At 45.0% G+C, this 440,000-nt stretch overlaps 8 protein-coding genes, 1 long non-coding RNA gene and 1 other non-coding gene across 12 annotated transcripts; all 10 read right to left on the reverse strand.

The window, feature by feature from the left end:
* Nucleotides 1–54,834: 54,834 nt before the first annotated feature.
* On the reverse strand, nt 54,835–54,907 carry TRNAA-AGC (transfer RNA alanine (anticodon AGC)). Its single transcript has one exon. It is a non-coding gene; the product is annotated as a tRNA-Ala (tRNA).
* Nucleotides 54,908–71,330: 16,423 nt separating this feature from the next.
* LOC142586277 (uncharacterized) lies at nt 71,331–99,974 on the reverse strand. The gene is made up of 6 exons (XM_075697525.1): nt 99,817–99,974; nt 97,383–98,183; nt 96,650–96,702; nt 75,745–75,853; nt 71,933–73,375; nt 71,331–71,474 (listed from the first exon to the last, which is right to left on the reverse strand). The coding sequence occupies exons 1-6, from the start codon at nt 99,851–99,853 to the stop codon at nt 71,425–71,427; spliced, it is 2,493 nt and encodes an 830-aa protein (XP_075553640.1). The 5' UTR covers nt 99,854–99,974; the 3' UTR covers nt 71,331–71,424.
* Nucleotides 99,975–128,294: 28,320 nt separating this feature from the next.
* LOC142585134 (uncharacterized) lies at nt 128,295–339,581 on the reverse strand. Of its 2 annotated transcripts, none has more exons than XM_075695660.1 (4): nt 339,424–339,581; nt 335,991–336,882; nt 334,262–334,326; nt 128,295–128,305 (listed from the first exon to the last, which is right to left on the reverse strand). In XM_075695660.1, the coding sequence occupies exons 1-3, from the start codon at nt 339,458–339,460 to the stop codon at nt 334,305–334,307; spliced, it is 951 nt and encodes a 316-aa protein (XP_075551775.1). In that variant the 5' UTR covers nt 339,461–339,581; the 3' UTR covers nt 128,295–128,305; nt 334,262–334,304. The 2 variants fall into 2 exon arrangements, with proteins under 2 accessions (XP_075551775.1, XP_075551774.1); XM_075695659.1 differs by lacking the exon at nt 128,295–128,305 and adding an exon at nt 333,836–333,963.
* LOC142586278 (uncharacterized) lies at nt 167,301–200,969 on the reverse strand. The gene is made up of 7 exons (XM_075697526.1): nt 200,743–200,969; nt 200,253–200,284; nt 199,776–199,899; nt 194,852–194,918; nt 193,953–194,072; nt 170,486–170,546; nt 167,301–167,422 (listed from the first exon to the last, which is right to left on the reverse strand). Exons 1-7 carry the CDS (start codon nt 200,814–200,816, stop codon nt 167,301–167,303), a joined length of 600 nt encoding a protein of 199 aa, XP_075553641.1. The 5' UTR covers nt 200,817–200,969.
* LOC142585137 (uncharacterized) lies at nt 237,724–246,960 on the reverse strand. Its single transcript, XM_075695662.1, has 3 exons — nt 246,801–246,960; nt 244,052–244,249; nt 237,724–238,099 (listed from the first exon to the last, which is right to left on the reverse strand). The coding sequence occupies exons 1-3, from the start codon at nt 246,835–246,837 to the stop codon at nt 237,825–237,827; spliced, it is 510 nt and encodes a 169-aa protein (XP_075551777.1). The 5' UTR covers nt 246,838–246,960; the 3' UTR covers nt 237,724–237,824.
* Nucleotides 256,364–268,610, reverse strand: LOC142585136 (uncharacterized). The gene is made up of 5 exons (XM_075695661.1): nt 268,467–268,610; nt 264,907–265,104; nt 260,975–261,344; nt 256,801–256,874; nt 256,364–256,534 (listed from the first exon to the last, which is right to left on the reverse strand). The coding sequence occupies exons 1-4, from the start codon at nt 268,501–268,503 to the stop codon at nt 256,847–256,849; spliced, it is 633 nt and encodes a 210-aa protein (XP_075551776.1). The 5' UTR covers nt 268,504–268,610; the 3' UTR covers nt 256,364–256,534; nt 256,801–256,846.
* LOC142585132 (uncharacterized) lies at nt 294,427–315,516 on the reverse strand. 2 transcript variants are annotated; one of them, XR_012829035.1, is made up of 4 exons: nt 315,124–315,516; nt 300,754–306,511; nt 296,183–296,252; nt 294,427–294,692 (listed from the first exon to the last, which is right to left on the reverse strand). It is a non-coding gene; the product is annotated as an uncharacterized LOC142585132 (long non-coding RNA). The 2 variants fall into 2 exon arrangements; XR_012829036.1 differs by lacking the exon at nt 315,124–315,516 and adding an exon at nt 307,177–307,255.
* Nucleotides 339,582–366,838: 27,257 nt separating the features above from the next.
* LOC142585133 (uncharacterized) lies at nt 366,839–372,470 on the reverse strand. The gene is made up of 4 exons (XM_075695658.1): nt 372,312–372,470; nt 369,026–369,980; nt 367,276–367,340; nt 366,839–366,965 (listed from the first exon to the last, which is right to left on the reverse strand). Exons 1-3 carry the CDS (start codon nt 372,346–372,348, stop codon nt 367,319–367,321), a joined length of 1,014 nt encoding a protein of 337 aa, XP_075551773.1. The 5' UTR covers nt 372,349–372,470; the 3' UTR covers nt 366,839–366,965; nt 367,276–367,318.
* A 7,220-nt stretch (nt 372,471–379,690) lies between these two features.
* LOC142585138 (uncharacterized) lies at nt 379,691–385,126 on the reverse strand. Its single transcript, XM_075695663.1, has 4 exons — nt 384,968–385,126; nt 381,847–382,672; nt 380,116–380,180; nt 379,691–379,817 (listed from the first exon to the last, which is right to left on the reverse strand). Exons 1-3 carry the CDS (start codon nt 385,002–385,004, stop codon nt 380,159–380,161), a joined length of 885 nt encoding a protein of 294 aa, XP_075551778.1. The 5' UTR covers nt 385,005–385,126; the 3' UTR covers nt 379,691–379,817; nt 380,116–380,158.
* A 29,996-nt stretch (nt 385,127–415,122) lies between these two features.
* On the reverse strand, nt 415,123–422,887 carry LOC142585139 (uncharacterized). Its single transcript, XM_075695665.1, has 4 exons — nt 422,730–422,887; nt 417,201–417,795; nt 415,677–415,732; nt 415,123–415,264 (listed from the first exon to the last, which is right to left on the reverse strand). Exons 1-3 carry the CDS (start codon nt 422,764–422,766, stop codon nt 415,717–415,719), a joined length of 648 nt encoding a protein of 215 aa, XP_075551780.1. The 5' UTR covers nt 422,767–422,887; the 3' UTR covers nt 415,123–415,264; nt 415,677–415,716.
* Nucleotides 422,888–440,000: the final 17,113 nt, after the last annotated feature.

Raw genomic sequence — 440,000 nt, forward strand, 5'->3', positions numbered from 1 at the left:
AACAAAGCGCGTACACTACAGAGCGGTGGGGGCGGCATTCTTAGTCTGTCGTGAAGCCCCGTAGACCGCAGGAACCTTAATAACGCGAGTAAGGCCTTCAACGCGGATGTTACTTCGGAGCATTGGCCTAAAGCTTTTGGTTCTAATAGTGGACGATTGTCCAAATGGTCCAGTACTCTGCACATCACTTGTCGCTGGGCACTATATCGCGGGCAGACACAGATAATATATGCGAGCGTCTCGTCGATGTTGCATGTGGCGCACGTGGGGCTGTTGGCCATTCCTATGAGGAAAGCATAGGCGTTTGTAAAGGCAACGCCTAGGCACAGACGGTAGAGCATAGTCTGTTCACGTCGTGGTAGCCCAGGCGGGAGGTGCATCCGTATGTTTCGAGACAACGAACGCAACCGACACATGGTGAAAACATTTGAGTCCCACGGGCAAAGTACACTCAGGGGACATCAATCGCAGCCCAGCCGCAGCGTCTGTTCGCGAAAGCGGAATGAAGACTCGTTGACCACTTTCATGTGCAGATCGGGCGGCTTCGTCTGCGTGGTCATTCCCGCTGAGGTTACAATGTCCTGGAAGCCACTGAAAGATTATGCTGTCTCCTTTGTCATGGCTTTGATGATACATATGCTGAATTTCTGAGGCCAGTTGTTCATTGGGTCCGTGGCGCGTTGGGCTTCGTACGCGCTTAAGGGCTGCCTTGGAGTCATTAAAGACTGTCCATTGTTGCGAAACAGCACTAAATACGTACACCGGACAGCAGAACAGAGGATGGGACACACACCGCGCTCCCGGTACCTCTTAAGCGCTGTTTTTAAACATTATGGAAAACCACCAACTCGCCCAATCTGCCGTTCTTCTCGCAGATACAAGACTGCGTCGAGGTTTGGCTGTCGCCCGCGCAATCTGTGCCGAATTGCATGTCTGTGGATTTATTTTATTTTATTCGCAGGAGGCCTTGAAAAGCAAACGCGGCCGGAATTGTATGTGCATAGAAACAAGAACTTAAAAAAAGAATGAGTACAGAAAGAAGCTTCGCGCGGTGTTAATGCACTTTGCCCGAGTTGGCCATCTAAGCGGCCACAGCATTGAACTACTCGCGTAGTGCTGCCCGTTTATGGCTGTGCCGCTAGCGTAGGTAGCAAGGTGTTTCGCGGCGCAGCATGAAACTGTGCAAAGGTAGCCGGCGTTTAGCGTAGGTTGCAGGGCAGGCCTTCCGCCAGGCAAGGCCTTATTGTCAGCCTGTTGTCACATTTGTCTTTCACACATAAATATACACTCTAAGAAAAATCCCGGGGAAAACGGGAGTAACTGCGCCGTTAGTCCTAAAAAGGGCGCTTTCGTCCCTCAAAGGACTAACTGCATGAATGTGCGGGCCGTGTGCAAATTTCGGAGAGTAAGTGTTTAGTCCCTGCTCGGAAAGAGAGCAATGGGAGGACGAACGGCAACAGTTACTCCCCAGGCACTTCGCTGTTTTCGTCCGTGTCATGGAGCGATGCGGCGAAAACGGTATTGTCTATAAATCGTGAATGGTTCGAAGTTCGTGCATTGTCTATTGAACTACATGCAAAGCAGCACCTTGCCTCTTCGTGAGAAAATTACGTGAAACTTAAAACTGGAATGTGAAGAGGCATGCCCTTCGTGCGCACCCCATAAGTGAGCGATACACATTAAACGCGCAAGTCACTGATAGACGGCTAGATTTTCTTGGTCTATAGTACCTAAGTTCCTTCCGTTCCAAGGAGGTTGCGAACTGAAGCGATGTGTAGCTCAAACGGCACGCGCTAAGCGACAGAGAAATTGCCCTTCTCTGTCGTCTTCGGTGCCCCGTTTGAGCTCGCTACACGTATACATGGCGTAGTGCCTCAGTTTAAATCACCCTAAAAATACTCGGGCTGATTTCCTTTCGCAGTCGCTTATGGTTGCAAGTGCACTCAACGTTAGACTCTGACTGCATAGGTTGCACAAAATACAGTCACCTTTATATTGCCGCACTTGCGTTCCCATGCTTAACCTTGTCGAAATAGCCCGTCTTGCCAAGCAAGCGGCGTGGTTAGGGCAAGACGCCCGGCCCCGATGGCCTTACTGCCGAATTTTATCAGTGTTTTCGTTCCCTCTTATCACCATTATTACTTCAGGTGTACCGTGAGGCCTTGGAAGTAGGTTACCTAACCACCACAATGTACGAAGGACACACCGTCCTTATAGCCAAAAGCGATGATGAGACTAAATTGCAAAAAGTTGACGGATATCGGCCTATCTCCTTATGCAATGTTGATTATAAAATTTTTGCTAAGGTATTAGCTAACCGTTTGCAAGTTGTAATAAGATCTGTGGTCGGTGATCATCAAACATGTGGCATCAGAGGCCGGTCCATTCAGACGAACATTCATGTTGCGAGATCGGTGCTAGAGTGTGTAGCTGAGGGGTTTGGACAGGTGGCAATGGTACAGCTAGATCTGGCTAAGGCGTTCGACAGGGTAAATCACTCATTCCTGTTTACTGTACTAGAGCATATAAATATCGGGTCCCTGCTCCTTAGAGGCGTCAGGATATGTTATGCTAATGGTTCAACGAGGCTGATAGTGAATGGCTCTCTCTCCGATTCGATTAGGCTTGCATCATCAGTACGACAAGGATGCCCTTTGTCACCGCTCCTGTTCTGCTTGTATTTAGAACCACTTTGTATGAGCATTGTTAAAGAACAAAATTTCCAAGGGTTTAAATTACTCACTAATGAGGTTCGGGTTCTTGCGTATGCAGACGATGTGGCCTTTTTTTGTACAGATAAAGAGAGTGTGATGACTGCTCTTGCAATTACAGAAGAATATTGTGCGGCTTCTGGTGCAAGCGTTAACTTTGAAAAAAGTTCAGGTTTTTGGTTTGGATTATGGGCCACAATGCCATCACATTACGCAGGCATTCAATGGAAAGAAGGTCTGCGTTATTTAGGTGTGCCTCTCTCACAGTATAGAAATAGCAACGCTCATTGGTCGGGAGAAGTTGGCAAAATTCAACGTAAAGTGAATTCATGGCGAGGGCGGAATTTGTCAATGTTCTCTCGTGCTGAAGTGTGTAACGTTTTCTTAGCTTCCCGTCTTATGTATGTGCTGCAAGTACTGCACTGCTCACGACTTCGCCTTCAGGCACTGCATCGCGTATTTGCAACATTTATTTGGAGTTCCAGTTGTGAATCGATGCGGCGCGACAATCTGTTCCTCCCTCTTGAACGTGGTGGTCTAGGATTAGTCCACCTCTTCATCAGGCAAATTGTTTCACGCCTGTTTTTCTTTCGAGACAATGACCATCCATTTTTGCGTGAAATGTTGCAACTCCGTTTAGTTCATTATATTCCTAATATAGTAGTGTCATCAAATGCCAAAGATGTCCCACAGGCCCCTTGGGGCTTTCTTAAGGAGGTTGTTGACACATTTCTTTTCTTGAAAGTTAGATTCAGCCTGGAGTACGTGTTCACTGCGAGTCGAAAAGCGATTTCTGCGGCACTGGTGGACTCTATTTTCCCAGATCCTTTGTATCGTGCACCTCATTTAAACCGACCTTATCAGGATGTACTTAAGCGCGTCCGAAAAATGTGTGTACCTCCTGGAGTAAAAACATTTTTCTTTAAATTACATTCGGAAACACTCCCTGTTAAAACTTGGTTGAATTCGAGGGGTAGCTTTGTGCCGTGGTCAACAAACTGTCGGCTCTGTCCACGTGCCGAAACCATAGATCACTGCTTCATAGACTGTAGGGACGCTGTATTCTTTTGGGACATTCTCCAACGGACGCTCAAAAAGGACATTGACATGACCCCATATACAATTAGGTTTCTACCGTTTAAGGTTACGGGTGGTCCTCCCTATGACATGTTCATAGTACTTGGTTTACATAGCCTATGGAGAAGTAGACTGTGTGACCGCCATGCCGAAAGCCCGCGATCTACAAAGTCCTTCTTTCGCGAAAGTGCTGCTTATGTAAGAAGTGTCTACGCTGCGCAGGAACCTCCGCCAGACTGGATGCTCTTGTTGGATGCATGTGTGTGTTTGCCTGAGTTTTAAGTGTGTAGTCGTGTCCACTTTGTAATACACCTGCAGTTTTCTTTTCCATGTAATAAAGAAAAAAAAAACAAGCGGCGTGGTGAAGTGGTTAGAGTACCTGATTTGTGAGCGAGAGGACGTGAGTTTGAATCCTGCTGTCGGGCACGTTTTTTTTTCAGCTCATTAATTTTTTTATTAGGGTATAAATGCCTATTTTAATTAATTACACCTTTGCGGAGCATCGGAACGAATTACAGTTACTCCCTTGAGGACCATCGGGCAGGGGCAACTGTTAGTCCCCGAAGGAGTAAGCGCATGGGGAGTAACAGTTCATCCCATGTCAGTTCGTCCCCAAAAGGACTAATGGTTGTGGCAAATCAGTTAGTCCCCAAAAGGACTAACCTCCCTACCCCTTTTAGTCCTTTTTTTCTTAGAGTGTAGGGCGCCAGTTGGCAGCCAACAATTCAGCTCTAATTAGTGAAAAACTATTACCATTGTAGTTTCAGGGCATACGCAAATGCGAGAAAGCCTAATATTTCGAGGAACACTAACGAGCCGCATTAAGTATAAGATAGTGCTGGTAACTCATCCTTTCCAAGCTCGATTTTCACTCGTCCGGTGGAAATGAAATAAATGTCAGCGAAGAAAATAAAGACTGAGCTTCTCAAAGGGCCCCTCTCCAGGCCGCATAGAAAATTTTGGTTATACGCTGCAAGTTGTTACGTGCCTTCTAAGGAGTGCTCTACCACAAGAATTTTTCAAATCAGTTCATTAATAGCAGAGATAGAAATATTTGAAGTGCGGCGAACCCATGATTTCTGGAGACGAGCGTTACCGCCAACATGGACATTCTCTGCACTTGCCCCGTCTAGCCTCCGCAAGAGGAATTCCTTCTCTGCGTTCACCCATGCCGGAGTCGTGACGAATATGTCACGGGATCCACCGTTTTTTTTTTCACGCGTTTTTGTTGAGTGGCGCACTTCCGATGAGGGTCTCGATCGCGAGCTGTTGCGTTTGTCGCGTTTCCCGCAGCGTACGATTAGCGGTATAAGTCAGTGCCACAATCACGAGCACTGAGGCAGGCGCTAGAGGATGAAAGAGCATGATCCCGGCGCTGGAACGTGATAGAAAATGACATAGTTTCGCTTTCTTCGCGCGCGCGACTGCACGACGTGGAAACAAGCAGACGAAACGGAAAACATCTGTTTTGCTACGGCACGAAGTAAAACAAAAACACGCAGAGATTCGGTTTGTACGTTCTATTGTTTTTCTAAACATTAATTCCTCTGCTTGAGAAACACATTAACCAAATAACCGGTGGTGCCTTGTATAATTCTCGAAGTCACGTGTCACTGTGAGTGACGTCACACACAGCACTGCCATGTACGTAGGCGCACTTGCGCGACAGACGTGGATTCTGCGGCTGGGAGCGCGGCGCCCGCGATGAGTAGGGCAAACGACGTTTGGTTTGGAATTTCAGCTCTTCCCGCGCCGCGTTGGAATGTAACACTTAGCAGACACGATTGTTAACGCGTATTGCATGCACTGCGCTTGTCAGCTTAAAACCACCAGACCTTGGGGCACTCTAAATTTCGCGCCGGATTTTCAGCGCCGGAACGTCAGCATGGCATCACGGCTTTAAATTAAATTATGGGGTTTTACGTGCCAAAAACCACTTTATGATTATGAGGCACACCGTAGTGGAGGGCTCCGGAAATTTTGACCACCTGGGGTTCTTTAACGTGCACCTAAATCTAAGTACACGGGTGTTTTCGCGTTTCACCCCGATCGACATGCAGCCGCCGTGGCCGGGATTCGACCCCGTGACCTCGTCCTTAGGAGCCCAACACCATAGCCACTGAGCAACCACGGCGGGTGTCACGGATTTCAACACGTTTTCGGGTGTTTTGGCCGTTTTGGCGAAGGAAAGTTCTCGAAACTTGCTAGATCGACTCCTTTGTACACATTACAACGCAATGTAGCCCTACTCCAACAAGAAACAACTGCTCAAGTACATATATATATATATATATATATATATATATATATATATATATATATATATATATATATATATAGATATAGATATATATATACACACACGCTTTCGAAATTCACGATATCACGGGCGAACCGGTACGGCAACTTCACGGTGGCCTCGTCGCCTGCGTTTCGTTTCAGTGCCTTTTCTCGCTTACCATACCTCCTCCCGCGGCAGGAGTGACCCTTTTACTACCATAGACGTAATTTACAAATTGAGCTTTACCTAAGATCGCTTTTTAAGTGCCCCTTTAATTGCGAAACGCTGATCTCATAACAATTTCTCATGTGCCCCAGACATACACCGGCCTGCCGCTTACGCCGCTCAAGAAAATGATAAGACGCCGGAGAACGCCATCTTGTTAGTTAGCGCACCGAAGCGTGTGGCTCCGTGTGCAATTTGCTGCAATTTTGTCCGCCGTAGTACGTGCGCAATTCACGGCGCATAATAATTGCTGGTTTACGAACCGAGCTTACTTTGGCCGCCGACGCAGATGTGTGAATGCGCTGACTGTTGTTATATCTAGCCTTAAATAAGACTAACTTCTTTTATTGTCAGTGTTAAATTTCCCTCTTTTTGCTTGTTGACAAGCGCGGGATCAGCTGATTACCGGAGAACTCCCACGTGGCTTGAGATTTGCACACACAACACTGCACGTAAGAAAAAAAGTACGAAGCCGTAGCGCAAACAATCGCTGTCGTATAAAGTACAATTAACTTGCAGTCACTTCTACCTGAGGTACGTAAACAGATCATAATATAATGAGGCACTTCTTAGTGCCATGCTGTTGTATTATTTGTTTCTCAGTTATAGCGCAAGCAAAAGAAAAAGAAACAGATATATATTACTGGACCTCACCGCAAGAACACCACGACCACACACGAATAAACACTGAAACGACCACGAGTGAACAAAACAAACGATTTGATTATTCACATGTCGCGCGCTAGCGCGCAGATCTGAATGTATACGTTAGCTCTCTCGTTCCTGTATGAACAGCTGTTATTCAAAAGCTGTGCCGTTAACACGTCTAATTTGTTTACAGTATCGTGGTTTAGCACTTAGGTCTAATAATGAACTAATATGCACGAAATACGCCGGCTATATGTCTTCCTTAAGGAGAGAAAATTGTGTTTGTTTCAAACGCAGATGAACAATGCACGCCTATAACTTCTCCGAGCAGATAATAATGTTCGCATTTATGTGCCGTCAACGCTTACTGGCGCAGCTCAAGCGCACCTACATAGCTTTCGAAAGATAAAGGAGGTCGCGTCCTTCCCGCATATGTGCTGTGCCATTTGCAGTAGTCGCGATGTTTAAAGTAGCTAGTTGCGATGCTCAGTGACGTCATAAATTAGGGGAGTATATGCGACATAAGCACCGCTCTGCCCTATGTCTGGCGAAATAATTTTCATTGGGTAGGCCCTGGATGTGCAATATAACGGCGGCGAGATGGTCGCTGATTTATTAGAGACATTTAGCGTGTCCGCTATTCCGGCAAACCGGGGGGGCGGTTTGGGCGGATTACCGGATGGTCGGCGGCGTAAACGTGAGCGGCCGGAGCGGTGCAGCCGCCTAGTGTTGTAGAGCTCAATCAGGCAAATATAGAACTGAAATTGCAGTAACCTACTTTATTCTGCTTCGCTGCTGGCGCTGCTTGCTGCTGGCGCCACTGCCGAAAAAAGTTTCGGCAGTGGCGTAATTGCGTTCACAATTACGCCGCTGTCGAAAACGTACACCCCAGCTAAGAAGAATATAGTAATTGGACCTGTGTTTAGGTGGTTGAGCTTTCCACCACCAGTTGGCGCCACCAATCTGGCCGCTCACGTTTACGCCCCCGACCATCCGGTAATCCGCCCAAACCGCTCCGGTTTGCCCGAATAGCGTATCCGCTAAAAGTCTCTAATGTTGCGATACCGTGGACTAGCAGCCCTCAAATAATACTTGGTCTATGGCCAATCATTGAGCTACATAAGCGAGCGTTTGCGATTTTAGAACTCTCGTTAATAAGTACAAAAATGTGGGGCTCATATAGAAAATGCTGAGCACATAATCACTTACATACCACGGATCGTATATGGGTTGTACACGTTTGAATTTGCTATGTGTGGTGTAATATGGGTATGTGTAGATACGTCAGCTGTCTCGCCTGCAACACTTGCAACTTCTGTGGATGTTTTAAGGCCAAAGCCTTAAGTGGCTCACACCTCCGATGGCCCTGAAAAAAAAAAAAGAAAACGCGTCGTGCGGTGCGAAGGTGCAAAAGCTATCATCATCAGCAATTGCTCATACCCCCCTAAGCAACCAAATAATGCAGTGGCTAATTCCTCTCGTAATGCAGAGGCTACCAGCACGCAGCAAAGTGAAGCATGCAGTGCATGTATTTTTTTTTTTTTTGGAATCACGCATACAACGTACACAAAGGTGGCGTTTAGTCGAGTTGTACAAAAAAACAACAACAACATGACCTTCTCAAGGCTTCATATCCTCGCAAGCAAGCAAAAAATGCAATGGCTCATACCACCGTAAGGCTGCAGAGGCTACAAGCGCTCAGCAAAGTGAGGCGAACAGTGCATACATTCATTGAAATCAGCATAGGATCTGCAGTAGCATGTCAGGCGAACAGCCAGGCTGACATCTCCAGCGTATGATTAAAGCCTATTTCTCTCAGAAATCACCAATGCAAGACACAGAACAGCATACGTTTCGATCCCCTGCTGAACCGGCCGTGGTTGCTCAGTGGCTGTGATGTTGGGCTGCTGAGCACGAGGTCGCGGGATCGAATCCCGGCCACGGCGGCCGCATTGCGATCGGGGCGAAATGCGAAAACACTCGTGTACTTAGATTTAGGTGCGCGTTAAAGAACCCCAGGTGGTCGAAATTTCCGGAGTCCTCCCCTGCGGCGTGCCTCATAATCAGAAAGTGGTTTTGCCACGGAAAACCCCATAATTTCAATGCCCTGCTGAGAGGATGCAACGTAAAGTCGAACAGAAACGCCGTTGGCGCGAGTCTGACCCCAACTATACGGGCGCGCGAAGACGCAGATAAGAGTCGAACATGAGCCGAAGGAGCCGAACTGCGGAAGCAGCAACGCGACCATGCGAGACGGCGCATTACGAAGTGTGCAGCAGGCTTTCGCCTTCACGTGTTGCAGGAGTGTAACACGCCGTCAGCGTGCGTGCGCGAGCTCACCGCGGCTTTCCTGCCCTCCCTCTCTCTATATTATATTTATATTCCTTCTTTCCCGTCCCCCAGAGTAGGGTAGTCAACCATACTCATTTCTGCTTAACATCCCTCCCTCTCTCTATATTTCTATTCCTTCTTTCCCGTCCCCCAGAGTAGGGTAGTCAACCATACTCAATTCTGGTTAACATCCCAGCCTTCTCTATTTCCTCCTCCTCCTCCTCCTCCTCCTCCTCAATCGTGAAAGAACGTAAGGCGTGCAGACACGGACACAAGAGAAGAGAACCAGACAAAACTAACAACATGGCGTTTGTGTTTGGTTCGCTTCTCTTGTGTCCGTGTCTGCACGCCTTATCTTCTTTAACGATGAATTCATGCCAACTAGCTCAACTTTCTTTGGCTCTAAGTTTTTGGAGTATTTTATTTATTTACTTATTTATTTATTTATGTATTTATGTATTTATTTAAAGATGCCTTACAGGTCGCTAGAGACATTGTGTAAGGGGGCAGAGTACACTCAAAGATTATAACGTGCAATAATTAGAATACGTATGTGAATACATATGCAAAAAATACAGGGTAAGAAATGCGCTAACATACAGTAATGTGGTGTTACAATTGTACAGTGTACAAACCTAATGCATTTGAACGCAGCAGGTCATTGAACAATAAACTTAGACACAGTAAAATATAACCAATAGAATTACAGAGCGAGCGGGACATAATAAGGTTATAACAAAACAGTATTGTACGAATAGTTGCACATTAATATAACTGGAAAGGCAAGAAAAAATATTGCGTTAGGTTGTGTAGAGTTTGAAAAATGCGTTGTTAGAAGAAGCCAGACATTTTCTTGGTCACTCTCGTAAGCTATGGCGTTAGGAAGGTCGTTCCAAAGGCGAAGGGCTCTTGGAAGAGCGGAGTAGTTAAAGGAATTGGTCTTTCCGTAGATGCGCATGAAATTGAGCCGATTGTACAGCCGTTGTGACCTGTAACGTGGAGTTTCAAAGGGCACTTCCACTTGTTTGCGGAATTTGTATGTTCCTGATTGTCCTTTCATGTTCTTGTGTGCCTTCATTCACTTTTTTGATGAACTTCACGATATTTGACTGCCTTCAGTGTTTTCATGCTGTCAGTTTTGTTTACACTGGGAAGAATAGCAGTTGGTACCACATCCTAAAGGCACCAATCTCCTTTAAGCTCGTGTCAATAAAAAAATAAATTTAAAGGTCCCGCAGACGTTAATTTGCCAAGCGCGGGCTAGGTTCAAAGATATGCTTTTTCCCTACCTGTACCTCATACTTGCAAGGTGCTCGAGTTTCTTAGTTAGTCAAGCGAATAAAGAGGGTTAAGGCCGTTAAGTATTTAGGCAAGCCTACTCCCTGTCGCTTGCACTGCAGAAGCAGTGCATGTAATAGGAATAAACGCTATAAAATACATTCCTGTAGTCAAGAGTTCGACAAAAGTTCGTCGGGTCAGGTATAATGATGATGAAGAAATTGCGGTCGCTGACCAAGTTAAGGTGAAAATAACACAGAGACGTTTCGGTAGCCGTACGGGTTCCTTGATCACATTAAAAGCTTTCGATTTCGCTTTTAAACGCTTTCGATTTCGCTTCGATTTCGACCTTGACTTGGTCAGTGACCGCCATTTATTCATCAAAATACATTTCTGTACGGGCGTTTCCACAGGCAAGTACACGTCGCAATAACGCCGCCAAGTCCACATATGCCTACTAAAGTCCGACTTACAAATAACGCATGGCGCAATCACCCTGATGTTCGGGAAAACATGCGTCAAAATATGGCGCGATTCTTTCACAGACGTGCATACTATTGTATTCTAGCGGACACACTGCGACAGAACATAATCGCACTAAGATGTAATCATTTCACTGTACGTAATTATGTTGTGCGCCGGCCATCTCTTTTCTTTGATTATCTCTCTCCGAATCGTTCCCGTGCTCGCCAGCCGGCCGGCGTACCCCGCAGCTGTCACGCTCAGGTCCGGTCGCTCACGCAGGTCTCTCATAATAGACTCCGGTCACGAGATGTCTCTATTATAAACGCATTCGGAAGCACGAAACGTCGGCCGTCGATTCCTGGCGTGTAGTGCGTATATGCCAACTCGGGGAGACAACATTCCTTGGGGCCAACAGCGAGCCCCGGGAAAAAGGAGGATGCGACACGACATGCCTCTCTCGCACGTCGCCGAAGGAATTAATCATCGTCAGTGGGGAGCGTCACTCTTTCTTTATTTTCTGCCCTCCAACACGCCTGTTTTGTGCGCTCCTCCAAAAACCTACCGTGTTTATCCAGCCCTAGAGAAGCTAAACAACAGTTCTGCTATAATTGTCAGCTAAAGTCGTTTTATATAAATTCCGCTGAGGCGATACAGCCATGTGTGCTGTGACTGCTCGAGAAGAACCCTTAGGTGTGATTTGCTGGGTGCGCCGTTGCGAATTGATCTCGCAAAGCGCGGCTAGATGGGAGCGGCATAGATGACCATGAATGAAGCTGTTCGTTTGGCTCTGATGGGACGTTGTTCTAAAGCGGGCCTTTCGCATTGCCTATATACCTAGCGATACCAGGATTGCTCGACTGCTGCTCCCTGCTAGGTCAGTCAGTATCTTCGGTGTACCGTATTTACCATTTATCCCTGCTAACGTTAGCCATGCTGTTAAAAAAAAAAAAACGAAGCCCGTGCAAGATACAACTACAAAACTTGCGGCGCTCGTTCGTCACATGTCTACCAACCGAACACTTGAGGTCTTATAATCGTATGTTGCACCGTGTATTTTTCTTATTTTTCTCTTCTTATAACAGCTTGGCCAACGCTAGCAGGGACGCACGGTATATGCCCACACGCAGATGAAGATTACATGTAGGCCTAATCTAGCAAACGGGCTTATATAACCCCTCTATCCTGACCGACAAAATAGGGCCAACAAGCGAACCTTTGTTCAGCGAAATAAAATAAATAAATAAATGAGCTCCTACGTAAAACGTTAACGTATAATGTCGGCTCTTGAATACCTCTAAAACACTCCAACCTCTGTTAACGACGTTCGATTTGCATGTTACGCCATGATCTCAAAGACCCAAATGCCTGCTGGTACAAAGCTTTTCCTTGCCCTACGGGTGAACAAATCGAGGGGCCCGTTGTAGTCTTTGACGTTGTGACCCTCGTCTGTGTATTGTCTCTTACTCATTCATTGTATTGAAAGAATAATAAACTGAAACTGAAACCTGGCTTGCGTTGTATATGGCTGACTCTCTTTTCTATTTTCCAATTAGTATTGTTCGAATTGATACCAGATTATATTGTTTATTAAAATTATTATTATTATTATTATTATTATTATTATTATTATTATTATTATTATTATTATTATTATTATTATTATTATTATTATTATTATTCAGAGCGTCCTTCACTGAATTGCAGATTCCCATTCCATGACCGTGCGCACTGTGGGATAAAGCGTCTCATAGTTAAACAAGTGACGTGAAGTCGCACTGAGATTTGAGCTGAAGTTAACGAAAAAGATTAATGATAATGACGAGAGGAGTGTCGAGGCAGTCATTTAATTGCGCACAATGCAAGCATAATGCAACGTACAGATGGTTATATGCTGCCTGAAATACTAATCAGTTCCTTGCTTTTCGCACATTTTACTGCTTTGCATCCGTGCGAGGTTTTCGCATCGCCTTCGCAGAGATTACAACAGAAACAGCGTCTCTCCCATGCGATTGCCGAGAACAAAGCTACTCCTCAGTTTTTCTAGCCCGGCAAAAGAAAAACTCGAAGACTATACGCAAGTAAAGTAAGCGTTCGCATTTCGTCTGTATACGTGCGCTCCGTTTCGGTTGCGTTTGCGCAATGCCCGAGGTGTCACTTCTTGTACGCTCATTCTGATATTTTCAAATTCTGATTTAAGAATGGGAAACTTAAAGCAAAGCGAAGCTAGCGTACTTTATGTCCTGTAGAGCGAGTATTCAATTATAGGTAATTAAAGAAACAAATGACTAACGAAGCAATTGGCATACTAGTTAATTATTTACTAAAGTAACATTTCAGAATTTTTTGTAGGAATGTGCTCTTCATGGCCAGATGTAAACGTAAACTGTAGTCGTTATAATTTTGCTAGATTTGAATGGTGTTTGGGTTTTCTTAGGTCCTGGTTCTGCAAAGGTCTTACCTTTACAGCAGCAAAAAACTCTAAAAGTTTGTTAGCCCCTGTAGATGGCAAAACTAAATCGCCGAAACTATTGCGGAGCGCTTATGTTTGCGCGACTACGGTAGCTACGACGCCTACCGCCCGCAGGCGGTTGCAAGAACAATAACGCGAGTCCTAAGAGATGACGCAAGAATTCCGCGCGCGCCTATCCTCGAGCTGGCCAAAAGGAGGAAAAAAATGAATGAAGTACACAGAGGGGGGCTATCATTCGGGGCAAGGAAAGAAGATCGTGGCATGTTACTTTTGTTGCACTGCCTCCTGCGTTGAACGGGCTGTACACATGACTGATGAAGCGCTCCCGACGTCTTGGTCGTAGCAGCGACACCTCGACTAAACAAAGCCGGAAACAGCGCAACCAGATTCTCTCTCTCTCTCTCCTGCCTCGTAATCCTCCAGGTCGCGTGTTTGGGTGCCGACAACAGAACGGACGGTTTCGAGCTTGGCGCCAGGTGATGGAGGGCTGCTGCTTTTGTCGCATGTTCACACGTTCTTACTTCCAGAAATAAAAAAAAAAAAGAATAGACGGCTGTCTTTGACAGCCGGCACAGGCCTTAACGAGAGCTCGTTACTCCACCGTTGGAATGCGATTGTTGAGTACAATGACTCCTGCTTGTTCAGTGGAATTGTTCTTTTTGTGCATGTCTCTTTCTCGTTCTCTCATCTCGTCCAGTTGACTGTATGCAGAGTTGGAGGCAACGTTGTTGGAGGGAAGCAGAGAGCTATACCCAGAATGAACGGTTAAAGTATGGCTAGAACTCTGTAGTACTTAAACATGAATTTCGCTCCTTCCTCATGAAGTAATTATGCTAGACGGAAACTGAACAGCAATTAGGCCCCGTCACGGAGCAAATCCCGAAGATAACTCAAGTTTAGATGAAATTTGAAAGTTTATTTCACGTAGTTCAGTTGTACAATTACAAAGAAGAAGCAATTTCGTAATGTTCTTCATGGGAAGCCCGTAAAAAACATCTACATTACTGCTGATTCGACAGTAATGCTGTATTTGTGTTATTAGATGCCATCCATGAAAGTACGGATGGGTCGTGAATGCATGTCATATATGCCTCACTTATTTAAAAAAAATGTGTAATAAAGGGAAAAAAATGGTAGGTTGAGTTCTCAGTTTGAAAAAGTTTCGCTGGCCACAACTGTCGCAGGGGGCAATAACTTGAACGATTCTGGAGAGTCAAATCCCTTAACGCAAACGATACGCACAGTGTTATTGCTGTAACCGTGCAGGAAGCTGCGTAGCATTCTTTTGTTGGTCGAATTTGTTCATCCTAATCTACGACCAACAGCACAAAAAGCCACAACACTAAACAACTGAAGGGCCGCAACTACCTTCATGTTCCATTCTGCGTTGCGTCCGTTTGCAGTGTTGGTCGACATTGAGAGCTATATTGCAGGTATAATAAGAACACACTAAGCCTAACCAACTGCATTTTTATAGGTATAATCAGCGGCCAGGAGGGACAAAAGAGTGTATATATACGGCAGGTATGAACAGCATGCTGACGCTCAAGCACGGTGCGCATAGAGAGATCTTATGCCCTTCTCGCATCTGGCTCTCGGTTTTTGCGATCGCACACGATAACTTCTAGCTGCGCCATAATTCGGCGACGTCAGATGCGGGCGTGTAAGCTATGAATAAAGGAGACTGACAGCTAGAGGCAAATAGGATTTCTCAATGCCAAGCAAAAAGATAAAAAATAATAATAAAAATTTTTAAAAATTGTTCCAGGCAAATTACAAAGGCCACTCCGTCGGCTCAGGGTGGGTTCGCGGCGAACACCGCGCAGCTGGCAAATCGTTGATGATATCCCCTCGAAATAAATGTCCCCCCTCCCTGTTCTCCCTGCGCCACGGTCAGCCGGACAGAGCTGAGTGCCCTGGCCGTTATGAATCTATTCCTCGCCTCTCTTATCCTCGTCATAAATTTACGACAGCGTTATCTAAGACGGAGCGGCGATATCGCCGCCAGCGAGTTCCCATCGCTCATTGCCAACCCCGCGAAACTGCCGCGCCGCGTCGCATCAAAATGGCGGCAAACGTTTACACGAGAACTCTCGAGGCGCGCCGATTGCCATACGGGAAGCCTTTCGAGTGGTTCGAAGCGACGATGACGACGACGGTTGTGCGAAGGAATCTTTTGGTCTTCTTCTCTTCTTTTCTTTTTTTTTTTCCCGAGCTCTTACTGCGAAGGACCCTTGTTTGCTTTGCCGCACGTGCGATTGCAGCGGATGGCGATGGGGAGGGTGAAAGTGGCAGCTTATCTCACAGCGACGGGGTCTACGTCAGTAGCGACAGCAGCTACAGCAGAAGCCACGCACTTTTGTGGTGCGCCGGGCTCCTTCCGTCGTTGCTTCTGTACGGGGCGACAAGGCGCGTCGCGTCGATAAGCGAGACGCCTTGCCCTCTCGGTCCGATCCTTGGGTTCGGCACCGCGTTTGTGCACCTATTCGCGAGTTCAAGGCTCTCTCTCTATCCCCCTCTCTCCTGTATACCGGCGGCGCGGCTTCCGTTTGTTGGCGGAAAAAATAGGAGCGCTCAATGACAGCTATTTGGCGGGAGATGCGACTCTGACGCTGCATGCAGAAGCTTCCAAGGCGGCGAAACGTTGGAACGCTAAGTGCCTTGCGTCGATAGGCGGCGCACGTGTCGAGGGTGTCGAAAGCGCAACTGGAGTCACGCGAATCGCGGCACCTAGGGTTGATGTTAAGCACTTGAAAAACATTTCGAATAAATTTTGAATGGTACTTTAATACTGTGTGTTCATACGGGTATGGCAGACTTGCGCATGTTTGTATTGCGCACGTCGGACTTTGGTATAGTTTCTCGGCTATACTGCGTATACGTATGCGGTGGAATCAAGGTAGGATTGCAGCATTTTATTCAGCTCAAAGCTCCGTGGTCTGCTTAAGCTCACTCTAAAGCTTTTACTGCTGTTCGAAAGTACGGAAAGATATAACACGACTGGTACTTGCTGCTTAGGCATCTTATTTGGGACGCAGGACGCAACGAACTGCTCTTGCATGAACGTGCTAACGTAACTTTTCTGTCTGACGATGATAGTAGGCACTTATTCACTGAATGTAAAGATATATCTACTACATCCATGGAGGACTTCGTCCGAAGTATTCAACCGTATACTAAGGTTAGCTAAGGGGAAATCCTTCATGAAATTCGCGGTACCTGATGATACTTTCAAATGTCAGGCACAACGAAAGTATGCAATTTATAAGATGTAAAAATAATGAAATCAACATTTGCGATTAGAATAATATATGTTAACTGCGACCACAAATTAGACAAGAATGTGGGCTAGCATGTGCTCTTAAAGAGTTATTTCTGCTCCTTTTGTTGATATATCAATCACGGTCATAATTACATTATGCCACTTTTCTCCTGAAAGAAGATAAGCCAGATGACATACTGGAGAAGTGAAAGAATGACTATAAAGTGCGACAAGAATACGTGGATACCCACCGCAATAGCTTAGTGGCTATTGCGCTGGGCTGCGGAGCTCGAGGATGGGGGTTCGATCCCGACCGAGGCTGCCGCGTTCCGATGGGGGGCGGAATGCAAGAACGCTCATTAAATAACCCCTGGTAGTCAAAATGAATCCGTAGTCCGCCACAACGGCGTGCCTCATATTCAATTCGTGGTTGTGGCACGTAAAAGCCCGGAGCTTAGTTTTCAAACAAGTGGACGGGAAACGCATCATGCAAGCAGTGGAGGGATTCATAAGCAGTCGCAGAATGCCCGCAGTAACGAATTCGAAAAGCTCGCCCTTTTCTGAATATTGACAATCCGTTGCATATGTGCTGTGTTTCATAGGTTGCGCGTTGCTTTACTATCACATTCTTCTCGGGAGATGCGTATACTAATACTAGCCAAATGTTTTCTCACTGTCTTCATGTGGCCACCTTCGAACCGTTTACTCCTAGAGCACGAAGAACCGCGTTAGTTCTTTTTTTTAACTTTTGTTTTTCTTATTATTTTTTACGACAATGTGAAGCTTAGCAGGTTGGAGGAGCCAGTCTGAGGCACGCATCACCAACTCTAGACTAAATGCTGTCGTACATCCGCAAGGACGAGGACATTTCTTCAGAAGTTGGGTCCCTTTCCCGACAAGCTAGATTAATGTTTCTCGTGTGATATACGCTTCGCATGATCGAATCGGCACTCGGGAATGCACAAGCACTCATACATGTTTGGCGGCTGAAGAGTAGGGTGCGGTCGCTGAACGTCACCTCAAATTTCTGTCGCGAGGGGGCGCCACGATGCAGTGTGTTGTGTCGCCGCGACGATAAAGAAGTCTGAGGTGCGGTGGCCGCGGCTCTTGCTGTCTTAATTTTTTTATTTCGCCGCTCTGCTCCTCAAAAGAAGCTCGGCGTCTTCTCAGAACCCCCGACACTTGGCTGGCGACATGAGGATGAGACCTCAGCGGTACTTTGATTCCGATAGCGGCCCACTCGCACAAAAAAGCGAGCCGCCAGGCGCTCAAGCATCTGCAATATCGAGAGCCGATAACGAACGGTTGCCAGCGATAACGCGACTTCTGCACAACGGACGCTTTCTGCAACACGCCGGTGTCACTCTATAAGGTCACGTCATGGCTGTAACGATTTCTCACCAACTGGCAGCGGCACCCAATGGCTGAATAAATTTTTAATGTCGGAGCCTTTCCAGTTTTCAGTTCCGGGGGTTAGTCATTGTGTTCGACGTCCATAGGTTGAGAGAGAGAGAGAGAGAGAGAGAGAGAGAGAGAGACTGAACGCCTTGTTGCACATTTATTTATTTTACAATACTGCCGCTCTCATGGGTTGCACTTCGGCCCAATTACGTAAGGAGGGGAGTTACGTTAACTACTTGTTTATCGCTTGAAAATACGGGTGACAGGGAGCGAGGAGGAACATGTGAGGGCGATGATCTTTTCTTTTTACTGATAGAAGTCTCTGAAAGAATGCGAGACTGGAGAAGCTGGAAAAAGTTAATGGTCTGGAAACTCAAAAACGAAACAAGAACTGTCATGGGAATAATCGCGCGCTTTCGAAACGCACAAAATTGTGACTCGACGGGAGCGGCGTTTGTGCGCCAGCAAGGTTCGGACATGTCTAGAAATGTTATCCGGACACGACCTCAGAAGGAAGCGCGAATGACTATACGGCGTCATCGTCTTCTAACGCGACCGCATATTCGTGCTATCTGTACACGATCCGCGGTCCGGGATCCCGGACACACTTCCCGGATCCATGATCCGGGATCCGGGAAGTGTGTCCGTTCGGTTCGTGTGTGCTCCGGTCGGTTGGCTAGAGTTAGTGTCGTGTGGGGTTGGGTAAATCCGTCTGCACGGGTGGGTTCCGACTCACCCATTCCACTTGGACCACTGGTCAAGATGTAAGCATCTGCTTTCTCGCGGCTGGGGCAGCCCACCGCCATCAATGAGACACAATGACGCTGTGTTCGCGATCTGTTTTTTGGCCCAAATGGAAATAATAACTTTAAAAATTCTCGGACACAAGAACTGTTCGTAAGAGCAGATTCCAAGATATCGGAATGACGGATATGCCGGCAGTTTTCTTTTCTTTAGACCTTACAGAAATTTTAAGAATCCTCTGTGGAAGATGGCACAATTCTAGTCCTTGAGCTGGATTACTCAAAGGAGCGGATATTATCTGCACAATAAGTTGAAATGCATAAATCACTAATTAACAAAAGTCGACCAATTAAGTTTTAAAGAATTATTTGCCGCACATGTTGCAATTTACGCAGATTTTAGACGGCGAGTTTGAATGGCATACTTACTTAGAACGAATTCTGGCGATGACACCGGTTTCTATATACGCGTCGTGAAACTTGCGGTAAATATTCACTGTTGCTCTACTTCCTTCTTTCTTTCTTTAACAAAACACCGTTTAATGAAGTGAAGCACGAGAACAACTGGAACGCCAGTGTATATTGTCTCAGACTTTCGGAATAAATTTCTCGAAACTGGTGCAATCCTGAGAATTCTTACCAAGTGGATATACGGCTTGCGAACTCAACGGCTACAATTCATAAACTGCAATACGTGCTGCAACGCAGTTAGGTAGAAACACACTAAAGTGAAAAATGATTTCTTCTGCGTCAGCAAATTACCGTTCTACAACACCAAAAACACCACTCTTACAACGATAAGACGCTTGGTAAGCCAGAAGAAGCGCAAGAACAAAATACGGGTGGCGACGTCTACTTAAGTTCGCGCACCTGGCGCCTGTGACGTCTTGGATTTTGATGGCATCTTCCAGGGCCTACTAATTATATATAGCGGTACAGATTGACTACATTGTGTTCTAAAGGAACCAAATATTAAACATGGCAAGTTTCTGGAACCTTTATTCAGTCAACGCGGCCCAAATGCGAAAACATACTTTGGACTCCCTGAAGTCACGCTGACGTACCGGAGCTGGGGTTTCGGCGCGAAATTCAAGTACTGATACTCGGACCTTCGTTTTCTCATCTAATAATCAAAGTATTTTTTTCAAATGACTGCCTACAGGGTTATCAAATAATACTTCAGTAGTCTAAGCTGATGTATTGTTTCGCTTTAGTGTCCCTTTAATTAGCGAGATCTTGTTACTTAAGCGATGGCGTCTTTGAATTCGTCGTGCTAATAATCTAAGCCCCTTGGGAGAATCCCGCTCAAGGACTGGAATTGTGCTATCTGCTTCAGTGACTTTAAAAAATACTTTATAGTACGTATTAAGCGTAAATACGTATTAATAGCCAAGGCACCCGGCTAATTGGAAACAGCACTCTCGGGCGAAAAGCATTGTTACTTCGGCCTCCTGTCTCGAACACAAGGCGCCGAATGAACTCCGCGATGTCGGCCCGTCTAAAAGAGGCTTCAGGCTCGGCAGGTGCGACTTTACATACGTTTTTCGCTCGGGCTGTCTTAGCCAGCACTGCGACTCGACTCGGTCGCGTTGGATGCATGCTACAAAGGTATGGTTAACTCGAATTATGCGGTCGACGTTTTATTTCAGTAGACTTTCACCTGTCACACTGACCAATATTAAGAGGCGGCCTAAGAAGCTATTTAAGCTTTATGGTGTAGCCTACGGGTCTACGCTGGCTTCGTGCAAGCACTTCGCAGTAATTATTAAAGTCAGAAAATATCATGTTAGCTGAATAAGAAGACGGGCCATGCTTCCATGGTTTTTGGTTGATGCTACGATTGAGGCCATGAGAGGCCTTTAGCTTTAAAAAAAGTGCAGGGAAAATGCAAATAAATCTGCGGGCAAGACTAGTAAGAAATATCGGAAGAATGGCATCATTTCGAGAACTCTATCTATTCACTCTATCTCTCCCAGTCCATGCTCATCTTTTCTTGGGATTTTTCTTGACTGCAGCTTGAAATATAAAGATCACATTTCTCACATCAAAAAGAAAATAGCATACGGTATTCGCGTTCTAATTAAAACCCGTCCCTATTTTACACATAATACATTAATCTCGCTATACCACTCATTCATTCACTCTAATATTAACTACGGCATACTATGCTGGGGTAACACTTATAACACTCACTTGGCATCCCTCTAAGTAATCCAGAACCAATCCATAAGAATTATTACAAGCAGTTCACGCTATGCAAATGAAAAATCCCTACTACATGAGAACAACATCCTAACCATTTCAGAACTCACCAAATATAATCCAGGAATTTTATTCTACAAATATGTGACTAAGGAACTACCACCAATCTGCTTCTCACCTTGTGACCTGATAGCTCATAGTCACACTAGATTTGCACTCAATAATAATTTTCGTCTACCTAAAGTGCGAACTAACAAGGGAAAAAGACTGCGGAATTTTCCTCGATATCGCTTTGGAATACTCCACCATTTATAATCAAAAATGCAAAAAATTTATACCAATATAAAAGAGAACTAAAATAATTCTTAATAAATTTTTACTGAAATTGTCCATGTTTTTTAACATTTTATTCTGTTTTTTATATTGTCATGCTGTTAACATGTGTTCTTATTAGTCATATGCTATAAACATGTTTTGATATTACTCTTAGCTCTCATCTGTACTACTGTTGCTTTAAACATTGTATAACATCATAAGTGTCTTTAACAGGAGGTCCCGATACAGTCTTTGACTATGGGACCTCCTTATGTATACTACGCACATGTAATTATCTGTATTTCTACTAATAAATAAATTATGAAATTATGAATTATGAGTATAATAATATCGCCATCACTACCACCACCACCACCACTACAATCATCATCATCATCATCATCATCATCATCATCATCATCATCATTGTCACGGCTGTAGGCTGATCGTGTACGTTTGATTAAGTGTTTCATGTACATTAGGGACTTCTGGTTTAGCTTTGTTACATTGACGAGGGGCGCTTTCTTTTCACGACGTTGCATTCAGTGCACGGCATCGGTGATGTGCGAAAGGCATCCGGCGCGATTGGGCTATCACGGCTACAAAGTTGCACCGGTGTGGCACGGGTCAGTCGACACGGAGGTTTTACGATGGTTTTACGGTATTGCTAGAAGGAGACCTAGTCAAGTGTGCACACAAATTTCCAACACTGCCCGAACCGTGGCCTATAGATGTACAGATGTTTGCGGCTTAGTTGATTTCCGAGTGGAAGTGGAGGGCACGTTCTTTCCGTGCGTGGTTGCCGATATAACTGGCTCGTTCTGGCGAGTAAGTGTGGTCTTCGTACGTGGTTCTCATGTCTAGTCTAAAACAAGTGACATCTAAGTTGGAAATACCTCCGCCGTAACGAGGAAGCCCGCAATCTGCTCACAGGCAGACCTCTACACTCGAGGACTCGTAAGGCTATTGCGCACTGTAGTTTGCACTTACCTCTATATAGCCTGATTGCAACCGGGAAGCAGTGTTATGTCGCATAGCAAACATGGCTTTTTTTTCTTTTTCTCGAAGCACAGCGCATAAGCAACCGCGATACGCATGCGCAGAAAATGCTTTCCGACCTTATCCTAAATTTTGCCATTGGCCTTTCTTTATCTGCAGCCCGCACCGTCTTGTGTGGAAGCGTTTTGCCGCTATTTGCCTTAAGAGCACGTGATTCTGGTAGTAGCTCTCCGTATGGTGGGAGCTCTTTGGACAGACGCAACGAATAGTTACCGTAGCAGTTCTCTCAGGTCGCTCATTCTGAGCGGATAACAAGGGGTATGCGAAAAGAGAGCCCATTGATGGCAAATACGTCCCCAGGACCTGAAATTCAACGTCCCCGTATCGATGGCTATTTATACCCACTCTGATTGCGATGTATCAACCCTTGCCGCGTAGCCGATGACAGCCGGCGATGGCTCGCGAAAGCGTAATTCGGCCTTTGGTCGCCGGCGCCCAACAGCCTGGTCGATAATACAGGTTTGGGCGGCGCGGTGTGGTCCGCCTTTTGGGAAGAATAAGTAGAAGAGCAAGAAAAACGAAACGACGGAGGAGAGAGGCCAATAAAGAAAGAAACGTAGCTAAGCCTTTTCCCCGGTGTCGATGGAGAGAAAGAGGAAGCGAGTGAGGAGATGAGTGGCAAGGAGGAAAGGTCAGAATCTGGTTGGCGCTGCCACTCTAATTGCTGGAACAAACAACCGCGAGGCAATCGTGCGATTCCGGCGGGGTAGCGAAGCCATTAGTGTATCCAGTCTGGTAGGAGCCACGTGACATCACTTATGCCCGCCAGCGTTCTCTCTTTCTCTCTCTCTCACCTCCGAGCCTGCAGACCTCCTCTCCCAGTCTCACGAAGCGTCTTCACGGCAGTTGCGTGCACGTTCTCGATTTGCAGTCTGAGTTCGCTTCTTTCGCTAATGCGAAGTTTCCTGTTGAGCGAATATTTCTTGTTATGCCGGGCGTTGACAGCGCGATTTTTCAGCGAACTGGCAGCGGCTGACACGTAGCACGGAGAGTGAGCGGAGTTCGACCTCTGGTTCGGCTGGCGTAGGAACTTTGTTGACGCGGAGAGGTTTATTAATTCGAACGCGTAATAACACACCTCGGTTATCTTGTAAACGTGACTGAGAATAGTTAGCGTTGCGTGATGCGTGACTGGAGTCATATACCTATAGATGCTTCGCGGCCGCCGAATTTACAATGTAACAGTAGCGTGTTTCGAATAATTGAATAAGTGGGCGCGTCGCCTTAAAGGAACATCAGTTTTGCGATACACATCTGCTACCAGATAACAGTTGAGCGAATATTTAAATTCAGCGCGGTTATACTACAGTGCGTACATTACGTTCAACTACTTTAATCGCTGTCAGCAGTTGCAGCTGCTGCATACCTTTATAATGACTAATGAGCACTTTCTCTTGTTGTAGAAATAAATAAATCTGCTTAGTCGATGCTATGCACTCAGCTAGGGTTTTCTTAGGCGCAAAATACATCACCAGTGCGCCAACCAGCGCAGCAACATTTCGTATCGGAGGTATACTTATTGTGAATACTAGATTTTTGTTTAATATTATTACCAGAGGTTCCTCAGCAGTAAGTACGGGACAAGAATCCTTGCTATGATCTGATACTACTTATTGAGTACCTAATGCGAATAGGTAAATATTTTAAGCAGCAAATGTCCATATAGAATTGATGAATGCAGAAACCTGCCTTTACGTACAAAAATTAAGCTAATGCACGCTGTGTAAAATGGGTTAAGATTCCACTGCCAGATGTCATAGAACGAAGTCGCAACAATGAGAACCACTGAGCCAACAAATAAGTTAAGTATCATGATATTATAATCTTATGTGGACACATTCGCGTCAAGAGGGGCTGTCACAGGAGACGCCACGAAAAGCGACAGTGTTAATCAATCGTAGACAGCCTGCACAAATTAAATGCATGACGTTCACTATGAATTTTATCCCCTAGTACATATTTCGATTCCCTTCAAGTGTTCATAACAAGATAGCTCTTGAAAATTGCAGTTGAAAATTGCTCAACATTGCCCCTCCTGCACTATGAAGTTTTACGAGCCCTCGGAAGGCGAACGCTAGTTTCGGTTTCAAGGAACATGCTGCTCCAAGCGGTTGCCGGATATCTGAACTTATTTTCCTATTTCTCTTCTTGTGAATTTTAAATCGGGCTAAGCGCGGGAAGTGGTTGTCTGCGTGCGGTCCGTCGAGCTTACCTCCTCTCACCCTTGCCACTCGCTCAGCCATATCAAAAGTCAGATCGTGCTTGGTCATCTGCTACGGTTGTCGTACCAAGTATGAAGATGGGAAAGATAAGACAGAGAGGCTCGATCAGGCGCGCAGCGAACGGAAGGCGCAGGGAACCAGGTCAACCAAGCATTAGACGAGGATGGCTAAATCGCGGCGTCGCATGTGTTCCGCGGCTCTGTGGTGTTCTAACACCGGGAATTCCCGTACTGCGAAGTTTTTCAGGTTTCCTATAATGACAGCTGGTAAGCACAAATATTTCACTTCATTTTCTGAGCAGGTATTCATTTTGCATGAGTAAACAAGTTCTGTGCAAGCCTGAGTGGACTGACATAGGAGCAGTGTCGCTCGACCCATTCGTCATGACGGCAGCCCATCCGCATGCTGTCGGTGAAGCACCTGTACTGAAGCGCTTGAGTAAGCGTTTGTGTGGCTATACATTTTGTGCAGTCTTTGTCGACACATACGGCCAAGGCTAAAATAAAGTAAAAAAAAACACCGTGATATTTTACCGAACTTCAAGAGCAATGACGGCAGAAGGACACACGCACGTAATTTCTTGTTGTGTTTTGATGCACAATTACTAAGATACTGTACTGAAGAAGGTTGAAGCTCTCTATTTTTTCTGAATTTTAGAGCGCAGACGGTATCATACGCTCCATTACCTTGCTTTAGGCACAGCTTCGGCGTGTACAAGTTCTTGAGCGCTTGCATTACAGACGAGGCGCAATGTTACTTGCTTTGCGGGCAAAAATGTATTTAATAATACCAGTAATACAAGTATAGAGTATTTAATGCTGACTAAGTGCGAACAGGTAATGCCACTGGTGATGAAGAGTGCTATTGAGTTGTTATATTTTTGTGAGTTGTGGGTTCCTTGCGTTGCTGTTGTGCCAAAACTGTGTCCTAATTCTTGCCGTGCTTTTCTGTATGTATGAATGCGACGCAAAATAGGACGAAAGGCAGATTATACGCGCTTGTAAGCGCTATAGAAATATGTTCCCTCATTCGGCATGTAGGCATGACAGCAATTATAGGCTACTTCCTTTTCATGCAGATGCATGTAGCCACGTTGAAATTCTGCGGGTCCTTACTTCTCATACAGGTCAATGAAATAAATGTATTGTGCTCTACCTTCTTTCTGTAAGCCACAAAATATGTCGCCGCCATAACATACCTGATAGTCAAGTTCCGTGTGACAAGACCGTGATGGTTAATTTTCGCATTGGTTTGAATCTTCTCGAATTTGTGTTCGCTCATTATGTACAAATTTGAGTTGTGAATGAAAGTTGTTTCTGCAGACTGACGCTTTCGCACTGCGTGGAGGTCAGTCTTTCTCCGGTACGGAATGTGTGAATAAAAACAAAAACGTTCAACTTTTGCTTGTGTTGAATTTTGGCTGACTGAGAAATCGGCCAGCTTTAGTCGAACCATGCACTTCACAACACGCGAACAAAAATTAACGATTTATGGTGCCCGGAAGTTATTTTCTTTATACTAGCCCCCACTATATTTGTGGACTAGTTGAACCGCAGCCCTAAACTTAACCACAAGTTCGGAATTTCAAAGCGACTACTTTCACAAAATCACGAAATATATTACCTGCGAATATTGGTAGTTAACGATGGTTTACTATATAATTATTTTTCATTATAATTGCTTGTCACTGGTGTGTATGAGCGCTGTCCCAGTGCTTTAAATAGTGAATAGAAGAATAGAAGTGAATAGAAGATAGAAAAGTGAAAAGAAGAAGTGAATAGGGCTGAAACACGGCACACTTCAGCGGGTTCTGCTCCGTGATTTGGCCAATGTCGCCGCGCCGCCAGCGGACCTGCAATAGGGCACGAACACAGCCTACTGGCATGCGACGTGGGAAAGGAGGGCTTCGATGCAAGCCTCCTCCTCCTCCTGGCTGCGCTCCCTCTCTCTCTACTCTCTGACCTCATCAGTGACGTCAGGCAGGCATCGTTTTGTTTGTGAATTATGTTCAGGTGGATATCCGCCAACCGCCAGTGGTGGAAGCAGCGCTGGCGCCGCGTATCGGCATGGGACCGAGTGTCCCAAGGGAGGTGTAGGGAGTTTCCGCCCCCTGGTTTTACACCCTGGCACTCTCGCGGTCTACAGTGACATTCGGGAAGCCTGCGAGCACAGCGACAACTTCCCCTTTCAAATCTGGGCCACGCGTTCAAACCTGGGCGGGACGGGAAAGCGTTCTTTCACCGTTTACGTTTCCATCAGATTTACGTTTACGCAGCACCAGATGTAAATTTAGATTGAAGAAACTCAGATGGGGGTGCAAATTAATCGGAATAGTCACTCACCTATTTTCTCATAGCTATGTCCTCACTCTGAATTTTCATGAAGTTATAGCTTCTTTGTTGCCTCTCTCTGAGGGTGAAAAAAATATGTGTGAAAAAGTCAGTAAACTATCTCTTGTCAGCGTTTATCACCTGAAAAACAAACAAACAAACAAACAAACAAGCAAGCACACTGATTTCTATGTAGCACTATGACGTTAACATTAATTTCTTTTGACTTTCCACTTCGCAAGATCGTATAGGTTGGGGAACCGGCGCTTCCGACAGGCGCTATCACCTCTTTTCTTCAAATTACTATTACTATTATTATTATTATTATTATTACTAGTACTCAGGTGCGCACCCCTACTAGCACAGAAAGTATATATATATATATATATATATATATATATATATATATATATATATATATATATATATATATATATATATACAAGCGTTCCTCGGGATGTATTCTGTAAGAGTCCACGTAGTCGACATGTCCATTTTGTCTGCTGTTGGAATTCTGATTGGCTGGGCCGGGCTGCGCCTCCGCGGCAGCGAGGCACCACGTCCAATCAGCGCTTCAGCAGCAGACGAAACGGACATGTACACTAGGTGGAATCTTGCAGAATACATCCCCAGGATCGAGTCCGTTGGAGGATTCAGGAATGAACGGAGTAACGCTTGGCGCATTCGAGTGATGCTGCACCGCGTCATTTGCGTGCAGCATGGCACTTGACATACGATTGTTCGTTAGCCCCGGCTCTTCTGTGTCGCGCGCCCCGAGAGAGCACGGGGCACGAGTACACTTAGAGGGAGACGTATCACTTACGCCACGAGGCAACGTACCACGGCTTCCGCACTAATTACTATCTGCTCGATCACGCTTGTCGCGCATCCTGCCGGCGAATAACTGGTGGGTGCGAACAACGCGCACTTCCTTCGTGCTGCGAATTAAAAAAAAAAAAATCTATCTTTCCATCACAGCTCACCCCAGTTTCATTAACACGTCAAACGGCGTGCTTTCTGGATTTACGCTTCATGCTGCATTACAAGCCACGTGCGCACATGAGCGATTATACTTTGTGTTGTCGCTCGTCCGCCCCGCAAACGCCCCTATAGCGAAGCGAAGCTTGAATATAGCCTGCCGTCAAGCCCTGCACAAAAGTTGCCCGCACCATGCGAAGCTCAATTTACTTTTCGTCGAGCTTCTGAACGCAGTGCGTTGAACCTTCCACGCGCACGAGCAGTTTCGTCCGCGACGTAGCTCGATGGGCATTGTTTGTCCTGTCTTCCGAGCGCGCGCTCATACAGCACTTGCTTAAGTCAGAGCTGCGTATGTCTTTGTATTCACATAAGTGCCCAGCGTGCGGTTCCTTCTCTGGTGTGTGTGGCGTGTCGGAAAAACTGGTCCCCGTCTTTGTGGGTAGCGAGACCAACCCATACCCTTTGTTTTTCTTCCAGCGCTGTTTCGTACTAATCTCTGACCACTCAAGCGCTTAGGAGTTCTTTCTAAATGGCTCGGAAAATAGAAGAAGAGAGAGAGAGAAAAAGAAGCAAAGAAGCAGTGGCTGCCGTTATGATTGAGGTCCGAGAAGACTGTGGCTGTATACTCGTATATACTTTGGCGAGTCAATGCTCCATCACGCTTAACAGCCGCGGGTACATAAAAGAAAAATACGTGAAAATACGACTCGCCCTCGAATAAGATGAGAGATGTATGCGTTCGTGCGCTCCCTCGCGGCTATGATTGAGTCATCAGCAGCGCGGACGACGTAATGACGGCTCTTCCGGACCCTGAGTCTCCGTATATAGCCGGCTGTCGTCACACTTGAAGAATCTCCCTTAATTTGGCCCGATGACGCTGCAAGGCACGCTCGTTATTGCGGCAGACGACCGTCCACGGCGGTCACCGGGAGCTGCCGCCGCGGATTCGCCGTCTGCAACGTCTGCAGGCATACGGTTACGCGATGCGTGTAATAAAGGAGTTAGTCCTAACGAGCCCTGAACGAATGAGTGCATCTATTACCCTCGTTGCTTTTCTTTTTCTTTTTCGGAAGGATCATTTGCATTTGGAGGGAGGATGGCTTATACGGTTGCCTGATTTCTTGCGGTTATAAGTGCAATTTGTGCAGGCGCAGGCGAGGCAGCGCGCCATTTTCTTTTATTGATTTTTTTTTGTCTTTCTCGTTCGTGCCTGTGAGCATGACCGTGATCCCGGCGAGTTAAATTTCGCTGCGTTTGTTCTGGTGATCATTAATTGCCAGCTGCAGCCAATGCGGTTGCTCTAAGTTTGTTTTAAGCAACCTGCATGGTCCTTTCAGTTCAATAGCAGAGACAATCGTCGTCGACCTGGTTGAGACGGTGTATATTATCTCGATGCGCTCTCATAACTCGTCTGGCTAATACGAGTAATCGACGACATTTAGCGGAGCTTAAGTTTGGGCCTGGAGAATTCATTGTGCTAAGAATAGCGCCAAACGAACGTGGCGCCCAGTTAGGTTAAACGCGAGACATATTCTAGCAGTCGTTGTTTTGTTCCTGAAACGCGGCACTCATATACACTGCGCCAGATAGGCCAGAAATTGGGTATTAGCAATAAAAAATAGCAGAGAACAATAAAAAAAATTGGGAACGAAAAGAAAAACTACGCGAGGAATAACGGAAAAGAAAGAATAACACGTAATTGATTAGTCAGCTTTAATAAGTTCTCGAGAAAAGTGTAAAAAGTAGAGAAACCACCATAAACGATTCGGATCACGGAGAAATTGGAAGAGGAAATAAACGACTTGTCGCATTGGGAGAGAAGTGCTTACCTGTCATTTGTCGTTGTCCTCTAGGCAGCGCTGTTTCCGCGCCAAAAGAGGAACGCAGCAGCACGTGCCGTAACACATCTTGGCACGTAACAATACAAAATGTTGAACGCTGGGTATGGCGATGAGCAGCAGGTCAAGTACTTCATTTTGTGATTTCTCTTCATTTGAACGGCTGGAACAACAGAACCCGAATGCGGCTACAGGAGCAAAGCTCGAGCGCGAGTACGTGTCTGACACATGAGAGTGCCGTCTTAATAATAATTTTTTGTTTAAATTATTTATTTGTTATCATTTCTATTTTGCTCTGTAAATGCCGTCCCAGCCGGTAGCGCAGAAAGAGGGGGAAGTATAGGCAGTATGTAGCAAATTCGGCTCACTGAAACGCGCACTAGAGCACTACGACAGAAAAAAAAAAATGATCAGTGAAAGTTGTAGGCTTATACACCCAAACAGAACAATTCAACGAAAAGTATCATTGTGTTACGGGGATGCGTTTCGCATCATTATCACCGAATATTTAGCTGAATTGTGTCGCATTGATTTCAGTATGTATGTGGGGAAAATACCTGACGTGACCCGCAGCACTATCTCAAGGGGCTATGGTGTTGCGCATACTGAGTGGCATGTTTGATTCGTACCTTCCGTGGAGGTCGCCCTTCGATGTGGGTGAAATGAAAATCATTGCTCGTGCACTTTGATGTGGGTGCGCTTTAAAGATCCCAAGGTTTTCAATATTAATGCAGGGTCTCCAGCTACAGTGCGCCTCATACACAGATCACGGTTAATGGAGCGTATTTCTCATGTAATTACTTCTTTTTTTTTTGGAACGAATAAATCTGAATCTGAATCTGAATCTAAAGGTCCAGATTTCTTTTCTTTCCCCTTCTTTTATGAAATAGGGAACAACATCACGTACCCCTTTTTTTTTGCTCTACCGGTAAACAGAGGGATATATTTTGTTTCTCAGTGCCCAAACCCCGAACCATGTGACGGCTTCATTTAGAATCCTATTTCTCGCCTCGTATTTCGAATATTTCATACCTTAATTGCGAGCCGCTGCCTTTCACAGCGCGCTTCTGCGGCACTTTCTCACTCTTCTTTTCACTGCCCCCGGAGGTCGACCGCACTGTGCGCGAATCATAAATCTTTTTTCTGTTTTTCACTGGCTATACACCTTAGCTCTCCACTGTAACAATGTTGAAAAGGTTGTCTACTCAGCGCCAATTTTTTTTTCCCTGCCAGGTTGGCGCAAGCTTAGTTGAAAGGCAGTGACGCCACTTTCTGTCCGCTTCTCCAAAAAAGTAATTTCCTGATTGTAGTTCCGCAATATAAAACTTGAGAATAAATACCTTTAAAGTGTATATCAGTTCACGATTGTGCGTTGTTGTCGAAAAAAAAATAATTTGTCCATTCAGCTCTTCGCAAGCTTCGAGAAAAGCAACCGGCTGTACGCTTCGGCAATCACACTTGTGCGCTGTGTTAAAGAACGAACGGTTCCCCGTAGGATGTGACTGCTTAATATTCAGCACTGAGTACCCACGGGTTAGTCGAAAGTGGACGTGGAGGAGCCCGAATGGTGAGACTAGAAATGAAATCGACTTCATACTCTGCGCGAACCCTGGCATCATACAAGATGTAGACGTGCTCGGCAAGGTACGCTGCAGTGACCATAGGATGGTAAGAACTCGAATTAGCCTAGACTTGAGGAGGGAACGGAAGAAACTGGTACACAAGAAGCCAATCAATGAGTTAGCGGTAAGAGGGAAACTAGAGGAATTCCGGATCAAGCTACAGAACAGGTATTCGGCTTTAACTCAGGAAGAGGACCTTAGTGTTGAAGCAATGAACGACTATCTCATGGGCACCATTAAGGAGTGCGCAATAGAAGTCGGTGGTAACTTCGTTAGACAGGAAACCAGTAAGCTATCGCAGGAGACGAAAGATCTGATCAAGAAACGCCAATGTATGAAAGCCTCTAACCCTACAGCTAGAATAGAACTGGCAGAACTTTCTAAGTTAATCAACAAGCGTAAGACAGCGGACATCAGGAACTATAATATGGATAGAATTGAACAGGCTCTCAGGAACGGAGGAAGCCTAAAAACAGTGAAGAAGAAACTAGGAATAGGCAAGAATCAGATGTGTGCGTTAAGAGACAAAGCCGGCAATATCGTTACTAATATGGATGAGATAGTTCAAGTGGCTGAGGAGTTCTATAGAGATTTATACAGTACCAGTGGCACCCACGACGATAGTGGAAGAGAGAATAGCCTAGAGGAATTCGAAATCCCACAGGTAACGCCAGAAGAAGTAAAGAAAGCCTTAGGAGCTATGCAAAGGGGGAAGGCAGCTGGGGAGGATCAGGTAACAGCAGATTTGTTGAAGGATGGTGGTCAGATTGTTCTAGAGAAACTGGCCACCCTGTATACGCAATGCCTTATAACCTCGAGCGTACCGGAATCTTGGAAGAACGCTAACATAATCCTAATCCATAAGAAAGGGGACGCCAAAGACTTGAAAAATTATAGACCGATCAGCTTACTGTCCGTTGCCTACAAAGTATTTACTAAGGTAATCGTTAATAGAATCAGGAACACCTTAGACTTCTGTCAACCAAAGGACCAGGCAGGATTCCGTAAAGGCTACTGAACAATAGACCATATTCACACTATCAATCAAGTGATAGAGAAATGTGCAGAATATAACCAACCCTTATATATAGCTTTCATTGATTACGAGAAAGCGTTTGATTCAGTCGAAACCTCAGCAGTCATGGAGGCATTACGGAATCAGGGTGTAGATGAGCCATATGTAAAGATACTGGAAGATATCTATAGCGGCTCCACAGCCACCGTAGTCCTCCACAAAGAAAGCAACAAAATCCCTATAAAGAAAGGCGTCAGACAGGGAGATACGATATCTCCAATGCTATTCACAGCATGTTTACAGGAGGTATTCAGAGGCCTGGAGTGGGAAGAATTAGGGATAAAAGTTGATGGAGAATACCTTAGCAACTTGCGATTCGCTGATGATATTGCCTTGCTTAGTAACTCAGGAGACCAATTGCAATGCATGCTCACTGACCTGGAGAGGCAAAGCAGAAGGGTGGGTCTGAAAATTAATCTGCAGAAAACTAAAGTATTGTTTAACAGGCTCGGAAGAGAACAGCAGTTTACGATAGGTAGCGAAGCACTGGAAGGGGTAAGGGAATACTTCTACTTAGGGCAGGTAGTGACCACGGATCCGGATCATGAGACTGAAATAACCAGAAGAATAAGAATGGTCTGGAGTGCGTTTGGCAGGCATTCTCAAATCATGAACAGCAGGTTGCCACTATCCCTCAAAAGGAAAGTGTATAACAGCTGTGTGTTACCAGTACTCACATATGGGGCATGTTGGGATCGCACCGCTGGCGCGATCGGTTGGGAACTCGGCGCTGACGCCCGTGGTTGTACCTGGGTCGCAAGCCCCAAGGGTAGCGTTGGCCTGGCGGCCTGGGGTACAACTGGAAGCATCCGAAGGTCCCGGCAAAGCATGAGTCGACTGGTAACAACAAAACAACTTGTTTATTTTAACATCGCAAAGAGTTGGCGGTCAGGTTGACCGAAGTAGAGAGACGGGAGAGCACTTTACTCAACAGAAGAAATCGGAGCCCTCCTTTTGGCGTCCGGGGGCAGCTGTTTTTATACTCTCGCAGTTGAGGGCAAGAAGGAACCCCTCAAACGAGCACGTGATTGTACAATGGGCTAAGGTGACGCACACTGCCGCCGGTCGGGCACAAAGACTGGAAGGAGAGGGTGACCCCTGCTGTCGCACCGCCTGGTTCGGGCACAATGACTGGAAGGAGAGGGTGACCCCTGCTGTCGCACCGCCTGGTTCGGGCACAATGACTGGAAGGAGAGGGTGACCCCTGCTGTCGCACCGCCTGGTTTGGGCACAATGACTGGAAGGAGAGGGTGACCCCTGCTGTCGCATCGCCTGGTTCGGGCACAATGGCACATACACTCACACACGCACATGAAGACACGTGGCATCGGAACATGCCTGGAAACGCCTGGAAACGCCTGGCGGGGAGCGTTGCGGCGACGCCGAACGGGCCAAAATATCTGCCGCCCTGCCGCAGTCGCGCCGGCAAAACCGCGTGTCGCAGGCGAAACGCAACAGACCGCCCCGCCGGGGGAAGGAGATCCCGATGGACAGGGGACTGCATCCGCTGTCCGGAGGGATGTCGGTCGATGATGCTCATAACCGAAGTCGGGCGTCCCTCGACGTTTCTTGAGCGCAGCGCACAGAGAAGGCCTTGTTCTCTCGTTCAGGTTCGCACGGGACACTGCAAAGTGACTTCGGGAGAGTTCACATTTTTGTTCTCGTTCCCGGCAAGCGTTAGAACTACGCTGAAACTCAACCGCTCAGTCAGCAAGCACGGCACAACCCTCACTAAGCCCTGCCAGGCTCTTTCCCCTTTTTATACCACTGCCTAGTTCCTTACAGTAGTCTAGCATCACTCAGAACGCGTCCACAAATTGGAAAATTGCACTAGAAAGCATATCATCACTTTGAAACACTAAACAAAAGCAATATGTTAAAAAAAATCCTGCCTCAGGAAGAAAAACATCAGTAACCAACAATTTTGAGGCTGATTCCTACGTTAGGGGCTTCGACTTAAGCCATCGGCGTTACCGTTGAGACTCCCCTTTTTGTAACGCACCTCAAAGGAATATTGTTGTAAAGCGAGGCTCCAGCGCAGGAGGCGGCCATTTTTGGGAGAGATGGTCTGCAGCCATTGGAGAGGGCAGTGATCCGTCTCAATGATAAACCTCGAGCCGGCTAGATAGCATGACAATTTCTGAACGGCCCACACGAGACATGCACACTCTTTCTCGGTGGCGCTATACGCCTGCTCACGACTGGTCAGCTTACGACTAGCATACAGGACGGGGTGTTCTACTTCTCCCTTTTCCCGTTGGCACAGTACAACGCCCATGCCTCACTCACTAGCATCGCACTGAACAATGAACCCTTTTGTATAGTCTGGCGATCGTAGCACAGGCTGGTTTGTTAGGGCACTCTTTAGGGCGCTAAAAGCTCTTTCCTTTGTCTCGTCCCAGACGACTGTTTGAGGCTCTGACTTTCTTAGAGCATCCGTCAGGGGAGCCGCGATATCAGAGTACCTGGGGATGTACCTCTGATAGTAGCCGGCGACACCTAAGAACGACCGAATATCGGTCTTTGTGCGCGGTTGCGGAAAGTCTCGCACCGCGGCCACTTTTATTTCAGAGGGGCGGCGACGACCCTGACCAATCACGTGACCGAGGTAGACAACCTCGGCCTGTGCTAACTGGCACTTAGGAGCCTTTACTGTCAAGCCCGCTTCGCGCAGGCGGGTTAGCACTGCCCGCAAGTGTGCCATATGCTCAGACCAGGATGCGGAGAATATCGCTACGTCGTCTAGATACGGTAAAGCGAATTCTTGCTGTCCCCGCAACACTTTATCCATGAGGCTTGAAAAACAGTATGGCGCGTTCTTCAAACCAAAACTCAACACTTTAGGACGGAATGTTCCCATTGGTGAAATGAACGCCGCATACCTACTAGCCTCTTCTGTAAGTGGAACCTGCGAATAACCCCTGACAAGATCTAGGGTGGAAATAAACTGAGCGCTACTAACTTTCTCAAGGCGCTCCTCGATGTTAGGGATCGGATAAATTTGATCCTTAGTGATGGAATTAAGCCTGCGGTAGTCGACGCAAGGACGAGGTTCCTTGCCCGGTACCTCAACTAATATCAAAGGGGAGGTATAATCACTCTCACCTGCCTCAATAACACCGAGCTGTAGCATTTTCTTTACCTCAGCCTCCATAATATCGCTCTGGCGGGGTGACACCCGATACGCCTTGGATCGTACTGGCTCTGGGGAGGTAAGTTCTATATCATGAGTAAGTACAGAAGTCCTACCAGGCCTCTCAGAGAACAGACCTTGAAACTCTTGTAATAGCTGGTGTAGTTCGGTTTTCTGCTCGGGCGACAGCGGTGCTTTACTGATAAGGTCACTAATGACTTGACCGGTGTCTTCCCTGTTCGTCACTGAGCCTAGTCCCGGAAGCTCGACCGGAAGCTCTTCAGGAACGTTTACCATCATGCACACAACTGCTTCCCTTTGTCTATAAGGTTTGAGCAGATTACAGTGGTAAACTTGCTGTGCTTTCCGCTTTCCTGGCAGACTTACCACGTAGTTAACGTCCGACAGTTTCTGAACAATTCGTGCGGGGCCCTCCCACTGCACGTCTAGTTTGTTGTTTAGCGATGTGCGCAATATCATGACCTCATCGCCCACCTCAAAACGACGGGCCCTGGCGGTCCGATCATAATAAACCTTGGCCCTCTGCTGGGCCTTTGCCATTGCTTCACCTGACAACTCCTGTGCCCTTCTTAAGCGTTCGAGGAGCTTAAGCACGTATTCCACCACGACTGGGTCGTCGCCCCTGCCTTCCCATGATTCTCGAAGCATGCGAAGCGGAGACCGAAGCGAGCGACCGTACACCAGTTCAGCTGGCGAAAACCCCGTAGCCGCATGCGGCGCGGTCCTTAAAGCAAACATCACCCCAGGCAGACACAGCTCCCAGTCAGTTCGATGTTCAAAACACAACGCTCTCAACACGCGCTTCATGACGGAGTGGAGCTTCTCAACGGAATTCGACTGTGGGTGGTACACTGAGCTGTGTAACAGCTTTACCCCACACCTTTCGAGAAAAGTTGTCGTCAAAGCGCTAGTAAACACTGTGCCCTGATCTGATTGGATTTCCGCAGGAAAACCAACTCGCGCAAATATGGACAGTAGTGCATTGACTATCTCAACTGAGCTGAGTTCTTTAAGCGGCACTGCTTCAGGGAACTTTGTCGCTGGGCAGATCACAGTCAAAATGTGTCTGTACCCCGTGGCTGTTACCGGCAGAGGTCCCACTGTATCAATAACGAGCCGTCTAAAAGGCTCCGTAATGATAGGTACCAATTTCAACGGCGCCCTCGATTTGTCCCCTGGTTTGCCCAACCGCTGACAGGTGTCACATGACCTCACGAAGTGGTCTGCGTCCCGAAAACACCCTGGCCAATAGTACTCTTGCAAGAGACGGTCCTTAGTTTTCTTAACTCCAAGGTGTCCGGACCACGAACCCCCGTGTGACAAGCGCAACAGATCCTGACGATAGCATTGAGGCACGATCAGCTGATCGAACTCCACTCCTCGGCGGTCTAGATACTTCCGGTACAGGACTCCACCTCTTTCCACAAAACGCGCAGTTTTCCTGGCGATACCTTCTTTGACATTGCAGCGTATGTTTTCTAGGCTACCATCCTTCTTTTGCTCGGCTATCAAAGCCGACCGGCTGACTTTTAGCAACCTATCAAGTCCGTCTGACGTAGGCGCGATGAGCAAATCAGTAGATAGCTCTTCTAACTTTCCCGTGTCGGGCGTTTCCTCTCCAGTATCTGGCGCCTTTAACGTTACAGACTCAAGTTTATTCAGTTCATCAGCTTGCTGCGCCTCTGACCCTTTTTCGTTGTTTGATAACGTCGGCCCCGCAACTACCGCCTTTGCAGCGAGCTCCCGAACCTTCGATCTGGTTAAGGCCTGAACACTAGCTTCACCAAACAAAAGCCCCTTCTTGCGCAGGAGGTGATCGGACCTGTTTGAAAATAGGTACGGGTACTGGGGTGGCAGCATAGATGACACTGCCGCCTCTGTCTCAAGCGCTCCGAAAGGTCCTTCAATAAGCACCTTTGCTACTGGCAGACACACGCTATGAGCTTCCACGGCTTGCTTGATCCACGCGCACTCGCCCGTGAACATATGGGGTTCTACATAAGACGGGTGAACTACATCCATCGTAGCTGCGGAATCGCGAAGCACTCGGCACTCTTTCCCGTTCACGAGGAGGTCTCGCATGTAAGGCTCGAGAAGCTTCATGTTCTCGTCAGTGCTGCCTATTGAAAAAAACACAACTTTTGGTGTTGTTTCCGGACACTGCGCCGAAAAGTGACCCGGCTTCTGGCACGTATAACAAACGCGCGCTCGCCTCATCTCGAACCGCTTTCTGCGTTTGGCTGCCGCCGTCTCTTTACGTTTGGTCGGACTGCTTTCACTCGCATCCTCACTACGCGTGTCCCCCTTTAATCTCATGGGCGTGAATTTCGGCCTCTCAAACTTCGAGCCAAATTCACCCTTTTGACCGTCCTTAGCTCCGCGAGCCCGACGCGTCACAAACTCCTCGGCTAGCTCAGCGGCTTTAGTCACCGTACAAACGTCTGGCCTATCCAAGACCCAGTATCGCACGTTCTCCGGTAACCGACTATAAAACTGTTCTAGCCCGAAGCACTGCAGAACTTTATCATGGTCACCAAACGCTTTCTCTTCTTTGAGCCACTCCTGCATGTTTGACATAAGCCTATACGCAAACTCTGTATATGACTCACTTCTGCCTTTCTCATTTTCCCGAAACTTCCGACGGAACGCCTCCGCAGACAGCCGGTACTTTTTTAGAAGACTCGATTTCACTGTGTCGAAATCCTCTGCCTCCTCTCTATCCAAGCGAGCGACTACGTCGGCCGCCTCGCCGGGTAACAAAGTGAGCAAGCGCTGTGGCCACGTTTCCCGAGAGAACCCCTGCTTCTCGCACGTTCGCTCAAAGTTAACCAGGAACAAACCAATGTCCTCTCCAAGCTTAAACGGCCGCATCAGGTCAGTCATTTTGAACAATACGCGTTCTCCTGCACCGTGTGCCTGACTTCCATTACGAGCGCGTTCCATCTCTATTTCGAGACGCTTCATTTCCAAAGCGTGTTGACGGTCACGCTCTTCTTTTTTCTCTTGTTGCTCTCGCTCTTTCTGTTCTTTGCTTTCGCGCTCTTCTTTTTCTTTTTGCTCTTTAAGTTCGCGCTCCTGTATTTTTGCAATCTCCCTCTCTTCAATGGTCTCAAGGCATTCCGACAGCTCGTCATCCTCAGCTTCTAACTCAAGAATAGCCTTTAGCAGTTCAGGTTTTCTTAGTTTGTCTGAGACATCCAGACCCAACTCTCTTGCAAGCTCCAACAATTTCGGTTTGCGCAACGACTTCAAATCCATGGCTGCTCTGAATGCTGCTTTCTCTACTGCTTACTATTGTCTTGCCGCAAACTAACCCGGCAGCAACGACAACCACAATTACCAGCTCTGTTTCTGACACTAACAAAAGCCTGGCAAAGCTCAGAAGAAGAAAGTCCCGCACTCACCAAACCTCGCAGGCAGGAATTCCGCGCAGTCGTTCCGCTGCAGGCAACCAGTCGTCACACAGGGCTCGTTGCACTGCTCCCGGATCGTCGTTGAGCTGCTCAGCATACAGTCAACTGCATCTCTTCGCTGCTGGCCTCCGTTGTCGCGATCTCACCGCTGGCAGACAGTTGTTTGAAGTCGGAGGTCATCTCACCGCTGCCAACCAGATGTTTGTTGGGATCGCACCGCTGGCGCGATCGGTTGGGAACTCGGCGCTGACGCCCGTGGTTGTACCTGGGTCGCAAGCCCCAAGGGTAGCGTTGGCCTGGCGGCCTGGGGTACAACTGGAAGCATCCGAAGGTCCCGGCAAAGCATGAGTCGACTGGTAACAACAAAACAACTTGTTTATTTTAACATCGCAAAGAGTTGGCGGTCAGGTTGACCGAAGTAGAGAGACGGGAGAGCACTTTACTCAACAGAAGAAATCGGAGCCCTCCTTTTGGCGTCCGGGGGCAGCTGTTTTTATACTCTCGCAGTTGAGGGCAAGAAGGAACCCCTCAATAGACGAGCACGTGATTGTACAATGGGCTAAGGTGACGCACACTGCCGCCGGTCGGGCACAAAGACTGGAAGGAGAGGGTGACCCCTGCTGTCGCACCGCCTGGTTCGGGCACAATGACTGGAAGGAGAGGGTGACCCCTGCTGTCGCACCGCCTGGTTCGGGCACAATGACTGGAAGGAGAGGGTGACCCCTGCTGTCGCACCGCCTGGTTTGGGCACAATGACTGGAAGGAGAGGGTGACCCCTGCTGTCGCATCGCCTGGTTCGGGCACAATGGCACATACACTCACACACGCACATGAAGACACGTGGCATCGGAACATGCCTGGAAACGCCTGGAAACGCCTGGCGGGGAGCGTTGCGGCGACGCCGAACGGGCCAAAATGTCTGCCGCCCTGCCGCAGTCGCGCCGGCAAAACCGCGTGTCGCAGGCGAAACGCAACAGGCAGAAACCTGGAGGCTTACGAAAAGGGTTCTGCTGAAATTGAGGACAACGCAACGAGCTATGGAAAGATTGATGGGTGTGACGTTAAGGGATAAGAAAAGAGCAGATTGGGTGACAAACGCGGGTAAACGACATCTTAGTTGAAATCAAGAAAAAGAAATGGGCATGGGCCGGACATGTAATGAGAAGGGAAGATAACCGATGGTCACTAAGGGTTACGGACTGGATTCCAAGGGAAGGGATGCGTAGCAGGGGGCGGCAGAAAGTTAGGTGGGCGGATGACATTAAGACGTTTGCAGGGACAACATGGCCACAATTAGTACATGACCGGGGTAGTTGGAGAAGTATGGGAGAGGCCTTTGCCCTGCAGTGGGCGTAACTAGGCTGATGATGATGATGATGATGATGACCCACTGGTTGATGAGAAACATCCTCAGCCACCTTTTGTAAAGACCTAATACACTTTTCACCAGCAACTTCTGACTATACGGTGCGACCACTGTTTTCAGTTATTCATTTGTTAGATCTCTCGTCAGTGCCATTAGATGGCCGTGGACTAGCTGAGCAATTGCACTTCCCAATTTTTATCTGTTCCGATAGTTACAAAAACGCATTCATGCCATTGTTGACATTATTTTATACGCAATACTCTATTAAGAGCTCTTTAATTTGGATACAAAATTGCCAAGCGGGTTTTCTTAAGAGAGAGAAAGAGAGAGAGAGAGATGAAGAAGAAAGACAGGGAGGCTAATCAGTTATTAGTCTGCGGTTTGCTACCCTACACTGGGGTTGAGAGGTAGGGATAGAAAGAGGATAGAAATAGAATACAAATTATCCATCTAGCATTCTGAAACACTTGACATTTATATACTGAATTCAGAGGTTGCGTCATCGAACTTCCCTGTGTGGTCGTTCTCTTGTAGTTTATGTGCACCTGAAGAAATTGACGTCGCTCATCCATCGCGTCGAGAACATTTGTTAATGTTACATACGCGTTGCACCAGCCTAGTTGGAACTATGCAGAAAACGTAAGCATGTCAGTCACCGATATGCTGCACAAGCGTAGGAACAACAGAAAACACTTTTCAGTGGCACTTGAACTTCTCAAAATGTCTAGCGGTTCAGCTACAAGCTCAGTTTGGAACTTACGTTCTGAGCCAATTGATTTTCAGGTAGTACAATTCTCTCGAAAGCAGTGTTCCTGCTCTGTTTCAAGCACAAAGACAATATTTGTCCAACACATTGAGTAAATTAGATGATCGTTCTCTGGGTGAACAGACAGTACTGGAGCACCGTCCCCACCGATCATCCGGGCTCAGAAGGCAGCGAAGGCACTTTTGGTTGAAGAACGTCTGGTTGAAGAACTCATGTACTGTCCGTACACGTCTTTACAGCTTCTTTCTTCCTTCTTTCTCTTCCCCTTCTTTCTCTTCCCCTTCTCCTTTCCCCCAGCGTAGGGTAGCCAACCAGACTCTTGACTGGTTAGCACCCCTGCCTTCCTATATTCCGCTCGCTCTCTGAACAATGTGCTCGATAAAATTTATGAGTGGTGTGGCGTGTCCGAAATATTATGTAGCACTCTGTAATCTTGTAACCGCTTTTGTGTTCAAGCCATAATACAACCTTGTTTTACTGGGCAAGTTAGTATTTGTGAGTAAACATCGAACCAGTGAGACATGCAGACGCATGCACGAAGGAACAACTGGACTGGCTTTCAACTTCAATTCACTTTATTTACCCGGTTGTTCCGGCAGGGGGAGCGCACTTGGCCCCCCCTCCCTCCCTCTCTCTCTCTCTCTCTCTCTCTCTCTCTCTCTCTCTCTCTCTCTCTCTCTCTCTCTCTCTCTCTCTTTTTTGTCATAAATCGAGCTCTCGTCCTTCTTGCAAAGGCGCGTCACTGGTTTTCCTTATTACAAACGCAGGCATTGTATGATACACGTGCAAAACAAACAGAGGAGGTCGCGGAAAATGCCCACTGCACGTCACAACCCGAGCCAGCTTCGCTACATGATACCACGCGCAGTGACATGCCAGCGACTACTTTGCGCGTAAATTACATACGTGTACGTATGTACGAGCGCTTTCCTAACAACTCCCGACTGAAGCAAACGTATACGCGCAACATCCGGTCGTGAGCGAACTACAAGAGCTTATGTTGCAGGCGGAACGTTATATCAGGGGCGACTACCTTTCGTGGTTGTTGCAGCCATGACCGGCTAATATGTTGTAATACCTTCGGAGAGCATGCCACAATCAGTTAAACACTGTTACCACTGCATACGGTCAATAAGAACGACGAACACGTTCCGCGCCGTGCTACGCCGGCTTCACCGGCTCGGGCTTTCTGCCTCTAGCAAGATGGCGGCGACTGGCTTCACTTTTGAAGGGCCACCTGTACTCCAAAAGTCTAAATATACAGGGTGTCCCAGCTAACTTTAGCCAGAGTTCAAAAGATATGCGAATGCCACGTACCTGGACAGAACCAATGTAATATTGTTTGCCATCGCTTGTAGATACTTAGATTATAACTTTTCCATTCTATATAATTACATAATTAGTGCTAATAAATTAATCAACTTCTCAAATACTACAATTACATGAAAAGTGTCAATGAGAAAATTCTAGAGCTACGTGAAAAGCTCCCGATACAGCTTCCCGTTGCTGAATACGTGCTACATGAAAGGGTTTTTTCGAGCGTGAAAGAAGCCCGCGAGAACACGCTAAGTACCTCGGGCGGCCAGTAGCACGGCCATTTTGCGTGCATTTGCGGGGGTTCTTTCACACTCGGAAAAACACTCTTATGCTGCACGTATTGGGCAACAGAAAGCTGCATCGGGAGTTTTTCATGCTGCTCTACAATTTTCTCATTGACACTTTTCGTCGAATTGTAATATTTGAGAAGTTGATTAATTGATTAGAACTAATTATGTAATTAGACAGAACGAAAAATATAATCTGAGTACCTCCAAGCGACGGCAAACAAGATTACTTTGGTTATGCGCAGCTAAGGTGGCATTCGCATATATTTTAAACTCTGGCTAACGTTACCTGGACACCCTGTATGGCCTCCTTGATAAAAACCGTCAAATAGAGCTGCAACCTTGCAGCTCATGCAGCTTGCAGCTTGCACCTCTAGAGGGCGAACTTTCTTTCGGCTTGCGCTTGCGCGCCCCGTAACGTTTCGCGTCCGATTGTACTTCACATAAGCGTCTAAGCCAGCTTCTGTAGTTGAGTGGTCAGTCTTCTGGCTTTTTATCTGTTTATTCGCCTCAGCAAATAGGAGCGCATTATTCACATTCCAACTCCCATGCAATGCGGCTAATGTTTCTTCTTTCTGTCAGACGGCGATATTCGAGCGTCCACTATAGGCGCTTTGCAGTCGCCGCGCGAGCGCGTATATTACGGACGTGACCGAGCAATTCCTTCTTCCGCGTGGCCTTAGATCGGGCGTTTTCGTCTTCGATGGACCGCCGATCACGACTTGTCTTGTGCCGCGTTGGAATGCCGGTTGTCGGTGGTATTCAAAGGCCGCGACGCGGACAGTACGTTTTGCAGTTGCCGAAACCGCCGCGACTGTGGCATGTATGTACGTATATTCCATGCGGTGCCGAACGAACTGTGTTTGCCCTGGTTGACCACTTCATGGAGGAATTCTCGCCTTTCTTCTTGGAAATGTGCTTTGATGCTGCTCTCATCGAGATACGCGACCCCGCGGTCACCATCATCACCGTGCTGGAGGTCAGTACCATATAGATACACCGCACGCAATTTGTCCCAAAGGATGCCGCGTAGTGTGAGTATAGTCTTCAGGACGTATCGGTATGCCGTCTTTTCTTCCGAAAGACGTTGTGTCGGATCAAAAGATATTGCGGAATGTTAATCGATTCCTCCGCAGCGGCTCGTTCAAGCTCGCCTCGCCCCGTCTTATGGGGGCGGCATGCGATGAAATCCGGGCCACCGGAGGATATACCGCAATAATACGGCGTGCCATCACGCGCGTGTCACTTTAATCTGAACCGCGAACCACGAGAAATGTGTATCGAGAATGGGAATCGCCTGTGCTTTCCTTTTTTTTTTGTGTGTGTGTGTGTGTGTGTGCGCGTGCGTGTGCCTGCTGGCTTTCTTATTCCCACGAATGACGTTCAGCCCGGCCGATGTGCCCCAGGCTTCGCCGTCACGAGCGCGCGCGCACACACACACACACACACACACACACACACACACACACACACACACACACACACACACACACACACACGCGTGTGTATATATATATATATATATATATATATATATATATATATATATATATATATATATATATATATATATATATATATGAGCTCATGTGTCGCCTCTACTTGCTGTTTATATCATTGCTCATTTTGCTCAAGGAATCGTGTTGTGTCTGTGCAGTGTGTCGTGCGAGCGACGCGTGTATTACCTTCTTTTCGCTGGCATGTTTAAGAAAAAAAAATAATAGAAACGATCTTTAAGCATCAGGAATAACAACTGCTTATATAGATAATGCCGATGCGGACAAACAATAGTCACAAATAAATGTTTTGTTCTTATATATACCTAAGCGTATATATAGCTCCAGTTTGCTGCTTCCGCACAGTCAAAACTACGGTGAGTTTACGCGTTATACCTATGCTGGTGTATTGCTGTACGAGCCATTTAGAGATTTGGCTGGTGAGGCATCAGCAATCAAATTGAAGCCCAACAGCAGCGTCGACGACAGTGCTGGCGTCCTTTCACCAGACTGCTCGGCGACCGATGACGTAGGAGTGCCTGGCTACATTTGCCGCGTCGGCCGCGCGTCGTCGTTTATCGCTGTTCGGTTGCAAGAAATCGTCGCCCGCTTGCAGCTGTCTCGCTGCATTTCACGCGAGGCCCGTTCGTATCGGATGAAACATTCGCCTACACCACCGCCGATCCGAAGACGGCCATATCGCATTCTCTGTCCGCATCCTCGGCTCTCGTAAGGAGCAGCGCCGATCGCCATATGCCGCGCCATCCAAGAGCCTTTGTTGCACGACGCCTTGTTCGCGGGCGAACGACACGTGGTCACGTGGCATGCACAGCCGCGTTGAAGTAGAGGAGCCGCAGAATGCCTGCAGCGAACGAGCCCCCCTTCTTGCCCTCGCGTCAAGTGTTTACGACGGTGCTTCGTCTCTCAGGTGCCGAGTTGCGTTTATGTTCGCTACTGCGTCTATACGACGCGCGTGTTAGTTACACATCCGGCGCTGTTTCTGCCCGCGTATGGTGTCTGGCGCCGCATCTGCGGAGCGTGCTTGGGACGATCTCGAGACTCCGCCGGAGGTGCATGTGGGACGACGCCGCGGTGTCTTCGGTCACTGGTGAACGACCGGCGAGGTTCGATGCCGGGCGTCATATTCGATTCGAGAAAAGGCGTTGAGCGCTCGGAGTTGAATGACACCCGCCGCCGGCCCTCGGCGGCTCGTTTAAGTAATTCGGCGGGAGACAAAGAACAGCCCGACTTTACTTCCAGCGTGAGACGGAAGGCTTGGAGCGGGAGGGGAAGGAGGGCGAGAGCGTGAACTCTATGCGCATGGCGTCGCGCAGGTGTGATGTATACAGCGCGGAGTGTATGCTTGCACGGTCTCCTAGTAGCGAAGACGCGTGGCGCCGCTTATTCGGTGTATACGTTCATCCGAGCGATTGTCAGGTGGTATTAGCACTGCAGGTTTGGTAGGTCGTGCGAAGGGGCGCATGACACTAGAGAAGCTTAGCAGCGCAGTCGTCAGCTTCTATAGCACGCACAGGTTTTGCGCCAACAGGCTTATGTGCAGTTATTGATGCCAGATATATATAATGTCGTTTGCTTATTGGCCAAGTGTGATTCGATGTTTGGTGCCGTCTGACTAGACTAGAGAAGTTCACTGCCGAGGCTATTTTGTAAAGGTTGGTTTAATTTTCTTTCGTTCTTTTCGCCCGGCAATAAGAAAGGTGCGACAACGTTTGAGCCAATATAACGAACGCTTAAAAGAACGAGATATGAAGTTAATGGTTACGAGGGCACATCATAAAATTAAATATCTCTAATAATTTTCTGAGAGTTTCCTTTCTCCGTTTAAGGAGATCGCACCGTCGATGCACAAGGACTATGCTTCATCCTGAATGCTAGCGTAGAGCTGCCCACTGTGCTCGTAAAATAATTTTCACCCCTTAGCAGGTGCTAGGAAGACATTTATGCGCGTGTATTAACAGCGGGCGCTCGCACGCCTTGAATTACCCAGTTGCTGCCATGGCTTTCTTTCAGATTACATCAATCGTGGTACAGACAGTACCGCTTAGCTGACATTGAATAAACGATTCGTAACACTGCACACTGTTCGGCATAGTGCAGAGCACTTATAGCACAAAGGTAGAAACACATATGTCATTATGTAGCGCAACTAATTGGCCTATAGTTGGTGTTGAAACATATCCTGTGCACCCACATTTATATAGCTTTAACCTGTTTCCTTCCAAGGACTGGCCAGGCTATAGCCGTTGAAATACGTACCGCTCATATATATATATATATATATATATATATATATATATATATATATATATATATATATATATATATATATATATATATATATATATACCAAGGAGGAAATGGGCCCGTTCGTGCTGAAACCTGCCAATGGAGGTTTGTCTTCAGTGCACACAATTTGGTTCAGGCATAAGTTACACGGGCGTTAATGAAAGTGATAGTACCGCTCCATTTTAGTCCACTGAACACACCTTCTCTGCTAGCGTTTCTCAGCTAACCTCTACGGTGAATATTTTTTGGTATTGTGTTTAGAAAGTCAGTTAATTTTTTGAAGTATCTTTCTTAATGCCCCGTTGCGAAATAAAAATATTCAATGGTGATTTCGCACTTTCTTTGCATTTACGTTTGTTTGAACCAATAAAAACAATTAGTATATTTGTGTTGTTTTTGCAGTGTGCTCGGCAGTGAAAAGGTTAAGATAAACCACAATAGTCGCAAGTTAGCGCGCGTCCTCGTATCTTTTTGTTCCTTCCCCGTTGTTAAACGTTTGCACGTTACATCTACAAGGTCTCTCCATGGTGACTAGCAGAGACGCACTTTCTGCTGAAACGGAAAATAGGGTGAATGCAAGGCGGCAAATGAGGGCGCACGAAATGAGTACGTAATTGATAGTTTTATATATGCAATTTGGGAGGAGGAGGCCCCTCCTTCCTGAAATAACACTGAGGGGAAGCGGCGAATACACGCGATGCGCGTTGAGCGAAATTTCTTGGGAGGGCGAGCAAGTCATCTTTACCCCTGGCGCTTTTGTTCAATTTGAAGACGCGAAAGAAAATAAGCACAAGATAGTTACAAAATGTTGGCGTTGTTGTTAGCTTCTTTTACTCGCTTGAAAAGACCACTCGTTCCACTGGTTTGCTATCGCGGTGGCAATATATGATGAGTGGCCCTCTACTTCTTTACACGTATATGGGCTTTACAGCGAACAGGTGAGAGCCTCTAGAATAACTTTTAGCATCCGCGAAAAAGTGTGCCCGAAGAGAATGCTGAATATAAATAAATAGAAATATCCGGCGCATCCATCCTTGGGAGATGATTGGCGACGTATTAACGTCGCCAACCGCGATTAGCAATATATATTATGAGATGGTGATATGTTTCTTATGTTATTGCGATTATTGTGAAGAGCGGCACATACCATTGGCGCATGCGCACGGGCACACATCCAGTGTCCCAAGCTGGCGCGAAAGGATAACGGTTAGATCCTGACAAGCATAGATATCGGAGAGTGCGCGAAGTATCCCAAGAATGGTAATCGCGTTAAAACGTCTTGGTCGATTGCAAGAGGAGAAGCTGTCGGATCATGATGCGAGTTTGTATAAGCATACTTGCAGCTAGAACAGTTCGAACAGCTTATTTTAAAACCGCAAATACAGTGGCGCCGAGGTCAGGAACACAAAGCCACCTAAACGGCTTTACAGGGTGCGAGACCCTAAATAGCAACTCCATGACAACATGCAAAGCAACTGCAAGGGTACAGAGTGATACTAGTGCGCGTCGACGATGCGGAAGAAAAATAAATAATAAGAGCTATCGGATATAGAGCAAGATAATATGCCAGACAGCAGAGAAAAAAATGTAGCAATCAGCGTAAAGCAAATCAGATATAACATAATCCACCTAATCCGCTATACATATACAAAAATTATTGTTATGTACACGAGATCGGTCTATCGAGACGTCACGTAGAGGTATAGTCGTAACGGTCTTAATGAGCTAAATACCTATCGAGATTCATCTAGCCAGCCAAACGTCGTCTTTCTCTTCTCCACTCTTAGTGCGTGTCCGACTTCGGGTTGGGGCGTAAACCGATAAATGCAAACGAGTATTTAACATCATATTTAATGAAACTGCGGGCTTTTTACGTACGAAAACCCCAATATGATTACGAGGCACACAGTATAGTGGGGGATATATTTCATGTTAATTTTGACTATACCTGGTGTTTCCATCTAGTAGTTGAGCGTTTTTTTGCATTTCGCGTCCGTCGAAGTGTTCCCGCCACCGACAAAATCGAACCCGCTACCTCGAGGTCAGGAGGGCAACGCCAAGGCTATTGGACTACCGCGGCGAGTTACAAAAATTATATACATAATGTATACATATTTGTGCGAGGAAGGCAGTGCTCGTGGGAGATAAAGTGGCGCTTATCAGAATTAGATATCAGGTTGATAAGGGATCTGACGGCGCTGGACCTCAGGAAAGCCAAGAAGCTTATATGCAAATGTCCAAAAGACGCATTGCGCACGAAGGCTAGCGATAATACCTTTCAGAAATTTCTCAAAGCGAACAACATTTTTTGATTGCAACAAATTGATTCATTTTTGGTGGGAAAGTGGGTCAGTTTTGTTGTTGTCTGATTATTATCGTGAAAAGTCACGTACGTGTGGGCTGCAGTGTTTTTTATGCATGTATGTATGAGAGTGACACATCCTGCCTCGAGCTCGTGTAGGTAGAGTTTTTCGGGTATTTCGCTGCAGGGGTCAGTGTTGCCGTAATTTATTGAAGCATATCACTCAAGTGAGACCAAACCATCGCTAAATTTGTGTTAAATATCGTTGTAAGGTCGCTGAAACTGTAGCTAAATATTTAGTAAATTTTAGTCGAGATCGGCGTTTTTGTACACTGCAAGATACGCTAGCAAGGCATAAGTAACTTACTGAAACGTAAATAGCATTTGTTTATAGTTCCGTGAAGTAAGGATTAAAGAGTGAATTAACCAGTGGGCTTTTACTTTAATATTAAAGTTGCATAACAACAAATGATGACAACTGAAATTTGGCGTGTACCCCCAGATTATGCCGTTGCCAACGCAGCACGGTTGCAAAGTACACAAACAATCTGATTTTTCTACGTCACGCAAGGCCACTTCGTCCCACATTAACCCTGAAGAATGTCCAATTTCTTGGCACTCCTGAAAGCATTTATCAAAATTGTTCAACACGCACAATGTCACTTGTTAACATGGTAATGACGATTACGTCGCCTTTATGCAAGTCAAATATCACGCCTCCACCCTTCGGTCTGTCTGAAAGCCTTTCGCAGTAATGACTTGTCCAAACCCATGCGATATAAGGAAGAAGTCTGTTCAGGCTCTAGTGAACGAGCCCAACCGCTCCTATATGTATCTACGCCTTTCCACACTGCGCTCTGGATCACATGAGCAGCTCTTCGCGGAGTTCAGAGAAGTTCACCATCGCATAGTTGACGAAGAAACCGATAGAAGATATCAGTTGTTGCCTAGTCACTGTGGCATACATAGCAGTGATCCAGCGGACGCAGCTGCCCGATCTGCCCATGACGGTGGCAACTGCGTTGCCATTCCTCTTTCGAAAGCCGACGCAGCGAAAAAACTTGCCGCACTTGCGCGGGACCTAACGTTAGCGCAGTGGAACTCGTCCGAATTCACAAGTGCACGCCTTGATATCTTGGACCCCTAATTTACAACTCCGTATTCCGCCCAATCATCCACAACGCAACTGCACTCTGCTAGTCCGTTTATAGCTTGGAGTAGGATTTTCAAATGCATACTAATTTCTTATCGGAATGGCCAACAGGCCACTTTGTGACTTCTGCGTGTGCAACGAAACGGTCGCGCACCTTTTTTGCGAGTGCCTTCGTTTCAACCCGCAAAGAGCGGTCCCCTCAGCCACCCTAGACAAATTGGACAAGCGCCCAATGACAGAAAACAACACCCTTGGAAACTGGCCTACGCGCACAGCAGCGCGAGCCACTATGAAAGCACTGTTTCGTTACTTAAAAGACAGGGGTCTTTGTAACAAATTCTGACTGTACGCTGTCTGACGTAGGATGGGACGGTGACACTGTGTAATACTAGGAACGTCTTCGCAGACCACGTGACAGTGCCCACAGAAACAGTTCTGCAGTGTCCGTATATGTGTGTGCGTGTGTGTTTTCTTTAATTTCTTTTTCATTCTTTCTTTCTCTCTCATCTATCGTCTCCCTGTGTCCCTCGTCCGGTACAGGGTAACCAACCGGAGATAATCTCTGGTTAACTTCTCTCTTTCCTTTGCATTTCTCTCTCTCTCTCTCTCTCTCTCTCTCTCTCTACGCCTTTCCACAGTCGACCTATTTTATTATTCACCTGCGGCTTTTCAAGTACCACAATAAAATTTGTAACTGGTCTCACGTTGCCGTGAAAGCGAGGAATCAGACCATGGCACAAGCGAAAGCCGCAACACTAACTGCTTATTGGACGAACTTGTGCCCACAAGAACATGTTGCACTCTGGCAGAAAGGTGGTGGCCAACACAGACGTCGATCGTCGAAGTCTGAACCACGCGTCAAGCGCAACGTAAATTGATGACTCGTCGTAGATTGCAGCGTAATCTGCAGCGTGCGTTTCGAAAATGCATAAAACACTGTTCGCGTCGCACATGCAGTCTGATTACAGAAGGTTCAGCGACAACACAGACAACAGTTAGGATTGGCGGCAACATTGGAGAAAGTTGCGACAAGAAAGGCGCGTCTTGCTCTGCGCAAAGCGGTAACCTGAATAAAGGTAAAGAAGTAAGCGCGACAATATACCCCGTGTCCCAGCTGACATTAGCCAAGTTGTTTCAAGAAGAAAAAGAACATTAAAAAAGCACGGTGCAAAATACGCTATGACCGTAGATCTTAAAATCCTATCTTGCACCCTAAGAAGCCAACAAACACTGCCACCAAGGACAACATAGGGGAAATTACTTGTGCTTAATAAATGAAATAAAGAAACGATAAATTAATGGAAATTAAAGTGGATGAAAAAACAACTTGCCGCAGTGGGAACCGAACCCACAACCTTCGCATTTCGCGTGCGATGCTCTACCAATTGAGCTGCCGCGGCGCCGTTTTAGTGTCCTAGTAGAACCGTGGGAGTGTTAGCCAGTGCCACCACTCACAGACCTTGGCGGCGGACGTGGAACGTCGTTTTTGCCGCAGGCGTCACGAGAACGTGATCTTTTAGGGTGAAGGCAATTGGTCAATAAACCCACATATGCTACCTGAAGGCGTCAATGTTGCCGGATTCGAGACCCTCGTTATGTAATAACGAGAAGAAAGGGGGTTAACCGAGGGGCCCGATTTTTATTAGTCATATCATAAAAGCCAACAAACACTGACACCAAGGACAACATAGGGGAAATTACTTGTGCTTAATAAATGAAATAAAGAAACGATAAATTGATGGAAATTAAAGCGGATGAAAAAACCACTTGCCGCAGGTGGGAACCGAACCCACAACCCACTTCGCGAAATGCGAAGGTTGTGGGTTCGGTTCCCACCTGCGGCAAGTTGTGCGATGCTCTACCAATTGAGAAAGCTCAATAGGTAGAGCATCGCACGCGAAGGTTGTGGGTTCGGTTCCCACCTGCGGAAAGTTGTTTCTTCATCCACTTTAATTTCCATTAATTTATCGTTTCTTTATTTCATTTATTAAGCACAAGTAATTTCCCCTATGTTGTCATTAGTGTCAGTGTTTGTTGGCTTCTTATGATATGACTAATAAAAATCGGGCCCCTCGGTTAGCCCCCTTTCTTCTCGTTATCTTGCACTCTGTTGTCTTTAAAACTGCGTTTTCCTGGAAACAGCTTAGCTAGCGTCAACAGGGACACCCTACATAGCAAAAATACACAAAAATGTGCGCTGTCGCTTTTTAAGCGGCAGCGCACATATGGTTGTTTGTGCGCAGAACGCTTGTGAGCAGTGCAATAATGACGAGCAAGCGGGCATGTCACGTTTTCTTTTTGTATTTCGCGGGCATCCCCAGTAAACTGAAGAACACTAATACCTAAAAGATAGAAAGAGAGAAACGGTTTATTCGGACGTTTTGCAGACCGCTCTGCAACTTTCTGATTGGGATATTTTCCCTAGCTTCGTTGCTTTAGAAGTTGTTTAATTAATCTTCATTATTTATCTCATTAAACAAAATACAAGAAATAGCGTGACACACTACATGCAAAAGCGAGTAACATGCATTTGGTCGTGTCGTTCTAAAGTGCATCGGCATATTTTTAAATTCTGGCTAAAGTTAGCTGAGACACCCTGTATACAGTGACTTTTGCTCAGATACATAGATTTATTGGAGACTTATGCGTATATTTAAATATCTTGTTGCTAGGTTCTGTGGATACATGCAGTAAACTTCGTTTACAGTGACACTTCCTTGCCCTTTATCAAGCTTTGTCTTCGCATTGTATCTTCGCATTTCTAATCTATATTTCGCAGAGCTCCTACTTTCTATATCTGATCTCTGTTGCGACAATAATTTTGGTGCAATTACAATAAACGACTGGTGACAGCTGCTCTTGCGCAATAAATTGAAACGAAGGACAGCATGATTGAGATTTTCCCCTGGCCGTTATATATGTACAAATATGTAAACAAGGTTCCTGAATATAAAGGTTTCATTAATATATGTGTCCTCAACTCGTTCATTTCACGGCCTTTACATGTATCATATCAGCGGCATGCACTGCTTTGCCGGTTTAGAACTGATATAGTTCGAAAGTTCGTGTGATATTTTCTTTACTTAAGTAGTTAGAAAAACTTGGAAGCATTGATATCCGTTAATGGCACAGTTTTTGGGACATACGAATATATTCTTCTATGAAATAATACATATTTTACTTGTCTTGACAGTGCGTAGCGTCCAAGAATTCGTTTGCAGCATCTTTGGCAATGGCAATGCATGTTATCCATGTATGTGATCCGTTGACAAATTCTTTAAGGAGCAGGCCATGGCTCCAACGGGAGCCCCCGTCCGAACGAAATTCTGGCTATTCGACTGGTACCCACAAGCGCACTGTAATGCATTAATTAACTGCATGTAAGAACTACAAACTGCCTGTGCAACACTTTTTAAGAAGAGCAGTTTGTCGTTAGGTCGTCGACATTAAAAACAAGCTTTCTGTGCAAGTAAAATACTCTGTTATTGACAAATTATTTGCCACCAACCGCCGCGGTAGCACAGTAGCTGTGGCGTTGCGCTGCTGAGGTCGCGGGTTCGCTTCGGGCCGCGGCAACCTCGTCGCCATAAATCCCCGATGTTCAAGATTAACGCGGCGACCTGCGCTACAGCGGCCCTCTAACAACCTGTGTCGTTTCGGGACTTTAAACCCTGCTGTTTAATTCGTTGCGGACCACACCGTGATTTACTAGAGCAAAGCTTTTCAACAAACCGCACTTCAGCGGCCCACTTGCAGGGCTGCCGCTCCGACGAGCCAGTGGTATCACTCGCCGAATGTTTACACAACTGCGAGTCTAACCAATATGGGCGATCAGCGGACAGCCCTTGCCATCTAACGCCCTATTGGCGAAGCATCAACAGCAGGGTTTACGATCTCGGAAGCCGCCCTCACTCACCGAATATTTACAAAACTGCGAGTCTAACCAATATGGACGATCAGTGGACAACCCTCGCCATCTACCGTCCTATTGGCGAAGCATCAACAGCAGGGTTGGTGATCTCGGGAGCCGCTCTCGTCTTCGGCATTTCTGAGCACTAAAAGTACGCCCTTCGCACTGAAAGCTGACGAAGCACGAACTTCACACGAATGTCAGTCCACTTCGGCTTATTCACAGAAGTAACCCGGAGTGAGCCCGTACTCAATATTTTCGTGTAAGATGAGGTACTGGTATATTGCACCCTTCGTGGTCGAAATATCGCAAGCATGTAAACCTTGCTCTTACGCTAGCAACGTTCCACATTATATGCCGTAGAACGTTCGTGAGTGGGCAGGCCTCCACGTCGTTTCTTTCACTTTATTTTGCCACATGTTACCGCGTCATAATCATTTCAATAGATGGGGCCCTTACCGCTTACGCACAAGAGCTTTTACCGCAGGAATCACACACCGGCCAGCAGGTTACGGAAGCAAACACGTTCTCATTGTGTAATGGAAAAAAAAAAGGAAAAGAAAAAGCAAGCAAGTAAGCAAGCAAGCAAGCAAGCAAGCTAGCTAGCGAACAAGAAAGAAAGAAAGAAAGAAAGAAAGAAAGAAAGAAAGAAAGAAAGAGAGAAAGCAAGCAAGCAAGCAAGCAAGCAAGCAAGCAAGCAAGCAGATGTAGCAAATGAAAGCTGATTGTACAAATGAGACAACGGAAACGGACAAGCGATTTGTATGTTCTGTGTATATCACAAAATGCTGCGAAAAAAGAAAGAAAATAAAGGAGAAAAAAAAAAAAAGTGGAGGTGCGGGGTATCGATCCCCGTACCTCTCGCATGCTAAGCGAGCGCTCTACCATCTGAGCTACACCCCCGACGCCCACCAGCTGCTAAAATGAACAGGAACATTGCCGCTATGTGGACGTTGAGCTCGATGTGATATTTCTAGCTGGTACCAATATTTGATGGTACCGCCGGCCATTATTTAATTTATATTTATTTAGAAATTCAGTTAACCCTCTCTTGAGGGTCATTACAGGTAGAACATTACAGGAGGTAGAACATTCTGCATACAGAATTTAAAACATACGCACACACTTATATGCATATATGTAGAAAATAAGTAATAGAACCAAACAACAAGACTATAGCTGAAGCTCGAACTAATCGTCAGAATTAATGACATAAATGCACATCAAGTACACGCATGAATTCAGAAACATCATTAATATTGAGCACATAATTTGGAAGGCCGTTTCCTGCCTCAATTGCATCAGGAAAAAAAGAATACCGATACACATTCGTTCGAGCGAAGGCTGAAGCACTCGCGTATGATTCGCCCTCTCACTTTGTTTCCCAGGCAATAGTAGTCGTTTTTTGTTAATACTAAAATCGCCTTTCATTAAATGAAAAAGAAACTTAATCCTACTTTTAAGCCTGCATTTGTTTAGCGATTCTAAATCCCACAATCTTAACATAGCTGTAACTGAGTCATCCTTTGTCTACTTTGAACATATAAAACAGGTCGCAAGACGTTGTAGTCTTTCTAGCTTATTTTTCAATATTTTCTGATGAGGACTTCAGACAACACTGGCATATTCAAGTATCGGTCGTATAAACGTCTTAAAAGCAATAACTTTTACGTCCCTACTTGCTCCCGGCAGTTTTTTCCTTATGAAGTATAGCATCCGTGACGCTTTGGAGCATACATTATCAATGTATGTATGCCACTTTAAGTTATGCGTAATTGAAACACCAAGGTATACTTTAAAGTATCTACTGTTAACAAGGCGTGATTGCCGATGTGATATTCAAATGGAATTATCTTTTTCTTTTTAGAAATGTGAGTAATTGTTGACTTTGAGTCGTTTATTTCCATGCCCAAGTTTGACACCGCAAGTGTAACGCCTGTAAACACTGGTTAATTTTTAGCTGATCATCCCCATTAGCTGTTTGTGCGTAAATTAAACAATCGTCTGGAAACAGTTTCATGCAGCTTTACAGGAGGCTTCGCTATCTCTCCAATATCATTAATGTATATCAAAAAAATAATAACGCCAGAGAACTGAGCCCTGCGGCACTCCTGAAAATACTTCTAGTGAACCAGACATGACATCTTCTATTTTCACGTATTGCTTCCTATTCTTCAGGTAAGCTTCGATCCAACGCAGCACAGATTGACTAAGTCCAGCAAAACGGAGTTTAATCATCAATCTATTGTGAGGCACCTTATCGAAAGCGTTAGCAAAATCTACACATATGACATCAAGTTGTCAGTGCAAGCCCAAAGCAGTCGCAATGTCATGAATCGTGTCAATAAGCTGCGTTGTAGTTGAAACACCGCTCCTGAAAGCATGCTGATAAAAATAAAAATAATTCTTGCTTTCCACAAACGCGATAATGTGATTGGCTAGGACGTGTTCTAATGTTTTCCAGCAAACGGATGTAAGTGAAACCGGTCGGTTATTATTTGCGGAGAATCGATCACCACTTTTAAACACATGGAATAATGAAAGGTTTGCTCCAGTCACATGGTATCCAATTAGTACAAAGGTATTTCGGGAAAATAATTTTCAAGTAGCACGATAACCACTCTGCATAACGCTTCAAAATGGGTGCGTAATTCATAGGGCCCACTCACCTTTTTTGAATCAAGAGACAGAAGTTGCTGAAATACTCCTTCTTGGCTGATAATAATGTCTCCAATCGGTTCAGATAAGTAGTATGCCGTACCCACGCCTCTCTGGTTGCTCTTGCATCGCGTGAAAACTGAGCGAAAAAAAAAAAAAGAAAACAGTTCAGGCTGTCTGCAATGTCCGCGTTTTGGCTGAAAATTTCATTACCACATTTTAGCTCCATAATTTTGTCCCGCCTATCAGCCATATAAAGGCAAAACTTTCTAGGCGTATGTTTAAGAAAAGTGCTGGGCTTGTGATTAAAAAACATAGTGCTTATATTCTAACAGCGCATCCTTCAGTTCCCTTCGTGCACGTGCTATTTCCGTTGAGTGATACTTCCTTTTACGCAGTCTATTTAATTTCCGCTTCTGGTGAACAATGAATAGCTCACGTTATCCAGCGATTACGCTTCTTTTTTTTCTTCACTCTGCTAGGAATGAATTCGTGAAGGCAATCTTTGATTATACATTTGAAGAGCTGCCATAATTCTTCTTCAATTTCCTGCTCGGATATATGCCTGAAATTGGCTAAATGAATACTCTAGTGTGTCGAGAACGGAAGTGTCATCTGCGTTCGCGTAATCCTTCACCTGTACAGTCTTATAATATCTAATTCGCGGCACACGTAATGGAATTGTAACAGAAACCATTTTGTGATTATCATCAACATCTCATAATCATCGATTTTATTTGATAGGAACACCGAGTTCAATACCGACCTAGACGAAGACGTTACTCTTGTATATTCGCTTACTATTTGCTTTAGGTTTTGAGCAAACATCATTTCCAACAAATTTTCCCCACAGTCAGCCTCAGCGTGACCTGGCCAGAAAGCATCCCAATTAATCCTGTGGTCGATTAAGTATCCGGTCAGTATAAGCCTGGTGCTGCCATTCACATGGCCACAAAGAAAAATAGTCAATTCGTCCAGAAACTCAGGTGCTGTAGCGGGAGGGGGGGCGGGAGGGGGGGAGAGTCTGTACACGACCCCAAGAAGGTATACAGTGTTTGAAACGTTTAATTTACACCCCACTGTTTCTGGGAGATTACTCTCAACTGCTGAGGCCACAATAGAATTTTTCACAATTATAGCTACTCTGCCCCCTCGTGAGTCCCTGTACGATCTAAACATCTTGTAGCCTTCCGGCAGGACGCAGTCATCGGTCACACCATTTTGCAGCCACGTTTTGGTTATGGCCACCACATGTGGGCTTCTCGAAAGCAAGACATATCCATGTTCGGTTCCTTACAGTGCTTCTTGCACTCAATAAAGGAAGCCGGAGCTATGCCCGAGGTGAGGACTCCGGTGTTCCCAGCGCGACACACGAGGTGTTATTCTCCTGCGTATACTGCGCAAGGTGGCGGCAGCAGCCAAGGCGGCATTCACCTGTTGTCTGTTATCGTTGTGGCCCCGGCACAAATATCGTTCGTCTTGGTTGATATCCCACCCATATCAGCGACCATATATTCTGATTTTATCATGCGCCAGCTTAACCTTAGCACCGTTAGCCCTTTCTGTAGCTGAACTTTTCCATAGCTTGCGCCTTATTTCTACTGTTCCTCTGGCATAGTCATGACTAATGGTTATGGATGTCCCTTTCAGTTTCTTGCAGTTTTGTAGAACATTTCCTCTCTCGCGATAATGATAAAACTTCATAATTATGGGCCTAGCCTAGTCCTTTCTGGTTTTTCTTTGCCAAGTCGGTGAAGATTTTTCAATCGTTTCGACTTCCACTCCAATTGTTCCTTTCAAACAATTTATCTACTATGGCTTTCTTTAGCTGAATCACTGAGGCCCCTTCGCTTTTAGGAACGCCGAAAAACCAAAAGATCATTGCGCCGACGTTGGTTTTCGTAGTCTGCAAGCTTTCCGGCTTGTTGCTGCACAATATGTTCTAGATTTTTTATTCGTTTGTTCATTTCCTGGATTACTGTAAGATATTCGCTTAATCATTCCGTACGGCTGCTGAATTCAGCGATTTCTTCCTTAACAGTATCTATTTTACGATCTGATGCAGTTTGATTGTCTAGAATTGCTTGCAGCATTTGAGCATTCGTTGGCTCAGGGCTTTCCTCAGTGTCCTCAGACAAGAGAAGCGAAATCACAGAACAACGTTGGCATAGAATAATGAAACATCTCCCAGGGCATGTCACTACTAACAAAAATTGGGCATCACTTTTAAAACAAACGAAATTCGGACAGCAACCGACTTGCATAGGGATAAGCAATGTTGTTCGACAGACGCGTGCATGCCATGCCCTGTGAAGAAATTGTTGTAGCGCTGCTCCTTTAGTATATCCACCGTTGATGACGTCACACGCTGAGATCGACGACCCTCCAGTAGATAGCTCGCTGTCATGTCGATCTGTCTATATTCCAGAAAGAAAGCCGCTTCAAAGCAGCACGCTGTCGCAAAGGTCCACAGCAGAACCTGCACAGGCATAAGAGGAGCCTCAGCCATGTTGTACGACAAATGCGTGCCGTGCCCTTGCGGCACACTGATACGATATTTAAACTAGAGAGCATCTTACACTGAAACAACAATAAACAGGTCAACATCGAGTTCGCTTCGTCCATCCTTATCCACATTGGCATGCTGCGGCACGACTCATCGCCGCCCAGCCAGCGCGGCTAGGCGGCGAACGCCGTTTCAAGAACAACCGCCGACATTCACACGATGCATTCGTTTTATGCCCGTGCTTCACCATAACTTCGAACAAACAACAAGACGTGCTGACATTCCTACGTCTACAGCCTGTTTCAGTGGTTCCGTGCAGCAGAGCCAAGGCTACGGAACCCGCTAGCGCACATTCTTGCCAAGATGTAGCGCCACAGTTTGTAACTGGTTGGACGACTAAATGAGCTTTACAAGGGGTCTTGTCGGCAGTAGGCGTTTACTTGGAAGCTTCCCTGCAGGTCACAGGGCGGTTTATTGGGTGATTTCGCTTCGTTATTTATTAAATTGTTCTCTATTATTATTGACCCTCTATGATACTGAAAACAGTTCTCCACTTGTTCGCATGAAAAAGTGCGGACAACAACAACGACAACGACGACGACGATGACTACAACAACTACTAGAACAACTACAACTACAACAACAACTATAACTACAACAACAACGACGACGACCGACGCCTACAACTACAACTACAACTGGCTGCTCAAAGGCTCTCTGGAAGAAGCTGAACTCAGTGTTACAATATAATGTTAAAAGCCAATCAGTTCGCGAAATAAAATACAATGTCACCGAGTTGTAATAGCTGAAATATCACTCTACTACATATAATACGCGAAATTTTGAAACACGGGCAATAGATACTTGTAGGACAACATATGGCTTACAAATGTTAAAAAACCGGCTGCCAAGGTTATTGAACACACTGCAGAAACAAAATATAGAGCCCGACAAGATTACTTTTGCGGACCTTCGAAAATACTTTAGTGCGTAGAAGAAGAAAACAAAAAGGGAAACAAGAATAGTATAGTTAGTGTATAATTTTGCTGCACTTTCACTGCGGAGTTATCTGCGCTTTCTGCGGTTCATTTTGTGTGCGCTGGTCTCTGGTGGCGTTCTTGTAGGATAAACAGTGCCTTGAAAGGTGAATGTTTGTACTTCATAACCTGTAATTTGTATGACGATGTCTGAATATGGAATGAGTTTTACCTTTTTGTATGCATGGATTTCAGTGAGTGCTGACTATAACTCATATATATTATATAATTTACTGAGTGCTACGTGAAGTTGCCAATGCGGGGGCCTGCGGCCTTGTCAAGCTGCAATGCGACAGCTTTTTCTGTAGGCCTCCGGCATCGTGTATATCGGATGCAAATAAAGTCATCATCATCATCATAATCATCATCATCATCATCATCATCCATTATTACCATTATTACTACTACCACTACCATTATTACCATTATTAATATTACTACTGCTACCACCATTATTACTACTACCACCATTATTACCATTATTACTACTACCACCATTATTACCATTATTCTTACTACTACTACCACCATTATTACTATTATTACTACTATACCACCATTATTACTATTATTACTACTATACCACCATTATTACCACTATTACTACTATACCACCATTATTACCACTATTACTACTACTACTACCACCATTATTACCAGTATTACTACTATTACTACTACCACCATTATTACTACTACTACTACTACCATTATTACCATTATTACTACTATTACTACTACCACCATTATTACCATTATTACTACAACAACAACTACTCGCAACGTTGCCGTAGACACATTCATTTGCATTTTAAAAGTACACAAAATAATTTATTTTACAGTGGATAAATTTGCACATGTAGTCGGCAAAGCCACAACACCACGGAATACTCCCTCCTGGGTTGTGCTTCGTCCTTCGCAAAAATGGCGTCCGCAGAACTGCATGTGTGGTATCATCCCAAGCAGCTCTCTTACTCGAAAGGAACGAATAAGTTGTTTAATATGCTTGGAACAGTGGTGAAGGAGCGCGCACTGTAGTTACCTTTTTTTTTTCATTTAGCGGCCAGCGAATGGAATCGACTTCAAGGACATATTGAGGAAAATACTATAGGACATTTTCGTAGCTGCGATCCAAGATGCTGCGATGAACAATATACTGTAAAAAATGAAAAAAAAAATGTTAATGAAAAGAAGGGGCCATTCTATCATTCATGCGGTAATCAATTCTGAGTAACTATTTCCTTCATCTTTTCTCTTCATATCGTGCTTGATATTTGAACGGCTATATGTGCATACATTTGTCCTTGCTTACTTCGACTGTTCGAAAAAAAGATAATTCCGTTTACGTTCGTGTTACATGGTCTTTTATATTGCACATTTTTGAGTAATATATAAGTGTATATTATTAAGTTCCATCTATTAAGTATCATTATATTATGTTGTAGTGTACTATCATTAGATTAGTATTGGTAATTCTATTCCCTTCTGTGCAGTGCACTGAAAAGGGGTCATTAGGGAAAATAAATGAAAAAAAAAGGTAGGCCGACCCTAATCTTAGGTGTCTCTTAGTGGCACTCGCCCCTCGGCATTGGTGTTCTTGAGGTTAACTTTAGGCGAACGCAACGCACGAACCAAAATCGGAGGCAACTGTTTTTCATTACCATGCCGGTTAAACGGCATGCCATCTTCTTGTATGTGACCTCATAAGTGACTTGATTACTTCCGCTTTCTACTTCCGGGTTTCCAGGGATTTCGCCAAAGTCGTGCCCACGTGGCGGGTCTCTAAAGTCTACGATTCTGTGCTTTGGTGTGCGGCAATCACTGATTTCGAGTTACTTCTAATTATTCCATACTTCAGTAACCAAACTTCTAACTAAACTTATGCTCTCAGATCCTATCTCTAATGAAATCCACGAATTTTGTATTGTACTGTTTTTAATTTTTTTTTTCTGGTTTATTTCTAATTTAGTCCCCGGTAGTCTCAGTGATTTCTAGTTCTAATTATTCCAGACACGTCAGTAGCTGAACTTGTAAATAAACTTATGGTCTGATATTACAGCTATAATGAAATATTTTGTACTGTACTATATTTTTTTTCTGTTTTATCTTGAATTTACTCCCCCGTGACCTCAGGAGGTGAACCAGAAGGGCTGCGCAAGAAACAAGAGTGTCGCACAATGCTCGTGCCAAAAAAGAAAAAAAAAACGAGAAAAAGAGCTTAGAACGACAGAAAGCTGAGCTAGTTGGTAAGGATTCATTATGCAAAATAGAAGTGAGGCGTGCAGACAGGACGCAAGAGTAGAGAAGTTCGTGTTGTCCACTTCTCTACTCTTGTGTCCTGTCTGCACGCCTAACTTCTATTTTGCATAATGAGAAAAAGAGAGTGAGGCGCCATGCACGGCTTATATGGGCGCGTCGAAATTAGTGCGTCCAAAAGGCTCTGTCGCGCCCTCTGAAGCTATTAAATGCGTTACCCCCTCCGCCTAATCTTCCTAACAAAATAATGGCATAAAATTGTTATCCCGCCTTTCTTTTCATATTGTTATAAGATTTTCTCGTTCTTTTTACGTATTTTTCGATATATAGCCAAGTAACCATACCGAAATGTTACATACAACGGTTTGGACCATGAAATGCGATATTGCTGAGAAATTTGATAAGAACAATGCGGCCGTAAGCGCGATACTTAAAAGAAAGCTTTTTATAGAAAAAACAAAGTCGCTGTACAGTCACACTACGGAGTACTAGTGTTTCCGAATGTATTCCGCACTATACAGGGTGTCCCACATAATTTGAGCCAAGAAATTAAAAATGAAAGGCGCGTCGGTGGCGAATTAAACTGCACTCACACTATTCGCAATAGCCTATAGTAACTCAGACATTTTTTTTGTTTTGGCCATGACTCACTAATTAATGAAGTTTAATTTCCCGACTTTTTAATTATTGGCTGAGGACCCCAATTATGATGTGAATACTTGTAGAGCACCTTCAGAAACCACTGATTGAGTTTTTTCCTTTACGATACGTATCACGTAGTCCTTTTTCTCCGAGTTGCAAAGAAAGCCCGCGAAATATCAAAAAAGCCACGTGACGGAGGATTTGCGCAGTGGTATTGTGCTGCTCCCAAGCGTGCGCTCGGTGAACAAGGTCGGCTGCATCGTGACTGGCAACGAGGGAGCAGCAGCGCGTTCTTCATCTCATCGGCAGCGCCAGCCGCTCGCAATTTCACCGTCATCCGACGCGAGCCATAGCCTCCGAGATTTACTCCCGCGCGCGTTTCTATCGCACCGTAGTGGATCTCGGAGGCCATGCGGGAGCCGACCTTGTTCACCGTACGCACGCTTGAGAGCAGCAGGATACCACTGCGCAAGCGCTCCGTCACGTGGCTTTTGTCATATTTCGCGGGCGTTCTATGCAAGCCGGAAAAAAGGTTATTGTACTTTGAAAGGCAGAAAATGCTCTTCTTCTATCACCGTTAAATCTACAGCTATGCTTTCTTTAGTTTTTTATATTCAGTAACATGTTGTAAGACTGGTTGACGACTTTAGGTGGCGTCGGCTACTCCTACGGTGACTTGGCAAACAAAAATGTTATGTCAAAATGTGCCTATAAGCACTGAATGCAGCCAGACAGCATGAACACAATGTTGCGTCCTTAAGTTATTGCTAGACTTCGAGAAATATGTGTAGTGCTTTGAATCATAATCCTCCTTAGCATTTCAGACCGTTCGCTTAAGTGCAGTATCTATATATGTATAATCGGCCCAATTAATTGGTTATATAAAAGTTCTTTCCATGCAACTTTTCGACGTCTAAAACCTTGGTCGTAGTCAGAATTCCACCACAGACAATATGATCCACCTTTTAGTAGATGGCACAACAAATTGATCCTTTTTTGATGATTTTTTTTTTCAGAATTCAACACACGTTCATTGCTTTAATATCCCTCTCAATGCCCTCCTGTACGTTTAAATTTTATTTTAGCGCATTTTAAAATTTTGTATAGTTAACAAAAGTCCACACATCACTATCTAAACTAGTCATCGGGTTAATCAGTTCAAAAATTATAGAGGTGATCACTGTTAAAACTGGAGTCAACAGTTTTCCAGGTGGCGACAGAAATGCTCGAGGTAGCAAACGTAAGATCTAGGGCAGATCGCGACTGACCTTGAACAAAAGTGTGTACTCTCGAATTGAAACAAAACAAATGATTTGATAAAACCAAATCTCACAAGCGTTTGCCTCAAGTGTACGTTCGGAAACCCCGAGATACATGATGAAAATTAAAATCGCCTGCTTGTATGACGTTCTTCTGACTGCAAGCAATAGAGGTATCGAGATACCGGTTGTCTTGCACTCCAGCGGGGAAGTGCGTGTTAAATATTGGACAAGGTGTGAAACCAGGAATTGTTATAGCCAATACTAATATTTCAGTCTAGTGACATTATCTCGTATGCTATAGTAACTTTATGGTAGATCTTTGCTGATAAAATAAAAATCTATACCGCCGCTTTGCGAAAGACGATCCAATTGAAAACATTGAAAATTTTTTAGATGAAAAGTCTGACCAGCAGCAAGGCCAAGTTTCTTGTAATATAATAATACCTGGAGAATATTTAGAAGCAAGATATAATAAACCTGTTGAGCGTAAAGTAAGGAACGACAGTTCCACTGAATTACTGTGACACTTTCTATGGTGAATAAATCAGAGCAGCAGACCGCTTGGTCTAAAACGCTCTCTTTCAATAAGTCCTTCTTAGTAGGAATCTCTCCTACGTACTTTTTTGGCTTGGAATTGTTGGAAGACCTAGACTTTTTCTCTATCGGTGGCCTTGTTCGTTTAAGAGATGGGAGGTCCATTTCTACATCTTCATTTTCCATTCCTTCTCTGTCGGAGAGACAGATGTGGTCGACTTTCTGAGATGTTGATGGCTTTGATAAATCGTTATTTGTCAATGGCTGCTCTGGTAACACTTCACTAGGTGAATTCCGCGGGGCACTCGGCACATGATCCTCAATGTTGGCCTTATTAATTACTTGTAACCAGGGAGCTATTCGTGAAGACATCACCTGAACAAGGGAGTCGGTGAGATTGGTCACTCATTTTTCCTACGTCTTTTCTACGGAAGCTGCAACAGCTTGAGAAATTGAATTTTCCATATACAGTGCTTGACGGGCTGTTATACCCGCATTATACCCGTTATACCCTTGAATTCTGCTCTGAATTTCTTCAATGACCTCGCGAGGAGAGCATCGACATCTATCAATCATTTCAAGAATTTGCCTTTCTTTTGACCTTGCAGGGCAAGTAGGCTCATCTGCAGGGTGAATACCATTGCAAAGGCAGCAGGATTCATTACGTGAAGAAAGGTCATTTGAATTATGGCGTTCTCTACAAATCCGACATCGTGTGTTGGACCTGTAACCTTTTATGGAGTGCCCAAAACGCCAGCATTTTAGACAGTGAAGGACACGGGGTGATAGAGGCTCAACTCTGTACATAAGTGGCGATGTCTTGATTTCCGATGAGGGGTTCATTCCAGCAAATGTATGCCCACTGTTTCTGTGGGGATGCGGTGATCATCAACGACAAGGCTGCAACTATACACAGAAATCACGCCTGCCGCAGAAAACATTTCCAAAATTTCTCCGGGGCTTAGGCTTCTCTCGACACCGCAGAGTAGGCCTTTGGTACATGCGAGGTGATGAGGAATGAAACTGCATACCGGATGTGTCTCAAAGACATCGCGCTTCAGTAAATCTTGAACGCAAGCCTGGTCTGACGAACAGCAAAGAATGCACCTTCGTCCAAACTGTCGAACCTCGGTGATTTGTGGAAAATTGGCCGAAACCATCCGGAGTTCGGCTTGAATTGCCTTGGGATTCTTCATGCGAATCACTTCGCCATCACTCGGGACTAAAGCCACAGGTACGCTGCTAGTCCCATTGCGTAAAAAAAGCTCCAGGGTCAGGTCAGGGGGAGGAACAGAAGCCGACCAGGAGGAAGCTTAGCGGTGAGAGATATATCGCAGATCAGTAGGAAATTACTCTAACAAGTAACAGATATTGGAACAAAAGGTCAAAATCAATTAGGTAAAAACAAAGAACAAAAGGAAACCGCCAGCTACTTGACCAGAACCAGAGACACTGCGAAAGACCCCCGCACAGTTCTGCTTCCTATCCTAGTAGTGTCCCGACTAAGGTCCCAAAGACGAAAACAACTTGTATCGATGCTGTGGGCAGCACCCACTTGTAAGTTGTATTTTCACGAATAGCATTCATGATATATATAGATATCAAAAGAAAGAACATAAGTCGTAAATAAACTTGAGAAACAGGTCGAGCAAGAATTGTCGGACAGCGAGTTGTTCAAGTTGTGTTACACCGATAATTGTCCAACTTAAATTACATTATGGGGTTTTACCTGCCAAAACCACGATCTTGTTATGAACCGTAGTGGTGGACTTCGCAAATATGGACCACTTGGAGTCCTTTAACGTGCACTTAAATATAGGTACACGGGTGTTTTCGGATTTCGCTCCCATTGAAATGCAGCCGCCGTGGCCGGGATTCGATCCCACGACCTCGAGCTTAGCAGCCCGACGCCATAGCCACTTACCAAGCACGGCGGGTGATAATCGTCCAGGCACGCCTACCATTATCGCCAAGATACAGTTAAATGAGAAAGTGGTCCTCGTGGAACTACACAGGAGCGGTTGGTTTCATTATGTCGGAGGCGGGTCATGTGCAGAAAACATAGATCCAACAAATTCAGCTGTCTGAGCGGCCGTTGCCGTTCTCAATACTTTATTTTCCATCCACTTAATGCACGCATCTACTCCTGAAAGGGGCGTTTTCTCTCCTTTCTCGGCAAAACCCAGATGCACCCTTTGCTAGAGGTTTTCGCATAAATGGCCTAATTGTTTCTAAGAACGAAACTGCGGACATGGTCGTCCTTGCTGAAACCAAGGCTGCCAAGCGCCATGGTCGAGAAAACTGAAAGTGTGAAATGGTCTGCTGAAACATTTTCCTAAGGCTAACATCACGGATGCGAATGTCAACCTTGTAAAATACAATGGTGTGCGAGTTATTATCGAAGGAATAATTGATGTTGAAGTGAAATACTATGGTCAGTGCTTGCATTTGGCTCGAGTAATCACGAAAAAGATTGTGAGTGGAAGAATGCCTACTTGGTTTGGCCACGATTGGCCCAGTACGATTAAGAGAGAGCCAATGATAAATGAAAGGTACGGAGGTTAACCAAGATTGAGCCCGGTTGGCTACCCTAAACGGGGGAAAGGGAAAAGGGGACGGAAGTATTAGAAGAAGTAAGATAAAAATTCTGGTGCAACCTTATGCCGTGTTCCCTAAGGCATACGTCTCAAGCCTGTCATATCATTAGTTTATAGTTTCGCCCGTAATGACGACGTCATCTAAGTAGCAGGCGATGCTGGGCAGCCCGTGCAGGACCTGGTACATAACGTCCTGGAACACTGCCGCGCGACTGGCCGCTCGGGGCACTTTGCATGCATTCGCGGGCTTCTTTCACGCTCGCAAAAACTTTTTATGCAGCACGTATTGACCAATGGAAAGCTGTATCGGGAGTTTTTCGCGTTGCTCTACACTTTTCTAATCGACACTTTTCATCAACTTATAATACTTGAGAAGTTTATTAATTAATACTAATTATGCAATTAGGCGGAATGCAAGAAATAATCTGAGTATTTACAAGCGACGGCAAACAACATTAGCTTAATTCTATCCAGCTACGAGACGTTTGCGTATATTTAAGTCTTAGAGAATGATAGCTGGGACACCCTGTGTATGAACGAGAAGAAAGGAAACAGAGGGGCCCGATTTTTATGTTATAAGAAGCTAACAAACAATGACAGCAATGACAGCATAGGGAAAGTTATCTGGAGTCCTTAGTTGAGTTAAACAAATTATAAATAAATCGAAGTGAATGTGGATGAAAATGCAACTGGCCACAGGTAGAATACGAACCCACGTCTTCGCATTACGCGTGTGATGCTCTTACCAATTAGGTACCTCAGCGCCGTTTCCCCATCCACTTTCTGGAGCATTTCTGTGAACGCCACCACTCACGGCCTTGGCGGTGGTTGTGGAACATCCTTTCTACCACAGGCGTCACGATCGAGTACCTGATCTTTTTGGGTGAAGGCAACTGGTCAATATGCCCCTCCCCCCCCCCCCCTCCGACTGCGTCGAGTAAAACGATTTTATTTATTTACTGGCGACCTAAGTGTACAGTGTTAATCGTTTTGGTAAAAAATAAGCGCTCTTCGACGAGCTCGGATTGGATCGCAAGCGCCATCAGTCGCTGCGTCCGCCGAGCTAGGCCTATACCGGCCCTATCGCTGGCTGTCAGCGAAGCCGTCACCGGACAAGGCGCTGCGGTGAAGTGCTTTGACATTCACACAGGCATAATTTTGTTGACAGTGTTGGCGTAAAGCGAAGCAGTGCTGTGAAAAGTTGTTTATATGGCGTTCCTCGACGTGGATATGAAGTTATCCGAGCGTACAAGCTGGGGCGCTGGATGTGGGCTGAGCTTACGTGCCGTTCGCGTGTGATGGTCTACCAATTGAGCTACCATGGCGCCGTCTTCCCATCCACTTTCCTGGCTATTTATGTGTTACTACTAGAACTAGCCCTGGGAGTGCTAGCCAGCGCCACCACTCATAAACCTTGTTTCTGAGTGGTGGCGCTGAGCCGCGAACAGTCTACGAAAATATGCTGCATACTACTGGAAAAATGACTTCGTGGATCTGTGACTGTGTTGTAACAACATGGTGAATATGTCGTATGGAGGGCCACCAGAGTTCTTAAAGGGTATATACCATATTGAATACGGTATAATTTTCATGTTTACTAAAGTGCTTTGCAGGATGTACCAAAAGAATCCCGCGTTTATGCTGCCTTGAAAACAATGGTCAATAGTTTCAGGTCTCGGACACAGACGGTAGTTGATTGACCATGGCACAAAGCATCCTATTTTCTCCAACCACGCTTTAACAAGTTGGGTAGCTGAATACAATTTAAATAAAAAGAATTGTACTTCAGGAGGAACGCACATTCGGCGTATATATCTTACCATATCTTGATTATCGCATTTCAAATAAAGGAGAAGAAAGAGGGGGGGTTAACCCGGGGGCCCTATTTTTATTAGTCATATCTTATATTTCAAATAAAGGGCGCACTATAAGGAAACTGGAAAAAGGCTATCTAGTAGTGCAGCAGAAAGTAACTTACGCCAACGGGAATCACTGAAGACATACTGCATGCTGAAGCGTACGTTTAGCAAAATAAAAGCTGGACGATTTTCTTGAGGGGAACCTAAAGTTCCTCTGGTACTTCCCCGAAAATTAGTGTTACAACTATGTGCGGAATATAATTAACTACAGTCGCAGCTGCAGCATTTCACCCACGGAGGGCGGTCTATCATCACCCAAAAACGATAATCGGGAAAAAAGTTTTCTCACGAAAAGCCTAGCCAACACAAGGCCTCCACGTTCGATGGGAGCAAAGAGGTTGTCCCGCCGGATAAACTCGCAATGTGAACTGCAAATAAATGCAGCCAAAACGGGGTGCAGTGCTTAAAGCAGTGTGAACGCAGTACCGCTACAGCTAAACCCCACCGGTCGACAGAGGTCGTAGAAGTACAACAGAGAGCAAATGTGTGGCCGGAGCGGCAGATGCCAATATTTAATCGCGCTGATGTCCGCAACACGTTTCTTGTCACCCGTTTGATGTGTGCGCTGCATGTATTGCACTGTTCTCGGATTCCTCTCGAGGCATTGCGCTCTTGCGCAGCAACGGGGCAAAGCTTTCTGCAGCGCACAGACTCCGAAAGCAGTGGCGTCTGTGCATGTAAGTCGGAGTCCAGAACGAGCGATACTGCAGTGGACAATGAATACATTATGTGTATCGCGTAGAAATTGTTCTTGACAAGATGGCGACGTGTTTATGTGCACTTCGTCGTCGTCGTGCGTGGGTTGCATAATGGAAGCGTACACGACAATGATGACGAAAAGTCTGAAAGGTGGCACGTCTCCACAATAGAGGCTGCGCCGAGAACGAGATAATTGGTTAAAGACAACCTCGAAAGCATCGACTGCGTCAGTGCCAGCAACGAGGTCGCCGCGAAAGCGCCACATGGTTCACACAGTATAGTTCACAGGATTCACGGTCGCCGAGGGCCTTGTGTAACAGCACTACAAGTGTGCAAGAAATTTGAAATTACTCAGCCAGAAAAGGTTAGAAGGCTTTAACACATTAACTGCCTCCTCACATGCGGCCTGTATATTGATTACACAAGAACTACATAAAAAAGGGTACGTCGAGACTTCAATTTCGAAGATCATCTCAAGTGCCATGCTGCGGTCATGTCGGACACGTATCTACTTGCACGTTGTCTCACTGAATATGGAATTGCACGCAGTTCGTATTCCACAACATGCCTTACTCTGTCATACTGAAAGGAAGTTGCAAAGAAGAAAAAAAATTGAAAAAGTATTTATCTAATGCGTACTAATCTGTCATTCAACTGAAGGGCCATGCTATGCAAGAACGTGAACGCGTCATGGTTGAAAATGTTGCCTTGAATTGGAAGGATGTTGTAGCGAAGACAAGCCCGCTCATTTTCTTTTCGATTCCTTATGTCGAAATTGCGCAATAGCTTTCGCGCTAACTGAACTTTTGGAAAGAAGGCCTCTTTCGGCCAAACTTTCGGCGTACCGACATTTTCTATAACTTAGGTACATTGCTGAGGACCTTCATTTTATATTTGAAGTTTAAAAATTGCACAATGGCGGGCCACTGATGACAAGGGCGCCGTTGGATAATGCGATGGGCACGCTCTATGTGCCATACTTCCAAGTTAAGGCTGCCGTAAAAGAAATCCTTCACAATTTCTTCACACTCGGCGTACATTTCATGGTCAACTTGCGGAAGACCTTTAATAATAGGATTATTTCTTCTCGTATATTTGTTCATGTCTACCACGACGTCAGTATGCGTTATAGTGTATGGCATTATCCGTTTAGAAATTTATCCCAGGGCTGCTGTGGTGACTAAAGCACAAATAATACAGAGTCGCGACGCTCAGCTTCATGAGATAGAATTTGGTTTATTTCAAATACATATTTAACTGCCGATCTGTTCAGTGAACTAAAGTGACTTGGTCTTTTCCTCGGAGGATGTTTAGTTGACTCGGTTTGATCGGACGTCAGTGATGGCCTGGTCGACGAGAACTGAAAATGAAAAAGGAACAAAAATGTTTCAGAACTTTTTTTTTGCACAGCGCAGCAATAGGCGGTGAAAGTATGCAATTGAGAGCAGAGAGACGCAGCTATTATCAGCTGTGCGTGGATCAAATTTTGAATGTCCTGAAGTGTTTTCCAATTATAGCCACTTTAAGATGTTGCCTTCACTATTCATCGTTGTAAAACAAGTGCGTTCCTACTCTTGACTGGGTGCCTTTTCATTCACTCCCATTTAACTATTCATACTAATTCTTCATGTATACTCCTGGCTTACTGTGCTGGGTTGTTAACATCATTGAAATTTGTGAATTCAGGCTATTTTTTATCGTGTACATGACATACGTGCACTAGTAGAGTAGAACATGTGCCCATTTCATACTGAATTAGCCTTATTGAGCCGTAACTGCCAAAAGAGGCCACACTATGTAGGCAACGTCATGACGTACCTGGGCCGCGCTCGGTCTTGGCCACGACGTCGGTCTTGTGCACTTCGGTGTTTGTGTGAACTGGCACTGGCTGCGCAACAGGGTATGGGACTGGTTGAGGAATTGGCCGTTGGACTGGGTATGGCTGTGGGACTGGGTATGGTACTGGGTACGGGACGTCCTGTGGAACCGGGACTGGCACAGGCACGATGCGTTCGCGCAGGAGGCCATAGTAGACAGCTTGTACCATGGGGTGGCCAGTTACGGGGTCAGAGGTTGTGCGGATGTCAACGGGGTGTGGTAGGAATTGTCCCCTGCGCTCCACGGCGCCAAGACCGGGTGGTGGTGGGAATCGACCGAAGATGCCAAACGAACGGGGACCCAGGAGGTTCAGTGAGGTAGCTCCATAGAAAGAAGGATAGGCTCCTCTTCCGAAGAGGCTGGCAACACTACCATAGCCAAGGCCGGGGGCGGATCCGAACATTCCACCGAAAGATCCACCATAGCTTCCGGGGTAGGAACCATAAAGGCCACCTAGGGATCCACCATAGCTTCCGGGGTAGGATCCGTAGAGACCACCCAGAGATCCGCCGAAGCTACCGGGGTAGGATCCGTAGAGACCACCCAGAGATCCGCCGAAGCTACCGGGGTAGGATCCGTAGAGACCACCCAGAGATCCGCCGAAGCTGCCAGGGTAGGATCCGAAGAGGCCACCCAGAGATCCACCGAAGCTGCGGGGGTAGGAACCGAAGAGGCCACCTAGAGATCCGCCGAAGCTGCCGGGGTAGGATCCGAAGAGGCCACCCAGAGATCCTCCGAAGCGGATGGGGTAGGAGCCGAAGAGACCGCCGAGAGATCCGCCGAAGCTGCCAGGGTAGGAACCGAAGAGACCGCCTAGAGATCCGCCGAAGCTGCCGGGGTAGGATCCGAAGAGACCGCCTAGAGATCCGCCGAAGCTGCCTGGGTAGGAGCCGTAGAGACTAGTCAGAGATCCACCGAAGCTGCCGGGGTAGGATCCGTAGAGACCACCCAGAGATCCACCGAAGGATCCGGGCCAGCTTCCATAGATTCCGCGGCCGAATCCACCCATGAAGCCAGGATAAGAGCCATAGTAACCGCCAAGAGAACCACCGAGAGAGCCCGGGTAGCCTCCCCAGTAGCTACCACCGAGCCCACCGAGGTATCCAGGGTAAGAACCAGAGAGACCGCCCAAAACTCCGCCAAAGGATCCGGGCCAGCTGCCGAAGGAACCGCCGGTGAGTCCACCTGTGAGGCCTCCGCCGATCGAAGAGGGGCCGACCACGGAACTGACCACACTCGGGCTGGAGCCGACACCAGTCACGCCCCCGGTGAGTGTAGTGACTGCGGGCAGAGAACTCAATGTAGCAGCGCCTACTGTTCCGGGAAGGGCACCGCCGCCTGTGACGACTGACTTGATGCCGGCACCAAGGCAAGCTGGAATGGCTGAGAAGTAAGCGGCAAAGGAATTACTTTAGTGTGCCCGGGATCGTATTACTGAAGTTAACGCGCACCCTAACTTTTTGGAAATTGATTTAAGTAATTATTTGCGCTTACGTTGCGCAAGAGTACATATGAGCCCCTACCTGTACGAGGAGCAGACGGCTTTTGCTCGTTGAAATTATATAAGAAAATAATGAGAAATCTCAAAATTATAGGCAATTATCAAAGTGAAAGTGAACATTAAAACTCATATGTTGCAATTAATAATGTACTACAGCGTTAAAGGTATTTATAGTGTTCAAATAATTTACTTGATATCTGCCGTCGCATGAGATTTGCAAAGGCGAGTACATTTCTTTCTTTAGTCTTAAGCCTTTGCACTAGCCTTGAACATGTTCACATGTTGTCGCTGTCTTGAAAATTTTAAGCAAAGTGTCTGAAGTGTGCCATTATTTCAAATTTTGCGTTAGCGTACAAGAACTGTTCATAAGAGCATTTCATGAACATGCACCATACGTACATTTTAGTAATACTTCATCGCTTTGCAATTGCACGCGGAATTATATTTACTTCTATTTACTGGAACTTCTTACGGTGCAGCAAGTTGTAGTTTCCTAATTTATATTAGCGCAATAAAAAATACAATACACAGAGAAGAGGATGGTACAGGCGTTAGTAAATGCAGTTCAATAACATGTCTTTGCTGATGCCCATAAGTGCAACAAAAACAATACACGTAGCTGAGCAAACGGCACCAGAGAGAAAGTTCCTTAAGTTGATTTTAAGAGTTAACTCTAAGACACGAAACAATAAAGAGTCGTTCCATCTATAATGTGCGGTCACCAGAATAACTTATGGAATTCAAGCGGCGCAAATGTCTCATTTATTAAGTTCCATATATAATGAGCGACGGGATTTGACGTCACTAAGGAAAGTGCAAACTATACATACATAACGTTCTTCAAGAATAACTAGCACGCGCGAACGAAAAGCACTCGACAGCTTTGTGTTTAGTCCACTGAGTCCTTGATGAGGAATTATTTCGCGCGAACTGTTCCAGCATGTTCCTAGTAGGGAACATGCTGGGATGACGGCTAACCGCTGATGGCTGCTGCAAGGTTTCATCGTAAGAAGAAAAATTGTGTATGCCTAATACGCGTAGAGGGCTTACTCATGAAAGGAAGCGCTGTCACATGTTACTGGCAGCAACTTTTTGGGCTGGAAACGTTTTTTTTTTTACTTAATGCCGCAGTGACTGATCTCGCTCAAGCAAGGCATCTGACCGTTTAATGTGCCTTGTTAATTTCTTAAATTCGCTCAGGTTGTCATTGTATGCGTTATACATAATTAAATGAATTGCAGAGCCTTATATAGACACGGTGCTTGTCCATAAAGAAAGTTGTGGTTGCGGGCGGGATTATATAAAGCGTAAGCTGTGGGGCTTAAAAAAAATCGGCCACGTATAATCGCGCTGTTTTTTCTTCGGTATCCGTCGCTCTAAATCGAAAAATTGGAACGAAATTACATATTTCATTCTGAGCATTGATCGAATTCGGCACGCCATTAGAGCATCGATGGCATCTCGACAGACTTAGGCTGGAAGAACCTTGCCTTGCGTTTTCGTCACTATAACATGGGACGCGTTCGTGTCGCATAATTATTCTCTTTAGCAGCGTCCTCGCGTTCTCCCAGATGACAATTATATCGTCAAGGGGTCTTATTTACTCCTGTTATTTGCGTTGATTTCTTTGCTGGGCTTCAGGAGTGAAGACCACGACATTTATATCAATCTTAAGCTAAGGGAGTGTATTTCTGTTTATAGCCAAGTGAATATGAGACTGCTTATGGCAGGGGCGTACGCAACTTTAGAAACGTTAGATGTGTGCAAAAAAGCGAAAATACGAGAACAAGAAAAAAGGATGTCATAAAGAAAAGGTAGAACCATGAGAAAGAAGGTCTTGCCCACGCTTCCCTTATGGTTCTGAAAGACTTAATTGCGAGGGTTCAGTACACGTTCGGCTTGGCTACGCCGCTGCTTTAGGGGTCTGCATAGCCAGCGTAGTAAAACACCGCGAAAACACGTCGGTAACTTTAGCTCTTGAGGTCTAGGCGACTCTACATAGACGATTGCACGAAAGCGAAGGACATTCAGCGATAGACCGAGGCAGGAGCAGTTTGGCAAAAGAAACTTCTAGAAATTTTGGCGCGAGTTCTTGGCGAGATACTTAAAGTTGGATCTCTGGGAACTGTGCCCGCTGTTCGCCCCAAAATGCTCCAGGCTCCTAGAACTTGCATAACGTTTGACTTAGCATTAGGGCTAAAGATCTCACGGGCGCAGTGTCTTGCACTAACAGCGACCAAAGCCGTCTTACCCAGGGATAGGAGTGCGACAGCACTGAAGAGCTTCATGTTTCCGCAGTTAGGCGACCTCCTGCAGGGATGTGTTTGTCTGTCGCCGGAGTAAGGTGGTCTGCAAAGGACCTAGCTGTGCCTTTTATATCCCCTGTCGTCGTATTTTGGAGGATGGGGCTGTCGTCGGTCGAGGGCAGGAAGTTAAGCTAGGCGCCACAAGGGCATTGTTTCTGCAACAATCCGGTGCGCTATCGCGTAAGGCGTGCAGGCGAGAGAAAGAGAAAAAAACAACAACAAAGAAACAAGAAAACTGCCAATGTGATTTTCATGTAGCACTTTCGCATTGACTGCTTTTTTTTTCAGCTATCTTACTGGATGTTCCGATGGCAGCTCTATAACAAATTGTTCCCTGGCTTCGCACTGCGCCGTAGCTATTGTGGGCCACACAATACCACAAGGAGCAAATAATTTCTTTTTTGCACTTTTCCGCAACATGCTCCTACTTTGTTGGTTTCCGCACTGCTCGCGTCAGCAATTTTGCCTCTTTCCTACGACTGGGCTGTAATCGATGAGGATGAAAGTGGTGCTGTGCGCACATGCGGGCTCCGGAGCGAACTTTCTTTTTTTCTTTTTTAATTTTCCCAGTGTCTAGAATAAAGAAAGAAAGAAGTACATTGATTCGCAAAGTACGCCAGCACACTTGGAATAGACTCTTACCCGTCATAAATAACGAATCTAACAACCGTAACAGAAACAAGCCGAATATTTCGTGAGTGAGGCCATTTCAAGCAAAGATTGAATTGAGGCTTGATAGTGTCCATGAACGGTTCCAAATTCATTTATTGTCTGCAGAATGCAGTTCCCTGTCTGTCCGAGACGAAAATTCGAGATGCAGATGTAGGTACGACTGTACAGAGATGAAAGCATCAGTTCGCTTTGCGCCAAGCAATGAGAGATGAGTCCGTGCAAGGGTCTTGGATGACGCCTAATGAAACCCACGTTCTAAGGCGTCTTTTTTTCGCTCACTGCCATTGTTGCTTCGTCGAGTTGAGCACAGCGTTTGCGACGCATCATTAAACTGTTGATATTGCACACATTGAACATTTATCGCGCTCAACATTAGAAAAGAGACGAATGACGCAGTGCACGTGGCAGTAGTCGGAAACAAGTGTTTTTCAAGGAGAGAGAGAAAGAGAAAGAGACATAAATAACTTTATTTAGAAAAAATAGTGTCATGGGGGGGGGGGGGAGGGCCGCTGGAAGGTTGGTCCTCAGTCCCGGACTCCAGTGACAATCGCCATACACCGGACCTGGTTGAGGCGGCTCAATTGCTGACTAAGGCTCCCTAAAAGATAATTGCGCTAATTGCAGGCTCCCAATTTTCGTGTACGAGCCGTTGTCCATCGTGAAATGGGCGTGGCTTATGGAGAAAAACATAAACGCATTCAATCCAGTAGAGTATGTATACAGGCGTCAGATGTTGTTATGACGCTGGGCACCCCAAATGAATATTTGTACTTGTGAAACAGGGATCCATGATGCGAACCTGAGTGAAAAGACATGGAGCACTCGAACGCTAGTGTCCCCGCAGCAAAATGGCTTTGTACCAAATATCTACTTAACTCTGAAGCGTGATGGTTATCGCAGGTAGTTATAATTTATTAACGTTTCCCACTGCCTCATTATATTTTGCTTCCCTGGCATCAACTTGCATTAATCTTCAACTTTTCGCTTCCCGATTTCAAGAAATCGCAACTCTGCTTCTTTGCCGGAATGCCTGCGATAAGAATATGTTTTGTGGTACTTTGAACTTGCGTTCATTTTGCGGCACTTTGCTTGCATTCACAGGCTGCTTTCACGCTCCAAAAAACCCTTTTATGTAGCACGTATTGAGCAACAGATAGGTGTTTTCAGGAGCTTTTTATGTGGCTGTACAAATTTTTCCTTCACAATTTTCATCTAAACATATCTGAGAAATTGATTATTCAATTAAGACTAAATATGTAGCTAGGTGGACTGCAAAAAAATTTTTTTTTTAGTATCTCCAAGCGACGGCCAACAACAATACCTTGGTTCGGTCCAGCTATGTAGTATTAGCGTACTTTTATACCTTGGTGCATGAGAGTTGGGTCACCCTGTATATTTACTTACCTTGTGTTTTTCCGTGGTGTTCACAGCGAAAATTAAAAAGAAATCTTGAAATGAAAAAGAAAGTATGGATGAGGCCGCTGACACCAGCGCTTTAATGCACTTGCCCTCCTATTGTCAGGATTTGCAGAAAGAAAGCGAAAACACGAATTAACAGACGTACACGCCCGTGCCAACAAAGATTTAGTAATCTTTTAGCCACAATAAAATTTAGGGGAAAAGGTAGAGGCAACTAAAAAGAAATCTCACATGATGTGGGTAACAGAACACTCTAGTAATTACACTTTAAGGGGGGGGGGTAGTTCTTGGAATCGCCGGGGGGAGCTGTTCCCCCACCTCCACCTCCTGGAAAACTCCGCAAGCGGCTCGGGCCCGTCCCCACCCCCGTAGTCGGCACCTATTGCCTCATAATCAGGTTGTGGTTCTGGCACGTGAAACACCGTAATTTAATTATTTTGAGAAACAAACGACGAAACCCAGCCCTCGAAGGTCCGTACACAAGAAAAGAGCAAAAGACAACCACACACACTGGGACTAGCAACAGTTTAATGAAACACTTGGTTCGAAAAGAAAAGAAAATCAACACGCGCATGCGCCATACAATCCAAGGCAGTCGTTAAAAAAACAAGACATAAAGACCTTAAAAAACATCGGTGAATGGCACATGCTAAAGACGGCATTTTTCCAAAAATGCAAGTTCTTTGCATGATAGCGATGCTGAAGGTGCGCTCACGCACTGATAGTGACCGTGTTTTTGTATTTGGTAAGCTTGAATGACTTCCCTCTCGCATTTCGGGGCTCCCCTACCAATAATTTGGGTGTCATCATAAACAGGATGGCAAGAGCAACTTCGGCAGTGAGCGGGCAAGTTTGCCCCTCCACCTGACGTCACAGACGTTTCATGTTCTTTTGAGCGAACATTGGCACAGCGTCCTGTTTGTCCGATGTACACACTACCACACGAAGACGATATGCGATAAACAACATTGGGGGTGCAGTATGTGAATTTGTAAACATGGCGAATAATGCAGAAGCTCTTAGGTTTCCGGTTTTCAGTCCAGGCAGTCTTGAAAGCCTTCATGGCGCCGAGAACACAACTTGTACACTGTGTCTAGTGGCAACTTTATTCACGTTGTATGAAAACTTGTGGATATAAGGAATCACTTCCACTCGCTTACGAACCTCATTTTCATGTGCACGTACTTGCCATCTGTTTCTTTTTTCAACCTGCTTTATTTTCTTTCGGCTACCGCCTTTAAAATGTTATCAGCAACAGGTGGGACTGTACCTACAACGGTGGCTCAATACGCTAGTTACATCACAACCTTTTGACGTCACATCTTCAGACTGTGTCGTGGACTTTCTTGCGTGATCAACGGCGTGTTGCAAACACAGCCGCTCTCGGTAGACATTGAATAACTTTTCTATTCAGTGCCACATGCCGAATTGTTTGTGGCGGTTCGTGAACTTAATGAAGAAAATGGGGCATTCCATTTCCAGAGCACTTGTGGCGTATCTGTTGACTCGTTCCTTCAGCTTTTAACCATGTACTTGTCATCGACGTTCATTGAATTTGCTGAAACTTCGTATGTGCAAAAGAACGCAATTTGTATTGGGTGCAACGTGGCACCTGTATCGTGTGAAATCTTTCTCTATAAATTCGACAATGCTTTAAGTTGCTCGTTCGTTGACGATAAGGTGGCAAAGGTCTTCAGGCATGTTGATGATTTTTTAATTTTGTTAAACCTCAAGAACCCCGCGGACCTACATAGGGCATCATGTGACATTTTTAACTCATTCAAGGCGTGCAGAAAATCTCTAAATTTCACCAAGGAACAGGCTTCAGAGAATGCAATAAAGTTTTAAGACTCGAAACTGACTTTTTCTAACACTGGACACGTTTGCTGGATGTATGCTCCCCGCACTAAGAAGCAACAACTACCTTCTGTGTCATCACATTCAAAACTAGTGAAGCGAGGCATATTGGCACTATGTTTAATTAATGCCCTCAAGAAAAGCTGCCACCATTCAAAATGCAGCAAAGTTTTGATAAGCAGATCCAGCGTCTAAAGGCGGCTGGTTTCCTTGATAACATTTTAAAGGCGGTAGTGAAAACAAAATTGAACAGGTTGAAAAAAACAGATGGCCGGGTACATGCACGTGGAAATGAGGCTGGTAAGTGAGTGGAAGTGATTCCTTATATATACAAGCTTTCACACAACGTGAAAAAAGGTGCCACTAGACGCAGTGCACAAGTTGTGTTCTCGGCGCCATGTAGGCTTTCAAGACTTTGTGCCTGGATTGAAAACCGGAAACCTAAGAGCTTCTGCACTATGCGACATGCTTCCGAATTCACAGACTGTACCACAAATGTTGTTTATCGCGTACCGTTGTCGTGTGGCAGAGTGTACTATCGGCGAAAAAAGTAAACGGACCACGGCTTAGGTGGCCGGAGCGGCTGGGGGGCCACACCGGGGCGCTGGTGTCTCGCTCCGCGCGCTGACAACGAGAGTGTCCCGGGTGACGCCAGACTTCGCCCTCACTCTCACGCCGGGCCTTATCATGCTTGATAAATTTCTAGTGCGCCGTTCGGCTGCTCTGGTGCTGACGGTTGCGACGAAGGAGGCTGTGCATTGCCGATAGTCTAGAACATGGCGCTGTCGCACAGTAATGGATGGCAGCAGGGCATCAAACCACGGCACTGAGAAGGAACAAAACCCGTTGTGATTGTTGTTTTGCTTATATTCACCATATCCTTCGTGTTAGTGGATGTCGCCGGCGTCCACCGCTGCTCAATTTTAGGCAACATAATGCAAGTAGCCACAATGACGGCTACGGTGATGCGCGCTCTTTCATGCCGGCGTGATAAGTTACAGGCGCCAAGCTTTACAGAGGGCATGGCTTTTCCGTGGAAATTACTTTCCCGGCATTGTCTCCAGCAGTGCGTTTAATATTTATATCAGCGACGCCTCTGGAAACTGCTTTAATTAGCTACTACAATGCGTAGGCCGTTATGAAACTTTACAAAAGTACGGCCAGGAAAAGATAATTGGGACGACGAATCGGAATAACTAGTCAGTCGTGAAAGTTTATTAACGGAAGCATTCCATGACTTGAAGGGGTCTTCAGTGCGATGAAAAGTTGCCGCCGACCGCGATGACTTGGCTTACTCGCCTTGGCATCGAGAGCGCCGCCGCTATAGCTTCGGACGTCCGTGAAGCGCTTCCGCGCTCTCTGTCACGCCGACGTGAAAGAGCACGCGTCACCGAAGCCACCGTTGCGGCTACTTGCGCGATGTTGGCTAAAATCGAGCAGTGGTGGACGTTGGCGACATGCACGAATATGAAAGACAAGGTGAATATCAGCAAAACAACAATCAGAACGGGTCTTCCATTGCCGTGGTTTGATGCCCTGCGCCCGCCCGCTACTGCGCGACAGCGCCATGTGCTGGACTACTGGCGATGCACGGTCCGCTTCATCGCGACCGCCAGCAGCAGAGCAACCGAACGGCGCACTAGAAATTTATCAAGCATGATAAGGCCCCGCGTGAGAGTGAGGGCGAAGTCTGGCGTCACCCGGGGCACTCTCGTCGTCAGAGAGCGGAGCGAGATAGCAGCGCCCTGGTGTGGCCCTGCAGCCGCTCCGGCCACTTAAGCCGTGGTCCGTTTATTTTTTGGCCGATAGTACATCGCACAGACAGGACGCTGTGTCAATGTTCGCTTAAAACAACATGAAACATCTGTTACGTCCGTTGGAGGGGCAAACTTGCCCGCTCACTGCCGAAGTTGCTCTTGGCATCCCGTTTATAAAGACGCCCAAGTTATTGGTAGAGGAGCCACGAAATGCGAGAGGGAAGTCGTTGAAGCTCACCAAATCCAAAAACACGGTAACTATCAGTGCGTGAGCGCACCTTCAGTGTCGCCATCTTGGAAAGAACTTGCTTTCTTGGAAAAATTCCGCCTTTAGAATGTGTAATTCACCGGTGTTCTTTTAAGGTTTTTATGCTTTTTTAACGGCTGCCTTGGATTGTATGGCCCATGCGCGTGTTGATTTTCTTTTCTTTTCGAACCAAGTGCTTCAATAAACTCTGTTGCTAGTGCCAGCGTGTGTGGTTGTCTTTCTCTCTTCTTGTGTACACGTCTTCGAAGGCTTGGTTTTCGTCGTTTGTTCGTAAAGCTATGTACCAACAGGCCCAGCGCCAGACTCTTCTACGTTATGTTAATATTTTTGTAATAACTTTAATGACGCAAAGAAGTTCATGCACATAAAAAATAATGAAGGATTTGACTTTGTCGTTATTCCTCATAGATCATTTGCACAAAAATTTATCCCTATCGAATAAATTACTCAGCCACAGCACATATTTCCTCGGCATTCCTGTTTCAGGTACGCATTGTTTGTGTCGTATTCGATGGAATGTGCTTGGCGACACCTTTTCCTTCAAAACAAGTAAACTTGATGCTTACGTGAGCATCGTTGTTTACCGGCCTGAAAAATAGCCGGCTGAGCTTTAAAGCTATTTTGACAGGTTGCACAAAAGGTGCTTAGGAAGGCAACCGGCAGAAACAGTTGCTGCCATTTGCCTTGAATATGTTGCTTCTTTATGGTATTACGGACTGATGTTGATTCCTCTGCGTCACAAAAATCCTTACTGTGGTATCGCTATTCACTGTAAGTTATGGAATTTAATATTTGGGGTTTTACGTCCCAAAACCACTTTCTGATTATGAGGCACGCCGTAGTGGAGGACTCCGGAAATTTTGACCACCTGGGGTTCTTTAACGTGCACCTAAATCTAAGCACACGGGTGTTTTCGCATTTCGCCCCCATCGAAGTTATGGAATTTAGGAAAAATAAATGATGACGAGGCAGATCCTCTAACTGCAGATGAGTAATCGAACATAGTGAAGTTCTCTTATGAATGCTGTACCTATAGGAACAGGCTTGTCGCGTAATGTTATTTCTATAAACAGTGAAGCCTGCTATCACTGCAGACAGGTGGCGCATAAAGGAAAAGGAATTCAATTGTAGAGGGTAACTGCAAAATCTTATGGCGCTTACCCTCTGCATTCTATAGCTCAGTGGACAATGGGGTACAAAGTTACTGTTTTTTGTGCAGTGAAAGTGTTTTACGTCCAGCGGTATTGTTTTCCGATATGTTGTTTCTGACGTAGGAGAATTTTCTGACATTTCCTCGTTCGGACGTTCGCTCAAGTGGTAGAATAAAATAGATTGGGGGGTTTTACGTCCTATAACCACGATCTGATTATGAGGCACGCCGTAGTGGGGGACTCCGGATTCATGTTGACCACCTTGGATTATTTAACCTGCACTAAAATCTAAGTAGACGGGTCTTTTTACATTTCGCCTACATCGAAATGCGGCCGCCGTGGCCTGGATTTCATCCCGCGACTTCGTGCCTAGAAGAGTGCTAGAAGTTGAATGCAAACAAGTAGCACGTTGCCGAGCAAGCGCGTTGTGCCAATGAGACCATTTATGACATTCGGTTGGGATGAGGTGATTCCTACATCGGTAAAGCGGGCTGCTACATCATTGAAAATTTTCGGGAGAACTGAAATTCGCTGTAGTCGGTAGCAAGCAAGAATCTAGCGCTACACTACAAAAATTATTGCGTCTGCTTACTTCAGTAAGGCTGTAAATTATCAATATATGAAAGCCATCACACACTGAGCGTATAATATAAGAAAGGTACAACATGCGCCAGCTTGAACCCAGGAAACCAGCTTCATATAGAACAATGTTAAGTTCTTTTGCAGTTGTTATACAGGGCGTTTCACGTAATTGTGCCAGGGATTTAAAAAAAACAGTTGTTATCCGCAGTTGTTTGAAACCAATGGCATATAGTTTGCCGTCATGAAGCACTCCTTAGAGTTTTTTTCATTTTTTTGCTGAATGGGTTAATTAACTAAACGAGTTATGCTGAATTTTTAATATTCAGTTGAGGGCCAAGTGCGCTCAGTCGTGTTGTAGACGGGGTTCAGAAACGACTGACCCAATTTTTCGTGGCAACTTACATGCTGCATGGCGATTTTTTTCGGCGTTTAAAGAAAGCCCGCGAAATAGAAAATAAAACAACGTGACTGCGCCCGTGCGCTATCGTACTGCAGCGCTCTCAACCGTGCGTCGAGCATATCGCTTATCAGGGACGACGGGGCTTCCTTTCCGTGTGCCACCCCAACAGATGCTGACACACTGCGAACCCGATGCCTATAGCCGCGGCCTCACTTCGCCACGGGTTCTTTCGCACGAACAGCGATTAAGAGCGCTGCAATAGAGGGTGCACTAGTGAATTTTCCGCAGGCTACATCTGGGAATATCTCGCGCTGTACTGCAAAGGGTTCCACTCAAGTCGCAGGCAAATTCGCTGCGAGAGGCAGCGCGCTAGTGTGATCTAAGCCCGTGATCAAGAAAACGGTGCCTGTGCCTCCCCTCCCCCTTTTCTCGTGGGTGTGATGAGCAAGACTGTCAAAGTAGCTGAGAGGGCGAGGGAGCGAAACTAAACTTTTGGGTATGGGAATAGTACCATAAGGTGACTATCAGGAGCTGCTGGTGAAGCAGGACTCAGGTGTCCTGCCACTGATACGGTAGTCTTTGTTGCGTCTGGGCTTGAGGCCAGCTTAGCTATTTTAAAGATGAAGGGATAGATGGCTTGCCAGCCTAATGCTTGGTCTACAGTGAAATGTCTAAGCTCGAGGACGCTACGGCGCCAGTCAAAGCTGTCCTTCACGGGGGACATTTGGGCAGTTGCCGCCCCGCCAACTCGAGTACATGGGTGTACCAGAACACGACCATCGAGGTGAGAGCAACAGCGTGGGCCGTCACGCTCGATGGGAAGACTACGGTGGGACGATGACCCAAATTAAATGGGTACAGGATGTGGAACTCTGGCTAACGGCCGAGCCTGGGTTGTGGCTCTGCAGGCCAGCGTGTGGTGCGGCGCCCAGTGTGAGCAAAGTGTCCTGGGAATGATGCCCGGCCCTGACTGAACCTTATAAGGTTGAGGGGTTACGGTGTGGCAGCTCATATGCATTTGAACATAATAAGGTTTTCCTGTCCAGTGCCATAGCTCCGCCTTTTCATAAGGGGTTCTCTTCTCGAAAGGGCGCCCTACAGACATTGAAAGGTATCTTTATTTTGCCGGTTCCCTAACGGTAAAATAGGTAAAAGTGGGTTTCCCGGCCTGGTGTTCGACCATTTTACGGGGACCTGAATGCTTAGGAATGACGTCCATATTTGGGAAATTGCCAGCATGAGGACCTGTAGGCATCCTCTTAACCGCAGCGTTGGCCTGAGGTAGAGCATCCGCCTCCTATAAAGGTGGTACTTGGTGTAAATCTCGGTACTGCCGGCAACCCACCCGTTTTAATAATGGGTAGAGATGTTCTCCAGCTTGGTTCTCAGTTACTTGTTGAGTTTTCACATCTCGAAAGGGGGCCCTAATAAGTCTACAAGGTCTCTAGGCATCTCTTGTCAAGCCGCACACGGTTACCTAGTAGATCATCAGCCGCAGCTGTTGGAGGCAGATGAGAGCTGTCGCCGTGTACCTCCAGGTATAATAGATACAAGTGCACTATTGGCCCTGTGCTTGGTCAATACGAGACCTCAACGCTTGGAAAGGACACCAAATTGATGGAAAATCACCGGAATAGTACCGGCAGTAATACTTTTTGAGTAGTTTGGGATCCGCCACGGTGGTTTAGCGGCTGTGATGGGTCACGCCTATGCCTGAGGTCACAAATTCGAACATTTGGACTGGGGCGAAATACAATAATGTCCGTGTGCCATCCATTGGGGGCACTTTAAATATCCTCTAGTGGCCAAAATCAATCCGCAATCACTGACTAGGGCGTGTCTCATAATCAAATTGTGGTTTTGGCACGTAAAGTACCTGAATTCCACTCGAGTAGCTTGGGGTTATGTTTATCTTGTTTCTTGCACAATAAGCACAGCGGTCTGTATGAACCACTTCCAAGCAACGCGCCGCTGGAAAGCCGGACGCCTCACCATGTGGTTCTTTGCGTCCGTCTTAAACCGGTGGGCTTCCGGCAGTGGTGATGGACCACGCAATTTCCGCAACCGGGCCTGGCGTCCAACCCACTGAACCTCATGCTGTATCCTTAGTCCTTGTACGTGTTAATTTGCGCCGCTATTCATATAGATATACACCAAAACATCAGTAGCTTCAGTACAGGCGGCTACATATGACGAGTCGTTGTATGTCTGCAGTTTGTGGCGGCACAGGCGGCGGCATGGAAGCTGATCGGATCGCTCTCCTGCCTCCGCGAGAATGAGAGAGGGCTGCGGCGGTGAGAGATAAGGCGACGTGTCCTAGATAGCAGGCCTATGCACTCTGATTTATGACGCCATGATACTTGGACCAAAATTTCCATCGCCAAGTCCCGCGTGACGAAAACGGGGACGTGAAAACCACCGCGGCTTACTTGGGAGCATCACCATTAGATATTGTGGCACTCGGGCATGGTAGCATGACGTCATGGGTCGCAGTGCACCGGCCTTGTGCTATCTAGATGGCGTTGGATAAGGGCCACCGAAAACACTACGACGTTGCTGTATCCCTTATGCAAGATATCACGTTTATGAAAACGCACGGAGTGTTGAAGGAACTAAAAAGAAAATGATTAAAATTTATCATTTTCTTAGTTCAATTAAGAACTGCAGATAAATTCCCTTGTGATGCCATTGATGTCCTAACTAGTTGGTTTCTTATGGTATGACTACACACACACACACACACACACACACAAACACACGCGCGCACGCACGCACGCACACACACACACACACACACACACACACACACACACACACACACACACACACACACACACACACACACACACACACACACACACACACACACACACACACACACACACACACACACACACACACACACACACACACGCACATACACACACACACACACACACACACACACACACACACACACACACGCACGCACGCACGCACATACACACACACACACATATATATATATATATATATATATATATATATATATATATATATATATATATATATATAACATACAATAGGTATAGTGCAAGTTCCCAACGGCACACCCTACCACACCACACCACGCCATACTGGACACTAGTCCATATGGACACAATTGTTTTCTGTCACAGTGACAGTAAACAATTGCGTCAACACGCGCGCGCACGCAGGCATACGCACACGCACTCACACAACGTAATGTATCACGCGAAAAAATTGTGTAGTGACTAGGGCTTTAAACAAATATTTCAAATTCTTCCAAAAAATTCAGCATGTCGCGCTCTTGAACCATTCGGCCATATTATAGTTACTCTTGGCTCGAATCGGGCTTGGGAAGCGAAGAAAGACAGAAGAAGTGAATACATTTCAGTAAACATCAAAGAAAGTTCCGCCTGTCTCCGATTCACACATAAATGCGGGATCCACAAATTTTTTTAAAGGGACAATATTTTTGCGGTGAGAATAATTTTGTATTCTTCGTGATATGATATCTATGGCATCCGATATATACGCTGAGTCTGCGCATTGTGCAAGACTCTGCACATATTGTCGAGCTATAAATATGCGTCGCAGCGTCCATGGTGTTCGACTTCTTCCTGCACATTTCCGCTGGGTACTGATTTCGAGCCGCAGATACGCTAGTGGGCGAAGTTTGTTGTTTTACAGTGAAGCTGTCAGGGGGAGTTTCGCCGCCGTTTTCGTGCGGCTGTGGGCTACGTATCAAATGTCAACAACCGCCAGCAACGCAACCTAAATTAGAATTTTTCAATTGCTTATAAAATAAAGGTATATCTTGTGTATATACCTCACTCGAATAGACAACTTCATTGCGTGGTTTCTTTAGCCAGTGATCCATCTTTTTTTCCTTGTCGCTCTGCGTTACCGGTTCCACGTTTGAGGTCAGCTACGACAGTGAACGCTAACGGTGTCATGCAGCAACGCAGCCTACGAAGAAGCCTCAAACTGGCTGTAGTGATGGCGAGGTTTTATTGTGGAATCAATCAAAAACCAGACCCCTGTACACTTCCGAAAGTTGTCAGAACAGCTTCGCTCTGCTTGATGTATTAGTTGCTCAGGATGGCATACATTAGCGAAGAGTTCTTGTAGCGAAGCTTTTAAGGGCTACTTCCCCCACTATCATGTCCGCGTGTATGAAAAAGATCCCGAAGATAGTGCAATAACGGGCCGACCTGCGGCGGAGGTGAGCAGGCGTTAAGCACTCCCCATACGTGGACCCATCGCGAAGATTGTGCAATGCCGGGCCGACCCGCGGCTGAGGTGCAGGTCGCCATTAAGGAGCCCACATACACAGCTTCGCTGGTCATCCTTCGTCACAAAGTAGCAGGGCACTGCTCTGTATGTTTATCGGCGCCCCAATAAGATGGCTACACACCACCTGTACGACTGCGTTCACACTGAGCTCGTGTCTAGGGCTCAAGCGTGTGCGCCACTCGGGTGTCCGCGCGCCAAGTGAGAGACGCATTCCAAACATGGAAGGCGGCGAAGGGCCGATCGTGATTCTGTTCCTGTACGTGAATAAATAGTTGTGCCCCAGTATAAAAGATACAACTGGCGACGAGCGTGTGGATCGTGGACGCAGCACCAGCCTGGTGAAAACATCAAATCCAGATGCAAACAAGCAAGTGGTTATGCTCCCACATAACAATACTGGAACTACGTGGCCTTCCCATGCAAACGCACAGATATGGCGACGTTCAGGAAGGTGGGGGCATGCAACCACAAAGAGTCCTGGCTCTCGTACACAGAACGGTTCCATGCGTTCTTTAGCGCAAACGACATTGAAGAAGACAAAAAAAGAAGTGGATATTTTTGTCGAGTGTCGGAAACCAGTACATACGCCACCCCCCGCAGCTTGTTGGCACCGGCGAAGCCGAAAGAAGTACAAGGAACTAATGGTGACTTTGAACAGCCACTTCAATCCGCCGCTGTCGGAAATACCCGATAGCTTTCGATTCAACACGCGAACTCAACTTCAAAATGAAAGCGTCACGGTTCTCGTCGTTGAACTTCGGCATATTGCGGAAAACTGCAACTTCGGCAAAGCTCTCAATCGCATGCTGAGAAACCGCCTTGTGTGTGGAATACGAGACAAGACCGTGCAGCCGAGCCTTTTAGTGGAAAAGAACCTTACATTGGAAAATACAATTGACATCGCGAAAACATCGGACGCAGTGGAGCGAAACGCAAAGGAACTTCAGAAACGTCTCTCAGAATTACCCATTTATCAAATGCAAAAAGGCGCCACTAAGTAATTCAAGTACCACCATAAGAAGTGTCGTTCTGTATCAAGCGGACAGAAAAATCCAGGAATAAAACCAAAAGGGAAAGACAAGTCCGGATCCCAAGGAAAAATTAGACCCTGCATTCGCCGTGGAGGACATGACCACAAACCACCAGATTGCAAGCACATCAACATCAAGTGTTACAATTGTGACAAGGTGGGACATCTGGCGAGCTGCCGTCTTTCCAACATTGACAAGGCAAGAAACCAGTCAGGTCAAGGTAACAGACTCGAACCAGGTAACGATCCAACCGTGTACTTTCGGCATTCACTGGAAACGAATTGTGCTCTAGACCCCATCACAGTAACATTCAAGGTGGATGGAGCATCACTGGTGATGGACTTAGACTCTGGGTCACCGGTATCTATAATCTCGGAATACACAAAATCAACCAACGTTCGCTACCCCGGCTAGTGGCAACATACGTCAAGCTAAAAGGCATCCGTGAGGCCATCCTTGTGTTTGGTTCCCTACGTTTAGACGTATGTTTATGCGAGACTATGAGTGAACGGACACTCTTGGTAGTTGGTTGCAAAAGCCCAAACTTGCGTGGCCGGGAATGGTTGTCAACATTCAACCATCTACCGGGGCAGGTGAACACGACACAGCTGGTAGAAAGGGCAACAGAGCTCGTGGTGTAAAACATGCCGCGAGAGTTTGAAGACAAGTATAGCCCAGGTTGTGGAGCACTCAAAGGACCTCCAGTTCATGTAGAGCTTCGACCCTACGCTCAGCCGCAGTACTACCGAGCACGCTGTGTACCTTATGCACTGCGAGAGAAAATGGATCATGAAATTAAACGATTCGAAGACGAATGAATCAATGCTTCTGTTAGTTGATCACCCAGTATAGGCCTCTCCCATAGTGCCAGTGCTGAAAGCAGATAGAGAAAGCGTCAGGATTTGTGGGAACTACAAGTTGAGCGTGAATTCTACAGTGATTACAACCCAGTACCCACTCCCAAAAATTGAAGACATTTTCGCGTCATTGCAAGGTGGAGTCAAGTTCATGAAGCTAGACTTCAAGGAAGCCTACAGTCAGGTGCCTGTGGATGAGGAGACAAGCAAATTTCTGGTCATTAATGCACACAGAGGTCCCTTCGCATACAACCGCCTAGCCTTTGGTGTGGCATCAGCTCCGGCACTCTTCCAAATAAGAATAGAATAAAGCCTGCAAGGAATCCCACAAACCTCCGTTTAAGTAGATGATGTCCTCATGCCTACCAGGACTTATGAATAACATCTGCCGGGTCTCCAAACAGTCCTAAATAGGATCAAACAATCAGGTCTCAAGCTGAGACAGAAGTGTGGGTTTCTTAAACCATCACTTGTGCACTTGGGTTGGGAGATCAGTCCAGCTGCACTTCGTCTTGCTAAGAAGAACACAGAAGCCATCATCGAAGCACCAGAACCAAAAGATGTAGTGGAACTAGAATCCTATATTGAACTCCTCTAGTACGACGGAAAGTTCCTACCGAACATGTCGACGCTACTTGCACTCTTGTATGCAATGTTATCGCAGAACACCCATTGGAGATAGACAGGTGAAGAACGAGACGCCTTTACCAAGAAAAAACAAGGCATTATGGAAGCAGCGATTATGCACCCACTACGATCCATCAAAGGATCTCGTACTCGCTTGTGATGCCTCACCCTATGGTGTAGGTGCAGTACTGTCGCATCGGCAAGATGGGGTGGAGTCACCACTGGCATTTGTATTTCTTACCCTCACGCGAGGATAACGAAACTATTCACAACTAGAAATGGAAGCTGTTGTCATAATATTTGGTGTCACACGATTCGAAGGCTATCTTATGTGCCATCGTTTTGTTCTAACGACTGATCACAAACAATTGGTGGGGTTCTTTAGAGCAGACAAGGCAATCCCAGCCGTGACTGCATCAAGAATTCAACGCTGGGCTTTACCCTTGGAGATTACAACTACAGAATGGAGCACCGACCGGGACGCCTTAATGGGAATGCAGGTACCATGAGAAGGCTGCCGCTAAAGACGTTGTACTAATATCCAGCAGAACCACCAGAGCTGGTAAATTCAATCTACTACCTAGAAAAGCTGACAATTTTTCAGAGAAGCAACTGCAAGATCTCACGAACAGTGACCAGAACCTAAGTCAGGTTTTACAATGGGTAAAGAACGGTTGGCCACAGAGCATTCCAGACAAGTCGCTACAACCATTCTGGAACAGACGGGATGAACTGAGTGGGCATCGGAATCTTCTATACAGGGGAAACCACGTGATTGTGCCACTTCCTACCCGCCAGTGTATCCTTAAGCTGCTCCATGAAGCTCAGCAGGGTGCAGTAGTCATGAAAGGTATGGCAAGATCCCTTGTCTGGTGGCCTGACATGGATGTCAAAACAGAGCACTGCTCTCGACGGTGTCCACAGTGCATTCAAAATTCTCCAATGCCACCTAAAGCAGAACCAGTGTCCTGGCTAGAACAGCAGGGTTGATGGGAGTGTTTGCACTTGGACTATGCTGGACGTTACTAGGGAAAAATGCTTCGTGTAGTAATTGATGCAAAGTCAAAGTGACTAATTGTTCATTGTATGAAATGCCACTCCTGAGAAAACGGTGGAATACCTGCGTGAAATTTTTGCGAAGTTTGTGTTGCCGAGGTGTCGCAGAAAATGTAACACCATTGAATGGTCAGCCCTTCCAAGAATTTGTTGAAAGAAATGGAATCAAGCATCTGCGAACTGCTGCTTTCCATCCGGCATCAAATGGCTTGGCAGAACGAGTGGTCCGCACAGTGAACGGCAGCCTCAAAAAGATGGAAGGAGGAGACCTCAAGCTCCGGCTTGCTGAATGGCTGCTCACGTACCACTGAATGCCTCGTCCGAATGGAACGTCTCCAGCAGACCAGATGCTCAGTTATTCTATCAAGGCAAGGCTCGACCTTGTTATTCCCAAGAAGGGTGATGACAAGGCTATTACACACTCCCAGCAGTGGCCTAGTTCTAAGGAACGCAGACCATGCTACAAGAAGGGCGATAAGGTACTTCGCAACTTTTGGCAGAGGATGAAAATGGTGGCTTGGTGACATTGACGACACTAGCGGATGAACCATGGTAACAGTGTCAACTCCACAGACACTTACGCCGCCACGATGGCCAAATCAAGCGACGTTCTACACGGGCTCGAAATCAACTGGAACAACACCCTGCAGTCAGAACAACCTGTAACCACGCACGGAGTGACATGCCCGCCGTGGAGACTGGAGGGAGAGTGCAAATTTCAAGACGTCCCCCTCGAACTATCCGAAAGCCTACGATATATACATAGCCTGCTTTCATTAAGAATTAAGAAAGGAGGAGTGACTGCTGTGTATGTTTATCTGCCTCTCTATAAGATGACGCCACACCACCAGCGCACTGCGCTCCCACTAAGCTCAAGTGCCCGGGGCTCGGGCGTCTGCGCTGCTTGGGTGTCCGTGCGTCAAGTGAGAGACGCATTCCAACCATGGAAGCCTGCGCACGGCCGATCGTGGTTCTGTACCTACGGGCGAATAAATAGTTGTATCCCAGTATAAAGGATGCAAGAGGCGCTGAGTTTTTTTCTTTGCCATGTGGTGAGGGCGAAGATGGCTGATGAGCAGGACTAGGATTAACGGCGTGACGACGGCGGCGTACCGCAAGAACGAACAGTTTTGAGCTTTGAAATTCAGCCGCAGTAAAACTATTCTTCACGGATGTACAGGTGCGATACCAATCATTCCTTCAAATGTGCGAGGAACTGCCATGTGCGTATATAATGGCCCACGGTTTCCTTGCGAGACATTGTTGTGTGATGGCTGCAAGGTATTGAAGATGTGGCTTCTGAACAAAAATAAATCTTTGGTCAAGCAGCAGTGTTGCTGAGACCGTCCCTCCCACCAAGTGGCGGAGATTTTGTTTTCTGTTGTTATGAATGAATAAATAAGTGTAAAGAAGGAATTGTTGAAGTGTACTATACTTTCGTTATAGTGACTTTCGTGCTCATACAATTCTCCCATTACTTTTTAGGGCTTCGTGTATGGCCCCGCGGCCAACAGTAACTGCAATGGTGTCACGTTGACAACATGGTGCTTCATAGCTTACCGACCAGGAAGAGGGCCCTCTCTTAACACGTTTTATCTTTTCTATCACCTAGGAAATTTCTCGCACGGCCGACTAAAAGAAGACAAGAGACCCGGCTGTCCACAGTTCTTAACAGATTGATGTAGTAGTGCGCGATCCTCATGTCCATAAATATAGAAAATTGCTTGTTGGCCAAGTTCTTGTGCTTCACCGCACTGCACCAGCGTAACTCAATGGGCAGCATATTCAGAACTTATATTTGAGCGCTTTTCCAGTGTTTCAACGAGTTTTTGCTAGCATTACCGAGAGGTTACTTCCTTGCAATACCACACGCGTTTACGACATTTAGACGGCACTTTGCACTGCGTTATACGAGTATTTTCATCTGGACCAATACACTTCTGCAACGTAGCATTAAGTACCGGCTAAGTGCCATAAATACGCATTTTATAAGTAGGAGTACTTTTTCAACATTCCTATTTGAAGCTTGTAGAAACTCGCCAGATATGTTAAAATACGTATCTATTTTATGGAAATGCTGCCCGTCAGGTTACGCTGGCTTATTGCAGCGAAGTTCAACTGATTGCCAAGGGAAATGTCATAAATTCCTGGGTATGGCAAAGAAACGCACCCATGCACAAAAAAAAACAATAAAAACCCCGGTGATGTTACCGGGTAGAGTGATTCATCAAGGCTGGCATGAGACTATACAGTATGCCTGTCATTTGGCCGCCCCTACGCGGACATTTATTCTCTTAAACACTGCAGCTAATTTAACATTTCATTTTACTGTATTTTGACACGCAGCTTTGGGGTCTAGGTAGGAACGTGGACACTACTTGGAAGGCCAACTCAGAGGTGCAAAGTGGTACCATGGTAACACAGGCCTTGGAGAACCCGCACTGAAGTCGGAGCAGGCAGAACCACAGAAACGTTATCCAGCAGTAAGTGGCCAAGACTTTTACGATAACTTCCGCCACAGTTCCTTACCGTTATTTGCGCAGAGCTGGAAAGAAAAATACGAATGGGACAGAGTCAAAGGAACACCGTGCTCAACTGTCCAGGTCCCTCGACATACAGGGTGCTTCAGCGAACACTTTCAAAAATCTTTAAAAGGTGCCTGTGGCATATATCACAATTCAAGTTCATGAACTGGTTCACTCGAAGCGGCGGACAATACTTGCACAAAAATCGAGATGCAATATCGACTAATTAATAACAATGCACTAATTACGTTTCTAACTAATTACATTATGGCCCATATTGCAATTTACAAATTGTAGCCGTGGAGTTCGCAAGGCGGATCCACTTGGAAAGAATTTTCGAGATGGCACCAGTTTCAACATACAGATTCCCGAACTTTGCGGAGAAATGCATTGGTGTTCCAGTTAATTTGTTAAAAAAACGTCGTTTCATGCACTGAAGCACTCAAGGAACTGGCACGCCTATGCATTTCAATTCAATTCTTTTTCAATTCAATTCTCTATTTGCAGACATAGAACATGCAGAAATACCAAAACTGGTTGGACCCATAGCCACAGGCTAGTTGCGGGTCCAATGAAAAATCAGTAACAGTTGCAAGTACAAAGCAAGATACATCACGTGCGTACACGTATTTGTCGCATGCCATTAAATTGCACGAGCGTACATAATGAAATGCGAAACAGTGATAAGCATGTTATACTATTAAACATTTCGAAGTAAAAACATAATACACCAGTTAGGAGGATTGCAGGCAAGTTCCTGCATTGTTATGAACATACGTTATTAATCTCGACAAAATCGAAACACTAATTAGATATGTTCAGCAGGTTTCAGCGAGTTACTAAAGAAAAGAAAGGACATCATGATTGCTCACATTGAAAAGCACTATTGAGGCTAAGCAAGTATTTCTTAAGCACGGAGGAAAAATTATGCGCTTGTTTTATGTGCACCGCAAAGCTCAAGAATTTGTATCTCGAAACTTGTGTCGTCCTGAGAATTCGTTCCAAGGAGATCCGCCTTGCGGAGCCCAGTGCTAGAATTTGTAAATTGCAATATGGGTCGTACGATATTTAGCTAAAAAGTTAATTAGTGGATTCTTGTTAATTAGCCGATTTTGCTTTTCAATTTTTTGTGCAAGTAGTGTCCACCGCTTCGAGTAGAGCGGCTCATAAACTAAAATTGAGCTATCTCCCACAGGCAACCTTTAAAAAATTTTGAAAGTGTTCGCTGAAACACCCTGTATATGTAGCTTCAAAAACGAAATGCCGAGTTCGTTTGGGACGAAAACAAAACTTGGGCATTGCTTCAAAAGAATGCAACCCTGCTTTGCGACAGGCAAATCCAGTGGTTATGCTTTGCGTTTTGGTTATGTTTTACAGCACGAACTCCCTAGTGAGTGATGCTGGGGTAGAGAAATGAAAAACAATATAGATTGGTAACGCGAAAAAAGATTTTTTTTTGTAGTTCAGAGTTAGCTTGCAAACACGCTAGCGCTCATTACACTGAAAGCAGCACCATAAGTCGCAGCTACTTTATTCCGATGTCCTGATTTTACACTGCATGACAGATCTTTTGTAATTATGCTAAGAATATATAGTTCATTCTTCTACCCGCCGCAGTTGCTTAGCGGCTTTGCAGTTGCGCTACTAAGCACGTGGTCACGGGAGCAAATCTCCGCCAGGGCGGTAGCATTTTAATGGGGCGACATGCAAGAACGTCCATGTACTGTGCATTGGGTGCACGATAAAGAACCCTAGGTGGTCGAAACTAATCCACAGTCCCCCCCACTACGACGTGCCTCATAATACTATCGTGGTTTTGGCACGTAAAACCCCAGAATTTAATTTAATTATATTGTTTACTAAAACCAAGCAAGCAGTCGGGTAAAATGATTCACTAATTGATTAATGTTCATGGGTAGGAAAGCTACTGAGACCACATAGCTTCGGAAAAATGATTATACGGTTTTCACCATACTATTAGGCTTACTGACCAGCGTTTGATTGTGGTAAGAAAGGGCTCAAAGAGAAAATATTGTTTGTACATGGGTCATGCTCAAGCTACGTCGGCAGTAGATCATGTAAGATAAAATATTCTGTCGTGAGTATGTAGAAGTGCTAGAAAGTCATGGTTTTATTACTTTTTGTGGTAAACTTGTGAAAAGGATGTATCTGCTGCTCCCTGACCTTGCAAGGGCCGCAATGCCTCTAGTCGCTTGAATGAAGGCAACAAGAACGTACTTTGAGACACTAAATTCAAGCAGATATAATTTTATTTTAGATACATTTTCTTCAAGTGACTGTGTTGACTAATCTGAAGAAATATTGTCTTGGGTTTGGAAACGCTTAAAGTCGGACGTGTTCCTGTACTTGGTTGGTGACTTCGGGTGCGCGCTGGTGTACCACTGTAAGTGAATTGAAAACAAGAAAAAGAAGTTAGTACGCCATCGTTATACTTTGCGTCAAATGAAGTAAAGCGACAGGACATGCAGCGACAGCATCAAGGGAGACTGGCGGCGGGAGAAATAATATCAGTAAAGTTACTCCTGGCACAATTCAGAGGTAAGACAAAAAATACACAGAATTTTTTAGTACTGATCCGATATGGTTAGATCTTAGATGTGTGACATTACCTAAATACTGTGCGCCAGAATTTATGGCTAGAGAAACGCAGGTGTTACACAGCACGCGACACGTACAAGCTTATACGCATGCCAGTAAAACTTTCACAGTAAATCTTTGTCTGTCAATTATGTAGTATTATACAGCGTTAATCATTTTAGCCGGCCACCTCTTTTTATTACCAGTTGCTAGATTCAATTATTTTTTCGGGGTGCTTGAGATTTCAGCAAAGAATGTAGGACCACATTTAGCGGCTTTCGACAACAAGTGAGAACTGGGTCCCTTGTGTTAACGAGTTGGTGAAAGCAAAGGCGAGGTTAAAGGGGAAAGTATTCGTTGTTAGCGCGTTGTATTTAGAAGAGTCCCAAGCGATTTTAATATCACAGCGTTGTTTTGGCACGAGGAACGAGGTATGAAGGCAAGGAGTCTTGTAACGAGCTGTCTAGCGTATGTTATAACGTACCTGCGGTTGTGACGGGCTCGATGACTGCGGTGTTGGTCACTTCAGTGACGGTGTGGATTGGTTCTGGTTTTGGCACTGGGACTGGGAATGGCTGTGGGACTGGCACGTCAACTGGGAATGGCTGTGGGACCGGGACTGGGCGTGGAACTGGGACTGGACGTGGGACTGGGTAGGGGGCCGGCACCAGGCGCTGGCGCACTACACCAATGTAGACACCCTCGGAAAGGGGAAGGCGGGAGGTGGGCTCAGTGATGAGGCGGAGGTCGCCGGGAAATTTCCTGGGGGCTCCAAGTCCAACAGAAAATGAGCCGAAGCCTCCGAAGGGGCTTCCAAAGCTGCCAAATCCGCTGAGTGGGCTTCCAAAGCCGAAGCTACCGATGGAGCTGAGACCTCCAAGTGGGCTGCCGAAGCCTCCGAGCAATCCTCCGTAGCCGGAACCAAGGAGACCAGGGTAGCCGAGACCACTCAGACCGCCCAGACCGAGCAGACGAGTGCTGCCCAGTCCACCGCCGTAAAGGCCAGAAAGACCAGAGCCCAGCAGTCCACCGCCGTAAAGGCCAGAAAGACCAGAGCCCAGGAGGCCACCGCCGTAGAGGCCAGAAAGACCAGAGCCAAAACCACCGCCGTAGAGACCAGAAAGACCATAGCCTAGACCGCCCCCGTAGAGGCCAGAGAGACCAGAGCCGAGAAGGCCACCTCCGTAGAGGCCAGAGCCGAAGCCTCCGCCATACAGACCGGCACCGCCGAAGCCAGAGCCGTAGAGACCAGAGCGGAAAAGGCCGAAAGCCTCAGCGTGGATGCCTGCAGTATGGTGACAAAACATAGAAAAGGTTTATTTGCTACGGTACTGGGCCACATAAGGTTAAAGAAACGCGAGTGGACGTTTTGAAGTTAATAAGATCAGTATACGCTCTACCTTTAAAGGTAGGCAATAGACTAGCTGCAGCTGCTATTGGGGTAACATCGACACTTAGGTAACATTGCCTTTCGAATCGCTGACGCTGTCTGCAAGTACCTTTCACGCGCGTATCACACCTAATAATTAATAATGATTGCAATTAAAGAATTAAACCTTATTTTACTCTTGTCTAGAAACCTCGGTAAGTCCACGTGGAAGCGATGTCTTACGGAGTCTACCTTTCATTCAGTTTCGAGCCTTACCACGCGCACTCAGCTTAACAACAATACATGCAGACTGATTTTGTTTAAAGTTAAACAGTATGTACTAATTCGGTGAACTTAAGTCGTTTCATTTCATAACGGAACAAAACCTAGCTATAGATTATTCAAAGTCATTGTAGTTATATGGAACTAAGAACCTAGATCGCACTTTCACTTCCGTTAGTATTTGCTTTGATAAGATACAATGCTTGTCCTAATGTCTACGTTACAGATACGCATGCTGCAGGTAATTCTTTACTTTACATTTTTTTGCTTTCTTTCTGGTTACACTGACAGTTGTATCAACTGCGAATATTATCAGCGGGTATGAACTGCCAGTCCTGCTTATGTTTAGGTTTCTCTAAGAAAGGACAACGACACGTCGAAAATTTTACTGACGCTGAACGAGTGCCAAGGACACCAAGTTATATAAAAACCACATGCAAATGTTAAATCATTGCGACATTGCGATAATTAAAGTGGTACTAATTGTGCCTCAGCAAATTATGACGACAAACGTAGTGTCGGTGTGATTTTTCAGTTTGGATATCAGCGACATGACGAACATGCACACCAGGACAATGTCCGAGTCCGAAATATTAAGGAGTTCTAAGCCGATGGCGCTGAACCTGCACTGACATTTTGCGTGCATGGATATGTACCTAACGGTTTCTTCTCACATACCGGTCTGTCATACGGACTACACTAAAATAGATAAGTCTTAAGCGCACTGACAGACTTTCTGATCACGGCAAAGTCGGGATTCTTTAAGTGCAGCTTGCCCGTATTGCTAGCTGTAATAAAAGTTTTATAAACGACCTTGCTCTTCAAATGGGCTTTTAAACAGTCAATATGATTTCAACTAGTTAAAGACGCAGCTAAAATTATGCTCATCTGACCAGCCCAGGTTTTTCAGACGCGGGGGCCATGACTGGGATTTGCGGTAAACAATTGCCTGCTTAATCGTCTCGGTTGCAGTTCATAATTCGACGTATTCAGTAAGATCAGTGAAAAAATTACGCGAGATTTCTATAGAAGCTGTATTACATTATAATGATTTATAGTAAAATATGCCGAATTATTGAACTGCACACAAAGACGTTTGCTTCACAGGATCTTCAGAGCGTTCAGGGCAGGCGGAAGATAATTGCAGCGTTACGGGCGTTACGCAAAAGCAAGAGTCGGCGTCGGGTGCCCCCGCTTTGGAAAAATTGGGCTTAGGGCTTCCGCGGAGCTACCGCAGGAGCGACGGGAGTAAACTCGGCAAAATTACCCAGGGAGATGAGGGCGACAGCGACGAAGAGCTTCATGGTTGCTTTGGCGATGCGACCTCCTGCCGGTGTATGTTTCTGCTGCCGCTCGGGAAAGGTGGTTTGTCAAGTGCGCGGCGGCGCCTTTTGTACCCCCTGCCCTCGGGCTGGCGGCGATGCGGATGTCGTTGGTCGTGGGCTGGGCGCCGAGCTGAGCGCAGCGAGGCATTGTTTCTTCAACAATCCTGCTCGGAAAGTCCTGCGACAAAAGAAATGAAAAAAGAGGAAAATTTATCGATTTTGCTGCTCTTAGCATTTTCACTGGCTCTGCTCGGCTTGAAACGAGCCGACGGTGGCAGCTGCATGAGAAATTGTCTGCTGCCTCCTCTCTGCTCTGTAGCTATTGTAAAACGGCAATGATTTCTGTAACGAACAATGTCGCGAGAGTCGAGAAAAATGTTTGCCCTCTTTCGTTCGTAAATTTCGTGTGTTGCATCTCTTTCGAGTGAGAAACTTGCCAGAGGAACGTGTCGGTGCGATTATTGATCATACTTCTGGTACAACCTGCGCAAGTGCAGGTTATAAATAAGGATATTCCGCGTGTTGAGCATACCAAAAAAGAAAAAAAAGGAAAAGAAGACAGTATAGACAGTAGTAAAAAAAAAAGCAATGACTTTAGTAGCTTTTCTTGTTTTTATGCATAGTCTAAGGCAACTCCCAGTACAATCAGTACCGGTGTCATATACGTAAGCCAAATTATGGCTACGTGTACAATAAGCTTTTGGTAAATAGACTGTTAGAATAACATGTGACATCAGTAATCTACCGCTTGCCACCTGCTGAAGGAAGTTGTAGGTGAATACATTTTCGTCACGGCAAATGCGGAAAGAAATATTCATTCTGCTCAGTGCTCCTGTGTTCCTCAGAAAGAAAAAGAAAAGAAAAAGAGAAATACGCTCTTCCCTTTGAGTCAGTGTTCTTTCTCATCCGAAGCGTCATTGGTTAGAGCACAAAATTGAAAGGGACATGCCATGGAAATTAATGGACATCTGTATACGTTGCGAAGCCAAGCACGCACGGTTTGGAGCTCGAGCTTAATGACGGTGTAATCTAAAGTGTGTACGAGGCAGACGCAACCTCGTTGCTGTACATGTTTGACACGGGTTTGGGGATGCCGTGGGTGGGTATGAAAAATTGAAGCAGACTTTTGCGATATTCCTGAATCCCAACACAATTTAAGCGAAGTTTTTATTTCGTTCAGTTGCAATAAAACTTTTAGTTTCCTGTAACTAAATGACACACTTGAAGATGGTGCCTGCATTTTACTGGTCCTTTTGAAACCTTCCCCACAATACCGCTTTCTACCACTGTTTAGATATTTTTGCAAAGTTGGTATTTCACCACAAACTTTGCCTAAACACTTGACATAGTGCTCCCTCTCTCCTCAATTCTCTTCTTCTGCTCCGATAGTTCCTAAATTTGACCACGGTTGCGTTCACAGTTCTTCCATGGCAGCGGCATAAAATCGGCGTTATTCATAAAACATTACACTTATGAAACTCATTAACGCTTGCATACGCAGTTTACGGCAAAGGAAGTAATTGTTGTTATCTTTTTTGGCATACGTGCGTTGTCATGCACTCCCGTAAAAGCGCTGATCAGGGCTGACAGTATTCGTGAATAAAAATGAACCCGCACACTTGGGACTTTGCTTGCACATTAAGCATAACGTGCTCCTTCTTTCCGGCAAACATAAAGAAGGTATGCCTTGTTTAGTTGATTGAGGACACGGGAGAAAGTAACTATGCAAGTGGTGTGATCGGATGAAAAAAAAGAGAGAAGGCGGGACTTCAGTTTTGCGACGCTTATAATTAGGCCGTGAACGTGCAATTTTTGGCGTTAATTGCTCCTAGTATCGACCCGCTTTCTGCAAAATATAGGCATGGTGTAGTATACAGTTACTTGGGGGGATTTGGAAACATAGGTGATAGCAGCTAGCTGTACGGCACCTCCGAACACTTGATTAAGAATTATACGTACACACGAGGCGTATTTTTGCCGTCGCCGTCGCCGTGAAGTTCCATATAAAGACCAAGGCCGATAACACCGACGCCGCGCGCCGTACGCTGTATGTGCGAGCGAAAGCGTTCGAGGGTGAGCCGAAGACGCAAGGGAGGAAAGAGGAAAGGAAGCGCGCCGTCTTCAGCCGCGCGCAAGGAACCGTGGGGCGGGGAGGTAGGGCGACGGCGTTGTACTTCGGCAGCAGCGCGCTGCGCGGGCTTTATGTTGCAGGCTATCTGCTTTGGGGGCAGTGTCTAGGTGTGCCGATGGCTCGTAGCTTTGCGTGTCCTGTGTTCTCGCCCCTCAGTTTGCGTTGAAGCGCTAGACAGCACGAAAGTCACTTCGCTCGCTGCTGCTGCCGCGCTTGCTCACGCCAACGTTTCGACAGTGAGTGTCCGCGGTCATCGAGTGTGATGTGTGCGTGTGTGCAAGTGCGCGCTTGCAGCACGCTTGTTAATTTAGTCGGTAAGCGAGTGTTTACGAGATTATACGGCCGATTGAACTACTATCCTTATTTCGTGTGGCTGTCTACTTATTTGCTATCGCCATCGATGCTCCGCCTTCTGGCCGAAACTACGACGTTTCTGTTTTTGTTTTACAAAAGCTGTATTTTATCCGCAACCATGTCATTTCCCTCGATGATTTGCCATAACGTTCCATCAATTTTCACAAAATTTGGTATTTGCGCAATTGCAGCTATGCTAGAGCAGCAGACTAAATTCTGCGCCTCTTATTAAATGCTTTAATGCTCGAGAGCGCTTATAAATGCAATTTATTGCCAAAGCACCATTTCACCCATTAACGTTCAACTTTGCGCACACATGATCCATTACTTGGTCCTTACTGCCACTATGCATAAGGAAGCTACCTGGCTTATTTAACCGAGGCCACCAGGCGAATGTCCTATCGTGCAGGAAAAAACCGGATGAACAAGGGTGCAGGAATTATTAAAGCGGAAGCCTTACACGGCTCATGGGTAAAAAAAAACCCAATGTCCGGCGTTATGGAACCAAAATTCATTCAAAATTTTATTAATTCGTTATTCAAAATTCTTAGGAAGTCGAACCTGTTATCTTTGTGGGAGTCGAATCCACAACCTTTGGTTTTAATTAGGGCGAATTAGGCCATAAATCTATATATATATATATATATATATATATATATATATATATATATATATATATATATATATAGAGGAAGAGAGAGAGAGAGAGATGCAAATGAGAGAAAGGCAGGGAGGTTAACCAGACTTAAAACCTCCCTGCCTTTCGTAAAGCGGACGCGAAGAAAAAGCGTCAGCACGACCTGTCGTGTAAATTAGGGCTGAATTCATCAAGGCACAGTAAACTGCGATAGAGATTATTAGGACACTCGAACCCATGACCTTTTGTGGGAGTCGAACTAACTTGGAGATAGGGGCGAACTGGCAATATGTCAACTTGGATTCCAGTTGACATCGTGAAGGTCTAGAGTCAAACCTACGACCTTTTGTGGGACTTGAACCCTTGACCATTGGTGCGAGTCGAACGCACGACCCAACATAAAGATGTGGGCAAAGCGGTCTAAGTTAGATTCCAATCAACATCGTGAAGGTCGAGAGTCAGACGCACAGCCTTTGGTGGGAGTCAAACCCACCAACTTTGGTGTTAAATAAGACACTTGAACCCAAGACGCAACTTGGTCCAATGAGCGAACCCGCCATCTCTTCAAGTTGGGTTCCATGTGACATCGTGACGGTCGAGAATCGAACCCACTACCTTTGGCGTTAATTAAAGCGAAGCGCATTAAAGCACAGGTAATTAGGATATAGTTAATTAAAGCACTCGAACTCATGACTTTTGGTGGGAGGTGAACCCTCGACCTTTACTAAGAGTCGAACCCGCGAACTTTGTTGTTGTTTAGGGCGCAGTCAGTTAAGCCACGGTTACTTAAGGTAGGTAATTGAGGCACTCGAACCCACGACCTTTGGTGGGAGGAAATCATCATCATCATCATCATCATCATCATCATCATCATCATCATCATCATCATCATCATCAGCCTGGTTACGCCCACTGCAGGGCAAAGGCCTCTCCCATACTTCTCCAACAACCCCGGTCATGTACTAATTGTGGCCATGCCGTCCCTGCAAACTTCTTAGTCTCATCCGCCCACCTAACTTTCTGCCGCCCCCTGCTACGCTTCCCTTCCCTTGGGATCCAGTCCGTAACCCTTAATGACCATCGGTTATCTTCCCTCCTCATTACATGTCCTGCCCATGCCCATTTCTTTTTCTTGATTTCAACTAAGATGTCATTAACTCGCGTTTGTTCCCTCACCCAATCTGCTCTTTTCTTATCCCTTAACGTTACACCTATCATTCTTCTTTCCATAGCTCGTTGTGTCGTCCTCAATTTGAGTAGAGCCCTTTTAGTAAGCCTCCAGGTTTCTGCCCCGTAGGTGAGTACTGGTAAGACACAGCTATTATATACTTTTCTCTTGAGGGATAATGGCAACCTGCTGTTCATGATTTGGGAATGCCTGCCAAACGCACCCCAGCCCATTCTTATTCTTCTGATTATTTCCGTCTCATGATCCGGATCCGCCTTCACTACCTGCCCTAAGTAGATGTATTCCCTTACGACTTGCAGTGCCTCGCTGCCTATTGTAAATTGCTGTTCTCTCCCGAGACTGTTAAGCATTACTTTAGTTTTCTTCAGATTAATTTTTAGACGAAAGATCTGATCAAGAAACGCCAATGTATGAAAGCATCTAACCCTACAGCTAGAATAGAACTTGCAGAACTTTCGAAGTTAATCAACAAGCGTAAGACAGCTGACATAAGGAAGTATAATATGGATAGAATTGAACATGCTCTCAGGAACGGAGGAAGCCTAAAAACAGTGAAGAAGAAACTAGGAATTGGCAAGAATCAGATGTATGCGTTAAGAGACAAAGCCGGCAATATCATTACTAATGTGGATGAGATAGTTCAAGTGGCTGAGGAGTTCTATAGAGATTTATACAGTACCAGTGGCATCCACGACGATAATGGAAGAGAAAATAGTCTAGAGGAATTCGAAATCCCGAAGGTAACGCCGGAAGAAGTAAAGAAAGCCTTAGGAGATATGCAAAGGAGGAAGGCAGCTGGGGAGGATCAGGTAACAGCAGATTTGTTGAAGGATGGTGGACAGATTGTTCTAGAGAAACTGGCCACCCTGTATACGCAATGCCTCATGACCTCGAGCGTACCGGAATCTTGGAAGAACGCTAACATAATCCTAATCCATAAGAAAGGGGACGCCAAAGACTTGAAAAATTATAGACCGATCAGCTTACTGTCCGTTGCCTACAATGTATTTACTAAGGTAATTGCAAATAGAATCAGGAACACCTTAGACTTCTGTCAACCAAAGGACCAGGCAGGATTCCGTAAAGGCTACTCAACAATAGACCATATTCACACTATCAATCAAGTGATAGAGAAATGTGCAGAATATAACCAACCCTTATATATAGCTTTCATTGATTACGAGAAAGCGTTTGATTCAGTCGAAACCTCAGCAGTCATGGAGGCATTACGGAATCAGGGTGTAGATGAGCCATATGTAAAAATACTGGAAGATATCTATAGCGGCTCCACAGCCACCGTAGTCCTCCATAAAGCAAGCAACAAAATCCCAATAAAGAAAGGCGTCAGGCAGGGAGATACGATATCTCCAATGCTATTCACAGCGTGTTTACAGGAGGTATTCAGAGACCTGGATTGGGAAGAATTGGGGATAAAAGTTAATGGAGAATACCTTAGTAACTTGCGATTCGCTGATGATATTGCCTTGCTTAGTAACTCAGGGGACCAATTGCAATGCATGCTCACTGACCTGGAGAGGCAAAGCAGAAGAGTGGGAGGAAATGGGTGATAGGAAATAACGCATTCGAATGAAAATGTCAAGTAATGTAATGAATGTCTAGTGAGCGCGCAGGCTTTCGCATTCATCCTTTTTAGCGGATGCTAAAGTGACTCAACCTTTTTGTAACTCTCCTACTTAAGATGAAGCTTTAGATCGGGCCCAACTCCAAAGCGGCCTATTCAAATACATGTAAAACGCAGAAACGCTTTTGTGAGATAACCCTTGGACCAATTTTAATGAAATTTGTTGAATTTGAGAGATAAAGGCGAATTCCAATGATTGTTGGAAGCAGAATTTCAATTTAGGGGCTGAATTTTGTAAAAAAGAATTTTCGAAAATTTGAAATTTCTAAAGAAGTAGAAGCACGAAGTTTACAAATTAATAGCTCTGCATCAAGGACAGATATAGCGATTATATAATCGGCAACCATTATATCATACAAAGTGGACAAGTTCGACATGTCAAATTATATTTTACGGGAATTTGTTACGTTGTGTACGGGGGTTCTGCAAAAGCTGTATTTACATATTACTACATTTTTTGATATTCATGTCTAACTTATCAATTTTGCCGCTTTAGATGTACTGTTAAATGGAATTCACAGAATTGTGATATCATTTTTCATTGATCAGTTATAGAGTTGTAAACCTGATAGTTTCGTTTTCTGAAATGTTTTGATTTTTGCCATCTTTTAATGAAGAATTGACAACCTAAATCGAAAATTAGAAACTATCAGTCACTATATATTAAGTTTTTCTTTTAGATGCAACAAACCTCGCCAAATTTGGTGCAGTGGTTGCCGACAAAAACGAATTCTCCTTTTACATGTATTTATATAGCAGCACGCGAGCTAAAGCTTGATCTTAAGCTTCGAAGGCTAAAATTTCGGGACTTATTGTAATTGACCAGATCTCGCATTTCTGCAAAACCTAATTTTTTTCTAACACAGATTTGCCTCGAGACATATGGAAACGTAATGAAAACGGCAGCGTGACACTTTTAAGCATTTATTAAATTTTTTTACGAAAATTGCTGCGCGAGCACTTCGTACAGATGGTTAACCAGCGATGCTGAAACGTGCGGCCCCGGTGTTTATCACTAAGTCAATGCGGACGGTTCATTAAACGGCGGCTTGGTAGGCTGTCGAATCCTCGGTACGCAGTTGCTATTTGTGCTCGGCTTCACGAGCCTGTTCTTTTGCCCGGGCTGCAGCGTCGGCACGGCGTGTACGAGCTCGTTCCCGGCTCTGCTCGTGGCTTTGCTGATCGAAAGCTGCCTGCTCCTCAGGAGTACATATGGCGCGTGGCCTATTCATTTTGGAGCCGGAGAGAAATTGCTGCGCGCGCGCTGAGCTGCGATGGAAAGCAACGACGTTACTACTGGCGCAGCTAATCCAACACCACCTAGATAGCGCAAGACCCTTTCACTCCGATACATGACGTCATGCTACCATGCCAGACTGTCATGCAATCTTATGGGGATGCTCCCGAGTAGGCAACAGTGATTTTGACGTCACTGCTTCGATCACGCAAACCTTGTCAATAGAAAGTTCGGGCCAGGTAGCGCGCGTCATGGATCGGAGTAAACAGGCCTTGTGATATCAAGGTGGTGTTGCCTAATCGTGTGCCTCTGTTTCTCTCTCTCTCTCTCTCTTTTCTTGCGTACTCATGGGGTTGCACCGGAGCTGTTTTCGGCCTACAGGCGACCGACGGACGGATGAATCGGCTAGCCGGATACAGCTTTCACTCTAAAGAGCAGTAATCGACGCACACGTTTAACTTGGCACGCAGATTTGTGATAGCGTCCCCCTCAATTACATTGAACTTGGTTTTGCTGGTATATATTTGTAGTTAAGCAGGGCAGTTGTCAAAAATTTGAACAGCTTGTAAAACATACTCATAAAGCTCCGACGTATTTGCATAGGTCATTTATTAGAAGGCCTATAATTAACACACACAATTTGAATTATGTATACACGTTACCCAGCACATTCCACATAGTTTCTTGTAATATAAACGATGTGGCTTGTATTTCTCGAGGAAGACACCGGAAAGACAAGGTGCATTCTTTATTATTACGCGTGGAAATTAAGCAAAAAGTTGGGTTCAATAAAATTTATAGCGTTTATATTCACATCAGAAACACTAAATTTTAGCCGCAGAGTACGCTTCATATTCACCCTGTTTTCATTGAACTTGAAGTTGGCATCCTTTGTTGTTGTTTTATGATTCTGGGAGACATCGTGAATAATGCAAGCGTGAAACTCTGGAAAGTTTGAATAACTAACTTTCTGCAAACGCTATAAATAACCTGCACAGATTAAATGTTTTTCCTTCGTCACTCGCAACATGTTTCCTACTTTAGCTAACTATAAGCACCGCGGCTCACATAGTTAACCGAGAAGACCGGGCAAAAGAAATTACGCGCCATTGTCAAGGCATAAAATTTGGGTGAAGACGAGTACTCAGTGATTATTTTCAAACCACGTGACCAATGCACACACTTCAAATTTTCAGTACGTGACACTCATTGAGTGCCTCAATTTTCTGAATATGAATATTTTGGTGTTTTTAGTCCTCTCAGGCAAACGGAGAAGCATTTGAAGTGCTTCATGTAATGCCTCTAAACGAGCGAGTGACCTGACGCTGCGGCCTTTTCGGACTTCATCCTGACCTGCGTATTTTCCTACAACAGGAACACCCGTTCGTGAAGCTGGCTGCTGCCTACCGACTGTGCTGTTGCTGTTGCTATCGGCAGCTGCGAAATGCAACCTGACTCAGCGTGCCTGCGCGGAAGTCATTCAAGTGTGCCTCGTCTGTGCACATCTGACTGTCATAAGTGCACCTTGCAGCCTATCGTCAACGCGCGGTGTCACCCTAGTTCCTGGCGAAGCGCTTAAAAAGCCTGGCCACATTCCTGCAGTGACCATATATACGGGCGAGTCATCTGACGCTGGGGCCCTTTCGAACTGCCTCCTGACCTGCGTATTTTCGTACTACAGGTAATTTATCTCATTTGTCTTCGTGTTCTTAGCCTCATTGGGTCGTCACACTCAGATCGCTCGTTCATGGCTCCTACGGTTGCTGCGCTATCCAGGGAGTTCGACGAGTTTACGCTCTCTGTTGAAAATTGCTCCAGCTTTCAAAGAAGCTTGATTCGGTTACATGTGCGACGACCATCTGCAGCCCGTCTGAAGCCAAGAAACTACACCAAGAACTAGCTAATATTAGGAATTTCACGAATTTCATGAATAATGAGCTAGGGGCTGTGAAAGCTGGTAACACAGCCCTGGCCGCTAAGAACAAGAGCCTTGCTGATTGCAATGATCGGCTCTCCCTTAAAGTCTCTCAACTTGAGCAATACTCCCGCTTGAATAATGTTGAGATCAGAGGTGTCCCCGCGTCTCATGGAGAGGAATGCTCAATAATTGTCGAACGCCTGGGTGAGAAAGCTGGTTGTCCTTTGGTCGTCACCGGTTTTGACACTGTTCACAGAGTTCCTACTCCTGTAGTGAATAAAAAGAACATCATTGTTCGATTTGATTCAAGGCAAATGCGAGGCGCTTTTGTTTCTAGGGCTCGCAAGGCTCGCCTTACAACCTCTTCTCTGGGGTTCTCTGGCTCTGGTGAAAATACAATTTTTATCGATGACGACCTAACACCCGTGAAAAAAAAAAACAGTTTACAAGGCGTGCTCACTAGAGGATCAGAATGAATGGATGTTCATCTTCATTGACAATTGTGTCATAAAGGCTAGGAGAACAGCGACAAGCCGCGTCCTTCGGATTAATTACGAACCTGATCTGAAAGTATTTGACGTGTGAAGGCTAATATGAGGTTGATATATTAATTACCATATCGACCATGAACGTTCTTTCACCGAGTGAGCTTGCTAATGCCTTACCTAATCATGACAATCTTTTCGCCATTCAGTTTAATTACCGCAGCCTTAAAAATAATTTTGATCATATTCACACGCTTCTTCATCGCCTTAATCATCACTTTTCCGTTTTGTGTTTTTCTTTTGATGTGGCTTTCCTCTGACGATCGGAATTTATACAATTTCCAAGATTACCATTGTGAATTCGCTCACCGTACCAGCGACGCTCATGGAGGCTCTGCGATCTTCATATCAAAACAACTGTCATTCACCAGGCGCACAGACATTGATATCAGTGTTGCGAAATGGGAATCCGTTTGGATTGAACTTGAACATAATTATAATGGACGGTATTATTATTAACATACTTGACAGTTAAAATAACGTCTGTATTGATTATATCAACTGCTTCTCTAGTCTGATAAATATGTCTACTCGTCGTGTTAACAATTAGATTTCGTTAATTGATCACTTACTCTCGAATTTCGATGAACATGTCTATTCTGGCGCACTCGATTGCGATATCAGCGATCACCTAGCAGTGTTTTTGTTACCTCACTAAATCTGTAGCTCCCGTCCATTTGGCTCACCTTCGTACCTACTTTGATAACAATGAATTTGTCCGTATTATTTCCAACACTGACTGGTCACATTTCCTTAACTTCACATATCCTCAGGCTGCTTTTTCTGAATTTTATTCCGTCATTACTGATGCGATGCAGAGCTGTACAAAAACTATATCTTCCAATAGACGATGTCGGTCTCCACGCGCCCCTTGGATTATTAAATCTCTCCTTTCTTCTTTACGGAAGGAGGATAATTTATATTTAAAAAGAAACGACAGCAATTCAACTGCAAACTGAAATCACGCTATGAAAAGTATTCGGCTGTATTAGCCTCCCTTGTCAAAGCAGCCAAGCCGCGCTATTACAGTCAGCAGCTTCAGGTTGTGGAAATGACTTCAAGAGACAATGGAAACTATTTAATCAGTTTTTTAACAAAATAAAACAACGTGAGCAAGTTACTTCGGTTGCTCAGGATGGCTTATGTATTAATGATGCCTCAGGGATTTCAAACGCTTTTTTTTAATCCATCTCGTCTGCTTGCTTCGAAGCTTCTACCTTTTCTTACTCCTGTACTATTCCCCGTTATCCACTTTTTTTTAATATCCTACTCTCCCTGATGAAGTGCGATGGGTAATTACCAGTTTGCGTGCCACAAGCCCGGGTTTAGACAACATTAATGGTGCTATCATAAAATTAATCAATAATTTAATCCCTCCACTGCTCTCACATATCTTTATCTTTGTATTTAAGACTGGAGTGTTTCCGCTACAGTTTAAGGAAGCAAGGCATTGCCTATTTAAAAAAAAATCACTCTAAGCTTGTCGGAAATTACAGGCCAATTTCCGTGCTTCCTTTCCTAGACAACGTTTCAAAAAAACTAATTGAAATCCGCCTTAGCAAACGTGTCACAAAGTTTCATATGCTCTCCAATGGTCAGTTTGGTTTTCGTGAGGGGCTTTCTGCAAATGTAGCTATTGCAAACATCACTGACATAATTAAAACATATATCGATAATGAAACTTATGCTGGTTCTATTTTCGTTGACTTCGCGAGAGCTTTTGATTCTATTGACCAGAACATACTTCTTATAAAACTAGAGCGTTATGGCATAACTGGACGCCCCCTCAAACCTTTTACAGAGTTTTCTGAACGATAGGAAACAGTGCATCTCTATTAATTATGTTTACTCGGATCCAATTACTATAAAATGCGGTGTTCCTCGAGGCTATATTTTGGGCCCCATTCTCTTCTTAAGCTTCTTGCATACGTCACTTTTGTCCGCCCAGTCTTAGAATGCGCCAGTACTGTGTGGTTCCCTCACATTGCGAACGATATCGCCATTTTGGAAAGGGTGCAGCGGAAAGCGGTGCGTCTTATCTTTAACAGATACGGACGCCTTGACTCGCCTACTGCTCTGTTACAGCGTGCTGATCTAGCTACGCTTGAAAGTCGCGCAAAGCTTTTTCGGCTCAAATTTGTATACCAACTATTGCATAGGTCATTCCGTATAAACCCTGACTCTTACTTTAAATTTCGTGATACCAGACCGACCAGAAGACGGCATGCATGGGAACTTGTAGAATATCCGTTTATTAATAATACGTTTCGTTATTCTTTCTTTCCACGCTCAATTCGTGAATGGAATGCACTGGATGTAGTCGCAAAACAGCAGCCAACACTAGCAAAGTTTATGGATTTAACTGAGCATGCTGCATGAGCCTAAAAGTTGTCAATATAAGTAACTAAGTTGCTTTCGCCATGCAATCCATCCCGATTCAGTTTGTGATAGGAAAGCACTTGCCTACACATTTTGTTCTGTGCATTTTGTATTTGAATGATGCCTTCTACACTGCATTTTTTTTCTAGTTTTCCTGCTGGTTGATGTACATTGGTTTCGTTATGTGTATTATTATGTATGAATGTACTACTGCTATTCTTGAATAGTCTCCAATCATTATGTGCTGTTCTTCTATAGAATGTTTTAGTAATGTTCATTCATGTGACTTGTTGCTCACCCCTGTAAGAATTCCCATGGGAGATTGACAGTATTCTATAAATAAATAAATAAATAAATAAATAAATAAATAAATAAATAAATAAATAAATAAATAAATAAATAAATAAATTAATTACCTCCCCCAGTGCTTAGCTTCTTCGCAGTGCGTATTATATGCGGATGATACCACAATTTTTTTCTTCGCCATACCAACCTTAACCATCTAATGTTCAGCCTCCAAACAGATTTGAACTCTCATCGAAATTGGTCCACTATAAATAAGCTAATGATTAACGTAAAGAAAACGTGCTTCGTGCTTTTTACGTCTCCTCTGAAAAAATAACTCCAATTCCTCGTTTTCTATATGTTCAAGCTCGAAAAATCAGAACTAACTGTAGCACTAAATTTGTAGGTGTTGTTATTGATTCCAAGCTAAAATCCCGCGACCATGTTTTGTCAGTTATTAGACAAATCACACCAGGACTTCAGGCACTCATTCGCACTCGAGCTTTTTTTGGTATCACAACACTTGTCACTTTATATCATGCATTTATTCACAGTCACATGAATTATTCTATTGAATCCTAGGGCAGCACTTATAATATCCATCTATCACCTCTCCTAACCCTTCAACTATTCGGAGTATTTTGCCGCTCGACAATCGCACTCATTCCTGTTCTTTATTAACAATGGCGTGCTACCTTTATTCCTATCTTATTGCTATTATCTTGGCCTATTATTTTTCAGTCTTTCTTCGCTATCTCTACCTCGACATAATTCCATCATACATATTGGTTAGCGCTAACTGCGCCCGTTTTTCTGTTAAGGGCAATCTTCTTTTGCCTAACGTACACTATAACTACGGAAAACAAACTATTCTTTTTATTGCTATATTACTATGGAAATCCCGGCCTACCGACTTAAAACAATGTAACTCCCTTTTCATCTATAAATCTCAATTAAAAGACTACCTATCTGAATCAAAAGTGGCTGTATTAATTAACTTGACATAGTGTTTGATCACATGCGCCTGCTTATTTAAATTTATCCTGAAGACATGTTATACCAAGGTATTACTTTTTTAGTGTGTCGGTTTTCTTCTGTTTTTTTTTTGTACACCCCTTAATTTTGTAACTTGTTTTTATTTTATGATTATGCATGACATCACTGTACTTATTTCGTCTTTGATCTGCTTATTAATTTTTTGCCTATGCATCGTTAGTTTCGCTTTATTTCTCGATTTACAAAATATCTTAAGGGTTTACTTTGCCGCTCTTACTTTGTGACCCCTTCCTGTATACAACTGTTTTTGTACTAATTTACTTATCAATAAAATTGAATTAAATTGAAAACGAGGGTTCAGTAATTTTCCTCCCAGTCTTAATAGAGGCCGGAACTTAAGTTTTCCCGCATACTTGCCCCTTTCTCTGCCACATTTTTCAAAATATAAACTTCATGAGCTTGTCATTTTTTAAGAAAGCCATGAAAACTGGCATATAATGTTTTTTAGCCCTTCTATAGTCGCTCCAACAGCTTGGCTCTAAAAAGAATGTTTGGATTTTCGGGAGGTACAGTGGTTTAATTGGATGAACATAGAAATGTAGATAACTATTATATTGCCGATTCCGCTACAAACACTTTTTGGAAGAAAGGTCCAGTGCTATTGACTAAATACTGCTGTGTCTTATTACGACGGCTTTTAGTCCTGCTACAAGTAGAAATACGCAGGGATCATGGCTCGGTGGTTCAACTTATGTATTTACGGCCAGGGATTGTGAATACGCAAAGTTTCCTCACAAGTAAAACCGTTTGTGCAGCATTATCAATTAATTAACTAATTAACTTACCTTCAGTACCGAATCACTACAGAGGGGAGTGGGTAGGCAATAAGCATAGTGCACAATAATACAAAAAAGCATGGTAAGGCTTGGAAACTCGTAAGTACAAAGTGTTAGCTAAAGCAGATTTAAATCGGGTGTTATGATAAATGGAAATAATTTCGGAAGAAAGGCGATTCAAATCTTGGGAAGCAGAGGTAAAAAAAAAAGGTTAGAAAGGTTTTAGTATGAGGTGGCTTGACAACAAACCTTAAAGCGATGGTCAACACGGTCAGATCCATAATGTGGCTGAAGAATTAGTTCGTCAAGGAGGATCGGGTGATAGTAAAGCCCATAGAAAAAGTTTAAGCGAAAAATTTTTCGATGGGATGCTAATGACGGAAGAGCGATATCCGATTTCATAGAATTTATACTGGCAATGTGGTTATAGCAGGAACAGATGAAGCGAGTAGAGCGATTCTGTGCCATTTCTAGTAAAACAACAAAATTGTTAGTGCTTGGGTCCCAGAGTGGAGTGGCGTATTCTAATTTAGATTTAATGAGTGTTTTATAAAAGAGCTTTAAAGATGAAGGAGCGGCTGAAAAGTTACGGCGTAAGTAACCTAACAAGCGATTAGTGTTGTTCATTATCTCCTACACATGCAAAGACAAAGTTAGATTAGATGTGATATGAACGCATAAAGGTTTACAGGAAGAGCTGGTCATGTAATATGTAAGAAGAGTACTAGATGCACGAGTCACACGTTACACAAGTATTGCACCCCTTAGATATAGAAGTTAGGTCTGACTGAAGAATGTTACCATCGTAATCAGTAACTATTTCACGGAAAATTGCGAATATTAGAAGAAACTAGAGAGGGAAGGTCCTTAATGCAAATGAGAAAAAGAAGGGGGCCTAATGGGGATCCTTGTGGGACTCCAGATTGAACAAGTTAAAGGAATGTTCATTGGTTCCAACAAATTGGGAACAATTTGAAAAAAGAATATCTCTGATCCATCTACACACACGCACGCTCACGTGCACGCACATACACATACACATACACATAAGCGCGCGCGCACACACACACACGCCCACACGCAAAAACACTACGATCAATATTAAGCTCACCAAGTTTATGAAATAGAAGTATGTGAGAGACCTTGTGGGACGCTTTAGAAAAAATTAGGCAAACACAGTCAGCTAACAAAGAACGCTCAAGAATGCGGTTTTGTTTACCAGTAAATAATATGAGCTGTGTTTCGCACGAAAATGATTTCCGAAAGCCATGTTGAATTGGTGAGAAAAAGGAGTTATGTTCAAGACAGTTGACAAGGTTCGAGAACATAATGTGTTCTGAGAGTTTGCAGCATTTACAAGTAATGGAAATTAACCGATAATTACATAGCGAAAGTTTATTGCCCGATTTGAAGATTGAAATCACCTTCCCAATTTTCTATTGAGCTGGGAGAGTTGATCTGCCAAGTGATTGCTGAAATATTTTTGTTAGTATGATGGACCTGTAAACAGAAGTATTTTTCAGAAATTTGCAATCAATAGAATCAGAACCAAGGGAGGAATGGTATTCTAAGTTGTGGATGAGTTTCGCATTTCCCGCCGTGTCAACAATAATGGGAGGCATGAATGAGTAAACTGTAATGAAAGTTGTTTGGAAGATTATTATTTGTAACAACGGAGAAATTTCTCGAAAAGGTGTCGCTTAGAATAGTAGTGCATTGGTTAGGAGCAACGGAGTTGCCAGCTATGTCTACCAAAGCAATGGAGTTGTCAAGACTGTGGTTAATCGTACGCAAAAACTTTCAAACATTAGAGCGCAGAAGTTAAGGTAAGGTATTGGACATGAACTTACCTTCCTTTAATGCTGCGATGTCAATCGATGCAGCTTTGTAGGCTGTCCATCGCGAGTTTGAAGATGGTAATTTGGCCAAGCGATATAGGTGCTTTTTTATCGGTTAGGAAGCTGTTTTATATGGGTGATATACAATGATGTTCGAGGATTAGATGTGATAATACGAGCAGAGGTATATTTTTTAAGTAATTGGTTTACTTTAGTTGAAAACATCTTTCAGTTATGTTGAATAGGACGCTCATAAAAGTTAGTCAGAAATTTGTTAATTAAATAAGCTAATTCATTTTTGTTTGCCTCGAAGTTAACTCTAGCATAGCTACGAATTGTTTTGCGTATTTTGCTGGTTTTTAGAACTTGCGGATTAATAAAAAAGGAGAGTAAAGGGTGGTCACTTATACCTGGCAAATAAGAAATACTAGAAACAAGGTCAGGTCTAGTTGTAAGGATTAGATCAAGGGTGTTGGCCGAGACAGGTGCGATTCTAGTAGCTTGAGTGGTTAACTGCGATAAAGAAAACGCAGACAACAGTTGTCAAAAATCGTGAATTTGAGAGGAAAATGGTGACGTAGCTGCTGGTTCTGTGTTCCAGATTGTTAGGAAAGTTAGTCACTGAATAAGAACATAGTGGGATAAAGGAAAATGTGAGGCAGTGTCATTAATACTATCATGAAATTCCGACACAAAAGTATTAATGTATGTGGGCGAACGATAACAAATACCGAGTACTATATTTGGTGGCCAATTATTAAAGACACCAAGATGATTTCTAGGTTACTGTTGACGCCAATGCGCGACTATGGAAAATCTTTAGAGACAGTGAGGAGGATGCCACCACTTCGGCGTGCATCTTTGTCACAATGACAAATAGAGGAACGGTATGCACCTTGGAAGATTTCCAAATCCTTTACGTTATCATGGAGCCACGTCTTGGTCAGTGTAATTGTATGAACAGAAAATTTATATATTGCGCTGATAAGGAGCTTTATCGGTCTAGTACGTTTCTTGCATCGGTAAAGAGGACGGCCACACGAGAACAGCTTGAGTGCCCGTCACCCCTCGTGGTTTCCTAGCCTGAAGTGTCGGAGTTAGGTGCAGCAATGGCAGGCTCTCCGCGTAGCTCGATTTCGTCAACCTTATCGAAGACAGGATTTTACGTGAAGCATTTTTTTTGGTAATAACCATTTCGCTGTAACGCAGGTGGAAGGAAGACGATTGTGGTTGGCTACGAGCGAATTCCATTAGTGTCTTTCGAGCTAAGGGGGTCCCGGGTGAAATGTCTTGACTGATGCATATGACATTTGTTTTGAATTGTTCACGCTGTGAAAACAGCTTTAATTTTAAAGTTGGAAAACTTAGCAGTAATGGGACGGCGTCTGGCAAGAGAGTTTGTATGTATCCGGTGAGCAGGCGGTGATACAAAAATGTGCGGAATATAACCAACCTTTATATATAGCTTTCATTGATTACGAGAAAGCGTTTGATTCAGTCAAAACCTCAGCAGTCATGGAGGCATTGCGGAATTAGGGTGTAGACGAGCCGTATGTAAAATTACTGAAAGATATCTAGCGGCTCCACAGCCACTGTAGTCCTCCATAAAGAAAGCAACAAAATCCCAATAAAGAAAGGCGTCAAGCAGGGAGATACGATCTCTCCAATGCTATTCACAGCGTGTTTACAGGAGGTATTCAGATACCTGGATTGGGGAGAATTGGGGGTTAATGGAGAATTCCTTAGTAACTTGCGATTCGCTGATGATATTGCCTTGCTTAGTAACTCAGGGGACCAACTGCAATGCATGCTCACTGTCTTGGAGAGGCAAAGCCGAAGGGTGGGTCTGAAAATTAATTTGCAGAAAAGTAAAGTAGTGTTTAACAGTCTTGGAAGAGAACAGCAGTTTACGATAGGTAGTGAGGCACTGGAAGTGGTGAGGGAATACATCTACTTAGGACAGGTAGTGACTGCGGATCCGGATCATGAGACTGAAATAATCATAATAATAAGAATAGGCTGGGGCGCGTTTGGCAGGCATTCTCAGATCATGAACAGCAGGTTGCCATTATCCCTCAAAAGAAAAGTTTATAACAGCTGTGTCTTACCAGTACTCACGTACGGGGCAGAAACCTGGAGGCTTACGAAAAGGGTTCTACTTAAATTGAGGGCGACACAACGAGCTATGGAAAGGAGAATCATAGGTGTAACGTTAAGGGATAAGAAAAGAGCTGATTGGGTGAGGGAACAAACGCGAGTTAATGATATCTTAGTTGAAATTAAGAAAAAATCACCGACGATTACGTTACTTCCTAATGCGAAATGTGAGCGCAGCAAATAAGCTGTTTCACCTTTTGGATAGATTGAGGCAAAGAAATCGAGCAACACATGTATGCGCTATCACATAATTTTTTTTTATTTTTCACACGTATTCCTTTAACAAAGACTCCACTAACAGTTCTTGACAGTCATGAAGGAAGCTTTGTGGTCGGAGAAATAGACTGATATATGTTCGACTTGGTACACCAATGCTTGATTCTCAAAGACGAGATCTATACAAGTGCCTCGCGAGGTTGTCACAGCCGTGGGGGAAGCAGAGGCTAAGCGCCGCCGCCGAGAAGACCCTGCCGTTCGCGCCGCCGAAGCGGAGGCTCATCGCCGCCGTCGAGAGCAACCAGCAGTAAGCGAGGCTGAAGCAGAAGCTCATCGCCGCCGCCGAGAAGACCCTGCAGTTCGCGCCGCCGAAGCGGAGGCTCATCGCCGCCGTCGAGAGCAACCAGCAGTAAGCGGAAGCGGAGGGGGGCGGCGTGTACACCCAGCGGCAAACGATGGGGGCAGAAGCGCGCGCAGCAAGCGGACAACACGATAAAGGGAGGAGGGAAGAGATAGCAGCGACTGACTGATGCCGCTGACGGCGATAGTGAGTCAACCCCAGCTATCCGCCACACAAGAACAGGGGGGGGGGACCCTTTCCTCCTCTTTCTGCATGGCGGCGACGGTGTTCTATGCAGTCACGTTATCTTGACTCTCTAGCGGCGTCAGCGGCATCCAGCGGTATCAGTCGGTCGCTGCTAGCGCTGGGGGGATGAAAGGGGGGCGGAGCTGGTTACGAGGCCGACGACGACGCCGACGACGACGACGACGCCGACGACGACGCGAAACCCAGGAACGGACGCCAAAGAGCTGCGCTCTAAAAGAAATGGGGGGGGGGACATGGGCAGGACACGTAATGAGGAGGGAGGATAACCGATGGTCATTAAGCGTTACAGAATGGATTCCAAGGGAAGGGAAGCGTAGCAGAGGGTGGCAGAAAGTTAGGTGGGCGGATGAGATTAAGAAGTTTGCAGGGACAACATGGCCACAGTTAGTACATGACCGAGGTAGTTGGAGAAGTATGGGAGATGCCTTTGCCCTGCAGTGGGCGTAACCAGTCTGATGATGATGATGATGGTGGTGAGCACGCTGGATGCAATCGGCTTAAAATGAGAGAAATACAGAAATTATTGCGTCTATTAGCTTTTTTTCAGTTCCATTCCAACATTATTTGGAATTGGGAAGGCCATAGACAATTAAGTTGTCACGACGTGACCTGCATGTCCTCGATTTCATCAAGTCGGGACTGAAATGACTATTTGTGTGAAGACAAAACATGGACTTCCTCTTTAAGGCAAGAAACTTCTTGTGACAGGTCTTGAGCCTGTTTAGCTCGTTGTTCTAATGTGTTCAAGCGATTCTGAAACTCCTCGAGTTGGGTCTCAATTAGCTTTTTGTCCGTTTTTTATGGCTTTGGTATCAGCGGCGAGCTCTGCATTAGATTTACTGGTTTGCAAAGAGCACGCATGGATTTCCTTTAGAAAGTGGAACGTAACTGAAATTTGTTGGTTTAACTAATCAGGAAGCTTTCCACGTCGAGAAGAGATTCGGAGTGGGTGGTTGGGACCTGGATTAAGCTCAACATCTCCAGCACGTATCAACAAGCAAGACATTGAAAAGCATTCAGATAAAGTCCCAAGTAATTCAAATTTGCGCCTTGCGGTGGATAGTGGGCAAGGCAGAAGCAAAAGAGACCGGTTGTCACTACTATAGGATTTAGTTGGCAAGAAGGCAGAACGGGTTCAGCATGGCAATCGGCGCACTGCTGCCATGCCCACTCTATGAAGTGTTCGCAAAAAGTTTCAACATATCCGATGTTTCCGAAGCACATTTTAAATTTACATTGCAAAAAAAACCTGGCATAGCATTTTCTTGCATGCACAGATGTGACATTTAGCTTTGTCCTGGTTCACATACGGTGCTCTGCCGTCTTATGTCTGAAAATAGCACTAAACGTGAGGTGTATGTCTGGTGGAATAGCAAACCAGACGTGACAAGGCTAGCATGAGTTGAAGATTTATGTCTGTATTGCTTCAGTAAAAAATGCTGTTGTGAACATGCGTTGGTGTGTTCAAATCTAACACCTTGCACTGTCAGCTGCTCATTTTATACGGGCGAATAAAATTCAGCAGCGTTGACAACACCAAATACATACAGAAAGTAAAATACAAGCTACGCACCACGCTTTGGAGCGCTCTTTGAGCTTGGAGTAATTGCGAAGATTACTAACAACCATCTCACAACCATCCGCGGCGCGCCAGACGCTGGATGGATGGATGGATGTTATGAGCGTCCCCTTCGGAACGGGGCGGTAGGTTGCGCCACCAAGCTCTTGCTAATATACTACCTAATGTCCTTCCTAGGTTAAACAATAAAAAACAAAAACAAAAAACATTATGAACTCCCACACCCACATTTTCTGATCCCGTATTGCGAACTTTGCTTTTGTACGTCTCCGTTTTTTGTCGTTTCCCTACTTCCACCAATCCTCCAATCGCCTCTTACTAATGCCAATTGCGGATATGTTTACTTTTCCACTGCTCTCGCTGAACCAAAGGGCTTCAAGGAGGCCAGTGGTGCCTAAATCGACTGCTGGGTAGAGGTCTTCACATTCTAATAAAACATGCTCCATAGTTTCCCTAGCTTTACTGCAGCAAGCACATGCTTCTTCTTCCTTCTTATATCTAGCTTTATAGGTGCGGGTTCTAAGGCCTCGCGATCTCGCTTCGAAAAGTAATGAGCTTCCCTTTGAGTTATCATAAATTGTTTCTTTCCTGATTTCGTTTTTTCCTCTTAAGTAGTTACTCATGGCAGGTTTCTTTTTCATTGCCGCCACCCATGAGATTATTTCAGCCTCTCTGACTTTCCGCATGACCGTCTTTGTTGCTGTGTTGTCCACCCTACAGGCGGTATACTTGCTGGTAAGCTTCCTAGTTCTTTTTCTCCACTGTGAATCGATGCTTTTCTTGTACAGATGCCTGAACACTCTCCCAGCCCATTTACTTTCTTCCATATTGCTCAGCCGTTCTTCATACTCAATTTCACTGTGAACTTCCCTCTCTTGAAAACTAGTCCAGCCCATATCACCCTGCACAGCTTCGTTTGTAGTCTTCCCGTGAGCGCACAGTGCGAGGCGACCCACTGACCTTTGGTTCCCATCGAGTCCTGATTGTACCCCTGATTTAAAGCAAACAACCGCATTTCCAAAAGTAAGTCCTGGGACCATTACACCTTTCCACATACTTCGGAGGACCTCGTACCTATTGTATCACCATAGCGCTCTGTGCTTCATTATGGCTGCATTTCTCTTCCCCTTCACTGTTATTGTTTTTTTCCTGTGTTTCCATATATCTATTGGCTTCGTTTATTCTTATACCAAGGTATTTATATTCTGTTACCCGAGATATTTCCTGGCCCTGTATCTCCACTATCTGTTCACTGTTTTCATTGAGTACCATAACACCTGATTTTCTAACACTAAATTTCAAACCTAAATTGTTGCCTTCCTGTCCACAGATATTACCAAGACGTTACAAATAACTTTGCTTGTTAGCTAGCAACACAATGTCATCCGCATAAAATAAACCTGCGAGCTGCTGCTCTACTACTGTACCCGCCTGTTTGTATGAGAGATTAAACCCAATATTACTTCCTTCTAGCGCGCTCTCCATCCTCACCATGTACATCATACACAGCAGCGGGGATAAAAGGTACCCCTGCATCAGTCCCTTGTTGATATCAACTTTCTCCTCGCTCCTCATCCCTTCCAATTCAACGCAAACTGTATTTTCTCGGTAAATCTCTCTCAAAAGCTGTCACGCTGGTCACGCAGCGTGGCGCCATCTGGCGAAGAAGGTGGCGCAAGACCTGCGCCGCGGAGCTCACGGATCGCTGGCGTAAAAAAGAGCGCAGACAACCATGTCTGAGCACTGAAAGATGACAGTAAAGTGCATGGTACACTGTATCTGCCTTTTAAACGTCGTTATCGGAAAGGACATAAAAGTTCAGCGCACTATAAGCTACAGCTTGAGGAATATTGTGAACAAATATTAGAAAGAACTCGCAAGCAATATTTTTTGTAACTTGTTTGAGCAGTAGCTAGCGTATGTAATCTCCTATACAAAGGATTGGGGGCAAGCGACCGCATTTTTTCAAGTTTTGACTCGTTGCCCGGACGATTTCGTTTTGTTCTCGCAACGATGCCCGGATGTTCTCCTAGAGTGCCCGGATAACGGCTCTGGCTCTGCTACTGCAAATAGTCGGTGTGGCATCTCATTCTCGGGAAAGTGACTGATCTCGCAACCCTTGGCTCGACTTGGCTTACAGCGCAACTGATGCATGAGCATCACGTCACATACCTATAATCAAATATAAAGAGAAGCGATAACAGCAAACTAACTCTTTTTGTGCACGCCGGAGATAGACAGCGCACACAAACACCAACAAAAGCACTGACCGCACCCGCCGAAATGCGGCTGCTCAATCTCAACGCGATCCCAGCGCCACCTCTCTGAAGGGATAAGAGTTGGAGTCGCCTCAGAAGCGGACTTCTTCTATTGACCTAATTTACAAACGTTGGCTCCAGCTAACGTTGGAGAAGCTGTTCAACAAAAAGAAAGATTTAAAAAACACTGCGCAAGATACAGTTATAAAAACTGTCATGGAGGAAGCAAAAAGTTTTTCCTTCTTCCATGAAACCTATCATGTTCGGTCGTCAGAGGTCTGACGACTGAAGATCGTAGGTCATGAGCTATCTAGCTTTTGTTTAAGGCTATCAAACAACGATGACCTAGCTGTCATCGGGAGAAACGAGACCATTTGTAAACAGACGAATGCGCACTGTATTTACCGGATGCAAGCAAAAAATGTTTACGCTTCAAGATGAGGAAGCAAAAATACATGTGGAAAAGTCATGTAGACTGTCTGAAAAGCTTAACTGAGAAACGGCCAGCACATTTACGAAAGTAGCGCGTTCACCGGGTCATGCAGAGCAGGCTGAGACAGTCGACCGGCACTATCTTCTCCGTCTCCCCCACGTCTACCACACTCGCCGTCCCCCTGCGAGCTCTCCAACGTGGACTCACGCCTGCTTATTACAGCGAAGTTTTCTTTGCCTTTCGACTTTTGCGCTGCTGCTGCTGCTGGTGGTGGTGGTACTGCTGCTCTTGTCTTGCACGCCGCGTCCAGGGATGGTTCATAGCGTGTGTATACATGGAAGTAGCGTGGCAGAGAGGAAAGTCAACGAGAGAAGCTTGAGTGGACCTTTCCATCGCGTTGCATGTGCACAATTTCCTCTGGAACTCCTTTTGTGTCGCCACTTAGCCTCTTGACCGCTGTAATTATCCGTGACCCCCCTCAAAAGCACTGCAGAAACTGCACCGCTTACCTTTCTGCTCACGTGTAATTCCAGAGGGGGCGTGGTTAGAACTGTAGAGAGGAGGGAAGAGGAGGCAGAGAATGGGTAGAACCGACGCAATCGCGAAACTAGTAAATAACAGCCCTGCCATTCTCGCAGTTCTCCTACAGGGGGAATCAGCGAGAGAGGAAAGAGATCACATGAGAAGCCAAGGAATCAGCGATTGCGGGCAATCTGAAGGTACGGTACGCTTCTGCTATTTCTGAAAAATAAGCACCATTCAAATTTGTCAAGCGGACAACTGACGCAGAACGTGCAGATGCAAAACCACATCGAAACACCGTGAAGTCTATGCGATACTACTCAAGTGGTCGCACGTCAAATCAACACTTCTGTGCCCGCCACGGTAACTTGACGGCTATGCCATTGCTCGAGGTCGTGGGTTGAATATCGACCGTGCCAGCCGCACTTCGACAGGAGCGAAATACAAAAACGCTAGTGCAGTTCAGTTAGATTTAGGTGCACGTTAAGGAACACCAGGGTGTCAAAATTAATCCGGAGTGCGCGACCATGGCGTGCCTCATACCATGGTTTTGGCACGTGCAGCCCTGTAATTCAATTAAAGTTTAACACTTCTGCCACGATGCGATGTGCCATGCGAGGCAATGACAGTGCTCAACCCTCTCAGAGGTTATGAAATATGGCACACAACAACGCCTCAAGCAAACGCCTCTCCCTGTGTGTTCTGTGTACTACGCAGACAAACAGCAGTGGTGCACGCAAGGTAACGTTTAAGATCAACTCACCACACTCGTATTAGAGTAAACGATGAATAAGTTGCACATTCGCCATCAACATCACCCCTAATTATCGTCAATCAAAGAAAACAGGATAGAAAGCTTCCCCTGCATCGATTCGAAATTCCTTACATCGATCCGCATATTTTGTTTCTTTTTCTTGTAGCACGTGAAACTGCGCTGATGCGCTTTCGGCGCTCTTCTTGCCACGTCGTCGTCATCGTGCGCTTGTTAAGAAATTGTGTCGCATGTATGAACTCCGCGCGCATTATCACAATCGGGCACCGTGTTTTAAACATGAAATGCTTTTAGCTCCCGTTGACGGTGACATTCACGTGCCCTTGAGCCAAAAGCCAGAGTTGTTATCCGGGCACTCAAACTAGAACACCCTGGTAAGTTGCGAGAACAAAACTTGGAGGACGCTTAAGCTTCGCCTTTAAGAGCGGAACGCGATAGCATTCAAATATCCCTGGCTGCTTATCCCGCTTCCTGGCAGCGACAGCTTATTCAAGCGTAATGTTTACTGGGAAATGCTGGCGGCGGACGCTATGCTTGGTGTACGCACGAAACTTCGGAGAGAGGCCACCCTGGGTTACTGCAAGAGTGACAGCTGCTGCAAGCGATCATATCGCCGACGTCGCTCTGCCAGACTTTTTTTTTGTTTTTGCTTAACATAATTCTGTTTTCTCGTATTGTAAGCATTTATGCGGACTTCATCCATACAAAATCATCATCAATCATCGGCTCGTGTTTTTTCTGCGTCGGCGCGATTTTTCCTTCTTGGAATAAAGTATCGTCTCGACCGTGGTATTTCAAGTAGTGGAGGTACTTTAAGCTCCCTTCAACCTCAATCCTCTTCAAAATCTCTCTTGGAGCTACGTTTGGGACGCTGCTTACGCCAAGAGGCCGCCATGTCGCAAGACCAGTCACAAGACGTTGGTTCTAAAATAAATATGAGGTATACCAAAAACAAATTACTTCGTAGTTTCAAGTACGCGATAAAAATATTTTTTGTTAGCGTTCACACTTTTAGTAACTGAATTACCTATTTCCTCTGGTTTAAGTCATTTGCTCAACTAGGATGCTCTGCCGGGTTAGGTTAGCCATCTGTATCTGTGTTCAGCGTCTCTGACAAATGCGTCACCGTTGCAACAGCATGTCCATGGTCACGCCTAGTCCATGATCTATCGCCGCGACATGTCGGAATTTCTTCAGTAAAACAGAGTCAAATATGACAGTGGAACCACATGTGGCTTCGCTAAAGCCTCGTCCGTGTTAACAGAACTGAGGGACTCAAACGTCTCCATTATTTAACTTTTGAGTACTAAAAATACTCTGCTTGAATAGTTAGGATAGCCCCTCAAGTGTCTTGAGTTGCCATCAAGTATTTATGTTCCGCTGTTAGCAAAAGTAGAACAGGCACCTTTAATATCGCCACTAGCTTCTATATCACCAATATCTTCTTTCTGATATCATAGGATCATACATTTTACTCTAAGAGAACTTGCGGAGTCTGCTATCTCTCTCGGCTGTAATAAATTTGGTTTCTGAATTGGCATTGAATTGGTTGCGGCTTGCTGTTAGTTGCATGCAGCAGCTTCGGCACTGTAAGCGAAGACATGCATCTCCATGGTATGCATTATCGCTGTCATGGATGCGGCTTCTGTTAAATGGGTGATCGAAAGTTCCGTCTCTTGCCAGAGATTGTTGTCGACGATGTAAACAAGGCGTCACTCCTTCTTAGGATGCACGTTTCACATTTTTGTTACGGCCCGTGGCCCTCAAAACTTAATATTTATGAAGTAGTGAGAGTTAGGTAATGAGTAATTGATAGCTTGATAATGTGTGTCAACAGGCAAGCAAATTGAAGGTTTGCTTTGCATTTGTCATTTAGCCTGCTTATTTGGCCAGATTTGGTGTCACTTGTTTGTGCGTTGGTGTATATATACACCAACGCACAAACAAGTGACACCAAATCTGGCCAAATAAGCAGGCTAAATGACGTGTGCTATAGCACACTGATTAATATGCACGCTATGACAATATTCGTCGCAGAATTATTTAACCTTAGTTACGTAACGTGATCACAATAATTGTAGACATTACCTACTATACCCATTTTTTGACCTTGAAAACTTGTGAACTGCCTGATTCTGCGATGTTCTCTTTTCTGCGGACGTCAATGTGCCCCTTGTATCATTGTAGGCCTGTTCCCTATGCTGATTCTGTGGAATACTTGGGCGTCTTCTTCAAGGTGTGCATAGGGCATAATCTTCAGGAACTGTAAACAAGGGTTTTGTTGAATGGCTTTGAGTAATTTAAAGAAGTGCTATAGGGTTAAACATGTTATTTCTTGAGTGACACATTATTCTTTCCAGCTTACGTCAGACGCAGTCCCATTATCACTATTAATAAGTAAAGAAACAAAGATTCCTAGTTATGTTTTTATTGTTTAAAATGAATGTGTGAATATGTTACCAGTTAGCGATTAAAGCGAGTCAGTGCTTAAGCCGGTTATTGCTGCGGATTCCGCACATGATATTTTTAAGTTTCAGAGAATAGCGCCAGTTTGGAGATATTTGTCTTTAACAGGTGGTAGCGTTCTGACTGATATTTGTGTACTGTGTATCGGGAAAAATATTGGCCGTAAATATTTCAAAGCTGGTGGCAGTCTCAGGATTGTTATGAAGTGAAAAGCGTCGAGCACTTTCTGTGTGTACTGAAGTTACATTGCCTTCTCTGAAACACCTAATATATGAAACTGTTGCGGGGAGTTTAGTATTTATTACATGATTGCAGCAGAACGTCTCGAAATGTGACACTGCTAGACAATGTACACAGCTGTTACTATTACCAGATCCAATAAGGACGCAATGAATTGAGCACGTTAGCAAAGAAGAGCGTTTTCAGCGAATTCAAAGGAGTTACAGAAGGACTTGTTGGTGCATATAAGGCATGATTTAAGAGCGCAAAATTTAAAAAACACACACGTGCACAGCATGTGGAAGATATATAGTAAGCCCGTTATAAACGCTTAGCCCTTGTCTTGTGTCTACTGTTTTTTTTTTCGCGCCCTGTGCGCGCTTCTTGCGCTCCTAAATCATGCCTTCAGCGAAACGTTGTCATTGTCTTTATTCCAATAACTTTCCTTGTGAAGCGATAGTCATCCTTTCACATTTGGGCATCTTAGAAAGCATCAGCGTATTCTTCTCGAAACGACGCAACTCCAATGTGAGGCGCACCTCATTTGTAGCCCAAGGTCAACTACCATTCAATCTGTACGGCACCTGCAGTTCAATTAACTGAGAAATTAACTACTGAAATATCAAACTGTTTGGTACAGCGGGCTCAAGACTTTCGTATGCTTCGGCGTTGAGTAAAACGCTCCGCATAGAGCTGAAAACAAACACAAAGCGAAGACCACTTCACGATGCTGCAGCGGTTAGCCTGGGCGCCGGCAAAGCATGCGCTTGAAAATGACAAAGACGAAAGGCGCACACGTGCTCAAGACACGCACGCACAAAGGGAACACTCGAACACAATGCTGTTCGCGGTGTCCCCGTAAGACCAGTGACCTAGAGCATCTTTACTTCGCAAAACACGCACTCGGTGATTCCCCAAGGCTCGAGAAGAAGTGCCAGTAGAAATGATGTTCAATTTTGGGGTTTACGCTGCCTTACGGGAGCCGCCAAGCATGCTTGGAGGCTAGGCAGCATTACAACAGGCTCGCGATTCGAGTATATATGTATACAGATATATTTACCTGCATTGTATACTCTTACTTTTAGCATTTATTAATGGTAAAAATAATAGTATTCATTGATTGATTCATCGATTGATTAATTGACTCAGCAATGTTGGAAAAGGAGATGACTGGAGATAAAGTATGATGAGAAAGTATGACTGGAGAGAAAGTAGTATGAGTAAGTTGGGCACACGGTAATTAAACATTTCTATAGCCCAGCGCTCCAGTACTCGCGTTCAATTTTAGCATTACATCTTACCTCAAAGAAAGCAAAAAAATCGCTTATGTTGACAAGAACAAATGACAGGAAAGCTATTGCGAAGAAGAAAGTTACCTTCCCCCCCTCCTACCTCCCGTGTCAACGCGCCTACCCTTCTGCTCCCTTTCCTCATTGCGTTCAGCAAACTGTAAGCTTCTCAACATACGTGGAAGCATATTACACATCGAGCGATACGAACCCTGAATTGACCCATAAACCTCACGATATTTACTCTGATAAATGTCGTGCGCGCAATCATCACATGAATCTCGATACTGTGCTTTAGTACACACCTCAACAATGTGAGTTAGTAATTATGTACAGGCGTGATGTCGCTTTTCACATAGGCGTGTAGACCCAACGTGTAGTCATCCGCACATTTATTCGAGGAAAGTGGCCGGCAAGTGGAGCGGCGGCTGCGTCGTGAGAGCGCATTTGTTGGCTCACTGCTGGTAAGCCAATCTCCCCGGGCCTGGCGACGATGATAACGCTCGCGATGACGATGAACGGCGATGATGGCGTTACGGGCGCATTCAGGAAGTCTTGCGCTTCATGCAAACCTGTGTAACCAGTCACGAAGCCGCAGGCGATGGAACCGCGGTGTGGGTACTGGCTGCGCACCGCCATTTGAAGATTTGAATTCTGACTTATTTCATGCCAGAAATTACGTGAAATTTCAATGGGGAGGCAAAGACTAAATTCAATTGCGCCTGAATGTAGCCGCTGCCAACTCCCCACTTCCTGTCTCCACCCCCTCCTCCCTTCGAGCACATGCTCGCGTATGCTGGTACCTCAGCAGCGACTACAAGTCCTAAACTGTCTCGCGCATTACAAAGAACAAGATTGGACTTACTTTTAAAAACACGAAAAATGATAAGTATTTAAGTTTACCGAAAGATACGTCAAGATAAAGCAGATAAAACGAGAAAAGTAAAAAAAAAAAGCAAAGCTGGGACCGTATGTGCGAGATTCAATACAGTCGTAATGGCTACGAAATGTTGAAAGCGGAGTAATAATATATTGCAGCTGAGCACAACTAAGGCTTTACTATATTCTTCATATGATTCTTATGTGAAGTAGTGCTGTTATCACTGCCAACATTTATGTGTCTTCTATTTAACAATTTCTTGCACTGATAAAAAAGATTCTTCTGTAATTTGTTCTAGTTCTAGGATCTTGAACACTTAGCGGACGGAGATAATGCGGCACAACTTATGCGATAGGGAAATGTCAGGTATTGCTTCTTTTATTGTAATAATATATAAACGGTACACCTAATCAACGCGCAACATAGAATATTCGTCCATCAATGGTGATGTTCACACATTCAATGAAAGGCTTTGTTATTAATTGTAGTGGCGCAGTAATTTCTTTCGGTAACTTAATGAATTTGATGTAGTTTGATTTAGCCGTAATTCCCTATGCTGAGGATTCATGACGTGGGTTAGGTTAAAATAATTGGTTGAATGTACAATTTATCACGCACAATTGAAGTTTAGACAATAACTGCATTCTCTACGTAACTTTGCGGATTACACATCCAGCGCAAGTTGCTGAAATGTACGTTATTCTATAAATGATGATCAAATGAGATTACTAAAGAATGTTTTATTTCCCGCTATCATTACTACACTATCATCAAAGGTTATTGGGATGTGCGAAATAACTTTCTTGTTAATTGTATGAAATCTTAGACATGCAATTTATTGAAGTTCTGTTTCACGTGGCCAATGATTTAGCTTTATTTCGAGCTCAGTAATACTAAAGAACCATCTGTTATCACTTGCAAACATTATTGCATGAGAAATGTTCTGACCGATGTATTTAATATAGAGCAAAAACAACATTCTTCCATAAACAGTCTAATATGACTCTCAAAGAAAGAAAATTGGTTATGCGGAACACAATATAACATGCACGCGAACGATACTTCCGAAGTATACTGCTGACGTTTACGTGATATTTGACGAAAGAGGTTCAAATCATTGTCGTTATATTCAGCCAGACGGCACGACACCGTGACGACGACGAAGGCGTTGCTACAACGACAGCGTGTCAACGATGCGACGGTGATGACGTGGACGACGATGAGGCGAAGACGGCGGCCGCATGACCGAGACGGCGTGACAATACAGAATCGGGACAGCTTGATGCAGGCGGCGGCGTGCAGATGGCGGTATGACGATAGCGGCACACCTGCGCTTTCTTCTCCAGTCCTTCACTCCGCAGAGGTCAGATACTCAGCCTATCATTCGCTTTAAGATCACGCTGATCCCATTCACCGTGGGAGTCGGTATAATTGAAGCTGGTGTCAGCTGGCAAGATCAAACAGCACATCTCAGCAAAAGATGTGCAGCGGACTTCAGCGATGGACGCGCCCAGCAAGAATCAACTCAGGCAGCCCAGGCGGCTGAGAAGCGCGACACGGCGACCACCATCCAATTGCGCCTGAACCTTTCGACACCACGAAGCTCTCGAACAAAAGAATGTGCGTTGGAACGAGCTGTAATATTTAGGGTTTAGACGGCGAAGGCGTCCCGCTACTCGCGTATATATAACTCTCGCGTGAGAGCACGTGCCTTTTCCACCAGTGAAGATACCCGGCCAGCTCCGAATCGCAGAACGTGAGTCGAAGAAAGCAATGTAGGACCAATTTGGATACGTGAAAAATGCCTGGAGTGACATCAGGTGCTATTGTAGAACAGCTTTCAGGTCTACGAACAGTTCGTTCTGAAGATATTAAAAAGACTATCCTGTCATACATGTTGTGATGGTAAGTCGCGTTTATTTACAGGATGGGGGATGATAGCTCAATGAAGGTCATCTATGGCGACGCTCGATCGCAGCACTGTCGAACTTCGCCCTGCTCTTCTACTTTTAGAAACGATGGAACGCAGCCTTTAAGACGATAACACCAGGAAAGAAGTAGACACACACACGCTGTGAATAGCAACAAGCTTAGTGAAAACAACCCCACAGAAGTTCGCAGGGCAGCCAGAGCACGCATGCGTCGTACATACCAAGTGACTATCAACAAAACCCAAAATGACATCTAGTAGCCACATTTTCTAAATAAGCTTTCTCTTTTTATTGACAGCGATAACGAGGGTACTGTAACACATTGATTGTGACCATGTTTTCGGATGTGGTACGTTTAAATCAATTCTCGTTCGTATCTTGTGGTTCCCCTGCCAATAATTTGTCTTCTAGAACAGGTGAACAGCCGCACACTCGGCAATAAGTAGGCAGGTTGGCCCATCCTCCTGATGTAACGACCGTTTCGTGTTCTTTTAAGCGGACATTAATACAGCGCCCCGTCTGGCCTGTATACACGCGACCACACTTCAACGCTATGCAATAAACAAAATTTTTGATGGAAGTTGTGAACTTATGGCTGGTACTGCAGGCACTCCTAGGTTTACGATTTTCATTCCTAACACATAGACTTGACATCTTGCATGGTGCCTAGAACACAACCCGAACGCCGTGCCTTATGGCAACTTTTTTCACATTGTGGGAAACTTTGTGGATATAAGGCATGACTTTCACTCGCTTACGGTCCTCACTGGCATTGCGAAGTGCCCTGGCTTCTGTTTCCTTTTTCAACCAGGCAATGGTCGCTCAAACCAGGCATGTAACTAATACCATGTAAAAGGTGAGGAGCCGTGGTAAGAATTAAATCTAACAGGTTAGATGTACCGGAGCCAAACCTTGTAGGTCTTGAAACCAGCTGTGTAAAATTGAACTGATTGCATAGGTTCCAAAAGGACTGGCTGACTGCGGAAGTGTCTCTGACAGTAGGAAAGGTAGCAGACCATTCTGTTTTGGGAAAAGTGAAGTCACCTAACAAAAATAAAGGCAGTGAAGGGTATCTCGTGACCAAACCGTTCAATAGATCACATATTTCGTCTCAGAAGGAGGGTACCGGGCTCGGCGACCTATAGCACACACAGAATAATGCACTTTGGTGGTCAAGGTTTATGCGGGCACAGAGAATTTCAAGAGCAGTAGGGAGGATTATGATGTCTGATGCCAGGTAATCGGCAATGACAATCAGTACAACACCTCCGTATTTCGCAGTCCGGTCTTGTCGGTAGATGGTGTAACTGTTTTCACGGTCAAATAATTCTGTATTACTGATAGCGTTTGAAAGTGAAGTCTCCGTCCTCACCACCCCATCGGCAGCGCATGAGTCAATAATGGGCGATAAATCATCACGTTTGTTTACAATACTCCGGACCTTAGTAAGCAGAAACGATAAATTCCGATGGCCGATATTAAGACCACGTTTTTGGCTAGGATAAAAACGTATCTGTGGCAGTATGGCTAGTGCGAGACGAAGACCCGGCTATGCCACTGTCACTGCTTGGTCCTAATTAACGTACATTGTCTGTGTCCGCTGAGTAAACATAACACTTATTGCGAATATGAAGCTTGTTATACCGTACTGAAAACTTTCTGGCGTTTTGCGTACCAAACTCAAACAACTTTTTCCTCACATTTCTTGTCGCTTTACAAAAATCTTCCTTAACGGTTACTTTGGAGGATTTTAGCTTGTTTTTTGAGGTAAGAACAGTTTCCCTGAGTTTAAAAGACACGAATTTAACAATATTAGGTCGAAATTTTTCGGTAACAAAACGGCCAAGTCTGTGGGCGCGAGATATGCGTTCATCGTTCCCGTCCAAACCAAAGTAAATGAATTATTCAGAACAGAGCAGATTGTTTGTTCGGATTCGGCCCAAGTCTCTTTAGAGCTATCGGCGATACTGTAGAATATTAGATTCTCATGGCGTGAATGATGTTAGAATTCGTTCAGTCTCTGATCAAGTGTCACTACTTGCGGAGCAACACTTTGAAACCGCAGTGCCTCAGATGTGCGAATGCTTTTTCCGACTGCATTAAGATGACCTTCTCTATCGGTAATGTGCTGTTGCATTAAATTTTGGGCAGCCTTGAATTCATTGAGCGCTGTCATAACTTCATCATGCCTAGAATCCACTTTTTTTCATGTAAAAAAATTATAAGCGAAACTAGCTCGCTGTGTTGCTGGGAATACTCCTCGCTAGGGGGTCCGGGATGCAATTCTGCGTCACCGGACGTTAGCAACAACTGCGCGACGTGAACGCATTCACGAGACAAAGAAAACAACACTTCTGCGCATGGAAGTACTAGCAAAAAGTATCGTCAGATTTTTCTGTAAGACAGTTGAGCAGCCGAACCTACCTGCACCAAGAAACGGAAAGGTGTTCGATGCATGTTCGCAGTTGCCGTACTTCCATGCTCACTAAGAGGATTTCAGGGGCGCCGTCTTCTTAAGTAGTGAGCCGAAACTAATACATCAGTCGATGCCGATGACATGGTAAAGGTGAGGTGAGGAACATAATGTTCAAGAAAGGGGGTCATTCCTTCGCAGCGAAGCGGTCCGGCTGACGGTGAAGCCAAGTGCGGGAAGCTGCCATCCGGCGTCAGCAGCAAGAGATGCAGCTGCGTAGTCGTGGCGCCGGGAGTATAATACCACGAGGCAAACAGCATGAAGATTTGCACCAAGAAACTGACAGGTGGTTGATACATGTTCGCAGTTGCCGTACTTCCATGCCGACCATTAGCGGGAGCGAATAAATGATTTCAGCTACGGTCATCGTGCTGTGATGTCCGGAAAATAGCAAGGTCAGGTAACAAAGAGTCAATAGCGGCACGATACTGATCGAAATTCTCAGCATCATACTCAATCTGCGGCAGAGGAAGCCGTGATAGGCAGTCTGCACCAGCCTGGTAGTAACCGCTCTTGTGGCATACTACCAACTCAATTCCTCGTAAGCAGCGTTCTTTGAAAAACGGCACATTACCTGTGCATTTGTGGCGCAGCCTGTTAGGTGGGGTTGCTGTACTTGAGGAACAAGGGTGACGTTGGTTTGATTCTGTTCAGCGTCCGAGATTTTTAAGGAATCTCTTTCGTCATTGTAGAGTGGCACATTCCTAGTGGCAGGTACACTTTTACCAAAGTTGGCGTCAAAGACGTTCATTGAAAAGCGGCCCACACGTATACTCCTCATATATATACTCAATGATCCAAGTTGACATCGAAGGCATTTTGAAGACCAGTACAGACTGAGTGGCGCGTTCCCAGTGCTTCAAGTCGGCGTCCAAGAGTTCCTTCGAACAGCAGTACGCACCCCCTCACACATCTTGCGGTGATCTTGTCGTCGTGAAAGGTTTGTTGAAGAGCGCCACGTATGCACACATTACCACATACTCAGGGGCCCAAGTTGGTGCGATGGTTGGTTTCGAGCGTTGTTACCTCAGCCCAGCAGACCTATGCGCTGCTCGTTCGACCACTGACTGCCCAGTGATCCAGGTGGGCGGAAAAATAATTCATTCCAGTCTATCGGAGTTTAGATGTTGAGGCCTACCTTGAACAAGTGTACAATGGTAATGTACACATAGATTTTTCCAATTTAATTAACTTAATTAGCCATTTGATAAATGAGTGTAGCAGTACATATACTCGAAATTCTTATAATCAGCCTATCTGTCCATGGATGGCGACACAAATTTTGGAAATGCTTAAAACAAAAGGATACTGGTATAACAAATGGAGGCATAATAGGAGTAATGCTTACTACTTAGGTCAGTACAGGACATTTCGCAACAAAGCGATGTGAATGATGAGAGTTCGAAAGAGCTATTTTAATTCGAAACGTATCACTCAAGCTGCCGGCGACTCCAAACAACTGTGGCGAATAGTAAACGAGGTTACTAGTAGAAAGACAAAAAAGTGTGTCCATCCTCCCCCTGTCGATGCAGACGCTGTCGAAGACTTCAACACGTATTTTACTACTGTATGTCCAGCACTGGCCACTCAACTACCGCAGCTAAATAGTGAAGCTCCTCCCGCTCCTAATACAGTAGTGAATTGGTTTATTCTAGAAGAGACAGAGCTCAGTGACATCGTTTCAAACGTATTAAATACACCAAACAACAAAGCGTCAGGACTCGACGGCATTTCTGTAAGGGTGTTAAAGGAAAATATTGATATATTAGGCCCAGTTTTATGTCGAATGTTCAATCACTCTATTACTCAAGCACTATATCCAAATTCTCTAAAAATTGCTGAAGTCATTCCAATCCATAAAAAAGGTGATCCGTCTGACCCTTCAAATTATAGGCCAATCTCTGTTTTAAGTATAATCAATACTGTTTTTGATAAAATTTTTTATCGAATCGGATGAAAATATTCATTGATAAGTACAATGTGCTCTGCCATCAGCAACATGGCTTCAGACCTCGTTTCTCAACAGCGACTGTAGTCTTCACGTTAACGCAAAAGATAAATATGGCTTTACAACTAAATAAACTAGTAGCTGTTATCTTTTTAGATTTAAAGAAAACGTTCAATACAGTGGATCATTCCATCTTATTGGACAATCTTAAACATTGTGGGTTCCGAGACAAAATATTTGACTTTTTATCAAGGTATATGCACGATTGATCTCAGCTCGTGAAAATCAATAGCATAACTTCTTCAAAACAAAATATTGTTACTGGAGTCCCTCAAGGCTCCGCATTAGGTCCGCCTTTCTTTTCTTCGTATGTAAATGACCTGCAACAAATTATAGACTTTGCAGAAATATTGATGTACGCAGACGACACATGTATTATAGTAACTGCGGATAATATTGCAGAACTTAGTCATAAGGTAACTGCAGAGTTAAATAGAATTTCCGACTGGTTTTTGGCTAACAAATTAACAATTAACACAAAGAAAACAAGATATATTGTTTTTCAGTCACGCTTCAAAATTGTAGATACTACACCTTTAAACATACATATAAATAGCATCCCATTGAATCAGACAAGTTCTTACAAATACCTTGGGGTAACTTTTGATAAGCACCTGCAATGGAAAGATCACATAAACAGTGACTGCGCTAGATTGTAATCTGGTTGCTACGGCTCATTTCTAGCCCGCGAGTATTTTGACACCTCAGTTTTACGACTTATGTATTTTGCTTTTATTGAAAGTCACTTAAGGTATAGCATTGACTCGTGGTGATGGGTGTATAAAACCATATTAAATCCGATTATTAGGCTTCAAAAACGCGCAAATAGAATTATGTCTCATTCTAAGAATTACGATCACAGGGGCCCATTATTCCACCAACACCGCATATTACCATTTGACTATTTACGTCAGCAGAGCATTTCGTTGTGTGTTTATAGGGTTGTTAGATTCAACCACCCATTCAGCTCATCCACATTTTACTCGTCTTCGCGATGTAGAAGAAATGTAACTGCAGGCCATTTTAATCTCGCACCGTGTAGCAATATATACGGAGAGCGTATGCTACAGTTCACAGGCATTAAAACCTGGAACGGACTCCTAGCGGGAGTCATTAATTCCTCGAACTTCCCTAGTGCCCTGAAACAATATTTTTATTTTGTTAAAGATAGAGTAAATAATCAATTTCTTGATAGATATGTACAAAGCAAGAAGAATTATATTTTTTAGACTATATTCTGATTATTCCATGTAATTAGTAGGACGCGATTGTGTTTTCTTGTTATGCATTGAAATGTCTTATTGCTCTCGTTTTTCTCATTATATACGTATTGAATTTCATCAATTGTGTGCTTTATCAACCAGTTCAGTACTAATCGATATTGTCTGCAACTTTTTGTGGGATACGTAAAAGAAATTGACATCATAGTACACATCTTTACATTGCGATATGTATTCTCCTGTATTTGAACTGTGCCCCTTAGAATGTTATTTGGTACTCTGATGTATTCCCTTCCTTTTAGTTGACTTGTGAATCAACAACCAATACCTTTGTGTATACAGTTACTGTTGCTCTTTTTTTATTGCTGCTATGCTAGGATTTCCTTTATATATTTTTATCGGACCTTCAACTAGCCTTCGGCTACAGGCCCGACAAGTGATTGTTACTTGTGTATAATAATCTGGAAAAAAATAAACATCTTTCTTTCTTCTGGGGATCAAAAAGAAAGTTTTCAGCGCAAACATAGAAAAGATACTACATACAGAAAAGAACGCTAAAATGTCTCTTATGCCGTTTGTTGCTTGCGTTGAAAACTTGCTCATCAGTGTGCGCCAACTAGCCGGAAAACAAATGCAAGCCCCTAGTGACGGCTTATTCTACGCGGAAATATGGTGAAGTGCTGGGTGACGGGGAAATCAAGTCGCATACCATCTTCAATGGAACTTGGCTCGCGATCTTGCGAAGTCATACGAGTTCGCTCCGTTTTATTGCGATAGCAATTATATGGACATTCCAGGCGCATTTCGGCCGTCGCCGTCGTCGTGAGGTTCCGCTTGAATGAAAGTGTGTTAGGTGAGCCGGCGAACGCGGTACAATTTTGCCTGCGCGGTGTGAGGAACGCGGCCCGGATGCGTGCCCTCTCCTGTGGTGCGCGAGGCAGGGGCGTGAGCTAGGGAGGAAAGCGTTCTTCTCCGGCGGTTGCTACGGTACCTCGATGTCCTCCTCGCCCGCCGCTCCGTACAGAGTAGAAGCAACCGCGGCGTTTACTACGGCGTGGGCCACGCGTATCGCGGGCGCCGTAGTAGAAGCCCTTGACAGACGCTGTAGGAACGCGTTGCCGGCGCTCGTGTGTCTCGAAAGCGGTCTGCGACGTGGCTAAAGTGCGTGCCCGCGCGGGCCCATCTTCAAAGCTATCTGCGATGTTTGCAGAGTGCTCGTAGCGCCAGTAGCTTCGTATACGTTGTGCTTTTGACGTTTCGTACCCGTTGAAGCGACATATGTACGGAGGTCATTGGCTCGCGGCTGCTGCTGCGATTCCTAACTCCATCGTTTTCACATACAGCTTCCGCTGTCATCGAGCGATGTGTTTTCACGTTTACCTGTGTGTGCGTGACACCGTGCTGGTTAATATAGTTAAAACAAGTTGACGGGCTAGTTGGTTTGAATCCTTGATAGAGTGTGTAAGCGCGATTGAACAAGGACGTAGAAAGAAGCAGACAGACAAAGGCAGCGCTGTCTTCGTGTGTCTATTTCTTTCTACGGCCTCGTTGAAACGTTCGTGAACGAATGTTTAAAAGTCTATATGGCCGACAAAACTACAATCCTTACTTCGTACAGCTACCTATTAATTTGCTATCGTAATCGGTGCTCCGCCTTTCCGGCGCAACTCCGATTTTTTAAAAATTCGCGCTAATTGAGAGAAATAATTACACTTTTTAAAGAAACGTGGCGATATATTTTTGCTTCAATCGTGCTTAGACCGCTCCCCTCTCTGCCCCTTTCCCGCACTTTTTTAATTGTAGAGTGATCTTGTGTGCGCATATACCGCGATACACAACTAACAAACATTTCCCAAGTGTTGCACAACACAGCTGTTGCACATTGACGTAGCGCTTCAGGACAAGTCATCATCCGGATGATGTTCTTACTTTATTTAGTAGCAGCACAAGGAGGAGGAGCAATAAACAAGGAGAATTTACGCTGATGCAACAATTGGCTGTCTCTATGCAAGTGAGCAAAATGTACAAGTGAACGTGCTCTTGATATCTTCCGTGCGGTACTCAGGTGTTCCGTTTGATTTAAGAAATACAGGGAAATGGAGATGACTGTTTTAATTTTGTACAAACAGAAGTCCAACTTCAGTCTAACATAAAGACTACCGCGCTATAGCTGCCGTTGGTCACATTTTGTCATATGAATAAGCGTGTGTTGGTCTACATTTACTGCAACAGTGATTAAGTGCTTGAAGCTTAGTTGCCTTGTTTTTACCTGCATTTCGTTAGAAGTCCATTGTCTATACCGATGATTTTTGTCGTCAGGCCGCCTCGTCGTCTCCAGTTTCGCCAGCTGCACTGGGGCGTAAAAAAACAGTTCTTTCCACAATCGCCACAACTGAAATTCGAACCCATGTCATTGCAGCAACATGCACTTGGCAGACCTGTATGCTGCTTGCTACGCTATTCCGCAATAACAACGTTGAAGAATTAATGCAAGGTTTCGTGCTTCGCACGAGCTCTGAAGCAGTAGCTTGTGTGGTTGTATATCGGAGGTCAGGGCGAACATCTCATTAGGAGGCGAGGATGACAATATTTGCATCCCATAGAAGTTCTTGAGAAGATAGTGGTGTACTGACGTGTAATTATTTGTCTTCGTTATTTGTCGTCGTCGTTGACAGCGTTGACGGTACAATAAAGGCCTACATGTGAATGATGATGACAAAGATTTCTCTATTTCTGATACTCATTCCCGTACCAAACTAACTAACATAGGGGTTCTACAAGGCTCAAGACTAGGGCCAATTTTATTTCTCGTGTACATCAATGACCCTCCAGAATACATTACACATTCTAGTTGTATTTTATATGCTGACAACACAACAACTTATTCTTCTAACACTTCCTTGGAATTGCTAATATTTTACCTAAATGCTGACGTGGCTACAATCGTTAATTGGTGCCGAGATAATATGCTCAATATTAATGCTACTAAATCGAAATTTGTAATTTTTTCATCCCCTCAAAAAAGTGTACAGGGGAAGACATGCATTAACATTGGTCCGTCTTCGCTTCAGGCTGTTGACCATGCAACATTTCTTGGAGTTGAGCTCGACAATGATTTGAAATTTACAACTCACATATCCTTATTAACCCGTAAAGCGGCATATGGTATCAGAATACTAATCAAAGTCCGCCCCTTTTTATTTGTACGTATATTAATTTCACTCTACTACGCATTTCTTCACAGCCACATCTCTTAATGCGTTTCTTCTTGGGGCAATACCTACGCAACTCACTTGGCGCCCCTGCAGCACACATAAAACCAAGCTTTGAGAATAATCAGTTACAGCCATTTCTCATGTAGTGCTCTGCCATTATTCCGCACATATAATATTTTGTCAGTAGTCGATTTAAATGAATGTTCTCTTAGTGTCCCGACGTATAAATTTCGTCGAGGAGAATTACCAATTTCGTTGATATCAAAAGACCAAACCCCGCAATTCACTGGCACTCGATCATCACACCATAATAACTACCTCCTACCGAAACCAAGGACGAACTACGGCAAATTTACTGCGAACTTTTCGGCAACCTCAATATGAAATTCACTACCACCCTCCATTAAATAATTTCCTTCCATTCATTTATTTAAGAGGAAACTTCGTCACCACTTGTTGGGAAAGTGATTGTGTAGTATATTTTTTAGGCTTCTTTATGTGGAATAATACTTCTAGAATCTGCCTTTCGTGTTTATACTTTATTGTTGTCACTATGACTTGACTGTTCGTTAATACTTTCTGTTCCTAGGATTGCTACTGCTGTCGTTCACCGTATTAAGTGTACTTTTTCTATGTATCTATTGTTGGAGGTCCCTCACCAGTCTTTGACTATGGGACCTCCTAGAGTTACTTTTTCTTTATAACTGAAACGGAAAGATTAAATTACTTTCAGCGGTGACATTGGACAACGGTGCCTACCTAGTCCCGCATCTACGGTGACCCATGTCGGCGTGAAAGCCGTTCGCTGACGAGTGACACATCTGTACATATTGCCACTTAATCAGTGACCCAAATTGGTCCGACGGTTCCTTTACAACTCAATTCCGTCAGCACAGCAGCCCGATGCGCTACCCATTCGGCCATGAAGTACTCAGTGACCCAGGCAGGCGGGGAAATGGTTACCTACATACATGTATGTATACAAGGGCTGTTAGCCTCCGAAAAAGGCGTGAAATTTCCGAAGGGACCTAATGCATTAAAACTCCCACATTTATGTAGGTCAGACATCTCGCAGATATTAGCTAAGGAAAGATTTTGCGAAAAAAAAGTAATGTTTAAATCCAATATCGTGCCTTCTGGTGTCTTGCGTGAGAATACCGAGGCCTGAGTTCTAAGTAACTAGTACAAAATAATACAACGAAAGCGGATATACATGGAGCAATAGCTCAGACGTACCAACGGCCCAGTCAGCGTAAGGCCCGAAAGAAGCTCGTGACAACCGTCAGCGCGAAGTAAGTTCTCAAAAGCCATTCAGGTGTAGTTGAAAGGCTCGCGGTACCTCAGGAGGGGTGTCGCCTGCTGGAGACCGACTTAGCCTTGCAAAAGTTGCCGCCAATTGCTCCGTCTGAAAGCCTCCTATCTATCGCGATACGGCCTGAAACACTTCGTAGTACAAATAACACCCGGTTCCAAAAACAAGATGACTTGGAGCCCAATATGCAGTGCGTTTTTCGGACCACTACGACCCATACGGTTCACCATTCACTTTCCAGCACTGTATCGTTTGGCCATGACTCTGCAAGCATCGCTCTGCAAACACTGTAATATAGTCGATATTTAGTTTTGGACATCATGTTAGATGGAGTGTGCGAAACGAAAAAGAAGTGTCGCAAGATTGTTTTGCCGTGCTTTTATCCGACCATAATGTGACATAATTAGTTCATGTAGAGTAAATCGTGACTACATAAAGATCAATACAAGCGCACATAGTTCCTTTTGTCAAGCATTAGCAATATCAGCCTTATCAACAGGATAATCAAGTTGCCGGTCAGCATACTACGTAGAGCATAAACAAAATGTGTCAAGGAAAAAAGCATTATAGGAGGAGTAGATCGCCGTGCGGAATTTGAAACGTCCTCGTTACCTTAGTCATTAATGTCTGTGACAGTGACCTCATTGAAGTGTGATTGTGTGTTTTGCGCTCATCGTAATATTTAACTGCATTCACTCGTGGAACGCACTGCCTCTATTTACGTGGGTTGGGAGGCAAATCACGACGCCTATAATGTTAACGTGGTAGTAACATTTGATGATTGTAATTAAGGAGGCGAGCACAAAACTAGTATTTGTGCCATTCGCGAGTCGTTTGCTTTATTCCAAACGTATTAATAATATCAGATGTCATGAAGCAATAGATAAGAGTACGTAGAAGTTGGGAGTATGTGCCAATTGCCGCGCTGCAGACGATGCGCCAGCATCTGACACGGATGGAGAACAGCCTCCGCCTGACCAGTTGAAGGCAAGAACCAGAGAAGTTCCCCAGACGGGCACCGTTGAGGCAAATCTGCTCTCTAGGCACCGTATGTCGGTAAACCCACTCATGAGACAACGAGTCAAATCACCCAGAGTCCGGGCTATGTCTGGTGTCAGTCCGAATGAGCCCGGCGGGTAGAAATTTGATTCGTCTTAGTCCGAATGAGCCCGGCTGAGCAAAATTTTGTTGAGTCTTAGTGCTAGTTAGCCTGGCTTAGCAGAATTCTTCTATGAGCCCGAGTGACCGTGGCGGAGTTAAATTCTTGTGAGTGTGAATGCGAATGAGCTGAGTAGAATTTTAGTATGTCTCGAGTCCTAACGAGCTTTCTTGGCCTCTTTCTCCCTTCTGTGTCCAAGATTTTCAAGCACGAATACTTGTGCACTTTAGCCACCTATTTATTTTCCTCCAGGGGCCTGACCTTATTCAAAACTAAGTTTGCTCTGCACTTCTCTGACTTCGAAAGAGGCCCAACGCATGCAACCCTGCACTGCCTCATTTGTGGTTTTACCGTGGCACACCAAAGCGAAACGGCCTAGGGATGTTTGCTGAACTTTTGCTGAATTTTAAGCAGAGAATGACTTGTGCGAATGTTAGCGCTAAAACCATTGCTCCTTTCCAGATGATCTTGGTCGGTCCTTTTGTAATTCTTTCCTTCGCTTACATATACGGAGAGGTATATGTATATATATATATATATATATATATATATATAATATTGTTTGACTAAGGGTATGACTTGCTGTTGAACTGACACCACGTAATTACTCGTCTCTTCATTAAAGATAATAACTCCCGATTTCTCTGTGCTAAACAAGGCCTCGATTAGTTTAGAACAGTCGCTTGGGCTTGTTTGTTTTCCATCCTGGTGTAACAGCTCTCGTGGCGTCGCCTTCTCGTCTTGTGTCCTTTCTGAGTTTGGCGCTGTTAACACCAGGATAGATTTGTCGCTGCGCTGCCACACATATTGACCAGTGTCTGTATATAGCCCGCAGAGTCTGCTAGTAGCCCTATTTCGTCCGCTACATCAGTCCATGGACTTTCTGTTTCACCACGTGCCCATTACGCTCGTAGGATAAATCAAACTGTAATTTACTGTTTTGCAGCCGTCTTGCTGTACTCTTAACACAAAGAATGAACAATGAACAGAGAGGGCATCCTTGCTTGAGCCCTTCGGGAATTTCAACCACTTCGTGACATTTTCTGCTTTCCCATACAATTTGTACTCAGTTTGCACTAATTTGTATCATATATCTCCCTCAGCTGCTCCACGAAATCATCATCTATGCCTTCGTACTTCTGAATATGCCGTAACGATTATATGTATGCGTTGTTGTAAACTACATCAACGCCTAGAAATGCTATTCATAAAGGCCTATTCTGTGCTACTGAAACCTCTGTGCACTGAGTTAGTGCAAATGTATTATCCTCTAAGCCTTTGCCTGGTCCGAACTCATTCTGTATTTCCATCACTGCATCGTTTTTGTGCAACCACTTCGACAGTGCTAATTTTCGGGCTTGCATTGCATCTCGATACATATAAATATCACCAACGTTACTTTAACTCACCTGTACGAAGTCATGTTATCCTAATCACCTTTTCAAGCATAGCCAGTGCAAGATTCCACGCCACCTGTTGCTGCGTGAGAGAAAAGATTGACGTGGGGTTGGGCATAAACGCCCTTGTTCTTTCACGAGTATCCTTGTCCTCACCTGCTCCTACATAAAAAATCAGATTCCATCTCACCGTGAGTGTCGACGGTAATGCGATTAGTATTCAAGCTATGCAATGACACAACGTATTGTTGAATAGATGTTTATTTAGAATCTGTAGCGGTCACACCTATACTTGTGTTGCATCGGGTATATTCGCATACACTATTCTGAGGTGTCAGCCCACGTTGCTATCACACTTGCTTGTCAAGGTTAAATATGATCATGACTGCATTACGGCTATTACCGTATTTGCACGATTTTAGCGCGCCCCTTATTGCAACGCGCAGTTATATTATCGCCGAAATATCCAAAAATATGACTTGGTGCCGATTCTACCGCGCACATTAATTAACGAGACCTTAGTAGACGCGTAACGTGTTGAAACAACTTTATGAAACATACAAAGGCACACAGACTCGCACAGAGCTGAATCTTAGCGGCTAGTCGATGTCGGAGTCCGATGTCGGAGTCCGATGTCGATATCGATGGCACTTTGGCCAGCTACCTTGCATAGAGCTTTTTGTTTTAGTAAGGATCGATTTCGATTTTGATTTTGCATAGAATTAGCTACTATTTTACGCGCATGAGAATCTCAACGCACTTTTTAGTAAAAAAAAAGGTGCGCGGTAGAATCGTGCAAATACGGTATATGACGCCTGCGCAGTGACAGCGTAGGTTGACGAAAAAAGTGATGTTGATGGGATGACGACGGATGGGATGGGATCAACATCACTTTTTTCATAACACCGTATTGATGGGATAACGACGAATGTCGTCATCCCATCAATACGGTGTTATGCATCTCCCAAGCAACCCTCGACAGTCACCTTATTCCTGCAGCGGACTGTGTGTCATTCCCTGGCTTAAATTAGATTCTAACTTGGTTTACTAATCGTATTGCGTTTGTTAAACGAAAAACTGCTTTCGGCATAACAGCACTCATTAAATCACGTGCATCTTTTTCAGAACACGCATTATTGCCTTTATACTCTGCGTTCATTCATAGTCATATGACCTAGTGTACTGCATGCTGGGGACACACATATAAATGTCACATCTCGTCTATTCTACACATACAGAACCAGGCTATTCGCATAATCACCGACATTTCCTTTTACTCAAATACACTCCCGCTACTCCAGGCTAACTTTATACTACCCTTATCTGACTTGTTTAAGTATAATTTAAGTATTCTCTTTTTTATATTAGTTAACAATCAGCTAGCTTACGAATTTGTGGACTAGAGGTCACCCACTAATACCAACCACACTAGCTTTGCGCATAATTTGAACTTTTTACTAACTAAATAAAATACCAACTATCAAAAAATGACATCGTTTTCAGTGTTAAAAATATGGAATAACCTACCACATTCACTTAAACTAACGATGTCTTCGAATGTATTCAAACATGAATTAAAATTATTTTTTGTACGTGGTTTCGTACTCTATAGCATGTTTTTGTATAATGATGTTTTTAAATGTGAAGTATTGCTTGGCGAGGATTTGCCACTTTGACAGTATTTATCTAGCCACCTACGTCTCGGTGCTCTCAAGGACGTTTCTTTAGCTTGGCAGGTACCAAAATTTGCATAGTGTGACACGAGTGTATGACGAACATAAATTATAGGTCATGAATGTCATGACGTGCCTGTCATGCAGGTCATGAAACAGCCGCCTACGTCTTGGTATGTGCCAAAATTGACATAGTATGACAAGAGTGTATGGCGAACATGAATGATAGGTGAGGACATGAGTGTCATGACATGCGTGTCATGTGGGTCATGAAATAGCCGCCTACGTCTTGATGCTCTCATGGTCATTTCGTTAACTTGGTAGACTCCTTGTGCACAGCTTCGCATAACATCGTTTCCCACAGGGCGTGGGATCTGCCGGCTTTATTTATATATGTACATTTTGTTTATTTTCTCTTACCAATGTATTGCATTTTACGCGTTCATTTGTTTTCCTTGAACTTTCTTATTTTGCTGCTTTAATGCACGTTTTGTACATTTATTTTTCTTTTAAGAACCGAGGGTCCCATTGCGGTCATTGACTTACATTTTCATTCTTACTGGATGTAGAATGAACTGAAGCTAAACGTATGACAATGATGGCGTGACGACTACGGCATTGTGACAGTAGTATGACGATGACTGCGGGATGACGATGGACTGAGGATGACGGCGTGATTAGAGTTGTATGACGAAGGTAGAATGGCCCTGATGGAATTACCATGAGGGCACCAATGCGACGATATCACAATGAATGTATGACGACGACTGTATGAAGACTGCACAATTAGGACTATGGCATGAGAATGGTATGAGAACAACGGTATAACTACGATGGCATGACGACGAATATATGACGACGACCTCATGGCGATAATGACGTGACGACAGCAGCATGAGAGAATTAGATGACGAAGCTGGACTGACGTCTATGGGACGACCACGACAGCATCATGGCATGCTCATCATATTACAACAAATGCACGACTACTTTGGGACTACAGTGGCGTGACGAGAGTCAGATGACAAAGCAAGAATCACGACGATGCAGCCCCCACGACGGTAGCACGACCACGAGCACCTATACAGTGGCCCAAGCTATTAGACAACTCATGCCATTGGATCGGCGATGAAGGCGTGACAACGACGGCACGACGAGAGTCAGATCACGATGCTGGAATAGTGACGATGGAACGACCACGGCGGTATTATGGTGACGGTATGACAACGAATGCATGATGGCTGTATGACGACGATTTTGTAACGACGACGGAATGACGAGAATCGGACGACGAAGCTGGAATCATTACGGCGCAACGTCCCTGACCATATCTCAACCGTGAGCACGCACCTAGGGTTCATGATGGTAACAGCACGAACAAAACGACGACGGAGTGAAAGGACACAGTACTAGCGCTGACTCACAACTAAGTTTATTGAGACACACGTCAGTGAATATAAGCGGCACAGGCGCTTGCCTTGATGTGTTTGTTCCAGTAAACTTGGTTGTGGGTCAGCGTTCGTCCTGTCCTTTCACTCCGTCGTCATTTTGTTCGCGCTGTTACCATAATGAATGTACGCCTACTCGCCATACTTTCCACTTTAATACGCACCTAGTAGCCTTCGGCACCATACAACTTGCTTCAATGGATTGGAGTGAAAGGCGTGACGACGATGGTATTACAAAAAGGGAGATGACGAAGCTGGAATGACGCAAACAGTATAACCACAGCGGAATCACGGTGAGGGTATGACTACGAATGGATGACTACGAATGCATGGCGACTCTGTAACGATGGCGGTGTGGCGATGACAGCATGACGAGTGTTTGATGACGAAGCTAGAATGATGATAGTTCAACGACCACGATGACATCACAACCATTTGCACATCTTGGTCCACTGGGTAAGCGTAAAAGGTGCGACGACCGTAGCGTAACGAGAGTCAGATGACGCAGCTGGAATGACGACAATAGAATGACGACGATGGCATCACGATCGCGAGCACATGCGTAGTGGTCCAGGCTGGTCCAAACTTGAACCACTGGGCCAACGTTAGAGGCTAGATAGGCTCATAGTGGCTCAAATGATGGCTCACATAGGCCCAGAATGACCTGCAGTAGACAAAAAACGTTCATCGCATTAAAAGCAGCACGCTGAGCGCCATATCAAACGTTGCATTCTTGCTTTGCTGCTGGTCAGAAACATGATTTTGTAATTTATGCAGTAGAGTGTCAATTATTATCTGCCACAGTTCACTCACGACCAGGACAGTAATACACATGTGAAACACAGGTAAAATTGACTATGCTGCTCTCTAGGTAGCGAGAAGTGCGGGCTACGCATATTCCGTATTGCATAAGAATTCATAATGATAAACTCCGCTTATAATACAGATTTCCCTATATCCGCGCAATCCCTTCATAAGCCGTGCATAATAGTGAAGAATGTTGGTGCCCATTTTTGTAAGGGTGCTTTGGTTTCTTTCAGATGTGTTCTTATTAATGGAAACGTCGCTTAAGCCGGGGTAACGGCGGCAACGCGAAGAGGCAGGCAAGATACATCGCACGAGTGCATAAAAAAGAGATCGTCCACGGGATACGCAGCCGTCGTTTGCGTTTACGTCACTGCAACCTCTCTCCTCACCTCTGAACATGCGCGTGCCAGTTTTACGTTCGTCCCCATCGCAGTGCCGGCAACGGGAGTAGACGCCCTTCAGTCTTGAGTTTCACGGCGCCATGACGCGACACGCTTCGAACTCCCGTTTCTGTTTCTCCTATGATTCTCGTTTTCCTGCCCTTCGCGCCCACGTGGAGCACTGGATGCAAGTTTGAAAGAGTAGGGAGGGAAGCCTTGCTGCGGAGTGCGTAATATCCGACCTTCACAACAGTAGTATATGGAAAGTCTTTCTTTCACCCTTGTGAGCATGGTGATACTTGGCTAGACCCTACGCCTCTGCGCGCTGCGGTTGCTGCGCTGTTGCGAGAAGTTTCTCGCGTTTCGTCTGATCAGTTATCGTTGCCGCTCAACCTTCGCTCGACCCTTCCTCTCTTTCGTCTGGACGGAGCGTAGGCACTCCCGCTTTCGGCTGAGGTGAAACAGGCGTTAAGCACTCCTTATAAGTGAGCCGATCCAGACGGTTGTGCAATGCCGGGCCGACACCCGGCGTATGTGAAGCAGGCGTGAAGTGCTTCCCATACGTGACACGATCCCAAATAAAGTGTAATGCCGGGGCCGACCTGCGGCGGAGGTGAAGCAGGCGTTAAGCACTCCCCATATGTGAGCCGATCCCAAATATAGTGCTATGCCGGGCCGGCCCACGGCGGAGTTGAAGCAGGTGTTAAGCACTCCCCATACATGGGTCGATCCCGACGGTAGTGCAATGCCGTGCCGACCCACGGCGGAGACGAAGCAGGCGTTAAGCGCTCCCCATACGTGGGTCCATCCCGAAGGTAGTGCCATGCCGGGCCTACCCACAGCAAAAGTGAAGCAGACGTTAAGCGCTCCCAATACGTGGGCCGATCCCGAAGATATTGCAATGCCGAGCCGACCCACGGCGGAAGTTAAGCAGTCATTAAGCACTTCACATACGTGGGCCCATGCCGACAGTAGTTCAAAGTCGGCCCACCCCCGGCGGAGGTGATGTAGGTATAAAGCACTTCCCATACGTGGGTCCATCCCGAAGGTAGTGCAATGGCGGGCAGAACCGCGGCGGAGGTGAAGCAGGCAGTAAGCACTCGCACTCGCCATACGTGGGCCCATCCCGAAGATCCCGATGGGCACGTTACAGGTTCCCGAGTCCACAGGGCTATGTGCCATTGAGCTTGGAACCTTTCTGCATTGTCACCAGGATCGGCCCACATGATTTTTTCTGTTGACGGACGCCGAAAAACTATGGAAGCTTAGTCAGATACAGTTTTCGCTGTAAAAAAAATATTTCTGAGTGACTGAGCAAGCTTAGACACCAACTAACCCAAGAACAAGCTCTTCTAAGCAAGTTCCTTGATATTGCTGACCTATGCCTGGCAGAGTACAAAACACTGCGGCCAGACATTGACAATGACCCGCCGTGGTTGCTCAGTGGCTATGGTGTTGGGCTGCTGAGCAAGAGGTCGCGGGATCGAATCCCGGCCACGGCGGCCACATTTCGATGGGGGCGAAATGCGAAAACACCCGTGTGCTTAGATTTAGGTGCACGTTAAAGAACCCCAGGTGGTCAAAATTTCCGGAGTCCTCCTCTACGGCGTGCCTCATAATCAGAAAGTGGTTTTGGCACGTAAAACCCTAAATATTATTATTACATTGACAATGCGATTAGAGGTTGTTTTATTTGTAACACACCTCCTTCATTCAATAGTCAATTCAATGAGAAGGTAGGGGCACCTCATTATTCGAGGGATTGTGAAAAAACCGCAGTTGGCAATGACTGATGTAGCTGCACTCCACTGACAAATGAGTCCCTATGGACTTTGGACTATGGACTGGAAGTTTGATTTCTGGGTAGTATACACTACCCAGAAATCAAACACTGCTCTGCTTAAAATTTATGGAGTCATGCTCAGCACTGAAATAAAGAAAGAGTGCTGACTCCAAAATGTAATTGCATCACTAGGTTATTCATTTTTGCGATAGATTCGCTGGTAATTTTTTGTAGAAGTAATTTCCAGGAATTTCCATGTGTCCTCGTTTAATGTAACGACGTTCGATTACACGTAAAATGATGCCTTTACTGACTGGTTCAATTCAAGGAAGTTGCAAGCTTTGTGAATTGACTTTGTTCCGTCGTGACCTTACATCTTGACATGAATCCGCGTGCCTTTTGCTTACGAATTTGCGAATTCTACCTAAACTGTGTTCGAGGACTTCAGTCATGAGAACACCCTAAACCAATACATATTCCTGGATGGCCGCTCTCAGTAAGTTGCATTTTGTAGCAGCGCAGCTGCAGCTTGATCAGAGAGCACGGTTTGCTTTTTGATCAAGCTTCCGCAGTAGTCGGCTCCATTGTTTGCGTCATGTCGTGATACAGTTGTGTCTATTTCCTGCGTTGGTTGTTTCTCGTTGTTCCTGGGGAGCCTGAGTCGCCATCTGTCGTGAGGTACCTTAGTGAGAAAAACTGCATGACAGTTAGCGTTCTTCTAAGGCGTCCTTGGTGCCTGTGCACTTTGCACTCGCACTGCGACGTCATTCCATTGAAAAGCATGCATCGCAAAAACGAAAAGCATGATCAGGCTAGACATTGCCGACTTTAGAACGTCATCACTTTACTACGTCATCACTAAAAGCGCACAGGTGGTCTGTTCATCTTACAAATAAAAAGACAGAAAGAGTGAACAATAGGGAAATTTTTTTATTTCTTTATAACTGCACTCATGTGATTTTAAGGCAGTGCGGCTATCAGGAAGGCAAAACAAAGAAGAACCTTGGCGCCACGTGGCTGACAATCACAAGTCAACATGCTCAGACTTAATCCTCATATCCCTTCTCCTGCTAGCTCATTTCAAGGTTTTGGCAACAGAAAAAATGCGATGATAATAAAAAGAAACCTTTTTGGCATGTTTCACACCGGAAACAAAGTTTCATGGCCAATGAAAGATAAAAAACTCAGGGTTATATTTGGCGTTTAGGCTTGTTGAATTTCACCTCATGCTCCCCTGTGAAAGTTACCCCAGTTTTCAGAAATGAATTTAAACTTGAAGCCCATGCTTGTCTTGATATAAATGACGCCTGGTGCGAATGCGCCCAAGACGCTCATTGCGTTTCGTTTGATGCGGTCAGGTCTGGGGTAATTTAAATCAAGAGTGGGCTTCAAATTAAGACGCATTTCTGAATACGGGTCACCTTTTGTTGCTCCCACCGTTCATTTCATTGATTTTTAATGTAATTTCGCACCATTTTCAACCTTGATGTGAACATTCGGTTACTCTGTGTGTAGTGTTGCGACTTTGCATTCCCACTTCGGTAACATTGTCATAGTAATCCTGTATACCATAGCTATAATCGTTTTATTTTCTCCTCTCTTCTTTCCTCACAATTTTGCGTTTCCCTGTTTGGGTTAACCTGAGATTATAGCCAAGCAGCGAACTACGATGAGTACTTATCATCACTATTTTTCATGGTTGCAGTCCACATTTGTCAGGGTCTTCCGCAGGTGAATGTTTTTAAGCCATAAGTACTAAGTAAGAGGAGATGCTGCTGAAAAAATAGCATTTATTTTTTCGAACATAATTGCTACATTGTTATTACAAAACTACGCCTGAACACTATTTTCATGCCTAAAAAGTGAAAGCATTTTCCGAACCAGAAGACTGAAATTATTATTCTAACTGAGGCATGCTAGCTGTAGGGGTTTTATTTTCCTGTAATGATCTATACTGATGAGTCTCACTACCAGAGGTTTTGCAGAGATGGCTTTCAGGTGTAGCAACAAGCGAGCATGAGCCCTGGCTGTGTCAGCACCAACTCTTTCTCCACTTTTCTCAAGTGGTGAGGCGAAGGCTGCGCTTCCTATATGTGAGAGGCTGACAAGAGAGAATCTGTTTTGCCGTAGTCAGTACAAACTTCAAGACGTGGTTGAGTCGCTCAACAGCAACATTATACTTCCGTGCCCTAAACGAGGTTTGCTTCAGTCAGTGCTGTGCATATGCCTACCTCTGTAGCCATAGTGTAGCTAAATAAGCGCACAAATGCTTTGAAGAGGTTTTACTGGAGCTTCGGCTCCTTGCGATTCGGTGTTTGATCACTCTGAGTAACGTGCAAAGACACCAGAGAAGACTAGAGAAGAATAAAAATATTATGTGGACCACAGACAGCTGAAGGTTAAGCTCGTCATTGCAGTCTAGCAAAGAAATACTGGCTGGAGGTGGAAGCTTGCATGAGTTCTTATGGTAACAGCCACGAAGTAAGAGAAGTTCGAAGTTTTCCGCTTCTTCTTGAAAGACTGGTCTGCGTTCTGTACAAATTTTGTGCGAGCTGACCATCTACGTTAATAATGAGCATGTTTACAAATTCCAACTTCGTTTCTTTTTCATTTTTCACCTTACGCTGTTTTGCTACTATTGTACAAAAAGGTTTGATATTTATATAACTCAATATCGAAAAAAAATTGCATGCACATGCACAAAGCAGTATAAACTGCAAGTCTTGTAATATTAAGGTGGAGCTTTCTTTGCCTCCGTTCCTAGGATTGGCGTGGCTACTTGGTTGCTGGGTTATGTTGGATCGGTTATGGGTTATGTTGGAGCCCACCGACATAAAGCACTTTCAACGAATAGTGGTTTATATTGGATGGATTCTTTGATTACCTTTGATTTAGCTATTCGGTATGTGCAATTAGTGGTCTGCCCGTTCATGAGCGATACTCGAATGGTAGCTTGTGGTTAAGGCACATTTGAAAGCTTTAAGATATATATCGGTTGGCAGCTGTTAGTGCTCCGATGTAAGAAGCCTAGTAGATACAAGCTCACGCGACAGCCCTGGAACCCAAGCATTCTTAACTTATTGATTTCCTTGAGTCTAATTTCTTCTTTTCGACTGAACAACACCGTTTCAGGAAAACATTTTCATGTGAAACGCAACTCATATGTTTTACTAATGACCTATTTACCCATACTGATATGGGCTTCGATGTAGACTGCGTGTTTTTAGACTTTGCAAAAGCTTTCGACACTGTTTCACATGATCTTCTCATTCTTAAACTTAGCATGCTTAACATTGACCCTAATGTACTAAACTGGATTAAAAGCTTTCTGTCTAATCGAACTCAGTACGTTTCAGCTAATGAATGTTCATCCTCTCGCACTTCCGTAACATCGGGTGTACCACAGGGAACGGTACTGGGACCCCTGCTTTTCCTGATTTACATAAACGACCTTCCTAAATGCATTTCCCATTCATCTATCAGGCTTTTCGCAGATGACTGCGTCATTTATCGCAAAATAACTAACCCCACTGATTCTGATAAGCTTCAAGACGATCTTAGAAGCATATCCAACTGGTGCGATAAATGGCTCATGCGACTAAACGTTAATAAATGTAAAACAATGCATGTATCAAGCCGCACTAACACTGACAATACGCGTGTTTACTTACTTCACGATACTTCTCTTGAATCCGTCAACTCGTACAAATACCTAGGTGTCCATATTTCACGTAACTTATCATGGCATGCGCACATCAAACACGTCACTAATAACGCTAACCGAGTTCTTGGATACTTGCGTCGAAATTTCTCTGCTGCGTCTATGCCGATAAAGCTTACCCTCTACAAAACATTAGTGCGACCAAAGCTAGAATATGCATCCACCGTATGGGATCCCCATCAAATCACACTGATAAACACTGTAGAATTCATCCAGAATCGCGCAGCACGTTTCATCTTATCTAACTATTCCCGTTACGCCAGCATTACTTCCATGAAAATCACACTTACATTACCGGAGCTTTCATTGCGCCGTAAATGTTTTAGACTGTGTCTTTTCCACAGGCTGTATCACCACAACCCACTATTAAAGGATCATCTTATTACCCGACCTTCATACATTTCATCCCGTTTCGATCACATGTTTAAAGCTGGTGTTCCATATTTTAGAACAAAGATGTGTCATGGTTCTTTTATTCCTAAAACCAGCGCCGACTGGAACGACCTTCCTCCCTCCATCGCTACCATTTCTGACGTTGGCAATTTCAAGACTGCTGTATTTTCTGCCGTTTTGTAATACTTATTATTGTATAATTATGTACTTTTTTTTCTCTCACTTACCACTCCTTTCTGTAATGCCTTCGGGCCAGGAAAGTATCCGAAATAAATAAATAAATAAATAAATAAAAACTTTCTGACATTTGCATTCGTTTTACCTGCCGCTGCAACGAAAACGAGCTGCAGGGAGGTGAGGTGGGGGAGGCGCCAAGAAAAGTTGGGAAACCTGGCACAGATTCTTGTAGCCCTTGTGCAGCGGCAACTGCCGAGGAGGAACTCAGCAAGGGAAATGAATGGTAACGTTGTGTCGTATGCACCTAGAATTTTTTTTGTATTAGTCTTTGTATCATTGTAGCCGTATAATTTTAAACATTGAGTCTAATTATTTGTGTTCGAGCATCAATACATCCAGCCTTAGTTCCTGCATGGTGTGCTCTTGCCAGGCTGCTTCTCGAAATATTCTTATTCTGTGTATTGGGGGAAATGCAGTGCTTAAAAATAAAATCTGCGATCACACTGCAGAGTAATTGCAAGCCAAGTGTCCCTGACATGTCGCTGAAGCTCCTCAGATTTTCTTGTTGGAATCATGGTTATTTGCTACCTTGCTCACTGTCATTTCCCCCGATACCTTTGTTAAAAAAGTTCGTCGCGTGACGTGCTTGATGAAGTTCTGTCAAATACGTGGAACCTAATTCTGCAAGAAAAATTAAGTATTTCTTATGCGTAATGCAGCACAACTTCGCCTGTTGAGCCTACAAATGTTTGTTTTTAATATGTAATGGATTTTTAGGCAACGTCGGTAGGTAAATATGTTTTGAGAGCCCCGAAATTTTGACAAATGTTTGCGAAATTTGCAATTTTACTGGCAAGGCGATGATTTAGTTCATTGTAATTAACTTACTTGACGATCTTGGAGCTTTAGTTTACCGTAAATTTTCATTTGCGCCTATAAATTGAACAAGTTTTCTGAGAAAAACAAACATGACAAACGTACGAAAATACAGGTTTTGATCCACTTTTCCCCCTGATTTTTGCGATAAACCTCTCCACGTAAAGCTGTGACACAAAGCGCATTAAATAGGTCTGTTTGTTGGCGTTCAGTTACCGTTATTATCGTATTTTGATATTGTTTTAGGTGCAATACGAAACTTTTAATCGGGCCGTGATCACCGCTCGGCATAATTCCGAACCACCATTTCGCCGCACAACAACCCAATGATTGTTGTGTTCCAGACAGACGGCGCGCGCAGCGTGGGACTGCGACGCGAAGTTGTCCAGCACCTGAGGGCTCGACTGTATGACTGAGTCTCAAAAACAATTATAAGTGTTGTCTTTGCATTGTATTCCTGTGGCAACTCCCAGAAATGTCATGATGCTGCGGGCGCCGAACCTTGCAGTTCCAGAAGAAAGAAGTGTCATCGCGCTTGCACGCAGGTTGATTGTTGCATGCACACCTACAACTAAGGGAACAACGAAACGTCATAACTTGAACCTGACGTCGCCTTTGGCGAACTGACTTTCCTGGCCTGACGTTGTTCCCAGGGAAGCACGGACCGGAAGGGCCGAATTAAAGAAGTCGCTCAGCGAAAGCTGTCTCCATCAGAAAGTTTTGACAACTGAAATTGGACTTTCGAAGTTCGGAGCAAGTTTAATAAGAAGACTTGCGGTTGTGCATTGCGTTAGTTCAGAAAACGGCGCGATATTTTCTAGAACAGAAGGAGAGACGCTTTTTCTTCAGGGTTAGTAATATAGACTAACAATGATGATGATAACGATGATTATTTGGCGGTCCTGAATGTGACATTAGGGTTACCTTGCCTCGTGACAGCCGTGCGTCTAAGTGCCAAAGCTCGCCTCTTCGTCCTGTATTTATGGTAGCCACGTACGTAAACGCCGGCACTGCTTCAAAGCTTTCTGCACCTTTATCGTGGACAAACACTGACCATGTACCAGGCTTCTCTGACATGCGCACGTAGGTGTGTACTCCGAAGCTTTGCAGAGAGGCGCGTAAATCATAATGCAATAGAAAAAATGATGGACTGCTATATAAAAATATGCGAACTCCTGGAGCGCTAGCCCAAACACTTGGCTTCTCCCATGCTTTGGGAGGTACGATAGGAAGACGAGGCAAATAGAATGTGCCCTCAGGTGCTGAAAAAATTCGTGTTACAGTCCGGTGCGGAGGGTGCCAAGTCCCTGAAGCACAACAGCCGTTGGGCTGTGGGGTTGAAGTGGTGGTAGGCAACTATGCCGAGCGTGCTTCAGGGGCCAAACTTAAAGCATTATATATCCCCTAACGTAAAAATAAAAATGAGATATTGACGGAAGCAAAATGAAAACAAACAGACTAATATCAGTCGCTTTATGTCATATTTTTTACATGAAGCACCTCATTACGAAAATCATGCTGAAAGTCAACCAAAACCTAGATTTCACATTGTATCTCATGTTTCTTTTTCACAGAAATGTGTATGATGTATTGACAGAATAACATTTTTACAGCAAAATACACTTGTACGATCGTGGAGGGAAATATTAATAATAATAATTACATTTATTTAGCCAGTGAAAATGGTGAATTTCTCAATTTTCTTAAAAATTTGGGCCTCTGAAAGCACGTTTTCCAACCGTAATGGCCAATATGCCCCACTAATAATTGAAAACAGGCCATTTTAGCTTCTGGCCGCGACGTTGTGCAGCATGACATATTAAAATAACTTTTATATAATTTTTCACTGTTTCATGTTTCACGTACTAAGCAATCTTTGCAAGCAGATTTCGTGAAAAGAAGATTTTTTAAAGCAAAAATGTATTGGAAAATGACTGTGAGCACGGTAGCAAAAAAACAATGACCTTTTGCAAGGAAATATGACGTGGCCAAGGTCTTGAACACTTGGCAAAGAATGACCAAGGGCGCTTGAGTGTCAATGAAGTTAGTGAATAAAATAATCACCAGTAAAACAGAAACGAAAACAAGCAATTAAGAAAAAAGGAAAAATAACCAACCCGTCCAGCTGGATGCGAATAATTAGCCATTTAAAACATTTGGCGAAAGTTCATCTTAAAAAAGAAACCGAAAACCAGACCATCTGGAATCAGAAGAAAGAATAATTGCACAATTTATACTGTACGTAAAAAAGATACGTAGGACATTAGAAAACTAAAAAACCGGAAACGCTGAACGCAATATATATTCTACTAACAGGCTTCTTTCGCCTGACCCGCCGTGTTTCTTAGTGGCTGTGGTGTTGGGCTGCTAAGTGCGAGGTCGCGGGACTGAATCCCGACCACGGCGGCAGCCTTTCGATGGGGACGTAATGTGAAAACACCCTCATACTTAGGTTTAGCTGCACGTTAAAAAAAACCCAAGTGGTCCAAATGATTCCGGACTCCTCCAGTACGGCGTGCCTCATGATCTGATCGTGGTTTTGGCACGTAGGAACCCACTACTTGATTTATTTTACTTCATTTTTTTGTTTTGGATCATCCGATCTAATTAGTGTGTCATTTGCAATACTGATACTTACACTGATGTGTTTCGTCCACAAATTTTAGTTAACCTAGTTTCCTTAATAGATTTATCTGGTATTTGTATTTTGTACAAATTAAAGCAAGAATATAAAAAAGATAATATCAGCGAAATATAACACTTTTATTTCGTCATAATTCGTTATTGATTCAGTTTAATAAGAAATTGCGGCAGAACGAATTGATGAGCATACCACTGCCCCAAAACTTCTCTTTGAAGCTATAACTATGCCAGTATGATGCGTAAAAATAATGCAACAATTTGTCAACGCATTACAATTCCCTCGTCGTTTTAATTTACTTTGCGCTGTCGTGCCCTAGTAATTATCTAAGCGAAGACAATGCCTGGAGCGCAACTGCATGTTAATGCAATTTTTCGATGTAGGATACCTCGAACGCGATGACAAAGGTAAAATCCATAAGTGATGGCTAGCTATAACAGCATCGTTGTAGTAAATGTAAAAGTTATTTGAAAAGGCAATGAAAAATTGCGAACCGTGTATTTGCACAGTGTGATTTCTGTCCCAAAATTAACGTCCACCTCTTCGAGTATTTCAGATGGATCGCTGCGGTTGTGTCACCTGCCATGAGCCATTTGGTGAAAAATCATCTGTTTGATGTAATTAAATCAAGAAAGAGCTTCTTTAGGAGAAGGCGCTCAGACGGCACGTAAAAGTATCATTTTTTAACACGCGAGGAAATTCTGTAGTTACGCTTTGCTTCTGTGAAATGTGAAACCGCTGTTAGCGAAAGCAAGAGAAGAAGAAGAAAAAAGAAACAATGGAGTTCGGGTCGTGTTTACGCTTCAATTGTTTCCATACTTCGAGCGAACGTTTCGATTCCTGGAGATGCTGAGCTTGGCCCGAAGAAATGTTCTTGTGCCGACAATGCTGACGCCTTAAAACGCAGAATAATCTACACTTTAATTGTTGCTCGTTGGGCCACAGTGCCACTGACGCTAAAGGTACCAAGTGCTGAGGTATCGCACCAGCACTGAAAAAGAAAAAAGCGCATTGCCAAAGCCTGTTCTAGGCTTCTTCACAATGCTGCATTGTGCTGCGCTAAAACTTTCTACCCCCCACGTTTCTGCAGTATGCAAAAATTGCAATGTTGCATGCGTCTTTCCTCTAGGAGAACTGAAAACGTTCCTCCTGCTTTCTTTTTTTTTCTATAATTGCACATGTACTATCTCACTTGTGTTCTTGTTCTGTGCTGTATACGTATGTACTGTACTGTACATACAATCTGACAATATACTTTAACGTTCACATATAGAATTGCATGAGAACAAGGCCACGCAAGATCAATCGGCGAAAAATTATTGGTGCGAAACGAGGAGTACATGCCCTCCCCCTCTCCTAAAAAAATATCGAAAATAAGAAAGAAGAAAGAAAAGAAGAACAGTAAAACAAGCGCACAGATGGCAACTTACCGGTTTTAGGATAATTTAAATGTACATGTTTACAATTTTATGGTTCTCAAAGGGCGTTGTAGCGAGAAAACTGCAAATAAATCTTGTTCGCGTTGAAGAACACCTGGGGCCCTGTAACGTAAAACTATTCCAATATGTTTTTATTCCAATTTCCTGACGTTCAATTTGCGTAACCGCCGAAGCAAGCATCGGGTGGTGACCCTCAGCTTTGCCTGAACAGCCCAATCAAACGCTCTTCTAGATTATAGGAGGTCGCTTTTTTTTGCTTTCAAAATGAACAATATTGCTTACATTGAGCGGTGTTTCGTTTGTAATTGACTGCCAGAAGGCGAGGAGAACGCTCAAGTATAGAGGGTTTCGATGGGGGCCGAGCCAGCGCACTGAAAATAGATAACCGGATGAAAAGGGTGGTGTCGGCGTCTCCGATTGGTCCGCTTTCCCTTATTGAGCTTGCGGTGGCTGGTCGAAAATCGCGGCGGCGTGCAACGGAAGATTAAGAAATCCGCTAAAACGGATTCTCAGCAAAGAAGAGTTGGAAGAGCGAGGTCGTAAACGTGCCGAACGAGCTCAAAAACGTTACACGGCCACGCAAAAAGTTTTATTATACGCAAGTAAACAAAGCTCCTCGGTAGGTGCGAGTAGCGAATGCCTGAGTGCACGGTGGCAGCCATTTTTTATTCCTTTCGGAACGGGGCAGCCCGGGGCTATTCAGAGAAAAGTTCAGTTTTGTTCGGCACAATAATGTAGCTTTAACGCGTACATGTCATTTTGACGCGGTGAGCTTGCGCAGTTTTGTGACGTCGCGGGACAGGCAGGTGATGTTGGTGCAGCCCGAAAACTTTTTACCGATAGTTGATGTCTAATGTCCAAAAGGCGTCAGAAATAACTATTTTTCTTTTGTTCAGTCCAGTCATGCATAATCAACGTGTACACGTCATATCAAATGGGGAGCTATCGCGGTGTTTTCGTGACGTCGCGTGACTGACAGGTGAAGTTGGGGTGGTTCAAAAAAGTTTTTGACCAATCCCGGAAGGCTGATTGCAGAAGTGGAATAGAAAAGTTAGGAATAGCTTTGCGTTATAGTGCCCGCAGCGCGCTGAGTCGCGTACCTCAGGACCTTATTAAAGTTTTGCATCCATCCATCCCCTGATTTCAATTTCTATGAATGTCACTCGCGCATGGGCCTGTTGCATTCTATTGTTCCCGCAAAAAATGGGGCGTGATAGAGGTGCAGAAATAGCATATGAATGTGCTGCTTTTTGCTATTTTGCTATTTGTACACCGCTGCGCAGACGTGCCGCAAGCAAAAGTGGTTATTCAGCCTGAAGATAGTCAGTGTAGTTGACGAAAATAGGCTAGAGTTATTAGACAAAAATAAAAAATAATAGCGCCAAATAATTATTGTTTCAGTAATGAAGTATTCATTTCGTTTTTTTTTTAAATATTATATAGGAGATTTATTGGGGTTCGTAGCGACCGCCGGTTCTAGCATGCACCGAGCAGTTACCGAGCTCGAGCCTCTCCCGCGCGCCTGATGCTGCCGATGCTGCTGACTCTGTCCGCACGTTGGTTATCTTCCTTACAATGACCCCGCGGAAATAAAGGAGCCATCCTGGCGACTTAGTTTTCTGGAAGGATGGTAGAATGGTGATACGGCTTGAGACGCTGAACGACTTCGCGGTTACGACGTCGCATGTCGGACGGCGGCGTTAGCGGCTCAAACAGGTAATTAACCGGTGATGTTCTCTCGAGAACGCGGTATGGCCCGTCGTACTTCGGAAGGAGTTTTGAAGCGAGCCCAGGCGTGCGGTGTGGCACTAACAACCAGACGAGAGCGCCCGGGAGAAAAGTGGGAGTAGAGTTCTGGGCATCGTGAACGGCTCTTTGACGGTTGTGGTCGTGCGAGGTGAATCGGCAGGCCAGCTGGCGGCATTCCTCGGCGTGTCTGGCGGCTTCCGCGATCGGCAGGCATTCGGATGGGTCCGGCCGGTAGGGCAGAATGGTGTCAATTGTGTGCGAAGGATGACGGCCGTAAAGAAGGTAAAAGGGTGAAAATCCGGTAGTGGCCTGAGTCGCGGTGTTGTAGGCGTAGGCGACAAACGGAAGAACTAGATCCCAGTTAGAGTGATCAGGTGAGACATACATGGCGAGCATGTCACCAAGAGTTCGATTAAAGCATCTTGGGTACTAGGCGCGAAAACACACACGACACAAGGAAGGAGACGGGACAGAGTGCCGCTTACAACTGCTTTTATTCGTAGGCACACCATACACTTATATACCCGTCGCTAGACGCAAGGACCACAATCACATCAAGATTGATATGGAAGCGAACTGGTTAAATATTTCTTTTCAGCCATATATAAAGATATTGACGGGTCACTCACGCACATGCTTCCTTTCTTTCCGATAAAGAAAGCTTCAATTACTTCCCGAGCTATTTGATCTTTACTTTTTGCCAGAATTCGCGCCCCTGCAAAACATGGCTCACAAGAGCGTGACGGGCAGGACTTAATATGCTTGGGAATGTTTGGCCCTTCTTTATCTTGCTCTACATTACTCTCATGTTTCCTAATTCGGTCGTTAACGCCGCGCCCAGTTCGCCCTATGTAGGAGAGGCCGCATGAGAGGGAGATTTCGTACACGACGCCTTCGGTGCACTTCATAAACGGTCGCGCATGCTTGGTGCCGCATCCATTTTTATCGTCTCGTATTTTTCGATACGAGAACGAAGGCTTCCTAGCTTTCGGGGGGCTGAAAACACAAGCGGCACCCCATGCCTGCTAGCAACCTTCTTTAAATTATGGGCCATATTGTGTACATAGGGCACCACCACAGGCCTCATCTCGACGAGGATCTTCCGCAGCTCTCACAGCCGCACTCTTCATTTTTTGTAGCAGGCTTTCAGCGACTGCCATCACACTCGAGTCAGGGAATCCAGCTGAAGACAGCCTGGTCAATTGGGTCTGGAAGCTGATATTCTTGGATTCGCAATGCCCAGCGGGCAAGGCGCCCCGATGGATCTTTGAGCGTCGACAGCCAACATAGTGCGTGGTGGTCGGTCACTACGTCAAACGATCGGCCGTATAAATATGGGCGAAACTTGCCAAGCGCCCACACAATTGCCAAACACACCTTTTCTGTAACGCAGTAATTGGTCTCCGCCTTGCTTAACGTGCGACTCGCGTATGCGACGACGCATTCTGTGTGGCCAGCTTGACGCTGTGCCAACACAGCGCCAAGGCCTACACCGCTTGCATCAGTATGGATTTCGGTTGGCGCTTGAGGGTCAAAATGGCGAAGGATGGGTGGCATCGTGAGAAGACGGCGCAAGGTTGTGAAGGCGTCGTCACACGCTGGAGACCACGATGAGAGATCTCTAGCGCCACCAAGGAGCTGCTTGAGAGGCGATATAATAGACGCAAATTTTCGAACGAATCGCCGGAAGAGCAGAGGCCGATAAAACTGCGTAGCTCTTTCATAGTGGCAGGTTTTGGGAACGCAGTAACAGCACGTAGCTTCCCGGGATCCGGACGAATGCCCTCCTTTGACACGACATGGCCTAAAATTGTGAGCTGACGAACAGCAAATCGACACTACTTCAGGATAAGTTGCAACCCGGCGCTGGTCGAACAAGTGAGTACGTGCTGGAGGCGGAGCAGGTGCGTTTCAAGATCAGGGGCGAACACCACAATGTCGTCAAGATAGCAAAGAGAGATTTTCCATTTGAGGCCACGCAGAACATTATCCATCATTCTTTCGAACGTAGTAGGTGCATTGCAAAGTCCGGAAGGCATGACGGTGAATTCATATAAGCCGTCTGGTGTAACAAAGGCAGTTTTTGGGCGATCGGCCTCTGCCATCGGACCCTGCCAGTAGCCTGACCGCAACTCCAGCGAAGAAAAGAACTCGGCTCCTCAAAAACAATCCAGAGCATCATCGCTGCGTGCTAATGGGTAGACGTCCTTCAGCGTGATCTTGTTCAACCGTCGAAAATCAACACAGAAGCGGATGGAACCGTCCTTTTTTGTGACGAGGACCACGGGAGAGGCCCATGGGCTTTGGGAAAGTTGAACGACGTCTCGACGGAGCATGTCATCGACCTGGTTTGCAATGACGCGACGTTCCGTAGCGGACACGCGATATGGTCTTTGTCGCAGCGGTGAGTGAGAGCCAGTGTCGATGTAATGCTCGACCGTCGACGCACTGCCAAGAGATGTTTGCGCAACGTCGAAAGAACGGCGGAAGTGCTGAAGGACTGGGAGAAGTTGAGATCGCTGCGAATGCGTCAAATCTTCGGCGATGAATGGGCCGAACACACCAGTCCATGTTGAGTCGGGTATGGAGAGGGCACTCAGTTCATGGACGGCAGTAGAAGGCACTTCGTCGAGGACGGAGACAATCCGTGTTGAATCGACTGACTCGACGTAACCAAGGCATTCGTGGCGGAGCAGTGATAGCGGCGATGAAAGATGATTGTAAATGGGTATCGTGCTAACACCGGTGGCAAAATCCAGAGCTGCAAAGGACAAACGAAGCGCTTTTCGGGTACCAAAGTGATGAGAGGGCATGAAGAAGACCATCCCGTCGGATATGGTACTACAGAAGACTAGTACGAATGCTGAAGAGCACGGGGGAATACAGGTGTCGTCTTTCACGACAATTTTAGCAGCAGGATGAGCATCGACGGAGGCCACGCCACCAAGGCGGAAAAGTTCAATCTCAGCCCGAGCGCAATTGATGATGGCATTGTGGCGTGAGAGAAAATCCCATCCTAGAATAACCGCGTGGGAGCACGATGAAAGAACTATGAATTCAATCGTGTACAAAACGTCCTGTATGGTCACACGGGCAGTACAAGCAGCGGTAGGGCAAATGGGTTGAGCACTCGCCGTTCGAAGCGACAATCCAGGCAGAGACGTCGTCACTTTGCGAAGCGAATGGCAAAACCTGGCATCCATAACTGAAATAGCGGCACCGGTATCGACGAGGGCGACTGTAGCGACATTTTCGATAAACACATCAATGACATTGGCAGGTAAAGGAGGAGGACTTCGGCATGTCGACACTTGCGCAGTTCTTGCCTCAGGAACTGCGTCGTCTATTTTCCCTCTTCGTTAGCAATGGGTCGTCGACGCAAAGGGGAAAGCGATCGGCGACGTGGACAGGGTGATCGGAGGCGTTCGAAGCGAGGGCGGCGATCAGTCTGGGAGCGAGCTGGTGATGGGTCGAAGGATCCGTAAGGCGCATTTGAATCGGGCGGCACATAGGGCGCTCGGCGATCGTCATCGAACGCCTGCGATCGGCGGCGGCAGAACCTTGCGACATGACCGGGATACCTACATCCGAAGCATATAGGGTGATTGTCCGGCGTACGCCGCGGGTTAGCGACGGCAGTGTTGGTCCAGGAGACGGGAGGGGGAGGGCGTTGCACAGGCTGCTGGAAGCGACGCACGGGCACATTGCGAGGGGCCATTGCAGCAACCGTAGCATAAGTGACTGGTGTAGTCACGACATCCTGCTGGTGAACAGCCGGTAGCGCTTCAGCGACCTCTTCATAGATCACGTTACGGAGATGAGACAGCAAAGTGCTGGAAGACTCCTGAGTAACGGACACCAGAGATAGCTGTCGTGCGACTTCTTCGCGGACAAAATCCTTGATTTGGGTTATCAAGGAGGCTTGTTCTTGGCCGGTGGTCAGGCTGCAGAGTGACGCCGCATTCGGTGTGGGATGTCGCCTTGTCAGAGCTCGCTGCTTACGTAATTCGTCATAGCTCTGACACAAGCTGATGACGTCGCCAACAGTGCGCGGGTCCTTGGCCAGAAGCATCTGGAACGTGTCATCATCGATTACCTTCATGACGTGCTTGATCTTTTCCGCTTCCGTCATGGCAACGTTCACGCGCCTGCACAAATCTAGAACGTCTTCTATATAGCTCGTGAATGTCTCACCCGTGTCCTGTGCGCGTGTACGCAAACGCTGCTCGGCTCGGAGTTTCCTGACGGCGGGTCGGTCAAACACTTCGGTAATCGACGTCTTGAACGCCGACCACGTTCGGATATCCCTCTCGTGATTTCTGAACCAGAGACTGGCCACGCCCGCGAGGTATAATGATACGTAAGCCAGTTTGTCCGAGTCATTCCATTTGTTGTGAACGCTCACCCGTTCGTAGGACGACAGCCACTCTTCAACGTCGTTGTCGTCGGTTCCGCTGAAGATGGGAAGCTCACGCTGGTGAACGGTGCCAGCGCAAGGGACGGGTGGCGATGGAAGAGTCTGCTGGTCGGCGTCCGGCATGGCTGAGGGTAGCGTCCGAGAAGGGAGTTCCAGGATGGTAGAATGGAACGTTACCCAGCACGGCTCCACCACTTATAAAGGAGATTTATTGGGATTCGTAGCGACCGCCGGTTCTAGCATGCACCGAGCAGTTCCCGAGCTCGAGCCTCTGCCGCGCGCTTGATGCTGCCGATGCTGCTGACTCTGTCAGCACGTTGGTTATCTTCCTTACAATATAATTATCTCCGAGTGTGTATCAGAAATATATATACACATTTGCGGGGAAAGATCATGCAGGAAAGCGCTTGACATTATACCTGTAAAATATGTTCTACAGATTTGAATAATGCGGAAAGAAGCATAAGTATAACCTTTCCACCTTGATAATTCTTAAGTATTGTCTGTACAAGCATATTAGTCATTTCACGCTTGAAGCTTTGTTTGTTGAATAGGGTCTCAAGCTGTTGCTGTACGTACGTGTAACTAGCCCTGAGAACACTGAATACCAAGAAATATATGTAGACTACATTATTTTTTGAGATAGGTTACACTAAGTGTTAGATACATTTGCAAAGATGTTCTGCTTACTAAGTTGAATCTACGAGAACGAATCTGTGAGTTGGTGTAAAGAATACCTTAAAGTCAAGGATGCAAAAATTTGTTTTCGACGCTCAGTTTGGTTACAACTTTATTTCCGTCCGTTCAGTATATGCGAAAGTGACACATTTAGTCTGTGTTTCAAAGAGCTCGAGAAGCAACTCACGTTGCCTAAATTACATTGCACACACCTTATTAATATTAGTAATTGTAGGTGCACGCCCAAGAAGAAGATGCATAACGAAGCGTCCATGCGACAAGCTTTCATCTATTTCCCTGCAATGTTGCAGACCGCTGTGATACAACCAAGAGGTGGCACGTCGCCTTGGTTTTGCTACGGAACGAGCGCCGATAGCTGTTGGGGCGTCGTGAAGAGATATCGCACACCACCGTTACCAGAACATTGATGCACAAAACGGCCTTTCGCGCGGCAACACACTTTTATCGCGATGTCAGTTACAGGAAGACTTCGAGGCGCGTTTGCGCCGTCGGCGACGCCGCCGTTGTCATGCGGTCATGGTCGACGGTACGCGTGTCGCCCTCTCCTGGGCGATTTTGTCTTCAGAGATGCGAGAGATCCACCGTGTGCGTTGTAAGCAGTACAGGGCAGCGTTGTGCCCGGTGCGGCTGGCTACGGGCGTTGTGCGCACGAAGACTAGCGGTTCTTCTATGCAGCCGTGTGGGCCGTGCGGCGTACAGTGTTCCGGGCGGGCAGTAAATTTGAAGGCACAAACGCCCGAAGGTCTCACACGGGGCGCATCTCGTGCCCCGACCATGCGCCCCGCCTCCAACGCTACTACGTTACTACGCTACTACGCTAATGCGTAATCGCGTGCTATTCTTCATATTTCGCAGCGTTTATTTTTCAGCCTCGAAACAAAGCTCTCAAAGAGTATCTTACATATTATACGCACGCGATATTCGAACGACAGCGACAGGCGATGCGACAGGCAGACCCCGTCACGCTGTCGCATCGCGGCGTGAGGCAACTATGTGGACGCGACGTCGCGAAAGAAAGTAGGGGCAGATTTTCATTGTTGTCCAAATAAATACAATCGTATGCGCGGAAAAACAATTGCAACCTTGCTACGAGGACAATGTTTCAAGCAAAATTTATTAGATCTCATTTTAATATACCATCATCCCCAGTGAAAATGAATTCCAGGTCGGCAGTTTGAAATGCTGTGGCGCCATCTACTAGGCAAAAATCACAACAGCCCCGCGGCTCTCCGTGGCGTCCCAGACCTAACAGAAAAAGAAAGTTAGAAAAGAAAAACTAGCTTCAACAATAGCCACAAAACATAATCGATAATTTGTGCTCAGCGAGAGCTGAATCAAAGCAATGGCTGACTATTTATATTTTAGTATTATTGCAGCGAGACATCAACGTGAGCGAATTCAGATAGAAGCGGGCGGGCTGGTTGCTACCATGTTGCGCAATCACGGGGTAATCGGCCGAAACCGCATTACAGTCCTCAGGGCCACAGGCAAAGCTGCCTGGCTGACCAAAAACCGGTGACACGACAAGCGACGCTGACGGATCGCCTTCTGCCGCGGCAAAACCAGTCCCTCGTCGCCGCCGCCGATTGTCGCGGTCGCTCGAGAACCTCGTGCAGCGCTTGTGTCTCGTCCTTGATACTTTGTGGTTGCATGTGTTGGCGCTGTAACAATCTTTATGTCTAGATGGTTGTGTCTTCAGGAAGCGAGCGTTCAGCGGTTTTCATTTCAGCCCTAATAAAGCTACACATTTGAACAGTTGCTAGCACATCACCCCTAACATTCCCTCCATTCCTTCCAAGCTTAAGCTTTGTGCATCTGGAAAACAGGCATACAACGTTTTAAAGTTATACTAACAGCTTCGCTGATAGACCGAATGCACGCGAGGGCATTCACTGACACCGAGAATCGAAAGAGAGACTCCAGTGCTGTGCGGAAACACCTATACGGGGTCTTCATGTTTTTCGGTTTGCTGCGAACTGTCGTAGGTTGTGAATTGTTATCATTCAATATATAAACGGTCATTGGGCAAGCCTCAGAAAACATCCATAAACTCACTTTACATTGCTGAATGTAATGCGCTGCTGAATAACTTCTACGAGACATTCAAATTGTCGAATGGGATTAGATGTAGGTACTGCTAACAAGGCTCAAAATTATGTTACGAGGGACTGATTTGGTTATGCCAGCGGCGTTTATAGACAAAGAATACGCTATCACTCACTGCCGCTGCATTCCTTCGAAATTTTATGAATTGAATAAGAGTATCGCTGGTGATCTCTGAAAAGACAGAGTGACAACGCAAAGAAGCATAAGTTATGTAGAGGGGGTCAACACAGAATGCAATTTGCAGGAGTTAACGTTTTGACAAGGGAGCTTATCTGCGTCACGGAAACGGCTGTTGCAATTTTTGAGATCAAACTTCGCCTACTGCTCTGAAGTTCTCACGGGCAACAGTTAAAGCCTTTTGTATTGAGCAGAACGAGGCAGTGCCGACTCATATGTGAGGGAAAAATTGGTACATAGTCGTGGTGTCGCGCCTTCCGTTTCATAACATCGGATGAAATTCATATGGCTCGAGGGTCAAGTACAGTAAAAAAACTGGTAATCATACGAGCCGGAGCCCAGGCATGTATTCTAGGCCGTCTTCGTCATTTTTGCTAGCCTCATCTGCTCGTCCAAAGATACACCAGCTAGCCCTAAAACCTGTTTTATTAAGGGTCATCGCTCATAAGCACGTGGGGATGCTTTCACAATAGGTACTAATCCGTAGCGTTACATCGTGCTGTTTACGAACATATCGTTTGTACTGGCCGTTTGGGGCCGTTGATATTGAAAGGGCACGGAAAAATATTTTGAACATGGTCCGGAAGCGTTCCCGATATGTGGACAATGCTGCTGTGAACGTGCAAGCTGCATGCTATTCCACTGCTCGCAGCAGGGAACCTATACAACCTCTCATAATAGATCGCTTGCTCTCTCCTCCAGCAATCGAAACACCGCTTTTTTTTTTCGGGGCTATGCAACGGCGCCACTAGCATTGCACAGGATGTGGTGGTCCATATAGGACCTTTAAGTTTTTCTATCTTTGCTATCATTTTACCTCCCCGTCCCCTCTTTCCACAGCGTAGGGTAGCAAATCGGATCTACTCATCTGGTTGACCTCATTGCCTTTCCCCTTGTCTTCTGCTTCTCTCTCACTCTCTAGGAGACGGGAAAGTAGCGTTTGTTGGTCCAGACACATGCGTCCTTCGTGGCCTGGATTCTTTGTTTTTTCGCTGGCACGTTTACAAGACGCCAACTCTGAAATTTTACTATAAGCTCTTAACAGAAATAAAGAAAAGAAAGAAAAAAAAGCAATGTGTAGGACGATGGTATGCTATCGGCGTAGCTATAGCGGAGAGGAATTAATACGCTCAGGAGAAGCGGGGAAAGTAAACATCGCAACCCCATCAAATTCGTTCGTACCAGGTCGTTCTCAAAAAACTTTTTCTGCAACACATTCTTTGAAGTGCACCACATTCATTCCAATGCTTTATTCCCTGTTTAAAAAAAAGCGTTTCAGGACCCCTTTATGACATTAAATCTTCAAGTGTTGTACAATCTTTGTCAGAAAATTCCCAGCACCGAAGTTCAAAAAGAATATTAATTGAACTGACGAATTAATGACACTAGGACTTGTCAAATTACCCCCTCGGTATATGTACACGTGAGCCACCCTTTCTTGAGGTAATGAAAGAAAGCATCGAAATCGTCATCCGGCGTACTCATCAGCACATTAGTCACAACAGATTGGATTGCTCCCACATCTTCAGCATGCGTCTCTGTTAGTGGCAATTTAACGTGAAGAAATAAAAAGAAGTCACACAGTGACACATCGGGTGAATATGGGGGATGTGGTGGAGGAGAAATTTATTGTTTGGTGAGATAATACTTAACTGATATGGAGTGTGGGGCCTCGCGTTGTCGTACACTAGGAACCATTGTTCAGATGTCTACATATCCGGACGGACCCGGTGAATCGCTTGGCTGAAAGATTTTAGCATGTAGATTTCGAAGTGTTGTTTTATGTATCCTTCAGTCCGATATTCATGATGCACCAAGCTGCTAGGATAAAAAAAGTGATCAACTCTTCAATGGTTTCGTTGCTATATATTTTAGAGGGACAGGAACCATGTCCTCGCCATTCGGCACTTTGTCGCTTCGTTTGGGGTGCTGCTAATAGAACCCGGTTTATCTACGGCAGTTATGCTGTGGACAAACGCGAGATCACTTCAGAACTATTACTAATATTCGGCAGCAAATGCTCACCTGGCTTCTCTGCTCGTCTGTCAGTGCATGCAGGGCCATTTCTGGCAATTTGTTTCCGTTTCTGTAAATATTTTCGAGAAATCTGGTGACAGACATTTCCATTCAATTTCAGGTCTTATATTATGCGTACAGAAACACGGAGATCTGAACGCAGTACTAACTGCCTTACATGCGATGCCACATTTGCAATGTGTCCAGCACCAAATCATCTTGCGAACCTCGGCGCTTTAGAAATGTTTAGGGCCATTTAAAGCGACGATTTCTCTATGAATTGTTGTTACCATATACTTGGGGAATCAGGTTCCACGTATCACTAAGGGTTTTCTCTAGTCTAATGTTGAACCTATTGGTAGCTTTCTGCTCGGAACCTGTGTCCATTAGGTCACTCGTGTAACGTCGAACTAAATGCCCCAACAAGTCGAACAGTAGGTTACTAAACCCAGCTATACGAGCTAGAGAGTTGACATGAAAACTCTAAGAGAGATACCTGTTTAAATGACATACAAATCAGCTCATTAACACTGAATTCTTGAGATTTAATATTAGAGAAAGAGAAATAAAAAATGTCTTTCAACTTTTCTGATAAAAGGGACAGTTGAATTGCCGTTTACTTCATAATCTTTTACTGATCGACTGCTATATTAGCGGCGACAAATTGTGGCACCCTCTCGTGAGTGACGTCAAGGCCAGGACGCTCGCTCCGGCTCGCTCGGCTGCCGCGCGCGCTCTTTCACTTCGTAGATGCTTGGAGTATAGGGCACACCAGCCTCACTTCTCCAAAGATAGTTTGGCTGCTTTCTGCTGTCACGCTTAAGCCTGAGTTTCCTTTTCGAAACTGCGTGAATCGTGACAATTTGCTGCGAGGATATTGTAAGCTATGTAGAGTTGTCGGCATCTACTGCTTTTGCAATGCAGAGCTGCGCGATGTCGGCCGATAAATTTTGCTAAAGAGAATGTCTTCAATTTCGCCATGGAAAATTTTGCATGATGCTTCGCTCCTAACATAACATTCATTTAGTATTTAGTAATGACATACATTTAGTTTTAAACAGAATAGGAATCTTGGTATTTGGTGTCAACCTTATATTAAATCAGTATGTTAGAATATGATACTGCCTGCAAAGGTTTCCTTAAACTTCTTATTGCTATAGTGAGTTGTTATACTCAAACGTGGACAATGTAATAATGCGTGAAAGAAAGAACTAGTCGCATACTTTGTACGAAAAAAAAAACAAGATTGCTACTACTTTGAGCGTTCTCCGAAAGAGCCACCCAGAGAAAGCAATGTTCTTGATGGTTAGCACGACTGCGCGTCATGTACGGTATATCAGTGTGTGGTATATCAAGAAACGAGCCAAGCCATTAGAAGTGATGGAACGTTTCATAACGACCTGCAGCGGCCTTTATCGACAGTATGGCAGACATATTCTGCAGTCGAAGCATTGAACTGTCGTTATGGCGTTATGGCGAGGCAAGCATTGTTGGCGAAACTTATTAGTTCACTACAACTTCGAATTGAAACCATGAAGCAGTTCTTTACAGCCAAATACAATACATATAGTATAATTGAAGCACTAGAGTGCCACTTAGGCTGCGAGGAGGAGGAACATCTAACTACCGTCTGCGTTACGATGTCTCCAACTACACTGGTGTTTAATTTTACGAACTGAGAACTATTCGCTTTCTCAGTACATAAAGGACTGGCTCGCACACCCGCATCATAAAGAAGACACTATATGCGAGCCTCATATGAATTCACTTGTTTTTTTATCTCTTTCGGTGAATGCTGATATCATCATTTATTAAACCTTAATGACAGCTTTTAGGGTATTACATAAGGAGGGGGGGCAGAAAAATACAGAGTGCAGTCATGATAACAAACTGGATATGGACGTTAAAGGGAAAAATAGATAAACAAAAGAAAATGTAAAGGAAGTAAGAAATAAAACCTGGCGAAAGTGTGAGTAACGTGGTTAAGTTTGAAAATGGGCAGTCAGCAAGTGGCTAAATTCTGTGACATCGCGTTCATTAACTATCGATTGTGGCAGCTTGTTCCAGTGTTCTATTGTGATGGGCAGGAAAGATTTATGAAATGCGGTGGTAGTTCCATGAAGACGCTGTTTGGTTAAGCTGTTGAAAAGTCGACAGGAAGTGCGCTGAGGATGGAAAATAAGTGTATTACGCAGCTGGGGAAAATTGTAGCACAGATTGTGAAAAAGATACAGTTGCGCTATCGTGCGGCGAGTTGGCAAGGCTGGGAGGTTGGTGTCTGACACATCCATATCTTTAATGTGTCCCATACTACTAATGAATGAAGCTTCGGCTTCTTGCTGGCTGAACCATACGGTCGGAACGGCACATAGGTGTCGGTTTCACCAAGCAGTCCCTCATAACGGTTCCCCAGGCAACAAGTGCCTGTAAATTTAAGAACTGAGCAGAGTGTGTAGCACCGAAAAGTGGATAAATACTGGGCCATGCCTTTTCGTAAGGGGCAAATAGCTTATATCCTCAATTAGCTTTACTGCAAGTTACCACCGATTAAGGTTACTGCTGAAAGATGGCTTAAGTTTGAGAAGCAGTTCAAAACGCAAATGACACCGGTAAATTCTAGAGTGTGGTATTGTTTATTCCTTGTGCTACTGCCGAACGTTCCTGCGAGTAAATGCGAAAGTTAGATATTTTGCAATGAACTACTCGTCATGAGAAAACAAGTTTTAGGGGGTTAAAATAAAGGTAAATGTAGTAAAATCAATATAGTCAGCGTTTGTTACGTGCTTGTTGTATACGATAAAAGTATTGTCTCTTAACTGCGTTGTTCTATCCTGTGTTCTCGCGGTTATATGTTTTTATTATTCACGTGAGCTAGCGCTGCAGAGCGTAGAACGGCCCACCAAAAACCCACACCGCCCTGGATTCAGCTCCGTCGGATGCTTTGCATTTGCGAAATTATTTTTTAGGAAATAAGCTATTTCAATAAATTATGACGAACGAAGACATCGTAAAAATATATTTGAGAAGACCGTCATAAGTGCGCAATCATACGGAACGTTTGTGAACAAACGGAAACACTGCGGAAGGCGCCTGGACACCGCCCGAACTGTAGCAGACGACAGGCGCGAGTCCTTGCCTTGACGTCATGCGAGCGGCATGACGTCAGGTCGTAGTGCGGCAGGTGCTTGAGTTTCGCAAACGGTTGGTGCGCCTCGCGAGTCTTCGAGAGAGTTATAAGGAATGCGCGGAGACAGTGCTCTGCAGCTTCTAACAGAACAAGTGACTCCACCGGTGGCGCGCAGCGGTACTAATCAGTCTTTACGGAGGCGGCTCATGCACGGCGGACGCCTCGCAGGCATGACGACGAGCAGCGATGAGGAAGGGGTGGCACCGCGTGTGTTTGTTTGAATGCTTGAATAATTAGTTATGGAAAGAGCCCACCAGGCCCTACATAAAGAAACAATTGCTAGAGATAAAATTCACTGGTAGTCTTTGGATAAAGCTCAAATCGAGGCTCCGACACCCTCACTTACCTCTGACGGAGGACGTACTCCTTTGCCTGTGAATCTCCACTTACTCTCTGTAATCTCAGTTACTCTCTGTAAGATCCACATAGAGTAACTCTATATCAACCAGACTTTCGTCGACATCTCTAGGAAAAAAGCGGCAACAAAAGTGTTGCTTTTTGTATATTTCGGTAGATAGAAACGCCGGTCCACATGCTATGGCAGTGATTTATATTTTTATGCCTCCACCCCACCCCCGGCGGTCTGCACAAGGCCTTCTACACGAGGATATAAAACGGACATATTTGACAGCCTTAGCTGAATGCTGCTTTTGTTTGCGGTCAGAATCGTGTATCAAACGAGGCGCAAATATATTGAAATAGAGCAGCTTGAAGTGAACTTCCTCCTGGTAACTCATTGCTCCTTCCGTCTTTTTCTTCGAATTAGTGCTTATTGATTTCCATTGTGGATTACAAAACAATTAGACAAACAAAGCGTAACCGAAAGTAGCTAGATCGTATGCTTATAAGCAGTGTAATATGGATTTCAAATAATCATTGCGGTTAATTTCAGCTGCACAGACAACGTAATAGCAAGCACGAATAAACCTAGAGCTTTCGCCAGCGTGCATGATCAGTCCTTTTCGCATAACCTGTCTGATTAGTGGTCACCAGGGCACTAACGTGTATATTTAAGTACATAAACAAGCATAGAACTTTGGTTGCAGTGTGCTGATGGCTACTTGTTTTCACTTGGTGACAGACATGATAAAAAAAAGAAATTTGGCGATACTGAGATTAAACAGTAAAATATGCATCGACGTAATGTTGTAAGGTTTTAAGGAAAAGTTGAAAGTCCGCTGATGTGTGCCTATAGGTTTCACACAGACTCACGAATAACTATTATGTGTGGTTTTTAATGTGTATGTCGGAGGGCTGTGCCCTTGCTGCCTTAGCTGTTTTGGCAAGCTTCTCAACAGGCCTTGCTAGACTGATTATGACTGTGTAATACTGGTGCTTAACAAGATCTGAGGTACACCTTGTGTTTTTGGGCTTTGCAGTGCGAATAGTGACGTAGTAGATGCACCGCGGTATGCTCCAAGCGCCATTGTGAGTTGTGTTTGTGGTTTTCAAACTACACCTAATCGCCGTTTGACGGCCTAACATGACACTATCAGCCGCACCCAAAGCACCGTTTAGGCGACCGCCAGCAGTGAACAGCGCAGTCTAGAAAATGCATGGCGCTAAAGCTTCGGCGAGGGGTACACTAGTGAAATAAGGCGACTTCAATGATTGTTAAGGCGCAATGCTTACAAAAGGTAAGCTAATATTGCGGATGCATGTGCATGCTACATTTATTCGGTGTGAGGACCACTACATGGTGGTAGACGACGTAATAAAATGCTTCATATTGAGCTGCGGGGTCGCATTAAGTGTGAAACGCAAAAATAAAAGAGAAAACGCCCGCGTACCGTGCATGGGTCCACGTTAGAGAACACACGGTGGCCAAAATTAAATCGGAGTCCCTCACAACGGCATGCCTCATAATCGAATCGCCGTTATTGTCACGTAAAAACGCCAGAATTTAATTCAACTTGGCGCTTCATTTTTGTGTAAAATAAATAGTCAGCAGTCTTGTGATCAGAAACTATGTTGCCCTTGGAATCAAACTGTAGAGGAACATTTCCTTATGTTCTCTTATGATTTACTGGGTTTCGTCACTGTCCGACTGCTTAAAGGGAAGCTGAAGAGGTTTTAGAACTGGAAGAGTTACCTTGGTTTCAACTCCTGAAGTTATTTCCTCGATTGTACACGTAGCAGCGCTGCAATCGCCGTTTAAAATTTCGGTGAAGCTCCTCTCCCCCCCCCCCCTCTCGCGCGCCTAGCGCAGCGGCAACAGACGGGCGCGAGGATGACGTGAATACAGGGGTCACGTGAGCGCTCTATTCGAATCACGCACCCCCTCGATACCTAAGATGACGTCACGATCGTCTTCGCCATCAGAGCCCGTCAAGAGACCCGCGGCGACTCCCACAGACGCTGCGGCTTGTTTTTGCTAAATAAAGCGAGTAGCGATAATTTCTGGCCTGTTAAACAATGATTTTCGTATACAGGGGATGAAAAATTGTAATAATTCACTGAAAGTTCACTTTTTTAAAAAAGTGTTGAGCTGCCCTTTAAGTCCCTTCCTTTCATTTACAATGTTGCCGACGAGGGAAACAAAAAGCAGGAAATCAACGAAGCTTCAATACACGTTGTCTATCCAGGTTTTCTTTTCTTCTGTATGGAATGGATGACACAGAAAGTCGCGAGTGTCGCGGTGCTCTTGCGCGCGTTGTCCTTTTGCTGCGAACGTATTCATATGACGAAGTCACAAAGGTAGCCAACTATGTACCGGCACATTTCTTTGCTTGAATTAACGCGACAGTGAGAGGTCCCGGACAATGACAAAGAAGGAAGGAAGGAAAAAGTGGAAAAGGAAAGGCAGGGAGCTTAACCAGTTTAGCTTAACCAGTTTGCTACCCTACACATGGGAGCGGGATGGGGGGGGGGTGAAAGATGGGGAGCAGAGAGAGAGCACATAACACAGCACACACATCGTCAGTTAGAGTCCGTCACTCTTGCGTGGTACATGATATCACTGCAACAGCCGTTTGTCCAAGTCCGTCTCTTTCAAAAACCGAAGTAGTCCCTCCGTCACCTTCAGCTGCGATGTCTTCTGTCGGCGATATGTGAAAATAGTTGCAACTGGACAATGACAAAAGCAGCATTGTTCTTCGGTGCTTACGTATAATCATACAACACATGAGGTGACGATATCGGTTACGAAGAAAACAAGAGGGGTCAGATTATCGCTGCTGTATGAAATGCACGCTCGAATGGGGAGGGTGTAAATAAAATTATGCGGATCACATGCACTATGGGAATCGATGTAAGCGAAGGTTTATGTGCTGTTTGCCTTGATTGACGATAACTAGGGGTGATGTTCACGGCATATGTTTAATTTCTTCAGCGTTTAGTGCAATAGGAGAATGGTGAGTTGATGATAAATGTTACCTTGCTTGCAATCCTGCTGTTTGTCTGCTTAACACGCAGAACACACAGCCAGATGTGTTTGCTTGAGGCGTTGTTGTACGACAGCGTCCATAACCTCCTAGCAGGTTAGTATTGACATTCTATCACACCGCCCATTACATAGTGGCAGAAATGTTAACATTTAATTGAATTATGGGGTTTTACGTGCCAAAACCAGAATAGAATTATGAGGCACGCTGTAGTGGCTGACTACGGATTAAATTTGGTCTCCTGGGTTGTTGAACGAGCACCTAAATCTGGGTACACGAGCATTTTTGTATTTGCCCCGTCGGAATGTGGCTGCCGCAGTAGGGATCGAACTCGCGACCTCGAGCGATGACGTAATCGCAAAGCTACCACTGTGAGCTTGGAACTGTTGAAATGACGTGCGACGCCTACCTGCTACAGTGTTACGATGTAGCCTAGATGTGCTTTTATGCGGATTTGAGTAGGCACGCAGAGCGTCAGTTGTCCGTTTGACAAATTTCCATGGTGTTTATCATTCACGAATAGCAGAAACGTAACGTACGTCGCCATTTCCTGCTCCCGCCGTCCCCAAACGTAGGGGATGTGCGAGCGAAGAGCGGCAAAGTTGTCATTCCCTCGTTCAGTGGCGGCCGTCAGTTCTAATCATTCTCCGCCTGCTCTATCCTACCTCCTCTCTACCGTTCTATGCACCTCCCCTCTGGACGGTTGCACGCTGTGGAAAGGTAAGCGCTGCAGTTTCTACATTGCATTTGCAGGGAGTCTCGGATAATTACAGCCGCCAAGAAGGTAGTGTGGCAACGCCAAGGGAGCTCCTGAGGGCATTGTGCACATGCGACGCCGCAGTGCAAATGTCCAGACGAGCTTCTCGCGATGCCTTTCCTCTCTGTTTCGCTCCTGACATCTATACGCACGCTCTGAGCCACCTCCCGACTCGGTGTGTCAGACAGCAACAGCAACAGGGGAAAAGTCGCAGGAAGAGGCGAAGAAAGCTCCGCTATAATGAAAGGAAATTCGCCCGTTGTAACGCGGCGCACTAGCAGAAAAGCCTAAAGATGCGTTTTACAATGTCTCCACTTGTTTGATTTATTTGTCCCGCTAGTTAAATGGCGCCGAATTCTTTACTGTATTTGCTTGAAAATGTCATCGTTAAAATTCGGCCCGAGTAATAAGCTAAATCACTTTTGCAAAGTCATTATTTTCATGAAGCACAAACAAAAGAAACAAAGGCTATCAAAAATGCCGTTTAATGGTGAACTGTAATGTAATGTCACCGCACTCGGTAGTGTAACCAAGGCAAGTGGTTCCAACGGCGGCCAGTCTAAGGAATGATTATTATTATGAGTGGCGCGTACGAACTGTAGAACATATTTTCTGCTATAGTGACCGATCGAGTGTAGCAGAGATCGCGTTTCAAAAACGTATTTTTAATGCTGGACCTAGAGTGTGAAAATAAATTTCAAGAAATGAAATGCAACGATGAATTGTCGCATGTAACAATTGAGGAGCGAACTCTGCTGAGAGCAGGGCACCAATGCACCATTCAGTGCAGCTCATCGCTCACTGCTGTAACTACTGTCATGTTCTTCAGGCTCATCATAACTGCAAAAGATACAATACTTCCTCTACTCCGTTTGTCATTGACTCATCTGTTATAAACGCAAAAAAACGCTTCTTTCGTAAATGTGTCCACGACATCGGCACAGCATATCCATGTACATGGACAATGGGCGAATCTTATGCTTTTTTCAGGTGAGGAACTCGTAGGATCCGAGTGTATTGGAATGCATAAGAAATGTCGCATATTGTGAAACAAGCATAAAAGAAACAAACAAGCTCGTTTTCATTGCATCTTCTTCTGGCTTCCATCTCGCAGCATTTGAAACATGCTTCAGGCGTCCTTCTTCGTCGTTTATGATAACGTTCAGGTACTGGTAATGTCTCCTTATTAAGAACGAGAATTGACTTAAGGGGAGGTGCGGGTCGAAGAAAGCACTCTTCAAGATTTCTTGCTAATATTTTGATTGCAATGTTACGCATCAACATTATATTTTTATGTGTAAAAACGTCCAGTGTTTCTCCAACCGGGAGACAGCAAAACGGATTGTAATCAAGCCGTGTGGGCTGTAGGGGAACCATTTTCCTTGCTTGTTTTATGCTTATGTGGTTCACACGCACATGATTTGCCTAAAGACGTTGGCTGCCAACTGTTGTTTTATGGGGACCGAAAACAAAAGTACGAAATGGATGTCGTGTGAATGACTTTAGTTACTCAACATGGGCTCTGTATAAAATGTAGAAGTTCGTCAGAGGCGCACGTCAGACCAAGGCTAATTGCACACTCAATAGTGAGCAGGATTTAGTTCCATTCTGTAACATTTTCTTATGACAACGAGACAGCGTGTGCGTGCATTAAAAGGCAAAGGTGATGTTGCACAGAATAATGGTGCTTGTCCCTATCATGGTATTACGAAAATCAATATTATGCCAACCCTAAGAAACATACCACCGTGTAATATATTGCCTAGGTATACTGTATTGTCTACAATGCGAAAAAAAAAAAAACTCCTGCCAACTTGAATGATCTTCCGCTCCATTCACAATGATACTAATTGCTAACGCCGGAAGCGGTAAAAAGGCGAAAACATGTTTGTGTTTTTACCGCAGATGCGCTTGTTCTCGAGGTCTCCCACAAATGTTCGTGTCACGGAAACTACATCATCGCCTGACATGGCCCAACGACGGCTGCTCGATAAAAACACAAAATCATAAGCGTATTTATAACAGGGGCCGGGAATGCGGTATATACCCCCCCCACCCCACTATGTAAGAATGGCAGGGTCAAAGTATTCGATTTGTCCCCCCCCCCCCCATTACATTTGAAACTGGGCCAACAACAGCTGAAGCGAAATTTCTTTCTCATTATATTGCCAACAAAAGTATTGCTTTTCGTTATAACGTTTCCCCTGCTTGGGCAAAAAGGATTGACTTTCGTGCCTCGTATCGATGCGCCGTACGTGCAGTTCCCGCCGTAGCACATTTGAGCTTGTGCTTCTTGCATCGTGGCCAGATTTTTTGAACCGCTTAATCGTGTGTGAAAACAAAAAATGAGATTGCTATATTTAATTTAAGGGCGAGTGGTGGAGTCGGGATGATGTAATATAATCAGACCTATTGCATGCCTCCCGCGGTGAAATAATTAGAGGATCCGTTACCAGAACTATTGAATCTCTGTCCAGCGATTGTCGACGTAGCGCTGCGTTCTCGGCATTCATTCATTTTGTTTCTTTACAACTACGAAATAGTGAGAAAGGGGCTAAGGAGAAAAACCGCTACTTGACGGCTTCAGGAAATCCTTGGTCCGACTTCTTTTTACAGCGAAGCTGTATACCTCTACCGTCGAAGGAAATTTTCCTGTCGTTGTGGTAAACAAAAAACTCCTTACGTGCGCCGATCCCGGAGATAGTGCAATGCCGGGCCGACCAGCGTTGGAGGTGAAGCAGGCGTTAAGCACTCCCCGTATGTGAGCCGATCCCGAAGATGGCGCAATGCCGGCCAAACCCGCGGCGGAGGTGAAGCAGGCGTTAAGCACTCCCCATACGTGGGCCGATCCCGAAGATAGTGCAGTGCCGGCCGAGCCTCGGCGGAAGTGCAGTTCGACACGCTGCCTACCCTTGGGACACACGGTTAAGGCATGCAGCGTATTTCATCAAATGCGGCATCGAACCGACGTTTGCTCGCAGCCGGATAACCCCACCTGCAAAAGCTGCGGTGCAGCAAAGCCTAAGGATGTACACGAGTGCAAACTGAAATGTTCGTTGTGGGACGGCGACCATACGACGGCTTTGAAAGAATGCCCCAAGAGACTGCTAGCCGCGCCGCGCTTGTCGTACAGGCCGCGCAGGGAACAGACACAGAAAGAAAACACCGCGATGGAACAACCGAACAAGGGTCGTAGACAGCGATCCTGATCTCGGGCGAGCTCCAGGTCCAGACCCTGAGCGGCGTCGCAACAACGAGGCGGCAGTAAATCCAGGTCCAAGAGGAGAACCAGGTCCGGCAGTAGGACGAAGACCGTGAGTCATGTGGGCTACAAGGAACAACAGGTGAGCTGGGCAGAACGCCGCCTCCCGAAGTCACAAAGACAAAATGACAAAACCGAGCAACACGTGCAACCACCACGAGACGCAGACGCAAACACGAACAACAATGTAATGGCGCTTGCGGCGCTAGTGTAGGAACTGTACTTAGAGATAGCCGAATTGCTCGCGCAACTAAAGGAGGAACGAAGACGAAACAAGCTACCAGCACAAGAAAGTTTGCCGAACCGCCAGCACAGGCACCGTCGCCACAGCGCGCATTCACTCCCTCGGTAGTGGAGGAGAAGGCCGAGGAAATGAACGCCGAGGCGCTGCCCGAGCCGGATCCTACAGCGCGTCCAGACTTCCTAGCTAGAGTAGCGGCTTACGAAAGAGATATTCAGGAAAACAGGAAAGCCATCCAAGACTACATATCTGCACGACGAGCTCCGGCACATGATAACGGAATTACGCAATGTTTTCACCCCTCTGGTAAACGATCAACACCTTAAGGAGCTGCGAGTCTATCCACACAGGGAGGCAGCCCTTCAGCAAATGCTACAAGAGTAATAAGATGGCCAGTGAACCAAATGAGTGAACCAAAACTCTGCCAGTGGAATTGTCATGGTTTCACTCGCAAGAGGGCGACGCTGGTGCAGTACATTGCCAAACAAGACACACCATCGGACGTAATAGCCTTACAGGAATGAGGAAAATCACCGAAAATCACCCGGTATCACACTCACGCAGCAGCAGTAGCACGTACGATCACACTCACGAGCAAACACCTCAGCACAATAGACCACACTTATGCGGACACGGGAGTCGATCACGTGTGCGATCACATTTCCGTTTTCACGGAAATAGTCCCGCAGAGCCGGGGAAACACGAGTCTTTTTGTACTTTATAGAGCGCGCCGAAGGAAACACTGGGACCCCTAGACAACTTGGTGCAGCAAGCGAGGCAGCTGGCTGGACGAAACGACCTCCTAATATTAGGCGGCTTCAACGCGGCGCACGAGGAGTGGAGGTACGTCAGACACACCAGAAAGTTAACAACCTTGTACAACGTCATACAACATCACCGACTTACGATAGTGACGGACCCGACATATCCGACAAGAGCAGGCAACAGCACGACTCGCGACACGTGTCCCGATCATGCACTCCTGTGCAGACTTCGGAACGTCGAGTGGGAAAACACTAACGACACGTTGGGAAGCGACCACTTCATACTCGGCGTCGCGGTACACGCGGGAAACTTCCCAAGAAGAAAGATACGCTCCATAAAAATCACGGACTGTACAAAGTTCAGGAGCGAAAGAGAAGTGGAAGAAGCCCAAGCGACAAGTGATCTATGGGGCCGGGTTAAAGAACCGCAGAAATCAGTGGCGAAACACTCCAAGGAGATTGCACTCACCTCGGGCAATCCGGCAGTGCACCCGCCCCTCTTACACATGTGGGAAGCGCGCCACAGTCGGCTGAGAAGGTGGCGAAGACAGCGGCCCAACCGTAAGCTAAAAATTTGCATCGTGAAGCTAACGGACGAGGCAGGGCGTTACGCAGAGCAACTTGCACGACAGAACTGGGACCAGTTCTGTAACTCCCTCCAAGGAACGCTGGGCACTGTGAAGACCTGGGCCATACTCAGACATCTACTACAGGTTTTCCCGCTCAATTTAATCCAAGCGCCAGTCAATTATTCTAAGTGCCAGTGATCTTACTCCGAGGGCCAGTCAATTTAGTCCGAGCACCACTCAGTTTAATGCAAACGCCAGCCGAAATAATCCAAACGCCAGTGACTTTAATCCAGGCATAACAGAATTCAAGAACTTTTGAATTTCAAGACTTCTGAAAATTTGCGAACATATTATGAGTTAACACCTTGAAAATGAAAGAGCGAGGTGATAGGCCAATAGCTTTCCTGCCACGTAAGTAACGACAACTTTTGGAGGTTTTTATTTTCTACTTCTTTATGAGAGCGACATAGCACATGACAATTCTCGAAATTAGTTGAGAGGTAACGTCAGCATGAGTACATTGAGTTAATGATACACATGCGATTTGGTCATGGCTATTAAACGAAACAATAAAGAGTGATTCGATGATAATCATTAGGCCCTCGCCGGGAGGCTTCGGTAACTAGCGAATGCGATTCACCATTCTACTACGTTATCTGCAGCCTCCAATCAAGCGCCTTGTCATCGGTACCACTAAAACACTGCTGAATAACATATAACTGCATAATACGCCTAACTTATATAGTCGAGTCACTAGTGAGCACAAGTGAAATACAATGCGCAGTTTGGGGTTCTGGGTGTTTTGTGCAACATGACGTAATGTATATCAAATGAAATGCGATGAAAAGAACGACTCACTATGCCTACTACAAACTCGTATGCTTAAGTCCCTGGTGAATATTATTAACTTATTTTACTATCACTGAGGCAGCTTTCCGTCGTGAGTGCCGTCAGTAGTATCAATCAAGCTGCAGTAAGATGAGCACTTTTGTGTTACCACTGCTAACTGATACCGCCGAGTTTTTAGTGATCACTAGCGATAAGCTCTGTTCGGTGTTCTTGTACTTTTATGCTGCATGGCGTCATGCATGTCAAATGATAAGTAATTCGAACGATTATCCAAGATTAATAACCTCGAGATGCTAAGGATTAGTCACTAGTAATCACAAATCCCTTGGTTCGGTACGACGGCGGTAGCCACCATTCGTTCATTTTGCCACAGGTATGAATGTGTTTCCCTAAATACTTTCTTCTGAGATTGTTGATGTGATCGAATTACTGGTGGTCAATGGTGACTATGTTCACTTTAATTTTCTCGACTACTAACAAATCACAGCTTCATGGACAAAAAATGAAAGGTTGCTGAAAAGGTGATTATGTTATAACAATTATGAAATGAGAAGTTTGAGCCGGTAGTAAATATCAATAATTTTTTTTACTATTACAGCGTCTACTTCTACGCGCTGCAATAAACCAGCAATAATTTGACGAATATAAAAAACATCAGCGAGTCGTTAGCAATAAATAGTGATTTTGCACAGTTCTGTTTGTCGGGTATAAACAATCCTTCACTGTAGGGGTATCTCATGAAAAGTCGTTAGCAGCGTAATAGATTATGCTGTGTAGGATCTCATATGGTTTAGTCCCTGGAGATGACAGATCACATCACATTTCCCGTACGTCGCACATATGTAAACTGCGGTAATACGCCATGAAGTGAACAGGACGCTCACGGTGCTTTACAATGCGTATGGTAGCTGTGATGCATACAGAACGTTTTCGCAGGTCTGATACGTTCAGAGAAAGGCGGCCCATTTGACGGTTGGCTGTTCTAAGAAATTTCTTGAAAAGGCGAATGATGGGAATGAGTAAAAAGGGCGGCAACAAATGACGAAACGCCCAAGAGGACTTCAATGGACACATAATTGCTCAAGATGTAATCGGCAAGAACGGCTTTACAATAATTAAAAGAAAGCCTCACGCCTCTTGAGAAGCAAGCATACCTGCGTGTACTACAATTTGCGTTTTGTTTTCCTTCGCTTAAAGAGGGCCCTAATAATAACAGGGTAAAGGATGAATTCCGAGGATGGTTGCATTTGTTTTGCTTTGATGTGTTTTTGCATACATTATTCCTTTCAGAGAGAGCTTAATTTGTATATATGGCCTTGCTTATCGTCATCTCTCTCAGTCATTGCTTGTGGACATTAGTCAGGTCTATCGTAGGGGATGCACTCTTCTTGCCAATATTCCTGTATAGTTCTGTTCACTGTGGTGCGTCCGCTGGATGCGCGCTAGTGAAGCAAGGGCCAGGCGTTCCTGAGCTTCATCACTGGCCGACAAGAGTGGCGAATCTTGAACTGCGGGAAAGCTTACTCTCGCGACCCCCATGAGCCTGCCACTTCCGTGTTTCGATTTTAAGAAGCCCTTCGAATGGCCACAATCAATTTTCCCGTTTGAGTATCCCAGTTTCGCTTCCGGTCTTTCCCATATGCTACTTGCTAGGCAAAAGTAAGACCATCTCTATATACCATAGGCTCGCAAGAAGCTGGGTGGGTTTTGGAAAAGCTAGACTTCCGAGCATCAGAGTGTTTTGATGTCGCAGAGAAAAAGTTCAAAGTAATTTTTATTCATCAGCCTAATAATTTGTGCTAACGCGTCAAGTTGCACCAGTGAACGCATGGAGGCGAAACGAAGCATGGCTGATATTTGTCGAATGTGTCTCGCTCAAATTTCGCAGAAGGTTCAAGATAGTGAAACCCATTTTTTGCAGGGCGCGAGCAGACGGCCAATGAAGTTGCAGTGGTGTCTGGGGTGTTACCATGATTGTCTGGATATTGTAAATGAAACACTTCGCTATATCGAGTAATAAAGGCCGTAAGAGCTTGCGTCTGGGAATTATGGCAGCTTTGTACAAAACATAAATTCTTGAACTAATGTTCGAGAGGAAAGACTACCATTCTAAGTAAAGAAGACTACATGCAGCTGATTCTATCAGGGGGCCAGCATTTCCGTGCAGACGACAGGCAGATGACCAGCGTCAGGCGTTGTGCGATCATCGTGAGAGGCGTGCCTCAGCTTTAATGTAAAGGGAATATTTTGAAAATTTGGGCCATGGAAGCAGGCAAGGTGCGAGATGCTGGACGACAAAGAAAGATGCCTGATGAATAAAAGACCAAGTACGCTTGCGTTTCTGCCGTGGATCGTTCCCGCATCATCGATGCGTACCGACGTGGTGGTGACTTGAAGCGATTGACCCAAACACTGGCAATAAATATAAAGACTGCGCTCAATCACCGCAACAGATCGCGAAACAGCCAAGAAACATGGTGGCTTGTCAAAAAAGCTTGGCCAAAATGTGGTCAAAACCCTGCGTGAAATTCTAGAAAAGAAACCATCCTTCACGCTAATGCAAATCAGAATGTCTTTGACAGAGAAGCTTCCCGGTACGTAAATCAGCAAATCGATCATCGATCGGCTTCTCGATGGTCATTGTTATACACTTAAGTTAGTTACTCAGATGCCGGTTGACCGTAACCGTCAGTATGTCAAGGAAGAACGCCGCAAGTTCGTTCAATGGCTTCAAAACGAGGGTACCACAGTCACGCGGTACTACATTAACGAAACTAATTTCAACATGTAGTGTGCAAGAAGTTTTGGCAGAATGAGATGAGGCGCCCCAGCTATTTGTCTTGCAACCAGCACAAATGGCGCGAATATGAATGTTTTGGCTTGCATGTCTGCAAATGACCTTCTGCATTGGACATTAGTGGACAAGATCCACTGAGCTGTATTGAACGAATTTCTCGATTATCTGTCCGAGAAGGCTCATCATCAGGAACCTGGCCGTGAAGCTATTTTCTTGTTTGAGAACGCGCCAGCGCATCGCCGGGCTGAGGAGCTTGTCTTGGCCACCAATGAGCACTCAGTGAAGCAGCTTCCACCCTACAGCCCATTCATCAATCCAATCGAAGAAGATTTTCGATGTTCAAGGTTGGTGTGAAGACTTTTCTTGCCGAACGGCGCGACCGGCTTTTCACGACACCACTGGGTATCTCCAAGAAACAGCATCGCCGGGCACTGTTGGTTGAGACCGCGGTAGAGTCAATGCAGCACATCCTACGAGTAGAGTGCGCTGCCTACGACAGGCACAACTACACTTTTGTGCAAGCTGCCCTAGAGTGCCACGATATGTGAAAACTCCTAAGTGCTGCACTCAAAGGAAAGTCGATAGCCTTCCAACAAAGTGCGTTTGGTCTATAATAATAAACTTTTCCTCTCACAGATCTACGCATAGTTCTTATGGTCAGCATTTGCATGAACGATTCACAGGCGTCGCCTTTGCAACGCAATCAATTGCTTCATAAGAGTTTAGAGGCACTTAAACATACTAAGCTTTTGTTCTAAATTTCGAATTAGCTCTTTTGCACATCAATCTTCTACAAGCCAATTGATGAAGCGTTGCTTCTGCTACGTTAACATTCTTGTTTCCATTTATTTCTTCAAGTCAACTGGTGCCTCTTGCGCTGTGCTAGAGAAGAAAGGCTTAAGAATTCAGAAAGTTGTCAACTACAACCTCACCTTGGCTTCTTTGCGTCAATTCGCTCAAACATGTCAATTCCTAGTAGTCACAATTGAAACACCTTTTGAGAGTACTTTCATTTTATGTCCATGAAGCTGTTATTGGTGGCTAGTCAAGAAAACTGAAGTGAACATAGTCACCATTGGTCACCAGTATTTTGACCACATCTGCAATCTCTGAGGAAAAATATTCACCAATGGCAAAATGAACGAATGATGGCTACGATTGTCAAAGTGATTCGTGATTTGTGAAAATGATTCCTATTCACTAATATTTAGCATTCACAGGTTTTAAAAATTCAATCACCCTTCGAATTATCATTTGACATTCATGACAATATAATCTCTAATTGTGAGAACGCTGAACTGAGTTTATGACTAGTGATCACTAATCACTCTTTACTATCAGGTAGCCATGGTAGGACAAAAATGCTAGTTCAATAACATTTTGATCGATATCAATGACTACATGCACGATTGATGGCTGCCGCTGCCATAACAACGTGACTCGTGATCACTAGTGACAAATGCTTAGCACCTCCTAGTCATTAAACTTGAATTGCCATTTGACTCAATTTTAATTTCATACCCGTGACTTTAGGCTGTAAGAAGTACGAAAACAAAGAACTGAGCTTCTCACTATTGATCACTAATCACTCTTCACTATCAGGTAGCAATGGTAGCAGTACAAATGCTCACTGATCATAAATGATTATAATTGGATCTTTGTTTAAAGGAGCTTTCCTTTCACATGCATGACGCTATGCAGCATAAAAGTACAAGAACACCGAACAGAGCTTATCGCTACAGATCGTTAATGACTCTGCGATGTCAATTAGCAATGTTGACTGATTAAAACTCTCATTTATTCACACTTTCATTTATATCATTGGCAGCGTGCATGAATGAGCGCTGTGACCATTACACTAATCAAAGTGATTCTTCATTACTATAGTGCATCAATCTTAGTATCTCCTATAGTTATTAATTTATATTTATTGAATCGCCGTCTGAATGACATTTCATTTGATATCTATGACGCTATTCTGCATGAAAATTGGAGAACATCGCAGTGAGCGCATCACTAGTCATCACTAAAAACTCGGCGGTATCAGTTGGCAGTGGTAACACAAAAGTGTTCATCTTGCTACAGCTTGATTGATACTACCGACGGCACTCACCACTGAAAGCTGCCTCAGTGATAGTAAAATAGGTGAATAATATTCACCAGGGACTTAAGCATACGAGTTTATAGTAGGCATAGTGAGTCACTCTTTTCATCGCATTTCATTGGATATACATGACGTTATGTTGCGCAAAACACCGAGAACCCCGAACTGCGCATTGTATTTCACTTGTGCTCACTAGTGACTCGACCATATCAGTTAGGTGTATTATGCAGTGAAATGTTATTCATGAGTGTTTTAGTGGTATCGATGACAAGGTGTTTCATTGGAGGCTGCAGATATCGTAGTAGAATGGTATTCGCGAGCGACCGAAGCCTCCCGGCGAGGGCCTAATGATTATCATCGAATCACTCTTTATTGTTTCGTTTAATAGCTATGACCAAATCGCATGTGAATCTTTAACTCAATGTACTCATGCTGACATTTCCTCTCAATTAATTTCGAGAATTGTCATCTGCTGTGTCGCTCTCATAAAGAAGTCGAAAATAAAAACCTCCAAAAGTTGTCGTTACTTACGTGGCAGGAAAGCTATTGGCCTATCACCTCGCTCTTTCATTTTCAAGGTGTTAACTCATAATATGTTCGCAAATTTTCAGAAGTCTTGATATTCAAATGTTCTTGAATTCCGTAACGCCTGGATTAAATTCACTGGCGTTTGGATTATTTCGGCTGCCGTTTGGATTAAATTGAGTGGTGCTTGGATTAAGTTAAGTGGCGCTGGAATAAAGATCACTGGCACTTGGATTAAATTGACTGGCGCTTGGATTAAACTGTCTGGCGCTCGGAATTAATTGTCTGGCGCTCGGATTAAATTGACTGGCACTTGGATTAAATTGAGTGGGAAAACGTGTAGAACCAACCCAGAGCAAGAGAGAGCTAGCACACGATGGGCGGAGTAATACACAACTTCGGAGTCACAGACGATCAGCTATTGTGTGCCCTACATAGTTGATACATTGGCCAGCCGATACTCGGTGCATAGCCTGTGGCTGACTACGGCGGACTGGAAAGCAACGAGCTCAGCCGGGACAAAACGCGTTCTTAGCTGACGCGAACGATCGCAAGACTCACTCGAAACGCTATTTCGGGCAAGGACGGAATCACCTACAAGTTGCTACTTAACCTGGACGATACAACTGTGCAGGCAATACTTGGGACTATTCGATATGCACTGGAGCAGAGAGACCTTGCCCCCGGAATTTAAGCATTCCGAGATTACGCTGATACCAAAGCCGGGAAAAACGCCCTGCCTGGAGAACCTAATACCCATTTCGCTGACGTCTTGCCTCGGAAAACTGATATCACGCCTGATCTTAGACAGGCTACAGACGCATATCGAAGAACATCAACTGATGTCGAACACGATGTTGGGTGTTCGGCCCAACTTGCCAAGGCAAAACGTGCTTTTGCAGCTCGAAGAGGAAGTGCCCGAAAGCGATTCTTGCACTAGACGTAAAGGGGTCCTTTGACAACGTGGGGGATGAAGCCATACTAGCAAATCTCAGTGATACGTATTGCGGCCGACAAACTTACAACTCCGTGAGGGCTTCCCTCACAGATCGTACAGCCACAATAGGGCTAGAAACTGTGAGGTCACAGTGAGTAGACACACATACTAGAGGAAAGCTGCAAGGAGCAGTGCTGCCGCTGAGAATCTTCGACTGGACCATGATAAAACTCCTAGCCACCTCGAGAAAATACCGGGGATCAGACATGCCTTGCATGCAGACATCACAATATGGACGGTCGGAGGGTCCATAGGAGAACAACAAGAATCACTGTAGCAGGCAGTATACGTCGCAGCAAGATACGCGGAGACATGCAGACCGCAATGCGCCTGGAGAAGTCGGAGCCCCTCATAATCAAGATGCGCTCGCGAGGATGAGCAACAACTCATGTACCAACCACCCACCTGCGAATAGGTCCTAGAGAAATCTCCAAGGCGGACAGAATTCGTATCCTCGGCTTACACTTACAAAACTGCGGGGTAAAGAGAAGAGTCAACACGGTGCTTATAGTGTCGGTAAAATACTTAAATGGCCGGATTTCTACACCATCGGCATTTCAGCTGTATGAAGTTTTCATGTTGTTAATTGAAGGAACTTCGGTGACGTCCGATGCTCCGCTACATAATGCATCACTGTTCGATGGACCAAGAATAGTCTTATGTACGTTCGAAAGTGTATTAAAATCAGTGTACAAAGTTCCTGCTTCCTGTTCCTGCTTTATTCATAAAGAATACTAAGGATAGCTTCCCCTATTATTGTTCTTTCACCTTGATTAACTTCACTTATTGTTCCTCTGCTCTGGACCTCGGCCAATTAGAACATTCAATTTTTTCCACAAATCACTAGTGCGCCCTGAACATGAAGAAAGAACTGGAAAATAATATGCATCACTGCATTCTCTCGTCTGTGTATTTAATTTGTTACGAAGTTTTTAAATGTAAGTAGACCTGTTTCACCGCAAGTGCACATGTATTTCTTCAATAGACAGTCCCTCTTTTGAATTTGCTTATGAAGCTCACATGTTACGCATACTTTCTTATAATTTTTGTTTGTACTAAGTTTCTTGCAGTTGAAGTTTGTTTTGTGAACGGATAAGAAAAAAAACATCAAAGCGTTGTAAGTTACATTTACATCAGAGATAAAGTGTTCCCAATGTGCTTGTTCTATATCCATGCGGAAACAATTAAGCTTATCTGTCTGATTAGCTGATGGACAGCATTGTTACATTGCACCGACTTTGTACGATTAGTGTCTATTTTACAGCATATTAGCATGTGGTCATTTACGCACTGTGTTAGCCGTGGTAAGAGAACTGATTTCCAACCTAGCCAATAGCAAGTCTTTAGCAGTTGCTGAAGTAGGCATCACACGAGTAGGTGAGAAAATAAAGTTCAAGCAACCCTTGCTTCAAAGCAAGTTCTGAAATTCTACTTTGCTGGTAATGTTCCGAGAATTAAAATTAAATTCTGGGGTTGTACGTGCTCAAACCACAATATGATTATTAGGAACGTCGTAGTGGGGGGCTAGAGGTTAATTTAGACCACCTGGGGTTCTTTAACGTGCACCCAATGCATATTCCAGGGGGATCTTGCATTTCGCCTCCAGGGAAATGCGGCCGCCGTGGTCGAGATTTGATCACGCGATCGTGTGCTTAGCAGCACAACGCCATAGCCGCTAAGCCACCACGGCATCTTTATATCCCAGCATATATCAATGTTAGTCGCAACCATTGATTAAATCATACCGATTTTCATTTACATATAACAAATCGTGGAAAAAAATTCTGGTACGCTACCACCTCGAGGCCGATCACGGGCACTTGTCAGAGTATACTCTGCAAGCATGCACACTATTTCATAACTACTAAAAGCACAAGAAAATTCCGCAAGTTATTATACAAAGAGCTATCTGCGAGTAGACTCACACCGTCACCTTTTCGTTTGTATCTGTTCACATGTCACTTGCTCATATCAGAAAGCTTGAAAACCTCGAAGTCATTTGATTGTTATGTTTCAGTAAGCATAATCACGGTAAAGCATATTCTTAAACTGTTCAACAATCAAGTTCAGCTCTCCCTATTGTTTGCTCTCCCTATGGATGCAGGCCATACATCCCAAATCCTCGACGGTGCTTTAAGTGTCAGATGTATGGGCATGGATCCCAGACATGCCGAGGAAGGCAGATTTGCGCGAAATGTAGCTCGAATGATCATCCATCGGACACTTGCGACTCATGTCCACATTGTGTGAACTATGATGGAAGCCATCCAGCCTACTCCAGGACGTGCCCTAAATGGAAGAAAGAAAAAGAAATCATTGCACCAACAGTCAAAGAAAATATAACATTTCACGAAGCAAAGAAATGTCTTTCGTACTTAGATCACACAAGCTTTTCCGAGGTGGCGCGACGGGCGGCAGCGTCACAAATGCCTCGGGAGTCTACCGCGGTCACTGATAGTGGCCCGGTAATCACTCCACCTGCCCCCTGGTGGCAGCAGCAAGGGATGCTCCATCATCATCGAAGGTGGGCCTGCAGACCTCGGTTCCTTAGGTCCCAAAGCTAAACCGAACTCCACGGCCTGGGACGCAAGTTTCAGCGACTAGTTCATGGTCCTCCAGAACCTCAGAGAAGTTCATGGAGGTCGATCAAAGAACGCCGGCATCATCGACGCCGAAAGATCAGCGCTCTCAGAAGTGCGCTAGTAGGGATAAAATTCTTGTAGCTGCTCTGAGAAAGGGACCGGTAACCTAAACGGTTACCGCCCTTGTATACATATCCATGTGTCTTTACTACGTGCCCTTGAACACAGACAACAAAAATCTTCCTTGATATGGCTATACAAATAATTTAGTGGAATACCAGGGCCCTATTTCGCAATCTAGATGATGTCAAACATCCACTAGAGGAATATCAGCCACGACTGTTCTGTGTTCAAGAAACACATTTAAAGTCGACACACAAGAACTTCTTAAAACAGTACATAGTTTTCCGTAAAGGCCGAAATAATGGTAATTCTCCTTCAGGTGGTGTGGCAATCATAGCCCAAAAGTCAGTAGCATGCCAGAATGTATCACTCCACAGTTCATTTGAAGCAGTGGCTGTTCTGGCCATATTGTTCAATCAACTTGTAACTATTTGCTCCATATATATATCGCCTGATGAATGGTTTGACACTGCAGAACTTGAAGAGCTGATTGACCAGCTTCGTGAACCTCATATAGTATTTGGAGATTTTATTGCTCACAGAACATTCTAGGGTGACTCAAGATGTGATGCGAGAGGACAGGCAATAGAAAAGTTCATTCTTTCATCTGGAGCCTGTCTATATAACAAGACAGAGCCAACTTTTTACAGTTCAACCCACAACATGTATTGATGCATAGATTTAGCCATAGGGTCAGCATCACTTCTTCCATGCCTGGAATGGAGAGTTGTTAGTAATCCATATGGGAGCGATCACTTCCCAACGCTCATACAAACAACAAAGTGGCACGATGGACAAGCTTACCCCAAAAAATGGAGACTTCAATGTGCAGACTGGTCGAAATTTAGAAACATGTAAACTGTGCCTGGAAGATATGGACCACCTAGGTGTAGAGGAACTGGCCAGCTAAATCACTGAACATATCCTATTTTCTGCTCGAAACTACATACATCAGTCCTGTACAGATAAAGTCAATCCAAAACCGTGGTGGAACATACTGTGAAATTGCAAAGAAACGGCAGATCACAGCATGGAACAGATTTTCACGCTACCCAACAACAGAAAATCGAATACATTTTAAGCGGTGCAAAGCAAATGGCCACCGTATGCGCCAAATATGCAAAAGAGAAAGTTGGACACGCTAAAGATCATCAATAAACTCATACACGGATGTTAGCAAAGTATGTAACAGGGTACGTAAAGTAAAAGGACAACGTCCAAATCATTTCCCTCTCATCACTGGCTCTGGTGATACAATAGAAGATCAAGCAAACACTCTTGGTGAGCACTTTGAGAGAGTATCAAGTTCGGAAAATTATTCCGGAAAAGGTCTTACACAATAAAAGAATAGCTGAAAATATTCCTCTGCGTCCAAACAATTCACCAGAAGGATACAAAAAACCATAACATTCCATGATCCTTGCCCTAGGCTCTTGTGGCACCCCGGCTCCAGGCTCTGAAAGAATAACATGAAATAATCAAGAGTCTGCCTTGTGAGACCTTAAACTGCATCTTAGGTATTTACAATAAGATTTTTGTAACTGGTCATATAGCTTCATCTTGGAAGGAGGCAATAGTCCTGCCTATACTGAAACACGGCAAAGACCCTTCCTTAGTTAACCGTTACAGATCAATTCCACTCACTAGCTCTTTACTTAAGGTATTTGAAAAAGTGATTACCCGTCGCCTTGTTTACTTTCTGGAATGGAATGGTGTATTGAACCCTCACCAATCTGGCTTCCGAAGAGCGAGGTCTACAACCGATAATCTTGTTTACCTTGAGCCGTATATATGTGACGCATTTGTACACAGCCAATACTGTCTATCTGTATTCTTTGATCTTGAGAAGGCATATGATACTGCCTGGCGATGCGGTATTCTGCAAGACCTGTCGTCCTATGGAATTTGTGGTAGTGTGCTGAACATTTTGCAAAATTACCTATGTGAAAGGAAGTTCCGCGTAGGAATTGTCAATGTACTATCGCGAACTTTTGTTCAAGAAAATGGTGCACCACAGGGAGGAGTGCTGAGTTGCACACTTTTTATAATTAAAATGAACTCTCTGCGCTTTGTTATACCATCCACGGTGTCTTATTCTGTCTATGTGAACGACATCCAAATCAGCTTTAAGTATTGCAACCTGTCCGTATGTGAACGCTTGATACAGTTAAGAGTTAATCGGCTCGCTAAATGGGCAGACGAAAATTGGTTTAGATTCAGTGCAGAAAAGACTACCTGTGAGCTGTTTTCCAGACGAAGAGGGTTATGTGCTGACCCTTGCATTACGATGAAGGGGAGAAGCCTGGTAAATAGAAAAGTATAAACATTTTTGGGTGCAATCTTCGATGCTATGCTAACCTTCATGCAGCATATAAAACAGTTGAAGCTGAAATGTCTTAAAACTCACCAGTCGTGGGGAACCAGATAGGTATTGCCTCCTATCGCTTTAAAAGTCTTGTGTTGTCACGCATAGACTAACGATGTATTGTTTACCAGTCAGTTTCAAAGAGAATATTTAAGCTACGCGATCCTGTCTCTCACTTGGGTATCCACCTAGCACTTGGTGCCTTTCGTACGAGCCCTGTCCAAAGTCTCTATGCAGAGTCAGATCAGTGGCCACTGGATTATCAACGTACATATCTCGGAGTCACCTATGGAATAAGAATCATGTCGCAAAAACAACATCTATGCAAAGCACACATAAACGATCAATCCACAAATCAGTTGTATTTAAACAGGCCTTCACACACCCCGCCGTTCCCGTTAGCAGTAAAATCTGTTGCGGAAAAACTCGCAGTAGTTTTCAGATCTGCAGGAAACCGACTACGATGAACCCAGTCATTCTTGGGAGCAATGTCCCGTCACCTGTGACTTGTCCTTTACAGAGCCTAACAAAAACAGTTGTCCAAGTGTCTTTATCCAGTAACATTTTTTGGCCCTTGAAGAAAAGTATAGATCTGTGGCATTTCTCACTGATGCTTCAAAATCTACAGCTTCGTTATCATGTGCAGCCCATGGCCCAAACTTCTCCAACTCTAAAACCTTGCATAACCATAGCGGCATCGTTACAGCGGAAGCGTACGGTATTCTGATCGCTGTTGAGTACATATTACAGCACAAGATACAAAAGTCTATAATATACACAGATTAATTAACCGTTGTCGCAGCCTTGTCCTGTGGCAGAGCAAGCCGAAACCCTGTATTAAATCAGCTGCTTAAACACATTCATGTAGCGTATAAACAAAACCTTGCTCCTGTTGTATGCTGGGTGCCAGGCCACTCTGGGATCGCAGGCAATGAAATGGCGGACAAATATACTAGAAAAGTGGCTCATCGTGATACAATTAATGTAAGCTGGGTACCTGGTGTAGACATGAAACCTGCGGTACAAAAGGCGCTGCGTAATCATTGACAAGCTAAATGGGACAGGGAAGTTAAAAATAAGCTGCACCTGCTTAAACCACAGTTAACCAAATGTTTCCCACTGAAGCTTGATAGACACACCGAAGTCACCCTGGCACGACTTAAAATAGGACACACTTATGGCACACACAAATACCTCTTGACTGCAACTGACCTACCGACGTGCACACGCTGCGGTGAGGACCTAACCGTCCTACATGTTCTCATAAGATTTCCTGAACCTCACTGAGTGCGAGTGGCTCATTTCACGGATCTCTACTCACACCATATACCACCCCATCCCTCGATGTTCTTATCAGAGGATGCGCTTTGTAACTTTAAAAGAGTGCTTAATTATCTTGCACAAGTTAACTTTCTAGACATCATCTCATTCCATCCTAACCATCAGATTGTGCCTCACAGGTGAGGTACAATCTGATGCACAAAAGTATGTCTGAGCTCTCGCACTTCTAGCGTAAGCGAGAATGGTACAGGAAGGGATTCAGACAATCCAGAATAATTCAATATGTGTGCCTGTAGCCAATGCATTTAAGGCCTTATATTTATTTTAGGAATTATTTTAGAATTGATGCACTAATATCTATATATCCGTATTACATGTAGGCCTCTATACAGCCTTTATTTTAGGTCATAGTATAAACTCACAATTTTGCTAAATCAAAACACATGTCCTGGTGCTCTTTGGTCTTAGATGCCCTTGCTCCAATAAACTTCAATCATCAATCAGTCAATTCCAGACTACTTCCCCGTATTTCTGGCTGAATGTCTAGCATTAGCGATAGCCTTAACGAACTAAATTCATCAATATCGACGGTAGTCATAATAGTGGATTATTTATCTTTGTGTACATCACTCACAACAAATAGATGTAGTAGTACTAACCTCTTACGTACACTTCATTTTCTAGTGCATGCCCACATAAATTTAATTAGATTACTTTGGGTGCCTGGTCATAAGGGATTACACATGAATTACTTCCTACATCAGCTTACCTTACTACTGGTAGATTCAGGAGATATGTAATTGAACAAGACTTTTTGAACACAGTTGTAGCAAATGTTTCAGAATATCAACACCTATTCCTCTAGCGCAAAATTTCCCGTCACATTGCAAGAACTGAAGTAATTTTTGCCCGATTACGCTGTAGAACACCAGTATTAAACTTTTATCGTCACAGGGCTGGTCTGGCACCCGCCCCCATGTGCCTAATCGATGCAGAAGATGAGACCATAGATAATTTTTTCTTATTCTTCCTCCGTTTTTCTCCTTCAAGGAAAAACATTTTAGAACTAACGTTCAGGCAACTTGGTATAAATTTTTCCATTCTAAATATTCTTTATCTAGGAGCCTCCTCTATTGGAAACTACCACAGGGATGTTTGTTCAGTCGTGTAGGAATTCACATTTGTTGCAAGGCGATTCTGCCAAATTCTTCAAACATTATTCTTATCCATTTTCACATGACACTGCAATAGCATCCAAATCTTGGCCAATCCCCCGCAGTCGGCATACGCCATCATAGAAGGATATCATATTCTATCCTATCCTATCCTATCCTATCCTATCCTATCCTATCCTATCCTATCCTATCCTATCCTATCCTATCAACTGGAGCTGTTACCTTTGTACCAGCTTGCGCGCTTACCACATATTTTTTCCGATGTAAACAATTGTACATACGTTTTTGCACGGGGCTTCCTCTCCGTAAACATATTTAGGAAAAATTAGGAGAGCTGTATGGGTAATTTGTAGTCAACGTTCTAAATGGCTGGGTTGGATGTGCTTTTTGCAATAGATTACGCGTGGAAGTGGTACAAAGCGTTATTAGTGTCTTAGCAGTGTAAAACTTAGACCACTGCTTGATAGTATTACGACAACCAAGGTCAAATATTGCGAACATAAGGGGAATACTATGCGAAGTTTCTGTGCGATATTAAATGTGCGTTAAACAAATGCGCCTCTTGTAAAAGTTTTTTCTATCTTATACAAGTGCTAGAATGGGTCTCGTTTCCTTTATCAGCTACGTTTCCTGCATTGCGAAGAGAATTCTGCGCTTTAGAAACTTTATACTTGCGAAAATTGGGTGAATATTAAACGAAATGTGCCGCGAAGTTTCAAGGTTTCTGGTTTATTTAGAAGCCTTGCAAATGATTATTCAACACTCGCTTTATTGCTTTTTATGCGTGATATATTTAGTTCGCCTAGCTTCTTCCGCGCACTAAACCAGGAAGCATCTTTATGCTTGGTGTGAGTAAAGACCGGGTAGTTGGGGGTACGTGTAGGAAAGTTAAAATCGGTGTGTAATTGAGCCCTTGGCGGTAAATTAGGTATGGAAGAACTCTAGAGCGGCATGAGTGCGTCCGACGAGAGGGGCTGAATTAAGCCCTCTGTCCTGGCACAACTACAAATGCCACGGAGAAAAAGTTTAGCGATATTGTGTGGAACGTTGTGAACGCGAAGTGTGTGTTGATGAATTACTGGCTTTTTCGAAATTCCTAACTACAAGTACCCGAAAGCGTCACATCTGAGCAAGATTTCAAAGAGAGGAGGCATATACTGGAATCATCGTAAAGGAAACTGAAACTCCTAAATTGTAACTGCCGGAAAGAAACAGCTTCGCTGGAAATTGGCTTATAAATCTCCAAGGTCGGGCGCACTTCTACTGTCGTTTTTTTCTTGTGAATATTGCTAAATGTTGCAAAAGTCTCGTATAACGATGTATTTACAATATTTACAAGAGAGACAACCATGCATAAACAAGATGGCTGTCGAGGCCGATTCCACCTACGCACGTCAAATCGTCCTTTCCTGACTGGCGCCACTCTTGGTTGCGCCGTAACATAACCTCCGCATGTAAAGGCGCCATCTCGGCGCTAACTATAAGGAAGGTGAACTCGCGGCAAAGTGAAGCTTCAGCCGGGAGACTTGCACGACATCCGCGGGGACACGCGAGCCCAGCGGAGCGATCTCGTAGTTCACATCGCCAAGCTGACGCACTATCGCGTAGGGTCTTGTGTAGCGCGGTAGCAGCTTTTCAGACAAGCCGACGCGGCGAGATGGGGTCCTAGGAGGACAGCGGAGCCAGGAGGAAATCGAATGTCCCGAATCGGCTGTCGTACCGGATCTTCGGCGCTGCCTAAGAATCAGTGAGCCGGGAGCCAGAAATCTGGCGTGCCGCGCGAGCGCGGGCGAAGACATCTTGAACATATTCAGTGGGAATGCTCGTCGAGGAAGGAAGCAGTGTGTCAAAGGGCAAAGAAGGGTGGCGGCTGAAGAGAAGGTGAAAAGGTGAAAAGCCTCCCCCCCCCCCCCTCTCCACGAACTTCTGGAAATTCCATAAATTAAACACAGCACCACCCAGTTCCCTCAGAAGGCAACCTCTGCAGGACAAATTGGACAGACACATATTTTAAACAAGTTTTTGCTGTTGACAACAGAAAAGTTGCACACGTTAACTCTTGCACATTAAGGCATTTAGAAACACCTATAGTAAGCGAGCGTGGCTTAATTAACCTTTTAATACATATTGACACTAAAAGGAAGCCGTGCCGGATAAAATACCTAATATATGTTTCTTAAGAGGTAATAAAAGTTTCAGGAAAATACCTGTGCTTAATCCTAAATAAATTAGTAATAGCATGCACATCACCACATAACTCAAAAATCGAGAAAATGTTCCGAGTACACAAATAAGCAAACAAAGTGGAAGGCTCCAATTGCAGACCCATTTCCCTTACCAGCAGCGTCCGTAAACCCCTAGAACACACAGTCCTGAAACATATGACCACATACCTGGAAGAAGAAAGCACCTTGTCCCTTTGCCAACGTGGTTTCCGTAAAAGGCTGTAAACTGTGACTCAGCTGATGGAAATAATTTATGAGTTGTCATTGAGCATCGATAACCAAAAACAAATAGACCTAATTTTACTAGATATTTCGAAAGCTTTTGGCCGTGTCTCGCACAAAAATGATTAGTAAACTCGAATCAACATTGGCGAGCAGTCGTGTCATTAAATGCATTAAAGAGTACCTCACTAGCCGATCACAGTTATTAGAAATTCACCGTAGGGCCTCGACATAATGTGCTGTCACATTTGATGGGCCTCGGAGTTTGGCTCCTGTTATTTTTGATTTTTATTAATGAATTATCATGTAACATACACGCAAAATTACGTTCGCCGACGATTGTATGTTACACTAAGAAATTAACTCACCTGATGAATGGCGCACATATTGTTTGATGACCCTTAACGTTAGTAAATCCGCGGCCCCAACAATTACCAGGAAAAAAACAACAACACAGGTCTAGGTTTCCGTACACTACGAATAACGCCCAACTAACTCGAGTTTTAGAGCATCAATACATTTGTTTACTACTATCCTGCAATCTTAGATGGAACTCTCACATTAACAGCATCACATCAACTACCCTAAAGCAACCTCTTCTTTCTCAAAAGATCCATTCTTTAGCGCCAGCTGAAACCTAACTGTAGTCTTCAAGATATTCGTTAGAATAGTTATCGATTATGCTAACATGGTTGCGACACACGAAACATAACGTTAATAAACTAGAAGGCATATAAAAAACGGTTAGGTTGAATTTAACAAATAGCAACTTCCATAGTCACTCGCCCAATTACTAAAAAGGGCTGGCCTTCTTAAGCTTTGAAAACAGCGAAAGTAGCACGCCTAAAATTCACGTACCAGCTTCTTCCCAACCAGGTGAATATTGACACTACTAGATGAAATTCTATAATGTTAGTAAGGCCTACACGCATCAAACACTCTTTGAAACTCCCTGAATACACGCATCATTCTAACTGCGCGAAATATTCGTACTTTCCTACAGGGATACGGGATTGGAATAAGCGTGACCCATTAAGTGCTAACACATGCTCGCTAAACCAGTTGACAACGATATTCGAGGAACATTTACTTACACTGCGTGACTCAGTCACCTTAGAAAAGTTTCTGAAGCTGTAACTGCAACTAAACGATTCTTTATTTTGTTCCGTTTATTTATTTCGTTGTATTGTCATGTGTAGCATATGCTGTATATTGTAACCCCTGCATTGTACTTATCTAAACCAACTGATCTTAACTTTTTTTTTTATATATACTGCGATTGTCCTATTTACTGTTGTTCCTGTCTTAATGCATCGTCACATAACCTCTCGTTTCTGCTGTCATTTCTAGAATCCACATATCATTGTTCAAACCGGTATTCTGTGTGACGTACATTGTTAACATATTTTTGTGGTATATACTTGAGATGTACTTGGTGTAGCACCTTTCCTGCTTTTATCTCAAGTGAGATTGGCGGTATTTCTACATAAATAATAATAATAGTTACATCACGTTAAGCATCTCATATGCTTAAAACAAACACAATTGAACGCATTGCACTTATTACGGACTACATATGGATTCCAGCATGGGCGTTGGATCTGGATTACTTTTCTTTGTTTTAAGCAAGTCATATGTATATAGAAACTATACCTTAAGAAATTTCAGCTTGTTAACGCTTGAGGAATTGTATAACGGAAGAGCTAAGCACCTGAGGACATGGGTTTTGATCAGCAGAATGTTGTTTTATATTTACGCTAAGAAAATTCTGATTTTGGACTTGTCTCGTGTTTTCTGAAGGTGAATTGGACAGAAATAGTTTTTTCATGCTAATCAATATTGTCATTGAATTTGCGAATTGAAATTGCTCATAACATTCTTATTCAGGAGGATAATGTTACCATGGGAAAAAGTGATAAAAGATTGTGTAACTATTATGCGTGGATAACTGCTTGTAAGTGAAATTAAGAGTTGTTTATGTCAACAATAGCTTCAATTGCGCACCTCTAAATGAGTTGCCCTACCACGTGGCTTCCAGCGATTGCAGTTGTGCCTCGGCTTCAATGCTGCGTAGATTCGAGTTCACTTCGCATGATGTTTTGCAGCTTAATTACGAGATCGGGTTACTGACTATGGCAGCTGTTGTTTTTATGGAAGGATATTAAACGCAACTGAAGACAGTACACGAAGCGTTTCAAAAGTTTACAAGATGCAAATCAACCAACTAGCCAGACTGACCATTTTATCGAAGATAATTAAAGTATATAATGTGCCTAATAGCGCCAACACTTATAAACTTACACTCCAGAAAAATGTAGACACTAATTAGAGAGCGTCATGCTACGCGAACACGCAGTGAGAGTGGTTGCTTAGTGGCTATGGTGATGGGCTGCTAAGCACGAAGGCACGGGATCGAATCCCGGCCACGGCGGCCACATTTCGATGGGGGTGAAATGCGAAAACACCCATGCACTTTAATTTAGGTGCACGTTAAAGAACCTCAACAGGTCAATATTTCCGGAGTCCCCCACTACGGCGTGCCTCATAATCAAATCGTGGTTTTGACACGTAAAACCCCATAATATAATTTAGTGAGGGTGACAGCCAGTGAATGAAAATGCAGTTCAGCCGGAGCGTAGTAGATGATAAAGGCTAGTCTTCCCAGCAGACGTCATAGGTGAGCCGTTCGCAGCGCCACCATCGGTCGCGCCCGAGGCCAATAGACGCATCAGCGGTCGGATCTTAATATCATCTGAAGGTTTAGGTTCTCTGGTCCAGAACTGTGTTTATCACTGCTAAATGTTCTACAGCGTAAACTGTTATGAACTCATTCCAATAGCCGTTTCGGTTGGCGATGTTGTCCGCTGCCGCCGCCGGTGTCCGTGACTGCTATCGCCAGACACACCATAGGGGATTGGCCAAGAAATGGACGGATTGTCTGGAGGCAGTAAAAAAAAAAAAAGATAAGTAGATGTATAAAAAGTGCTAGAATTGAAAACATGCAGGGCATACTGGGTATGCCAATTAATAATAATAATAATAATAATAATAATAATAATAATAATAATAATAATAATAATAATAATAATAATAATAATAATAATAATAATAATAATAAGCATCGTATTGTGCCACTTGTCATGCGATGTGACGCGCCTCGCGCAGCGTCGATACGTGCGTACTTTACCTTGCAGTTGCATAATATTACACCAGGTGGCACGTCATGTATCACTTGCATAGGTAGCCGTACAAGGTAGTTCGTGTATCATTTTAAGTATGTGGCTCCTACCCATTATGGGATATTGGCCAAGGAATGGATAGATTGTATTGAGGAAAAAAAAGAAAATTAAGGAGTTGTATACAAAAATGCTAGAATGGAAAAAAAAAATCACCGACGAATGCGATACTCCCTAATGCGAAATTTGAGCGCAGCGCTATACGTGTTTTTATTTCTCGATATATTGGATGGCGCGGGCAATCTGTCTCGTACGGCACGTTGCAAAGGGAGCGTAGTGTGACGCGTCCGCCTTGCTAAACTGGCGATCGCGAGAAGCAGCGCTTGGATGACGCGTGGGCGCGATTCACAGCAGCCGCCGCAGACAGACCTCCGCTCATGCAGTGCTTTGTTTCCATTAGAGTGTACTATAGCAGGATACAACTTAAAAAAAACAGCAGTTGGCAACCAAGGCACACGGACATAACTGAAGCAGCGCGGCGTTGTGTTACTCCGCTAGCCAATCACTGAAGCAAATAAAGCCGTCGTCATGCGACGTTTTCAAAATGGCGCCGCACTTGGTGCCTCCGGAGCGTCTGCTCTTCTTGAAGAGTATCTTCATAGGTGGAAGTGATGAGTGTGCAACAGACATGGACAAAGTGTGTGGAATCTGAGCATTTCAGTCTTCAAAAGTCCTCGGTACAGTTCATTTAATTGCTGAGCGCGTTTTACTCGTAAAAATTTACTGCCAACTGAAGTGAAACTTGAAAGCAAATAGTTGCAGCGAAGCGAACGTTTTATTTCAGTTCAATAAAGAATTAGGCTCTCGCCATGCCCCTATAATAAACGCGGGAAAACGTATAAACTTACGCGTTTATAACTATTTTTGCGGTTAACGCCTTATTAAGGTAAGAGGAAAAGTTTGAAGTACGAACTATTAGCAGCCTCGCGGAGGAACAGTGGCTGGCGTTTATGAAGGCGTGGGCGCGGCTTCACTGCATACTTAAGTTGGATCCGACTATAGAAAATGGTCGAGCGGGCCGCACCATAGAGTTTCATACAATAATTATTGTGTGAAACTCTATGGAGCGAACGGCGTTATCCCGCTGAGGCGCCGCGTGTGGAAAAATTGTGCGAGGGCACTGCGAGCGAACTGTGTTGGGGAGGAGACGCGCTTCGTGGCAGATTCAGCGTAATTTCGCTGCGGGTGCTGGGACCGATTGCGCGCGTACGTTCTTATAATGGTGCTTTATTTCAACTGCAAATATATGCATCGAACTCGTGGTTGAGTGGTAGCGTCTCCGTCTCACACTCCGGAGACCCTGGTTCGATTCCCACCTAGCCCATCTTGCAAGTTGTTTTTTATTAATGAAGTGCCTGCCGGGATTTATCGCTCATGGCCAACGCCGCCGACGCAGACACCGGCACAGACGCCGACCACACCGGCTTTTCTGCGACGCGAGCTCCTTAATGCTGTCGCGTTAATATATATTGACACGTTTTTGCTAGGTATACATATTTGACGTATGAGTTATACAACATGGCGTCTTCAATTCTGCTGTCGTTGTCAAGTGCGTCGACTGCTAGCGAGCGCGCGTTCGTTGTGCGGACGCTAGCGAACGCCCAGATTTTTCTCGCAGAAAGTCCGTGCAGTAAAACTTCTAGTGATTTTACTTGCTTTTCTATGCCCGCGACTCTTGGCAACCGGTACCAATTGTAGCCTGGGCCAAGTGAACTGCCACATTTACCATTGCTTTCTAAAAGTAGCACCTAATTTTCGCCACAGAAGCTGCCTATCTGCAACATGAAGCTATGTAAAACATATTTATTGATATCGTCTCAATTTACGCGCGCTTCTTGTTGGGGGAATATTGTTCAGCGAAAATGATCAAATAAGATTATATTATAGTGAAATAACCCGCGTTTATTATCTGCGTGATGCGAAGAGATGCAGATGACCAATGCACCTTCTAGGTAACTCTGAGAGTGCATAGACATATTTCTCCGCGACACATGTAAGAGGAAGATCGAATTTTCTAAATGCGCTGATTGAACAAGGGAAAGCTCCTCGCCGGAATAAGCATGTTCCCTTTAAAAGCCGCACCAGCCGCAGGTGAACCAATCGACTTTCCGAGAAACGGAATCAAGACATTTATTATACGCTACTATGAACAACAGTGTTAGGGAAAATATATTGCTTATGTACTCAGAGTGAATAAGGGAGACCTGGAAGTCTTTACCAATGTAATCTGTGCGGCGTGTCTGGCGATCTCCTTCAACGTGCCAGCGGACGAAATGAAGTAGAAACGTATAGTCTAAAGGAATGGTACTTGCTATTCAGATCGTATTCGACTTCAGAATTCACTAATAAATATTATCAAACAGTCGCTTCCGCTCGAATATAACGCATAGCAGCACTTTTGAAGTCTCGAAGGTGATGGGCCGATGCAAGTGAAGACTTTTATTCCGAATGATTTTGCTGCTGGAGAGCCATGGCTGTTGCGCAGAGGCACACCAGTTCATGAGATAATTAACGCACATGTGCTAATAGATAGATAGATAGATAGATAGATAGATAGATAGATAGATAGATAGATAGATAGATAGATAGATAGATAGATAGATAGATAGATAGATAGATAGATAGATAGATAGATAGATAGATAGATTCAAAACGCCTTAAGTTCGCAAAGAATGCTTCGCATTAAAACAAGGCGCATCTGCACATTACTGTGCCTGTGCGTTTCTTGGCTCTCTGTGACCCTCCGTGGTTGCATAGTGGCAATGGTGTTGGGCTGCTAAGCATGAGGTAGCGGAATCGAATCCCGGCCACGGCCGCCACATTTTGATGGGGGCCGAATGCGAAAACACCAGTGTAGTTAGATTTAGGTGCATGTTACAGAACTCCAGGGGGTCGAAATTTCCGGAGTCCCCCGCTATGGCGTGCCTCATACTCAGATAGTGGTTCTGGAATGTAAAACCCCATAATTTTTGTTTGAGTCTCTATGTTCCAGGGCCACCTTTTTCTGCCTCCTAGCCTCGATGTCGCCTCGCCTCACCTGGCTATCAGTGTGCTTCCTGGGTCGCCATTTTACACACTCACTCGCCATTTTACCATTTTACATGTCACTGGTCGCCATTTTACACACTACACAATGCCGAAGTGTTTCTAAAGCAGCAGTGTTTCTAGGGGCACAAACACTAGTGCAATTTAGTTATCCACCTCTACCACTTCTCTCTGGATGTCGAACGTCATCCCATCTTGGTAAATTTTGTTTCTAAGATGTCGTGATATATGTGTGCGGGTATGTGAAAAGATTATCCAAATTTTCGGAAAAGAATTAACCGAATTCCCATAGGCAATACTTGGAAAACATGTCCCGAAGAACGAACGGCTGGCAAAACAAACTTGCCCACAGAACGAATTAGGTTTGTTCAGCGAGGAACCACTGGACTTTTGTTTACTGCTTTTGTTTGTTGTCCTTGAAATAAGGTCACACCATCAACGCTGGCCGTCCAGTCGTACAGCGCCTCATCGCGGCATGGAACGGCGAATTAATGTTACGAATGCGTTCACAAAACACATTCGTGTGCGACCACCACATGCTGAAGTTTTCTTTCCTGAAATTACAATACAATCCACTTTTCTTCGAAGCCCGTTCCTCGGCTGCGTGACTTTACTGCCTAAGGTCGCAATGCTTTGCCTGAGTTTTTCTTTTTCTTTCTCTATTTTAGGCTCATAGTTTCGTACGGTCCCCCTTTTGCTTTTCGGCGCGTTTCATGCAGTTGGCGCCTTCGTCACCGTCTTTTCTATTGTTAACACTTCGCAACAGTGACTTCCTGCAGGTGGACCTACCGAGATGTGGCTCTTACACATTATTTCTTCGAACGCCTTCGAAAGAAAAAAAAGCTTACGCCATAAGAGACGTAGCTTGTAAGGAAAAAGTCGATTGTTTTCGTATATACTCCTCGCCTGTGCTTAAACGCTCACATTTCGCCTTTAGGCGTCGTCTGGACACGCTGCATAACTTAAATCGATGTAAGATGTGGGCTGACGCCTGAAAAAGCTGTGGCCGTCTCTCTTTCTTTCCACATGTTTCTTTTTCTTTCTTTACTCTTACACTACCAATAACTTATGCCTTCATAGGACTACAAATGACAATGTTGGTATTTCCAAAAAATGAAAAAAAGAAAGAAAACATTACCCAGTTTTCAAGAAAAGAACACACAAATAGTGGAAGCTTAGGTGTATTTAAATGTCGCCACGTATTCGTTACGTTTGAGGATTTCAGTGAAGAAATTATCATATTTAATAATCCGGGTTAATCTTCAAGAGAAACTGACGACAGTGACATACGCGGTTTTTCTTAAAGTTAACCTGTGCCCAAAGCACCGCATACGTGTTCTTCCACTTTCCGCCCCCATCGCGATGCGGCCTCCGCTGCCAGGAGCGGAATGGGCGCACTCTCTCTTGTTGAGCAGCAAAACGCCATAGCTCAAGCGTCTGGATATTTGCCGGTAGAGTTAGTGTGATAAGTACACACTTCTGAATGAAGTTATGTGCAGTGAGTGTGAACGAAACAATGGTACGGAAATGGAGCAAATGCTGGGACAGCTTGAACGTGATGCGCACGCATTACATTTCGGCAGCGTGGTGACACTGAGGACGTGGACAGATGATGATGATGATGATCATCATCATTATAATTATTTATTGCCATCCCCTTTAAGACGGATCTGCGACAAGCCTGCTTGAGCTAATCAACTAATCCATAGATACTTATCCTTCTAGCATTTTGTCTACGTCTCGTTTTTTTTCTGTCTTCTTTAAACAATCTATATCTACTTTGTATATTTACCAACGCCCTGTAATAGATCCGGTCTTCTCAACTTCTTTCCTGCTTTTTTTCCCCAAATCTCAAAGCGTATCTTGCTCATCTTGACTGCTGGCCGGTTATTGCTAGATGTCTCGCAGGGCGCGCATGCCATTGTAATGTGGCGAGGTGCGTCCGCATTTTTGCTGCTCCTCGCACATGCCGCGTCCTGTTGCGAATATTTGTTCCGGTTTGTTCTGGTATTTAAGCAATCAGCTTCGGCCTCAAATAAGAAGGCACTGCCATTTGTGTTATCGTACATATTTTTTTCTTATTCCTTTCGTGCCAATCTTGCAAGTCTCCATGGTCTTTCTTGTTTCCAACATTTGCATCCAATTCACTATCTATATTTCTCTCACTTTCTTTTCGATTACTTCTGGCTGTCTATTTAGCCCTAAAATTAAGCGGTACCTGGTTGCCAGCTTTCTTAACCACTTTCTCCATTCTGTTTCCACGCTTCTGAGGTACAGATAGGTGTACACAATGAAGTAGTCGCCTATTAATTTTCATCCATATTCTTGTGTCTTTCTCCGAAACTAATTTTGCACTGCGCTTCTCTGACTTCAAAAGAAGCCCAACACATGCCTCTTTGCACTGCCTCATTTGTGGTATTACCGCGGGCCACGCGACCAACGAGCTTACCAACCTTTGGTTAACTTCCAACCCCAACAGTGTCTGATTTTAAGCACAAGATGGCAATTGTGAACGTTAGCGCTCGCACCATTACTCCTTCCTAGATTCCTTGCACCAACTTCCGTTTATTGCAGGCCCGAATTGCTCCGTGTTTATTTCTGCATTGAGCTTCCCCTTCATTCTTAGATTGCCTCACTGAATGTTCGAATAGGTATTTCCTTCAGTTGTGTATACACTAAGATAATTATATTTTTGGAAAATGGGTGTCACTTTCTGCTGAATTGATGCCATGACATTACTTTTCTCTTCATTACATATCATGATAAACGTAAGGCCTATATTTATTGCTTCCTTGCCGCACATATTCGCAAGTATCTGTAAGTCTCTTGTAGTGTTGTCCGGTAGTAGCACTTGGAGTGTATAACCGAAACGTGTTTCGTTCCAGTTGTCGTTTTGGTTCGCCGAAGATGGTTGGGTTCCGGTTCATATCCGAAGCGAGAAATTAATGGTTCAAAAAGGTTCGAACCCGTTCAAGGTCATTTGCATAACCGTAGAATATTTACAGGAAAACAGCGAAATTTTGTCTTGTACAAATACTCGACGCTGCTGCTAAGCTCCACTGCACTGTTGTTTGTTCTTCAGGCCACAGGTAGTTACGAAAGGGTTATGCAGATCCGATACCATTGCTGGAATATATGTGAAGCGAAAGTTTATTGAGGGATAGGGAGAGAGAGAGAGAGGGATGCGCATATATTGAGAAAACGCAGATAGCCCTCCAGCCTGCTACTCTACTCAGGTGGAAAGGGAAGAGAAGAAAAGTAGGGCAATGAGGAGTAATAAAGTTATGCGGATGCCTCGCGCTGTGAGAATCGATGCAAGTGAAGCTTTCTGCGCTGTTTGCGTTGATTGACGATAATTAGCGTTCATGTTGACAACGAATGTTTAAGTTATTCCGTGTTTAGTTTAATACTTTAGTAGTGAGTTAATGTTAAACGTTACCTTGTGTGCACCACTACTGTTCGTCCCAGTAGTCTACAGAACAGGCAGGGAGATGCGTTTGTATGAGGCGTTGTTGTGCGCCATTGTTCATAACCTCCGAGAAAGGTTAGCACTGTCACTGCCTGACCCGGCACATCGCGTCGTGGCAGAAGTGTTAAACTTTACTTGAATTATGGGGCTGTACGTGCGAAAGCCACAACTGGACTATGAAGCACGTCGTATTGGCAGAGTCCAGAATAATTTTGATCCCTGGGGTTCTCTAACATGCACCTAAATTTAAGTACACGAGTTTTTTTGTATTTCGCCCCGGTCAAAATGCCGCTGCCGTGGTAGGGATCGAAGCCAGAACCTCGAACAACGTCATAACCGCAAAGCTACCGCGGCGGGCACAGAAGTGATGACTTGACGTGCGACCGCTTCCGTAGTGTCCCCAAGATGCCACGGTGTTATAATGCGGCTCTGCATCAGCACGCCGTGCGTCTGTTGTCCGTTTTACAGACTTGTATGATGTTTATTTTTCAGAAATCGCTGTAACGTAGCGTACTATACCTTGAACCTTAATTTATCAGGTTTTTCCACAACCGCTGTTGTGTCTAATAGCCCGTTTCCCTCTCCTGCTCTCCCACCATGTGTGGGATATGCGAGCGAGGAGTGTCAAGGCTGCCATTCACTCGTTTCGTGACTGCGTCGGTTGTACCGATTCTCTGCCTCCTCTCCCTACCTTCTTTCTTCATCCCCTCTGGACTGTTGCACGTTAGTCGAAAGCTAAGCACTGCAGTTTCTGCAATGCTTTTGAGGGGTTCACGTATAATTACCGCTGTCAAGAGGCCATTGTGGTGGTGCCCATGAAGCTTCAGAGGGCGCTGTGTACATGCGACGCGATGGAAAGGTCCAAACGAGTTTCTCGTGTGGCCTTTCCTTTCTGTAATGCACCTGCCATGTATATGCGCACTCTGAATCGCCTCCCTACGAGGTGTGCAAGATAACGACAGCCGCAGCAGCACCAGCAGTCGCAGCAGCATTGGAACAGTCGAAGGAAGAGGCAAAGAAAGCTTCACATTAATTAAGACTGGCAGCAGGAAGCCATTCTCTACACAGTCGAGTTCGAAGGGTCCGTTACCAGCCTTGAATCTAGGCTTGTGTTAACTAAATATTCTAAGAGCACCTTGATGTCTCGCTCATTTGATATGTCTGGTAAATTCCCCTCTAACACTTTTAACTCAACATCCTTTGTCAACCTACTCTAACGGAAAGATCAATGCCTGCCATTCGGTCTTACCGGGAGGGCTCTGGCGCTTTGCACGTATGACAGTCTGGTGAGTCCATGCGTCGGATGTGATGCGAATATTGTCATGTTAACCCAACACCTAGTCTGCCTTTGCCGCAATACACTGAAAACCGTACTAACACTCTTTCTACTTTTAATATCACGCGAAGATAGTGCGCATTTACAAATGAGGCACCATCGCTGAGTCACACAAGTGCAGGCAAGGCAGGGCTGAAAATAGCTAGAAGTAGCCAACCTGAATCTAGAACTGTTTTCTTTTCTTTAGGTTTCGTTTCGAAGGGAAACAAATGCCAACGTTCCGGTTCACTACCGGCTTGAGAAAAATAACGTTTCTTTCTGGTTTTTAATTTTCGGCTCCATTCCGGTTTGCTACCCTGGTAGCGCTACTTCGTGTGCCTATGTTGCCCCTCGGTCTATTATCGATGTAAGATAAATTGAATCCTAATTAGCTGTTTTCCAGTCGTCTTAACATAAAGCGTGAATATTGTGGACACCGAGGATTTAGGCAACTTCATTGCATTTCGGGCCTTCCCATACAATTTGCCCTCGGCTGTCCCTATACGGAGAGATCATGTTTAAGTTCTCCCGAATTTTAAAATGAATTGGCTCTACATCAGCCCAGGAACCCTCTCTTGTACCCTTGCTCCACTACGGATGGAAGATAAATCGAAACCTAGTTAGCTGTCTTCTAGTCGTCTTAACATAAAGTGTGAATATTGTGGAGACAGGATATTCTTGTTCAGCCTTCAGTGAATTTCCGCAACTTGTTGCATTTCGGGCCTTCCCATACAATTCGCCCTCGCTTATCCCTATACAGGTAGATCATATTTAAGTTCTCCAGAATTCTAAAATAAATTGGCTGAAGCGTCGGCCTGAAATGAAGCGTCTGCCTAGCTTGAACTCATTTTGACAGTAGCAATGACGGTAATGACACCTGGAAACAGAGGGCAGAACTACCCTTTAGAAATATTCTTTCATTACGCTTTATTTATTTACATTCCTACATTATCCGTGAGACATCGTTGTACGAGGGTGTTAGACAGGAAAGAGCACAACACAAAGCGACATCCTAAAAAAAGCCATGAGCAACGCATGAGAAGGTAAAAAGAGATGCAACCAGAATAACGCTTGCGAAGGCAACGAGAATGGGGCATGCGGAAGCAGTACAAGGCACATAAAACGCATATTGCAATTACAGCGGCATGCAAATACTCAATGTACAGAACTACAAATCATTTTGAGCATGTGGCGCAAGTGCTGCCAGAGCGCAGCCACAAATATTTCGCGAAGCGCAGAAACAGTAGTATCAGCAGTGCGTTCCACTTTTGAATCGTATGGTATGGTATGGTATGGTAAAACTTTATTGAGGTCCTACAGCTCATGAGTCATAACGAAGCGGGCCGCTCCGACGTGGTGTGTAGAAAAATAAGCCACATAGCCAAAATACCTACAGCGGAGATTATGCCGTTTGCGACAGCTTTACGCAGGTGTAACAGTGGATTACATAGGTGATTGTAATGAAGCTTTTGCGTGCCTTGATTGAACACAGCGCTGCTCTTTCTTTTTACCGCTCCTGAGCTTCGGCAGCACTTTAATGGCTAACACATGCGTGAATCACGTTTATTAATTCTTGTTAAAGAAATGCCACTGTCGGAAGAAATTCCCAGACTTGCCATGCTCTAAAAATATTCAAGTATGGGCTGGTGGTCCTGGGTGACGGTCATTTAGTGTTGCATTGTGGGACTCCCGGCGTCCGAGTCGTAGCCGCATTACAAATACCTGCATCCAAGGTGAATTTATTGATGTAAGCAAGCAGACAGGTGAATACTAATACAGTGCTCATAAGGGGCGCAATGTGCTTTTTATGGCAGATTTTATCGCACGCGAAGCTTAGGTAGATGTGTTGCAACTACAAATCACTTATGTCAGTGTGTTAGTATGGCTGGCTTGCCCTCACAAGACCAATGTTTTTTGAAAACTGTAGAGACACTCGTATACATAAAAAAGGGAATGACAGAACTTTTACACAACCATCTGAGCACGTTTGGTAACAAATCAAGACAGTTGCACATAATTATTTTCTTTATGCTCCTGCCATTCTCTTCCAGATTTGGCTAGTGAGCCGTTCTGGCAACAAATGAAGCAATAACTAAAACCATGAATGGGACCTGTTTTCCCCAGAAGAATGACCGGCATTGCGAAGGTTCCATAATTGATCTTACATGTCGCACGTGATAGAGGAAACCTTTAGACATAAATGTTAAATATTTGTCTATAACGATTCAATTTGCACTATGACCTATAAAATGGCGTAGCAATGTTACAGCGTACCAAGAAAGCTGACCAGTTCCTCCCCCTCCCCCCCCCCCCAAACACAGAAGGCCTCTTCTCTTTTCTCTATGAAATCGTGACTTTCTTTGCCGATCATACTGTCTCCCCGGTCCACTACTGGCTTTCTGTCTATCCGATCGTTGATTTCGTGCCAAGTGGACCGGTTCCAGAGATGGTGTAACCAAAAAATAGCTGATCCTGTACCGATCATTACATTAGTGCATTATACATTTCGTGGCAGTGATCTCGATGTGGTTTGTAACGCTAGCCGATCCTGCAGGCACCGCAATCCTGATAATCCTGATAATTCTGTCGCATTACAGCCGCCCAGGTGTGAAATGTCAACTTAAAGCTTGTGTGCCTCTTGCTCCAGGTCTGGCGTAAATGTCACGCCACGGAGATTGACCGGGGGTTCTCCCACACAGCCGTGGTGCGGAGAGGGCAAGAACGAAGAAAATCTGCAGGACAAATTACGTTTACTTAGCACAAATGACTTCTCGCTGCACAGATTTAGTGAGAGGTCTCTGCGGTGGCATGGGTGGCGTGGTGGGAGTGGTTGATCCATTCCGTGTTGGGTCAAAGGGGTTCAAGCGTTAAATATGCATCACTATGCTTCACCGGACACGTATGCCTTGGCTCACAATACTTCTTTGCTTTACTGGTCGGAAAATGTCGCATTAGCCTGCAGGACACGTCAAACCGTTGAAGGACAGCTTTTTTCTACAAACCCCCCTTCTGACAAATAAACAATTAAAAAAAGTAATGCTTTTTATATCTATGTGTTTCGTGTGCGTAAAGGACTGTGTGCTGCGGATATCTGACCCCGTCACGTTGTTTCTTTTCCTTTTCAGGCTATATATATTCTTTATATTGAAGTTTTTGCTATGCGAAATGCAGTAGTCGTGACCATTGTAGGGTGGATATATTTCTTTCTATTTTATTTTGATTTCAATAATAAAAGAAAGGGGGGGAGGCACTCATTCCGCATGCAATGACGCCTTGTGAACATGGATTTGCATTTAAGCTGTAGCTATAGACACCTGCACAAGTTTGAAAGGATGTGCACATGACGTGTTTTTTTGCAAAACCGTTGAATGAAACGATTCAAGGACGTTCGCTTAATGTAGACTCTAAGAAGTGCATTGGTGTAGCTGCTACATTTTAATCAGTCTTGGTGTCGCAACGAAAATCCTCCAAGAAAAATACGATAAATTGTCATGGATAACTAATAAAGGAAATTAAGAACCGACCAACAGGTTGTCGTGTCACGCTTCCTGACATATTTTTTTTTCTACTGCTACTTGTCCACCATGCGTAAACTGAGGCCATCTCAATCGATTTTTCAGTTGCCCAAGGTGCACAACTTTTTTCAGTGTCTGGTTGCTGATTATATCCCTGTTACTTGTTTTTAGGAAAAGATGAGTACTTCACCAATATGAACTCTGGTTTCACTCAAGAGGAAGTAGGACAAATTTGAATAACGAGAAGTTCTCTGTCAGCGTTATTACATATTAACGGCGGCAGCGTGGCTGAACCTCCCAGTTTGTTTGCCAAGGTACCTAGCAATAGTTCCCATTATCGATTCTCAATACGGCTTGCAAGAAGTTTCGATTCCGGCCCAATTGTTTCACAGAAGCCAAGTACAGAAAATAATTTAAAACGACAGTATTACATTTTTGTTTATTATGTACTACTCTGGTTGCGTGAATAATCCCTGCATCGGCAGTAGGAAGCATTACCACAAAAACCACGCTGAAGAATAGGTTTCCTTATTTACAATGCCAAATTTCAATTTTATCTACATTCGCATCAGATAAACTAGTGCTCTTACTGTAATTTGGATTCCCCCTGAAAAAAAAAACTGCGCGCCTAATAAGTATTTTATGCTTGAAATACTTAGGATTTTAAAACAAAGCACAGTTTCTTTCTTCAGGCTAAGTTGGATTTTCTTCGCTTGCTAACAAGTCCGTCAAAATGAAGCAAAACACAATCTACAGCAGACCTGCACAGGTATCACAGACAGGTAATTCAGCACAACATATAGGGTGCATAATGTCCCTGCAATTAGGAATGATTGGTGGCGCAAAAGTGATCAGCAGGAGGAATGCTCAAGCAATTCCATTAACAAAAAAGTTGGGTTCTCAATAAAACATTGTTGTATAGAAAAGAAATACAGAAAGGCGGCAAAATGCAGGAAAGAGGCTAACAAATACGAATGCGTCCTGAAAAAGGAACATTTGTGCAGCGTATGTACGTGAAGATCAGAAGAAAGATCAAATTAGAAAGAATCTAGAAAAAAAAATCAATGTAAAGCGTCTATTAATTGCAGTTTTTTTTACAAAATGCGCTCGACACTCCTTTAAAAAAAGAAAGGAAGATTGAATGAGTGATTTTGTCGGAATTGCTTTTATCACAGAGGTGTACGCTGTGATATGACTCGAGACATGAAGTATCGAAATTAGACTAATTAACTTTATCACCACCAAGCCATACCATTGATACCCAATGTAATACTTGAATCGCGCCCTTCGATGAGATCATGCACTATTTCAGAAATGCATGAGGTTGACGTCCATAATTTTTGCAGTGTAATGAATCCCAATTCCGACCAAGTTCACATAGAAACGCGAAACTGAGCTAGAACGTCGCGCCCTTAGTTGGCGTCCATGAGTGAGGCTTACGCGTGAGTCTCAGCTGAGCAGCAGTTTGTGTGTCTGTCCGCCTGTACTTACGTACGTACGTACGTACGTACATGTACGTACGTACGTACGTCCGTACGTACACTAAAATTAAACGTATGAGGATAAGCTCAGATTCACAGGCATTCAGACTTATCTACTCACTCCTGCTTACTCATGGCACAGGATCATTAACTCATACTCAAGAATACACTGATTTAGGGACTCACACGGTCTTTAATCATGAGCTCAGAGGAACTTAGCCTCCCAAACAATGTCGGACAAGCACGTCTACGTTCCATAACCTTAGCTGACAGAGGTTCGCAAGGACATAAATCAGCCGTACTAAATATCGCCACTCTTCAATAACCACCATTGGCTTCATTAACGATTATATTTTTGTGAGAACGTCACAATCTGCAAGGGTGTGTTAGCTCGCTGTGGGGCTACATAAATCTCCTTCAAAAAATCGCACGCGTGGAACAGTCCCTACGAGCACCGCGATGCATTGGACAGCTCTGCCTCTCCACTCGTTGCCACGAAGGTAGCAGCATGGTTAGTTAGCGTGCCATTGCTTACATCGTAATAAGCAAAAAATAAAGCGTGACAGCCTAATGATATATGCACTGCAATTTTAAACAGTGAGTATGATCTACTAAATAGTAGCCGATTTGCACATAGTAACCTCTTATGCTAAATCTGGGGTACAAAGACTTCACCGCCAGGCCACACCACTTACTGGCTTTTGGGGCTTTCGTTGCCTATTTAACATTAAAATTCCCGCTTAAATCTCCAACAGCGTGCTGGGTTTCATCACTATAAATAATGGTCATTTCACTTCCGCCTCTCAACACATTCTGGCCAGTTGTCAGTCCCTTTAAATATTGGCAACACGAAAATATTAGTCCGAAATTGTTAACTGGCATGGCGAACTGTTTCGGACACCAAAGTGCCGCGTTCAACTGCGAGTTCTACTAACATCTCTCCTTAATTGCAGAGATCTCGAGACAGGTGATTGCACGCAATGTGCCTCAAAATCATGTGAAAAGGCGCCCATATTTTTACGCTAGTGCACAGAGTTGCAACCACCGCCTCATGGCACAAATATTTGTGCGGCAATGAAGGATGCAACGAGGTGTTTAGGCGAGTCCAGAAACTTATCACAGCAAAGTTTCGTGCAATACACGCATTTTAATTAGGGTCGGGGTCATGGCAGTTAATTGCATTCGCTGTACGGCTTGTGTCGCTCAGGACTTTATCGTGTGCTTAATAAAAAAAACTTGGTTTTCTTCGCGGCGACAAACACCGAATGGAGCAAGGATTGCACAAATGAAACCGCTCGAATCTTCGTCTCCGAAGACAACGCCATGGAAAAGCCGGAGTTCCTAAAGTTAATTAACGAGTGAAATCGTCAGTTATATAATCAGTTAAATAATGAGGTAAAATGATTCGCCGAGGACTTAAGCCTCCTTGGCATGCGCACTGAATAGCTCGCTCTTGCTTTTACCTTGGCGGAGGCAGCAAAAAGTATAATAAACCAAAAGACAGACAAAAGACTGCGAAAAGTAGAAAAAAGAAATAATTGTCGCATTCTTTCGGCGCATGTATAATATAAGGGCCAAGGCGAAGAAAAAACATCGCTGCTGCGCAGGCTGCGAAAGTTGTCGAAGAAATCTCGAACAAAGCTATTTTTATGAGCTGCCGTGCAAACCGCTATAAAGGGTTCGCCCTATGCATGAACTGAGGTCGAATTACGCTCCGCGCGGATGGGATATTATGCAGAAGCTTTTTTTCTAGTATGGAGGTCACCTTGGGGAAGTGCGCAAACAGAGAGCTGTGTCACAGTAAACAGGGCGCTGAATCTGCATGGATAGTTTTGCAGAAGCTTTCCAACAACCAAGCAGTTATTGGGACCAGAAGCGCTCGAAAACGTTACACACGGATTCTAAAGGCAATGGGGGAATGTTAGGGGGCGGGGATAGTGTGGAAGGAAGGGGGGGGTGGTGGTTTCAAGATGTGTGGTTTACTTAGGGGCAAAATGAAAATTTCTCGACACTCGTTTTCTGCTGGTTCGAACGGTTCAAAGGCGTTATATGAAACGTACGGGAAGTTATCTCAGTGCCACGGGAGAACCAAATACGACCACGCCTGCAAGTTTAAAGAGAAGGAAGCAATTATATGGCTGATGTGCACTGAACGCTTAAAGTGCGAAGCTGCATTGGGAGCTTTGCATATACATAATAAATATTCATATTATAACCCGTTAGACGCGAACATCCGCAACGCGTTGTTTGGTCGTATTTGTACGTGTGGTCAGACTGTAAACTGTCTAGGTTAATGAGTAACCCCCCTGCCTTTCTTTCTTCCCTTCTCTCTCTCTCTCTATCTCTAGAGCATTTGCAGAAAATTAGATATACAACAGTTATACGGTGTTATACAGCCATTGCACGCAATGTTTCGCCTTATTTGGAGAAAACTGATATGCTGCACCGAGTACAGTTTAATAAAAATAAAGAAAGAGCGGGGAAGGGGGGGGAGCATCTCAGGAGCAATCTGCGACCAAACATTACATAATGTTGTTTTACAGGTTTTCTAGATACTTACAGAATACTTGTTTTCTCGACATTTTAAAGTGTTATAAGAAACACCTTAAAGGTTTTGCAGATTTCCTTGGTTACCTCAAAACGGTGCCTTGGTTATGTTTTGAGCTAATAGCAAAAATTTATTGCTCTAAGGTGTGCAAAGTTTAAAGACGATAGTATAATTATAGTCTTTGCAATAAATTACTTATGCAAGCGTTCGAAATTGTTATGCAACCATTATCCGCAAAGTGTTCCAGTATCTTGAGAGAAAGCATGGAGCCGAGTTTACATTTAACGGAAACGGGGCAACGTAAGGAAGGGCGTGTGTATACAAGGTTTGAAGCTATACATGGTCTTAAGGTTTGAAGGAATCATGTGCTTTGCAGATAATTGCCTTGTACTTATTTTCTTCAAATTTCTGGGTGTTGTTAGAAGTTGTTGTAATACCTCCCTGATGTTGTCAGCGAACTAACTGTGGTACTGTGCTCACATTTTGCACGTTTAAGGGCAATGTATAAGCATAGTTCTAGGTTTGGGGAATAATTACGTGCTTTACAGATAATTACACAGCACTCGCTCGATCAGGCAGTGTAGAAAACGCGTATAAGATTTCCCGTGCGCCCTCTGGGAACGTGAGGTGGCACCTAGCTTATGTTTGGTGAACACATTAGTTGTGAGGGATCTGCAGGCCAGTTTCAGCACGTGTGGGTTCATAACAGGTCCTGCAGTAATTTTTCTTTTTGTGCGAGAGTTCCAGAACATTTGAAATGTATCTTACCAACTGGATACCTAGCACTCTGGGTGAACGCTAACAGAAACCGAATTCGAATTAGGGGAAAATGTGGAGAACATTCTGAAAAAGGGGCATAAAAAGGTCAAAGTGTGTGGGTTTGCTGGTACCCTTGACTGCTGGCATCTGTACTGGATCAAATGTGTTTTTTTTCATCGCTTTTTCCTGAACCACTTTTTTCAGCGGCTAACGCATGTTAAACGTATCTCTGAGCGCAGGACGCGCCTGCATGTATCGGTAGTTTTTCGGATGCTATCGAAGGTTCTATCTGCTGTCTGTTGTCACCGAACTTTGTGCATTCTGGTTGTATTCGCTACGCGAGTTGTGTGTCACTTTTCGGAGGACACGCGGGCACTAGGGATTACTCTGGAACCGTTGTCGAGTCACGTATAAAAGCCGACGCGCTTGACCCGCTGATCAGCTTTTTGACGATCGCCGAATGTGCTCGCCCCTATCATTGTACTTTGAGCGTAATCTGTTTTCTGGCCACATGTGCGCCTAATAAAAGTTAATTTCGTGGTTCACAGTTTTTATACTGTTTGTTTTACGGTCACTACAACTTGACAACATCTGGCCAAGTGGCGGTGGCGCTGCGTCTTGAAGAACCAAGGCTACGTATCTACTTAATCACTGGTTTCATGCCTTGTGAAGCAGAAGTTCATGTTTTCGGGACGAATTGAATTGAATTCTGCGGTATTATGTGCCAAAAAACAGCAATTTGATTATGAGGCACACTTTAATCAGGGACTTCCGATTAATTTTGACCACCAGGGTATCTTTAACGTGCCCTGTGTGCACGGGACACGGGAGTTCTTGCATTTCGCTCCCATCCAAAATGCTGTCGCCTTGGGGGATTTGATTCCGCAACTTCGTCCTTAGCGCCGCAACACCATAGCCTCTAAGCCTTCGCTGCGGGCGATGTTTTCGGGACCGTCAGTGTTTCAAGTGAACTTCAGAAGCGTGGTGTCACTTAGAGGAGGCTTTCACTTCGACTCAGAAGTTTGGACACGGTGGGGGACTCCTCTTGCAGGATGAAGGAAATGTGGTGTCAGGTAATCTAACAGGTCCGACCTGTGTTCCTCTACGCCATCCCTCTAACAATACAAGTGTTCCTCAGGTATGAACTGCACACGTGTGCTGAGACGACGACTCCTGAAACCAGCTTGCAGTAGGCCGTTTAGATTATTTTTATCCTGAGCATCTGAATAGAACGTCTCCTCAACTGTAAACAGCCTAATACGGGCGATGCACCAAAAGTAATTTCAGATGTCTGAGTATGGAGAAACTCAATTAAGCTTCCGATTTCCGCATACACTAAGCTGCCGACGGCTCCCTCTTCGCTATGGCGCAGAAGCCTGGAGCCTTTATCGTCGAGATCTGCGATGTCACTTACATTACCGTCGCCAACAAGCATATGGTCTCGTTTTAGATTTTCCGAGTATCATGACGCTGCTGAGCTCTAAATCATTAGTGAATATCCTTATGTCCCAGAAATAATTTTTTAAAGCTTGCTTAAGTGGAACTAACCACCTTCTTCAGGCGAGGCAATGCCAACGACATTAGCTTTAGAGTCTGAGATAACGAACAGGTGTGGGCAGCGTGGTCTTAATTGCGAATATTGATGTCATTCTCGTCAAATGAGGCTGACGCACGTAATATATTTATAAATGTTGAGCGATGTTATCATATACCAATGAATGCTTGCAGTAATTGTCTTCTTTTCAGGTTTATTACCATCCTGACACTTGAATCCTCATTTAATTCGGAGATTAATTCTTTGTAACCCTTCTCTTTTCCTCAAGATAATATATCTTTTATATAAAATAGCTTCCTAACACCCTGTAGCTGTGATAACAGATACAAAATTTAATAGACGGAACAATAGCATATCACGTACTGCTACTGCAAACAAATTTAATGATGTTACACTTCACTGAAAAAGTTCGTGTTTCACATTACGGTATATGAGATTTTTCGGTACTTGCTGGATGCCAAGAGAGAGAGAGAACTTTCAGTGACTATAGCCGGCCTCTGGCCGAGACGTCGGGAAAAAGTAAACGTTTCGTACATTCGTTCCGTCCGTTTGTGTGCTTCTGAAAGGACTGGATCATTCAGAGAAACATTCATCCGGTGTATATATATACATATATATGTATGTATGTATGTATGTATGTATGTATGTATGTATGTATGTATGTATATATATATATATATATATATATATATATATATATATATATATATATATATATATATAAAGAGAGAGAGAGAGAGAGAGTGAAAGTGGAAAGTGGTTTTTTGCAGTATGTGCCAACTGGGATCGCTCTGCTGCCCCTACCCTATCGGCACCCTGCACGCAACGCGCGCTACCTTGTCCCTGACTCATGCTCCGAGCGAGTTCAAGTGACACGTACTGTAAGACCGCTTCGCTTGCAGTTCACCCGATTGCCATTGGAATATAAAACGGGCTGAAAAATGTGTCAGCGAAAGTTATCTTTGTCGTCGACAGATCTGGTTTTCAGTCGCACATTCTGGACCATTATAGTATATAGTGCGTGTAGCTGCTATTCGTGTACTTTTTTCGTGACGGTTCTAGCGACTTTGTGTTCAAAACGACGCTAATTATCCGTGATAGTTGACTGTCTACTTATTATAAGCGTGCTCCTAATTATACCGAAACAAATATTCCTGCTGAATATATGAACGTCTTCTGTTGTCTATCTGTTATTTAATACTCACCATTCGTGTTCGATTCGTGCTCGAAAAAGTCGATATTCAATCGCCTGCCTCTAAATTTTACGTAATGAATTATGACAGCTTAAATTTTTCGTTACCGTCACATTGGAAAGTTACAAATACATAACGATTCAAAGGAAAACAAGCAACGTAGTTGTTATACCATGAAAATGCACTGATTCTACATATCATCCCAAAATTTCTCGCGATTCTCAACGTTCCTGGTAGCAGAACTAGATTCTGTGGAACGGGCTTGGCCGCATGTTGCTAACGCGGCGATGACAATCAGCCGAATTTCGTACAGTTCAAATACCACATTTTCGCCTTTGATCCACCTGAAAGCCATCGCGAAGTTCTGGCTGGTAGAAATGTCGTGACAAACGGAAGCGATTTGTTAAAGGGACCCTGAACCACATTTATCGAAGTGAAGAAAGGCATTTGAAGTGAAAATAGGCTATTTTAGAAATACTTTGTTGCCAAAAGTAATTTAATGCTTCAGCAAAAGCGGAGTTATTGGCAATCAAACGCGGCCTCAGCTGTGCTCCCGTTCCTTCTTCGATGCCTTGCACTGCGAAGACTACGGTGCAGTGGGGCACGCCCACAACGCGCCGCCATATCCGCCGACGTGGCGCGCAGTTCAGTTTTTCATTTTGAATGTTAACGTAGAGGCTGCGACTTCCGCCTCTGGTGTCTACGACACGCTAAACATAAGCCTAATGCGGTTGTCCTCAGCGATCCGCAGTGCGCTTAGCCAGTGGATTTGTGGCGGCACCCCGCGGCGGCTGCGGTATCTACGCCATGCAGCCGACCACAGCTTGGTGAGAACTATCGGCCAATAGTAGCCGTCTAAGAGAATGACGAAATAGTCCGTCCGATGACGAAATAGTGCGTGTAGAAGAGAGTGAGGACAGGGCCTTCTGTTGAGAAGAGAGCGTTTGAGAGAAAGGTGACTTCGCGATCCGCTTGCGTGCTCCACGGACCGTGTACGACAGCAAAACGTGGCTGAGATGTTCGCAGCAGCACATGCTAGCCGCGGAATATGTTATCTTACCAAGCCCGAGGAGTGGTTCAGGACCCCTTTAAGACGCGCGTGAACAAGCTCAACTGCTCCGAGACTTACGCCTTTTTTGCACAGTCGATATGTCTTATTCACCTGGTATGTTCTAAATGTGAACACAAAAGTTATTCCATTTGGTTTCTCTAATTAGCGATCTCACACGCTTGCGCTCCTCTACCAATCGAATGGAATTAGTGACGCAACCGAACCCGCAGCTTTTAAACGCATTCAAACAGGTTGTGTAAATAATAAAGAAGCTTCAGTTTTGTGAGCACTATGAGGGCTGTGATGACAACTGTGCTTTGCAGCAGAGTGCTCACGGAGGCTATACGTTCTACAGCGAGCTTCGGCCACTCACATGTAGCTTTTGAATATTAAACTGCGTTCTAGAAAGGACGTTTCTCAAGCAACCTTTGTAGCTTTGAAGTCGTTGAAATATCGCCGTTTGTTCATTCAAGTCACTAAATCAAGTCACTCATTGCCAAATAGAAAAGTTTGCCGTAAACAGAAAAAAAAAATCACTAACGCCATATAAAAAATTGCTAAAATGGCAACACTGATTAAATACTGTTAAATTATGAAAAAAAAAGCAAATCTGATTTAGCGTTTTCAAAGATGGTTATGCGAGACAGCCCCTACGAACACGGGTTGATGCAAAGAATGGTGGATTAAACTTGTTTTTGACTGCCCATTGACAGCTTTCTCAGCAATGCAGCTTACAAGGCTCGCCCCACAGGCGTCTCACACCGCCAAGTACGGTAACATTTAACTGTGCGGCCGGCCTAGTGTCATCTGCTACAGCACGTGGCGGTGGCGCCAATCCTAGAAAGACAATCCTAGATGCCCAAGCAGGGGGATAAGTAATAAAAAATTGTACCTAATAATAAAGTAATAAAGAAATCGTACCTATGATTGTGCAGTGTTGAGCGAGAACTTGCCATCACCCAGGGCTGGGCAAAGATACTTTGTAAGTGTATCATGATACGATACAAGATACTCGCGGAGGAAGTATCTGAGATACAACTACAAGATATTACCGCAATTATTGTATCCGATTCCATACTTACTATTTGTACCTTAAGATACTTCGACTCAATCTCAAATTTCTTATTCTAGATCTATATAATGTAGTAGCAAACGCGTATGCAAAAAAAGAATGCTTCGAAATATCTTAACTGCGAGCAACCTTGTTTCGTTTGAGTGAAATGACTGTTAGTATCTCCAAATTTTTGTCTTTCTTCGCCATAGTATAATATCTTCATTCCGAAAGAATTGATTGGCTTTGCTTTAGCTGCTTAACATGACAGCTCTTTGTACGCTACGCTGTCAGCGATTTTTGCTTGTCGCTTTTATAATTGATGGGAATCGCTGCTCTGCTTGTCAACAAGCTAGCTGGTCGCCATCAGATGACAAAAGCGTCAATAAGAAACCTCTGAACGATGGCACAAATACCGTTGTAGTGTTTTACTTTGTCCGTAAACGCATTACCGTTTACGCAATATTAGATCATCGGACAGGTGGAGCAGCAACGACGATGGTAGCGACATTTTTATGACGCATCGTGTATATAGAGAGCACATAAACCTTCAATGACCTTTCTTATTTACTAATCCGCTGGCCTAAAGCGTTCGTTAGCGACATATTTATTAACGCGCAATCATTTTACGATTTTTCTTCTACGACAGAACTTGTGGACTCAAACGTTCCGTTTCACGCTATCACGGTGAATGCGCAGAAACACGATACAGGCGACACCACTAATAGCTATGACATTTAAGCATGAATTATTATCAACTTGCCTGTTAAGCTCAGACAATAGAAAATTCAGTGCCTGTGGAAATTCAGGTGGCCTAGTGGCAGCCCCATCAGCTTGAGAAGCAGCTAGAGTTTATAGTTTCACATGTTGATGTTGTTATCGCGAGTATCTTGTATCTTAAGATGCACAATACATTCTTTCATGTACCGAAAATACAAATACTGATACACGTCTTGACAGACGTATCATGAAACAGATACAAGTTACCCAAAGAGAATCTAAGATAGTATCTAAGACACATGTATCTTCGACACTGCCAAGCACTGTCATCAGCTGTTGTTTTGTTTGATTTCTCAGTGTGCGTCCAACAGTAGGCGCTATTAGCGTGTGTGCGTGCAGGGGGGGGGGCATGCTTCCGCCACCCACCCGCACACACTGGTAGATACACCTATGACAAGCATGGTTGGTGTCACGCGCGCACAACGCAAATATAAACGCGTCTCACTCACATGACCACGAGCCCTCGCTGTCACAACGCTCGCAGCGAGAAGCGAACGCTTGTACTTCCTCTAGTTTCACCACGAGAACAGCTTTCACGGCCAAATAGATGAAAGTGGTCTCTGATGTACGGGGAACCCCAATTTCTGTGTTGAGGTTCCTGGTATGAAATACCAAGTAGTCCGAATCAAAGCCTAGATTAAGCCTTAGTTGAAGGTTGAAAGTTGACTTGTAGAGGTGGGGAAATTTACAAGCTGAAACCGAGTGGACCCTGGGTGTGTTATACATACCGGAGGCGACTGCCTTGAAAAATCAGTGTTGTTGAGACTCCTAGTGCAGCTGGTGGAGAAGCCGGACCCCTATTATCAGGGCTTCAAGCAGCTTTCTGTAGACTTGAGTGATGTTGGTCGGGACTCCAGGCGCCGTATTCCCAGCTTTCGAAACTAAGGGGGCAAATGGCCTACTTTTGCCCCCTCAGTTTAGAGTGCGGGGGTCAAGTGTCACCCCCCCTCCCAGGTAGACACCCCCTATGAGCGAAATGCAGAACCGCCCGTACACCGTGCATTGGGTGGACGTTAAAGATGATCGTCTGGTCAAAATAAATCAGGAGTACCCACTACTGCGTGCATCACAATCAAATGGTGGTTTGGCACGTGGAACCCCAGAATTTAAGTAGAAAATTCATATTTATTAAAAATCTGCACATCGTCATTAGCCATCGTTCCTGCCATGTTCGGTCTAGGGCAGCCAAACTGCACCTTCTTGCTTGGCAGAGGTGCGTATTCAATGGTGATAGACCTTAGGCGTTGTCCCGTTCAGGCATCATCACGCTAATGCATTTACGTTTTTACCTGTGGGATGTTTCCGCACAGCCAGTCATTAGGAATCAGTTCTTACCCACTTTTACCCGGCCTCTGCATTCGGAGAAAAAGCGGCAATAAAATAATGAACTTTTAAATGCCCCGCAATGTACGTCCATCATTGATATGGAACAGGACAATAAGTTTTTTTCAAACGCCCTTAAGGGGCTAAACTCATATGCCCTCCATAAAAGTGTTTAATGATACTAAAAGTTCAACAGGAAAATTCATTGTTCCGTATCAAGTTCCTACATTTGAACCAATGGACCACGAATTATAGTCGTCTAAAAAAATGACTGTTCCCTTTCATATCCATGACGACCGTACTTTCGCAGCCAGGTTTTCACATTCGTGTGTGCCCTGGATTTTATATAGCTGCCGCTTCGCAACCTAATAATTGTTAGCAAATTGCACACGGTGTCATCCTATGTAATTTTAAAGGACATTCTTCAAGGAGACTCGACGACGTGGTGGCGTTCAATTTTCATGACGTATACATTGATAAAAAGAAAGACAAATATAAGCATCGCAGTTTTGTGCCGCAGGCCTGCCACAGTACATGCCTTTGCTCAACTGCGCACAATCGGTATCTCGATCTCTTTTTTTTTGTTTTTTTCTGCACAGAATACAGTGAGCAGGTTTCTTCGGTGGAAGCAGCGAAAAAAAAAGCGTTGGTGAATTTCGGGAAACACATTGTTGCAGCCCCAGCTCCTCATGCCTACAGCTTGCTTCTAGGCGGCAGTCTGTCGCAAGGTCGGGTTCCTAACAGAATAGAACAGCACCGTTTTTGACACAGATGCATGGCTGTGTTTTGTACCAGTGCTATGCAGTAGGTAAAGGTTGTTAGGGCCATCGAATGAAGGACAGAACGCACATTTTGCTTTCACGTTTGGCGACCGAGCTCAGCGGCCAGCTGTAGCCTTGCGACGCTGTTCCCGGAGGAGATAGAACCAAACAATAGCTCTCACCTGAACTTTGCTGCCAAATATTTTTCACTGATCGGCGCACCTTCAGCTGACCTACACGTGGCACAAGGCATGAAATTACCCTGCTCTGAATTTATGAAAAGTTTAGACCAAGCAGATCCTCGCATTCACGAAATCCTAGCACACATGACATGTTTAGTTTAAATAATAAAGCCGACGAGAAAATATTTATTTGGGGTGGTTCTGAGTGGTTGCTTTCTTGCAACCTTTACTGTGATTTTCGCTGTCGCCAGGTCAACTTCGTCGTCTAGAGGTCATCACAAATGTTTCCTTTCACATTATTCTTCCCTTGACATTGTTTTTCTATTGCCACCGACTAGAATATCCGTGATTTTCATCCAAGATGTAGACGTTTTGTCTACATTATATGACGAAGACGTACGCACGTCGCCTCCTGAACTTGGCGAGTGCGAGATGGGCAGTACTTTTGACATATATTGTTTCGCGAGTGACTGCTGGATGCTGAATTGTGCTACTGGTCAAAAAGTAATGCTGTTTATTTCGTCTTCCTTCTTACAATGAATATACAAATTTTGCAACATGAACACTGGAGAGGCTTTGAATTTTGAACATAGCGAGAAATGAGGCGTCTATGCAACGAAACAAAGCACTAGTAGCTCAAGAAAGCGGCACCGGCCCCTGGCGTTCATCACAGGATGAACCATGGTTGGATTTTTCGCGGTAAGAAAAGGATATTACAACAGACATAGCGCGGATGATGAGTTTTGTATGTAGAAGTTATGAAGTAGATAAGATAATATTTCTACGCTGAGAAGCGATGTGACACTTCCTAATCAATGCGCAGGCAAACCTGGCAAGCCTCTTATTGGCAGAAAAATTTAGTCGCTGCTTCAGCTGGACTGGCGTTTGTCAAGGTGCAACACAAAGTGATGTTCGTAGCAAAATTTTGGACAATGCTATAGTGCCTGCAGCTATAGTGTCCATGTGGTTGGAGCTCATTAACGGCATGTTGGCGAGCGCCCTCTTGAAAAACCAGATGGGACATCTTTTTCATTGTGACGCTTGTCAAACGTAGTAGCGTCTGTAGTCCCACTAACAGAAACTCGTGGAACGCGGAACTAGTAGCATAACCTTTTAAGGCGTAACAATTCTAGGACTACTTCCCTCAGAAATCTGCCCGTCTGTCCGTCTGTCTGTAACGCGTGACAGGATGCGCTCCATAGGTATAGATGGGGTCTTATGGGTGTATATATGAGAATGCCTTCTGAATAGGTATGACTTCGGAGATTTATGATTATGACTATATATAGTGAGTGCTGAAGAGGTATTAAGAGCAATTAAGGCTAATGAAAGCAGTAAGATTTATTGCGGGTAAATTATTTAAGCTGAAATAAGACTCCTTAAGGCCAATTAAGGGCAAGGAAGCTTAAGAGATTAATTACGATGAACATATTTCAGCATAATGACGTATAATTGAAAGTAATTAAAATTGTGGCTAACTGAAGTTAGTATAGGTAATATAATTAGCCAGATCAAGATTAGGTGTAGTTGACATTAATTATGCCCAATTTCGACAGCGTAACATTAAATTAGTCAAGGCTGACCAGGGATAATGGAAGATAATGAAGGTGACTTAAACGTAATTAAGATTACTTACGATTACCTTACTTAAGCCCAATCAAGGTTAACAAGGGTATAATCCAGGTTAATTCAAATTGTATTACATAACCCTAATCCCTATTAATTACTCTTACATTAATTTTGTCGAATAATATTAATTCCGACTATTTAGGTCAACCATTCGATAAATCCAACAGGTCACTGCAATACCTGCAGCACATTGCGTCATCCTTGAGACAGCCGCGGTGTGCGTAACTGGGTCACTCAATCAATCATTCGTTGCGCGAGTGCAAGATGAGCGATTGGAAATAATGTTTATCGTCTATGTGGAAGGTTCCCCTAGGGCATGTCTGCAGTAAATATTTTGGTGAAGTCACTTTTTTTCGCCTTTCCACTTTTTTGAGACCGGGCTGAAAGGTACCGATTATGTCTTTGGTGTCGTGCGAACATGATTGCATGAATTGTTCTTCAGCAATGAAACAAAGCATGAAAACGTTTGTAGCGGATTGGGACAAGTTCGTACACTACGTCACGAGTTCAAATGTATTACCAGGAAAAAGAAACCATTAGGATATTGAAAATCACCAGATGTTTTCATATAAATCATTCAGGCAAAAACGGCATGGAATAACTTCTCGAAAAATTCTAGCGCGCTCTCGTCGTTGCCACGAACTCCCTGCTTCGCACACGACAGCGAACAGCAGTGGAAGGACGCCACACAAAACAAAGGTGAAAGCGTGGTGAAAGCAGCCGCTATGCTGTCGAGCAAGCTTTTTCGTGTGGCCATGCCTTCGGCAACATGGTGGATGGCGCTGTGCTGCAGGTTGATAGATGACGCGTGACATTTTGAATGTGTCCTCATATAGATTTTAGCTAGGCACAAGCCTATACATAGAGCTTCTTGTATAAGATGCGAAAAGCTGACACTGCTGCATGCTACTGTGGAAAGGCTGAAGGAGACAATGAGAACGTCATTTTACACTACAAAAGGGACATAATTTTTTAAGGGCTGGTACTAATCGCGCTTGAACTTTCTCCTTATTCCTTTATTTTGGCTCGTCCATGTTCATGTCAGGCGCAATTAGCATCAGCTCGAACCCTAACGAGGGCGCGCACGAGGCCGTGCGAGGCCTCCCTTACCGCGCCGCCCCAGCAGTCCCCCTGCCCCGCGGGGAACCCTTGCTCACGTTCAATGAGGTTACCACACACTACTACTATCTGTCAAGGCGGGTATTCCCCCTCCCGCACCCCGCCTTATGCAGTGCGCGGGCGGTGACCCTTCGACTTTTACAAGCCCGTGCGTATCCTAAACTTGCGGTTCTTCATGCCATGTACCCTGAAAGGAATCCCAGTGCGGACTGCCCTGCCTGTGGACTAAGGGCAACATTGAATCATGTGTTGTGGGAGTGTGAAGCCATCGGCTCCTCCTTCAGCGATGATAGGTGGGCTGCGCTCTTGGGCAGCCCTGAACTCAACGACCAAACCCTGGCCGTCCAGAGTGCCCGCGATCGGGCCGTCAAGCTCGGCTTGGCGGTCCCTACGGGGGACTAGCCGGGTGGCGCGGGGTCTTCCCTGCGTCTTCTCTGAACCGAAATAAAGTTATTTCACTCACTAAGCCCTTAAGAAAGAACGAACAAGGCCTGCAAGGAGTTCTCGAATACAACACTCTCTGTAAGAGGCTTTAATGTTGTGGGTCTGTGGTCGTTAGAAACATTCCAACACGTCGCTGCAGACGCAATAATATAATTCTGGAACGAGCAGACATATTGAAAAATTACTGAATCAAATGACAATTCCGTTCTTCTGCTTTTCTTATTTTTGCTGCTCGTGTTGCTGCTGTTCTTTTAAAATTGCAGATATTCGTGTGTATGCGTTTCTTTGTGTTTCTGTTTCTCTTGTGTCCGAGTAAGCGAGTGTTGTGATTGGAATGGGATTCTAAAGAGAGACGACATTTGCAACTGCCCGAGGTCATCTACATTTTTTAAAGATTAATGCTGTGTGAAGATTTTTGTCGTAGTAACCCTTACGTTTTCTTGTATGGACTTTGTGCATGCGAATGCTCCTTTACTATTTTTTTCCAATTGTTCTTGTTATGAACACTGTGATCACAACTACGATGTGAGAGAATAGGAGTAGGCGGTGCCACAAAAGGGCGCAATCTCTCCCTAAATACGCTTAATAAAACATTTCAAGAACGACGGAAACAGTGAGAAATGCAGCATACACTGCAAAGGTCAGTCTTCGTGCTGCCAAAAAGAAGAAAAAAAAAGAGTAGGACATGTTGTTCAATGATGAATGTAGTTCGAGTTGGTTCTGCCGCTCAGTGACAAGCAAGGGTTTTAAAACTGTCCCTCTTAAAGTGTTCGATGGAGCAATTTCGTTCTTCCACACACTTCGTGACCAATCGTCTATTCCCTAGAACTTGAAATGTTTCAACACAAAGGACAAGGTAATGTAAATACATATTATACAGATTGAATACCACAGTCAGACATAATATGAACGCACTGGGTTATGGACCCAAAGCAGTCCATGGTATAATATTCTCCCGTACAGGGCAGGACATCTGCCGCTATATGTAAATTTATTCGGAATGTCTAATGCTGCACAGCTGCCTCATGTTACGTGTCGCTTCTTTTAGTGCACGGTGAAATTTAATAGAGATGGTGAGCAGGTTGACGAAACAGTGTATGCAAATAGAGACAAACCACTAGCACAGCAGACGAGCGTCTGGAAGCCTCTTTGTCTTCGCCGTGTAGTGTTTTCGCTGCAGCACATAGTGACAGCGTCGAAAACTATAGCTTCGAGCAATTGAAAGGGGATTGCAAAGCTGCACGTTCTTCTATGGCACTGACAGGTTCTTATTATAATGATAATGAAAAAAAAAGTCCCCTTTCGCCCGAAAGGCGAAGCATTGATTGCGATAGCAAATTAGTAGATAGCTATATGAAGCAAGGATAGTAGTTTTCTCGACCGTATAAACTTGTAAACCTTCGCTTACTAACTAAATTAACAAGCATGGTGTCACGTGCGCACAGGTAAACGTGAAAACAGCTAGTTCGATGACCCCGGAAACTCGTTCGAAACGTGGAGTGAGGAATCGCGGCAGCAGCAGCGAGCGAATTGACCTTCGTGCGTTTCTCGCTTCAACGCGATCGAAACGTCGAAAGGACAGTGCATATGAAGCTACCGGTACTACCCGGACTCCGCAAGCATTGCAGATGCCTTTCAAGATGAGGCCCGCGCGGGTGAGCACTTTGTCCGCGTCGCAGATCGCTTTTGAGATACGGCGCCCTCAAGGCCGCGCCGTAAGCAGCAGCCGGCGGAGAGGAACGCCACCCTATATCGCCTCAGCCCTGTGGCTCGCGCGAAACAGAAGAGGGCGCGTTTCCGCCCCGCCTTCCTCGCTCGTGCACGCGAGTTTGAGCCACGTTCGCCGGCTCACCCTCGCAAGCTTTCAATCGCACATACAACATACGGCTCGCGGCGACGATTTTATCCCCCTTGGCCTTTAGACGGAACCTCACGGCGACGGCGATGGCCGAAATGCGCCTGGAGTGTCCATATAATTGCGATCGCAATAAGGAACTCGCAGTTTGACCAGAAAGGTGAAGCATCGATTGCGATAGCAAATTAGACAGCTATTCTAAGTATGGACAGTAGCGTTACCGGACGTATAAACTTGTAAACATTCTCTTACTAACTGCGTTAACAAGCTTGGTGTCAGCGCGCACAGACCGACATGAGTACATCACCCTCGATGACCGCGGACACTCACTCTCAAGACGCTGGTGTGAGCAAGTGTGGCCGCCGCAGCGAGCGAGGTGACCTTCGAGCTGTGTATCGCTTTAACGCAAACAGCGGCGAGAACAGAGCACGCGCAAAGGTATGAGCCGTGTGCACATCCCTTTCAATATACGGCGTGTGCGACCGCGCACCGCCGCGCAAAGTACGCAGTTGCTGGCGTAGCTGAGGCCGCTCCCGCCTCCCTCTTCCGCTGGCTCGTCGCTTTCTTCCGCTTAGCGAGCGTTTTGAGTCGAGATCGTCAGCTCTGCGCCCGGTTACGAAATGCGCAGTTGCTGTCGGAGCCCAACGCCCTTCACTCCCTCCCTCATTCCCACCCCCCATGGCCTTTCCCGCGACGGAAGGCGACGCGTTTGCTCTCCGCTTTCCTACCTCGCGTGCGCCAGAGTGCGCCGCGATTCATCGGCTCCCCTCGCGTACTTTCACTTGCACATGCAGCATACAGCGCGCAGCGACGTTGTTATCACCCTTGGCCTATATAGGGAACATCACGACGACGGCGAGAATGCGGCTGGAATGGCCATATAATTACTATAGCAATAAAAAACAATGAACGCCCCCTACATCCAAAATTATAGGAGAGTTCCCTCCTTTATGCTAGAGACGGCAGCAGGGGCTTTAGCGCAGCGCGTCAGCTGTGGTTGCTGCTATATTGTTTAAAATTCTGAAACACTCCCTCTTTAACTTTTTTCTATACCGACGGAGAAAGGGGCTAGTCCAGCTTTTACACCGGAAAAGAGCAATAGGGATCAAGGGCTACATCCCTATTTTACAAGAGAGAGACAAAAGGGAAGGAATGACAGGGAGGTTAGCCAGTGTAAATACCGGCTGGCTACCTGTGTTGGGGAAAGAGGTAAAGGGAATAAAAGGAGAAGGAAGAGAGAAGAAAAAACAAGAGAGATGCACACAGTGACGCGATGTTACGCGCAACAATGGTCAAAGGCGTTCGCACAATTCACATGTCCTTAAGAACTTGAGAAAAGCCCTTAAGGCCTTGAGGGCCGAAACACGTCTGGACCAGTGTCCCTATATTACAAATTTGATGCTGCAACAATGTTAATTATTTGTGCTCATGAGATGGTTATTCAAAAAAAACCGTATTCAATTTATTAGCGCCTTCGTCAGACATTTAGGGGAATGTAAACATTTTCATAACTGTAGCGTCATATTGTGAATTTTCGCAGTGTTACATTTGATCACCACCACCTCCACCACCCAATAATAATAATAATAATAATAATAATAATAATAATAATAATAATAATAATAATAATAATAATAATAATAATAATAATAATAATAATAATAATAATAATCACCATCACCATCATACGCCGCAGCAGCAGCAGCAGCTTATTTTTTATGTTCACTGCAGGACGCAAGGCCTCTCCTAACGATCTCTAAGTACTCCTGTCTCGCGCTAGCTCATTCAAGCTTGCGCCTACGAATTTCCTAATTACATCGCCTCACCTAATTTCCTGACGTCCTCGACTGCCACTTCCTTTCCCTTTGCACCGGTTCTATATTTCTAATGGTGCTGACTAATAAAAATCGGGCGCCTCGGTTAACCCCGTTTGTTCTGGTTAATGGATCACTTATTTGCTCTAGGCATTACATGAACTGCCCCCTCCATATTTGTTTCTAATTGTGAACTAGAATATCAGCTATCCCCATTTGTTCTCTGATTCACACGGCTTTCTTCCTGTCTATTAACGTTATGCTTAGCATTTTTATGAATACGCCAATGCTTTTATGAGTATAGCTGTCATTTGCTTGGTGCTGAGGGCTTGTGAGCCAGGCAAATGTGCTTGCATCGGAACGGGGCTACTTTGCTGCCATTGATGCCCTTAATTATGCGTGACTTGAGCTAAAGGCGCAGAGAACATCCGCTGTGTTAGGCACAGTTTACTGCGCTAAGCGGTGGTCAGCTTGGGTCTGGGGTATTCCTTTAAGATTACGGCCGAACCAGCCACGCTAGCTTACTGGCTACGGTGCAGTGCTGTTAAGCACCAACTAGCCGGCTGGTTTCCCGGTCGCAGCTGCCGCATTATGATGTCGGTGAGATGCAAAAACGCTCCTGTTTAGGTACACATTATTTAGGTTCGCGTTAAGAAATCCCAAGCGGTAAAGAAGATCCGGAGCCCTTAACCACGGCCGTCTCTCACAATGTCTTAGGTTAAGGGCCCATCACTTCACCCTCTATGAGAGGATGCCCTAGGTACAAAGAATGTCCTGGATAAAGCTTCCCGTCAATAAATGTTTTGTTTCTATCTTATAGCCAGAGCGTTTCGCTGGGACGCAAAACTACACGAAGCAATCAAATAAACATCATGACAGCTTGCAACATCACGCTCGATACCGTCCTGCTTAGGCATTCTGCTGCCGGAATGACTGCGCGGGACGGAACTTGACATTCCGCCAGTTTTACAACATCAAGTTATCGTTTGACTTGGATGATTCCTGTGGCAATCCCTGAGGGAATTTCTCTAGGGGTTTATGCTGCATTTTTGCCGGCTGGGCTTAAGATCCTTTTCAGACGCCAAGATTCTTGGACCATGGCCGTGCGCGTCGTTGCCGCAGAAAGCAACGCAGGCGTTTTGACCGTATGTTTCAAGTCACCAGGTCTCTGCGACCGTTTGCTTACTTGGTGTGCTCTTTCAAGTGTAGGCGCGACTAGTACTTTGTCTATTTCCGCTTATTTCTCGCTTTCCATCTCTCCCAGCTCAGGGTAGCAAACCGTACATGCGTCTGGTTACCTTCCAGTATGTCCTTGCGGTTTCTGTCTCTTTATAAATCAGTGGCCGTCACAGTCCCTGAGGTATGTTCTGTTGTTAAGTTATAAATCCTTGGAGGTGTTGTTCTTGACTCGAGGATCTGGCGGAACGGATTACAGGGAATTTCGCAGTCTTGACTCTCGCCAAAGGTTAAATGTTCGACTCCCACCAATGGCGGTGGGTTCGAGTGCCGTAACAAACTCTGTCTTGATTAAACATGCCTAATTAACTGCGCCCTAAAAAACTTCGCATTCATTGACCCTGACTTATCTTTGCCTTAACTAATGCCATCGACTGGCTCGCTTGACTTTCCGGAGCAGCGTTGGTCACGCCAACGCCGACAACGCCGGACTCTACGTCTTATGAGCCATATAATGCTTTCGCATTAATTACTTGCGAAGGTAACGATATTTTGCCCAATTAAAAACATCTACGTGAGGATTGTATTGCATTTTTATTGAAAAGTATCGGATTAACCCTGGAATTCGATTTGCCTGATTAACATATCCTAAGGCAAAAATGCAGACGTAAACGTGGCAGAAAACGTAAGTTGGATGAACAATTTGTTGTGATAGTCTGCAGCCTTTTTTTGCTGATTGGTAGCATAAGCTGAAAAAAGAAATCATGTGGGAATAAGTGAAGAATAGTGGCAGAGAAAGAAAATGCGCGATGTGTGGTTGTGTTGACCTGAGGCTGGGGAGGCACTATGAGGGTCCCCATAAGACACCGTCCCGACTTACCACAAGATCATGTTCAAACATACTGGGCGTCCAAGCTAACATCAAAATTTTTGCTCTACAATTTTCTCATTGACACATTTCATCTAATTAAACTATTTGAAAAGTTGATTAACTAATTAAGCCTAATTACCTAATTGCGTTAAATGATATAAGTAATATGAGTATCGCCAAGCGACGGCGAACATTACCTTGATTCTGTCCAGCTACGTGGAATTTGCATATTTTTAAATTCTAGCTAAAGTTAGCTTGGACACTCCTTACACACACACACACACACACACACACACACACACACACACACACATATATATATATATATATATATATATATATATATATATATATATATATATATATATATATATATATATATATATATATATATATATATATATATTCAAATACGAACTGGCCCGCTGATCTCCTACGTTCTTCTGATATATGGGTGTGTCTGCTTGTGTGCGTGCGTGCGCCTTGTGGGGACTTGAGGTATATAAATGCAAAGGTCAATGAATATATAGCATTTAATATTTTCTTGGGTATCCCTTAGCTCGACAATATAGCTTTGAGAATAAGCCATGGACCCCCCTGAGGACCCCCCTACTTAGCGATATGCTGGTCCCTGATGTCTTATGATGACTTTGAAGCGCGAACACTGCAAAAGTAAAAATGACTAAAAACTGGAAGAAAATGAGGGAATTCGCTCAACTGTACCTGTTGTACAGACGGCTTTTCCAAGAATAATGCATTCTAGGGTGCACAGAGAAGCATAGCTGGGCATTTCTGTAGGAAATAATTCTCGAATTTACCACCGAACTGACAATGAATGCACTAGCTCTGGTATCAAGACACAGCGGTGTTTTCTGTAAGCACCTTCATCAAGCTCCCCTTTCAGGGGCAGTTTTGTGTTAACGAGATTTCACTCTAGCCCGATCTACTAATGACTCAAGTTTTCGTTACATCTGCAGGCGCCGACGAAGAATTGCAACGACGTCTTGGTGAGATTGGAACGCTGCTACTTGTACTAGAATAAACATGCGAAAACATGGCGCATGTTTTCTGGGTTTCAGGATTTATCACGTATAATTAGTGTTTTCTGGCGTGGGTGACCGATTCTTAAAGGTTAAAACATACGCGGCTCCAAACTTCAGCACCTTCGTACAAGTATGCTTGAATAAGTCAGGAAAATACGAATGGATGGATTGATGGAGTGACTTTATTGAAAGGTCCTGCGAGCTACGGGGCGCAAGCCCCCATAGAGTGGGCTACTCCCATGTTGGGACCGTGAGTTTTGACTCCTTGGACGCATCGTGGGCTCGCTGGACGGCCCAGAGCTGCTCCGCCAGGTCCGTGCTGCGTAATGCTTCTTGTAGCCTGGCGGAGTCTTGATCGTTGTTTGCGTGGGTCCGACCACATGGCCAGAGCAAGTGATGTACGTATAGTGTACTAAGGCAATTGTCGCGATATGATGTTGTGCATAGCTCAGGCATGTAGTGATGTAGTCTGTTCTGCGTGGGGTACGTGTTGATTTGAAGCATTCTGAACGTGAGGGCTTGAAGTCTAATCACCCCATTCTGACTCGCTTTTAGAAGTTAGTGAATTATCACGGGTTTGCTTATCTTATCGCTGAGTGCGACAGTGAAAGAATAGAGAATTAATTTGAGCCTTGATTTTGTTTTTATTTGTGGCCTATCAAAGCGCGAAGAAAAAGTTGCAATTTCTTCAGAGTGGAGTGAAGTAGGCAACAGGAATAGCACTCTTACGAATGTACGGCACGAGCTGGAGCACGTGCGCGGCCACCGGCGTAGCCACCAGGGTAAGCAGGAAAAGGGTAGTAGCCGCCATGTGAACCGTATCCACTGTGGTAGCCATAGCCCTGTTTGGCGCCATAATATCCGCCGCCATATGGAGAGCCAAAACCTGCGTCGTATCCGCCGTATCCGCCGTATCCATCGTATGCGCCATATGGGCCGTATCCTCCATACGGATAACCTCCGAAAACAGGGCCCCACTGAGGGCCCCACTCAGGGCCACCTGCGCCAAGGAAAAAGTGAGAACATGACAAAAATTCGGGTATAAAATACCTCTTACAAGTGCCAGAACAAGCTGTTACGTTTCAGCAGAGCACACATTAGCAACGCCGTTAGTGTGTTTAGAATCTACTGTTTTAAATATCTTTGACTAGTGACACCGCTTCATTTGTTAAGGGTATCAACAAACACACACAAACACAAAGCAGTGGCCGCCCTCCATGGCCTCACATTACCATGCGCTACCCATCATAAGTTGACTTCGGCTATGATATCACCATTAGGCGACAGGTGGCAGCATCTGATGCGGCGTGAGCAACGGGACCTCAGGTGTTGGTGCAGATTGATCAAACTTGGAGGGAGTATGTGTACAACGTTAACACTTTAAAAATAAGATATCTTCTAGACGTTGCAATTTAGATACCTTTTTTATAATCTTCTATGCATCAGAAAAGAAATGTTCACGCAAATTTTGCACAACAAACTACTTTAGGTACTTTAAGGATGTGTAATTTTATGTTACGACGTGAGGCCCACGAACGTGTGAGTAAGTCCTTAGTGAAACTAGTGATTCAGAGCCACAATAGGGCTGACTGAGGTATCATGATGAGCACATTAAAATGCTGTGTACGTGGTTATTGAACCGTCCACCTAAATTTGTTTAAAGGTTTCACCCCCAGAAAGCGGATTCATTAGGTTGGAAGAGGTGAAAGAGAATGTGGCCGGCCCAAAAGTTATCGACCATTTTTGCATCGGGTCCGGATCGGTCTTAAGGCGCCTGAGGCCTCAGAGTAGGAGGGAGGGTCATTAGAAGTGAATAACAGTTCTCGTACAGTGTGAAAATCGTGTCACGTACGTGTTCAGTGGAAATAAAGCCCCCCATTTCTTCGTACGATGGAGAGGAAAAGTTGTGCAATATTTCGCAACTTTTTTTCAGCAGTACAATGTTATCCTCATCATCGTGGGCAGAGAGAGAGAAAGCAAGTACAGGAAAGGCAGGGAGGTCAACCAGAAGAGCATCCGGTTTGCTACCCTGCACTGAGGGTAGGGAAACGGGAATAGAAAGAGAAAAAAGGGAGAGAGTGAGCACTGAGTACGTGTGGGCGGGACACTATGCACAGGAACACTATAAACGGTCTCTTAAACCGGTGCACCTCAAGTATTGGACTAATGCACGATTCGCTTTTCGTGCCAGTGACGGGTGTGGCCACGGTCCGAGTATCTTTGACTCGGTGAACGGTCTTAAGTCCAGTCGGTGCAAAATTTCGCGCAGAGAGAGGACAGTTTGATATAAACGTCAATGGGGTGAAAAGAGAGCGGGCAGTTATGGTACCCATGAACCAACGGAACAAAGTTAACACTGTAACAAGGTTTAAGGGTCTCGAGAAAAGCCCGATGAAAAAAGGGCCAGCGTACAATTTACGCAATTAACGACTGTTGCAGATAGCCGATGTCGGTTCGGCCTTTATTTTTGTGTACTGTATGGGGAAGTCACAAGGGTGAAAGTCGTACCAAATTCAGTGACGCCGCAATTATTCGCTAGAAATGGCTACAACAAACTGGCATTGCACGATATGCTACGTTCTTTGGCAAGGACGTACGTGATAAGCCATAGCATTGGGCTGAAGTTGGCATCACTTGTTGAGATAAGAGGCAAATGGAAGGTATCCATTTTTGAGCATGTCGGAACCTTTTCGTTCCTTTAGATATTGACATCCTTCGGTCCTATGATTTAAGACTGCTTGGACCTGTTGGCGATCATTTTATTACGTTAGCCTCTACCAAATGTTATTAAAGCCGAGTTAGCAGGAACCTTAAGATTTAATGACGAAGTAACACAAAGTAAAACACGGCATTACGATGAGCTGTACGCATTGACACTCTTTTTAGGCGCTTGTTGTTTCAGGTGGGTGACAGAGTGTATTGAGCGGTAAAAAACAGTCAATTTTTTGTGTTTCATGTAGTTTATCTTTTGTTATAACAATTGTTGGGATAGCAAAATAAGCGACTACTATACGGACATTTTTACACTTCAAAGAAAATTTCGTTACCTCCTGGTGATAGCCATGCGATGGAGAAAAGTTTTGGAAAAATTTACATAACGTAAACTCGTATGAAAGTTGGCATATTAGGGCGATTAGGAATAGTTCTTGCGTGGAAGTGCTTACTTTGCTTTATACTTCTCATGATTTATTAACATTGTCCAGCTGTTATATAGATATAGGCCTCAGAGAAAAAGGAATGCCTTGGTGGGTGCCTGATTTCGTACTATCTGCTGCGCGGAATTTCCGACCACGAGTTAAAGCACAGCGATAAGTAATGGCAACATCACTTTAATAGTCTTTAAATGGTATTTTCTTTTTCTTTCAGAGAAGATGAGTGTGTCCTAATATCTATAAGATTCGTTTCCATCACTGGAAGTGAGAGCGATCGCTGGCTAATTTTCTTGTATGCATGGGCGCATTCACAACCATCGAAGATAAAATGACAAAAAAAGGCAAACTCTGAAAACAGAACTTGAGACAAGGACAAGCCCCGAGCGCCTGATCTTTATCTAGAAAGCATATATACTTTTAATGATAGGTGATGTCGTGTGTCGACGTAAGTACTAAGCGAAGAAATGAAAAAAGAAGTAGAGATGACATGGTGGGGCATATTCGACAGTGTCAGAATAGCGTAATTTCATTCTATGCAAGTACTTTGCAGAACATGACTTGAATACTTTCCGTTTAGCATGGAAAACGCAAGCTTAGGGCGCTATAACATAAAAGTATTCCAAACGTTTCTATTCCAAATATGCAACCAGCCCTCCGCGATCGGTCAAAAACTTTTTTGGAACACCCCCACTCCACCTGTCTGTAAAGCGACGTTACGAAAACCGCGATAGCTCCTGGTCTGATATGACGTGTACACACGGATTACGCATGATTTGACCGAACGAAAGAAAAATACTTATTTCTGATTCGAACCCTTTTCGCCATTAGTCCTCGGCTATTGGTCAAAAGTTTTCGGGCTGCACGCACTTCACCTGCCTGTCAGGCGACGTTACAAAACAGCAAAAGCTCACCTCGTCAAAGTGACGTGTACGCGTTAAAGATGCATTAATATGCCGAACAAAACTGAGTTTTCTTCTGCATAGCCGTAGACTCCGCCGTTCCGAAAGGAATGAAAGATGGCTGCCGCCGATCGCTCATGCACTGGCTACTCGCACCTGCCGGAGAGCATCGGTTTATTTGCGTATAATAAGACTTTCTGCCTGACCGTGTAACGTTTTCGAGCTCTTTCGGCACGTTTACGATCTCGTTCTGCCAACTCTTCGTTGCTGAGGGTTCGTTATAGCGTCAATCTTAAGCTTCCGTTACATGCCGCTGCGATTTTCGACCAGCCACCCCAAGCTAAGTAAGGGAAAGCGGACCAATCGCAGACGCCGGCACCACCCTCTTCATCCGGTTATCAATTTTCAGTGCAGTGGCTCGACCCCATCGAATCCTTCTCCACTTGAGCGTGCTCCTTGCCTCTTCTCAGCCGATTAGATAAGACAAGCCGCTCAGTGTAGGCAATGCTATCTGTTTTTCAAGCAAACAAAAGTGACCTCCTATCAACGAGGAGAGCGTTTGATTGGTCTGTTCAGACAACCATGCGGGTTGCCGCCCGATGCTTGCGTCGGCGGTTACGCAACTATGACGTCACGAGATTGAAATACAAACATATTGGAATAGATTTGCGTTATAGAGCTCTTAGAATTAACAATGATATGTAAGCGGACGACATGTCAACTGTTTAAGATATATAGAGAATAAAAGGAGCATGGGAGTTCGTGGCATTTCTCGTCACTTTGCTTTCTTTTTGCTCCCGCAAGGATTAGTTTTCGTGCCATTGCTATCAGTTTATCGTCGCTACGTACTAGCGAGCCCTTGAATATATTTTGCTAAACCCTGTTCAGCCGGATCAGTGCAGAATAGGGGCAATAAAGGGGCCGCATAGTTCTTCATGACTAGTCAAGCATTGCGGGCTTGGCACGATTTATACATCAACTCTGCAAGATTACTTAGGTCAGTTTACGAAGCTTGGGACACTGTGCAAGACTTTGTTGCGGGTTTCTTCCTTTAAATCACGAGATTGGGGTAAAATAGAGCTACTTATTTGCACATACATGAAACAACAAAACAGACAAAGCCTGTATCTTCCCTTGTTTGTTCCGCTGTCTCGTATTTGCTAAGAAAAATGAATATATGTCAAACTAGCTAGCCCAACATGAAAATAGGCCACCGAAGGCTCCGGCTATGTCAATCAACAAGAATTAACTTTAGGAACGAAAAAAAACGTATAGAAAGAAAAAGAAGACGAGAAGCGGCGAAAGGAAAAACAAACAAACAAACAAACAATCAAATTATAAAGGAAAAATCCGACATCCACCAGCTCGTAGCAATTGCTACAAAGGAAACCCATGCGGGTTCCCCGAAAGAAAAGCCTCGCATTTGAAGGAAAATTCGTCTTTGTCCGGGACACTGCTACTCAGTGTGCCGGACCAGGACTTTGCTTTCGAGGAACCCGCATGGGTTTCCTTTGTAGCAATTGCTACGAACTGGTGGTTCTGATTTTCCCTTTATTAATTAATTCTCTCCACCTTGCGGGTTTGCGCAGAACTATTACGTCAAGCAAACAAATAGTGGATGATTAGAGCATGAATCCCGTAACATAAGCCTAGCTTGCATCAAATTTGCGAAGGCAGAACGCACTGTATCGGTGACAAGCGAATGCCCAGTTAAGGCATACGTTACTAGTGGAAACACAACCTTGTTCTTTTGCGTACAGCGTCTAACGAGCCGGTCCTTTCCTTCGTGTCGCCACGCGAAATGTAAGGAAGAGAAGCCAAGTGTGTCGCGACTTCTGATGTCAGAGTGCAACGATGGCCACAAAGACCTTGCAGCATTTGGCTCTCTCCTTACTGCCGTGGGAGGATACGCCCTGCGTCTAGAACTTATCCGACACGTAGTCGAAATTCTGTTTTGCCGAACGAAGGTTTGTACACTGCTGTTTTTAACGCTTATGCAGTCGTTACATTGGTTGTGGCACGGTAAACATGCGGAAACTGCATTCACTCGGGAAACAAATTAAAGTGTTTTGCAACACACTATAGGTTGATACTGAGCATATTATTTTTTTACAGCAATGCGTTGATGTGCTTCCGTATTATTCAACTAACCTAAGCGCGTAAACTAAGCGATATTCTATATCACAAATGATTGCTTTAGTTGTTGTTGCATTTGCGTTTGCTAGTACGTCTTTAAATGCAACGTACTTACGTGTAGCACAATTGTGTATCTGCTGGGCCGTCTTAACTGCTTGGTAGCCTTTGTGCACTGTCCATCCAGTTTCTTTTTTCTTTCTTTTTAACATACTTATGAATAACAGCTGGCAGTCCGTCCATAGTGTGCCAGTTTGTCTGCACTGAACTGTCTTGAACGATCGTCAAACAGTAATTGTTAGCGTGACTGTTATATTCTCTCGCTAACCTTCCGATGCGAGTTCAGTGCGTTGCTTCTATTCACGCAGAAATAAAATGAAGCCATATACAAAAATGGGGAATGGCAATAATATCGCACTCAATTTTCTAAGGTGCAGGTAGAATTTTACAATATTATACTTATAAGGCGGTGAGATGGAGGTGGTAAGGTTGAGTAATGTGCAAAAATTTGCTTCTGGATGCCACCCATCGTGCTGACACCAGCGCGCTGCGAGGCTACTGTGTTGCGATTTGCACTAAGCATTTGTTTTTAGCGGTACGTGTCATTGGCGTAAGATACTTAAAAACCAAAAATTAACGATGTGTCAGCAGTCAACAATGATATATGTTGATAAACCTAAGGCGTCAGATTTACAAGGCTATTGTTTCGCAAGTGTTCATTCAAATCGCTCATTCACATTACGAAATCATATCTAATACACATCTTACCATAGCCGTAGCTGCTTACTCCCACGCCGGCACGTCCACCGACTGTTGCGCCCAGTTCACCTCCTATGGAGGCGGTAACCCCTGGGTGTCCATGAGGACCGATTCTCTCGATGCCGGAACGCAGGTTACCGCGTATATGACCTCTAGTATCGATGTCACTCCCCAAGCGACCAGCTCTTCGCGCGCTCGTCAGGGCGGCTGCAGGGAAGACACATACGTTGAAACTCTGAGGTTACATATGAGTGAAGAGAAAAAAAAAATAATGCGCCAGACTAAATGGACGGACCACTCCATAAAAAAAAAAACAATTTTAAAGTGTCACCGTGCAACGAGGCAGAAGAAGGGAATTCCCGTAAAACACTAAAGAATCGCACATAATAGAAAAAAACGCAGGACTTGCGATTTTCTTCACTGTGTATGTGATCGTCAGTGGTTGACAAAATCCGGCACAGTAAGCACCCAACTATATGTTTAAAAAAGAAAAAGACAAGCACACGTTGCCGTGTGATAAAAATGTAAATTCACAAAAGCAATAATTTTGACGGTGGCGACGCTAGTGGCGTTTTGGGCAAGGTTTTGTTCTTTTTCGTATTTTTGCTCATCACCTTGCAGAGTAAACGACGAAGTGGAAAGCTTCACTCCCTACCAAATGTGACTATGTTATTTGTGGTTGTTTTTCCTTCTTGATTTTCTTTTTTTTTCGTTTCTTTCTTGTTTGTAGTCCACTTCGGCGACGTTAGTAGACTGCGAAGATGGCCTCACAAAACGTCTTATGAGCTTGTGGCACACTCGTTTTTCTCTGCTTGATTCATTAGTGCACATAATTTGCCGTGATAACAAATGTACGTGTTTACATTTCTACTAATACTAGAAAAGAAATCATTAAAATCGTGTGAACGTGTTGCACAACAATTCTTCAATGCAGGCGTCGTATCTGCAGGATTCCCTGTTTTATGGAGAAATTGTGCGATTTAACGAAAATATAAGCTTTCAGAGAGCGAACCACGTTATTCAGTGAAGGATATACAACATTGATTCAACTGCATGGCTTAATAATAGTTGCGTTAATATGGTTTTCTCGGTAGTAGTTTAGCTGGCGCTGTGGTAAAGACAATCTGAACCAAATAGCCAACGCTTGCTGTGGATCAAAAGTCGCGCACGCAATATCATGTGCCATATAGAGATGAATGTAACTAGCGATGACGACAAAAACTGAATTGAAGGGATTAATACGAAAGCAATGAACAGATACAGCTTACTTTTCGCATAACAAATAAGATATTAAAAGCAATAGCTTGGCGTTGGGCTGCTAAGCACGCGGTCGCGGGGTCGTATCCTGGCCACGGCGGCCGCATTTCGATGGGGCCGAACGGCGAAAACACCCGTGTACTTTGATTTAGATAGACGTAAAGAACTCAAGGTAGTCCAGATTTCCGGAGTCCCCCACTACGGCGCGCTCATAATCAGATCGCGGCTATGGCACACAAAACCCCATAATTTAATTTCTTTAAAAACAATAGCTAAAGTACAAGGTAATGCTACGGACAGGCTTCGTTACAGAAGAGGGTGAAAGCGAGTACATTAAGGTTGTTTAGATGCTGTGCACCTTAGAGTGGAAGTCATTTGACGTGAAGAAGAGGTGCAGAACTGCGGCTGTAAAATAAGCGGCTACCATTCATATGAGGCTTAAAAGAGTATGTTGAGGTGGAGATGCGGAGTTGGAAGTAATGGCGCAATTTAGAACTACAGCCAAGGAACAGTCACTCGTCAGCATTGAAGGTAAGCTTCATACAGGCACAATGATGGAATATGATATCGCGCTTCGAAGCAAGGACGTAAGAAAAAGTTCAACGAACACGATCGCTGTAGTGTTTGTTCACTCTGTTTTATGCCCTTGTTTCGAAGTGCGCTGCCATATTTGATCATGATTACGCAACTAGCCGAACAATATGTCTTAAGCAGGCACAATCAGGTGGTTCCGTGATGCAATGCAAGACCTACACGCCGAAAAGTTAATGATGCAACTAATGACGATCTTGCTGGAAAACGTAAAGCAGCTCAGTGTGAGAGGAACTGGCAAGGTACGGTCGACTAAATTATCGCCGACGAAAATGATTACTAGTTCCACCTAGCGTCCGAAGCAGTGATGGTGACCGCTGTCGTCTTGATTCTCATACCCTTAACAAAGTACCATTTACGGGAAATACGTTTCGCAATGAATGATAAAGACAACCTCAATACTTGCAATTTCTTTCTCTTTACAATATTCAGCAGCAATGTTATCACTCAAAGCGATTTAGCACACATAGAAGTAAAATGAGGTAGGAGGGCACACGTGCTTCCAACCTCTCCACATGATGCTTCTACCTAATCCAATCTAACGTCTCCTCATGCAACAAACATGTCGCGCTTAACTTGCTGGCTGGTACGTGCTCCTTCCTTTCATGATGCTTGTGGAACCAACAACAATACAGTGGGCAGATTACACAGGCATTAATGAGCTTACAAACTTTCATGATGCGCGAGCTGTCACTACAGTATTGACTGCAGCCTGCCTGCCCTTGCTAAGACACACGCAAAAAAAAAAAACCCACAATATTTTGATTAATAGAGATATAGCGACAGGCTAAACGGAAACACAAATGAATAAGAAATTGCATTATTTCTAACGAATGCATTCAAAGCATGCGTCCTAATAAAAAGAAGCGGAATAACTTGTTGGTGCAGAGACTACGGTTGCTCATCTCACCTGCCGAAAGAAGACAAACAACGATGAACGCTTTCATTTTGTGGCTGGATTCGGGACGCTGTCCTCTGGAAGCTGTTGATCCACGGCGACAGGTTATCGCCGGTAGAGGATCTGCTCGCTTTTATCGCGAAAACGTGAAGAAAGCGAACTGTTCTGCCCCATGTCATGAAGCCTTTCCTTCTTTTTCTTGTCAGTGACGGCAGCTGGTTATCGAACAGTTGGAGCCATACCCAGCAAGAAACAAGTCAGGAATTATTTTCTTAAGAGTGGCCTGTTAGGTTAGTAAGAAAAAGAAAGGCAAGCAAACATTAACCTTGCTCTATTTGTCTTGTCACAGGGAAGCCGAAAAAAAGGAGTAGAGAGAATAAACCACACGACTGTTTCTTCTGCGATCGCCTCTCTAAGCTCATGTGAGCGTACAAGGTTAAGTTTTGTGGAACTGACCCACAATCTCACAATGCAAGCTTGGTTCTGTGTTTGTCAGAATCACAGGTTTATTTTTTTACCTCGACCGCGATTAAAGACACACTGCAAATCAATTTCGCTTTTGTTAAATTTGTTATAAACGCTTAGTAGATACCACTAAAACAATCTTGATAAAGTCGCAGGGCTGGTAATGAATAGCTTTCTTTTTTGGCAGTCTTTAAACAGCCTGCACCTGGTTGTTGTCGCTACAACGCAAGTCCCAGTACGCAACCTCAGAGATCTTTCAGCACACCGCAGGCAGCCGGGGCCACCCGCGAGCGTTGCTTTATTTCGAAGGTCACGCGATAGCCAAGTCCTTCAAGGAATTGTCACTTTCGGCGAGCGGTCGTGGCGGCGTTTCTTTTCTTGTTTTTTTTTGTTTTGGTATCAGAAAAGGCTATTCTTACGAGTTTGTTGTGGCGCTTGCGCTCCTATTTCAAATGTCAACTTTCCCCCCGAGGCTCCTCTACAAGTGCAGTATCTTAAATATGGCTTTTTACGCCATGCTAAGTACCATCGCAGTTGGCTTCTAAAGTATTGTAAGTATTTCTTAGCTCGCAGCTTATGCGCGGTTGATCACTCTGCTTTCCCATCATTTTAATGCGATTAGCTCTTTTTTGGGAGCTTTAGCCATTCTGCGGTTTGTCTGTCTGTGCACGTGTAACATCTTTCTCATATCCAGTGACCCAAGTTGTCTACTAGCGTTGAACATCGGATATGTGCTGGCTGCCATTTTGTCAAGCAGACAGCATGGGCCCACATAGGTAGGCGCGCGAACAGACAACGTGCTGCCGGCTTCTGTCTGGCCTACTAGAAAACTTGGGTCAATGGATATGTGCCCCTTTGTATATGCCCCGAACGGACGACTTCGGGAGCTCGAAGTGATATAGGTGTGGGCCCATTCTCGGCAAATTCTGCAGAATGGATGTTCCAAGGCGACGCAAAGGGTATGTAACCGTAAATATATTGTCAGGATTCACAAGCAGCAGGAACTGATAAAAAAAGGGCAGGGCGCTTTAATTGCAGGCCAATTGAAAAACGATCGTGCAGGAACCTCTTCTTCTCTTCAGCAATGCGCGAGATCTTCGTCCTCCTCTACGGGCCACGTACTGGACGTGGCATTTGCCTCCTTTGAGAGAGAGCATCGTCCCGATGCTCACCTAGCGGTAGGAAGATGTGTCAGACGAGGTGTGGGCACTTCATTCCGAACCACAGGGCTTCATGCGCACAATGTGCACAACTTCTGGTGGACGTTGCCTCGCCCTGGAGGAAGCAGGACTGTCAGGGATGACCTCATAGTTCAGGTCGCCGAGGCGCCGAAACACCTTGTACAGACCAAAGTACCGCCTGAGTCGCTTTTCTGAAAGCCCTCGCCGACGGATGGGACTCCAAACCCACAATTTGTCGCCTGGCTGATATGTGATGTAGCAGCGCCGCAGATTGTAGCGTCGAGCGTCGAAGTCCTGTTGTCGGGCGATTCTGACGAGGGCGAGTTGTCTCTCCACTTGAACGTGCTCCTCACCTCTTGTGAGCCAATTAGATAAGAGAAGCCGCTCAGTGTAGGCAATATTATCCGTTTTTCAAGCAAAAAGTGACCTCCTATGAACGTGGAGAGCGTTTTATTTGTTTGTTCAGAAAACCCTGCGGGTGACTGTCCGATGCTTGCCTCGGCGGTTACGCAAATTTGACTTCAGGAGATCGGAATAAAAACATATTGGAATAGCTGTACGTTATACGGCCCCAATATGATGGCAAGCTCCTTGCAAATGTTTTGGGCGTGCTTGTAATCCGGCTTTCAAAAAATTCAATAAGCGGAATCAGTTCGCTGTCTTCCCGCTGCTTACGAGCAATCGTGACCGTGTCTAGAACACCTATAAAAGCCATGTCTTCGTCATCTGCTGTGACTTCCTGCTCAATCGGTGACCTTCAAAGGCAGTCGGCGTCGGAGTGCTTTTGTCGGGACTTGTACACCACAGTCATATCTAATACTTGAAGCCTCGCGTTCTTCGCGTTCTTTTGGTGCTACACGGTACGGGTTTTGTCGACTTGGTCTCGCTCTCTCGTCTGTGATAATCCGGTGGTTCGTCATTGGCGTCTGACCAACTCTGGATGTCGAGGAGAAGCAATCGCGAAACTGGTGAAGCAGGCCCACAGGGTGCTGCCTTTCCGCTGGTGATAAGCTCGCGCTCATGTCAAGAACAGGAAACGGTTTTGCTTCCCTTGGTGTAATGCAAAGCATTCGCAGAATTCCGCAATCTCGTCGAGGTAAGCAACTGCTGCGCCTTTTGCAATGTGTCGTCGTTGCTTGCTGAAGTTTGTCAGCAGTAGTTCTGTTTGCCCATGCGTTACTTTGACGAGACTTCTGGGCGTGGCAATACCTTGAGTGAGCAAAAGCGTAATTATCTGCACGGCAATACGTTCCCAATCGTACTCTGTGTCGCACCTGACGGAAACAAGACGGCAAGATAACGGTGGTACGGTCACGTCGTCTATGATGTGCAAAGACTTGCGTTGTAGTTCTGCACTTTCGTCCCCAGAAAAGGTTAGTATACCTTCTGGTATGTTAATGACGGCGCCATACTCGCGTAAGAAGTTCATACCTAAGATTACATCTTTGCAGCAGTCAGGGAGAATAACAAAATTTGCGACGAATGACGAATCCCCTATGTTGACCCTTGCAGTACACTTGCCAGTCGGGGCCAGCAGCTGGCCTCCAGCACCTCTAATGTGCGGCCCCGACCAATACATTTACACTTTGTGAAGTCTGTCCGGCAGTTCTTCAGTTACGATTGAAAAGTCTGCGCCAGTGTCTACTAGTGCCGTAACGTGTTGGCCGTCAATTGATACAGTAACATCGGCGCTAACAATCTCGTCTGTCGTCAAATCATTCGGCTGTACCGGCTTCTCGTTCGCGGCAATGGGGAATTTTCGGCACTTCGACGTGTGGCAACCTTCCCCTCTGAAGTCACGGCCTTCAGTTTTCCCGGCGTGTGCCGGGAGATCGCCCTCGGGCCCCATCGGTGGAACTGCGTCTTGCAGGTGAAAAACGATGTCCTGGAGAAGGGGAGCGCGACCGGTAACCGGGAGAATCGGCTTCCCAGCTCGTCGAATTCGCGTCGATGTTCGTTCGGCTGCCGTCGAAAGCACGAAGAGAAGCAGTGGATGGAAACGCTTGGTACCCTTCGACGTGATAAGGGCATTAAGGGCAGATGTGGCCCACTTCCCCACAGTGGAAGCACAAGGGCTTGTAGTCAGGTGTGCGCCCAATGTCGCTTCTGCGAAGCGGTGGTCACGTCGGTTGTTTTCTATGGTACCAAGGTGATGCCGGTGCTGACTGCTGGTGATACTGCGGTGTCAGCATCGGAGGTGGTGGTCGGCGGACAACGTCTGTGTAGCTGAGCTGCCACGTCTGGGAATTCGGCTCGGGAGCCGCAAACGCTTGCTTTATTTCTTGGCGCACACAACCTCAGCCACCGACAGAGCTGTGCATTCATGTGGCGTGACAGTGAGCTTCTTAATTTCTTCCTGAACAATTTCGCGTTTCAGCCGGCGCAAGGAACCCTCGTCTGTGACCGTCACTGCTGCGGCGCTTGGCGGTCCAGTGCTGGTCAGGTGATCATACTGGCTACTGCGTAGGTGCAACGCGTTCTCTATGGCCATCGATTATTTAATAATAAATTCATCGACGCTCGTCGGCGGGTTCCGCACAAGACCGGTAAACAGCTGCTCCTTTACAGCTGTGGCCACTAGCACCACAAGGTTGTGGTAATGTATGTTAATGGCTAAGTTTTTTTCCTCGGGCTTATCGTGGTCTGCACGACGACAAAAACGAGCCATGTCCTCAGTGAATATGGCAGCAGTTTCATTCGGCTTGTGAATCTGTGATTCAGGAAGACGCTGCGCGTGGTCTCTCCTTTCGGTGCTTCCGAACGTATGGAGGAACTGGCGGCGGAACAGATCCCAGCTTGGCCAGATTCCCTCGCGATTTACGAACCATGTGCGGGCTCCGTCTTCAAGAGAGAAATGCACATGGGATAGCTTCTGTCCAGCATGCCATTCATCGTACTTCGCTACGCGCTCGTATTCTGCATCCTCGTAGGCATTGCAGTGGAAGCTCACGGGAGATCGAGGAGTCAAAAGAGTCACCAGTGCAGGGACTGGGCGTGCCATGGCTTGGGCACTCGCAGTAACAGGCAGACTTCCTGGTAGGGGACCAAATTTTGAGATTAGGCCTAGTAGGCGACGGCTGGCGCGGTGAACGGGTGTTTCGACACGCGGAAAACGTCCTGGGCTTGATGCGGCGCTGTTGACAGGCGTCCCAAACATTTACCCAGCGCCTCCACCAGTGTCACGATTCACAAGCAGCAGGAACTGATAAAAAAAAGGGCAGGTACTTTAATTGCAGGTCAACTGAAAAACGATCGCGCAGGGACCTCTTCTTCTCTTCCACAATGCGCGAGATCGCCCTCTTCTATATATACGTGCCGCGTATTGGATGTGGCAATATTAAAGCATTGGTGTGTTCACAAGGGAGCCCAGCTGCAGTAGACGCCTCAAACGTGATGCGACTCCGTGGGCCTCGTTCTGTGCAGCCCTTTTACCATCGACATGCTTCGTTCAAGGAAACGCAAGCACAATAGGGAGGAGCCAGCGGAGGTCAGCGCTGCTCGCTTCAGACGGCAACGTCGTGCGCGCGCGCAAGACGTCGACCACACACACACACACACACACACACACACACACACACACACACACACACACACACACACACACACACACACACACACACACACACACACACACACACACACACACACACACACACACACACACACACACACACACGCACACGCGCACGCACGCACACACGCACGCGCACACACACACACACACACACACACACACACACACACATCATCATCATCATCATCATCATCATCATCATCATCATCTCAGGTTATTAGCCTTAACGAGGCCAATTATTTCCCAAGCATGGACGCTTTGCCAATTTTTATGGCACACCAACTCTGGCGAGAACAGTATAGATGCAGCAGTACCACACGCACTTCTGTGGCAGGAACCACGTACTTTTTAGAAGTCAGTGAAATGAAAGTTGCTGTGGGCCTCTTTTTTCCGTTTTATAAAGTAAAGAGACTAAGGATGAAGCAAAATAGTATTCACTCAACTTCAGTATTCAATTACTGTATAGTGTTGTGGCAATATTCAGAAATTTCGTATACGAATTCAAAGACACTTGCTATTGAATTCTATTCGGGAACTCACTATTCGGACTTCTTAAACATCCCTTTCTTTTGAATAGATCTAGTGTTTATTGAAACCACTTCGAAATTGCTTAAATATAGGGAAGACGAAATTGTTCTCGAGTGCTTTTACAATAGAGTGAAACATTTGAAAAATCACTCGATGTAGCAATTATATAAATAGTATGCAAATTAGGGAATTTCACTTTTATTAAAATAGCTATGCAATTGATCACTAGACTTCGGCACGCCATCCGATGAGCTTATAACCGTTTAAAATAATACAAATAGTTGACTCATTTTTGCACTGTAACGAATGCTGGCCAGTTTCACGCAGAAAAGCGAAACTAAACAGCCCATGCGCGCAACTACCATGACGACTATGGGTGACGTCCGCACTTGCACTTCATCGTCGGGTTAGCATGAAGCGACTGGGATCGCGGTTTGGTAAGGACGCTCGCTTGTTGCTCGTCCGCCTGCGAAGCACAAGCAGTCACGTCACTCATTGGCGTCTACTATGGGCGTGATAGCTGCGCTCTTCAGAGATCGGGAACTTTGCGCCAGATCATGTGAAGCGTTCCAGGTCGAGACGGAAGAGAGCTGGGTCGGAGACGCAGGGTAAGCGGAGAGCCGCCGACCCCGTTAGCGTGCCGCCCGAGCCTTGGTCGCGTGCTTTGAAGAAACCGTAAACAATCGGGAATAATAGGTTTCTTGCCTCGCGGTAGCGTGAAAGAGCAGCAACAAAACAGCCCAAGCTCACTAGATTCAAGATCGCGAACATTCAATCAACAGGCAAAGACGCTAGCCACTGTACCGAGAGAGATAGATAGATAGATAGATAGATAGATAGATAGATAGATAGATAGATAGATAGATAGATAGATAGAGAGGAAGAAGGAAAGCTGGGAGGTTAACCAGACTGAGTCCAGTTTGCTACCCTACACGTGGGGAGGGGAATGGGGAGTGAAAGAGAGAGAGAGAGAAAACATGAGTCTATACCGCACTTTCACATGCAGTAAGTTAGGTGTAGGATGTCTATAGTCTGGCACTCAAGTCTGATGCTTTCAGATAATGAAAAAGCGCTCGAACTGCTTTCTGGCCTTATGAACTATGAGGCCAGGCTCCCAAGATCTTTGCTTCTGTAAATGGCCTTTCATTCAATCTATTCAAGCCCCACTGGAGAGTCTTACGTTGGTTATCAAAGCGAGAGCAGTGGCACAGAAGATGACTGATGGTCTCTTCACACTTGCACTTAGCTCACATTGGTGAGTCCACCATTCCAATACGATAGCTGTAGGAGTTGGTGAATGCTATTCTTACCCACAGCCGGAACAGCAGTGTTGCGTCACGTCGTGAAAGCTTTCCTGGTAATTTACGTTTTAGTGATGGGTCGAGGCTGTATAAACGACACTTAGAGTTCTACGCTGATTGCCATCAACTTAATGTATGGTACGAGCAAGACAGCGAAGCTCTTTAGCAGCGTCTACTCTCGATAAAGGTATAATGAGTGTCGGTGTGCCATCCTGGGCACGTCGGGCAGCGTCAGCCGGGAGGTGAATACCAACGATGCCACGATGTACAGGCAGCCACTGAAAGATGATATCATGTCCTCGTTCAGAAGCACAATGGCAAGTTTCGTTGATTTTAGACACCAGCTGTTCGTAATTGCCACGTCGTAAACCTCGCAAGCTCTGGAGGGCTGCTTTCGAATTACAATATATTGCCCATTTGTTGGGCGGTTCTTTTTCAATGTATTCGACAGCAGCGCGAAGAGCAGCCAGTAGGGAACCTGTAGATCTCGTTACGTGTGAAGTGTTAAACTTGATGACGACCGATTGAGATGGTATAACGATGTCGCCCGTCGAATTTTTCGCGACGGAACCGTCCGTGTAAACATGGATTGGGTTAGCGTGTGAACAATGGAAAAGTTCCAATGTGATCTGCTTGAGAGCCGCGGCGGTTAGGCTAGCTTTCTTCACTATTCCTGGAACAGCTAGGTAAACAAGATGCTTCTTCAAGCACCACAAAGGTGATGGCGTTCTTGTTGTGGGTGAGTGCCTCAACGACAAAGAGTACCTGTTAGCCGCAACTGATCTGGAGAACGCTGCCTTGTGTCTTTTCTCTGGCAAGCGGGCGAGATGCTGCTCAGGGACTCTGGATTTATGGCGAACATGCGCCCGGAGTGCGTCGATAGCTATGTAGGTCATTATAGGGTGGTCTCTTGCGGTGGCAATTGTTGCTACGGTCGAAGCACTTCGAGGTAGCCCAAGACATGTTCGAAGGGCTTGGCCTTGAATGCTCTGTAGGACATGGATGTTAGTTTTGTTAGCATTGGACAGCACTGGTATGCTATATCGCAAGTATCCTAGGAAGAGCGTCCTGTATAGTTCAAGCATAGATGGCCCGGATGTTCCCCACATTTTAACGGCAAGAAACCTTAGTATATGGGCGATAGAAGTAAGCCCCTTCTTCAAGTATGAGATGTGGGGGCTCCATGAAAGGTCTCTGTCGATAATAACGCCTAGGAATCGGTGAGATTTTGCGTATGAAATTGTTTGGTGGTCAATAGACATGGGATACCAGGTCATGGGCTTGTGGGTAAAAGCGACAAAGGCGCTCTGAGCAGTTACCCTAACATCGTCGTACCTGCGTGCACTGTACCAAGCTGTACCGTGGACTGTACACATTTTATTAAGGTCGCGGTCTCTGCCTTGGGAAGTGGTTGACGTATCTATGATCTGGCTATCTTGTAATCATTTCCAGAAACAAAACGGTCGGTTAGCTGTCTTGTGGATGCCGTATGAACTTGAAACTGCTACCAAGTCATGCCTGTCAATGCTGAGAACATGTAGGAATTGTCAGCAACTAAGGATATTATCTGACGTGGGTATAATTGGCCGTATACACACTGTAGGTTAGGTGGAATTTGAGTTGTCTTTGTCGGTGTCTCCCTGAGCTATGCCAACGCAAAGTGCCAAATATGGCCTCTGAGATCGGGAAGCGCGCGCCACCCTATGTCAAGAGCCACGTTACATGTAATTTAACTGCCGCGGCCTCCACGAGATGGCGCGAAGTGCCCGAGCTCGGAGAAACTTTGTCGGAGAAACGGGGAGAGTGGAGCACCGCCAGCTGCGCTAGGGCGACGCCCGAGCCCTGGGCGTGACCACGGAGGAAGACCATTGGCGTGCCTTATATATATATATATATATATATATATATATATATATATATATATATATATATCCCTACTTTCATTACTGTAGTTACCATAGCGCTCTAGTTATTTGAAAGCAGATGTTTATTATTTACAGGCTTCTAAGTTTTCCGTTCGACTAATTGTGAATATGCATTTGTCAGTGCATGTAAGCCAGAATTTTTTTTTACCAAGCTGACTACGTACAAGCTCAAGATATCGTGTTCCTAGCCCGGTCTCATACCTTGCTTCCTTCAGAAATTGCAAATATTTTCACTATCCCATTCAATATTCATTTGTCGTCTTCATCGTTTATTCGCGCTCGATTTGGTTCAGGAATTCCAGTATTCAAACCTCCTTATTTAACCGGTGTCAGACGAGGGATGTCGCGGGGCCGAACTTTTCGACAACGGAATTTGTCTTCGCCAGGCCAACAACTGCCGTGTACATGAACACTCAGTGCACATTGTGTCGTGCACATTGGCTGCAGTGCGCGTGTTTGTGTCTGTGCATGAATTTCCGGAAGAGCGTTTCGTTCTGTAACACATATCTCAATAGATTTTATGCATCCCTCTAAATGTGTAGGTATACGTTACGCAGGTATCGATATTTCATGCACTTAGTATACAAGGAGGACGTGAGGGTTGTGTTGCAGCTTTATTGAACAGCGTGCAGTCCGACTTGTCCGATACGTATATCTTGAGGCAAAAATGTGCAAGTAACACTTGCTTAAGAAAACGCAGGTTAGGAGAACGATTTGTCCGGTTTGTAAGCAGCCTTGTGGAGCACAGTTCTTTGGAAACTTGTAGCGTAAACTGGAAAAAAATAAATGAAACACAGGCATTAAGTGACGGAAAGTGGCCTAATAATGAAGCGGCACGTATTGTGCCAGAAAAGAGGCAGCGACAGGCGGCTTTTCGACTAACCACCAAATAGAGATCACTTCGAAGCGATAGCTTATGACTAAACAGCAGAATCATTCAAACGCATTGTTATATAGCTGCGTTAGGGTTTATATATATATATAAATAAACTCGGCACATTAACGCTTAGAATGGTAGCCGTCTTTGACATTACGTACATATTTGAGGATCTCCGTAATCCTAGGCATGCTGGTGTCTGAGGTCTTACGATGATGAGCTTGAAGAGGTAGCACTGCACAGAAAATAAAAAGAAGACTGGTGACACAGGCTGCATTTCCGATTTTTTTTCGTTTATTTTAGAGTGTGCAGAGAAGCACAGATGGCCATTTTTGCAAGAAACCATTGGCAAAATTTACACCTTCGCCGAGAGTCAACGAGCACTCTCAAGTTCGTAGTTCTACTGAACTGCTGTCTTTTATTTTTCTGAAAACCTTCTTCTAGCTTTAACAGTTAGCATCAGTTGAATGAAACGCAAATGCAGCGCCAGCTATAATGACTCGGCTTATTGGTATGCTACCTACGCTTGTTAAGCTTTGTTTATGCTATCTAATTGGCATCTGCGAAAGTTTCCTCTTATATGAGACGCTGCTATCTGAATTGCAGTCATCAAGTACATATGCCACGCGCGCTTTTTAGCTTTTAAAATGACTTTGATATCGGACGCAGAGCTTCGCATACGATAATTTGGCTCAAGCAGACGGTAAACGCGGGCCTGTCCGAAATGTGACCTCAAAACGATGTTTTGCCTAGATACAGGCTTGTTGCGCAGGATACCATTCGGCGCAGTGCACACCTCGTCGGCATCAAGAACAGCGCCGATTGCGACCGCTGGCATATACGGGAGACGCTAACGGATACGTTTTACCTCTGCCGGACATAAGGACTGCAGTAGCGGATGTCAGTTATTTCTCTGGGGAACATGGATGCCAGTCCATTCCCAGAGAATATTATTTTGTGTCCTCGAGCCCAGAACACTAATGCACTACACTAATAGGGAGCGCTATGTTACAGTTGTTGTCCACGACACAGGATCATACCTCCTGTGGCTTTAGTAATCCAGGGTACTGATACATGCACTAGATCGGAGGCAATGTTCAAGTGTATACGACGAGAAGCTTGTTTGACTTAGCGAAGTGCAGCAGTTGCCTATGATGGGAGCGCAGCCCCGTCAGCCGTGGCTGTTAGCGGTCAGCGTCAGCAGGACGAAGGTGATGTGTCATGCTTCTCGAGTGAAGAATGTTGTATAGAGGTGTAGGTGGAGAAAAGTGGGACACATGCCTAAATACACTTAAGACTTCATACCCCTTTGTCACAGTGGCAAATTCACTCTTCGAGATTGGCTAAGAACGGGCCTGGTGACACAGCGACCCAAGTTGTCTACTAGGCCAGACAGCAGCCAGCACATATCTGTTGAACGAAGTGGTATCTATGATCCTACAAATATTTCTACAGAGGAAGCTAGGATGAATGCTAAACCTCAGGAGAAAGACTAAAGAACGCCTCGCTTTAAAAATCGACACTCATGTAGGCGTTCCATTGCACTTGAGTTGATTGCAAGACGGAACCACGTTCTTGTTTACTGGTTGATCTGTAACAGAGAGCATATTCACGAATGATTTTTTGCCTCCCGTCACACAATCTAAGGGAAAGTTACCGTTTGTCGCACAAAGCGCAACTGCCACGTCAGAAGTATTAGGGATTCTCTAGAAAGCAAGATTAATTTCTAGCAACAATTAGATAGGATGAGTTAATAAATTCTGACTTGTTCTAATGCTGATGGCTAGTCGCTATCGTGTGCGTTCAGAAAGACGCTGAGCATCACTTCATCTTCCAGGCATCGTGTTCAATTTCAGTGAATCTCTACTCTAATTGGTTTAACTCAACTTTGGCAGAATAGACACTGGTGGCTCATGCATACGCCTGTAAAGTTGAGACCTATCTGGTATTCGTCCAAGTTTGAGCAAAAATTAGACTATGTGAGATGAGTACAACACGTCAAAACATACGTGCCCAATGGGCAAAAAAAAAAAAAAAAGACTTCGTTGCTTTACTGAGTAGGACATACTCAACGTTTTTTTTAATTGCAAACATAAAAGTTGATTCACGTTGGATACTCCGCTACATTGTTTACGACTAGACGTGGCTTACATCGCGCACTTTTTTTTATCGGGTTAGAAAGAAGACAACCTCCAAGTTGGAACGAAAATACCTCCATGCAACAAGAAATACGTGGTCCTTGGTGGTGGCGCTAAATAAAAGACGTGCGTCAACCGTGCACTAATTTGGGCCGATTGGTACATGCCTGTAAAACCCCCTTATAAGCCTGACCGCCCATACGTGACATACGCCAAGGAAGTTGTCTACAAAATTTATTTATCATGTGTTTATCATGTATTTATCATAGGCCACATGATATCGGCCGCACACTAATTAATTTTATATAATTACTTGCCAGAACCCCGATTTGATTATGAGGCAAGCCGTAGCGGTGTGCTCTGGATTAATTTTAACCACCTGGTTTCCTTTAATGTGCACCCAATGCACGGTACACCGGCGCTTTTTTTTTGTATTTCGCCTCCATCGAAATGCGGCCTCCGCGAATCCCACGCCCGCGTGGTTAGCAGTGCAACATCAAAGCCACTACGACAAAACGGCGTGTATGATTTAATTTGTAGATTGTTATGAATTCCACGTTGGGGAAAGCGCGGCTATAGCTGCTGCTCTTCGAAGACTAAAGACGTTGCCTCCACAGAATGTGGTTCTCCTTACGGATTCAAAGGCCGCGTTGCAACAACTCTACCGCTGTCTGCCGTCCATCAAGTTCCCGCGGAAATCACTAGCCCTCGTGAAAGAGTCGGCAGCGAAAGCTTCACATTAAAGCTTGAGTGGATTCCCTCGCGCATTGGTAATGCTGGCAATGAAAAAGCTCGTTATCTTGCCTACGCAGCGCTCCATCATCCTCCCAAATCGAGGTCCCAAAGATTAATCAACATAAAAAATCTGACATTCGAAATCACTTTGGGTCACATTGGTTTCCACCACATATGCCCTGTGTATAAAAGAGATTTCGTTGAGAGGAAGCCTCACTTCCATATCAAATAAGGACAGGATCTGCTAGTACACCAGCATGGTTGTTTAAGACGGCGCATATTAGTTCTCCGAACTGTACGACATGCAACGACACAGCAGACATTGAACACTGTGTGATCCTGCCCAAAATTCCAAAATTAAAGGGATGCTCTTCTGAAAAATCTACAAGAAAATAATTTTCCGCATGCGTGCCTGCAACACCTTGTGTTTGTTATAGCTCGCAAAGGAACTTCACTTCTTCTTATCGCGTTCTTAACAGAGACTGGTCCACCACCACCACCACCACCACCACCACCACCACCACCACCACCACCACCACCACCACCACCACCACCACCACCACCACCACCACCACCACCACCATCTAGGTATATTGAGTGCTTGATGCCGAGACACCTTTTAAATATTACATTCGTGTTTACGCTTACGATGCTGTATTTATTGCGCACTGTACGTGAAATTTTGCTACCTAACGCGAGTCCATAAACGTCGGATGTCCTGTTTCCTTCCTTCTTTTCCCCCTTTGTTTGCAATTGCGGTTGTTTACGCACTTACTGTGGTTTTGTTTTTTGGGGTGAGTGTGCGTGTATTTGTGGGGAGGTTGTAGATTCAATTTCTCAAAGGTGTCTTGGAATAGCTTGCTCTAATGCAACTTACATGGCCATTTGTAGGCAGCTATCAAGTGCGGAAAACAGGACTGGCCTCAAGAATTGAAATATGCTGCTGACCTGACCACTAGCACACTTGCACCAATATTCTTGTCATCGTCACTCTTCATTCCTCCTTGGTTTTCTTTTTGCCTTTCCCAATTCATATTAGTAGGAGAAAGCCCACAAGCCCAGGGCGACCTTTTTGCCTTTCTGCAAATAAGTTCTAGTATACTACTAATTCACTTTCAAGATGTATCATGAGCAAATGGGTTTTCCTTGCGTAACAATGAACGATTCGACTATGCTTAACACGGTAGCACATACATGGCTCAACACTACTGCGTCTCAGCGCGTCGTTTATTGCGAAAGCAAGACGCACCCGAATAGTGCCAGACGTATGACCCGCTTTTCAAAAGCAATGGACTTTCGCGTAGTCGCTCCATTTATCGTGGAGTGCAGCAGTTACATTATAGCGAATAACTTCGAGGTCTGATTTTCTGGTTTGTGCCCAGCTGTCATTTATGAAAAGTGTGAAAAGCATGAGCAATGTCCTCCGAGAAGACCCGAGTGGCAACAGAAGTAGCACTCTTACGAAGGTGCGGCACTCGCTGAAGCGACCCGGCTGCCTGCGGGTCCAGCTCCTCCTGCTACTCCCGAGTGGACCGTATTCCAGCCGGAACTGCCAGATGTTGCGGGATAGAAGCCATTGGAGCCGCCATAATAGCTATAGCCAGGTGTGCTATAGTATCCACTCTGTGGAGAGCCATAGCCATAGCCGTAGCCATAGCCAGGAGTGGCACCATAATATCCACCATCGTACGGAGATCCGAAACCTGCACCGTATCCACCGTATCCACCGTATCCACCGTATCCACCGTATCCACCGTATCCGCCGTATCCGCCGTATCCGCCGTATCCACCGTATGGATAACCGCCGTAACCACCACCCGATCCAGGGAATCCTGCGAAAAAAAGAAGAAAAACCGATCAAATAAATAAAGCGATCGCATGAACAATTGGGGTCTAAAATAGCTCTTGGAAGCGCAAGAAATAACTGTAATCTTCTGGCTCAAAATATATTTTGTGTACTCGAAAACTAACCGTTATGTTGAGCGAACGAGATCACACCTTTAATAGGAAATATGTATGTTTAATTTTGTTAGATGTATCAGCGAACGCAGAATAAGTTCCGTTCCGCTTCGATACCTGTAGGCTACTACATACTACATACTACGACATACTACATAAGCACTAATTGATCTTGCCACCATAAGTTGGCCTCGGCGATAATGTCGCTCTAAAGCGATAATTGGCTGGAAACGACGCTGTATGAAAACGAGACCTAGGGCGTCGGAGAGGAGTGAAGAAGTGTGCATATAGCGTACAGCATATAAAATTTGTTAATGCACGTTGTTTACGTTACATCCGAAAGGTTCTTTTTTAAACGCCGCTACGCGTCCGGAAAGAAACCTCCTCGCAAAAAGTGCGTTGAAAATTACTGAGGGATCCTTATGGTCTTCCTACTTCGTTTTGTTTCAGGGAGATATTAGCCCTAAATGACTCTTCGTGCAAGCACGTGCGAGCGGATCAGTCAGTGCAAATCGTCATTCAAAGTGGTGGTAGTGATAAGTGTGGTACCACGATGAGCGTGTTATAAACCAATAAGCAGTACCAGTTGCCTACCTATAGGGCGAGTAATGGAGAAAATCTTTTTGGCACGATAGAGCGAAGAAGTGCCTTTCCACTCTGTGAAGAAGGATGACCAGCGAAGCTGTATATGTGGGCCCCGTAATGGCGAACTGCACGTCCGCCACGGGTCTGCCCGCCATTGCACAGCCTTTGAGATCGGCGCGCGTATGGGGAGTGCGTAATGCCTACATCACCTCCGCCGCGGGTCAGCCTGGTATCGCACAATTTTCGGGATCGGCCCACGTACGGAGAATGCTTAGAGCCTGCTTCCCCTCCGCCACGGATCTTCGGGATCGGCGCACGTATGGGGTGTTTTGTGTCGACACACGGACATGATCCTGGGAGAACGAACCCTTAATAGCTTCGCTGTGAAATAGGTTACGTCGTTGAGATAATTAATTAATTAATTAATTAATTAATTAATTGATGACGACGACGTACGCGGGAGCACTGGCACGAGCTTGGTCGCGCGGTAGCGTCGAGGGTGCGCATACGAGCCAGCAGTGGGTGAACACGACGATGCTGGAGCCAATCCGGATGATGACAGTTTTGTGCTAGCACACGGACACGATGCTGGGGAAAGTAGCCCTTAGGAGCTTCGCTGTAAAATTTGAAGTGAAGCTTTCATTGCATCTTTTCCCTACTTTTCAGGTACTGGCTGCTCCTGTCTTGACAACTATACAACTTGAGCCACTGGCTATTTGTCACTCGGTGTGTGTCGGGTGCTGGCTGCTGGGCGCTATCCTGGGCGATTTCCCTCCCGGGTATTGTGCAGACAAGCATCTTATATAGTGCAATGCGCGGCCGCCGGCGCTTGTAGATCTCCAACACACACCGGCGGTATCTCGAACACAAACTCGGTTTTGTCGTTACGTCGTTGCCCTCATTCCTTTGTCGTTCGGGAATATACCGCAGACCAGATACCGGATATAGTCTGTCGTGGTCCTTCCGGCGTCGTAATTTATTCGGGCTCATTTTTATTGTCGTCTTCCGTTCGTCGCATGCCACCTTTGGTCATTTTGTCGCCATCACGCCATTATCCTGTTATCTTCACGTCGCCGTGGAGCTGTCATCTCGTATTAACCGTTCACTTTTCTGGATGCGACCAATTGCTATTAGATTCTCATAAATTACAATTCACGCGCACGGAAATGATCAAAATTACTACGTTTGTTGGTATCCAAACCCAGGGCGCCGTGGAAACGTGACCCTGTTAAGGCACCTACAGCACCATCCGGGAAAAATAGTCTCCTCATGCCCCCATAAGTGAGGCAACGGAGAAAAGTAAAATGTGACATGGTAAATAGGCTCCGATTTCTAGAGAGGCGCGTGGTTTTGAAGACCCTGTCCGCAGTGCCCTCGCTCCCGCGAGGCAAATCGAATAAAGTTATATAAAAAAAATCAGAGTTTATTTCAAATACATTTTGACATATCATGTTTGCTGGTCAATCTAAGCACATCGTGCTTGAAGGCCAGTATCGGCGCGCGCTATGGAATTTGCCTGGCAAGCTCTGAACACCGCGCAAAGGCCACTGCAATGGAGATGTTCAGGTGTCTTGCGCTGTTACTTCGGTTAGTGTATTTCGTGTGGTCAATTAACCAGTGCAGAAATTGATTAACGCGGGACACAGGCAAGTTCGGACTGAGTCTTTTCGAACCTAATATGATTATTGTCACGCAGCATACTATTGCTGTGTGTTTTTAAACTGGAAAACACTAATTTACGTGCACATTTGAATGCCTGTATTACCAAAACACCACCGACCTTAGCTAAGGTGCTAAACTAAAAAATCTAACGTGACGAACTATTGCTTCAAGTACTGGGAGATGTGCGGATACTGCTGTTTTTACGGTAGCACGTACCGCGCGCAACCTAGTATTGGTTACCTTTGTCTGGCATATTCTGCAGCCTCTTCGGAGGGTCCTCCTAGCTCTCTTTAACTGTCTGTAGCATTGTTTAGCAGGCTTACTGTTAACGGCTGGCTCTTGGTCCGTAGAATGCTGCTGTGATTGTACTGAAGTGGCGTCATTGATCGTTAAACAGTGCTTGGTTACTCGCGTGACTCTCATATACAGTATTCTCACTATCTCCCTGTGTCCAGTGAAATTTATTGCTTTAGTTCATGCAGGAATAAAATGTGAAGATATATATGGTACATGGTCAGTGTTACTGTAACTTTGTTTTTCACGATGACGCTCTAGCAAAATTTACGTCTGACACCTTCTTTTTATTTCAGTATATTATTGCAGTAATTCTCCTAGAATAACCTACTTCACAAGGGTATTTACGACCAGCTTTTTTTTTGTAATAACTCATGTGCACACTCATTATGTATTGCCAATTTTTTTATGTTAATAAAGGTATCAAAAGTGAAAAGAGACAGGCACATAGTGGGGCTGAGGGATGCGAGAAAGTGCCGTCCTGTCCGCAAACAATCCGAGAGGAACCACGGCGCTGCGTCACTGTTGCGCTGCAATTTGCTCTTCACGTTTGTTTTAACGGCGTGTAGCACAGCCGTAACATATTGCACAAAGGAACGATGCAAAACATCCTGCAGACAATTTGCGGAAATGTATCTAAAGCGTGAGAGCCTATAGCCACAAAAAGGTGTTATGCTACCTCCCCCCCCCCCCCCTCTTATCCCGTAAACGTATGTTACAGCTAATCATGATGCAGGAGAAGATTATAGGCGAAGCTGACCGGCCATTGACATATATCCCTTAAGAAGAAAATGTATTGTGCATTCGGACCTAGATGGCGAATCACTAATGTATCACAAAGGTGCTGCACAATGTTGATTAGCATTGCGAAAACACATCGAAAGCAGGTCTTACCGTAGCCGTAGCTGCTTACTCCCAATCCAGCAGTTCCGCCGATATTTAAGCCTGCATCTCCTCCAATGGAGACAGTACGCCCTGGGAATCCGTGAGGGCCAATATTATCGACGCCGGCACGCAGCTCAGCGCTTGCTCGCCCTCCAACTCTTGCGTCGCCTCCCAGACGACCTGCCCTTCGCGCATTCGTCAAGGCGGCTGTAAAGAAAACACATATGATGTTGCCGTGAGGTTACATGTCAATGATATTACAAAAAAAAACCCCACACCCATTAAACCCTGCAAAAGTGGATGCACAGCGAAGCTGTTGCCGACATTAGGCAAGCACCGCCGCCAAAAGCGACGTTTGTCACGCGCCTCTAAGCCCTCCGCCAAGCGCAAGTGCCTTATTGAACTGATTTAATTTTTCTAAGTAAATTACGTCACAGAAATCGTAAAGTACGACTTAAGCGCAAGCAGCGGACGTGATGACTTCGGATTGCAATTATAATATACGAGATAACTTATTTCTGTTAGGCGGAAACTCAGACAAAGCCATTTGCCAGCTTCCGTTTGAGGTCTTCTAGGTGGAGGTGCGGGTTTTTGTCATTGTTTGTCACGATGTCGATTACGGTCGCAGAACACACTGTGTGACAGATGCAACGGGCAGATCGCCCACGCATCAAGGACAGATACATCGTGTGCACATGTACGTCACGGGCGCACACACGCGTGCGGGAAGGCAGCATTCACAGTGGCGTAGCTAGGTCGTCTGGCCCCCGAGGCCTATAGGTCTTCGGTCACCCCGCCTTTGGTGTAGTCGAGGAAGGCGAGGATATCGACAATTTCCGGGTTTCAGCACTAGTACAGCCGCCTTGGATACCGCGCACGTTCCCCGGGTCCCCCTCTCCTTCGCTTTATTTCCCAGGGATCGCGAATGCAGCAAATATACACGCTGTTTTTCTCGCGCCAAATAACACAGGGTGCTGCACTGATAACTTGTGATAAGCCCATGTGCACATCTTCTGTCAGACTGTAAGGCTTGACAGCCGATAAAAATGCGGCATCGTGGAAAATATGGCTCACGTCACAAGTAACAAAAGATATCTTTATAAGAAAGTTTTAAGTACCAATGTTAGCGGCAATATTGCATTTGCAAAATTGAAGCTCGACGTTCATATCTTGCCCAACAACAATTTCACAAAAATCGTCGTAGGTACTATGGCACGCAGTATTTTGTCAGTGGGCATCCCTGAATGAAAACGAAAATTAAATTGTGTGTTAGTGACGCTCATCTCCCCACCCTACTAGAAAACGCTACCTGCCTCCCCGCTGCGCGGGCGCCAATGCTATGACAATTACGAGTTCTCTTCATTCTGATCAATAAAGCCTTGTTTTCATTTGCTGCTATACGGACAAACGTGATTACTTCCGCACGTGACAAACGTGGGGAAGTAAAAGCGAGCCGGACATCGCGGCGGGCCCGCGACTACAGCCTGTCGAGTCATACGCCGCCAAACTCTTCGGCCGCACCGAGTCTGAAGACGATCCAGAGAATCCCATTCGCGACTTTTGACGGCCGCACTTATGCAACGTCGCTCCCAACGAACGCTTCACCGTAAACACAAGCGCCGTGCGCGCTGGTTGAACGCCCTCTTGCTACTGTCTTTGTTCGTCTTCGCTGCGCGTTCTGAACGGAAGAGGGACCCAAGAGCCCCAACGCCTTACAACGCCTCATTGTATGTTTAGCGACTCCTGCTCCCAGCATGAACGCACAGCACGAGCGCACCCCACATGAAACGTTCCGCTAAGGCGAGCAGTTTAGCGACCATTTCGCGAATTAAATTTTTTAATGCCCGCAGATTCGTGCAATTATTTCTTGGGGTGTTATAGAGCTGCAGCCGACAATTCTGCGGCGCAACGCATCGGGTGCATGAGCTCGGGCTACTGGATACCGGAACATCCTTTGCAATTTGCGCCCAGTCAAGCCGGCGGAAAGAGGGGTGTCTTCAGGCGTATGTGACAGCCCCCCACCCTCACTGGCCCCTTGCACCCGCCTCCCCCCCCCCCTCTATGTTGCTACGCCACTGAGCATTCATCCTCATTCTCCTCGGCTTTCCGCCAAGCGCAAGTGCATTATTGGACTTACTCAATTTAGCAAACTCAACTGCGTCCGAAAATTCGTGAAGTACGACTTACAAGCTGCAGACTCGATAGCTTCAGGTTGTAATTCGAACATACAAGAATAATGGCATCGTCACGTGGCAATATTGCCTGATGACGTAATCTGATGACGTCATATGATCTAGCGTGACGTCACTCGATGACGTCTTTTTTGAAGTGAGGACGTCATCTGATGACGTCATGCCATCTTTTAGAGAAGCAGCACACTGTGCGCTTCCCGCTCCCTTGCACTGTCTCCGGGATCGGTCCACATTTTCGCGTGAAACTCAAACGGAAAAGCCTTCCCTTGTAGGAGACTGGCCGGCGCTCCTGAGCACCCAGCCTTGCAAGGAGCCTACGCGCTTGATGCCTCCATAGCGTGAAACTTCAGTTGATGATGTGCCAATAGTAGACTGCTAAATAATTCCGATGCTTGAGTCTCTAAGTTGGTTCAGTAATTTAATATAATACCTGCGTTGTTAAAAAGGGAGAGTACAAGCAAAGGTGATCTGGTTGGCTGAAAGAAAGTGGCTCAGTCTGGGAGGAGGTAGCAGAATACCACTGACAAAATATCAACACTAAAAGAGATTGGCAGTTTCACCGAGCGCGTGCAAAACGGTCAGCGACTGCTAACGTGGTGAATATAACTAAAGACTTATACTGTGTCGCACACTGTAATTTGCAGGAAAACATTTCACAGGAAAAAAGAATGTGAAAGACAGCCTCGATTTGCTGTGTGTTTCTTTTTGCCACATTCATAATCATTGCTTTCTAAGTTATTTTTATCTATCATAGCGTGATAGTACATGTCGAATCGAAATGTAGCAGTACGAAATGAATCTTTCCAACCTCTCCACCTGATACCACAGCTTAATTTGATTTAACCTAGCACATCATCCAGCGGCAGACATGGTGCATTTGACTTGCTGGCTATCACGTGCTACCCTTTCTCAAAATGCTTCTCTGAAGCTGCCTAAAAGTCTAGAAAATTCGATGAGGCGAGAGCACTTGCTACAGTTCTAACTACCGCTTTCGCTTGCCGTGTCGTAAGCTCAGAACACTTTTTGATAATGAGAGGCTAGACAAAAGCATCGATTAATACGAAACATCTCATTTTTGACAGAACGTTTCTGAAGTGTGTGCACTGAAAATGAAAGGTTAGAAAAAATACATCGCAGCGCTGTTTATATTGGTTATTTAGCTCACCCACGACGTCGCGGGATCAAATCCCGGCAGCGGAGGCCGCATTTTTATGGGGCCGAAATGCAAAAACGCCCGGTTCCCGTGAATTGGGCGCACGTTAAAGATATCGTGGTGGCCAAAATTAATCCGGAGTCTCCCACTACGGCATGCCTCATAATCGAATCGTGGTTTTTGCACGTCAAACCATAGAATTCAATCATTCATTCACAACTCACCCGCCGAAAAAAGGCAAACGACGATAAACGCTTTCATTTTGCGGTTGTGTTCGGGAAGCTGTCCTCTGTAAACGGTTGATCTCCGACGGCAGATTATCGCGGTTGCAGGCTCTAGCTCGCTTTTATTGCGATCAAATGTGTAAAGCGAACCATTCTTTTTCGTTTCATTAAGATACTGTTTCTTTTTCTTGTCAACAACGGCAGCAGGTTGATCGAGCAGTTCGACCCTTACGCAGTTAGAAACGAGGCAAGTATTATTCTTTTCGGTGTTGCTTGATAGGCAAGCAAAAAATAAATAAATAAAAACGCGGGAAGCATTCATAGACGACACTGTATTTGTCTTGCCCCAGGGAAGGGTATCAGGCGAGAAAAAACGCGCGCACTGAGAAAAGGAATGCAACACCGCACTCTTTCTTCTCCGGTGACCTCGCTAAGCTCCATAGGAGAATACAATATTTAGTTTCATTGGAACTGACACACACTTTCACAATAAAGAATATTTTCAGTTTTTAATGCACCACATGTTTCATTTCTTTTTCTCAGCCAAGGTAAAGGTATCGAATGTGCTTTTATAACGGGCTAAACCAGTGCAGATCTTAGACCAGACTGAAATTTAGTCTGTGGTGTCGTCCGCTCATCTTTGCTATATTTTTTCACAGGTCATTTTTTGTTGAAGATAATAGTTGCAGACGTGCCAGACGCACTTCAGTAATCGAACCCGTGTCACTTTTTTCCGATTGGTCAAATTCAAGTTGACGCTTGTTGCTTTCTTTTTACAGCGAAGCTCTTTACCTCTAGCATATGCATCCCCCGCATGCGTTCCCAGAGGGGATACCCTGGGCGGCTTGCGTCCTTATCGTAGACAGGAATTCGCACGCAGCGGACCATTTGGGAAAGAGGGACAAAGAGTGTGGCGATGGCGCCTGTGCACGTGGCCTGCGCCTCTGCGGTCGGAGATGCCAGCGTTGCTGGAAGGGAGGCGGGCAGTAGGGCAGAGGGGGAAAGACTGTGGCGACGGCGCTGCAGCAATAGAAGCGGGTAGGGGAGAGAGGGAAAGAATGTGGCGACAGCGCTGCAGCAATGGAGATGGCTAGGCGAGAGGGGGAAAGAGTGTAGGCGCCAGCGTTGCAGCAATGGAGACGGGTAAGGGAGAGAGGAAAGAGTGGGGGGCGACAGCGTTGCAGCAGTCGAGACGGGTAGGGGGAGGGGGAAAGAGGGTGGCGACGGCGCCGATGCACGTGGCCTGCACTTCTGTGGTTACAACGTCCCGCGCGTAGGAGGTGCCCGCGCGGCTACACCAGCGGTTGCGGCAGATGCATGGGAGGTGCAGTGACCGCGGTGGTGCTTGTGTTGACGTTGTGCGTGAAAAAAAAAGAATCTGTGAATTCATAATGTACGCAGCCCATGTATGCAGCCTAAACAGATTCGCTGGTAACCGTCCCCATTAGAATGTTGCTGCCCCGGGAATTTCTTTTGTCTTGCATTTCTTAAAGTAAGCGATGCTAAGATGAGAAACAAAACCCAAATAGCATATTACATCTGAAAAAAGGTATATAAGAGATAACGGAAACCGTTCCTGTTTACAGACAAAAAATAATGCTTGAAACTGTCTTGCCAGCATGCGTATTTTAATAAAGGATCATCGGTTACATTTTGGCGCCACTGTTGCAGTGCACTGGTCTGTTTGTAGGGCAGTTAGGCAGTAAGCAGTTTTTAAAGACTTTAAGCACGGGCTAAATGTACTTAAATGAGACGCTAGGCCAACGCCTGTTCGATAGCACAAGGCCGGTGCACTTCGATACGTGTCGTTACGCTACCTTGTCCGACTGCCGTAAAAAATTAATGGGGACGCTCCCGAGTAAGCCGTGGTGATTTTGACGTCACCGCTTTCGTCACGCTGGGATTGGCAATGGAAATTTCCGTCCAAGTAGTGTGATGTAATAAAACAGAGTGCACAAGCCAGATATCTGGGAGGCGCTGGTTCAGCCTAGTAGGTAGGACATTCGGCTTCTGAGCGTGTGGTCGTAGGGTGGAAACTAACTACCGCCAAAGTTCTTTCTTTCACATTTCTTCTTCTTTTATGCATTAATTTATTAATAGCGATCACCAGGCAAAATTAGAACGCATGCGAGGACTTGCGCGTGCAAAGAACGAACGGACAACACAGGCTTGCGAGAGTGAGCGTGACGTGGCGTCGCGACGATGCCCTCTCCCTTCACGTAGCATCTGGAGTGCCAGCGCGGCTGCAAGTGTTCCCTTTCTACCGCTCTGCTCCGCCGAGGCGCGCCCGTGACGTGTTGTCGCAGCCAACGGGAATTTAGGTGCAGTTTCGCTGCTATAGACGCCTGCTTTTTTCGCTCCATGACCTATCTAATGCTTTCGCCTCAATAAAATAATTGAGAAAGTTTCGTTAACATCTGCAGACCTTAGAACATCTTATGTTTATGAGAGACAACATCACGTGATTTTGCGCTTCGGAACATCGAAGACGTCCGCCGTGTGAAGTATACATAAATGAATGTAGCACAGTGTTACCAGAAGGGAATGCTATATATATATATATATATATATATATATATATATATATATATAGGTAGGCTGTGGTTAATTGCAATCATATAGTTACCAGCGCGGCGAGAACTGCATAATGAAAGAGACAAGAACAGCTATTTTTCTCTTTTCCATCTTTTTCTAACGATCTATTTGATTTTTCTCCGTATCTTCACTGGCTCAGAAGAAGCCGCAGTACCGTTAGAAACTGGATCCACCACTCTGCCGGGCGTATGATAAGCTAAGACGAGTGGAAAATGGAATGAACCATTACGAAATACGACGGTAGGACTGTTGCTCGCGCTGTTAATTGTAATTTTCTCTAGTCAAGAATCCAAAATGTGCACGTTGCTAATATAATATCACCTATTTGTGTGATAAAAGTAACTGTGGGCCACCAGAGAATAGTCTTCACGGTGATAATTGCAGAAACGATCTCAGAAATTCGTCATAAAACAAACCTGCAAAGCGCTTTGTTTTATCTCAGAAGGTGGCTGTGCCGCCACCTTCTGAGGCGTAGTTGTGTTCTCGTTCCCTTTTATTTTCTCTTTACTACAGAAAGCGTAATACGATAATCGAAACAATAGCTGCTACCTTTTAATAACTTGGCAGTTAGCGAATAGAAGAGTTTAATATATTGTGCTTTATTTGACTTCACCGCTATTAGCTTCACATGAATGGTATTTGGCGAAAAATCGAGCTTCCTGATTCACTTCATTCTTCTTTGTGACGTTTTCTGTGGAGTCACTAAGTGCTGATACACGAAAAGAATGATACATGTCTTCAAACAGTGGTCCGCATTGGGCTTGCAACAATGAATGCGAAGAACTGCATTATCCTGTGATACTATGGGTATCCATATAACATGCAAAGCACGGTAATCGTGTTTCTGCATAAGCCAGTTCGGTGTGAATAATGCGTACTTGTTCCGATGGCACGGCATACCTTTCCAGGCATTATGCGCCTTCTACACCGACGCGCTCTCAAGCACACACTCACACGTGCTCACTCACACTAGTGCACACACGAGCACATGCACACACACCAACGGATTATCCAGCCAGAATAAACAGTGTTGTTCAGTAACAGCTCTACATAGTACGCGTTACACATGCTTCGGAACTTAGAAATCGCCCACACAACCACCAAGAATTCTGTCACGGTCATCGAATCATTCGTTTCAGCTGTTACAAAGTACGGCTCGCGTAGCAAATGACTGGCTCGGTTGCCTCTTGCTCCTGAATGAGGACGGCACCGAGGCCAACTATGCTGGCATCCTTGAGAAGCTGATCAATATTTCCTTCGACAAATTCTCTCGGAACAGGATTCGTGTGCAGACGTTTCTGGAGATCCCAGACGGCATCTTATTGGTACTGCTCATAAACAAAGGGGACCTGGTCCTTTGGAAGTCGATAAAGGGATCTGCTGTTTTTGAAAAGTTAGCCACGAAACGTCTGTAATACACGCAAAGGCCGAAAACTGGCCGTGGTTGCGTTTTCTTCGCCGGCGTTGGAAAGGTGGCCGCAGCCGTGGTTTTTTCCTGATCTGTTCAAATGCCATCATCGTATCCAAAATGGCATTTTCAGGTATTAGAGAGTGGCTGGCAATAAGAATGACTTAAATGTCGTCTTGTAGACGCTGTAGGTGACGCTAAAAGTTGCAGAAAACACCACGATTTTACCTAACCACACGAGACATCGCTGCCATTTCAGACCTGGCAAAACAGTGTCCATCAAACACTGGAATAGAGCAGGCGTAGACCACAACGCTAACGGAGCGACCTTAAATTCGTAGAGTTCATCGGGATCAATAAAGCTGGATTTCTCGCGATCATGGTGATTAACATATATATGCCAGTAGTCACTACGTAGATCCATTGAGGAGAAAATTCGGGCGGGTAGACGACAATCGAACAATAAACCTCCTTTTTTGTAACATACTTCAGCTTATCGTAGTCAACGCAAAAATTTAGTGTACCGTCTTTCGCTTTGCCAGCACAACGAATGGCACACAGGGTCTCGTTGAAGGCTGAATGATGTCGTTGGCAAGCAAACATTTGTTGGACTTGGTACCGAATGGCGTCTTGCTGTCTGCGAGAAATGCGGGGGCATGGTGATGCAGCGATCTTTCATCGGGGCCAGTAATACTGTGCTGCGTGATCGCGGTGTGTCATTGACCTTCGACGTTGAGGCGAAGCTGTCTTGCTCTTTTGTTGTGTAGCCAATAGTTGAGAATTCACATCGATTTACTGGTTGTCGGTAGGTTGCCGTGGGAATTTTCAGAGGTCTAACCAACTGCGAAGCGTGCAACATAGTCGTTGATTGGCTCCTAATAGGGGATCGCAGTACGTTGATCGCACTGCTGATATTCGCGGTCAAAAGTGGTCTCCAAGATCTCCATTGTCAACGATGTCGCCTGCACGACGCCACAGGCAATGCAAGCCCGCCGACGCAACAGGACCGACAGATTGGCTTCAGTGATTCCGACAAGGGGACTGTCACCGGCGCTTTCCACAGTGACTAACCTAGTTATCCTGAGTATAAACGTATTATATAGTCGTGCCAGATATGTAAGTTCATGACCTGAGGGCAGCGGTCATCTCCGTGAGTTACTAGCTTGCCGGAAAATGTGACTAGCCACTGGCGAAGGTTACTCTCAACGAAAATCCTTGTTAAGAATAAGTTGCGTGGGACACTCAGTCAATATGGTGGACTAAACGGCGCAGATGGGCAGACTTCAACCTTCGGAGTACGTATACCAATCGGCATCACAATATAACGACCCACTCTATGGATAAGAGGTGCTGGCTACGGGCTGCCATCGCCTTGCGAAGTGAAAAACCAGTTCCCTGCCCCTAACAAGATAATCAGCGCCAATATCGACAAGAGCGGTGACTGGGTGCTTGTCAGCAGAAAGAAGTATGCCAACGTAAACACTTTGGTCTTGGCCGTAGGAAGCAAAAACCGTCACTAGTAAACAGTCGTCGTGGTCAAGTTGTGAGAGTGAAATATTTTAAACTGCGATCAACAGTAGTCCCACTTCCAGAGGTCGCTGTTCTTATTTTCTCCAACTTAGAATTGGGGACCTATGACCAACGAAGAGTAGTGCAGCGGCTAGGTGGCGTCAATCGCCGAGGAATAGCAATCGAGGCTGGCGCCTCTGTGGAAGGGGCGACTGTTCAAACGGCTGGATCTTCGCAAGTGACGGTGAATGTTAATTTGACAGGTATTTCTCGATCTGTCTGGGACGTTTGGCTTCACATGTACGATGAACATAAGGGTGAAATCCTCGAAGACCCGCCGTTCGATACGTGCACTCGTCATACAGGTGGTCCGCTCCACCGCAATGGAAGCAAAGCTGCTGATTGTCGGTTGACGCCACACATCTCATTTCGAGTAAAACACGTTGTGGGGCTAGTTGGTGCATAGCCTTGTCCTGTTTTTGTTCCTTCCTAGTGTGCTGTCACTTTTGGCGCTTCATATTTTGAGACCTGATTTCCACTTACCAGGTCAAGGGCTGCCGTGCTTGTGCACATACGCAGCTTGTCCGTAGAATTGGTGCATTGGGGCGCTGTAACGTAAAGCTGTTCAAAACCTTTCTATTTCAATTTTGAACTCAGCCATGCACAATTGTTCATAAAATTTTTGGGCCACCCCTACTTCACCTGTCTGTCACGCGAAGTCATGAAAGCGTAGAAAACGCCCCATCTGATATGATATGTGCACAATGGTCTATGATTAGACCGAAGGAAACAAAAATACACGCTTCTGATTGGCCGCCCTTTTCGCCATTAGTCTTTTGCTCTTGGTGAAACGTGTTCGGGCTGCGCCGCCTTCTCCTGTCTGTGACGCGACTTCATAAAACCGCAAAAACACCGCGTCAAAGTGATGCGAACGCGTTAAAGACGCATTATTATGCCGAACAAACTGATTTTTTTGTTCTGAATAGCCGTTGACTGCCCCGTTACGAACGGAATAGAAGGCTGCTCCCCGATCACTCCGGCACTGGCTACTGGGAGCTGCCTGAGTGCATGGATTGATTTGCGCAAAATAATTTTTTTTGCTTGGTAATCTAACGTTATTGAGCCCTTTGAGCACGTATTGCTCTGCCAACTCTTCTTTGCTGAGAGACCATTCTGGCAGCATTTTTAACCTTCCGTTGCGCGCCGCCGCGATTTTCGACCAGCCACCGCAAGCTAAGTAATGGGGAAGTGGAGCAATCGCAGACACCAGCCCTGCCCTCCTCATCCAGTTATCTGCCTTCACTGTGCTAGCTCGGTCCCGTCAAACCGCCTACACTTGAATCGCCTCTTCTCAGCCAATTAGATAAGAAAGACTGCTCAATATAGGTAATCATACTCGCTTTGAAAGCAACAAAAGGGACCTCCTATAAACGATGAGCAAAACGAGAACAAGGTAATAGCAGGAGCCAACGTTTCCACAAGTGGGCGTGTCTTCTTCAAGACGACAAAAGACAAGTCCACTTGTCGAAACATTGGCTCCCGCTTTTGCCTTGTTCTCGTTTTGTTCATCGGCTTCAATTTCCATCTCCCGCATAAACGAGCAGCGCATTTGATAGGGCTTTTCAAACAACGCTGAAAATTACTGCCCGATGCTTGCTGCGGTGCTTACATAAAATTGACGCCAGCAGATTGGAACGAAAACAGATTGAAATAGTTTTGCGTTACAGAGTGCTTGGTTCTTCAAGAGAAAGGAGGTAACAATAGTGCGTGGCTCATGGACTGTGGAGGAGGCCATGGAGCTTCATCGTAAAACTGCATGGAGGCTTCAGTACGAGTCTGTGTCAAAGGATGTGCCACCTGTTAGACTTTCTCGTGGATAATGTCGTTTATTGGAGTCGCGGTTAGTTGATGTTGCACCCCTTGAAGTAGACGGAGCTGTTCACGCACAACGCACAAGTTACCGAAATCATTCAGTAACAACGTAAGTGATGATACTGTCCCAGTGATTTGGAGGTATTACAGCAAGAAAAGCCGCTGGCGCACTACTTCCATGGTCTTCGCCTCGCTAACGAGCTCGGCTGCCGTAGTCAGCACCCTCCGTGCCAGTGCAGCACACTTCTCCTTGACTATCTGCATCAGTAGGTGAACTTCCTTCCCCTCTGTCTCATCGGGTTAAGCAATCTTGTAGTGTCGCTACATTTCTTCAACAAACATGGCGAATTTTTCGTTGGGAGTATGGACCCGACAATGCAAGGCTTGCTGTGCTCTCTCCTTTCTTTCGGCGCCGCTGTAAGTATCACGCAACTGCCGCCGAAATTCCTGTCAGGTGATAAGAAATCGCGCATGGCTTTGGAACCATCTTGAGGTCGAGTATTCGAGGGCAACATACAAGTCCCTTAGCTAAATTTCTGTCGTGGTCCCAATGATTGAAAGTGGATACACGATCGAAATCATCCAGCCATTTTCCCCGTCCCTGAAAGGGTCTCCGTGGAAGGACCGCGACATGCGCGTCGTGTAATGAGCTGACGTGTATGCACGACGAACCGCAAAGTACTTGTGTGATATACGTGAATAAGTGTGGTATAGAAGTTACAAGAAAAAAAAAATAAAGTGGCTGAGGGAGGCTGGTCAACGTTTCTACAGGCCGACCAATCTTTTCCTAAGGCGGTCTGGTCATCCTCGGTGGGTTAGCTTTAACGGGTTAGTAGTGTGACGTCACATGCTGTCGATGTCAGCGGTGGCTCTATCATCAAAATCACCATGTCCATGTTTCTTTTGCCAGCACTCACGACCCCAGAAATCAATCAGGCAAATCTATAAAAATTTTAAGAAACGCGGAAAAAAAACTTGCTTTTTACGGGAAAACAGTGCATCAAACAGAACGATGCGCGTTATCAGCTGTATTTAATTAAGCGACAACGAATAACGAAGCTAATAATACTGACTGTTGCGACTATAAACTTAAATGGATTGCATAAACTCATTGTATCAAATTGTAACTATTTATTCAATTAAGTGGCTCCGCTGCCATAGGCGTTTTAAATAAATAAGAATTTTTATAATCTGTGGCACGACAATTGTGCTCCTGTATTTGGCTTTGGTGATCTTTACATGGCCTTGTATAGTGTGTTGAAGTATGTAGTAATCATACTACTTAGCTCACTGCGAATGTTCTGTAGTGTGTAACAGTTTTAAATGAAGGCTGTAGTTCGGCGAAGTTTCGCAATTTCACATTTTTTCCCTGTGTTATTGTGATTTGCCAGAAAGCGTATTATGCGGCCACAGATGGCATCTTTTCCAGTTCACTTTTACCTCTCGCTGTAGAGTGGCACGGTATGTTGCATGCACATCCTGGAACAGACCTATAGCAGGCGACTTCTGAATAAACACCCGAGTATATTCAGAATGAGATTGGGTATTCCGACAAAGAAATGGCAAGCTTTTACGCACTTTTGCTACTACGTAGTCAATGTGCCGGTGCTAAGAGGGCACATAAAGAACAACTAAACATCTATACCCTCTAATTATTTGTTGAGTGCATTAATAATCATATGGTCAAAACTTCCCGCAGGTATCCCGTTCGAAAACCACGTGCAGGCAGTCTTTTTCAGCTAAGCTTTACTATCGTTTATAATTTTTGCGTATTTGATTAGGTACACAAAAGTTGGGCTCGTGTAAAGCTTTTTCTGAACTACATACGTATAATTGAAATAGAATGAAATTGATAATCAGTATAACGACTGGAGTCCAATGCAAGCCAATTTTTATTATTGCTTCTTGCGCTGGATCGCGATCAAGAACAATTAGGCTGCAGCAGTAGCCGAATATTCCCTGAATTCACGTTGCGGTGCGTTAGGCGTAGTTTTACAGCAAAGATTCTAGTCGCCTATGCGGATGTGACACGACAGCTTTTGCGTGCACGTGCGCAGATATCCACGCACCACTTCTTCGACGCAAGATGCTGTGTGCTCATGCGCTACGCATGTATTCAGACGCGTACGCGCCGATCCCGCGCGCAGCTCTAGTGACGCATGTTATCTATGGCGAAAACAAAGTTGCGTTTCTGGAATAATTTGGTTTTGCAGCTCAGGTTCCTCTTCATAACTTTGTTTCTGACGCTTTACTTCAGCCTCCGAGGCCAAGTGCGTTGGAGGCGAGATTCACACCATAGTGGCGAACGTATTATTTTGCGTGTGAGCGGACGTCATCATGTAGAAGAGCAAACGCTATTGTACAGATGCGCACCTGCGTATAATTGATCTCCGTACCGAGTTCAAGAATCCTCCCAGCAGGTGCATAGGGAATGCAAGTGATTGTTCCGACCTAGCAACGTGGCTCGGCCAGCCGAGTCCCCTGCGTCACGTGGCTGAACTCGCTTAGCGGCATCAATATTCTCACTATGTTATTGTCGTAGGTCGCGAGCACCTGCTGCTAAACATTAGAAATGTGGAAGCACGTGTTTTCTGCACGGCTCTCATTGCAACATCCCTCCCCCCGCAAAAAAAAAAAATTAACAAAAGATGAAAACTCATTGTGCGGCATTGCAGCGTGCACATTGCCAAGTTCTTGCGAGCCGTAAATTAACTGCTGTTCTTGCTGCACAGTTGAAGGACTGATGTGTACAAAACTTGGAAACTATCAGCCCATGTAGGCCCTGCCCATTTCTTTAAAAAATCTCACAGCATATTGTGAACATAAAACTTGCGAAATTACTTGAAGAGGTGCGCAATAATACGCGACACCAGCTTGGTTTACAAAAAGGGAAGTTTGCAGAGTTGCGCTGGGCTCAGTATTGGCCTCGCTTGTAGTTGGTATGCATTAATGATGACTGTGAAAACAGGTTTATTGAAAAGGAAGGAAAAATAGGAAAGGTCGCGTCTAGTCCGGTGCTCCCATAACATATTCGGCGATTACCTGTCCCCGTCGAATCAGCGGCTGGCAGACCTCGGAAGCGCCGTAGTTGAGGATGCCTTCCCACTGGTCTGCGGCCCTCGATGCAAGAAGGATACGGGGAAGGGAATGGTATACCACTGGTACCAGTACCACAATACCTGACACTGCGCCCTACGCCAATCACACATCTTTTTGTTGTGCTAACGGCTAATGTGTGATTGACGCAACTCTCCCTATCCCACTTTCAGATCGCATTGTTAAGTCGTAATGTCAATAAAGCCAAATACACCATACTCATAGCTAAAAATAAGCAATTCGACAATGATTTAACATAGAAATTTTAAGATTTCTGGGTTGAATGACTAGCCTGTAGCAAATTCTGGGAAGTTTACTTGGAGCAGCACACACATTGAGAAAGACATGTCACTCGCTTGCGAATGAATTTATCAATATGATCGGTGCTTTCAATTAAATAAAATTCTGCTTTTCAAGATTGACTGAGCCCCAACTAGAATGTTCAGTGATAGTCTCTCTGTTGTATACTGTATCTTAATTTATGTTACAACCGTTAACGGTAACGGTGAAGAACTGCAATCTCTAAAGGACGTTGTCTCAGTCGCGAAAAACACATGGTTGGCACGAATAAACAATAGCTTTTGGTTTTTTTTCGATCATTATGTATTTTGTCAGCGTGCAGTACTATTCACGTTTAGTCACGTTATAAAATACACGTCATCTCTGCTTTATATAGTAGACCAGGGTACCCCTAAGACCCAGGTTTCGAAAAGGATCACAAATACGTGCGGTATGCAATCATTTAATTTTAGCGTACCACAACTATTAAAGGCTCATCCTGAAATAATACAAATACTTGAACTTTATAGCAGTGTGCGTGCTTACAAAAAACTGTTAAATTAGTCCTGGTTTAAACAGTTCAGCTTATTAACGTGGCTTTTGTGCTTAGTTTATTAATAATGGAACTCCTGCTATGTGTGCAACTCAGAGCATCCTATTGTTTTTAATGGACTTGAATAATCTACGCTGTATCATTTAAATTTTAATTTATATCATCTTTTAATTTCTCAAGGGCAACGTTCTCTTAACGTTCTAACGTTTCCGGAGAGACGATGACGAAGTGTCTCTTGGCGGAGTGTTGTTTTTCTCCCTATGGCTATTTCTTTGGAATCTCCAGTGTATCTATCAGTCGTCACGCCTTGTGCGATGGCGATGGAAGTGGACCATCCAGCACATCTGCTGGAACCGGTGGCATCAGCGACTGCCGCCTCCAGGAAACGGATCGGGCTACACACTGACTGCCACAGCGAAGTCACCCATGTGTACTCGCCCAGCAGCGAGGACCCTTCCGATGACGATGACTTTGAATTTTTGCGGATCCGCAAGGTGAAGAGAAGGAAGACCAGGACCTCTTCGTCCTCCAGTACACAAACTGCTGGGTCCACGCGGAGCTCTGACGCCAAAACCAACCTGTTTACGCATGTGATACCCAGCGTTAACATGATGCGGCAAACAGGCACTCTAGCTCGATTCAGCTGGAGACCGTGGTGCCAAACGAAATCACGGACATTAGAGTGAACATCCGCAAAAAATGTACTCGCGGTTGATGTTATGCATGTGGGTGCTCTTAGCGCTCTACGCAAAGTAACAGATCCTGATGACATGCAGGTGCGCTCTTGCATCCCGTCGAGCTCTGATGCAATCACCGGTGTCGTATACGACGTTGATTTGGCCATCCTCAGTAATGATTTGCCGATCCTGGTTAAGCCAGCGAGTGATCGTGACGTCATTGTTGTCTTCCGCCAGGGCAACTCACGCTGCGTGAAGAATAATTGTGTTCAAGGGCAACTGTCTCCCCTCGCATGTTATGGTAAGCCACTTCCGTCATCATGTCCGGCCTTTCATTCCGAAGCGTCTGCAGTGCCACAAATGTATGAAACTAGGACACATGAGCAGCGTCTGTGAGAACGAAACAGTGCCCCCGCTGCGCTGAGCCACCCGCCGCGCATAAATTGCAGCCACTGTCAAGAAACGTCCAAAGTGACGCATCTCATGAGGCTTCGTCGAACGACTGCCCAAAAATTAAGAAGCAAATCGCTAACTTAAAAGAGATGGCAAGGGATCATTCCTCTCATCGAGAAGGCACCGATAAAATTAGGAAGCGACGCTCCCGTCGCTGACGTTCTTCATGGAAAGCTTCTTCGTTGGTCCACTGTCGCGTCCACTGTCACCTCCGCCGCGGCCACCCAGGCAATGCACATCAGAAAGGTCTTCAAAGGACAAGCGCGCTCAGAAGAATATGGACACCAAAGCCTCGCCTGTGTCGCCAAAACGGAAACCGCCAGCAGAATCACTGCATGCCGATGGAAGTAGACCACTTCGGGTATCTCCTGCCGGTGTATTGGCTGGATAGGATCGGCAACTATTGAATACGATTCGAATGCTACTGAACAAGCTGGAGACACCGACAGCTTAACGCGCATTGCAAAGACTGGATGCACTGAATTCTGTACTTGCAAGCCTCATATAAGTACCATGGTTCACTGAATACTTTCTCTTCGCACTGAAATAAGAAGTGCGATAATATTTTCAATGAAATGCCAGAAGCTTGAAGTCCCGAATCTAGCATTTGCACGAATTTGTCTTGGAGAATCGATTTCCATACTTGTTACTTGCGAACCGAACATCATCATCATCATCAGCTTGGTTACGCCCACTGCAGGGCAAAGGCCTCTCCCATACTTCTCCAACAACCCCGGTGATGTACTAATTGTGGCCATGTCTTCCCTGCAAACTTCTTAATCTCATCCGCCCACCTAACTTTCTGCCGCCCCCTGCTACGCTTCCCTTCCCTTGGAATCCAGTCCGTCACCCTTAATGACCATCGGTTATCTTCCCTCCGCATTACATGTCCTGCCCATGCCCATTTATTTTTCTTGATTTCAACTAAGATGTCAGTAACTCGCGTTTGCTCCCTCATCCAATCTGCTCTTTTCTTATCCCTTAACGTTGCACCCATCATTCTTCTTTCCATAGCTCGTTGCGCAGTCCTCAATTTAAGTAGAACCCTTTTCGTAAGCCTCCAGGTTTCTGCCCCGTAGGTGAGTACTGGTAGGACACAGCTATTATACACTTTTCTCTTGAGGGATAATGGCAACCTGCTGTTCATGATCTGAGAATGCCTGCCAAACGCACCCCCAGCCCATTCTTATTCTTCTGATTATTTCCGTCTCATGATTCGGATCCGCCGTCACTAAATGCCCTAAGTAGATGTCTTCCCTTACCACTTTCAGTGCCTCACTACCTATTGTAAATTGCTGTTTTTTTCCGAGACTTAAACATTACTTTAGTTTTCTGCAGATTAATTTTTAGACCCACTCTTCTGCTTTGCCTCTCCAGGTCAGGGAGCATGCATTGCAATCGGTCCCCTGAGTTACTAAGCAAGGCAATATCATCAGCGAATCGCAAGTTACTAAGGTATTCTCCATTAACTTTTATCCCAAATTCTTCCCAATCCAGGTCTCTGAATACCTCCTGTAAACACACTGTGAATAGAATTGTAGAGATCGTATCTCCCTGCCTGACGCCTTTCTTTGTTGGGATTTTGTTGCTTTCTTTATGGAGGACTATGGTGGCTGTGGAACCGCTATAGATATCTTTCAGTATTTTTACATACGGCTCGTCTACACCCTGATTTCGTAATGCCTCCGTGGCTGCTGAGGTTTCCACAGAATCAAACGCTTTCTCGTAATCAATGAAAGCTATATATAAGGGTACGTTATATTCCGCACATTTCTCTATCACCTGATTGATAGTGTGAATATGGTCTATTGTTGACTAGCCTTTACGGAATCCTGCCTGGTCCTTTGCTTGACAGAAGTCTAAGGTGCTCCTGATTCTGTTTGCGATTACCTTCGTAAATACTTTGTAGGCAATGGACAATAAGCTGATTGGTCTATAATTCTTCAAGTCTTTGGCGCCCCTTTTCTTATGGATTGGGATTATGTTAGCGTTCTTCCAAGATTCCGGTACGCTCGAGGTCATGAGGCATTGCGTATACACGGTGGCCAGGTTCTCTAGAACAATCTGCCCACCATACTTCAACAACAACCGAAGATATTAAATCCTTACAGATTATGTGGTTACGAAGTTCTTGCCTCTTAAGGATGTGAGGAACGAAGCAACGCCCTTATTGACATCCGCACGGACTTGACCTATGTTTCGCATACTGTTCAGCCTCTTGACTGTAACTAATACGTATGCCTCCGCGTCAGAAGAAACAAAGTGTCTTTCACTCTTAATAGTTTGGTACATCTCCCCGTCAAGGTGGTTTCACTGTGAAAGATTGAAATACATATTAAAATAAACTGATGGCCCCTGCGTCATGGCTGGGGATTTCAGTGTACACCGCCTGCTTTGGAGAAGCACAAAGATAAACTCCAGGGGAAGGAATTTTGCGTAGCTTACCTCTGACTATGACTTCTGCACCATGAACGGTGGTAGTCCGACATATCTGCGGGGTTTTACGTAGAGTAGCTGCCTGGACTTGACCTTAGGGTCACGGAGTTTCACATCATATGTTAAATGGGTTTGCGACGTTGAGACTCATGGGAGTGATTACATTCCCACCTACCTAAAGATTGTTGGACTCACTCGGTCTTTTTGTCGTGGTGTCGTGAAGAGCACTGACTGGACTATGTTTACGTCGCTCGTAGAAGAAGCGTGTCGGCGAGATTTTGCCGGCAACGTCGACGACACGATCGCAGAAGCAATGAAAGCTGCCAGGTGTTCACTGTCACTGTCGTCAAACTGAAATGATTTCCACATTGAACTTGAGAGACTTCGTGCGATCCGATGGTGTGCAGAACGATGATGCAGACGCACTAAATCAGCTTATGATCTCAGACACGCACGGTGCATTCAGAAGAAAGTTTAGCGTCACATAGACAAACTAGAGACTGAGCGATGGAAGACATTCTGCAAATTGCTGGACCCTCGCAAGCCGCTTTCATATATCTTGAGACAGTCTGTCGCATTCGCTCATCCCCGCAACCACGACAACCCTTCGCAACTTGGCTCTCCATCTCAGCCAAACTGAGCTTGGTGTGGCAGAGGAATTCTGTGCGAGAGTCACTAGCGAGCCTGTCAACACCACCGTTGATGTTAGGGACTTGCCAGTGGCTGGGGTACCACAAGTGAATGTGTCCTTTGCCATGGAAGAACTCGAAATTGCCCTGGCGGTTACTAAACGATCAGCCCCTCCAGGCCCTGACGGCGTCACATATGCTGCCCTTCGACATCTTGGACAGAAGACAGAGGGGAAGAAGAGCGCTTCTGAGCAGTTTCAACAACTCATGACATAGTTCACCGGCAATGGAATTTAAGCCACTGGTACCATTGCTAAAGCCGGGAACATTTACGTTGGACTTGGCGGCGAATCGCCCTATCGCTCTGGCAAGCTCCATCTGAAAGGCTATAGAAAGGATGGTCCTTGCACGTCTGGAATGCTATCTCGAGCATTACACTATTTACCCCGCTTCTATGACATACTTTCGTCAGGGTCGTTCCTCAATTGATAGTGGCATTACCCTAGCAACGTTTTTGCAACAGAAAAAACGTCGTAAGTGCATATCAGTTGCGGTTTTCTCGACGTGAAAGGCGCGTATGACAACTGTGCACGTGACGTCATCATCAACTCCCTGGAGACTATTGGAATCGGTGGCGGCATGCTTCGCTGGTTATCCGACTACATAACACACCGGTCGTTTTTCATACAAACAGAAGACCCACAGCCCAATATTACACATACTGTGGCGTGCCCCAGGGAGAAGTATTGAGCCCCACGTTGTTCAATGTGACACTAATTGGTCTAGCTGAAGTTTTACCTAGAACACTCCACCTCTCGATAAAGGAAGATGACACTTGCCTTTGGTTTTCTTCGGTCAATCACCTTTAGGTCTGCGCGCAATTGTTGCGGGTGACAACACTTACATATTCATGCCTTCCAAACACAAGGTTTGACTATATCGACCGAGAAACGTGCATTGATTGCATTTACACGTGAACCTATGACGCCGTACCCAGTCCTCATTAAGGGACACACTATCGCCTATCGAAAGACGCATCGATTCTTGGGCGTAATAATCGACCGAAATCATTCTTGGAGCTCCCATTGCACGTGCCTGAAAAAAGAACTGTCTTCGATTGCCCACAAACTGAGATTCATGTGCGGGAAAACATGGGGCATATCTATACGCTCCATGCTTCAGTTGTACAGATCTCTATTCCTAGCACACCTACACTACAACCTTCCAATGTTGTCCAGTACGTTCAAGTCAAATGTTTTCTCATTAGGTAGCTTACAGGGCCAGTTATTGTGCACGTGTTTAAGAGTTTCCAACTGCGCGTCAACATCTGCAACAATCGTGCTCGCCAAAGATTATCCCATCCAAACATACGTTGCTGTGGATTGTTTCAGGACGCATGTCCGCCATCTTTCCCGCGTCCCCACTTATCACAAGGCGAGGGTGGCGATAAGGGCTTGTTGGTCGGTCATCACTGTCAGCGCTTGGCTTCATCTTCGTTTCATCTTGCGTCCTTGTTTTGTTGCGCTATACAGATACCTTTAATCGTCACAAGGTGTTCTTGCCCTTGCAGAGACCTCGTCCAACGTTTTCTGGTTATGACCACCTATGCAGGGAGTGTCCCATCAGGATACACACCAAAGGCAAGGCCTTCATCCCCCTTCAGGTGTTTTCAACAGCCTCAAGTACGTCTTATTCCGGTTGTAAAGAAGGCTAATCACCCCAAAATATCTCTGAAACAGATGACGTTGCTATTTATCAATAAGATATACGGGGAAGGAGTGCACATCTATACCGATGGTTCGGTTTCATCTACCAGCTCTTCAGGTGCCGTTGTCATTCCGGATACGAAAACTACAATGAAATTCAAGCTGTCACACACGACAACATCAACGGCGGCAGAACTTGAAGCCTTGTGTTCTGCTGTCAACTACCTCCCGCAAGAGACACCTCAGAAATGGGTAATGTTTTTTCGACTGTAAGGCAGCGAGCACTTCAGAGTCTGCATTTTGCCCTATATCACAGGACTCATGAGCATATGACTTATCAAATAAGAGAGCACTATTATTAAGCTATCGCTAAACGGCATGAAATTATATTCCAGTGCCTAGCTGGACATACCGGCATTGCTGGTAATGACCTCGCCGACGAAGCCACCCGGTCTGCCCATCTGGACGCACGACCAGTTCCAGTCCCCTTATCCAGAACTGACGTTGCAAGAAAGCTTCATATTGTGGCTAAAGCTATGATATACAAATACTGGTCTTCTTCCGACCTCCCGGAGTGTGTCATCTTCTAAGATTCGTTCCATTACTAATGCTACAAGTGCCATCAAAAGTTTCCCACTCTGGGGCGACTGTATTGTACCGCCTCTGCCTCGGTTTGGTATTTACGAAGGCTATACTCGTCAACATTGAAATGGGGGATACGCGCATGTGCGATCCTTGTAGAACTATAGAAGTCATTAAACACCTCCTATGTCTGTGTTCACAGTACGACGTCGAGCGCGAAGCTCTCCGGACAGCGCTGAACTGACTGGACTCTCGACCTTTTTCGGAAATGAAGATCCTTGGACCACGGCCGCACGCATCGATGGTACAGAAAGCCACAAAAGCATTGTTGCGTTACCTCAAGTCGGAACGTCTTGGCGACCGTGTGTAGACTCAGTGTGAACATTTAAAAGTGCGCTAAACTGTGGTCTTTGTATGTCCTCTCCCCCTCTCTTTTGATCTCTATACCCTTTCCTCCAGTGCCGGGTAGGAAACCGGACGCACGCTAGGTAACCTCCCTGCCTTTTCTCTCTTCTTTTTTTCTCTCTCTCTGTCTCATATTTCCTTATTTCCGACAATCTTGATTGAAATGTTCTTCCTGGCTGTTAAGTCCTTAACGACCTTAATTAGGCGGCATTTCACTTTTAATCATAAACCCTTAACAGAAATACTGTACGGCGTGAGTCCGGCAAGACAGCACGGCAAGACAGCACCCCCTCAGAAATATCTCAACACCCGCACCCGTGCCTGCATTCAAAGAAACTTACGTACACGTTTTCATATTGCACGAATCTTGCCAGCGAATTCCTTTTTAAATATTGCGCACTTCAACTCTTTTCGGTACTAATACCACCTGGATTATTGGCAGCGCCGTTCTCCAGGTGGTTATTGAAACTATAAACTGTAATTCACCTATTCTGTTATGGGCCAGCAGGTCGTTCTGTTTACCCGCCGTGGTTGCTCAGTGGCTATGGTGTTGGGCTGCTGAGCACGAGGTCGCGGGATCGAATCCCGGCCACGGCGGCCGCATTTCGATGGGGGCGAAAACACCCGTGTACTTAGATTTAGGTGCACGTTAAAGAACTCCAGGTGGTCGAAATTTCCGGGGTCCTCCACTACGGCGTGCCTCATAATCAGAAAGTGGTTTTGGCACGTAAAACCCCATAATTTAATTTTTTTAGGTCGTTCTGTTTGTTCCCATTCAAAGACGAATTGCAGTCACAATTGCCGCTTCTTCGCACGAGGAGAATGCGAGAAGGTTTCAAGTTTTCTCCTGAGTCCAGTGTGCTTCCCAGTGGCAGCATTTGCTCACTCACCGTCGAAATAATTTCGAGTAAAAGATACAGAACTGAGAGAGAAGGAGAGAGAGAGGGAGAGAAGTAACATGCTTATTTTGTAAATGAAGCTTAGGAAAGGCATCCCTATTCTAAAATGTTTTCTGCTAGGGTTGCCTCTTGGGCGCTCCATTGCCACCAGCCGAAGCTGATCCTCGGGGCTGGAGCTGGCAATATTTTGCCCGAACCTTATAGAAATATGGCTCGAGTAAAGTGAGGCATGGACTAAAGTTAGCTTAGTACGTGACTCAGTAAATACCAAAAAATGTCATGAGTAAATCGGACAAGAAATCCTTCTGCTCATTGCAAGAACAGGTGGCGTCGACATCCACGTCTGAGTGGCAGCTCTAACTAGAATTTTTTACGCAATCCTGAGGTCAGTGTTGTGCTGGTTGCACGCGGCCGAAGTAATTTTGGGGTCGGAAATGCGCGGTGAGATTTGGACACGCCCTACACCATCTATAAGATGCTTGCAGAACATCATCAAACGTTTTGGCTATGTTTTTGGCTACTTTTCCCTCATGGAAAATTTCGGTTTGGGTATCTTTGGGCTACATTTCGAGGTCATTTGCATATTTTTTGTGGGGACCATCTGGCAACCCTGACCAGTTCATTAAATTATCTCGACCATGTGCCTGTTCTACAAAGCAGCGCCTAATGCACCAGCACTAAGCTGCTGGCGAGATCGGGAGTCGCTTTGCGAGGGTATTTCGCAAGCAGACAGCACGCACTGATCGTCTGTGCAAGGTTGCTCGCTTGGATTGCACGTTTGGCCTTAGCAACGTGTGTGCTACATGTGTGCCTACCGATGAATGTCTAATAGGAGCTCCGCAACACAGTGTGCGTGGTCGAAATGGCTCCAATATATAGCAATGCCGATATATGAAAAATTGGAGAAATCCACACCGTTCCAATTACTGGTATTGTTAAACCAATTTTCAATTGTATTTAATTATGGGCGAACTAAGTGTACAGTGTTAATCGTTTTGGCAAAAAATTAGCGTTCTTCGACGAGCTCGGGCTGGATCGCAAGCGTCATCGGCCGCGGCGTCCGCCGAGCTAGGCCTACAGCGACCCTATCGCTGGATGTCTGCGGAGCCGGCACCCGACAACGCGCAGCGGTGAATTGTTTTGTCACTGACACAGGCATAATTTTATTGACAGTGTTCGCGTAAAGCGAAGCAGTGTTGTGCAAAGTTGTTTATATTGCGTTTCTTGAGGTGGATGTGAAGTCATCCGAGTGTGTACAAGCTGGGGCGCTGGATCTGTGCGGAGCTTACGCGCCGCTCGCTCGTTCGGATGCACGTACGGAACGTACCGTGTGCTCCGAATCGTCGTCTGCCGCATGCCGGAGCATGCAGCGCCGCACATCGGATCGGAAGCCGAATCGTACCGTGTGTCTCCTGCAGTCCATTGGATTCCGGGTCACAGTGGCATTTGCGGAAGCGATAAAGCCTACCATTCGACGCAAGGTCTAATTTTTAATGGATCCGCTTCACAGGGGCCTGCACCTTCTCAGCCTGATTTTCCCGATCGTGATAAAGTACGTACAGGGCTTTATTAAGGAGCAGCGAAATAAGCACCTGCAAGACGTTGTACCTCCGGCCACCACCCACTGCCTCCTGGTTTACTTCGCGCTGGGCAAGTGCTTCTTATAGGCTGCAGTCTGACGTCCCCTTCACACAGAACGCCCCAGAAAAGCGACGAACTTACTCGAGCCGTGAGCCCGAGGCAAGTCAGCAAAATATGAAAGCTGACGGCGACATACATGCCTCCACCAGTTGCGGCCTCACCTCTCCAGACTACGAGCAACCCTGAACTGGGTCTCTACAGGCTTGGTGGATCTGTCCGGATTCGACCAGTTGGTGCCCAGATGACTGTCGCGCTGCAGCCCTGGGGTCTCTCCTGGACATTTTCGCGGGATGTCACACTAGTTGGAGACCTTGCTACTCGTTGCCAGCCTCCCACTCTCTTTCTTATTCCTCGTAATAGGCCAAAGAACCATGTCATCGAAAATAGAACTTTTCTTCAATCGGTAAAAATGAAGAGGAGGGAAAAACCTTCAAAAATAAGAGACTGGCAAATTAGTTTACAACTGAAAATTGCACTTCATGATAGCAATTTACTCTGCAAATCTTGTCTTGTGACTCATGGATTTACTGATATCTGCTATACTTTTCTGGGATGGACAGTCTTCGCCAGAGAAGGTTCGTCCACTTAAAAAAGTAATGAGACATCGTGCATCATCTATGAAGCTTGGCTGTGACACTACTTCTGCAGTAGCTTAGCAATATTTACTTTAAAAAGAATTTGGTGCAGTAAGAAAGCCTAGCACTCCATAGGTGTTATATTGACATTACGTGAATTACCTTCAATTTGTCTAGCGCGTTGTAGCCTTCCAGGTCGCCAGGTAACTTTGTGCACATTTGCCATGGTTTTAATAACGTTTGTGTTTGCTTGCGCATCGAACTTGGTTGTGTGATTGCGCAATGTAACACCCCATGCAGTGCTGATTATTGCACGTGCAATTCTACATGTGTGCCTACCGATGAATGTCTAATAGGAGCTCCGCAACACAGTGTGCGTGGTCGAAATGGCTCCAATATATAGCAATGCCGATATATGAAAAATTGGAGAAATCCACACCGTTCCAATTACTGGTATTGTTAAACCAATTTTCAACATATCGGCAGCGCCATGCAGTATTCGTGCTCCTTCAACCACGAGCACCGCGTTGCAGCTCATATTGAACGCTGTTGTATCTTCTTCGCAAGCTCGCTCCTTTTTTACGACATTTCGCTTCTCCAGCAGCACAGCTCAGGAACATTTAGTTACCCAATCTGTGGGACAGACAGCACAAAGAAGGCGATATAGCAATACAAGCGCACATGTAAACTTTACCTGTGCTTTCCTTTCATTGTTGATGAGTCTAAAGCATATGTTCTGCATAATGAACGCCTAGACCATACGCAGATTCTGTGAGCGCTCGACATTGGCTGTTCTATATAAGTGTGCATTATCGACTGCCACTCGTATAGGCATTAGCTGCTTCAGTTTATAAAGCAAAAATGACCGCCACTATGTTCCTTCGTAGAAAGCATCAAAACCGCAAAGTATGTCTTTCCCGTTTTCGGAATCACGCATTCTACCAGAGACGTATCTTCGAGCGTATGTGACTTAGATTCATTGCGGGAAACCATATCGCTAAACGGAAAGGGGGGGGGGGGACATCGTTAGGAGCTTGCCGGGCTTTCACGTCCCGTTTTTCACAATATTTCTTTTTTCTCGCATGAAACTCTTTCGTATTCTTTTTCGCCCTACAAGCTCAAGTGCGAACCATTCTACAGTCATTGAGATACTGCTTTCTGCTCTTCGCAATCTGAGGATTTACCATAAACAGTTAGAGGATAGCCCGTATCTTTTTTGCCTTCGTTTTTATTATTACGATATAGTTATAGGGACTCTCCAGGTGCATTTCTGCCGTCGCCGTCGCCGTGAGGTTCCGTATAAAGTCCCATGGTGAGAAAATCGTCGCCGCACGTTGTGTGCTGTATGTGCAAGGGAAAGCTTGCGAGGGTGAGCCGTCAGTCACGGATCAATCTTGCTTACACCAGGGACAGAAGCGGGAAGGTAGAGCGCCGTCTTCCGTCGCGCGCAAGGCTCCGGGAAGAGGGTAGGGAGCTGGGATCACGCTTTACTCTGGGCGGGCCTCGCGCGCCTTCCCTGGGCGCCATATCTTGAAAGCCATCTGTGACGGGGACCGAGTACACGCGCGCTGTGTTTTCGCGGCTTAGTTCACGTTGGGACGCGAGACGGAGCACCATGGTGAATTAACTCGATGCTGCCGCTCTTCCTTACTCCAACATTTTGACAGAGAGTTTTCGCGGTCATCGAGTGAGGTGTGTTCGTGTTTGCTTGTCGGCACGTGGCCTCATGCTTGTTATTTTAGTTAGTATGTCTATGTTTACACTATTATATGACTGGTAAATCTACTGGGCCCTATAACGTAAAACTATTCCAACATGTTTTTATTGCAATCTCCTGACGTCGAATTTGAGTAACCGCCGACGCAAGCATCGGGCGGTCGCCCGCAGGGCTGTCTGAACAGACCAATCAAACCCTCTCCTCGTTCATAGGAGGTCACTTTCGTTTGCTTGAAAGACGAATAGCATTGCCTACAGTGAGCTGCTTGTCTTACCTAATTGGCTGACAAGAGCCGAGGAGCACGCTCAAGTTCAGAGGGATTCGATGGGGCCGAGCCATTGCACTGAAAGTCGATAACCGGATAAAGAGGGTGGTGCTGGCGTCTGCGATTGATACGCTTTCCCGTACTTAGCTTGCGGTGGCTGGTCGAAAATAGTGGCGCCATGCAAAGGAAGCTTAAGAATGATGCTAAAACGGATCCTCAGCAAAGAAGAGTTGGCAGAACGAGGTCGTAAACGTGCCGAAAGTGCTCGAAAACGTTACACGGCCACGCAAAAAGTTTTATTATACCAAAATAAACCCAGGCTCTCTCACAGGTGCGAGTAGCCAGTGCTTGAGCGATCGGCGGCAGCCATCTTCTATTCCTTTCTGAATGGGCAGCCTGCGGCTACTCAGAAGAAAATTTAGTTTTGTGCGGCATATTAATGCATGTTTAACGCGTACACGTCACTTTGAAGCGGTGATTCTTTGAGGTTTTATGACGTCGCCTGACAGGCAGGAGAAGTGGTTGCAGCCCGAAAACTTTTGAGCAATAGCCGAGGCTTAATGATAAAAGGCGTCGAATCAGAAATAACTATTTTTTCTTTTGTTCTGCCAAATTATGCATAATCAGTGTGTACACGTCATATCAGATGGGGAGCTATCACGGTGTTCGTGACGTCGCGTGACAGAGAGGTGAAGTAGGGGTGGTCCAAAAAATGTTTTTGACCAATCGCGAAGGGCTGATTGCAGAATTGGAATAGAAAAGTTTGGAATAGTTTTACGTTATAGCCACCCTACTATCATTATTTCAACTGTCTACTGATTTGTTATCGCAATCGATGATACGCCTTTCAGGTGAAAGTGTGAGTTTTTTACCATTAACCAGGTTCAGTTCTCGCACGCCACGTGCGGACTGACATACCATCATACATTTCGAGCTTTTCTTCATTGTAGTGGACATACGGCCTTCGTATACGTCAACGCATTTCATAAACCTATTCCGCCGAGTGCTTGCATGAAGCACTGGTAGCCACAAAGATAGAACAATAATCGGCTCGACATGAGGGCCAAGAAAGGGTTACACGCCTAGTCTCGTATGCTCCACACTTTCGCCGCACGGGTCGAGTTTGCGTGCTTTGGAATACAATGTCTTCTTTGCTCACTTGAAGTTCAAGTTTATTCATAGACAAAACAAACACATAAATCTAGTGTACAGACGAATATCTCAAAGCATTGATACTGAAAATGAGACCCTCCTGACGCACTTAGGACGGGTTTGGCGCATCTAGAATCTTTTCATCTCGCAATAACTTCCAGAAGAAAAAGAAAAGGTCAACCAAGTGTCCACGCTAAGGAATTCGCGGTCGACGTAATTTCGTGTGATATACAATATGAACAACATGCGCAATGACTGAATGCTGAGCATTACAGAGACAAAAGACAGAATGGCGGTACAGAAATCTTGCTTCTCTCAAGAGCGATGCTGTTAATGGTTGCGATAACGTTGCCGGTAGGAACAATTGGCATGTTTTTTAAAATTTACAGCTGTATTGGCGTAAGTAACCACAACTGAAAACTGGAAGCTATTCATTGCTAAGGCTATGATTAAGCGTGCTGATCATAGCTTACAATCTTTTCACACGGAAGAACCACAAGCCATAATATGCTGAAAGTCTTGCCATTGTTCTCAGTGTGGGGGCATTGCCATGCACATTCGTGAACTGTCCATTGTAAGATTTGGATGACGATCTTGCCGCTACCACCAGTTGAAGGGTTGAAGGTCGTAGAGAGGAACTTGGGAGGAACTAGGCGTACAGGGTTTATTTGCAGTATTTACATTTTAAACAAGATATACATTCGACAGTCTAGCGTGGCTCCCAAATGGAGCCCGCAAAACGAAGCATACATCATACGAGCACGAAGCTCCAAACACACTCAGCACACTGCTGGTCGAGCACGATGACGAGCACCTGACCAGCACACTGACGAACACCTTCTCGAGCACACCTAGCAGCCGACAAACAGCCGCTTATAAACACTCCGTGCTCCCTAGATCCCTAGGTGAGAGAACCGTTCGACCAGTCATCGAAGCCGAGCCGCCTTTGAGCGGGAGGGCTTAGACACACACGTACGCACTGGTTTCCAGGAAGCCGAGTTGAGTGCGTCCTCGTAGCCAGCTGGTCACGCCTGACCCCAGCCGGCGGCTCTAAATTCCAGAGCTGCCTTTCTCCTGTAGTCGCCACGAGTGTCAGCAGACTGCGACGAATCCTGGGGCCCACGTACCGCAACGCACCATTTTGTTAGGGAAGCTCTTCTTGCTGCAGATAGGCCATGAAGACCCGGCAAATTACCGAACAATACATGGGGCGCCAAACGTGGCCAGCCCTGCTGCCGTCGCCGATTCCCCGAACGAGGCGCATGGTGGATTAACGCTGTCATAGTGTCAAGTTCTCCGAAAGATGTTAACGGTCGGTTAGCGCTGTCGTGCTCGCTGGTTCTCTGAAGGTCGCCACCACCGCGGATCGAACGAAGCAGCTGCAGCGGGCTGAGATAGTTTTGCAGAGCACTACCCCTGCAGGGCGATCCTAACACCATGAAGGCAGTTTCATGATCACGCTGGATCCCTAAAGGAAAAAAGAACGCGACCACGCAGTAGAATATGGTAGCTGTACAATATCTTTTATTTTGCGTCATACACCGCGGGTAAATCGCCGTTTATAACTGGGCAGTAGGTGTAGGGAGGGGGAAGGGGGCGTAACATGGACGGTTTTAAACAGGAACCTATTTTTCGGCATTTAACCAAATGCAATTATCTTGTGAGAGTTCTACAGTTGCAAAAGCATGGGAATACGGCCACTCATGTAGTTCACGTAGTTGTTGTTCCTGTTTCCTGAATCCAAGAAAATTGGATGACGTCACCGTGATGCTGGCTTCTGAGTGGTACACATAGAAATAAAAAAAAGAGGAAATTAGGCTTTGCATTACTGAAACACTTTAGCAATATTTAAGACAGCAAAACGTGCAATAAGTACTTCGGGCTTAAAGGTTGTGAAATTGGGTGCATTGCAGTACATGGTAATCACGCTTAACAGTGATACACTTCAGTTGACCATATTGTACCTGAAGGTTTTCGATTGCTCTAACAAAACTGAAGCTGATGCATTGTCAGTATTGCTAACAGTTTTATGAATAATAACACAGAGAGCTTTGAATTGCTTACTCTGAACATGCAAAATCGGTTTTCAAGGAGAGCGCATAATGAGGGGAATTCGACAATTAAGCAATTGGCAAAATGACGAAGAAAATGCATTTAATTCTTCATATCCAAATTATGTTAACGCTTCAACAAGAATGCTACGCAAGCTATTTATTATCAACCAGTACGACGTTATTCATTTTTAAAGCAGCGAAGCACTCAGCTTTTAGGCACGATTAGTGTTACTATTAGGAATTACTAGCGCACTTCGTAATGAAAACCTAGTGCAATCATGGTGCGGTAACCATTCCTGAAATAATGTCATAAGTCGAATTTTGTGTGCAGCTGGAAGAACGTTTTAGCGGATGTGTTTCCTAACGGCAGTAATTACGTAGGATGTAACATCGAAGTGTCATGTACATTGTAAGAATATAACCTGACACTGTGATGTGAGGACTTCTGCCTAGGTTTTAAAGAAACTGAACGATTACGATGTTTTGTGTACTACGAAGTACCTGATGTGCGAATGTTTAGCTGTCTATAACGCGATCAGCATGTTCTATTCGAAGTAACGGTGCATTCTGAGTTTCTGTAATTGATCTTGTTTTCAGAGATTTAACAGTGTTATAATACCATTGCTAATCAACTGAAGTTCAAGGAAAAAGCAAAGCTTGACCCCTATTTACAAAAAATGTTTACACTAGAACAGTGCTCAAGGAAAAATGTCTAGGCAATCTTAATGCTTGATATATCATTACTGAACACTGACGACCAGGGGTAATGAGATAGTATAAGTTTCATGATTTCGCCCTACTGATTCGTATGACATACAGCGTCGAAATTAGGTAAATCGAAGAGAGGAACTCAAAACTAGGAAGTTAGTTTTCATACATATAAGTGTATCATACATATAAGTGTAGGCCTCATCAAAGGTAGCATTTTTTAATCGATCACTAATAGTTTTATACATGTAATCGAACGAGAGTTTGGTTGCTTTAATGGCGCAAGCCACTCCTCTTCACCCGGCAAAAATAAGAAAACATTCTGTTAGCGTTCGTACTTAGTTTATTCATGTATAAATGAAATGTTATATAGTAGTGTGAGTTCTTTGAAACATATTTAAACGTAACGTAGACATTATTCTTTGAATAGCTTCTGTATCCGAGTAACATTTGAACCTCATGACATTTTAACGCCAGAAGAGTTTAAGAAGGTGCGGAAACTTACTTTGACTTGCTTGAGATGTCCAGGAGTGCTTACGCTCAATCACAGATTACTAGTGGAAAGAGGAAATGGTCTAGAAGAAAAGAAAAACAACAAAACATGGGCATACAAAACTATAGCTAATGTGAAGGTGCGAACATCAAATTTATTAATACGTATTAATTAATTAGGACATCAAAATGTTCTAAACCACCAGGTCATAGCATGAAGCTACTAAAGAAACACGGGTTTCTATAAAGAATGCTTCGCAGGTGAAGGAAAACTCGTCGTGGTCCGTAATTTTTGTTGAAGTGCGAATATTTCCATCTGGCAAACTCGTGTGGGTTTCCTTAGTTGCTTCGTGCTATAGTCGGGCGGATGACAATGTAGCCCTTTCATAAACTTTCCTCCACATTTCGAGCTTCTGGAGAACTAACTTGTCAGATTAAAACTTTTTTGAAAGTGTAGAAAGAGCGCTTGGTGCCAGAAATATACGTTAAACGCGAGCACCTTTGCGGGAAGTTATGCTTTGCGCCCCTTCTAAGTTTAGTGTAACGCATGGGATGCAAACTTAAAGACTCTAAAACACAGAGCGGCGTCTGCGGCTTCATGTCAAACATGGCCAAACCAAGACAATTTATTAGCAAGCGTTCTGTTACTGTTCCGAGGCGTCTCGCCAGGACTACGGTCGATCAAAATAGGCGAACGGTCTCAGAAATTGGACGCGCTGTGCGCTCATAACTAGACCTGTGAGTTGAATGTGGAGCTTAACAGTTTTCGACATCGTGCAAGTCGGTATTTGATGACGCAATTTCCTAGTGTGCATACAAAGGATGTGAGAGAAGGGAAACGACATACACTAGTTTAGAGGAAGCGAAAGCGCATTGCAACGATTACTGATTAGCCATCGCATCCATTTACGGTACAGATGTCGGCCATGCTTGACAACGCTGTTTCTTAGCGTACGTACTATACGTAGGTTAAGCTTGTCAAATAACGTATGTTAAATAGCGCATGCTAAACCTTATAAAACCAATAACGTGCAGTGAAGCAAATGTTACTTCACGAAAATAAGGCGTTTTAGTTTCCTTGGAAACGCTTATATAAAACTGGTACCTGTTCTTAAAAGTGGCGACAAAAGGGGTTAACAGAAGGTGAAATAAGCATTGACTGTAACCGGCAGCACCATTATACTATATAAAACGACGCATAAAGTGTTTCGAATTTTAGAAGGAACATTACGTTTTTTACAGACTAGTCGTGTATGTTATAGCCTGAAATTGCATGTCCGCATTCATGAATTTAAAGCAGGTCAATTTCTCCTTTTATAGCAGGGAGAGAAGCAAACTTCGACAGCCGACAATCTTCTATTTTCGTCAGCACACTTATAAACAAATGTGTGAGCGCCTAGCCCGAAGCTGAATTGCTTTCATAGTGTTTACCGTGCTCGTGTTTCGGTTTGTTGCTTTAGGGGTACTAGGAAGCACGACGAAACTGAAGAGCTCTAGAGTTGCTAGAGTTTGTCATCAACGACTAGATTAACAAAGGAGAACCTACAAGCAGTGAACATGATGTTTATAAATCAGAATAAATGAACGAGAATCAACAGTGAGTTCCTGAGAATCATTCAGCTATCCCTAAATAGCACATCTTCCAAGATCATTGAGCTTGACATGAGTGGTTGAGTATCACTGGGTGGAACGTCATGATTAACCAAGCGTTGCCACAAAAAACAAGCAACATGAAACGTCTCAAAATAAGATTTGTGACATATATATGTACATATGCGATACCTATTTGCTTCGCGTCTTTGTCAGAGCCAATCTTGCTAAGATGAAACATCTATATTTGGGAAAGGTTGAATGGAAAATGGCACTGCATATGGCGGCCAAAATTTTGCGTCTCCGGGGATGTCGTGAGCAGTTGAGCTCCCGGCACACGTGGTCAGGCGTATATATTGACAATTAAGTTCTTTGCGCTGCCACACGTTTGTTATTCAATTACAGGTGTTATTTATATCTATCTTTTCCCTTCCATGTTGTGGAAGGCACAAGAATTTCATTTCACTGAGACGAGAAAAGCTATGAGAAAACAATCTAAGCGGACAGCTGATTTAAGGCAGCATATTGCCCTGTGCTTTATTCCTTTAGAGAGATAAAATTGATTTTGAGCGGAACAGAATGAAAATATCTTTTCTAAGGCACCTAGACTGCGAGGTAGGCATCAATACAAATATGCAAATATTTTCTGAGTTGGCAATAAGGCTTCATCAATGAAGTCCCATGTGGTTCTTTTCACACCGCCGACAAGGCAGGGGTATGGAGATACAAGTTTATTTAATAAAGTAATAGAAGCAAACATGCATGTATTGTTAGAGCCGCAAGAATTGAAGAAGGCTGGCATCATTCCACCACGAATATCGCCCATTGCTTATCTAATCTAACCACTGCTTCTACAGAGGACGGAAGGTGCAGCTGTTGCATAATCATCAAAACAACCTAAAGCATATCGCAGTATCAAAATTATAACATATGGGCGAAACCTGAGCTTCTCAGTGAATTTTGCGAGTGATCTTTTGCAATACCTTTAGGTGGACCCCACATGCTAAGGCTACCAAATAACTACATTGTCAGTTCTAGGCTGTTTCAATAGCTTGGACAGAATATACTGCCTTTCGGCAAAAACAACTCCTTACATAGTGGGGGAAGGCTGGGAGCTATGACCTCAAGCCATATTAGGGGGAAGTTTTGCCGCGTGCTTTTGTAGCACACCATTTCGTTTTCGTAATCAAGGCAGTAACGCCAAACATAACTTTTTCTAGTTTTGCAATCTGCTGCCTTTGCATACTTCAAAGTCAACACTGGAAAAAAGTCATTCAGAGAACGAACGGGTAGTGTTTCGTGGAAAAGTCTGATTGATTCGCAAAAAGGAGTAAGCAGAAACGAGTAAGGAATGTTGAAGTAAGTGACGCTTATTATGTAGATTCACTTTCTGCTTCTGTTTACCTACCGTGAAAGGCCTATAAGTTTAAAGATGACTTGGCAATTAGAATTTGGTTTGACATGTTTTTGGACACACGTGCGTATATATTCTCTCGGTGGGGTGACCTATGCGTAACGCACTTACAGTGCGCTCCTTAAGCAAATACTTTCCTGTTCGATTCGACGCACAGAAGAACCGCCTACATATTACATTTTATGCAGAGGAACGCGTGGTAGGCGTCTATTGTAGTTGTATAATAGGTGCAGCAGAACCATAAATACTGGGATACTGCTGTTGCGCGTTGGCGCCACCTAAAATAATTTGCTCGCCGATGTCCTTGAGTACATATATTGAAATTAAAATGTGGAAGTTCCACGGCTTGAGTGCCCTACAGTGCTTTGTCGAATGAAAATATTAGGTCGAAAGTCCACGATGTACACAGATCTGATTAACTGTATGGTAACACTGGTTAAATGTATGGATTAACACTGATTAACTCTGTGGTAATGGCAGAAACAAGAGGTGACATTGTCACATAAGTAAACGTTTTCCAGCGATTGCTCTGTAATTATCATCGCACCAGTGCGATAATCACCGATGCTCACGAGCTATCCAGAAAGACTACATGTAGCTCATCGGCTATTACAAAGTTATCAAATTTATTTATTAAATCTATTAAGCCCTACTCACAATTAAAGATTTCTTGGCTCTCAAGGCTCATTCGGAATGAAAACGCTCATTTTATTCGAACTTACCGGTTTAGAAAACCAGGTTTACTAGTAAATTGTCTTCAGGATACTTAGTTGGCAGATATGTTAGGGTGCTTGAATTTAAAAAAAAATATTTATGCTCTAGCAGTATAACTGCGACAAACATATGTATGTGTGGCATAACAGTCTTTTCGTGAACCGTCATGAGCCCGCAAGCTGCTGAAGCTTGCCGCCAACTTTTACATCTATTGAGTTAAACACGTGATACCACATTGGCCTCACTGAGTAGCTGATTACTTACGGAGTCTCTATATAGCTGAAGTAGTGAATGTCTTGCATAAAGGTCAGCTGGCCGGAGTGATACCGTTGAAGTTTATGCAGTAGTAGCTTACAAGGTCACAAAGCTACTGCAGGGCTCCGAGCTTGACGTCGGTGCTGTCGAGCAATTGTGGGAAACCTCACGGTGATGCTAATATACATTAATGAAATTTTGACGTTAGGTGGATTATGCGGTGCGTCAAGGTTGACTAAACGAGATGCTTAATTTCGGGCTTCAACTAGGTCTCTGCCGATATCGGCGGAGATCAGGGAGAAAGACTGCCTGTATCGATGATATCATTGCCAACATCTGGCTACGAAGGTAAAATGCAGCGCTGTAAATTTCATGCTTTGGTGCATGCTTTGGTGCCTTGTTTCTTACCATATTCAGGGCTAAATTGGTCCTTCAATGAACAGTTTTGCTTCTTTAAGGAAGTTTGTAGGACTCGCCCATTATTGCAGGAGCGTGTAATTGTTACTAGAGACATGCAAACACGTAAGGCCAGCGGCTGATTTGTCTCATTTTTGGGTTGCTTCGAAGTAGCAAACACAAGCAGATTTTTTAGACTTTCTATAAAATCTTACCCATTCCTTTGCAGAGCATTTCTTCTATTCCATGCTGTGGCTTCTTGGCTGGATACAGACGAGTCATGACCGCTAGCTGTGCCAGGTGAGAAAACCGGGATGTAACCTTGTGGGCCGCCGTTACCATTGTTGCGAAAATAACCAGCAGTGCTGCTACGGCTCGTACCTCCATTGTTACCAGCAAAGGAGCTGTCATAACGAGGGAATTCATAATTGATGCGGTAGCCTGCCTGTGGCCTAGGGCCAAGTTCACTGGAGACAAGGAAAGCAGCGTCGTTGTTATTTCTGACACCGTTGTCATGACCGCCAACAAAACTGTCGACGTTGGCGAAGCGACGATCTCGATTTTCCCTATGGTAGGAATGAACCCTGGATCTCCTGGAGAAATCATATGAGCCAGGGAAGCCTGAGCTCAAACCTCTTAAGCGTCCGTTGCGAATTAAGTTTCTGGAATCCTCTGAATCGGGTGATCCATTACTGCCATCTATAAAGGCAATCGGCTCATTTCTAAAAGCAGATGAACTGTATCCGCCGGTACTTCGAAGTTTTCCCCTCGTGCTACGCCCAGTGAAGCTTCCGGAGGATACAGGAGGCTGGTCTAAACCATATTTCCATCCGAGAGTGCCTCCAGCTTGAGTTATTCCAGAACCGGCGTTGGCACCTAATTGATCTGAAGCATCGGATATTCTGGAGCCCACTTCATTGGAAGAACTTGCGGTGCCCATGTTAGGGTCATATAGTCTGTCGTGAGGTATGATAGCATATCCGCTAGAACCTCCACGTTGCTCCCTAGAGACCCCTAGGGATCCTGCTTCGATCTCAGGTCCATTGGTCGATGCGGACTGCCGTCTGAGATACCCTCCCACTGTGTTGATTGCAGAGCCGGTGGAATCTCTAAAGTCTCTGGCGACATTCGAAATCCTCGAGCCTGCTTCATTAAGGGATCCTGTAATGCCAGAGGTAAAGGCTGATGGAACCATTTTAGGAAAAAGGAAGCTATCACCACCGGTACTTCTAGAGTACTCTCTCCCTCCACTGGTAGGTAAATGTCCATAGCGTTTATACGCCTCTCCAAATCCAGGCTGCTGCCCAAAGATACGTCTAGCTCCAGTCACTTGAGAATCACTCGTATCACCTAGGTGTATGGCTGGTTGGGAAGTTCCGTCACCTTTTTCAGTGACGGACCCTGCGTTACCAATGGTATAGTCATTTGTTGAACTTTTGGGAGCGAAAACTTCATGGCCACTGTTTTCTCCTGACAGTTTTTTCCAGCTACCAGCAGTAACACCTTCGAGTTCAGGTACTCCTCCTTGGCCGTTGAACAAACGAAGGCGGGGCTGGCGAAGGTCCGAACTCCTAAATTCTCCTAGGCGTCTTCCAGGTCTGTAGAAGCGGGTAGTTCCAATGGGTAATTCCGGTCTTTCAATCTTAGGACTGGGCGAAGAATTTATTGGAGAATACTCGTATGCAGTATTACGTTCAGTCGGTATTTTCCTACTATCAGCACTAAAGCCTCCTTCGGATCTAGTTTTATAGTCAGAATTTTTTGGCCATTCAATGGCGCCTCCAATTCTTGTGACTGGTGAACTGCCAGAACCGGCTCTACGGTTAGAAAAATCTGAGACTTTGGAGACCGCTATACTAGGTGACATTGGGGGGCCAATGCCAATTTCATAGTTTGGCATTTTGGGATAACGTGAGCCATAATTAGCAATATTTCCAGACAGTACTGGTTGAAGCCGCCTCCTCTCACTAGCAGTAGGGAAGCCTCCGTCATGTTGAGCTGTTCCGTCCAAGGCGGGCTGAAATTTCATGGTGCTTGCGGCTTCGGCGAATCCGGGGCTGGCTAATTCTCCCATGTATCCTGGATGGGAGAAGATTCTGTCTCGCGCATCACTTGGTGATCCCCTGGTGCCGAGGTTGCCATGTCCTACACTATCAGACGGAAAGTTGTACCCGCCTCTGGTAGCGGAAGACCTTATCGAGCTAGCAAGGATACTTCCGGTGGATTGAGGTACCTCGTGTAAGCCGCCCACCGTCGCAAGCGGGCCCACAATGGCAGCGTTTCCTGAGTTAGGGGAACCTTCGAAGTATGCAGAAGAATGATATGTCTTTGAGGCAGCAGGTGGTTTTGAGGTGCCAATAGTATAATAATATGGTGGTCTTCCAAGCACCCGAGATCCATACTGGCCAGCACTTTCAAGCTGTCTTCTCACATTACTAGCAGGGAAGCCTCCTGAATGTTGACGTGTTTCACCTAAGCCGAAACGTCGCCCAACAGTGCCGCGAGGTTCAGTAATTCCAGATACACCAGAACCTCCTATGCGTTCCGAAGAGCGGAATATACCGGACCCTGCTTTTATAGGTGCTCCTGTGCTGCTGATGGAAAAGTCGGATGGTAGACTTGTAGGCAGGAAGGAGCCGTAATCTCCGGCCCTTACAGCAGATTGAGGTGCCTTGCTTAAGCTGGGCACCTCTGCCAGCCTGTCTACACCTCCAGCATTCCCGGAACTTGGAGATGTTTCAATCTGTACGAGAGGAAGCGAGGTCTTAAAGTCTGCAGGTGATTCAGAGCTGCCAACGGTAAAACGGAATGGCTGTCCTTCAAGGACGTGAGGTCTATACTGACCGCTATTTCCAACCTGTGTCCTTGCGTTACTAGCAAGGGAACCTCCTGCACCTTCACGGTAACCGGATGAGCGCATAGGTAGCCCAAGAGTACCGCCAGCACTAACTATTCCAGATCCACCAAAACCTCCTAAGCGTTTAGAAGAGTGGAAGACATTTGAACCCGCTCCTATAGGTGCACCTGTATTGCTAATGGAAAAGCCAGACGGCAGACTTGTATCGATGAAAGAGCCGTACGCTCCGGTCCGCGGGGAAGATGGAAGTGGCCCGTTTAAGCCGGCAACGTTTGCCAGCGCGCCTACAGCTCGAGCGTTTCCAGAACTAGGGGAAGTTTCAATGTGTGCAGGAGGAAGCGGAGATACAGGGGAGTTTGAGGTGCCAATGGTAAAACGAACTGGTTTTGTTTCAAGGACTTCAGGTCTATAAAGACCGCTATTTGCAAGCTGTATTCTTCCGCTACCAGCAGGGGAACCACCTGCATTCTCACGTGAATTGCGTGAGTTTAGAGGTTGCGCAAGAGTACCGCCAGCTCCAACAATTCTAGATCTGAGAAAATCTCCTAACTGTCTGGAAGAGTGGACATAGGAACCCGCTCCTACGGGTTGACCTGGGTTGGTAAATGAAAAGCCGGATGGTAGATTTGTATCGATGAAGGAGCCATACGCTCCGGTCCGTGGGGTAGATGGAGGTGGCCCGTTTAAGCCGGCAACGTTCGGCAGTGCGCCTACAGCTCGAGTGTTTCCAGAACTAGAAGAAGCTTTAAAGGGTACAGAAGGAAGCGGAGCTAGAGGGAAGTTTGAGGTGCCAACGGTAAAACGAGATAGTTTTGTTTCAAGGACTTGAGGTCTATAAAGACCGCTATTTTGCAGCTGTGTTCTTGCGCTACTAGCAGAGGAACCTGCGGCGCGTTCACGGTAATCGCGTGAGCCTAACGTTTGCGCAAGAGTACTACCAGATTCAACAATTCGAGATCCGGCAAAACTTCCTAACCGTTCGGAAGAGCGGAATATATCGGATCCCACTCCTATAGGAGCTCCTGTGCTGCTAATTGAAAATCCGGACGGTAAACTCGTATCGATAAAGGAGCCATAAGCGACGTTGTTTCGAAACTGTCTTCTCGCATTTCCACCAGGCAAGCTTTCGGATTCAGTTGCTACGTTCAAGAGGGGCTGCTGGCTAAAGGTTCTTTTAGACCCAGGGAAGTGATGATTGCCAGAAGCGCCTGATGATGGTCCTGCAGAACCACCTAACGCTGCAGTTTCTGAGACGTGAGCGTTAAATCCAGAAGGAAGATTTTGATAGCTGATAGGGCCGCGCCTTCCATTAATTTGAAGCGTTCCTCCCGTGCTACTACTAGGAAAACGTCCGGATGCGGGTGCTTCAGCCAAACTGGAATGCTCTCGAAGGGCGCCTCTAGCTATCGTGATTGTGGGACTGGCTTTGCCACCTAAGTATCCGGAAATATGGCTGATTTTGAAAGCCCCTTCATTTGGTAATATTGTTGGGCTTAGAGTAAAACCAGATGGTTTACTTTCATGGAATGAGTGGTACTTGCCGGAGCGTTCAGGCTGTCTGCTTGCCCTACCAACAGGCATGCCTCTTGCTCTTCCATGTTTGGTCTGCAAGTTGGGGTGGCTTCCTTCAGTGTGTCTAACAGAGACGACTGAACTAGTGGGACCCCGTGTGCCTTTCAGTGGATTAGAGGTCTTGGTGTGTACTGCACTAGCTGATTCTGCAGCGCCATCGGCAAAACCGTTTGGTTGCTTTAAAGGAAGAAGGAAGTTAGGCCCACTGTTACTTCCAAAATGCCTTCTCGAGTTGCGAGCATGGAGGTCTTTCGCGGATTCATATGCGTTTCCGAAGATAGGCTGACGTCGGAGCGCGGCACCAGTTTCAGCGACTCTCTTATCAACGATGCCAAAAAAGTTCCCGGAAGAATGGGAGCTTCCGGAACCTCGGGCTGCAGGTGTTTCTGATGTTCCAAGTGGGGTGCTATTTCGTGTGATTTTGGTGGCGGAGAAGCCGTTGTGACCACCTCTTTGAGAACCTGCTTTCGTCTTGCCAGCAAGTAAATTTCCCGCAGATTCAGCTTTGCTCAAGCTAGGCGAATTGCCAGCTGTAGCCGTTCTAATTCCCGTAGTATTTCCTGGTGCTAGAGATGGATAGTGAATTCCAGAGCCCCCTTCACTGGGTGATATTACAATACCAACTAAAGAGTCAGACCCTTTGTTCTCACGGATAGATGTGTTGTACACACTTGGTACTTCCGGTGGCTTGTTTATGCTACTAGCAGGAATGGTTCCTTCGAAAACATGTGCTCTCTTCAAGCCAAGATGTCGGCCGAGCGTTCCTACAGTTCCGGGCATGCGTGAACTGGTCGAAGCTTCTAAGTGTCTCGGCGCATGGAACGTCGTAGAGCCTACCATAGTGGGTGATTGTGCAGTATTAACAGTTGGGATATGCTGCGATTTAGTATGTGCGGAGTTATGCCCTCTCATACTTCCAGATTGTCGGGTCCCGCTTCCCATAGAAAGAACGACTGCGGAGACCGGTGTTTTGCCTGAGGTGGTGTGACTTCTAAGTACATCGATGTTTTGGGAACTGGCACTCCATCCTAAGGGCTTCTCGTGAATAATGTTTCTTGTTCCTGCTACGCTGTGGGATTCGGCGACAGCATTAGTAGAGCCGGTTGGTTTGGTACTAGAGGCAGAGGATCCTTTCCCTTCTGTATTCTTGACCTGTGTGCTTGCGGTGCCACTTGGAAACACCACCATGGATCCTGCTGGTGTTTGAAATGGAGACGCCTTTCTAGAGGTGCCACCAGGTACGTTTATTGAAGACACGGAACCTACAGGTGGACCTCTGGCCACACCGAGCTTGCCTGCGCCACTACCTCCAACAAGACCACCGGTACCTGCCTCAAGTGGAATATTTTGTTTGTCAGTAAGCTTGCTGACGGGTAGGCCTTCAACGTCGACAGCGTGGGCTGGTGCCAAGGGGGCTGTAACGCTTGGCGGAAGCCACACATTAGCACTGCCATCTCCAAATTCTGTGTCCCCGTACCAGCCACCAACATAATACAAGATGCCACTCTTGGTTCTGCCGCGGGGTCCAGCATTTGTCAGCGACGCTGAAAATAGGAAAATTTTTCTTATTAAAGTCGGCGTTACGATCAAGGTAAATGTGACATTCCTTATCACTCTATAGGTAGTATCATTCGCATAGTAAATTTTCTGCATAGAAAATAACCGAAGCTGTTAGACATCGTTCGTTTACATGTACCATCTCTATTTCCTAACATATTTTGGTCATCCACCACGCTGCGTGGCTTAGTTACTACGGCGCTCTGTTATCTGGCGATGCTGGGTTCAGCTTCGGGTCGTATCCGCCCGTCAATAAAAATTGACCAAAATAAACGCTCATTCTTTTGATGCACTAGAAAACTACGCAACTAAATTTAACCTAAAGCGTCTTTTGCGGCGTTCCTCATAGCGACGATATTGCTTTGAGACTAAGCTCAAGTTAGATTGCTTCACGTCAGAAATTATCCCCATTGACATATTGATTTTTTTTTGTGGGAGTTGATGATTTAGCAGTCATTCGTGTATTGTAGTTTCCAGAAACCTACAATGCCTGTTGGTTCTACGAAACCTTGAAGTAATATTTAAAATTTGCCATATTGAAATAAAAGGACGGTTGCTTCCGAGACATGCCGTGACCGGTGAGGTATGCACTTTACCGCGAATGGGGTGAGTGAGGGGGTTCAAGGGGATGCTGAACAGGGAGCATACTTACACAGAAATTTCGGGGCGGGGGTAGGAAGTCACATGCCGGATGTGCAGCTCCCCACCGTGGCTACGCCACTTGCACGGGGTGACGAGTGGTGAGAGGGGCAGTGTGAAGGGTAATTGATTGGTAATTAACAAAAACCAATAATTTGCTTTTAAGCTTTTCATTTTGGCGGCCTCATCGTGATCAGTAAATTGAAGCGAGCTCTCCGTACAAGCCATATCAGCTTTTCGAGCAAAAAAGAGTGCGATTACCCACGGAACCGCGAAGCAGCTAAATTTGGCTATCAGACCGCGCGAAACAGAAACTGCGAAGTTGCAGCGCGTGCGTAGCCACCCCTTCGAGGGGACGTCCTGGTTACGTCACCCTGCGGCGAGCAGCCAGCCCGTTCTGGCTAACTGCTCGGTCTAGAATAGATGCCTAGCTTAGTCATGTATAGAAACATAAGTATTTTATACGTTCATTGTGGCGTACTGCTGTAACTAAACAGTAGATTAGTTTTTCAGCATAACTTATCACTTCAAAGTTGTGCGAAAGAACGTTAATTGAATCAGAAAGGAACTTACTCTTGAAAGTTTATCGAATTTTGTATATTAAAGCGACGGGTGGCTGATCAGCGTATTGCATAAACAAGCGCTTCTGAATGCTTGCAGCTTTCTAGTGCCAGCAATGTTGTTGCATTGCAGCTTCTACCCAACTTTCACAGCTGCAAATGTTCAACACTTGATCTTCCGCTAACAGAATGCAGGAATAATTGGAAATACAATCGCCGATAAAATTGTTTACCGGTATCTCATCACAACTCTGATACTGATGCTCCTAGGTCATTTAGGGTCAATTAAATATACAGAGCAGTTTAGGAGGATCAGAATGATTATTATCCTTCAAAATAACAGGAGGCAATAAATGCTGTCATAAAGGTTTAGTGCTCTCTTCATACTTGGAAGGGCCTCTGACTTTTTCTTATTCGCTTTGCCCCTGAATTAGTTTGTTTAGCTTTTATGCTAATGTTTAAAAGCTGTAGATGCAGCAGTAGAGGCAAATGGAATCAGCGGCTTTAACTCTGCGGCTAAAAGTACTGGTAATGTAGCGCCTTTACTCTTTCTTGATCCCTCTTTCGCGCTAATCAATGTGTAGTACATTTCAGTACCAGCGTAATTATACTGTGGTGCGCTTTCTGGTCCCCGCCTAAAGGCTCCAGGATGTCGGCCATAGTTTACCGTTTAGTTTAAAATGAGGAAAATTAGTGTCAAAGGCAAGCTAAACAGCTCAAGAACAGAACAGAAATGAGCAGACGACGCACTGTAGCACAGCAGCACCTCGCTCGTACTGCATTTGCACCCAGTGCGCGTTACCTTGAAGCGTTGGAAACCGCGCAAATGACCACTCTTCTAGAGGGTAAAAGGCTGATTGCCTAATGGAGCCGCGTCTCCCGAAATAAGACAACTTTGGGCTCGCGAGAGACGCCCTGATGGAACGGGAGGGCGAATGCTACATTGCGTGAAGAATTTGACTAGCCTGGCTTACATATTGACGCGTGTATTGTACATCTTTCTCCGGTGACAGCTTTTCAACGGCTTAAACGTTATCATCGGCTGAGGACACGCCTGCATGTATCAGAAGTTTCTCAAATGTTATCGATGGCTTTACCGTTGTCTGTTGTCACCGAACCTTGTGCAATCGATTGTATGCGCGGCGCGAATTGTGTAGTACTTTCTACAAGACACGCGGTTACCAGTGATTACGCGGGAGCCTTTAACACGTCATGTATAAAGGCCGACGCGCTTGAACCCCTAATCATATTTCAAGGATCTCCGAATATGGTCGCAGCTCTCGTTGTACCTTGAGTGTAGCCTGTTTTTTGTAGGCACAGATTCGCCCGATAAAGCGTGAGTTTCATGATTCAAGGTTTTACTACTGTGTTCTTCACAGTCAGGGCAACGAGATATTTGGAGAAGGTGATTCGCGTTCATGCACCGGACGCTCCCGCAAAGCCCTGAAGCAAGCCCGATACACGAAGCTAACACGAACGCCGTCCTGGACCATCGAGATAGCCTCAGACTACGAAACCAGCCCCCGGAGTATGGACATCTTCCCCAGAAAAGCAGGAAGTGCACGATCATGACAGCACTAACAATGACAGCCCCAGTTCCGCTTACACCGATCGTGTTGCAGCGCCCCAGCGAGCCACGGACGTTCCCCAAAACAACATTTGAGGGCCAGGAAAGTTCGCTGGAGACGTATGAAAGGGTCTACGTTTAACAACTGGAACAGCGAGGAGAAGCGCCATGCCACTAGACGCCATGGTTGGAGAAGAGAGAAACTTGCTTCTGGGACTTGTTTCGCCGCGGCTGCCTACAGACCTTAACAACAGTCGTGCACACAGAGCGAGCCCAAGCTCTGCTTTTGCTCGAATCAGTTGTGCGCGAATAACTGCAAATAATGTTTTCAGCCTGGCAGCCCCAGGTTTTAATGGTTGTTGATATTGCCCGGGATGAAATCAAGCAGTCGCTAGAAGCCCCAGAGTCATTCCAGCGTCAGCCTGACGCAATCAGCTGCGCAGCTGTCGCTTTCCGTTAGGTCCCTACTTCGCGCCCGCGCCCGGCCATGCCCCATTTCCGTCGCCAGCCACCAGCACCACCACTGCCACCGTCAGCACGTCCACCCGTCACCCCGCGCAGCGTTGTAAGGAAGACTGACGTTTGGCGCGCGCCTCAACACCGTCCGCTCTGCTGTCGCTACGGGGAAGCGGGCTACGTGTACAGCCGGTGCTCTTACGGAAACTTGGTACTACGAGGGTTTGCCGCGCAGTACTTTGCCGCCACTCAGAAGCCCTGAACGACCATACCTTTCGTTGTCGCCAAGCCCCTGTTGTCTGTCGCCGCAATGCGAAGAGTACACTGGCCTATCCCATGGCTGGTGCATTAGCCCCTACACGGAAAACTAAAAGCAGCAACCGATGAAGGGCGGGTTGCCATACGACGAAATGCTGAGGACCCTCCGCCGCCAACAACGACGCTTCAAGATCTATCTCGACGGCGTAGCAACGACACGTCGCCATCCCGACGAAGCTTCGGACCGAAGAATGCAACGACTAAAGATAAGTTGACGACGTTATGTCCGCAGTTAAACGTGACGCAGAGTGATCCGACACCAAAACCTAACTGCAACGCAAGGCCAAGAACTACTGACCTTGATGTTCTGACTGATGGGCAAAACGCGAATGCTCTAGTCCACAAAGGAGCCTACTATACTGTTCTCAGTGGATACTTGGCCAGCAAGTTGAGGGAAGCCAGGATTGTTTGGGAACACCCTCAAATCAGGAAACCTGGAGGACACCTCATACCTCCGACCGAAATTTGCATGGCAAAAGTTGCAGTTCATGACCGGACTTATCCTGCGAAATTCGCTATCCTGCAACAGTGCTCACAGGACGTCATTCTCGTCATGGACTTCCTGAGTTACTACAGCGCAGTCGTCGACTTGAAGTCCAAGTCGGTAATTCTGCCCACAGATCAAGGGATACCGCTGGGGAGGACTTTCAGTCTTCGCGCCCTAACTGTAATTAGAGATCAAGTGAGGATCCCACCTCGCGCCAGCATCACGATTTCCCTCACTGCAGAAGCTGCCGCAGGCATCGAAGCCATCATTGAGAACGAGCAACAGCTGCTGCTTGATCGTGAAATCGGCGTTGCAAGGGGTATCATCTAGTTACGCCGAGAAAACAAAACACAAGTAATGGTGACGAACTGCAGCCAATAATACATGCAGCTGGACAAGGGCACAAAGATAGCATACATGGAATAAGTTACAGCAGTCAGCGATGCACTTGCGCTCTCGGATTCCGCCGAAGCCATAACGACGGTGCGTGCTGTTGAAGCACTTTTCGATAGTAATCCGCATCCTCCCAGCCATAAGCAAGAAAAGTTTACGGGATGCCTCCATCAATATAAAAACTGTATATTGTCATCAAGGATGCAACAAGCAACAGTTGCGAAGCTTCGTATAATAATCGAAGGATGTGCTCGACCAAACCGCTAGAGCCCCTACCAAGTTTTGACGCCAGAACATGACGCTTCAAGATGACAAGTCAACGAAATGCGGCACAACAACATCATCCAGCCGTCCAAAGCTAGTGGGTGTCTCCTGTAGTCATGGTGAAGAAAAAGAAGGAAGTCTGCGCTTCTGCGTCGGTTACCGTCGCCTGAACGAAATTGCGAACAAGGCCGTATAACCCCTCCCATAGATAGAAGACGCGTTTTACCGGCTCTGAAGCGCAAAGTATCCTTTGTCGATGGACCTCAAGACGGGCTACTGGCAAAGCGAAGTCGACGAGATGGATAACGAGAAGACCGATTGTATCATGCCAGACTGTTTCTTTGAGTTCAAGGGCATGTTATTTGGTCTTTACTGGGCACCTGCAACTTTCAAGCATGTAATGGACACAATATTGACTGGCTTGAATTGGCAGACCTGTTCGGTCTACCTTGATGACGTCGTCGTCTTTGCCTCATACTTCGTCGATCGCCTTAAGTGCCTTGCAAGAGTACTTGAGGTCATCAAGTCATCTCGGCTGACCCTGAAGCCGAAGAAATGCCGCTTCGCTTACGAAGTACTTCTGTTCCTAGGTCACGTCATCAGCACGTGAGGAGTTTTTTCTGATCCGCAAAAAACCGCGGCCATTACGAACTTTCCGCAGCCCCTCGACAAGAAGTCAGCGTGCAGGTTTCTTTGTGTGTTTATTATAGGCGCGTTGTCAAGACTGCTCTCACGTCATCGCGCCTCTGACTCTTGTTACGAAATCGGACGTCGAGTTCAAGGGCAAGTAGGGAACACCGTATGTCGAGGCATTTGAAGAGATAAAACGACGCCTACAGTTACCACTAGGACTCACCCACTTCGAAGAAGACGCAAATAGTGATACCCACACCGACGCAAGCAGCGTAGGCCTCGGTCCTTACCTACTCTGGAGGAAACACGGTCTTGAGAGGGGAATATCTTACATTAGGCGGGCGTTGTCGAAAGTGGCAGCCAATTACTCAAGGACTGAAAAAGAATGCCTTGCCATAATTTGGGCTACGCTGAAATTTCGTTCTTACCTATACGCCAGTCTATTCAAAATCGTAAGCGCCCATCACTCTTTGTGTGGGCGAGCTAAATTAAAGGACCCTTGAGGACGTCCAGCATGGTGGAGCCTTTGACTGCAAGAATTCAATATTACTGTGATATACAAGTGCGGACGAAAACAATCTGATGCCAACTCCTTCTCCCGAGCTCCCATTGACCCGCCACCGCAAGACGACCAGGACGACGACTCTTTTATGAGAACAATAAGTGCTGATGAGTTCGCCGATCAGCAGCGAGCTGACCCGGAGCTAAGAAGCCTTGTCGACGTCTTGGAAGGGAAGCCCGACTTTGCCACAAGGGCATTAATGCGCGGATTGTCCTCGTTTTCGTTGGAAAACGGGGTCCACGTATCAGAAAACTTCTCGGCAATCTGCGCCAATTACCTTCTCGTTGTCCCTCCAGTGCTGCGGGCAGTGGTCCTACACGTCCTTCATGACGACCCAATGGCAGGGGATCTCCACTTTTCGCGTACGCTGGCGAAGATTTAGAAGTATTACTGGCCATCCCTGAAATCCGACGTTGTCACCCATTGCGGCAAGACGTGCCGAGACTGCCAGCGACGAAAGACACCATCGGGAAATCTAGCGGAATTGCTACAGCCCATCGAGCCTCGTTTCACCGTTTCAGCAACCGTTTCAGCAGATCGGTATGTATTTGTTAGGGCCCTTTCCGACGTCAATATGTGTAAACAAGTGGATCTTCGTGGCCACCTTACCAGCTACGCGGAAACGAAGGCCCTGCCCAAAAGTAGGGCTGTGTAAGTAGCGAAATTCGTCGAGAACTCCCTGGCTACGACATGGTGCGCCAGAAGTCCTCATCACCGACGGAGGAATGGCTTTTACTGCGGACCTTACGCAGGCCATCATGCAGTTTAGAATTCCCCGGAGGACAATGACCTACAACCCACCGATGAATGGTCTAACGCAATGCCTGAACAATACGCTCGTCGACTTGTTTGCGACGTACATCGAACACAGGACGTGGGTTGCCGTCCTTCCGTGCGTACCCTTCGCTTACAGCACGGCTGTGCAAGAAACAACGCAGATCACGCCGTTCAAGCTGGTTTATGGAAGGGACCCTAGGATGACTCTCGGTGCCATGCTGCCGCACGTCACCGATGAAGACAACCTCGACATCCTGTCATCCCGCCTGTCAGCAGCACGCCGAAGAACCACAATTCGCCCGCCTGCGCATCAAGAACCAGCAAAGGTTTGACAGCTGACACAATATTCGATGACTCTACATGGAGCATCAAATGTGCGACCGCTGCTGGATTTGGACCCAGATACGTCGACGACGACATAGAAACGTTTACTACACTGTTTCGGGTCCTGCAAGACTTTCCGATATATTGGCACAGATGACTATGAGTTCGTGCCAGACGGTATTTCGCAATTACAGCGGTGCTGCACACGACCTGAAATCGTCAACGTAGTGGGTCTGAAGCACTTCTACGCCCGCTGACGAATTTTGAGACTTTGTCTCTTAGTTGCTTTTTTGTTTAGTACGGGTAATTCTGTTTTTCGCTTTTGTTGTGTTGGGCTGCTAAGCACGAGATCACGGGATCAAATCCCACGCACCGCGGCCGCATTTCGATCAGGGCTGAATGTGAATGCGAAAACACCCGTGTACTTAGATTCAGGTGCACATTAAAAAAGCCTTAGGTGGCCCAAATTATTCCCGAGACCCTTCTACGGCATGCCTCATAATTAGATCGTGGCCCTGGCACGTAAAACCGCAGAACTTATTTTTCTTGTTGAATTTAGGTATCAGCATAGGAACGATGCCTTTCAAGAGGAGGGCACTGACACGAGTACTTGTTCAACTTTCTCCGGGGACCGCTCTTCACCGGCTCCCAAACCGCGAAGGGTATCGCTAGGCGCAGGAAGCGCAGGCATGTATCGGAATTGTCTCGAATGTTATCGATGATTCCCTCCATTGTCTGTTGTCACCGAACCTTGTTTAATCTGACTGTATGCGCTACGCGAATGTGCAGTACTTTCCAGAAAGCGCGCGAGCGCAACTGATTACACTTTAACCTTCGACGAATCGTGTATAAAATCTGGCGTCAAGCTGAAGTGGGAAACACCGCAAGTCGGCAACACTAGCTCTTCAAACATTTGCCGCTATACATTATACAAGCGCTGTTCTGTTGGTCTAGTTAACCGACCAGCGTTTCTCCTTTATTTTGTTGCTCTTTATATCTCATTGTGAACATGTGATGCGATGACAGCGAAGAGTAAATGGAGCTTAAGACCTCGTTCTCAGTAGCTGAACGTTATAGCCGCTTCGTGACCACGGCACTTTGCGTGTCCCACAATACTAACCTGTTATTACTCCTGCTTACGTATAACACAGATGAATACCATTCTATGGCAGGTGTTCTTGAAGTGCAATACCGAGGATAAGTTCCACAGGTGGCAGCGACAATAAGTGGCAATAGCAGAAGAAAAGCACTAAATTCAACGCGGAGGGTACAACTATTGTTCTGCGCGCTGAGATTTCTGTGTCCTGCTGCTAGTTCACTAAGCTTGTTTCAGAGCTTTCAGCGACGCTGAGACTGAACTGAGCAAGGGAGTACTGTGCAACAGCGAGGTATAGTTAGCAGCGATCGTAGTTAGTTTAAAGTTGTAAAACGTCGCGAGTTTAGCATGAGTTTAGTTTGATCCAACCGGAATGAAGAAATGGTGCTTTACACGCCTCAGTTGCATTTTATTCGGGTGCAGATGGTGGGAAACCCCATTTTACCACGCGGAAAGTCGCCGAGAATTGCGTTATTCACCAGCGATGAAACTTTCGCATGAGTTCAATATAATGAAATCTCACCTGTGCATAGGAGGAAGAGAGAAATGATGGACTTCATAAAATGGCAACGTTGCGCTCGTCGTTTCAACCCAGGCGACTAGCAAAAGTACAAACTTTCACACAACGGTGGAACTTCGCATTGCCTCTGACGGCAGTGTCGTAGGAGGACAATAGCCAAAGAGAACAGTTCGTTCTTATTGCACAGACCCGTTTGCAAAGTATCTCTCCTTTACGTACGGAAGAAAATGAATAATAGAGCATGTATTCTTTGCGCTGCGGTACACTATCGGTGCTGCGGGTGTCGAAGAACCCGCACTAAAAACGAGTTTCGCGCTCAGTTTAGTGCACAGCTCTTGGCACTACTTGTACGAACGCAACGAAAGAAATGATACGTCATCTTAAATGGAGTGCATGTACAGCTATTATTAAAGAAATAGAAAAAAATGAGCTGCCCTGTTAGGCGTGTACTGTAAAGACGTTGAACTTAAGGTGCGCCACTGTCTTTAGCTACCATTAGCTGAACGTTGAACCGGATGGCAGCTATTTTAGATGTGTGCCTCTTGCTTACGGCGCTATTGTTCAGCGCGCGCGGCTAGGTATTGGAGTAACAACATTAATGTATTCCGAAACCTGTACAGTTTGAAACTGTATGCCGGCTGGGCAATTCTGCATATAATATATTTACAGCCGCACTGTGTCTCCACGGTGCTCTGAAGCGTCACTGGTGATGTCGAACGCGCACTGCGGATGCAAAGGCTTGCAGCTGGACCACAACTAGCATCTGTAACTCAGTGGTTGCGGCAAGCCAAGAAAATACAAAACTGTTGTGGTGTATGCGCCAGAAAGACAATACGATTAGGAGGCACGCCGTAGTCAAGGACTCGACATTAATTTTGACCACCTGTGGTTCTTTAAACGGCACCCAATGCGTAATAAACGGGTGCTTTTTCATTTCGCCGCCATCGCGGCCACGATTTGACCCCTTGACCTCAGGCTTAACAGAGCAACGCCAAACCCACTAAACAACTACGGCGGGTGGCAAGCCGAGAATCGTCAGCAATGCTTGGCCGGTGGCAACAAATGCCTTGCGATTGTGTCCGCTGACATATGCTTTTATCACGTTCCCTTCCTGTAGATCATCGAATTTGCACTAGGAACATTTACCAGTACGCTGATAAGTTAACGGGAAGGGGGACAGGGAGGGTAGTGGTCACACGAGCGCTTTCGCTGAATTACGGCTTTTGTTCGTTATTCGCACTTAGAAAATTAGTAAAAAATTACTACCCGCGCCATGAACAAACCCTTTAAGGTATAATTTACAAGTTGTTGACTACTTTTTTCATCACCAGAATATATTTGCGCTGATAATTCTTCACAGAGGAAGTACTCTCTTGGACACCATTAATCATCTAAACTTAGTCCACTGTCAATAGAGCCAACTTCTGCTGGTAGGTTTTCTAATATCCTCGTTCGGTATAACTATCTCTTGCCATCGAATGCGTTTTGTTTGAACAAACGTGGTGTAATAGGTCACATGTTTTATTCATTCATTACACTCCGTCACCTGTGGCATTCTGCATCTTTATGTGATCTGTTTAATACCTATTGACGCTTGATATCTGATGTGTACTGAAGTGTTTCCGATTCTACTTTTTACAGCGCATTTCCTGGGCTTGCTATGCATAGGTCATTGCAAAAAGCGTCGTTTTTTTTATGTTGCTTCAAGTTTGCCATATCTTTTTTAGATAACCAGGAAGGTATAATGGTCTTCGAAATACCTCGCGACGGCTTCTCTCTTATGATGGAGGTTTCCCGGGACTGCTTGGCCTAAGTAGCAGCACCTATTCACTGTACGGGCAATCTCGACACCAATCGCCAAGCTTTTGAACATTAGTATTCTCCACATTAAACCTGCACTGCACAACCAGGCCGACGTTTCCGTATCCCTAGGCTGAAGTAGAATTTTGCCGAGTCTGAGCTCGAGTGAGCGGCCCTAATCAAAAACTATAATTTATGATCAGTCTGAGGGCGTTCAAATTATTTTGGAGACCTGTGAGTAACAGTTCTGGGAGGCCTTTTTTCTTGGAATTAAAATAAGCTCCGAAAATGATTATGGTGATGTAGGTCATGGTGTGCTAGATTAAAATCTGCGCTTGCTGTTAGATAAACATTTGACCACTAGTTGCCTCATCGACGGCTCCCGCGAAAGTGCTCCGCTTCCAACGGTCAACGCTAGGGGAGATTTTTGCACTTGCACCAGCCATTTGTCGATGAAGCAGCTCTTGTCCGAATTGTTTGCTTCGCGCCACTAGCCGAGCTTTGTTTATCGAGGCATGCGACGATCACCATTGTATCACCGTCACGGAGAACAAACGTGGAGGTTGTGCCGTGGTTCGGCGAATTCTAAACGCGATAGACTAGCACCGTGTGCAGTCGATTCGCACGCTTTCTACAAGGAGTGCAAAAATAGATTTCAAGAAAAAAATCTCGTAAGGAGATTATGTATTCCAAAAGAAAAAAAATCTCGGTCAGAGAGGCTGAGCACACGTGCACGAAACAAGCACTTCTGGGAAGAGCTGATTGCAGTCCGTAAATGGTTGCTACAAGAGCAAAGGGTTGCTCTAGCGGTGCCCGTGGAAGTAAGCTCTCCTTCGCCTGATGGTGAAAGGCGCATCTCACGGCTAGTCTTGTGACAATGCGCAAGACTAGGAACGCCTTTGCGGACTTCGTGACAATGCCCAGAGAAATAGTTCGTGTGTACGTGCGTGTGTGTGCTTAGTTCTTTTCCCTTTTTTTATCCTTCTTTCTTTCTAACCTACTACATCATTTTGCCCCTCCCCCAGTACAGGGTAGCCAACCGGAGATAATCTCTGGTTAACCTCCCTGTCTTTCCTTTGCCTTTCTTTCTCTCTCTCTCTACCCCAGATTACTTTTGCGCATGCGTTGTCGTGCTCGCTGTCACCGCTACAACAGCAGTTGAGCCGCCGCTCGCGTGCTCCGTTTACTTTGTGGGGCACCTGCACATGGGCAAGGCGTGGAAGAGACGTCTATGAATCTTGTTCCACAATGACTACCTGGGCCTCGTCACAATTCCCTCTGGAACTCCCTGGGAAGCTGGCACAATGCTCTTTGGACGGCTGGAATGACGCCCGAGCTCTCTCTCTCTCTCTCTCTCTCTCTCTCTCTCTCTCTCTCTCTCTCTCTCACACACACACACACACACACACACACACACACACACACACACACACACACACACACACACACACACACACACACACACACACACACACACACACACACACACACACACACACACACACACACACACACACACACACACACACACACACACACACACACACACACACACACACACACACACGCGCGAAGAAAACCATGCCCAATTCATTTGAAAAGAGAATAATAACACTTTGTTTTCATTGATTAAATTCGGAGGATTTCGATAGAATTCGTCACGACATACTCTATGCAAAATTAGGTGGCTATGGTTTTCGGGGAACTACCCCAAACATATTGAAGTCATATTTATCGCAAAGGAAACAATACGTAGTTGTGACTGAAAACCGGTCTTTCTTATTAACTATAATATCAGGTGTACCTCAGGGCAGCATATCAGAGACACTAGTGTTTAATATCTATATGAACTATATAAGCGGAATCAACGACTGTGCGAATTTTATAATTTATGCAGATGATACTGGCTTACTTTATTCATGGCATTGATTTTGGTAATCTTATAGATATAGCCACTAATATTGTCCATGATAATTTTATATGGGAAACAGCAAACGCCTTAGTAGTCAACTCTACAAAATAGGAAAGCGGTGTTGTTTGCGCCTGTACAGAAAGCTGACTCCCTTATAGCTTAAGTATGTACCTCGGGTCCGAAAAAATTCAGATTGTGAAAGAAATTGCATCGTTAGGAATAATTTCTAATGAAAATGTAAACTGGGACCATCGATGTGCGGCATATTGTCTAACTTTTGATAATTGCCTAAGTTGAAAATCAAGCTTTTGCTTTACAATGAATTATTCTCCTCTCACATCTCAAGAGATACATTTCAAGAAAATAGAAACAACGTATTCTTGTTACAGAATATAGCAATTCGACGCCCATACAAGTGAATTGTTTAAAAAAAATTAACAGTTTAACAAGTCACCACATACACAGCTTTAACCTCATTGTAACATAGAAGCAAAGCTTGTTATTCAACAATGCTTGCTTTGTTAAATTTAGCAACCTTAGGAAAAATATAGAATTTTGTTTTAATATTAGGCAAACACCTTCCTGGTTTGTGCTTTATTCTAGTATGTGGGTTAAAGAGACGGACACTAGATTCCTGCTTGCCTAAACTCATTAGAACATAAAAACTTTACTATATTTAGCATTTCTAAAAAAGAACGGAAGAAGTTTCTAATTAGAAATAGTGGCACGCAGTGCTTTTTCTACACAATCTGTTACATTACTATATGTTTGACATTTTCGCACAAAACTGACCATATATTTAACGAACAACCTCATACGTTGTTGCTTGGTTGATTTCTGACACGGGACTTCTAAGCATGTGTAGTATTTCTGCTTGTGCATAGTTCTTGTATCTCTTTCTGGCTTTTGAGTGCGTTTCAGTTATATTATATTGTATACGTCTTGGAATTATTTTTTTGTGTTGTATAATTGTTCGCTGTTGAGCAAAGCGTGGTTTTATACATGCTTTTCGCCCCGCAGGGGCGTCTGCGTCAGCAGGCGCTTGGTGCGTTGCGACACCACGTACCCTAGCACACGAGGGTTGGACCCTCCCGCGTGTAGCCCTGCGCAGCTTAGCCGTGTCCGGGGAAAGGGGGTTCCTCGGGATTGAGCCGATGCCGGGTGTTCGGATCTTTAAGGCTCCCCGGTGGAGGCAACACACTTCTTTGGCCTCTGCTTCACGTAGACGGATCCCCCGGACTGACCCACCCGGGGGAAATCGGCAGTCGCCTTTTACTCTCTCTCTCTCCTGAAATCTTCGTCTTTCTTTCTCACTTTTTGACCTTTCCTGTCTTCTTCTCTCTTGAATTTATTTCCTGTCTCCTTGGCGGTAAGGGTCAACCTGGTGTGGCTATCCTACCTTGTTTACACCATATTTGGTTATAGTGACGGCGTACGGTTGGCGTCGTGCAGGTTTGTACAAAAGCTCTGCGGCGTCCCCTGGTTGGGATCCGTGGTGGGTGGTCGGCGCTGTTGCCGAACATACACATTTTCCTATGGCAACGCAAACATCTGTCGTCTGTGATCGTCGTCTGAAAAGATGCCGCACCGAAGTACCATTTCAATTCTCCTTTGGAAGCAACGTTCCATCTTTCCCCAAATACTATGTAGTCCACAGTGAAAGCAACACGCCTGTTAGAAAGCTCTCTCCATTCCTGGTAGCCAAATGCCTGAAAGATAAAATCGGACCTACATACAAAGCTTCCAAAATGTCTAGCGGTGACCTCCTCCTAGAACTGAATAATAAAGATCAAGCCGAGAAGCTCTCTGAACTTACCAGTATTGGCGACTCAACAGTGACAGTTTCAGTGCACAGAACACTTAATACAAGCAGGGGAGTAATATCTGAAGAAGACTTTATTGGTTTAAGCGATGAGGAACTACTGGAAGGTTTCCAAGAACAAAATGTTACTAAAGTACAAAGAATAGTAATCCGCAGAAACGACCAAGAAATACCCACCGAACACGTTATACTCACCTTCGGAACAAGCGTAATGCCTACCTCACTCGATGCAGGTTATGTCAAAGTCAATGTGAGACCATATATCCTGAACCCCTGACGATGTTTCAAATGCTAAAGGTTTGGACATGCTTCACATGCATGCCGAGGAGAAACAACTTGTGCGAAATGCAGCTCCAGCAATCACTAATCTGACAATTGCACCTGTTCCCCACATTGTGTTAACTGCAAAGGAGATCATCCAGCTTACTCGGGCTCTTGCCCTTGCTGGAAAAAAGAAAAATAGGTAATTGCACTAACTGTCAAACAAAAAAGCTCGTTCTTTGAAACAAGAAAGCGATTGTCGTACCTTTCGCGAAGAAGTTATGCCGTTGTGATGCAGGTGGGGGCAGTGTCACAGAGGCCTCAGGTGTCTTCTGAGCCCGCGCATATTGGTCCCGCAGTGACCCCTCCCGCCCCCGTGGTGGAAGTAGCCGGCGCTGCTCCATCCTCTTCAAAGGCCCTGGCAGACACCAGTCCCTCAGGGGCGTGAGATCAAGCGAACTCCAAGGCCTGAGACACGTGTCTCGGCGCCCAACTCTCGGTCCTCCAGCGCTTCAGAGAGATCGATGGAGGTCGACCCAAAAACCCCGGTGTCATCGACACTGAAGGACAAGCGCTCGCTCGAGCGCGGAAAGAGGGACAAAGTTCCAATAATACTGCTAAATTAAAAAGCGATAAACTGAAGGTTTAAATCTATGTCACCTAACATCTTACATCTTATCCTTTCGTTAGTGCCATTTCTTACGTTTCAATTTCAATATGGCTTTTATTATCCATTGGAATTGTAGAGGTCTCATACACAATCTTGGTGACGTCAAAGACATCATCAACATAATTTCACTAGTTGCAATGTGTCTCCAGGAAACAAATCTCGGCCCAAAAAATAGTCAAATTTTCAAAGGTTTCGCCATTGTCCGAAGGGACCGCGAATGTTCCAGCCGTTTGTCAGGTGGAGTGGCTATAGTCATGCAGGGCGGCACTCCTACCCGAAATGTCCTATTGAATACATCTTTAGAGGCCGTAGCTGTCACCATTCTATATTACAAGACCATCACCATTTACTCACTGTATATTCTACCCCACACCCATTTTACTACTAAACAGAAAATTTAACTGATCAGTCACCAGAACGATTTGTTTTAGTAGGCGATATTAATGCTCATTGTACTCTTCGGGGCAGTGTCAAAACTGACCAAAGAGGACAGCTGGTTGAAGACTTTATTCTATCCAATGATATCTGCCTTTTAAATTGAGGTGCCCCGACCTACTTTTTACCAGCTTTCCGCACTTTTAGTTGTTTAAGTGTATCTTATTGCTCGCCATCCCTTTTTAATGATCTTGGGCAGAAGTTGGGCATGGGTTGCGCTTGACTCCGTGGATTTTTAGATCTGTCGGGCATGCTATGAAATGAGCCCCTCTCACATGTTTCGAAGGAACCGCTTGCCAGCACGTGATTCACTATAAACTGTCAATGCATCCATAGCTTACGGTAAGGCAGCCAACTCGGCTTGGACCAATTCACTCAACAGATAAAAAACGAAAGACAAACTCTGTCTGGGAAAGTTCTTCATGACATTGAGAGGAGGCTCGGCCTGTCTTCTGAATACCTACCTTAGGTGAAAACGATACGTGCGAGGTATTCCACTACGTGGTACATTAAGCTTGTCCGTCTTGTTCCACAGTTCTTGTGGAAGAACATTCTCGTGATTGAGAGCATTAGTGTGAATTGAAACGCTTCCTTACACTGCTTGTCCGTGCAAACGGAAACCTGCACTTATGTAAACGCCCATTAAATCATAAACTCCAGTCGTACATAACGTCATCCAATGTAGTCAACTTTAAACGGTCAATATATCACCGCTTGCGAGAAATAAAATGTGTATAAAGAGCGAAGTAAAAAACGGGCGAGAGCAGAAAACAGTGTTCCCTTCCTCCCGTCTCCTTCCTTGTCGGTCACTTTACAATCACATTGGGCTGGAACGGCCAACGCGTCCAAAATATCGAATGACCAAACAATTACAAGTTACCACCTTGCGAAGCTCGAAGGGTGATGTAACCAATGCAACACCGAAATAGCGCCAGTTGCAAATATCCTATTAATCAGCAGGGAGTACAGTGTGCAATACACATGTCATTTTGGCAGGGTACAGGCGCCACTGGTGAGGAATTTGTTACGAAACCGAAAGTCCCAAGTTAAAATGCTGACCGATAATGGCGCAAGCGTTCTTCGTTCTAAAGAAACCCGTTACGTGCGGACGTGACCGCGCTTCCGTCGCCGTACTTACACAGGCGTGCGGCCTTTAACATGCTGTGGTGTGCTTGCGCCACTTCTCCACTAGAGTAGTTTCATTCTTACTTCATTTCATTTATCCCACCTTAAGGGCCCAAGGATATTACATAAGGTTTGCTGTACATTTGGGGTCGACGTTGCTGTTAAGCAACGTCGACCACAACATATGAAGATGCTAGAGTGAATACAATGTCGTATTATAAAAAAAAGTGTTAGCTTTTTGCAGAAAATCCAGGGCTTGGTGCATGAAGCTATGCCCATATACTGAGGCGTACTACTGTTTGACTGCATGCAGAACGAATCCAAAGTTTATAGCTTCAGTGGGGCTGCCTATAGTGACAGCCTTACGGCTATAATTTAGGCGGGAAGACACCCTCTGAGCAACGCCTCTTATATATATCTCGAGGTCTGCTTACTCTGATGGTGACGTCACCACCGCCGTCGGACGCTCCTTTCAGCTATTTTTATTTTATTTGTACTATTTTTACGAGCTGCGCCTTTTTTTCATTTCTACGTGTCTATTTAACGATGGCCTCTTCGTGATAAGTGTCGTTTCACAGTATAGACTGACACGTTGAACAGACCTAGCTCTATATCTAGCTAATCATAGGCAAGGGTACTTTCGAGGGCAAGTGTAGTACCTAGTGGAAAAAAATACAAATGCTTCAGTTATCATCATCGGATGCAGAAATTTAAAGGCTGGCTTTTACACCGAAGCTGTTAGCCTCTATTTAGTCGGGAGTTTTCTTCACGTGCTCATTCAAAAACCGCCAGGTACAGAAGCGGTTTGCGGCTTAGCTACCGCTTAACATAATTAGATTTTGTCTGCCATTAAAATTACAATCCAACGCTATTATGTCTGTGGGTTATGCGTAAGTCTTTACGAATCTTCTGACACAGTTTACTTTGAGAAATTCAATTAGTTCAACAGCGTACTTGCGCCAGGTCGAGGGCCCAAGAACGGCAGCTGGTTGGCTTTCTGTTTGAGTTTCCGCATAACAGAATTATGTTTTCTTGTATATTTGAATTACAATCCGATGGTATCATGTCCGCAGGTTGTGTGTTAATGGTACATGACTAATTTTCTGAGGCATTTTAATTTGAGAAATTCAATTACTGCAATACCGCATAACTTGATGCAAAGCGCAACATAGCATGTAGACAACAGAAGGGAACGAAGATGCAGCGGTGCTAACAATTGAATTTTTATTGCACATGGTTGCCCCATATATACTACAGTACAACATAAAGAAAAAAGGCCGTCGTCGGAACATAGATTTGCTTTCGGCAAAATCATCAACCATAGGCCGCTACCGCGAAAGGAATAAGCTTTCTTTTTTTGGGCAATGAGATAGATGGGTAACTCACAGAGTTATCGTTTCTGATCATTTCAAGCCTTAACTCAGTGAGTTGCCCATCTGCTTACTAATTTGCTCTCGCAATTCATGCTTCGCCTTTCGGGCGAAATTGCGACTTTCTTTATAGATCCACGTTTATTCGAGGTATAAGTTTATTTATACATTCGTTTTTCTATTTCGCAATATAGTGCGGTAAAGAATTTGAGACCAAATCACCGCACCGACTAGCAGTGGGCTAGTGCTGTCAGCGCCTTCGCAGAAGGAAGGGCAGTATCAGAACGCTGGCATGATGAGCGGCAACGAAGCCAGCTATGGAAGACGACAATGACGAACGCGTGAGCACTGGCACGAGCGCGTTCGCGCAGTACGCCGACGGGTGCCCACGAGCCAGCTGTGGTAGAAGATGGCGATAAGTGCTTGAGCAGTTGCAATCCCCCATTGTGGGATGCGCCGCCGCCGCCGCCGCCGCCGCCACCACCACCACCACCACCACCACCACCACCACCACCACCACGACGCCCCTTCGTGGTGGTGGTGCACAGCAACGACAGCAACAACAACGACAGCAACAGCAACAGCAACAACGACAGCAACAGCAACAACGACGACGACGGCAAGAACAAGAGCCATTGCTAAAGGAGGAGGAGGAAATAACTTTATTGCGTGTCCTGCGAGTTGGTGGGGAGGGCCAAAGGCCCCGCCTATGCGACGGCCAGGGGTTCGTGGGTCTTGGCGGCATCCCCGGCCCGCTGGACAGCCCATAGTTGTTTCTCCAGGGCGGGGCTGAGCAGCGTGGTTTCCCAGCGCGTGCGAATGCTGTTGCTAGAGGCCACGTTCTCGTTATTCTTATGTATCCCCCGGCATTCCCATAATATATGCTCCAGAGTGGCTCTGGATTCACAGTGTTGCATTCGTCCGTTTGATATATATCCAAATATATGATGTGCAAGAGCGCCGGATTCGGATACACCCTAGTCTGTAACTGCCGCCATGCGACAGACTGCTTTTTTGTCGATTTTGGGTGAGGTGCTCGACTAAAGAACACCTGTTCTTTAGTCGACCAAGTGCACCGATTACTCACTAAAATAATTTCGTAGCAAACAAATGGGGCTAGTTCTTAACGTTCTTAGCTTTTGACTCTATTCAGCAACCTAGTTTAACTCAGAACTGCCAAATTTTTTATTAGATTTGTGCATGTCAAGTGGGAAGAATGCAACATTGTCACGCTCTGACATTTCCCTAGTTCGTACTGACAAGTTTCACGCCCCTCTCCCGATCAAGATATCCCCGTGCCTTACGCTATAATGGTTCCGATGGCGTCAGTAATTTTCCCGCTTTGCTGTCAAACCTGGTGAATATGTTGGCATATTCAAGTTTTTCTTTAGAGTTCATTGGTCTCTCGTGACAAGCATGTGCGACGAGGACAAGGAAGCCCATCAGTTTAGCGATATCTTTCTGAATGGTACACATGGCTACATTTCCCATAACCAGTCCAAACTATGTAAATTTTCCCGTTGGTTGTCTATGCAACTTTGAACTGCTCTAAAGCATAAAGAGTTGGGCCACTGAAAATCCAAAAGGTCCATAACCTAACAAATGGATAGGATAATTTCGCCTCTTGCGGCATGAGGGGGATAACAAGTCTCACGTTAAGTCATTGGAGAACTGCTCTTCTAACCGGCCGGCGGCGCTTTGAAGACACTTCGTCTGCGCGACTCCTGCACGCAGTCGTTTTCTTTTTTTTTGCCGTTCAATTTTCCTCTGAATATGAACTGTCACCTTATAGCACTGTCTACGCTAAACTCTTCTGCAGTAATGTCGTGCTCAGTACTCCTTGATGTTAGCGTTGGGATGTTATGCACGAGGTCGTGGTATCAAATCCTGGCCACGGCGGCCGCATTTCGTTGGAGGTCAAATGCGAAAACGCCTGCGATCTTAGATTTAGGTGCAGGTTAAAGAACCTCACATGATCCAAATTTCCGGGGTCCCCCACTATACGGCGTGCCTCACAATCAGAATGTGGTTTCGGTACGTAAAACCCCATAATTTAATTTCTTGCTCCTTGACGAGAATCTCATAATGGCACTCCGGCTGCTATTATCACATATTACTGCAGTATTATTGTACCTGTCTTGTCAGCAGCCTTTCTTAACTGCCTGAATATTGGCACTTTTTCGTGTGCCTTTTCCGCTTGCATTTATCCTGTATTTAAATCTGGAGCCAAAACAGATGTCATAAACTATTGGCCGATTCCGCTTCTCTGCATAATTTACAAGATTTTCGAATTATTTATTCAAAGTGTATTGTTGTTTAGTGTAAAAAAATTCATATTCTCAATCAGCATGGGTCTGCGCTGCTCCAAATCAGGTTTCCACGCTCGTCACGCAAAGGGGGCAAGTTGACGTTGCGTACTGCGCCCTCAGCAAGACCTTCGACGAAGTACATCCTACTTTACTGCCCGAGAAGCGTGTACATTACGTTGAAGAAGCTATTCTATCTCTACTACACAGCTACCTCGCCGAAAAGTTCTGCTTCGGGAGTGGCAATGATCAATAAAGTTTTTTCTATACGTTGTCTAGTAGTGTGCCTGTTAAGTTATAGGTTAGTAGGTTAGTAGGTGTTAGGTTTGTAGGTTACCTTTTAGGTCTAGTTTTATTCTTTATTTTCATTAATGATATTTGCTCAGGAATCTAGGCGTCTTCATTTGATCTTTACGCTGACATCAAAATATTTAGAGCGGTACAAGGTACGGAGTTCGGCCGCACTAAGCAGTCCGACCTCTCCGTATCCTCTGAATGGTGCCAATTAAAGCAGCTGACGTGGAATTCACCTAAAACCATATCTTTTTTTTGCGAATTCGCGAGTAACTTTAACATCGTCTTCCGTTATTCTTTGAATCCTGGAGTATTTACCTGAGTGGTTGAAAAATGCGTTCTCGATGTATTTTTGATAGTACATTATGCATCTGCAAACACACGAAGGGGCGTAGCATCACGACGCCTGCGCACTGTTGGTTCCATCGGCGAACTTCAAACAAATTTCTGTACCCCCCTTTCGTTCCTCGAGTATTTCATATTTATGTGTCTTCCGTTATTTTAATATGCCTCAATGGGGTGTAATGGCAAAAGTTCAGATACAGCAAAATAGAGTATGCGCAAAAAAAGTGCGTTGGTATATGTAAACATCGTTCTCTGTCTTCGCGTACATAGAGCTTTTCATGTTGGAATAATTGTCCGACACTTTCGTCACTCTTTTATATAATTTTATAATTTTATATAAATTATATAATTTATTGTCCTACACTTTCGTCTCTTTATATATACATCGCTCAAGAAAATAGCACGATTTCGGATAGAATAGCTTTTTATTCCACTTTGGTTTCCACAGAAGACTACGAAGAAACATATTCCCATCAGCGTTCCTGCACTCAACTCTCCACATAATGCAAAGCCTATACAAACGTCATTTTCTGCATGATGATATCTTTCAAAACGTGTTGTCTTCGTTCTGTGCCCAGCTTCGTATTTTCTCATGAGGCTTCTTTTTAGCTGCACTGCCATCAGACTTCCTTTTATTTTTTTGGCTCCTTTCATAGAAAAATTATGTGCTCCTGTTAAGCAAGCGTTCTTGCTGTATTGTTACTAATTGTGAAGCTCCTTTTCCAGTTTTTTTTTCCTTTTTTAGAGCGAAGCTTTTAGGCGCCCCTCCCTGGGACAAGCGTCGGCGTCGACGTAACCGAGATAACGAGCACATCGAAGTATGAAAGAGCGAACACGGAGCACAGCAGGGGATGAAAGACGCGAGGAGAAAAGTGGAGAACGAGGGTATAATGAAACCGTGAGAAGAAAGTCGTAGTGCGGCGATGATGCCTACTAGTTGACGCCTCAGTAGCGCGCACCGTCTGGGAGGTCTGTTTGCGGCGGCTCTTGTGAATGGCGCCCACGCGTCGCACCCGCGCGGGCTCTCGCAATCTGCAGATTAACGGTGCAGTCGCGCCACAATTCGCTCCGCTTGCAACGTGCCATACGGGACAGATTGTCCGCGCCAGCCGATATGTCTCGAAATGAAAACACGTATCTAGCTGCGCTTAAACGTCGCATTATAGGGAGTATCGCAATCGTGGCTGATTTTTTTCTTCTATTCTTTTTGATCCAGAAGCTTCGGTTGCAGCTGTTTTGCCTTTCTACGTATTGTTTTTTTTTTGTGGGCAGGCACTCAGGCTTTAGTCTTGTTCCTGGGCACATGAAATAAATTATTGATTGAATAATATTACTGTTTCATATTAATATGTGGGGGCGTACTGATTGCTGTTGACAGTTCACTGAGATTTGATAGGCGCAAGGACAGAGAAAGTGTACAGGAGTTGATTTGGGCTTGAAGTCAGCCTAGCGCCCTGTGAAAACCTTTTAATCGGAAAGTTCTATGTACCTCCGAATATTTCTCCTGTCTTGTGTGATGATGTCGTGCCTTCTACTGAAAGTGCATTATCTTCCCACAGCAAGCACAGATTAATCCTTCTTGATGATTTTAAGACAACTGGAATTGATTGGAACACGGTTAGGTGTTCACATTAGAGTCACTACACAGAGAACAAATGCCGCCTGTTGCTATACTTTCTGTTCTTCTGATCCCTTCAGCGATATAATTTGATCAGCAATTTCTGTGGCAATGTCTTAGACCAGGACAACATTCATTTGGGCTAGATGGTGCATACTTGAATTAGGAAGGCGCTTGTCCTGTGTCGTTCTCCCCACTTGTCTCTCGATCTGACATTTCCCTTGTGCATCCCTATAAGTTTCAAGCGTGACTAAAGATAACTGCTCTATGTCAGCCCTGAGGCAGAGCTCCTCCAGTGGCATGAAAAATGAATCCTCTTGCTTTGCTATGAAGCATGGTGATTATGTTGGTTTTTATGATTTCTTGTGCGCCACCGACTGGTCACTGGTTACAAACAAAACCAATCTTGATGACCAAGTAGATCAATTTGCGAACCTTGTTTTGAGCACTATGCGAAATAAATTCCCTAGTACAGGCCAAAACGCTGTAAATATCCCCATAAGCTCTCATCTGAACTTATACTTGCCCTAAAGTATAAAGATCGTGCGCGGTAATTGCAGAAACCCTGTGTCTAACGAGTGGAGAGACTAATTTCGCTTTTTTCGAACTCTTCTATAAGCGGGATCACGAATAATACATTCCATTCTTAGAAAAGAGCGCCTCCGACCGGAAGGCGGAGTCATGAAAGTATATACGCAAGCGCTCGTGTAAACGTGGAGAGGGTCATCACCTGCTTGATTTTATAGGAGTAGAAGTCTACAGTCGAGGATTCTTTTCCTGCCCATTTCACATCCTTATACAAAGCTTCAGGTTTCGATGCTGGTGTCAGTCAGCAGCGCACGACGTTTCCTACATCTAGTGCTGTGTAGTTGGTCAAAAGGTCATCAGAAAATGCCTTAAGCAACAGAAGCCTTCCCTAACCTGCGGTCCTGATGGCGCAGCCCCTCCACAATTATAAAAGCTTACGGTAGTGTTCTTGGCCCAGTATTGACATCTACATTTAATAACTCCCTGTATACTTCCACTTTCCCTCACATGAGGAAAACTGCTCGTGTTTTTCCTGTATTTAGGATTTGCTGTAAAACTGATGTCTCCAATTATCGCCAGATTTTTCTGTACCACGTCTAAGATTTTTGTGACTGCTTTTCGCAAGATATTGCCTTTTACTGTAAAGAAATAATTGATTCCGAATCAGCATGGATTTGTCACCGGCCACTCCACTGTCACAAATTTCCCAAGTTTCATGACACAGATCTCCGCGCCTGTACTTCAAAGGGGGCCAGTTGACATCATTTATTGTGACCTCAGAAAGGCTTCTGATGTAGTCAGCCATTCACTGTTTCTGATCAAGCTTATGAATTTGGTGTTCACTTGTGAATTGTAAACCTTTTCGCAATCATCTCCTTGATAGATCATGTTATGTTAACGTCAATGACCAAGCGTTTCCTTTCTACATGGCAACTAGCGGCGTCTCTCACGGATCAGTATTAGGACGACTTGTTTTTAAACTTTTTAATACTGATGTTCTGTCCGCTATTCAGAATTCTTCATTCCTTCTCTATGCTGTTAACATCAAGAATTTTAAGGAACTTGATGTTGGTGACTTTCGCATGTTGGGAGTCGGCCCTGTTTCTTTTTTCTAAACAATGCAAAGTTAATAAGCTCACCTTGTATACTGCTAAGACGAAAGTCATGACTTTCACACGCAAAACCGCCAGCATTTCTTTCTCTTTTTTTGTAGACTCTGTACCATTGTGTAAGGTATGTGAGATCAATGATATAGGTGCACTTTTTGATTCAACCTTACACTTTTCAGCTGACACTAAAAGAGTTTAAATGAGGGGTATGTGGTCTGTTGGCTCGGTTTGAGGCCTGTGGAGAGAATTTAACTCTCCTACATTTTTCAATAAGTTGTACACAGCAATCTCTCTTCCTCCATTAAAATGGGTGTCGGTCGTCTGGAATGGCGGTTCTAGGCCCAACAGTGACATTATAGATCAGGTTCTGAGAAAAAAAGAACTTCCACCCGCCGTGGTTGCTCAGTGGCTATGGTGTTAGGCTGCGGAGCACGAGGTCGCGGGATCGAATCCCGGCCACGGCGGCCGCATTTCGATGGTGCCAAATGCGAAAACACCCGTGTACTTAGATTTAGGCCACGTTAAAGAACCCTAGGTGGTCAAAATTTCCGAAGTCCTCCACTACGGCGTGCCTCATAATCAGAAAGTGGTTTTGGCACGCAAAACTCCATAATTTAATTAAAAAAACTGCTAAGCATATATCATTATCGCTTTGCTAACACGGACACAGGACCTTGTTCTAGAACTGTTGGATGATAGCATTGCCTTTACTTCGCTGCCGAGGCAATCGCGCTAACCTTCTGTTTCTTCTCAAGCTCCTTCACGGTGTCCTAACCTGCGCCGAACTCCTCAATTTTATGATGTACCCTATTTCGCGCAAGATCACCAGAGAACACACATCTTTCCATCTTTCATTCATGTATCTTTCATCCATCTTTCGTCCTGTCAGCCTGTCATGACCAACACTCAAGCGTCCACAGAAAAGAGTCCTGGTAATGTTTTATACTTATGATGATATTTTTCATAATTCGCTGTCATTGTTTTCTGAGCTTTGTGTTCTGTCTTTGGTTCGCATATTGTTCAACTGTCGTTCTCCTGCTTTTTCTTTTGTGTTCACCTTGCGCCTTGTTTTATGTACACTCATCTTTTCAAGATTGTTCTTCTTATTCCTGATTTTGCTTATTTTCCTATGCCGTTATTCTTAGTATTTTTTAAATGAATGTGTACGCCAGCACTCAGACCTCGAGGTTGTTTCTGAGCAAGATAAATAAATGACTGACTGCGTGATTGATTGAATGATTATAACGAAATACTTGAAGGATGCGAAATTTCAGATAAGGGACTCTATCGAACTAAGGAAAGTTTTTGAAAAATCTAGTGGTTCCGAAACGAAGTAATAAGTAGATATGAAATGCAGAATTCACAACATGACAAATTTCTTAACTTTAGTATAATTAAGAAACCACTTTATGCAAAAAGCACATTTCTACACATTTCACAGAAGTACTGAAGACGTTAACTGGTCAAAAACAGCATTTGAACAATATTAAAATTTCGCTTATAATGTTTTTAACTCAGTATGTGACTTCGTATGACCTTTTACGAAGTAAAATCCATCCACTTTTAGCGAGTTTTGAAGCTAGCCCCATTTTTCGGATAAGGCTGTCAAACTTGCGGTAAAAATGCACTGATTTTCCAAGTACTTTTGTATGAAAACGCCTATTTGTACTACGATGTTCGAAAATAACTGCAGTACCATTGTGTTTTGTCACGCATTTTGTGCACATAAATGTCTAATATGGTATTATCATCAGTGTGTGTTTCAAGTGCACTGCCTTGCGAACTAACTCGTCAGCGTTTGTAAAATGCAACATCTGCCGTGAACAAATCAGTGTAAAAGTTAGTTAGGAAAGGTATGGTAATTTTTCGGTTCGGTATTTATTTTTCTTGTCCAAATGATGTCTACCTCTTAGAGTAGTCCCGCTCAGCGAGTAGTTTTATGCCACATGCCATACGCGTTTCTGAAAAATTCAATTACCAATAACTAAAACTGTTTATAATGAACCGAAGAGAATATTTTTTTCAAAGTTCAACCATCTCTAAATTACACAGAATTCAATTTTTGAAAAACTCTTTGCAAAAACAGGCAGAAGAGTACTAGATAATGCCAGTCTACACCAAGCCATCTGTCTATGCGTGGTGACAGAGTGGTTTTGCGCGGTTAAACGAAAGTTCGTGATACTGCCAAAGTGAGCTCACTGGTTCGAAACGAGAACTAGCCTTCTTTATTGCTTCTGAGATTTCTTTGAATATTGTTGACGAAGATATGCTGTTGCACTTATTGCCACTTGTTCAAGAAGCCTAAGGACATTATGCAGCGTTACAAAACAACCCCTGAGAAGGACACATATAAACGCATGTTAGAGGCGCTACTAACGACTACTTTATTGCAAATGCTTCATGTTACTTGAAATATAGTTTACCTAATGCAGATATTCGACAAACCTAACAGGCACAGTGCAACAGGTGTTCACCAAAACCAGCAAAACTATTTGAAAGGTTTCAAAGAATCAAAGTGAAGACCAGCTGTGCTTCGCAATTGGGACTTCGTGCCGTTAGACTGCACATTTTTTATAGGAAGTTTATGAGCGTAGGGAACGTGACGTCCTAGCTGAGCACATTCTAGGTGAGCACATTCTAGGTGATACCTTGTGTCTGATAGCATGTGTTTGTAAAGACTAATTAAGAAACATTCGCTATCAACTTTCCTATTGGGGCCTTGAGGACAGTTAATTATACAACCACATCGACTAAGTACGTGAAGGTATAAACATCTCTTCGCGCTCTGTTTTCATAGCAGAGAAGAGTCTAGATCAGCTGACAATGGCAGCAAAGTTTGTGAGACGTTTCCGAAGAATTGTAGATCAGGTGCTCGCGCAACCTGAAATTCATTGCCTGCATTGGATTGTATGCCATATGCTTACGTTTTGAATCGAAGCACCGATACCACAGTTGTAGTGGCATTGGTGCACAGCTGTAGTGTGTTAATGATCTTTGAAGTGGTCATTGGGGATCGGGCTAATCACCACAAGTTGTATATATTGCGCGAAAAGTTTGTGTAATGTAGTTATGGCTTTCTATAGTGTGACTAACAGGAGTAGTTAGGAAGACGACACTTCATTTCCGTTGAAAGATTAACTCTTTTATTCATTCTGTAGTAACTGAGATCGTACTGTTGAATTGCCCATTTTCGTCGTGTTGGAAAATTTGTTGAATTCATTTATTGTCGAAAAAACCGGAGAAACTAGCTGGAATCAGAGAGAAAACGCACATGGTTAGAATTCGTAGGTATAACTTCGAAAGAGGAAACGAAATGCGATAGATTGGTATCGTAAGAATGCCAACAATAATTACCTGAATTAAAAAGATTGGTTACAGTGTTTCCTTAGTTGAAGTGAGTTTAGCAAATTTTTTAAAACTTCACAAAGGTTGTATGGCTTAAGATTGCGGAGGCTCCTCAAAACCGAGAGAAATAGTTTAATTTTGGCAAGGTAATATTATTAAAAGGAGGCTACGAATGCAGTTGTCTATGAAACACCCACTCACGTTTTGCTTTTGTGGGATGGCCAGGAATGGTCACATTGGTTTGTTACTTCCCTGTGGGTGATTGGCTAGAAAGTAAGCAAAGAAGTAAAAGGTGTTAGTTGGCCTTGGGGAAAATATTGTTGCTCATAATTTTTATGTTAGCATAAGGAGGAGTTATTTTTTATTTACTCGCAACATGACCAAAAATAAAATGTAAGAAGCATCAAGGAGTGAAGAAAGAAATGCGGATGCGGTTATTCGAGAAAAGGTTACTGGCAGCTGTGAGAAACCTGAATTCTGCCACAGTCTAGCCATATGAATAGGAATCAAATGTTCTTTTTATTGCGTGGGCAGACAGAGGGCGCATTTAGCCCTTGACTTCCAACTTGTGTGATAACTGCAAAGAAGCTTTATCTCTTTGGTTATGTACCGAAGATTGAAAACTCTTATTCCTTTAGTTGATATCGCGAGAATATTTTATAATCTACAACATAAAAGACAACTGGGGCCTCAAACAAGCTAGTTTTCTTTCTGCTTTGCTCGTTAGGGCGGAAAAGCAAATAAACAATAATAAAATGTGACGTTAATATACCTCTAGGTGAAGTTTCTACAAAAATATGTCCAGTATTTTTGCATGAATATGTGTTGCAGTGAAAACAGTACGAAAGACGATTAATATTTATCAGTGATTACACATATAGTCGCAACAGTATTCGCGGCGGCCTTGATCACCCGAGCAGCAAGCAGCCGAACGTCATCTTCCTTTTCTCCATCTGTCGTGCAAACCTCACATCTTGCTGAAGTGTGAGCACAAAATGCGCATAAGTGCATTAATTTCGGGGCTGGCTAAGAGCCTAATGTTTAATTATGCTATAGGATTGCGGAAAATGATTCCGAATACATTAACTTGAAAACGTAATTTTAAATCGCGAGTGAATGTCTCGTGCTAAGGGAACCACGCTGCTAATAGGCGGAAGCCTGAAAGTGAATAGAAATGGCATGTGCAGAAGCATCATAGTATTACATGCGCGTGCGCGGAACGAAACGGGAGACAACAGAAGCTATTGTGTCGCTTACAAGCTACCGAATACTTGCAAACGTACACGCATGAACTGAAATTGGCGTTTTGTGAAGTTTGGCTTGAACTCAGGCGAATATGCTTGAACTCAAACATGTTGCGAGGCTATGGGCGATGCATGATACAGTATGTCATTCAATTATCTTTTTTTTTGTAAGGCGTTTGTTATACGAGTAATTTGATTGCGTAAACTAGTCGTTACGTTGCTTCACATTATGCGTCTGAACCCAGTGTAAGAAATAAGGAATAGTGCTTTATCAACTTTGTAAAATTTGTGCTCAGTATTCTGTCATTGCCCCGTGTGATTAAACAACGGTACGTTTATTTGGTGGAGCGTTAGAAGTTGTGTAGCTGGTGTTTCGGTAAAAGGTAATCTTTGGCAATATTTATGTGACTTTGGTGCGATAATGCTCAGCTTTTACAGGATGCACCTTACTGCAGTACCCATGTATGTTCCAACTAAGTAAATAGTGCGAAAGGACAAATTCACGTCTCACTAGTTGGCATAAAATGTGTTCCTTACTGTCACACATCAAAACACACGCCTATTAACGCGTCGGGAGAATGTCAAATCAGGTATTCAATAAAAGAATTCTTCGCATCAGCGTGCTGCTCACCGAAAAAACTTGATTGATCAAAAGGGATTTACAACTTTCATCCAAAAATTCTTACTTGGCGCTGCTAACACCGGCAGCTCCAGCAGCTCCTGCAGCTGAACGGCTACTTCTTGCTGCGCCCTGGCCAGCGGAAGAACCGACAGAAGAGGAAGAGGCTCCAAAGCCTCCAAAACTTTGAGGGCCCCAGGAGAAACCCTCACCAGGGTAGCCATAACCATAGCCACCAAGGCCGCCCCAGTAGCCGTTATCGCCGAAGTAGTCTCCGGGAGTACCATAGCAGTATCCACCAAGAGGAACGCCAGCGAAGCCAAAACCGTAGCCATCGCCGAAGCCAAAGCCATAAGGACCGTGTCCGTAATATACTGGGCCATACGCTGGCCATACATTGTAGCTACCAGGGTACCATGCCCCAGGTACGACTCCATTAGGTAGGAGGCCTCCGGCTGCTGCTCCAGGTCGGCCGACTGAGGTTGCAGCGCTGGGACCAGCAGATCCGGGACGGCCAGCGGGGGAAGCGCCGGCGCCAGCGGGGGATACTCCGCTCGGCCCACTAGGGAAACTGCCAGAGAAGGCACCGGGGAAACCGCTTGGGAAACCGCCGACAACACCAACAGGGAATCCGCCAGCGCCGCTGGGTCCTGCGGGTCCGCTTGGTCCACTGAAAACTGGAAAGCCTGGGTTTAGGCTTCCACCTTGTGGGCCAGCGCCGGCAAATCCAGCAGGTCCAACAGGTCCGGCAGGTCCGCCAAATCCGACAGGTCCGCCAAATCCGACAGGTCCGCCAAATCCGGCAGGTCTGTCAAATCCGCCAGGTCCGGCAGGCCCGCCAAATCCGACAGGTCCGGCAGGTCCGAGACTGCCACCAAGACTGCTGGGTCTTGACGAACCGGCGGCATCAGCCAAGTCGGTCTTCACGGCGGAACGGGGCGCAGCATACGCCAGGGAGGCTGCAATTGAGGTAAAATAGGTTTGCAGCCCAATTATGGTGGTTCTCTACATATGAGGGGGGGGGGGGGGAGTATTGCAGTTAAAAAGAGTGCTCCCTAGGAAACATACAGGCAAAATTAAAAAAAAAAAACAGCCGGAACAGAAAAGCTTGAGTCTACCGTTTTACTGTACTTTATTTCTTTTGTGCTTTTATTACGCGCAACATCATTGTTCAGTATTAAGTATTATTCCTTTTATTCTGCGCGAGGCTTTTTGTCTATCGGATGCTTATGATACGTGCTGTTAAAGTGGGCTGACTCCATGCATTGAATATGTTATTTGCTTCCTATACCCCATGAAAAAGCTATATATGTATCTGCTCGCAAGCACGTACAGGACCCGCTTCATGGACGTTCTAGATCCTTAGTAAACATTTTTGAACAAAGCACCATGGCTGCAATGAAAAGCGGTACATTAGCGCAAGCTTTTGGGCCAGTTGCTGCATGATGGTGTTTTCTGAGGCAATGTAAATTTCAATAAAGTACAGCTGAAATTCCACGTCCGTCCGTGTCTAACGCCTTTTCCTTGCGTGCGCGTTTTTTTTTTGTGTTTCGCTGGTACCCCCTTTTTTTCAAGTTCAATGAGAAGCGGGTTTGACAGATCTAGCCGCTATGGGCAGCTCAATAGAGCCTGATGTAAATGACTAAAGCGAATCTACAGTAGGCTTAATTAAGAACTTTACCACTTCACTTGCTATATACAAAAGAAATCTTCCAAGAAGGGCCGAAGAGCTGGATAGCGGAGCCATATCGAAAAGATAAACTGCCGCCTGTCGGTAACACCGACGCTAAAATTATCAATATAAGAAGTGTGACTAGACACTTATTGTGCGCATCTAATTTAGGTAATTGCATTCAACTGCATGGTATGTAGGATCTGAAGCGCTCCTGTAGAAGTGGTAAGCCTGCAATTGTGATGGAGAAGAGCAGCCAGCCAGCTGAATCGCAAACGCTACACCAAAGGGACTGACGGCGATGTTACTAGACAGCGCGCCGCCCAATGATGCCGCTCGATTACCCGTTTTAACAAATCTCCTAGTGATTGGCGGAGGTGCGGGGCAATTAATTTTGTTGCCAGCAAGTGAACAAGAGGGAGCGAAGGGAAATAATAGCTACGGGCAGCCGAGGAGCTCCTCGAAGCAGCGCTTTTTGAAGTGACAACACCTTTCGAGAGCGCTCTTTATGGAACGTTAGAGAATGTAGGCAACGTTTGTGAATAACTGATTTTAGTGAAGTTCATGGTTTCCACACTCATATATAATAGCAGCTTTAATCTTTGAGATCGGAATTTTCTAAATAACAGCTGAAACTTCACTTCAGGCATTTAATACTGAACGTCGCAAAAAGACATAAATAAGGAAGAAGAAATGAAAGCCCGTAGTTTGATGTCCGTTTGAACAATTCGAATTAGGAATATCTTTGCTTATGATTGTTCAAATTAATATGTCTGCATTTCCTTCCTAACTTATATGACATTATATAATACGGCCTACTTGTACCAAACTATCAATCCATGTATAGTAAGAAAAAGTAATATGGCTCTTAGAAGAGTTCTTCCATCTGAAACGGAGTACTGATATTACGAGTTCGATGGTATCTAGAAAGTGTTGCATGAGATAGCGCATACGTTGGGCTTTGTTCCATGCGTACACGTTCTTCCCAACATGATCTGGTTTGCTTCAGTATTTACAACTAGTGAATCCATTTTGCTCACAGTCCTCTCTTAGGATTTCGAGCAGCCCGATAAACAAGGACAAAAGTCAAGTGATGGGTTCACTAAATTGGTGTTCTGCACTTAGGTAAATGCTAACAGCCCATCAGGAATTACCATAGTACAATATGCCTATATTGCTCCACCTAATATTTCTGCTTATACAACTCTAGTTTAGCCTGCACTAAAGGAGAGACTGTATTAGCGACAGGTAAGCCTTACTTTGAGTGGCTTACTGAACATATAATTGAAAACTAAGTACGAGTGGACACGCCACCGCGCACTCCACACGCAAGGTTCTGCCCAGGGAGGCACATATATATATATATATATATATATATATATATAGATATATATATATATATATATATATATATATATATATATATATATATATATATATATATATATATATATATATATATATATATATATATATATATATATGCACACATACGGCATTCGCAGTCAATCACGGAGTTAACCTGACGATATTTTGTTAATTGTCCCTGCACAAGAACGGTTCAAATTCTCGACAGTACCATGAAATTATTGACGTCGCCGCGGCGTCGTTAGCTTGTGGACTAAAGCAGGATATTTAATAATTGCAGTTAGGCCTACATCCTATTCGCCAAAATTCATGAAGTCCTTTCCTGAAACGAAAGGGCGTAGGACTTTGAAGAAATTATCGAGGAATATAAACTACAGTTTACATTTTCAAGTCTGTCTTTGAAGCTTTTGCTTCTAAAATGCCGATTTCAAGCAAAGAAAAAGAAATTGCAGATTCTCACCAGCAGACAAGAGCGCGATGGCAACGAAGGTCTTCATGACGGCTGTTTCCTGCGGTGGCTCTGGTTAGACGACCTGCAGAAGTGCGAATTTTGGACTACAGCACTGCTTATTATATAGTTATCAGGCAACCATTGGGGCTTGGGGGTACAATGCCTTGCTAAAGTGTGTTTTTCTTTTTCTTTATAAAGTTGATCACTGTACTAAAAAAAAAATGAACCCCATTTATTTTCGCGCAGCCGCGTCATGCTGGCTCTTGGGGTGACGTAGAGGACATGCACATGCGGTAGATGTTCCAGTTTCCTGCGTTTCTTTTTCTTTTTTTTTCTTCTCTCGATAGCATGAGCATGGTGAAACCGATGTGTTCCACCGTTAGGAACACAATGTAAAGCGACTAAAGAATACGCCATATTGCTATTGTTAGTCATCGGTGGCGCAAATGTCAGGTTAAGGCACGTCTCCCAGTGTCACAGAACAATAGTTTCTGTCCGATTCCAGCTTGCTCTGCGCAGGATTTGCACAAAAAGAAATAAAAGGCGTTCTCTTCATTCATCTTTGTGTTCTATAGCCACTTTGACCTTGCGGCCAACTCAGCTACCATTTCCGCGTTCAGCTACCTTTCCCTCATTTGCGCAAAGCCTCTAACCAGGTAAAATTACTTGCCTACACATCACTTGCACGACCGAAACTAGAATATGCCTCCACAGTCTGGAATGCGCATCAAGCATATCTCATCGACGCCCTTGAAGCTGGACAAAACTGCGCCGCTCGATTCATCCACTCATCATACTCGTATGTCATCAGCGTCACATCACTGAAATACTCTTTGGGCTTTCAGTCCTCGTTTTACGTCGGCGCATCGCTTCCCTCTGTCTTTTCCACAAGTTATTTTACAGTACTAGCCTTCATCAAGCACCCTATATCACGCCCGCAGCGCATACATCATACCGGACCACCTACTCGCAGCAGGTTTCACGCCCACGTTCACGAACATCAACATATTTAGCCTCGTTTTTTCTTCGCATGGCCGCAGACTGGAACGGCCTCCCGTCTGACATTGTCGACACAACCTGCCCATCCGTATTTTTACACACGGCACCGACCATCTCCAACTACGTTGTACTTGATTTTTCCTTATATATAAGCTTGTTTTTTTATACGTGTATGTATATGTACATATGTAGGCGTTAAAGGGACACTAAAGGTTATTATTAAGTCAACGTGGACTGTTGAAATACCATCCCAGAAACCTTGAAATGCTTGTTTCGGGCGAAGAAGAGACTTATTTTAAGAGAAAATGCGTTCTGAAGCGTCCGCGTACCTCTAGCGCAGTTCAAATCACCCGCCCTCCGATCGAGGAGTATTGACGTCATGGTCTCATAGTGACGCTGCGCCGTCGGTGAGTAAAACGGCTCCCGCAGACGGCGCTATGGCTTTTCTGCACAAAACGCAAACGCGCAGCCAGAAAGAGCCAAGACGGAGCCGACAGCAGCGCGAAAGCGGAAGTATGGTGGCTAGCGGAAGGGAAAGCGCGCGGCGATAAGCTTGTCCTTTATTTTATGACGCCAGCTTCGACGCTCGTTGCAATGGACGACCCTGACAACGACACATTGGCTCGCGATGCTGGGCTCGAGCTCAGTGATTTAAGCACTGATGAACGTGACCTGCTGCTGAGGGCTTGCGCTGCCGGCGTCGTTGCGTACTACACACTAAGAAAAAAAAGAGTACCGCTTACTCTTTTCGGAGAGTCTGGACTCGCCACGTATACGACACACTTTGTGGGAGACACCCGAACTCTCTTTCGGCAGAGAGTCCCGAGACTATCTGTGCTCGATACAAGGTGGTTACGTGACTCCGCACACAATAGTCATGCACACTCTCTTGTAGTAGTCTCCTAACCTTCTCAAAAGGGTTACACGACTACTGCTGAGGGAGTCCCGTTAACTATTCTGCATGAGTCAGACGAGTCAAGATAAAGGGTCACATGACCACTGCTCAAGGATTCGGGCAACTAGTCGTGATGAGTCTGACGACTCCAGCAGTGTGTGTCAAGTTACCCTTAGTGTGTGGTGCAGGACTCTTGCAAATAGAGTAAAATAACTAATCCATGTAAGTCGTTTGACTCTCGGATGGCAGTGTCGAGCCGCTTTTCAAAATGTGTCACCAACTTTTGCTGTAAGTACACACGACTACGGCTAGTTCTCAAGATGACTACTGTGAAAAGACGACGTATAAGAACCCATAGCAAACTTGCCAAAAAGGACGTGGCAGGTTAGCAACAATAAGTTAACATTTCATCACCCTTTGTTGTCTTCTGGAAAATTCAAATGTATTAGTCAGCACAGAATCACCATGAAAGCAAGACAGTTCTCATTACTATTAAACTGGAATCAATAGCCAACCAAGCAAAACAGCCTTAAATAAACATCCAATATGTAGCCTGCAGGTGCATATGCATGACACTGCAATGCAACTCAGAACCATAATGAGACCCCAAAATATTAGGTAACTCATGTAGAAGTTCAATTAAGCACTGCACAAGTCTCTAATGTCAAAACATTTATAAGTCAAACCTATTTCACTGTTCTTCGAGACGTGTTTTTATTTAGAACTTACGATTTAACATATTAAGCAAGTAAGCTACACATAACAAATAAAAAAGGCCGCACTTATGTACAAAGGAGACCCAGATAATCAAGTGCAATAAACAATATTCCAACTTAGATTACATAATCTATGCGTTACACTATGCTTGCTGAAAACAACTGGTTGGCAATTGATAATCCAATCTAACAGTAAGAACAGCTGTCTTACCTTATGGTACTCTTGTTGGCACTTTTCCCCCACAACTTGTGAGTGTTAGTGGCAGTTGAAAATTGATCTGAAAAATACCACATTAAAAAGTTGTGCATCAATTTTATTCTGTCATACAACGTGCAACAGTGTATAAAAGCTTCACAACAGATATTACAAAAATAAATACAGCAAAATTTATACTAATTGTTTATTTATGTTGACAAACATACTTTTGCAAGACGAAGTATAATAGCTGACACAGACAATTTCACAGATTGCAATACCCACTAATACAAAACCTGCCATATTACAAACACGCTGACAAAATATGTAGCACAGGTAGCTGTATTTTGTTACGGCAAAGATTGCACATGAATAATGAGGACAAGGGAGGAAGCAGAACACATAAACAAACTATACCCAGCTGCATGCATGCAGCTGTAGCAATACACATGGTGCACCAATGTCCAAAAGAAAGAGGAAGATGTGAGGAAGGCTTCTTTTACTCATCACAAGCTATCCTGTAAGAGCAGATTATGCACTGGCTGTAATCTACCCTCAGCACACACGCAAATAAGTTACATTAGGTGCCACATTTACAAATCACTCATACAATGTTCTTGTGATTGTCCTTATTCAGATTTTTAACTTGGAAAGCATGACTGAGTAACATAAAGCCTCCCTACGGCTTGGCACATATACAGAAAGAAGTGTTTCTATAAACACTGGAAGTCATGGAAGGATGACTGACACATACCTCTTTTAATTCTTTTGTCTTTATGATTATCTACCACAGTAGTCTTTTGTAGAGTGAAACACATCCAGATAATACACTGTGGGCAACAAAGTGTGAATACCTGTTCTTGATTTCTACCTTTCTCTGGTGTCCCGCTAAGGTAAGATTGGTGCAAAAAATTGTCTTCTCAATGTATGCGTTCCCACAAAACAAAACAGGAGCAGATGATAAGCCACATTAATGGTGGGTGAAATAAAACATCTGTTCTTAACTTACCACTGCCATTCCAATCTGGTGCGATTTTCTGCTTTGTTGTGCACTCTAGCACAGGTGCTACACAGTTCACTTGGTGCCCAAAGCAACTCTCACACCATAGCAGGATGTCAATATTGTTTTTCAAATTCTAAGCGAAACTCTGGTTATGGGGGACAATTGCAAACTTAGTTTTGCTTTGTATCTTCATAATGTTGTAGAGCAAGGTAGAAAGCAACATATTTATAATTTGGGTTGCCAATGTGCATTGCATGGATATGTTTCAATGAATGATAAAACTACGTGGTAGATAAACATATGAAAAATAAGAGAATTAAGCTCGAAGTCTACCATATCAGTAACTGGGAATATTATGTGTAATTGAAATTTTGTAATTCCCATTGATGAAGAAACACTTTTGACAATATGTGCCAAGGCAACTAAGTCACTCATGCTCACAAAGGAAACAAAATAAAAACAAGCAAGATTGCAAGAAGTTCCAACTTGCAACCTAAAGTGAGACACCTCACATGACTGACTTATGTATTTACTGAGCATAAATTACATCTAGCACATAATCTGCTTGTACAAGATGACGAAAAATGAGTTACTGCTGCTTTCTCTCTGGGGAATTTGGCTCTTCTGAACACATGCACATTGTGTGGCACAGCTGCGTGGATGTAGCTGGGCACAGCTGTTATTCAGCATCAGTCTGTTTTTATGGACCTGTACTATTATCGTTGTAATTTATAATTAGCGAATAGCCTAACTATTGGGTTGATCAGCTCCATTTTAAACAAAACATACTGACAGATTTCCCTGTTTATCGCTAACAAAGAGATGGGTACATCATTTCAGATTTCAAGAAACAGCTGTGGAACAGAACAAATGCTGAAGACCGAAAATCTACAACGACCAGTACCTTTTTTATTAAATGCCATGTAATAGCTCTTTCTGCAATGAATACCATTATTATCAAAAATTGTAGCCTGAAAAAATAATTGGCAAATATTTACAAAAGCGACAGGGATTAGAACTGCACGTTAATTTCAAATGTCTTCTTAAACAAGATCACAATATTTGAAGTTTCATTAACTTCAGCAAAACGCTGACATCCCATTATTGAAGCTAGTCAGTGCTGAAGGTATTGTTAGCTTGTAGGAGTCCTCAGACTGGCAGCTCTGAAATATTTGTCACCATACTTGGTGGAACATGCTTTGCTCTTTCAGATATTACTTTGCCAAAAAGCCTTCTGTAAGCCTTGTGTGACAATTCTGTGTGGAAGAGAAATCTATTTGATCATTACTTTTTGGGTATATGTATCTCAGAACTGGTGCTAGTCCGAGTTCTTACAAAGTAGACGTTATGGAGTACTGTAATTTTAATGCCTGCCACTGCTATAAATTTCTGGTAGTGAAAATTGTCGCACTTTCATGAAGCAGCTATGTTCAATAATTAGTGGCAGTCACCGCTGAAACACTCAGTACAAAAAAAAAACATAAATACATGGAGTCAAAATATAAATGTCCAACAAGGTCACGTCTCAAGTCTACATTTCACAGAGCTGTCTTTTTTTCTGTTAGTGTGCCAATACCAATCGCACATTCACAAACATTTTAGTATTGCACTTCTGGTAAATGCAGGAAAATTCACCGTCTTTAACAGAAGCCCTTGGGAAGACAGCCCAGAATCACTTCGACAAGAGGACTTGCCTTAAGCTTTGCATCGCTATGTTGTAGGTCACTGTAGCAACGGGAACGTTTTGCTGATTGAATATTACTCGAAATATTTTTATTATTTGTACTAGAGGTTTGAAAAGAGACCCAATTGTAGAGTGCTTCATGCAGATTTCATATATTCCATTAGCTTCTGTTTAGCTGCTTCTTGAGTTATGTCCTACACAACAGCAAAATATAGTCATATTTGCAGGCACTTTCTTGTGTATTAAATTTTCACAAAAAGCAGTGTGCTGCAGTTAACTCAACTCCCTGTAGACTGCAAGGTGCCGATATCTATTCAAACAGCACGTAAAGTTACTAGAAGTATGCAAGATTAGTAGGCAGGCAGGCCTGCATACTAATCTTGCATACCTCTCATGTACTCTGAAAAAAAATTATTGAGAATACTTCAATAATTTTTTCACACAATAGCATGAGAATGAGCTTGTGCACTTATAATTGTCCTACACAAATTAAATTTCACGTACATACTCTTCAAGATAAGCAGAACACCAATATCTAATTGAAATTGCAATCTGCAAAAATTATTTAAAGTGGCCTAATATTTTTTGCATAGTTCCAGAAATTGTACAAGCTGTTTGGATAGGTATCGCCACTTTGCGGTATACAACTAGCTAAATAAGATACAGCATGAAACTATTTGTGAAACTTTTATAAACAAGTGCCCATAAAAATATATTGCCACTATGTAGGACATAACTAAAGAACACCAGCTACACAAAAACCAATGACAATTCAAATCTACATAAAACTCCCTATGAATGGCCGTACATTCAAATTTCTAGCACAAATAATTTAAAAAGTTGTTTCGAGGAGCATTTCCCCTTAAGTGGGTGTCAGTGTTTCTACCAAAGGGTTACAAAATACCTTGAGGCATACCATATGGAGTTTTATATATAGCACACACACGCATCTGCCTAAAAAGCCCCATGCCCTGCTTGCATTCCTTAGACATTTTTCTGCGTTCTGTTGTATGTCACCGTTTGCATCCCTTAACACTGACGGCGCAAACCCCAAAAAAACAGCCTATTAACACACTGAATCTTTAGGCTGTAAAGGGGTTGTATGAGAATGGGGGCAGCCAACTCTAGCATGAGAATAAAGAAATATTTGTTCTCGCATTAATGAAACCAGTCAAAATATAATCTCGCAAATGTGGAAATGAATGCACGAAGAACCTTGCCGATTGTTACATTAGTGTCCCGAACAAGATCTTTTGATGTTTATAATTCCTAGTTTAATTCACTTTCCTATATTAACTGGGCTCTGACCTAGAATACTAAGTGTAGGAGACTAACCCAGGCCTGGAAGCCAATATTTAAATCTGAAATAGACATTCATTCCCCGACCACATGGCACTGCTACGTCATCAGAAGAAGCATGCATCCATGGACATATAGTTTGTAAAATTATTTTTACATGATCTGTAGCGTTACTCTTGCACTAACAAATTCTGAAAATTAGGAAATACATCTGCTATTTAAAGCACTGTTGCAAACCCGTGTTTTTGAGAAATGCAATACTCAAAAGGTGTAATACAACCAATGTGTGCACGAAACCTATGCAGCTGCCTTTGACATTCGTCAGTGTGGCAAATAAGCACTGAGAAATGCCAAGGGTATCATAGCTTTCATGTTTCAAACCTTGGATGCGAGTACCAGTATCTTTGCAGTGAAAGGAAGTCACATTATTACCAGACTCATGAGGGGAATTTATGTTTCTCTAGTTCAATATATTCTTTCTTGTGCTCCTATATCCTTGAGTTTTTCAAAAATAACGGGTGCTTGAAATAAGTGCTCTATATTGCTCTCAAATTTATCCTGCACCAGAGCCTGTGTTATGTTACATTTCTTGAACACATTGCAGTGCTGTAGATTATCAAAGGAAGAAAAAATGCAGTAAGTTCGCATTTTAGCCTTCTGTACAACAAGAATTAAGAACCTATCAATTACATCCACAAGTACAAAAGAACTACGAAAAACGGGGCTTAATGGCAGGTATACATTAGAATAGCAGGAGCTGATGGTGAGAATTCTAAGAGAAAGGAACTATTAAAAACTAGATACTAAAGACACATATGAATTATAATAACAGAAATATTTGCAAAGAATTTGAAGAGACAAATAGAATGTCTGTTCAAATCACTCCACCCCAACACTCATCCATGGTTCGATAAGTGATCACAGTCGGTGATGCTGTTTGGATAGATGAAAGTGAGGCACAGCTGTCAAATAGGTAGCACATGTAGAGGGGTCACCAAAGGTTACACGCTGGTTGCACAGCAGGTTGCCTTGATCTCCGGACTCCCTCGACCCTGATGCGTTGAACCTGGTTATACGTCGTTTGCACGAGGCCTGGCCCGAGTGTGCGGCATGGCTTGGGTAAAATTTTGAGGCAACCTGAAAAACACAGATCCATATAATTATCCCCAAAATATTCTGTACCATAGGGCAAATCTGAAGTTTACCCTCTGCACATAGCAGATGATGAAAACAGACACAAGTCACCAGACTCAAGGTATATAAATGTGCAAAAGTGGAAATGAATGCAAAGAGCTGCTTATAGGATGGAATCCTTCATTTTGTCTTTTGTGGATCAATAATAGTATATTAACATAAAGTGTACATGACCTTCCCTATTTGTGTAGGTAGGCTATTCCATGCCAGCTGTTCCAACCTGGCACACGACCACTTGGAATTTTATTTTGAACACTGAGGGCCCTTCAATATAGAACAAATCTCAATTTCACGCAATACTTAAAGCAAAAAAAATTTTTACTGGCATAAACATTATGTCAAATTTTGTGTAACGCACCAAAGAATGCATCATAAAATGGCATAGCCAAAAATATGGTTCCTTCATTAAGAGGGCCGAATCTTTAACGACAATGAAGAGAGGCCTTACACCAAAAACTTAACTGCTTATTAGCCACGACTCAGTTTATTATGGCTGATTAAAAATGGACAAAATGGCTTATTAACTTTATTTTCATAGAAGTGACCTACAGCAAAAGCTGCAAATTTATGCAATCTATGTGTTTAGGACTTGGCCTGTGTGCAAGAATGGTATCAGAAAGGTACATTATGCAGCAGTGCAGAGAGAGGAGGATGAACTTGGAAAAGAAGTCAGTTTTGGCGTACGTTTATCGGCCTACTTACCATTGAGGCAGCCCTAGTAAATTTATGCCAAATACCATGTATGAGAGTACAATGTATTGTTTTTAAATTGGTAAAGCTTTATCAAAGTAGTTTTTGTGTTAAGCAAGAAAAAAATTGTACAAGTGGTCTCTTGTAGTTTCAAAATTTGCATCGCATTTCGCCTAATACACATAGCCTCTTGGCGGCTAAGACAAAATGCATGGACTTGAGCATCCCTGCACGGATAGCAGGGAGTCTAAACTGCTTCGAAGTTACTGCTGTTATTGCTGAGTGACTACAAGCCATTTCACTCAAAAAGACGCCGCTTAATTACAGGTATTTACCTGAATTTTTCAGTCGGCTGTCAGCCTGCTGGCATCATCACTAAGGCTGCCAACTCCCTAGTGGACATAGTCGGGACATGGTGGCGGCAGGATGCAGTAACAGAAGCCGCCAAAGGCTCCCTACTACCTAGTGGACGTAGTCAGGACAGGGTGGTGGCAGGACGCAGGGGTAGGAGCCGCCAGAGTGCACCTGCAACAAGTTTGCACAAATGTTCTTAGTCCTACCATGTCACAATTTACAATAAAAATTGAGCTGTCTGTGTAACATGGCTACCAATACAAATAAAGATAAACAGTTAGGTCCTACGACACAACTAGAAGCCCGACAAAAAGAAACAGTACTTATGTTTATGAAAATCCAAACAATGAAACAAAAATGTGTAACTGGTTTGTGCATGGAAGCTCGGTTTAAACCTGAGCTCATACCATCAAGTGACCTGCTAGTCAACTGTAAGCCTGCCACCTTAAAATGTCATTGTAAATTCTTTTACATGCATTATGTTAAGCTTCATTAATACAAGTTCAAAATCTTTTAATATAAGTAAATCACCAAGGTAATTTAATTAACGAATTCCAGTGGTCGTTAATGCAACAAAGTGCAAGCTCGGAATGAAGCTGGCCAAACTGGGCAGTGAAAAATAACAATGTGATTCTCTACATCTTGTTTTCCTGGTTTTCGCTCTAGCACTGGAATATACAAGAATTTTGACATTCCTGATATTTCACCCTGCTAATTTTTATGCCATAATGCATAATACTTCAGCAAGAGCAATGATGCTTTCTTTTAACTGTAAATAGTGATAGAACAAGAAAATTTATTGGAGCCAACGTTTTGAGAAGAAAAATCTTCTGTCGAAATATTGGCTCCAGCGATTCTTGTTCAACGGCTCTTCATCAGTTCACGTCTCTGTCTTCCTGTGTACCTCTGTACTTTCAATGTTATGTCAATAAAACTGTAACGGATCATTAGTAAATGTAGCTGATGAGGAACTTGGGCTTGTTGGTAGATAACAACAGAGTAACTGCGCAACGTAGAGATACGGACAAAGGAGGCTTGTGTGTGTTGTCTCTTCCAGCCATGTCTCCCCTTTGGGCGATTACTCTGTCTAAATGTAAAACTGTTACCCTTTGCACAATAATAGTAAAATGCATAAAGACAGGAAAGTGGACACAAAAATTACAACAAATGGCATCATATGCTAATGAGATATGCAAAAGTGCCTGCTACGATCTGTCTCCCCCATAACGTGCTGGATAAGATGGCGTCTTCTTCTGGATGTTGGCATTTCTTGAATACCTAAAGTAAAGTACATTTCAAAATTACAAAAATACACAGAACAACAGCAGTAGCAGAAGAGACAACGCATTGTTTAGTAAAAGAAAGTAAACTAATCTCTGATACACCGCAGACGAAATTTCCTTTATTAAATTAGTAGAAAAATACACCACACCTCATCTCATTCAATGCTGTGAGGGTTTCTTGGTACAAGAAAAAAAGGTATTTCTGCATGAAAACAGTAAAATAATCATAGCCTTCTACTTTTACAAAATACGCTACAGCGACTAAGCCAACTACGGCTGTATATACTTAAAATTGTTATATGCACATTGCAATAGCCAAGACAGGATAAATTTGGGTTCATATGCAGCTCACCGGGAGATACAACTTTGCAATCAACTCATTTCTGCTTGCCAAATATCTGCACTAACATAAGACTACAAATAAAAAGACCCTCTTTTTCATAAAACACCGGACTCAAAATAGAAAATCCAGTAGCAATATTACAATTTCACCACATAACACAGCCAGGTTTTGTAAGCCTAGTAGGTTTTACTATATAAATGTTGCAGCATATTCATGCTTTCAAATATTTACAACCGTGAAAATAAAGATTAAGTAAAAATAATACATTATATATAGGCTTAGATTGTGAGCTAATGTGTTTTCTACTTACAGCCAAATGCACAAAAAATTTGTTCTCTTTCAGCGCGTTTAAAGCGCTGTGTCTGTTCGCTTGTGCATGCAGCCGCTTTACCGCTCTTAAAATTTCTGTGCTGCCACATCGCCTGACACTGCCGTACAGCGTTGTAGCGCTTTTATTATTCGCGGTAATATACCTAAAGCGCTAGTAAATCTTCAGAATACACAAGCTGCCTTTTCGACTACCTGTCTTCGCCATGCGAAAGTCACACTGGCGCTAGTATTGTATCTACACTTCAAGTTACGCAGTACTTGATATTCTACGTATTTTTCGATGCGACAGGCCACTCGTCACTAAAGTCCTTAAGAACGGTGTTTCTCCTGGCAGTACAGCTTTGCAATAATTTCAGATGCTCTCCTGAGGCTTCCGTCGGTCAGTAGTATTTTCGCATACATACGCGCACGCATGCCTAAGAAACGTCTATGAACTGCCAAGAGAAACGTGGCGCAAAATGTAGCCATACCGGAAGGGCCGAGTACGCGCCGTTTGTAAACTCGGAACAAAAGCTGATATGCTTACCTGAGACGTTAAGAGAAATATGGCACAGGTCACTCCCCGCTGGTAGTCGTTCGTATGCATCTGGTCGTCTCTGTCCGTTGCGATCTCCCATATCACAATAAAAGATGCTGTGCAAACCGCAGCACTTCGGGCGCTTGTGACGGTCCGGCGAGCTGCACTTGCGCGATGTCGGAAAAGACGAAATAGGCGACACGCTGCTACTGGCGGCGGTCCCCCTCGTCGCAATCACACAGCACGGACAGAAGCTCCCACCGTTACTTGCCGCAACGCCTGGTTGCAGTCGCCCCTAACGCGGCGATTTCAGAACCACTCAACGACCGCGCGTGATGCAGCGCAACTGTAAAATGGCGTCATGCTACTGACGGCTTCGGCTTTGGATCATTTTGTGTCTGCACAACTGGGCAAAACAGTTGCGCTAGTGTCGGTTTTGTTTCCTTGCGTTGAAATAAAAACTGTTTTGCTCACTGATAATTTTACGTTACTTAAGTAATGTTCACGAATGAAACAGCCATGAATTTAACACGCGTCTTGAAATACCCGCTACGTTCACTTGGCAGAAGCAAAATTTGCTCGTCCGAGTGTGGTTGTGTTTGAAATATCTATCGCTGGGCTGTCGGAGCGTGCTCGAAGTGTGAAGACGCGGCGTAATTGTCCTTAATTTGCTTAGCTATAATCGTGCGGCTGCCCTTGATTTCTGTCGAGTGCAGTTTGCTCCGATGTAAGGTAGAACTACAAAGCCATCCATGTTACTGAATGATCTAGTGCACCTGAAGCTGCCAGAACTCCGGTATTTCCTCCACAAGTTCTTGCGACTGTGTGCCGCGATCACCAAATGGGAGCGTAGTCATTTGGCGGAGATTTAGCAACACATTTTCTAGAGCTATCGTTCACCGCTATATCACAACATGGAGAAGCAGCGGGGTTGGTCCTTAGTGAAATTTTCTATTTATTGCGAATTTTTCGATAGCAATTATATGGACACAACCGTCGAAATATATCTGTCGGTGTTGCCGTGACCTTACGCATAAAGTCAAGTGCGATAAGATCCTATCCTGCGCCGTTAGCTGTGCGCGTTAAAAGAAGTGTACGAGGGCGAGCCGAGATGTATAGTGTCTGGATGGGTGCCCCAAGTATCTATAGGTGGTCACGTGATAAAATGCGCGCAAGCCGGGGAAAGGAGGCGCTTATTTAGCACGCTTCTCCTCTGGCCGTTGCTCTAGCCCGGTCTGGCGCCACTCTCGCTCTGTCTTGGAGATAATTTCCGATGGGTGCAAAGCGGCGAGGGGAGGGGGGGGGGTGAGGGGAAGGGCGCTTTTATTGCGCCATTTCAAGTTTCGGAGGCGCTTCGAAGGATGAGGCAGCAGCAGTGTTCTGTCCGCTCTGTTCGCGCCCTTCATCACGCCGAGGCTGTGACAGCGAGTGTTCGCGGTCATTGAGTGAAATCTGTTCATGTTTGCACGTGCGCGTGTGACCCCGTGCTTGCTAATTTACGGAGTAAGCGATTGTTTACTGCAGTTTATTCAGGTGATGAAACTACGAACCTTGGTTCGTGCAGTTGTTCGTGCAGTGGTTCATGCAGCATTGGGGGGAAACTGCTACATTTTTCTTTTTAAATTTCTAGGGGGTTCAAAAGCAGTGCTGCGTTCGTGAATGTTTGTTTCTGGTCGCGGAACGCAACGCACTCCGGTAGCCCAGTGGCTTTGGTGTTGCGCTGCTGAGCTCGAGGTAACGGGAACAATCACACCCGCAGCAGTCGCGTTCCAATGGGGACAGAATGCAAAAACGCGCGTATATTGTGCATTCCGTGTGCGTTAAATAACCCGAGCTGCTGAAAATAAATCTGCAGTTTTCCATTACCGTGCGCCTCATAACAAGATCTTGATTTTGGAACCTAAATCCTCAAAATTTAACTTTACGTAGTGCAATTACATTTACAATCGACACTGTTGAGTGCGCCTATACTGAACTTGTTATCTCGTTGCTGTGCTCTCTGTAGTAGCCAATGCTATATTTTTTAGATTTACTTATGGTCAGAATCCAGTTTGACAAATCTGGGTATTCCTTAGCATAGGATGCCAGCGTGTGAGATATTAACAAACATGTTCAAGGAAAATCGATATTTAGAGTTCGATGTAATTGCAGAACATGACAAGCTTGACGAAAGAACGATACACCGCATTACAACCAGGACAGGAAACCGAGGGCCTGCCTAAAACATAAGACGTTATCCGGTATTTCTTCTCCTGCATTTTAATCTTTCTCTCGCCAGACTCATCTCGAATATCAGAGGAGTCGCGATCTTGCACGACGACTCTTCGCGTGCTATTAAGAGTCAAACGACCCACACACAAATGTTGACTCTTGTTTTGTGACTCTACCCGCGCGAAAATGGGTCTTCGTAAGAAAAAAGAGAGTCAAGTTGCCGTGACTCACTTTTTACTCTCTTTTTTCTTAGAGTGTACTACGCGGTGCCCTGCTTTGAAAGGCGCTCCACGCGACTTCATTAAGTCGGCGTTGAACTCGTAATCCTCTGGACGAAAGTGCAGCGAGCACAATATGGGATTTTTCAGCTCTTTGCCAGTGCGCTGTGGCAGAGAGAGCGTAACCTTTTATTTAAAATCAACAAGATTTGAGTCCGACGTCTTTTTAGTGGGTCTGGGCACCCGCCGCGGACGCGGTTCCGAGACCTTGTCTCGAAGCGGCTTCCTCGGCTCGCTGGACGGCCCAAAGTTGTGCTGTCAGGTCAGAGCTGAGCAGTGCGGTCATCCAGCGTGACCGGAGGTACGGCACTTAACCATTTCGAACGGAGAGGTTCACTCGTTGGCACACAGTGATAAGTAACGTTGGATTCGCCGCTGCAACTGCCCTTGGCCAAGTTCCGCGGACCGTTTGCGCATCCCACGACATCACATGGACGTGGCATTCTCGCTGCTTGTTCCAATTGCAAGTTTCGCGAGCCAGCAGAGCCAGCCCAGCACTACGCGATAACGAAACAACTGAAACTCCAAAGCGTGCATGGCGCAGAGTCGAGCGCACAGAGTCGAACGAAAACGAAACCTTTCGACCACCCATACCACTCAAGGGTAAAGTAAAAATGTTATTTTTTCTTGGAATCGAATAGAAGTAGGCAAGTAGCATTTTCTTCCGTCTTATAATCTAATTAAATGATCTTTTTAATACGAGTAGTTGAGTACTAGTGACATAAATTATGATGAGGAGTGCTTTCGTCATCGGGCTATAGTACCGGAACGTCGCTGGGGGGACTCAAATCGTGTTATGCATTTACCTCAATTTCTCGCTTACTAAAGCTCTGTTCACGATAGTATTGATGCCTTAGACGTTCTAGAGCATTGCTTTATTACTTTAACTTGACTTTCTGGTAACCTTTAGTGTCCCTTTAATACGTGTGTATACATGTGTGCATATTGTCACGTGGTAGTGACGGTAAAGAACACAGTGGAAATACTGTGAAAGAGAAAACTAGCTTTTATTGGGCGAACCTGTTCCCACAAAGACAAGCTACACTTAAAGCACAGCGACAGCGGCGAACACAGTCGGCGATCGTCGAAAATCTGATCAGCGGGTCAAGCGTGTCGGCTTTTATAGATCAGTCGTCGAATGCTCCAGAGTAACATCTCGGATCCGCGTGTCTTCCACAAAGTTCTACACTATTCGCGTCGAGCATACATGCAATCAGATTACACAAGTTTTATTTATTTATTTATTTGTTTATTTATTTATTTATTTCAACATACTGTCAGCCCCATGGGGGTTATTACAGGAGTGGGTAAATAATTTTGACACTTATGTACATTTGCAATCCTGGCTTAAGAAAAGACAGGATAGGCGGGAACACATACAGAGACGCAAATAATATCAATAAGTAAAAGAGAGGACTGCTTCCTCGGCAAGCTCAACAAATTTGGACAACGTTGTTCGCGCGGTAACACACGGGTTCAGTTCATTCTCTTCTCGCACAGCTTGTGGGAAGTAGGAAAACAAAAACGTGTTATTATTGCAAGAGAACTTACTATGCGGGTGCATCTGTCGAGTGGATTTAAGGTTTACAAAGTCCGAGTAGTCTAGATTAAAGGAGTTGTGGAGTAACATACACAAAAACTTCAAACGCTGTAGTTTCGCTCGGCTTGCTAGAGTGTGAAGGCCAGCGCATTGTGATAGCTAGTTGGTGAGTCGGTACGCTTATAGCGGTTATAAAGAAAACGGACGGCTTTCCTTTGAATCATTTCGAGTGTGTGGATGTTATTTTTCGTGTGCGGAAACCAGACTATATTCGCATATTCAACATCGGCCGAATAAGTGTGACATGGGCAAGGTATTTAGTTGCAAATGAAAATTGACACAAGACTCTCTTGAGAAAGAACAGTTTCTGCATTGCTTTCCTGGTTACCTGTTGGACATGCGCAGCCCACGTCAAGTTACAAGAAATGATGAGTCCTAAGTAACGATGCTCGGGAACACTTGGGATGATGGCATCATTAATGAAATAGGGATAATCTAACTTTTGTTTTTCTGTGTAACCCTCATTGAAACCGTTTTTTCTGAATTGATGGACATCTGCCAGTCCTTGCACCATTGACCAATTTGACGTAATGAGTTATTGAGTTTAATTTGGTCATCAATGTTCTTGGTCATCATGTTCTAGTCATCAATGTTGTCTTTCCCCGCAAAGTTGCGCGGAAAGACAGCCGATGGAACCATTGATAACATTCCAGAAACTTCTTTTACATGCAGATGCGTCCTGCGCTGTGCGATAACATTTGTTAGGTGGTGAGGAGTGGCCCGGTAAAGATAAAGAAGTACACGTGTCATTACCCGCCTCTTAAATAGCATCGTCCCGATGCTACAAATATAAGAGAGCGGAACACAAAAGGACACTTAATAAACAAAAGTGACAAAACAACGAAAAGAAACAAAGTCCAAAGGTCAGTTACGCGAAGTACCAAAGTTCATTAACGCTGGTAGTACGGCTTGAGTCGCATAACGTGGACTATTTCAGGTCGTGAGCGGCGCTGCTGTGATAGCGAAATGCCGTCTGGCACGACCTCATAGTCCAGTGCGCGAATACGTCGGATGATCTTGTACCGTCCGAAATAGCGACGCAAAAGCTTCTCGCTCAGTCCTCGTCGGCGTATAGGGGTCCAAACCCAAACACGGTCACCGGGCTGGTACTCGACGAAGCGTCGCCGGAGGTTGTAGTATCGGCTGTCGGTATGCTGCTGGTTCTTGATCCGTAGGCGGGCGAGCTGTCGGGCTTCTTCGGCACGCTGGAGATAGGTCGCGACGTCAAGAGTATCTTCGTCGGTGACGTGCGGCCGCAAGGCGTCGAGCGTCGTCGTCGGGTTCCTGCCGTAAGCCAGTTTAAACGGCGTGATCTGTGTTGTTTCTTGCACCGCCGTGTTGTAAGCGAACGTTACGTACGGCAGGACGGCATCCCAGGTCTTGTGCTCGACGTTGACGTACATTGCTAGCATGTCGGCGAGGGTCTTGTTCAGGCGCTCCGTGAGACCATTCGTCTACGGGTGGTAGGCAGTTGCCCTCCTGTGGCTTGTATAGCTGTACTGCAGAATGGCTTGGGTTAGCTCTGCTGTAAACGCTGTTCCTCTGTCGGTGATGCGGACTTCTGGGGCACCATGTCGCAACAGAATGTTCTCGATGAAAAATTTTGCCACTTCGGCTGCGCTGCCTTTCGGTGGAGCTTTAGTTTCAGCGAAGCGGGTGAGATAGTCCGTCGCCACGACGATCCACTTATTTCCAGATGTTGACGCCGAAAATGGTCCCAACAAATCCATCCCGATCTGCTGAAATGGTCTAATACTGCTGGCCTTGTCGGTGGTGTCTTGCGTCGCAGACAGTCTCGGTATGTCTTGACATAACGGGCGACGTCGGTGGTCAGACGCGGCCAGTAATACCTTTCCTGTATCCTCGACAGCATTCGGGAAAATCCGAGGTGCCCAACGGTTGGATCGTCATGTAGGGCGTACAGTACTTCTGGACGCAGCGCTGACGGAACAACAAGAAGGTAGCTGGCGCGGACTGGTCAGAAGTTCTTCACGAGCAGGGTGTTTTGTAATGTGAACGAAGACAATCCGCGCTTAATTCTGCCCTAGGCACTACGTCGGTGTTCTCTTCCAAATACTCGACGAGGCCTTTTAGCTCCGGGTCTGCTCATTGCTGTTTAGTGAGGCCTTCTGCGCTCATTATTCCGAGGAAGGCATCGTCATCCTCGTCGTCTTCCGGCGGGGGATCGATGGCGGCACGTGATAGGCAGTCCGCGTCTGAGTGTTCTCGTCCGGACTTGTAGATTACCGTGACGTCATATTCTTGCAGTCTGAGGCTTCACCTTGCCAGCCGTCCTGAAGGGTCCTTTAAGTTAGCTAGCCAACACAACGCGTGATGGTCGCTGACGACTTTGAATGGCCTGCCATATAGGTAAGGGCGGAATTTTGCTGTAGCCCAAATGATGGCGAGGCATTCCTTTCAGTCGTAGGATAATTGCCTTCCGCTTTTGATAGCGACCGGCTAGCATATCGCCCGTTCAAGTCCGTCTTTCCTCTGGACTAGGACCGCACCGAGGACTAAGTTACTGGCGTCAGTGTGGATTGCGGTATCGGCGTCTTCGTCGAAATGTGCAAGTACCGGCGGTGACTGCATGCGTCGTTTTAGTTCTTGAAATGCGTCGGCCTGCGGCGTTTGCCACTTGAACTCGACATCAGATTTGGTTAGATGCGTTAGCGGCTCAGCGATGCATGAAAAGTCCTTGACAAAGCGCCTGTAGTAGGCACACATACCAAGGAATCTACGCACTGCCTTCTTGTCGATGGGCTGCGGGAACTTTGCGATGGCAGCTGTTTTCTGTGGGTCAGGGCGTACTCCGGATTTGCTGATGACGTGGCCTAGAAAAAAAAGCTCATCCTAAGCGAAGCCGCACTTTTCTGGCTTCAGAGTGAGCCCTGATGATTTGATGGCCTCTAGTACTGTCGCAAGCCGCCTAAGGTGATCGTCGAAATTTCCGGCGAAGACGACGACGTCATCCAAGTAGACAAGACAGGTCTGCCACTTCATTCGTGCTAACACCGTGTCCATGACGCGCTGGAACGTTGCAGGCGCCGAGCACAGTCCGAATGGCATAACCTTGAACTCGTAGAGGCCATCTGGCGTGATGAAGGCAGTCTTTTCGTGATCTCTCTCGTCGACTTCTATTTGCCAGTAGCCAGACTGGAAGTCCATCGACGAGAAGTATTTAGCGTTGCAGAGCCGATCCAATGCGTCGTCTATCCGTGGAAGGGGGTATACGTCTTTCTTCGTGATCTTGTTCAGTCGACGATAATCGGCGCAATAACGTAGGGTTCCGTCCTTTTCCTTCACCAGGACAACAGGAGATGCCCACGGGCTTTACTACGGCTGGATGATGTCGTCGCGGAGCATTTCGTCGACTTGTTGCCTAATAGCTTCACGTTCTCGCTTCGAAAGTCGGTAAGGGCTCTGGCGGAGTGGTTGAGCGCACTCTTCGGTTATTATGCGATGCTTTGCGACTGGTGTTTGTCGAATCCTCGATGACGTCGAAAAGCAGTCCTTTTATCGTCGGAGAAGACTTCTTAGCTGTTGCTGCTTGCTCATGGCGAGACTTGGATTTATGTTGTAGTCTGGTTCGGGAACCATGGTCGTCGGGGTAGATGCGTCGGAATCCGAGAGGACAAACGTATTACTGGTTTCCAGAATTTCCTCGATGTACGCGATCTTAGTGCCCTTGTTGATGTGCTTGAACTCCTGGCTGAAGTTTGTCAGCAACACTTCAGTTTTCCCTCCAAGCAGTCGAGCGATCCCTCTTGCGACGCAAAGTTCACGGTCTAGCAGCAGACGTTGGTCACCCTCGATGACGCCTTCTACGTCGGCAGGTGTTTTGTTGCCGACGGAAATGACAATGCTGGAGCGAGGTGGGATGCTGACTTAACTTTCGAGCACGCTTAAGGCATGGTTACTACGAGAGCTCTCCGGCGGTATCGCTTGATCTTCCGACAGCGTTATCGACTTCGACTTCAGGTCGATGATTGCGCCGTGTTGGTTCAGGAAGTCCATTCCGAGAATGACGTCTCGTGAACACTGGTCGAGGATAACGAAGGTGGCAGGGTATGTCCGGTCATAAATGGTAATTCTTGCCGTGCAGATTCCAGTCGGCGTAATGAGGTGTCCTCCAGCGGTGCGAATTTGAGGGCCCTCCCATGCAGTCTTAACCTTTTTCAACTGGGCGGCAATGTGTCCACTCATGACGGAGTAATCAGCCCCTCTGTCGATTAAGGCGGTGACTGCGTGGCCGTCGAGAAGCACGTCGAGGTCGGTGGTTCTTTGTCTTGCGTTACAGTTAGGTCTTCGCGTCAGATCACGGCTTTGTCGCATTGACCTGTGGTTGGTATGCGACGTCGTCAGGTCGTCTTTCGTCGTCGTATTCTTTGCTTGCACACTTCGTCGGGACAGCGGCATGTCGTTATGTCGTCGAGGTAGTATTTTCGGCGTCTGCGTCGGCGGCGGAGGATCTTTGTCAGTTCGACGAACAGCAACCGCACCTCCATCGGTTGCTGCTTTTAGTTTTCGGATATGGGCTCGCTGACCGGCCCCGGGCTGGGCCAGTGTATGGACGGCGCTGCGGCGACAGGTAGCGGCCTGGTGACGGCGAACGGGACGGTCGTCGAGGACTTCACTGAGTAGCGGAGAGGTAGTCGGCGATGTCACGAGGGCGTTCACCTTCCCTCGGGCGCTGTGCGTTGACGGCGAAGCCTCGCAATCCCAGGTCGCGGGATGGGCATCGGCGGTACACATGGCCGGCTTCGCCGCAGTTGTAGCAGAGTAGGCGGTGGTCGGGGGCGCGCCAAATATCCGTCTTCCTCGCGTAGGTGCGCTGGGCGACGGGTGGCCATGCTGGCGGCGGCGGCGGTGGACGACGGAATGGCGGTGTTACAGGGCCCTGGCGCGGTTGCGGAGGGGGACCTTGACGGCGTGCAATGACGGCGTATGTCATCGCTTCTGGCTGGGGATGCGGTAATTGAGGTTTCACCTCAGGAACTCCCAGCGATCGCTGAACCTCATCTTTAACGATGTTCGCAATCGAAGCTACTTGATGCTGCGACGAAGGCAAGACTTTGCGCAGTTCTTCACGCACAATGGCCCTGATGGTCTCTTGGAGATCAACGGAGCCCAGCGCTTGGATGGCGCACTGAGGCGTGAGCACTTGGCGGTTATATTGCCTAGTGCGCATTTCTAAAGTTTTCTCAATCGTCGTAGCCTCTGTCAGGAACTCAGCTACGGTCTTCGGTGGGCTTCGGATTAGTCCGGCGCAAACTTCTTGCTTTACGCCTCGCACCAAGAAACGTACTTTTTTCTCTTCGGACATTTCCGGGTCGACGTGCCGGAAAAGACGGGTCATCTCTTCTGTGAAGATGGCGATGGTCTTATTGGGTAGTTGGCCTCAGGTTTCCAGCAGAACTTCGGCCCTTTCATTTCAGACAACGCTCGTGAACGTTCTCAGGGAGTTACTGCGGATCATGTCCCATGTTGCAAGGGTGGACTCCCGGTTCTCGAACCAAGTCCTCGCGGCATCTTCCAAGGAGAAGTACACATGTCGTAGCTTATCCTCAGATGTCCAGTTGTTAAAGGTCGAGATCCATTCGAAGGTTTCGAGCCAGGTTTCCGGATCCTCCGACGTAGCTCCACGGAAGGTAGGGGGCTCTCTGGGTTGTTGAAGTACGACGGGTGACACTGGCGCTGCCATTGTGGTTGTCTTGGCTACAATCTTTTTGGTCTTCTCAGGTAGAAGTCCGTGTTTCGGGAGCAGCTGTTGTAGAAGACGGCTTGCTCGATGGTCCGGGACTACGTTAGTGCTCTCTTTGCGGTCCGGGTTTGAATCACGGCTTGTCGGGGGCGTCCGGTGCATGGACGAAAAGCACCTCCACGGGATGTCACGTGGTAGTGACGTTAAAGAACGCAGTAGAAATACTGTGAAAGACAAAACTAGCTTTTATTAGACGAACCTGTGCCCACAATGACAAGCTGCACTTAAAGCACAACGATAGCGGCGAACACAGTCGGCGATCGTCGAAAATCTGATCAGCCGGTCAAGCGCGTCGGCTTTGATAGATCAGTCGTAGAGTGTTCCAGAGTAAGCGCTACGACCCGCGTGTCTTCCACAAAGTTCTACACTATTCGCGTCGCGCATACATGCAATCAGATTACACAAGTTGCGGGCAAAGACAGCTGATGGAACCATCTGTAATGTTCCAAAAACTTCTTTTACATGCAGGCGCGTCCTGCGCTGTGCGATAACAATTGTAAGGTGGTGAGGAGTGGTCGCCCGATAATGATAAAGAAGTACACGTGTCAATATACTTGAATATGTATACCATGTATATATATATATATATATATATATATATATATATATATATATATATATATATATATATATATATATATATATATATATATACGTGCTTATGTTACTTGAAAGAGTGTAAATTCGCATTCCTTACCTACCCCTTATGTAATACCCCTGAAATCTGGGGTCGTTAAGGAAAATAAATTGAGCTGAACTGAAAATCACTTAAATTGTACTACTTCGGATAGAATAGCTTTCTATTTTACTCTGGTTTCCACTGAAGACTACGAACGAACATATTACCATCAGCGTTCCTGCACTCGTCTCTCCACATAATGCAAGATCTATACAAACGTCATTTTCTGCATGGTTGTATCTTTCAAAACCTGTTGTCTTCTTTCTGTTCCGAGCTTGGTATTTTCTCATGAGGTTTCTTTTTGCTGCACGCATCTCCGATTTTCTTTTATTTTTTGGCTCCATTCATAGAAAAATTGTGTGCTCTCTTTAAAACATCTGTTCTTGCTGTATTGTTGCTGATTATGAAGCTCTTCTTCTCGTGTTTTTTTGCTGTTTTTTTTAGAGGGAAGCTCTTAGGCGCCCGTTCCTGAGGCAAGCGTCAGCGTCGACGTAACCGAGCGAACAAGCACATCGAATGATGAAAAAGCGAATGCGGAGCACAGCGGGGAATGAAAGACGTGAGGGGAAAAGTGGAGGAGGAGGGTATGATAATAACGTGCGAAGAAAATGGTAGTGCGGCGATGATGCCTACGAGATGGCACCAGGGTAGCGCGCGTCGTCTGGGAGCTCTGTCTGCAGCGGCTGCTGTGAATGGCACCCACGCTTCATACGCGCGCTGACTCTCGGGATCTCCAGTATGAACAGTCCAATAGAACGCTCTCCTCATTTAGACGAGGTCACCTTCGTTCGTTTTCATAGCAAATAGCAGTGCCTGCCTTCAAAGGGTTCTCTTATGTAACTGACTGACAAGAGCCACGGAGGGCGTAGAGCGAGGCATTCGTGCCACAGTTCGGCCCAGTTTCAACGTACCACACGAGACAGATTGGCCGCGCCAGCCAATATATCGCGAAATGAAAGTACCTATAGAGCTACGCTAAAGTGTCGCATTACGGAGTAAGGGAATCATCGCTGAACTTTTTTCTTCTATTCTTTTTGTTCCAGATGTTTGGTTGTAGCTGCTTTACATTTCTACTTATTGTTTTCTCTTTGGACTTGCACTCAAGTTTTCGTACTGTTCCTGGGCATAAAAATTATCTATGGACTGAATAATATTACTATTTTATATAATTAACATCTAGTGGCATACTGATTGCTGTTGACAGTTGGCTGAGATGTTATAGGCGCAACGACAGATAAAGGGTACAGGAGTTCATTTGGCTTGAAGGCAGCGTAGCGCACTGTGAAAATTTTTAATCGGAACTTTCTATGTACCGCCGAATATTTGTCCTGTCTTGTTTGATGAGGTCATGCCTTCTATTGAAAGTGTCTTCTCATAGCATGCACAGAGTTATCCTTCTTGGTCATTTTCGGACACCTGGAATCGGTTGGAACACGCTTACGTATTCACCTTAGAGACACTACACAAAGAAAAAATGCAGCCTGTTGCTAAACCTTCTGTGCTTTTGTTCGCTTCAGCAATATAATTTTATCGCCAATTCCTGTGGCAACGTCTTAGACCTTTGCCTCTCGAATGCTCAACTTATAGATGTCTCTTGTTCTGACATTTCCCTTGTGCGTCCCTCTAAGTTTCAAACGTGACTAAAGATAACTGCTCTAAGTCATCCCTTATTGCAGAGCTCCTCCTGTGGCATTAAAGATCAATTATTTTGTTTTGCTATCAAGCATGGTGATTATGTTGGTTTGTTTGATTTCTTGTCCGCCACTGATTAGTCCCTGGTTACAGACAAAACCAAAGTTGATGACCAAGTAAATCAATTTGCGAACCTTGTTTTGAGCACTATGCTCGAAGAAATTCCACAGCACAGTCCTAAACGCTCTAAATATCCCCACTGGCTGCCCTCTGAACTTATATGCCCTAAAGTGTAAAGTTCGTGCACCCGGTAAATCCAGAAGTCCTGTGCCTAACGATTGAAGAGAGCAATTCCGCTTTTCTCGAACTCTTTGCCAAGGTTTTTATAAACGGGATAACGATTCAGATATTTCATTCTTAGAAACGAACGACTCCGACTGGTCGGCGTAGGGTTGAAGGTATATCTGCAAGTGCTCTAGTAAACGTGGAGCGTGTTTTCGCCTGCTTGATTTTAGAGGAGTCGAAGTCCACCGTTTTGCATTCTTTCACTGCCTATTTCTCATCCTTAAACAAAGCTTTAGATTTCATCGCTGTTGTCAGTCAACAGCGCACGACGGTTGCTACATCTAGTGCTGCGTTGTTGGTGAAAAGGTCATCTGCGGATTTCTTAAGCAATTGAAGCCTCATGCGGCTCCGATGGCATCCCCTACGCAATTCTAAAAGCTTAGGGCTGTAGTTTTGCCCAGCATGCCGAGGTAATCGCACAGGCCTTCTGCTTCTTGTCAAGCTCCTTCATGGTATCCTTAACTTGCATCGAAATCCAAAGTTTCTAGCTGTTTTGTATTTCGGGCAAGATCCCCAGAGAACATATATCTTTCAATGTTCCTGCCTGTCATCACCAAAACTCAAGCATCCACAGAATAGAGTCGTCCTGATAATTGTTTTTTTATGGTCTTGATATTTTTCATAATTCGCTGTCATGATTGTTTTCCAAGCTTTGTCTTGTGTCTTTGTTTCACACATTGTTTAACTGTCGTTTTCCTGCTTTTTCTTTTGCGTTCACCTTGCGCGTTGTTGTATGTACTCTCTTATTTTCAAGATTGTTCTTCTTATTCACGCTTTTACTTATATTCTTCTGCCGTTATTCTTTCTATTTTTTTATGAATGCGTACGTCAGCACTTAGACCTCATGGTTGTTTCTGAGCAAGAGAAATAAATGATTGATTGACTGATTGATTGGTTGAATATTAGGAAATACTTGAAGGATGTGAAGTTTCAGATAAGGGAGTCCATCGAGCTAAGGAAAGTTTTTGAAAAGGCTATTGATTCAGAAACGAAGTATTAAACCGATATGCTATGCTGAAATGACTACGTGATAAATTTTTTAACTTTAGTATAACTAAAGAAAAACTTTCTCAATTAGCACGTTTCCACACATTGCAGAGTACTAAAAGCCATGAAAAGGTCAGAAACAATATTTGAACAATATTAAAATTTCGCTAATAATGTTTATAACTCAGTGTATTACTTCATATGGCCTTACCCGCCGTGGTTGCTCAGTGGCTATGGTGTTGGGCTGCTGAGCACGAGGTCGCGGGATCGAATCCCGGCCACGGCGGCCGCATTTCGATGGGGGCGAAATGCGAAAACACCCGTGTGCTTAGATTTAGGTGCACGTTAAAGAACCCCAGGTGGTCAAAATTTCCGGAGTCCTCCACTACGGCGTGCCTCATAATCAGAAAGTGGTTTTGGCACGTAAAACCCCAAATATTATTATTATTATTCATATGGCCTTTTACGAAGTAAACTACATCCACATGAAGCTAGTTTTGAAGCTATCTCCATCTTACGGATAAGGCTGTCAAACTTGCGTTAAAAATGCACTGATTTTCCAAGTGGTTTTGAATTAAAACTGCTTTTTGTACTATGATGCTCGAAAATAACAGCAGTACCATTGTGTTTTGTCACGTATATTGTGAACATAAATGTGTAATACGGTACTATCATCAGTAAGTGTTTCAAGTTCATTGCCTTGCGAACTCACCGGTCGGAGTTTCTAAATTGCAACATCTGGCATCAACAAATTAGTTTAAGGGTTAGTTAGCAAAGGTGCAATGATTTGTCGATTTTGTATTTATCTTTTTCGTCCAAATAATCTCTACCTGTTAAAGTAGTCCCGCTAAGCGAGTAGATTTATGCTACATGCCACACACGTTTCTGAATAATTCAGTGAACACTAATTAAAACAATTTGTAATGTATGGAATAGAATGAATTTTTTATAGTTCAACGTCTATAAATCCTAAAAAAATCCCATTTTAGAAAGGCTCTCTATAAAAACAGTGATAAGAGTATTAGACAATGCCAGTCTACACCAAGCAATCATTGTATGCGTGGTGACAGATTGGTTTTGCTATGTTAAATGAAGGTCTGGGATACTGTGAACGTTAGCTCACTGGTTAGAAAAAAGAACTAGCCTGGTTTATTGTTTCTGAGACTTCTTTGAATATTGTGGACGACGATATGTTCTTGGACTTATTGCCACTTGTTCAAGGAGTCTAAGGACACAATGCAATGCTACGAAACAACCCTTGAGGGCACAAACATTTGCATGTCAGAGGCGTTACTAAATACTACTTTATTCAAAATGCCGCAAGTTACTGGAAATGTAGTTTACCGAATGCGGAGATTCGACAAACCTAACAGGCACAATGCAACAGGCTATCATAAAACTCAGCAACATTATTTGAAAGAGTTCAAGGAATCAAAGAAGGAATGCTGTGCTTCGCAACTGGGACATGCAAGGCGTGTATTTAGAGTTTGCAATTCTTTTTAGGAAGTTTATTAGCGTAGCGACCGTGACATGTTAGCTGAGCACATTATAGGAGAGGTGTATATACTTTGTATATAATAACGTGTTTCAAAAGACCAATCAAAGATATTTCCTATCAACTTTCCTATTGGAGCCTGGAGGACAGTTTTTTATACAAGCACCATTAGCTAAGTACGTGATGGTTTAAACGTCTCTTCGCGCTCTATTTTGATAACAGAGAAGTGTCTTTATCTGCTGACATCAGCAGCAAAGTTTGCAAGAAGTTTCCGAAGAATTGTAGATCAGGTGCTCGCGCAACCTGAAATTCAATGCATGCGTTGGATTGCATCCCATATGCTTACGTTTTGAATCGAGGAACTGTTGCCACGGTCTCCAACTGTGCTATCGGAGCCATTTTTTTTCTTTTCTCTGACTCCATACTTAGGAGTGAAGGTTTATCGTACAATTCTGGGCTACATAAGTAGATTTAGTGTGTTAATGATCTTTGAACTGATAATTGGGGCATGGCTCATCATCCAAGTAGTAGATACTGTGCGATAAGTTGGTGTAACCTATACACAGTTATCCAGGAAAAACACGGGGAATGCGGGAGATGGAAATTCAAGACGATGAGGAAAACGTGAACAAGGTGAATGCAGGAGCCAACGTTCCGACAAGTGGACTTGTCTTCTTCAAAGCGACGTATGTTTTCCTCGCCACAGTGGTGAATGCAGGAGCCAACGTTTCGAAAAGTGTACTTCCCTTCTTCAAGGCCACGTACGCTTTCCTGTGGCGAGGAAAGTGTACGTCGCCTTGAAGAAGACAAGTCCACTTGTCGAAATGTTGGCTCCTGCAGTCACCTTGTTCACGTTTTGCTGATCGTCTCTACATAGTTATGGCTTTCTAGAGCATGACTAACAGGAATAACTGGGAAAACGACAGTTCATTTCTGTTGAAAGATGGGCTCTTTTATTCAGTCTGCAGTATATGAGATTACCCTGTTTATTCGCCCATTTTCTCGCGCTGGAAAATTTGTTGAAATAATTTATTGTCCAGGAAATCGCAGAAAGTATCTGGAAGCAGAGAGAAAAACGCATGTGGTCAGAACTCGTGCGTTTAAATTCAGAAGAGGAAAAGAAATGTGATAGATATTTATCCTAAACATGCCGATAATAATTACCTGAATTAAAAATATCGGTTACAATGTTTCATTAGCTGAACTAGGTTTCACAATGTTCTTAAAATTGGCTTAAGATTGGCATAATGTTGCATGGCTTAAGATTTCGGAGACTCCTCAAAACCGAGTAAAAGCATTTAATTTTGGCATGGTCATAATATTAAAAGGAGGTTACGAATACAGTTGTGTATGGAACACCCACTCACATTTAGCTTCTGTGGGATGGCCAGGAATGGTCCCATTGGTTTGTTATTGCCTTGCGGGTGATTGGCTAAAAAGTAAGCAAACAAGTCAAAGGCGTTATTTGGCCTTGGGGAAAAATATTGTTGCCCTTGTTTTTTAGGTTAGCGTAAGAACAAGGAATTTTTTTTCATTTCCTCGCAGCATGATCAAAAAGAAAATGTAAGAAACATCAAGGATTGAAGAAAAAAAGCGGATGCGATATTCGAGAGAAGGTTACTGGCCGCTATGAGGAACCTGAATTCCGTCACAGCCTAGCTATATGAATGAAAATCAAATGTTATTTATATTGCATGGGGCAGACAGAGGCCGCTTTTAGCCCTTGAGTTCCGACTTGTGTGATAACTGCAAAGAAGCGTTATGTGTTTGTTATGGTGCCAAAGATTGAAAAACTCTTATTCCTTCAATTGATTTTGCTATAATATTTTAGAATCTACAACCGGAAACACAACTGGGGTCTCAAGAAAGCTATGTTCTGCTGCGCTTTGCTCGTTAGGGCGGAAAAGCAAATAAATAATAATAAAATGCGACATCAAAATACCTCTACGTGAAGTTCCTACAAACAGATGTCCCATGTTTTTGGATGATTATATGTTGCAGTGCCAATAGTAAGAAAGACGATTAGTATTTATCAGCGATAACACATATTGTCACAGGTGTATTCGTGTCGGCCTTGATCCTCCAAGTAGCAAGCAGCCAAACGTAATCTTCCTCTTCTCCCCCGGTCGTGCATACCTCACATCTTGCTTAGGTGCCAGCACAAAATGCAAATAAGAGTGTCACAACATCTTTCGGGAGTAGCTAAGAGCCTAATTTTTAACTATGCTATGAGTTTGGGGAAAATGATTCCGAATACATGAATTTGAAGATGTAATTTTAAATCGCAAGTGCATGTCTCGTGGTAAGCTAACCGCAGTGCTAATAGGCGCAAGCTTGCACCTCAACAGAAATGGCATGAGCAGAAGCTTCACAGTATTACATGCACGGGCGCGGAAGGAAAGTGGATAGAGGAGAAGCTATTGTGTCGATTACAAGCTACCCAATACTTGCAAACTTACACGCATAAACTGAAACTGGCGTTTTGTGAAATTTGGTTTATTATATGTGTCAGTTGAGGCGAATATGCTTGAACTCAAACATGTTGCGAGGCTGTGGGCGCTGCATGGTACAATACGTCATTCAGTAATTTTTTTGTAAGACGTTTGTTATACGAGTAATATGATTGCGTAAACTAGTCTAAATGCATTGCTTCAAGTTATACGTCTAAGCGCAGTGTAAGAAATAACGAATAGTGCAGTATCAACTTTGTAAAATTTGGGCTCAGTGTTCTGTCATTGTCCCGTGTGATCAAAAAACGGTACGTTTATTCGGCGGAACGTTACAAGTTGTGTAGCTGGTGTTTCGGTAAAATGTAATGTTAGGCAATATTTATGGGACTTTGGTGCGATAATGCTCAGCTTTTACAGGATGCAGCACACTGCAGTACCTATTTATCACCAACTAAGTAAATAGTGCGAAAAGAGAAATTCACGTCTCACTCGTTGTTGGCATTGAATATGTTCCTCACTGTCACACACCAAAACACCCGCCTAGTAACGCGTCAGGAGAACGTCAAATAAGGTATTCAATAAAAGAATTCTTCGCATTAGCATGCTGCTCACCGAAAAAACTTGATTGATCAAAAGGGATTTACGACTTTCATCCAAAAATTCTTACTTGGCGCTGCTAACACCGCCAGCTCCAGCCGCTCCTGCAGCTGAACGGCTACTTCTTGCTGCGCCCTGGCCAGCGGAAGAACCGACAGAAGAGGAAGAGGCTCCAAAGCCTCCAAAACTTTGAGGGCCCCAGGAGAAACCCTCACCAGGGTAGCCATAACCATAGCCACCGAGGCCGCCCCAGTAGCCGTTATCGCCGAAGTAGTCTCCGGGAGTACCATAGAAGTATCCGCCAAGAGGAACGCCAGCGAAGCCAAAACCGTAGCCATCGCCGAAGCCAAAGCCATAAGGACCGTGTCCGTAATATACTGGGCCATACGCTGGCCATACATTGTAGCTACCAGGGTACCATGCCCCAGGTACGACTCCATTAGGTAGGAGGCCTCCGGCTGCTCCTCCAGGTCGGCCGACTGAGGTTGCAGCGCTGGGACCAGCAGATCCGGGCCGGCCAGCGGGGGAAGCGCCGGCGCCAGCGGGGGATACTCCGCTCGGCCCACTAGGGAAACTGCCAGAGAAGGCACCGGGGAAACCGCTTGGGAAACCGCCGACAACACCAACAGGGAATCCGCCAGCGCCGCTGGGTCCTGCGGGTCCACCGAAAACGTGAAAGCCTGAGCTTGGGCTGCCAGCTTGTGGGCTAGCGCCGGCAGATCCAACAGGTCCGACAGGTCCGCCAAATCCGCCAAGTCCGACCGGTCCGCCAGCTCCAACAGGCCCGCCAAATCCAGCAGATCCGCCAAATCCGACAGATCCACCAAAACCAAAAGGTCCGCCAGCTCCGCCAGCTCCACCAGGCGCGCCAAATCCGGCTGGTCCGGCAGATCCAGCAGGTCCAGCAGGTCCAGCAGGTCCAGCAGGTCCAACACTGGCACTAAGTCCGCTGGCTCTTGACGAACCGGTGGCGCTAGGCAAGTCGGTCTTCACGGAGGAACGTGGCCCAGCATACGCCAGGGAGGCTGCAATTGAGGTAAAATAGATTTGCAGCCCAATTATGGTGATTCTCTACATATGTACTGCAGTAACACACACAGGCACCGGCAGCTGATCATAGCAATATTGGAAAAAAGATTGCTCCCTAGGGAAACATACAGCCAAGATTTAAAAAGCAGCCGCAACAGAAAAGCTTGAGCCTTCCGTTCTTACTGTACTTTATATCTTTTTGCTTTTATTATGCGCAAAATCATTCTTCAGTATTAGGTAATATTTTTTTATTCTTTGCAAGGCTTTCTGGCTATCGGATGTTTATGATATGTGCTATAAAGTGCTGACTCCTTGCATTGAATATGTTATTTTCTTCCTATATTCCTTGAAAAAGCTATACCTGTATCTGCTCGCAAGCACGTACAGGAGCCGCTTCATGGACGTTTTAGATCCTTAAAAAATATTTTTTAAACAAAGGACCATGGCTTCAATGAGAAGCGGATTTGACAGATCTAGTTGCTGCGGGCACCTAAGTAGAGCCTGATGTAAATTGTCTAAATGAATCTATTGTAGGCTTAATTAAGAAGCCTAACATTGCACTTGCTATATACAAAAGAAACCTTGCAAGTAGAGCCGAAGACCTCAGATAACGGAGCCATATCAAAGCGATAAACTGCAGTCTATCGGTAATACCGGCGCTAAAATTATCAATATAATAAGTGTGTCTAGACACTCGTTTTGGGCATGTAATTAAGGTAATTGCATTCAATTGCTCAGAATGTAGAATCTGAAGTGCCCGTGTAGAAGTTGTAGCTCTGCAATTGTGATGGGGAAGAGGAGTCGGCCAGCTGAATTGCCAACGCTACACCAAAGGGACTGACGGCGATGTTAGGAGAAAGCGCACTGCCCGAAGAAGCCGCTCTATTACCCGTTTTTACAAATCTCCTAGTGATTGGTGGAGGTGCGGGGCAAATAATTTTGTTGCCAGCAGGTGAACAAGATGGAGCGAAGGGAAATAATAGCTACAGGCACCCGAGCAGCTCCTCGAAGCAGCGCCTTTTGATGCCACAACTCCTGTCGATAGCACTTTTTATGCAACGTTAGAGAATATTGGGAACGTTTCTGAATCGGTTATCTTGTTGAAGTTTATGGCCTCAGCACCTGCCATCATAGCTGCATAAACCGCACTCTACAATAATAGCAGCTTTAATCATTAAGATCTGAATGTTCTAAATAATAGCAGAAATATTGCAGAAACTCCAGTTCAGGCATTTAATACCGAACATAGCAAAAATAATTAAAGAAAGAAGAAGAAATGAAAGCCTATTGTTAGATATATATTGAAATCATTCGCATTAGGAATGTATTTGCTCATGATTGTTCATATTAATATTTCTGCATTTCCTTCCTAACTTATATGGCATCATGTAATACTGCCTACCTGTAACAACCTATCCATCCTAATATAGTAAGAAAAAACAATATGGCTTTTAGCAGAGTTCTTTCATCTGAAACTGAGCGCTGATATTACGGGTTTGCTGGTGTGTAGACAGTGTTGCATGAGATAGCGCATACGTCGGGCTATATTGAATGGGGACACGTTCCTAGCAAAATGATCTGGTTTGCTTCAGTACTTACAACTTGTGAATCCATTCTGTTCACACGACTTTCTTAGTATTTCGAGCAGCTCGAAAAGAGGGACTAAAGTCAAACGACAGGTTCACCAAATTAGTGTTCTGCGCTTTGGTAAACGCTAACAGCCTATCAGGAATTACCAAAGTGCAATATGTCAATCTTGCTCCTCCTAATATTTCTGTTTATACAACTATAGTTTAACCTGCTCTAAAGAAGAGAATGTATTGGCCACACGAAGCCTTACGTTCAGTGGCGTACTTAACAAAAGTCCTGAAGGTCAGAGCCTGGAAGTAATTGGAAAAGACGTACATGTGGGTACGCCACTGTGCTCCTGACACACTAGCTTCTGCATATATATATATATATATATATATATATATATATATATATATATATATATATATATATATATATATATATATATATATATATATATATATATATATATATATATATATGTATGTATATTGCATCCACAGTCTATCACGGAGTCAACTTGGCGATGTTTTGTTAAGTTTCCCTGCAAAAAAAAAAAAACGGTTCAAGTTCTCGCGAGCCTGCATATTATTGGGCAAACATTCATCAAACATTTCCTGAAGCAAAAGGGTGTTGGACATTTAAGAAATTCTCACGGAATGTAAACTGCAGCTCGCATATTGATCTGTGCCTTTGATGCTCTTGTTTCTAAAATGCCAGTTTCAAACAAAGAAAAAAAAGTTGCAGCTTCTCACCAGCAGACAAGATCGCGATGGCAACGAAGGTCTTCATGACGGCTGTTTCCTGCGGCGGCTCTGGTTAGACGACCTGCAGAAGTGCGAATTTCGGACTACAGCACTGCTTATTATATAGTTATCAAGCAACAAGGGGGCTTGTGAGTACAATGCCTTGCTAAGGCATACATTTATTTTTCTTCATATAGTGAATCACTGTATTAAAAATAAAATAAACTCCATTTATTTAGCGCGCTGCAGCGTCACGCTGGCTCTCGGTGTGACGTAGAGGACACACACATGCGGTAGATGTTCCAGCTTCCTGCGTTTCCTTCTTTTCTTTTTCTTCTCTCGCTAGCACAAGCATGGTGAAACTGATGTGCCCTACCGTTAGGAACACAATGTAAAGCGACTACACAATACTCCAAGTCTCTATTGTTAGTCATCTGTGACACAAAAGTCAGGTTAAGGCACGTCTCCAAGTGTCACGGCACAATAGTTTGTGCCCGATTCCAGCTTGCACTGCGCATGCATTGCACTAAAAGAAATATAAGGCGTTCTCCTTATTCATCTGAAGTGTTCTATAGCCAGTTTGACCTTGCGGCTACCTCAGCTACCATTTCCGCGTTAATTGCGAATTGAAATATATGTTCATGTGCGGTCCTACCTTAAAAACAAGTTTTCTCGGCAAGCTTACGGGCCCGATCTACATGCGCAGCTATTGCTCTTTCTTCCCAGCCCACGTCAGCAATGTTCGCGAGGACTGTGATAAGGGACAAAACAATAAGAGTCGCCGCGATATGTTTGTTCATGCTTTTCTGTTTTAGGGGCGCGTTAAAGAACCTCAGGTGGTCGAAATTTCCAATTTCCCACCATCGGAATGTGGTTTTAGCACGTAAAACCCCATAATTTAACTTCTCGTTCCTTGACGAGAATCTCCCAATGGCATCCCGGCTGCCATTATAGAATATTACGGCAGTTTTATTGTACCTGTCCTGTTATCAAGCTTTCTTAACTGCCTGAATAATTGCACTTTTTCGTGTGCCAGGAAGCCCGCTCGCTCTTATCCTCTATTTAAATCTGGAGCCCAAACTGATATCAGAAACTATTGGTCGATTCCTCTTCTCTTTGTCATTTATTAGATTTCTATTAGATTAGATTATTTATTCAAACTGTATTGTTGTTCAGTGTAAAAATGTTCTTGTTCCAAATCAGCATGGATTTTTTCTCGCCGCTCAATGACCGCCAACCTTGTCAGCTCTATGATGCAGGTTTCCAATCTCGTCACGCAAAGAGGGCAAGTTGATGTTGCGTACTGCGCCCTCAGCAAGTTCCTCGACGTAGTAAATCATACTCTACTGCCCGAGAACCTTGTACATTACGTTGACGAAGCTATTCTATGTCTACTACACAGCTACCTCGTCGAAAAGTTCTGCTTCGTGAGCGGCAATGATCAATAAACTTCTTTCTATACGTTGTCTGGTAGTGTGCCACATGGTTGCCTGTTAGGTCTAGTTCTATTCTGAATTTTCATTAATGACATTTGCTCAGGAATCTAGAAGTCTTCATTTTTTCTTGACGCTGACATCAAAATATTTAAAACGATACAAGGTACGGAGTTCTGCCGCGCTCAGCAGTCCAACCTGTCCTCCTTCTCTGAATGGTGCCAATTAAAACAGCTGACGCCAAATTCACCTAAAACCACATTTATTTCCGAATTCGCGCGAACCTTTAACATCGTCTTCCGTTATTCTGTGGGTACTGGAGTACTTACCTGAGTGGTTAAAAAATGTGTTCTCAGTGTAGTTTGTGATAATACATTGTGCATGTGCAGCCACACGTAAGCGCATAGGACCACGACGACTGCGCACTGTGGGTTCTTTCGGCAAACTTTAAACAAATTTATGTACCCCACTTTCACTGCTCAGGTATTTCATATCTATATGTCTTGCATTACTGTAATATGCCTAAATGGTGTGGAAACACTTATATGAACCCGACCTAAATTATACTGGGGACAGCATATGTCGACTTGAAGAAGACAAGTCCACTTGTCGAAACGTTGGCTCCTGCTTTCACCTTGTTCTCGTTTTGCCCATCGTCAATGGTTTGGAATGGCACAAGCAGTTCAGATGCCACATAATAGCTCTTAGACGCCCGTTCCTGCTGCAAGCGTCGGAGTCGACGTAACCCAGCGAACGAGCACATCGAAGGATGAAAATCGAACGCGGAGCATAGCGGGGGATGAAAGACGCGAGGAGGAAAGTGAGGGGGGAGGGTACAATGAAAGTGTGATAAGAAAATCGTGGTGCAGCGATGATGCCTACGAGATGGCGCCAGAGTAGCGTGTGTCGTCTGGGAGCTCTGTCAGCGGCGGCTGCTGTGAATCGCGCCCACGCGTCACACACGCGCTGCCTCTCGGGACCTCCAGATTAGCGAGGCATTCGCGCCCCAGTTCGCTCCGCTTGCAACGTGCCACACGAGACAGATTGGCCGCGCCAGCCAATACATCGCGAAATGAAAACACGTATCTAGCTGCGCTCAAATGTCGCATAACGAAGTATCGTAATCGTTGCTGAACTTTTTTTTTCTATTCTTCTTGTTCCAGAACTTTTGGTTGTAGCTGCTTTACATTTCTACTTATTCTTTTTTGTGTGCATGCACTTAGGTTTTACTATTGTTCCTGGGCACAAAATGAAATTATGGGTTGACTGATATTACTATTTTATATTATTATGTAGTGTCGTACTGATTGCTGTTGACAGTTCGCTGAGATGTGATAGGCGCAAGGACCGGAGTTGATTTGGCTTGAACTCTTTAATCGGAACTTTCTATGTACCGCCGAATATTTCTCCTGCCTTGTTTGAGGATGTCATGCCTTCTATTGAATGTGTCTCCCATAGCAAGCACATAGTAATCCTTCTTTGGTGATTTTAGGATACCTGGAATTGATTGGAACACGCTTAGGTATTCACATTAGAGTCGCTGCACAGAGAACAAATGCAGCCTGTTGCTGGACTTTCTGTCCTGCTGTTCGCTTCTGAAACCCAACTTTATCGCCAATTCCTATGGCAACGTCTTAGGTCTTTGCCTCTCGAATGCTCAATTTATAGATGTGTCTTGTTCTGACATTTCCCTTGTGCGTCCCTATGAGTTTCAAACGTGACTAAAGATAAATGCTCTATGTAAGCCCTGAGGCAGAGCTCCTCCAGTGGCATTAAAAATGAATCATTTTGTTTTGCTGTCGAGCCTGGTGATTATGTTGGTTTATATTTCTTGTCCGCCCCCGGTTACTCCCTGGTTACAGAATGTTGATGACCGAGTAGATCAATTTGCGAACCTTCTTTTAAGCACTATGCGCAAAGAAATTCCCCAGTACAGTCCTAAACGCTCTAAACATTCCCAATCGCTCTCATCTGAACTTATATGCCCTAAAGTATAAAGATCGTGCGCCCGGTAAATCCAGAAGTCCTCTGCCAAACGATTGAAGAGAGCACTTCCGCTTTTTTCGAACTATTTGTCAAGGCGGGGAATGAGCGGGATAACGATTTAGACATCTCATTCTTAGTAAAGAACGACACCGACCGGCCGGCGTAGTTGTGAAAGTATATCCGCAAGTGCTCTAGTAAACGTGGAGAGTGTTTTCGCCTGCTTGACTTTAGATTAGCGAAATGTCCACAGTCTTGTATTGTTTTACTGCCCATTTCTCATCCTTAAACAAAGCTTTAGGTTTGATCACTGGTGTCAGTCAGCAGAACACGACGATTGCTACATCTGGTGCTCTGTTGTTGGTGAAAAGGTCATCTGCGAATGCTTTAAGCAATTGAAGCCTTATGCGGCTCTGATGGCATCTTCTCCGCAATTCTAAATGCTTACGGCTGTAGTTCTGGCCCAGCATAAACCTATACTTAATAACTCCCTGAATAATTCCACTTTCCCTCACATGCGGCAAACTGTTCGTGCTTCTTCTGCATTTAAGACTGGATGTAAAACCGATGTCTCAAATTATCGTCAGAGTTCTCTGTGCCACGTGTAAGATTTTTGAGATTGCTCGTCGTAAGATATTTCCTTTTACTGTAAAGATCTCATTGATTCTGAATCAGCATGAATTTCTCACCCGCCGTTCCACTGTCACAAACTTCACGAGTTTTATGACACAGATCTCCGGGCCTGTATTTCAAAGGGGGCAAGTTGAAATAATTTATTGTGACCTCAGCAAGGCTCCTGACGTAGTCAGCCATTCACTGTCTCTGCTCAAGCTTACGCACTTGGTGTTCACTCGTCGATTGTAAATCTCTTGCGCAGTCATCTTGATAGATTATGTCAAGTTAACGTCAATGACCAAACGTTTTCTTTTTACATGGCAACTAGCGGAGTCTCTCAAGGGTCAGTATTAGGACGACTTTTTAAACTCTTTATTAAGAACGTTCTTTCCGCTATTCAGAATTATTCATTCCTTCTGTATGCTGTTAACATCAAGATTTTTAAGGAACATCATAATGTTGGTGACTTTCGCATCTTGGCAGTCTGACCTGTTTCTTTCTCCTAAATGATGCAAATTTAAAAAGCTCACTTTGTATGCTGCTAAGGCCAAAGTCATGACTTTCACACGCAAAACCGCAAGCATTTCTGCATGATCAGGTGTACATTTTGATACAACCTTACACTTTTCAGCTCACACTAAGAACGTTGAAATGCAGGGTATGTGGTCTCTTGGCTCTGTTTGAGAACTATCGAGAGAATTTGGCTATCTTACACCTTTCCCTAAATTGTACACAATAATCTGTCTTTCCCAATTCAAACATGCGTCGATCGTCTGGAATCGCGTTTGTAGAACGAACAGTATGATTAAAGATTGTGTCCAGAAAAAAATTTCTAAGCATACATCATCACCGCTTTCCTAACACATGCACAGGACCTTGTTCTAGCACCGTTGGATAATTGCATTGCCTTTCCTTCGCTGCCGAGGTAATCGCGCAGACCTTTTGCTTCTTGTCAAGCTCCTTCACGGTATCCTTAAACTGCGCCGAAATCCTGAGTTTCATGATGTTCCGTATTTCGGGCAAGATCACCAGAGAACATATATCTTTCTATGTTCCTGCTTGTCATCACCAACACTCAAGCAGCCACAGAATAGAGTAGTCCTGATAACCGCTTATTTTCATGATCTTGATATTTTTCATAATTCGCTGTCATTACTGTTTTCCGAGCTTTGTGTTGTGTCTTTGTTTCACATATTGTTCAACTGTCGTTCTCCTGCTTTTGTTTTGTATTCACCTTGCGCCTTGTTGTATGTATTCCCTTCTTTTCAAGATTGTTCTTCTTATTCATGTTTTCACTTATATTCATCTGCCCTTACTCTTTCTATTTTTTAATGAATGTGTGCGTCAGCAATAAGACCGCATGGTTGTTTCTGAGCAAGATAAATAACTGATTGATTGATTGAGTATTCGGAATACTATAAGGATGGGAAGTTTTAGATGATAAGGAGTCTATTGAACTAAGGAAAGTTTTTGAAAAGCCTAGTGACTCGGCAACGAAGTATTCAACAGATGTATGTGCAGAAGTGACTGCATGCAAATTTCTTAACTATGCTATAATTAAAAAAACACTTTCTGCAAATAGCACATCTTTACACATTGCACAGAAGTACTAGAAGACGTGAACAAGTCAGAAACAATATTTGACTAATATAAAATTTCACTAATTATGTTTATAACTCAGTATGTGACTTCATATGGCCTTTTACGAAGTAAACTACATCCACTTTTAGAGAGCTTTGAAGCTAGCCCCATTATTTGGATAAGGCTGTCAAACTTGCTGCAAAAATGCACTGATTTTGCAAGTGCTTTTGAATGAAAACTGCCCTTTGTATTATGGTGCTCGAGAATAACTGCAGTGCCATCGTGTTTTGTCACGCATTTTGTGGACATAAATGTCTAATATGGTACTATCATCAGTGTGTGTGACAAGTACTTTGCGTTGCGAACTCACCGGTGATAGTTTGTAAATTGCGAGATCTCCCGTGAAGAATTAGTTTAAACTTAGTTAGCACAGGTATGGTAATTTGTCGATATTGTATTTATCTTTCTCGTCCAAATAATGTCTACCTCTTAGAGTAGTCCCGCTCAGCGAGTAGTTTTATGCTACATGTCACACGCATTTCTGGAAAATTCAGTTAACGCTAACTAAAACGATTTATAATGTATCGAATATAATAAATTTTTTATAGCTGAACGGCTCTAAAGCCCAAAGAATTCCTTTTTAGAAAGGCTCTTTATAAAAATAGGCATAGGAGTATTAGATAATGCCAGTCTGCACCAAGCAATCTGTGTATCCATGGGGGCAGAGTGGTTTTGCGATGTTAAATGAAGGTTCGTGATACTCTGAACGTGAACTCACTGGTTCCAAACGAGAACTAGCCTACTATATTGTTTCTGAAACTTCTTTAAATATTGTAGACGGTGATATGTTGTTGGACTTATTGCCATTTGTTCAAGGAGCCTAAGGACACAATGCAGCGGTACGAAACAACCCCTGAGAAGGACACACATATACGCATGTTAGAGGCGCTACTAACGGCTACTTTATTCGAAGTGCCACATGTTACTGGAAATATAGTTTACCGGATACAGAGATTCGACAAAACTAACAGGCACAATGCAACAGGTGTTCATCAAAACGAGCAAAATTATTTGAAAGATTTCAAGGAATCAAAGTAAGGACAAGCTATGCTTCGCAACTGGGACATGCAGGGCGTGTCTTTAGACGGTACATTCTTTATAGGAAGTTTATGAGCGTAGGGAACGTGACGTCTTAGCTGAGCACATTCTAGGTGAGGCGGACATGTTTTGTGTCGAAGAACATGCGTTTCAAAAGGCTAATTAAGAAACATTCTCTATCAACTTTCCTACTGGAGCCTTGAGGGCAGTTATTTATACAACCACGATCGACTAAGTACGTGATTGTTTAAACATCTCTTCGCGCTCTGTTTTGATAGCAGAGAAGCGTCTTCATCTGCTAACATCAGCAGCAAAGTATGCAAGGCATTTCCGAAGAATTGTAGATCAGCTGCTCGGGCAACCTGAAATTAAATGCCTGCATTTGATTTCATGCCATATGCTTACGTTTTGAATATAAGCACCGATGCCACGGTCTCAAACTACTGCTGGAACAACTTATTTTATTTCTTCTGACCGCATACTGAGGTGTGGTGGTTTATTGTACAATTATGGGCTAGATAAGTAGCTGTAGTGTGTGAATGATCTTTGAACTGATCATTGGGGGCATGGCTCATCATCCCAAGTAGTATATATTGCGCGAAAAGTTTGTGTAACATGTACGTTGTTATGGGCTTCTAGAGCTTGACTAACCGGAATAATTAGGAAGACGACACGTCATTCCTGTTGAAAGATTGGCTGTTTTATTCAGTTTGTAGTAAATGAAGTTATCCTGTTTAATTGCCTATTTTTTCGCATTGGAAAATTTGTTGAATTAATTTATTGTCCAGGAAACCGCAGAAAGTATCTGGAAGCAGAAAGAAAAACCAATGTGGTTAGAACTCGTGCGTATAACTTCGAAAAAGGGAGCAAAATGTAATATATTTTTATTGTAAGCTTGTCGACAATAACTACCTGAATTAAAAAAATGGTTACAATGTTTCATTAGCTGAACTGGGTTTCACAAAGTACTTAAAATTTCACAGAGATTCTATGGCTTAAGATTTGGGAGACTCCTCAAAACGGAGTGAAAGCATTTAATTTTGGCAAGGTAATAATAATAAAAGGAGGTTACGAATACAGTTGTGTATGAAACACCCACTCACATTTAACTTTTGTGGAATGTCCAGGAACGGTCCCATTTGTTTGTTATTGCCTTGCGGGTGATTGGCTAGAAAGTAAGCAAGGAAGTCAAAAGCGTTAGTTAGCCTTGGGGGAAAATATTGTTTCGCATATTTTTAGGTTAGTATAAGAACAAGCTACTTTCTTTCATTTCCTCGCAACATGTCCAAAAAGAAAATGTAAGAAACATCAATTACTAAAGAAAAAAATGCGGATGCGGTATTCAAGAGATGGTTACCGGCCGCTATGAATTTCGTCCCAGCCTGGCTATATGAATGGAAATCAAATGTTCTTTTTTTTCGCGGGCAGAGAGAGGTCGCACTTAGCCCTTGGGTTCCAACTTGTGTGATTATTGCAAAGAAGCTTTACGTCTTTGGTTATGGTAACAAAGATTGAAAAACACTTATTCTTTCAAATAATTTCGCAAGAATATTTTAGAGTCTACAACGCGAAACACAGCTGGGGCCTGAAGTAAGCTAGCTTTTGCTGGGCTTTGCTAGTTATGGCAGAAAGCAAATAAATAATTACATGCAACGTCGAAATACCTCCAGGTGAAATTTCTACAAAGAGATGTCCCATATTTTTGCATGAATATATGTTGCAGTGAAAATAGTAAGAATGACGATTAATATTTATCAGCGATAACACATACAGTAGCAGCAGTATTCGCGACGGCCTTGATCATCCGAGTAGCAACCAGCCGAACGTAATCTTCCTGTTTTCCACCTGTCCTGCATACCTCACATCTTGCTGAGGTGTAAGCACAAAATGCAGATAAGAGTGTCACAATATCTTTCGGGACTAGCTAAGAGCCTAATGTTTAATTATGTCATGAGATTGGGGAAATTGATTCAGAATAAACTAACTTGAAAATGTAATTTTAAATCGCGAGTGAATGTCTAGTTGTGAGGGAACCACAGTGCTCTGGAAGCCTGCAACTCAATATAAATGGCATGTGCAGAAGCTTCACAGTATCACATGCATGGGCGCGGAAGGAAAATGGAGACAGGAGAAGCTATTGTGTTGCTTACAAGCTACCCAATATTTCTGAACTTACACGCATGAATTGTAACTGGCATTTTGGGAAGTTTGGTTTACTATTGGTGTCAGTTAAGTCGAATATGCTTGAACTCAAACATGTTACGAGGCTGCGGTTGCTGCATGGCACAAGATGTCATAGAATGATTTTTTGGAAGGCGTTTGTTATAGGAGTAATTTGATTTCGTAAAATACTCGAAATACATGTATTCACATTACACGTCTGAACGCAGCGTAAGGAAACATGAATGGGGCTACGTCAAACTTGTAAAATTGGTGCTCAGTATTCTGTCATTGTCACGTGTGATTGAAGAGCGGTAAGTTTATTTCGACAGAGCGTTACAACTTGCGTAGCTGGTGTATAGGTAAAAGGTAAAGTTAGGAAATATTTATGTGGATTTGGTGAAATAATGCTCAGCTTTTACTGGTTGTAGCATACCGCATTACCCATTTATCACCAACTAAGGAAATAGTATAAAAAGAAAAATTCACGTCTCACTTGTGTTGCGCACAGAATATGTTTCTCACTTCCAGACCCCAAAACGCACGCCTGTTAACGCGTCGGGAGAATGTCAAATCAGGTATTCAATAATATAACTCTTGGAGTCAACGTACTGCTCACGGAAAAGCTTGAGTGATGAAACAGGGGTTTACAGCTTCTATGGGAAAATTCTTACCTGCTGCTGCTAACACTGGCAGCTCCACCAAATCCTGCAGCTGCACGGGGGCTTCCTGCAGCACCCTGGCTAGCGGCAGAACCAGCAGAAGACGAAGAGGCTCCAAGGCCTCTAAGACTTTCTGGGCCCCAGGAGAAACCGTGGCCAGGGTAGCCATAACCATAGCCACCGAGGCCGCCCCAGTAGCCGTTATCGCCGAAGTAGTCTCCGGGAGTACCGTAGAAGTATCCGCCAAGAGGAGCGCCAGCTAAGCCAAAACCATAGCCATCACCGAAGCCGTGTCCGTAATATGCTGGACCATACACCGGCCATACATTGTAGCTTCCAGGGTACCATGGCCCTGAGATGACTCCACCGGGCAGGAAGCCTCCGGCTGCTGCACCAGGTCGGCCACTTGAGGGTGCAGCGCTCGGACCAGCAGCGCTCGGACCAGCGGGGGAAGCGCCGGCAGCAGCGGGGGATACGCCGCTCGGGCCACTAGGGAAACCGCCAGGGAAACCACCAACGGGAAATCCGCCAGTGCCACTGGGATAAGCTCCTGCGGATCCACTTGGCCCATTGAAAACTGGAAAGCTTAAGCTTGGGCCACTACCTAGTGGGCCAGCCCTGGAAGGTGCAGCAGGTGCGCCAAGTCCGCCAAATCCTACAGGTCCGGCACGTCCACCAGATGCGCCAGGTCCGCCAAAACTGGCAGGTCCGCCAGCTACAGCAGGCCCGCCAGCTCTGGCAGGTCCGAAACTGCTACCGACTCTGCCGGGTCTTGCGCCGGCGCCGCCAACCAAGTCAGTCTTTACGGAGGCACGTGGCGCAGCATACGCCAGTGAGGCTGCAATTAAGGTAAAACAATAGATTTGCGGCCCGATTATGGTGGTCATCCACAGATGTGCTGCACTTACAAGCACAGACACCAGCAGGCGATCATAGCAATTTCGGAAAAAGAGTACTCCCTAGGAACTCATACAGTCAAGATTTAAAAAGCAGCAGCGACAGAAAAGTTTCAGCCTACTCTTGTTACTGTACATTGTTTCTTCTGTTGCTTTTATTATGCGCAAAATCATTGTTCATTAATAGAGAGGATGAGCAAAACCAGAACGAGGTAAAAAGCGGGAGCCAACGTTTCCACAGGTGGATTTGTCTTCTTCAAGGCCATTTGTCGAAACATTGCCTCCTGCGTTTACCATGTTCTCGTTTTCCTCATCGTCTTGAATTTCCATTTCCTGCCTTCCCCATGTTGTCCCTGTTCAGTATTAGGCATTATTCCTTTTATTCTGGTGAAAGAGCTTTCTGGATATCGGATGTTTGTTATATGTGCTATTAAAGTGCTGACTCCATGTAGGGAATATATTATGTGCGTGCTATATAACACGAAAAAGCTGTGAACGCTTTAGCTCCGTAGTAGATATTTTTTGAGCAAACGCCATGGCTACAATGAGAAGCCGGTTTTACGAATCTAGGCGCTACCTGCAGCTGAATAGAGGCTCATGTAAATGACTAAGCGGAATGTACAGCAAGCTTAACTAAAAACCTTAACATTTCCCTCATTATATACAAAAGAAATCTCACAGGTAGAGCCGAAGAATTGAGGTAGTGGAGCCAAATCAAAGCGATAAACTGCCGCCTGTCTGTAGCACCAGCGCTAAAATTATCCATATAACAAGGAAAAGTAGACACTCATTTTGGACATCTAATTAACGTAATTGAATTCAACTGCACATAATGCAGAATCTGAAGCGCTCCTGTAGAAGTGGTAGGTTTCCAAATGTGAACACCAGCGGAATCGTCCACGCTGCACTAAAGGGACTGACGCCGATGTTAGGAGACAGCGCGCTGCCCTAAGATGGCGCTCTATAGCCCGTTTTAATAAGTCTTCCAATGATTGGTGGAGGTACGGGGTGAGTAGCTTTGTGGCCAGCAGGTGACTTATATAGAGTGAAGAGAATTAATAGCTATAGGCATCCGAGGAGCCCCTCAAAGCAGTGCCTTTTGAAGCGACAACACCTTTCGAGAGCGCTCTTTAGGGAACGTTAGATAATATCACGATCGTTTCTGAATCGTTGTTTTTCCTAAACTTCATGGTCTCCGCACTCGCGATCACAGCTGTATAAGTGGAACTATGCGATCATCGTGGCTTTAATCATTGAGGACTGAATCTTCTAAAAAAAGAACGATCAGCTGCCATATTCAAGAAAATTCAGTTCTGGTATTTATTACTGAACGTATCAAAAGTGATAATAAAAATTAAATTAAGAAAGAAATCAGAAGAACAGAAAGCCCACTGTTTGATGACTGTTCAAACCATTCGCATTAAGAATATAATTGCTTATGAATGCTCATATTATTATGCCTCCATTTCGTTCCTAACCTATATGGCATCATATAACCTATCCATCCATCCGTAACCTATCCATAAACCGCCGTGGTTGCTCAGTGGCTATGGTGTTAGGCTGCTAAGCAAAAGGTCGCGGGAACGAATCCCGGCCACGGCGGCCGCGTTTAGATGGGGACGAAATGCGAAAACACCCGTGTACATAGATTTAGGTGCACGTTAAAGAAACCCAGGTGGCCGAAATTTCCCGAGTCCTCCACTACAGCGTGCCTCATAATCAGAAAGTGATTTTAGAACGTAAAACCCCATAATTAAATTTTTTTTAACCTATCCGTCCATATATAATAATAAGAAAACACTATGGCTCTCAACAGAGTTACTTCATCTGAAACTGACTGTTAATATTACGTGTTTGGGGGGGGGGCTATTTCTATTTCTATTTTGTATATATATATATATATATATATATTGTATTCGCACTCAATTACGGAGTCAACCTCGCGAGATTTTAACTTTCCCTGCACAAAAACGGTTCAAATTCTCGACAGTACCATCGAATCCTTGACATCAGCGCGACTTCGTTAGCTTTGCGACTAATACGGGATATTCGAAAAGTGCAGTTTACCCTACATTTTATTCTGCAAAAATTCATCAAACATTGTCCCAAAACAAATGGGTGCAGGCCGTTTAAGAAATTGCATTTAAGAAACTGCAGCCCAAATTTTGATCTGTGTGTTTTAAACTTTAATTTCTAAAATGCCGATCTCAAGCAAATAAGAAATTGCAGCTTCTCACCAGCAGACAAGAGCGCGATGGTAACGAAGGTCTTCATGACGGCTGTTTCCTGCGGTGGCTCTGGTTAGACGACCTGCAGAAGTGCGAATTTCAGACTACAGCACTGCTTATTATATAGTTATCAGCCAACAATGGGGGCTTGGGAGTACAATGCCTTGCTAAGGCATTTTTTATGTTTATCAGTAGACATGATCACTGTGTTAAAAAAAATAAACCCCATTTATTTTTCGCGGTGCAGCGTCATGCTGGCTTTCGGGGTGACGTAGAGGACGCGTACATGCGGTAGATGTTTCAGCTTCCCGCGTTTCTTTCTTTTCTTTTGCTTCTCTCGCTAGCCCGAGCCTGGTGAAACCGATGCGTTCTACCATTAGGAACACAATGTAAAGCGACTACACAATACGCCATATTGCTATTGTTAGTCATCGGTGACACAAAAGTCAGGTTAAGGCACGTCTCCCAATGTAACAGCACAATAGTTTCTGCCCGATGCCAGCTTGCGCTGCGGATGAATTGCAGGAAAAGAAATAAAAGGCGTTTTCTTTATTTGTCTTATCGTTCTATAGCCAGTTTGACCTTGCGGCCATCTCAGCTACCATTTCCGCGTTAATTGCGAATTGAAATATATGTTCATGTGTGGTCCTGCCCTAAAAACAAGTTTTCTCGGCAAGCTTACGGGCCCCACCTACATGCGCAGCTATTGCTCTTTTTCCCAGCCGACGTCAGCAACGTTTACGAGGACTGTAATATTGGACAAAACAATGAGAGTCGCCGCGATGGGTTAGTTCAGGCTTTTCTGTTCATTGTTCTCCCTAGTTAAGGATTTCTGTTAAAACCGCTCACGTTCCTTGCTCCTATTCCCCTCTGACTTGGTACGAAAAATCAGATGGCCTATCAAAAGGCCGGCGGCGTTTAAGTAGTTGGAAACTGGTTTTGTTCATAAGCTAACCCAAGCCTAATACAGTCACCTTCCACTTGTGAAAGTACCAGCTATGTGAGCGTATGGCGGGATTCCTATTTTAGGAGAACACGTGTGCATCGTTCTTATGGACGGTTGAACGTCTGTTCACTACGCAACTAGTTTAGGGACGCTTTTTACACAGTATTGGCGGTGTTAGTGAAACTTCATCGTCTTTCAGCAAAGTAATTTTGCCTCTACTATCCCTGATAATTACTGACTGGAGAATTCTTGTTCAGGGAGAGAAGAGTTGGGTGATGTCTCCAGATGGTTGATGGGAGATGCCCCACGCGATAGGAGGATTCATATTTCCTCCCTACATTAAAATAGTAATCGCTTTCGTGACTCTGAACATACCCTGCCTTGGAAATTTTTGTGCGTATATTTTTAGTTTTTTTATTGCCTCTGTGTGACTCAAGAACGCGGACCATGAAATGCTCTTCTGTGTTTCCACTTCTCTCAAAAGCGCGCCGTAATAATAAAGAAAGTTGTGGGACGCGCAATAACAGTTTTAGCGGAGGGGGAGGGGGATTCTGCATTTGTAGACGCTCGTAAACCGTATGCATGCACTCACTGAGATTGCTGTGATTAAATTTTATTGGCAAGCAACTAGAGAAACCCCTAGTCAAGGCACCGTGAAAGAGAGCGAGAGCAAGGAGACGAAAGGCTACCACACATCTGGGGTAAGAAAAAGGGGAATAGAAAGAGAAAAAGAGAGGGAGAGTGGAAACTGTGGAAACCGCTAGGGAAACCACCGGCAACACCGACAGGGAATCCGGCAGCGTCACTGGGAGCACATCATGTGGGTCCGCTCTGTCCACCAGCAGAGGGAAAGCCTGTGCTTGGGACTCCGCATACGAAAGAGCCACTGACACCCGGTTGACATAGTCGGCCAGCGCCGACAGAGGGAACAGCTGAAGTTACACTGCGTGTTACTATTTGTTATCGAGTGCAGCATCATATATAACCTGCTATTTCTGATGGGAGAGTCAATATATATATATATATATATATATATATATATATATATATATATATATATATATATATGGCACATATATATATATATATATATGTATCTATGGCGCGAATTTTTAATAAAGTTGTCCTTTTTCGATAACGTTCCAGCTAGGAAACGTGGCAGACTATTGCAAATTACGGCTTCGCAGGAAGGATAAAACACACAGCACTTTAATTTCTCCCCGTCTCAATTTGCCTCAGGGCTGAATGCAATTTCGTGTGTTTATTACAATTTCGAACAGCAAATTAAGGTTATACATGCCACTAGATCAACGAATACACTGTTGGGAACGTAAATGACGGCACGGGTCATCTCCTGTTCCCTCATTAAGGTTTTCTATTCCTTTTATGAACGTACATATTAATAGGAAGTAACTAATGTCTAATTTCTATCTAAATGTGCAAACCACATCTAGAATAAGCTTGATGAACGAAAAATATGGATATTTTCCGGCAACATTTTGTGCAGTAGGGTTGAAACTCCCTGCAGAAGACTGGACGCAGACTTCACTCCAAACTACATAAGGCTTTGCTTTAAAGCCCATGTCATGTGTCAAATATATGTGTAAAACCCATTTGCTTTACATCCCATGTGTGACAGCCCTGCAAGGAAAGATCTTGCACCGGTCTGTCTCCTCTGACCTTGTTTTCAAAAGAAAGCGTTGCGGCTCGGGGTAGCGCTTATGCCCGGAATCCACCTGGCACAGCGATGAGTATGCCTGGTGGTAGGAATGAAGGGAAAAGGGTTCATTTTACATTATTTACAGTGGCTCAAGGTACGGAAGCCGAGTCGATGTAGGAGCATACTAAACGTCCGAGTTCACATCAGGACACGTCAGCGCACCTCACTTCGGCAAATGTCTCAGCTTATAAAACGGTCGTCTTCCCCAGGGGAGTGGATTATGGAATCTCATTATTATATCTCGGCCCATCACAATCGTCGAATCGGTCGCAAAATGCCTCCCATGATGTTGCACCGTTCCGCCGGACTCTGCCTCGTACGTTGCACCTTCGACCCCGTATGTGGCGCAAGCGTGTAGCTTTGTGGGAATCCGAGGTTGACGCTCTTCCCAAGGTAGCCTTCAACATTAGCAACTTTCACCTATTAGTTCAGCTTGTCAGGGTCAGGTTCAGGTAGAGTGATCTTTGCGGTAATCACCGCTTTTACGGAGGACGGTGGCTGTTGTCGCTTCGCCAGTCGCGCGTCAAACTTTTTCCTCGTCTGGGGTTTCAGTTCTAATCTAAAAAATGATGCTTGCCGCCTGTCATTGAATGTTGGTCGAATGCATATAGCCAGAAACTTTGTACACAGTACGGAAACCCAGGAAGGAAAATTTTATATATCTTGCTTGTAGGCAACTCCGCAAAAAAAGGGCTGAAGGTATATACGTATCTCCGACGAGGAATGCGTCCACTAGTAAAATCAAATAACTGGGTTTAACGTCCTAAAACAGCGTACGGGTTATGACCGACATCGTGATGAAAATGCTCGATTAATTTTTCGACAGCGGGGGTTCCTATCAAGCGCAACTATCCAGATAAACGAGTGTTTGTTTTGCATTGCGCCCACATAGAGATGCGTCCGCCCGTGCCGGGATTCGAACCCGCGACCTCGCGTTCAGCAGCAGAGCGCCGTGACTACAAGTTGTGTCCTAGGGCACAAATACCAACCAGGTTGAGAATAAGATCTTTCCTGCAGCGAGATTTTGTGATGGCGTATAACTTTTATGGATACCTCGAAATGTGGCTTTTGCAGCGATGCGTACAAGCGTACTTCAATATTTTGTCGCATTGTGGCAGGTATCATCATTTAGTCGTCCTGGTGGTTTATTGAAAAAAGAAATGGCTGACAAAAAACACCTGTTGTAGCGTATCTCGAAAACAAGTCAGTGTCAATGACGAGTCTCAAATGATAGGCTTGTACGATATCGTGTGTATAGTGTCCACTTACTTGCTAACTCTCTACGTACGTATATCCAGCCACGATTCGAACGTCGGTGAACGTCGTTTCAGCTGTCGTGTCACCGTGTAGCCGCTGTCCTCGTGCAGTCAGTGTCATTGGGCAGGCTTTCTCGGTATCGGGCCGCATTTAAGCATTTTTCGTGAAGGGCATTTTTTCACCCCGAAAACTGTTGTGGGCTCTATAAATACACTGGAAATAAGGTTGCAGCTGGTGTGCATCATCAGTATGCGTAATAGAGATCCGCTCTCCGCAGCAGCTGGGCCAGTGCCCAGTCTAACCAGCGTCAATAACTTCGCACAAGTCATTTGCAAGGTCATTATGTCATGATACGATTATTAGGAAAAACCTAAGTACATGTAGTTGGTCCAATAAGATGTCGCAGCTATCACAGTGCTTGTGGACTCGCACAAGATGGTGGGACTTAATTTTAATGTCGCTTCACATTAGCCAAGCATGCAACAATCTCTGTATATCCGACATGTTTCATGACTTCCATTCTTTGGCGTTCCATACGATGTCCGATTTACAAGAGCATCATACAGAAGAAAAATTGCTTGTTTTTTTCTATTCAAATGTGCTCCGGTCGCTGCGATTACGGTCCGTCGCGCACCTTCATAAGGAACTTAGTGGAAGCATAAAATGTCATAAATGGCAGTTCAAGGCATTAACTCTATATAATAACATGTCGTGACCGGCTGGTCTGTACAGAGTGCTTTTATAGAAGCAGTTCTGCGAGAGAGGTAAAAACATACGTGGCAGTTCGTGTGCTCGTTCCAGGAATCATTCTTGTCAAGCGCACGACCCATGCTACCAGTTGGCAGGCACTTGATGTATGCAAGCAAATGAGGTTTAAGAAACACTGCATGCAGGAATGTAGAGAAGAAGCAGTGAGTAGGAAGCAGTGCTTCTCGCTGAAGCTAGAATGCACGTCTACATTCGTAACGTTGGCATCGGCGTGAACGCACAGTGAAGTTCTCTGAACTCCTTAAATTAAAAGGTACACTCCGTGTCGTCGGTCTACGGGCAGCGTGGCGATGGGTAACAAGGTCCCGACATTGAAAAATTTATAAACTCAGATATTTATTTCACATTATCTTTCTCAGCATAAGTCGAATGCACGACATTCACATCAGTTATTCCCCGTTAAGGCAATTGCGCTCAGTCTAAGAAAGCTTATTAATATTTTTAGATTTCACAAAATTGATTTCTATTGGTCAATACGTCCCCTCATATATTCTCGCGCAGCGTAAGCTGCAAGGTCGTTGCCTTGTCTCAGAGACCATGGTCCGTACTGTTTGCTCAGCTCTGGCCTCATTAGCCTCCTACGGCGACGGTTCTGCGATTTCGAGTGGGTAAACGTGAGCACCAAGTGAGCGTCATTTGGGGTCATGTGGTTGACCATGGCACAATGACCGCCAACCAACGCCGCTCGACGCTGCTTGGCGCTTACGACTAAAATAGACTGAATATTTTGTCCCTTGTAGCTCGCGCGCTTCGAACTAGTAGGCTCTTGTTGTGAAAGCCACGTAATATTGGCGAATGCAGAAGCGGTAGGCGGGGCCAGGCTCAAATATATAGCGAGAGAAAGCGGCAGTATTAATACGTGGGCTGTTGAGGTCTTTTCCTTCATAAAGCAAATATCTTTTGCTCAGCCCCCCCCCCCCTCCTCTCGTTCTTTGGCGCGTCTCTTTTGCGATAGGCTGTCTCGCCTATAGTAAAATAGACCGAGCCCGGAGTCAGTCTGATAGTAAAGTGGGCCGATCCTGGCAATAGTGTATTGAAAACTGTGCCGATCTCGCAGCCAACGTAATTCAAGAGCGTCACTTGGGGGGGGGGCGACCTTGACATCAAGGCTACGTAATGTGTCCACGCAAATGTTTTATTGGTGTTTGTAACTTGGGTAAATCCTGGAAGCGGTGCAGCCAGAGGCGTGGGCGGACCGGTACTGATAATGCTATCGGATTATAATCGCGCTGAGATCGCGTGGCGACCTCGCTTTTCCTTTTTCACTGAAACGTCTGTGTCTTTCCACGTGCAGTAGCGGAGGGTCTGGCACAGCTGAGGCACGGAGAAAGAAAGCACGAAGAGCAGCTGTGACAATAACATGGAGCAGCTCGGAGAGCACGCACTTGCGTAGGGGCACAGGTTTATGCGTCACAAACGGTGCTCGTTTAGTACTGTGTCACCCTGAACGACATTTACCAGCCTCAGGTTAGGAAAGTGCAACTGATTATTTCTTTTCTAAAAGGTGCAGACGTTACGTTCGCACATTTCAATACATATACACCCTTGCTTCCAATGCTGCCTGCGCCCCGAGAATGACGACATCTTGGTATTGATGATGTCGTGGAAGTCGGCGGGAGCTTCGCATAGCCTGATTTCAAGAGTGCGTGGGATGCACAGAATTTCTGTCGGCTAATCCTGCCACGTCATAACGAAGCATGACGCCCTTTCTAGCTTTGCATACTCGCGTAGAACAAGAAAGATTGTAGAAAAAGTTTCTCTATGTAAAGTTCTAAGAACAGCGCTGGCAACTGGTCATGATGGGCTAATGACGTAAGCTTTCCTTATGTATACAGATTCGAACAAACGTGCTAATGAATGAGGTTAAAAGCTGTCGTTTGATGCTTTCGACGGAGCGGATAACTGACAAATATCTAGCTTGGGAGAAGGAAGCAGTCCTAAGCTTCTTTAGGAAGCTTATTATTGGGAAGCGCCTTTATATTTAAGTTCACTTTAATTGGTGACTACAGACTTGATACGAAACCTGATAGTGGCTTCATGGATGACATTTGTGAATGTTTATCATCAGAGTGTTGGACTTGCTTTCACCTTTGCGCATCCCTCTTGCTATGTCATCATCATCCCTCATCACACCTTTATGTCCCCGTTCCCCCTCCCTCTGTGCAGAGTAGCAGGCTAGAGCGCCTTAGCTCAGGCCGACCTCTCTGCCTTCTTTCAATTAAAATATCGCTCTCTCTCTCTCTCTCTATTAGGAAGCTAATTCCGCTAACGCTAAGTATTTATTTATGCCAAATGGAAGATGAGAGATGTTCTACCTTTTCTACCCTAGTCAACGGTATTACTCTGAGTAGAACTTTAGTGGAGGTTCATAGGCTGCTTAAGGATTATTCACAAATTGAACATTCACGCTAAGGAGGCGTTGCCCAATTCCTCCAGGGTGGCACCTCGCGCTTGACCGTTTCATTAGTGCTTGTAAAGTGTATTTTCTTTTGACGTAATAGTTCTGCGAACTCTTCTCTTTGCTTCAAGTTGTTAATCTGTCCGATCTCACCATGCATCTGCTAGCCGCCTGGTTAGCTCAGATGGTAGAGCGGGAGCCCAGAAACGCGGTGGTGCTGAGTTCGAGTCCCGGATCAGGACGAATGTTTCATCTACGAGGCTTTTCTTTCGAGGAACTCTATCGGTTTCCTTTGTAGCAATTTCTACGATTGGTTGGATGTCTCATTTTCCATTTAATAATGTATTTTATTTTAATAGTCTCTCAGATGTGTTCTCGAATGGCTTTTACTGCGAGCTAATGTCCAACATCTCCGTTATTGGAAGCGTGATTTTGTGGGCTTATTTTGTGTCTGTTGTTAAGTGTTATAGCAGTCACAGGACATAAAAGCTAGACTAGTGCGAAAGCGATACGATGATAGTTGTGGGCAGTACGTTTCTAGTGCGATTTTGCCATACCCACAAATTTTCGAGATTGTTGCGGTGGCCTTCTAATGAACTTCGCCGCAGTGCATCAGGGTAATTCAATGGGCGTCGCATTACTTAAAATTATGTTTCGAAAGGTCGACTGAATTTCATCAATTTTCAATTAGCAAAGTAGAGATGGTACACCCTTCTGGGTAGCTTGCGCGTTTACGACACTTATTCTTAATTTCCGTGCTGTGTTGTAATAGTGGTTTAATCATGATCGTAATTCTGCTATAACACTGCCAAGATGTTACGGCTAAGTGCGGTAAATAAGCATGTTGATAGTTTAAAGCTGTTAAAATTCGAGCGGACTTCTAAATAAAATTTTTTTAATGCCGCCCCTTTAGTTTTTTAAGGCTGTCCATTAAGCGCCCTGAACCTGGCAAAATTTGGTAATACCCTGCCGCAAAATTGGTATATGCTGCACAAGGATAGAAAGTTGGGCGAGTTGGTACGGTAACATGATCTTGGATTGTAGCGCGAAGTGGCACGGACAGAGACTAGAAGCAGACAGGACGAGCGGTAACTCAAAACAAAATTTTCATGAAAACGAAGAACACACACACACACACACACACACACACACACATTATATATATATATATATATATATATATATATATATATATATTGTCATATCATGAGAGCCAACAAACACTGGCGCCAAGGACAGCATAGGGGAAATTACTTGTGCTTAATAAATGGAATAAAGAAACGAGAAGTTAATGGAAATTAGAGTGGATGAAAAAACCACTTGCCGAAGGTGGGAACCGTACCCACCTGCGGCAAGTTGTTTTTTCATCCAACTTTAATTTCCATTAACTTATCGTTTGTTTATTTCATTTATTAAGCACAAGTAATTTCCGCTATGTTGTCCTTGGTGTCAGTGTTAGTTAGCCTCTCATGATATGACAAATAAAAATCGGGCCCCTCTGCTAACCCCCTTTCTTCTCGTTTATACGCGTTTGCGAGAAACCGCAGCATAAGAACATGACAAGGTATAAACACACCAGTTAAACATATCAGGAAGTAGGGAAGTCAAGAAGGAAAAAACGAAAAGACACTATACTTCCGATTAACACACGTGTTGTGGAGATACTGAAATTCGCATTCGAACAGAGACAAAGATGCATGGCTAACGCAAGTGTGTCCTAATCTTTTGATGTGGAATGCCTCGAATATTTCCCGTGTGGTTTGGCATTGGTGTCTGGAAAAAATTTTTGTGTCTTCAAAGAAAGGTTTGCAACCACAATTGAAACAATGTGACCCTAAATGTGACGCATTAGTGTTGTTTAGTGAATGTTTGTGTTCTTTTAGTCTAATATTTATGCACCTGCCACTCTGTCCAATTTAAGTTTTCCCGCACTTGAGTGGAACCTGAAAAACTACCAGTGTTACAAGGCACAAAAGGGGACACATGCCTAACGCCGCAATCATCTTTTCTTTTTTTTGCCACCCTGTTCTGTTTTCCTCTTTATCATAGGGCACATGATAGACAACTTGCGGAGGGCCGAGAAAACTATATTGACGTCATATCTATTGGATACGTTCCGTAAACCATGGGGGAATCTTTCTAGATAGGATACCACAGCAAACCTTTTTTTCCCTTTTCTGGGTTTCTTGCTCATTAGCGGGACTTTTACCCATTTTAAAAGTTTTTCGCAGCTTAGTGATAATAAATGCACAGGATAACTAGTCTTCCCAACCCTTTCTATGTGTTCTGAAAAACTTTGTTGCATATTGTGTGGACATGATTTATTAATGGCAGACCTGAGAGCTGAGTGAGCTATCTCCTGTTTAACAAGTTTGGAATGGCAAGGCGAAAATTCAAGCAGTGGTGTCTTAGCCCTAGGCGAATAATGCCAACCGACGTGCTCCTCATGGAACGTTAAGCACAGATCTAAAAACTGTAATTTGTTCTTCTGGATAAGCTCAAGCGTGAAACCTAGACCTACACCACATTCCCTAAAAACTTCTAAAATTTTTAAAAATTTTGTTTCAATTGTGGTGGTAAACCTTTCTTTGAAAACAGAAAAATTCTTTCCGACGCCAACAAACTGGGAAATTGTCAGCACCGGAAGTCACTAGCTACGCAGGAGCATGCTCCATATGAGTGGTCGGACACATAGAAAAACTAACGGACAAGCAGATGACAATGTTTCCCAAGGTTTGGTTGGCTTGTGTCGAAGTGGATGGTTCTGGTACTATTCACTTCCTATCCCGTTGCGGCATTATTGGCAAGAAGGAGCATCTATTATAGTTTGGAAGAATCTGTTACTGAAAGGCACATGGCTCCTCATACCCTTGTGTCAAAGCGCCGAATTGCTGCGTAACCTGCATGAAGGCCATCAAGGGATACCAAAATCGCGGTCTAGAGCACGTGAGTCTGGATGGTGACCCGGAGAGTAACATAGTAAACGATAAGAGTGGCCACTCGAGCCGTTTCGCTGCCGAGCTCGAGGTTTCCCGATGAAGTGGCTGCAGACTTGGCTACGGCTGCGGCTACAGCTAGCAGCTTGACAGGCGGTGTGACCCAGCACGTGTGACACCCAGTCGAACCCCGTCGCCGAGCTCGCTACGTCGTTACTATGTGAGGTGCACCCGAGGATCGTTGTTGGGATATTCTGCCAGCGTCTGGCACTTCTGCTTCGTCGCCGTATTATGGTATGGCTGCAGGCAGTTCTTTTTCACGTTTTAAGATACGTATTTTTTTCGTAGTTCGTTGCGTCACTGTTAGCCGCATGAAATCAGTGACGGAGGAGTCATGGGGGCCTTGAAGCCATCAACAGCTGCTGCCCATTTGTAACGTAGGATTTAATTTTACAATCTCTTTTGTTATCACGTGCAGCAATTAGTTGGGATGCTTGAGAAAACAGCGACGCGGCAGCGTCCAAGCTGCGAGGCAAGTTCGAAACAATGATGAAGTTCGAAAACAGAGGAAAATGAAAAGATTCGTTCAGAAATGCGGCATATGAGCACATTAAAATTTCTTCTTGGGCGAGTTGCTATTGAAGCCATTGTAGCGGAAAGGAACACGGACAATGAAGAGGACAGGACACCATGGACGCTATCACACAGCTAACTTATTGGATCGACACCAGGAAAATAGGAAATCATAGATACCTTCAGTATAGCGCATGCGCAGAAGTTCTTCATAAAAAAAGCAAAAGAAAAGTTCTAGAAGGCAAGTCTCGCTACCAAATAAGCAGATCGACGTGTCGCTAACGCAACCTGCGCCTCTTTATCTAATCTGATACGCTTGAAAAAGTTCGACAGATGCCTTCTGGAAGGAGTCAACGCCCTTTCAAGAATTGTCGACGTGACGAGTGCAAACCTACGTTACCCTGAAAGGTCCGTCATATCTTTTTTTGGAAAGAACAGTTTGGCCCTTATGCATTCCGACAAAGAAGGACGATTTGCGGGGCTTTCCGCAGGTGCTTATATCGACAAGGCGCGTGAAGTGGTAAAAAAGAACATTATCGCCTTAAAGGCAAAGCTTCAAGGGTAAACAGTAAGCTGCAGCTTTGTGGAAGGACTTACAAGTGACAGAATTTGCCAAGACAATAGTTGATTGTAATTTGACACGCTTAGTGTGTTCTTCGCGGCAAAATCTCATAAACAGGCATTCAGTTTAGAAAGATTCTCAGCAAAAAAGGCGCTTGGCAGCAGCACGTAAGTCAGTTTCTTTTTAAACAACCTAATTTACTCCGAGTAGATGACGCTTTGCTACAACTTCAAAAGATGTCATTTATTTATTTATTATTTATTTATTTCGGATACTTTCCTGGCCCGAAGGCATTACAGAAAGGAGTGGTAAGTGAGAGAAAAGAAAGTACATAATTATACAATAATAAGTATTACAAAACGGCAGAAAATACAGCAGTCTTGAAATTGCCAACGTCAGAAATGGCAGCGATGGAGGGAGGAAGGTCGTTCCAGTCGGCGCTGGTTTTAGGAATAAAAGAACTATGACACATCTTTGTTCTAAAATATGGAACACCAGCTTTAAACATGTGATCGAAACGGGATGAAATGTATGAAGTTCGGGTAATAAGATGATCCTTTAATAGTGGGTTGTGGTGATACAGCCTGTGGAAAAGACACAGTCTAAAACATTTACGGCGCAATGAAAGCTCCGGTAATGTAAGTGTGATTTTCATGGAAGTAATGCTGGCGTAACGGGAATAGTTAGATAAGATGAAACGTGCTGCGCGATTCTGGATGGATTCTAGAGTGTTTATCAGTGTGATTTGATGGGGATCCCATACGGTGGATGCATATTCTAGCTTTGGTCGCACTAATGTTTTGTAGAGGGTAAGCTTTATCGGCATAGACGCAGCAGAGAAATTTCGACGCAAGTATCCAAGAACCCGGTTAGCCTTATTAGTGACGTGTTTGATGTGCGTATGCCATGATAAGTTACGTGAAATATGGACACCTAGGTATTTGTACGAGTTGACGGAGTCAAGAGAAGTATCGTGAAGTAAGTAAACACGCGTATTGTCAGTGTTAGTGCGGCTTGATACATGCATTGTTTTACATTTATTAACGTTTAGTCGCATGAGCCATTTATCGCACCAGTTGGATATGCTTCTAAGATCGTCTTGAAGCTTATCAGAATCAGTGGGGTTAGTTATTTTGCGATGAATGACGCAGTCATCTGCGAAAAGCCTGATAGATGAATGGGAAATGCATTTAGGAAGGTCGTTTATGTAAATCAGGAAAAGCAGGGGTCCCAGTACCGATCCCTGTGGTACACCCGATGTTACGGAAGTGCGAGAGGATGAACATTCATTAGCTGAAACGTACCGAGTTCGATTAGACAGAAAGCTTTTAATCCAGTTTAGTACATTAGGGTCAATGTTAAGCATGCTAAGTTTAAGAATGAGAAGATCATGTGAAACAGTGTCGAAAGCTTTTGCAAAGTCCAAAAACACGCAGTCTACATCGAAGCCCATATCAGTATGGGTAAATAGGTCATTAGTAAAACATATGAGTTGCGTTTCACATGAAAATGTTTTCCTGAAACCGTGTTGTTCAGTCGAAAAGAAGAAATTAGACTCAAGGAAATCAATAAGATGAGAATGTATAATATGCTCCAATATTTTGCATGGTATACTTGTCAGTGATATAGGACGATAGTTATCGGGGGAATGAGTGTTACCTGATTTAGGGACTGGAACAACCTTGCCAACCTTCCAATCGCTTGGAAGAATTGAGGAACCTAGAGACTGGGAAAAGAGCATCGAAAGCATAATGGAAGAATATGGTTCAGTAATTTTAAGCATTCTACAGTTAATTGAGTCTTCACCTGATGAAGAAGATATTTTCAGGTTTTCAATCAACTTTTGTATGCCGACCCAATCTATATAAATGATAGGAACATTTAGTTACCGACGGTAGAATGGCAGGAGCACATTTGTGAAAGACGGAAGCAAATACATCATTCAAAACGGAACAGCACTGGTTCGGAGGGATCGCGACATTGTCAGAACGGGCTAGTTGGATTGTTTTGCTTTCTTTGCCACCAACAATATTCCAGAATTTACGTGGATTAGACTGTAAAAGTGATGGAAGGGTGTTATCGAAAAAAATCTTTTTTGCATTTGTAATAGCAATAGTATATTCTGCGTGAATGCAATGATATGCTGCCCAGCGTTCGGGAAGGTTAGTTGCTTTGGCGCGACGAAAAATACGTTTCGTTTTGTTGCGCAGACGGCGCAGAATTTCAGTAAACCATGGCGAGGAAGGACTGGAAACAATCTTTCTTGTAGGCACATAGCGATCCATTAGTGTTAGCAGTTTGTTCTTGTACAATGACCAGTTCTCTTCAACGGTACGTTCAAAAAAGTTGACTGTGTAGTCAGTAATGAATGATTCTAGTTCATTTAAAATGGATGTGGTATCGGCGGCATTGTAATCACATATAGTTTTAACGGTTTTCTTCGAGCGAGCTTTCTTCTTAAGTGTTAAGTGGAGAAGCGAGTGGTCACTTATTCCTTTAAGGTATGTTGGAGGAGAAACCAAATCTGGAGCTGTTGTAAAAAAGAGGTCTAAAGTATTAGACGAAGTGCTGGTAGTGCGTGTGGGTTCATGAATCAGCTGAGTTAGATTAAAATCAGCGCAGATGTCTAAAAAATGGGTGCACTCGGAGGATGACTGCTTAAGGGAGGGAACACCGTTTTGCCACACTATGTTTGGAAAATTGAAATCACCTAGTAAGAACAAATGTGATTTTGGGTATCGAACAACTAATTTGTTAAGGACATCATGAAGGTCAGTACAGAAATTGGTAGTGGAGGATGGGGACCTATAACACGCGCAAAAGATGAGGTCGCCAGTGGGAAAAGCAACACGAGTGCAAACTATTTCTAATGGTGAGTGAATGGAGATAGTGAAGGAATGGATAGCAGAGCTCACGGCAATCAGTACACCTCCGCCCGTGCGGAAATCGCGATCGTACCTGTAAAGGTTATACGTTTTTTGACAGTCTAGTATTTCACTATCTTTAATTTTTGCTGAAAGCCATGTTTCGGTGAGCACAACTATATCAGCTGAGCATGCGTCGATATGTGATGACAGTGATGTGCGTTTGTTGGCGATACTTCGGACATTTGTAAAAAGAAGTGATAAGGAGTTTGCTTGCTTTGGAACACGAGATAGCTATGCTGCACCCAAATGTGAAGATTGTGGACCCGATGGTTTGTTGTTTGTTGGGGTAATCGCGCTCCTAGCTGGTCCGATCTCGCATACTTCATCTGTAGCTGCGCAATAAACGTAACATTTTTTACCTATGATTAGTTTGTTATGTCGCAAAGAAAAAGACTGGCCGCTGGCCTTGCCAAAGTCATTTAGTGCTTTCCGCGATTGACGAGTGGCTTTGCAAAAGTCTTCGCCGACTGAAATACCATCGGCTTTAAACTTCGCTTTTTGCGAGAGTATATGGTCTCTCATCTTAGAAGACACAAACTTAGCTATAACAGGCCGTGTCTTGCCGACAACGTATGTGCCTAGCCTATGAGCCCTATGGATTGCGGCTTCCCAGGGAGTCATGTTGAGACAATTTCTAAGAAAGTGATGGATCTGGACTTCTGATTGAGCCCACGTTTCTGATACGTTGTCTGAGATACCATAGAAGATCAAGTTGTCGCGTCTTGAATGGTCCTCCAGAACGTCTAGTCTTGACGCGAGCACAGCGCTTTCATTTGAAACTGCTTCATGGACTGCGGTAGTAATATCACTTCCTGAAGGCATATTTTCAAAAGACTCAACCGCAGCTTCCATGGCAGTCACTCTATTGGAAAGGTCTGAAACGGTCTCAGTGAGGTTTTCTTGGTTAGCCTTTAGTTCAGCTATGGCATTCATCATCTCGGCATGTCGCGTGTCAAATTTTAACGACAAAGCAGCTATGGCGGCCATAACTTCATTGTGCTTATGTTGAGCTTCAGTATGGGGACCAGGGTTTAATTCTACATCCCCGGAAAGTAAGAGCAACATAGCAACAGAGACACAATCACTCAGAGTGGCAGCCAGCACTTGTGGGCAAGGGAAGAGCAGCAAACCGACATTGTTTGTACGTTTACAAAAAAGCGATTCGGACTGACTAACCTGCACAAGAAAGCAGAAAGGAGAGCTTAGCAGCGACCGCATGGTAGCTGCTCTCCCGTGCCCACTGGAAGCGCCTTGCTGATGCCAGTTGCTTAAATCTGAGCGCTGCAGTGCTGCCGCTGGCGGCAGTGTCCGTGTCCCACTTGATACCGGCGTGAAGATGATGTTTTCCATGCTCAGATAATCAAGGCTGTTGTCAGCTGCTTGTGGCGGTGGATCCAGCAGGAAATTCGATAGAGATGTGGACGTAGCACACGTGCTAGACGGTGACAACGATGAGCCGAAAACAGCAATCTGCACAAGAAAGCAGAAAGGAGAGCTTAGCAGCGACCGCATGGTAGCTGCTCTCCCGTGCCCACTGGAAGCGCCTTGCTGATGCCAGTTGCTTAAATCTTAGCGCTGCAGTGCTGCCGCTGGCGGCAGTGTCCGTGTCCCACTTGATACCGGCGTGAAGATGATGTTTTCCATGCTCAGATAATCAAGGCTGTTGTCAGCTGCTTGTGGCGGTGGATCCAGCAGGAAATTCGATAGAGATGTGGACGTAGCACACGTGCTAGACGGTGACAACGATGAGCCGAAAACAGCAATCTGCACAAGAAAGCAGAAAGGAGAGCTTAGCAGCGACCGCATGGTAGCTGCTCTCCCGTGCCCACTCACTCCTACAAGACAGCAGTTTGATTGGAAGTGCTTTTTCAGTTGATGTGGAAGATTTCTTTTATTGCGTGCCCCAGAAAGAAATGTGCGCTACCGTTCAGGAGTGTATAGAGTATAATGGGGGGAGGGGGGTGGCATTCCGGAACTCAGTGCGCATGTGTACAGATAACTTCATGGCACTACAGGAGTTTTATCTTCAATATAATGTTATCTGTTTTGACAATGACTTGTATTTGCAAAGCAAAGACATCTGTATCGGGTCATGGGTTGTCCCTGTGCTCTGCAACATTTTCCTGCCTTCAACTGACCGCGACTTACAATCTGTTGTAGGCGAACGAATTTTTCTGAAAGGTTTTAGATATGTGTTGATGATTTCTTTATTATTTTAAAGGCCTGTGTAGTTTGTTTTAACCGTTCTACTGGGCATATTTTAGTCGCTTTTCAGCAACTTGGGAAGGGCATGCTAATTACATATTAAACTCCATCCCATGTTTAATACAGTTTTTAGACATTTTAACATCTTTTATGCAAGACTACGTATATTGGTAATATAGCCCACAGACGCGAATAGCTCTCATGTCATACGATTCGGCTCATTCAAAGCTTGCCAAGAGAGGAATTGCCTCGAATCCCCGCTTATGAAATTGTGCCCACTGATTATGTAGGCCAGTTTTGAGAAACAACTGGCAAAGCTCACTGCGGCAGGCTATCGATGCTCGGTCTTAGAAGCTGTCTCGGAGACTCTCCTGGAAAAGGTGAAGGGCCCCAGACGTACTCCCAGCACCACAGCCCGAAAAGAGGTAAGGGCCGAAGTAGTCCTTTATGTGCATGGGATGTCCCACAACATTAAGAAGGTCGCCAGTATTTGCGGCATACTAGTGTTTATCTCTCGGCGCCGCGCAAACTAGCAGGCCGGCGCCCATGCATTCTCTACGAGCAAAGAAGGCTTGATTGCCAGAAGAAGCCCACCTGGCCGTATGTTCAATGCGCCACAGATGTCGTCTACATGATGCCGCTGTCGTGTGGGAAGGCCTGTATAGGCCAGACCGGAACGTGCGTTAAAGACCAAGCACGAGAGCACGAACTGTCTATTGTTAATAAAGGCAATGCGCATATGCCTGCGCATTGCCTGGCCTGCGAGTGTACACCATGGTTTCGCAAGCTTAAGATTCTAGGAAGAAGTAAGGATACTACTGCTCGTGAACTTTTGGAACCGTTTCACGTTAGAAAAGAGGCACAGACTGCGTTATCGACACGTCGATCTGCTTAGTTGGTAGTGAGACACGCCTCTTTGAATTTTCTTTTTTTTTTGCTATGAAGAACTTGTACGCATGCACTAGAGTGAGTATATCTATGGTTTCCTGTTTTTCTGGGGTTGACCCAATAACCCAGTTGCGAGTTAGCGCCCGTGATGTCCTGTCCTCTTCATTGTCTGTGTTCCTTTGCGATTTACAATGGTTTCAATACTATGAATACGTGTCGTGCAGTGCAGAAGGCTTTATTTTCATTGATTCAAGAAGGTTACATGCAGTGACTTCTGAACGAGTATGGTGCGTCAATTCTGCAAAAAGAAATATGGCTATTTCTAAACCCTGGCATGTGCATTATTTCCATACTATGTGCGCTCGAGCGTTGTTAGATGTGTTGGATTGGGATGAAGATACGTGTTTTTATGTTTTAATTTTGTATGGAGTCCATAGCGCAGAAATTTTCTTCTTAGTATTTATAACAGTGCTTCCCTGACAGCCTTTGTTTTTAATAACATACTTTATTACCACAGACAGTGGTATCAGAATAAGATGCATTGCACGACGGAGTATCTGCATTCAGAAACCTTGAAGGCTCCAGTATTGCTTACCCTACGCCTCTGTCCTTCTACGTATTGCTGGAACCTATTTCAAGATAGGCTTCCGAGTTCGCTTTCTTTTTCAAGCGTAGAAAAGCATGCACCCCATTAACGTTCGGTAGCGTTAAACCATCCATCGCTTGCCCAGCATGAAGATGTTTATACACTTGCTATTTTATTTTGCACGTAACCATTCACATAAGTTTTTCACCCTAATTCACCCTTCGTCGTAGAAGTAAGCACCGAAACAGCGTAATTTTATTCCTTCGAAGAAATCGCATTCCGAGTAAGTTAATTGCTGGTTTGTTTGGGCAGCTTTTTTCGTTGCCTGGCTACATTAACACGGCACGTGTGTGTTGTTATGCTTGTGTGAACGTTCATTGCCATCACGCAATTCACTTCTGAGTGTTCTTCATTACTTGCACTTCGCAGTTTCTTCCAGTTTTTACATGTATGCTGCTTTTCTCGTAATTTAGTTGCAATATATTACTCTCCTATATTTATGTGTTCCTGCCAAACCACGTCATCCTACGTATTATCTAGACGAAGGTCCACTCAGAAACAAGGTACACCTCAGCAGAAAATTTCCATAGATAAGACAAAATCATATTTAGAAGTTTCCCTAGCAACATGATCCCATATTATTTGGACGTCATTGAACTCCTTCCAAATTGCTCCCAGATAGGCGAGATGAGGGCAACATCGTTATATCCTCCAGCTTTCCGACTGGGGTGCGCAGCCTCCACAATGAATGCAGTGTTTCTATCGGCAGTAAATTGGTCCGCACGCACCTGTGAATGTTTGCTCCACTCGATACTGCACAAAGGAATGCAAGAATTACATCGCATAATATCGCACCCCGCCGAGGCTACAGTACAAAGAACATGCGCCTCAAGAACAGTGATTGGCTGACGTGCTGTGATTCCTTGACGCTTGGCAGGTTATCTATAAAACAACACCGTGCTAAAACAATTGAAGTGGAGCTAATGATAACCATCGAGAAATAAGATAAGAAGTATTGTCTTTCTTTCCACGTCAACAACGGGGACGCCATATACAAGAAACAAGAAACAGCAGTATGACAACCTTAGCACACACTTGTAGCCATACGACGTTCTCAAACAATATCTGTGAGCAATGCTCTGTGAAAGAAGCGCGCACGACCTCTGATTTGCTTGAAATGTTGAAGTCCAAGAGTGCCCTATGTTTCGTATCAGGTGTACCGTTTCACACATAACACCCATTGCCAGTGGATACCTTAGCAAGCGGGTATCACCGGAAATGCAGAAACCGATCAACTCACTTCCATTTGTGCTCTCGACGAATGTGGCGGCCGGCAAAGTTTCTGTAGGGTTGATGACGCTCGTATGTTAAGACACCCATACCTTCTCAAGCAGAGAACAGCAGGCTGCAAATAAATCGTTTTCTCTCCGTGTTCGTTGCCGAGGCTTCCCTCTTCGTGTTGGGAAACAATTACTCAAGTTAATGATTGGCCCTGTCCTCGACCGCCACTTCGTTGCGATGCTTTTTTCCGATGCTAACGCCTTTCGCGTTTGTGAGAAGCCACTCACGAATACGAAAAGCGAAAAGCTCTGTCCTGTTGTCTGAAAGTTTGTACCGACAAAGACACATGGACCATCTGTCGCGTGCGTATTTTGGTTTCTGCCAGACACTTCAAGGGGGAGGGGGAGGGAACTTCATATTAGAGTGCCCTGCTTTCCTTGCTCAGCTTCTAATTTGTTGTAGCGCAAGCTGAACGGCAAGGACGCAATAAGGCACGTTTGGCAACCGCACAGCGCTAACTTTAAAAATCAGATTTATTTCCAGTTCTCATTGCTACTTATACCCTAGAACCGTTATAAGACACGTGCAGATAGGTTTGCAAAGATGAACAAAAACGGGAAACCACACGTATATATTTGACAGCGTAGCTCTTAGGCGTCCGTTCCTGCGGCGAGCATCGGCGACCTCGGCGTAACCGAGTGAACGAGCACAGCGATGGATGAAAGAGCGAACGCGGAGCGCAGCGGCGGTTGAACGAAGGTGATAGCGAATAGAGTGCGAGGCAGAAAGCTGAGGAGGAGGGTATGGCGAAAGCGTGAGAAGAAAAGCTTAGTGCCCCTCAAGACGGGCTCTGTGGAGACGATGGCTACGAGATGGCGCCAGAGTAGTTCACCGATGACGCCACCGGTATGATATAGGGAAACAAAGCACTGCATGAGCGAAGGTCTGTATGCGGCGGCTGCTGTGAATCACACCTACGCGTCACCCACGCGCTGCCTCTCGCGAGTTCTAGTTTAGTGAGGCAGTCGCGCCGCACTACGCGCCACTTGCAACGTGGTGCACGAGACAGATTGTGCGCGCCAACAAATATATCGCGAAATGAGAACACACATGCAGCTGCGCGAAAATTTCGCATTAGGGAGTAATGTAATGGTGAAATCTTTTTGACCACACTATCGTGGCATCTCTAAAGCAACGCGTCCAGCCCAGTGGCTTGTAGAAACGCTATAGCAGCACTTGTTGTCAGGGCTACGCTGTTTGCGTTAGGCCGAGGACCGCAAAAGACATGTCGGATGGCGGCCTTTTATCGACGTTTGCAATGAAACACACCAGTTGTTGCCGTTCTTGCGCGTACACGGGACAAACGCAAAATATATAATCAATTGTTTCTGGTACTCGACAGGATTCAACGTTTGGGCTAGTATCACTGCAACCTATCAGGTGTCTATAATTCTTGGTGAATGCGACACCAAGGTGAATCCGGTGCACAGTGCTTGTTTGCCTTCTTTTGAGCTTGTGAGTTATACAGAATTACATTTCTGGGTCCAATTTATGGACTTGTTTGTGTCGTCAATCCGGTTGGGTCCAGTGCTCCAACGTACGGTTGTGTATAACGCAACGAAGCCGGGCGTTTTTGTCGGTTTGTGAGAACAGAGTACGTAGTTCAGAAGCACTATTTAAGGCAGTGTTCGCGTTACCGTCCGGACGTTCGTTCCTTCTCACGTCACACTGGGAACGTATTCACTTAAAGGAGATAGTATGGCCGTTCATATTCGCATGGTCGAGATTCTCTGTAATTTTTATAGCCATTGAATAACACAGGCCCCGTCTGAAAACACAGTCAATAGCTTGAAGCGCTGGCTTGGAGTCACAGAATATTGTCTATGAGCATGGAGTGTCCTCGGAGAGAAATCAGTGCCTCCGCATAGCAACAAGTTCTGTGACTTTTTATGTTGACCTATGGTTTAGTTTAAATATCTGAGCGATGGTCACATCTAGGATGACGAAGGCTATAATGACGGCATATGGTGTGAGAAAGCCATTAGTATACACGTGTACAGTATCTTCGTACTGTGCATAAATGGGAATCAGGGTAAGTTGTTTGAGGCGAATGGATGCAACGGATGACATTGTTTTTTGTAATTCCGGGGATGTGCACCGTAACGAAATGTTTAGGCAGGACCCACGTGGGTATTCTTGGAATACAGGCGGCAGTGCCAAAGAGCATCTCTCTGTTGACGACTACCTTCACTGAGGCACGTCGCCGGATGGAAGGTAGTCGTCAATAGGATATGCTCTTCGGTACTAGGTCTGTTTCGTTTGTTTGCGTTTCTATGTAATGCTATAGATTAGTCCGGCTTATTTTCTAGGGTCTTCGAAGGCGTATTGAAACTGCTAGAATGGGAAAGAATAAATGTCAGAATGAATCGAGAACTTCTTAGAAACCGCCGGTTTCGAGGTGACATTTTTATTCAGGGACGCTGGAGATGACTCACAATAAATGGTTGACAAGCTTAGTTGACAGAGTGTAAAAAAGTGTAAGAGTATGTTAGAGAATGAAACTGCAGAAATATATGGTAATGGTGAATCACTTCGAATGAAAGCGACAATTCGTGACTAACAGTCAGCCTGTAGAACCTGCGAAAATTCGCTCATCAGACCAATTAGTCGAAAGAGACCCATATTATGATAAGAAAATCTCTGGGAGAATCAAAATGGCTTAGGGTGCATATGGCAGGTATTACCGAGTCATAAATCATTGAACACATCACAATGCGTTTTCCGTTCAAGCATTTGAATCATTGCATACTACTTGTACTTATGCATATGGTAATGTAAATATATATGTAAACAAATGAATTGAAAAAGTTTGCTACCACACAAAAAGTGATGACAGTGACAAGAACTTTATTAGAGTGTCCTGAGGAACCTTATTGGAGGGAGCCGAAGGTTCCCCAATCAAGTTGGTGGCTGCGCCCACGACGGGACAGGGAGCTGGTCTCTCCGCGACGTCGTGGGCCCTATGGACGGCCTGTAGTGGGTTCGTGAATTCCGAGCTCGTCAGCAAGGAGTCCCTCTTGGACTTGTACTGAAGGTCGGAGCCCGCGTTGTACGGGCACAGCCAGAGCGTGTGGTCGAAGGAGCAGCATGCGTGACCGCATTTGGAGCACGACTGCGGGAAGTTCGGGTCTATCAAACTGAGCGCTCTGCGGGTGAGGTAGGAACTGGTCTGTAAGATCCTGCAAGTAATGGCCTTAGCCCTGTTAAGTTTCGGGCTGGGGGGAGGGAATTTCCTCCTGCTGTGTCTGTAATGCGACGTAATTTCGTGAAAGGTGGTAAGATGATCTTTGAAGGGGAATCCTGTGGAAGAGCCGGAGCGTTAGCTCGGGCGCGGTTCGTGAATTCACGCGCCAGGCAGTTGTCCCGCTTGTTAGGGTTGCAACCCGCTTGGTTGGTTAGATCGTTCACGTGGGCCGGGAACCACGTTATGTTATGACCTCTAGTTTCTTCTCCCGTGCGCCCAAAGGATCTGTTGACTATGCCGGCTGCGTGTTTAGAAACTAGAGCGGACAAGAAAGCCCTGACTGCCGTGCGCGAGTCGGAGAAAATGGTCGTCGGGCCTTTTGCGGCTTGAAGAGCGAAGGCTATCGCGGTTTCCTACGCCTCATTCATGTTTTTAGTGTAGAGTGACGCGGCGCTGATAAGTGTTCCGCGCGCGTCAACGAACGAGATTGCAAACCTGTCTTCGCTGCCATACTTGGCAGCGTCGGCGAAGAATGCATCTGCCCCGTAAGGATCTAGTCATCGAAGGATGGTTCTAGGCCGCGCTCTTCTGCGACCTTCGTTATATATTGGGTGGATGTTCCTCTGTACGGGCTCAACCTTTATACGTTTCCGGGCTAATTTGGACAGGGGGTGTCTATTGAACGGTGCCTTTATAGGGTGCAGACCAGCTTCATCAAGAATTTTAATTCCCGGCTTAGTTGACGAAAGCCTAGAGATCTGTGCAATAAACTGTGCTTCAATTAATTCGACTGTGGTATTGTGAATTCCGAGTTCAAGTAGTTTTATCGTGCTAGCGAATTGTGGAATACAAAAAGGGATGGAATTAAAAAAAATTATAGACCTAACGCTAAGAAATAGGAGATAGCGGCGCGGATTAGATAGACAGCGTAAGTAGCTGATATTCTAGTTGAGGTTAGTGAATGGAGCTGCATAGACTTTTTAACGTGTAGGTTCAATAATTGGTGTTGTATTAGGCTTACAGAATGGGTATCAAGTGAATCGAGGCTCCGTCGAAAACTACAGACAACTAGGTAGTGTGGCGAAATAAATAGGCTGGTGATGATGACGATTTACAGTACCCTCGTGGTCCTGGAGTTTCTTGCAAGCTTTGAATCAGTGAATGATACTATTCTGGTTGAAAATGAAAGTAAAGAGCGCAGTAAGTGAACGAGGATAAGATAAAAGACATGATGATCGCTCCTGATATCTTCTATCCTGTTCTCGTCCTCTTTTTTTGCCCTTTTTACTTTCAATACGAAGGGAAACCAAAGCTCGTACCTTGTTGCATGACTGCGTTATGGTTAAAGTTGCCTGTCAGAGCTTTTCCGTTATGTAGTTGAATGCGTATAATAAAATCACTGTGGTCACTTGCCAACGAGTCTTGATTTTGTGCTTACGTCGCCCATGCACATAACTTCCGATCCATGGAGCGCCCGGCATTATGCTGTGCTCTGCTGCGGTGTTGAATCTTGAAGCCTGACCGGTAGCAAGAAGTATTGCGAATTGGTGATTGCCTGTGGTGTATAATTTTCGGCCTTAGAAATTGCCGATTTTATCATATTGTGTGCGTACCGTTAAAATTCCGCGGCAGAAGCGTTCACATGCTGCTTCCTCAGCCTGACTCGCAATGTGACCAGTTGCACAAACGTCTAGACCTGTTTCGCGTACCCACCGTTATCTCACTGCGCTGTGGCATGCTTAATCGTATGGTTTAGATTAGCGCCATTTCCTCACGAATTGTTGGCATGGATGCTTTTACGCATGAAGTTGCATATTTGGGACGCTGGGCGCGTCGAACCTCACTCGCTTTGCTACACTCGGCGCCAAGTAGTGGTAGTAGCCTGGTATTGAAGGTCCCCTGGTTTCCCTGACGTAAGTTTACGTCGAGCTCAGTTGAAGTGAGCAGGATATGTTGAAAAGAACGTTTTTTTTTATTCGACGCAGACCTCTGCAGTTATATTCCTATATTATGCGTGTGTGCTGCGTGGTGTACTCTGTCGTCGTTGTCAGTGTATGGTTAGTAGCCATTGTCGTATTCCATAGCTTCTTTGGCGGGGCTCGTCGGTAGCCGCGCATCGTCCTCTAAAACTTGTACGGGACTTTCACGTGCTTCATATCGTGTGTAAAAAAGCAATAATAGCACTTGGCTCTGGGAGATACGCGCGTACAAGGAAAATGTTACCTGTACAACTTACTAAAGGCGAAAACAGTAGCCAACTGGTCCTAAAACATACTATATTGCTTTAGAAGTGGTTTATGCTGATGAAAGGTGAGGTCGGTGTTCCAGTATCTTTTTTTCAGCCAAAGGTCGGTCTTACTGTCGTGCAAAGGTGGCTTTATATGCACATCATACTCAGGACATTGGCACAGTAAGTAACATTTGGTCTCGAAGAGGCCGTACAGAGTGCATACGGCATCGTCAGACTTGCCCATGAGGGCGAAGCAGGCCTTTGCAAGAGCAACTCTGAGCAACAGCCAACACAATCTAGTTGCTTGCATCGAAGCCGGGCTGAGGCTATAGGAGCTGTAGCGGAGAGTGCATAGCATGCATATCCAATTACAAGCTTGGCAATTGTGGCAGCTCCGCGTTCCAACTGCACGGCTGCAACGCATGAGGTTGAGTTCAAAAGGCCTCGGACTGGGCCAGTGGTGTCTCTAAAAGCTCATTCACACAAGGCCAATAGGACACCAATTTCGGTTTGCCGAGTGTCGGCGACACCGTGTTTTCTTTCGTGCCGGCGCCTCTGCCACAATGTATCGACTCCGAGCTCTCCGCGGACCGTCGGCAGCTTATCGGCGTTGGTACAGTGTGACAGAGGTGCCGACACGAAGGAAGAAACGCTGTCGCCGACAGTCGGCAGACTGAAATTGGTGTCATGTTGGCCCAGTTTGAATTTGCCTTAACGCGAAGCGCACCGCTTCCATTGATGGCTCGCTTTTCAGGGTTCCTTCCTTATGCATCTTTCGGTCCTCAGGAAATGCCGCATAGAAATTACAACTAGATTCCAAGACCTTTAACGATCTTTAACGTTTACAGTCAAATACACGTGCTGGATGTATGATACGGGGCTAACAAACATAGACTTCACTATACTGTACCCATTCCATACTATTTAAGAGAAGTTTAGCTAAGAAGTGCTTCGCTAATGCTTTAAAAAATTAAATTATGGAGTTTTACGTGCCAAAACCACTTTCTGATTATGAGGCACGCCGTAGTGGAGGACTCCGGAAATTTTGACCACCTGGGGTTCTTTAACGTGCACCTAAATCTACGTACACGGGTGTTTTCGCATTTCGCCCCCATCAAAATGCGGCCGCCGTGGCCGGGATTCGATCCCGTGACCTCGTGCTCAGCAGCCTAACACCATAGCCACTGAGCAACCACGGCGGGTCGCTAATGCTTTAAAGAACTGGTGTCCACACGTAATCGGCTTTAGATGTTACTTAACAATTATGATGCTTAACTCACGTGTGGTATCACAAGCATTTACTCACTTCCACAATTGAGGTCTGCGTTCAGTTAGGAGCGCATACCTAAACAAAGTTTTAGTTGAGACACCGAACAGAAACGCCAGCACTGCTGGGATCTGATATGTGCACCTTTGGTCACATATTATGAAGAGTATTGCTCAGTGAGCTAACGAACGTATTGTGTTTTGGCCCTTCGAAAGATGTCTATGCTGTGTAGAATTACTCCTTCGAGCAGTAAAGTGGCAGAATGCCCTAATGGGTCCGAAAAACACATTTGTTCAGTGTATCTCCGAGCACAGATAGGCCGGACTACTTATTACTTACGTTGAGACGCATCTTCTATAGAACTCGCTGATGCGCACCGCCGCCGGAGAGACAGACACGATGTCGTTTGCTAATTATTTTATATTATATAAATTGCTTACGTTTGACCTTGATTTTGCGCAATAATGCGTATGTGGCTTCACTTGGTTCACTCGTACAACTAGGCACTGTGCATCGTTTGCTCCTTGGTCGGTCGCTTTGTTAATGCTTTAGTCGATACACTCACCCACAGCATCAACTTCGGTTGTTCAGAATGTGAGGGGAATTTAAATTCGATGGCTGCGAAGGCAACTTCAATCATTTCTCTGCACACGGCAATGATAAGTACAGTAGAACCTCTCTATAGTGAACCTGCCTATGGTGAACTAATGGCGTTAAAAAAGACAAAGTCTAGTCGTGATTACCTTCCCACAGGCACCCATGTATTTTATCTCTGATATGGATAAAGCAGACTAAGTGAAGAAACGGATATATAGAAGAAAAACTACATTATTTACTTACTCAGAAAGATGTCAATAGTTTCACTATGGAAAAAAATGAAAAGTGCGCACTTTCGTCTGAAAGGCACAGCCTCGATTCCGGTAGCAAATTAATAGACAGCCATTGATAAATACCGTAGAACCTCTCTATAGTAAACCTGCCTATGGTGAACTAATGGCTATATAGAAGAGAAAATCTAGTCGGGATTACTTTCCCAGAGGCACCCATCTATTTTATCTCTGTTATAAGTATGGCAGACGTAGTGAAGAAACGGATATATAGATGCAAAATCACATAATTTAATCACGCAGAAAGACGTGAATAGTTGCGCTATAGAACAAAGAAATGAAAACTGCGCAGTGTCGTTTGAAAGGCACAGCATCGATTGCGATAGCAAATTAATAGACAGGCGTCCGTCGTAAGGCTAGTAGTTTTATCGGCCGTACGTATAAACTTGTAAACATTCGCTTACTAACTAAACTAACAACCATGGTGTCAGCGCGCACAGGCAAACATGCACACATCATGCTCCATCACCACGAGTACGCGCTGTCAAAGCGCTGGCGTGAGGAAGCGCGGCATCAGTAGCGACCGAAATGACATTCGTGCTGTCTATCTCTTCAACGCAAACTGAGTGACGAGAACACAGCACTTGCAAAGCTACGAGCCATCGGTCCACCTACTCAGCGCCAAGGCAGATCGCTTTCAAGATAAATCCCGTGCGCGGCCGCGCCAAACGCAGTTGCTGCCGAAGTACAGCCCCCCCCCCCCCCCTCCCCCCGCTATTTCACCTCACTCCGCGGCCGTGATGCGCGCGACGGAAGACGGCGCACCTTCTCCCGCTTTCCTTCCTTGCGCGCGCAAGGTAAAGCCACGATCGTCGACTCATCGTCGCACGATTTCATTTGCCATACAGCATACATCTTGCGGCGACGCTGTTATCGCCTTGGTCTTCATACGTAACATCACGACGACGGCAAAAATGTGCCTGGGGTGTCCATGTAATTTCTATCGCAATAGAATAGAAATAAAGAAGGGTACTATAACCACGAGCACTTCCTGATAACGAAAAATACTACACAATCATTGCATGAAATGTGGTTTCTGCGCGACGTTTCAGTAAATGCAATAATTCGTATGGCCATTAGCTACCCTAAATAAATATGGTCGCCGTACTTTCCTATCGCAGTTTTCATACTAAACTGTGGCAGCGCCGATATATGTAATGATAGCAGGCCCTTCCTCCATTTGGTCTATATCTTGCTCGGTAACAAGAATGTGAGCAGCCTCAGGCAACACATAGCACCTTCAGCTATTCGTGTGATTAGAAGCAAATCTAGCGCGCGAGACTCTACGGGCGCCTATTATAGACGGTTGGCGTGCCTCTGTGCAATTAATTATTATCGCCATCATTTATTGTTCCTTAAAGGCTAAGCAAAAAAGAAGGTTAATTGTTAGTCAAGGGGAAGCATGTTCAATATGTGTATAAATTTTGTCGTTTCGGCAAATTATCTCACCCAGGCCTGTTCCCTTGGCTGGGGTCGCTGATGATGGTCTAAACCTACATTTCCAATCTTCCCCTCTTGTACCTACATTTTCTTCTGCCCTTTTCTCAATTACAAGCATCCTATAAATCTCTCCTTATTCTTCCGTGTCCCTTACCTCTCCTGACACTATATCTAAATTTCTTTTATTTATTAAAAGAAATGAAACTTTTGACATCTCGCCGTTTTCTATTATATTCAATTCGGCTTTCTACTTTTACACCTGCGATTCACTTGTTGCGCAGGTTAAGGCTATTCTTGTTGCCTCACTAACTCTTTGACCCTTAAAAGCTACTTATGTAGTATTACATGAGGGGGAAGCATGTAAGTAATCATGGCATACATAAAAAAAATAGCACGTAAAAATGTCAGGGGCGCTTGTGGTTGAGCACTGAACCCACAGCGAACGCAAGGTATGGCTGAGATGTCAGTAAAGTAATTGGTTCTGGAAGCAGGCAGTCAGTAACTACTTAAATTTTTGTTGATCACGCTCATTCGGTACTTATTCTGGCATCTCGTTACACTGTTCTATACCGATGGGCAAGAACGATTTAATAAATGTAATAGTAGTGCCACGTAAGCACTGTGCACTTTGGCTGTTAAATATTTGCTGACAAGTTCGGACGAGGGGAATGCGTGGAGTATTATCCCAGTGTGGTAAATGGTGGTACAGTTTATTGAAAATACAGTTCAGCAGCCTTGTGGCGTGCTGACAGATTGAGGAGACTAAGAAATGGTTAGATTGTACTAACTCTTTTGCACCAGTCATACTCAGATGTTTTAAATCGACCACTTCTAACGCGTTAATTAGGAAAGCCTGATGAGGGCTCTAAATTGGTAAGGCAGCTTCGAGTGTAGGAGGGATCAACGTTTGGTAGGCAAGCTTGCGGACAAAGAGGGTGTGGTTTCATCAAGCCGAGCTATTTCGAGGTTTAGATTTCAATTTCGAGTGGCATGTTTTAAGATGTGGTCCGATCACGCAAAATGGCTTGCGATGCTGACACCCAAATAGAGTGATGTGTCAGCTGGTGTTAGAAGGTACAAATTAATTTTTACATAATTATTGGCGCATCTTTGTAGGATGTACTTTTAATTGTTTCACACAGCTTACACCATGAAAGGGCCTCTTAAACACGTTCGTAACTAATCAGAGAGTGGCATTACTATTAGATTAGGTCACCTCACGTATCTCCTGCCGGAAACACTCTTGAAATCATTGTACCACAAGCGGCCTTGGACGCAGTTATCGGACCGCTGAGCGGCTTTCTTTCTCCTTTCATTTCCACTAACGCGCTGGACGCTACGCAGGGGAATCGGCAAGGGAGTGCAAGGAGCAGTCACTCGCTGGCCCCGCCCAAGGGAAGAGCGGCTAGTGATGGCACCCCCCGTGGTGGCCACGGCATCTGGGCTACGTTTTCCATCTTGGAGGTCACGTGTAGCTAATGCAGCAATGGTCGCGTGTTGTCCGGCCGTGCAAAAATGAAATGGTTTTTCGGCCCTTTTGAGATGGCTGACGTAAAGATGTTCTTCATTAATTTAATTCACATGAGCAATAGCTGCATTACTGAGAAAGTTGCCGCGATCGCCAAATCAGGCATTTGCTGTTGGTGGGTTCGGCTGCTTGCTATGATGCGACGCGACGACATTGCGAAGGAGAGAGAAGCGCTCTTTTGCTGCTTTTGACACGGAATTGTAAGTTACCTGCCGCATGCAGTTCAATAACATTTGGCTCAGATGTCTACAGGAGCCTCGTTGACAGAGCGGGGGCGTTTTCTTACTATTTGAAATTGTGTTTCAGGGCCCCTTTAAGCGAAGCAGCACTATTTAGACATCTTCAGCGATGACTGGCGTGCGGTAGATTCATAGCAACGAAATGCGAACATGCACTTGTCTGTGTGCGAGTGCGTGTGGTTGCAGTAGTCTGAGGCTCTGCATCGCAGATGCCAGTGTGGTCGGGAATCACTGTTACGTAAATAAATTATTTTGTAGAATTTTGTTGGGACGAGGGAATTTGGGAAGAAAGAAACAGGCTTTTTACTTGATATGCTGCATATTTTTATTCGGAAAGGCTGCGTTGTCGAAAGTTCACTGGTTCCATACATTGAAGAGTCTTCTGGCTGTACTTTAGAAAAGACCGGGGACGCAACATGGGTCACTGTAAGAAAACAAATGCATTTTTACCTCATGTCCACATTTAAAGTAGCGAAGGACGAGAAGAAGGTGCCGTCTAAAGATTGTTTTTGAAACCAGAAAAATATTCATAAGTTTACTTGAGATAGCATGGTGTTGAGCTGTTTCAATGGAAATTAAATGTAAAGAGTCCAAGTGCCTCACTTTAAGGGTTATTCATATGTGTTAACAAGCTTCGGGAGCATGGACACACGCACCACTGCTTTGGTCTGTGATACACTACGGCACTTGTAATCTAAATATAAATTTGTAATCTAATCCAAAATTTAAACTCTTATTATTATAGTGATTGTGGTGTGGCTTACTTCATTAATGAATGGCTCATGTGAATCCAAGTAGATAGCAGAAAAAAGAGCAATACAAGAGCATATCCTTACCGTTGATGTAAGGAACCTGAGCATTGACGACGTTCGCTGTTTACGTGCTGGTGGAACTAGAAGTGATAAAAAAGACAAAAATAAAAAAGGTAATGTTTGAAATTTGTCCTTTCTTAAGACGAAACAGCAAACAAAATAAGTGGCTTCATAAAAGTAAATGAGGGAAACTTTATGGTCGATCAACTGGTTCATCCAATGAAAAAGCGCTATCAGTAGCTCTTTGCAAGCCCCGCTTTGCCTCGGCTTCTGGTCGTCGTAATTCGGCATCTGCATGACGCTTAGCCGGTTTCGCCTCGGCTTCTGCCTAACGCGTAGTAGGGTTCGCCTGACACTCAGCTCACGTCTCCTGCTAACCGGCGTTAGCGCTCTTCCTGTGACTCTGCAGCACGCTTGCGATACTTTGCAGCAGCTGCCGCAGCCAGCGAGCCCTACGGGCTTCCTCAGATTCGATCTATCGTTGCCGTCGCTTCGCCGCGGCCTTCTTTTGGCGAAGTTCCTCAGCAGGCGTTTCCATACCGCTTGATCAAGGCGCAGCATTCATTTTAAGCTGTACTCAAATACAGGCGCCTTCAGATTACATGTCTAAACTTGTCAAACGCCACAGACAATCCTCCAAGACCGTCGAAGCGCGCCAAAGCACGATTTTCTCCTCTCCGCTGGCAGTGTGCCAGCTGTGCGCCATCTGCATTCCTATTGGCTCCTAAAGTGTGACGCCACATCACCCTCTGTCTCTTTAACACATCCTCTTTCATCTCGCCGCCACCTGCTCTTTACTCTTTCCTCTCCCATGCCACTAGGCACAGCATGGGCGTTCTAAAGTTTGACGCAGTAATAAAAATTCACCGACCATCACGATACTGCCTAATGCGAAATTTCAGCGCAGCTCTACACGTGCTTTCATTTCGTGATGTATTGGCTGGTGCGCACAATCTGTGCCGCGCGGCACGTTGCAATCGGAGCGAAGCGGGCCGCGGCTGCCTTGCTAATCTGGAGATGCGAGAGCCGCGCGTGGGTGACGCGTCAGCGCGATTCTCAACAGCCGCCGCCGCCGACAAACCTCCCAGACGACTCGCACTGCTCTGGCGCCATCTCAAAGCAATTGTGGCCGCACTATGCTTTTATTCTCACCCTTTCGCGATATCTTCCTCCTCCCCGTGTCCTGCTCACGTCTTTCATCCCCTGCTGCGCACCTCGTTCGCTTTCGACTTTCGCTGGGCTCATTCGCTCGGTCACGCGGACGCCGACGCTCGCCACAGGAACGTACACCTATGAGCTGAGCTATAAAACACTCGTATTGGCGCTGGAGGCCCTGCATTCACAAAACGGAGCTTATTCTGCCGCCTATGATTGACCATCGGTGCGCCGAACATCTTTTCATGACGCCATCACGGTAATGAGGGGTGGGACCAGGGACGCTGAGCAATGAGGAAACGAGTTCATGCAAGCGAATTATTGTGAATACCTCGTTTGAGATAGCGCTGAGAAGAACGTTGGATATTTCTACAATATTTAGAACACACTTACCTAGATGATGAGCCAGAACTGCTGCCACTGGCTCCAGCGATCCTGCTTTGTCTTCTCTGTCTGCTCTGGCCACCGGAGATTCCGGAACCCCAGCCCCAGCCACCCCAGCCAGGGAAACCGTAGCCATAGCCATAACCTGGGAAACCGTAGCCATAGCCGCCGAGTCCACCGCCGTAGCCTCCGAAGCCGTAGAAGTCGCCCGAGTCGAAGCCAAAGGGGACTCCATAGTAACCTACGGGGCCATAATATCCGCCCCAGCCTACTGGGAAACCACCTCCATAGAAACCGCCAAATCCATGTACGCCTGCTCCTGCTCGTCCACCGCCAGGACCAGGTTTACCAGAAGCGGAAGAACCAAATCCTGAGAGTCCAGGCCCACCAGCGCTTCCGAAACTCATGCTTCCGAAGGCACCAGGTCCCGATGAACTCATACCTCCGCCAAGTCCGGAACTACTCATCCCGGAGCCGCTCAATCCACCACCGAGGCTCAGGTCACTGCTAGATCCAATACTGCCTCCAGTTCCAGGGATGCCACCAAGCCCCCCAGAGCTGAGGTCCAGCTTTGAAGACCCGGGCGCAGCATAGGCCAGTGAAGCTATAGATGAAAATTTTGCGTTAGAAAAACTCGAAATGCAATTTATGAACCTCTCTTACTCTAACTACCCGAAACATAATGCCGTTGTGTAAACAAGTTGCGCGTTTCTGTTAGTAACGTTCTCATAGCTGGACGTGTAAACTAAGCAAGGGGAGAGGTACAGTTGGGGCTCTCTGATGAAATTCACACCGCAGTACTAAACATGGAAGCTGCATGTCTTAATTTACGTTCTTCCCTTTTTCGTGTGTCTCCAAGCAATGAATTACGTCATGGGAGCTATACATTGTTACATGACAATATCTTCAAGTTATAGGTCGCGAGTAATGCGCACAACGAAAACACATACTAAATTTTTTTTGTGCATGAAATTTTTCGTGGCGCACCACGAAATGGACAAACCTAACCTAAACAACCCTTACACAAGTAAAAAGAAAATGGTGTTCTTAAAAGTCAGCTGCAAAAAAAAGAAGAATAGACCAGGTAAAAAGCTTTTAACGTAGGGCCAGCTTAACTCGCTAAGAATAAATCCTACCAAAACGTCTTTTATAATCTTTCATTCGAATCATAGGACACAATAATTCATTCCCACTGTCAACCTAGACTCTCTTGACATCAGTGCACTTAATGAAGGCTCATTTCTTGGAATAATTCTTGACTCAAGCTAAAATTTACGAAGCATATCGCCTATATGAAGCGCAAAATTTCTCCCGGTATTAGAATTTTACTTAAACTAGATATTATTCTAGGAAACCAACATTGCTAACCTTGTATTATTTCTTTATTCAGAACCCTCACAATTATCGCATTACTGCATTGGGTAACACATATCCAATTGATATAGCACCACTACAGCATCTGCAGAATCAAGCCATCCGGATATTGTAGTTCAGCTCATTCTACTGCAATGCTTCTGATATGCTTCTCAACCACAGAATAATTTCACTAAAAGATCTTGTTAAATATAGATTAGCCGCAATGTTATTTAAAGTAATACTTACTCCTCCTCCAGTAAACATATTTCCTGAGGCTACCTTGGTTAACTTGAACCGCACAAGATTTGCAGCTAACAACAATTTCTTATTGCCACTAATACATACTAATTATGGAAAAAAATGTGGATATTTGGCAACATTATTTACTTGGAACAGCCTCCCACTAGATGTCGAGCGCTCTTCGTCTTTAGGTTTCTTCAAGAAAACATTAATAAGTTTTCTACTAGATAGCGAAAATAATCCACATATCTAAGCTATTCACTTCACTCCTGCTCATTTCCTTTCCGTTTTTCCTTTTTCTTGAGTTTTTGTCTCATTTTTAGCCTTTATAAATAGTTTTGGTTTGTTTTGTTGCGAATGCCTTAAACTACTGTTCTAATTGTACGACTAGGTATTGTCTTTATATTATTTTGCAGTTTGTGCTACATGTACTTTGTATAATCTTCCACTTAGTGAATACTGTACTGCGGTTTTATTCTGTGTATTTGCTCGAATGTATATATTTTCTGACAGGAGGTCCCCTTTCAGCCACATGCTCTGGGACCCCTTTCTGTATACTTGTGTAAGCATGTATGTCTCCTCCTTATTGAAGAAATAAACTGAAACTGAAGGTGGCGTATCGTAGAGCATTATCCATGAAAAATTTTGCCATTGAAGTAAAAGTGGAAGCATCTAGAAAAGCTAACAAAAATAGCTGTTTTTGATACCGAAACTAGAAAAAATGCCCACTATCTGGAACTGACGCATGACCGCGAACGCGCAGCTCCTCGGCTGACGACCCAGATTAGGCGGTGCTTGCGGTGCACTGAAAAATCTCGCAGGTGACGCACTGGGATTTACGTCCTATATATGCACTAATCACAATGGTGTGCTCGCATCGCCTGCTTAGGTATTGGTTAGGGACTTCAACTGATAAAATTCGACAGTTACCGCCCTCCCGGTTTTGCAAAAATTGCTGTAGGAGTATACAGTACTCATCAATAATCAGTTTAGCCTGAATGAAATTTCGTTGCAGTTGACTTTGAAAGGGACACTAAGGGAAAACATATTTAAGTTGAACTAGATCAATAGATTTCTCATCTAGGAGCCTATAGTCGTTTTCTGTATGCCAATATGTCACAAAAAGGGGACTAAGGAACAACTACGACTGTTCCAATTTCAAGCTCATATCAGGTTTTCTGAGCAATATTCGGGTCTTCGAATATTAAGACAGTGTGAAAGACATAATAAAGCGAGTTTTGCAAGAATGAAATTACGATGACACTTCATTTCCGCGTTTATTTGCTGAAAGCGTTTATATTGCAGATTCATTTGGTTTGGGCCTTTCGAGACAGGCGAACTTACAATTCTTTGGAAACAATATAACTGATTTTGCTGAAGAAGTACGCCAGAATTGTGTCTGCGCTGATAGCTCCGTGAAATTGTAATTCAGAGTACTATACTTTAACAGAGCAACCTGTGTGCCCTTAAATAGATCAATTTGGTGTGGCGATGTTCTGCAAATGCGTGTAAAGAAATGTATTCTCAAGAATAGGAAGGCATGCTACTGAACTCTTCGTGTTTCTCAAGTCAAACTAGACTGAATTTACTACCATGAACTATGCGCCAATTTCGCAGCGTTTAAAAGGGCAATGGATAGGGGGGGTGCTTGATAATCTGAGGTCCCATGAGACCTAGTGAACATTTATTCTATTTCTTGCTATGCTTAAAAAGATAATAAACTGGTGTTTATTGTGCATTAATACAGCATGCGAAAGAGATTGGAGCGTCTCTGTTTCCTTGTCTCTTAACGTTTCTTAACGTGATACGTATGAGGTAGTGCTTCGAAACAAACACAATACCTACCGTGAGAAATGACTGCAGAGTTTCTTTTTCTCTGTCGTTGCATCCTTTGCATCAACATTTCGTAACATAACGATTCATGATCTGGCTTGCCTAATTTTTTTATGCGCTATAATAGCTTCATTGAGAAGTTAATTAGCTTGTGCATTCTGCACTTTAGTATTGCCGGTCAGCGGCTAATAATATCCAATTCCGCCAATAAGAAAATTTATTGCAGTAATATCCCTAACATTGCTAAGATTACGGAGTGAGTTTTATTACACATAAGACAATCCAACCTAGTAAAATTTTACCGCCACTGCACGAGGACAGTGTATTAATGCGAGCGCGTCAAGGAGCCTGTGTCGCAGAATATGCGGCGTCGGCGTGCAGCGCCCGTACGTCGCTGCGGAAAAAAAAAAACAAGATTTTCGAACCACACATATCCAGGCCGTTCATGTGACGCAAGGAGTTGACTGAAATAATTGAATTTCTCAAGCTAAAATACGTGTAAAACTCATAAACTACGACTTACAACCTACAGACATGATAGCTGTCAGATTGTAATTTGAATATACGAGAGAACATAATTCTGTTAACTCAAGCCCATTTTCCAGCGTTTCTACAATGCACAGACCGGATACACGGCGTCCGCCATTTGCGCACGCCGGCGCGTAAATACCTCCGAGTCCACGAAGCAGCGCGCCCGCTTCCTTGAAAGACTTCCAGATGGCGCTCGCCTCCGCCGCATCGCGGCCCTTGCAAGAGGCAGCTTTTCGACCGGAAAGCCCGCCTTCGTGCATAGCGTTCGCCGCAAGCGTTCCCCAGTAAACATTACCGTTACATACGCTGCAGTCACCGGGAATAGTGAGAAGCACTCAGGGATCTTTGAATGCTACCGCGTTCCACTTTTAAAGGCGAAGCTTAAGCGTCATCCAAATTTCTTGAGCTTTGCTATGCACTTATTTTCTTTTGCGGCTTACGTGCGCCTCGCAGTAGTGTATCGTTGAACATGCACGCACTCATAAACCCATGAATGAATACACGAATGTGCACATTAACTCATCTTATACGGCCGGAACTAACCAGCACTTAGAACGACAGAAAGCTAAGCTAGTTGGTAAGGATTCATTATGGAAATAAAAGTGAGGCGTGCTGACAGGACACAAGAGTAGAGAAGTGGACAACACGTTCGTGTTGTCCACTTCTCTACTCTTGTGTCCTGTCTGCACGCCTCACTTTTATTTGCATAATGAACCAGCACTTTCCTGATCTATTTCCTACTCAAGTTTCTGGAGGCAAGAAGTTCTGTCTTCCAACTCGGCGAACAAGTCGATTTTACTGGTCTTTTGTAATTTTATATCTTTTATAAGGATGAAGAAAAGGTATCAGCATTTCCTAGAATCTGCGTAGGGAAAACACGTGACGGAATCTCATGGTGTGCGCAAGTTTCCTCACTTCTCAGGAACGTTGCGTTTCTAGAAACCGGCGCACCACTAATTGCCTGGGAAATTTCTCCTTGTTTCTTTTCCTATATCAGCTACATATGAAGTTACCAAGTTATAAGGCCTAGAAGTCAACGCCACGAATTTTTTGTTTAAAATTTGCTGGTCTTTTGCTTAATTGCTCAAAGCAAGAGCAGTTTGTCTATAGTTCTCCATAGCGTGCCACTGATAGCCTGAGCATCACCGACAGTCATGATCTTGTGCCCTTTCTTGGGCCGCCTTTCGGTGGTCACAAACACACAAAAAGAGAAAACGGACCTTAATCTGAGCCAGAGAGTTTAGTCGTACCACATAGTGTTTATAGGATAGGTACTGTGTTACGCCACTTAGACGCTTACAACTGAAGGCTCATTCCGCAGCAATCATAAGTTTCTATGGGTGGGAATAACTTGCACGTGGTTCTTAGCGAAGGTAATCGTATCTGTAATGACCTCGACTAAGAAAAAGACATATGTCGCCCAATTGTGGAAACGACTCGTGTCAATTATTTTAAATTTCCAAACTTTGGTGAGTACGTGCAGCGGTGTCACTGTGGCTCCGAGCGGTGAGGTCAAAGAAGACCTTCTTGGTCTAACAACGACGGTGGTGCGGAAAATCTGAAGTCAAGCTATCTCACCTGCAGACAAAATTGCGATGGTGATGAAGGCTCTCATGGCTGTGGTCTTCTTCCTTGCCTCTAGATCAGCCGTGGAAAAGTGAAAGTTAAGCGTCTGCGTCTGCTTATATATAGCAGTAGCAGCTGAAATGTGCGGAAGGAGGAGAATAATACCTCAGTAAACAATATTTCTTGTTCCGGCAGCTCTATCCACGAAATATGTGTGTTATGTAGCAAGCGTAAAGAAAAAAAAAGAAGAAAGAAACGAAGAGAAAGCAACAGGCAGTCCATTTTTCTTTTTATAGTAAATGATAAATTCTCTGCTTCTGAAAGTGGACGCTGGAACGATGCGAAGGTCTTGATGAAGCGCGTATTCCCAACGTAGCAGGTTGTTGCAGCGGTGAGAGCAGGCAAATGGATATGAGCAGATGCCACAAATTGAACAAGTAAAGCGTGAGCAAAGGCACGCGAACAATGTTTCTTTTTGTCACTTTCTTCTACGAATGTATCTTCGCGCTATGCTTCGCCCAGTAGCCGGTGCGTGAGCACAATGCTTTTTTTTTTCTTTTCTTCTGTGCATCTGCGCACATGTCCGTAGATACATTTTGTATCTTTTTACGGGCTTCTAAAAAGGCGCTGCCGTGTACTGCAATATTTTGTCATTTTGTGTTCCCATTATGTTGCTGTCTCTAGTAACTTTGTTACAAGTTTATTTCTTCCTCCTGACCCATTTATGTACCGTGTGCTGCACGTTCAAAAATTTGCATTATAGAGTGGTGGTCTTAGGAAAATGTAAAACGAGCACCGATGTGTCAAGGAATTTAGGCGATTATCTCCCGTTTGCAGATTGCTTATTCGCTGACTGGGCGCGTGGCCTAACGACCTAACGAGTGAAAGCTGCTAGATCTGCAGAAGGCGCACCTTTTCCATCTTTGGCATGATTCGAATACATCACACCTAGCCTGTTCTTTTAAAGCGAAATGCTCAAACTGGCCAGGTAACCCAGAAAGATTTACTTATGTTCTCAAAAAATTCTGAGAAACACATTTTACTTTCAGAGACATATCCACCGCACCTTTTCTGTCACTGTTTATTTAGAATTGATTGAAATTAGTCGTCCATACGCTAGCGGTTGCAACGCAACGCTGCATATGAATTGATTTGCTGGAAATTAAAGGGGTTCTGTCTACAGCCATTCCGGACATCACAATTAAACTGGAGTCATTCTGTTACTAAGTTATATATGCATTTACCATGCCTTAGAACTCCGTGCCGAAGTGTGATGCTGTTTGTCAAATTAAAAAGAAAGTCACTGCACTTCCACTTTGTGATGAATGATGACTAACCAAGATATGAATGTGGGCCCCTAATGGTGAATAGCACCTCCACCGTGGATCGGCCCGGTATTACACTATATTCGGGATTGGCCCACGTATGGGGAGTGCTTAAGGCCTGGTTTACCTCCACCGTGGGTCGGCCTGGCATTGCACTTGCTTTGGCATCGGCGCACGTATGGAGATTGCTTAACGCAATGTTCACCTCCACCGCGGGTCGGCCCGGCATTGCACTATCTGCGGGATCACCCCACGTATGAATGCTTAACGCCTGCTGCACCTCCGCCGCGAGTCGGCAAAGCATCGGACTATCTTCGCGATCGGCCCACGTATGAGTGCTTAACGCCTGCTTCACCTCCACCGTGGCTCGGCCAGGCATTGCATTATCTTCGGGATCGGCCCATGTAGGAAAAATTGTTGATCTATCTCCACGGAGACGAGATCCGCTAGAACCTACTGGTTGAACAGCGTCGGTGTGAAAATAAAAAGAAGGGGGAAAGAAAAGGCCGCAGGGCGAAGTCCAGCTGTTGCTCGGGACCAAAACGCTGTTGTGGTCAGCAGCTGTTTGTTCCCACCTAATATTTTTGAACGGCGAGGTTCACCTCAAGGGACCCGAATACTTCGTAATGAATACGAGAAAACGATCCGTACATCGGAAGCCTCTCGCTTCTGGTTCATTCAGTTTGTAAAGGTGGACGACCCGCCGGGTGAGCCAAGTAACACATCATGATTATCTCCCATAACACACGCTTCATAATGCATTTATTGAGATTTTTTTAAAGCAAGGTTTTTGGCCTGAAATTATACGAAAAAGTAATGTACTGATCGTTAGCGTTGCCCGCATTTTACGTTGAAATTCATGAGCTGGTATCTTTGACAATGGCCTCACAATTTAGAACGCACAGGCACTCCGTTAGCGTAGATATTTGTAAGGTGTTGCGCATCATGTCGACTGAAAATATACTCTTATGTATATGCTATGCTTTTTGCGCTCATGTACGATTTAAACGCTGCTTTACTCTCAGTATTGCATGTCATAAACGTGACCCTTAGTGAGAATTTCTAAGATTTTACAAGCACTATCTCCTCTATGAGTGATTATGGCTGACGCTATCAGTTTTACAGCGAAGCCGTGTAGGGCTAGCTGATTCGTCCCTCCACCGACCTGGCGGCTGTATTGGCTGCATACGCCGAAAACTCTTCTAACGCAAGCCCATGCGAGTGCGCGAAACAAAAAAAGAAAGTAGCAGCGGTTGCTCTGAATGTTATCATCTTATCGACCATATTATGACGTATGATCTTAACGGGCATATAGAAAACGTGGGATGGCGGTGCTCCCTCGCTGCCATTGGAGGTTCGAAGAGCATAAAAAACGCAATAGTGTACCCACCAGTCATCCAGTTTAACGTCGACCTAGTGTGCTCCGATGCCAAGTGGATTGTATCCTTCCTGTTGGAACAGTCTGGAATTAAGTGCTACGCGGACTTTAATGTGCCTACCATGAGTCACCGGTCGTGTATAGGTTTAGCCTTTGGAAAGAACGTGTCTAGCATAGCAGTACAATCAATCCCGCTGTACCACAGCGACCACAAAGCTATGGTCACTGTGGTAACAAAAGAGACGAAGTAAAGACGATAAAGATCAAGAAGTTACGTGCACGTGTCTGTATTAAATCAATATAGCAATAACCATATAATATAAATCGATATAGTTGTCAATATAGTCATCCAAATACAACTTCGCTGGTTATCCTTCTTCACAGATTGGAAGAACCCTAAATGTTTTAGTAAAAGGGGAGTTTAAGAGCTGCCTGTAGGCTACAAGCACGGTTAAAGGTATCTGTAGCGTGGATTGCACGCCAAATATTTAAAGAATAGTATTTAGGAACGATAAAAGCAAGTCAACTTGAGCAACTGATTTTAGAGCCCAAGATTCGTGTTCTTGAAAGAACGACGGGAATAACAGAAAGACACGCATGCCTACAAGGCATTCGTTCTGTCTCTTAACGTGATATAAGTTCATAGGAAGACTGCAGGATGGAAAGGATCAACAGTGGTTGAACAAGAGATGTCAGCTGCAGCCATCGATTTGACAAAGACTTATCGAAACGTTGGTGCGACCAACATTCCTCGTTAGGGCTGCTGTTCATCTTTATTTCTTTGTTATTCGACTTGTGATTTCAAGTCAGTGCGTTCGCAAAGGGGCCGTGAACCAACTAGCCGCAATTATTGCTCTGCAGCGTAACTGAAAGAAAGCACATAAGGCGTATTATTTTGGAATTTGGACGATGGCCGCTTTGAGCTCACGCCGCAACCGTTTATTTACACTTGTGCCTGTTCAAACTGCAGCTGTCCTCCATTCAGGCTCTGGAGGTGATGACCCTCGGTAACTGTAATTTTCCCTCATGAAAGGCTTTAGTAATTTACTGCGGCTTACTAGCAGTAATCTGAGCCGGAGGCATATATAGTACAAGAATACATCGTGAGATGGCATTACTAGTAATACTTTTCTTGCAACTCGCACAGCCGCAGGGTGTAAGCTCTGGTCGGCTTCAGAAAGAGAAAACAGCTGCTGAGAGGATACACGGCGTCCGCGCAGCACAATGCGCTAGGCGAAAAAGTGACATGGAAAACACGGCGCGAAGGCGTAGAAACTTCGCTCTCAAAAGGCGAGCACATGCTCGCCACAAGAAGCCGCACGTCAAATCAGGCGTTGGAGCCGAGAAACCCGATGCTGTGACGCACGACGACGCGCCGCAGAACACCGCGTGTACGGAACGCCGCGCATGCTCTGGCATGTAAGCACGCTACGCAAGCACGGGCACATTGAGAATGATTACGTGTGAGGGCACGGCGACTACAAGCAGTGCTCGCGCACAGGCTACAGAAGAGACGTTTAGGAGATTTAGAAATATTGGAACAACCAAAATTTAGAGGACGCTTTTGGCCTAGCGTAGAAAGGCATGCAAAAAGAGTACCAAAGAAATCGGGCAATTGAGGAAGCGGGTCATACTTGGGTGGAGGGTCGGGCACGTAAAGCAGTTTAGAACTCTATTTCTTGTGCCGCTGGCTCACGTACACTACTTCTACTTGAGATGGCTTTGATCGGACACTACTACTCTTTATAATGTTCACAGGAAGCATGCCAAAAGGAAGCACTGCTCCAGTGGGTATGTGCCTCGCGGTGTTCTTGAATAGCATTAACTTAAGGCCTCTGGGCCGAGCGGAAGTGCCTGAAAAATTCAAACACTGTCACTGATATTCGTAGAACAGCGTCTTTCGTCCTTCATGGTATGGCTGTGCAACGGCAAGCCGGGAGTTTTCTTTTATTTACGGTGCAGTGACCAGTCCCTTAAATGATTAAGTTTGCAGCTTGAAGTCCCCACACGACACAGTGGCTACGAGAGATACCGTAGTGGAGGGCTTGGGATTGAATTTGGAGAGCTGCAATTATTACGTGCATCTAATGCAAGCTCACTAGAGGTGCTGCCGGGAGTCAAACCTGCAACTTCGTGTTCGGCACCATCGCGCTAAGGTCCACCGCAAGAGGTTGCAGTATCTGCAGTTAAAATGCAGTATTAAACAACATTATTAAAATATTTTTTTTGTCAGCGGTGTTGCTCCAAATGAATAAGAGGAAATTTATAGAATAATTGTGACGTTGCATTGTTCACTCAGATGATTTTCTCGGCGGCATGCCGGACTTGTTCTTTGGAATTTGTTACGGCGAATGTGAAATCGCTTGCCGTTCTGTTGTTATTACTATTGTGTTTATATGTATTTTTTGCTGCCCTTATTTCGGCCTGAGAAATTCGCAGCATGGAAACCGGCTTTCATGACTCGGAGAACAAACGTGAAAAGCAAACGGCCGCGCTGCTCTCTCGCGGTCTCTGAACTTGGGGCGGAAATGCTCCGCAATTGCCGCGTTCGGTGCCCTTTACTTGTGCTATATTCAGCTTATAATTGAATGGATAGAGTGGTTATGGAATTGGCGCTGTGCCAACTACTTTTCTGGTACACTTTCGCTCTACGAATAAGGAAGAAATGAGCAAAGCACGCCAGTCAACAGATCTTGTCCGGCGAATCTACCGAAAACTTCAGTTTAATGCCATTAGCATCGATAGCATACATCGGCTACCTTGTGTCAAGACTTTTTACGCCACTCCTAAAGCAGAAAAAAGACAAACTTTGCAATTTCTTTTGTTGTTGGGCGCAATCAAAGCAGCGTCACACGATTTGCTCGGGCTCATCAGCGTGACGTTTTGGATCGGTAACACAAATTCTCACTGCTTCTTGAAAAAAATTATTAGGTTTTACGTGCCAAAACCATGATAAAATTATGAGGCACGCCACAGTGGGGACTCCGGAAATTTAAATCAGCTGGGGTTCTTTAACGTGCACCTAATTCTAAGTACATAGGTGTTCTCGCATTTCGCCCCCATCGAAATGCAGCCGCCGTGAGCCTCTTTGACTCTTCCTTTATTGCGATCTTACAACTGCCAATCATGCATTGTCAAATTCATTTCTTTAAAATTTTTGCATATGTAACGAAAATTCCATTCGGGTGACCCGCTCGAGTACAGACGTTTCCATTTTTTTCAACTTGTTTTTTTTTTTATTTGCAGAATCAAAATCGGAGACGCGCGAAAGTGCACTAAGCGGGACCAGCATCATTATCTGCATAGCGAATTGTCATGCGTGGTGTCCATATATAATGTAGAGCCATAAAGATAGTAATATCATAAGGAAATTCATTTTTATTATCAATGGGTATGTTATTCACTGTGTGTCCAAGAAGAAATGTTTCTTCATGACCATTTTCAAGCACATACCAGAAGTGCTCCCAATCTCAGCCTTCCAGGAAGACGTGCTTAATTGTTTCTGGTTTGGAGCACAAGAAACAGCATTCACCACACGGAACGAATAACTCCTTTTCAGACATTGATATCGAAACTGCTGGAACACGGCCTTAAATTTCAAGAAAACTTTTGACCCCTATACGTGCAGGCTTGTTTTTTTTACGCGTTTCAGCACTTTTCACCATGTTCCCACAGAGAATGGAAACAGTCCAGTACAACGGAATTGGGAGAAAAACACATAAATTCTTGCACATTTTTGTTACTGGACACTGTGCCTATATAACAAATCGAAAATCCTAGCGCCAGGAAGTGACAGGACTCAAGAACCCTCTTGGAATAACCCTGCATTGGACCTTCCATGCTAATGGACGAGACAACAAACTGGGACACAGCCCTAGCCAAACGTACTTGGCGACTGTGCGCAGGAAATGGGTTTTGGACATTTCTAACATAAGAGAAACTGGTTACAGCTGGTCACAGAAATATATGCGATAAACTCTAGCCGTCTTCCCGGACACGCTGACACAACCTTGTCCAGCTTATTGCGCCCCCGTGTCAATCTCCTTATATCTCCTTACAGATAGTCTTACAGGTCTCCTTACATAAACATGGCGAAAACGCAATGGAGTCTGTACAAATTGAGTACAGTTGCTACACGTGGCACAATTTATGATCAGGAACAGATTGGAAACGGTCACGTATGCAAACACTTCTCTGGGGGCTGCTTCTCGGATTCTCTCAGCCTGTCTACACCACTAAGGATCACTGTCACTGTGATGTTAAGTTGCACGTATTGAAATTTGTAAATTGCAATATGTGCTGTTGGATAAGAAGTTAATCAGCGAATAAGAAATAGGTTACTAATCAGTGATCTTTTGTTAATTAGTCGAACATGCGTTTCACTTTCTCGGGCTAGTAATGTCGACGTCTTCGAATAATCCAGCTCAAGGACGGGAATAATGCTATCTGTCATGGTCGATTTTTTAAAGAATGTCTACATCTTCAAATAATCCAGATGAAGCGCAAGAATTATGCCAGTGCGCACGTGACACCATGCTTGTTAGTTTAGTTAGTAAATGAATTCTTACGTGCTTACATGGGGGATATATCTACTGTTCTTAATTCGTATAGCTGTCTACTATTTTGCTATTGCAAACGATGCCCCGCCTTTCGGTCGAAGCTGCAACATTCTTTTTCATTGTGAATTTTTTCATCCTGGAGTTCACAGCGGGAAACGTTGGACAAAAAATTTTTTGTAGGGTTGGGGGCACTTTCTCCGTCAATTCATATTTGTTGCATGCCAAATTATTTTTAGCCAGTTCCTTAGGCACAAGCTAAGCGCAGAAAGCTGGACTAGTTAGTTTTCAGTAGCATTATGAAAGATCGTTCCAGCACACGAATAAACATGGATCTGCAGAGAAGGACAACAGGAAAGCCGGACATCCGCTGAATTTTGCTGATGAAAATTTATTCACGAAATTTTATTCACGGGGAGACACTGCTGGTGCGCCCGACGGCTCAAAGATATTTCCTTCAACCAGGCCATAATCGTTAAAGGCGGCAAGAAAGAAAGGAGGGCAAAAGTTTCACATCACTCATGTACAATCTTGCACATCTCGCGCCCTACCTAGCTGACGCAACACGTACGCTTGCCCTGAGGTAAGCTGGCTCTTTCTTCCAAAGCGCAACACAAAGAGCAATGGTGCAGTTATATATTTTTTTGGAGGTACGAAGAGCTTAAGAAATTCCCCGGTTTTCCTGAGTGCTAAATTAGCGCAACACCCATGTTCGCTCAAAAAAAAAAATACGGCCAACGATTACACTTCTTCGTGAGGCGATGGTTGAGCGCTTCCGCTGCCTTATTTCAACAACAGGCAACCGCATACAGAACATGCAATGCGGGCGGAGGCGGTTCTGCATTTCGGATTTGGCAGCACACACCGCGATCCGTTGTTATCGAGCTGGATCATCTTATAGTGGGTCACCGCCGCGGAAAGGGGGGATTAGCAATTATTATTTAACGTTTCTTTTCAGGTGGGATGAGGAAACGGGTGGAGGACACGAGTATTGAGCAGAGGTCATGCACTCATTCACTAACAGACAGGCCTCAGTGTGGCCGCACAGGGTTGGGGTGCGAAGTAGAAGTGGGGGGGACGAAACGCTACAACTGTCTTTCGAGTCATCGCAACGGCACTGCACCAGGTGAGGGGATGTAGAGGGCAAGAGTGGAGGCGGAATAAGGACAGCCAGGCGCAAGCATTGCCAGAGGCGACAATAGCCAATCAAGTAAGCGCCCCGCAAACGGGGAAGCAAGAGACGCGGCTGAGAGCCGTATAGCCACGCGACGCGCAGACGGAGGAGCAGAGAGCCGTGGATCACGCGCGAGGCGGCAAGGAGCGCCCGCCACCGGCCCCATGGCAGTGCCGCGACAGCGGGAAAAGGACGGCGAGGGGCGGAGTGAAAAGCAGCGGCGAGAGTCACCGCAACGACGCTTAGCGGAGAAAGGCAGCAAAAGGATACGCGAGAACACGTGATACGGCTTTGGAGGACAAGGGGAGAGCAAGACTCGCGCCACGCGCGAGAGATGGTAGCAGGAGCGCGCGCAGCTAGTGCACGCGCGGATGATGACCTTGGTTACGGCGAGACACGACAGCGAGGCCGACGGCGATGCGAAACGCGGGGTCGGGCGCCAAAGAGCTGGGCTCTGAGATGCCTCGCATGGCGGTTTATGCGTGCAAAGGCGAAAGTCGTCGACTGAGTGACCACTGCCACTTAGTGAAGCAGCATTCTTGCGATGCTGGAGAAGCGTTCATTAAGACAGCAGCCAGACTGGCCAATGTCATATTTCCCACAGGCTAGGGGAATGCTGTACACCACACAAACCTCACATTCAAAAGGACTTTGGTGTGCTTTAATTGGCAGGCTGGCCTCTTCTGGTAATGGTTCACTAGATGGCACTTTCGTCCCAGTATTCCCGGGGTTGAAAACAACACGTACGAAGCACCTGTCACTGGCCTTACTGAGGCGATGTGAAGCCTGATGCCATTAGGACACTCGAATAGGTCGTTGTGGTGGGTGTGCTTTCCTCCAGCCTGCGCCTCGCACTAAATTTTATCTCACGCATCTGGCTTTCTACCACTGAGGCCACAATTTCTTTGTGGAACAGATCTTTGTAATTCCTGGGCATTCATGCGTTTGTCGTCGTACCATCGTCTTCGCTCGGTTGTCTTAACATCATCGCCATATATTAAGAATCTGCATGTTATTGTCATCACGCCGGTGTCGTTATACCACCTTTGTCATCCCATCGATATCGTTCCATCATCATTCCATCGTCGCTGCGTCGGCATCATACAATGGTCGTCATGCCACAATGCTCATGGGGGACCTTGGCTAGCGTATGCCACAGCTAAGTGGGACAAACTTGTGGCATGTGGCGTATAGTCTAAGCAACGAAAGACTCAGAAATACCACTGCACGTGTTAAATCAACGTTACTCCATAAATACGACCTATCGCTATATTGCTCGAACGATATTCGCATTACCATCGACAGCCATAGACAGCCGTATTTTTTTTTCGAATAAAAACTGGTGCTTCCAGAAGGCCCTTTCGGTGACATGACGACAATTCAAAAGCGACGACATCTTTGATGAAGCGTTTAACAAATAAATACTTCCCAGCGGGCCTCGTGCAATGGAAGATGTGGAACCACTGCATTGTGGTGCCTAATTTTGAATTTGTCCACACTGGTATATCTGATAGTACATGAAATAATTTTAATTTGAAGCATTATAAAGGAAGTTCTTAGCAATCTCATGAAGTGCCGTTTTCAATTTTCTGGTTCAGCTTAGTGGAATGTTTGCAGCTTTCAAATCCGGAAATATAATGCTACATTCTTAAACTTGGCATAATCATGTCTATATTATCCAGAAATTATGGGGATTCTTGCAGGGCCATTTCAGTCATGGCGCGTTCTCGACGGCACGAGAGACGGCACTAGAAGGCGACGCGGAGTAATGTGCTCCGCATGGGCTCCATAAAAAAACAACAACTTCGGACGCGTAATTTTTTGATATTCCCCCAAAACGACCACGGCACCGAGTGCCTTAAAGTATTCCCCACTCTAGGACACCGAAATCTCGAAGATCCGGCCATTGGCTGGCCCGGGGCGGCCAATTTCCATCTCGGCGGATCGACGCTCCACGAACGCTAACGAGGAACATGGCTCCAGCGGCGCGGTGTCCGCGGTGGCCTTAGGCGCAACACCGACGCCTTCGACGCGGCTCACCCCCGGAACTCTCGGAGCCACCCCCACGACCATTGCACTCCGGCATGGACCACACCGAAGTAGCAGATGAGGAAATCTCACCGGAGGAATTCACAGTAGATGCAGGCTGGCTCGCGAGCCACCGGCAACGTAGCAAGAGAGCCCTCGGCCAGCTAAGCCTAACGGCAAAAACTACGACCAACACGCAGGCGCCCGAGCAACGAGCCGGAAACGACATCAGAGACAGAAACTTCCTCTAAAGTAGCTTCTTGTGCCCGCCTTAATTGCGGTTTTGAGCCCTGTTGTATTGCCAACTGAGTTTCTACACTTCATGGCCTAAATAATTTTTTGGTCTTGTGATCCATGAGTACGAACTAGTTCATAGATATTCAATTACGTATACTTGCAAACCTTCTTGTGACAAGTTTGATCGTTCATAGGCATTCAGTGGCAGCAGCTTCTCGAGTAACGAAGTTTGGTGGAGAAATCAAATAGTCTTTAATTTTGGCTTGTCTGTGTAGCCTCCGCGTTTATTTTCGAACATCATTGACGGCTGTTTCTTCGTACATTGCTACTTTTTTATTTCAGCGATATATAATTTTATTTTCTTTATGCAACAAAAGGAACAAGAAAAAAAAAACGTATCTCACACGAGGATCGGAAATATCCGTGAGAGCGAGAAACACAATTGTAGGTCCTGAATGCGTTCTAAAAACTTCAAAGCTGAAACAATAAAATTATACAGCGCCACTTACAACGACCGGACCTTAAACAGTCATTCTCGCAAGGCCGCTCCTGCATGCTACTCTAGTCTTGACCCCGGTCACGAGTCTCTACGCGGAAATAAGCACTCCCACGCTGTCACCCGAGCCTGCGCAACCAGGGCACCACACATGGGTAAAGATAGCCAGCATGGTCTCAATAATTGAGCAGTCCCGCAGAATTTTACAGCACTATCGCCTCGCATGATGAGTTTACCCACCCTGACATAGCTTCCATGCCCGGCCAAAAGCCTTCGCCTGGCTGCCGCTACAAACTAACACCTAACCCCATGCACATCGTTCTCTATCCTGCCATGCACACGATTATTTACGCATACAGTGCCCTATAACGTAAAACTATTCCAATGTTTTTATTCCAATCTCCTGGCGTCAAATTTGCATAACCGCCGTTGCAATCATCGGGCGGTAACCCGGATGGTTGTCGAAACAGACCGATCAAACGCTCTCCTCGTTCATAGGAGGTCACTTTTGTCTGCTTGAAAAACGAATAACATTGCTTACATTGACCGGCTTCTCATCTAATTGGCTGACAAGAGGTGAGGAGCAGGCTCCAGTGGAGAAGCATTTGATGGGTCCGAGCCACTGCACTGAAAATCGATAACCGGATGAAGAGGGTGGTGCCGGCGTCTACGATTGGTCCGCTTTTCCTTACTTAGCTTGCGGTGACTGGCCGAAAATCGCGGCGGCATGCAACGGGAGCTTAAGGATGACGCTAAAACGGCTCCTCAGTAAAGAAGAGTTGGCAGAACGAGGACGCAAACGCGCCGAAAGTGCTGGAAAACGTTACATGGCCACGTAAAAGGTTTATTACACGCAAGTAAACCCATGCTATCGGGCAAGTGCGAGTAGCCAGTGCCCGAGCGATCGGCGCTAGCCATCTTTTTAACGCAATAGCGTTAAGGAGCTCGTGTCGCAGAAAAGCCGGTGTCGTCGGCGTCGGTGTCGGCGTCCGCGGCGTTGGCCGTGAGCGATAAATCACGGCAGGCACTCCATAAATAAAAAGCAACTTCCAAGATGGGCTGGGTGGGAATCGAACCAGGGTCTCCGGAGTGTGAGACGGAGACGTTACCACTGAGCCACGAGTTCGATGCTTCAAAGCGCTACAAAAGCGCCTCTAGTGAACGCGGTGTTGCCTTAGAAACGAGCTGTTTCTAAGCCTCAGGCGTGCGTCGCTTGCTCAGGCGCACATTTCGTTGTCGCGCCGAACGCTGCGTTGCTGGACGCTCACCGCATCCGATGTGGGGCGCGTAGTCGCTGCGCCGTAGCCCATTGTCATACACCCCTTGGCGGGTCGACGGGAACGCTGTCGCGTTCCACTCTTGAAGGCGAAGCTTAAGCGTCCTCCAATTTATTCCCTTCGGAACGGAGCAGCCTGCGGCTATTCAGAAGAAAATTCAGTTTTGTTCGGCATACTAATGCCTCGTTAAGGCGTCCATGTCACTTTGACGCCGTGAGTTTTCGAGGTTTTGTGGCGTCGCGGGACAGGCAGGTGAAGTGGGTGCAGCCCGAAAACTTTTGACCAAAAGCCGAGGACTAATGGCGAAAAGGCGTCGAATCAGAAATAACTATTATTTTTTGTTCGGTCAAATTATGCATAATCAGCGTGTACACGTCATATCAAATGGGAAGCTTTGGTTGTTTTCTTGACATTGCAAGACAGACAGGTGAAGGACGGAGGGGGTGTATGGCATGAAGAACTTTATTTAAGTCCTGAGGGATCAGTCTGGGGACTGATGCGGGCCGCTCCCAGGTCGGGACAGGGAGGCCGGGCCCCTCTACCATCACACGAGCCGTCTGGACAGCCCTGAGTTGGTCCGCCAGCACTTCACTGTGTCGCATCTGCTGCCAGCACTGTTCACCTAGAGAACCATCACCGGCCAACGCCATGTAGCACCAAAGCTTGTGTTCTAAATCAAGCAAACCCCCACACCTACTACAATAGACTGAAACCCCGCTGTCCGGATTAATTCATGATGACCGGGTTAGGATACGTTCGTGTCTGCAGAAGCCTTAATGCAACCACCTGTGGCCTATTTAATTTAGAATGTGGCAGGAGGAAGGCTCTGCGTCCTAAATAATAGTGCCTGGTGATGATCGCCTTGTAGGTTAAAAGTGTGTCCCTGAACTCAGGAGCGGGAGATCCAGCCCCTTCAGGGAGTACACGGCACACTAATACTCGTGCCTCCCTGTGCGCCACATTGTTGAGCTTACGCGGGGCTCCCTATACTGTCCCCATGTGTGCCGGGAACCAAGTAACTGTATGCGAAGTGATATCCCTACCCTGCAGCAGTCTGTTAGCCGGTTCCGCCGCAAGTCCTCCCGAGAAGGCTTCAATCACAGATAGCGAGTCACTAAGCACCAAAACTCTTCTTGAATAAGTTAGTGCTACAGCAACAGCCACCTGCTCGGACACCCCAGGATCGTTGGTATAAATGGAAGCGACATTTCTAACGCTCCCTTTGCCATCTACCACCACCACCACCGAATAAGCATCTTTCCCATTAATCCATGCGGCGTCAACAAACGCAGACTCCTCCTCCTGATCCTTTGCCTCTCGCAACAAAACCCTAGCTCTCGCAACCCGCCTCCCTACAATTTGCATGGGGTGCACATTCCGCGAAAACGGACGAACCATGATATTGGCCCTAAGGTTCACGTTCAACTCGTGTAGGTGCGCCCTATCGTCCGACACAGCCACACTCTAAAATGTACCAACCCGCTGGTGTACCTAGCTCCCTCTGTGCCGTACGCTGAGCCTCGGCAATTTAATCTAAAGTATTATGCAAACCCAGTCGTAACAACATATCGTTTGATGTAGTCGCACCCAGACGAAGCGCAGCCTTGACGGCTTTTCTGATTAAAGCTCCCATTTTATTTTTCTCTCCTCTATTCCAATTTAGCATAGCTGACACAAACGAGAAATGACACATAATAACTGCGTGAACTAACCGCATCGCACCTTCTTCTCCTAAACCCGTAGGCCTATTAGAGATCCTTCTGATAAGTCTTATGGCCTCCTTCGTGTTCTTGGTAATATGCTGAATGGTTCTAATATTCGATCCATTCTCTTCAAATACAAAACCCAGGACCATGATTGCTTCAACTTTGGGTATTAACGCCCCTTCCCTAGTATGGATCCTAATGCAAGGCTCAACTTCCTGTATCCAACCTTTCGGAATACGGCCTAGCTTCTTGGATTTGAAGGCCAACATCTCCGACTTTTTAGTGGAGCGCTTGCGGCCCATAAGACTCAAAAACTCTTCCGTAAGCGTTACCACGTTTTGAAGCCTAGCCTCAAGCTCTCCATTACCACCACCGACACTCCATATAGTAATGTCATCCACGTAGATAGAATAGCCAATACTCTGGACAGTGTCCAGTATATTAGCCAATTTCGACATCGGCAGATTGAATAACATAGGCGAGAGTACGGGTCCCTGGGTAGTACCACAGCAAGCCACTTTAAAGACTTCCGACTTTATCTCCCCAAACCTGAGACATATCCTTCTATCCATAAGGAAAGCCTCGACAAAATGGAAAAGCCGCTGCCCCAATTCAAGTCCGATAGCACCCGTAGAATGAAAGAATGTCGGATTTTATCGAAAGCTTTTTCCACATCAAGTCCAATTAGTGGATTAGTATCCCTTGTCCGCCGGTCAAGTAGCTGATGCTTAATCCTGATCATAGCATGCTGAGTCGAGAGGCCGGGCCGAAATCATATCATCGAGTGCGGAAAGACCCCATTGCCCTCAACATAACGCGTTAGCCTATTTAAAATGACATGCTCAGCGACTTTCCCCAAACACGATGTCAAGGAAATGCGTCTGAGACTTTCAAGCCCTATGGCCTTCGCCTGTTTGGGTATCAGAGCAGTAGTTGCAAGTTTCCACTCTACAGAGAAAGAGCCTTCCTTCGATCGGCCATTGATCTCCCGGGTAAGGAACTTTATTGACCCGTCATCTAAATTCCGTAGCATTTTCTTCTTAATGCCATCCGGCCCTGATGCCGATCGACCATTACTATGCTGCAGCGCCATCCTTATATCACTTTCAATAAATTCCTTATCCATAACTCTATTTTCGTCCCCATAGATTCCAAAATCACATGAGGTGTATCGTGCCAGGTCTCCAACGGAAAGTATCACTCAGCCAAATCCTTCAGCAACTCCTGATCCGTGGAGTCCTGACACGCCTGATGGACCAGCTTGCCTATTCCAGTCCTCTGATAAGATATAGCGTTTGTCTCATCTAGTAAATGTGTTAGCAAACTCCAGGCGCCTCCCCTCTTAAAGCGACCATCAATAGAATTGCATACTTCATACCAATGCTGCTTGCACAGTACCCGACAATGGTCTTAAATTTCCTGGTTAGCCACTGCTATACGCTTTCTAAGCCTTCTATTCAAACTCTAACCCTTCCATTTCGCTGACATTGACTGCTTCGCTTCAAACAATTGCACCATGCAGGCTACTTTCCATGTGTTCCGTGTCAATATCGGTCTGAACCTGTTTTGTGGACGCCTCAACGTCACATTTAAGTTGACTAGTCCACTGTTCCAAGGTCAACTCATTTCCCTTATCTTCGATTCTCTGCGCTGTTCGTTTCCTAAAGGCATCCCATTCAACCATCCTGAATGTGCGCTCCTTTTTATGAGCCACTACCAAAGTAATTATAAGTATGTAATGATCACTACCAAAATTTACATTAGAATTGCACCAGGACGAGTCCACCAGCCCCCGAACAAAAGTGAGATCAAGTGTCGAATCTTTACATGTCGACGTGCCATATCTGGTGGTATGCGAAGGACCTGTAATCAGAGTTAATTTCAAGTCTAGTGCCTGCTGCCATAGTCTCTCCCCCTTATTAGTGCTACAAAAATACTTCCACACAGGATAGAGTGCATTGAAATCCCCTCCAATAAGCAAGGGCGCATCCTTAGCCAGATTGGTTGCATTGGTCAAGAGATATTGAAACTCTGCTTCGTGTCCCGGGGGCTATTGTACAGTTTAAGCAGGTAAACACTCCTCTGACATGATATTTGCAGACCTAAAAGTACCTCCACCATAACATATTCAATCTTGCAATCCGCCATGTGAAGATCATGTCTAATGTACACCAACCTCCTATTAATGAGTAGCGAGTCCCCTGCCCTGTTCATTATCCTTTGCCCTGTCCGTTATCCTTAAATGGGGGTGGCCCAAAAAAGTTTTTGACCAATCGCGGAGGGCTGATTGCAGAATTAGAATACAAAAGTTTGTAATAGTTCTACGTTATAGCGCCTCAGATGTGCTAATTGAACGGAGTCTGCTTCGCTTTACTACACCACTTGGGAGTGCTTCAATACACGAGCACTTCCTATCGGATGATATGATTTCGGCCCGGCCTCTCGACTCAGCATGCTATGATCAGGATTAAGCATCAGCTACTTGACCGGCGGACAAGGGATACCAACTTATGTACCAACTAGCCCAACACTGTTGGGCTAGTTGGCACAGTTGGCTAGTTGGGCTAGTTGGTACCAATTATGTACCAACTAGCCCAACAGCAAACAATTGTAACAACAAATTTAGTTTCACGGAAGGCGGCTTTCGTACACAAGAGCCCAAATCCTGATTACGTCCTTCTAAGCCGCTTTCAAATCCAAACGGAGCATAATCTGTCTGTGTCGCCTGGTGTAACACTCTGTAAAATGCAGTTTTAAAGCACTTGTTTCCCAAGCATTCAGAATGCTCACTTCAAGAGTTCGAAAAAAAATCACGAATACGGTTTGCTTCTTTTCCTGTTCTTCCAAATCTTTAAAGGACCCCTCATCAGGCTACATCGCCGATTCTGTCTATGCACTAAAAGATGTAAAAGGCAGTCTAAGAAACGTTTTACCAAAATTTTTTTTCAAGAGGTTCCCTTATTCAAGGAGATACTATAAATTAACTGTCCTGTTATGCTGCCAGGAGGCGACCGTCAGTGCTAAGGGAGATATTCTCTCCCTCTGGCTCTAGTAGCATTCCCAAGAGGTGTTCCTTCCCTACCCCTTCCCATGCCGGAGCCGAGGG

This window comes from Dermacentor variabilis, chromosome 6 (genome assembly GCF_050947875.1).
Source record: "Dermacentor variabilis isolate Ectoservices chromosome 6, ASM5094787v1, whole genome shotgun sequence".
NCBI classification, from domain to species: domain Eukaryota; kingdom Metazoa; phylum Arthropoda; class Arachnida; order Ixodida; family Ixodidae; genus Dermacentor; species Dermacentor variabilis.

Bases quoted from the DNA above. Each gene is read 5' to 3' on its own strand.
- LOC142586277 (XM_075697525.1), bottom strand. From the start codon at position 99,853: ATGAAGCTCTTCGTCGCTGTCGCCCTCATCTCCCTGG. The intron at 73,376-75,744 runs GTAAGACGGCTT...CTTACTTCTCAG, and splicing joins TGTCGCACTCCTATCCCTGG to CCATTCCAGCTTGCCTTGGT. The intron at 71,475-71,932 runs GTACGTCATGAC...TTTCATTTTCAG, and splicing joins CAAGACCGAGCGCGGCCCAG to TTCTCGTCGACCAGGCCATC.
- LOC142586278 (XM_075697526.1), bottom strand. From the start codon at position 200,816: ATGCGTGTAGGCCTTACTAACATTATAGAATTTCATCTAGTAGTGTCA. The intron at 200,285-200,742 runs GTACGTGAATTT...ACTAACGTTAAG, and splicing joins ACCTGGTTGGGAAGAAGCTG to GGTCATCAAACAATATGTGC. The intron at 194,919-199,775 runs GTAAGGGAAATG...TCTATTTACCAG, and splicing joins GGGGTTTACGGACGCTGCTG to GCTTCTCCCCTTCATCGTAA.
- LOC142585137 (XM_075695662.1), bottom strand. From the start codon at position 246,837: ATGAAAGCGTTCATCGTTGTTTGTCTTCTTTCGGCAG. The intron at 244,250-246,800 runs GTGAGATGAGCA...TCTTCCCTGCAG, and splicing joins TGTTTGTCTTCTTTCGGCAG to CCGCCCTGACGAGCGCGCGA. The intron at 238,100-244,051 runs GTAAGATGTGTA...TCCTTGGCGCAG, and splicing joins AGTAAGCAGCTACGGCTATG to GTGGCCCTGAGTGGGGCCCT.
- LOC142585136 (XM_075695661.1), bottom strand. From the start codon at position 268,503: ATGAAAGCGTTTATCGTCGTTTGCCTTTTTTCGGCGG. The intron at 261,345-264,906 runs GTAAGACCTGCT...TTTTTTTCGCAG, and splicing joins AGTAAGCAGCTACGGCTACG to GATTCCCTGGATCGGGTGGT. The intron at 256,875-260,974 runs GTAAGAGTGCTA...TTTTCTGTGCAG, and splicing joins TCAGCGAGTGCCGCACCTTC to TGCTACCTCTTCAAGCTCAT.
- LOC142585134 (XM_075695660.1), bottom strand. From the start codon at position 339,460: ATGAAGACCTTCGTTGCCATCGCGCTCTTGTCTGCTG. The intron at 336,883-339,423 runs GTGAGAATCTGC...CCTCAATTGCAG, and splicing joins CATCGCGCTCTTGTCTGCTG to CCTCCCTGGCGTATGCTGCG. The intron at 334,327-335,990 runs GTAAGAATTTTT...CTTACTTTCTAG, and splicing joins GCCGGTGTTAGCAGCGCCAA to CCAATCACCCACAGGGAAGT.
- LOC142585133 (XM_075695658.1), bottom strand. From the start codon at position 372,348: ATGAAGACCTTCGTTGCCATCGCGATCTTGTCTGCTG. The intron at 369,981-372,311 runs GTGAGAAGCTGC...CCTCAATTGCAG, and splicing joins CATCGCGATCTTGTCTGCTG to CCTCCCTGGCGTATGCTGGG. The intron at 367,341-369,025 runs GTAAGAATTTTT...CTTACTTTTTAG, and splicing joins GGCGGTGTTAGCAGCGCCAA to CCAATCACCCGCAAGGCAAT.
- LOC142585138 (XM_075695663.1), bottom strand. From the start codon at position 385,004: ATGAAGACCTTCGTTACCATCGCGCTCTTGTCTGCTG. The intron at 382,673-384,967 runs GTGAGAAGCTGC...CCTTAATTGCAG, and splicing joins CATCGCGCTCTTGTCTGCTG to CCTCACTGGCGTATGCTGCG. The intron at 380,181-381,846 runs GTAAGAATTTTC...CTTACTTTCTAG, and splicing joins GCCAGTGTTAGCAGCAGCAG to CCAATCACCCGCAAGGCAAT.
- LOC142585139 (XM_075695665.1), bottom strand. From the start codon at position 422,766: ATGAGAGCCTTCATCACCATCGCAATTTTGTCTGCAG. The intron at 417,796-422,729 runs GTGAGATAGCTT...TTTCATCTATAG, and splicing joins CATCGCAATTTTGTCTGCAG to CTTCACTGGCCTATGCTGCG.